General features: G+C 40.7%; 11 protein-coding genes, 3 long non-coding RNA genes and 1 other non-coding gene across 25 annotated transcripts; 8 read left to right on the top strand and 7 right to left on the bottom strand.

The window, feature by feature from the left end:
* Positions 1 to 3315: 3315 nt before the first annotated feature.
* On the bottom strand, positions 3316 to 8481 carry snai1b (snail family zinc finger 1b). The gene is made up of 3 exons (XM_077515297.1): positions 8232 to 8481; positions 5421 to 5945; positions 3316 to 4021 (listed from the first exon to the last, which is right to left on the bottom strand). The coding sequence occupies exons 1-3, from the start codon at positions 8311 to 8313 to the stop codon at positions 3837 to 3839; spliced, it is 792 nt and encodes a 263-aa protein (XP_077371423.1). The 5' UTR covers positions 8314 to 8481; the 3' UTR covers positions 3316 to 3836.
* A 6412-nt stretch (positions 8482 to 14893) lies between these two features.
* Positions 14894 to 14965, bottom strand: trnaa-ugc (transfer RNA alanine (anticodon UGC)). The gene has a single exon. It is a non-coding gene; the product is annotated as a tRNA-Ala (tRNA).
* A 5663-nt stretch (positions 14966 to 20628) lies between these two features.
* tp53inp2b (tumor protein p53 inducible nuclear protein 2b) lies at positions 20629 to 32787 on the top strand. Of its 5 annotated transcripts, none has more exons than XM_077513499.1 (4): positions 20629 to 20895; positions 24328 to 24686; positions 26938 to 27457; positions 29522 to 32787. In XM_077513499.1, exons 2-4 carry the CDS (start codon positions 24563 to 24565, stop codon positions 29778 to 29780), a joined length of 903 nt encoding a protein of 300 aa, XP_077369625.1. In that variant the 5' UTR covers positions 20629 to 20895; positions 24328 to 24562; the 3' UTR covers positions 29781 to 32787. The 5 variants fall into 5 exon arrangements, with proteins under 5 accessions (XP_077369625.1, XP_077369628.1, XP_077369627.1 ...); XM_077513502.1 differs by having other exon boundaries at positions 20629 to 20899; positions 27301 to 27457; positions 29525 to 32787; XM_077513501.1 differs by having other exon boundaries at positions 20629 to 20899; positions 29525 to 32787.
* Positions 32788 to 33273: 486 nt separating this feature from the next.
* Positions 33274 to 45338, top strand: ggt7 (gamma-glutamyltransferase 7). 3 transcript variants are annotated; one of them, XM_077513494.1, is made up of 16 exons: positions 33274 to 33419; positions 35462 to 35901; positions 36019 to 36245; positions 37485 to 37636; positions 37743 to 37860; positions 37941 to 38008; positions 38495 to 38568; positions 38643 to 38836; positions 40442 to 40529; positions 40614 to 40741; positions 40841 to 40929; positions 41018 to 41170; positions 41254 to 41368; positions 43009 to 43146; positions 43249 to 43348; positions 44077 to 45338. In XM_077513494.1, the coding sequence occupies exons 2-16, from the start codon at positions 35682 to 35684 to the stop codon at positions 44244 to 44246; spliced, it is 2034 nt and encodes a 677-aa protein (XP_077369620.1). In that variant the 5' UTR covers positions 33274 to 33419; positions 35462 to 35681; the 3' UTR covers positions 44247 to 45338. The 3 variants fall into 3 exon arrangements, with proteins under 3 accessions (XP_077369620.1, XP_077369622.1, XP_077369621.1); XM_077513496.1 differs by lacking the exon at positions 33274 to 33419 and adding an exon at positions 33549 to 33749; XM_077513495.1 differs by lacking the exon at positions 33274 to 33419 and adding an exon at positions 33549 to 33861.
* On the bottom strand, positions 39767 to 63749 carry LOC144014020 (uncharacterized). Its single transcript, XR_013282385.1, has 3 exons — positions 63416 to 63749; positions 62715 to 62914; positions 39767 to 43109 (listed from the first exon to the last, which is right to left on the bottom strand). It is a non-coding gene; the product is annotated as an uncharacterized LOC144014020 (long non-coding RNA).
* On the top strand, positions 45490 to 63384 carry ncoa6 (nuclear receptor coactivator 6). Of its 3 annotated transcripts, none has more exons than XM_077513490.1 (17): positions 45490 to 45614; positions 46756 to 47075; positions 49029 to 49184; positions 49282 to 49404; positions 49588 to 49707; positions 50674 to 51501; positions 52292 to 52423; positions 53988 to 55323; positions 55421 to 55539; positions 55876 to 56354; positions 56435 to 56668; positions 57486 to 60381; positions 60518 to 60568; positions 61994 to 62024; positions 62510 to 62551; positions 62787 to 62923; positions 63015 to 63384. In XM_077513490.1, exons 2-17 carry the CDS (start codon positions 46757 to 46759, stop codon positions 63059 to 63061), a joined length of 7050 nt encoding a protein of 2349 aa, XP_077369616.1. In that variant the 5' UTR covers positions 45490 to 45614; position 46756; the 3' UTR covers positions 63062 to 63384. The 3 variants fall into 3 exon arrangements, with proteins under 3 accessions (XP_077369616.1, XP_077369615.1, XP_077369617.1); XM_077513489.1 differs by having other exon boundaries at positions 49585 to 49707; XM_077513491.1 differs by lacking the exon at positions 62510 to 62551 and having other exon boundaries at positions 49585 to 49707.
* A 2892-nt stretch (positions 63750 to 66641) lies between the features above and the next one.
* plcg1 (phospholipase C, gamma 1) lies at positions 66642 to 100155 on the top strand. 2 transcript variants are annotated; one of them, XM_077513493.1, is made up of 33 exons: positions 66642 to 66951; positions 67898 to 68188; positions 77363 to 77515; positions 77594 to 77687; positions 77771 to 77818; positions 78021 to 78105; positions 78233 to 78316; positions 79406 to 79428; positions 79510 to 79579; positions 79664 to 79765; positions 80466 to 80584; positions 82720 to 82805; positions 82922 to 83042; positions 83273 to 83441; positions 84323 to 84445; positions 84657 to 84758; positions 84884 to 85071; positions 86429 to 86629; positions 87442 to 87561; positions 87672 to 87852; positions 87976 to 88053; positions 88792 to 88895; positions 89009 to 89102; positions 89190 to 89259; positions 90267 to 90430; positions 91817 to 91913; positions 92124 to 92348; positions 92437 to 92585; positions 93815 to 93929; positions 95486 to 95647; positions 95724 to 95812; positions 98025 to 98296; positions 98387 to 100155. In XM_077513493.1, exons 2-33 carry the CDS (start codon positions 67972 to 67974, stop codon positions 98427 to 98429), a joined length of 3948 nt encoding a protein of 1315 aa, XP_077369619.1. In that variant the 5' UTR covers positions 66642 to 66951; positions 67898 to 67971; the 3' UTR covers positions 98430 to 100155. The 2 variants fall into 2 exon arrangements, with proteins under 2 accessions (XP_077369619.1, XP_077369618.1); XM_077513492.1 differs by having other exon boundaries at positions 89187 to 89259.
* Positions 100156 to 101733: 1578 nt separating this feature from the next.
* zhx3b (zinc fingers and homeoboxes 3b) lies at positions 101734 to 119242 on the bottom strand. The gene is made up of 7 exons (XM_077513485.1): positions 118749 to 119242; positions 109455 to 110342; positions 108332 to 108418; positions 106850 to 108259; positions 104067 to 104732; positions 102461 to 102737; positions 101734 to 102376 (listed from the first exon to the last, which is right to left on the bottom strand). Exons 2-7 carry the CDS (start codon positions 110187 to 110189, stop codon positions 102366 to 102368), a joined length of 3186 nt encoding a protein of 1061 aa, XP_077369611.1. The 5' UTR covers positions 110190 to 110342; positions 118749 to 119242; the 3' UTR covers positions 101734 to 102365.
* On the top strand, positions 118498 to 126050 carry rab5if (RAB5 interacting factor). 2 transcript variants are annotated; one of them, XM_077513488.1, is made up of 5 exons: positions 118498 to 119471; positions 120300 to 122408; positions 122802 to 122905; positions 122985 to 123114; positions 124716 to 126050. In XM_077513488.1, exons 2-5 carry the CDS (start codon positions 122301 to 122303, stop codon positions 124755 to 124757), a joined length of 384 nt encoding a protein of 127 aa, XP_077369614.1. In that variant the 5' UTR covers positions 118498 to 119471; positions 120300 to 122300; the 3' UTR covers positions 124758 to 126050. The 2 variants fall into 2 exon arrangements, with proteins under 2 accessions (XP_077369614.1, XP_077369612.1); XM_077513486.1 differs by lacking the exon at positions 118498 to 119471 and having other exon boundaries at positions 119801 to 122408.
* Positions 126051 to 126999: 949 nt separating this feature from the next.
* Positions 127000 to 141216, top strand: dhx35 (DEAH-box helicase 35). The gene is made up of 21 exons (XM_077513484.1): positions 127000 to 127063; positions 127269 to 127396; positions 127479 to 127571; positions 129412 to 129489; positions 129584 to 129688; positions 130775 to 130836; positions 130920 to 130989; positions 132002 to 132061; positions 132382 to 132494; positions 132572 to 132668; positions 134019 to 134177; positions 134267 to 134477; positions 134561 to 134685; positions 137390 to 137444; positions 137557 to 137747; positions 137834 to 137911; positions 138007 to 138136; positions 138232 to 138313; positions 138450 to 138521; positions 139262 to 139373; positions 140077 to 141216. Exons 1-21 carry the CDS (start codon positions 127024 to 127026, stop codon positions 140113 to 140115), a joined length of 2100 nt encoding a protein of 699 aa, XP_077369610.1. The 5' UTR covers positions 127000 to 127023; the 3' UTR covers positions 140116 to 141216.
* Positions 141217 to 143313: 2097 nt separating this feature from the next.
* LOC144014999 (uncharacterized) lies at positions 143314 to 329510 on the top strand. The gene is made up of 5 exons (XR_013282666.1): positions 143314 to 143459; positions 144462 to 144548; positions 163417 to 163545; positions 281118 to 281243; positions 329435 to 329510. It is a non-coding gene; the product is annotated as an uncharacterized LOC144014999 (long non-coding RNA).
* A 59620-nt stretch (positions 329511 to 389130) lies between these two features.
* On the bottom strand, positions 389131 to 392288 carry LOC144014011 (uncharacterized). Its single transcript, XR_013282384.1, has 3 exons — positions 392032 to 392288; positions 389941 to 390114; positions 389131 to 389820 (listed from the first exon to the last, which is right to left on the bottom strand). It is a non-coding gene; the product is annotated as an uncharacterized LOC144014011 (long non-coding RNA).
* A 2469-nt stretch (positions 392289 to 394757) lies between these two features.
* Positions 394758 to 398243, bottom strand: mafba (MAF bZIP transcription factor Ba). The gene has a single exon (XM_077513483.1). The coding sequence runs from the start codon at positions 397812 to 397814 to the stop codon at positions 396504 to 396506; it is 1311 nt and encodes a 436-aa protein (XP_077369609.1). The 5' UTR covers positions 397815 to 398243; the 3' UTR covers positions 394758 to 396503.
* A 60546-nt stretch (positions 398244 to 458789) lies between these two features.
* Positions 458790 to 469295, bottom strand: rnf114 (ring finger protein 114). Its single transcript, XM_077513482.1, has 6 exons — positions 469088 to 469295; positions 466595 to 466745; positions 464930 to 465036; positions 461676 to 461790; positions 461481 to 461588; positions 458790 to 461402 (listed from the first exon to the last, which is right to left on the bottom strand). Exons 1-6 carry the CDS (start codon positions 469276 to 469278, stop codon positions 461337 to 461339), a joined length of 738 nt encoding a protein of 245 aa, XP_077369608.1. The 5' UTR covers positions 469279 to 469295; the 3' UTR covers positions 458790 to 461336.
* A 281-nt stretch (positions 469296 to 469576) lies between these two features.
* spata2 (spermatogenesis associated 2) lies at positions 469577 to 479707 on the top strand. Its single transcript, XM_077513481.1, has 3 exons — positions 469577 to 470090; positions 471067 to 471851; positions 472946 to 479707. The coding sequence occupies exons 2-3, from the start codon at positions 471501 to 471503 to the stop codon at positions 474290 to 474292; spliced, it is 1698 nt and encodes a 565-aa protein (XP_077369607.1). The 5' UTR covers positions 469577 to 470090; positions 471067 to 471500; the 3' UTR covers positions 474293 to 479707.
* Positions 479708 to 502986: the final 23279 nt, after the last annotated feature.

The raw sequence follows: 502986 nt of genomic DNA, 5'->3' as shown, positions 1-502986 counted from the left end.
TCTTCTCTGCGACACGACAAAAACGAATTGTACGTCTGTCACTAATGGCTGCGGAATGTCACATTAGTCAGGGGCTGCCTGTGTGACACTGAAGCACTTTGAGGCCCACACAATATGATCTTCCAAACGCGGACGCACACACCCGCGTGGCGGTGACCTCATTGCCTCAAAGCGACAATGTGACGGACTGCCTCTTACGCACCACAAGACTCGGATTTCAAAACAGCCAGAATAATTCCATTTTTTTTAAGAGTACGCGTGCTTAGATAACGCAAAAAAACAAAAAACAGTCGTGAGTGTCCTATGCAATCTGAGATGCAGCTTTCCGAGTGCACCCCCAAACATGTGCATCCACCTCTCAACACCAGGAGCTATTGCAGGAAAAGCGTTGTTACCTCACCAAGACACGCTGGCGTCAGTGCGTGCGGGTCAGGAGGGCAGCGGGGGGGCTCGCTAGACATGTTGCTGCCATATGTCGGCCCTCAGCTGTAAGCACTCAGCTCAAACTTCCGCCCAAAGTTCTTCTGAGGTAACGAGAGTTTGGGGAGCAGATGGAGCTGAGACGAGACGTGTCCATTTTGCGGGTCGTTTTTGGACATCTTAGGAGCCTTATGTTACATTTCCTTCTTGCATCTGTGGCTTTCTCATGAGAGCAGGAAGTTGTATCAACTCACTCAAGCATTCTTGTGCTAAGAACACTTTGGAAAATAGTGAACATTTCTTTAAAAACACAAAAAAAAAGAAGGCTGAGGCTGTTGAATGCCACTCCCTATTATTATTACTATTAAAAACGTAATAAGTTGCATAACTTCAAAAGTTAACTCATGATTATTCACAAATTTGATGTTCTAAATGTACAATAAGTCTTCATACTCTTGTTAACATAAAAGTGGAAAGAAATGTTAAATGTAAATATGGCTGCCTCTTTTGAGTCATCGATACAGTAATTTCATAAGAAATCATAATATTGGGTTAAAATTAAAAAGATGTACTGTAAAAAACAAGTGTGATATTGATTTATATTGAGGTAATTTTTCTGCCACTAGATGGCATAATTGCATTCGAAAGATGGTGACAGCTCAGTGAATTTTTGTTTTCATATTAAGATTTATCTCATCTTTAACATCAAGTAACGTGAAATTCTGTACATTTTTTTAAATAGCTAAATACAAATTGACCTCCAATATATGCATTATTAATACATTTATTACTGATAAATTTTGACTTGGATGTGTCTGCTGTGTTGCGACTTCAATTCCCAAAGTACAGGCTTTCCAAGTCAGGGGCAGCCGTTAATCATGCGTTAAAAAAATAAAATAAAATACTGGCGTTCAAGGTTATTTTAGTTAACTAAAACTAAACAAAAAACTAAAACTAAAATTCCAAAAACAATTTCATTCACGAAATAAAATAAAAATGCTTTTTTTAAAAACGAAAATGTTATGTTTATAAAACTAAGTAAAACTAACTACAATTATAGCAAAAATGTCCTTTGTTTTAGTGTTTCGGAATGAATTTAATGCATAAGCCTTTGGGGATGATTCTACATGTTACTTTAAGTCGATTTATTTTGATATTAACCGGAATAACGGCATCTGGAAGTGTGTCAAACAGAAGTGACGTCATCTATCAGCAGCCAATAGAAAAGCACCTTCAGATGACGTCACTCCCATGGTGTTTTTTTTTTAATACAGTATTGCACAAGGGATCCAGGTGGAGGAGTTGGAACTCGTGTTGTTCTGTACAGTTTTTTGGCCCCCGATACCGATTCCGATACCCAGCTTTGCAGTATCGGCCGATACCAATACCATACCGATATACCTAAGCTTTTTTTTCCCTCAACATGAAAAAGATGTCCTGCCATTGGTTCAGAGCATTCAAGGGCCAATAGGATATCTTAGATCGGCATGCAGTGAACATCACATATCAGTGAATGTTGTGCACGAGCAAGACACAAGATGCTGCAGCCAAAATCCTGTATTAGTGTTGGAATTAATGGTATTGGCATGTTACTTGTATCGGCACCTCTGCCGATACAAGTATCGGTATAGGAACAACACTAGCTGGAACCCACTTGCCTTCGATGCCGGTTGGCCTGGGAGACCCCATGTGGCTTCCATGAAGTAAGCTTGTGTGTGAGTGAGTGGTTTATATATTTAAAAAAAAAAAAAAAAAAAAACATTATTGCGCACAAGTAATACTCATTTAAAAAAAAAAAAAAAAAAAAACTAATACTGAAACTAACTTAAAACTAAAAATAAGCATTTTATTTTTTTATTTTTTTTAATAAAAACTAATAAAAAGTAACAGAACTACCCTGAAAATGAATTAAAACTACCGGTAACTAAATTTAAAAAAAAAAAACTCAAGACGAAATAAAAACCAACTAAAATGACAATTCCAAAACTATAAATAACCCTGGTGGCGTTGAAGGAACTTTAAATTAACAAGCTAATTTTGACACATTTTATATATATAATTTTTCATCTGAGCGTAAAATTTAATTCTGAAGATTCTGTCAATCTTTACTCCCCATTTAGTTTGTGTTATCCATCCATTTTCTTGACCGCATATTCCTCACAATGATCGCAGTGGATGCTGGAGCCTATCCCAGCTGGTACAGGTACACCCTGAACTGGTTGCCAGCCAATTTAAGGGCACACAGAGACAAACGACCATCCACACTCACAAGCACACCTAGGGACAATTCCGAGCGCCCAATTAACCTGCCATGCATGTCTTTGGAATGTGGGAGGAGACCGGAGTACCCGGAGAAGACCCACGCAGGCACGGGGAGAACATGCAAACTCCACCCAGGAAGGCCGGAGCCTGGACTCGAACCTGAGTTCTCAGAACTGGGAGGCGGACGTGCTAACCGGTCATGCACCGTGCCACCCCAGAATGTTTTTAATATTTACAATTACCGAATTCCACTTGTGGAAAAAAAAAATTCCTCCACCGTGCCGCCAGTTTGTGTTATATTAAAATAAAATTGATTTTTGCTTTGTCAATTGATAATGAACAGAATGATACACGGACCATTTCTCCGTCACTCACCGACTCCAGTCTTGTATGTTGTCCACGTGTTTGTCTTAAGTGCATGCTGACAGCCTGGCAGGTGTGTGCAGGTGTCACCCCCGCCCACCCTTCCAAAATCACTCACCATCACACAAACCCACCCCTCACAACTCTATCTTCCCATTCAGAACCTGTCGCATCTGTCCTGATGAACTCATTTGGGGTTGCGAGGCGGCACAAAACTTGCTGAAATGCTGATTAATGCCGGAGCTTTTCAAACAAACCATGACAGGCTGCAATATTTTCTACAACAAAGCTTTTATTTACATGTGATAAGGTGGGGTGAAAAAAACAAAAAAACAAAATGCAGGTGATAAACAAAATGGTTCATAAAATCACAATTTTAAAAACACACAACACACACCATTAAGACACCAGAGAAATGCTGCGGATGCAAACTGTTGTCCTTTGGTCAAGCTTTAGTGGTCAGTTCACACGCTGGCCAGAAGATGGCGGGTGAGCGGAGGTCACCTGTCGCGCACCTTCATAGGCAGCTGTCTCAACACACGCACATCTTGTATGTATAAAAAGGAATGGCATCCACGCGTACGCACCAAAAACACACCCGAGCAGCTGCAGCGCGGCCCGTCCCGGACCGGCCGGCACCGATGGGAGCTTCCTGGGATTTAACCGCATGTCCAGCTGCTCTCGTGTCATACGTGCTCGCACTGTTGACGGGCCGCGGCTCCGTCTGAAATCTCGCTTCTGAAATCAAAAAGGCACTCAAGTAGCAGTCCTGCAGGGAATGTGGCGTCCTTCTACGAGGCGGGGTTGCCGCATCCCGAGGCGTTGTGCTTGTGCAGCAGGGACATGCGGCTGAAGGTGCGAGAGCAGGAGCCGCACTGGTACTTCTTGACTTGCGAGTGCGTCTGCAGGTGCGCTCGCAGGTTGGAGCGGTCGGCGAAGGCCCGGTTGCAGTGTTGACAGGCGAATGGACGCTCACCTGAAGGGAGGAGGAAAGCTTGAGCTGAGAGCAACAACAATTAATCATCAACTAACTCACAATTTTGATAATTGGTTAATTGCTAAAAGATGAAAATACAGGAGAGAAGTAGGCCCCATCCAAGTATATTTTTAGTTGGGATGCGTGCGTATTAATACGTAAGGCAAACCAAAATCTGACATTGAGTAAGTCCTCCTCGCCAGTAGTTGGTGCTATACTGCACAAATTTGATACATTTCACTTATGACTCTTTTAGGATCAGATATTAGAAACAACAGAAACATAGAAAATTGACCATTTCTGGCCATTTTAAGGAAAAAACATCATCTTGAGATATATAATTGGTAAATGTAGTAAACATATTAGTATACAGCATATTTTTGTAAGCCCCTGAAACATTATGCAGTTTTAATATTAACATTGAACCTAAATATATATAAAAAATACTAACTTAAAATGAAATTAAATACAAAAAATGCACTGAATTTTTAATTCAGACACACTTTGAGAATAACTTAGAGTCATTGTTTAAAGTTTTAAAAGTCACCACACCCCAACAAAAAGCAGCAAAATCTAGCCGTTTCCATTCATCTCAGTGGGTAGCCATTTTGTAATTTGCTGTTAACTGAAAATGACATCGTTGCTCAAGGCTCAGCTAACGACCATTAACGGCTCACCTGTTGTCTGACTTTGGTCATGTGACATTCACAAGCTGAGCCGTGATTGGTACTGAACTTAGCCGAGCCCTGAGCAACTGTGATGTCATTTTCAGTCAACCGCAAGTGACAAAATGGCCGACCCTGAGATAAAAAATTTAATTTTGCTACTTAAAAAGGGATACTCATTTAGCCATTTTCAGCAATCCAAAAGTTAAAATTCTAGAAAGTCTAGAATGAATTTGTTGTCTTCATTATTTTTCATGTACAATTAATACCTTTTCAAAACACATTTTGCCACTTGCCGTCAACTAAAAATGACATCAAACGACCAATCATGGCTCACCTGTCTTCTGTTTGGTCATGTGACATTCTCAAGCTGAGCTGTGATTGGTCGTTAGCAGGGTCTGAGCAACTGTGATGTCATTTTCAGTCAACAACAAGTGACAAAATGGCCACCCACTGAGATGGATGTCATCTTCAATCGACGGGTGTCAAAATGTGTTTTTAAAGGTATTAATTGTACATGACAAATAATGATGTTATCACATGAATTATAGGCAAAATATTAACTTCTCACTGGTGAAAATGGCTGAATGAGTCAAGTAATATAACTCATATTCCAAAAACACAATATTAATCAGAATGCTAACTTCTATTTTGTTTTCCCCTTTCCCCATTTGTATTGAAATAATGGTTAGTTGCCGCCTTTGGAGCTAAACGCGTATGCTTTTCAGACCAACCTGTGTGCGTGCGGATGTGTCCCCTGAGCAGCCACGGTCTGGAGAAGGCCTTGCCGCAGGTGGGGCACACGCACGGCAACGTGTGCGAGCGGATGTGCATCTTCAGGGCGCCCAGGCTGGTGTACTCCTTGGGGCAGTGTTTGCAACGGAAGGCGGGGCGAGACGCAGACGCCTCGGCGGGCGGCGACGGGGCGCGCAGGTGCAACGACTGGTGGCGGGACAGCGCCGACAGGCAGGTGTGGCGCTCGCTGCAGTACATGCAGTGGTAGACTGCTTGGAGGACGTCCGGGCTGGGCGGGTCCGACGAGCGGCCGTTGTCTTCGTCCTCGTCGCCGCTGCTGCTGCTGAACGGGGAGCTGCTGAGGTCGAGAGGCCCGAGTGGTGACGGCGGGAGGGATGCCGGGGCCGTCGGGGAAAGCGGGGCCGGCAGGGTGTGCGTGAATGGAACTGAGGGGTAGCAGGTGAGGGCGGAGCTGTGGTTCTGGGTTGGAAGGTCAGCCCGGGGGAAGCTTTCTGGGATAAAAGCTGTCAAAAAAGAAATTGGAGTGAATTTTATTTATTTATTTATTTATTTATTTTTAATGTGGATATTTTGCCATGACCGGCAACTCTCCTGGTATCACTATTTTGCCGTGAACAGCTCTGATTGGTCAATTGCCAAAAGTTTTCATTTTGTTTTTCCACTGAAAACAGGCTGTTAGCAGCCTTATCAGCCTAACCATTAGGCGCACTCGACCTCTGTTACGCACGGTCCGCCATCTTGGCCCCATCCACCATTTTGGCTCCTCGTCCGCCATATAGCCCTTTGCTAATGCTAGTGCTTGTGCAATTGTGGGAGTATCTTTGACTTTTTCGTCCTTTCTTTTTTTTTTTTTTTTTTTTTTTTCCCAAAATCATGGCCCCAAAGAAGAAGAAATCTACATCTTCTATCAATGTTGGTCCAGCCAAAAGAAAAGCAATTACCATGGAAAGGAAGCTAAACGTTACAAAAAGATTGCAGAAAAGGAGAAACACCGACGAACATCATCAAAGACTTGGGCTTCAGTCGGACAGTATCTTTTTTTTTTATTTATTTTTTTTTTTTTTTTATTTTATTTTATGTATTTTAGATTTTTTTTATGCAAAGTATTTTGATGAAAATATTGACTTTGAGTTACATCGCTAGGCGTAGGAATAGAACTCTGACATAACCCGAAGATTTACTATAGTTTAAAAAAATAATAATAATAATTGTATATAGCAGGAATCAAACTCGCGACCTAGCATGCGCTAACCCACACAGTCACTGGCTCATAATTGACATTTGTAGTTCTTGTGTGACTCACGGCAAAATAGCTCTACTTTGCGAATTGGCGGTCGGTCACGGCAAAATATCCCCTTTAAAAAAAAAAAACAATCTAATAATAATGTATATATGTTATGGACAATTGGTGGCTTCCACAAAAAAAATAAAAAATAAAAAAAATAAAAAGGGATAACTTCACTTTTTTAGCCCATTATAGCAATAAAAAGTTAATATTTCGTCTATAATTAATTTGATACTTTCATTATTTTTCACATACAATTAGTACCTTTAGAAAACACATTTTGCAACTTGCTGTCGACTGAAAATGACATCACAAGGGCTCAGATAACCAATCACAGTTCACCCGTTTTCTGTTTTCTAGGTTTGGTCATGTGACATTCACAAGCTGAGCTGTGATTGGTTACCTGAGCCCTTGTGATGTCATTTTCAGTCGACAGCAAGTTGCAAAATGTGTTTTTAAAAGGTACTAATTGCATATGAAAAATACTGAAAATATCAAATTTATTATAGGCAAAATATTTATGTTTGACTGCCAAAAATGGCTAAATAAGTAAAGTATCACTTTAATAAATAGAAACATTCCATGAAACACTACTTTGGGTAAATAGGGAGAAATCCAGAAAAACAAATATTTTGGGGATTAGCAGATATACAAATTTGAGGGTAGTGAACTACGAATGCAGTTTTAAATTGTAATATCACCATTCACGACTAGATATCAGACATGTCTTAGTTGCGCTTACATACTGCTCAAATGTGCAATGCGAGTCAGCCTAAGAATTTATTTTTATTTTATTTTTTTTTCCTGATTTGGAATGATATGCAGGACAAATGTACCTCAATAAGATTAACATTTTGAGCAAGTTGATTTTTGGGCCGAAAATACACAGAATGAGTCCCTCCACTTAATGTCGGTTTGCTGTCTAGCAGTTTTATGCCATCCTTGAATGGTCATATTTATGCACTGAAAACAAAAACAACAACAACAATAATAACAATAATAATAATAATAATAATAATAATAATAATAATAATAAGCTGCGATTGGTTGGCAACCAGTCCAGGGTGTCCCCCGCCTACTGCCCAGAGCCAGCTGAGATAGGCGCCAGCACCCCCCGCGACCCTTGTGAGGAATAAGCGGTCAAGAAAATGGATGGATGGATAATAATAAGTTTTTTTGTTTTTTTGCATCAAACCCTTTGGTGTTGGGTTAGGATAGTTAATATAAATGTATTCTGAAATTTTTAAATATATCAAGATCACGTACTATTTCCATTTTGGTCATCTAGTTCGGAAGTCAAATGTTCTTATGCGACCACTGAGCATGACACTGATGAAAACCCCGAAACCCCTCAAGCATTTAAGTTGCACAGCTGCTGAACATAGTGCCTCACAACTTAAATCTAATAACACGCTAAACTTGTTTTCGTTCTTGGGTGTCTTTCCCACATGTTGCTCTTCTCAGAACGTGAACATTACGAAAGGTATGCACAACTTCAACATACCAGTTTGGCTGTCCAGCAGGCTCTCTCTGTAGCATGGTTTCTTGCTGGAAAAATACTTCTTGACAAGGAATGACCGAGGCATGTTGTCTCTTCAAAACAAACTCGTACTTGCTACGGAAGTGTCCTCTTTCTTCGAGAGACTTGTCGAGACTCCAAAAGGCCACGCACTCGCACGCAACATCCACCGAGGCTCCAAAAACGTGCTAAGGAATCAGTGCAGTGCAGCCACCTCCTCAAATAGTGACCGGCGAAACGAGGGGAAGGAAACGGCCGGGTGGGTGGGCACGCCCCCGCCCGAGGACACACCCAGCAGCGGCTCCATTCACCACAGGTGCCCAGTGTGCGTGCGTTTGTGAATGGCTGCTGCAAATCGCAAATCTAATTGCGCATTTCACGCTGCTAATGGCTCACTCATACAAGCGACCAGGCGTGAGTAAAGGGAAAAAATGGCGCATTACAAAGAAATAAAATAAAATAAAATAAAAATGTGTTCGTTAAGCCCCACGAATACGTTTAGTTAAATTCAATTCCTAATAAATTAGGTGACGACAAATGAGTTTCAGTTTCACTGACGCTTGGGCGTCCCCTGTCGGCGTTCATTTGCAACCAGATTAGCTGTAAAAAGGTACACATCAGACAATTGAGTCAAAGATAGCAACAAGCTCTGCTTTCAGATTCCCCCATAGATGTGCATTTTACGATGGCTTTTGTGTCAACTTGTTGCTCGGGGCTATATAACGAGCTCCATAGGGAGGAGATTGATGAAGAACGTGGAAGACAGTATGAAGCGTAAAGACTCCTGTTTTTCGGAAACATTTTTTTAGCTTTGTTTTTTTGTTTGTATTTTTTTAATCTGCTTTTTTTTATATTATATATATATTATGTTTCTGTCATTAACAATATTCCGAAAACCAAGGGGAAAAATAAAAAGCAGGGTGTGTATATCAGAAATAAGGGAAACAAATTACTCAAAAAGAAAAAAAAATAGAAAAACAGAGCATCAATACAGACTGGTCTTTTTCTTTGTTTGTGTATGTGTGCCTGCAAAATATGACCCGGACCTAATTGGAGACAGCTGACAGGGACAATAACAAGGCGCAATCCATTTTTAGTGCGGAAAAGGCGTGATGAATCTCGACTCATATTTATTTGTGCACAATATGCGTATGGACTCAAATCAGGTGCATGCCAGTATTTGTTGAAATTTCGGTGGTCATTATTGCAAAGAGAGCCCAAATCTCCCACTGGTTTCAGGCTGCTGTGCGTTGGGTGGTGATCGGTGGGCGGGACGGGGGTTGGGGGTGCACCTGTCTATGGGCGCCACTGTCACGGCATGCCCAAAAAGTTCACACGTCGTTAGACGCTTGTTGACGCCGACGCCACGGAGACTGGAGGTCAGAGGGCAGCGCGCTAATAAAAACAAAAAGCAAACAGCAGAGACGCGTGAAAGTGTCGTGGTGGTGGACAGTCATGACACGGCAAATTAAAATCGTGCAAAGGAGACAGATGAGCTGCCCTGTATAATTCCATTATAGATATGCAATCTGTGTGATTCTAGCGGCTCATATGACAGCCAAAATGGAAATAAAGATCCATTAGATGCACACAGAGGGAGTGAAAAGAAAACAGCAGATTACACAATTGTTGCAGTTGCTTTTGGGGAGAGCATTTTGGTGCGGGCAGGTTGCAGACGATTTGTCTTGCCTGCAAGCAGGTCAAAGTGACATCGTGAAGACGTGAACCAGAGAAGACGTCGAGACGTCAAGTTTCAGCTCAGAGCAGATGTTTGGCTCCGTCGCCTCAGGGATTCAATCTGACAGCGCACTTATGATAATTAATTGCCTGTGTTGCTTTCATTATATAAAATAATTATTGTGTTCATACGGCTGTTATAATTCATTTAAAAACAATATATTTTGTAATTTGGCAAACTTTCATTAAACAGTTTTAACATTAGAAAAAAAATATTGAAAATAAAAAGTGTCATTCAACGTTTGTTGCATTTTTATTTTTAATTAAAAAAATAGTGTGCTATATATCCAGATTTATGTAGTCTATGATCGTGGTGGTGTGCAGGACATATGATAAGAATATATGTGTGGATATATATATATATATATATATATATATATATATATATATATATATATATATATATATGAACAACAATCAATCATAATAATGAGCATAAAAAGCAAAAGTTGCAGGATACAATCATCACTTTTGGAAGTTTGAAATGTTATCAAGTGATAGGCAGGAAATGTTTGCCGCTAAATATCCACGTGTGGATAAACTCCTCCTGGGTGCCTTTCCTCACAGGGTTCTTCTGTGCCCCACCATATTGTAGTTTGTGTGTATGTCTGTGGGTACGGTCATGGGGATATGGGGGGGAGGGATGGCTTTTTGTTGTATTATGGATGTTTTAATTGTTCAGCACTTTGAGTTGCATTTGAATGTATGAAAGGTGCTATATAAATAAAGTTTGATTTGATTTGATTTGTGACCAGCCAATAAAAAAATTTAAAAAAAACTTGCAGTGGGCCACAAGTGGCCCCCGAGTCGGACTTTGTGCGACAATCTTTAGTTGTATATGCGAAAATGGACCCCCTCCACATTTCCCAAACAAGTGGGATCTTTTTTTTTTTTTTTGGCAAATACTGTATGAACTTCCTCAGACCAAAGTTACAAACCAGTCGACAAATCTTGACAAAGTGCAGCTGTGAAGCGAGTCACAGGAGGAAGAAGATCTCATTCGAATCATAATCAATTTTAAAAAGAGTCATGTGAAGATGCTTTTGGAGCACACTTTCAATGTTGTTTATGAAAAGATGAGGTGGGATCTTCACTTTTCACACTACACAGAAGCTTTCATCAGTTTAGTGGAGTTTTATCAAGGAATCACAAACGAGAAAATGAAGTTAAAGTGATGTTGCAATTGAATTGTTCCACAAAAGGCCTTCAATTGATTTGAGTCATACCGTCATGTCTGTGCTATTTCCTATTCAAAAAGAAGCCATCGCTCACCTTGACTTGGGACAACTGTTTTGTGTGCAGGTTGCAAAGTGAGATTTTGCATGTAAAAGCAAAATGGCTCTTGAATAATCAAGCTCATTGTTTGCATTCAGCACATTCGGATCGTTCAGGTAACGACCACTCGGCAGCATTTCCATTTGTTTCATATGATCCTTCAGCTGGCCTCATTATGCCAATGAATCTGAAAGAAGACCAGCTGAAGACAACAAGTTGTCTGGTTCAGATTTTATCTACAGAGTGGCTGTGATTGAGCGTGTCGTGAACGTCGTTTTTGCATATGTATACTGTATGTATGAACGTTGCTCAGCAGGTGTAAGATAGGGTTCTCCTCGCGGAGACTCCCACATGCAGTGCAACCAACTCCACTCACACGTACCTTCAATACAGTTTGTGTGTGTTTTCTGAATGGAACAGCAGTTGCGAGAGACAAGTGAAAAAACTGAACAGGAAGTCTGTAACATGAAAAGCGTTATGAGATGATGTCAACACATTATTGACCCCTGGAAACTGGGCACGTTTGAAATGACATTAATGCCTTCCAGTCCCCCTAAAACACCAACATACCTGATTTGAAACCTTAATCTCACGTTAAAACCTTCATTTTATACAAATAGTCCTAAAAAACCCCATTTGAAACCCCAACGCTAGTTTAAAAACCTTGACCTAACCATGGTTTGAAACCCGAACCCAAATTTAAAACCCCACCCTTAGTTTTAAACCCAAATTTAAAACTAATTTGAAACCGTAAGCCAAATGTAAAACCCTAGTTTTCAACCAATTTAAAACAAAAACCCTAATTTGAAACCCTAAACCTAGTTTCAAAGCCAAATTCAAGTCAAATTGAAATCATAGCCATAGTTTGAAATCCTATTTTGGGTTAGGGTTACACAGATTAGATTACAGAGGCCACAGATGGAAATTTTCCAAGCTGATATCCCTCAATTCCAGCATGATGCTCCTTCAACATCAACATTGTTTTTTTTTTTCTTGTCAGCACGAGCATACTGCACTATTGTGTGCGAGGAGAACGTTTTTGTTCGCCAGGTTAGCAAAACGGGTGGTCTGTAAACTTGACAGTAAAAATTCATTTTGGCCTTTGTGCATTTCAGAGACTGCTGTTATAAAGACTGTTATATTGTAAATTGATTTTATGACAATAATGTCCCCAAATTGCCAACTTGTACCATTCAATACTACAGTAATTCAAGTTGCTTTTTGTTTGAATTTCCCAATAAAATGTGAACACAATAAGCAAGTCAAAAATGTGCAATTTTCCTCTCGCACAAGGATATCCTTTTTTCCTCACGTGAAACATTTCCCCTAACCTGATAGTACGTCTCGGAATTGTCATGTTGAAATATTGTTGACGGTGACGACACGCTTCAGAGGACAAACTTCACCCGGCGAGCAAACTTTTACAGCGCACACAAATAGACGATGAACATATTTCTTTTCAACACGCCCGTCACCAGCAGATCATTAATGACACAATGTCGTGTTTGCTATTCGGTCGTCCAACAAACAGTCAACTCGAATATTGATTGTGTTACATAGCAGCAATCATCACAATTCAGCATTGGCCTCAGAGGAAAATCTGCTTAGAACGTGATGACAGTTATTTCTGTTATGGATGTCGGCAACTACAAAGTCAAAATGTCTTGTATGTCCACAGTATGTAATACAGTATATAGAGCGCCATTAAAGGTCATCTGCCTCAGTGCCAGAACCTTTATGGTAAGTTTGGTTACGTGTTCTGAACAAGTCTACAAAATAAAATGTGGTGTGCCTCAAGGTTCAATTCTAAGCCCCTCATTAATTGTTCAATGTACAGATGCTCCCAGTTGGTAATGTTATCAGGGGGAAGAGAATGAATTTCCATTATTACGCTGATGATATGCACCTGTATATACACTGGATTATTTTTCTTTGAAATTGCATTTCATTTAAAACTGAAGTTTTAGTCATCGCTCCTGAGACCAACGTATAAAGATAAATATCCAATCGGATTGAGTACGGAGCACGATTGAGTAAGGTGTCCCACAAAAAAAAACATTTCAAGCTTAAAATTATTATAGACTTTATCAGTACGTGTCCTGAGAAAGACCAGAAGATGGGAGTACATTAAGGATTGATTTTAAGTTATTTTATTTATTTATTTATTTAGAGATAGAGGTAGATACTTTATTTGTCATTCTAGTACAAGTACAGAACGAAATGTCGTGTCATCTGACATCAGACAATTTTAGACATCATTTAGATGTCTTAAAGGTCTTAAGCTTTCTTATCTGTCTGAACTTGTTTTATCTTACAGTTTGAATCCTTGCGAGCTCTGATGTCCTCTGGCTCCAGCCTTTTGTCATTCTAAAAATGAGGAAATGTACACCCGTCCAAGCATCTTTTCAATTTTATGTCTGAGGTGATTTTAATCATGTAAAAATGAGAAGCACTTTGAGTTGCATTGTCATGTACAAAAGCGCTCTATAAATACTGTTTGATAGGCCCAACCTATATATATTCTAAATTTGTAAGTAATTTATGCAATGTGATTTCTAGCTTCAAATTAAATCATGGGCTTTTTAGATTATTGGTTAGGACCAAAATATATGGGTGTTTGTATATGTCTATTATGTTCACTGTATAGAGTAATGAAAAAATGGCCAATCACTCCAAAAATATATATGAAAAAAAATAACGAGAATTTTCTTCGCTTGCCTTTATTGTTGAACTCTGTATTTCATTGTTTAGCTATCTGGCGCCCCCGAGTGTTCGAACGGAGAATGGCAGCAACAGAAACAAATACAGTATGAAAGCAACCACAAGAGAGCAGCCAAACCCGGTCGAATTTTCAGGCAAACTGTTGAGTTATGCATAATCATTGTTGGGTACTGTATTGTTAAGTTGAACACATGTAGTGAAGCACAATTTCATAAGCGAGGTCTTAGGACGTTATGATAATGTGAGATATTCTATGTAGATAAATATAATCATTAGCCTAAGAGTTTATTGTGAAATTGTGCGACATGTGCTTTATTTAAATAAATAAAAATGTAGATAGATAGTGGATATTTTCTTATTTGCAGGAAAAATATTATATGCTACCACTGTGACATATTTAAACAATCAAGACAGGTGAAACATATACAATTTATTATTATTATTATTATTATTATTATTATTATTATTATTATTATTATTATTATTATTGTAGTCCTTTTAATGCGGCCCACGTTGGCACATGCATGTCAACAGGATGGCCATAACTGACATTTGTATTGTGTCAGGGTACCACACCATTTTATTATTATCTTCATAGATTCAATTTTTAACAAGACAATGTTTAGTTTTAGTTGACAGTTAATTTATACATGTTTAATATTAAATACTTATTTAGAACCGTACTTTTCAACATGAAGTAGAGCAGTTCGATAACCACTACTGCATAATCTTGTATTTTGTTATATAATTGCTCTATGATCACGACAATCAAAACTAGAGAATTGTCAAGCCACTAAAGGAAATTGTGGTTGTTAATTTTATCAAACCTTTGCACTGCTCTGGATGATTTGATTGCGCTTGTTTTATTGTTGTATAATTAACGCGCGCTAACTACGACCGATCGGATTAAAACATGGAGATGCCGGGGATTGAACCCGGGGCCTCATACATGCAAAGCATGCGCTCTACCACTGAGCTACATCCCCATCTGCCGTACTGGCCGTATTTTAATGTATTTATATACTGTATAGATGAAGATTTTGCCATCAAGTTAAACAATATTAACCAGGCAATATATATTGAGCTTCACTCAAATGAGTTCTCCACAATATCCACCTGGTACCTCTCCACAGTACCCTAATTTGGTCGGGAAAGGCGGGACACTCTGTACAATAATTCGAGTTGATTGGACGATGCGTCATTCTACACGCTTGTTTTAACCAATCACGGCCATGGGTGAAAATTTCGTCTTCGTTCTTGCCAAGGGGGGAAAAGTACGAACATATAACCAGCTAGAAATGCACGGAGTCCTTCGCTGTTCAACATTCAACAAGGAAACGGTGAGTAATTCTGCGAGAACAGAATTAATTGCAGCGTCCATTCGTCCATGTAAGGTTTGTTTGTTAGCTCCGGCGTCGGCGCTGGCTTCCTGGTTTCGTCACAGTTGCATATCCCGCCCCCAGACGCAATGTCGCTCTGTGATCGGTCCGAACCATCGGCGGAAATCAACGGGAGCGGTACAAGATGTATTCTCCGGAGATTGGGAACTCACAAATCCCGCGAGAATTCATCTTGCGAGAGCAAGGTTACAACAATATATCACTTGTCTAAAACAATATATATTAACATGGTGCAACTCCAGTTATTTAATGATCTAAGGGTTTCCATGCAGCTCAGTTTGCCTTAATCAACTTTAACCTTCACCTTGCCTGATGCTATATTTAGCACGTGAGTCATACTTTGTAAGTACAGCATATCCTTGGAGGCAGATGGAGGCACTATTCAACCACCTGTTTAACATTGCTTAAAGAATAAAAACATGTGTATCAGCAAATATATGTTCAAATGAACAACAAAAGAAAACATTTTTTAGATTTAGACCCCACTGGCTGAAATATGATGCTTCCTCTTCATCCTTTGGGGAATTTATATTTCCCTTGAGAAGTTTCACCGTATCCACGAGAACATGAATTAGAGACAAACCACAGCCTTGGCCTCGCTTTTACAGTGTTTATCAGCTGCCCCTAGCCAAGGACACCTCCGGGCCCGGTCCACTCAAGCCTTGTAGGGACTCCATGAAGGGATGCATCATGCATGGGGGGCTTTGGGAGAGCTCTGAGCAGAAGGAAAGAAGAGAAGGTGGGCAAAGCTGACACGTTCCCTTTACAACCCCTTCTGTCTGCTAAATGAACTGCGAGGGAATCTCCCAGAATATGGGAGGGGCGTGTTTGTCTTATATCATCTCAGTTGTGTAATTTGGATGGAGGACAGGAAGCTATCATGTGGAGTCTGTGCTGGCTAAGTATTATGTGTATTCAGGGGTTATCTTAGGACCACAAAGTGCAGCTGAGGATAACCTTTATAAGCAAACTGTTTGCAACGTGATGCCCAGAGCAGTGCAGAGCGAACATGTCAACTGAAGGAAAATCCAGCTGTAAAAGCAATAAAGCTTCAAAATGTTTATCTTTGTGTGTCCTGTTTCATCAGTTATTGTTCCAGAACTCTTTCATTTGCCTGCTACACACTCAGACTATTAAACATTTGATAGAGTGGATATAAAAAGTCTACACACCCTCTTCAAATGCTAGGTTTTGTGATGTAAAAAACAAAGATCAAGATAAATCATTTCAAAGTCAAATGTTTATATCATTTCAAGAGGGAAAATAAAAAATAAACAACCGAAATAATGGTGGTTGCATAAGTGTACACACCGTTTCACCAATCATTTAAACTCATGCCAAATGGGAGTCAGTACCCTTTAAAGTCACTTTGATTAAGCCCAAAATAAAGTTCAGATGTTCTAGGAAAGCATTTCCACATGCTTATTTTCTCTCTAGCAGAATCTTGAAGGTTGTGTGATAACACTTGACTGGAACAGTAATTTGGAACTGTTCATAATTCCCTCCACTTTTTCTAAGGCTCCACTTCCAGTTGAAGAAAAACAGTCCCAAAGCACAATGCTGCTCCAAAATGTTTGTTAAATGCAAACACAACACTGCTCAGTCAGAACCAACACCTTAAGGGTTCTGCCAGAAAATCTATGAAAATGTGAAATTAATTTGGGATTAATAACTTTCATTTAAAATGAGTGTTGACTCATGTTTAAGATCAGTTTGAATGTGACTGATCAATTTCGAACATGTCCACAATCCTAGTTATAAGAGGGTGTGCACACTTGTGCAACCACTTTATTTGTTTTAAATCCATCCATCCATTTTCCTGACCGCTTATTCCTCACAAGGGTCGCGGGGGGTGCTGGCGCCTATCTCAGCTGGCTCTGGGCAGTAGGCGGGGGACACCCTGGACTGGTTGCCAGCCAATCGCAGTTGTTTTAAATAGCTTTTTTAAAATTCAATTGAGTTCTACAAGTTCCTGCTTATATTAATGGTAGAAAACAAATTATATTAATTACAGGGGTGTCAGGCAATTTTTAATCATAATTAATGGCAATACTTCAATAGTTAACTCACGATTGATCACCAATTTTATATCGGTTCTAAATGTAGAATAAAATGTACAATAAATTTTTTTTTTTTAAGTTGTCATACTCTTGTTAACATAAAACCTGGGAAAAATGTTAAACTAATAGAAATATGGCTGTATCTTTTAGTCATTTTTCTGCCACTAGATGGCATGATTGCATTTGTAAGCCGTTAGCGAGAGCTCAGTGCATTTTTCTTTTCATATTAAGAGCTAATATTAAACATGAAATCACTTGTGAAATTCTGAACATTTTTAAAATTGTAAAATACAACTTGACTTCAGTCGCCACAAATATATGCATTATTATTCAATTTATTACTGCTAAATTTTGATCTGGACGTGTCTGCTGCATAGCGACTGGAATGCCCCCAGTACAGGCGTTCCAAGTAAGGGGCGGTCATTAATCATAATTGCAAGTTAGAAAAAAAAATAGTGGTGTTAAAGGAACTTATCAACTCAATTCATTTGACCATGAGTCTGTAGACTTTTTATACCCACTGTATGTTGTCAGTATTCAAATCCTTTTCCTCAGGCCATCCAAAAACGGTGTCACATGCACACCCTTGACATGGAGCTTGACGTCTCATCTGGCTCGCCACACTTGACAGGCGCTTATCATATGAAAACAGCCACTAATGCTGAGAGAGAGAGGCCAGAAAAGAGAGCGGGAGGGACCAAAAATAAAAGCTACAAAAGATGGTGGAATCAAAACACATGACAAGGTCACCGTGGTCAAATGAGCATAGAGTGCTGCTCGCTCTGTTCATGGTGTCTTTTTGTTACGTAACATGTTCAAACAGGGGCAGTGCTTTTTTTGTATTGGCATGTTTCCAAATGGTCTCTTTTTAAAATACATTACAGCCAACCTTTCTTCTCGCAGGACACCATTCCATGTCACACTTGAGGAAGAGAGGAAGCAATTACACAGCACCCAAAAAAAAAACCAAAGGAGTGTTAACATGCGGTCTGGGTCAACTTGTCTTTCAGCAACAGCGAAGCCTTCAAGCGCTCACACGCAGCGCTTTGGATTCTTAAGATGCCGGTAAAGCCGCATGTCACATTGGTGAACGTCAACATGTGCACGGCATGCAATGCAAGGCCCCGCTCTGAACTTTCACCTATTTCAGCCGGCTTGGCGGAACTGTGGGAATCCTGTCAAAGCTCGGCCTTTGTGTTGTGGGGACTAAAAAAAGAAGCCAGAAACCAGACTCGGCATTATTTGTTCGGATAATTCCACCACATGTATGACGTGTTAGAGACTGTTCTTGTTGCGTCACTCACATAATATAATCGCTGTTTGTTTGAGAGTCTGCGTGAGTTGCCTAGCACCTGGTAACCGTATCGGCCCGAAACCTTATCATCTTGCTTGAACAAAGCTCAAGCAGCGCAGGGCCATTTGCTATCATCTCAACAAATAAAAACAGGACAACTTGCAGACAAAAAGAATCTTAGTTAGGTGTGGAATGGAAGTCAGGTGCTTGTAGACACAACTACGCTGGGTGCGGTTTATTTGTTTCACCCATGTTGTATACACCCATGCCGCGAGGTTAATTATTTGCATTTTTAAAGATCCTCATGCCAGGCTTTGGCTGTGCTTCAAGTGTTTATATTTCATAACAAGGTTTAATACTGTCTGCCAAAGTTTCAGAGAGACTTTTTCCCTTTTAAGTGTCTTTCGTAGAAGTGTGATGATATATCGATATCGCGATACATCGTGATACTTTGTCTACTGATAGATTATCAATACGGCTTCACAAGTATTGCGATATTTGTAGTTAATATACAGCCACTATAACGGCTCCATTGTTCATAACTTATTGAGCAATTACTTGGCGGGCCACTAGGGGGCGCGCCTCATAAGAGTAGTGGAAATGTGCAGAAGTCTTCAGGCAAAGAAGACTCATGAGCTTATTTTTACTCGTGTAATACAAGTAACAGGATGTACACAACCCCCCGAATACACTATTTGAAACGCTCTTAAGAACCACTGAAACCATCATACACACACATTTCAGAATCATGTATGGAAAGATATTAGTACTAGTAGTGTGAATGAGAGAGTTTCAGTTGTACATGTGAGCGAGAAAAAAAAAACTGAGGTGTAAAGTATGACAGTGTTTCACCAGTGCGTGTAAAAGCATTTCATTTGAGAGTATGAGAAGGAAAACAATCTGTTGAGTGAATGAGAGTGCTTCACTTGTGAATGTGAGCAAAAAAAAGGTTCACTCTGCATGAGAGGGGTTCAGTAATTTTTACGACATGTTAGACTAGTGTATGTGAGATCATTTCACTTGTGTATGTGAGTGGAAATTGGAAAAAAAATCAGTTGTGCGTATGAGAGCGGTTCAAGCATGTATTGTGCGAAAGAATTTCAGTTGTATGAGAGCTTTTTTATTGGTGTGAATGAGAGCGGAAAAAATATTCAGTTGGTTTCATGAGCGTCACAGTAGAGTGTGAGAGCATTTTACTTGTGTATGTGAACAGAAAAATCAATTGTGTGTATGACAGTGTTTCAGTCAGTATCATGGTTGAAAGGTTTTTTTTTGGAACATGACAGCCTTTCAAGTTGTATTTAATCATTGAGTGTAAGAACTTACGTATGTGACTGGGTTATTTATTTTGCAAATGTGTGCATGAGAGCATTTCAGTAGTGTTTATGATAGTATTTCACTTATTGCAACAGGATATCAGTTGTATTTGTGAGACCGTTTAACAAGTGTATATAAGAGCTTATGAATGTGAGCGAAATGAAGTATGGGAAGTGTTTCAGTGTCTATACTACGGGAGTTTCACTAATGGGTTGCTCTTTTACTTTTCAGAGAAAGCGCTTCTTTAGTCTTTGCGAGGTTATCCCGAATATTGACCCTCACGGGCCCTCGTAGCAGACGGCGTGTGTGTACAGACTCCGAGTCAGTTTACCATCCCCCAGTTTTGTATCCTCAAGTGGCCGCGGCGATAGCAGCTGCTGTTCTGGGATCAGCCAATGAACTCAAGTCTTTTTCTCTGGCTGCAGGGTCGAAGTCTCCGCGGCCCAGCCCCCACCACCCTTCCCGTTTCGCCACAGCTGCAGCTTGTGGCCTGTGTCCGATTCTCATTGGCCCGTTGATTCCATGTGGGCGGAGCGAAGGCGTGTCCCAGTGTATTGTGATCTCACAATCAGCTGTTTTGTACGTTCTACATACTGATCTGAGGATCAGCTGGAGGCAGCAATAAACAGGAGGAGAAAAGACAGCAGAGGCTCGAAAAGCTGCAGATGTTATGATCTGAAACATCGGTGTAATATTTTACACGAAGTCCTTCTTCTGAGAAGAAAGCCTTTTATTTTTGTACCATGGTGTTTTAACTACCTCTCTTAAAGGCTATCTAAAGCTATGCTTTAAGAATTGTTCCTACTGTGTGTGCTCTCGTTTACAACTTGAATAATATTGCAAAGGCAGGTAAGCAGCTTTTCATATTGTGCATCTCTGTGTGTTTTGTCCGTCATACCCTCTGCCTAATCAAGTGACATCTATGAGGATGAAATGTCAACCGTCATTATGGAAAAATTCCATCGCGTATCGTCCCCTACGACTTGCACAGCCTAATATGTTTCAATGTCGTGTGTCATTCAAAGCGTTTTATTAAGTGTTTTGCGACGCCCTTCACTTGGAAGATGACACCAATCTGCATTGTGTAGCCGCTCTTGTGCAAGCTGCACCAAAATGCTCGATGGCGGATGTTGATGTTTTCCAAGAGGACATTTGAGGTTAAGCTTCTCAATCAACATCGTTGCTGTTTTTCTGTCGACGTCGGCCGACGTCTTGTTGTGTTGTGAGTGCCGCGTCGCTGATCAGCCACCTCGACTGTCATTGCTTTGACCCTTTAGCTGGAGGTCTTAACGCGGATAATTCATCAGTAACCTGGATACCAGAAACCACACAGTCTGCCGCTAGCTGGTTGGCTCCGCATTCTGTCGTCCAGTTTAATGGCTGCTTTTAGGCAACCACCGACGCGAAGGCTTCGCGTAACATCGCTGCACATTTAACGTTCTGGTGGACGACTGTTAGAATTAACTTGATGCTGAATGCAGAAGGCTTTATTTTGTTTTGCGTCACTGTTTAAAATGTCCTAGAATTTCGCTGGGTTTGCGCCTTGAGACTTTTCTGCGGCTGGGTGACGCTGATGTGACGTCACCGCAGCTTGTTTTCATTCTCTGAACACGCCCACTAAATAAGCCCCGCCCTCTACAAGCAAAAAGACACTTTCGATCTGTAATGCAGGTTTCCTGTTGGGAAAGTCACCGTGCAATCGTCTTTTTATTATATTAGTTATAAAATTTAATTTAAAAAGTGACTGGGATGGCCAACTGATAGAGGAGGCCATAACATAGGACCATGGTATTTTCAATTGGGCATATGTGCCAAAATGTGCATGTTGGAAATATTTTAACTCAACTCAACTCAACCGAACAAATTCTTGGGGGAAAAAAAAGGCTGATAAGCCTCGAATATGCATTTTTCACAAAAATGCCATCCATATAAAAAAACAAAAACATGCAAATAGGCGAATTTGCGGATGCCAAACTGCAAGTATGCATGTTTAGAATTTTACTAATTTAAATAGATGGTCCAGATAAATTGTAGATGAAGATAAACTAGTTAAAGGCGCAGTATGCCGGTCACACTCAGGAAAATGCACTTTTTAAATACAGGATGTACACACTTTAAATTTCTCTCAGTCTACACATCTGGGTTTATGTTAATCTTTGGTGGTGATTTTGTCCTTGGGCTTTAGGAGTTTAACTAGGGATGGTTGAGGACCAATGCCAGGTATCAGTATCAGTCCATACACGGTCATATTTCAACATAGTTGTAGTCGCACACACCCTCTTGTGGCCATTTTATGATCTGGAACTAGAAATTAGAAGACTATGAATATAAAATTAACATTACTCCAAGAATTACATATTGAAATATACAGGTCGTTCTTTAACGTTATCTGTCATTGTTTTGTTATTGCCCCCCCCCCCCCCCCAGACATTTATTTATGCATCAAAATTACTAGTGGTACTTGGTAGTAGTATCAGTGACTCAAGAGGTGTGTACTCGTATTGGCATCGGTCTGAAAGAAAGTGTTATTGAACAGCACTAATTTTAACTATAGCAAATCAACTGAAATAATAATGTTATTAGGCATGTGTTTATATCTTAGATTTTAAACAGCCCGGAAAACTGCATACTTTAAGCTCCGAGGTTCATTTTCGTCAGTACATAAAATAAGGCTCTGAGACACAACACCTCAGGGCTGTGTATTCATAGATAGGTCACGTGCACTTGGCTTAAAAACCAGTAGGCCTACATCTTAATTTTCGTGCCCAGGCAAGTCTAGTTTACCGTGTCTGGGATTTTGGCAGACTGCGCCCCACCTTTCTGGGTGTTTCGGTGCACCCAGGGCATTTTCTATTGTACACCCTCGGTGTGCCTGAGAATTTGGTGACAGGAAGCAGGCTAGACATTAGATCAGATAAAAGCAGGTCAAAGTTGTGGTGTAATGCGATTTTGGTGGACATGGTCGAGGCACAGGCAGACCGATTCGCGACAGATTTTGCGGTCATGTGTGGTCATTCATAAAAGTGACAACAGCGTACACCGATCCCTCTAAATTATTGTCGAAATCAATGAATTGAAGAATTATTGTGATGATCAGACCGCACAACCTCTCCTGAGCTGCATTTAAAGGGAATGAGGAGAGATGCTTCCATTGGTCAGGAAACAAGCTGGCTGTGTGCCCATTTCTACCTGCACACGTCTACAAAAATACCCCCCTTCACACAGATAGACCTTGCTTAGCTCTAGTCTTATGCTGGGCATGAAAATAGGGCTCTGAGTGTTGAATGTAAACCTTCCTTTTATCTAATCCTGAAGTGCATTTTTTTACTATTGCATTCTCCAAATAAGGACAGAGCGTCATACTTCAATGCACCTACAATCTTGTCAGCAGACTATTTAAACTTCAGTTGAATATGATTACATCACTGTTACACATTAAGCCAGGCCTTATCTCTTTCCTCAGTTCCTTCTGTAGTGCTTATCTCCTTTACTTTTAATGTTCTGTAATTGTGTACTTTCTGTTCCTGTTCTATTCCTGACATTAGCATTAATTTATTAGTTTTCAAACCAACCAGCGTATTAATGAGCTCCATTACAAGTAGTGAATCAAAACAGCAGATAATATAGCTCTGTATTTACACAAGGAGATAGTCACTGAACAAAATGTTTTATTACTTGTGTAGTTGTAATTTACAGTGTAGTTGAATTACTGAAATGTATGTGTTCCATAATTTAGCGACACTACAGGTTTAATGTGACATCTTGTGTTTATTCACTCTGGAATCACTATTGTGTTTTCACTAATATATGCTATGTTCTGATTACCAGTAAGAATGCAGGTCATCCTAAAAGTCCATAATGTAATTTATTGTCAAAAGGCAATCCAGTTAGCACACTGAATTCAGTGGATACACGTATACTCTTAAGCATTAAAGACACAAACGAGGTCCACGTAATGCCATTTAGCGTGGTTGTGTTCAAACAAACGGCGCTCCAGCCATTAGCTTATTACCATCTATTGCTAACATGCAATATTTCAAGCATACAAAAAGTGACAGAGCACCAAAATCGTCTGGGCACCCCTTACATCAACCTCATCAACCACCCATGTTTGTCTGCAGAGTGGCGCTGACAGGTTTGGAGGGAATACATTTCGACTTTCTAGCATTACTTGAATATAGCATTAGCTCTTTTTTTTGTTTTTTTTACTCAAATATGTATTGCAAGTGAAGAACTCAATTTTGTAAACCCACTGTTGTCTCTTTGCTCTCTTTCAGGCCTTTGCTCCAAACCAAGTGAAACCTTACATTTGCACTACTGAAGCCCACACTCCCCTTGTCCAAACCACGATCCAGCAAAGGGCTCCAAGTCAAAGCAAAGTTCAATAATAACAATACACAGCTATACGACTTCCCTACAAACGAATACCTTTCAAAGGCAGCTACATTTTTTTGTTTTTGTTTTATTTTTGCTCCTCAAAAGTCTTGAAAAGTCAAGGCCAAGCAAGCCGTCATGTTTCAACGTCTGAGCAACTTGCTGTTTGGGGAGGTCGAAGAAGTGGCAGCTGAGCTGAAGGGACCGAATCCCTGCGTGACCGAGGCCGACGAGGAAGGATGGATGCTTGTCAACTTGCCTGGTGAGTTTGATTGGATAATACTTTTTGAGAGTTGCATTATGCTGCTTCCGAGGATTATCGGAAGTCGGATATATCTGAGTTGTTTTTTACGGAAATTATACAGTGAACTACTGAACAGTATAGAATGCTTATGAAATAAGATAAAACAATAAATGAAGAAAAATTACGAGAAGGTAAGTTTGCTGGAGGTCAAAAATGAGTTTTAAAAACCAAAATAAAAAACAATTTACCACTATCTGCCATTTTGGTTGTTTACTTTCAGGTCGGAACTGGGAAAAAACACAACTCGGATATATCCGACTTCCGATCATCCTCGAATGCAGCATAAATAACACGGGGCGACTGTTAAGTTGTGAAAACTATTTTTACAGAGTGCAAGCGCTAGCCTGTCCCGTTTCCATTGAGCATTAGAGGTGAAGTGAAGGTCATGATGGGCTGTAGTCAGGAATTGATTAGGTACAGGCCACTGACCTTTACATATGGCTGGATAGTCCATACACGCCCGTGCAAGCCATTGAAGTCACAGGGCGGCCATCTTGCTCCTCCCACCTCACGAGAAGACTACTGTACAACCCCTAGCAAAAAGTATGGAATCACCAGTCTTGGACGAGCACTCACTCAGACGTTTTATTCTGTAGATCAAACTCAGATGAAAAGCATGAAACAGTTGTAAGGTCATTCCAAAGCGCAACATCTTGGCTTTCAGAAACACTAAAAGAAATGAAGAAAAAACATTGTGCTGGTCAGTAAATGTTACTTTTATAGAGCAAGTGCAGGGAAATAAACATGGAATCACTCAATTCTGAGGAATGGAATTATGAAAAACAGCTAAGAAAAAGCAATCAAAACACATCACTGCTATTTAATTGCACCACCTCTGGCTTTTCTGACAGCTTGCAGTCTCTGAGGCATGGACTTGATGAGTGACAAACAGTATTCTTCATCAATCTGGTGCCAACTATCTTTGATTGCAGTTGCCAGATCATCTTTGTAGGTCAGAGCCTTGCTGTGGACCTTTTTTTTTTTTTTTTTTTTTCAATTTCCACCACAGGTTTTCAATTGGGTTGAGATCTAGGTTATTTGCAGGCCATGACATTGACTGGATGCGTCTTTCTCCAAGGAATGCTTTCAGTTTTTCCTCTGTGGCATGATGCATTGTCATCTTGGAAAATGATTTCATCATCCCCAAACATTTTTTCAATTGAAGGGATAAGAAAGCTGTCCAAAATGTCAATGTAAACTTTATTGAAGATTTAACCACAGCCATCTCCCCAGTGCCTTTGCCTGACATGCAGCCACATATCATCAAGGACTGTGGGAATTTGGATGTTTTCTTTAGGCAGTCCTCTTTGTAAATCTCACTGGAACGGCACCAAACAAAAGTTCCAGCATCATCACCTTGTCCAATACAGATTGGTGACTCATCACTGAAGATAACCTTCATCCAGTCATCCACAGTCCATGATTGCCTCTCTCTTAATAAAAAAAAAATTATATATATAAGTTTGCTCCTCTAAACATTATTAACTCATTCACTGCCATTGACGGAAAAAGACGTCAATGTCAATGTTTTTGCTGGACTGGCAGTGAATGTGTTAAGCATATAATTTATACATGTATTTAAGGCAAGTTGCAAAATGTCTGAAGTCCTCTTGTTTATGTTTAACAAATTTAAAACACCATAAATCATGACGTTTCTTCTAAGTACTGTCTCAAATATTCTCCAATTTCGATACTATGAATGTATAGGATCGTATGCCGAGAAACGTGTCTTGGGAGGAACAATATGGCGGCCTCAACACTTCAAAAGTCTTGGTCAATAGGCTATCCAGTCATATATTCAGATTAGTGGTACAGAAGGCTACCCGAGATGTTTTAAACCAGACAATGGAAAGGCGCAATTGGTTTTGAACATGAAGCTCACTCCTCCTTGTTTAGTGGATTAAAAAAAGCCAATCAAACAATGAAAAATAGGAGAAACAGTCAAAACCCAAGAGGGTCAACACAACTAATGATGTGACTCTTTCATGTTTTGTGTCTCCTGCCCCCTCTTTTCCCCCCTCCCCTCCGATTTTTTTTTTTTGTACATCCCCCACACTGGTATGTGTGCGCGTGCGTATGTGATGGCCACAAAACGACCCCTTTCTACCTGCATGACATTTTGAACGTCTACGACATTTGCATCAAATTTTTCCCACCTCGACCTTATTGGCGTCCCCCGGCCCTGATGTCACGCGTGCCATGCGCTTAGACGAGTCTGGCTGCATGATGCAACTTGACGCCGAGACACAGGCCCAACTTACTATTGCACATCCGATCCCTGATAGCAACCAATCGAACTTTGAAGACGCCCAAACGCGGACCGAATGCCAAACTTCCATTCCCCGCCCACCAAACAAGCGACGGAGGACACGTAGCGTGCGGGCGCAATTACCGCCGGACCCCACGGGTCTGACAAGGCGGGCCAGACTGTCCGCAGCCTCCTCGACTTCTCAGTCGGCTTCTCCTGCCGGGAGCGAGTGCGGGGGCAGTGGGGATAGCAGTAGGGCAGGCTCCGAGAGAGGCTGCATGGATGAGAGCTGGTTTGTCACCCCTCCCCCCTGTTTCACTGCAGAAGGAGCCACGGCGGAGGCCAGCCCCATGGAGGACCTGCTCATCGAGCACCCCAGCATGTCCGTGTATGTGTCGGCGAGCAACCTGTCCATGGTCTCGAACGGCAACCTCTCCGTGGTGGGCGAGGAAAGCATTGTGAGCATGGCCAGTAGCGTGAGGTGAGAATCTCATAACCCCCCCCCCACCTTAGCGCCATCATGAGCGGCTCAAAAAACACAGACTACGTTTACATGCAGTCGAAAAGGCCATGTAAACGTGCAAGAACCTGAATAAGACCCCTGGGTTGCTCCTAACCAGAATATTTGGCATATAAATGCGATTGGAATACCTTGTTTGAAAGGATCAGGGGTTTTTGTTGTGCATATGCTCTATTCGCAAGGAATCTTGGTCTTTTGAGTACAGTAACTACTACAAAAATAAGGCGGACATCTTACGTTGCCACTTGCAAAGCGAGCCTAACTTTTCACATTATTTTCTGTCTCTATGGAGAAAATTCCACAATGTGTATTAGGGCTGGGTATTGATAATAATTTCCTCAATCAATTCAATTTCAATTTCCAGATTCGATTCACTTCAGTTAAATCTGATGTGGATTAAATATGGAAGCTCAATTCTTCTTAAATGTCAAAGACATGCTAAAAACTCCACAAATATTAAGTTCCAAAGTGGATATTGCGGAGGCAGTAACTGGTCAAACGATGTAGTTTATTAATGAAAGTAACATTTGTTGACATCAGCAAAGATGAGATGAAAATATTTCTAATGATTCTAATTTAACAGTTGACGGAAATTGGCTGACAACCAGTTCAGGGTGTTCCCCGCCTACTGCCCGAAGCCAGCTGGGATAGGCTCCAGCATCCAGCACTTGTGAGGAGCAAGCGGTTAAGAAAATGGATGGATGGATGATTTAACAATTGTAAATATAAACTTAAAACATTCTGAATTGTTTTTAAGAGCAATAAGTCAGGTCTTTCAGAAATTTAAGAAAATACTTTTAAATTCATATGATCAGTAAATTTCAAGAAAACATTAAGGTACAAAAAAATTGGCCTTTAAAATTCTATTTTCTTCAGAATTTATGGGGAAAAAAGAGATTTAAATAATCTATGGTTTTATAAATCGACATTTGGCTCGAAAAGGAAAATCAATTCGATATTGATTATTTGAATTTTTTTTTTTTAAACTGGCCCTAATGTGTAAATATGTATATACAAATATACAGTATGTATCTATCCACGTTAATAAGTACATGTGTCTGGCGCCTAACCTACGGAAATACATAAGCAGATGTAAAGAAACATTGCGACACAGCACGGAACCACACTTGTGGAGCGAGGAGGAAACCGACATCTTTATTTAGCGTGGTGAGTGACATAAATAGAATGTCTTTTATTGAACGTAGTAAATTAAAAGTGGAAATGACCTCTATTTGTGTCGTGACGACGTCCATTCGATTTTCAATTGAGCACAATGACACTATGGGAGTAACACTTTCCGCTAATGCATGTAAACGGGTTATCCCGAATATTGACTGCATGTTAACTGACTAGGTTTACATGCAGTTTATTCGGGTTTTAAAAGGCCATTTAAACGCACAAAACCAGATTAAGGCCCCGAGGCTACCTACCCCCTTTTCCAACCCAAATAGTTGATCATATAAACGCGATCCTTGTTTGAAAGGTTCATTGAGTTGTGATCTGCACATGCTCTATTTGCAAGGAATCTTTTTTTTTTTTAGTACAGGAACTACGACAGAACTGCGGCGGCCATCTTACGTTGCCACTCGCTAAGCAAGCCTAACTTGTATACAGTGATTATCCCGCTGCGATGTCCAATTTTGGCCGTGACAGTCCCATTTTTTAGCCTTGGTTCCAGCGTCATTATGCAAATAGACATCATTTTCCGGTTCTTCCTTTCTGTGGAAAATAAAATACATTATATTCATGTGACTCACCACACTCAGAATTTTGACCTTAACCAGGAGTGGCAAATTCAGGTCCAGAAAGTAAAAACCCTGCCACAGTTCGCCTTTAGCCTTGCTAGCTAGCTAGCTCACTAGCTGGTAAACGAGCACCATGGGAGCTAGCAAGCTAGCACCTGGGGCTAAAGCCAAAGTGTGAAAGGGTTTTACTTTTCTGGACCTGGATCTGCCACCTCTGACCATAACCTGACCATTGACTGTATATAAACAGCGACCCAATTTGTTTTTGTCTGCCCTCCAGCAGCCGAGTGGCCGAGCCAGCTACCGCTCCGGCCACCCACACCCCTGGGCCATTCAGGGTGAGTTTTGGACCTTACGTCCAGCCTAAGGTCGCCCAAGTGGCCAGAGTCCAGCGTAGCAAAGCTCGCATAGAGAGGCGCCACCTGAGCCGCAACCGCATCCAACGCCAAAACCGCACCAGGGAGCAGATCCCCCGCCACGCAAGCCACGCTCGAAACACCTTCCTGCACCAGCCCAGCAAGCGTAACTTGTGCCACTAGACTCCCCGACAAACTGGGGGCCAAGTTTACTCTGAGGGCATTAGAAGAGCAGAGTCAACTTTCGACGTATTCAGGCATCTGATTACTTTTCGGCATATTCTGTCTAATTGAGTTTGTATTGCATTTTGGACTACAGTAATTGGATTCTTCCTATTTTGCTTTTAAGCCCTCAGAGTGGATCTGAATAGAATCTAGCTAAAATTTCTGCAGCGTCCACAAATTACAACAAAATATTCACAAAAAGTACAAAACAAAAACAGGTTTATTAATTCTCTTTTTTTTTTGTCACATGTCATGGAGTTTTTCTAAAGTTTTACAGAACCATAAGCAGATTTCCAATACATTGCTGAACTTCACGAGTCATTGTAACATTAACAGACCATCTTCTCTGACTGAACAGAAAATTGTGGGAACTTTGCAAGACTGCAACATGGCTAAACTTCATATACAGAGAAAGCAGCTCATCCATTCCTCACAGCTTTATGTTACGTTAATATATCCGCATGAAACTTTTAATTTTGGCCAGAAAAAGAAAAAAAAGAGGATGGATATACCGTGCGTGTGATGATTGTGGGATGAAAAGCACAATACAATCTATTACATTTGTGTTAGAGAAAACAATATCAGTGTGGGAAGTAAACATTGTGTGATTCCTCACGTCTCACTTTGAGAAGGATGAGAGCAAATAGGCGATGGTGGGAGAATGACCGCAAAACAGACTAAAGAGTCAACGAAATGTTGCAGCAGCTTAGACGCGAAGATTGTGATTAAGAAGAATAGATTACGGCAAGTGTCATGTGACCCACGACAACCGCTAGCATCAACAGCATTCATTTAACAGAAAAATATTGACATGTTCATGAATTCAAGCAAAATAATTGGGTCACATGATTTGAATTTGAAAAGATATAGTAAGTGTATGGAGAGCGGTATTGATGGTCTAACTCTTGATTTTGTTTTGTTGGTTTTCCAGTCTGTACATGGTTCCGACAATATCAATGTGTTCATGACGACAATGTTGCTCCATCGAAACTTGCCGTATGCAGGAGGCACACAGCATGACGATGACCATTCAATTGTGTGTCAATTCTGCCCGCTAAAGAAAACGTGCCCGGCACACACCAGCCACAGTGTGTACCGCGATTCCTCTTTTACAAAACAGAAAAAGGAATTCCTTCATTAGCCACTTTCATGAAAAAGACTCCCGATTAAGCTTCTTCTTTTTTTTTTTTTTTCAAGAAAACACACACTAAAAGTTCCATTCGGTCTTTTGAGCATCAACACCTGCTGTTTATTCCTGTATGCACACCAAACTAACATTATCCAATTCGAGATTCAGCTTAATGATATCTATTAAAACAATATTAAACAATGGTGCTGAAGTGTAAACTAATGTTTGTATATTATTGGAGACGTGGATGTATGTTTACACTGTCATTCATTTTTGTGAGTCAAAAGTTTTCGTGGTGTGCTGTGTGCTTGTGTTTTTCTTTTGTGACCCTTTCACTTGTTTTTCCTTTTCCAAAACGTTCATTATAATAATCTTTTATTACACTTGTATATATTCCGATGAACAATTTCTAGTGCTCTGTTAGATGTCAAAGCCTTTCCAAACCTGAGTCCACGTTGTTGAGTTCAAAGGGACTGAGGTGAATCCTGTCCGCATCACTTTGGTGCTCCTTATCAAAATGGAAAAGGCCTCTCGGTTGCCCCCCATTTTGAGTCACATCTTCCTGAGGAGCACAACGAAAATCACACCAGGCTCGGAGTAGATGTGGCATAGGCTTGCTTACACTGCGTCCCAGAGGGTCCGCTTTGACTTTTGAGAGGCTGTAATAGAAAATCTGTACTGCTCTGCTCAAAAGAATTAGTGGCGAGCTTCCACAATCTTTGGAAACAGAAAGAGTGTTTTTAAACCATCCATTCAAGTCATTTTTCTTTTTAATGGGGTATATGCTACGGAACAGGCGGGACTTCCGAGATTTTGCACATGAGCTTTGATTCTGGTGCGGGTTGCGAACGCGCAACCGAGGGGCACAAATTCGGAAGCACAAGTATTGTGACGCAGCCCACACGTCGCAAACCGAACCGGAACCAAAGCTGATGTGCAAAAACAGTCCCGCCTCTTCCGTGGCATATACCCCATCACATACAAAAATTGTTTTGTTCCGTGAACTATACTCATAAGACTGTTTTTATTGAAATATCTATTAATTTATGACATGATTTATTTTCTCTGTTTACTATGTATGTGTTGTGCAGGGTATGACGCACAACTGAATTCTTGAGATCTTGCGGGTGGCTGTATGTGCATGCATGTAAAATGCGACGATCAAGATATGTCTGCAAAACTGTCCTGTTTATTTTGATTTTCCTCACCTCTGTTGACATGTAAGAAGGAAATGTGTTCAGTGTGTTGTGTGTAAGCAATGGAAAGTGTGTTCAGAGTAAAAGACATCCAACAATGTGGTGAGTTGCTACGTGTTGAACACCTATGATGAAAGGAAATGGACAGGTACATGATGAGGCAGTAGACAGTTTATAATATGATATAAATAAAATGATGTATATGTTTAATAATAACACATAGAATATGCTTGTACTTTCCTGTATAGTATTTAGAGCTAGGATGTTTGAAAAAAAAACAACAAAAAAACAATGAATGTCTGGGGAGTTTCTGATGTTTATGTTGTGCCCTGAAATGATGGCAGCTTACCAACACATGCGCTTTGGCCCATGTTACATCTCAAGTACACACCTCCCCATGAAATGAAATATTTAGACACATAAAATGTGGTGTATCTGGTATCCATGGTGATTGTGCCTTTCACTTTTTCTGCATGGTTTTTGTGATTTTTTTTCTCCCCGTCCCTAAAGTGGACAGTTTTCCACAAACTGGCAAAACCTATGCAAAATGAACTGATGGGTATTTCAGCATCCTTTCAGAAAACACAGGTACCCGCCCACCAACCCACTCTCCAAACAACACAATAAATGCTCAGGTTCACGCCTGAATCCCGTGTCGTTATTTTCATGTGGGAGGAAGCCAGGTCAATGAGCATGATGGGAAGGGCGCAAGAAAATGAACAGCTCTTTATTATTATAATCGAGGCAGCTTTCTTGAAATAGTTACACAAGTGGACTCAATGTGGTTCACATAGTTACAAAACAATTTTTAAATTAAACGTCATTTAAAATACTTTAACATAGGAATTTAACACATTTAAAAGAAGAGGAAATGTTTACTACGATTACTAAAGACATGATTTAGGAAAAAATGATTAGAAAAATGCTGTAAACAACCATGATAGCTTTGGGGGGAAAGCAGTTATCAATAATAAAATGAAGTGTAGCATATATATATATATATATATATATATATATATATATATATATATATATATATATATATATATATATATATATATATATATATATATATATATATATTTTTTTTTTTTTTTTTCCCCAAACTGGAGGAAGAGGAGGAGGAGGAGGAGATTGGGGATGACGACGACAACAACGGAGGATGTCACTAGAGCAGGTGATCGGCTCAGATTTACACCCAGTTGGTTCGCTTAACTTGTTCCAATCGTACCTGGACGACGTGAAGATGCGACGTTGAGGAGGACAACACCTGTGAGTAGCCATAGCATCAACAATGACCGATGAAGTCACTATGGTTATATTAGCAAGTGGCAGCCACTTTGGCATTCTTCTGTTTGTGGACACGCACGGGTTATTTGTTATTTTAAGGAATTATCTCGGCGTATATCCCCCACGGTGAAGTATTGTTTCGAACTTGTTGTTCCGGTTGAACAGTGACACCCTCCACTTAACCGCATTCCCCCATGGCAAACCATCGTTTATGGTTCGAGTGACCGAGGACGACACGACCGCGACACCTAAACAAAACACGGAAAATAACCCCATAAGGAATATTTTCGACTTCCTCATTGGCTAACCCAGGTCAATACGTAAAATGGACTTTGCTTGTCCTATTTTCGGGCCGGCGTTTGAATAGAATTATCCAGAGCTTGTTAGCTAGCTTATGCAAAAAGCGCACGGGAAATCCTGGCAGGTAATGTTAGCAACCTGATACGTGTCCTTGCGTACATGCTAAATGTATTCTAATGATTTAATGATGTGTGGTTATTCAGCCATAGGCCCTGTATCGCCTAGGAAGCAGTGGCGGAGCCAGACTTTTATAAATAGGGGGGCCAGGGGGCCCCCGAGGATACTTCATCCAAAGATGATGCCAAATTTGTTTTCATGAAAATTTATTTCAATCGGAGTCTCTAAATGTTCAAATATATTTCAGTACATATTAAGTACAGGGGAGATTTTTGCACATAATGTTCCGTTTATTAACAATGTATAAAATATACAAAAAATAATTCAGTGCTGTTTAACCTGAATGAACTTGCTACACGCAGATATTTCTATTCATGCAATTACTCAAAAAAGCATACAGTACTTTTATCAACACAACATTATAATATGAACATAGCGCAAATTTGTTTTACAGTATGACTAAAGGTCCTGTCTAAGTGCCAAACTCTCCTTGTCGTTTCATTTTCCACACACCCTGTGAAAAATACATTTATTACTCCAACTACTTCATTTACAACCACATAATTGATTAAAGTGATTAATGAATAATGTGAATAAATCCTCCACTTCTACAGGACTGTCTCAGAAAATTAGAATATTGTGATAAAGTCCTTTATTTTCTGTAATGCAATAAAATAAACAAAAATACCATACATTCTGTATTCATTACAAATCAACTGAAATATTGCAAGCCGTTTATTATTTAATATTGCTGATTATGGCTTATAGCTTAAACAAAACTTAAACAGCCTATCTCAAAATATTTAGAATATCCAGAAAAAGTATACTAGTAGGCTATTCAACTAATCACTTGAATCGTCTAACTCGAAACACCTGCAAGTGTGTTTCCAAGTGAATCCAGAATGTATGACATTTTTGTTTTTTTTAATTGCATTACAGAAAATAAAGGACTTTATCACAATATTCAAATTTTCTGAGGAAAAAAAAACACGTTACAGCATAATCATAAGAGAACAAGAATACTGTAAATGCAAACGTCAGTCAGCGTCTGTTTGAACTTTCAACCATTGGAGGGTGCTATTGTATTGCATAACAACAATGTATTTCATTTTAGCTTGTGCAAAACTACGTTGCTTCTTGATGTCCATCCAAATCAATCTATCTCAACATAAAAGTTATTTTAAATAGTCACTCACGTCTCACAGGCAAACCAACATGTTATAGCCAAGTTGCCAACTGCCAACGTGCATTCTTGATGTGACAGTACTCAGGAGACTGCTTCTCTTAACGGGTGATTCTCCTTCTCCAGACTCCTAGTGAGGTGGATTATAATGCTTTGTCGTAAGTAGCGCCAGCCACTGTTCAGGAGGGGCATAACAATTAGTAGGCGTCTGAAAAAAATGCTGGCAGGCTGCATTGGCCAGGCGTGCAAAGTCACTGCGCCGGTGCCCTGATATGTCAATCATTTGGCGTCTGTTGGGTCCAATCACATTTGAGCAGGGGCACGTGCCACCCTGGCCCCCCCTCTGGCTCCGCCATTGCTAGTAAGCAATGTAGGTCATGGAATTGAAGATAAAGCTCATCTGCACGTTTGCTGTGTTTTGCAGGTTCCTGTTTGCACACTTGCCAAAATGCAACACACCCATTTCTTAGCAAGGAGTTATAAAAACACATGATCCAGTTTAAATCACATCACGTTAACAGCAGAAGTGGACCTGGAAGTTCTTCATCCGGGACATAAGAAACACTTAGACGTATGACTGTCTTGTCACTTAAATGTTATATCTAAAGAGAGGACTTTAACCACAACGATCCAGAAGAATAGCCATGCAGAATCCGTCCCCTGAAGCAGTGACCCAATACCCTGAAGGATTCGTGGTGGCTAAAGATGCCACTCCAGAGACAACGCTGGGCAGTGCCTACTCTCCGGTGGACTACATGAGCATCACCAGCTTCCCCAGGCTGCCAGAGGATGAAGTGATGCAGGGGGACAATGCCTTAAAATCTCGTAAAGATGAAGACAACGTCCTAGGCGAGCAGGAGACAGGTCCGTAAAATTGTCACATGGTGTTTCCTAAGAATAAAACTTCTCAAGTCACGTTCGGTGTTGCATATGAGGAATTCAGAAAAGTGTTTGGTAAAATGTAATATATTTACATTCCAGACCCAGATGTGTTTTTGAGGTCTGCTCGTCTCCAGCGTCTGCCGTCTTCGGCGTCTGACCTGGCCTACCACGATGCCGTTTCCTTGAGGGAGACCACCAAAGACCCTTTTACGCAAGATTGTGCCTGCCAGCGGGACGGACTGAAGGTCATCATCACAGCCTGTCTCACCTTTGCCACGGCGGTCAGTGTTGCTCTCATCATGCAGATCTACTTTGGAGACCCCCAGGTGAGACAAGAAACTCAAGAAACACTTTTTTCTGCTTTTTTGTACCCGTTTATTTGGTGTGCACCTTCAGGTCAGTCAAGCCAGCCACAGCAACACTTGTTGATGCTATGCATTACGGTAACTCGTGGCGAGAAGGCCAACTTCAATATAAACCTTTGCTTACTAAAGAATACATCGACAATGCCTTTGTCGCTTTTATTTTGACGTTGTTCTGGTCAGCATGTGGTGGCAGGACAGCTGTCTTAACTTGTTTTTCCAACTGTAGTTGGGGCCAGATTATATTGCTGTCACATATCAACACATTATCATCCTGAAATCAACCTGTTCAATCACTAATTAACTCATTTGCTCCCAATAACGTGTAAATACGTTTTTTTAATGTTCTAAGTGTCCCAAAGACGTATTTATACGGGGGGGGTTTTGTTTTGTTTTTTAATGCTAGAGCATACAGAAGGCTTTGATGCAGCCTCTCAACTGCAAAGAACGGTTGCAGAAATGGTAGTTATTACACAAACGGCCAGCAGGTGGCAGCAGAGGAAAGGAGATCAACCAGGCCATGTAGAAAAACAGCTCAATTACTTACAATTTTGAATAGATTTGTGAAAACTGATGAAACTTAGCTCTCTTCTAATGCTAATTGCTGCAAAACGGAAACAGATAGAAACAGACTTTTTTTTCCTGATGAAAGAAGAGACCTTAATCTTTCTTTTGATGGGTTCCATGCTTTTATAGCAATAGAACACAATATTCCGTGGGCCTTGCAAAATCAGTCAAAATCCGGTAAACCGGCCGGGAGCGAACGGGATTACTTCTGTGAAAATGGCTGGGAGTGAATGAGTTAAGGATGCAAAAAAATCCCCAGAAATTAATTACGCTGGTATTAACATTCAATGCTTGTTAGCATCTATTGGCTAGCAGGTAGCTGCGAAGTGAGTGCCCCATGGCAAGAGCCGTCAGTCAACTTTTCAAAGGCAGTTTAATTTAATGTGTTATGTTCTCTTCAGTATTCAGAATTATACTTTAACCAACAAAAAAAACAAAACAAAAATTATATATATATATATATATATATATATATTATTTGTATGTGAATACTCAACTATTCTATACTATATAATTTTCAGTAGGACATCCTAAGAACCAAAATATTCCATATCAGCAGCCCTAGTTGATTTGCTAAAAAATAATTTTGGTCTTCAGAGTGACATCACACACAAACCGCCTCATTTTTCTTACTAGGTCTTTCACCAAGGAGCGGTGGTGACAGATGTGGCTCGCTGTACATCCCTCGGGTTTGAAGTTTTGGGGAAGCCGGGGTCCAGTGTTGACGCTGCCATCGCTGCGGCCCTCTGTTTGGGCATTGTACACCCTCACACCTCGGGTTTAGGAGGGTGAGTTGTCAAGAGGGGGGGAAAAAATTTTTTTTAAATAACATATGCATTGGAATTTTTATTACATTTGTGTGTATTTACCTAAATGCTTTTGTGATGTCCTCAGTGGGGGAGTTATGTTGGTGCATAATATCCGGAAAAACGATACAAGGATCATCGACTTCCGGGAAACGGCGCCGGCTGCCATTCGGGAAGAGTTACTCCAAACAAACCTTGATCTCAGTGTGAGGCATTTTATCTCATTTGGATGTTATGAAGCCATACATTTAGGATTTTGTGATTACACGATTCATGTGCCTTTCAGCCCGGTCTGCTTGTTGGTGTACCTGGAATGCTGAGTGGGATGCATCAGGCACACCAACTTTATGGCAGGTATGTAATAATAAAAAGTAGACTTTTAATTTTACCTCAACAACTTGATAAATGGCATTCTTCTCCATAATGTATTTCCTCACATCATGGCCTCGAGTCTTTGTTTCCTGAACTACCTGTTATTCCAAGTTGAGGCAGAACTAGAAATGATTATTTATCAGAGAGCAAGTACTTGTTCCCACGCCGTCTCAGAGGAGAGATGCAGGGCCGGCAAACTTTACAAACAGAAAGCGCAAAAACAAATCACAAGGAATGGGGGAATGTAGTCTTCCCACATCAGTCCACATAAATAGGTGCACCTTTACACAACTAATTTGCGTAACTGACACAATTTTGGTAAACCTAAACGGTCAATGAAACCCAAGATTGTGTTCCACTCCAAAGGCCCATTTGCAAAAGTAGTACAGATGACAAATTGGTGATTCGTTGAGCAAGTTTTTAAACGTTTGTCAACTAAGCCAGTGTTACATGTCGTAAATTTGCCAGATTACCGTGGAAGGACGTGGTTTCCATGGCAGCAGATGTGGCCAGAAATGGATTTAATGTCACTCATGAGTTTGGTAAGTATTGTAACATGAACGTCACTTGTTAGAAACGAGATTTGATGTCTTCTGCCGGCTTTTTGTATCCCCAGCTGAAGCGCTGGCAAACGTGAAGGACCAGAACATTTCGGATGCATTTCGGGATCTGTTCCTACCTAATGGCCGGGCTCCTCTCTCTGGTTTGTTGAGCAGACGACTGGATTTGGCCAATCTCTTGGATGCTATTGCAGATAAAGGGATATCAGAGTTCTACAGTGGAAACCTGACACAGGAAATTGCTTCTGTGGTAATGATTTCACAGTTTACATATGATTAAATAATTACACATCTAATTATTTGCACGCTCACTGAGCACTTGTGCTGCCCTAACATATTAAAAATCACATACGATTTATGAAAAGATGATTTAAATAAATAAATGTTTGATAGTATATGCAATATAGAAATTACTCACACTAACACTAAAACAGAATACAATGATATATACCGGTGTAACTCAAACTCAGAAATTGAAATGAATTGCAATACCATTGCAAGCCTCTATTATATTGTACATTGTAAAAACACGCCACACATACTTATTTTTCAACACTTTATGGAGCATTGAAAATAACAAACACAACCTTCAGTCAGTTGGGGCGGAGCTAACTAAACTGCTTGACGGAAGTGGTCGAAACAGCCATTTTCTTGGTGAGCAAAGTTTAGTAGAGCCACGGAAGCACGTCCAGCGTGTTCAGGGGCCCTAAAAATAGCAGAGTCATATTTGCGAGTATGTTCGAACATATTGAAATATGTTCGAACATATTTGCAATTACGTTTGAACGTATTTGCGACTATGTTCGAACGTATTTGCGACTATGTTCGAACATATTTCAATACCTTCGAACATATTTGCAAGTACGCTCGAACATATTTGCGAGTATGTTCGAACATATTTCAATACGTTCGAACATATTTGCAAGTACGCTCGAACATATTTGCGACTATGTTCGAACGTATTTGCGACTATGTTCGAACGTATTTGTGACTATGTTCGAACATATTTGTGACTGTTTGAACATATTTCCGAGTATGTTCGAACACATTTCAATACGTTCGAACATATTTCCAAGTACGTTCGAACATATTTGCGAGTATTTTCGAACGTATTTGCAACTATGTTCGAACGTATTTGCGACTATGTTCGAACGTATTTGCGACTATGTTCGAACATATTTCAATACGTTCGAACATATTTGCAAGTACGCTCGAACATATTTGTGAGTATGTTCGAACGTATTTTCGACTATGTTCGAACGTATTTGCGATTATGTTCGAACATATTTCAATACGTTTGAACATATTTGCGAGTATGTTCCAACGTATTTGCGACTATGTCCGAACGTATTTGTGACTATGTTCGAACATATTTCAATACGTTCGAACATATTTGCAAGTACGTTCGAACATATTTGCGAGTATGTTCGAACGTACTCGCCAGCCAAAAATGTTTACTCCACATTGGCAGCTCTACGCTTCTGTAGACAGTAAACTTCAACTGGGGGCAGAATTAAACAGCTTGAAGTCTCATTTTAGAATAATTTATTACTATGTCAACCTGCTGATTGTTGTGAAGTGAGCTTGCTTGAGTTCAATGCCACTAGTATACAGTGCTCAGATTATCTCACATTTTTGCTCACAAGTCAAATATAAAAACTGGCACGAAGCTCGTATTAAAAAACAAACAAACTTGCAAGTCAGGTCACTTGTATCTCAAGACACCACTGTACTTTGAGACGATCTCAAGTTCTGAACTGTAATAAATAATCATTTTACGGTTTTGAATGGACTAGACAAGATTGAATTTGGTGATCCGATTATATGCGTTTCTCTGTTTTCCTCATTTGTAAAGGTGCAAACAAGTGGTGGGGTACTCACAGAAGATGACCTTGGTAACTACAGCACAGTCCTGCAGCAGCCAGCACACATCAACTATCAAGGTCAGTCCCGGTTTCATTCTCTATTTCCATTCTTTTATTTTTGCAAAAATCAGCACAATTGACATGTTTATGATGTTTATGAAGGACACCATGTGATGGTGGCTCCAGCACCCCATGCAGGTATTGGGCTGATCGCAGCCCTCAACATTCTGGAAGGTTACAACATTACCAGTCAGGTGCCCAGGAACAACACATATCACTGGACTGCAGAGGTAAAGGAAGGAAAAATGGAAAAAGAAAGTTTTTTCTCATTTGACAGCTACTAGATACTATTTTCTATCTATTTCTATTCATCTATTGTCGTCTTCCAGTCGTTGAAAATTGCCTTGGCCCTGGCGAGTGGCCTAGGCGACCCCATGTTTGACACGTCAGTCTCAGAGCTCGTCAACAAGATGTTGAGGTACGCATTGCATTCGTCTGCTGCATTCAAATGCTTGTTTTCTGTCAGGCTCGTTCATCATAGAAAAGTTGCGTGTCCAATCTGTAAGCAAAACACAGGCGTCCTTGCTCCGCCAAATGATCAGCGACTCTCAGGCCTTTCCCGCCAGCCATTACACCCCCTCGTTTAGTTTGGAGGACGGCGCAGCAGCTGCTCAGGTCCTGGTCATGGGTCCGGATGACCACATAGTCTCAGTCGTAAGGTATGCGTTCATCCAACGATGGCTTACTTGGATTGTTTTTACTCAAGAGAAAATAGTGACATAGCATATTTTGTTTTTTTTAGCTCCCTAAATAAACCGTTTGGCAGTCGGATAGTGACTCCTTCAGGAATCCTTCTTAACAGCCAAATAATGGCCTTCTCTTGGCCTAATAAAAGCCAAAGCTCCACACCTAACCCTGTAAGTATGACTTAGTAGTGGTGCCTTGGGATATGAGTTCAGTTTGTTCCATAGCCACATTTGTATTGCAAAGTAATGGAAATTCCATTAAAAACAACAACAAAAAATCTTGTAATGTGTATTTTAATGAGAAAAATGTCACTGGTATAATGTCAATATGATTGGCTGCTGCATGCAGCGCTTCATAGCCGCAACTCTCTAATATATGCAGAAGATAAAGGCTATCTCAATGGTTTTCAGTCTGTTGGTTAAAGGGTTTAAGCACTGCAACATAGATGCTAATTAGCATGAGCGTTAAGCTAGTGGCCTGAAAGGCTAAGATAGGCTTGTTTTACACACACAAGATGTTTTTGTTTAGTATGACAGTAAACTTCTACGGAGCCCCGCCTAAGGTGACATGGTAGGAAAAAAAAAAAAACTTTGCGTGCCCTCGCAAAAAAACTTTGCGTTCTCTCTCGCAATCTTTCCGAGGGAGCGCAAAGTTAGTTTTTTTTTTTTTCTACCCTGTCACCTTAGGGGCTCCGTAAAACTTCCACTGTGAGTGACATTAAACATCCATCAGGGTTTCTGCAGGTCTCATCAAATCTAATTTAATGCTTTTTAATGCTGTTTTTTTTCCGTACCACATACACACGTGTACATACGTACATATATGCATATACCATATATATATTAGGGCTGATTTCCATAGTTAACTCGCAATTATTCATACATTATTATCACATTATATCTGTTCTAAATGTACAATAAAATATATTTTTCAATTTTTTCATACTGTTGTATAATTAACATAAGTGGATAAATATGGTTACCAAATATAAATGTGGTTGTATCTTTTAGTTCATTGAAACAGTAATTTTAGTCATTCATAAAGTTAAGATTAAGAGTTAACAGGCATGGTTATAAGGAGTGAGAAACATTGTCATAGATTTGTGTAGAGGTAATTTTCTGCCACTAGGTGGCAGTATTTCATGTTGGATGTTGGTGACAGGAACACTTTTTTTTTTTGTTTTGTTTTGTTTTTTGTTTAATTCAGAGCAGGGGCGGCACGGTGGTCGAGTGGTTAGCACGTCCGCCTCCCAGTTCTGAGGACTCCGGTTCGAGTCCTGGCTCCGGCCTTCCTGGGTGGAGTTTGCATGTTCTCCCCGTGCCCGCGTGGGTCTTCTCCGGGTACTCCGGTCTCCTCCCACATTCCAAAGACATGCATGGCAGGTTAATTGGGCGCTCCGAATTGTCCCTAGGTGTGCTTGTGAGTGTGGATGGTCGTTCGTCTCTGTGTGCCCTGCGATTGGCTGGCAACCAGTCCAGGGTGTCCCCCGCCTACTGCCCAGAGCCTGCTGAGATAGGCGCCAGCATCCCCCGCGACCCTTGTGAGGAATAAGGTCTTAATTTGATCCAAATCCATTTAATGACTTTAAATGCTTTTTTTATTTTTTATTTTTTCTGAATTGTTCATTTGCCAAACTGCTGCTTATTGTGTGTTAAGTTCAGTTCACTGTCATCATACAGCCCTCGTATATCCAGTTTGAGTTCCCAAGTCAAAGAAAAGTGGGGTCGCTCGTATCTCAAGGCACCGCTGTACTTTCTAATGCTGGATGTTGGCTTCTTATCCGCTTCTGAAACATGGTCGATTCCATTAGCATAACAGCCTCCAGCCTGGAAAGCGACCCTTGTCCTTCCTGATGCCCACTGCAGTGAGGCCATCCAACGGCGTGTGCGGTACATACGTTGCGGTTGGATCCTGCAATGGAGCCAAAGCTCTTAGTGGCATCACACAGGTGATTCGTTTACATGACAAGTCTGAATTATGAGTCTGGGGTATTTTAAACCTTCATGCTTTTTTTTTTTAATTTGTGTCATGTTTTTCTTATTTGTCACAGGTGCTGCTTAGTGTTTTGTCCTCACGTAAAAACATGAGTGACAGTTTAGCATATGGTCGACTCCACCCACAGCTGGAGCCGGACACCCTACTGGTAGACTGTAAGTTTTTTTTTTCTTTTTTTTTTTCTACTCCCATCACAAGCACATATTGTGGAATCTCTTCAAAAACTCTACGCAATGCATTTTGTGCTATTTTTTTCATGTCATTTGCTAATTTGTACACAATGCTTCTTAACTCATTCACTCCCAGCCATTTTCACAGAAGCAATCCCCTTCACTCCCGGCTGTTTTACTGGATTTTGACTGATTTTGCAAGGTCCACAGAATATTGTGTTCTATTGCTATAAAAACATGGAACCTATGAAAAGAAAGATTAAAGTCTCTTCTTTCATCAGGAAAAAAAGTATTTCTAACCTGTTTCCGTTTTGAAGTAAATAGCATTAGAATATAGCTAAATTTCATCATTATTCACAAATCTATTTAGAATTGTGAGTATTTGAGCTTTTTTTCCAACATGGCCCTGGTTGATCTCTTCTACTCTGTTGCCACCTGCTGGCCGTTTTTGTAATAACTACCATTTCTTCAACCGTTCTTTGCAGTTGAGAGGCTGCATCAAAGCCTTCTGTATGCTCTAGCATTAAAAAAACAACAACTTATAAATACGTCTTTGGACACTTAAAACATTTCAAATAGAACGTATTTATACGTTTTTGGGAGCAAATTAGTTACACTTGTGTTTAAGTCAGTTTCAGGGAGTAAATATTGTGTTATTTGAAACTATATTGACAATTGCAACAAAGCCCAATTTGATCAATCTTCTCTTACAGCTGAATTTCTAGATGAAGATGTTAAGCTGCTGCAGGCCAAAGGCCACAGGGTTGAGAGGATCGATGTTTTGTCCTTGGTAGAGGGCACCCGGAGAACTAATGACCTCATCATTGGAGTGACGGACCCCCGTAGTTCTGATGCCGCAGCGCTCGCAATGTCCAGGATTTAGCTGTGCTGCTTATTCATTTTGGACACTGAACAAATTGAATGGCAATGGACTGTTTCTGGTGAAAACTAAACAGCTTCACTGCAGGTTGAGATGATCGGTTGATTTTAAGGAAGTAGTCAAAGAAACCCTTGTGGCATACAGTTAAATGTTATCTGTTCTTCCCCACAAAATGACATTCCCGTGTCTGCTGAGCACATACGACTAAGAAAAATGTATTCATCCATTCCGATTCATGTTCATCCAATCATGTTCATCTACAATTAATCTTAGACTGCAGAAAATAAAATAGAACCTTAAATACTCAAAGAGCCATTTGGACCAGCTCACAGGGAAAAAAAAATCACTGGTAGCCACAAAAACTTTGGTATAAAAAGTGACGATAATGCTAAATATACCGTTGTTTTTTTTGTTTTGTTTTTAAACTTGTACTATGTATAAAAAAATGTTTTTCATTTATTAAATCAACAAGTTGCTACAGAGAACATCATCATTTGAAACGAAACACTCATTATTTCTTTGCCAAAGTCACAGCAGAAGGAGTTTCCAGAGCCACAAGCGCTTTGGAGCTACAAGCTGCAGACCCCTGTGATCGAACAACAATTGTGCAAATGGTGCAAAGTTCTCAAGCACTTAAAAGTGTCTAGTAGTGCACTAATACTAATCGTCACTCCAACAATAAAGCCAAGCATTTCAGAATTGCTGTACACTAAATCAAACAAAAAAAGAAAATTAAGTGATGTACACTTGTGCTTTGCATTGTTATTTGACTGACTGACAAAAGTTGCCAGAAAAATGTCATTCACACAAGTTACTGTATGTAGATGTACATTGTTTTTTTTTATGCATGCAACAACAGATTTTGGATTTATATATGGAATTATTTTAGTATTTTAGGCTGTGTAAATAACGCTTAGATCAACAGCTTTTAAGTTCTTAACGTGGTTCTATTTTAGTGATAATTTAATCTTAAATTGTGTAATATGGCTTTGCTTGTTTTATTGTCTGGAGCGTGCTGTGCACACATTTGCAAAATATGTGAATAATTTTGTGATTGTTTTCCATACAAATAAACATCCAACCTCATAAAAATGTGCTTGAAGACTGCTCTATTATGTGTGTATATTTAAATGAAATGAAATTATCCCACTGATTGAATGATTCTGTACTTTTATGTTGTCAGATTCTATGTGGACATATTTCGTTTGAAATGACGATCGCCGTTTATGCGTCATTCTTGTTTAATTTTGAAAGGCTTCAACGGAAATGCTGCGCGTGCTCAATGCCGTGCTTTTTGTTATCCCTGTTTTGTTAGCTAATTTAGCTAGCAGATGTCGACAGGTCGAATTTATTTTCACAAAACTATGCGTGGTAAGCCGTTTTCTCATCTTTGACTAACCTGCCATGAATAACACGTAGCTGATGTGCTAACCTAAACAAAAAAGAAAGGAGAGGCTGATGTGTGCCTTTTGGAAGCATCCGCGGTGAATTACCTGCTCGTCGCTAGCCTTTGCTAATTGAAGCTTGCTTGGTCACAGATTTGACCTGTTCCATAAGCTTACATAACGTCATCTTCATCAACCAGTTATCTTTACAGTGAAGTAATGCAAAATGGATGAATCCATTTTCTTATTGATACTGTGTCTTACGCGTACCGAGGATTTTGTGCCGAGGCCCGCTACTGCAAGGCCGATCATTTCATCCGTGCTATTGTTAACAATATCTTTCATTAATCAACATATCACCTCAACGTTACAAACTTACACCTCATATAAGTGCAACAACACATTTTTTACTGTCAGCAATATTTGTTGCTTCTGAGTGTCGCAAATGAGTGAGCAACTTAGCATTTTATTTTGTAAGACTGGTTTGAGTACTCGAGTATTTCATACTATTTCATACACTGCCTTTGGTGTGTATGTGGACAAAAATGTTCAAATAACTTTAATCTGACATAAGTAATACTAAGTAAGAATGTACAGAATTTAACCCCTAAAAATCAGGCATTGCTTTATTTTTGAGCTACAAACATGTTCTAGGATTCTTCCGGTCAGGGTTTAATTACGGTAATTGTTCGTCTATTACCGATCATCCATGAGTGAGATTGGACGATACCGATTCGGATCACATGGATTAATTGTACATTTTTCAATTTCTGAGTTGCTCGTTAACAATTATTTGAATAATCCGTCAAAAAAAAAATTTTGTTAATCGATGAATCAGGTAGGTTAAAAAAGTAAATTCTATCCAAATTTCCATTTTTTATCATACGGGGAGAGAGGATGCCACGCTGCACTCAGGCTGGTCTCAAAATATGAGCTGCAGGTGATCGTTTTTTTGTTTTTTTTTGTTTTGTTTTTTTTGTGTGTGATCCCATCGCAGGGCATCTTGAACCTGTGCAGGCTACAATGAAATCTCAAGACTGCGAGTTACTGAATCATCCCCTGAGCGTTTGACAATACCAGTGGTCCTCAGGATTATAATTGCTTGTTTTTCTAATGTGGAATTTTAGCATGAAACGGTTCAGACGCCACTCCCAGACAAAGAGGAGGATGGCTCATCGAGGCGATCCACCTCAGCTGTCCCAACGGAACGAGGACCTGGAGGGTGACAGCGACTCGGATTTGGACTCGGGTGTCGGCGATGAGGTTGAGAGTTGCCACAGAAGCCCTGAGACTGAAGAGGACAAGCACCAAGATGCCACGGAAGGCAGCAGTGGGGCGGGAGCACATTTTACCGTTTTTGTTGCTTTTCAAGGGAGTATGGACGACGAAGACTTCACAATTAAACTTGATACGGTCCTCAGTGGTATACCCAACATGCTTGATATGGGTTAGTAGACGCTATTTTATTTAAACGCAACATTCTAATCAACCAATACACCTGCCTTTAGCAGGGACCGACCAACAGAACATGGTTTTGTTTTTAGGCCAATGGCGATTCCAATAATATTTGTCAAAAAATAAATAAAATTAAAAATTAAAAATGAATACAATTTCCAACGTTTGTACAATATATGTGTTTTGGCTCATACCAAAATGGAATTTGTATAAATGGGCTACACCATAAAATTGCAGTATGTTTAATGAAGTAATAAAACTTTTCACCATAGCATTAAAATCTACAGCGCTTGTGAAAGTATTAACCCCCCTTGAGCTTTTATTTTTTTATTTTTTTTAACCTTTTGCCACATATCAGGCTTAAAAAAATAAAAAATTATATATATATATATATATATATATATATATATATATATATATATATATATATATATATATAGACGAATCAGTACCAAGTGGGAGGCAATTGTGAAGTGGAACGAAATTCATACAATATTTTGAACTTTTTTTTTTTTTTTTTTTTTTTTAATTATATATATATATACAAATATGTGACTGAAAATTAGGACATTTTGAAATTGTTCACCCCCTTTTCTCTCAGTGCAGCCAACTGACTCCATAAGTTCTCTGATTTCTGAATGATCCAATGTTGACCAAAATAACTGATGATGATAACTAGAGTCCACCTGTGTGTAATTTAGTCTCAGTCATCTCTACTGTGATGGTCTCAGAGGTCTGTTAAAAGCATAATTGGTACTTAATTGATATAGCACTTTTCCATGGTAGCAAACGGCATCATGAAGACCACGGAACACACCAGGCAAGTGTGGGATAAAGTTGTGGAGAAGTTTAAAGCAAGATTACGATTTAAAAAGATTTAAACATTTTACGGAGCACTGTTCGATAAACCTTACTGAAATAGCGTATCAGACCACTCTCCCTTGAAAATTTAAACTCTTATGGAGAGTACTGATCTGAAATACAGCCCATGATTACTGTATGAACTGCAGAGATCCACAGTTAAGGTAGATAGGACAACTATTAGTGGCACCCTGCACACACAAAAAAAGCCGTTACTCAAAGAAAACATGTCGCCCCCCCCCCCCTCCCTGATTCTGCGCCATTACTACCGGTAATAGACTATCAATAGTATCATTTATCCATAAACTTGCTATAAGGTAGCGTGAATACTCCCGGTCCACACGATGACAATGTGAGTGCGACTGCCACCTACTGTAGTGGATATGCAATTACTTTTTTATTTTTTGCAATACTACAATACAGCCTGTTCCCTGATGTTATACATGCCCCTTATGGCATCAGCAAAAAAATAAATTACAAAAGTAAATGCATATTGTAATGCGCGGTGTAGCCAGATAGAAAAAACTGGAGAGCAACAAAGGAACTGGAAGTCCAGAGACTTACTTTATTGAAAGAAAACAGGAAACAAAAAGAGTGTGCTTCTCAGCGCTACCACACGTCAAATCCATGGCGTCAGCCATTGATGGCCAAAATGAAAAAGTGCTGCACAGGCACAACAAAAAGAAGGAGGCGCCACCCTGTGGCGTGGTGCCACACTGTGGATTGTTATAGTATGTTTGAAGCCTGAAATGTGGCAAAAGGTTCAATGGCGGCGAATACTTCCGCAAAGCACTGTATTCCCCATCTTAGTATCGAGTGACTGCATGTAAGTTTAGTCAATAATTGAGCAAGTAAATTGTGTTTATATGCAATTCTATTCACATTACCTGGTTTAGGATGAATCATCTCCAAACTGAGAATTGGCTTCATGTAGATTTTTTTTTAAATTTATTATTATTATTGTTTTAATGGAGGTGGTGGTTTCACTGTATTTTTTCTTCTTGTCTTTGTTCAAGTGAAAATCACAACTGAATTTCAGATAGGCCTACACTGCAACCGCAAGTTGTATTGTGCCCTCTTCTAGAATCAAAGACGCTTCAGCCACAGCATGTCGAGCCGTGGAACAGCGTGCGTGTTACATTCAACATTCCGCGGGATGCCGCTGAACGACTGAGGCTGCTGGCTCAGAACAACCAGCAGCAGCTCCGAGACCTGGGAATTCTTTCAGTGCAAATCGAAGGTTGGATACATAGAGTGGTTATTGTGTATACGTTTATTGCGTCACACAGTCTAAGATAACAATGCGTTAAGCAATAAATGTTTCCTCTTTTGTTCAGGAGAGGGGGCCATCAATGTTGCAGGGGGACCAAATCGAGGACAAGAAGTTCGAGTTAATGGACCAATGGGAGCAGCTGGCCAGATGAGAATGGATGTGGGGTTTCCAAGTCAGCCTGGTGCAGGTATTGCTGCCATTTTGTTGCTACAATGAACTGTTTTACCTGGTCCTATTGAACTTACGTTATGGAATTTTCCATCTCAAGACATTGTATTTTTTTTTAAATTGATTAAAATTCATTATGCATACAGGGGTGTATAGACTTATACATCCACTGCCGTTTAATATGCTACTTTTCCACAAGTAGGAGTGAGGATGGCAAATCCTTCGATGGTCCCTCCAGGTTCAGCTATGGCAGGGCAAGCACAAGTGGCAGGCAACAGCGGACAGATGCATCCGCGTGTTGCAAGACCATCTTCACAGACAGGTTTTTAACGGTCTTTAACGTCTTCAATGCATGTACTTAGAGATATTTTATAGTAGGGCTGGGTTTAAAAAAAACAAAAAACAGAATTGATATTGAATCAATTTTAATTTTCGAGCCTGATATCGATTCATAAAACCATGAATCGTTTATTTTAATATCTCTTTTCCCATAAATTCATAGGAAAATATTTTAAAGGCCAACGTTTTTTTTTTTTATATCTAACTATAATTCTGAAAATATTTTCATCTCAGCCTTGCTGATGTCAATGTTTGTGCAACGCTTAAAGGGATTACACCACAAAACGGCTCCTTGCCGCAAGGAATCATGGAGGAGGAGGGGAGATAGAGAAGAAGAGTGAGGAAAGAAGGGGAAAAAAAACCTGGGCTGGTTTCAAACCAGGCACTTGCTGCTTGCAGGGCACCATACTATTCGTTCAGTTAGGTTTAACAGTGCAAAAGTTTTACTTGTAGTTTACACAAGTGTCAGCCAGAACCTTTGTGGGATTTTAAAACAGCCAATTGTCATTGCACTTTCGCATTGCAAATGTGAAGGATAATTGATTGCTTTGAATTCATTGGACAGAATGTTTACTGTTAAAGGCTCATTTTGTCACTATCCCATGGAGGTCTCAGAGAAAGTGGTTTAAGTGAACATAACATATACTCCTTTCAATTTAATGAAATCATTTAACCAGTTATTGCCTCCGAAAAACTTAATTTGGAATTTAATGTTTGTGGAGTTTTTTTTATCATGTCCTTGATATTTAACAAGAATTGATGTTCCATAATCAATCAATGTTGGATTGAATTGAAGTGAATCAAATAAAACAAAAAACAAAAAACTGACCTCTCGTGAATCGAAATCAAATCGACTGAGGAAATTAGAATCGATACCCAGCCCTATTGCGCACATTTTATTTGGACACCACCACTACTACAATTGGCAACATTGTACATTCTGTCATAGATGTCATGGACTCAATGATGCCAGGCATGTCAGTTCAGCAGCAGCAGCAACTTCAGCATCAGCAGGCTGGTCCCCACGGCCCCATTCCTTCCCAGGCCGCTCATCACATGCAGGCGTTGCAGGCCGGTCGACCAATCAACCCGGCCGCTTTACAGCAGCTTCAACAACAACATCACCATCAACAAGCCCAACAGCAAGCGCAACTCTCGCAGCTTGGGCCCAGACCTCCATTCAACCCGCAGGGCCAAATGACGATGCCTCCTGGCTGGAACCCCGCCCAAGGAGTCCTCCAGCCTCCGGCTGCCCAAGGGGGTCCTGCCTGGAGGAAGCCTCCACCTCAAGCTCAGATGGTTCAACGCCCTCCTTCCCTTACTACAGTCCAGACGCCCAGTCACCCGCCACCGCCGTATCCATTTGGTAGCCAGCAGGCGGGTCAGGTATTCAATGCTATGGGACAAGGGCAATTGCAGCAGCAGCAGCAGCAGCAACAACAGATGGCAATGGCTCAGTTTGCTGCACCCCAGCCTAAAGGTCCACAAGTTGGCCCTGGTGGTGTAGTTGGACCACCGAGACCTCCTCCACCCATTCCAGCCACAAGTGGCCCACAGGGGAATCTCACTGCCAAATCCCCGGGGTCCTCGTCATCTCCTTTTCAACAGGGTTCACCTGGAACTCCCCCAATGATGGCTCAGAGACCGACAACTCCACAGGGTTTTCCACAGGGTGTCGGCTCACCAGGACGGGCAGCCCTCAACCAACAAGGTAACATGCAGCAAGGATTCATAGGAATGCCCCAACATGGACAACCTGGAACACAAGTTCATCCAGGTCGGTAACTTTTCTTCTGTGAGTATAACTTAAAGTAACGTAAAAATAAAAGAAACTGATATCATACTGTTTACCATAAGTAGTACAGTGTTCCCTCATTTATCGCAGGTGTTACGTTCCAAAAACTACCCGCGAAAATGGAATTCCTTGTTGATTAAAAAAAAAAAAAAAAAAATCCCATTAATTATTTATATATATTTCTTCGTTTATTACATGTTTTTTATTTTGGTATGATTTTTACTTTATTATAAATGCTTTTCCATTTGTCTTGTTCTTTTTTCATATACATTCATTTTTTTCCATTAAAAGTATGTTTTGTTTTGTTTTTTAATTTACTAATTACAGTATACATCACTGTATATTTTTTTTTCATTTGTTATATATGTTTTTTTTTTTTTTTTGGTATGATTTTTAGTTTATTATGAATGATTTTTCATTTATTTGTTTTTGTTTTGTTTTTTTCATTTAAAGTCTCTTTTTTTTTTTTTTTTCTTAATTTACTTGTACAGCACAGTATATATTTTCTATCTCCGGAATGTAACGTTGTGGAGCGACGGGACATACATCATTGGAACGGTCTCGTCGAGATGAATCTGCGGATGCCTGTATGTCCCCAGTAGGATGTAGGGTTCGAGAGATACAGCCGCGCAAAGACCAAAAAAATAAACAAACCAAAAAGCACACTGTAAAAATCTGCAAAACAGCGAGGCCGCGAAAGATCAACCCACGATAAACGAGGGAACACTGTACTTGGCATTGCCATATATAAGTCAATGAATCTTGACCACAGGTATGCCAAAGCGGCCAATGGGCTTTCCAAACCCAAACTTTGCCCAAGGTCAGGTGGGCACAAGCACGTCAGGAGCCGCAGGTGGGGGATCAAGTCAGCAGCTACAGAGCAGCCAAGCAATGACTCACACAGGTAAAATGCCCTTATTGTTCTAACAATAAGTTTTTCTTGTTTGAACGAGAAACATTCTCCTTAGGATGAGAGCGGTATCTTATTTCGCAGACAAAACATCAGTCATTTTAAATGTTCCTCAGGCACAACATAATGGTGATGACATGCAAGTCAAGCAGCATTGTCCTTATAATAAAGTCCCAGGTGAAAATAAATTTTCATTTTCACTCAGAATTGCAACCGAAACGAAATGGAGTTATAATAGGGTGCATCAAACATATGGCCCGCGGTCCAGATCACGCCCACAAAGGGGTTTAATCCGGCCGCGAGATGCTCTGACGACCAAAATCAAAACAAATTTGTAATTTCACATGCAATCCTCAGATAAGCAATGCAATTTGTACATGGATTTGATCTGGGTGTCATTATTTTACACACAACAAAGTTAATTTTTGTTGGGGAAAAAAAAAAAAAGTAAAATAAAATCATTGACCAAAATAAGTCCAACATAAATGCGACACACATTCACCTCCTGGTAACACAAACACCTGTGAAATGGATTAAGGTCTATAACTTGGTTAACTGTGGCACACAATGTATTCTGGGAACAATATATATGCAAACCAGGTAGGTATAACACGTACGGAACTCATACGGGCAAAATGTTGCCGCGTTCAATTTGCATTTGTGTTATTTTTTTGAACCATTTATTTACTAACCTTGCTCTCGAGAGCGACGTTCGGACCAATCACAGAGCGACATTGTGTTTGGGGGCAGGATATGCAACTGTGACAAAACTGTGACAAAGCGCCGCCGCCGGGGCTAACAAACAAACCTAACATGGACGAATGGACGCGGCAATTAATTCTGTTCTCGCAGAATGACTCCCCGTCTCCTTGTTGAATGTTGAACAGCGAGGGGCGCTTCATGCATTTCTAGCTGGTAAGATGTTTGTCCTATTCCCCCCTTCGGCAAGAACGAACACAAAATTTTCACCCATCGCCGTGATTGGTTAAAACAAACATGGTAACATGGCTCAGTTCCATGATTTTACTGGTCCGCATCGTCCAATCAGCTCAAATTATTGTACAGCATGTCCCGCCTTTCCCGACCAAATTAACGTGGTGAGGTAACATATGGATATTGCGGAGAACTCACTTGAGTGAAGCACATATCCATCTAGCTATTGCCAGGTTATATATTTACAGTTGAGCCCAGCAATTTAGGGCTGGCTTGCAAATATAGAGAGAAGAAATATGTTTAACTGACGCCAATTATTTTTAAGTTATATACCATGATTTTACTGGTCTGGCCCACTTGGTCCATCATATTTCCGAGCTAATATGACTCCCATACTAACATGCAGGGGACTACTTTCTTATCCGAACAAGAAATGTTCTCATTTTCAGTTTCTCATTTTTCTCATCTTTCTCATTAGTTTCTCCCACATGAGAAACATATTTACATTGTTTACTTTGTGGCCACTTGAATGTTCACGCAAGCATTATTTAACAGTCAGGCTGCGTGCTAATTGGTGTTAACTTTTATGTAAATTACCAATGTTCTTCTTCTCTATTTGCATCAGGAATCCAGCAGTCATCCTCCACACCAAATTCAATCCATGCCCAACCCAATGTTATGGGTGTACAAAGTGGCATTCCAGGTCAGTCCCCTGGCACAGCTCCTGGGCCTAGCATGGCCCAGCAACAACAACAGCAACAGCAGCAGCAACAGCAGCCAGGCATTCAGACCCCGATGTTGGGCCTCCAGCATCAGGCCCAACCCGTGTCCTCCTCCCCCAGCCAGATGGTTCAAGGCCAGGGTGGAGGTCAGACTGTCCTCTCAAGGCCCCTCAGTCAAGGGCAGAGAGGAGGGATGACCCCACCCAAGCAAATGATGCCTCAGCAAGGCCAGGGGGTGATTCATGGGCAGGGTCAGATGGTTGGAGGCCAAGGGCATCAGGCAATGCTCCTGCAACAACAACAGCAGCAGCAGCAGCAGCAGCAAAATTCAATGATGGAACAAATGGTTGTAAGCCAAATGCAAGGCAACAAACAGGCATTTGCAGGAAAAATGCCCCCCGGGGTCATGCCTGGCCAGATGATGCGTGGGCCCTCACCAAACATTCAAGGTAACATGGCTCAGTTCCAGGGCCAGGTTGGCCCGCAGCAGATGACGCCACAACAGCAGCAGCAAATGGCTCATCTCCAACAACAACAGTTACAACTGCAACAACAGCAACAGCTTCAGCAGCAACAGCAACAACAACAACAACAACAACAACAACAACATCATCAACAGATGAATCAGCAGCAGCCTCAACAGGTTCCACTCACTGCCAACCCGAATCAGATCATGGGTATGCATGGGCAACAGTTGAGGCTTCCTGCTGGTCACCCTCTTATCCAGCAACAGTTGCAACAACAGCAGTTACAGCAACAGCAGAAACAGCAACAACAAGTATTGCTCCAGCAGCAACAGCAGCAGCAACAACAGACAGCTCAACCACACCCACATCAAATGGGAGATCCCAATAGTGGGACAGGCGATTTGGGGGCCCAGCAGATGGTCCCTGATATGCAGGTACAGCAGGCACAAGGCATGATGGGGGGCCCTCAGCACATGCAAATGGGAAATGGACACTTTGCGGGTCACGGCATGAACTTTAATTCCCAATTCCCGGCTCAGGTTCCAATGGGGGGACCTTGTGCACAGGCAGGTGGTTTTCCTGTCAGTAAAGATGTAACATTGACAAGTCCACTGCTGGTAAATCTGCTGCAGAGTGATATCTCAGCCAGCCAGTTTGGACCAGGAGGAAAGCAAGCGGGTGGGAGCAATCAGGTCAAACCCAAAAAGAAGAAACCTGCACGAAAGAAGAAGCCAAAAGATGGAGAAGGGCCACCGCAAGTTGAGGGACCTGGGTAACCAGTTTTATTGGCGACAAAAAGCCAGTTTTCAAAGACTTTGTACAGTAATATTATTATTATTCAAGTTGATTTGTTTTTCTTACATTTTTAGAGGTCTGGATGTGACTGGTTCTATGGAGGATTCTGAACTGCAAAATTTTGGTGGCGAACAGAGTTTGGGCCTGGAAAACTCAGGCCCCAAGCTTGCTGACTTTCCCAATAGGCCTTCAGGTATTTAAAAATTGTTTCATTCATTTGAGTATTGTTAAATTCACTGGATTAATTAAATAACAGGATTGACAGCACTGACTAATATATGACACACATTTCTTTTGTCTTTTTTTTTTTTTTTTTGCAATAAATGTTTGTAAAACTTTGGCATGATTTCAGATTACAAAATAAGCTAAAACTAAGAGTGCGTGGAGCAAATGCTAGTTATGTTTAGTTAAATACAGTGGTGGGTTAATGCGCTTCATATAGCCAGTGATGTAAAGTTTCTTACTATGTCTAGTCGCAACATTCTTTGTATATATGACATGTTTCCATTTCATATCTGTTCGCCCCAAGTGTTCCCTGGTCAACCAGGTGATCAAAGGATATTGCAGCAGGTACCTATGCAGTTCATGCAACAGCAGCAACAAAAACAACACATCCAACAACAGCAGCAAATCCAACAACAGCAGCAAATTCAACAACAGCAAATTCAACAACAACAAATTCAGCAACAACAACAGCAGCAGCAGCAAATTCAACAACAGCAGCAGCAGCAGCAAATTCAACAACAGCAGCAGCAGCAGCAAATTCAACAGCAGCAGCAGCAAATTCAACAACAACAGATTCAACAGCAGCAGCAAATGCAACAACAACTACAACAGCAGCAGATGCAGCAGCAGCAGATGCAACAGTTGCAGATGCAAGGTCTCCAGAATCCTCAAGGGCAGCAGGGCATGACAGGACCACAGACCACAGGTCAAGGCCAACCCCAGGTACACCACCAGCTGCAGCAGCAGCAGCAGCAGAGTCAGCAGCAACATCTACAACAGCAGGTGATTTTATTGAAGTATGTTGACATTATGCGACAGATATCCAATAATTTAATCTTGCTTGATTTAAACCCGAACTGCAGCAACAGCAACAGATGCTGATGATGCTTAAGATGCAGCAAGAGCAGAAAAATCGCATGTCCACTGCGCCAGGAGGTCAACTTCCACCTCGTGTCATTAGCAATCAACCTGAGGCGCAGAGACTCCCTGTCTCCCAGCAAGGGAACATGCCCGTCATGATCAACCTTCAAGGTCATGCAGGATTAGCGCCGTCACCTGACAAAGCAAGAGGGATGCCCCTGATCATAAATCCCCAGGTGAGAGCAAGTGGTGAACTCATGGGACTTGTTACTCAAGAAAAGACTTAACTATTCAAGAAAGCTACATTTTGTAATGTCAAATGTTCGACATAAAGCAGTGGTTCTTAACCTGGTTTGGATCGAACCCCAGGTGCTTGATGAGGGGAGACCAAGGCATACACCCGACTCAAATGATTCGTGATGATGCGCCCCACTTGGGGATCATAGGCTGCAGGTGCTGCAGGGATTTGTTGCGCTTATTAGTTGACGTGACTGTTCTTTTGACTCCATACTATGTTGAGCCAAAAAAAAAAAGTGGTGGGACGAATATGTACCATTTGAATTTGCCTGTATAACCGTATAAACGTATTGTGTTCCACAGGATTCAATTCTGGGGCCTGTGCTGTTTTATTGTATTTGCTACCCCTTGGCTTACGAAAACAGCGGTGATTGTTTTAAAGTGCTCTTTAAATATAGAGTTGAGTTGAGTGATGGGAGTCAGTGTCTTAACTGCATGGTTTGCAATGCCAAATTGAGCAATTCTAGTCCAGCGCAACAAGCTATCAAGCAAAACTTTAAGGAACACTTCCTGAAGCCATATTCGATGGAAAGGCTACTCTCCCTGTTCATTTTGTTTACCAATAAACCCTATAACGTCTTGAATTTGAAAGAAAAAAAATCAATAAAGAAGGATTTGGTGAATGCGCTTAGGAAACTGGTGGGGTTCAGTATCCAACAAGGTTAAGAACCACTGACTGAGTACTAACGCTAAGGGCTAATTATACTGTGTGTGCAATATTTGTATTGGTCAACTCTACTGTGTTTTGCATTTTAGCTTGCAGGTGCTACACGACGAATGTCCCTTCCTGATTCAGGACAGGGTCCCCAAGGCACTGGCTCTGATGAGACTATCCAACCGAAGCAGGACAGATCAAGTGGTGCCGAGATGGGCATGCAGTCTGGAAATGGCGCCCAACAGATGATGGCCAACCAGGGTTCCACGCCGCATGTGATGAAGCAAGGCTCTGTTCCGTCATCAGTGGCCCAGCACACTGGAGCCAGTCCCCAGCAACAGTTGCCCGCTCAACCTCAACAAGGAGGACCCATGTCCGGCATTCATTTCCCTAATGTTCCTACAACTTCACAGAGTTCACGACCAAAAACTCCCAACAGGGCCAGCCCCAGGCCATACCATCACCCCCTCACCCCAACTAATCGTCCGCCGAGCACTGAGCCCTCGGAAATCAACCTTTCGCCAGAAAGGCTCAATGCTTCGATTGCAGGGTTATTTCCACCTAAAATTAACATTCCTCTGCCACCCAGGCAGACAAACATGAACAGGGGATTTGACCAACAGGGCCTTAACCCAACAACGTTGAAAGCCATTGGACAGGCGCCTCCCAGCTTAACTTTACCAGGCAACAACAGCAACAATGGAAGTGGTGGAAATAACACAAGCAACAGTCAACAAACTTTCTCTACTGCTACTGGTGGAGGAGGCACTAAACCAGACAAGCAGTCCGGAGGACAGAGTAAAAGGGCAAGTCCTAGCAATAGTCGTAGGTCAAGCCCAGCTTCTAGTCGCAAGTCAACCACACCAAGTCCTGGAAGACAAAAAGGGGCAAAAGTCGCCATCACATGCCCTCTCCAACCTCAACAGCTGGTTAATGCTCAAGGGCAAACTATGATGCTAACACCAAATCCGGTAAGTCAGTTAAGTGGCAACATGGAGACACAACAGACCCAGAGTCCCTTCCACGGTTTACAGGGTAACGCTTCAGAGGGCAGCCGAGAGAGTCAGATCATGATGGCATCCGAGCAACGTCAGATATCTCAGCCTCAACCACATCCTCAGCCTTTGAGGGAGTTATCGGCTCCCAGAATGACAAGTCCTCGTCTTCCCGCTCCTCAGCAGCCCAAATCTGACTTGGATTTGCAAACTGGGACAATCGAAAGGCAGCCTACACACAAAGTGCCACTGCAGGACTCTGGAGGATCGGCGGCTGTCAAGGCTCCTCCCACTACGCTCAACCAGCTTCTGGACGTCCCAAACAAACATCTTCGGACTGTGCATGGTAATATGGCTCGGGAAGCTATAGCAAAAGACAGCTCCAAGTCAGCCATGGATCCTGAGAGGCAACTTCACTTTAATACTCAGAGTGCAGACGTGCCGGCCCCCATTTCTACTTCTGCCACGCTTATTGAATCAGAAGCTAGACCTAAGCCTCCTCTGTCAACTCCTATTAGCAGTCACAGCATGCATCCTAGCGTGACCTTCAATACCACTCCCAGCAATATCCAAAACCCTTTGCCATCTCCTGGTATCAGTTCCAGTCTAAGTACAACCACTAGCCTTTGTCCGACCTTTACTAACACTAATATTGTCCAGAGTGTAAGCCCGAAACCCGTTACTTCCACTCAAGCCAGCCATTCGTTAGCCGTTAGCAGCAGTTCTACCACCAGCTGCAGTCCAAGCCAAGCCAGTGTGATGCTGAAACCCGGCATGGGCCCCAAACCTATTACAAGTGTTCACTCTGTCATACAGATCCCTGCTTCATCCAGTTCCATTTCTCCCAATCAGATCACTGTATTTGTCACACCTAACCCAATGACCTCGGCAGCAACATCTCAAGTTCCTGCGTCTATGGTCTCCACAATGGTGACTCTTCCCAACAAGAATATTCGGCCACAGGATATCCGGCATCAGACGCCTGTAACGCGACCACCTCAGTTCATCACCACAACGCCTGTTTTTATCAACCCAATTTTCCAAGTCCCAAGTACATCTAATACCACAGTCGTTTCTCAGTCAGTCACCATGATGGGGCCTATCCAAGTATCCACTGCAAACATTCAACTTTCTACTGCCCCGAGTTCTACGCAGTCCTCAGGGGCAAGCTCATCTCAACTTGCCCGAAGCACTGTTGGACAGCTTCAGACTGTCACCAGTGTGTCCTCAGCCACCCCGATTGGTGCTCATTCAACTCCTCAGCAAATCAGTTACGGGGCTGTTAAAATAGACAATATAGGTGAAGCTCAGAAATCAAGTCCACTAGTCAGCCAGCCATCCCATCCAAGTCCTTCAACGTCCTCTTCTTTTCAACCTCACATTGCCTCTCCGCCTTGCTCAAGTCCTAACACACTTCGAAAGGGCCTCGTGTCTGCCACTCCCACTTCCCAGTTAAAAAGTAAGCTGGCGCACGTGACCGTAGCACTCTCTGGAACAGCTGATTCCCAGATACCAGCTCAAGTGTCCAGTGTGGCAGCTCCACCACATGTCCTCCACCCTTCTGCTAGTCCTGTTATTCCAACAGAAGCAGCAGTGGCCCACACCACTATTTCCACTCCAAACCTTACTACACCAGCAGTCTCCTCTTTTGTTTCAGTTCTTAGTCAAGTTACTGCTCCTACCCAGGCGCCATTGCCTCCTACAGCTTCACTGTCAAACTTCACCCAGTCTGCAACGTCTCAAAATCCCATCGCCAGTGTAGTTGGTACCAGCACTGCAGCCTCATCTACCACCTTGGTCTCTACAGTCAGTCCGGTTCAAAATCCAGTACCATCTGTGCTTCCAATTGTTGCCATGCCTGGACTGATTCAAGAGACTCCACCCACAAATTCATCTGTCGCTAGTGTCAGCAGAGTTCCTCTTTCTCAGACGGGACCTGTGTCTTTTGAGCCCACCATTACGCAAGCAGTGGCCCCTGCTGAAACTATTCAGACTATGCCAGGTAAATACAGGTCTTAAATCAGTTGTACTGGATGCTTGGTACTTCTGCGTCTTCAAACGCTATCCCATATTGTTCTGCAATTCTTTCTAACTCCTGTATGAGTATGTTTTGACTTTGTCTATCTGTTTTCTCTTAGAATCTGTTCAGCAAGATGTTCCACAAGAGCCTGTTGCTGTTGAGAAGACCAGTGAGTGTGTTACTTTATGCCAGTTATGGGGTATATGCCACGGAAGAGGCGGGACATGATTTTGCACATCAGTTTGTTTCCGGTCCGGGTTGCGAATGTGCAACCGAGGGGCACAAAGTCGGAAGCGCAAGTATTTTTGCGCAGCCCACACGTCGCAAACCGAACCGGAAACAAACTGATGTGCAAAAACAGTGCCGCATCTTCCGTGGCATATACCCCATTCTTAACCCAGTTGGAGGTACTGAAAACCTCACCAGTTTACTTTGCATATTCACCAAACCCTTCTATTGAAGAATAAAATGTTTTTTTTTGTTGTTTTTTTTTCAAATTCAAGACATAGGTATAGGGTTTACTGCTGAACCAAATGAACAGGGCGAGTTGCCTTTTCATCGAATCAGGCTCTCTTCACCCTGAATTCAGAAAGCATTGTGTTCCTGTATTTGCCACCTCCAGGCAGCATAACTAATTTACTCCCAGACATTTTCACTGAAACAATCCCCTTCGCTGCCGGCTGTTTAACTGGATTTTGACAGACTTTGCAAGGCCCACAGAATATTGTGGTCTATTGCTCTAAAAACATGAAACCTACCAAAAGAAAGATTAGAGTCTCTTCTTTTATCAGGACAAAAAAGTATATTTCTATCTGTTAATGTTTTGCAGCAATTAGCACAATATATGTAAGTTTCATCATTATTCACAAATCTGCGTAGAATTGCGAGGAAATCAGCTTGTTTTCATCATGGCCCTGGTTGCGCTCTTATACTCTGCTGCCACCTGATGGCCGTTTTTGTAATTAGTACCATTTTTTTTCACCCATTCTCTGCAGTTGAGAGGCTGTATCAAAGCCTCCTCTATGCTCTAGCATAAAAAAAAAACAAAAAAACATGAACGTCTAAATACATCTTTGGGACACTTAAAACATAAAATAGAACATAATTATAAGTTTTTGGGAGCAAATGAGTTACGGACGTGTTCCTTTATTTTATCTAGATAACGCAACTCTATATTTATGGAGTGATTTAGAAGCAATCACCGCTGTTTTCTTAAGATATAGAACCCAGGGCAACAGACACAATGAAAATAGCAAAGGGTCCCAGAATCGAACCCTGTGGAACACCATGCCTTCCGTTATATTTGTGAACTCATATTGCACATTTGTCCTACCATTTTCTTTTTTGGCTCGACAGTATGATGAAGGGATGCCATTAAAAAGAGATCACACGTCGTACGATCACAAGTCGACATATTGAGCGCACCAAATTGCCTGCAATAGGCCAAGTAATGAATCAAATGTGTGTTTTGACCTCTGCCGAACCCGAGGTTTGATCGAACCCAGGTGAAGTACCAGTTTGATGCAGATAAAGGGTGTTTTATTATATCTCTTTTGCAATTAGGTGACATGTTTTTTTTTTCCTGTTCTTTCAGGTGAAGAGGTCTTGACAAGTCCTGATCAGGGGTAAGATTCCTCATACCACAACTGCTATTGTTGCTTTTTGACTAAATGTCTCGCTGAATACATAAGGAAGTGGGATTTACGAAGATATTCATTAATAATTTTCTAATAATCATCTCTAATGATCTAAGTTGGCCGAAGACTTGTGCTCTTGAGGAAGAAATGCTTAGAAATTTCTAACTCGACTGAAACTCAGGGAGGTCATGTGGTTTGCCAAGTTGGGTATATGGTGAAAATCAGTGAGCCTCGTGGCCTCGGCACATCATGGTATGTATGATGAGCATGTACCAGTCTACTAATACCTACAGTAATGCATGTCTCAGGTTAAACCTAATGACGGCGCATCACCAAATGAGTTTTACACCTCCGCTGACCTTCATGGCCTCATCTCTTTTCTGGGGATTGTATTAATATGGTTTGGAAGTGAAGCCATGATGTTTGTGCAGCACAGTTGATAGTTTACCGCTGTTTTTCCACTTCTATCACAGATGGGCAAAGAAAAGAAAGACGCCCATCAACTTAGTTCCAAGGTATGTATTTGAACATGTTTGCGCTGCAAAGACACAAGCAGTGGTCATGTTGACATAGTGGAGCTGTCGGGATGAAGACGGACAGTATCTGTGGTAGATGAGGAAAAACAGCAAAGTCCTGCGTGGTATTCTATCTTCCTGAGTAGTGCGGCGTTCAACTCACCCCCTCTTTAATCACGCCGTTTTATTGTCTTCTCTGTTTTTTGTTTGTTCGTCTTCTATCTGCTATTCCCAGGGCTGCTGTGGAGAAACCCAAGGGGCCGAGTAGACGCAGCTCTCGAGCAGAGAAGGAGGTGGAGGAAGAGCCAGTCGCAGAAAGTGGCGTCAGGAAGAGATCAACGCGGCCTGGAACATCTGCCGCTGCTGTTAAAGGTAACATGAACACAAGTTCATAAACTAACGCGTCAGACTGTTGACTGCCATACTTCATTTAAACTACATGCCACTTATTTACTTTTGACAGAAACTGGAGCCAGCCCCACTCAAGCCAAGCGAAGGAAGTCGAAATAGGAGCACTCGTCTGCTTTTTACCACTGTTTGTTTTATGCTGTGAATAACTTGATTTGGATGTCTCTGGTCCAGCGTATGATTTTTATTTTTTATTTTTTAACTCGAGGAAGAAATCGTGTACAGATTGTTTAAAACATAATAATTATGTATTGTCCATCCTGTAATGTGAGATTGTTGTTAAAATGTGTGCAAATAATAATGTTTCGTTCCATGCTGGATTAATCATGTTTAGACTGATAATGGAGCTTGCCCTGTTTGCAAAATGATATTAAAAGTGAAATAAATTTTCTACTGCATTTGGCCAATGTGTCAAATGAATGTTATTATTATTATTATTGGTCTTATTTTACTTACAATATACGTTACCGTGAGGCATCGTTGAAAGCAGATTTGCTCCTTGGATGCTCCTTATTATACATTAAAGCCATCCAACGAACTCTTACTCTTAAAATGAAGCATTGCTTTACCGCTGGCGAGACTCGGATCGTTTACTGGGCCGACTGATTTGTCATTCTGACTTTCGGAAATATTGTCGAAGGAAGCTGCAACTCTGTTCTACAACAACAACAACGCTTTGATAATTCGGTAGTTGTGTAGTTTGTTCGCGCATGCGCAAGCCGTGTCAGTTCGGACATTGAAGCAGAAGATTCCTGCAACTACTCATAAAAACAAAGCTGGTACTCATCGTTTAAAAATATACTGTAGGGAGTTGGTGTCACACCTATTATACAAGTATTTGCTACCGAGCTATGAAAGCTATGAAATAACGGCGTACCAACTTATAAAAACGCAGAAGCTGGACACGTGACGTCCATAGCCATCTAATTCGGGACCCAGCATTTATGCGGTGATGTATAACTAATATTTTATTTTTTTATGATGCCATGTAGCCTACACCTTAAATGACTACGCTACCAGCATTTGAAAATTTCCCGTTAAATCGTATTTGTCACTGAATCAATTGAATGGCTATTGTGCTGCACTTTCTGGTGTGCCCGCTTTGGCCACCTGGGGGCAGTATAGGCTACTGATACATGACTTTCACTTGAGTTCTCGGCAGTCCCCCCCATATCTGTGGTCCTACCTGGGTATTATTATTTTATTATTATTATTATCATATTGAGGAGTTTACGTCCTACCTAGGCTTCAAGTGGCAGGGGTGTGACGAAAAGCAATATTTGATTCCGAAAATTGGTTTTGATTTAGTGTCTGCATCAAAGTGAACCGATTCCACATTAACACTACCATCCATTAATCGTATTCTTCCAACCCATGTATCGATATCGTATCAAATCGTTTCACTGGAGACACACGCACACAATCACAATCACAGTCCTGACAAGTCCTCTCGAACTGAGCTGTGCCGAATCGAATCGTAATCCCACTAAATTGAACCAAATCATATCTCACCCCATTAAATACACAACGTGTAATTAATGTTTAGTTTGACAGTAAACTACATCTTGGAATGTCATTCTCTCTCGAAAAACTCAATTTTCACTGGTGTGCAACATCTACCTGACGACCATAAACAATGTTGGAAAAAGGATAAAAGGTCGAGAGTCGATGAAGGAAAACAAACACATGAAAATGTGCATTTCTTTCTGGGAGCCGTTGAGCGTCTTGATCCAAGTGAGAAAATCAGCGTGGAGCCGCCTGTTATGTGTTTTGCAGGATCAGGCCACATAACAGTGAAGAGGTGGTTCACCCTCCCTAACCGATGGCCCACTGCTATTTATGGAGAGCCTCCTCCTCTAGCAACAATGGATAAAGGAATGTTCTGTGTTTTGCCCGGTCGTGAGGCTTTTTCACCTCTCAGGGTGGTGCATGGGAAGCCGGCGTACAATGTAGTTCAACGTGTGAATCCAAATAAAAGAGGTCAAGAAGACACTGACCTGACAGTGGCCGAGCTTGTGTGTTTATGTTATGCAGCTGCAAGTGAGGATATTGTCACTTTGGTGGAATGCAATAACACCTGTTACCTTGCAATGGACTGAGAGCATTCGGCAGATTATGAACCACAAGCAGGTACCTTGCTATATCGAACTTATGACCATGTTCACAACGGCTTCATTGAATCATTTTCTCTTCTACAGGTCCAAGAAATGTGATGTTCCAATTGAGTGTCTACAACAAAACCAAGAAAGAGAATTTTGTCTGGACAATTGGCATGGCTGACCAGGACTACAAATTCTAAAAGTAACATAAGACGTTTACGTTTTTCTACTGCTACTTGTTATTTAAAAAAATACTTTTAGCTAGGTCAATATTTCTGCTGTGTAGTCGTTTTGGGTCTATGAAGGTGGAAGCAGACCTTGTTGGAACCATGACAAGTGTTCATAATGGACTCATAATTGTATTAATATTGAAAAGTTGTTTTGTCGTCCATTTGACCCAGCTGCCAATGCGGGCATCTTTCTATGGAAAGAAAGAACTGCATGAATCTGCTCATCATCAACCATATGTCGACACTGGAGTGTTACAGTACTTCCAAACATGACGATGGAGATTTGTCAAATATTTGCTATATTGAGTGCTGGGGATGTAACAATAAGGGCAATATCGTCATTGTCATGTTCACAATATTTAAAAGGAACACATCTGTTAAAAAGGTCAGGTTGATTTCCATTTGTGCAGTTCTACCACCCTCTAGTGGTTGCTTTATTTGTGCAATTTAATTTTAATTAGAGATGTTTTGGCCTTCCATGTTGAAAATCTATGCTAACTGTCAGATGAAGGGGAACCTAATTTGCTTGTGAAGCGATCATAATGTGTTTGCATTAGCAAGTAAGTGCATCAATATTGTTATTAGAGATATAGGTGGTTTATGTGCGTTGCTGTTATGTGCAAAAGCAGAATATTGTGCTTTTTTTAGTGTGACCTCTTTTTTTTTTTTTTTCAATATTGTGATCTAATTTAAATACCCCCCCCCCCCACCGCGCCCCCCCCCCCGCCAAAACATCAGAGACGAAATCAATAATGATCCATGTGATATTAAGAATCATGCATATTAGATTCTAGTTATTTTAATATTGTACCACTTTTGTGTGCAACTTAGTGAGAACTTTGGTTTTCACTTTTTAATGTAATGGGGTCTAAAGTTAATCAGCATTTGACTACAGAATAATAAAATAAGACGTTTGTTCCACAAGAACATCATACACAGGGAAAAAAAATCTCAAAGAAATGGAAAAAACTACTGAATACATACGTTTATATAACTAAATAAGGTATATAACGAGAGAGAGAGAGAGACAGAGAAAGATGAATATTTTATTATTTGTATCTCAGAAAATAAATTATTTCGCCATCAAAATGTCTGTTTTTCTTTTCTTTTTCTTTTTAATAGTCAAGCGTCACAAAAGAAAAGCAAATGTGTGAGTGGTGTAACTATTGCATGTATTTACTCGACTGGCAAGAGTGTAAGTGGTTTAATGAGTAGTTAGGATCATTTATGCACTTACATCCACAGTTTGAGGGGCATCAAATGTAAATTATACAACACAACATGAAGTTGGCTTTTTGTGCTTTTATTGTGATGGAATTCACCGGAAGAACTAGCTTTCCTTTGTGTATTTTTGACGCCGCTGGTGGTAGTTGGGAGGAGAATCGGCTGGGCTGCCAGTCGGTGACTTGAGGAAAAAAAGTAGACTTGCTTACCTTTTGCCTCTGCTGTCGAGGTCTGCCTGACTGTCCCTCTCTATGGACGGCCAGAGGGGGTACGAGCGAACTGGGCGTTTTGTCGACGGGAGTTGGTGAGCCTCCCAAGGGGGCTTGGCGGTGCTCGAATCCCGGAAAATCGGACGAAAAGCACAAGGAAAAGGCAACAAACGGGAAAGAGGAGCGGGCAGCCGTTAGAGATGTGCGGCGGTCAGGCCGAGATTGCGGCGGTAAGTCCAGCACAGCACAGCACAGCACAGCACAGTACAGCACAGCACAGCATCTACTGCGACGTGTTTTCTCCCTCCCACCCCCCACACGTTTTTTGTTGAACGAAGATAAGGACGCCGAAATGTCAAGATAGTAGCCCATTTGAAGGGTCTGGAACGAAACACAGCAGCATGTTTGTGGGCCGACGACATGCTAGCCCTCACCGGCCGCGATTCCACGCTGAGGAAATGGCCAGGCGGCGTCGCTTGTTTCCCCATTCGGCTGCTCGCTCGCTCGCTCCCTTAAAAGTGTCCCTCCAAATATGTTGCATAAGTGTCGGGGCAGCGGAACGGATATCAATTGTGTGCTACAAACGCTTGAAAGTGGAAAGCGTACGGTCAAATGTTATGCAGAAAGTTACTGTGATTAGCTGCAAGAAACGTTAGCTTCCCAGCCAGATGTTCTTTTCCGTAACATCTGACGTATTTGTCGTCATGGCACTTGGCACTGTTCAGTATTTCAATTATTTCAAACTACAGTATGAATTCACAAAAAGCAAAACAGGAATTTACTTGCGTCTATCGTGTCGCGTTGTATGATTATGACTATACAATGTGTCCTTGTTTGTTTTCCCCTCTTGACATAAAGATGTGCTTTGTGACAAAATATGGCCCGTGATACCATAAATCCAAATTATTACCAATAGTTTTTCTGCGCAGTGTGCACCAAACAACTTTTTAATTATACATTGAACACTGACTGTATACTATTACTGCCTGATAATACAGGTACTCAATTGTGTGTCCCTATTTTAATAGGAATGGTAAATATTCAGTCGGCTAGAGCAGACTGACAGTTGCTCCTGTCTGCGTTAACTGTGGTTTAAAGTGGTATGTAAAGTCTGACACACTTGGAATTGTTGTTTCACGGGCCTCACTCCTCCTCCTCCTCCTCCTCCTGTTGTAGGTATCCCTGTCTACGAGGCCCAGGCTGAGCATATTGTTCTGAAAGGAAACGGATAACAAACAGGGGAAGTGAACATGGCTGGGACCTCAGGCTTCTTTTCCAACGGGCCCGTTGCATGGATGGACAACGCCGCAGAGATGAACAACCTCTACCGAGACCTGGAACTAGGCACAGTGCTGACACTGTTTTATTCCAAGAAGTCTCAGAGGCCAGAGAGGAGAACTTTCCAGGTCAAGCTGGAGACGAGGACCATCATCTGGACCCGGGGCACAGATAAGATAGAGGGCGAGAGTGAGTAACCCATCTGTACACACTATAGTGTTGTCACAATACCAAAAGTTTGACTTTGAATCCAGTCCTGCATAAAATGATACAGATACAGAAACTGAAAACATCAGTAAAAGTGTTTTAGGCATATACAGTATCTTCATATACATTGGACTATTGGCAAATTTGGTTTGAACCATTTAAATTTTTCCCACAAAAATTGTAGGGGAATCGTATTAAAAAAAAAAATAATAATCCATAATTTTTTTGTGGAAAAGTAGGTTTATCAGCATGTTTTTTTTTTTTTCTTTTCTTGTTCAAGGCATTTTTAGTGGGTGTCAGGAGTACTCAGATTTTCAATATTCATTGGCTGGCCAGGTCCCTATCGTCTGCAGACAGCGGGGTTCACTGTAATTCAATTAGTAATGATATCCATTAAGGACCCCCAAATTCAACCTTAAAAAGTAGTTGTTGTTTTTTCTCTGTGCCCGGTACAAGAGCGAGAATAATCTTATTATATTATGTAAATTTTTGACATTAGACATTCACTGAAAAAAAGGGTGTTGAATTTAGTCATTTTATTTAAGTAGCTGTATAGCGTCGCTGCTATGTGAAAAACACTTTTTCTTTTTTTCTTTTTTATGCTTTTGGGATGAAACTGAATGCAGATATCTTAAAATGTTAAAAACAAACAAAAAAAAACAAAAAAACGTGTTCTTCACAATGCAGTCATGGTAGTTTATTTAAAAAAAAAAATGTATCTGGAGCCAGAAGATTTTATTTTGTGCAACCAACCACTTGACAAACAAAATGCAATGAGGTAGCATTATTTTCCTTGTTAAGAACATGTAATGAAACATTATTATTATTATTATTATCATTATTATTATCATTATTATTGTTGTTGTTGTTGTTGTTGTTGTTATTATTGTTATTATTATTGTTGTAATTATTTATTTATACCCTCCTAGGCCCCGCCAACGCACTGGTTCATGTCAAAACAATTTTGAATTTCATATTAACTCCCATGTATAACACACACCCATGATTTGGGATCATATGTTTGGGGGGGGAAAAGATGCATATTATTCACAGTATTTTACAGTACACTATTTTCATGGCAGTCCAATGCAAGTGTAATCTGAACAAGAAATTTTGCCACAGTTTTGTTGATAGAACCCAGTGACCGAGCAAAAGGTGGTGGCCCACTGAAATATACTTCTGGGTTAACCAATAGGAAAAGTGCATCACCTTATTAACCTGCTAATACAAATAATAATAAAAGAAACGTATTCAATACCTTTTACACACATTTTAAGTTTTTTTTTCCCAATGGTATTGTTTCAGAAGTTCGAGGTACTTGATGCAGCTATAGTCAAGGTAACAGTTTTGATACTGTGGTAAAGGTGGATGGATTGACTGGTGGGATGGGTTTCATGCATGCATATTCCGTTTTGAATTTTCTGAGTTAATAGTACGTTCGTTATGTTTGATGTTTTATTTGTTTTAGTTGACTTTCAATACATTTCACGTAATTTTAGTTGTAGATTTGTCTTTATTGACTTCTTATCTATACATCTATACATCCAAGTAACCAGGTACTTATTAGTATAATGAAGCAAACTGGAATGGGGACAAAAACAGAAAGGACATAAGTCATCAAAATGCAGTCAACCATCAGTAGAGACATTACAAGCATGCACTAACTTGCAGCGTACACAATAAGCTTGCTGGTTGAATTTTATAGCTTTGTGATTGTTTTTCTACGGGTGTGTGGTGGTTACTCTTGTTGAGTACTAGTAGGTGACTGTTCCCCGCTACATGTAGGTAATGTTGACAGAACCCTGCACTTGTTTTGCTGCTGTCAGCTGAAATAGATTCAGCCTTGATTACAGCACAGTGCCAGCATGCTAGTGGTGTACCTATCTTTGGACATGAAGTCTTTTGACTGAGCTGTTGAGTTGCTGGTATAGCAGGATGCCTTGGGCACAGCTGCATTCTGCTCCGGATGCAGCACAGTCACAGGCGTAAAAAGAAAAAAAAAAGTCATAGTGGTGTCCTATTCCTTCGAAGCAAATATTTCATACATGCCAGTTCATGGCTGCCATTTGATACACACGAGAGGTAAAGTGATGCCCCGTTTGTGTGCAAAAATAGAGTATGAGTTTATTTATTTATTTATATTTTTTACTTTACTGCTGTCAGGGTTACCTGTTTGACATCTACTAAACACGACAAAAAAAGGAGAGAAGACACTCAGTTCAGGGCTCGCGAGGAGAGATTAGAGGAACTGATTGATACAATTCACTCCTGTACTCTCTGAAGATTCCTCTCCTCACCCTCTCTATTTATTTGGTTTTCCACGGCCCTAGTTACATGGGTGTTCCAACCCTAAAAATAGGGCATAGTTGGAACACAGTGTACTTGTTTGTCTATGTGTTGTGCATGTGAGGAGAAGATTGCCGAGTACATGTGTGGTCAAGTTTGCAATCATTTCTTAACAGAAAACAGGCGACCTCAGCAGACTGGCTCAAACCATTCTGCTGCGTTAGATGTTGTGTTTCTTCAGGTTTTGAGTCATCTTCAAATAGCCAGGCTATGTGAATATGAGTGGAAACTGAGCAAAGCATTCTTTATTTCAAGTATAAGCAGTTCTTCATTGCAGCAAATGTATAACTTATTATTTACAATTATTCCTACAACTGCAATTGTGTAATTTTGGATAGGTGGGTCTGTTCTGTTGTTTTACCCCTTATCAAAGGCAGCAAGACTGTTATGTCCATCACTTTGAAATAGCCCTCTAATTTGAGGTGATGTATGAAGTGCATTATACTGCCACTGATTGACTTCTTCTTTGTGATCTTGTTAGCCTAAAAAATAAAAACCTTAATCCACTGCAACCTCTCAAGGTTGTTTGACACTGGTTAAATTTATTGAGATTTTAAAATGTAATTAATCGGGGGCCAAGCCACGGCATTTTATAATTCAAGCTTTTCAAGTGCAGTCGCAAAACACCTACCGTACATAAGCGCTTGTGTGATACAGTGCACTTTGTTGTCACATTTCTGGCTGGAGCCGCGTTATAGAGAAGAGTATCTAACTTTGAACAGCAAAATAAAAAGCAACTTAATAGTAACTGGGGAGAAAATAGTACAGAAGAATGTATACAGTCACTGAATGAGGAAGTAATTTTAATAATTATAAAAATTTTAGAACCGTTTTAGTCCCACATTGCAGAAATTCCCAATGTTTCAGGGGCTTAAGTGGATACAGGAGATGCCAGAGAAGACATTTAAACAAATGCACAAAATAGAAAGCTGAAATATTGTCTATGCAAAACAATCAATCAACAATATGATTTCTTTTGCGTGCTGATTGTCCATTTTGACCGTTTGATCAATCTTATTGAATAGACTTGCTTTCTTCACTACAGTTGAAAGCAGAATCACCCATCCATTTTCCAAACCACTTATTCCTCAAAAGGCTAATTAATCCATCCACAGTAATTTGAATGAATTATAGAAAACGAAACTGAAAGCCAGTTGTGCTGTTTTTAAAATATTATTTTACATTAGGGAGTGCTAACATTGAAATTTTGATTTGCGATTTGCACAATAAATTTTTTCCTAGTTCATATTTGTTTTATCACTTATAGTTTGGCTAATCGAATAAAGTGTCTAATTTACCTATTTATAAATTACACCATTGTTAAATTTTAATACCCTTCATTTTATACCGTAATATATAATGTTAACCACGAAGGGATGCAATTGAAGAATTTTGGGCCATATCTCCCAGCCCTACCTGGTATCGGTATTCGCGTATTCCTCCAAGTACCTCTCACACATGGTCAGTCAAGTGACTCCAACTAGTGGCTTAATGCTAGCAGTCATCCCCCACTCTCAACAATGTTGATGAGGCTCACTCATCCTGTAGCTAACATCATCAACTGTCTCTTGGCATAACATCGCTTCCTTATCCGGCTGGCATAGAACTGAAATGACAACGACAGCTATCCAGAAGCGTAACTCAAAATAATGTAATGCGTCCAAACTGTAGCTTGTAGCTGTTTCACGAGTAGCAGCGAGTGCTGCCTGGGGCCACAGTGCATCTGGTATATTAGATTACAAAGCATGCCTTCCTTTAGTATGTGTGAGCCAGGTGAATGAGTCCAGCCACTGTCGATCAAAACCATTGGTTCTGTTCTTTTAGTTTTTATTTTTGGAGGGAGAGGGGGAATCTGGAAAGATGACTTAAAAAGTGACATAAATGCCTGTTGAACACGTGCTTTAGTGTTGCTTTACTAAAGTCAGCTTGATTTTTTTTTTCTTTTTTTTTCAAACAAGAAATAATATTTACCCTGTTTGAAAATAGACAAAATTGTCTTCCCCATTTAAAGTAGGAAAGCAAGCCTTTCATTTATGGTGCTTCTTCACGAATGGTCATGAATACGTTAAGAGCTCCTTGAATTTAGTGGAGCAGCCGCCTCCAAAGTTTATACGCAGGGGGAAAAAAAAATCCTGCGGTGTTAAAATTCTTGTTGACACAGTCGCTCCCCTTCAGGTTACTCGTATGATGGATTACTCATGGGGCATGTGGACACATTTGAGATTTGCCAGTCTTCTCTGGCTGGTCTCATGCAACACGAGACTAACTGGACCAGTCAGTTAACTCAGCTGTTTCAGACGAGCTCATAAATAACTTTGACAGATAGGACACGCTCTTTGTCACATTGAATAAGGGAGTTCTGGTGATTTTGTATTGAGTTGGTCTAAAGGACACATTCCTTGCTCACTCTTCTGTCTCATCGCTGTAATGCAATATATTGTTTGGTTTGTTATGTAATAGTTACAAATTGATATTTAAGACATTCTATAATATCTAGCTTGACGCTTTTGGAAATGAGGCATGAAGACACAATATAAGGTTGTTCTCAGAAAAAAAAAAGTTTTTTTTATTTTTTATTTTTATTCTATAAGCATTAAAAGAGTGTAGGTTAAAGGTAAGTTTGTTTACCTGAATTGTCTTTGTTGTGTAGCAACATGTTATAATGATTCCTGCACTTGGCACTCACATTTATTTTGGAATTATGTGCATGCACATTGTGACTTTCGTTCGTGGCGGTGACTATTTCAGGAATGTAAATATCGAGAGAAACACCTTACCGGTCTGACTTGCTTTGTCCCTTACCTGCTGTAAAGATTCAGAATTTTTTCCTCGAGCGCATCACACGTGTGACGTCATTTCAGATATGCGCTTGACTGATGCGGAAACATTTCATCCAAGTGAGGTGGCCTGAAACATGGGGGCGAACAATTAAGTATCTGTGTTTATATGACTGGTATATGGAAACTTTTTTTATTTTCCTTTGTTTTGAGTGAAGGAACTGCTTTTGAAAATGACCGTAATTTGTTATTAGCTTCTGTGAAGCAACAGGTTGGATCAGCTATTGCTGTTGAACTTGTAATATGAATTGGATGTTGTCTTGTACTGTTACTCTTTGTTATGCAAAACATGATGATTTGTATTTCAGTTGTGTTATACGCCCTTGATCAAAACTTTTTTTTACGTCTACTGTCTGAATCATCCATGTGTCATCTTCATCCAGGAAACTCAGAATTAAAAAAATAAAAAATAATAATTACTAATAAGTACTGGGAATAAAAATGGGTGCACCAATACTACCTGTTTTTTTGTTTTTGTTTTTTTTAAGAGCAAGTATGAATAAATGCTTGGTCATCAATGTCAAGTACCAATACCGATACTTGATAATATCATTACATCTTCCAATTGTGATTAATTAAATGTTATTCAGAAACACAAAATAGTAAGTTTTGTTTTTCCAACATGGCTTAAGCTTCTCTCAAATACTTTTTAGAGCAACAACTTATTAATGACATTTTAATATGCGGCCGTATATTTTACAAAAGGTCTTTCCACATGTTTGACTGAAATGTAGTCAGCAACATCAGACATTGCAGTTGTAAAATCAAAGTGCTAACAGGACAACTGAAGTAATACCTTTTTATAACACCATCACGTACTTGCACCGCAGCATATGGGTGAGTTGCGGTGGCAGGCTGTCCGGAAAGCACAGAGTTTCTAGAACTGTGCTCTGAGCTGCTCAGCTTCCAGGGCAGCTAGTGTTGTCGTCATTTACCTTATCCACACAGCTGACATGATTCCTACTCCACCTTCTTGGAATGAATCAGTCAGTCTGGAAGAGGGGTGACGGAGGATTTTATTTTTTGTGCAAGTATGAGACGTACGGCCAGCAGCCCGAGTTAGAAGTGGCTGCAATTCTCCAGTGTTCTCAAATGAAAAAACTTTACTCACACTTGACTGTTTTTCCAGATAGGTTTGGTGTATTCTGAACATATCCGTCTGCTTATTGAGATATTTGAATCTGTTCCTCATGCAATGATTTAAAAAAAAAAAAAAAATCAAATGTGGCTCATAATTTTTGCATTACTCTTCATCTGGCCATTTGCATGGGTCTTAAACATAGGTGGCCAAAACATGCCTAATTAAAATTAAACCGCCCTAATAAACTAACTACCAGAGGGTGCTGGAACTGCACAAATGGAAATCAACCTAGTCTTTTGAACTCATGTGCTGCTATTAATATCGTAACTTGATGCCAACAATATTGTGGCTATTTTAATGTCGCGATGTCACAATATTGCCGTTATCGTTACATCCCACAAGCTTTGGCTTCATCAGCCCTTTTTCTTTCGGGTATTTTATATGCTGAAATTGTATGATGAAATGTTCAAATTGTCACAATGATGTCTGAAAGGAAAAATGAACAAATCGAACCAAACCAAATCCCAACTGAGTCCACATAAGTGTTACTTAAAACCAGAGTGGACCCTAATGATGACGAACAACATAGAGGATTGATGGTTCTAAATAAATGTACATATACTACAATTTTGTTTATGGATATTAGAAGTGCTTGTGGGAGGCAGGATGGAGAGATGACGGAAGCGTGGGAGTGTGCCGCAGGGTACATCCTTTTAATGAGGTTATACCTCTGGCTACCTCCTTATTTCCGGCATCTGCTCAAGTCGGCCTCACAAAGTTTGACACAATGACTGAATCAAGTCAACCTGTCTTGGTTTTTCCCGCTAGTCTGTCGCCACATATGGTGAACACAATGACACACATGGCGGGAATTGGAAGTGAGGGTGGTGTCAGGTGGTACAGTCAATGTGTGAATGATCTGCTACTTTTACATTGTACCAGTGGGTGAACAAGGTGCAAATGTTTTTCAAAGATAGAGTACGTTGAACAGGTGAAGCCTGATAATCACTGAACGCATTTTAGCTTGGTCAAATGTAATGTGAAGACCTTTCTATTTTTTCTATTTTTTTTTTTTTTTGGTTTCAGAAGAGCATGTGCACCTTAACACAAGCAGATGTGGTGTGTAGGCGACAAAAGCACAGGAAGTGTGGTGCAGGAGCAGGAAGAGTGGCAGGAGCTGAAAAAAAAACGTGTGCGTGTGCACATGAGAGTCCCCTTGCTGCCAAGGCCTTTGAGCCTCCTCAGCCCACACTTGTAAACTTTGCGTGCGCTCATTAACAAGACACATGTTGCAAAAATCAACCATCTGCGGCTTTACTCTCTAAAGCTCAGTGAGTATAAAAGCATTATCTTCATTTGAACTTCTTAAGCAGCCAACACCTTAGTAAGTTACAGATCACCTTTTATTACAGTTATTAGGGCTTTGTTGCAGCCTATGAACTGAAGAGAACGGTCGAAGCAATGGTAGTTATTGCAAAAACGTCCAGGAGGTGGCAGCAGAGTATAAGAGATCAATCATGCCGATGTTGCAACAAGCTGTTTCCCCACAGTTTTAAAAAGATGTGTGGCTAATGATGAAACTTAGCTATATTCTAATGCTAATTGCTGCAAAACGGAAAAAGATGGAAATATACTTTTTTTTTTTTCCCTCTGATGAAAGAAAAGACTAATCTTTCTCTTGGTAGGTTTCATGTTTTTATAGCAATGGGGTAGATGCCACGGACGTCCGACTTCCAGGTTTCACACACCAAGCGCCATTTCCGGCCACTGCTAGCCACGTTCCAACACTCGCGCCCACACCCAGGGTGTCTTTGCTCCCTGAAATGCTTCGGACAACTGAGACGGACTCATTCCATACTCGCGGCCATCGACGGGAACCCGCAACCGAGGGCACAAGGGCGGAAGGAAGCACAAGCACTGGGAGGCGGCCCACACGTCGCTAAACAGCAACCGGAAACACGCTGATGTGTAAAACCCGGAAGTCAGAAGTCCCTCCTCCTCTGTAACATATACCCTATAGAACACAAACAGCCGGGAGCGAAGGGGCTTGCTTCAGCGAAAATAGCTGGGAGTGAATGAGTCAATGTGCAATTAATTGCAAATTAACTATATAAATAACGCTATTAATTATGATTAAAAATGAAATTAGTTTTAAATTGCATTAAAAACGGGATTAAAAAACATTAAATTACTTGAAATTAGTTTTACTGATGGGCGGCACGGGTGCCTGATTTGCACGTCCGCCTCCCAGTTCTGAAGACTCGGGTTCAAGTCCAGGCTCCGGCCTTCCTGGATGGAGTTTGCATGTTCTCCCCGTGCCCGCGTGGGTCTTCTCCGGGTACTCCGGTCTCCTCCCACATTCATGGCAGGTTCATTGGACGCTCCCAATTGTCCCAAGGTGTGCTTGTGTGCGTGCATGGTTCTTCGTCTCTGTGTGCCCTGCGATTGGCTGGCAACTAGCCCAGGGTGTTCCCCGCCTACTGCCCAGAGCCAGCTGAGATAGGCGCCAGCACCCCCCGCGACCCTTGTGATGAATAAGCGGTCAAGAAAATGGATAGATGGATGGATTTATTTACTTTTTTTAATATATTTATATATTTTTATATTCAGGCCTAAGTCCCCAACAGTCCATATATCTTTCCCTCTTTTCATTAATATATTTTATTTAATAGTATTTTACATTTTATATATATGTATGTGTGTGTGTGTGTGTGTGTGTGTGTGTGTATATATATATATATATATATATATATATATATATATATATATATATATATAATTTATTTATTTATTTTACGTAGGCTATACATATACAGACTTATTAAAAGGGAACTCATCATCTGAATTCGGGTGGATGCACTGATCTTTGTCGTATGTGTTTCATATCAACAGTTGACATCCGAGAAATCAAAGAGATCCGACCCGGGCAGAAGTCCCGGGACTTTGAGCGCTACATGGAGGACTCTGCGGCCAGGCTGGATCAAGCCCACTGTTTTGTCATTCTGTACGGGACTGAGTTTCGCCTCAAGTCACTCAGCCTAGCAGGTATACATTCGAAGATGTTTGACTGGAAAAAACATGACAAATTAGCGACTGTATTAATTCTACTTGTCAACATAACAGCAACATCCGATGAGGAGATGACCATGTGGGTGAAGGGGTTAAACTGGCTAGTGGCTGACACACTGAAGTCCCCAACACCACTTCAAATAGAGAGGCAAGGAAGTACAATTTGGACATATACAGTGTTTTGCTGCCATGTTTTTTTTATGCATCACATTCATGGTTATTTCTATTTAGGTGGTTACGGAAACAATTCTATGCAGTTGATCGCAACAGAGAAGACAGGTAAGATGTTCTAATCAAAAGTTGCATCTTCACAAATTGACATTAAGTGATGAAGTTCATGAGCTACACCAGGCCAGAGTGTTGTGAGGTGCAGTGAAGGAAAAAAAAACCTCTCAGCCACACACCAGCAACTTTTCCTGCCGACGTGCATCTTCATATTTGTGTTTTCATTTTTCTAAACCAAGCGTGTGCTCGTGTCTAGGATATCCTGTAAGGATCTGAAGAACATGCTGAGCCAGGTCAACTACAGGGTACCCAACATGAGGTTCCTCCGAGAGAAACTTCCGGTAATCTCGCTCTGCTTAACAGTCTGGCTTGCACTTCTGATACTTTCCTGCTTATTTTTATTTAGCGTAAGTAACACTTGAGGTGAAAGATGACAGCTTTTTTTTTTTTTTTTCCCTTTTTTTTCAGGACTCTGAGTGGAGAAATGGAGAAGTGTCATTCAGCCAGTTTTCGCAACTTTATCGCAACCTCATGTTTGACGCTCAGAAGAATGTGAGTTTATATTGGGGATAGACCGATTATCGGCCAGGCCAATTATCGTTGCCAATATTTGGCATTTTGACGAATATCGACGTCGGCCTTTTTATAAAACTGAAGGCTGATAAAACCTGGCATTTCACTGAGCAATGACAGTTTGCGAACGTAGCAAGTTTAGGATTTTCATCAGGATTTGTAAGATGTTCACAAAGAGTTTTAACTTGTCGCAAAGACATGATCAATTCGAGCATAAAGATCTTTTGAAACCTTTCATGAACCCTGACAAAAAAAACTAAACAAAAAACAAATTAGCTACATTTGCACGCATTTGTTGTTCAGTGTGATGCAGGGAACTTAATTTATGGATTTATTTAAATTTGCATTTAATAAAAACTCTACACTTTTTATTTGAAAGAAAGAAAGAAAAAGAAAATAAATTCTGCTGAAATTTTGGAAAACTATCTACAATAGAAAACTTAAAGGAACTATTTACTTGCTTATTTTTTTATTTAGCTTTAACACATGCTGCTAAAATTGGGAAGTGCAGTTTTTTGTTATCAGTTTTAAATAAAGCTGTCAATTCTTTATATGTTTAAAATTAAAAGAAAAAATAAATTTGTAAAATTTTGACACGAATGTCTTATCTTTTACTGAAAACTAATATTGGCTTGAAATATCGGTTATCAGTCTCCTTGACTGCTGTTCAGTATCTGCCTTGAAAAAACCATATCGGTCTACCATTTAGTTTATATGGTGCATCTTGTAATGTGTCACTGTTCACAGACAAGTCTGCGTTTGCGCATCCCCTCAACAATCCACCCCCATGCCCAGGCATGCTTCCTCCCCCATCTGTCTGTTCTCAAATGGCAGCAAGATCAATACAATCCAGTTCAAAACGCAGGAGCCCTTCTGGCGAAGGCCATTAGGACACACATAAACACACTCACACCGATCAAGAGGAGCCAGGCTGGGAGTATATTTAAAATAAATGGATTACCTCAGTGCCTGCCCGCCATGACTAACCGCCCTCACACAACACCAGTTTGTGCGCATCCTCAGCCCTCCAATTAACTGACATTTTTCCCTCTCGCCTCCTCCTTTCAGCTCGAGTTCCCGTTTTTGCAGAGGTAGGCCAAAAGCAAACAAATAAGGCAGTGCTCAGCCGCATCCCATATGTGTGCTTACTGAGGCATTACTTTCTCTGCCAGGTTCATTGACAGACCAGAACAGAGGATCTCCCTTGAGGACTTTAAGAGCTTCCTCCTGGATTCTCAAATGGTAATAATCGCTCTGGTTTATTGCACATCGGCTTGCCCTAATGCTTGAATATCTGTGATTTTGTACACTTCATGTAAAATGCAGGATATGTGGGCCACAGACGGCAGCAAGGTTCAGGAGTTTATGTTCGACTACCTGAAGGACCCTCTTAGAGAAGTGGAACAGCCTTATTTCCTCCAAGATGAGGTACACGTGAATTTTTAAATTTTTTTTTAAATTTCCCGATATTATTTAGTTTTCCCACTCACCCCACTCCTGCAAACTCCCGCATTGTTTGTGTCTGTATATGGTGCTCAGTAATTGACACAAGTCAGTCCGACGTTGGCCTTAAACACCTCCCACACAATTAGAAAAGGTTGGCCGTGGCGTCTGTGAGTAGTATGCAGAAAGCGACGGATGCCCTCTGTGGTCGCCATAAAGCGGCGATTGACTCACAGCAGAGAACAGAGAGCACTTATGCAAAACCAGCCTGTAGGAGTTGGTGGTACCGTCTCTGCTTGCACGAGGTCATATTATGGCGCATGAGAGTGCTTCATGCTGGGAATCGCACACAATTACACTAACACATGGCTTAGGGTGCTACGTTTTTCAAGGATCTTCAAGCCTCTTCAACAATCTTCTATTTGTTTTTAAGTTAAAGGAAACATTTTAATAATTTTAGGCCCCAAGGATATCAAAAAAGGAGAGCTTTGTGAATTTATACCTCTGTTTTATGGAATTCTAATCACATTTCTATGAAAGAGCAGGTCTGCATAAAGGAGTCTTATTCATTAGTCTTACTTCATCATCCTTTTACAGATTCATGTAGGCCAACGTTTGTCAATATAAAAACATGTCAGATTCCTGCTTCATGAGTCAAATAATGTTTTTGTTGCTTTGTTGGTAGTTCCTGACGTACTTATTCTCCAAAGAGAACACCATCTGGGATTCTTCCTTGGACCAAGTATGTCCAGAAAATATGAACAACCCTTTGTCCCAATACTGGATCTCCTCTTCACACAACACGTAAGGGTCCAGCTCGTTTCTGTCTGCACTCGTGGTTGGGTTTCGGACATCTTGGTGTAAAACTTTTGACGCTTTTGAATAGGGATGCACAATAATATCGGTGGCCGATTTAATTATGAGCAAATATCGACCAATTTGACATCAAAAAGATAAACCAGATCATAAAGAAATCTGCCAATAATAATAGAATTGCCATGTTGGTCCATCTGTTGTGTTTGTGGCTCAAGTTGTGTCCAACTCCTCAACCCCTCCCCCTCTCCTATGGTAGTGTCGCATATTTGTGATGTCATAATGCGCGACATGGCAGTCGACTAGGGATGTCACGATAAGGGCAATATCGTGATATTGCGATATTAAAACTGCCGCAATATCGTCGTCGTCATGTTCGCAATATTTAAAAGGAACACATTTGTTAAAGTCAGGTTGATTTCCATTTGTGCAGTTCTAGCACCATCTAGTGGCTAGTTTATTAGTGCAATTTAATTTTCATTAGGGATGTTTTGTCCTTCTATGTTTAAAATCTATGCTAATTATCAGATAAAGGGGAACCTAATTTGCTTGTGAAGCGATCAATGTGTGCTTGCATTAGCAAGTAAGTGCCTCAATATTGTTATTAGCAATGGTAGGTGGTTTATATGAATTTCTGTTATGGACAAAAGCACAATATTGTGCTTTTTTTTTTTTTAAAAAGATGAGCTCTTTTTTTTTTCTTTTTTTTTTACAATATTGTGATCTTTTTTAAATCTCGCCAATCCCCCTACAATATCGTGATAATTATCATATCGCGACCTTCATATCGTGATAATATCGTATCGTGAGGTTTGGATATCGTTACATCCCTACAGTTGACAGGCTTTCTTTACTGTGTCTCCCCCAAAATGTTACCCTCTCAGTTTTTTGTTGCATTTTTATAACATGAGGAGTTACTGGTTGTCTTTGAAGTGTAGATATCAATAAAATTAATCTTCATGGTGCTTTATACAATGTTTCAATGTATTTGTACATGTTATCCTTATAGTAGGACTCAAAAGTATATTTGTATTTAAGTTAATTTTGCAAACAATTATTGGCTTATTTATCATTATATCGACATGAGCACAAGGGGTATTATAGTTTTGGAATTTTTCATTTTAGTTAGTTTTGATTTCGTTTTAAGTTTTTTAAAATTTAGTTGGTTTCAACTAGTTTTCCGAGTGGTTCTGTTAATTTTTATTTTTTTAGTTATTTAATAAATGTTTCGTTTTAGTTAGTTTCTGTATTAGCTTTATTTATTTATTTATTTATTTATTCATTTTAAAATGTGTATTACTTATGCGCAATATTTAAAAAACACCATGGGAGCGACGTCATCTGAAGGTGCTTTTTTATTGGCTGCTGCTAGATGTCACTTCTATGTGACACACTTTCAAACGTCCTTATAGCGGTTTATATCAAATAAATCTACTTAAAATCACATTTAAAATCATCCCCAAAGGCTCATGCATTAAGTTAATTACCAAAGACTAAAACGAATGACATTTTTACGATAATTATAGTTAGTTTTAGTTTTGGAAACATAAAATGTAGTTTCAGTTTTCGTTTTTTTTTTAGTATTTTTGTTTTTAGTTTATTTCGTTAACGAAATTGTTTTTTCAATTTTAGTTTTAGTTTTTTCGTTAGTTTTAGTAAACTAAAATAACCTTGATGGGCACTTTCTAAATTATTGGTTTATCGGTATCGGTTGAAAATAGCATTATTGTGCAACCCTACTTTTGAACTTTTTATTTTTTATTTATTTATTTTATTTTTTTGTGAGACTACTTTTGAACTGATGTCATCATGTCACTGATCATAAATAGATTTTTTTCAACAACAAAATTCCAGATTGAGAGGCGTATTTTTAGTCGGAACATGTTTTCCTTCCATTGAAAACTGCCGAACGCTGTTCAAATGTGAACCTTCTATGCTGGTTTCCAAACAATACTCATTGAAAGAGGAGAATGACAGCTTCCGATGTTCCTTTTGATGGAATTTAAAATGCAGGTCAACGTCGGAGAAACAGCAACATCACATTTGTGTGTGAGCGATGCCAGTGTGATTAGAGTGCGAAAGAGGTATGCGTGTGTTGTGTTGACTCGTCACCTGCTTATTTTTAGGTATCTGACAGGAGACCAGTTTTCCAGCGAGTCGTCTCTGGAGGCGTACGCTCGCGCTCTAAGGATGGGTTGCCGCTGTATTGAATGTGAGTAAACACTGCGCATTCAGTTCGACTGCTACCGTTTCATAACTAATGCACATTATCACATACGTGAGCTGCTATTTTGTAGTTTAGCAGCCGAATGTATTATGTTTTTGCAGTGGACTGCTGGGATGGTCCAGACGGAATGCCAGTCATTTACCACGGGCACACCCTCACAACAAAGATCAAGTTCTGCGATGTGTTGACCACCATCAAAGAGCACGCGTTTGTCACGTCAGAGTGAGTTCCCAGAGATTGTCGGTCCCTCTTCAGTGTCTTGTTGCAGGCGTCCCCGGTGATGTACGACAAAGATACGTAATTAGGCTGCACACGGAAAGTGTTGAGAAACAATGTGACCTGAGGAAATTGTACCGCGTGAGAAAATAAGATAAGAAATGGCACCTAAGTGCAGTGAAAGGGGAAGTTGCAACTTTTAAGTCTGATTTTTTTTTTTTTCTCCCTCCCCACAGCTTTCCAATAATCCTGTCCATTGAGGACCACTGTAGTATTGTCCAGCAGAGGAACATGGCCACATACTTTAAGAAACTGTTCGGAGACATGTTGCTGACCAAGGCGGTAGATATCGCAGCAGATGGCCTGCCTTCACCCAACCAGCTCAAGAAGAAGATCCTCATCAAGGTTGGGTTTCCTATAACATTTTTTAAATAATCAACATTATACACTTACACCACTGGTTCTTAGTCTTGGTGGAGGTACCGAACCCCACCATTTTCCGATGCACATTCACTGAAACCTTCTTTATTGGAAAAATAAAATTCAATATTTTTCCCCCCTTCAAATTCAAGACAAAGGTATAGGATTTACTGGTGAACAAAATCAACAAGGAGCGGAGCCATCAAATCTGGCTCTCTTCACGTCAAATTCAGAAAAGTGTTATGTTCTTGTATTTCCTATCTCCATGCATGCAGTAACTGTTAGAACATGACACTTATTGATAGCGCTTTAAAACAACCACCACTGTTTTCTTAAGATGCAACACGTACAATGAAAACAACAAAGGCCCCAGAATTTAGCCCTGTGGAACACCACACATTCCGTTACACATGTGAATTCATATTGCACATATTTGTCTGACCACTTACTTTTTTTTTTTTTGCTCGACATAGTTGGTATGATGGGATTACAATAATAAAAAAAAATCACACGACGTACCGTCACAAGTCGACTACTGAGCACACCAAATTCTGTGCAGCACAGATAGACCAAGCAATGATGGTCAAGCGGGGTGGATCGTCACGAATCATTTGAGTCGGGTTTGTATCTTGACGTCCGCCGAACCCAGGTTAAGAACCAATGACTTCGACACTCAGCTCCCTCGTACATTACTATATTTTGGGCTCACAATATGCACTGTTTGCTTTATTTCTCTTTTACACACATCACATAATTTGTTTTCCCATTAGAAAATTGGATCTTTTTTTTTTTCATACTGTGATGTGTTACAAATGCAATGTAATTGTTCATCTTTCATTTCAATGCTCTCCTTTTCCACGTGGCAGCATAAGAAGCTTGCTGAGGGCAGCGCCTATGAGGAGGTGTCCACCTCTACTCCCTATTCCGAGAACGACATCAGCAACTCCATCAAAAACGGAATCCTATATTTGGAGGACCCCATAAATCATGTAACTTTCTTTTAAAACATGTTATCTTGTTGAACAAATTTATAAAGTCCATACAATATGATTGTGTAACTTTGTCCTTTACACCCAAATATCATACAACTTGTTTTCCTGGTTAAATGCTGGTCACATTTCTGTGCAACACAAGGATGTTTTAAATAATTCATGTAGCTCATGCATTCTTTCTCCTCATATCCTGTCCCTCCGGCTGCAGGAGTGGTATCCTCATTTCTTTGTCCTGACCAGCAGTAAGATCTACTACTCCGAGGAGACCTCAAGTAATCAGGGTAACGATGAGGAGGAGGAGCACAGAGAGGTTAGTAAGTGAACACTGTCCCAAGGCGAGATCTTTGCAGCACTTCAAATAAAACACATGATGTCAAGTACTTCCCGTTGGTGGTGGGCTAGAGCTGTTTATCAGTCCCTCCCACTAATCGGCAGGTTTCCAATGGGATGGATCAGCATGTTACAGAAAAGTGGTTCCACGGGAAGTTGGGTGCAGGGCGGGACGGACGACAGATAGCTGAGAGGCTGCTGTCGGAGTACTGCCTAGAAACTGGAGCGCCCGACGGCTCCTTCCTGGTTCGAGAGAGTGAGACCTTTGTGGGAGATTACACACTGTCTTTCTGGTATGTTCCACATGGGGAATTATGTAGATGGTTGCTATTGTAAACATGTCTTGCAAACCACCCATGCAGCATTCTACCACCTGTGCAAAATTACAACTCACAATAACATTTGGATGTAACAGAACATCAAAGCAACAGTTTTAATAATCCAGAAGACACAACTCAATTTCATGATTTAGCAAATTTTCAATGATTCAATTTTTAAAATGCCGATTAATCAAATTAATTTGATTTATTGCCTAGCCCTAATCTTCAGTAATTGAGCGAATTATTTTATATATTTAAAATAAACTTTAAATTTTAACATTACATTTTATATACTGTGACTCTGCTGATACTCAGTGTCTGCCCTTCTTACGTTTTGGAAGAGCCCTGAATTTTTATTTTTTGTGAACAATTTATATATATATATATATATATATATATATATATATATATATATATATATATATTAGGTGTGTGAATTGCCTAGTACCTGACGATTCGATTCGTATCACGATTCACAGGTCACGATTCGATTCGATACCGATTAATCCCGATACGAATTTATAAGTCGATTGTTGCGATTTTTTTTCACTCAAATTTAGAAAATACTAATCAGTAAGCTTGTAGAGTGTAAGATTTATATGAAAATGTATTATTTATTTATCTGAAATTTCAGTCTTATAGAGGTTGTAATTTGTTTCATGTTTGAACAGCATTGAAATAAAATATTAAGGCTTAATGTTCCGTTCATATAACATTCTTCCATGCTCAAGGTGTGAATCCTAAAAAAAAAAAAAAAAAAAAAAAAATCGATTCTGCCGATTATTGAATCGATTCGAGAATCGCGCGATGTAGTATCGCGATATATCGCCGAATCGATTTTTTAACACCCCTAATATATATATGTGTGTGTGTGTGTGTGTGTGTATTTTAATCTGTTTTTCTTTTTAATTCGTTTTTTACATTTATTTATTTATTTATTTATATTTATATTTTTTGTTGTTTTTATTTCCATTATTTATTTATTTCTTTGTGTTTAACTTTTGAATTTTTTTTTTTTATATTCATTTTTATTTTCACTTTTATCCATCCATCCATCCATCCATTTTCTTGACCGCTTATTCCTCACAAGGGTCGCGGGGGGTGCTGGCGCCTATCTCAGCTGGCTCTGGGCAGTAGGCGGGGTACACCCTGAACTGTTTGGCAGCCAATATTTTCACTTTTATTCATGTATTTATTTATTTGTGTATTTTTAATTTTGGCAGTTTTGATCCTCTGTAAGCAGTGGGGAAAAAAACATTCTAATAAATTGCATCACTGAGTGAAAAATATACATAATGTTAACCCTTCATCCATCTCATCTCCTTTTCAGGCGGTCAGGACGAGTGCAGCACTGTCGCATTCACTCCCGTCAAGAGGCCGGCAGCCCCAAATTCTACCTGACTGACAACCTGGTGTTTGACACACTCTTTGCCCTCATCAACCACTACCAGCAGGTGGCGCTGCGCTGCAATGAATTTGAGATGAAGCTGACTGAGCCTGTGCCGCAGACCAATGCCCACGAGAGCAAAGAGTGAGACTCACTCGCGTATCAAGAATGACAACTTATTTAGAGGGTTGCACTCTTTTTGAATGCTTACCATGCATTCGTCAGTATTAGGATTATCTTTATTGTATATGAAAATACATTAGAAATTTGTGTGATAGCTTCTTAACTCATTCACTCCCAGCCATTTTCACTGAAGCAACCCCCTTTCGCTCTCGGCTGTTTTACTGGATTTTGACTGATTTTGCAAGACCCACAGAATATTGTGTTCTATTGCTATAGAAACACGGAACCTAACAAAACAAATATTAGAGTCTTTTCTTTCATCAGGAAAGAAATGTATATTTGTACCTGTTTTTTGCAGCAATTAGCATTAGAATATAGCTACGTTTCATCATTATTCACAAACCTTTTGAAAACACTGGGAAAAAGAGCTCGTTGCAACGTGCTGATCTCTTATACTCTACTACCACCTACTGGCCGTTTTTTGCAATAACTACCATTGCTTTTAGCCACCTTTTCATGTCAGAAGCTGTGTCAAAGCCTTCTGTATGCTCCAGCATAAAACAAACAAACAAACAAACAAAAAACGTATAAGTACTTTTTTGGGAGTGTAGGACAAAGTATTGAAAAACGTATTTTATACGTTTTGGGGTTTGAATGAGTTCAAGTTTCAATGCAAATGTCTAGATGGATTGTTAAAAGTGTGCAAGTCCTTGTGTGTGTGTAGGGTATGATTTGATTTAATGCATTAATTAGAGTGCTTGGAAGATAACAAAATTCAGAAAATGTACCTGTTCTAATTGGTCTTTTTTTTTTTTTTTCCTCGTTTGTCACAGGTGGTACCATGCGAACCTATCCAGGAGTCATGCTGAGAACATGCTGATGAGGGTTCCTCGAGATGGGGCTTTCCTTGTCAGGAAGAGGGCTGAATCCAACTCATTTGCCATTTCCTTCAGGCATGTAACTGTGACTTAAATATCCCGATTGGAGAGATTCTAAATGTGGATGAGCGATTAAATCGTGTGGCGGTTAGTCATTTTTTGGATGCCCGTGGTTTGCCATGCAGGGCCGAGGGCAAGATTAAGCACTGTCGTGTACAGCAAGAGGGTCAGACTGTGGTGCTGGGCACTTCGGAGTTTGACAGCCTTGTAGATCTCATCAGCTACTACGAGAAGCACCCTCTGTATCGTAAAATGAAGCTGCGATATCCCATCAATGAAGACACACTGGAAAAGATCGGCACTGCTGTGAGTTAACGCATTGGACTGATTGGAAAATAAGAATTACAAATTATTTGGTGTTTTATGTGGCTATGTCATGTTGAATGCAACAATGACCGACCAATGACGTGACATTGTCTCATCTGACAGGAGCCCGACTACGGGTCACTCTATGAGGGCCGGAATCCTGGCTTTTATGTGGAAGCCAATCAAATGCCAACCTTTAAGGTGAGTGTTGCTATGAAGACTAAAGAAGGAGCCAGGGGCTGTAGCATGTTTTTAAAAGATAAATGTAACAATTGTTTTCTATAGTAAAGTAGTCCAAAATGTCAAAATATCTTAAGTATTACAATTTTACTTATTCTAGTTTTAATTTCAAACAAAAACAGGTGTACTGTAGAGTTCCCAGGATCAGTCGCATCTCTGAAAATTTAAAGACTTTGTTCCTTGAAGTTAACACTTTTTTTTCACTCATTTGCTCCTAAAAACGTATAAATACGTTCTCTTTTAAATGTTTTAAGTGTCACAAAGACGTATTTATAAATGTTTTCGTTTTTCTTTTGTGCTAAAGCATACAGAAGGCTTTGACACAGCCTCTCAACTGCAGAGAATGGGTGAAGCAATGGTAGTAATTATTAAATAAAAAAAAAAGCCCGCAGGTGGCAGCAGAGTAGAAGCTATCAACCCAGGGCCATGTTGAAAACAAGCTGTTTCCCCACAATTCGAAACAGATTTGGGAATAATGATGAAACTTAGCTATATTTTAATGTTAATTGCTGCAGTAAAACCGCCGGGAGTGAAGGGGGTTGCTTCAGTGAACATGTGAACGAGTTAAATGGATCTATTATCGGCCGTATGATTCTTCAAAAATGGCTGATGCCGATATTCGTCAAAACGCTGAATATCGGCCCGGCTAAGAATGACTGTCAGTTGAATTTCTTCTGACATTCTGTCTGCCTTTTACAGTGCACAGTAAGAGCCATGTATGAGTATAAAGCCCAAAGAGATGATGAGCTCTCCTTCACCAAAAACGCCACCATCTCCAATGTGGACAAACAGGAAGGAGGATGGTGAGTGAGTTTGGCATCCATTGTGGAAGGAGCTCTCATGTGGGATCGGCTGCGTTATTTTCGTCCGTGTCCGTGCACTGTTGATAATAAAAATGACATTTCTTTTCTGCCAGGTGGAAGGGGGACTGCGGAGGGAAGAAGCAGCTGTGGTTTCCGGCAAACTACGTCGAGGAGATCAGTCCGTCAGCCGCAGAGCCAGACAGAAGTGTGAGGATGAAATCCAACGCAGCGCTTCGTTCTTCCTCAGCGCCACTCGATTTTGATTCACGTATGCTCCTCTTCCGTGTCCAGCAGGAGATGACAGAAAACAGCCCACTGGGAGATCTACTGAGAGGAAGTGTGGACGTCTCCTCCTGTCAGATTGGTGAGCAAACTCTACTTCCTGTTCGTCTCTGCTGCTGCAGTGCTGGCAGTCACCTTCTATGATTACGATCTACATTTGCAACTAGTTGTGCAGCTTTTGATTTGTCTAGCGAACTAGAGAACTACAATCGGCCGTTTTTTGTTTTATTACAATCCCTTTGTTTTTTTTTTACTTATCTGCAATCTACGCCCTGCGGCTAGGCAAGGCACACCCATTTGTGTTGCTACAACCAAAACTGCTTTGTCCATAGCTGGGGTTCTGTCTCCCTCTAGTGGCAGAGTTACGTTTAACATTTTGTGTGTTAACAGGTCATTTGAATTCAAGTAGAATTGTTTTCAAAAGTTTATTATCCAGTGTTGTTGTCACATTTGGCACCTGTGTTTGATATGCACAGCTGCAACATTTCTGTGCTTGGTCTTTGAAATGTTTTTGTATTTTTAGCCTGGTTCACATATCAAGATTTTCAAATTGTCGGCAGATGTTCAAACTCTGAGAGACCATAAAAAAATCACGGGTATAAAGGTTTTGAACGTACAGTGCGCGGTATGCTGCCTCACGACAAAATCAACACATCCCACACAAACCGATATAATTCATGAATATTTCCAGGTTAGATGGGAGATCTTGCAAAACCACTCGAGATTAAGCGTGACTTCAGAGGAAACAAACATGGCAGATCATGGCGATTCGTTGTGGTTTGTTTTGGGCAGGGAAAAAAAACGACACAAAGAAAAGCTATTTGAGACTGGAGCAGCCAAGATCAGTTTGAAGTTCAGACTCTGAACACACCACACACAGCAGGAATATCTGTTAAAATTAACTTTTGGATATTGGCGCGTCATCACAATTGTCAGGACTAAAATCAGGCGACTGGTAATTATCTTGCCATATGAACTGTGTGTATTAGAGATTTCAGTAAACAATACAAAATACATGTACATAAATGAAAATTCAAATGAACGGGGGACTGTAGCCTTTCTTTTTGACTTGATATGTTTCCAAACCAGTTGTCCGGCCCGATGGAAAAGGAAGCAGGCCGCACGTGTTCTCCCTCGTACCAACCACGGCCATGCGGACAGGACCGGTGCTGGAAGTTGCCGCCAGCACTCAGGAGGAATTAAAGGAATGGGTTCTCAAGATCCGTGAGGTGGCGATGACCTCGGAGGCCAAGGTGTGTGTCACATAGTACGCCCTCACTTTGCGCTGCACCTTTTTGAACAGACCTTTTGTTAGGGATGGGTGCCGAAGACGCTACTTTTCGTGGCACGGACCGATTTTGGGTCGATACTTCCGAGCACCGATTCACGTAAAATTAAACGGTGCCATGTTTCGGTTCTGAAGCACATCTTTCAGAATTGTGATTATGCGGGAGTAGAACAGTTCACAATTTTCCAAGGCGCACTTGAATGCAACGTGTACGTATACCAGCGTACTAACGTCACCCACTCGCACATGATTTCACACGATAAGAATACATTTCCAGGTTTTGAACGGAGCGAGATTTTTGCAGCACCGAGCCAAACAAATACAATTTATGAAGTATGACAGTGCCCGGTTCAACCACAATGAGCGCACGGCTGAGACCGAGAGGGAGGTGTCGACGGCATCCTCCCTCGCTGCACTCGCGCACATGTCGCTTGCACCGAAACTGAGAGGTCAGTCTTCTCCTACCGAATCTTTTTTTTTTTTGGGGGGGGGCTATATAAGTCCAACGTGGGTTCAAACTTTGAACTCAGCACGCGGCAGCCTTTACGTTCTTGAAAAACAACTGCACAAGAAAAGAAGATAACATCAATTATTCATTTATACATACTTTTTAATTTTGTTCCTTGTGTTGTTCATTGCACAGAACTTTGTATTATTCATGTATTATTACTAGGGATGTAAAGATAAGGGCAATATTGTGATATTGTGAAATTAAAACTGCCACAATGTCGTCGTCATGATGTTCACAATATTTAAAAGGAACACATCTGTTAATAAAGTCAGGTTGATTTCCATTTGTGCAGTTCTAGCACCCACTAGTGGCTAGTTTATTAGTGCAATTTAATTTTCATTAGGGATGTTTTGGCCTTTATGTTTAAAATCTATGCTAATTGTCAGATGAAGGGGAACCTAATTTGCTTGTGAAGCATCAATGTGTGTTAGCATTAGCAAGTAAGTACCTCAAAAGCACAATATTGTGTTTTGTTTTGTTTGTTTTTTTACAATATTGTGATCATTTTTAAATATCGCCAACACCCCCACAATATTGTGATAATTATCGTATTGTGTTTGGATATCGTTACATCCCTAATTATTATCAGCCAAATAAATAAATAAATAAATAAATAAAATAACAACAACAACAAAAGTGAGAGTACAAAAGTACCGAAAATTGGTACCGTTGAGTACCGGTATCGATTCCCAGCCACCGAGAATTGGAACAGTACCGGTTCATCCGTGTAAGGGACCCATCCCTACCTTTTGTACATTCTTTGGTTTTAATGTGACACATGACCACCTGGACTAGCTACAGATGCTTCAGATTGATTGTGTTGTGTTTGTGTATACGCAGTTGGAGGAGGGAAAGATGATGGAGAGGAGAAAGAAGATTGCGCTGGAGTTATCCGACCTGGTCGTCTACTGCAGACCTGTGCCGTTCGATGAAGACAGTAAGTCGTACACAACTTGAACAAGTCAGTGATAATGCCGTGAACTGCCACCAAAATGTCTCCTTATTTCTTGACAAATGGTACTTTTCAGTTTGAACAAATAATCAGGAATCCATTTATTTCCAATCTAATGGATATAAGATGAGATGGACATTGAAGTGTTTTAGGCTGACGAGTCAAGCCCGTCCTCGTCTGTCTGCCATCCTGTAGAGATCGGCACGGAGCGCGCATGTTTCCGCGACATGTCATCTTTTCCCGAGACCAAGGCGGAGAAATACGTCAATAAAATCAAAGGCAAGAAGTTCCTGCAGTACAATCGGCTGCAGCTGTCTCGGATCTACCCGCGAGGCCAAAGACTGGACTCGTCCAACTACGACCCTCTTCCCATGTGGCTGTGCGGCTCGCAGCTCGTCGCACTCAACTTCCAGACGGCGGGTAAGGCTTGTTTTTTTTCCATCTAAGTTTCTCCAGTGGCAACGTGTGATTTATTGTTTGACGGCGCTCGTGCCGTCTCCTGTTCCAGACAAGCCCATGCAGATGAACCAGGCCTTGTTCATGCTGAACGGAAGGAGCGGCTACGTCCTCCAGCCCCCCATCATGAGGGACGACATCTTCGATCCCTTTGACAGGCACACAGTGCGCGGCCTCGAGGAAGTCACTCTTCAGATCGAGGTACGTCTTACTGTGTCATGTCGTGTCATGTCATGTGACCTTTGGGTTTTCATGCTGGAATGAGATTTAAAGCGGCCTCAGATTACCTTACCTCAGCTTGGTCTTTTTTTTTTTTTTTTTTTTTTTTTTTTTGTGATGCAAGCCAAAATTTTGAGTTATGATTGACCTTAAGGTTGAACTGTGCAATTGATTGAAATTCAATTACAATTTCAATTGTTATACTCCACAATTACAAAATCAGCATAATAGTATATATAAAAAAAAGATTATTAATACTAATTTTGAGTTGAGTTGTTTAACTCTTTTACTGCCAAACATTATCCAAAAAGACAACCGCTAGCGTGCCAGCTGATTTCGAGCATTGTCACTCATCTTTCAAAGCAAACAGAATATTGTGTATTATGACTATGTAAACAGGGTGGATGCCATATTAAAGATTGGATTCCATTCGCTCATTCAAACAAAAAGTATGAGTGAATGGAAACATTAAGGAGAAAATAAGCTTTTTTTTGAAAAGATAAATTTTCTGCACAACAGTGACTTTGACACAAATATTTTTTTGTTTAGTGACACTCTGTGGATTAAATTTAATGTGACGAATGTTTTGCTCATTCATGAAAATCATCCTTGAAAATGTTGTATTTCCTAAGAGCAGCCATGTTGTCATGTCATTATCCCATCGAAAAGAGATACAATGCTGCCATCTGCTGGCTATAATTAGTTTTCTTTTTTTTTTGTTTTTTTGTTTTTTTTGTTTTCTAAAAGCTCATTCATAAACCCAGAGCTGCCCAAGAGTTGCACTGTCCATTTGGGGGGGGGGGGGGGCGTAGTTCACACCAATTAATGTTGATGGCAGTGCTCATTGGGATTTCCGTAAATGTCAATTAACATTAACGGCAGGAAAAGAGTTAAATTTCTACATTTGCACCTTTTTTATATTTTCAAATAACCAATTTAATACATTTTGTTTCATCCAAAAGGAACTTGCATAATTAGTGTTTCAAAGAATTTTATTTGTTTAAATAATTTTTACGTTTGAACATTTTCTTCCATCCCGACGGATTCCATCCAGCGTGTATGCCTTTTGGCTTCATTAAAGTATCTAAAACCTCCTTTATATTCTCTTTTGTTATGTTCTGTTGTCTTGACTGAGCTTAAGCTCTTTGTAAGTTCTTTCTATTAGGTGTAAACAAAAAGTATTTACAGTATTTCTTTCTCTCTCTTTAAAGGTGTTGGGTGCAAGGCACCTACCCAAGCACGGCCGTGGCATTGTTTGTCCTCTCATCGAGATTGAGGTGTGCGGGGCCGAGTATGACAGCGCCAAGCAAAAAACAGATTCAGAAGGTGAGTATTGCCTGTTGTCACTATCGTAAGTAAAGAACGTAGCATCAATCTAAAAGTGGCCGGGGCCATCTTCAGACTGTGAAGTTTTGGGTCTGGTCAATGCACACGTGCCCCGGCGTTGGTGCTCATTTTTGCATAATCTGAGAATTGCCGCAGTAACGACGGAGCTGATGTAATCAGGCATTTGCAGTAAAGGTTCACTGGTACTTAGACTTGTATATGCTAGTGGCAGAATCAACAACGGTAGCCTCCAGCGCATGAAGCTGGCGGAGGCATGTCAGCGCGGCAACGGACGTGCCGCTGCGCGTCTGTCAAGGTTCATCATCTGTTTTGCAGAGCGTAATTTGCAGTTAGCTTCAGTGTGTACTTTTATTCCAATGCAAATAAAAACTGCTTGTTTGAGCAGTTTGGCATTCCTTTGCTGGCATAACAATTTGCCATTCACAAATCACTCAGATGGACAGCTTTACATTAAAGTCGAGTACTCCACAGCCTAGGGCTGTGCAATTAATCGAAATTTAATTACAATTTCAGTTATTACATGCACGATTACAAAATCAGCATAATCGTAAAGAGATTATTAATAAAAAAATTTGAGTTGTTGACATTTATACATTGCACCTTTTTTCAATTTTAAAATAATTTAATAATTTAGTTTAATCCAAAAGGAACTTGCATAATTAGTGTTTCAAAGAGTTAGTTTGAAATTAATATTTTTCATTTGTTTTTCACATTTAATAATTTTCTTGTTTTGTACCAAAAAATAAATGATCATCCTACTCGACAATGCACAAGCTGCACTCCAACTTCAAGTTTTTGCTAACATAAATAAATAAATAAATAAATAACGAAACAAATAAATGTATTCTTCTTCTTCTTATTATTATTATTATTATGACTATTATAAATACATATTGTAAATTCTTTTTGGTCCAAAAGGAACTTACAATTATAGTGTTTCTATTTATTATTTTATTATTATTATTATTAGTAGTAGTATTATTATGTTTTTATTATGTGTGTGTGTATATATATATATATATATATATATGTATATATATGTATATATATATATATATATATATATATATATATATATATATATATACATACGCATATATATATGTAAAATGAAACATAAATAAATAAATGCATTATTATTATTATTATTATTGTTGTTGTTGTTGTTGTTGTTGTTGTTGTTGTTATTATTATATAATTAATTAATTAATATAAATATATATTATTATAAATTCTTTTTGGTCCAAAAGGAACTTGCATACCGGTAATTATAGTGTTTCTATTAATTTTTTTTTATTGGTTATTATATTTGTAAATGTATAAACATTTTCTTGTTTTGTACCAAAAAATAAATCATATTTTGAGTAATCGTGATGTCAATTATTGCCACAGTAATCGTGATTATTATTTTTTCCCATAATCGAGCAGCCCAACCACAGCCTGCCATATTTGAGTGAAGACAGCAGTAGTGTTGTATGTCGTGTTTTACAATAAAACTCCACGCAAAAGCTTCATTGTTCCGTTTCCTGTCCCAGCTGATAATGGCCTGAACCCCACGTGGCCCAGAAAGCCGTTCCAGTTCACAGTCAGCAACTCGGCCTTCGCCTTCCTGCGCTTTGTGGTCTACGAGATCGACATGTTCAGCGACCAGAACTTCCTGGCCCAGGCCACGTTCCCCATCCACAGCCTGAAGACGGGTACGCTTGGCAGCGCCAGCGCCGGTCCGTTTCCTATCAGTTGCTTGCGTTCCTCGTGACCGCTTGTCTTCGACAGGTTATCGGTCAGTCCCGCTCAAGAACAGCTTCAACGAAGACCTGGAGTTGGCCTCGTTGTTGGTCCACATGGACATCGTCAGAGGAAAGGTAAGCATTTATCGCAGGTTTATGAGGCGGATGAAGAGTTTTGAAATTAGAAGGTTGTGTTCAACTGTTTTTCAATGTATTTTTAAAAGGGGTTTGATGATTTTAAAACAATGTTTGCAATATCTCAATGTTTTTAAATTTGAAGAGAATTTGCCATTTTGGTACAGATTTGACACGGCCATATGAACGCGCAGTGATACCAAAATTAATATATAAATTTTTTTAAAGGGATACTTTACTTATTTAGCCATTTTGACAGTCAAACATTATTTTGATATATAATAATAATAATAATATAAATAATAATAATTATTATTATTATATTTTTAAATGTGATATTTTCATTATTTTTCATGTACAATTAGTACCTTTAAAAACACATTTTGCAACTTTCTATCAACTGAAAATGACAGATCACCTGTTTTCTAGGTTTGGTCATGTGACATGATTCACAAGCTGAGCTGTGATTGGTTACCTGAGCCCTTGTGATGTCATTTTCAGTCAACAGCAAGTTGCAAAATGTGTTTTTAAAGGTACTAATTGTACGTGAAAAATAATGAAAGTATCAAATTAATTATAGACACAATAATAACTTTTTATTGCTATAATGGGTTAAATAAGTGAAGTATCCCTTTAATTAAACATAAGCCTAGATTGAATAGAAGTAGTTTTCAGCAAGCCTTCGCCAACTGCATGTCTTGTGACTGCTTTTTCCCAGTGATGCTCATCTGACCAGAGTGACCAAAACTGTAGCTATCTCGAATAGAGAAAGAAATGGAGCTCATATAATTAATAACGCTGAAATTGTCAACCCTCCGGGCTCATTTAAGTCGGCAGGGTGGTAGTTTTCCATAAACACAAAAAAAACAAGGTTATTTTAGTTAACGAAAACAAATGAAAAAAATTCAAATTCAAAAAACAATTTCGTTAACAAAATAAAATAGAAACGAAAATGCTTTTTAAAAAGTGAAAACTAACTGAAACTACATTTTAGTTTTATGTTTACAAAAGTAACTAAAACGAATTAATTATAGCGAAAATGTCCTTCGTTTTAGTCTTTAGTAATTAATTTAATACATGAACCATTGGGGATGATTTTAAATGTGATTTTAATTAAGTATATTTATTTGGATATTAACCGTAATAAAGACATTTGAACGTGTGTCATACAGAAGTGACGTCATCTAGCAGAAGTCGATAGAAAAGCACCTTCAGATTACGTCGCTCCTAGGCGACACATTTGCCTGCTTGACTTTTAGTTCCAATGGCTTGGCTCGCCTACGTTTTCATTTAACTCAACGCTAGGTATGAAATGTGGTACTTTTTTCATTTTTCCACCCATCCATCCATCCATTTTCTTGACCGCTTATTCCTCACAAGGGTCGCAGGGGGTGTGGCGCCTATCTCAGCTGGCTCTGGGCAGTAGGCAGGGGATATCCTGGACTGGTTGCCAGCTAACTGCAGGGCACACAGAGACGAACAACCATCCACACTCACAAGCACACCTAGGGACAATTCGGAGCACCCAATTAACCTGCCATGCATGTCTTTGGAATGTGGGAGGAGACCGGAGTACCCGGAGAAGACCCACACGGGCATGGGGAGAACATGCAAACTCCACCTCGGAAAGCCGGAGCCTGGACTTGAACCCGAGTTCTCAGTACTGGGAGGCGGACGTGCTAACCACTCATTCACTGTGCCGCCACTCATTTTACCGTGTGTTGTTAAACATTGCACACAAGTAATACACATTAAAAAAAAAACAACAACAAAAAATGAAATGAAAACTAATACTGAAACCAACTAAAACAGTGTATTTTTTTTTTTTACATTACATCAACATAACAACATAACCACCCTAAAAACTAATTAAAACTAAATTAAAAAACAAAACAAAAGGGAGCTACAACCATGATTGGCTGAATCCGAAGCTCAGCGGCTACATGCTACAAACACTCCAATTGCGCATGCGCCGCTCGGAACGAGCACACACGACGTCGTTACGGCAGGTTGATCGACGGGATCGAGAACCAATCGTCAAGATGATCCACCCGGAAGACGCAGCGACAAAAGATCCTTGAATTTTAAATTTTTTTTAAAAAAAGATAGAAAGCTTTCAAGCTTTATAGCTTTTTTTTGCTAACAGTTGGATGCATGCTAAGATGTGAATGGCATTTTCTATATTTAACGTCCCTCTCCCTATCTTCTCCAGAATGAAAACGGCGAGATTGCGTGTCCGTTCGCCGCCGCAGCCCCGTCGAGCGTCACGTCGGCACACACCGGACGGGAACATTTCGCAGAGCACAGCTCTGCCTCGTCCACGCCCTCCAACGCGACGCCCGTGCCGCAGTCACCGGGCCAGGCCGTGGCGGCAGCGTACCGAGGCCGGGAGGGCTCCTTCGACTCGCGCTACCAGTCGCCGCTGGATGACTTCAGGGTGTCGCAGGAGCCGCTGCTCGACCACATGGACCCGCAGAACCGAAGGTGCGTGCCGGCACGGGGAGGCGGCGCGGTTTGAAAGTCTCCACACGACAACGGTCTTTTTTTTTTTTTTTTTTTTTGTCTCCTCGCTAGGATTCTGCGGCGGACCCGAGTTGGCGGAGAAAACCGCGTCTGAATCCAAAAGCCCCAAGCCGAGCTGCCCCCGCCCCCATCCGCGCGCCCCGTACTGATGATGTCACTGACTGCCGTGAGCTCTGTTTCCATGGAAACGCCGCCACCGCTTTGGCCTACATTTCAGGCAGCTCACACAATCCACCCCCACCACCGTCCGCCCAGCCCCGCTCGCCGTCGGAGAGGGGAGGGGCCGTGACGCCAGAGAGGAAGCTGATTGCTGCACACAGGAAGAAGGAAAAAAAAAAAACGTGTTCCAGGTGCTCAGTGAAAAGTTTGAAAGTGTTTCCTGTTGCGGGCTGTTGACTCATCTCCCCCACGTGTATGAACTTTAAATGTATTTATTCCTGTTGTGCTGTCGGCTCGAGGACAGCTGCACCCGACCTGCTCTCAAAGAGCTCCCGTCTCACGTGATTTTAATGATTCCAATTATTTAAAACGTTCATAATGTGATCTTTCCGTATCCTTTGATGTATATGTGTAAAACACGAGGGCTCTGCGACTGTTTTTAACGTCTCTCTCTGCGCTTCGGAGGATATTATGCACCTCCTCTTGACATATTTAACTTTGTTTTTTTGCTTTTTTTGTGAAAGGCATCAGGAAGAAGTCATAGCTGGTGAACCAGCGTTATTTTTTTGTTGTTTTGTTTTTTGTTACATTCCAAAAATCACAAACTTGCACATGATTGCGTTTTTGTGGTCGGTCACGCTGCTCCATCATTTGATATATTTTGTTTTCCCAAAATTGTCCGTTTGATCTCACGTCATTAGCGGATGTGATGATGTCATTCCTTTCATGTCGTCAGTGAAAAATGTGACGGCCCTCCACTATTGTGAATGTGTTGTCAAGTTTACTTAGGATTTTTTTTTTTTTTTTTTTTTTTTTTTTTGGTTGGCCAAACCTTGAGGAGTGGGAAAATATGCCATATTTAAATAAGTTAATTACACCACTGCCGTCATGCATTTTTGGAGATTTCAACTTGCACTGCCGCTGCGCTTTAGTTTAAACGTCAACAAGCGTCTTGGTTCATTCCGTCTGGCTTCTGCATGTTGGTCAAGTCCAAGCAGTCAAGATGGACATCAAGGTGCCTTCGGTGGTTCCACTCGGCGCTTATGTTCAACGATGCCCATTTGGTTTTATCTCTTGTCATGATGTAAGTTCAGTATTGTCACTCAGTGTTCCACCACTGAGCTCCCAAGCCATAAGGTATCATGAAGAGCTGCGAGGATGTTCGAGAACTGTTATTTCCACAGAAAGTTTTCAGCATTGGGTGTTTGTGTGAGACTGTGTCCCCCCTTGTATGACTTTTACCCACTAGCTGTCGATGTTGCAGTACTGCAAATGTCTGTCTGACTTCCCCCAGCATTTACTTGCAGACATGGTACACTCACACCTGTTTTGACTGACCGGGTCTCAGCAATGCGTGATCATAACAAAAGGTTGCCTGTTGGCCTCAAAAATCTTTTTCTTTTTTTTGTATATATTTTTTTGTGTACCCCTTTCAGTGGCCTCGTGCAGTTTTGGTATTGAAAGCGTTCAAATGGATGGGAATCTCACAAAACCTGCTTTTTGGATGTGTGCACAGCCCCAACGTATCTTTTTGTTTACTCACTGACAGTCTCACATTTCTGTAATGTGCCTAAACTATGGAGAGGAAGCGTATTCATTTTAATTTTGCCTTTCATAAACATATTCAAGCCTGAGAATAAAATACTTACTACTTTATACAATGTCGTCCGCTCGTTCCTCTCATGAAGATGTTGGTCAGTCAGTATCGAGTTGTAGTTTGTTAGTAGGCTGTCAGTGTTTGTTACACGAACGCGTTCAATTAAAGTTCACGAACGGCAGTTAATTTTTGTTAGGTCAGATTTCACTCGACTTCGAGGAGAAAACCTGCGGAGCCTTACGGAGGAGAATGATGACTTGATTTAGCAACCCAACTTACCAAGCCACGGCACGTTGCCTTGCGCGGCCCAACACGTTATCAAAATGCAAACTCAGAGCATGATGGCAGCTTGAAGGGCAAAAAAAAACAAAAAAAATGCCCGTGGGCCATGGCGGTTATCTGTACTGGTTAGCGACAATTTCTACAAATAAGGTGAGTTACTGTTTGTCTGTGGTAGGCATTAAAAAAAGGCATTAAAGCAAGTTTTTCCTCATAAGATTGTGGGGTGAAAATCACAGCTGTTTTGAGTGTACTGAAACTAGTGCCATCTAGTGGTGAGCTAATAGAAGGCGACCATTTGGAAGGACGTGCACTACGGTGCCCCAAGACCACAACTTTGCAAGGCGACAACCAATTACTACCAATTATTTTTGGATGAGCAGGTTCGACCAACTTAAGTGGCTAGCAAGAACTAGCTGGAGCGGCTAACGAGAGCGGCTAGCAAGAACTGGTTGAAGCGGCTACGAGCACCTGGAGGCCGCAGCTGTGGAAGGTAGTCGTCGACGGTTGACCCATTGGGTCTGACACAAGCTAGAAGTACAACCAGAGCCCAACAAACTTATGTTAGCTAAATTCTTTTTCGGGTAATCGCAGCGCAAACATTAAAATATTTAACTGCAGTAATTAATTGCGATTAATTACATTTTTTTTCTACTTCTGCTTTTCGTTTTTCTTCAAAGCTTATAACACATTTGAGTAAAATCTTGGAATTAATGTAAAATCCATTTTCTTTAACTCTTACAAGGGTCGCGGGGTAATGTAAAATCATCAAATAGAAATATGTTTAGCAATAAAGACTTGTAATAGCTTTCTTTGATCCTTGAATAAAATACTTATGTAAAATACGAAAATGGATGGATGGACGGACAACTGTTAAGAAAATCAAAATGTAAATCAGATTTACAGGTAATTTTGTTTCCCCCTCAGAAACAATTCACAAAACAACTTCTCGCTTACATTTAGTTGTGTTCACAAGTAGCACACTTCAGAAGCATTAATTTGCGAGGCCCCGTGAAGGGAACTTAAGTAGGGTATTTTGTTCTTAGGTGATATGCCAACGATGTACAACTAATGTGCCATTTGATTTTGGCTTTATAAAGTGCACAAATTATTTGAGATTTCTCCAACAATTGTCAAATTAAACTACAGTCGTGTTTGTCCATCTTCGCACCAGTGGCTAAGTTTGACTGCAGTCTGCAGGTTATAGGCCACAACTGGAAGTGAATAAACCTTAAGTAACTCATTTAAAAATGTGCGAATGAGCTTTGCGTCCATGTAGAAAATTAACTTTTCACAACACGTGTGATAATCATGTTTACCAACCTCAAGTCAAGTGTAAGCAAGAAGTTTGAGTAAGGAGGTGTTTGATGACATTCAGTTTATTCTGCAAACACACCTGTAAAAATGATACATCTCACCTAAGTAGGGAATCCTGGAAAAGTTCTGTTTTACAGTCAAATGTACGTCATGTAAATGCTCCATAAAAATAACCGTTTTACACGTCAAGGAGCACTTGATGCTACGATACAAACAAAACTCCTGCCAGTAATTGTGTTGTTAACTTGTGAGGATGAACACATCCCTTCCTTTATACTTTTATACACAATGTACAAATGAACGGAATATCTGAAAAACCTTGATGCTTCCTTTGTCCTAAGACGCTATGACGAGTCCAACTTGCACTTTTGTGTCTGCTGCCAGAGTCACTGAGTGCAAGCTGTCAATTGTTTACTTTTAAGGCTTCAGGAAACGCATCCAGCAACAAAGCAAACTACAGTGAATGAGCCTCCTCAATACCTGTATATCTCCCACACACTTATAGTTCTTATTCTAGATCACAGTTTCCTCCACTATTACTTGAAAAGCCGATAAGGAACAAGGGGCATGACGAAACAAAACAAAAAAAAAACAAAAAAGGTGGGAGTGCCTGGCCCGAGGTTTTTGTGTCCATCTCAGGTTCTCCTAGTTCCCCCTTCTGTCATCCAGTCACATTTGTCAATCTGCTCCTGTTGTCAGTCAAACCGGAGGGGGAAAAAATACCATGAGAGCGTAATTACATTTAAAATTACAGTTCAAGACGAACAAATTACCTTTAGTAGTCTTGCGCGTGTTGCCATCCCCGACTTGGCCGCACAGTGACTGCTCAATTTTCTCCTGACTTCCTGTTGGGTGCGGCTCCGCGGGGGAGGAGCCTGACGACGACGACAATGACGTCGGCGGCGGCAGCTCAGCGGATGCTGCTGCTGCTGCGCCCGCTGCGGGTTCTAACGCAGACACTCGCTCCGGTTGAGGCACAGATGCCCTGGTGGCGAACCAGTGTCTCACCAGATCTGTTGTCAAACCGGTCGCCTTTGCCAGTTCCTGTAACTGCAGCCGGAAAGACCAGTGTAAAGTGCGTCTCACTTCAAGGGATATTTGCACATAAAAAAAAAAAAAAAAAAACATGCAAATGAATCGCTTCAATGCAAATTGACGCAGAAAGACTTGAGTGTATTTGTTAAGAGGTGTTTGAGGGAGGTGCTCATTCCAGTTTTTGTTTTTTTTAATATAACAAAGATGGCGGCCATTTTCTAGCGGCGTGTTTTCAAGCACACAGATTGTCAAGTAAGGCTGTGCAATTACAATTTCAATTATTACACTCCACAATTACAAAATGAGCATAATTGTAAATATATATATATATATATATATATATATATATATATATATATATATATATATATATATATACATACATACTCATTCAAGTTTTTTTTAATTTATAGATTTGCACCTTTTTAAATTTTACAATACGGTAACTAATTTAATAAATTGTTTAATCCAAAAGGAACTTGCAAAATTGTTTCAAAGAATTTTATTTGTCTTAATAGTTTGTATTAGTTTTTTTACATTTACGTCATTTTCTTATTTTGCGCCCCAAAAAAATAAATGATCGTCCCACTGCATAGTGCACATGCTGCGCTCCAACCTCAAGTTTTTGCCGACATAAATAAGTAAATAAATAAATAAATAATAAAGAATTTAAATTATGTTTGGTCCAAAAGTAACTTATATAATTATAGTGTTTGTATTTTTTTTTTTTTTAAATTGGTCTTAACCTTTGTAATTGTGGAAACATTTTCTTGTTTTGTACCAAAAAATAAAATTATTGTACTATTGCAGAGTACATAAGCTGCACTCCAATTTCAAGTTTTTACCAACATAAATAACTATATATTATTATAAATACATATTCTAAATTCTGTTTGGTCAAAAACGAACTTGTATAATTATAGTGTTTATATTTTTTCATTGGTCTTAATATTTTTAAATGCTTGGTTATCTGAGCCCTTGTGATGTCATTTTCAGTCCACAGCAAGTTGCAAAATGTGTTTTTCAAAGGTACTAATTGTATGTGAAAAATAATGAAAGTATCAAATTATTTATAGACAAAATATTAAGTTTTTATTGCTATAATGGGCTAAATAAGTGAAGTATCTCTGTTTTGTACCAAAAAAATAATTGTTTGAATAATCATTTCAACTATTGCCAAAATAATCGTGGTTATTATTTTTTCCCCTAATCGAGCAGCCCTAACTTTGTGATTTTTTTTTTTTATTAAACATTAATTGTGCACAATTTTCTCTGATTTATTTTTACTTGACCGGAACTTCAATGACCTTTGACCCATTGCGCTGACGCGTTTGTGGCCAGTACCTGCAACTCTTCCTGACTGCCGCGAGCGTCGAGGTGCGCCCGGAGGTAGCGTTCGTTGTCCTGGTCGAGTTCTTCGTCCAGGGCCGTGTTCTGGTAAGCCTCCAGCCACTTGAGCTGGCTGTTCTTCTGCATGTAGCGACAGTCCCCGAACCAGCGCACCACGTCGGGCCGGGGCAGCCCCGTGCCCGAGATGAGCTCGTCGTACTGGGCGGGGCTGGGCCACTGCGTCCGCGCGTACACTCGCTTGAGCAGGTGCAGTTGATCCGCTGTCTTCTTACCTCGCAGAACGGCCGCTTTGGCGCCGGGTGTCGGCGCTGGGCTGGTAGACGCGCCGGATTGGGCGCTCCCGTCTGCCGCCTCGTCCTCGGGTTTGCCGTTGGCCTCGGTCACCTTCAGCATCTTCAGATTGATCTTAATGGGGTTGACTTTGAGTTCGCCGGAAGCGTCCTCGTTTTGTCCTTCCTCCCCGTCCGCTTCCGTCTCGCCGCCCGACGCTTGCGCCGCCTCCTCTTCTTTCCGTCTTTCAGCCGCCGCCGCTTTCTTCCTCCTTTCGGTGAACCAGGTGTGGATCTCCCTTCGAGTCATCTTGGTCTCACTTCGCAGTCTGTCCACTTCTTCTCCTGACGGCTCGGCGGCCTGAGCGAAGCTGGCCTCCAGCGCTTTGATCTTAATAAAAAGCAAACAAAAATTGATGAGTATGCTCGTCAATTATGTTTTTCAACGAGGATTTGTGCGGGAGGGGTCTGATGCTGCTTCATTGTGAATTTCAAGCTTGGAAACAACTTTAGTGACACACAAATGCCAGTAGATGGCAGCAATGCACCATTTGAGGTCAGCCATTTTGTGAATACGCATAACAGGAGGTGAAGATTGCGACATTCGGCCAACAGTTATGAAGTTAAATTGTGATTTGAGACAACACGATAATGAATCTGATTATTGATGGTGTTTCTCTCAACCCAGCGATCTTATCCCCTCCAAGCTCACTAATCAAAAGCAGAATGCTACTCGTGGACCCTCAACCACAAAGACGAACTACTTTTAGCTTAGCATTAGCTACGACAAGGCTACAGGCTTGTATAACACAACAGTGATGGATTTAAAAGGGACCGGAAAGAAAAGAACATCCTTTGTTCTGCAGGGTACGGCGAAAAGGAAAACCATTCTGTGGGTTGATACTCCGCTTTAACTGGCTAGTGTGGGCGAATGCTGAATTTGAGGATGGTTGGAAGTCGGACTTTTCCAGAGTTCAAAGCAGGAAGTGTGTACAGGAACGCTCCCTCGAAGTCGGAAATTCCACTTGTGAAGTCGGAAAAAAAAAGAAGAACCCCGACTTCACTGACAGACTACAAGTGACACAAAACACAATTTACTCAAGTATAAATTTGGATAGCTCTCTTCATTCATAAATATTCGACATAACGTCACGTAACACAACGTATGTGACAGTATGCCGCTATCTCCCTGCATGAAATTACACGCTGAACTACTGAACTGTATGGCATGATTATGTAATAAGATAAAAACAATAAATGAAGCAAGGCAAGTTTTCTGGAGGTCAAAATGAGTTTTGAGGACCAAAATAAAAAACTATCACTATCTGCCATTTTGGTTGTTTACTTTCGCCTGGAACGCTTTCAGGTCGGAACTGTGAAAAACTTAACTCTGATATATCCGAATTCCGACCATCCTCGACTGCAGCATAAGCTCTATGTTTGAATGAGATACCGCAAGTAAAGTTGGCTTTATAAATATACGATGAAGATAAAGCACTATATTATTGTTAACCACTTAATATTTTGATCAAATTGGATTTTTCACTTGTTGGACTATGAAGCGTTTTTGTTTGCTTGTTTGTTTGTTTATTTTGTTTGTCTAAGTCTAAGATATATAAAAAATAAAAAAAATAATAATTCACTCCCAGCCATTTTCATTGAAACAACCCCCTTCAGTTACAGGATTTTGACTGATTTTGCAAGGTCCACATAATATTCTGTTCTATTGCTATAAAAACATGGAACAGAACAAAAGAAAGATTAAAGTTTCTTCTTTCATCAGGGGAAAAGTACAATTGTATCTCTTTTGGTTTTGCAGCAATTAACATTAGAATATAGATAAGTTTAATCATTATTCATATTCCTGGTGAAAACAATGGCAAAAAGAGTTTGTTGCATGTGCCCTGGCTGATCTCTTATACACTGCTGCCACCTGTTGGCCATTTTTGTAATAACTACCATTGTTTGATGCAACCGCTTCATGTCTGAAGCTGTATCAAAGCCTTCTGTATGCTCTAGCTCTAGCATAAGGGGAGAAAAAAACCCTTAAAAAAAACGTATAAAAACAAATATGGTTTTGGGAGTGAAAAATTAAATGTAATTATGTTTTGGGGTTTGAATGAGTTAATTAACCCTTTAACTCCCGAGGTGCCAATGGGTTAACCCTTTAACAATACCAGTCCTTTCTCATTATCTGTATGTTCCGCAAACTCCAAATCCCTGCTGTTCAGCATTTGGGCAGCAGGGATTTGGAGTTTGGAGTTTGAGGACTGGTATTGTTAAAGTTTGATTAACCCAAAATTTAGACGCAAATATTTTCCCTTTTTCTACAAATGAATATCTGGCTTCAAATATGAGTCATCCGCCTCCTTGACGACTAATAATTGTATCGGCCCTTAAAAAAAATACATGCAGGTATCAGTCGCTCTCTAGTACTGTTTTTCTGTTATATAAACTTGCCAAGCTGGCTCGCATTTTTTTTTTTTTTTTTTTTGGCTATGCGCTCACCTGGTGAGGTTCTCTCTCCTTGTAGCGAACGAGTGTGAAATCCGGAGAAGGCGATCTGGGCAGTCTGCGTGAGGGTGTAGAGGGAGATGTGGGCGTGTGCGTTGACGTCGGGCTCAGAGGAGCAGAAGTGTGCTGCGGCGTTTTGGCGCCAGAATTGCTGCTGCTATTTTCCGAGAGGTCGATGGGTCCGGGGCTGCCCTCGTCACCGCCCACTGCACCGCTCCCCGACTTGCTTGCCGCGCGCGGGCCCTTGAGGTTGCGGAGGTGGTAGCGTCGATCGCTGAACCACTTGCGGACTTCGCGCACCGTCAGTCCCGTCAGTGAGATGAGGCGGTCCACCTCCTCCTGGTTGGGGTAGGCGTTGCTCAGAAAACTGTCCTTGAGCGTTCCCAGCTGCTCCTGGGACTTCTTGCCCTTGCAGAAGGCGGGGTCCAGGAAGGAGTTGATACTGCGGGACCCGCCGGCCACAGAAGACGGCGACGACGATTTGGAGGAAGGGGAGGAGGTGTCGTCTATTTTGGAGTTGCTCGTGCTCGGGTCCGCGTCATCCGCAGAGGCGCTGACGGCGTCGCTTTTGTTGCCGCCGCTGCTCGTGTCTTTGCCCTTTTGTCCGTTGTTGTCGGTCATGCTGCCGCCGCCATTTAAAGGCTTGACGTCTGCGCTGACTTTGGAGGGGTTTGTACTTTTGCTGACGTCGCTTTTGCTCTTGCCTTGAGCGGCGCTGTGGCTTTTCACACCGGAGCTACTCACCTTCGCATTGCTGTGATTGTTGCTTCCCAGAGTGAGGTTGATGACGCTAGCTTGACCGCTGCTGCTAATGACGTTGCCGGCAGCCCCTCCCCCACTCCTGCTACTCTTACTGCTGCCAATCACATTGCTTCCCGTACTGCTGCTGGCCACTGAGGCCACCATCATGCTCTTGTCGACGGGTCGGGCCTGCATTGTGTGCCGGGCCGCTGCCTGGGGTTTGGGTGTGACAGCCAGCGCCACGGGAGTACCGTTGACCTGAATGCCGTTGGTCATCACCGGTTGCGTGACGAGGACGCCCCCTTGGCTAACGAGAGAGCCCTGCAAGATTTGAGGGATCCCAGTGGCTCCCAGGACTGTGATTGTGTGAGGCGTGGGAGTCTGCGGCTGGTTGTGTGCGCCGGCGGACGCCGTTTGGATGACGGTGTTGAACATTTTCCTTCGGGCCTCCTCGATCTCCTCCGGGGACCAGCTGATGCCTTGTTTGAGTCGCTGCGCCGTGAACCAGATCTTAATCTGCTCTTCTGGGAACTTGGTGACCACGGTCAGGTAACAGAGCTCCGCCTTTGTGGGATAGGGGAACTTGCTGAAGGAGGTCTTCAAAAAGGAGGAGGAGTCCATGGAGGCATTGTAGGTGGGGATGCTGCTCAGAGGAATCATCACCTGGAAGAGAAGAGGAGCTTTACATGCTGACAAGCATCCATGTCGAGTGAGCAAGAATTAAACAAGAATTACTTTGGGGAGATTCTTGGAAGATGAGGCATCAGTTGAAACTGCGGTCGGAGAGGACTGCAGCAGGCTTTTGTTCTGAACAGACACCACCTATACATACATTGGGTTAGAGGTGCAACAACTAATCAGCAACTATTTTAAAAGACAACTTTTTAGAAACAGTTTAACTTAAAATTGTACAAATCCTATCAAACTCAGCCTCTAACCAGTAAACATTCTCAAATTGTATAGTCCTCCAAGAAAGCAGATGGTTACCTGTTGTGTCCAATTGAAATGCAAATGCAGATATCTGCTTTTACTTTGGAAAACAATGATCAAGGGTTTGTGAGGTACAGTCCTTCGAATTCCAACATTTCGGCAAAAAGGGGTTTGGCCACCTATCTTATATTCTCGAACCTGGCAATATCCAGATTGATATTGCGCTTCACTCAAGGGATTTCGCCGCAATATGCATCTGGTACCGTTCCAGGGTAATTTGCTCGGGAAAGGTGGGACGTTCTGTACAATAATTCGAGCTGATTGGACGATGTGGCATTGTACACGTTTGTTTTAACCAATTAATTGTAACGTCCATTCGTCCATGTTAGGTTTGTTTGGCAGCCCCGGCGTCGGCTTCCAGGTTTCGTCACAGTTGCATGTCCCGCCCCAAACACAATATCGCTCTGCGATTGGTCCGAACCATCAGTGGTGGAAATCAACGGGCTCGGTACAAGATGGATTCTCCAGAGTTTGTGAACTCACAAATACCACGAGAATTCATCTTGCGAGAGCAAGGTTATATGTTCTCTACAATATACCAAAAGTTTCACAGAGGCAGCAATTAGGAGTCAAAGTATCCATACCCTCAGATATTCATTGAATATTATATGTTTGATGTGGAATCTGTGTTGATTCCGCTTTCCAACAATATGTATCTTGTGACTATTGACCCAGTAGTTCATGAGATATAAGTGTTCAAAGGAAGATGGCCACACCCCTTTTCCAGCAGGCCGTAGCTCCCAAAGCCCTGGTCCGATTGACCTCCAATTTGAGATTTTGCGTTATGCCATCCCTATCAACAAAATCTGCTTGGTTAAACCCATTGGGTGATTTGGCATGGAATGGCCCAGCAAGAAGTCAACCTTACCTGTGTGATGGGAGTCTTGAGCACCGGTAAAGCTCCAGAGCCATTGACGATCTGAATGGCTGAGGGTAGTGTGACCTTGGTTGGTCCGTTGTGGATGACCGTGGACACATTAGCGACTTGAGTGACCGCAACACTCTCTTTTTTGTCGGGCTCCTTGCAGCCAGAAAAGGAATGCACATCCAAGGAAGGCTGGGACATTACAATCCGTTTGAGCTCAGATTTGTTCTTCAGCATCTTCATGATTGGGGTCTTGCTGATGGAAATCTCGTTATCTTTGCCTTCATCGGAGCCAGTTGTTATTGTCTGCTCCACCACCGCCCTCCTATCCCTCCTTCTCAGCTGTAGAGGGCAGTTGAAGGTGCTGGGGTGAATCCTGGCATTATGAAGGGCCAGGCCTTCAAATTTAAGCGCAGAAAAGCCGCAGTTCACACAGAGGAAGCTCGGGTCCGAACGGAATTCTGGGTGTCCGGCGTACACGTGGTCTAAGAACAAGTTAAGGTCGTAGGTTTCAAAGTTGCAAGGCTTGCAGATGTAGTTGCCCGCATCGTCTGTGACGGGCTCTACTGCCTCCAGTTTGGGAGCGTCAGCCAGTTCCGGCGGGCTGTGCCTGCCCCCACCTCCAGAAATGGGAGTTTGCCGCTGAAGAACCGGAATATCCGTGTCAACGTCCTCAAAGTGGGGTATGATCTTGCTGGGGATCATACAGGGGATGTTGGACTTCCTCTTGCTGGCCATGTTGTGGCCACACGGTGGGGAGCGTCGCTCAAATAACTGCGAGTGGGGTGTGGATGGGGAGGATGGGTGGTTGCTTGCAGCCTATAGGCCAGCCGTGCAGGGAGGGAGTGTGCACAGCATGTCCATACGTCCACTTGGAGCTTTCATGGTGGCCTGGGGGGTAAATGTGGACAACATAAAACATTTGGCGGTTACTTACAGTGAAAGAAAACGACAAGCAACTTTTTGAGTAGGATTGCTCGGGTCCATAAAGTTAGACAAGTAAAAACAAGAGGATAATATCAGCGATTATGTTGTAATAGTTTTCTCCGCTAAAACCAATCAAACAATTACAAGGCATCCTTATGCCACTAATCAGGATTTTTTTCAAAGCCACTCTGCTTTTTCACCAAACCCTTTTTGGGAGTGCTGCCGTCTGACCCCCTCCTTTCCCCTCCCCCGCGCCGCTATGTCTCACTTCCCCGCCATCATGACCCCCCACCCCCCACGACAGAGCGCGAGAGCATTTAGGGGGGAACAAACCAAGCCCTTGCACACCTTGACAAATATTGGGACGAACACATCGCATTCCAGGTCTACTTGTAATTGGGAATACCCGTCAGCAGCTTGGTGTTTTTGTTACTGTAGATGAGTGAACATTTTCCTACGTCTCCGGAGCAAAATGGCGAGGCTTCCTGAGGAGGAGTTTCACCATCCCGCCTTCCCTCACTCCCTCCCCCAGGCGGCGCAGATAGCAGAGTAGCCAAAATTTCTTCTAATTTAAGAGTGTTGTCACTGAATAATATGACTCGAGTAAAATGTAGTCCTACAAATCAATTGATTAAAGGTTTATATTCAGGAGGCAAAAAACATACTCAAGAATTGTGTAACTGGTCATTAACCTCTGATGGTTCATGAGTCAAATATAGACAGACAGATTTATGTCCTAAGCAAAAAAAAAAAAAAGGCACTTTCTCAATAAGACCGTTTTGTCGTGTATGGAGGAAATAAAGGCTTGGATGGCACTGAACTTCTTGGATTTCAACAAAAAGAAAACTGAAGTTATGGTATTTGGTCCCAGTGGCCCTTGTACATCCCGGCCTGCTGACTTGGGCCCCCTGGCGCCTTATCTAAGGCCAACAATCTCAAACTATGTTTCCATGAAATCAGTATTTGGGTTAAGGTCAGAATTCTGGTTTCTGAAACAATCGGTAACAGGTTTACATGCGTGGCGGACCAAGTGGGGGTTTTACTCTCATTTATATGTCATTTGCACTCGATTGGAATATCCCGTGCGAACCGCCATGCGCGGACAACGGATTTACGTAAATAACGTAATTTCCGCTTTTAACTTACTTTGTTCAATAAGACGTTATATTTATGTCACTCAAGTCACCACGCTAACTAAAGTAGTCTGTTTCCTCCTCGCTCCACAAGTGTGGTTCTTTGCTGTGAGCATCATGTTTGTTTCCACTGGCTTGAGTATTTCTGGTCAGTTACACGCCAGAAGCACGGGCTTATATATTTGTATAATAAGCCCAAACTGGCGTTTTCGCCGTAGAGACAAAAAATAATGTGAAACCGCCGCGGAGAAACCAATGTATGCAAACGAGGCTCCTTTAACGAGTGGGAAGGACCTGCGCGTACAAGTCGTTACTACAAATACCAAGATTCCTTGTAAATTAAAATGCACAAAAAAGAAGAACATAGAGAGCACGTGCACACTGCACCGTTGAATCGAGGTACTGTATTCCGAATGCGTTTATATGCGCAAGAATACGGGTTTTGAAAGGGGTCTTATAAGAGCATATTCGGGTTATTGCACGTTTACATGGCCTTACAAAACACGAATGTTGCCAATATTCGGATTTTTAAAGGGTTATTACCTGCATGTAAATGTAGTCGCTGTCTCAAAATCCTTTTTTTCCATCTTGAGCAGCTGGCTAAGCTAAAGACTCTCCTTTCTCAACAGCATATAGAAACAGTAATCCATGTCTTTGTAACATCTCGGCTGGATTACGGTATTGAACTTTACTTTGGAGTCAGCCAGTCTTCCCTGAAGCATCTTCAGTTGGTCCTAAATGCTGCTTCTTGCCTTCTAACAAGGAGCTCGTAGGAGGAAGCACATAACTCAGATTACGGCCTCCCTTCTCTAGCTGCCTGTACCTTTTAGAGTTCATTTTAAGATTCTTTCATTTATTTTTTTTCTTGAAATGGTCTCACCCCACCTTACCTCTCAGCTCCTCCACCCCTCCATATAAAACAGTAAAGGTATTATTTCTTCTTGGAAAAAATATACTCTAAAGTACACTAACAAGTACAATTCATTCAAAAAGTTATTTGCGTAAATGAAATTAATTACAACCCATCCCTGACAACGGGGGACTAGTAATTAGGGCTGGGCAATAAATCAAATTAATTCTCATAATCGGCAATTTAAAAATTGAATCGTTGAAAATTTGCTAAATCGTGAAATTGAGTTTTGTCTTCTGGATTATTAAAAGCTGCTGTTCTTATGTTCTCTGACATCCAAATGTTATTGTGAGTTGTAATTTTGGCAGAACAGTGGGATGGGTGGTTTACAAGACATGTTTACAGTAGCTACCAACTACTTAATGGTATTTTAGCACAAACTATGAATGTTAAGTTTGTTAAAACTGATTTAGAATCAGTATAAATTATTGTTGTCTGAACATTTTGCACAGGAATTATTTTTGAATAAATGAAACCTGGGTTTATTCGATTAAAATTGTGATTGAGATTTTATATTTTGGTCATATCGCCCAGCCCTACTTGTAATTAAGAACTGGATTTTTTTTTTTTTTTTTTTGGGCCAAGGACGTGACACCTGTCACACAAAGTGACTAGCTCACTAGTTGAACTGGTAAATTCAAAAGCCTGTCTAAGTCCCGCCCCTTGTTACGCAAGGCACAACTGCTGGTAGATATGCCAAATTTAAAACGGTTGCCACGTCAAAAACCTGCCCTTCTCCAAACACCGTCAAGGCCTTCCTTCTCTCGCTCGTACCCACAAAGTAAACATCCAAAAAGTTTACAGTAAGAGAAAGGTCATGGTACGTTAGTTTCAGACCCACGTCAACGCCAACTCCACAGGGAAGCTAAACTCTTCACACACCAAATACACCAACATCAGTTCTTACCATTGAAATGCTAAAAGTTTAGTTCACACTACTTGAGGTGAGTGAGGAATTCGACTGGCTTCCGCATGATAAGATTCTTCCGCCATGATTTTAGCCATTAGTGTGGAACATGAGGGGTTAACTGAGATTTGTTACTGTCGAAGGAACGTGATGCCCCTTGTTCCTTGGAACACCCCCGGGGGAGAGTCACTACCCTCATCTTGGGCTGTGGCGCACCCCTCCTACTCCTCTGCCATTCAATTCTCCATGAGGGGGGCACCGCGCTGCCAAGGCGGTCAGGTCACATGACCGAAACAAAGGCTTCTGGGTGGACAGTCTCACTCATCCATTACGCGGCTGTGTCGGGTGAGGCATTGGGGGATGGGGGAGACTCTCTGGGGTGTTAACTGTCGTGGAGGAAGCGCCGAGAGGAATTTTCCCGACCCGATATCCCACCTCCAACCGCCGCACCCTGCCAACCCCCGCTCTTCGACGCCCCCCCCCCCCCCCCCCCCCCACCCCGTTCCAAAATACAGTCATGCAATGCTCCACCCCACGTCGCCACCTCACACACCCTTTCCCTCCTCGCCGTGCTTGCTCAGACTGGAATGTTGCAAACCAAGAACACACTCAGTCAGTGGACAAATTTAATTTTTAGTATTTGGAATGATATGCAGGACAAACATAGGACCTCAATAATATAAATTTCAGTGAGTTGTGGTGTAAAACTAATTCTTGTACCCAATGTTTGTTTATTGTTCAGCAGTTTTATGCCGTCCTTGAATGCTAATTTTTATGCAAGGGAGCCCTTTGTCCTGAAAAAAAAAAAAAGGTTATTGTTGTATGCTTCAAACCTTTTGTTGTAGGGTTAGGATAGTGGATATTTCAAATATGTATGATCAAAAATGGGAAATATTAAGAGCATGTGTGTTGCACATATGCACGTACTTATATCCATATTTCAAATAGCATTTTTCGCCATACATCTGTTTAGAAGTTGATGGGTCTTATTTGTCCCAAACACCCCACACTAGGAGTGTGACCATATATCAATATCACGATCAATCATGATACTTTGTCTCCCGATAGATTATCGATACGTCTACGCAAGTATCGCGATATTTGTAGTTAATATACAGCCACTCTAATGGCTCCATTGTTCATGACTTATTGAGCAATTGCTTGGCGGGCTACTAGGGGGAGTGCCTCATAAGAATGGCGAGGAAATGGACCGAAGTCTAGGCAACGAAGACTCATGAGCTTATTTATTTATTTATTTTAATTATACAGTATATATATATATATATATATATATATATATATATATATATATATATATATATATATATGTGTGTGTGTGTATGTAAGTATATTAATATTATAATTAGTATTTTTATTATAATATGAATTATTATTCTTTATTATTATTATTATTATTATAATATGTTAGTTTTATCGTAGATTATTGTGAATTTATTAGCTGAGGAATATATCGATCATCATCAAAAAAAAATAAAATAAAATTGTGGTAATAATTTGTTATATCGTCAGATAACAGTTATCATGAGCCTTCTATCTCATCATGAGGTACCCACAGGTTCCTACCCCACACCCACCAATAGCACTGCTGACAAATGGTGGCATTTAGCATTTAAGTTACCCATCCTCACCTTAACATAATGCCAGTATCGGCCCGATACGAAACCTGGTGTAATAACAATGGACAGAGCTACAAAGTTGTCCCGCAAAGTTTTTCCTAATCAGGGATTGCATTGTGGGCCTCTGTTAGGTGAGCATGCAAACAAAGCCCTATGCTTGCTGCATAGCACAACGTCACACCCATCCGGCCTGATAACTCACAGTCTGATTTCAACGCCGTCAAACTGGATGTTACATGTTGCGGCGATGGCGAGTTGGTGTCAACATTTGCATGTGTGGGTTTCCTGTGAGATGTAGAGTGAAGCTGGGGGGAGCAAGGGCGCATATGTGCTTACGTCCGTATGCGTGTAAGGCGCGGGGGTGGCTGCCTGCGTGCCTGCGAGCGCGTGTGAAGCTTGTTTACGGCAGTACTGAGGCGGTTCGTTTCCCTGCCTGGTGACACAAAGAAACGTTTTTTGTCCTGCCGGTTATTCAGCGCCCGTTTGGTGGTTCTGCACAACATGACCCCTTTTCATCCCTCGGCCTGACTTTTTGTGCAGGCCTCTACTGAATCCACACGGTATAGGCCAAAATAGCACATGCGCCGGCTACACTAGAATGAAGGTGACATAGCATTGGCCAAAAAAATACCAGTCAGTGCTGATGATAAGAGATGTATGTATGCCGTTTGCTTGTTTACTGGGTCTCAAGCTTCCTCGCTTGTCCTACGTCACACAGATACAACTGCCTACACTTCCCCTCTGGCCCTCCCCTCCTTCCCAGTGTTCCTCCCCCTCCTCCTCCTCCTCCTCGCAGCATGCTTGGCCAAGGGAGACAGGTCGGCAGCGCCACTGGTGTGTTACTGTCCCCATGGCAACCACCTCCCTACCCCTTCACCCCAACCACGAGCACCACCGGCAGTTCAGGAGCACAAAAAGTGTGCGTGCGCCTCACATGCAAGTTCACTGTGGCTATCCGAGTTTGTTTGTTTGTTTGTTTGTTTGACGTGGCATTTGCAGCATCTCTGGACTGCTCTCATTTTAGTTTCCCAGATAGGTGTGGTCGCCACGGAAAGTTAATCAGCAAGAGATGATGCTGATTCTTCCTGTTGACCACATGCCTGAGTGCCCTACCAGACATCGACCTTGGTTACTTCTTGCTCTCTTCCCTCAAGGGATGAATAAAGTTTCTGTCTGTCTTTGGGCTTGGCCTGCAGCACCACAGGTTAAAAAATATGTTTAAGCCAAGTTTTTTTTGTTCAATTGCTCCTATGCCAACATTCAAAAGTCTGAGCGATTCGCTTTATTCGCCCATGATTCCGGCCCAACACTGGCAACAGTCGAACACTTCATGTCAGTTTCCGACTGGGCCACGAGCGAGGTCACAGAGCAGATGGCTGTGTGGGTTGCAAAAGGGCTGCATTGCTGTGGCCTCTGCCGGGGAATGCAGAACTGGGCTGCTGAATACAGAGCCACAGACAGACAGCACGAGCAAGTGAGAGAAGGAGAGAGAGAGAGGGGGAAAAAAATGGCGTCGCGTCGTGCTCTGTGCTGCCCAGTCTAAAATGGCTGACATCACAAAGCTGCTAACCAGCCGAGCAGAACGCAGGCGGCCGCCTCTGACCCAAACCTGCTTGCGCCGGATGTGGGAGTGAATCAGCGCGCTCTCGCCAAGACTGTGAAAGGCTCTCGATGTCGAACAGTTGTCGGGATATGCGAATATATTGTCGGCATGACAGTAGGGAAGGGAGCGTGACGTCACCAAACGGCTGCTACGCTGCAACGACTTCGTCGGAGGAGCCTTCAGTGAAGACTGAAGATACAATTCAAAGAACGGTTACAGAAATATCTCTCATGCATTCCTCCTCTGCAAGGCGAATTACTAACAACCCCGGAAAGAAAGTGTGAAAAGAGTCAAGTTGTTTGTATTTGTAGCATCACAGGTCGACAAAACAGGATTGGAGATACATCTGTGTTGTTGACGTTTTGGCCTTCACCATTGAGTCATGGTCCCTAATGTCATCGTGGGTGAACTCTTAAATCCCCCAGAGTCACACAGTCATGACAATGTGGTATGATTCATCACCAGGCCAGCATGCTAACTCACTGTTGACTATTGGGCATCCCAATCAACAATCAAGCTGCTTGGAGTTAAATATTTCATTGCAAATGATGATTTATTTATTTTTTTTAAGCACCATGCGTGTCATTCTGATTAGAAAATGAACAAATTGTATTTATAGCATACTCAAAAGTTGCATAGGGAAATATATTTGATACTATAAATGTTTACATGAAAAGTAAAATATGAAAGGTAAAAAGAACACTATGTTAAAAGTATATTTGCAAAATATTTTAAAAGGCCAGCCATTCTAATTGGAAAAGTAGAACAATTTTTCATAGTACACTAAAACTAAAAAATTGTACACCAAGGCAATAATTCTATAAGTGTAATAGGAGTACCACTAGTAGGAGTACACCAGCGCTCTCTAGTGGTACGCAAAAGAATCACTCAATTATTAAGTCAAGTGAAGTCAAGTCAAGTCAACCTATGGGATATTTTCCACAGAAGAGGCGGGACTGTTTTTGCACATCAGTTTGGTTCCGGTTCGGTTTGCGGCGTGTGGGCTGCGTCAAAAATACTGCTTCCGACTTTGTGCCCCTCGGTTGCGCGCTCGCAACCCGGACCAGAACCAAACTGATGTGCAAAATCACGTCCCACCTCTTCCGTGGCATATACCCCATTACAGTGAAACTTGTAGCGTTTTTTTTTTTTTTTTTTTAATTCAGTAATTTAAAAACGTACAGCACATTTTACTTTAAAAAAAACAAAAAAAAAACTTTAACTTTAAGTACAACACATTGGCATTTAATTTTGACGAACGTTCCATTTTTAAACAAAGTACATGTTTTGTTCAACTTTAAAGTGCAATAAGTTTTATTCAAATCATTATGTAGTTTGTTTTTCTCCTATCTATCATTTTTAATCATGTGGCTTGTACTTGTTTGACCAACGTGTTGCAATGTAGTGCGTACTTGTTTACCCACCGTGTTAGTGGTTGAGATCAGGAGGATTCTTCAAACACTCATTAAAACAGCACAACAAAAAGTGGTGTGTGAAGTCATGGGAAAACTATATTTAAACTCAGCAGGGTTAATGTTTGTGTATATCGCAGTGGCTTACAATGATAAATATGAGTATAATTTGTACAAATATAACTTCTGCCTTTTTTTTCCCAGTGAACACATAGGACTACTTTTTTTTTTTTTTTTTTTTAAACACTAAATCAAACGCAAAATTTTGTGGCCTATTTGCAAAACTTTTAATGAGTGTCCTTAAACTAACACACTTTTATTCATGGCACATTTAAGAGTTGCATAATCAAATCTATTTGAAATTACATACAAATATTCAAGTGTTCCCAGGTTGCACGAGTAATAATTTTTAAAAATAAAATAAAATTGGAGCTGCTGCCGAATGCGAACGTCATCGTCATCACACATTTCCCATTACGATGCGTGTTCATCTTCCTTCCGCTCAACTTGCAGGCAGAGTGAGTCCCAACTTCGCGCACATGACAATAATACGCGTTCGATCCTTCGTACTCGCGGCCCAGAGCGGGGAAGAAAAAAAAAAAGACAAGTCCCCAGCCCTCGAACAACCCTCTCCACCCCCCATCGGCTGTCGCCATTTTAAGCAGGCGACGTACGGTTCAAGCTGGCCGGCGAAGGTGGACGCGAAGTTGGGCGAAGGCTGAACCGGCCCCGGTCGGAATGCATACCAGGAAAAGAAACGACACTCACCTCACGTTGTCGGCGCACGTCGCTGTGGCGAACAAAACAAGCCAGGAAAAAAAAAAAAAAAGTTTTCAATGGTAGCAGCTGAGCGGAACCAGCACGCCGACGGGAGGTCTGCGCCTTATTGATGGTAACTTCAAGGTGGAAGCTGCTCGGTCCATCGGCCGGTTGTCAAGACGCCTGAAGCCCCGGTCGCTCGCGCTCGCGTCCGCGACCCCGCTTCGGTTCGGGCTTGTTGTTTTATTTCGACTGGTTCCAGTGTGAGCGCAGCCAATGGAGGGAATGAAAATACGGCGGACGTAGAGAGGGAAGAGGCGAGCACGTGACTCATACGTCACTGACGGTGGAGTTGGCGTGAGAGCGTGAAGAGGCGAAGAGCCCCGTGCAGTGGGGCGAAAGCGACCTCCCGCCGACATTCGAACCCCAAACACGGGGCGGGGACGGGGTCTAATACGCCGGCATTGTTCAACAGCGGACGGTCCGGCGAAAAACGCCGTGAACGCACCTGTCGCCTCAGGTGACCTCTCTTAAAGACACAGGTCCAGTTGAATCGCTCATCAGTCGTCGTTTCAGTCGGCGGGCCAAAACGAAAAAGTCACACACACACCCACTTTTTATTTGCTTTTTATTAATCAAACATAAGACACACTCATTAAAGTTCAGGTTTCACTGAACCACTGTTGTCCAAACTACGGCCTGGGGACCATCCACAGCCCACCATCAAACTTGGTAAAGTAAACCATTGCTTGTTACTCTATTTGTTATACTGCTTGCTCTTGCTTTTTCCAGGTTTACAATAGTTCTGGAAATTTTGTTATAGCTAGTTTTTATTTGAAGTTTATTTTAATTAGTTTTCATGGCAGGTTTGTTAGTTGTTGTTTTTTTTATTAGATTTAGTATACATTTTTTTTATTTTTTTTTGTACTTGTGTGCAAGATTAAAAGAAAACATGGTATGTATTTTGTAGTAAAAATTAATTAATTAATTAAAATTGGGCGGGGGGGAGGAGCAAAGAAGCCATCTGGGCCAGAACAGACAAGTTAGCAGTGGTGTTGTCATCTGGTGGCACTTTTTATTTTATTGATGTCACTTCTAGGTGACACACAGTAAAAGGGGGAAAAAAGTTGTAAGATAATAAGAATAAAGTAATGTTTTTCAGAAAAAAACAAGAATAAATATGTATTATGACAGGATAAAAGTTGTGATGTTATGACAATAAAATTATACATAGTATTTTTATATATAATAATATTTTGCAAAGATCCTTGTGAGGAATAAGCGGTTCAAAAAATGGATGGATTAAAGTCGTAATAAAATGATACATAAATCAACGTATAAAAGGAAAGGCACATTTGAACAACTGAATTCCCCAAATACAACTTTATTCTCCTAAAATTATGCTATTTATTCTCTCTCTCTCTCTCTCTCTCTCGCTCTCTCTCTGAAAAACAAAAGACTAAAAAAGAATACACATTTAGTTCTCAAGTGGCTAGAAAAAAAAGGATCTTTATTGCTATAAAACTCATGCAACCTTTTTCTTCTCCAAATGATTTTTAGGCACTTGTGGACCCCCGGGGGCTGCAGAACAGTTTGAGAACCACTGGCCTAGAAAACCAAATACACCAACGTTTGAAAATACTGTAGTGAGGAAAAACCACAAGCACTCTGACAAGGATGCAAACTGGGAACATGTTTTGGGTATTTGTCAATGGTGGTACAGTAGTTACATGAAGCAATCTGGAACAACACCTGCCTGAGCACCAAATGAATCCGCCAGGATGTTTTACAGTGCGGTATCACATTTTCAAGTTAACCTTATAAATATTATGGAACTTTGACACTTGTTATACCCTCAGTTTTTGCTGTTAATGTAGTCTGGCATGTGTGCACCTAAATTGATCTTACATTGTTGTAGATGTTGTTTGGTGGGAAGTTACCAAAACAGTCTTCAACTCATCGCTTATACAAATACAGTAGCCTGTTTGCTAATTCATTAGACAAACACAGACCAATCAAATTCTAATATTTGCTTTTTTTCTTTTTCCAACTGATGGGATGATATACCAGCACATCATTAAGCATCACACATGCTCGCATAATAATAATCATAATCATAATCATAATAATAATAATAGGGCGGCACGGTGTTCGAGTGGTTAGCACGTCCGCCTCCCAGTTCTGAGGACTCGGGTTCGAGTCCAGGCTCCGGCCTTCCTGGGTGGAGTTTGCATGTTCTCCCCATGCCCGCGTGGGTCTTCTCCGGGTACTCCGGTCTCCTCCCACATTCCAAAGACATGCATGGCAGGTTAATTGGGCGCTCCGAATTGTCCCTTGGTGTGCTTGTGAGTGTCGATGGTTGTTCGTCTCTGTGTGCCCCACGATTGGCTGGCAACCAGTCCAGGGTGTCCCCCCGCCTACTGCCCAGAGCCAGCTGAGATAGGCGCCAGCATCCCCCGCGACCCTTGTGAGGAATAAGCGGTCAAGAAAATGGATGGATGGATGATAATAATAATAATAAAAATAATACAGCAAAGCGTATTTTTAAAAATTAGCATCAAGGTAGGGTTGTCAAACTTGGGTTAGAGTTTCAAAGTAGGGTTTTAAACAGGTTGAGGTTTCAAATGAGAGTTTAAACGGGAATTCACGTTTCAAACTGGAGTTTTAAACAAAGGTTAGTGTTTAAAATCAGGGTTTTAAACTGGGTTTGCAGTTCCAAATTAGGTTAGGGTTATAAAATTAATGTTATATTGGAGGCTTAGGGTTTTAAAACAGGATTGGGGTTTTTAATTAGGGTTTAAAGTTGGAATAGTGTTTCAAATTGGGGTTTTAAACTTGGATTAGGGTTTTAAAATATAGTTTCAATTTAGGGTTATAAACTACAAATTATGAAAAATGTGTGTAGGCCTATATCACGTTGTATGTTTTTTTTTTTGTATTTGTATTTGCTTTTATTTTGTCTATTTGTTTTACGAACCGGTTGGTGTTGCAAAGGAGAATCCATTCTCAGCTGGATAAATAAAGCTTAAATAAATACGGTAAATACATTCTCTAATCATCGTTGCGTATGTCACCTTTTCTCCACTAACGGTTTGATCATGCGCTAAAACGAAATTTTACCCCACCTGAGGAGGTCGGTGGTCCTCTATAAAGGAACCATTTCGGTAAATAGAATGCGTTCATTCATTCACTTATTGGAAAAGATGACATAACTGTCGCCCTAGCGCGGTCCTGGGGCTGACCTGCGTTTATGTGTCATGACCATTTGGTGTCGCTGTGGATTTTCTTAAAAATTCTGGCAGCAGAAACGCAGGGACGTCGCACTTTCTGATTGGCTAACTCTGGTCAGGTCAAACTGCATTGCGCATGCGTAGTAGCCCTTTTGAGGCTAGCATCTGAGATCTGTCAGATCAGAGACTTGTCTGAACTGTTAATACCTTGCTATAAGGCACAACACGAATTCTATTTATTTGGCTCCAGGTACTTTCATTTACTTTACGTGCCTTTAGTTTGTCATTTTTGTTTTTCGAAGCGTGTGGCTGAAAAAAAAAACAGGAAAGAATGACGAGCAACTTAAAGCGGAAAGAAGAAAGTCATCTGCTGAATGGAGGTGTCAAACAGTCCACATGGAGCAAAGCGTTCAACAGTAATGCGGTTTGGGACGAGAAGGTCAGTCAGCAGCGCATTTCAAATATATTTTGTTTTGCTCAAAACACCTACTTTGCTGCGCATACCATCATGAGCTTGCGGCTACGTTAAAAATAATTTCCTACTTGCATTGGCCCGTCTCAATGGGCAGTTTTGAATTTGATGAATGAAGACCGTTTTGCATTCACAGAGCGATCGCTTAAGATATCCTTGACCTATATATCATATTATTTTACCCACAGATAAAAATAAAGTTTCAGGTTAGTAGTTTGCAACTCTAACCTAAAAGGAACCCGAGATTGAGTGTTTTAATGTGCAGCAAGGTGCGAATAAGTAAATAGAAGTAGGTTACTGTAAATATGTGTTGATGCAAATGTAATTCAATTTTTTTTTCTTTTTGTAATATTGTTACAGGATGAGTTTTTAGATGTGATTTACTGGCTCCGGCAAATAATTGCAGTGATCCTTGGTGTGATCTGGGGGGTCGCCCCACTGAAAGGATTTCTGGGAATAGCCATGTAAGCATTTTTAACCTGGCTCTTCTTCACATTTCATCAGTTAAACGATAATCTTCTCCTCATGTTTTTGCCTCATTAGTTTCTGCATCATCAACGCTGGTGTCCTCTACGTGTACTTCAGCAGCTTCCAGCAGATTGACGAGGAAGAGTACGGTGGAACGTGGGAGCTCACCAAAGAAGGCTTCATGACATCTTTTGCACTGTTTTTGGTGGGTGAATGTTTCATGACGTGTGCACAGACTTGAAAAAAAATCTTATAAGTTTTAGTTGATTTTTTATTTTTTTAGTTATTTATTTTTACATCAGTTTAAGTAGTTTTTAGAGCAGGTTTGTAAGTTTTTATTAAAAAAAAAAACTGATTTGTTTTAGTAGTTTCATTATTAGTTTTATTGTTTTTAATAGGAATGTCTCGTTTTACATTTGTTTTTAGTAGTTTTAGTATTAGTTTCAGTATTTTTTTTTAAATATGAATGCTTCATTTTAGTTTTAATTTTTTGTGGTTTTAGTATTCGTTTTACTTTATTTATGTATTTTTCTGTGTATACTACGTAATATTTGATAAGTGCAAGATTAAAAGAATTATTTTATAACCTTAGAATGTAGTTTCAGTTAGGTTTTTATTTTTACGAAATATTTTTTTCTATTTTAATTTGGGTTATTTCGTTAAAATAATATTTCGTTTATGTTGACTCATAACCTTGATTTGAGCTTGGTTGTATTCCGAAAGCAGCATGATCAATTTAGTGGAAATTAAAAAATATAATATCAGATGAGATGGGATTTAGGTGGTTGCAATCCTACTGAAAATACCTTACATGAAGTATATTACATTACAAAAAATATTATTAACTCATTCCCAGCAGCCATTTTCACTGAAGCAACCCCCTTCACTCCCGGCTGTTTTAGTGGATTTTGATTGATTTTGCAAAGCTCACAGAATATTGTGTTTTATTGCTATAAAAAAAACCCATAGACCTACCAAAAGAAAGATTAGAGTATCTTCTTTTATCAGGAAAAAATAATATATTTGTACCCGTTTCCATTTTGCAGCAATTAGCATTACAACATAGCTAAGTTTCATCATTATTCGCAAACCTGTTGAAAACACTGGCAAAAAGAGCTTGTTGCAACATGGCACTGGCTGATATCTTATACTCTGCTGCCATCTGCCGGCCATTTTTTTTTTTTGTGATAACAACCATTCCTTTAAGTGACCTCTTCAGGTTAGAAGCTACATCAAAGCCGCCTTCTGTATGCTGTAGCATAAAAAAAATAAAAAAGTATAAATATGTTTTTGGGAGTGAAGGACAAAGTATTTAACTCATTCACTGCCAGCCGTTTGAGAAAATTTCAAAATTTGTAATACCCATGTGATATTATGTTCAATAATTATATATAAACCGAATCTACCAAATAATAGAATAGACTCCCTACATTTTGTCCCGTCCCGTTTTTTTATAATTGACAGTAGAAAAATGTAGGTTTGCCAAAATACAGCCATTTCTCCCATGGACTCTGAAACTGTTTTTATTTCGTATAAAATGGGACAATGATGTCATCTACCGGTGGTTGAGCATCAGTAAAGTTGTTTCCAAGTTTGATATTTACAGTGGAGCAGTCAGATTAGCCACCATTTATCTCCGCTCTAAAAAATACAATTGACAAGTATACTTGTCAAAGGCAGTGAATTAATTAAAAAAAACAAAAAACAAAAAACAAAAAAAACATGTTTATATGTTTTTGGCTTTGAGTTATTTGTATGCATCAACATTACTCACTTATTAATGTTTCCTAATTTTTGTCCCTGCAGGTGGTGTGGATCATCTTTTACACGGCCCTACACTTTGACTGAAAGGACTTCACTCAACAATTTGTACGAACATTTCTGTCAAGAAGCAGGAACTCTATGGCTTAAAGGGTGCCGACGTGCCCACCAACAGTATGACTCCTCAGTGCGCACTGCAGTGGAAATGGACACGATTAAATCCATTTCTGTTGTCGCCGGGCTGCTTTTTACGGGTGACACCTTTTTCCACTTGTCATTCTTCCTCATTGTCACGGTCGCCATATTTTACAAAACACTAATGAATTCAAAATGTACAGTCACTCTGGTTCTGTTTCGAATCAAAGCCTTGATGAAATGGAATATAGATGCTATCCTTTCTGCCTGACTTATTATGTGCTGGAGAACATGCATATTCCCATCTGTTCATATACTCAGTTGGTTGTAGCTGTACTACGTACACCTGAGCTGCTCCCTCAAGTTTCAAGATGCAGAAAATACGGCTCATTTTCTATCTGACAGTCACTCGGGGAGTGTTGACACGATTCTTTTATGATAAATCACACCAGTCGGATGAATTGATATTTATACTGTTGATTATTGCCATATGAAATGTCAGAAAAAGTTACAGGATGATGTCACTAAAGGTATCTTGAATTCAGGTTGCTCTAGCATAGCATAACTGTCGGATGCTCAGGGCATTGTGAACGTTGTCTCCTGAGGCACTGAATGAAGCAAATGTCAACAGGACCTTTGGTGACATCAGTCCTGGAACTGTACTGCCCCACGTCATATTATGCCTTTGCAGTTTGATGGCTTTGTTGTATCTTTTTATCAATTGTCTTGTTTCTTGAAATTGAGCAAAATTCTCAGTTTTTATTGTTTTTGTCATCTGCTCCAAGTGTGTGCATTTTAATATTGCTGTAAGTCATTCAAACCTGTTGTTGCTATATAGTATTGAAATCACAATCTGTCAATCAGCGAGGAGGAAACTGTTGACAAGACAAACTGTTCTTATATCTCATTGGGTCATTTGTCAATGACTAGTGAAGAGGGTAGAACTAATTTAATGTAGCTTCCAGATCAGAGTCTTACCTGTTTTAAAAATTAATTTAAAGTTTTGTTTTTAATGTACCTGTCGTCAAATCCAAATGTCTGAACGTTACGTTTCGCAGGATGTAACATTGCGCAGTATTTTATAGGTGAGACTTTTTTGTTCTCAGTTCCTGCAAAGTTGTCATGATGAAATGAAATGAAATGTTAGCCTAAATATGCAGATTGTGCTTGCAACGATCGTGTTTTCTGATCAAATTTTTTGGGAATCATTAAACGTGGGCTTCATTTGGCCTCCATTTTCAATGAGATTGTTGTTTTATTTGGACCCTTTCTTGAAAGTAAATGATTAGAAATGAAAAGACATCCACCCTTCAACTGCTACCCTTTTTTTTAAGAAACATAAACTGAAAAGTTGCAATGAGATGCAATATTAGATTTGTCAGCAAATTGTCGTCACTTTGAAAAATGTGATATTACAACCATTTTTGTGACCAATCCCATTTTTAAAAACAAAGTGATACTAATTGAGTAAGCCACTTTCACTGACTGGCCTCTGATTTCAAAAATAGTTATTCATCAGTTTGTTGTGTAAATATAAGATGAGATGACCATACCTTTATTTTGGGTATTATAACAGCCCTCAGAAGGTAACCGTAACTGTGATATGGTCTACAACAAAAATGAGTTTGACAACACTGGATGAGAACCCTAGTTTACAACCCTAATTTCAAACACAAACTCAAATTTGAAGCCCCAATGCTACATTAAAGCGTAACTTTGAAAGCCTAGCCAGAGTTTACAACCAATTTGAAACCCTAACATTAGTTTAAAACCCTGCTTTGAAACCCCAATACTAGTTTAAAATCCTATTTTGAAACCCTAACTTTAGTTTGAAATCAAAATTTCAAACCCAAACCGTGGTTGAAAAAGTTTTGACAATGACAATACGATACTAGTGTATAGTACCTGACTTGATTTACTCCATTATTTTAATAATTATTAAAAATATATAAAATATATAAAATATACACTTTTATTATTATTATTATTATTATTATTATTAGTAGTAGTAGTATTAGTAGCCTATTAGTATTTGTATTATACAGACGCTTCAATGCAAAGCGAGACTTGAAGGTAACTTTGTATTTTCTTGGTTGACAGTGACGTCACCAACACTAACTTATTTTTATTTCTTGACTTATTTTTATTTTATTTTTATTTTCTTGGTTGGCTGTGACGCCACCAACGAGCGGAAACAGGCCGTGACGTCAAATCCAAGATGGCGGGCACCCGTTCCACGATGAAATTTTGGAAGCCGGGTAAGTTAGTCTACTTGAGTGTTACTAGGCATCGGTTTCAGTAAAAACGAATCCAAATTCATTGGCATATAAACAGCATTACAAGCCAGTCATCTTTTGTGGGGTTTTAAGCCTCAAATCGGAATGTGCGCGATCTGTGCAGCCAGTCCTGCGGGAAGTCGCCTTTCACCGTTGCATTGCATGCATCCGTCTCCCGTGTGTTCAGGGTCCGAGGCACCTGGAATCTCCGAGGAACGTGAATTGAACACCGAGATCAGCGGTTCCACCGCCGTGTTCAATCCCTTCATTTCACTCTCCATCGAGAAGCAGCGACAGAAGCTTCCCGTTTTCAAGGTGTCCCCAACACCTTCTTTCTGCCTCGACCTCAACCCAAGCGATTGTGTCTCACCTTGGCCCAAAATGTTTGCCTTTCCAGCACAGAAACAACATCCTGTACTTGGTGGAAAGCTTTCAGACGGTCATCATAGTTGGGGAAACGGGATGTGGGAAGACGACACAGATCCCGCAGGTTTGTGCAACAAATTCACAACATAGAAGCTATGCAAAAACAATGGCTTAGTTTTCTCGATTTACACTTAAATAAGTATATATGCTCCACTTTAATGCTGTGCGTCAATGGTGGGAAGTAATACGGTCCATTCGTCAAGTACTTGTACTTTCTACATTTAAACCAGATATACAGTGGTGCTATACGAGTCGTCATTCTGTTGATTTTTGTTTTTTTTTCTTTTGCTTTGACTTGTGAGTGCAGACTTTAGATACAAGCGCTGTATGGTGACATGAACGCAACTGACATCCCAATGTTGTGAACAAGTCTTCAAATAGGCTTCAAACGGTTTATTGCCGCTACCATTGAGGTTTACTGTCAAAGTAAACATAAATGGAATTACTTGTGTTTTTAAAATGACTTTGACATGCTAACGGTTAGCATTACAACTCGTGACTTTTGATTTGACAAATTTCCATATTTGACAACAATACAGGCATAGATTGTCACCCTCTTACAATAAAGTCATTGTCATTTTTTAGAAAACAGGAAAAACTGATTGCTGATTATATTATATTTATTAATAATTTCATTTCATGGGTAGAATTTACGATATTTTTAACTATGGATGTAGCCCATTTGAGCACAAATGGCCACCACCCAATTTCAGACATTTAAAAAAAAAATATTATTATTATTATTATTATTTAATTGAAAATAGGTAATTGTTTTAACAGGGTAATGGTGATCTTTATCCTGTATGAAAAATGACAAATACTACGGCAGATTACTGAGTATTAGTAATAGTAGTAGAAGTCTGTTCTTCTTCATTTATTTCTGCATGACAATATTACAAAGTGCTGCCTCCCGGTGGCCAAGATGGTCACATGAGAAAGAGCAGCACACTAAATCGGATTGCAGCATTAAATAATGATGCACAAACATTTGAAGACGTACCATTTTATTATTTCTTTCTTTTTATAAAGTACACTACAGTGTTCCCTCGTTTTCCGCTGGGGTTAGGTTCCAAAAAATACCCGCAATAAATGAAATCCGCGAAGTAGTTAGCTTTATGTTTTACAACTCTTATAAATGTTTTAAGGCTCTAAAATCCCCGACCGCACAATTTATACACTTTTCTCATTGAGGCATTTACATGTTCTCAGATTTCTCTCTTGTTCAAACATTGACAATGTTCAAACCTTCATAAATTTTATAAAATGGGTATATTACTGTAAAAAAATATGCAAAATTGCACTTAAAAAAAAATTCGCGATACAGCGAGACCGCGAAAAGTGAACCGCGTTATAGCGAGGGAAGACTGTAGGGAAGAGTATTTTTTTCTCCTTATTTATAAACAAATACAAAAATATGTTTTTTCTTGGGTGGCTGGAACGGATTAAAGGCATTTCCTTTCATTTCAGTGGGAAAAGATGATTTGTGATAGAAATGTTTTGAGTCATGAGTGTGGTCACATGAAACAAATTAAACAAGTATCTCACAGCACCACTCCACCAATAGGCTTGTTACTTTTTTTCTTGGATGTCAACACACCCGAAAAACAGATGTAAATACCGTGACGTTCAAGTCAAATGCAGTTGAGATCTTGATTGATTGAAATCTAAAAAACGGAGGAAGCATTTTTTTATTATTTTTTTATTTTTTTTAAGCACAGAAGTTGAGCGTGAGTACTTTTGCCAGTCATCTGCACGGTGACGTGCGCAAAGTGTGACTTAACCTCAACGTGACCTCTTTTTCTGTGATGTGTCCCGGTTGGTGTTGCGTCAGCCGCCCCGCAACATTGATGTCATTCCACTTTGCCCGTTCTGCAGCGATCTTTTTCAATTTATCTCCCCCTCAGTACCTGCTGGAAGCCGGCTGGGCGGCCGAGGGGAGGGTGATTGGCGTGACGCAGCCTCGACGTGTGGCTGCTATCTCTGTAAGAGCTCTGCAGATGTCCTGCAATTGGCCTTCGAAAATCAGTTTGGACGCTCAAGGACAGCGGCCGCTTCTGCTTTTCCCTTGACAATTAGGTGGCTGGCCGCGTTGCAGAAGAGAGAGCCGCCCGCTTAGGACATGAGGTGGGCTACACCATTCGATTTGACGACTGCTCTGACCCTCAAGCGACAAGGATCAAGGTAGTCCTAAACACATAGTAAACTTTTGTCCTTCAAACATCGGCCAAAACAATCTTACAATTGGGCCAAATGACCAATTATTTTCACTTTAAAATGTTATACTGTAATCATAGAAAATCAAAGTTTCCGAAAGTACCCTGAAAAATGCACCATTTTGCTTGCGTAGCATTAGCAATTAGCTAGTGTGTAGCGTATGTGATTCCGTTGTCCCTAAGCGTCCTTTAAGCTGTGTAACGACACCCCAGTTGAAGTTAACTGTAAAACTAAACACCCAACAATAAGAATTACATCCCATTGTATATTTAAATACAAAACATGCCTCGTTCTTAAAACATCGCTAGCCTCGCGCTAATGCTAAAGCGAATGGAGGATCCCATTCAAATGCTAAAGGTAAGTTAGAGCATCGACGTTGGGAGTGTTTTTCCTTCAAATTACGAATATTCATACACAAATGTGTGGTAACACATACCCACAGTGGTAAGATAACTTTACGTCAAGTCACAAATTCTTCCCAATCTGTGAAAAACGAGTTATTTTAATGGAATTCAATCGCACTATAGTGTTCCCTCGCTATAATGTGGTTTCGCTTTTCGTGGTCTCGCTGTATTGCAGATTTTTTTATTTTTTTTCCAAGTACAATTCAGCATGTATTTTTTATTTATTTATTTATTTATTTAATTTACTGTAGTGTACCTATTATAGAAAATTTATGAAGTTTTGAACATTGAGAATGTTTAAACCAGGGAGAAATGTGAGAAAAAGTACGTAAATTCCTCGATGAGAAAAGTGTAAGAACTGTGTGGTAAGAGGCTTTAGAGCCTTAAAACATTTATAGTAAATGTAAAACATAAAGCTAGCAACTTCGCGGATTTCATTTATTGTGGGTATTATTTGGAACCTAACCCCAGTGGAAAATGGATTAGTTTACTTACACTTATATTTCAACAGGCAAAGATGATTTAGATATAATTGTTTTGGTAAATAAAAGTTGTCCGTATCTCGAGGCAACACTGTGTACAACACACAATTTCAACATTCATCTTCTTTTTTTTTTTTTTTTTTTGTCACTCTGCCTTTGGGCTTCAGTTCCTTACAGATGGAATTTTAGTCCGGGAGATGATGGCCGATCCGCTGCTTAAAAAATACAGGTAGTACCATGAAACTGCCAAGTTGCCTTCACTTAGTGGCTCCCTAGCAGTTCTAATGTTTTCTGCTTTGCTGTCTTTCTCAGTGTGCTGATGTTGGACGAAGCGCACGAAAGAACCTTGTATACAGACATCGCCATAGGCCTGCTGAAGAAGGTATCACAAGTTTCAAATAGAAGTCAGGGGTTTCAACTTGTTTTTAATTGCGGGCCATATCGTAGTTACAATTACCCTCAGGTTATCATGGATCAAATAAATAAATTAATAATAATAATAATCGTCATCATCATCATCATCATCATCATCATCATAATAAAACCACAAATAATAAAACCACAACACCTATATCGATACATTAGAGCTTTGACTTGTGTTTAAAAAACAAAACAAAAAAAACCACCTTGGCTGAATATACTTTTTTGTAATTATGCTAACTTTGTAATTGTGAAGTATAATAATGGAATGTCGATTAATTGCACAGCCCTATTGGGCACATACCTTGGTGTTATATTTACATTTTTTTTTTTGTTGTTGACATTGTTCACATTGTGGCTAGAATACAAGACATGTGGAAACCAATCATAACTGTCCCTGCATTTCATTCTTGTAATTTTATGTCTAATTTAAAAAAATGTGGCAAGATCAACATTATTATAGTTTTGGAATTTTTCATTTTAGTTAGTTTTGATTGTGTTTTGAGTATTGTTTTTTTTTAATTTAGTTAGTTTTAATTCGTTTTCAGGGTGGTTCTGTTAGTTTTTATTAGTTTTAGTTATTTAATAAATGCTTCGTTTGAGTTAGTTTCAGTATTAGTTTTGTTTTGTTTTTTTTTTTTTTTTTTTTTTTTAAATGTGTATTACTTGTGCCCAACATTTCTATAAAATCCTCTCCAAAGGCTCATGCATTAAATTAATTACCAAAGACTAAAACGAAGGATATTTTTCCTATAATTACATTTAGTTTTAGTTGGTTTTGTAAACATAAAATATAGTTGCAGTTATTTTCATTTTTTTAATAAAAAGCATTTTGATTTTTATTGTATTTGTTAACAAAATAGTTTTTTGAATTTATTTTTTTATTTTTTCGTTAGTTTTAGTGAATGAAAATAACCTTGGGCAAGATGTCGCAACTGTAAGTTGAAAACCTTGCGAATGTTTTTCTTCATCAGATCCAGAAGAAACGCGGAGACCTGCGGCTGATTGTGGCGTCCGCCACTCTGGATGCCAAGGTAACGACGTCATTAAGATGAAGAGATATGATGGAATGGTGACAAAACCAAAGTCCTTGTCAGGTCAGATTGGGTACAGCTGACAAATGTGATGAGAGTGCAGTGGTCGGCGTCAGCTGAAATGTCAGTCTCGAGGATGTACGAATGTTTCAGGTACAGATCGGTGCCTTGGGTGGATTGCAGGTTCAATTCCCAGCTTTCCAGTCACATATCTCATATATTTGATAGTGAATCCCCGAGTCTTGTTATCCTGCTGTGAATTCATCAGTGTGCGAATGAGCAGTGTAAGGTTCAATAAATACAATTCCTGTTTCCGTCAGAAATTCCACGAGTTCTTCAACCTGAACGAGTCTGGCGATCCCAGCAAGGACACATGTGGCATCCTAACTGTGGAGGGCCGCACCTTCCCAGTGGATATTTTCTATACTATCAGGTAGGGAGTCGGGACACTGTACAATCTTCCGACTTGATTCTTGACACGGCACTGAAGTCTGTCTGTTTGGTCCCCAGTCCTGTACCCGACTATGTGAAGGCCACCGTGGAGACGGTGATGAAAATACATGAGGCGGAGGATGCTGGTGATGTGCTGCTGTTCCTTACCGGGCAGGTTTGAGCCTTTGTTTCTTCATTACAGTGATACTTAGACATACACGTTGGGTAGTTAAGCTTAATGCTAACATACAACGTACATACAACACCTCAGACGGGCTACCAAACTAGCATCTTTGTTCTAAAAAACTTGGTTTCAGTGACTAGTTTAATTACAATAGCGTTTCAATTAGAGCTGTCAAAATTAATTGATTTATCGACAATAATTGATTATTGAATTAATCGACAACTACATTAATAATTGAGTAATCATTTGGAGCCATTATTTTAATTTAAAATTGTCCAAATCCTCTGATTTCAGCATGTCAATAGTAATTCTTCACTGATTTCTGAAACAATGACCGAACCGGGATCATAGTAGAACATCAATCCCACTTTTTTTTTTTTTTTTTTTTAAATCACAATACGAATGTGAAGTACAAAATGACCACTGGTTAATAAACAGCAATCAGGGCAAAAATACTTTTGTAATTCTCTTAAATTTAAAATGAAAGCAAATCTGATTAATCAATTGAATAATCGATAGATTAATCCATTCTAAAAATATTCTATAGTGACATTCACTAATTTCAATTTATTTTTATTGTTGCAGTTTATTGCATTGCATTTATTGCAGTTGAGCTGCATAACACTAAATGTACAATAAAATATTTTTTTCATACTCTTACTAACATAAAAGTGGAAAAAATGTTAAACTAATAGAAATATGGCTTCATCTTTTAGTCATTGCTACGGTAATTTCATAATAATTCATAAAATTGAGTTAAAATTAAAAAGATGTACTGTATTATAAAAACGCGTGTGATATTGATTTGTGTTTAGGTAAATATTCTGCCACTAGATGGCATAATTGTATTTGTAAGATGTTGGTGACAGCTCAGTAAAATTTTTTTTTCATTTTAAGAGCTGTCTAATCTTTAACATAAAGTAACTTCTGCACATTTTTCAAATTTTAAACTTGACCCCAGTCTCCACAAATATATGCATAGTTACTAAATTAATTACTGCTAAATTTTGACGTGGATATGTCTGCTGCGTTGCGACTGGAATTCCTCTACATGCTTTCCAAGTAAGACGCATAAAAAAAAATGAGTGGCATTAAAGGAACTTTAAAATTAATGCAGTAATTTTGACACCCTAGATTAAAAAAAAATATTATTCAGGCATTGCAACAAACAATACAGTCATCTAAAATAATTGTAAAATTGTATACTAAAGTGATTAAAACCAAGCACCAGTCATGATAAATAAAAATATGCATCCACTTTCACGCCCTGTGCTGATCCTCTTTCTCTCTCTCTCTCGAACCCATTGTCGATATCGTCCTGCTTTGGATGTGTCCCGTCAGGAGGAAGTGGAGAAGGTGGCGTCCCTTCTGCAGGAGCAGGCCAGGTCCATGTCACGACACGGCATGAAGAAACACCTGCGCATTTTGCCAATGTATTCCGGCTTGCCTTATGCCGAGCAGATGAAAGTCTTTGAGCGGGTGCCCGTCACAGTTCGCAAAGTAAATATGCTGTCATGCATATGTGCAGTCTTTCACGAGACGTATTTTATGAATGCGTGTTACTTGCTTGTTGAAAATGCTTCTTCCAGGTGGTGGTGGCCACCAACATAGCCGAGACGTCCATCACCATCAACGGTATCGTTTTTGTCATCGATTGTGCTTTTGTGAAGCTGCGCGCGTATAACCCCAACACCGCCATCGAGTCGCTGGTGGTGACGCCCATCTCCAAGGCTTCGGCCAGCCAGAGAACAGGGAGAGCCGGACGCAACCGGCCTGGCAAATGCTTCAGACTCTACACAGGTGTAGAAAGGAGAAGATGGACCGTATTTTGTTTGTTTTTGTGAGTGTGCTCATGTGCTGACAATATTTTTTCTTTTCATCAGAGGAAGACTTTGAGAAACTGCCTGCCTCGACTGTGCCGGAGATGCAGCGTACAAATCTGGCTCCAGTTATTTTGCAGCTCAAAGCTTTAGGCATCGACAATGTTCTACGCTTCAGTTTCATTTCGGTGAGTGGAAAATGGAATCATTTGATTGACAACATGAACTGCTTTGTAACATTCTCCTTTATTTACTTACTTATTTATTTATTTATTTATGTATTTATTTTTGTCTATTGAGCATATACAACAAGCAACAGAAATGCTGCAATTAAAATTAAACAGATTTAAAAGAAAAGTAATTTTTTTTACATGCATCATCATTATTAAGCATACCTTACATGTTCAAAAGGGAGTAGGAAGAAGTAAAAAACTTATCAAGTCCTATCCTCTTACAAAAACATAACACAAGTTTACACATAAACAGCTGCACTTCTACGTGTATAGATATGCCAACAGCATTGTGCATTTAGTTGATAAACTCAATTTTTTTTCAGATATATAAATCAGCACAAAGGCTTACACATACATTTTTTAATTGCACTCAATTTTCCACATTTGCACTGACTTATACCTGATTAAAAGATTGTTGTTGTACTTTGTTTTTATACAATCTTTTTAAACACAACCAGTGATTCACACCTTTTCAAGTTAATTCCAAAATGATTCCACAAATTTACACACCTATAATTGAAACACACTTTTGCTTAATATTTGTTCTTATTTTTATTTATTTATTTATTTATTTTTAATAAACACTTGTACCCCTTAAATCAGGGGTGGCAAACTGCGGTCCTTGAGGGCCAGAGTCCTGCAGGTTTTATAGATTTCCCTACTCGAAGTGCAGCTGATTGCAATGAACAGGCTCGTTATCAGGCTTCTGCGGAGTTTGCTGATGAGCTGATCATGAATCAGCTGTGTTGAAGATGGGATAATCATTGTTTCTGATTTTAAACAACTTCTGAATATTGTTTCAAAGTAGGTTGTTGTGTACCTTGTACATTATTTGAGCTATTTTAAAATCAACTAGATCATAAAATGTTATTGCTTAATTTGATAAATACTAGTCATTTTGTTGGTTCTGTATATTTTGATAGGGTAATAATTCTTATTTTTTTGTAATTTGAAAAGAGGGTATTTGTTTTGTAAGCATTTCCCCATATTTCCACACAATAGTTCAGATATGGTAATAATAATGAGCAATATAATGTATATAATGACTTCTTATACAAAACATCCTTCGTTTTGTAAAGTATCCCTATAATTTTGGACACTTTCCTTTTAACATTGCCTATGTGAGACTTCCAGCTTAATCTTTCATCAATAACTACACCAAGAAATGTATTTTCATACACTTTCTATTTTATTAGAAAGTATTCTAATTGTGACTTGGTGCTTGACCTGTCCAGTGTGAAAAACTGTCAACGTTGTTTCGTTTAAATTTAGAGATAATTTATGGGTGTCAAACCAATTTTTTAATGCTTGTAATTCATTTTCTGCCGTAAAATGAATTACAAGCATAAAAAAAAAGGGTATTTTTGCACATTGAAAAATTGCAAATGCTGTTCAGCAGTTTCTCATTTGTGGACGAGCAACCCTTTTTACACCTTTCTGGCAACTTGCTGTCAGCCTAACTGGAGAAAAAGTTGCCGTGCTCTCGCGAACTCTCCCAATCGCATGTTTTTTAGGCTGACCTCACTTTATATCCGTTTCGCACTGCTTTGCAGAGAGCGAGTGGCCATCCTACATCACTACAACACAAATAAAGTTTCTACAATGAATCTCATAGGTATGTTAGTAAGAACCAAATAAATCATATGGAGGAAAGTTGTCATTACAGTTGGGGTTCCTTTTAAAGCAAAATTAATTTGACATTGAGTCCTCCTCGGCAGTAGGTGGCACTACATGCGGCAGTTTGACACATCGGCAAATCGTCATCTGCGTCAGAAAGAAAAGTCTTTGCTCACATTTTTTTTTGTCATTGTGATAAACAAAATGTTCTATACAGTATTAAAAGTAGTAGAGGGATCAGTACTCTGTATCAGGGTTATTATAGTTGTGGAATTTTCATTTTAGTTAACGGTAGTTTTTATTTTGTTTTGAGTTTTGTTTTTTAAATTTAGTTAGTTTTGTTTTCAGGGTGGTTCTGATAGTTTTTATTAGTTTTAGTTTTTTTAAAATGCTAAGTTTTAGGTTAGATTTTTCAATATTTTTAAATGTGTATTACTTGTGTGCAATTGCAATATTTAATAAGCACCATGGTAAAATGAAAAAAAGTAACACATTTCTTACCTAGTGAAGGTGCTTTTCTATTAGCTGCTGCAAGATTACGTCACTTCTTTCAAACGTCTTTGTTCTGGTTAATATCAAAATAAATATGTAAAATCATCCCCAAAGGCTTGTGTATTAATTACCAAAGACTAAAGGAGATTTGTACTGTAATTATTGTTAGTTCTGGAAATATATAATGTAGTTTCAGTTAGTTTTTGTTTTTTAAAAAGCGTTTTCGTTTTTATACAATTTTGTGAACAAAATTGTTTTTTGAATTTTAGATTTAGTTTTTTCGTTAGTTTTCATTAACTAAAATAACTTTGCTCTGCATTGGTGAGTACACAGATGTGAGTACTCAGACTGGTATTGGTCTAATAATAACAAATAATAAGTGTCTTTCAAGGCCATGAATTAAACAAGAAAGTTAGTGTAAATGTGGAAGTCAACACTGTTGTAAGGAAAGCGTAAACTTTTTTTTGTTTGTTTTTGAAAGGGGTTGACCTTTTTTTCACTTGTGGAATTGATCATGTAATCTATTTTTTTCTTTTTAAACCCCCTCCAGCCTCCTCCAGCTCAGAGTATGGTTCAGGCGCTGGAGCTTCTTTTTGCTCTCGGAGGTACGAAACTGACGTGCACTGGGAAGCTGCATGCCTCCTTTTTATTGTTCATTTCATTCCGTGGCAGCAAGCATGTGATAATTTGCAGTCCTTTTCTCTCTCCATTTTGTAGGCCTGGACAATTACGGCCGTTTGACGGATCCCATGGGCGTGCGGATGGCGGAATTCCCCCTCAGCCCCATGTTTGCCAAGATGCTCCTGGAGTCGGGGAACTTTGGCTGCTCCAAAGAGATCGTCACCATCGCGGCGATGATGCAAATTCAGAATATCTTTGTTGTCCCTCCCAATCAGAAGAAAGCCGCCGTGAGGAGAATAACAGCATCAGCCTTTCCGATAAAGTGACAAAGCCGTTTCCGTAATCGAGCCTTTTCTGTCACCTCTCCCCGCAGGCGCGCCAGCACAGGAAATTTGCCGTTGCCGAAGGAGATCACCTCACCATGCTGAATGTGTATGAGGCTTACATGAAGGTACAGTGAGCGGACATTTCTCGTGTGTTTGGTTTCAGGAAGTCTAGAAAGTCTCACCTCGATGATTTTTTTTTTTTTTCGTTCACATTCTGCAGCACCAGAAAAGCTCCAAGTGGTGTCAGGATCATTTCCTCAATTACAAAGGTCTGCAGCGTGCCGTGACGGTACGAGAGCAGCTGAGGCGCCTCATGACCAAGTTCAAGGTTGTGTGGACTTCCAGCGAAGGTACGCCAACTGTTCCAACAATATGGAAGCACTGTGCTGACCACTTGCTAGCTAATGTCCACTTGCTTGATTGTCAATTGTTTGCTTGCTTGCAGGTGATCCTGATGTGATCTTGAGGTGCATTGTGGCGGGATTCTTTGCCAATGCGGCGCGAATTCACCACTCAGGCTCCTACCGGTAAACATTTTGTCTTCCTATCATGAATATATTTCTGCCGAAAGCGGACGACCCAAACCACTCCCCCACTAATGATGTGAAATTTCCGGCGACACACCTGAAGTTGACCCCCCAGGATTTTTTTCTTCTCTGCCAGGACTTTACGAGACGATCGCGAGCTTCACATCCACCCCAACTCTGTATTGTATGGAGAGAAACCGCCAAAATGGTTAGTATGTTTTTGTTGACAACAAAAGGTGCACCCAAAGTAAGTCTTAAGCTGTTCTGGCCAATTTGGAGTATTGGCATAGTATTTTTTCTTTTTTAAACGTAACTCTTAGAATTTTGGGGACATCCGCATAATAAGGGGTTTAAGATGGAACCCAGGGGCAGCAGATACAATGAAAACAGCAGAGGCCCCAGAATTGAACCCTGTGGAACACCATACGATCCGTTATACATTTGAATTCATATCGACCACTTTCTTTCTTTCTTATTTATTTTTATTTTTTTTGTGTGTGTGTGTGTTTGACGTCACGCGTCATCGCCAATCATTTGAGTCGTGTGTCCCTGGAATCCCTGAAACTGACTCACAGAACCAAAGTTCTTAACTCATTTGCTCCCAAAAACACATAAATACGTTCTATTTCAAATGTATTAGTTTCCCCACAATTCTAAGCTGATTTGTGAATAATGATTTAACTTAGCTATATTCTCATGCTAATTGCTGCAAAACGGAAACAAATAGAAATAAACTTTTTATTTTTTTTTTCCTGATGAAAGAAGAGGCTCTAATCTTTCTTTTGGTAGGTTCCATGTTTTTATAGCAATAGAACACAATATTCCGTGGGCCTTGCAAAATCAGTCAAAATACAGTAAAACAACCGGGAGACAAGGGGGTTGCTTCACTGAAAATGGCTGGGAGTGAATGAGTTAATATGTTTTTATGGCAACACTCTGCGACCACAGGGTTGTCTTCAATGAAGTGTTGCAGACAAGCAAATACTTCATGCGAGATGTGACTGCGGTGGAGTCGTCCTGGCTGGTTGAGTTGGCCCCTCACTTCTACAAGCAGGCTAAAGTAAGTCCAAATAAGGAAGTCTCTTGATTGATTAAAAAAACAAAAAAAAACAAAAACAAAACTTGGTCATATTGTAAATTGTAATTTGTTGCGGCGCCTTGTGGTATGCGTTCACTTTGTTCTGTGACCATCAAAGCATTTGTATCTCAAATGATCTTTTCCCATTGAAATGGATAGAAATGCCGAGAATGTGTTGCAGCCTTTTTTGTTTTTTAATAAGCAGAATTGGGACTCTCCAATATTGTACTTTATAACAACAAAAGACAATGTAAAGCAATTAAACAGTTTGTGCATCATGTTTTCATGTTGCAATCCAAATCAAAGCGTCCTTCTGGTGTGCCCGTTTTGGCCACCAGATGGCAGTATTGTCTAATACAGTCATGCGGACAGGTAGGAAATGTATTTAAGATAACAACACAATCCTGGATTATTTATTTTATTTTTTCATGATTGTGAGGGATTCTTCCAAACTTCAAATTAATGGCGTGGTTAAAATATCATAATTTCTTAAAATCCATATTTGCATGTTGAGGCAGAAGCTGTACTGCCTCGCGTGCATTGATCCAGATAGCATATTTGGTCAACAATTTGTTATGCTGATGGATTTGATTTTGCAGGTGAAACGTTGGTAGATGTCAACTTGTGTTGTTTTTATTTGGTCTCACCTTCTAACAGAATACATTTTGTCTTCTTTCTTTTTCAGCATGGTTCACTTGGCAGCAAACGATCCTGTATCCTCTAAACCTGTTCATCTTTTCACCCTCTCCATGTAAATAAATGTCGTATTTATTGATTGCGTCCACATACACACCTGTGACCATGCGCGACCGCTCTCAATTTTGATAGGACTCTCCTTTGTACTGAATTAGGTTTGTGCGAGCGCGATTGCTGATCAATGTGAGACGAGGTCAAACTTGTACATAGTCAGAGAAGGCTCAAGTCCGGGGAATGCTTGCTGTCATACCTGGTTCTAGGCTTTATTATTTTTTTACAAGTTGTACTCGTTGATTGCTGGATGATAAATTATGAAAACAAAAAATTGAAATGTTGAGGATGTTTCCCCATTTTGACCCGCTTTTCTTTTTCAATTTTTCCCTCTCATAACCTCGGTGCCTTTAAGGAACGTGACTGCTAAGTTGACCTGCAGTTTATTTTTTAATTTCTTGAAATGATCCCGCGATGACACTGTGAGAAGACCGTCGTTACCTTTTGCGTGAACAACCCGATTTTGCAGCCTTTTCACCGTTCTGTGCCCGTTTCTTTTAATCAGCCGATTTCTCATTTCATTCCTCAATGCATAAACGCACGAGCATTGTACGCGGAAAGCTGTGAAAACCAAACAAACTGCTTGTTTGTCGGTGTGGCGACTTTAAATGTAGTAAATGCACTCAGATGTAGCCTTAAGTCTCAAAACAACAAGCATTTAAAAAACTTTGAATGTCCACAGTACTTAATTGTCTCATCTTCTTTAGTACTGCAGTAATGTAGTTCAACAGCATAACTAGTTACTTGTGCATGTGCACTTACAAAGTGCGTCTGTCTTTAGGTTTTCCTTAATTTTCAGCATAAGCATCAACAAACCGTATATTACAAATGTGTCATGATATTACTAGAATTGCTATTATAATCCAGGGCATTCAGAAATGTAGACAGACGTGCATGATTTGTTGTCCCGCTACTGTAGTTTTTGTAAAAAAAAAATGTCAGCCCGCAGAAGCACAACGTACAGTAGCTAGGTCAACCAACTGTTGCATGTTTAATGGGCTGATACATATTCATCAAGTTAATAATTGTCACTTGCCATTTCTTCTCTTACATCCTCGAATAAAACCTTTCAACTGCATCAAGTGTCAGTTCTGTTGTTGGACTTTTAGTCAAGTGTGCAGGTTGGCCACTAGATGTCGCTGTTGGTCCACAAACGCAAAAGTACCGACACGTCCTACCAAAAAAAAAAAGTTACGGCACAATTTATTATATTTTAATGTTTTACTGAATCGCAAATAAATGTTTTTGTCGCTCCCATTTTAAAGTCACGTGACAAAGGAACATAATTATGTCGTTGCCATTATATGCTGTACATTACACGCACACACAAAATGGGCACATATGTATGTTACTGTAGCGGATCATTTCTTGCGTGTACAATACAGTTTAAGATTTCAAGATATCTGTGTATAATAACGGCAAATGGAAAATATTTAATTATAATATGCCTAATATCTGTCACGTATAAATAAGCTATTTGGTATGAATAGTGTATATTGTGCAGTTCTTTTGCACATTTTCCCAGCAAACTGGATGCAAATTAGACGTTCAAATATAACAATAAATAAGTATTTACTAAAAAAGCACAAAATGAAGACTAATACGTTGCATAATTGCTTGGGTGGTAACGATCAGGTATGGTAAGTAAATTTATAACACTTCATACTCACAAATTGCTTAACATAAACTAAAATATTTTAGGGTTGCACAACCATTAAATCAAAACAAATGTCACATATTGGACTAGTCTAAAGTAAACGTAAACTAATAGTATGAAAGATAAAATGTGCACAATTAACTGATTCTTGAGGCGAAGTGTCATGGAGGAGATAATACATAACGCCCCCCCCCCGCTATTGTCACTTCACGAAGGAAAAGGAATGTTTATTCTTCCTTTGTGCTCAAATACTACTATATTCCCTCAGTGTTACTACACCCCCTAGTGGAAGGATGTGGAATAGTGACATAGAAACGGAACTACTGAGAAACTATAGTTTAGTCTAGAGAAAATAAACAAATACAAATAAAAATATGTGGGTAAAAAAAATATGTAGGGTGGTTTTTATCTACTTTAATTTTCCTAATTCATTCTGTTTAAGCATTTCTATAGACAGCTGATTTCAACTCTACATAGTCACATAAAAGTAAAAATTCAAGACCTCCAACTTGAGAGAAAAAACATAATTAGGAATCGTTGCTGTATACAATTAAATTCTAACCTTGCTCTCGCAAGATGATTCTCGTGGTTTTTTGAGTTCACAAATTCCGGATAATATCCATCTGGCTATTGCCAGGTTACTTAAATACTGTAAAATTAAAAACAAGAAAATGCTCAATTTTTTTTCTTTACTGTAGATTTTACAGAAATGTGTTAGTGTTTTTTCCAGGCTGCAGTGGGTGTCAAAATCCCAACAATTGTTATTTTCATCTTTCTTTATTCAAGGATTTATACTAGTGTTCATCAATAACTTGAGTGAACATGACTTCACACCCGATAGATCCAAGAGTGACTGTTTGAGTCCCACAATAGCTTCCCGCTCCAATTTTTTTCCCCAATTTTATTTGACCAAAATATTCCCTTTTTTTTTTTTTTTTTAAGTCATGTTGTATTGTTATATGTTCATCCTGTATACAAAATTGTTCAAAATAAATGTTTGTATTTAATTTGTTGATATGTAATTCAAAGTAAATGTACAAAATGTTCGACTTTGTCTCCTCATTTTGTTATTTGTACAAACCAAAAGAGACTTTCACACACAGAAAAAAATATTCAAAGTATTAACTCAGATTTTAACGGTGGGTAGTATAGTTTCCTGAAATTGTTACAAAGATGGATTAATGAATTTATGGATAGAATGTGTAAAAACAGCAAAATAATAATAATAATAATAATAATAATTTAGCTTTTTTTCTATTGATAGGCTTCTTACCCGAGTCATAAAAAATATATATTAATTACAACTTGAGCAACATGACAAAATCACAATACTTACTTTTAACACCCTGTATTAGACAAAGGTAAAAAAAATATCAAAAACACAAATCCAGACCATTTTCAAAATGTTATTTATTATTATTATTATTATCATCATCATCATCATCCTTTTTTTTTTTATTTTTTTTTTTTTTTTTACATATTATTTATTCATTATTTTTAAATGGGGCATTGCATACTTTTTGGATTGGACCTGGCGTAGCCTGCCGCCAACGGGGATCTCTGAGCCGATCCGTACCAGTACGGGCCGGGCGCCGCGCCCGGTGCCACCGCGGTACCAAAGCATAACCACGTTGTCAAAAGGGCAGATCCAGAAGACCCAATAGGTAACGACAAGAACAAGTAGAAACAACATTGTCCAACAACACATAGTATGTACAACTAGCATAGACACGTAGCATAACTAGCATAGACACGTAGCATAACTAGCATAGACACGTACATAGACACCTAGCATCAGCAACTAGCATAGACACGTACATATGCAACTAGCATATGCATTAGAATATGCAACTAGAATATATGCGTACATAGACACCGAACATATGCACTAAGACATGTACATATACACATAGCATGGACACAAGGACAGTTCAACGTTCGATAAACACAGACATATGTCACGTCAAACGCCCATAGATATAAGACATAGGCGCAAAGACATATTTTTGGCACTCATGGAACCCCATACACCTGCTGCTTATTTAGTCAGATTTTAACAAGGCTATGTATGCTGTTACAGCAGTTTATGTAGGTTTCACAAATCATCATAAATATGATTTTATTTACACATAAATATAATTGTTGCTCGATACTCTTTTTAATCATTTTAGTTTTCCTGATTTTTTTTTCATGGGTAAAACAAATGTTTCCATTCGGTTAGTCCGCTGGTGCGGCAGTTTCAGAGTGCCTCATTGTCACATTGTCAGCGAGACTGCACAAATTTCACGTTGCACAAAGACAAGAGGGTCTGATTTGTCTCTCAGTGAAAGCGTTAGCAAAGCCTTGTGATGACCTGGTGGGATATGTTCTAGCTTCTGGAGGCTTTAAGCAGATATATTGTCTTTTGAATGTAGTAATGTGTAGGATAGAAACGAAGGGTGCGAGAAGAAGTAGCGCATTCATATTCCTAGTTGATAGTCGAGTGGAGTGTGGTTTCCACGGATTCAGTGGACATGCCTGCTGCATTTGAGAGTGGAGAAACTAGCTTAATTTTTTTCCACTATTTGGAAGCCTCATTTTCCATAACTGCTGATTTTTTTTTTTTTTTTAAATCATTCAATCATTAATTTCTCTGTGGTGTTTGACTTTACATTGTCACTTTACAGGGACTTTAATTTACAGATGTTGAACCATGTGACTGTTGAGAAAATGGATTGATGACCACCCAACAAGGCCAAAGACAGCAGCAACAAGTAAGGGCAGATACCTCTAACTGTACATCAGTGTTTTTCTTCAGCCGAGCTCTGTTTACCATCGGAGTTGCGGAATCATCAACATTTGATGACATCCGGAGGCATCGGCGATTAATGGCGAGCATGTGAATGTTGCTCGTCGTAATTCACTTTGTCCCCAAAAAAATGATTGACATGCTTCCGTCCACTTCCAAGAATGTTTAACGAATTTTAATGGGCCTGATGGGAAAACAAGTCATGTGCACTGTAATTAGCACTCTTATTTTGTACTTGCTATGCAGTTGCACTGTATGTTGAAGTTGTCAACTGCTAAGCATTGGCTATGTTCCTTATGACGATGAAGTTGGCAGTTGCTATGCAGTCACTATGAACTTTGTGATGATGTTATCAGTTTCAATGTTGTTTCTGTGGTCCTATAATAGTCACTCTTAGTGTGTCCATCCATCCATCCATCCATCCATCCATCCATCCATCCATCCATCCATCCATCCATCCATCCATCCATCTATCCATCCATCCATCCATCCATCCATCCATCCATCCATCCATCCATCCATCCATCCATCCATCCATCCATCCATCCATCCATCCATCCATCCATCCATCCTCTTCAGGCAGTAGGCAGGTACACCCTGAACTGGTTGCCAGCCAATTGCAGGGCACACAGTGACTAGTCACTCTGACCCCGGGTTTTCACTGGATGCGGTTGCGGTGCGGTTGCGGTGCGGTGCGTCTTGACTGCGTGCTCCGGACGGGTCAATTTTTTTGTCAATCCACACCGGCTCCGCACAGCTGCGGTCCGGCAGCTCCGTCGCCGCCCACTTCCCAACGTGTCTCGCGGGACCGCGCGCGCGCGATCATGTGGCATTTCACAACGACAAACATACAGAAAGTCTGCTCAACAGAGAAGCAGAAAGATATGAGATTCCATGCAGCATCCTTTTTTTGGTTGTCCTTGTAAAGTATATTAATAACGAGAGTCGGGTCAGTGCGGGTCCACTCTTTATTTCTGTCTTCCGGGTCCGGCTGCCGCTCAGTACGGCAAGCGAGACGGGCACAACAAGCAATCGCGAACATCAAACTCACAATACATTACAGTCCTTATAAAAAGGATGTGCCGTGTCATATATTATTTTGTGGTTTTCCACCTCCAATATAAACCTCTCCTCGTCCATGTTCGCTGGTGTCTAAACCGTGAATGAGCACATGGCCCGGCGACGCCCACGTCACGTTTTGCTGAAAAACTTGCGAAATAGGAGCTGGCGAGTATTTTATTCTGAAAGGTAACCGGAAATTTATTTTGAAACTGCCTCGGTCTTCCTGTCGCGCTCGATGTGTTTTGTGCTAGCTTGCCATTTGCCGGAGGCCTACCGCTGCGGCGTCCGGCAAAAATAGAAAATAGGCTATCCTTGCGGAAGGCTTGCGGCACGCCGCAAGCCTTCCGCAGTCAACACGCAACGCACCCGCAAGCGGTGTAGACTGCACCATTCGAATGAATGGAATCTAATTGCTTGCGTCGCCGGACCGCACTGCAACCGCACCGCAACCGCATCCAGTGAAAACCCGGGGTGATTTTGTAGTTGCTATGCAGTTGCTGTTTGTCCATGGGCCACAGCAGATGTCGGTACCTGGGTGGGCAAATTCTAGTTGTGATTTTTTTTTTAAATACCTATAAATCCCTAGTTTATGGTCTGCAGTTTCTATAATCCTTTAATAGTCACTCTTAGTTTTAGTCCCTCTTATCATATAGACCTTTATTCCATCGTATAGAATTGAGCCTTGGCCTAGTGGGAGCTTCTTAGTGGCACTTTTGTCACTAGGTCGAGCTTTCTTTAGTGGAGGTTTTCTCTGCATACAGGCAGCTAAAGATTTAGTAGTCATCTCAAGATTTATTTGTCAAGGTTTCTCCGTCAAGTGTTTTCATTGAGGCATCTAGTCCTCCTCTCTGTTAATTTGTATTTTTCAGACTGCCTTTTTTCCCCAACTCCCATTTCTTGACTGCGTTTGTGTCCCCGCACCTCACGCGACTGTTAAATAAGTTAAACGTGTCAAAGTTGCTCTTGCATTCTTTGCTTTTTCTTTATGAGGCCTTTGAAAGGAAATATTTGGACAGCCCTGTACAGTGTATGTTGCAATGCACAGTATGACAAAGAAAATTGATGCTCATGCACTTTTGAATGCCAAAGCAGGAACAGTGCTGAAATTTCCCCAATTTTGATGCATATTCTCGAAGAATGGAATCTTTTGAGTTTTTTTTTTTTTTTTGTATTTGGAAGCGATGCAATCAGTAGCCCGGCACTGGGGCAGGCCTCCGCGGGTGACAAATTGGAAGTGTCTCGGTCTAGTTTATAGCCCTGATCAGGTCAAACGAAAAATATTGGAGGTCTGTGTGAGGAGACAGGCCCGCCTGGTGCAGATAAATGGACTGATCATTTCTTATTGAGAAACAATTCCTAAAAGGTAGTTTACTGTGTGACTGGGGAAGCGGCGAACTGAGAGCAGAACCCGCACCCACTGCTCCCTCCCTGACCCTTCCTCCACTGCCGGAATTAAATGGATAGAGAGAACGCGCGTTTCTGATGGCACTCCTCTGCCAGAGAGACACTCCATTTGTTATGAAGTAGGGCTTCTGATGAAGTGTAGAGAGCGCCTCTTTCTTTTTTTCTCCCCCCCCCTTTTTTCTCCCCCCATCCTTCCTTTCTCAGGCACTACAAGGCCGGCCTTCAGTCTGCTTCCCGTGAAATGGATGGAAGGAGCCGATTGAATTTTACACTCCCCTGGTCATGATTAATGTGTTTGGTGTGGAGCGTCTTGGCAGTTAATGGCCACCGCCGCTAGCTGGTGCTGGAAGCCCTCCGTTGGTTGCGGCGTGAGAAGCGTGCAGAGGGATGAGTGGGTCGGGGTGTTCGTTCCTGGCTCGTAACCCTTAGAACTTCCCTCCTGGCGTTAATAGAAAATATCTGCTCTCGCCCACTCACTGCTTCACGCTCAGTTTCTCTCCATGTGTTTTAGCCAGTGTTACTTGTCAGGGTGGGCTGTAAATGTCAGATTATCACTTAACCCATTGTTAAAGGGTGAGGGGCTTTATATAAAGTAGTGGTTCTTAAACGACACTGTAAAAAAAAAAAGTTATATTTACTTAAAAAAGCCTAGTAAAGTTTTTTCACTCAGAAATTAAATTCTAAGTAGGCTTTCCAAGGTGAGTTTTGAGTACATTTTACCAATTTATTTTTAGTTATTAAAAAAAATGTTACTCAAGCATTGAGGAACAAACTCATGACCTTCAGCTTGGGAGACTGCCACTCTACCACCTGAGCCATGCCACTATACTGCATTGCTGCTGTGTCCAAAATTAGACCAAAATCGGGTCTCTTGGAGGTACAAGGATTCCACCTGACACTATCAATTTACTAACATACAACAGGAGCAGCATGGCTCAGGTGGTAGAGTGGCTGTCTCCCAACCTGAAGTTTGTTGTTGGTTTGGTCTTTCAACACTTGAGTAGCTTTACTTTTTTTTTTTTTTTTAAAATAAACTCAAAATGTACTCAAAACTCTCCTTGTAAAAATGACATAGAATTTCTGAGTGAAGAAACTTCACTAGTTTTTGAAAGTAAATATTACTTTTGATTTTTTTTTTTACGTTAAAGTTTTTTCTTTAATTACAGTGTAGGTTTGATCGAACCCGAGGGGTTCGGCTGACGTCAAGACACACACCCGACCCAAATGATTTGTGATGATACGCCCCGCTTGGCCATCATTGGCTGCAGGTGATTGTGCAACTTTGCTTGGCCTATTTGGGCTGCAAACAAAGCATGAACAAGGCAAATAGGGAACCAAGAACAAAACATGAAACAAAACTAAATGTATTCATTATTCAAAACAATCCAATCGTACCCTATTCATTGCACCAATCGGCCCATCGCACCCTACAAACATTGTGCTCCTCAGTCCAGATCTTGCAGCTTGAAGTACGATGTTGGCAATGCAATGTGTCCTCGGGAGAAACATTTCAAACAGGTGATAGTTACCCTGGCACATTGGAGAACTAAGTCAGTATCACGATGTCAACGCATGGTCGATCCAGACGTCTTCAAAGTGTCTGGTGATAAGGTGACGCATATTTAATGGCATTAATGGCCGGGAGGAAGAGACTGGATTTACACAAGTGCCTTAGATGAGAGATCAATAAAGAGGTAACTGAGTGGATGAGCCAGACTAAGCAGGAAAGGAGGAGGTTTAATTTTGCATAAATAATGTAGTTGCAGAAGGAGTAAGCGGGAGATAAGGAGAATGCAATTGGGTTGGAAATTTTTTTTGTTTTTGTTTTTATAGTGCTTCTCCAATATTCATTGGCATGTTTTTTTTTTTTTTGTCCTTTTAAAAACTATTCGATTTCGGTAATGTATTGGTACAGAAACATTCGACAGCACTATTTTTATTATTGTTATTTTGAGCTTGTGTTTCCCAAAACACTGTTGCTGTTTGTTTAAATTTGCCACCAAATGACTGCATCTAAACTTACCGTGGCCGGCATATTGATGCAGCGAATCAACACAAGGTTAGCCGTTTCAGTTTAAAATAACTTACTATTTTGAAAGCGCTACGTAAATAAAGTTGAGTTCAGTTAACCTTCAGGATCCCGTGCCGTACCCCGGCCAATGGCAGAAAAAAAAAGGATGTTTTTTTTCTCTTTTCTCCCATACGTTGCTACGAGCCTCATCCTAGCTAGCACTAAGCTAGTTTGTCTCTCAGGTCTGGTGTCCAAGATTTGAGCTAGCTAGCATGGCATTATCAGGCCAAGAGCGAGGCGTTAGCTGGCCAAATATCCTTATTGCTAAAACGGCGTTAGCTGGTCGTATATATTCCTGTTGCTAGGACGGCGCTAGGTGTAGCTAGCAGACAGCGAACCGACCAAATACTCCTGTAACGACCACTTGCGTATGTAGCTTTCACGCATGTGCACTCAACACATAGATATATCAGACATAAGGCACACGGGACGTGTCATCCAAACACGATTCGCTAGCGACAATATGCAACGACATGTTCTTACTTGAATAGGAAAATTCCGATTCAGCGTTTGTTTTCAAGGCTGATTATGCTTCTGTTTTGAAATTTCTTTACAGTTTTCATGACAACCTCCACTGAATACACTTTGGGGGTTTTATGTAGCTAACGTATAAAAGGGTACAGATGGAATTGATGTTTCATATCTCAGGCCTTGCTTGTGTGTCTGTGGTTGAGCTACAGTCGATCAACTGTCTTTGACCTAACATGGGTGCATTGGGGGTTGGGGATTGGGGGCGAGATATTGAGGGAGGTAACCGGAGATAAAAACAATAGAAGAGTGACGGAGGAAGGGGTGGCTGAATGAGAGCGAAATCGATATGAAATCAGTGTTTGGGGAGGGCCTGTCGTTTATCAGGTGACTCGGTTAAACAGTGTTAAGGCACTAAAAGTGAGAAAAATATGGGCTCGACCCGAACTGGTATTGATCAGGGAGAAATGGGGTGGCAGAAGGCCGAAGCCACTAATAAAATAAGACATATCTGAGTAGGAATCCGTCAGGGATCGATGGGCTCGTTGATCAAGGCAACATCTTCACTGGAATTTAAGTTTGTTCTGCTTCTTTGTAACAAGACTGAAACTTGGTCAAAGCAGGAGTTTGGGGCACTCAAATTTCAAAATGGGCTCACATTTTTTCATGTTCATTTTCTTTACGGCACTATTACAGACGATGCTCATATACAACCGCAACACCTGCTGTTCCATATGGAAAAGTAATGCAATACTAGTATTGCATTTACATGTTGTTTGATGCATTACGAGAGGAGTCTGACCCTAACTGTGTACACCTTGAGACCACCTTACAGGCCACTGGCGGAAGAGCAGGTGGCCAACATAAGGCCTGTGACGGTTTGATGTCAAGCCCTTTTCACACTGCATTTAGTCTTGGTGTTTGCAACATGGCAAGGACAAGCACCCTAGTGCAACCTTGCCCATATTTGGAAGTGCCTTCCTAGCAGCCTACCAGAAAGAAACCGTAAGGCTTTTTTTGCTGGTTGGTCCATTGCCATTAGCGCTCAGAAATCACTCCAGCAGGCCCTCTCGTATTGCACCTTCTGACATCACCGTGGTGCTGCGCTCCAATTGACGATTTTACAATTTATATACTGTAACATTTCTGTTATCTGTTATTCTCTTATTTTTAATTGTATTTTATCTTTTGTGCTCAATTTTAATTATGTTCAGGACTTTGACTGCTACTGGTACGGTTTATGGCGCATTGAAACGAGAAGATCGAGTGACTGTCAACTTTGCGACTGTAAAAGCGGTTTTATCAGACATTAAAAAAAAAAAAAAGAACAACTTTTGTTAAAGGAAGAGTTAATGGCACAAATGGCTTTTTAATTGAAATATATGCACGTCTTGTGACTGACTTTAGCAAGTGTAGCAATATTTCCTGGTTACTGGCTCTGGCGACTTTGGCTTTGTCCACCAATTAGGACTAGTTTTTAAGGCCTGGAGGGTGCGAAGGTTTCAATGTCAACTCTGGATAAATAACTGTTATGGATTAATATTAAAGATCATTAAAATGATCTTTTATGATGTCATTTCATGATTAAAACCAGGCAGTATTATCTAAACATTTTATACTTGGCTGTTATTCTTGTTTGATTTTGAGAACATATTTTTTTGTTCAGAATGTGCCAAAAAATACACGGAAAAGTGTTTTATTTTTATTGGATGTGACAAAACATGTTTTCTTTCTTTTTTTCAGCTTTAGCATTGAACTTTTGCTTTCCTGTCCAGTATACTGTATAGATCAGTTCCCTAACTTCCTTGCCAGTGTCTTTCCTGTTCTCATTTGTTCATTTATCACATCATGTGGCACAACAGAGATTCTCTGGAAACAAGAGCTTTTATTGCGGTATCAAAAGGCTGACAGTCAAAAGGGGCATCTCCAGTGCTCTTTTGTAATCAATATATCTGTCACCATCACTTGCATAATGGTGGTCGCTGCTGTCCATTCAGTCCGTCAACATTTTGATGTGTGAGCAGTTACAGTATTCAAAGGGTTGAAAAGCACTTTCCTGTGTCAAGTAGAAATTCCCAAACCGGCAAGTAATGTTCATTAGCAGTGTCATTACATAGTGGATGGAAGGCCTGATAAAGAACAAAGAGCGAGTTTGGTTTCTGGTCAGGACGCGGGGGTCACATTTAGCAAGAGTGGAAAGTTGGAAGTAAACACCAAATGGCGGCAATCAGTACGATTTCTTTTCTCATCACGTTTTCGTTTAAAAACTAAAAAGTTCCGCAAGTGAGAAGTGACTGAGGAGGGAAGTGTGACAAATAAGCAGCGCATCATGCAGAAAATGTGCAATGCTAAACATCACTTAGTGCACATGGGAGGAAAACCAGATTGAGGATTACAAGTCAGTCAGCTTCATTTTCACAGTTTAAAAAAAATAAAAATGAATATGTTGAGCTGGTAGAAAATCTTGCCGGTTTTGAGTTTCTTTTTGATGTGTCCTGATGACCATTATGAAATCCAATAAAAACTAATTAGGAAATTGGGCGGCGGATCAATAAGATTTGCTCTGGTGGTCATGCTATTTGTGCGCGCGTGTTTGTGTGTGGCGACTCACTTCTGCCCAGGGAGTTTTGCAGGTCTGACCAGGCCAAAGCAATTGTTATTGATACTCCTCTGTGGAATACGTCTGCCTTACACTCATATGGCTGTAATTTATATTTTGTTGACTGCAGGTTTCATAGTTTGTGTGCAACGTGACTCCGTTGGTTCACATTGTTTGCCAATTGCACCCTTCTAATGTTGCGACTAATGTATCGCCTTACTGGTTTAATTGACTTATTCAGAGTTGGTGTGATCGCCACAAAGTGACATAATGCTATTGTATTGCATCAGCATTTAGATTCAATGCTAAAAAAACAAAACAAAACAGTAATAACAAAATTTTACTATCATAGCAACTTCAGCAAAGGACTTAAGATAAGACTTCAGTCTGATACAGTTAAGGAATTGTACCCTTAACAAAGTTAAAGTGTATAAAATCTTTCATCAGCTGTCAAAGTTTGTGACCTCAGTTTTCAAAGTACAGTCACTTTTTAAACTAGACTAAGTGCAATTTCTGGAGAAATTGCGTGGGAATGCTGAAAGCAAATTGAGAGATAAATTATGAAATTATAACCTCCTCGTTACTGGACAATGCGCTTTACCAACTGTGCCACTGAGCAATATCAGACACCTGGTAATGATGATAAGTTATATATATGGAAGTGGGCGTGGAAAGTGATACTTGGAAAACTTTCAATGACTCTCCCATTGAAAATGAATGGGGAAAAAGTTTATATTTAATGTTAAATTGTGCGAATACTGTAAGTAATGTGGAATCAGATGATAAATACCCCGGGAGGCGTGCATTTTTGAAGCAAGTTGAAATTTGAACAGTGTAAATCAGAAGTATTACGTGGGAGTTGTTACCTGGCAAAAAAATGCGGAGAACAAAAATCACAATAACATAATTGTGGGAATGCTTCAGCATTCCCACAATTATGTTAGATGGTTAGATGTTCAAAAATAGGGTTTTAAAGTAGAGTTAAGGTTTCAAAGAAGGCTTTTACAGTAAGAGTAGGGTTACACAGCATGGTCACAATTTACAACGGTAGCTATAAAATTAAGGAGGAAAAAAAAAAATCGACGGTCACAATTTTGTGAGCTCAGTTTTCAAAGTAAGTGTTTCAAATTCTTATTACATTTAGGTTAGAGTTTCAAATTAGAGTTTTAATATGTAGTTGGGGTTTCAAATTAGGATTTCAAACCAGGGTTAGGGATTAGGCTTTCAATCTATGGTCAGGTTTTCGTTTGAGTGTTTCAAGCTATGGTTAGGATTATAGTTTCACATTAGGATTTTAAACTCGGCTTTAAGGTTTCAAAGTATGGCTTTGAACTAAATTAAGGCTTCAAACTGCAGTTAGGATTTTAAGATACGGTTGGGGTTTCAAATAAGGGCTTCAAACTATGGGTAAGGTTTTAAATTTCTTTTAAGATATGGGCGGGGTTTCAAATTAGGGTTAGGATTTCAAAGTACGGTTTCAGTGTAGGAGTAGAGTTTCACAATTTCCAACAGTGGATTAGTATTAATTTTAGCCGCCATTTTGAAATTTAGTCTCAGTTTTAGTCCAGGTTCAATCATGCTTGTTAGTTTTTACTATAGTTTGTCAACCTAATCCCATTTTTATTTAGGCCATTTTTAGTAGACTATAAATCGAGCATTTTAGTCATTATTTTAGTTAAAAAAACAAACAAACATCTTTTTATTCATCTAGTTTTAGTAAACAAAAACTGTCAACATTTTGTCTAGTTTTAGTCATGACAATCATTTAACCCCTGTAATTTTTTATTTTTTTGTCAGCAGATTATGTTGAACATTTCGGATGTAAAACTATTTCACATAAAATTTTCTCTCCTTTTTTTTTGTTTTTTTTTTATGAAAACAGTGACAGATTAGCACAGACAAGATTTTAGAAAATCCTAATTTTTGTCTCATTTTTGTTCATGGGCTAAAATGTCCATCGATTTTAGTTCAGTTTTTATTAATGAAGTACATTTTTGTCTCGTCTTCATTAGTCAACGAAAATGCATACTGATTTAGTCCCAGTTTTTAATGAAGGTTTTCGTCTAGTTAGTCTAGTTTTAGTCCAGTGAAAAATGTGTTGACGAAATTATTTTTGTTTAATTTTCGTTGACGAAATTATTTTTGTTTAGTTTTTGTTGACGAAATTAACACGAGTGGCTATAAAATTGTTTAAAAAATTCTACTGTCAAAATGTGTGACCTCAGTTTTTAAAATAAGGTTTCAAATTAGAGTTTGAAACTATGGTTAGGGGTTTCAAATGAGTGCTTCATTCCCACTAATTGCACCTGCTGTTGAAGCTGCTATCGGAAATGTTAGAACTTAAAGGATCTTGCATACAACCAGTTTTCAATCTGGAATGGAGGAGAGTGGAGGGTTTCATGAGGTGGCGTCAGAGCAGCGGTTTAGACCTTTTATAGGTCAGGGTGAGAGATGGATCATAATAAATGAGTCGCCGCTCCAGGCCAAGAGGATCGCAGGGAGTATTGGACAGTACCAGTCCACCTCGCTGCCACTCCGACCAACACCTCCGTCGTATCTGGCCCGACTTGCTGCCCACTGGTCGGGATGGAAACGGGGCCTTATTGAGCGTCCGGACTCGTCCTTGTTCATGGCCGGTGATTTGTCCTTGTCTAATTATGGCCGTTGGCTGCTGCCCGTGTACACATGACTAATGGAGGGTCTCGGGACAGGGAGGGGCGAGGTTGGGTGTTGCAAGGGTGGGGGCGGCGTGGCGTGAGGAGGAAGCAGTGGACGAGCAGACCAGCCACTAGTGATTTGTGGAGCAGGCACTCTGTCATTGCCCCGGGCCCATTTGTCTTCAAGAGGAGATGGGAGGAAGAGGGCTGGAGATGGAGGGGACAGCGGCAGTGGTGGCGTTAGTGGGGGGCGGGGTCTCCGGGCCAGAAAATGCTTTACAATGACTCCTGTTTTCCAGCACTTTCATCTTTGACCACAACAGTCTGCATGCTTACAAGCAATGGGATGCAATTGGCGCCTGACATGATGGAGGACATGACAGAACGCTTGACAGTTTGCTGTGGCCATTTTTTTTTTTTTTTGTGCTTGTCTCGCCTGAGAGGAAGCCAAATTTGTTTTCTGCTTGTCATGTGCTGAGAACACACAACTGCCTGGACCTGACACCCGAAAGATGTTGCAACATAATCAACTTATGCCTTACTCAAGTTAGGTATTATACCAGTGGTGGGTTGTACATTTAGTACCTGGGCTTCACCTGACTCGATCCATCACTATCAACTGGTGCTGTCCCTAATATTGACTATTTTTTTTTTTTTTTTTTTTTACAATCGATTAATCTATCGATTATTCAATAACAACTAATGTGATTCATTTTGGTTTGCAGTGAAGTGTCTTCTTTCATGAAGGACAGAAATCAGTGAACAGTTACTGTTGATATGCTGTAATCAAAGGATTTGGACCATTTTGAATTAAAACATAGCTCCAAGCGATTAATCGGTTTTTAAAATAGTTGTTGATTTTTTTGATAATCGATTAGTTTTGACAGATCTAGTTGCAACTATACAGAAATCAGGATTTGTCATTTTGATTTGTCATTTTGTTTTTTAAGACAATAAGGTTTGTATTTACCTTTCTACAAGTTTCGGCGTTCGCTGCCACCTTCAACGTAGGACAGGGTTCACCAATTTCGGTTCTCGAGGTCTGGAGTTCTGCAGGTTTTAGATGTTTCCGCCTACTAACACACCTGATACTAAAGATTAGGGGTGTCACGATTCGCCAACTCCACGATTCGATTTAAATTTCGATTTTGGGGTCACGATTCGATTTTTTTTTCGATTTTTTTTTTTTTTTTTTTTTTTCCGCTCCCCCACTTTATAACACAGAGGCATATGCTTCTGTAGGCTAAGGCTAGTCTATGATCATTGGTTCTATTCATTGTACAGTAAATCTTATTTCAAAAGATCGGCTACATATAGGTGATGCAATTTCCATATTATTTTTGTGTAAATTTATGTAATATATGATAATTGACATTAGGCAGGAATGATCAAATTCAAAGAATTTATTTACAATATAAAGTTAACCGTCTTGTTCTTACTGAAGTGTAAAATAAAAAATAAAAAAACAAAAACAAAAAGTCACAGTGGGTGCCTGCCATCTATTGACTGTTTTTGGTTACAACAGTGTGCTGTGCGTTCCTCTTAAAATAATGTGCAATGTGCAACAACAACAAAAAATATATTGTATCCAAAGTCATGGAACAAATACAGCCTGAACAAACTATATCCCAACATTTAGAGTTGCTGGGCATACTGTAGCGTGGTTCAAGTACACTAATTAAATGTTTGAATCCAGCGTTTTCCAAGGCTGCAGGTCTGCTGCTATAAATAGACCTATGGATCTGGCGTTTCGCGCGAGCTGAAGTGTGTGGAAGTTTCACTGTAAATGAGGATGAAATAGTTGGTTGGACCGTTGTTTTCCCACTTCTAGTTGAATTTGATAAATCTAAATCTTTGTGATGCCTGCGTAAATGTCCCGTCATGTTTGTCGTGTTTCCCGTTGTTACGGCTGGCGGCTCGGGCCCGCCGCCGGCTCCGCTCCCCTAGTATGTATGTGTGTGTTTGTGTCGGCTGGTGCCCGTATAATGGTACTTCAGTTTGAATGCGCCAGCGCGACACTCTGATTGGAGGACTGTGCCAGCGCGACACTCCGATTGGACGACTGTGCCAGCGCGACGCTATTGTGTATCCGTGTATTATACCCCTATTGGTTATTGTTGTTTCTCCTCCGTTCTGTCAGTTCTGTCAAATGCGGTTATTATTTGTTCACCTTCCACTTTCACTCCCTTGTCAAACCCCTGCCTGAAATTTCAATTAAAACTACTCAGATGTTAAAGTCGACCCGTGTTTATCTACTCTATATTTTCTGTTATTGTGTTACTTCCCTTCCCCTTGACGAGCCGGGCGTAACACCGTGGCCGAGTACAGTACGCGCACATAGCATATCTTGCAACTGTGGTCTTTTTATCGACAACGTGAACGTTGTCGACATAACTCACCGGGAACGCAAAATGTTTCCAAACTGGTGACGAGAGAAGCGGGAGCGGCTTGAAGCACCATTGCTGTGTCTGTCCGCGCTTGCCATCATGACTGCAGGAGAAGTCAGCTAACAAGTGCCGTTAGCTAGTAGCTGAATGGCTGCGTCTCATTTGCTTTCCTGGGAGGTGGCGGTGGCGGCGGTGGCGGCGGGCGCGGGGGGGGGGGGCATCGAATCGTGTGTCCTCTCTTCTATTTCGATGCTCGAAATCGTGACGTAATTTCGATCGATTTCGATAAAAAATCGAAATCGTGACACCCTTACTAAAGATCAGGATCGTTATCAGGCATGCTGATGAGCTGATTATATGAATCAGGTGCGCTAGTGGGCGGAAACATCTAAAACTTTCAGGACTCCGAACCTCAAAGACCGGAATTGGTGAACCCTGCTCTCGGAGAAATGTACGACAAAGGGACGTCACATGACAGACTCACCCCATTCTCATGGAGAAATCCAAGTACAACACGACAACGGTATTGTTTTATACTTGGAAAAAGGCAGTGTCGAAGTAAAATTAGCCAGTGCTTGCAAAGGACCTCATGGCCATTTTTTCCCCCTTCTGTGTAGTACATTTACCAGCCAGGCTTCTTATTCTCGTCAACCAGTGCCTACAATTTGTCATGAAAGGGCAGCAGAAGGGCAAGAACTACAAAGTATGTATTGATTTTACCATTTTAAATCCTCCTGTACTATTTCTCAAGTCTTTTTAAGTAAACAAACACCAGATCTGTCATTTTTGTCCCATGAGAGGAAGTGTTGACTTAAAAGATTGGAGGTGGGGAAAAAAAAGGCCCGGGCCAAATCTTGAGGTGGGTCAGCCATGATTCATTGTGCCATCTGATGGATAGAGGGATTTGGGTCGGATTGTTGAAAGGTGCCCGTGGAGCCTCTCCCTGACCTCCCTTGCTCCTGACCCTCCCTGTACGCTCTTTGGCAGCCCTGCTCCTAAATCACTGCCTGTCATTGTGTTGGCAGAACAATGGTACGGGGCTCTTCTGCGCCATCTCAGGCTCCAGCCGACTGGACACTGTTTCCTCCATCGTTAGTCTGCTCATTCCTCCCGTGGTGCTTCCTGGTCCCCGAGTCCCACAGGCCCCAAAAGAGGCTCAGGGTTAAGATCAACACGATGGTCCAATGACTTTTCCGAATACTTTGTGGACATGTAATCTTATTAGATTGGCACAATTACTTCATCAAAGTACAGCTGCGCTTGGGCTTCCCCGAGTATGATGTAGAGGCTCAACAATTAGTCGTTTAATCGGCAACTAATCAATTATCAACTTAAAATTGTCCAAATCCTTTGACTTTCAGCCAATTAATTTTGAAAAAGGTGCAGAAATTTCTTAGGGTCAGTAGCATCTCCCATAAAGTTGAAATGAAATCAATATTTCCCTGAAGTTCACACAGTTTGAAAGTGATCTGTTATCAGCCGTCAGATTTTTGTCAAAATGCGTAATATTGGCGATAAACAGTGTGTCCCTGCTGTTGATATGAAATAGTGCTGTTTTTTTCTTAAATGAAAAATAATCAACAAGTTAATTGATTATTGAAACAATCATGAGTTGCAGGCAGCCCTACTATGAAGAAACGGTATCGGGCAAAACCATGATTTTTCACATCTTTCAATTTTAAATACATTTCCTATTAAAGTAATAGACGACACATCTGTGCATAACTGCACATCAGTCACCGAAACCTTTAGCCTTTAGCTGTTATTTTCTTTGACTCCCCAGTTTATTTTCCTCCTTTTTCCTCCCTTTTAAAGTCAAGAGTCCGAGGTCAATCTATCAAATCTCCTAACCGAGGGTCGATCAATATGTCAGCAGCCCAACACTCCCTCAGTAGTTATGATGATGTCCGGGGTGCTGGACCACCCTCACTTGCAGTTACAGCCGCTACAGCGTGTTGAGCAGGGGATCGAACGCCGCCTGTCACCACGCCTGACGGACGTCATGAATCACTTTTGCTGGAGTGCCGTCAGACACGCGTTAGTAAATAGTATGCCAGACTCGTCGCACGCAGTCATAACACATACGATACAGAAGGAATTTGCACATGCATGGGCCATACATATGGTAAGTATAAAAAGTCTACACACCCCTGTTCAAATGTCAGCGCTCGTGATATAAAAAAAGTGAGACCAAGATAAATCAGTTAGAACCTTTTTTAATGTGACCTACAAACTGTACAAGTAAATATAATACGAAATATCTTGAAAGGAAGTAAAAATAAATGTGAATATTCTCATCCTCGATGTGCTGAGAAAACCCTCGGCTAAGGAACCTGGACATACTGAAAGAAGTGTCATCCACGAACTCGCGCTAGGGCAATGCACAATTCTGTATGACATAATAAAAGCTTATATGACAAAATAAGTGTCAGAAATACAAAAGCTACAGAAGAGTACAGAAGTACAGAAGAGTGACAATTACAGCAATTTAACAACTGCATAGCAACTGACAACTTCATCGTCACAAGGAGCATAGCAACAGACAACGTTACCGTGATCATCATAAGGGACATACATTGTAGTAATTGCACACGACCAGACAAACTAAGCGTAGACATTATCATGAAACATTTTCATCATAAGGGACATTGTAACTGTATAGCAACTGATCACACAACATACTAACACAATGAGCCAACCCAAAACACAGCCAAAACAAACGGTATCGCTGAAAGAACACAGTGAAACATGGCGGTGATCGCATCATGCTTTGGGACTGTTTTTCTTCAGCTGGAGCTGCAGTCTTTGGCACGATGAAAGGAATTAAGAACAGTTTGAGATACTGGTGAAATTCAGGTCTGAGCGAATTATAAAACTAAGATTTGTAACTTGATTTTTTTTGTCTTTATGCTTCTCGAATCGAGCAGGTCAATAACCACCTTCCTTTGTTTTGTGTTGCCAAAAACAACTCCAATCCTGTAATTACATTGCATACAGCACTTTATTTGGTATAAGCACCGACAGAGTGACTCTAAGGGACCATAGTCATATTAGGCAACAAAGCTAAAGCAAATTTGCATATCGTCTATGCAACTATGAGGCAACATTACTGTTGTGAATGTATGTCTAAAAGTGGTCCAAGAATTGAACCCTGGGGGACTCCGCATGTCATGTTGACCCGTTCAGATGTATGACATCTAAAATTTCTCTGGGGTTAATCGGAGGCTATTTAAATGGTGTAAGATGTGTACTGACTCATGTGATTGGTTCATTCTGCACACCAAAGAAAGCCCAGTTCTCAGAAAGTCAGTCGACAAGTTGACTTTACTACTGCCCCTCTTATTAGATTTTAAACACAAATTCATTTATTTATATGGTTAAAATTCATATTGATGGAATAAGTTTCAAAATGATTTATCTTAGCTTTATTTTGTTATGATCAAATATATAGTGGTTCAGTTGTCTCGCCTGCACACAGACACAAACAACACACATTAATGTGCACACTTCATCATGCAATGAAGTGAGTCGGTATTTGACCCATTAGCTTCTGGAATCCGATCCAGAAAGCACACAACCTTTGGACTTGTTAGTGGTGTGAGAGCTCAGTTCAGTGAGCTGACAAGGGCTCTGATTACCTCTAACCTGATTGGAGCTCTTTAGCCGCAGCTATCAGATGTCCGTCTGTCGGACAAACAATCCGCACGCTAATAGCGTCACGTAGCATGTGTAGTTGTTCTGTTGCACATTCGCCGTGTTACTGAGCGGCGAGTGTGTTTAAAATGTTTGGTGTATGTGTGTTTCTAGTGTCTGTGTGTGGAAATAATTTTCTAGTTTACAGGATGCAATTTCTCCTTAATATGCCCATCCTAATGTAATTTGGCGTCTGTGTTCGGGGCCCTGGCTGGTGTGCGTTTCTGCTGACTGGTCTTGTTTTGTGTTGCTTCGCATGAGTGGCTCGCTGGGAGAACATTATGCATCCTTTTCAGCATTTAAACGATTATGTGCACGGCGGCTGCACAGGCATTAGACAAACGAGGAAATATGGCTTTGATTAAGATGTCTGTTATCTCTTTATTGATTAAAAGCCATAGCTTGGTAATAGCATCCCAGTCCCCTCCCCTTTGACTATTTTGGCTTCCTTCTGATTTCATCTTTTGTTTGTTGTCTTTGCTCAGTATGAAAGAAAGCGGAGCTTACATAAGTTACATGATGTTTCAATCATGCAGCCAACCCCAATGTGCAATGGTACGTTTGGCAAATATTGAACATTTAATCACAAATGAGGCTTCAGGCTCACAATTGAGGTTTATTGTCAAACTAAACCTAAAAAGCTTTGTGCCCTGCACCTCTTCAACAGTGACTTTTGCAAGAAAAAAAATGTAAATCCTTTGTACAGTAATTACACTTCTTCATACATTTGTTCTACACTGTGATCTGATCATGAAAAAGTCACGTTATATGTTGTCCGAGTATTTACCACACACAACATGCAGACATGTAGACCAGAGGTGGGAAACTGGTGGCATGTGGCCTGCGAGTGCCCCCTAGTAAATACTTTTGGGTGCTACATCTGTAAATTCAACTTAAAACTGCACTATGCAAAGCAAAAGCCATTTATCAACAACACCTAGAAATGACACTGGCTTCTCTGATCTAAGATGGACTGACGAAAAGTGTTCTGTGGTCTGACGAGTCCACATTTCAATTTTTTTTTGGCAATTGTGGACGTCGTGTCCTACGGGACGTCGTGTCCTCCGGGCTAAAGAGGAAAAGAACCATCCGAACTGTTGTGGACGCAAAGCTCGAAATCCAGCATCTGTGATGGTATGAGGCTTTTTTACGCCCAATTCACACTGACTGCGGAAAGGACGCGGTGTGTTTTCCATACGGCTTCCACACGGATTGCAATTCACACCGCGTCCATTGCGTGTCCGGAAATCTGCACCCGCCAGACCAAAAGATCACATTTCTGGGACTTCTACCATGGCTCTTCTACCCTGGGTAAGTACGTTTTGTGTTTAGATAAGTGTTATTTTGTCATGTTTAATTTATTCCGAGCTGATTTTTTCTTTTGTCTTAAATGTCCGACTTATGTCATGATATGTAGTTAGCTAAATTCCGTCTTTAAAAAAAAAAAAAAAAATAAAATAAAAATAATAAAAAAAGTCACAAACGGTTTTATTTTGAAATTGACCGGATTTACCTTGATGCGAGACGCCCAACTTCCTGTCCAGCTCGTATCATTTCTTAAGCTTCATGAAAATCCGCATACGGCATCCGGAAAAATAGAACGCTTGCGTAAACCTTCCGCATCGCCACATCCATTCATGCACCGCACCGCAGCTGGTGTGAATTGAGACGTAGACTTGAATGCGTCCTACCCTTACGGCCGCCATACGGAAAACGCACAATCGTCCGTTCCGCAGACAGTGTGAATTGTGTGTTAGTGCCAGTGGCATAGGTAACTTACACATCTGTGAAGGCACATTAAGGTACCATTAATACTGTAAGGTACATATAGGTTTTGGAGAAACATATGCTGCCATCCAAGCAATGACTGCTTATTTCTGCAAGACAATGCCAAACCACATTCTGCGTGTGTTACAGCAGCATGGCTTTGTAGTAAAAGTACGACTGGCCTGCCTGCAGTCCAGACCTGTCTGGTATTGAAATGTGTGGCACCCCAGACTGTTGGACTGCTGAAGCTGTACTTCAAGAAAGAATGAGAAAAAATTGTACCTACAAATCTTAGGAGAGAATATGACTTGAAGTTTTAAATATTACTTTTAAACCGGTTTTGATAAAGGCTATCATATGTATTATTATCATGCTGACCAATAAATTCATCCTTCGGTGCTGGTCAATGATTTGTAGGTGTTCTAAGACAGAGTGATTGATCACCATGAGAGTCAGAGGCAATTGGAAGTTCCGGTATATTTATTGCTCTGCCATCATACACACATTAACTTTAACTCACCACATTTATTTCATCGAAGAATAAAGATGTAGAATGATTTACATATAATATTCATTCCATCGGAATGTCCGTTTCCACTTGCAAATTCAACTTGCAAGCTGAACATTTCTGAACACTATTCCAACTTAAATGTGACAACAGACAACTTGGACAATGACGAGCTTGCATGGTAGATGACTTGGTATCCTCATCTGGTATCTTTTAGGCCTCACAAAGTCATCGCAAAGGAAGATCGTTGAGACGGAGTCCAGATGATGTCTTGTTTAGTACGAACACCCTTGTGTGAAACTTTTGGGCTCTCTACTGCTGACAAAGAGCAACAAAGGCGCGAAGGGTAAGTGCGATCCTGCGGGTTTGTGTGTCTTGCGTGCTTGCTGGGGAGCGAGTGGGCTGAGACTGAATGAGAACAGATGGAGATGTGCTCTTTAATTAACCCTGAGAATCACGGGGCTGAAAACAGGCCTCAGTCCGTGAATAACATCCAGCACATTCAGGCTTTGTGTAAGGTGCTATGTTAGTGTGTGTGTGTGCGCACTGTGGACTAGCCGGAGCATCGACCCGTTCCCCCGCCCCCTCTTCCCCAGAGCGGAGCGTTTTATTTCTCATTAGCGGGCAGCAAACTGCTGGGGGATGAAATTTGCTAACAGGAATTAAAAGTGCATTAACACATCTGAGAGATTCATTTCTGATAATAGTTTTATTAGTGCTCTGACCTTTCAGTTCATTAGAGGAGTGCAGGAGTGGTGGAAAGGGTGCACAAGGGGGGCATGGGAGCTCACTGAACAAGACCTTTTGGTAGCAGCTCAACTTTCAACACAACAAAGGTTGTAACTTAGGACTTTTTTTTTTTTTTTTTTTTTGCGGTCAGAACCTGCACCGTTATATCCTGCCTTGAATATTTTGCTGTTTTTAATGACGTGATGCTAAAAGATTCAACTTTGTGATTGTCCAGAATACTTGTGTATCTCTCACTCTCTCTCTCTCGCTCGCTCTCCCCCTCCTCAATTACCAGAATTTATAAGGCAGTGTTTTTCAGGTCTGTTAGCGCTTGAGTGTATCACTTATCCAGGCGGTTAATTGTTTATGAACGTTGCCCTCCCCTCCAAAAACAAGGTGAGCGATCCAAGAAGGACCAAGTGTGACCACATTTGGCATTTGAAGAGGAAGGAGTTAGAAAAGTCACGTTTTTGATATAAAGGTCACCACTCAAGTGTAGTATTTGCTAACAGCATCTTCCAGTGATAATGTTTGACTTGACCCTGCAGGGAAAAAGAAATTAATGTTGTTTTCTTTGTGTTTTATTGGAAAGCAAGTGAGGCAAGTTACAACACAATTTGCTCACTCCTGTTCCCTATAATTAGCAGCGTACAGAAATGAAATCACATTGACGAGAAGGTCAATAATCCTGATCTATAGTGAAATTAATCCTGCTATCGACACAACAAGCAAACAATACAATTAAAAGAACAGAGGAAGGAGATAGTAAAGGGAAAAATAAAGCAGCTCAGAGGAAAAGGATGTGTTTTATCTCCTGGGCTCATTGTGCAGAAATCCTATGAAGGCTTCTAATGAATTCATCTATTGTTAATGAGGGCAAAGCGAGGAACCAGGGATTAAACGAGAGAGGAAGGAACACAATTAGCGATACCAGGCTAATGATTGCCTTTTTAACGTGCCATTGTTTCTGCCTTGTACTTGGCTGACTGGCGTATGTTTATTGGACATTTGAAACTTCTTAGTGGATCACACATCAACAGATGTAGATAGTTGCATTGAAAAAGTCTACACATCCCTGTTTTTTGTTTGTTTGTTTTTTTAACATTTTTGTCAGGAAAAGTCAACAAAAATAATTGGTCGCAAAAGTTTGCACAATTTTATGGACTTGATGCTAAGGTGATTGAAGTCGAGTCAAGTTGATATATTTTATGCCTGCTATTCTAATAGAATTGGTTTAAGACTTTCCATTATTTCCTCTCTGTTCGGTCTATTACCCCTGACTGGCTTCTTTTAAAACTTGTTTTGCAAGGAATAGCAAACTAGTAAATTTTGTCGGTGGCTGTACCACTGATGGCAGAGTTTGGTTCGCAATGTCGACACTAAGTCAGAATCGATTCCATTGAGGGTTGGACACTGCCAAGGTTTAGCCTGGCAAATCACACCACTTTCTTGAATGAAAGTTAGTCTGGTAAATCGTCCGTTTAAATCAATTTCAGCTTGGCTCATTATGAACCGGGCAATCAATTTCGTTTACCTGCTGTGACATATTCTTCGTGAGCAATGTCACTGAATCCAATCGCAAGTAGTCAGTCGTCTTTCCCCACATACATGAAGATCTTTGGTTGTCAATATTGAACATGTTAAAATTTAAGATTGTCATCCCCAACCCGTTTCAGATCCTATTATCGGGACAAATCCACTAACGCACTTCAGACTGAATTACCAACTTGAAAAGGGCAATCTTATAAGATACAAGATCATCAGGCGTTTGACATCTTGGGACAAAAGCAGACTGATTGTCTTTGTCTTTGATTTGTCTTTTTGGCCTAAGTGGTGTAAATGGTAACTGGTTCTTAATTTATATCGCTCTTTTCCACCTTACAAGGCCCACAAAGCACTTTACATTCGACTACTCATTCACCTACTGATGATGCAGCATCAGGAGCAACTGGGGGTTCAGTATCTTGCTCAAGGATACTTTGACGTGGTCTCATTAGCATGGGATCAAACCCACAACCTCTGGGTTGTGTCCACTGAGAAAATGGATGGATGGACATACCCAAAAGATCAGGTTTTAAATCACTGAAATCTCTAGACGTCACTGTACTGAATGGACATGTATCAGAAATCCATTTGTATCCCAATCTTTGCAATAGTCATCCATCCATAGACCTTCTATACCTTTCCGAGTCAAGCCATTCTGATTCTGTTGTGTCACTATCCAAATGACGCCCACTACTCATGAATCCCGTCAGCCCAATTGCCGAGTATCCGATGCCAGTGACAGGAAAAGGTGCCTGGTGCTGTTTACATCTGAGTAGCTTTAACTTGTGTTGGGACTGGCCTGGGGATGTAGAGGGGAGCAGAGGGCAAGCATGGTGGGCCGCATCCAAGCATCCCAGGGCGAAGAAGGATTGCCTTTCAAGAATTACGAGCCATTAAATCAGAGCTTGGAAATCTCAAGGTTCCCCAAGACTGCTGCACAAGGAATCTGGGCTGGAGAAATATTGTTTATGGTTTGAAAGGCTCGGCGATGGATTTATAAAAGAAACATTCATCATTGCAGGAAAACGGAACAAAACATTCTGGAAATAAATACTCACTCTATAGGTATACTTGTCACCCAGACAGCACAATAACAAGTGAATTGGGAGGGAGATCCTTCATCCGTTGGCAGCTGCATGCAGCCCCAAACACGCTCTGCCTACACGTGTGGGGGCCACATGGTAGTTTGATGAAAGACGTGAGGTAAACCTGTACGTGTATTATCAAATAACCCAGATTTGCTTTGTGTAATAATTAGAATCTTTACAAAAATGCAATCGTTGGGTTCGCCAACTGAAACCCGCCTGGTAAAATTCATGATGTGAATACTTTAACCTCCTTTACCTTATCTAGTACCTGGCAAGCCTGTCAAGCTTCACCCATTATTCTCCACTCAGGCTTGCATAATGGGACAGCGTATCTGATAACATGTCCAAAATTCAGTACGTATTGAGTGTTTTCATTTTCATAAATCTCTAGAGTGTTTCTACTAGTCGGCTTCGACTTCTCCAACTTTTCATTTCCCATCATTTCACATTTGAAGTATCAATGCGAGTGAGTTCTCCAGTAAACACAATTAAGAGTATTGATCACCCCGGGCTGTCCCATGAGTAAATAAATATGGTTTTAGTGATGTAGCCGTTTACGGGAAGGTGATTGCTTTCGGTCAGTGACCTTGAGACGGTGAGGAAAATCTATGCTGATGTCTCACCACTGTTCAGTACACAACAAGTAAACCAACAAGCAACACACCACCATCGCACTCATCAATGTTTTCAGTTGGTTGAGAATGTGATCTTTTTTTTAACCCAAGCTTTCCACACCTTTGTATCCTATTTCCTGGACTGTACTTTGTTTATACAACATCAAAGGTATGACATAATCTAAAATACATCACCCAAAGGACACTCTTACTACTCATGCATGCTTCAACCCGTTGACGTCAAACCACTTCATGTCTGAATGTGATCGTCATCTCTCTTTGACTGATTGATTGCATTGTGCCCCGTGTTGCAGCTGAGTTATGGCCTTGTACTCTTATGCAACCTGAGAAAATCCCTTCGACCCAATGTTCATTCTTTTTGAATCATTCAGTATTTACATGTGTAGTGTTAATTTTATCTGCCATTTTTAAATGTAGTCTCAGTTTTAGTCCAGTTTCAATCACGCTATTTATTTATTTATTTATTTATTTATTTATTTATTTTATTAGTCAACCTCATCCCATTTTTATTTAGACCATTTTTAGTTGAATAGAAATGTAGCATTTTAGCCTTTATTTTAGTCCAAGAAAACATAATTTTATTCGTATAGGTTTAGTCAACAAAAACTGTTAATCTTTTAGTCAGGACAATCATTTAACTCCTGAATTTTTTTTTTGTCAGCAGATTATGTTGAACATTTTGGCTCTAAAACTATTTCACATAGTTTTCTTTCAACGTTTTTGATGAAAAACAACTTCACCCACAATTACAGTATATCAACAAGTGGCTACTATGGCTCCGTGCTACGACCTAGTCAATTACGCAGCATTAGTTAGCGGTCGGATTAACATTTTTGGAACGCTATAGCCGTTGGATTAATGTAATGTTATAACTATAATTTATTAATTAAGTATAGGAGCGCTTAACTCCTTATTGTCAAAGTAAATGAATTTTGAACACAAAATTGGTCATAAGCGTTTAGAAAGAACTGTTTTACACATTAGACTGAACTAATTTATGTGCAATGCATGTCCAAATTGTTTGTGAATTAACACATTTTCTTTTTTTGTTCTTCACAATTCCCCTGAGTATTGTGGCCAGGAATTTGTTAAGTATTGATGAATGAATCCATTACATTGTGCAGAATTGGCTGATATTGATGAGTCAGGTTTTGTTCAATGATGCGCTCTTATACACTTGGTCTCATGGGGAATGAGGATGTTCATAGTGTACAAGGACAAAGACAACTGAGGAAGAGAAGACTTTTGGGAATGTTTGGAAAAAGAAGCATGTTCGATGTACACATACTGCACAGTATGTTCTGCATGTGGTTGAAGTGTGAGACATCTCTGGTGAACATGAAAGCTGCGTGTGTCCCGATGTCCAGGAAGGCGAGATGCTGACTGTCAGCGAGCACGAGCGCGTCTGTATGTGAGCTCGAGTGTCTGTGTTTGCTTGATGGATGAGCTGGCAGGGCAAGGCCGTGGATAAAGTGCAAACAAACTGGGTAATAAATGAGTGCGACAGAGAAGCAGTGATGAAACCCGCTCCCGAGCTCCTGATGCATGCCGACCAGCGCCCCACGGCCATTTGTACTCAAGAAATGAGGAGTAGGCTGTCGCTGGCATGGAGAGACAGTGTTGTTCCTTTACTGAAGAGTTGTATCTCTTGCACCTCCTCCCTGTACTAGAGTTAAAGAGATAGTTTGGATTTTTGGGCATGGATCTGTATTGCATCTTCACCTCTAGTAGTGTGCGATCAGCACTGACTTACCCCTGACAGCGTTCCATGACGCAAGTTCTGGTCCGGTTTTGGTCGAGAGGAAAGTAGTCCGGCAAGTTGGCTGGGATCGCGGAAATAAAGCGTTCTTCTTCTAAAAACAATTTGTGTTCAAAAGAGTGATACATTTGCATCACAAAACTTCACCCTAGAAAAAAAGTCAGACTCCATTACCGCCGGGCACTATTTTTCTGTTCGTTCGTATCACTGCACGCGCGCTGCATACAGCTGATAGACGCGCACTAATCTACAAGTTGTTTGTCTTTTCGAAGTTATAATTATGGCGGAAGGCGCGCCTATCAGCTGTATGCAGCACGCCACGCAGTGATACGAACGGACAGAAAAATAGTGCCCGGCGGTAATGGAGTCTGACTTTTTTCTAGGGTGAAGCTATCCCTTTAAAATACTTTGGAATTTTGCAGTATAGTTGTTAATTTAAAAAAAAAATAATTTTATTTTTATTTTTTTTTAGTTTTGGATTTTTCTGTGTAAGTGGTTGTAGTTTTAATATTTTTTGTATTTATTTTTATTTTTTGGTTTTGTATTTTTCAGTATAGTTAGTTTTTATTTTGTTTTCAGCTTTTTTTAATTTATTATAATTTCAGCATTACTGGCGTGCGCACCTTACAGACATGGAGAGAGAGGTGACATCACAACTCCAGAGCAATATTAGTCGTTCTTTGCAGAGGATATGTAATATATAGTTACGTCACATCTTTTGTGATACAAGTCCTGAAACGTTTCTGGCACCCCTCGTATGTCCATAAAAACAAAACAAAACAAAACCGAGTTTGTGTTTAACTGCTCTAACATATGTTTCCAGTGCACTCTTACAAGTGTCTAAAACGTTGTGTACAACAAATTCAATTTACTTATAGACCTTCTGGTGCTCATTACACTAAATGAAAACACAAACACACTGAGTTTTAGATACTGTTATACCTGTCGATTCGTCCTGGTGGCTACGTTTGCTCCTCTCAAATTCCAATTGTAGCAAGTGTCATGTTATTAATAAAGAGGAGAAAAGCAGGCAGCCGCAAAAAACAAAACAAAAACAAAAACAAAAAACTTTGAGCCTGTGAAGATTTGTGTTTGCTTTTAGTTTATTTGCATTTGTTCTAAATGAGGGAACACAATCTTTCAGCGCAGTGACGGCCGTGCCACCCAGTCGCGAGCAGGTATCGGCTGGTGAGGCAACGGGGGCAGGCGCTATGTGCTCGTTTCATTTATTTATTTGTGCGCTTGCGTGTGGTGCGTATATAGGGGAGAAGCAATTTCGAGCTGCACCTGTGTGTGGATAATTAATGTGGACCGCACGGTACCTAAATAAATCAGTGCCTCTTGCAGACTTTCCTGTTGAGGGTCAAAATGTTCCCTCAATGCACTGGATTAATCATGTCCCCAAGTAGAGGCAAGCTGTATTTCCGGATATTTGGAAGTTCTTTTCTGTGTTTGTTTGTGTCTTCTTACAGAGAAGCTGCAAGGTTCTTCTTTTTTTTTTTTTTGCCCCCTTTGCATTCTAATCTCTTAGAGGACAAACAATCCAACATCATAATTTTCATACTTGTATAAATCTTGGCCATCTTTGCTACAGTGATGAATAGGTGAACCTTTTGTTTGCATTTGTCATGCTGCGTTGGCAATGTCACATGCGGGAATGGGAGGAAACCCAGGTTAGGCGGGTCAGCGCAAACTGGGATGGGTGAGGACGCAGGCGCGTGTTAACAACGTTCAGGAGCTATTGTCATTCTTCGACTGGATCTTAAACTTTCATTGAAATATCACAGGCAGAGATTACGTTTCTCCGTTTTCCACTTAATCTTCCAGAATAATGACTGCATAGGACATCATCGTTGTCGGACAGAAACCTCGTGTGTCCAAATAGGGACAATTTCATTCTTTTTCACAAAAAAGATTAATGGGCCATCTCACGAGGTGTTTTTATTTTATTAATTTATTAATTTCAATGTTTTGATATTTGAGACTTGTGTGGCAAATGATATTTCGTCATTGAAATGAATGGAAATGCCATTAATCTGTGCAAGCCCCCTTTTTTGTCGTATGTCAAATGTTATAATTTGATGATCGATCAATGACGTTATTGATCGGATCCGCGAAATAATGCATTACAGCTGAGCAAACACAATATCTCATTGACTCCAGGGATTTTCTGTATAATATAATACAATCTAATTGTTCTCTCTCTCTCTCTCTCTCTCTCTCTCTCTGTAAAAAAAAAAAAAAAAAAAAAAAAAAAAAAGTTAAATATTTTCTAACTGGTGAATGACTGGTTAGCACGTCCACCTCCCAGTTCTGAGGACTCGGGTTCAAGTCCAGGCTCCGGCCTTCCTGGGTGGAGTTTGCATGTTCTCCCCGTGCCCGCGTGGGTCTTCTCCGGGTACTCCGGTCTCCTCCCACATTCCAAAGACATGCATGGCAGGTTGATTGGGTGCTCCGAATTGTCCCTAGGTGTGCTTGTGCGTATGGATGGTTGTTCGTCTCTGTGTGCCCTGCGATTGGCTGGCAACCAGTTCAGGGTGTACCCCGCCTACTGCCCGAAGCCAGCTGGGATAGGCTCCGGAACCCCCCGCGACTCTTGTGAGGAGCAAGCGGTTCAGAAAAGGGATGGATGGATTTTCAAACTGAGTGGAAACGCTCACCCGAGTTGAAAAAGCTGCACCCACTGTTTTTTAATGGCGTTTAAATCCATGCCTTTGCTGGCTAATGTAAACCTCGGTGGCCGGCTTTTATAGTCGTGCTTATCTTATCACCACCGTTGCCTTTTATTTCTGACAGCAGGTCAGCTGTTTTAGTCCAGTACAGATCTCTGTCCACGCCGATCTGTCAGACCAATTGATCTCATCACCTCCCTCATCTATTATTAATGCTTTTTTTCATAATGTTCATGTTGGAGGAAGGAGACACCACCTGTACGCTGGGACCTCTGATTAGCTTGTAGGCAACAGTCTTTTTGTCACGATCAGGAAGTTGTTGTCTCTTTTTTTATTTTATTTTTTATTTTTTTTAACTTTCTGACTAATACAGCCTCCAACATGTTCTGTGATTGATCTCTATAATGGAATGGAATGACGTTGGAATTTCCGTCCCATGGGGGTACGCAGAGACGGGACACAGGGACGGAGAGATGTGTACTTACGGCTGTTTGGGGAGGAAATTAATGGTGCATTTTTTGTTTTTATAATGTGATTTAATGATGCAATTCGTCTAATAATAAGAACACTTTTGAACATTGATACATTCATTGACACATTCCCATCGTCACAGAAGGGAAAACCAGTGGGCCAACACAAACATCTCGCGTCTCTCGCCTTGTTCCGAGCGCTGGAGGCCTTTTTATTGCGCGGTGATGGATGATTTCAGTTTGGCATTTTCCTCCGCTGCACATCTAAATACACCCACCCCCAACTCATTTGAGCAAATGTGAAGGCCATCCTATATTCACAAAGCTGACATCTAATGCATATTGAGTGTGTTTTGTAAAGGATCATTTGATAGTCTTGTAAATGAGTCTTTGCCCCTCAGCTGCTAATTTCGCCGCATTCCATCTCATTAGCGAGACAAACAAATGACAAAGGCGTGTGATGTGATTTTCAAGAAGCCCTTCTTTGATTTGATATGAAATATCGATGTGTGATACATGAGTAGAACAGAATCATCGGAAGTAGGGCTGCACAATACATCGAAAAAATATTGATATCGCGATATTGGCCTATGCAATATGCATATTGCAAAGACATGCAATAAGTTTGATATGGAATTTGATGCTTTTATCTGAATTTGACCAGTCAGACTGTCAGGTTTATCTGTTTGACATTTATTAAAAATGACAAAAAAGGAGAGAAGACACTCTGCGGCATATTCACTAAAGGTTTGCACCACACTAACCGGTAAAAATTGAGCAATCCGGGAGTGCATAATTCACTAAACACGGGGAATGGGGAAATCCGTCACTACGTGCGCTGCCAACCAGAATGTGCCACGGTGCGGCGGTGTTATTTGCGCATATGTAAATTAGATAATTTGCATACATTTGACCGCCAGCAGAAATAGCCACACCGAGTTTGCGTGACGCAAATAACGTTTTTGGAAAACATGTATTAACCTGACGCAACCTCGATCCCGGGATCATGACAGCAGTGCATGTGGCACAGTGCACGTCACTTTGCTGATCACACAGAGAGGAGAGCGCGAGAGTGAGAGAGAGAGTGAGGGTGAAATTTTCTTTGTAGGACACATAACGTAACCCGGGTTGATCGGCAATGGCGGGGAGGCATTTTACGATCATTTTTACGTGCCAGATGCATACTGTACGCCCACGCCAACCTCTGAAAATATATTTAAAAAAAACGATCGCACCAATAATTTGTACTTTTTGAATGAATTACGTCATTGTCGTCCTCTATGCTCTGTACAGCTTAATGGCGCTATAAACGCTTACTCTCGGTCCAACCTTGCTTTCTGATAATGTCATCTTTCTCGCAACTGTTACTATAACAACCATGTTCTTGGCGCAAATCCATTGCCATGTGTGGTAAATCAGGTGTAGATTTGCTCCAAGCTGTCAGTTTTGTGGGTGTGTATATGATTAGAGCAATATCCTTAGTGAATAGGTGGGTAACTGGGCGCAGACTGCGGGTGCAGTTGTGGTGCAATAATTTGCGCTATTAGCGGATGCAGCGCATTCTTAGTGAATATACCCCTCAGTTCAACGCTCGTAAGGAGGAGAGGGACTGACTGATGCAATTCACTACTGCACTCTCTGAAAAAATCCCCTCCTCACCCTCTCTTTTTATTTGGTTTCCATGTCCCTAGTTACCCTAATAATGCAAATGCAAAACATAATTGGAACACAGTCTACTTAACAAAAATGTGCACTGCCATCCAATAGTTCAACATTATCGCGAGGTAATTACAATTAATTAAGAATACATTGAGTTTGATTATTTTGCCCCATGAAAAAATTTTAATTCTTTCATTAGATAAGAAAAATGTCATTTCTTTAGATACATGATAAATATCGCAATAATATCGATATCGCTATATTCAGCAACTATATCACATATCGCATGATTTTCCATTATCGTGCAGCCCTAATAGGAACTCCACGTATAAATTTCTCAGTGGCTGTCTCGACCTCTACCTTTCTCTGCCTTTATTCCTCCCAGAGGTCTCCCCACCCACCTTCTCATCCTATCCTTCCATCTCTTTAGAGGATGTGCACGTGTATCTGGTTTCCTGAAGCATTTAGCACTTTAGCCACAAAACCCGGACAGGAAGCCCACTCTATTTGCAGTGTATCAATTGCTCCGAACAACACAGTGCTCACCTCCACCTCACAGCTCAGTGTGTCGCTGGCTCAGCACACACTTTGTCACACGCCTTCGCGCGATCGCACGCGCGCACTCGCGAGCAAGTTTGCAAAGCGACATTAAGTGCCGCCGGCGTGCTCCATCAAAGCCTGCAGACCTCATCAGCGTTAGCGCCCCAAGCCAATTGGACAAATGCATCCCCGTGCATTCACATTCACATACGGATAGTCTGACCTTGGCACCAGTTTGCCACAGGGTTCATCCTCAGGCTAAGCTGGCAAGCCAAAAGGTGACTGACTGTGGTTTACCACTTAGATGGTGTTCAGAACAACAGAAATAGAAGTTAAATGTGGGGTCCCTCAGGGGTCAATCTTTGGACCCATTTTGTTCAGAATGCAAATGTTGGTTATCATGGCTATGCAGATGACACAAGATCATAAAAGCTGTTTGAGACCATAACTTTTTGTGAACGTCTAGCGCATGTTTTTGCAACCTTGAACGAACCCTAATGAAAAAACCTTTGCTCCGTGCACACACTTTTAAGCCTTCAGTGAGATATGGCCAACATTGAAAATGCTTTTTCAATTTAACGTTTTAGTTATTTCATTAGTTTTCATTACCTAAAATAGCATTTCTTCAGTCACATTGTGCCGCATTGTGCCTTAGTGTTTGAACAGCGTTTCCGTGGGTCATTATTAACTCATTTGCTCCCAAAAACTTATAAATATGTTCTATTTTAAACTTTTTAAGTGTCCCAAAGATGTATTTATACGTTTTTTTATTTTTATTTTTTTATTTTTATTTTATTTTTTTAAATGCTACAGCATACAGAAGTCTTTGGCGCAGCCTCTCTACTGCAGAGAACGGCTGAAACAATGGTAGTAATTACAAAAACGGCCAGCAGGTAGCAGCAGAGTTTAAGAGATCAACCAGGGCCATGTTAAAACAATGATTTCCCCACACAGATTTGTGAATAATGATGACACTTAGCTATATTCTAATAGTATTTGATGTAAAACGGAAACAGATAGAAATATACTTTTTTTTTTTCCTGATGAAAGAAGATATCTTCTTAGGTAGGTTCCATGTTTTATAGCAATAGAACACAATATTTCCGTGGGCCTTGCAAAATGGTTGCTTCAGTGAAAATGGCTGGTAGTCAATGAGTTAAAGAGCATTAAAAGTCAGTTAAATGGAATTTGCTACTGGTTGCCAGCCAATCGCTTATGAAAATGGCTGGTAGTCAATGAGTTAAAGAGCATTAAAAGTCAGTTAAATGGAATTTACTACTGGTTGCCAGCCAATCGCAGGGCACACATAGACGAACAACCATCCACACTCATAAGCTCACCTAGGGACAATTCGGAGCGCCCAATTAACCTGCCATGCATGTCTTTGGAATGTGGTAGGAGACCGGAGTACCCGGAGAAGACCCACGCGGGCACAGGGAGAACATGCAAACTCCACCCAGAAAGGCCGGAGCCTGGACTCGAACCCGAGTCCTCAGAACTGGGAGGCGGACGTGCTAACCAGTCATTCACCGTGCCGCCTGCAAAGGAGTCACTATAACACAATTTAGCAATAATAAATGTGATAAAAGTATATTGTGGGGACTAATTGTGATTTGCAATGAACAAAATGGCCCGGAGTCCAGAATTACTCTGAATTTGGAAAAAAAAAAAAAAAAGAAAAGAAAAAATGCTGTTATTGTCACCAACATCCAACATAAAATACTAATGCCACCTAGTGGCAGAAAATTACCTCACTACAAATCTATGACTCAATGTTTCACGCTGAAATAACTTCATGAACTGATTACTCTAAAATGAGTGTGACAATGACCTAAAAGATACCACATTTGTATTTGGTAATTTTCCCAATCTTATGTTAATTAACAAGAGTATGAAAAAAACATATTTTATGGTACATTTACAAGAAATATGTGCGATTAATTCACGATTAATCCTGAGTTAACTATGGAAGTCATGTAATTAATTAAATATTGTAATCGACTCACAGCCCTCAAATATAAACATTATATGCAGTACGACAGCGGCTTTTTAAATTAGTTTAAAAACTGCCTTAAAATCATTCCATTTGATTTGATACATTTGCTACCTGCAGAAAACCCTGTTGAGTGTCTTTGAGAGTGTTAAACCGGCTCCTTTTCGGGGCGTCAGCACAAGAACATCCAAGTCTTAACACAACACGCGTCCATGCGGATGCGCTCGGCTGATTGCAAGCGCGTACGGGAACAGGAGCAAGACGCCTGAGGTGATGCCTCTGAAAGGCACTTTAGAAATTAAGGCAGTGCCACTGTTCTGTAATGGGGCTTAAATGATCCAGAAAACACAAGATATATTGAGCATTTAATGAAATGCTACGCAGTTAATTTTGCCCTCACCAAAGTAGCTGCCAAACCTGCTACTTGCCTGCGTAACACAACAACCACAGACACATTTGGATCTGGAATCTCGCTCCTTATTTAAAGTGGAAAATTGGGGGGAAAAAACAGTGATTTAGACCACACAGACTTGTATTATTTACAGATATTATTTACAGTATCTAAAACTTCACATCTGTCAATCAAGTCAATGTTTTTGTTTTTGTTTTTCCCCTCACAAAAGAGCCTCAACGGGCTTCATGTGCCCACAGTTGACAATAAAATGAACCACAAGAGGACAAGGGAAGAAAAATAAATAAATAAATAAAAATCAGCTGAAAAATATATGCAATTCATGAAATAACTTTTTTTTTTCTCTCTCTCTGAGTAGCAGGTTTGCAAATCAAGTGATTTCATTTGAGGAGGAATTTTTTAATTTTTAGGAGCAATTTTTTGCAGGTTAGTCCCAGGGACCTGAAGCAAGGCTATTATTAAATAATAAAAAATATGACAATATAAGGAACAAGCAGTTGGTTTAAGTTTTTTTTTTTCCTTTTTTTTTTTTTTTTAATATAATCAACATTTTTTATTTTTCAAATTCAAATTGGGAATAACAGCAAACTACTTTCTTGTAGAAACATTTTCTGTGGCGAAATTTCAAAAATCTATTTCAGTTATTTAATAAATGCCTAGTTTTAGTTTAGTTTTTTTTAATTTTTTTTAATTATATTACTTGTACGCAATATTTTAAAAAAAACACACCATGCGAGCGACGTTATCTGAAGGTGCTTTTCTATTGGCTTCTGCGAGATGACGTCGCTTCTGTGTGACACACTTTCAAACGTCCTTATTCCGGTTAATTTCAAAATAAATCGACTTAAAATCATGTTTAAAATAATTCCATTAAATTAATGACCAAAGACTAAAACAAAGGTTATTTTTGCTATAATTAGTTAGTTACGTAAACATAAAATGTAGTTTCAGTTAGTTGTCGTTTTTAAGAAAAGCATTTTCGTTTTTATTTTGTCACAAAATTGTTTTTTGAATTTTAGTTTTAGTTTTTTCGTTAGTTTTAGTTAACTAAAATAGCCTTTGTCCTGGCATCCTGTTTTTTTGTTTTTTTTTTATTCTTATTTTTTATTTTTGCCATGTGGGCGGCGGTGATCAACTGATTAGCACGTCCGCCTCCCAGTTCTGAGGACTCTGGTTCGAGTCCAGGCTCCGGCCTTCCTGGGTGGAGTTTGCATGTTCTCCCCGTGCCCGCGTGGGTTTTCTCCGGGTACTCCGGTCTTCTCCCACATTCCAAAGACATGCATGGCAGGTTAATTGGGTGCTCTGAATTGTCCCTAGGTGTGCGTGTGAGTGCGGATGGTTGTTTGTCTCTGTGTGCCCTCCGATTGGCTGGCAACCGGTCAAGGGTGTACCCCGCCTACTGCCCAGATCCAGCTGAGATAGGCTCCAGCACCACCCGCAACCCTTGTGAGGAATAAGCGGTCGAGAAAATGTTTGGATGGATTTTTTCCATGTGTGTGTCAACTACAGTTGTCATCGTGATTCATAAAATAAACCGATTAAAGGGGAATTTAACTGTTAAATTCCTTCCTAATTCCCTCCAAATTTATGTTTGTGTTCTCATTCGCATCCACATCTAAATCGATAGAAGGCGTGTTTTTGTCATACCAGAACTTTCACTACTTACTGCTACCATGTGTAAGAATCATGGGAAATTTAGTCCTACTGCCATTGTGTGTGGTGAGAACCAACACAAGCTGGGCTTTTCTGGCGCCATGTTTCCAATGCGGGACCAACACGAGAGACACAATACGGTCAGCTTCCAATAGCTGTTGAGATAATTAAAAAAAAAACGGTTGACTAATGTTGAGTTCATTGTCTTGTTTTAGCACTGTTAAACTGTCAACCAAGATAGCATTTAGCGTTAGCTAAAATAATACGACTAGCCGTTCCGCTTTTTAAATTTGAAAATCTGGTCACCATTAACCAAACTGCAATGCAAAGCCGCTTATTTCGAGCCGAGGATCGTCTGTTCACTTGTGTCCTCATGTGACCACTTTGTCTGCACATGACGTATTTGAATCGAAAGTCCCTGTCGTGCTCTTTGTTCTGAGAGTGTCCTCTGTGGTTTGACAAACCTATGAATAATGTAAAGGTAATGATCTCCAGACTAAAGGCCCTTGTCTTGTCTTGCCCCTCCACCCACTCCATGTCTTTCACTTGTCCCGCCAAATGAGTCATTGAAGGCTTTTGTCAGAAAAGACGGTTGAAGTGATGCGATTGAAGAAAACACGTTCCATTGATGACTTGAGAAAACGGCAAAGTGTGTTGTCTGTTACGTTACATTTTCTTTACGCATACAATTACTGTAACACTACTATAGCAATTCCAAAGACTAAAATAATACATCTATGAAATAAATAAATAAATAAATAAATAAATCGAATGACATCAATTGATATTGCTTCTGTTTTACAATAAATAAATAAATAAAATAATACTAATTAAATACAACAAGAAAGCTAAGATGTTTTTTGTTTTTAATGTTTCCAAATTAATAAAGCAAGAAGAGTCCAGTTGCCTCAACTCAATGTTTGCGGGTAACCTGGATGACTACAAATATACACGGATGTAAAGGAAATACAGTTTTTAATTCAGTGATTTGAAAATGACTTGGCGTTACCCTAATGGAATAATTAAAAATAAGTTTTTCCCATTCAAATTTGGATGGAGTCTGTAGTCCCATTGAGGAGTCATTGGGGGAAATTTCTTTACAATGGAACAAACTTAGACAAGATAGATTGATAGATTTTAGAGCTGCAAGTTACTATTACTTTTATTAATCAGTGAAAATATATATTTCCTTCCTTTTAATTCAAAAACTGGACTGGATTGCAGTGTTTCAGTTTGACAATACTGATAATGGACATCAACTGATAATGGTTCAGCTACTGTTCTGGTTTCATGTTTGAAAACAGGACAAAAATGTTAAAGTTTGTTTTCTAAAGAAAAAGAAAATGTCTTATTTGATAGTCACTCCACTTTCATTGAGGACTCAAAATATTAATTTACTGTCAAAAATCTCAATGTTTGAAAATTTGGACAATTTTAACTTACACAAGGTCTAAATGATTAGCGATTATCAAAAAGCATTTTCGATTCACTGATTAATTTGCCCCTCTAGTCAATTTAGCATGAAAAATCTCATTCAATCTGTTTAGACCATTTTTTGTTAATAACCGGGCCCAAGTGTTCAGGCATATTGCAGGACAGCAGTATAATTGTTATTTTCCACTAGGTCTACAACTAACGATTATTTCAGTAATCGATTAATTTCTTGATTATTTTTTAGATTAATCCATGTTATCGGATTTAAAAAAAAAAAAATTGTTACACTTTTTTTGGTACTGTTGTGAAGCCGCAATTCTGAGCGTTTGGACAGTTTTAATTCAAAAAAGATATTTAATCGGTTCATCGATGATCACAAATGATTAATTTGATAATCGATTAGTTGTCAATTAATCGTTGACCTTCTGATTACCACAAATGTAAACCTTGTGACTCATTTTCTTATTGTCTGAGATGGGGTGGGGGGGGGCAAGAAACAAAAATAAGGGCGAGCTAGAGGAAGACGAAGACGAAGAAAGAGGATGGGTGTGCGTGTTGGAGTGCAGAAAGGGGGAGGAGTGTTGCAAAGCCACAAATAACTACCATCAATCATCAAGCAGTCAACAATTTAACATGTTGGGATTGCTTGTTATTGGCGGCGGGCGGGTAGCCGCGCGTTTTGCCCGGCGCGGGCGCTTGCTTGCCCCCCCGGCTTCTCGCCGTCCCGTCTCGTCTCTTCCAAAAAGTGACGCCGCAAACAACAACAAGTCGAGAAATCCTCCTCGTCAGCAGCAGCCTGGCAGGTGTGTTAACTCCCCCAGTGCCAAATTAGGAAGTGCAAGATTGCAGAAATGCCGCTGCCGTGCTCATGTCTTGCTCTTTTTTTTTAAATCACAAACATTCAAACGAGGCGAGACGCTCGGCGACACAGACGTCTGATTTGGTGACGGCGCGGGGGGGGGTTCGGATATCACTTTCAAACCTGACCAAAGGGACTTCCACAAAGACCGGAGACCGGTCTGACATTCAGTACTTTGGTGTAATTAGGGTCAGAATGATGCAGCTCGGTTCTGACCACATCCAAGATCAGAACATATTACTCCAGGCCGAAAGACTTTACACTGTATCATTACACCAATCGACTGTACAATCAATTTGGAAAATTCTGCTCCTGGTCTATACATTACTCAGTGGTTTGGGACTTTAGGTCCTGAATACATAAAACAAATAAAATAAAAAAAAATGCTCATGGTATATAAACCCAGTAGGACTCTTGGGTCTGCAGTTTCAGGCTAAATAATGGAACCACGAGTTCAAAGCAAACACGGTGAGCCAGCATATAGCTGTTATGCTGCACACAAATGGAATAAGCTACGTGGTCTGGAATACATTCAAGAAGGGCAAAAGGCATATACACGCAATCGGGCTCTTGGGTCCGCAGACTTGGGTCAATTAGTGGGACACAGAGTTCAAAGCAAATGTAGTGAAGCAGCATTTAGCTGTTGTGCTGCACGCCAATGAAACAAGATGGCAACACAAGTGAAGTCAGATCCAAGTGTGGTATTTTAAATATATTAGGGCTGCACAATACATTGAAAAAATATCACTATCGTGATATTGGCCCATGCAATATGCATATCGCAACATCTTCATATGGAATTTTATGCTTTCATCTGATTTTGACCAGTCAGCCGCTAACTAAAATGTTCACCGCCGTCCAACAGTTGAACATTATTGAGATATAATTACAATTAATTAACTAAGAATATATTGAGTTTTCTTATTTTGCTGCTTGAAAAATTTAATTCTTTCACTAGATCACAAAAATGTAATTTTCTTAGTTATATGTGAAATATTGCAATAATATCAATATCGCTATAGCAACTATATTGCATATCGCATGAGATTCCAATATCGTGCAGCCCTAATACACACACACACACACACACACACACACACACACACACACACACACACACACACACACCTACACACACACACACACACACACACACACATATATATATATATATTACATAATATTAGGTTTACAAAATTTTAGTAAGTTACTTTTCATTTCCTTACTTACTGTTTTAAATGTGTTTCGCTATTTGTTTTTAAATGTACTTTTAATTATGTGAAGCGCAATGAGTTAACTTATGTAGGGTTGCTCGATTATTTTTAAAAAAGACGATTATTTCGGCAATAACTGAAATCATGATTATTCAAACGGTCATTTTCTTGGTACAAAACAAGAAAATGTTTAAACATGTCAAAAACATGAAGGCAAATCAAATTCTTTTCAACACTACAATAAACAAAATTGATCAAATGAGTTATTAAAATAAAAAAGGTGCAAATTAGCTAGCTCAAATTTGGGTATGCATGCCTCAAAACAACTGACAATTTTTTATTGGTAATGTTTTTTTTTTTTTAACATAATAGTGGCAATTTTGTAATGGGTGGAGTGTAATTACCGAAAATGTCATTGAAATTTGATTAATTGCACAGCCCTAACCTTGCGTTTGAATTATTGTGCAATATAAATACAACAGTTTTTCCTTGCCTTGAATTTTAGCATTAATTAAAAAAAAAATATATCAAAATATTTTGACAGCATTTTTTTTTCAATGTGTGTACGTGTGTGTGCGTGATAAGAAAAAAACAAAACAAAACCATGTCGATTTTTGCTGTCTTGTGAATTATTGTGAATCGACACTAGGGGGTGCTCTATGTTTGTTCTTTTGACTCACAGGCCTGTGTGTGTGTGTTTGTCTAAGTGTGTGTGCATGTGCGCACGTTTCCGTGCATCCTGTGCACTCCTCGGACAATGAAATGTGCACAAGTCACAAGTCCTCCTTCCTTTTGGTCCCATAAAACTCCCGAAACATCCTGTCAGCCAGCCACCAGACTTCTTGATCATCAACTGTGTCTGTGTTGAAAGGTCAAAGGTGATTTGAGTTTGCAAAGTATTGTCTGATAAGAGAGTGACGAGATAAAGATTGTCAGGCTCCCCGCCCACGCTCGACTGTTGCTGATTATGCACAACTTCCACCTTGGGCAATTCCTTAATTGGATGTTTGAGCGGTTTTTTTTTGTCCTGTTTTTTTTTTTTTTTTTTTTTGTCTGTTTAGCGAGAGATGCTCTAATTCTGTCATTAGTGAGGACGCACTTGTCGTCCGCAACGCACACGCAGACACACGAAGACGGTCGAGCGTAGGAGCCTCTTATGTGAAACGTGTACAATTCTTCACGTTCATTTCTTGCATTTTTTTTTATTTTTTATAATCGGTCCTTGATTTTCATTGTGGCATTCGATCTGTGATTTAAAAGCGGAGTTTGCAATTGGAAAACAAAACATTGTCATATTTTTAACACTTGAGTAGGTCTGCAATTAATTTATAAATCACAATTAACAACAATTAATTAATTCAACAATATTTAAATAACAATTAAACAATTACAACCAATTAATTTAATAATTGTTTCTTCTTAAATTGTTTCGACTAATCAGTGGATTCGATACTTCAACAAAAATTCATCCCTTTATCAACAACGACATTGTTTCAAATTGACTATGCAGAGAAAGCACAAACAAACAGACTAGAGGTGCGACGATTAATCGTTAACTAATAGATTATGAAATTAACCGATAATTATTTGTAAAAAGATGAATTATTTGGATACTTTAATTTCGGCCTGTCAACAGGAAATATTCTAAACTTTCTACCATCCTTCATGAAAGCAGACTGATCATCATTCTGTTGAATCAAAATTTGCAATGAGCAAAATTTTTGTTTTTTTTTCTGACATGTTACAGACCAAACTAGTCACTGAATCATACTTAATTGATATTTACTGAACTATCAATTAGAAATAATGTTCCATTCTTGAATAAAGGTGTGGAAGTTAAAATCTGGTTTGCCGATTAGTCGACAAAAACAATCGACAGATTAATCGACGATTAATCGTTAGTTACAGCCCTAAAACGGATTGCAATCCAGTTACTTGTTTGGTCCGTAACACATCAGAAAATCTGCAAAAATGTTGCGTCCTTGTTTTCCAAAATAAAAGCAGATATTTGAAAATAACTTACGCTGATTTAACGCAAAGATAATCATTTCACAAAGAATTTAAAAACTTTGAGAATATTTACTTCCAAGGATTTGGACAATTTGAACCATAAGATGGTCTCGCAACAATTAGAAATGTACGATAATATATATATATATGTTTTTACCGATAACAGTGTGGATATTTTTGAGTCACAATTTCTGTCTCCGTCCTGGACACAGGGATTCTTATACATCAAATTAGAGGCAAGAGAAGTAACAAATACGACAAAATACGACAAAAAGTTTTTCAGTTTTCAAACTTCCCCTTTTAATGTCACACATTCTTAAATGTGCTTGTTTGTGTGTAATTGTCCGTTTTGCGGACCTTATTTTTTGTCTTTGTTGTTTCCACGTCCCTGATGACAATTGAGCGATTGTGTGAGATAGCGTTGAAATTGGCACGTTGTGAAGTCATCTGGACGTCGTTTTCATCGTTTGCGGTGCAGACAGTGTGACTGGGGACGACATTTCGGCGGACATTTCGGCTTTGGTTTTTGCGGACAAACACAATCACAACCTTAACATGCCAAATATGTGGTGCTTTATTGTTCTGGAAAATAGTCTGCATTCATTTCGACAATTGGAAAATTAGAATGACAAAAAAAATATATTTCTATGTCTCTGTTGGTTTTTATACTGTCTAAAAATGTATTCTCCCAGTAAATCACTCCAGTTCCTTTTGGCGACTCCTCAGGTCAGATGAGGTACTCAACGTAAATCCCTGCGGCGTATTCCGGGCCTTTTCATACAAATATGTAATCATTACATGAAGGACTGGCATTTTTGTAGCGCTTGATTATTTCCCGCTCAGCCCGAATTGAGGAGCTGTTAAATCACTGAGCTTGCTGTCGCCGTGTCCGCGCGCTCACGCCGCACACGACGGAGCCGAGTCACCCCGGCCGCATCTGTTCGTTGTCAACCTGCGAGGATGCTGACTGATGATGTGCCGATCGGTTCTCGTCCCCGTCCGCCTCCTCTATAGTCGCTCTCAGACCACACACACGCACACACCTAACATGGGACGGGGACGGGGCAGGATCATGGAAAGCACACGGCCAGATTATTCACCACAAGCCGTTATTGAATATGTGACTAACACACTGAGAATTGCTGTGGGAAATCAGATTAAGAAATGAATTATTTATGAGGACATGGATTGCCGGTCGGGTTTGCTTGGTTGGTTGGCGAACGCACCTCCAATATGCCCCAAACAACATTACAAGTTTGAACATGACACTTGGCCACAACAGTTTCTTCATTTCCCGTAACGCTTTCCTGATATTAAAATATGACTCATGGTAAATAACATGGTGACGATGTGGATGATTTTATTTTCACACCTCACGCGGAGTAAAAAAATATTATTATACTTGATATCAAATCACACTTATTGCTATTTCGGCGTCCGTGTAAACAAATCTTTAAATCCCCTTTTCATAATCCACTAGGATTAAAATTCTTTTCATCATTCAAAATTTCTCGTTTAAGCAAGTGAGACAAAGCTCAGACTAATCATTTAAAAGCAGAAGACACATTTGTATCATCTTGTAAGTCCTTTGTATGTAATCAGTCCATATTTATTACTATATTAGTTTTATCAGTAATAATTGAATTGATTAACAGTTGTTAGTTGAGTTCACCCAATTTTTTATTTTTATTTATTTTTACAGTCCTTTGCATAAAATGCACAAATGTAAATTAATTGCAGCTCAGTATTAGTTTGGTCCATAATATGTCAGAAAACAATAAAAATGTTGATCCTCCATTTGCAAAGTTAAAGCAATCTTCTTTTTAATGCGACACAAACATAATCCGTCAAAAATCAGATTATGTATTTCTTTTATATAGTGTTGAGAATCTGAAATTCCAATGATTTGGACAATTTTGTAGTTAAACAAGCTAAGTTCTTCAACGAATCATCAATTATCAAAAGAGTTGTCGATTAATCGATTGATTGTGGCACCTATAGTTTTCAGACATGCTTTGCATTGTGTATACACATACATGTTCTAATGAAATGGATGAATTGAATTTACTGTTGAGGTTACCAATTGATTATTGACACAGATATTATCGTGTCAGCCGTTTTTTTTTAATTTTTAATTTTTTCATTCTGACAAACAATGGTAAATCAATATAAAACTGTGTTAACTTCAGAGAAGTATTTATTTATATTTTTATTTGACTTTATAATAGCTGCTTCTGACCCTTGGAACTTTCCACACTTTTTTTTTTTTTCTCTTAGAAACTAAAGCTTTCTTTATCTGGTTTATCTCTATGAAATCAAATCGGTTGATAATCGGTGATAATTTTCAGCAAATTTCTTTATCTGGTTTATCTGTATGAAATCAAATTGGTTGGTAATTGCCTATAATTTTTGGCAAATTTCTTTATCTGGTTTATCTGTATGAAATTAAATCGGTCGAAAATTGACGATAATTTTCGGCAAATTTCTTTACCTGGTTTATATGTATGAAAACAAATCGGTTGAAAATTGACGATCATTTTCGGCAAATTTCTTTACCTGGTTTATATGTATGAAAACAAATCGGTTGAAAATTGCCGACAATTTTCGGCAAATTTCTTTATTATCTGGTTTATATGTATGACGTCAAATAGGTCGATAATTGCTGATAATTATCGGCGGATTGCTCTATTATCTGGTTCATCTGTTTGATGTCAAATAGGTCAATAATTGCCGATAATTATCGGCCACCGGTATTTATTTCTTTGTTGTGCATTTTGACTCATCATTCAAACATGGCTCCTTGACTGCACATTATCTTTAGTTCCGTCTAATCCAATTTGCTGAAGTGAGTCTGAATTGATCCGCCGTTGGTGGCGCTCACCTTCCACGCGGGCGAAGATTTTGCTCATCGTCTGTTTTTCCAGATGTAAATCCATCGACGGCTTTTTTGCGCAACTCCCGCTTTCTCTTCACTGACAGGCGTCCTAACCGGGAAAAGCGTGAGGGCGTACGGAAAGTGCTCCCGAGCTCACCGTGTACTCTTATTATATCTCATCTTTTGCTCCAAGATATAATCATTTTCTTTCTTTCTTCCTGTTATTTATTTTTGTATCATGCCCGTTGTGGACAGGTGTGCGAAAACGGTTATGTCAATATCTTTCACCCCTTTCAAACTGCTCTCACCTCTCCCAGCTGGGCCAAACCGCACATTTGGCTGCAGCCAGGGGAACAACTGGGACTTTCCGCTATGAAAATACTTAAGTGAAGACTAGAAAAAAGCAAATGCGAGCTTCCCGTCCGTATTTTATAAAGTGTCCGCTTATTCGCCCTATCAATACAAACGATTAATAGAATGTTGAAAACCTTCACACACGGGTGCGAGTCGTTTTGCACGTCTCCTGTCGAGGACCCCTCGGGATGACGATGCGGCCCACTTTGCGTGTGCGTGATGTCTATATCAGAGCTTGTGGGCATCCGTATCAGCACGTCCGTGTGTGATGGGGAGCGGGAGGCAAGATGTGGAGGATGAAGGAGTCGCCGCATCAGCAGAAAGTTGTTTTGGCGCGGCCTGATGGTTCTATTTAAAGCGAGAGAAGGAGGTGGAGAGGTAGAAGCGGCGTGATCCGTCGCCTGGAGAAACACAAGAAGAGGAGGATGTACCCTGGATGGCTGGCAGGAGTTTTGCCGTGTAAAAGTTAGCAAAATGAAAGCAGTAACACGGCTGTTGAACTTTTACTTATTTTAAAAATGTTTTTATTTGTTTTAGTGACTTGTCTGCTTCCATTTTTCTTTGTTCTGAGGCTTAGTTCAGAGATAAACTGATTTTTTTCAAGGCCAATACCAATACAGATTATTAGTAGTCGAGGACGCCGATAACCGATATTTGGAGCCGATATTCATTGTCACTAAAATATCCTCCTGACTACCAGCAATTCAAATTTGTCCTCTGTAGTGGACCTTTTTAAACCTGAATATCTCCCAACCAGTGCATACGATTGAATTAATTCCTTTTGTGCTCTATCGAGGACATTCAGAGCTTTCCAATGATACCAAATGTGTAGTGGTGGGGCTTTGCCACCTTTGATTGCATCATAAAAGAAAATGGCTTCTCTCAGTGCAAGCACTTTTTAGGGAAGAGGAAAACAGCGTATAACACTTTTTATTGAACAAATTAAGGCTTTAAATGTTGTTAGCATGTTTTCTATAAGACTCTTAAGAACACATTAAAGTATTGTTGGAATTATTTTAACTGTATTTGAGCCTAGCATTTAGGTTTTAAAAAATGTCCTCTGTAGTGGACACATCATAGCACACTCACACTCACTTTTTTTTTCAAAAATGTCTTTTGTAGTATTCCAGTTACTTCATAAAGATATCAAAATAAACATGATTGGACAATATTTTTTTCCCCTGGTAGTCAGGAGGATATTGGCATCAAAAATGTAAAAAAATACAAACTCCAGCTCTTATTTTAATTTCTTTTTTTGAAGCATATATTTATTGAACAATGTTTAGGGTTCATAAAAAACAAAAAAAAACAAAAAAAAACTTAGTCAATAGACATCTTTGTTTTAAAGATCTAGCAAATCTTCCAATGGCAGTAGCATGTCTTCAAAAGTGAACTAAAAACTTAAATAAATAGCTCCCTTATTGTTTGCTACAGTAAATAAAGTTTTATTTTTTTTCTATTTCAAATATCTGAAGTATTAAAATTTTACGAATATCGGCTCCGATGATCGGCCCAGCCGATAATCGGTCTATCCCTAGCTTAGTTGTCAGCGTCACAATCGGAGTCAGATATATTAGCCAGTTACCAGTATGTAAAAACGTACAAGGACTTTATTTTCACAGTCACAACCTGCCCGAGAAACACGTAAAATGACAAACAGAGGGAGACAGAACAGGATGCCTAGCCGTTCGCTAATTAATGTCACCAGTTTGTTCGATAGAAAAAGTAGGAGACATGAGGAAGGATGGAGGCAAAAAAACAAACAAACGAAACAACAAAACAAAATTAGTGTTATGTGTGGCGGTGGGGCTGAGCGATGATGGAAATAATCATACAGGGAGCACTCGAGTTAAGGCGCACTCGGCGTAAGGCGTTTCGACTTTACAACGGTTACGCCTGGTCCGCCATTTTGGCCCCGTCTGCCATTTTGGTCCTCGTCCGCCATCTAGCCCGCAGTGTTTTCCTCTGGTCCACTATTTAGCCCATAGTGCTAGCACTTGTGCATTTGTGGAAGTATCTTTGATTTTTTTCGCCCTCTTTTTTTCCCATATTATGGCCCCAAAGAAGAAGAAAGCTACGTCCTCTATCAATGTTGGTCCAGCCAAAAGAAAAGCAATTACCATGGAAACAAAGCTAAACATCATACAAAGATCGCATGAAGAAGAACGGGAAAAGGCAGTTGTAGCCCACAAGCAGACTGGAGTAGATTGTGCATATCTGTAAATTGAAGCAGAAATCATTTGTCAATCAAATCATTTTGAATCGAAAATCGTTAAAATCGAGAATCAAAAATCGATTCTGAATCGAATCGTAGACCCAAAAATGGTAATCGAATCGAATCGTGAGACAGTCAAAGATTCCCAGCCCTACTTCAAAACTACCATCAGCCTCATGCCTGTTCATCCCTGCATGTTTTATTCTTCAACACTAAATTCTTTCGTTTTCATTCTGCTTGCAGCCTGCAGTGAAAACCGTCAATAAGCATCTACCTATCGTTTTTATTTGATCTTAATTTCTTGTTCGATTGTTATTTTGACAAGTCTTGGGACTTACGGGGCTAAATTGGGACCTCGGGGATTGTATTTCATACATGTATGTTTTTAGAAAGAGTAGCAAAAATACATATGACAACTTTTGTGTTTGATTGGGGAAGACGGAAAAATACGTGTGGAATTAAAATCGCATCTTCTGAAGTAAAAATCTTCACATTCAGCAGTCAGCACTGGGATCTTGGAAGTGTCTGGAGGGGGTGGTATTGGATGCCTCGACAGTAGTTGTGTTTGTGTGTGTGTGTGTGTGTGGCGGGGGGGTGGGAGGGGGGGGGGCTGGCTCTCTGCTGGGGGGAGGGCAACGGGGACAACACACAGCAGATTAGCTAATGATAGTTGCTGGAAAAGACACTCAGGTAAAGCCCAGTGGTCGCAATTAGTACAGTTTTTCAGAGGTTGACCTGTGCCCCCCAACACACACGCAAACATACCTGCACGCACGCACACACGGACTTCTTCTGCCACATTTCCCACAAATAAACACTTTTTAGCCACCTGCACCAACACCATTTTATGAGCTAAATTTGTGTTTGTGATCAATTTCAGGTTGGATTCCAGTGATTAGTTGTGAGCCATTTATTTGATCAGACACGGACAAAACAACCAGAACTGTCCAAATTAATTGATTAATCGACAAGTAATCAATTATCAAGTGAATAGACAACTATTTTAATCATCAAGTAATCGTTTTGAGCCAATGTTTAACTTGTCCAAATGCTCTGATTTCAGCCTCTCAACAGTTAATTATTCTCTGATTTCTGGAGTCCTTCATGAAAGCAGACCGATTATCTTTTGTTTTGAATGAAAATACGATATTTGCAACATCTGCTTTTACTTTGGAAAACAATGACTCAACTGGTATCGTCATCAGTTTCAAAAAGCTTGGTGAATATAACATCAGTCCTTTTTTAACCACTAAATATGAAATAGACAACAATACCGATAATTGATTATCAGATTTTTTGATGAATTGATAGAATAAACCATTTTAAAAATATTTGAAACAACGGCAAATCAAAGCTGACCTTTACCTGCTCTACTTTCACTTGCCATTTCAAGTACTTCATCCGTCCGTCCCTCCGTCCATCCATCCATTGATCCATCCATCCATTTTCTCAACTCTTACTCCTCACAAGGGTTGCGGGCGTGCTGGAGCCTATCCCAGCTGGCATCGGGCAGTAGGCGGGGTACTCCCTGAACTGGTTGCCAGCCAATCGCAGTCCGCAACTTCTATTAAACTAAATTTTTGTACATTTTTCAACATTTGGTATAACATTTGTGATAATAGTTTTCTCAACTTTTGCATTTTGTTTTCAAATTTTAGTTCATATGTTGAACTACTTTCTAGTTTTAGTTGCAGTACAAATGTACACATTAAAACTGGCACTTTAAAAACTACATCAAAAATTGTGATAGTAATTGAGAGAGGACAATTTGGAAAATAATTGTGATATATATATATTTTTTTGCACACCCTCCATGGTCACTCGTCTGCAACGCCACCCGTCAGCTTCATTTGCCTCCACCGCTGTTGACCCACTGTGAGAACAGACGGGCCAGCATGTTTGCCGTGCCGGGGGACGCCACCCAACACGCACAAACACAAACACACACGCTCCATTCAGCAGTTTGTACACATGCTCACACAGGTGCGCTCAAAATCTTCGGAAACGCTTTCCGCCATGACTGTGCCGAGACGAGAGGCGGTAGCGGGTGTTGCCGATGACGTATCCGTCCGTAAACCAACCGGCAAGAAGGATTTATCTTAATCGGATTGATATATGTCATTTTTTCAGTTGCTAATGAGGATAATTACTGAACATGAAAAGCTTTTGTCATAGCACAAATGTCACGTGAAGTACTGAATTTGGAACCGAAAGCAGACAAGACACGGAAGTTGAAAAACAGAGTTTTTATAGACAAAAATACAAAGTAACAACAGTGAGCAGGGCTGGATTCAGATGGCCTCGAAAAATACATTTAATGGGAAAACCTTGACTAAACATGAGAGCTGTCAAATCAGATTAATCACATCCTAGAATTTTGATTAATCACGATTAATCGCTTAATTAAAAAGGCTATTTTTATCAACATTTTTTGCCTTCCAAATTTGAAGGGCATCTGTTGTGTATTAATTCTTTTAAAATTATCTTTAACATTTTTTTTTTATCAGATTAATTACTTGCATAATTTCAAATTGGAAAACATGCTCAATATGTTGACCTGAACACATATTCTGAATGTCATACACAATCATTTATTACATGCTTTACTTTAGTGCATGTAATTATGTTTATTGCTCAAACACAACCTGTGCTACCTTTAACGTAACCATCCGCTGTCAGCTAAAGGATCATCTGCACTCAAAATTAAGTGTGATAATCTGCCTTAATACATGTTTAATACAATATTTTTTTGTGATTAATTAATTTGTTAAAGCTTTTACTTTAACAGTTCTCCTAAAAACCTTGAGCAGGCTTGATGCAGAGAAACCGTGACAAACTGCCGAAAGTGCCACTCACTAACTCCAGCTAGGAAAATGCTCAATTGTATATGACACAATAAAGAATATAAAATAAATGCATGGTTACATTTCAGGCAAAAAGATTAATTAGGAAAAAAAAAAAGTCACAACCTTCCCCAACAGTTCATCGCAGCAAAGTGCGGAAGTTCACAGCCGTTCCAAATTTGTGATCTCTGTTTAGGATTACTCGCAAACTGTCTGGCCTGTGACAAAGTGATGAATTATCTGACTCTTTTCTGTCTGAGGCTCCAACGAGTCTGTCTTGTTTTCTATTGAGGTCAATCATCTTCCTGTATCAACATAATTCACGCTCGCCAAATATCCCACAATGAGGGGAGAGAAAAAAAATCATTTCACATGAATCATACTTTAATGGCCAATTTCTACAGTATTTGTGCGTAAAAGAGGGAGCAAGAGGACGCCATTTCTTGCGACTTATCCAAAAGGCCATCAAGGCTGGACTTTTAATTTTGGTAGCGCATCCCAGGAAATGATGGCTTGTTCTCCTCTTTGCGCTGTCCCTCCATCTGCGAAAGATTAAACACAGCCCGCCTCGACTTTTCTTTCTTCTTCTGTCCATCACAGTGAAAAATGACCGTTTAGTCTTCTTCCTTAATCACACTGGGAGTGGAGCAATCAGGCAGGGAATAATGTCTCGGCAGCTAGATTGAGGTGAGAATGGAGGGAAAGCTCACAGGAAGAAATACCGATTGTGTGGAAGTGCGGCGCTGTCAAGTAGTGGCGGAGACGCTTTTAAATATTCCGCTGCATCTCGGGACACACTCTCAAGTCAACGTCTTATTGCGGATGTCAACATCAGCTCTTTATTCTCACTGAAACAAAGTTGGACTCTGAAAGCAAAATTAAGTATAATCAGAGGTGGGCAGTTAAGAGCTATATTTACTGCACGGTATTTGTACAAGTAACTTTTTGGATGTATTGTACTTGTCAGAGTAGTTTTAATGCAATACACTTCCATCCATCCATTTTCTTGACCGCTTATTCCTCACAAGGGGTGCTGGAGCCTATCTCAGCTGGCTTTGGGCAGTAGGCGGGGTACAACCTGGACTGGTTGCCAACCAGGGCACACAGAAACGAGCAACCATCCACACGCACAAGCACACCAAGGGACAATTCAGATCGCCCAATTAACCTGCCATGCATGTCTTTAGAATGTGGGAGGAGACTGGAGTACCCAGAGAAGACCCACGTGGGCATGGGGAGAACATGCACACTCCACCCAGGAAGGCCGGAGCCCGGACTCGAACCCGAGTCCTCAGAACTGGGAGGCGGACGTGCTAACTAGTCAACCACCGTGCCACCCGCAATACACTTTTTACTTGAATATTTTTACGAATATATGCTACTTTACTCTGTTACATTGAGCCACATTCTTTTCAATACTTTTTTACTACAGACGTTTATTATGGCCCGACCAATATGGATTTTTTTTTTTTTTTTTTTGGTCAATGCAGATTCCACTATTTGGCAGGAAACAAAATACAGGACAGTTTTCCCTCACTTCTATCTCGTGGTTTCATGATCCCCCGTGATCGGTGAATATTCGCAAAGTAGAGGTTGACTTTTTAAAATTTGGGATTTGTACGTCTATAAAAACTTGATGAAGGCACCACACGGTTTCCACCTATCTAAAACGTATTATGTTTGACGAATATAACTTTTAAAATGAAAACGGAATAATAAATGCTCGTACTGTGACTCCTTCTTCCGATGGAAGTTAGTCTTTTTCATCTTCCATTTAAAAGGCAAAGATGAAGAACAAAAACAACAGTAGCTATAGCAGCTAGCTTTCGGTTCCTACAATAAGGGTTCACAGCACCAAAAGGTGCATTAACTACTTGTAGCCAATGGTACACATTGGCTACAATGCGAGGCGGGATTCTGCTTCAGGTAAGCCATTTTAAACTAAAAAGAAAAACTAGTAGTAGAGCGTTCTACTAGTAGTAAAGCGTTTGGCTCACATTAATTTTTGAACATAGCCTATAATCAGCAGCTTGTGTTTCAACTGTTTACTTTCCTTGTACTGCCTGCACTGGGCTCCATTTTTTGGGACATTCTGAATAACCAAACAGCACATTTATAAACAACAACAAAAAACAAAACAAAACAAAAACATATGTCTGAGATTCAGAATTGAATGAAGCAGTGCGCGCGGAGTGTATTTACCAACGCACCCATATAAAAGCAACGGGGATTTCGGCGGGTGAGAAGCTCTAATAATGTTCATTGTCTCAGACTTTGTAAAACAAATATGCCCTAAGAATTTTTTTTGACTAAACTCAAATAAGATGACTTTCTGATTAAAAAATAAACTGAGGTGGCCATTGATCCGTCATGACTGACAGATAGCCATTTTGTTTATGAATGATGAGAAACAAAAAAAAGTACTAACAGATGTGGGTTTTCGTCCATCAGTGTAATCGTCACTAACCAGGTCAAGTACCGATGGACCTCTCAGTCCGTCACTGATCACCGGCCGTTTTGTTGACGACTGAAGAATGAGGGACTGACGGAATGCCCACCTCTGTCCGTCGGTCCTAATATAGTGGGGAAGAAGTAATGACAGACGCGTGGTAAAAATAAACAACATTACAATACATAATGTTCATGACATTACATTGCCAATTCTCAAGTGACAAATGTTTAAACTGCACTCTGAACTGACCTGTGTTTTGCTTTGTGCTTTCTCGAAAGGCAAGGCAAGTTTATTTGTATAGCACATTTCATACATACATACATCATAAAGAGGGCCAGACTGCCTAAAAATGTCTCTCACACACAGCTATCTCTGCTCTCATACACTTTGATTCTGTCTGACTTAATTGCTCCTCATACGGAAAGCGGCACACGATTAGTCTCCATCGTTATAATGGCGTGTGGCTTGGCCACGGGGAATCCACTTGCCATTTTGCTCACTGAGCATCTGCCAAATGATTGGTGTTTACAAGCCACAGCCCCTAAGGAGAGTTTGTCACAATGATACTTTTAACATCTTCCGAACAAATCAGAAATGAAGAAGAAACACATGCACCAGCTAAAGTCATCTGTAGCGTGGTTAGTGGTAGAGGGATGATGACCTTTTGGAACAATTCTCCATTCCTACAGTAACCCCCACCCCCAACCCCTTACCTGATCACATTTTTGCCCATCCCAAACAATTTGCGTCCTCCCTTCACAATACACTCTAATCCCCCTCCCCTTTCTCCCCCACACCATGGCGTCTTCTATGCTGCACCATTAATCACCTCTTCTCTAATTAACGGGTCCACTGTTCCCACTCCTCCCTCAGCTCCCACCCCACACCTGGCCCAGCCCTGTTGCCCAGCAGGCGTGCAGCCCTGGCCAAAAGACACACACGCACGCACACGATATGCAGCTGGAGCACAGCTGTCAACTGACCAGTGCAGGAACATGCTTGTAGAAGCAGAATTATACAAACACAAGATTTGTTTGTGTAATTGGATCGGAGAATGTTGGTGCATGAGGTGTCCTGCTTGGCCCGACTGCTTATCCTGCACCTCATATGTCCTTTCATCAGCTCATCAAGCCTCGTGATGTTTGTTCAGACGTTTCCTCACCCACTGCTTCCTTCTCCTTCAGATTCTTAGAAAAAAAAAATCAACCAACCTCACAAATCCCACTCTTAAACATCTACTGCTTTCCCAGCTTTTCCCTCTTCTCCTCCTCCTGTTTAGCCGAGGTGGCCCAACTACCGCAGTGCCATCTGGCAGCGCAGCATGCTGAAAGCCTCGTGACCACACACACTTGCCCACAGACGCACACAAACGCACAGCTTGGCAAGGACACTTTCCAGTGCAGGATATACGATATCCAAGCTTCCAGATCATTGCGGTCCCAAGCGTCGCACCGCACATACTCGCACATGAGCAGCCCTGTTGAGTCACCTGCTTCATTTGTCTCCCAATAGAGGGAGCCGGGGAGCATCTATTAGAGGCTAGACACGACGTTGTGACAGTACAAGATCAAATGATTACAACTGTCCCATTCTACCCATTCATAGATTAACTGGGGTGAGATAACCACATGGGGATGTGCTCCATGCTGAATACAAAGGAAATAAAATGTCTCCAAAAGGAGAACCAGCAATTACATGCAAATTCACATTCTTGAGGTCACGATCTCCATTTGTCTTGGACACTCTTGAAACATTCTAATACCATGCGCTTTGAAATGTTTCTCATGTGGTCATTCTTTTGGTTTGAACTGGGATGAATTGATGCATACGTAGGAGAGCAAAACTGAAATATTTTATGTGAATAGAAGCAGACATGTCTTTTGAAGAATTTTGCTTGGATTGTCCATCCATTCATCCATTCATTTTCCTTGCCACGTCTTCTGTTCAGGGGTCCCATCAGGGCATGGAGCCTTACCCACCTGAACAACAGCAAAAGATGGAAAATAAACTGAATTTGTTTCCATTGTGAATTGAATTCAGTGGAAATTCACCCGATGCATATTCTTTTTTAGTCAGCGGCGTGATGGCGACTCGAGTCTCTGCTGGTTGAGGAGATGTTTTTGCAACCTCTCCTCAAGACTAGCTAGATTGTTACGGAGTCGCAGTAAATTCTCAATAGTCAAACGCAGTTTGATTCTTCGGAGACCTTGTGGAGGCTGTCAAGTCTCCAGCACGTCTTGAAGATACCTTGGAGTCATCACGCAAACTTAATCTGTCCACCACTGGGGAGATGTCTCCACGTGGTCTATGTAACATCTCCAACACGAGTCATGGTAAATTTTCAATATTCAAACATGTTACATTTTCCCTGAGACCTTTTGGAGACTATTTCAAGTCTCCAGTAGGCCTCTGGGATATCTTGGAGACAACACAGAGACTAATTCTGTCCCCGATCAAGGAGATGTCTCCGCGAGGACTCTGCGGCATCTCTGAAATTTGCTGAAGACCAAAGGGACTGAGAAGACATCCCAAAGACGTCTCCGCAAAGTCAACATGACAACACTTGACCACATGACTAGAGACCATGCGACTGAGAGACCACAGGACTGAGCCCATGCTGGCTTGACTACAGCGGGTCTTGGAGACGTCACAGAGACAAATTCTGTCCACAACTTTGGGATTTCCAGGCGAATTCAGTCGCGGTAAGTTTTCAATCTTCAAACATGTTTGATTCTTTGGAGACCTTTTGGGGACTTAGACAAGTCTTCAGCAGGTCTCGGGATTATCTTGGAGATGTCATGGAGACTAATTCTGTCCGCGACTGGGGAGTTGTCGCCACAAGCTCTCTGCAACGTCTCTGAGACCTTCGGAAGACCATGGAGACTAGTCTCATCAAAGTCTACATGACAACACTTGACCCACTAGACCACAGGACTTGAAGACCATTGGACTAAGAAACCACGGGACTGAGCCTGTGTTGAATTGACTACAGCAAGTCTCGGAGACATCGCAGAGACATCATAGAAACTAATTCTGCCCATGAATGGGTACACATCCAGGCAAATTGATCTTAGCAAGATGTCACACTGACGAGTGAAAGTAAAAGTTTGGTCCCATGACGTCTCCACCAGTAAGGTAGGCTCTTGAAACAAGTCCACTTTAGTAGAAGTCACTCAACACGGCTGAAACAGAACTGCTGGCAAGTGCAGCAATTAGCAAATGAGCTTCGGAAAGTGATATTCTTGGAGCTCTGTTTGGTGCTGTGTCGGGGTACTCGAGGTGGCGATATGAGTGTGTGTTCGGGGTGTGGTGGGTGGTGGGATGGGGTGTGTATGTGTGTGTGTGTATGTGGTGTGCTGCCAGGTGCGAGTGGGGGTCTGTGGCAGTATATTTATTAGCGGCTGTCAGGGAGGTGACAGTTTGATGAATGGTGCAGAGTAATCAGGGCTGGGCTGTGACAGGCTTGCACGCACAGCCTTCTACCTGCCAAACAGCCCAATCTCACGCACACACACTGGTGCACGCAAACACACACAACTCTACATACGCACGTAAAGTGTAAAGCACATGAGCAAACTTGGTCACCTGTAAATATCCCCCTCTTCGCAGATAAACTACATCATCAAAATGTCTTCATCCTCTGCTTTTATCTGCTTGTTAGATGACACATTGCCCGGAGATGAATGAACTCGATACATTAGCAGTGATATAGATTGTTGCAGTGTTTTAAACTTTAAATCTTTGCTAACCTTTAATAGTCATGATGGAGATAAATACTGTATTTTTTGGACTGTAAGTCACTCCGGAGTATTAAGTTGCATTTTTTTGGGCAAATTCATCTTACAAACACTGAGAGCAATACACTTTTGTTGCCATTACTACTCTTCTTCTGCTTCCATTTCTTCTTCTACTTTCTTTTGGCGGTTGGCATATGCTTTTTGTACATTGCCACCACCTTCTTTAGCATGCTATAAAGTAACAAAGGCGGTAACGATTGACTATCTTCTTCCATTTCTTCTTTTAGTGTTAACATGATTAGGGAATGGAGATTTTGGGTGCCAGTTTGGGTTTGGGTGTAATTCCACTGTCTGCCATTAGATGGTGGCACACGACTGTTTGGCACTTTGTGAATTTGAAAGAAGAAGAGTGAAAACAGGAAGTATTTCAAGCGGAGCCTAGTTTAGCTGAAGAATATTGAATAATAATTCATATAATAATGATATTGAAATCCACTTTTATTCATTTTTTGCCTGCGGAAAGCGTAGCTATAGGTTAATTTTGTAATATACAGTGTTCCCTCGTTTTCCGCTGGGGTTAGGTTCCAAAAAATACCCGCAATAAATGAAATCCGCGAAGTAGTTAGCTTTATGTTTTACAATTCTTATAAATGTTTTAAGGCACGAAAATCCCCGACCGCACAATTTATACACTTTTCTCATTGAGGCATTTACATGTTCTCACATTTCTCTCTTGTTCAAACATTGATAATGTTCAAACCTTCATAAATTTTATAAAATGGGTAGTATATTACTGCAAAAAAATATTCAAAATTGCACTTAAAAAAAATCTGAGATACAGCGAGACCGCGAAAAGTGAACCGCGTTATAGCGAGGGAAGACTGTATATCTTTGGACATGATTATTGATGTATATTGTAATTTGTGAGATGATAAGTATGTTAATTTGGAACAAAAACGATGTGTTTACTGTAAACACAGGGATTGGTACACTGGCTTATCAATGCTCTCTCTCATCATATTGTGTATTTAAATCTCTACAAAGTGAATTTAAGGACCTTAAAAAACAAATGAGTGCAATAAAAATATGTCTAAGTATTATTTAAATAGGACATTTCTATATTGTGGCTTTCACTTATTGCGGGTAGGATGGAACATAACTGTAATGTTTCAAAACAATTTATCCTGGACTTCTTTTTCTTAACATCACAAAAAGATGGCACTGGAACAAGTATAGATTTTTCACACATACTGTAATACTATTTTACAATTCAAGTACATCCAAACAACCAACCTGTTGTTTATATTAGAAAACCCAGATCAACTCTTGCACTTCATCTCAAACGTAAAATGGAAATCATTACATCTGTGTGTGCTCCCAATGCATCCAAGCCAGCAAGTAATAGGAGAGTTGTAATAATGTGACTTAGGTTTGGTTTTCCAAAGTGTTTTCCACAGATTCTGTTGACAGACCACAGTCTGGCCCTTAGGAGATGAGCCCAAGTGGAGACAAGAGGAGTGGGAAAATGTGAGGGAGAGGAAGGGAAACAAAATGATGGAAGACTGGAAAAGATTACCACAGTGTTTGTTTGCTGTTATTATATTAATATGATGCGTGAACCATGGGACCTGCTGACACACGAATAGGTTGAGTACAGCATAATCAATACATAGATAGATAGATAGATAGATAGATAGATAGAGACAGAAACTGTTTTACATTTATTACTATTATAGAACAGCTTGTTGAATACATGTATTAAACATTGACAGAAATAAATGTAACATCCTTTTTAATGATTGAATAATTGGTCTATTAAGTTTGATCTCTTTCGGCTAGGGAGGATTCCCTGCCAGGTTGACTAAACACTGCAACAGTAACACTTATCACTCCTTCCCACCAGTGGAAATCAATTGGGCCGCAATTGCAGTATTTGACCCACCACACCGCATTTTTCCTTCTCGCCATACATCCTCCACGGCCTGAACAGAAACGAGCCACAGACAGTCAAGTCTTCTTTTGCACACCCAAATCAGGAAGACGAAGAGTTTAGTTTAGCAGTGAGCGATTTCATCAAAATTTAATCATGAGTGGTCACTGATTCTCGAGGTTTGTTATCAGCTAATCTTGAAATCTTGCCAAACCGGTGATTATCCGAAGGTTATATTTCAGTCACAAGTTACTGCTCCGTAACAAATTAATTAAAACAATTTACCGACTCATCTCATTCTTTAAGAGTTTACTATCAAGACCATCAAGTCAATAACATTGTTTACTGAGCTAATTAATGCAAAAGAACCTCACACCCTGCATTCAGACCATTTCTCCTCTCTTGCATGGACACCTCTAAGAATGCACATTTAAAGTCCCTGTAAAAGTGTCTTCTAAAAACGTGTCAAAATATGTCTTCTAAAAATGGATGCTACTTCATCTTGCATCTTTCTGACGTCTACTTATACCTATTGTATATGTTTGAGCCGTAAAATATAGATCCTCTTAATGGTTGCTGGACTATATCTTACCAGGTTGCCGTGTAACTTTATCATGCCGTGATAAGGAGATGTTATAAAGAGCCACATGCTGACTGTCATGTCAGACTTTTTTCCTCTCCCGCTTTTCCATCTTCTCTCTGTGATGTTTGTGCAATCACAGCCGACGAGGCACTCCAAGTTTCGCATAATCGTGGATTTTCAATTTATTCAGTATATTGAAATGTAAAAATATTTATATTGAAATATTATCTAGCTAGCTAGCGAACAAAGATGCTCAAGTTTTTAATTTGTAGCCACACCCCAATAAATATGGAAAACTGAAATGGTGCAAAACAGTTCAAGGCTATATTGCCACACTTGATTACTTCATAGTTCTCAATCTTTTGACAATTCCAGAAATGGTCAAACAACATTATTTAGAAACAAATTACAGGATATTTAAGGATTGAATCATCAATGCTTTTCCCTCCATCATCTTTCTTAAATCTGATCAGCCTGTCAGGTTAACATGAAATGACAGCAAAAAACATGTGGCCAGACTGCACACGTTAATCAGTAACATGTTCTTTCCCTGGGTTTAACATTAGCCATCAGACTGGGGCGTTATTAGGTCAACTCAGCATTTTAAAATCAGGATAAGGAAGTACTCGCTGCACAACAGCAATCCATAGTCAACTATCTTTTGAAAATTTTAAGCAAAGGTTTACACACATCTGCAAAACATGTTTTAATACCATAGCTGATGCTGAGCTAAACATTTACAGCATATAAATGATAACCTAGCTTGGAGTTGATTGAGAAAATTTGGCTTTTCGTGCTGATATGCTTGCTTCTTTGAGTGTAGTGTAAATGATGGAGGTCTGTGTTTGGACCTGTTCCATGTTCCATTGTTGTACAAGTCAATGACCACAACAAGCATGTTTCATAGGAATATTGTACCGCGCATGGCAAGAAAGACAAACACTTCAGCTCAGACCTCCGTCAAGGTGGAAAACTTGTAGTCTGCGTATCAAAGCATAATATTGCCAAAGAACAGTTTCAAAAATAATATTTAATTCTTATTGTTACGTGTGAAAGTACGGCAGTTCCATTAACAGCTGCAAATAGAAAGCGGAAAAACAAAGTCCTCTATTCACATTTGTTTTCCGATGCCAATGTGTTGATGGAGTCTGGCTACGCAGTATACGCGCTATCCAAGTTCCATGGAAATCAGTGTCGTACTTGTTGTGTAATCCTGCCGAATATAACACAGAGAGATGTTCTACATGTAGAGTTAATGATGAAACAGACCTCGGCTAAAGCTGCTATATTGGTTGTTTTTCACAGCGCATATATGCCCCTGAAAATTGGCATGTTGTCTGTCTGCATGTGGTGCTACAGTTTGGCTTCAAATGTAAAGGTCTTTAAAGGTTTATAACTAACACAATATGAAAGCTAGTTTTGCTAGCCGGTTTAAGCTGTATCCTATTAGCATTAAGCTAGTGGACCTTAGGACACATTATTGTGGTTTGGTTAAATACACAAAATGTATTTCTTAGTTTTATAGTAAACCTCTACACAGTAGACAACAAAAAAATAAAAAATAAAAAATCAACCAAGCAACAGCTGTTATCTCGAAAAACTCATTCCTTGGGTCACTCAAAAATGGAGGTACCGCTGTATTTATTATGATACTGTTGGGTGTTGCCCTGCAAGCAGAAGTTCATGTTAATCATATCGGCATCATTGCTGGTCAGATGCGTAATGAGAGACCCGTCCTCCTTGTCACGCTTGCGCCATCCCACCAATATTAATCTCCCTACATCACTCCCACATGGAACTGACAGAAAGCCTCGTGGGGAATACGCAAACACACATGGGCATGTGCATGCGCACATAGTCTCTCACACAGAGGCACTGATGCATGAGCGGTGTGGCAATGATGAATGGAGGTGTTCTTAAGATCTGTGTAATAAGTGTTAGGAACATCCCCTGTGAAAGCAATGGGCAAGAATCTGACTCACTGGGGCCTTAATTATCAGCACATTTGACCACACTTAGAGGGCAGAGGGGGAAAAAAAAAGCGGACCTAATTATGAAGCAGGATTGTTGAAAGAAATGAAATACTTTCATATTTGGCAATGTTGTAACGTTAGATTGAGGCCTCTTTGGCACACGTAATTTGATAAGTGATTGTGATCGTCTCTAGCTGCATGATCTGCACCTTTCCAAATCTATCCCTTTGGCACTCTTGAGCATTGAACATTGAGAATATAATAATGTAATAATAATATATGGTCAAACTGACCCAACATTCACATCATAGGCTATAACAATGTGTCAAACATTTAGGGTCAAATTGACCCGTAGTATAATAATTAGACCCTCCCCCCCCCCATTTATTTAATATACAAATTGACCCATTTAAAAATTGAAAGCTGCAAATGGATTCACTTGAATTTTCACATATTTTCAATGAGATGTTAAATGTTTATCAGAATTTTGTTAGAATAGTAAACATAGCCCGGGTCAAATTGACCCATTTTAAAATTGATACTTTTTACAATGACATTTTTCTTCAACGCACAATTAAAATAGTTCATTTTGGCATATTTGCATTGAAAACTGTTACTCATGAGCTATAATTAATTTTGAAACATTAAACGTAGCTCGGGTCAAACTGACCCATTTCAAAATTAAAGAACTACAAATTCCACTAGTAGTATTTCATGATTAAACTTAAAAAAAAAAAAAAAAAATGGTTGATTTGAACCTAGGACTCCGGCCTTCCTGGGTGGAGTTTGCATGTTCTCCCCGTGCCCGCGTGGGTCTTCTCCGGGTACTCCAGTCTCCTCCCACATTCCAAAGACATGCATGGCAGGTTAATTGGGCGCTCCGAATTGTCCCTAGGTGTGCTTGTGCGTGTGGATGGTTGTTTGTCTCTGTGTGCCCTGCGATTGGCTGGCAACCAGTCCAGGGTGTACCCCGCCTACTGCCCAAACAGAGCTGAGATAGGCTCCAGCAACCCCCGTGACCCTTGTGAGGAATAAGCGGTCAAGGCAATGGATGGATGGATGGATCCAAAGTGATCCAAAATGTTCTAGCTGTTCCTGAGAAACCAACCTAACAGGAGGATTAAAGATGAACGAACTGGCAAGGGTTAATTCGGAATCTTTCAATTGCTTTGAAGCTTAGCAGTCGTCATGTGCAGTACTACAGTACGTGGCGGGCTATACTGCACCTGTTGAATTGTAGCTTGGGGCCGGGGCGGGTTAAAGGCGTCAGAGGTGTGAACATTAGGAGTCAACTTGACAATGTGTCAACGCTATCAAGTCAGAGGTGACATCTCCAACAAGCTGCCGGTGTTGCTGTGTGCCGCTTTAACACATTCATGTCATTCAGTGTGACAGCAACTCACGTTATCTGTTGCCACATCAGTAGCGTTATGCGCTCGTCACAGATGCCAACTGGTACACAAACCATTTCGTCGACGCCAGCTTGATAATAACAGTGAAGTCAAAATAACAGCGATCCGTCATTGGAATTGGACCACTGGATTGGAATAATATATTTTGCTGATGCATTTAATGAGGTTGTATTAAAGCTCTGATATTACTCAGTTTTTCCTCTGACTAGCAAATCGCTGATTCCGGAACGCCAGTCCAGACAGACAGTCATGGGGTACAAAAGTGACACACACTCCGTAAAAGAACGCCGTATGCTACTTAACACAGAATCTCGCGTAGCGCCAATGAGGCCCGATGCACGGGCCTAAAACGACCTATAAAATAATGTAATTAACAAACAAAGCGGAATCTCGTGCAGTGGTTCACTCAAGTGCCTTTTGAGTAGCTGATGTGGTCTCAGTCCATACTCAACAAATTCATGATTATGATGGACTGAAGGATGGAATCACAAAAACAATGGACAATTTTGCGTTATAGTTAGTTGTACAAATGTAAAATGTAGTTTCATTTTATTTTCATTAAAAAATGTATATTTGTATTATATTTTGTTAAAAATGTTTTTTAAATATTAGATTTAGTTTTTTGCTATGTTTCATTAACCTTGAGTTAGGTTCGGTATAATTGTAGCAGCAATTGACCCAATGATCATGTCAACAATTTTTTTAGGCCCATGTCTTTTTTTTTTTCACATCAAAATGATTACGTTACCTTGTATGTCAGCATCACTTCCCTGTCAAGCAATTTGTATCTGACACTTGGATGCCCCCCCACTCCCACTCACTTCTCTTTTGAACATGCGTCCTCCTTTCTGAACCATCTATCATGCTGCCAGGCTCACTGGGGCCTTTTAAACTGTGGGATTGACACTTTCTCAGTTGCTGAGCTGGAAAAAGGATTGCAAGCACACAAAGATAAGCGGTGGGCTGGCTGACGGTGGAAGCTCTGTTCCAACAAATTGACCCTTTTCTTTTTTCAAAGAGTATATGTTTTTGTCGTTCGACAAAAAAAACAAAAAAAAACACTCAATCAATCTTTTTGGAAAGGATGCTTCAGAAACCAATGAGGAACCTGTAAATCTGGATCCTTCTTGCTCAGAAAAATCTGAAACATCCACTTTGGCTGTAGAACATTCTGGTAGCTAAAGCTAACAGGTGTAAAATCCAGGTCGGTTTAACCAGAACAAAGCTGGTGAATGTTTGTCTATATGTGCCCTGCAATTGGCTGGTGACCATTTTAGGGTGTAGAAAATAGATAGGTTGATGGATAAAATAGTAATTCGATAAATGTTTCCTAAAAGAAATATTTGCAAATGTATTGATTTGACTTAAAACTGAAATAAGACTGAACTGCACTTAAACAGTTTTTTGTTTAACTAAAAAGTTTCCTAGTGTGGCAAGTTTGAGTTGTTTATTCGAGATGGGCCTGCGCACCCAACTATGTGAATTTTCAGGTTGCTTCCTGTTACAAGTTGACAAACTTTGTCTCACTTGTGAGTGAGAGGTGTGTGCGCGCACGCCACGTGGTTGTGGATATGCCACGTTTGGCAAACATGGAGGAATAACAATGTGTTGTCAGCAGGTCTTGTCCCTGCCAGTCGGGTGGAAGCGAACGTGACGTGTGAATCTCTCAGACGAGCAGAGAACCCGCGATGACACCCCATATCCATGCATACAATCATGACACGCACACGCACGTTCGGGGGCCTCATATTGGATCTATGAATTCACGTTTGGGTATAAAAGTAGAAACTATAAGCAAACAACCATTTACACTCAGCACATTCGAATATACGGACAATGAAGAGTTTTCAATTATCTTTAGAAACATGATTTATATGGATGATGGTGACAAGAATCTCACACAAAGCAGAGGGAGAACATGCAAAGTCCACACAGGAAGGCTGCAGCCTAGATTCGAACCCAAGACCTCTGTACTGTGAGGTGGATGTGCTAATGTGTATGCAGATGTGTTCAGCACTTGATTACTTCACAAAAGTATCTAGATATCATATAGGATAGGGCTTCAGATACAGGATTGATGTATAATATATAATATAATATAATATAATATAATATAATATAATATAATAGGGGTGTGAATCTCTCCACAAAACACGATTCGATACGGTTTTCAAAATGTGGGGTAGGAAATGATTCAAGGACAGTTCAATTTGAAAGTGGAATGATTCGATTCTGTTCCACTCAATGGAATTACGATTCGATTCGATATGCTGCGGCTCAGTATGACACCGTGTGACTTTTTTTGTTGTCATTTTACATGTTTTTGACTGAACTTGTCAGTACTGCAAAATTGCAATTCCCATCTATGTTATTGAGTATCTGTCCAATAAAAGACAATATATATACTCAAAATCCTAAATACAGTAAAATCAGATTACATTTGAACATGAAAAACACCAAAATGCTGTTGTGAGAAACTTCAGAAAGATGTTAAAAAAAAGTCTTTTAATTAATATTTTGAATGGGATATTTTTTTTTTTCCCATTTTGAATGGGACATCGATATTTTTGGATGTATGGATGGATGGATGTGCGTGCGTGTGTGTGGGTGTGTGTATTTTTGTGAATTTATGAATGGTTGGCTCTGGATATCACTAAAATTTAACTTGAAACAAAGACAAATATGAAACTTGCTGAAGTTCAACTTTCAAATTTGTGAAAATGTACTTTTAAATTATAGTATTTTGCATTGATGTCTGCTAATGACAACACTATCAAAACAGATTAAAAAAAAAAAACATGTTTATATTTGCTGATGTTTCTTAAAATTGTCCAATCTCTCATGGAACTTCACCTCAACCTTGACAATCCTCCACACCTTCACTGTTACCAATGAGGCACACATAAATGAATTAAACACGACGGCCACTATAAGCCCACTGGGCATCTTGTGTGCCCCCCCACCCTCCACCTGAGCGGCCATCCTGCTGCGGCCTTTGGCTGTCCCCGCGTCTTCCAATGACACTGAAAATAATGGCAGCCACTCAGTGAAATGTTCCAGTGGCCTCATAAGTGCAGTGCTCTCATCATTTGTCTATTGTCTATTAGCTAAACTCATCAGACTAACTTGACTATGTATTTAAATCATAATTAGAGCTAATAAACCTTCTGCCCCTATTCTTTTTCTCCAAGCAGCTTTATGGCACTCTTTTTTTTCCTCCCCAAATGATTTAATCAAATTAAATGAAGACCTTTCATTTGCGTTTTGTTCCAGTAAATAAGCTTATCTTTTTGGGTTTGTCAGTAGAGGGCGCCCTATCCCAAGTGGTCCAACGAACATGTGCCGAGAGTGTGTGTGTGTGTGTTTTCATTTCCCAACCCTGCTGCTTGTTCTCTTTTGTTACTCAATGCACAAACTAGTTGATAATCTGTCTTTGTTTGACCTTTTATACGCCTAACGAAACACATGTGGATAACAGCTTAGTTTTAATAAGAATAAGTAAAGGATGGACAAGACAGGAAAAAGATTTTTTATTTAACATAACTTTAATGTTTTAAAATGTTGTGTTTTTTTTTGTGTGGTTATTATTCTGCACATAAAAAGAGCAGTACTTCCACTGCCATCATCTGGTGTAGTTTTAGTCGAGACTAAACAGCTGTCCAGGAATATGTATGCAAAACATCTGGAAGAATGAGTGTAAAGTCTTACTTGGCTGTTGTCATTAGATGGCACGCAATGTCTATTTCAAGTCAAGTCTGCTTGTAATTCTTTAAATAAACTTGCATACTAAATGCAGAGGACATTCAAAACTCACGTTTGTGTTTTTTTTTTTTAATTCTAAATAAATTATTTTAAGGATACTTAATGTGTTTGAATATGACAGGGAGACAACCTCGTGATGTACATTACTTTTTACAAATACTGCAGGGCCGGGTGTCAATTTCAGATTACCAAAATCAATTTGATTTGATTCCCAAGGACTTGATTTGATTTGATTTAATTCACGATTCACTTTGATTCATTTTCAGTTCAGTTAAGAATTTCACACAGTATCCATACACATATATATATATATATATATATATATATATATATATATATATATATATATATATATATATATATATATATATATATATATATATATTAGGGGTGTCACGATTCGCCAACTCCACGATTCGATTTAAATTTCGATTTTGGGGTCACGATTCGATTTTTTTTTCGATTTTTTTTTTTTTTTTTTTTTTTCTCCGCTCCCCCACTTTATAACACAGAGGCATATGCTTCTGTAGGCTAAGGCTAGTCTATGATCATTGGTTCTATTCATTGTACAGTAAATCTTATTTCAAAAGATCGGCTACATATAGGTGATGCAATTTCCATATTATTTTTGTGTAAATTTATGTAATATATGATAATTGACATTAGGCAGGAATGATCAAATTCAAAGAATTTATTTACAATATAAAGTTAACCGTCTTGTTCTTACTGAAGTGTAAAATAAAAAATAAAAAAACAAAAACAAAAAGTCACAGTGGGTGCCTGCCATCTATTGACTGTTTTTGGTTACAACAGTGTGCTGTGCGTTCCTCTTAAAATAATGTGCAATGTGCAACAACAACAAAAAATATATTGTATCCAAAGTCATGGAACAAATACAGCCTGAACAAACTATATCCCAACATTTACAGTTGCTGGGCATACTGTAGCGTGGTTCAAGTACACTAATTAAATGTTTGAATCCAGCGTTTTCCAAGGCTGCAGGTCTGCTGCTATAAATAGACCTATGGATCTGGCGTTTCGCGCGAGCTGAAGTGTGTGGAAGTTTCACTGTAAATGAGGATGAAATAGTTGGTTGGACCGTTGTTTTCCCACTTCTAGTTGAATTTGATAAATCTAAATCTTTGTGATGCCTGCGTAAATGTCCCGTCATGTTTGTCGTGTTTCCCGTTGTTACGGCTGGCGGCTCGGGCCATTCAGTTTGAATGCGCCAGCGCGACACTCTGATTGGAGGACTGTGCCAGCGCGACACTCCGATTGGACGACTGTGCCAGCGCGACACTCCGATTGGACGACTGTGCCAGCGCGACACTCCGATTGGACGACTGTGCCAGCGCGACGCTATTGTGTATCCGTGTATTATACCCCTATTAGTTATTGTTTCTCCTCCGTTCTGTCAGTTCTGTCAAATGCGGTTATTATTTGTTCACCTTCCACTTTCACTCCCTTGTCAAACCCCTGCCTGAAATTTCAATTAAAACTACTCAGATGTTAAAGTCGACCCGTGTTTATCTACTCTATATTTTCTGTTATTGTGTTACTTCCCTTCCCCTTGACGAGCCGGGCGTAACACCGTGGCCGAGTACAGTACGCGCACATAGCATATCTTGCAACTGTGGTCTTTTTATCGACAACGTGAACGTTGTCGACATAACTCACCGGGAACGCAAAATGTTTCCAAACTGGTGACGAGAGAAGCGGGAGCGGCTTGAAGCACCATTGCTGTGTCTGTCCGCGCTTGCCATCATGACTGCAGGAGAAGTCAGCTAACAAGTGCCGTTAGCTAGTAGCTGAATGGCTGCGTCTCATTTGCTTTCCTGGGAGGTGGCGGTGGCGGCGGTGGCGGCGGGCGCGGGGGGGGGCATCGAATCGTGTGTCCTCTCTTCTATTTCGATGCTCGAAATCGTGACGTAATTTCGATCGATTTCGATAAAAAATCGAAATCGTGACACCCTTAATATATATATATATATATATACATATATATATATATATATATATATATATATATATACATTTTATTTATATAAGTGTAAATATAAATTAAAATGATTCAAAATTGTTTTGAAGTGCAGTAAATCAGGTGTTTCGTAAATGTCCATGAATACTTTTAAATTCCTGTGAAAAGTACATTTCAAGAAAATTGCAAAAAAAAAACAAAGAAAAAACCCCCAAAAACATTTAGGCCTGTAAGTAAATGTAAAATTCGATTTTCAAATGAATTTGTGGTTTCATGACTCAAAATCGGTCTATAAAAAGATGTATGGATGGATTGGATTAATCTTTTTTTTTTTTTTTTTTTTTTAAATCATTTGTAGCATGCCAACAAGTATTTGATCACCACTAGTTGCATTTGTAAATTTGCATTAATATATAAAAAAAATGCAAGGTTATCACAAGTGCTTGAGATTCTAGAAAAAAAATGTAAATAAAATAAAACTTTTTTTTTTTTAAGATTTATATTATCCCTCTACAAAAAATATATTTTTGTCTGTTTTTTTTTGTTTTTTTTTTTACTGTGACCAATTAAAATGAATTATTGTATTATTTTTTTAAATTTAATGTAATTTAAATGTATGTAATTTACCACATTTGTGCCACAGTGTTATTGTAGGTCGTGCCTTTACAAAGTCGGGTTTGGGGAACTATGCACACATTGTCACGAGTTGCCCTTTTCAACATCATCTTCTCACTGGCAACAGTTTACTACAGTTCACTCGCAATAAGCATGACTCATGTATGGGGCAGCTGGTTTGTTCTGCAACCTGTCAGGTCGTGAAAACATTCTCGGATGGAATTGTGACCACACCGCACCTCTATTGTGCCGTTATGACACATGTATTAGCTAACCCGTAAGGGGTCCCAGACGCTGCTGTTTACAGTAAATACGGTTAACTGCTTCATCTCCCGAAGTTGCAGGTCTCCAGCTGTAGCATAGCCTCGTATAGCCTCCTGCTTCTGTCATCTTTGTTAGATAAATCAATGTCATTTGAGGGAAAGTGTTCAAGTCTGGAAGCTGTATTTGTTGTACATGCTGCATCGTACTGACTATTGGTGTGTGCGTGCGTGTTCACGCAGGTGTTGCAGCGTGTACTCAGGATGAGGGGGAGCTGCGATAAGAGCGTCGGAGGCATGTCGAGATTGCCTTCAATTAGCATGCTCGCGCAGAGACAAGAGGAACAATGAGCTATAGATTGGCACGTAGCCGCCGGACAAGAGAGATGGCACAAGACGGGGAACGCGTGCGAGGTTAATGGCAGCCGACTCGCAAGACAGGTAGCCTCGCTCACCTTCTCTCTTCGGGTGTAATCAATTTCCTCTCTCATGTCCCACAAGCCGCGGTAATTACTTGAACAATTAACTTCCTCTCTGCCACACTCAACTGTCCCACTGCTGCTTGGCTTACGCCGTCTCCTGTTTCAACCGCAGCCAGGTGTTTCTAACTTCATTCTCAGGCAGTGCTTCATAACCTTGTTGGAAGTACTGAACACCAGCAGTTTCCTATGTGCATTCTATGAACACTTTTTTTTTTCTTTTTTTAAATACAATTATTTTTTTTTCAAATTCAAAACATAGGTATAGAGTTTACCGATGAACAAAATGAACAGGGAGAAGAGCCTTTTCATCAAATCTGGCTGCCATACGTTAAAAAAACAAAACAAAAAAGAAAAAGCGCCATCCGATTTCGAGCATTTCAAGGCAAACAGAATATTGTGTTCTTTTTTTAACATATACACCCTGGGTACCACATGAAAGATCACATTTCATTCTTTCATTAGAAAAAAAGTATCACAAAAAAATATCGCATTAATCATTGTATTACCACAGATTAATCACACTATTAATTTTGACCGCAGATGATCCTTTTTAGCCGACAGCGGATGGTTACGTTAAAGGTAGCTGTTCGAGTTTGCGCAATAAACATAAGTACATGCATTAAAGTAAAGCATTTAATAAATGTTTACATATGTCGTAGGTAATTTTTCCCGTTTTACATAATGTAAATCGTTAATTGATTAGAAAAAGCAGGATTAGCGTGTGCAGTGGATATACATTATTGAAGATATCCTCGTAACATTAAATGCAAAAAAAAATAACACATAACAGGTGCGCTTCAAATTTAGCGGGCAAGATATGTTGGGAAATAAAGCCTTTTTAAGTCAGTGATTAATCATGATTAATCAAATCAATCATTCTAAGACGTGATTAATCTGATTAAAAAATGTAATCGTTTGACAGCTCTAGTTTCTACCTTATTCTGTTATTTACTAATCACCATTTGAAAATAGGTCAATTGAGTGACATTGAGCAAAAATTGAAAAGATGAGGAAACAAGCTGTTTGTGAAAAGATACATTTTCTCCACAACAGTGACTTTGACACAAATATTTTTTTTCTAGTGACGCTATGTGAATTAGGTTTAATGTGACAAAGGCTTTTATCATTTACGTCATCCTTGAAAACTTTCTATTTCATCACATTTCATCAGATTGCGTCATGTTTCATTGTAATTCTATACACCGGCAGCCCATTGAAAAGAGATACAATGCTGCCATCATCTGGCAATAGTTAGTGGGTGTTTTTGGTTTCACAACTCATTGACCAGGCAGCGCTGTACTTAGACGTTGCAAGGGCCATTGATTAAAAAAATAAAATAAAATAAACATAGTTGATGCTATTTAACATTTATGGCGGCATACCGTGATTTTATTAAACGTGATTACACATTTTTGGCAGTCAAAGAGTTAAATTCAGCAAGCGTTGTGTATTACCCATCTCCGTGCAGCTGTGGGAAGTGTTAAGTTTGTTTAGGCTAGCTAGCTGTTTGGGACACTGATCACTCAACTCTATATTTATAGAAACAAGGAAAACTGCAGAGGCCCCAGAATTGAACCCTGTGGAACACCACACCTTCCGTTATACGTCAAGTCATATTGTGCATATTCGTCCGACCGACACTTTCTTTTTTATTGCTCATTATAGTTAGTATGATGGGATTACAATAATAAAGAAATCACACGATCAACCATCACAGTAGTCAAAAACTGACTAAACTGAGCGCACCAAATTCCCCGCAGCAGAGATCGGCCAAGCAAGTCAGGTGTGTGTCTTCACCTCCCGCTGAACCCCTGAGACTGACTCGATCGAAGAATATCAAGGCCCAAAATATATATTTTTTTCTTTGAGGAGCAATTTACTGATCTTGAGGCGAACATTTTTTTTGCAGGTTAATCCAGTGTTTCTCAATTACATTCTAATAGCCCACCACCCGACCCTCAAAATTGTTGCCGAATTCCAGTAGTTGCCCTGTGTAAGGAGGACCTAAAATCAAAAAGTCAAAAACTGAAAAGGCTTTAGACAGCCAAAATCAGAATTTACCTTTGAGTCAAGGTAAGCATTTACTCTGTTCCGTTTAAGAGCATAACATTACTACTTAGAATCATGGCAATGAATTGAATGGGGGTGAAAATATATTTTTCTACATGTAACAAAATATATACAATAATAATTTGGTCTGTGTTAACAGATGTGTGTCAACTGAAGTGTGCTAGCAGGTCTCTTAGGTTGAAGCCCAGTGGCGTCAATCACAGTGGGTGGTGGTGGGGGTTAGTATGCAGATACTACTAGCTGTCAACAGTCCCCAGGAAAATGGATGCCTGAGAAAGCCATAACTATGATAAATTTACTCAGAGTAGGCCCCTCCTCTCTTCCTTTGGCTCTTGCCCACATATTGGGATAGACAAGCATACTCTTCACATACACACAATGCCCCCCCCCCCCCCCCCCCCCCCCTTATGAACCACTGTACACTATCTCAGCCAGGCTCCTTTTCCATCAGGAGCCCGCGAGTGTGTGACTAATGTATGCGGTAAAGCTGCTCGCTAACATGCCGCTCACCAGCCCACCAGCGGCCCATCTATCCCCGCATCCGCACCGGTAGACCGCATTAAAATAAATGTGCAGTATACGTTTCTGATATACGGCCGGTGGGTGAGTCAAAGGGTTGCTTAGGGACCGATCAAAAACAATCTGCTCGATTGCAAGAACGACGGGCCTAAGTATTTAAGAGAGGGGGTGCGTGTGTGTGTGTGTGGAGGGGGGTGTTGTTATGATTTATTTATTTTTTCTGATGAAGCCATGCGATGCCACATTAAAGATTTGACGTGTAACAGTCGCTGTGATCCACAAAGGACAGAATATTACCATGGTCCAGATACATAAAAACAACACTGTATTGTTATATAACATACCATCGCAACAGTCACAAGTAGACTCCTGACTGCCCCAAATTCTATGCAGCACAGATAGGTCAAGCAATGTTTCTTATCTGTGTGAAATTCTTAACCAAATGACTGCAAACTGTTAGAGATTGTTGTCCACTGTCCCGGCTCGAAGCTATTGGCTTTCGTGTCCATCTTCGCTGCGGTCAAAGGTCAAATTATTTTCTTTCAGTGCTCTACTGGTTTCAACCATCAGTTGTACCTCTTCAGGGCATGTTCAACTGTCTTCTGTTAACAGGACAAAGTGGAACAGGAACAAGAGAGATAAAAAAAAAAACACATTATCAGTGGGAACAGAAAGTACCTTTTGCGCAAACCGTGACTTTGTACAAATATGTGGGAATACTTCAACATTCCCACAAATATCCCACGTATACATCATCCATCCAATTTACCTTGTTCAAATTTCAACTAGCTTGAAAAATTCATGCCACTCGGGGTATATATCATCTGATTCCCCATTAGTTACAGTATTTGCACAATTTAACGTTTAATATCAACTTTTCCCCATTCATTTTCAATGGGACAGACATTGAACTTTTTCCAAGTATCACTTTCCACGCCCACTTCCATATATATAACTTATCATCATTACCAGGTGTCTGATACTGCTCTGTGGCACAGTTGGTAAAGCGCATTGTCTAGTAACAAGGAGGTTATAATTTCACAATTTATCTCTCAATGTGCTTTCAGCATTCCCACAGAGCATTCCAGAGATTGCACTTAGTCTAGTTAAAATTGTCATCATTGCGAGGTCCGACTCAAGCCAACCTGAATGTGAGTCACACAAGCACTGAACAATCAGCGACTTGTACGCATTGCTCATTAACTCCTACAAGTGATGAAGAATGATAGTTGATTTTTGTTTTTCAGTCGCAGTTTGCTCGGCGCAATATTATTGACACTTTTTCGAGATTAGTGTGTTGTAGCCTTGTGATAATCCATTCATTGTGAGCTGTTTTGTCATAATGACGAGGGGACGGAAGAGCTGGATTTCTTCTTCCTCGGACCTTTCTTGTAAACGCACACCTTGTTTATTTCTCTCTGTCCTGCCTCCAAAATCTCCTGTATTTAGCCTCACTCAAGCTGCTTGCTGTTTCCCATCCATCTGTCCCTGAGTCTATCAGCAAGATGAGTCACAATGTCACATGATAATGTTGAGTCATTTGCTTTTAAAGATTGGACATTTACAAAATAAAAAGGAAAAAGTGGACAAACATGTTGGAAACTTTCCACCCTCATCCCAAGCGGTCCCATGCTGTAGTCAGCGATAAAACAAGTGTCAACAAGACGGGGGAGAGGTTCTTTTCTGCAGTTATCATGTCATCTCATAACCACAGCAGTAAAAACAAAACACAAAAACATCACCTTTAAAAAAGAGAAAGCTTTGTGACATCTTATTTTGACATTGTTAGTTAAAAAATGGCAGCTTCTGATCATTAAGCTGTCCTCGGAACAGCTACACTTTATGTCACACTTTGTTTCTGTGTGTTATTTACAACTATGCAGCACTGCTTTTCCATTTGGGACCTGAAACCTAACCTTCCATACAGGCTGGGGTAATTTTGATTTAGTGATTCTGAAGCAAAATGAGATTCTTCTGGTGGTGTTTATTTATTTATTTGTATTTTTTTACATCCCTGATTTTGGCATTTCACTGTGATGATAGCAGTAAATACTTTGCACATTTTACCAGATACAACACAACATATTCCATGAAGCCATGTGACTCCGGAATAAGGCTTGGCTCATAGCACGAGGGTTACTGTGACCTGCACATCACTATCTGCTCCAGCACTGTCAGACGTTCACATCGACAGCACACACGACATTTGCTTTGTGGAATATCGGAAAGGATCCAAATGAAATTTCCTTCCAGATGAAGCTGGCCTTAGTTACTGCAGATCCATGAGAATACTTTGCTTGATTTTGCATGTCCGTAATTGTTTGTCTTGTCATATTGATTATTTTTAATGGTTGACACCTTTAATATGATTCTTGTTACTTCTATCGATTATTTTCAAATTTTCTGTATTTTGGGATTATTTGCCTTTGTGGGAGAAGAAACCTTTAGATACTGATTGACATCACCATGAAGATGATGAAAGTGCTCTGATTTACACTGCTTCACACAGTCTATGTCCCATATTTAGAATTGTTGTATTGAGACTGCACATGATTGGCTGACATTTTCCTGCCAAATAATTATTAATCTAAATTATTTGAACATTGAGACATTACTTTGTAGGGCTGAAGGTTAAGCATCTTTTTATAATTAATTATTCTACTGTTTATTACAGATACTATTGAAATAAATAGATAAAAAAAATGATTTTGTGTACAGCTTCAAAGGGTGGAGGCCTGGTCTGGTGAGTGACGTGGGTGCCAGCAAAGAGAAATAGAACTGGCTGTTGAATGGCTAACTTTTAGCCAGTCTGAATACCAGTTGAGTATGAATATCTACTATATGTTCATTTCGGATGGTTGTTCATCTCTGTGTGCCCTGCGATTGGCTGGCAACCAGTCCAGGGTGTCCCCCGCCTACTGCCCAGAGCCAGCTGAGATAGGCGCCAGCACCCCCCACGACCCTTGTGAGGAATAAGCGGTCAAGAAAATGGATGGATGGATGGATGGATGGATGTTCATTTCGTGACTGGAAGTGCTCTGGTGACTTAAGATAACATGTATCTATATGTTACCTAGTGTTTGTGATCGTAGAAGTAAGAACTAGAAAAAACACTAAACTACCTATAGAGAAATCTGGATACGATTAATTAAGTACTACTTATAGTAAAACATAAGAAGAAATCCAAAAGGCTATGGGAGCGAGCAATAATGATGCAAAAATCCAGCGCTGTACTTCTGCTCCTGCTGCAGCTATACTCTGCTGAATGTCATTGCCAACAGGTGTGCCACAGGAGACTCCACCCACCAGCCATCACCCCGGAAATGGTAGCCATAGAAAAAGCATAGCAGACAGGCAGAGAACAGGAACATCACAATGATGTTGCATGCCACTTCTGCTTTGCAGTAGACTCATTGCACTTTGATATGTTCTTTTTTTTTTTAAATCATTGAAATGATCCCAAACAAGAAATGCAACATTCGAGGCAGGCTTCTTTTAAAATAGTCAAATGATTCAAGTTATTCGATTAATTTTTGGAACACTATTATTTACTAAGATGAAGTTTGTATGACTGATTGATACGGCCTGCCCTAGGTTATAAGGTCAGCAAGATCCAATGTCATTTCATTTTAATTCTTCAGATCCTACAGAAAACCTGGTTCTCGACGATCCAGATATAAATGTCTCTGGTCCACCTGAGAGACAGCGCAAACACTCACAGGTCATGGCTGTCTGTTATCCTGACAAGGACTCTGTCACAACCCGTCTCACTCTTTCTTTACATTCCTTTATTTATTCCCTCTTACCATTTTATTTATCCATCTCTCTCCCGTCCCTTGGCTGACACACACACACACACACACAGGCATCCCAGAGTCTTCTCTAAATCACTCTGTGACAGAGGGAGAGAAAGGGAGATGGAGAGAGATAAAGGGGTAGAGCGATAGAGTGGGGGAAGAGAGGGATGAGGGCTTGAGCATCCATGGAATGAACCTATCAATCCAGAGTGCCTATTATCCCGTGTGAAATGCCTCTCGCCAGTAGACGCCTAGTTAGTGCGCCTGTTCAAAATTAATAAAACGCCAGCTGAGTCTGGGCTGAGAGTGCGACAGGCCCGGTTATTGATTAAGTCATGTCACAAGAATGAAAGGCTCTGCCATTAAAAGTACAAATTATGCAGCACGTTTAGCCATGCCTCTTATTCATGTAATAGACGGAGTCAGTGGAAGAAGAATGGAAGCCTGCTCCATATTCTGGCTTTTAAATGGATCAAATGCAGGACTGCAAGTCTTTGTGGAAGGTTGGACTGTGGGTGTCTGAAAATGGCTTGAGACAAGACGAGACAAAGACGAGCAAGACAAAGAGTGATGGGACAAAGGAAGTGCAGCGCTGGAGAGAATGCTTTAACATAAATGATACACATTACCTGGAACTGCATTTGGAGAGTCAAATCTTTCCAGTGAAAAGAAGCCAGTTAATCACTTAACAATTTAAATGATATTATTTTGACACACAGCCAGATGGCGAGGCTTCTATCCTCTGTTCTTCGTTGCGGAAAGTAAGTCTGATAGAGATTCAGCCTTGACGAACGGTAAAATGAATTTGTCTGGAGTATGAATGTTGTTAGTCCCAAAGTGTCAAACATGACTCTTTGAAGTTGGCGGGGTTGCTGTACACAATGCGTATATGGGGCAGAAGTAGTAATACACAATAGGAAGTAACACAAGAAAGTCATTGAGTGTCATGTACTGTAGTTACAGCGAGTGTCCCTGTGTCAAAAAGGGCAAAAAGATGCGTTCCAGCATCCCCAGGTCGCTACTATACTCGGAGCACAGGCACTCGTTAAAAGAACCACCGTGCAGATAACCAAACGCATTATGCAAACGAGCATTTGTGCACACCCACCTCCAGAGGTATTCACAATCAAAAACTCGCATGCCACAAGACCAAAAAACAGCTTGACTTCAGTCAACTGGCAGGTCATTAATTTTGCGACGTAAACCCGAAAGTGTTGGAGTTGGAGACGGGGAGAAGAAAAGGAATATCACGGTGCGTAACCGTGTGTGTCCTGATTCATCTAAGAGGCGAGAACCCCGCCATTGTGCATTCCAAAGTCTTTTTGTTGTTGTGGTTGTTATTGTTGTTGTTTTCCTGAAACCGTTGTGACGACCCTTCAGATAGGGGAGGGGGATTTTTTTTTTTGAGTGGCAGCCACTTTGTTGTATGATTTATCACTCCAAAAGTACAGATCAAAACCCTGATCGCATTCTACTGGGACTGAGATGGACAAATGCTATAATTTTCCATCACGGGTTTGTCTTGTGATTTTGACAGACCTGCATGTTGAGGCATCTTTTACAGACGTTAACCGTCTCCAAAGATGCCATTATTTCCTCCTCAAGAAAACAGGACTTGCCTCAGTTACATCCATACCAAACTCCAGCTCACATTGTAATTGATTATTTACGGTGTTACTAAGAAAGAGGATCAAGTGCAAAGACGGACAATTGCCAAGCTCTTTGGCCCAACTCTCAGTCGTCAGCATGTACAAAAGACCCTTTTAGGCTTATATAAAGATTTTTTAAATCTTACATTTTTTTTTATCTTTGGCAGTTTTGGTCATATTGAGTGTGAGGTGCTATGATAATCTCAACACAGATCCCTACAGACATGAAGACCGGTCAAGAATTAAGTCCTCCGAGGGAGAGCTCTCATGTGATCTCACAAACACAAAAGCCAAGCACGGACTTCTGGGTTTGTATGCGCCTGTGTTTGCCGAGTATTTCTAAAGTGCACCGGAAGCGAGAGCGTTGTAAGGTGGCAATGTTGGCAAGGAAATACTTCCTTTTTGGAATGGCTGTATGGCCTCCAGCATGCCTGTGATAATGGATAAATGATTCAGAAAATGGATGGCTGATCATCAGGCAAGATATTATAATGTTTTATTTACCGTTGCTTCCTCGGTCGTCAGTCAGATAGTTTTTTTGATTGGCTACATTCCATCACGACATTCTGCGGAGTCAAATGCCTCAGCTGTCCGAAGATTTTTGGTCGTAAATATTGAACACTTTCATTAAGATTGTTGGCCTGACTCGTTTTGGACCCTATTATTGAGACAAATCCACTAACACACACATCTCTGAAACAATGTTAAGACAATATATATAAGGCATAAGATTTCTTTGGTTGGAAAGGTTTAAATTTGGGACAAAAACAGCCTGATTGCCTTTACGTGTTGTGCCCAGCTTAATTTACGGCTGTTTCGTGAAGCTGTTTATGAAATGCAATAACTTGATTTCCATCTCTATGTGTGTTGGTTCCAGTTGATTTTATTTACCAGATTGAAGCATATGGTGGATCTATGAATGCACATCATTTAACGCTGTTCCAAATGAGGCCTGCACTTGTGGTGTCTGCCCTCCATAGAGAGCTATTTTACAGAGAAGTCTACTAGTCAGACGATGCATGTTTTTTTTTGTGTTTGTTTTCTTCTTGGCTAAATAACCTGCCGTGGCTAATTGCTCCGTGTACGGAAGGTTGAGATCCACCCGACATTGGCCGCTGGTGGTGCAATGCCGTAGAACTTAGTTGAATGGGAACTGCAGGGAGCCACAGATGAAGTTGGACCTCTGTGGATACATTGGCGGTTAACTTACTGTGACTTAAGTATCAAGCTATGCAATGTGTTGAGATATAAATAGCGATAAGTATCAGCATTTTTTTTCCATATTGCTATCATACAGGCAACTTTACACATGCAAATACACCTCAGTTGATATGTCTGCATCGGAAGGAGGCGGCGATAGAGAAACAGAGGGGGAGAGGATAGGAGAAGCGAGGGGTGTGGAGGGTGGCGGCGTGAGAGCTGAATCAGCGGGAAGCTTCGCTAATCGCCGTGGCTCATCTGTTAATGGAGTTAATGAAGAATGGGAGAAAACCAAATGCGCTGAGATGAGAGAAGTTCCGGCACACTGCTTAGGCCGTAGCTTGTTTTTCTGGCTGCTCCACTCAGCCACTTAGGCCGGGTACACACATAAATACAATTGGGCTGTTTTTGTGCCACATTTGCGATGTCAAATGCCCTACTATCATATGACTTATAAGAGAGATTTGACTCCATGAACTGTGTCGTGGAATGGAATATAGCTTCTCAATGAAATTCCCTGACTGACGGGCAAGAATGCAGTGGTAAAATAAACAAAAAACTTTCTTTTAAGTTTTTTTTGTTTTTTTGTTTTTTTTTACAACGGCACCATTTTTCAATGCTCCTGCATCTGGTACTCTTCGGCACACATCTGAAAGAGTCTGTTCTTCGTTTTTGTTAGGTCACGTGTGATCACGCAATATTTCTGTCTCTAAGGACTTCTTTTAAGATCAGTGGTGGGGCAGAATCTTAATGTCTGTAGTGCTCTGTGCTGATATAATCTGTCACAGACAAAAATACTTAAAAGATTTGAAAAAGCCATATGTGTGTACCAGACCATAGACATCTTAGCATCAAGATCACTCACGCACTCTTTGTCTCTCAGATGTACCCTGTTTGCAACATCTTCAGTACCGATTGACACAAAACACTTTTTTTTCCACTCCCTCGCACCTTTGTGTGCAGTCTGTTCATTTCACGCTCGTCCCTTCCACACTCGCACTCTCACATTTGTACACACTTGCGTTCCTCGCCTGTCCTCTCCGCATATGTTTGTTTCTTTCACCTCATCAAGTGCGCAGCCCCCTCTTTAGCCCCATCCGCGGTCACCCCCTGGGAGGAGAAGCGCTGTGACACCAGCATGTTTGCACAGGAGGTGAAGAGATATTCAGTGACGCCATGCGGACCTCTCACCCGCATGATAAGCCTGATGGCTTGACAGGTCCCCGTGGAGTCACACTCACACGAGCTGCTGCTCACTTGTTACGGCCTCACATATGCTCATTAGCAAGCTTTCAAACGCGTCTCAATGACAAACCAGTTATCGCTCGATCGAAATGGAGCTTTGGACCCCGCCAAACATTCAATGCGGAATGGAGATGCTTCCAAATAGTCTTTAGAGCTGAATGTTTTATACTGGAATGTGTTGGAAAATCGGTTTGGAAAAAGACACTTTCCTGTGGAATGCTGATCTGTGTATCATTCAACGCATTGTTTTATTATCCGTTCTCATCAAAAAGTCACCGAAAGGTAGACGTGTAGGCTATCCACAAATTGTATTCAGTTAAGAGTCCTGTTATTTTAGAATAACATTACTCAAGTAAAAGTAAAAATTAAGTACCACCAGATAATTCGTTTAGAGTGTCACATGAGGTCATGGCCTCGAAGAAAACACTTGACGGAGAAACCTTGACGAAGAAATCTCAAATGAGAGAAAGGTCTGGATGCATGCAAGCAACCTCAAACACATGGAAGAACATCTTATATAGAAGAAAGCTTGCATGCAAGAGCACGGATAAGAAACATCGACGCGTTGAGACAAACCGCGGCTAAGGAACTGCGACACAAAAGTTTCATTCAGTAACTCTCACTCGAGCAATGCAGAATTTTATATGACAGACTAAAGGCGAAGTAAGAGTGACTCGGTAAAATAAGAGGCACATAGCAACTGCTTGGCAGCTGACCACATTATCACTTCTATATTAGCATAGTAACTAGTATTGTTCCGATACCGTTTTTTGGCTCCCGATACGATACCGATACCCAGCTTTGCAGTATCGGCCGATACCGATACCATACCGATACTTAAGTTTTTTTTTTTTTTCCTCAACATGAAAAAGCTGTCCTGCCATTGGTTCAGAGCATTCAAGGGCCAATAGGATATCTTAGATCGGCATGCAGTGAACATGTCATATATCAGTATCATATGTTGTGCACGAGCAAGACACAAGATGCTGCATCCAAAATCCTATATTAGTGTTGGAATTAATGGTATCGGCATGTTACTTGTGAGTAGTCACCGATACCGATACCACTGTTTTTATGCAGTATCGGCACCTCTGCCGATACCAGTATCGGTATCGGAACAACACTAATAGTAACTGCATAAAACTTGGCGAACTAAGAGTGGCTAATACGGCTAAGACATCATCTTCATCACATTATAATCACAAGAGACATGGTAACAACCATTACACAACCCAAAACACAATCATGACAAGCAGTCATAGATACAATTAGAAGTAGAAGTAGTAGTAAAAAGTACTGTTTGTTAAAAAAAAACTCAATTAAATATAAAAAGTAATTTGCATTTAAGTTACTATTACATGTAAATTTTATACAAAACATGTATGCGATTATAACAAGGTAATTTGGTGCGTTACTATTCACCTCTGCTGAAGGCAACAATAAGTGAGACGGATCCTTTCCCCTGCTGGGTTGGGCTGTGTTCTTTGGCAAGCCTGCCAATCATAGCCCATTATAACAGTCCCTTTGTGAAAGTCTGCCAAATACAGCTATCGCTAACATTCATTTCCTCGTGTAGTAATGTTTCGAGCCAGGTACTTAGGCACTTTATTGGTGGGAGAAAAAAACACAAAAAACAGTTCCATTCATGTGTCAGTAGGCAGAGCCATCTTCATCAGAAATACTCTTATTCTTCTTTTATCCAGAAAAACAACATCGGGAATGTTACACCATCACCACACACGCACACACGCATACAGATGCTGGTTAATCAGCTGTGTAAAGTAGCATGTCTATCTTTCAATTTCCTCCCATTAGGGCAGACGTTGGCTTGATTAGACCCTTAATCTCCTGCGATTGAGCCATTAAAGCATGAGAGAGATGTATTCACACATGCTTACACCTCACCAGATAAAAGTCGCATGCAGAAACTGCACTTTTTTTTCTCTCTCTCAGGCAAAATTAGTTTGACTGTGCATTTTGTCGTATCCTCAGTCCAATTTGTTGCACCGTTTGATCGTTTTCGGGTAAACTCTGATATCGTTAACATTATGCAAATTAAGGCTTAGTTGGTGAAACGGGGAAGAGATCGCAGAGCCTTTCTTGTGTTATGTTCCACAATATTTTGTGGCCATTTGTTAATTTATTTGTTTTAGTGCTGTCAAACGATTACATTTTTTCACTAATGAATCACAGTTTTCTTTAATCGTGATTCATGACATTTTTCTACTTCTGCTTCTACTTTTTTTCTGTCAAGGTTGTTACATATTTACTTGATTAAATTCTTGGAATGAATGTAAAATCATCAAATAGAAATACAGCTGTTAAACAAAACAAAACAAAACAAAACAACAAAAGTCGTGGTTTTTTTTTTTTTTACGCTTTAATGACTATAAATTCATCTCCAGAGTTAATGCTTTAATTTTAACAGCACTTATCCATCCATCCATTCCTTAATCGCTTGCTCCGGGTCACGGGGGTGCTGGCACCTATCTCAGCTGGCTCTGGCCACTAGGCGGGGTAAACCCTGGACTGGTTGCCAGCCAATTGCAGGGCAAGCACTTATTTATTTGTTTGTTTGTCTACAAGTAGCTTCATTCACTCGTATACACAGATGACTGACAGTTGGCTGTGCTTTTGCCTGTTTTGCATTCAGCCAGCACGCTTTTTGTTTCTTGTAATATTCCCCTTGTAAGTGTTTTTTCTTTTATAAGTGTTTTATTGTACTGTGAGCCATCCATTCTCACGTGGAGGGATAACAATGAATGCATTAATGTTGGTTAATTAAAAAAAAATGTTTGGACAGGCCAGCACGGGGCAGGAAGTGCAGGTGTATCGAACAAAAGAAGAAAAACGTCTTGAGTTCTGGCCCATTTCCTCCAAGGACAATAACCCCCATCTTGTTTAACAACTCACCCGTTAGGGACTATTACACTCATTTTAATTGGCTTCCACTTTAATTGCCCAGGTGGAAGGAGGGGGCCTCCTTATGCTTGCAAGTTAGCCTTGCCAAAATCAGCTTTGGCCGCTTTATGTTTGTGTGTGTGTGTGTGTGTGTGTGTGTGTGTGTGTGTGTGTGTGTGTGTGTGTGTGTGTGTGTGTGTGTGTGTGTGTTACGGTACGAGGCGGTGCTGTTTTGGAGTCGTCGTTGGAAATAGATAATTTCCGCAAGGACGCAAATAAAGTTCAGTCACGACTTTGTCAATTTGCTTGTCTGTAAGCAGCGGGAGAAGCCGTGTTGTCCTGTTGGATGTTAAAGCAACTCTCATTATGGCCTGAGACAATTAGCCTCCTGCTATTAGTACATTGGTACCAATGGCCTACACACTGTCCTGAACATCTGGTGGAGACAAAGGAAGTGATATGGGGCAGTGAGTTGGTTAATGGGAGGGAAGTGAGAGTTTGATGGCGACAACAAACCACTTAAAGAATCCTAGAGAGATTCCTAGCAGAGAAAACCAAACGCCAAAGGTGCTTGAATGTTTTACGCTGGTCTGCGGTGGGATGAGCTGACAGCGTTGTGGCCCATTGTTTTCGGTTGAGAAAATAGCTGATGTTGTGAAATCTGGTGGACGTGAGAAGTTTAACCCGAGAGGAAGAACATTTCTTTGGGCAATGTTACCAAAAGGAAGTCAAGTTATGTTGCCAAATGTACAGTTGCCAGATTTGGTGAGAAGGAACCCAAAAGATATGGATAAAAAAAAAAAAAAAATTTAGGCTGATCTCCCATATTTGACTAGAAAAAAAATCCCGACCGTCTTCTTCATTAAAAAAATAAAATAAATAAATAATATATATATATATATATATATATATATATATATATATATATATATATATATATATATATATATATATATATATAATATATATATAATGGATGAAGGGTTTTTTAATCACATTTCTGTATTTTCTTTGCCATTGAAACATGTGAAAACATGTCATCTTTGACTGTGATTCAGTACATGTGTGGCAGTGTTAGCTTGAATGTGTGCTCGAAGCAGGAAAGCGTGTCCTGTCCTTCACCTGCAGGCTCCTCAGCTTCGCAAATGATGGCTGTGGTGAGAAAAGGTTGACGACATCAGACATCATGGGGATGCAGAGGGCCTCTTATCCGAGTGGAGGGATTCCCCCAGCCTTTTACGGACAATAGGACAGGAAGGAAGGAGTGCGCCTGCCTCAGGGCTTCTGCCAGCCCGCAACAAGAGTGCGTGCATGGGAGACAAATGTGGCTCGAAGGTACATTCAAAAGCATCTGAAATGCAGTGTGAGCACTACATGTAGTAGAAGAAGCAGTACAGCAGTAGTGGATGATCATACAGTGGAAGTTTTTATGCCTTTTTACCTTATCCTATAACTGGAACATGTTTCTAACTTTCCACCACATCCATACAGGCATAAGTGACTACAGTTGGTGACGGTTGTTTTCGAGCAGAGGAGTGCTTCTGATTTTTCTTCTTTTCGTTTCACGAACAGTGGAACCTTGAAGGCCTGGTGCGCACATAATGATTATTCAGTGGTTTGTATTTATTTTTTATTTTTTTTTTTAAATCTGTGCCACCGATAGACTGATCGCCTCCACACATGAAGATTGAAAATCTGGCATAAAGGTACACAAAGGCTTTAGCACAGACTCCTCATTAACCTACTGATGATGCAGCATCAGGAACAAATGGGGATTCAGTATCTTGCTCAAGGATAGGGATAGACCGATTATCGGCTCGGCCGATTATCGGCGCTGATACATTTTGACGAATATCGGCATCGGCCATTTTGAAGAATCATACGGCTGATAAAAGAACCATTTAAAAATAATGGTCAGAGAAAAAAAAAATAAACCAGTGAACTAATATTAATTTAATTTTTCATAGATGTTATGACCCTCAGAACTCTCTCCGCCTTATGTTTTTGTTTGAAATTAAAACTAATTAAAAATTTTAATACTTCCGATAATTTGAAGTAAAAACAAAAAAACAATTTACTGTAGCAAACAATAGGGAGCTATTTACTTAAGTTTTTATTTATCTTTTGAAGATATGGAAGATCCCTGAAATTATTGTTAGATTTTTAAAACAAAGCTGTCTATTGACTATTGAAGATTTAAAAAAAAAAAAAAAAAAACTCCAGTATTTTACTCACCCTAAACATTGTTCAATAAACATGTACTTAAAAAAAAACAACAAGTGCTGGAGTTTGTATTTTTTAAATTTTTGATGCTAATATTTTCCCTTTTGGTGAAAATGAATATTTGCTCCAAATATCAGTTATCTGCGTCCTTGACGACTAATAATCGGCATTGGTCTCGGCCCTGAAAAAAACATATCGGTCTACCTCTGCTCAAGGCAGAGATAGCAAATCCAGGTCCAAAAAGTAAAAACGCAGCCACAGTTTGGCTTTAGCCCCTTGTAGCTATCTAGCTCACTAGCAGGTATCTGAGCACTAGGGAGCTAGCTAGGGATCTCGCTAGCTCGCAGCATAGTGACAGGACTACAAAATTCGGAGTTTAAGGGATTATGCTAGAAATTAGATTAAATACATAACATATTATAGAGGTGGCAAATCCAGGTCCAGGTGCTAGCTAGCTCCCTAGCTAGCTCCCTGGGTGTTCAGTTACCTGCTAGCTAGTTAGTTAGCTAGCACAAGGGGCTAAAGCCAAACTGTGGCAGGATTTTTACTTTCTGGACCTGGATTTGCCACCTCTGGCTCAAGGACACTACAAAATGATCACAACAGCCAGGGGACAGAACCCACAACCGTTGGGTTGGGAAACAACTTCGCAACCACTGTGCCACACAATCATTTTTACACATTATCACAAAGATTCTGTCCCACATCGATCTTGAAACCAAGTCTTCCGAGGCAAAAATCCCCCGTGATCCCACCTGATTTCACAAAAATGAATGACACACTTACAGATATGTGCCGATGTTGTGACGTGCCGTGTATAAATGGAGGAGGTATGAAAAATCCTTCCCCAGCTCTGTTATTTCTCAAATCTCCTCCTCGAGCTACCGTGTTGACCTTAAATGCAGTTTTAGGTCATTGGAGTAGCTCGCAAAGTGTCTACTTTCTTGCAGTTACTTTCAAGTTGTGTGCGAGTGCGCGATTATGTGATATTCATCACTTTCTCCCGTAACATGACTCAGAGGTGCAGAATAAGTGTTTTGACAGCCCTCCGTGGCCTCGAGGGCTTTCTTGTCCTTCAAGGGAAGACAGCTGGGACTGTTTTGACATTTGCACCTGATGGAAAATCTGCGGGACTATCGTGTTTGTGGGATTTGACTGATAAAGGAAGAAATATTAGTAATAGTTGAAATCACATTTTTGGGTGGGTCGTGCCCCAAAACAGTGTCATAAAGAATTTCCATTATCTAGCCCGCTCTTGAAAAGAAAGTGAAGGAAGCCAAGAAAGGAAGGAAAAGGCCACAGATAAAGTTGCTGTATCTAAATTGTCTTGGCCCTGACCCATACCTTTCATGACTGCAGATTGTAAATCACTACTGTGTCCTGACCCTTGACCTTGGTGGTATCTGGCATGTTGTCAGCTCCTGGCAGAAAATGCAGTGGATTTCAAGTTGAATGTATATTATAGTCATCATCATCATCATGATGATGATCATCATCATCATCATGTCAGGCGTTGACACTGTTAGATTAGGCCTCTTTGGCACAGAACGCTGAACACGTTGAACTATTGTACATTCTATCCAGCAGACAATCATCAAGCGTAATGACAGCTGGTATGTTGAAGTGGTGTAAGACATAAAGCACACCGTGTGTATTTGTCTATGCGTGCGTGTGCATGTGTGTGTTTATTCCAGAGCGAACGCGATTGAGAGGATGGGATGCAGCTGGATCCTGTCTACTTTGCCTATTGACCTCTGGCACATTTTGTTGTGCTGTCAAATGATTTCATAATGCATATATCCTGAATTCTCCTGAGGTGTTAAAAGCAAGCCATTGTGAAAATATAAAAGAAAAAAAAAGTAGCATTCCCTGTAGAATCCTGCAATCAGAGAATTGATCCAACTCACTAAGTGGTTGTAATATTAGTGATTTTTTTGGTACAGCATAAATAATAAATGCCTGTGAGTATTCTTATGCTAGCTGTCTATATGTGTAATTCTCCTGTTTCATATTTAGTTTGACATCAAACGTACTGGGCGGGGCATTAAAAGAACACACCACTAATAACTCATTTTTCAGTATTGGATTAGGCAGTGTATGAATAAATGAATAAAAGTGTAAATATCTCTGACATGTTATTCCCTGAATTTTCTTTTAAACCGATTAAGTATCAAAATAAAAACATACAACGCCATTATCCTGGTCATGTGACCGTGATGATGTATCCGGTGTGTAAGCGACAGGCACCGTCATTTAATTGAATGGGAGTTTGCTGATGTAATGGACAAGAAAAATGCAGTTTTTTTTTTTATCCCAAATACTGCACCAATTGTGATCAGAGTAAAATTCTCAGCACGTCAGGTTTCATGTCATTCTGTGTGGGTGTGGGTGGCCTCTCCTAATGTGGGCTAAAGCGTGCTTAGCATATGACATGTAGCTAGCCTAGCAGAGTAAAAGTAACCCGGATGTTTACCGTCCAGGTTAGGGACCGTCCACAACTTACGTTCCAGAGTGAACAATGTCAATGGTGACTTGACGGGTAATTTGAGCCTCTGTAACACACAACTTGTAGATGGTCCCCAACTCCGATTCGCTCTGAGCCGGCCGGCTGAATGAGTTCTCCTTATCGGCCATTTTGGTCCCCACTTTCGGCTGGTGAGTCCTCTGTGGCTGTACTGCTTTTGAAGAGGTACTTCTTTGCCATAAGGCGTAATTCCACCTTTGATGTCCGCCATGGGATGCAATAATTCCTCGTGAGTGTCTTTGTTGTCATTAGCAGCCATGTCATATATGCATGTTTTACGCACGTGATACATCACGATGATCACGTGACTGTCCAAAATGCCTGATACTGTACTTAATGCAAAAATATTCATAAAAAGTGCTATAAAATCATAATCGCTCTACATTAATTGACAATATTTTCAGGGAAGAGTTAAAATTAACCATTTCACACAAGAGCTGGTTAGTTTTTCCAAAAGTCTTGTATTTCTTTAAGAATATATTGTATTGTCATATTTATCTTTCTACATATGTTCAACCGTTTGTGTTTTAATATCTGTTGTTTTAAGTGTTGAAAATTTGCGACAATCAATGCTAATTAGTATGTCAATGGCATTTTCCATTAATGTTAGCATTAAGCTAGCGGGCAGTTCGAAAGCGAACGTTTGCTTGTTTTAACATGATTCTTGAACGTGATTCTTCAGTTATGTGTTTTATAGACAGTTTTGACAGTAAATTATAAGAATTAAACAACTCAAAAGCTTCTTTTTTGATGTCCACTCTTTGCCAAATTGTTGCTAACTGTGAAATGCGATGAATTGAGTAGTTGTATCTCAAGTCAAAGCAAAAGAATCGAACGAATAATGACTCATTTCGTGTAAGCCAGCATCATACTGTGTATATATAAAGCAGTGACCTACACGAGGTCAGTACACTGAGATTTACCCCGATAACCCGGCCATATCTCACAGTAAGGGAGGGCAAGCCTGCATGACAAAGATGTACAGTACGCTGACACACAAACACACAAAAATTAAGGCAGACAACATGACTTACGACCGCTTCATTTCTTCTCCCCACTGTAGGAAGGCTTTTTTATGAAGAGCTCCATTCCTTTTTTCTTCTCTTTGCCATCTCTCACGGAGTGCACAACTGCCTCTAACTCACACTGATGTCAACACCAACACACACACAAAAAAAGCGCATGCACATACTCACGCACGCACGCACGCACACCAAGCCCCATCCCGTTTCCCTGTCACTTCCCCCAAAGTCTGGCGTCCCCCCCCCCCCACGTTGCCACCAATATTTCTCATGAGCTCTCGGCCACCAGCCCTTCATGAATTTTTATTAAACAAAACTCTAAGCAGATTGATTTCGCACTGGCTGCTTTATTGCATTTTTATTTAATTCTTTCTCTTCCTCAGATGCACACTTGCTCCTGTGTGCCCTTGCCTCCTTCTCAGTGCTTACCTTTCCATGTACGCTAATCCTACTTCCCCTCTGTATTTTCCGCCTGTTTTTCCTGCTATAAAATCTTTCGGTTTTTAAGGTGTCATTGCCACTTTGGCCTTCCCACTTCTCTGTCTTTCATCCCCCCAACTTTCTTGAGCTTTATTTTCCTGCCAGGTCTGATTTATGTTTCTGGTTTAGCATAGCAATGGTTAACAGGCCGATGAGCTTTGTTTTGACTCTGCATATGTTCGCGTCTGCATGTGCTTGCACTGTGTTCAGTACAAGATAGATAACACTCATGGGTAAATGTGTGACTTTTAGTTTGAAAAACACATTACTTTGAGAAAATTATCGACATGGTGTAGTGTACTTTTCTGCTAATTGGGAGAAGTCTACAATGGGTCAGCATACGGTTGGGAGATTAGGACTCTTCTGGGGGGGTGTGCATGTCCACAGGGCCAACATTTCACTTCAACCAAAGCTAATGTTCATCTTCACTGCCAACATGGTATGTAATGTGTGTTTTAAGTGTGTAGTGGAAACTAGCAGTTGCTCCCATTGCAGCCTGAAATGATGAAGAAGAGTGTGCTTCCTGCTGAGTGTAATGAGGTCTCCTGCAGCTCCATACGGCCTGCGCAGTGCTGCGCTTCATGTGCACGTGAGCAATCATCCCTTAAGTTTATCTTAATCATTTTTATTTCTTCTTCATTTCTCCTCTTTAAAAATCTCCCTTTTTATTTTCTCTGTGCCTTGTCTCCCTCCTCTTAATCGCTCAAATCTCAACCCTCACCCCCTCGGTCCCCATCAGTTCTCTCTCAGCTGGAGTTCTGTGTAATTAGGCTGTTGTCAACAGCACATTAGCCCGCCTTAGCACCACAGTGACTTCTGGATGATGTTGTTCACCTCTCAAACAAGTGTCAATTCAGGTCATGAGCAGCTAACAGGGCAGTCAGATGCAGCTCGGTGGATGAACTGCTTCATTTCAGCATATTACTTTCCCATTACTAAAGAGGGTGATGTGAGTTGAATGACTGACACACTTTAGACAAAAGTCATAGGCTTCCCTCTTAATTGATTCATCAATCATAGAATTGTTTAATCGATCGGGAGTCAGGCTTGGCATATTAATTTCCCCTGAATCTTACTGATTCTTTAGCATCCCAAGACATTTGTGTCAGTGCACAACATGGCACGCTTTTAAAGGGATTACATTTTTTAAGTATTTTAAGCCCTTCCACAGTTAACTATAGGCATATAAACATTAAATCTTACCTTTGACACCATGGCCATGTAATTTTTTAGGAAATAAAACGCCCGGTTCAGTAAAAGTCTTCCTCTCCTGGTGTGATTGCCACGCTCCCGGTGAGACGGCTGCAGCCTGCTGCTGTATCTGCGTTTGAGAACTCCTCTGAGTACGCCACCCAACTTGACGCAAGGCGAATCTTCAATAAACATTTGAAACAAAACGGCTCTTTGCCACAATAAATCGTAGAGGAGGAGGGTAGAAGAGGGATGAAGGAAAAAAAAAAAAAACATGTCAGAGCAGGTCTTGAACCAGGTACCTGCTGAGCACACTAACCACCGCACTATTTGTTCAGTTAGGTTCAGCAGTGCAAATGTTTTACTTGTAGTTTACACAAGTGTCAGCCAGAACGGGATTTTAAGACAGTCAATTTTCATTGCTCTTTGGCATTGCAAATGTGAAGGATAATTGATTGCTTTGAATACATTTTGACAGAATGTATACTGATAAAGGTTACTTTTGTCACTATCCCATGGAGGTTTCAGAGAAAGTGGCGGTGCGGGGGTGGGTCCGCACCTAATGATGTCATAAAGTGAGCATCCGCTCGTTTTCTCAGGTTGAGAGGGGCTGGTGCTTGGATAGCAGATTGAGAAATTGTCATAGAGGGGTGAATGGAGGAAAAGACCACTTTGGTGATGTTTTTGGTGAGGAATTGGCATCTTAACATGGCTAAAAGCTCCAAAAAGTTGATTTTTCATGTTGCTGTCCCTTTAAAGAAAAAAGTCAATGCTTCCCAAAAAAATACATAAAAAAATGGAGAGAATGTGGATATGTGCCCTGCGATTGGTTGGCAACCAGTCCAGGGTGTCCCCCGCCTACTGCCCAGAGCCAGCTGAGATAGGCGCCAGCACCCCCCGCGACCCTTGTGAGGAATAAGCGGTCAAGAAAATGGATGGATGGATGGAATGTGGATATGTGCGGCTGGTGGAAATGATCAGTTCTCTATTCACTGACTGCGCCGACAGACTCTACACACTTTGCACTCTCTCTCTCTCTTGCCTAATGGTCAATCCGATTGAAAAGTTTTGCTGAACTTTTCAAATGCTCGAAATATTACACTTATAGTAACTACCAGGAGTATATTCTCATTTGAACTATTTAATGGATACCAAAATGATGAAGTACACAGCTGTGGAGCCTTTCTCTGCCAGATGCGGAAGAAAGTCTGTCCTCTCCAAAATGATCCCTTCACTGCCTTAGCCGAGCTCACGGGGGAGTGCAGCATAACTTAAACAATGTGTTGGCATATTTCTATGTGTGACTCCACGATCTTAAATGGTTTGAACTGGTAAGTGTGGAAGGGCTAAGAGAAAGTTCAGAGTGATTCAATGACCTAACTAGTCACCGATCTACTTAGGTGCCAAAGAGGCCTAATATAAAACACTCTCTTTTTTCTCATCTGTAATATTGCAAGAACAATGGCAATTCAAATTTTGAATTGCAACAAATCCAGTGGCAGAGACTTTTGACTCATGAGAACGAGTTGCCAAACCCCCACACATCGTAACAGTCCAGTCAGTTTCTGCTTCAATGCTTGGTGCACAGAGGGATTGTCTGACACACAGTTGGGCGAATGGGAAGAATTTCAATAATCATCGTGCAAACATCTTCTCCGAAAAGTGGAAGATTTTGGAGCTGGAAAAGCGGGTACATTTTTCTTTCTACGATGCCAGTACTTTGTACTGGTTGAGTTTGATGTAGTTCCCTGTGCAGTGCACTTTCTACTCTGTACACCACCCACCAACTCCTGTCTTCCATTCCACGTGTGTGTTTGGTCTGTCCTGTCACTGCTCTCAGACGGCGGAGGTGAGCACAGGAACGGCGCCAGTGTCAAGCGCACCGTAAGCGAGGTGTTGAATGTCTAATGAATCAGACGAGACAGCCCCGAGGTGAATATGTGTCAAGCGACCACTCTCCCTGAGCGAGGCCTTATCTCTGTTGAGTCTGCGTCTGTGTTTCGCTTTCTCTAAAAAGCTGTTTCTCCTTAAACTCGTGGCCTTGAACTGTACAATGACGACAATGCAAAGAACTCCATGTTTCCGTAACAGGCCCAAAGTTAAGGTCTGTTAGCTACTTGAGTGGAAAACACATTTTTTCTCATTTGAACTGTTCTCGCAAATGTATGTGGTCTCCAATCCGTCTTTTTTTTGCACAGCTCCAGTTGCAGCATCCGAGCATGTTGGTATGATGGCATCAATTTGATTCCTGCCCCAAGGCTGACAGAGCAAAGCTAAGGAAAACAGAGTCCCTGTCTAGGACAAGATATGGAAATGAGCCCTCAACAATATCTAGTGCACACTTACTCCTGTATTTGGAGAGCGGGGGGAATAGAGGAGACACTGGACCCCATTGTTCTCCCTGCCCAGTTTAGTGAGAAATTAATTAATTATGAATAAGTAAGTGAGTTAAGAAAAGGGGGTTTGGGGTAGTATTGGTGTTAACATAATTGCATTTCTCTTTTCTTTTTTTTTAATGAATGGACTGGGGCCATTTCTCTCGCCTCTCAAATGGGTTTTTATCGTTTTCAATTTGGAAGGGAAAAGCTGATAAAAGCCTTTATAATGCTTTAATTTGGCATCGATTTGCATGAATCTCCCCCAGTAATTATCAGTGTACCCCTCCCCTGATGGTCGGCGGAAACGGTAGATTCTGATAAGAACGAGTGTGTGGCTGTCTGTGTATGCGAGGGTTTGCGTGTGCAGAGTATCTTCTGGTCTCCATCTCCCATTTTTCTATTTCCATATCTCATCCCTCTGTCTTTCATTGGGAGAGGCGTAAAGCAAGTGATGGCAGTGGCAGGGGGAGAGGGAACAGCAAAATCCTAAATCAAAGCACTCAATTATAGAGCTGCAGTAATTATGGGAGCCCTTGAATTGAAGTGCTCTCGGAGGAGAGATGGATAGATATATGGAAGATGCGGGAGGGGGCGGGGCAGATAGGTAAATAAATGAATATGCCACACAGAAATACTATGTAGCCTCTTGGCCCAGGACGACATAAATACATGTATCAATCGATGAGTCGCAAACCATTCCAGTGCAATTAAAAGCGTATTGAGTGGAACCGGCCTTACTTGGGCTTGTGAGTGGGCTTTGACTTGCTGTAGTGGGTCAGGACCCTGACTTTGGGGGGAGGGTAAATCCCCCCCTGACTCCTAATAGCCTGTGGAATATGCATGTTGAAACGCAGCGGGTCAGTCTATAAAGGGACTGTGGTCTCTTTGGGGCTTTTCGCAGGCCAATAAAACAAAATGTCTTCCATCACCAAGTCTTGTGTGGATTTTCCTCGTGTTGATAACGCAACCACCGCTACTATGTTTTTTCTATGTGCTAAACTTTGTGTCAGGCAAGTACTTCAAATGTTTGTCTTTTTGTTCATTAATTTTAGACTATACGGTGGTATCTTGAGATACAAAATTAATGCCACTTCCAATAGAAGTATTACTTTACGAGCATTAAAAAAACAAAAAACAAAAAAAAGAATCACACTTTTTTTGTGTGTATTTAAAACTACTGCCTAAAGAAATGCCCACTTAGTTTAATGGTAATACTAACTAGCATCTACTTACTTTACGAACTAAACAGAAAACAAAAAGAATGACACCTTTTGTATTTCAAACAACCAAACAATTGCGTAAAGAAACGCCCAGCCAGCTTAATGCTAATGCTAACTGGAATTTACTTACTTTACAAACTAAACATAAAAACAAAGACAATTACACTATGTGTATTTAAAATGACCAAATAACTGAGTAAAGATGTGTTAAAAATTACCGTTATCTCAATGCTAATGTTAGCAGCTATATTGCTGTGCTTTAACCCATCAAGCAGAAGATTGTTCAACGATTCAGCAAAAAAAAAAAAAAAAAACTATAGTAGTACTTAGAGTCATGTATTCTTTATGCTCTGCCGAGAACTAATAATATTAGTGTGTTGAGTTTTTATTTGTGTTATTTAGCAAGAGTTCAAGCAGCACACATAGTTGAATTTTCTATTTGGATGTTCACATGTGAGCGTGCGTATTGAACCGGATAAATGTGTTGGTGTGCCAGCAATTTATTGGCTCCTAAGCCATGCTCATATTAGCACATACAGGAAGTTTGTCCTGGGCCCTCTGCTGTGCCAGAGCTCATTTATTTCAATGTGAAATGCAGCACAGATGTTCCTATTCAATAACCAGGCTGAACTGCCCGAGGCCACAAACAAAACACATCTAAGCAAACACGAAGAACAAATGAATAGCAGTTTTCTGTTTGCAAAGATTACAAGTGTAAATTAGATCTGGAGTATAGAAAAAGGAGGAGGAAGAAAGTTTTTAAAGAATCATCTGAGATATTTTTTGTGTAGGTACATTTCATAACGTACACATTCAACCATTGAAGTCAGTGCAAACAGATGGGAAACTGCAACACGTGCCCCTCAGTGTTGGTCTCTGGGTTTGTGATTAATGTGTTCCTGTCCCAGCTGACTGTGTCAGAGGGGGGTGATGCCTTGGGACGAGTGCCGCTTCAGCCCGCTGATTTACTGGCTTCCATTTCCAACCGTGTAAAGTCAATCTCCGTGGAAGGTCAGCAGCCCCCACGTTCACATTAGTGTCTTTTAATCCCCATTCGTCAGAGCAGGCCAGCATCAACTATGAGGGTGTTGGAATACAGCTCGTGTTGTACTGTTCTGTTCTAATCAATCATTTGTAATCTGATTTGGACCTACCGGTATGTCAGAACAATGCTTTGCATATAGTAGAAGTTGGATAGAGAACCATTCTCCAAAGTACAGTTGGGAGGTGAAGTATGGTAACACTTGGGATTATGTTTAATTAACATAGAAAAATAAGAATCATGTAGCCCGGATGAGACTGGAATTTTGCAATAGTTCAATTGCAAAAATATCTCTTTAATCCTAAAATTGTCAAATGGCAGTTCATTGAACACAGTGACTACATTTACATGCAGTCAATATTTGGGTTAAGTTCAAAATTCTGGATTCTGAAACATTCGGGATAACCCGAAATGCTTGAGCGGAAAATGTGAAATGAAAACACCCTGTTCGAAAGCACGATGGATGGACGTCATTACACAAATAGATGTCATTTCCGCTAAAAGGCGCTATATTTATGTCACTCACACGCTCAATAAAGTTGTTGGTTTCCCCTTTGTTCCAAAAGTGTTTGATTCTTAAAGGGGTCTAATTCGGTTAGCATATTCAGATTTTTGCATGTTTACACGGCCTTTGAAAACCCTAATATTGCGAATATTGAGGTTTTAAAAGGGTTTTTGACTGCATGTAAACATAGCCTACTCACTGTGAAAAGGTGAGTGTTGAAGCCACTTGAGAATTTGAGAATTTGCTTTTTGTGAACATTCAAGTTTCCTATTGTATTGTACGTCCTTTACCGTTCACAGCTCACACCACTTGAGCTCAACAGATGTCAATGCATCACCTTCTTAGAGTTGTAGACACCAAATGTTTTGCGTATTCTCTTTGTTGAACTATGTGACACATCTGTGTGTCAGTTTTTTCGTTACCAGCCAATCAAGGCTTGATCCTTGTAAATATACAATATTCTTTGAATTTTAGCTTATGACATTTATTGATTAGCCACTTTCATTGGCTTTCCATCATACTAAACACCTTTGTTTATATGGAGTTCGCTAAATCTTGATTCTCCTTGACTTTTTGATCTATTTTTTTTTTGTCTAATCAAACACCTTTTCTGACTTGGCTCCTGAGAGATGTTTACATTTGAGGTAATCTGTTACAATCAAAGCTTTTACCCGATACACTGCTGAAACATTTCGTATATTTAGCTTTCATGTAATTCATGTACATTTTCAGCAACTGTCTTTTGTCTTTTGATTTTTTTCTTTGATTTGAATTCAAGTGCAACTTAGCGTCCTGAATACCCTCATTCAAACTTATCCTTTCCCCACAATCCATTATTTTTTTTTGCCTCACCCTCCTTCTTTATTCCTCCCACAATTCTTTGCCTGGAGGTTAGCGCTAAACGTGCATCATTCAGCAAAAAAACAAAAGCAGTGAATTGATTGGGTTATCAGATGCTACTCTGCTGGACCCTTTGATCAGAACTGAAAGCAGCACTACATGTCAGAATTCTGCATCAGCAGCTCTTTTTGTGTTTTACAATTACTACACACCATGGTCACACCCCAAGTTTCCCTCCTTTTCACCTGACAGTCTTGGGGTGAGAGCCCGAGGCATTGAGCATTATTAGGGCTCACTTTGCTTCTCCCCACCGAATATTCTGTTGGCAGATTGTGTGTCGGTGCACTGCTGTGGCAAACAGAGCCTAAGCGGCACTTTTTGCAGTTACTGACTTGCTTGTCTTTCGCTTGCACATGTATTTTCTCATCATAATTGTGGATATCGCAACCATTCAGAAAGCTTTGGCTTGCCAAGATTGGTTAACCTTGAACCCGGATGAAGGAAGCGGTGAAGCTTGCCAGTTCATTAATAACCAAAGATGAGGTCATCAGGTCAGTGTGAAGGAACACGGTTTGTTTCGTTCTACTTTTCTCATGCTCTGACATAACCTGCAAGGTCAACTGCAACAATAGAGAAGGAGAACGAGTGCCTTTTGTCCTGATGATTGGCAGGAGTTCACAGCTCAGCGTGTGCCGCATCACTGTAAATCTACTTTTGAGGAAACTACTTTGCAAGAACAATGAAACAAAGCTTCACTAAAATTAGAGGAAGTTGACGCTTGCTCAAGATTACAAAAGAAACACGCGCACTCACACAGTGGTGCACATGCACTAAAACAATAGAGAACTTGTTTTTTTATTTTTCGCTCTACAGAGAGCCTGAAGGTTTTAGGCATCTAAACAGTCAGATCGCTTCCTTCCTAATTGGCAAGCTGGTACTTAAGGCCAACAGCTTTTCATAAGCAATAGAGGCAGGAGCCAAACTGACAATAACTGCTGCCCTACATCAATTATTGGATACATATCCATCACTTGCTGACTTATATGTGACCCCAGGCACCTGCCAGCTGAGGTATTGACGGGCCAGCTCTCCCCAGTGCAAGTGACAAGTTCCATTTGCAATCACATTTATTAAACGGCTGTTAGAATGAATGAAGGTCTGGGCCAGCCCTCGTTGCTCCCCCACCTTCAACTCATATTAATTTGAATGCCGCCGAAGAATGAATAAATGTGTGACACGGCTAGATATGAGTAACGATGGAATGGATGCCTGCCCGCCCTAAAACTTGAGTGCATTGTACCTTGCAGGAGAGGGTAGGTGGCAGGGGGTTGGCACTCTTAAATTGCTTTTGTTGTTGCCATCTTCTTCTTGTTTAGATAAGTTTGCTGTCAGAGTTTCAGCTACTTTGTGTGAGCACTACCATATTAAAGCATTACTGATGGCCTGATACCATTAGCAGCCCTGCAATTCTGAACAGGATTTGAAAAGACTTTCTTTTTTTTTTTTTCTTTTTTTTCCCTTTTCTCTTTTCTGAGAAAAAAAAAGAAAAAGAAAAAAAAAAGAAAAAAGAAAAGACTTTCTTATGCAGCAGGTCTTCGGTTGTGTCTTCACAGACATTTGATTACCTGACCGTAGGCATCCATGTATTAAACATTGATAATTGGTTACCTTTTCGGGTCTAGAATAGTAGTGGGAACCAAACCTCCATGATTTTCTCTCAGCTATCTCCTCAGCCATATAGGATTAAAAGTAGTTTTCTCCAGTTTTTGAGCCTTGGTGCCACACCCCAGAGGATTTCATCAACCTCATTGTTTTGTTCAGATATTACGCAGGTCCCGTCCAAGCGTCCCATTTTTTGTTGTTGTCAATCACACAGTTGTCATAGCGTTTCATACGATAAACCAATTAAAAGGGAATTTAACTTTTAAATTCCTTCCTATTTTCTTCCAAATTCACATTTGCGTTCTCATTTACATCCACATCTAATAGCAGGACAGACTTACGTGGCAGGCATAAACCGGAAATAGAGCAACCGCCTGAATCATGGGAAATGTAGTCCTACTATAAACTGTGGTTACCAGTCACGATTCAGACAACGCAAGCTTAGGTTTCTAGCAGTAGGCAATATTTTGCCAATGTTAGAATGCGTGACCGGTGCGAGGCGAACGACACAGCCTTCTTCCAATAGATGTCAGGACAGAGCAAAAAAGTTTGGGGAATGGTGAGTGCATTGCCTTGATTAGCAATGTTGAACATTCAAGCAAGATAGCATCTAGCTTTAGCAAGTGACTACACCACATGTCGGTCTTCGTTCAGGCTGATAGACCTTGTAAATGGGAAATGGCACTTCATTTATATGACACTTTTACAAGGCCCTCAAAGCGCTTTACATTCAACTACTCATTCACCTGCTGATGAAGCAGCATGAGGAGCAACTGAGAGTTCAGTATCTTGCTCATGGATACTTTGACGTGGTCACAATGGCATGGGAACAAACCCACAACATCTGGGTTGAGAGATGACCACTCTACTACTGAGCCACATTGCCCCCTTGTATGCCAAGGATCATCTATTTGTCAACTAATAAAAGGGTTATTTGGGTAGATGAGTCAATGAGAGGACAGAGCAGGGAAATGAAATGTCTGCTGAAAAAGCTCTTCGCTCCAGTCCGCTTTCTCCCAGCACTCCAACTCTCTTCATTCTCTGCCCCATTGAATTATGCCTCCCCTAATTGGCTTCAGTGGCGCTTAAAGCAAACAGTTTAAATAAGTAAAAGGCGCATGGATGAGGAAGCAGGGCCTTGCAATTATTGGAACTACATCAGTCACGGTGATGTGTTCTACTGGAGTTGTTTCCTCTCTTCCCTCATATCTCTCCCGGATGTTTTCACGGGAAAATGGAAGGAGAACTAACGGAAGATGTGTTCAAGTTACACATACATGCGTGTCTCTGGGTTGCCGAGGCGGTGCAAAGCACCAAAGCTGGAGCGTAGAGTGGAGCTAGCCCACAGGTACAGGATCTATTATCTACTGTCGCTTAATCACACATCGCACTGACATGTTTATATGGCTGAACTTTGCAGCACTATTAGATGTGCAGACAAGAGGAGGGCCAGAGCTTCAGCCTCAAGGCCCCCGAGGCAGGCCTGGCCCTTTAGCATCTCTCCTACACCTATTATATGCTAATTACAGCCATTCCTAAACCACGCTTACAAGGAGTTAATTTAGTGGGCCATCACGTCAGTCTATATTTCAGGGTGCTGTGCATGGGGCTGATGTGATGCTGGCAGAAGTGCGAGATGGGGCATTTATAGGGAGAAGGGAACAGTTACCTCTCACAGATGAGGTGTAACCTCCTACTGAAACCCAGATTGCAGTTTTATGGGTAACATTGCACACATCTATGTGGAAATGATACCTTGCAAAGCCTGAAGGTAAACGTGACTTGGTTAAGTGGTGCTTCGACTCCTCTATATGCAAACTGCGGCCAAGCTCTCATTTGATTTCCTTTGGGTTTACCAGACACTTCCTGCTGACAAAACACCTCAGCAGGTTGAGTTAATTGGTGACACTGGTGTGAATGATTGTCTCTGTTGGGCTGTCGGCCATTATTCCTCAACCCTGCCATTTATTAGTGACCCGTGCAGGATAGAAATGGCCTGTTGGGATATTGTTTGGGATCAGTTCTTCATACAAGGCACAACCTTCATACAAGTGGTTGCTTGATGAAGTGATTTCATTAAATCAGAAATTAATAACCTGGATTATTTGAATAACTCAGGAAAAAAACGTTTCAAGATAAAATCTTTGGTGATTTATTTTCCATTTTCTGAAGTAGCGTTATCGTCAAGCAAGACATTTGTTGACAAAAATATTTAAATGATTACATATTTTCCCCTTCCTATAATAATGGCTCAAATTATTTTATTTAGAAAAAGTGAAAATCTGAACCAAATACTGATTTTATTATACTCATTAATAATTTCATTTCAGTATGTAGCCGATATTAGCAGAGGTGGCCAGCATCCTGAGGGGATATTTAAGACAAAAACAAACAAACAAACAAAAAATTGCAGTTGTTTGTGACTTTGCTCAAGGGCATATCAAAAGTTCTCAGGAAGCAGAAATGGTGCTCTGTAACAACCAGTGCCAATGTCCCTATTTTTCTGTCTGCTGTGGGAGTTAAGCCTCCAACTCTGAGATATTAATCCTTAACGTACTGTACTGTTAATATTCTCAGTTACTCTTACAATGCCAGACAACATCTGACACCGATATGAAGGGTTGCTACTGGCTGGTTTTTGGGGAGAAGGATGAAAAAACAGAGAGGCTGTCATGTGTTACTTTATGCAGTTGAAAACTGGGGAGGTATGGAACACCGGGGACATAAAATCAAAAGAAGGAAGTGATAAGAAATCTAAGGGGACACGAGGCCCTATGGAGCAATGGGGAGGAACAGCTGAAATGGATCAAGGTGGGGGGGGGGTTGAGATGCGGAGGGAAGTCGGCTAAATGCGATAGCAGAGACAGAGCGGTGATAGAAAAGCAGGTTCATGCTCCGGGGGGTAATTAAAAGGGTTTCCTCTTATCTCAGCCAGTGGCACAGCATGCCATGTACAAAGGACACATGTTGACATCTTACACATTAAAAGCTTGTGTCAGTGTCTGTGGACATGGGAGGATTGCGTGTGCGCGCTGGCTGTTTATCTGAGGCAATGGCTCTGCAATGACTCTACCTCCAGGAGGCTGTAACTCCATCACCTCCCTGCCTATCGACTTCTCCACGGAGGGATCGATAGTGGAATGATGGCTCGCCTATGTCTTGGCCATCCATCTGCTGCGCCATTGAGTGTATGTTAATGTTATGAATTATTGAGAGTACAGTTACTATTGATTGTCTGAGGATTATTGGTGGGTTTCATAAGGGGTGGGGAAGGTTAGATCATCATGGGGAATGATGAGCCAAGAGGGAAGGACATGCCAAAAATCCTGGAGGAAGGTTAAAGTATCTACTAAGACGAGAAGGGTCCAGGCCAAAGGTGGCCCGGAGGGCAATGGTGCCTGTCTGATGTTTCCAACTCCATCGCCTTCTCAAACCCAGCCAAAATTCAGCACTGACCCTGTACTCAACACTCTTTCCTCTCCGTCTCTCTGCTCAGCACTTGACTTTCTCAAGTCTACTGACTGCAGACTGTTTTTGTTTACAGTAGCATACATTAGTTAGATAAGACATACAGATGACTGGGGCAGATTGTTTATGTTAAGGGCTGAGTTTGGAAATGGGTTGTCCCCTACCTTTCAGACGTTTGTTTTTGCTTTCTTTTTCCCCGTGCCTGCTCCGATTCCATATGACCGATACGTGGGTTGGAGAGAGAGGCAGATTAAAGCCTGTACACCTGATACTGTCCAAACATTGGCCTCCACCCCTTTGGGAGGCCTCAAAATATTCTTACATGCATTCATATACACTCATGGGCGGTTACAGTCACACTCACAGTCTCCGGTTTGTATGGCTTGGAATGGCTTTGAATTCTCACCGAGCCCAGGGGAGGAGAAAAAGTCTTTCTCAGGCAAATGCTAAGTTTCAGCTCAGGGAAATTCTGCATGCCAAGAGTGCCCGAGTCATGCTGTATGCGAGGATGGAAATGTTCAAATTCATTCAATGACAATCACAAGTTACACACAGGCAAGTTATTTTACATAATTGTAATGTTAATGGCATCTCTCCAGATATGGCATCAATTTAGTTTGTGTTTTCCCACTACACCATTTACAACTTTATATGTATTACGCTTTAAGGTCTGAAATGAGTGAATCAATACTGTTTCTGTTGTTGCCATCGTGAGACCATCTGGTGCAGTCTCCATGATTACAGTTGGCATCTGCTGTCATTACCTCAACTACATCAGTAATTACAATCACCACATCAAATATCTATGGACCAGGGAGAGATTTACCATTAGGCAAACACACACAATTGCCCGGGGCCCTCAGATCTCCAGGGGCCCCCCGCCAAACATCTCATAAAAACTGATTGGTATAGTTACCTTCGATTTAAAGCAACCACTGTTTTATTCTTATTTCAAGTGCTTAAAAAGACAACAAAATATTTAATAGTGCACCCTCTCCTTGCCTCTCATGCTATGGACTATTCCATCTAATGTGCGGGTGGAATTTTGGACGACGTGTCAAGTGCATGTTCACGCATGCCGTGCATCCCTTCACGCAAAATGGGGTCTCCCATTTACGCATGGTGCCTGTTTTGTGTTTAAGGAGAGGCGGCCCTGATTGGTTGAAATGGTAAGCTATATAATAAATAATGCTGATTAATGTTCTATCAATTGCAGTAAAAGCGTTAAGATGATTCACTTGTTAGATAATCATTATCAAGAAGGATTTTAAGGACCTTATCTAGTTTAGGAAATAGAATCTTCTTATTTGTGGTTTTTGGTTGATCAAAATCCTTGCACTACAAAGAAGTGTAGCGCACGAAGACGGGTTTTGCCTCCAAATGACTAAATACAAAATAAAAGATGAATCAAAAGTAGGCTAGTAAGTTACATGATATTTTTCTCCGCAATATATTACAAAAGGTTTCATTTCATCAACAATCCAACATTCACATCAGTTTCATGACCTCTAGAAAACAAAGACAGCACACATCACCAAGGGACAGCCTGAAATGATCATACAATTAACGTGTTTTAAGAAAATGTTTTTGAATAATTTAGATTCCAACAGCCATTATGGAAATCGTCATTTTTACACACAGGGCACACGTTGAACTTTACGAATAAGCAGTCAGATTTTATGTGCAGCATGAAAGGAAATTAAAGTCTAAATGAGCATTACACTGCAATGGGCATGATGGAAATGAGTAGCGCGACTGAAAGTAACTTGAAGGCTTTTATACTACTTCAAAGTGTCCTCCACTCTGAGCTTATGGACATTTCCCGGCAATTGATCCTGTGTCTAAGTGTTAGTCATAAATTAACACTGCTCTGCTCACCACCTACGCTCGACTGTATTCTCATCTAGTCACGGGGCTCCACATTTATAAGACGGGCGCAGCTGTGCGAGGCTCGGGATCCAGAGCGGTCACCTTGTCTTAGGAGGGTTGCCAGTTTGACCTTCGGAAATCCTTCCGTCTGTCATGATCATCCCACCAGTTGTGCTGTATGATATCAGGAATTGGATCTTAAATTCTTGACTAGATGGCAATTACAGGTGGAAGGGGCCTAGAAATGTGTAGTCGGTCGGTTAAAACGAACTTCCAAAAAGGGCATAGTGACGACATGCTGCTTGACCGTGATGAGTCACTCTCTCCTCCTGCATGTGTTCTGCATTACTTTGCAGCACATGTCCGTGCAGCAGTGTCAGCTCACACTTTTCATTAATCTCTTCAAGGACTAAAAAAAAATATGTCCAATTTGTTCTGATCTTGTTCTTGTGACAGTTTTTTTTTTTTAGTGGGAAGCAGCACAAAAAAAATGTCTGAATGCTACTTCCACTTGCTCCAATGTTACACTTGTGATGCTCCAGTTTGTTCAGTTCATGCGGCTACCTACTAAACTCTCAGGAACTGTTCTCAGACAATCTACACAAATTAATGTGCGCCATAGTATTGGTCATACTAAGAAAAAATACAGTCCCTAATGAAATATAAAACTGTGGCACAGGGAACAGTGCATTTAACAAGAGGCTCCTAAATAAAAGTTGCAATACACGAGACGAGAGCATATATCAAGATGTGGCTATAAAGCTTGCCCTTTAGGGTGAAGAGTAGTGAGAGTAGTTGACTCCTGTCCTGCCGATACGCGACCCTAAATCACTCCGTCCCCCAGCCTTGCCACTCACGCACACACACACCCCTAGTCAGCCCATCGTAAACGTCACCTGTTAATCTGGCCTCGAGCGCTCGCTGCCATCAACAACTTGAGAGCTTCTTTAGAGCAATGTCTCGATGTTTCAGCTCAATGAGAAACAATTTGTTGGAAAAATACACTTCTGTCTGTTCAGCATTTCCGTTGCTGCGAAATATGCAGCACATTTTCACTGCCAGACAGCAGACATTTATTTTTTAATAATAAACAGTAATCAGAATTAGAATATGAGTATCTTTATTGTCATTTTAACACAAGGTGCAATGAAACGGAACAGACAATTCGTTCATGAGATATAGAAAAACAATGACCAAAAGGGGAGATATTGAACAGGAGCTCGCCCCGATCGCCTATTACTGCTCCCCGTTTTCTTCGATGAAAAGAGAAAAAAAAACATATCATGGGGAGTATTAAAAAAAAAAAAAAAAAGTCTGTTTAAGTCTGTATCCTCAGTCCCAGCCAGGTTTGCGAAAACACTTTGGGGCATATTCACAAAAGGTTTGCGATCTAAGAATCTCATATTATAATAATAATATGAGTGACTCCACTTATATGCACACCAGTAGTTATATTGGCTGTCAAAGCTCGTTCCTTGTTAACTAGTTCACATTGAATATTCTTCTTCCGTGTTAGCACATACAGTGCATGGACTTTATAATGAGGCATCGTCTCCTAACATGTACAGCTGCTGCACTTTTTGAATTCTGCCAATGTCATATGAATGTCTTGTTGACGTGACATTCTGGTGTGATTGGCTTTGTCGAGTTCCAACATCAAACACACATTCACACAGCAGATTTTAATGACCACAATTGCAAAGTTTACAAGACACAAATTCGTTGGAAATGATCTATAAAGTAAGAGGGAGTGACTTTCAGCTTTTCCTTGTCAGGGGTCACCAAAGCACTCGCATGATATGTAGTGTAGTGAGGCGAATGTGCATGCAGACATCCAAGTCCTTGTATATGTTATTCTGTATGTGTGTGTGTGTGTGTATATATTACATGTGCAGCAAAATGCCTCCAGGACCTCTGAAGATGCTCTTGTCTCATTAGCATGTCAATTGACTTGCTCTGCTTTGCACATGAAAGGACCAGGATGTGGAGGAGGACAGCAGAAAGAAAGAGACATGAGGTACAGGTCCCGGCGTATTTATCTCCACCTTGTTGGGATTGCATATCATACAGTGAGTTCACCTATTACGGAACACTGCTTGAGGGAGGGGTAGTGTATGTGAAATATATTTGGGCTATTATTTAAACTCTTATTCACATCATAGACAGATACTACATAGCTACATGGATGGATGGTTAGATACTTTTTTTCATCCCATAAGAGGGCTATTGTCAAACCAGCAATATTCACACATACACAGTTGTATTGATCATATAAACATTTCCAATAAAGTAAAAACAAACACAAAATCAGCACTGATGACTAATTGAAAATAAAAATAAAAAATAATCTAAATTTCCACATCTCTTTGGTTGTATATACAGTACATATACATCCAGTTGTCTGCGATTGGCTGGCAACCAGTCCAGGGTGTACCCCGCCCACTGCCCAGAGCCAGCTGAGATAGGCTCCAGCACCCCCCGCGACCCTTGTGAGTAATAAGCGGTCAAGAAAATGGATGGATGGATGGATGGATGGATGGATGGATGGATGGATATCCAGTTGTGCATCACAGCAGTGGCTATATAAAACAGTAACAATAAAATCATATTTTACAGTTGAAATCATTGCTGTTACGCAAAACAGGATCATAGCAACTCTTCTCCCGCTGATGTCAACAAATGACTCCCATGCTGCTGAACAATGCAGACGCTTTCATGAGGTGACAAGAATCCCATACGGTGGCTAATACAGCATATATACACTGATGGAAATGCTAATTAGGAGAGGAGGCAGGGTGAGGAAATGAAAGGGGGATTGAATGAAAGAGAAAACGAACAGCAGGTCTGCTTTTGCCTGACCAAGAGATCGCCCACAACATCACTAACATCACTAACATCAACTGCACCTCTTCCATATACACTCGGCCACATTCTCTTTGTATTCACTTACCCCTTATTGAACAGTTGATTATGAAAATAATCGGACAATAAAAAGACCAAACTATAATTCCTACTTGAGTATCTTTAGCTAGCTGGTCCTCCAGGATTAATCTAATGAATCCAGAAAGAAATGCCTCATGTCCCCGGGAGATTGTATCTTGTTGAAGCCGTGGAAAACTGGACTTTGTGGATGTGGTGCCACTCTCTGGAGAAACGGTGAGCTGTCTCATCCTGCCCATGTGGCTTTTGAGAATTCTACAGAGAGAGCTGCTACAACTTCTGCTGAGGGGGGCTGGGGCAAGCCAAAGGGGGAAACAGGTAATTAGACAGAAATTCAGTCAGAAAGTTGTTGAATGATAAAAACAAAACAAAAAAAAACAAGGCAAAAAGAGGCATATGCGACAAGGTGGGGCACAGAAATTGGGGGCAAATGACATACCAATGTAAAAGATATGTACACCGACACAAGGCGAAAAAAAAACAAAAAACGTTTTTCCTTGAAAGAGATGATGAGGCTCAGATGGGATTGCAAGTTATTAAGTCAACATTAAATGTGTTACTGTGGTTGTAGTTGCTAGCTGCATTATAATGCCGTTGTTTCTTATTATTAGCCGCGGTCATTTAGCGACAGTAAATAAGGTAACCAGACTTTTTGAATTGCTTCACACTATGATGCAGCACATTGCCTTTGTTTGTTTTTGGTTGCTATGCGTTCAGGTCTACTGGGAGCAACCATGAAGTCAAACCGATGTTGGTTCGGGGATTTTTGACCACTTGAGATCAAATTATCCCAATTCAACACAGTATAAGAGTTTGTGTGAGGGTCGGGTAATTAATCAAGCATGTTTAACCTTCAGAGTTGCTTGTGAGAGCCAACATGATAGTCATTGCTCACTGAAATTGTACTAGATGCGTCATGAGGAGGTTTTCCGATTTATTTTTGTAAGGATGTAGATTCTGGGTTATGCTGACAGAGTCCTTATGCAAGTGTAACTGCACTGTTGACCCTACGTCTCAAGCCAATCTGCTTCCTGGACTGAGCTGTGCCGCTGCCTGGAATACCGCTACGGCGTCTCCCCTTTAAACTGAAACGTTTGATCGGACCGACGTCCTCATACACGCAGGCCTGAGTTGGCAGGAGGCGGCTGGCGAGGCGTGTGTTGTTTTTCCTGATTTGCTTCAGTAAGGTGGAGCTTGGCTAGTGATGACCACATCAGTGGTTCTTACTGGAGGAAATGAACACATAACTGACACAGCAGCACCGAGTTCTACTTGTGATCTCTACAAAAACACATGCATACTCACAGTGTACTGTGTCCAGCTTTAGTCACACACAGATGGATACTTAACGCAGGCACGCTCAGTGTGTGGATGCTGTCACTGAAATTCTGAATACACACAAGGCACTGACACACTCAGCAATACCCTCCTTTCCTCTTCTATTACTTGTGAACCACTTAAAAGGGGACACATTATGGAAAAGTGACTTTAGTTGCTTTTATACAAATATTTGGGGTCCTGGAAGTGTTTGCCCATCAATATAGACCGCAGATGGCTTTACCTTCAAAGTAAAGCGCTGGCACTGATCATCAAATCAAGTCAAATCAGGTCGTGTATTTTTAAAAGCATTTAATCACAAAAGTGTCTCAAAGGGCTTCACAGACCCCCAGTTTACAGAGATCGACGCCATCACCTGGTCTAAACCTCACTATTCCGGCAAGGAAAATCTCCCAGCAAATAATCCGTTCGGGGAATAAGGAAGACACCCTGAGAAAGAGAACATAGATAGCGGGATCCGCCTTCCAGTATGGTCCAGGCTGCAGTGGATGCCAAGTGGGTAAGTGCTTTAAGCCATTTCTTCATGTCAGAAGCTGCATCAAAGCTTTATGTATGTTCTTGCATTAAAAAAATAAAAAAAATAAACAAAAACGTGTAAATATGTTTTTGGGAGTGAAGGACAAAATATTAAAAAACACGTTTAAACGTTTTGGGGTTTGAATGAGTTAATTGCATGATATAATTTCTATTCAGTGTTAGTTTAAACAGCATGATAGCCCATTTGATGATTATGAAACACCACAGGTAGACATCTCCTGAGAAATGGTCCTCCTCAGTTCCTTTCCTCATCAGTCAATGCACAATCTTTCCCAATAACTGGGACCTTTCTTTACTCATCGTTACCCTAGCTCCCACTCCGAGCAGGGGACGGAAAGCAGAAGAGAAGAGAAGCCTCAAAAAGACAAGCCAAAATCCAGATGTCAACGGGTGAGCAGGGTTCGGGTAAGAAAATATTTGTTGACTAAGTTTAGTTTAAACAAATGCAAGTACGCAGAAATAAGACTTCAGAGTTAGACACTCTCATTTCCATGGGTAGGGCACACAATCCTGGACCCTGGACAGAAAATGCTCTAGAACCTGCTCACTTCTATTTATCTCTTGCAGTCAGACTAACAGTCAACGTTACTGTCATATTTCTATTTCTATTGGTGTCCATGGCTAGTTAAAAAACATTGACTAGTCTTGTGAGTAATCAGTTGAGTAATTCATCCAGCATCCAGACTGGAATAGTTCAAGTAGATTGCTGGAGGCCAGGTAATAAGTAATCTGTTGTATTACAATTTATTTATTTTTTCCACAGTTGAGTGTGGGTCTTTTGAGTCATGGTGTAAGCTTAAAAGCTGCAGGTATAGTGAGAGAAGATAGAGAGGTTAATAATGTGAAGAATAGAAGGTCCTAGTACTGGAAAGAGCTCTGTAATGAATTTCCCAAGAAGCGGGTCAAACAAACAAAAGTGTTTTGAGTTTTTAAAGAGATACTCCTTCAAGACGTGAGAGTGCAACCAAACAATCTCTTAGTGCCTATATTAGCCCCACTAATTGAAGTTTTTAACTAGGTATGGGCGAGTACCGATACCAGGTATCGGTATCGGGCCGATACCAGCCTTTTTTCAAGTACTCGAGTACTCGTGACGCAGACGAGTACAAGCGACCGATGGCAGAGGGGGAAGACGTTAAGTGAGTCCTCCTTGCCTGTAACTGGCGCTAGCTTGCAGCAGTTTTTCACCAAAACGTCACCGGTTTGGAAATACATCAAAATTGTGAATCTTAAACTAAAAGAGTATTTTTGTGTTTTATTTGAGCATTAAGACTATTGAAGAGTGACTGTGTTTTTTTTGTCAAAATTAAAGGAAAGATATTTGTTTAAAAATATCTTTTAGTGATTTTTTTTTATTTGTCAAAATGTACTACTGGTATCGGCAGTTGGTATCGGTATCGGTGAGTACTGAGAGTCTGAGTATCGCTAACGGTCTGAAAAAAAGTGGTATCGAACGTCCCTAGTTTTAACTGTATTTGTGGTAGAGTGGCTTTAATCTCTTCTCTACTGCGTATTTTATTTATTTATTTTTTAATAAAAGAATATTTCAAATCATTAGCTATACTGTATACAAATGTCACATCAATACATTCATACATTATCCGGTCATTTGTGTTGGTGGTGTGTAAGCTCTTATTCTTATTTACATGAAGACAGCCCACACAAATGCTTGTTTTGAACATGACACATGGCTGTTAAAAGGTGCTACGAGTCTTTATCTTTGGACTATTTTGGGTTGTACATTATCATGAAATAATTCATCAGTCTGTCAGCGTTGGGACTGGATCTGATTAATTATTATCCCCCAGCATAGGCCTATCAAGATATTTTTTATAACTCTGGGGGAACCTGCTTGTCTGTTCCAGCATAACCGTTTTCCAGTGCAGAAAGCAAGGTTCATGATATGCTTGGATGGTTTTGGTGTGCAACAACTTGATAAACCTGACCTCAACCCCAACAAACACACTTACCCAGAGACATTAGTGATCTCGGACAGTACAAATCTTGTTCAGGATGAATGGACGACCCAATTTTCTTCCACTTCTTTTCTTCCAATTTACATCTTGTATGGCAGGTGTCCCAATACTTTTGTCCATATCGTGTAACTCTCAAACAGAAAAATGGAGTCAGCAGTAGTTCTCACCCTTGCAGGTGCGGGTTCTGCTGACCCTGCTGGTCCACCCGCTCCCAGGGGAGCTGCATGACCTAATGGTCATTTGATCCTTCTCATCAGCAGCGCCACCGTCTTTCTTGTCTCTCACTCCCTCACACATTTTTTTGCTTTGCATTTGACTCACTCGGTCGCTCTTGAATTCTCATCATGAAAGTCATCCACGTGAGTCAACAAGTAGGTGCTGCAATGACCCGCTGAGTCGGCGATCTTCTTTCATGGCAGGATAAGATGCCTTGTTGCAATGACTGATACCATCACGGACACTTTTCAATGACTGGCGGGCTAAGTTGTGACAACCGTTTTGAAGTTACAAACATTTCACTTGCATGAGCTTTTCAGTGTTGTGGGTTAGCCTACCAAGAAAGAGTGATTGATAGTACAGAAGTTTTAAAATGGGTTCGATCACACAGTAGTTTTTGTAACGACATTTAATCCATAGAGCTGCACTGACCCTTAGGTCATACGTTTAGAAAAGCTGTAATGTTTTACTTAGCATGAAGACTTATCATGGTGTGTAGGAGTCAAAGACATATTTCAGTTATTACTCACACTGAATACAAGGATTTGAGATGACTGAAGAGAGTGAAACATGAGAGAATAGAGGATTCAAATGTGACATTTGAAGCAGTTCAAATTCTAAATCTGTAGTTTGACTAAAATATACATTGTATAAATATCTTGAAGCACTGAGGGCAGTGTTACTGTATTTAATTGTTATAAATAAACCCTGACCTATTGATACCCATGATTGTTTGGCATACTGTAAAACAACAGACTTTTGAGATCGAGTTCATTCAAGTGCAGAGTAACTCTTCACAGTGGAGCTCAACCCACGTGAGATTTTTTTTTTTTTCTCATTTGCTGACTTGTGCTGTTTGCAAAGAGGGTTTAGCAGAGGGCAAACACACTCGGTGAATCACTTTTTTTTTCTAGCATGAGCCATTTTAGTCAGGGATATTACACATCACGTCTTTTTGTAATTATTTTTAACTCTGCTGCTGTGGGTTGTGTTTTGTGTGTGTTTGGATCTTAGAATGTACCAGTTTTGTTGTTATCCTTTCACCTCAACATTCTTTTTCGGTCACCTTTGGGTGTATCAGTGCTTCTCAAATAGTGGGGCTTCGTCAAGGGGGACGCGTTTGACCTCGGGGAACATGCTTTTTTAATTCAGATTTATTTATTTTTTTTTTTAAACTGTTTTAGAATAAAGTGCAATTACACCTCCACTACATTAGGGGACAGTGGCGCTCTCGTTGGCAGAGTGTGCGCAGGGAGCATTCGCTCGGTGGTGTAGGGGTTTTGTTTGCACTGAGCATGTGCGCTTTGCACACAGCACAGAGTATGAGTATGAAGTGTAGGCACGAAGTGTAGTAGACCCTCAAGTGACACCATGAAAAAATATTTAACAGGGATGAGAAGAGAGGCAGAGATAGACGGAGATAAAGAGACAAACGACAAACCATTTTACCTTTACATAAAATCTGAAGTTAACACATCAGGATTATTTTACCATTGCAGATTCTGAAACATTCGGCATTAACCGTTTCCATGCATGTGTGGACAGATTTACTCCCGCACACAAATTCTGATCGAAAACTGCGCCGCACGGACGTCATTCAGCAAACAGACGTCATTTCTGCTTTTAACTTTCTACGGTCAATAAAAGACATAAAGTATCCAGGAGAGAGTAAGATAAGTAAAAGTTGTGAATTGAAAATTGAAAGTTTGTGCAAGGAAGAAGAATGATCGGCGGACAGAATGCGTGGTCCCCACCATTAAGACATCATAAAGACGTGTAAGATGTGATCTTTAGTGGTCAAGTCCCATCTTTGCAGGTGAGTGCTTCATCGCAGCACCCCACCCCCACCCCAATATACATCCACATACACAGGCACACACACAGCCCTGCAACACAATAACCTCGGGCCGCTGGTTATTAGAAAATCACCCAATCCTGTCGTCCCCTCAGTCTGGGAAGAAAAGGAAAAATTTTCCTGACTATATTAGAGGAGCGAGGTAGTAGCCTCTGTTGCCGCTTGCCTTCATCTCTCTCCGTTTATTCTAATCACGCTGCAGCTGTCTCCTCTCCTGCCTTTATTTTGCGGTATTTCTCCATCTCTTTGTTTTGTTTTTCGCCTGACAGTGACTGGGCCTCCTATGCCTCAGGGGAACAGAGTTATGAGCCTGATGTCCTTTCATAGTCAATTGTATAATATGTGTATGTGTGTGTGTGTGTGAGTGAGTGAGAAAGCAGCAGCACCACATTGGACGTTTCCGTGCCAATGTGGGTGCGTCTTGTTTACGGCTTGCGCTTCTGGTGGCGATGTTTTCGTCAGGTCTTTCCAGGATGATGCTATCATGCTGACCTCCTCTGTCCAGTCACACTTGACTGAAAGTGCCGGAATGATATGAACCTCTCTCCGTTGTGACACCCGCAGCTCCGTGTACATGAACGAAATGTCCTGTCAAAAGGAACAGAGCATGTGTTCCCATGTGTTTTGGTTGGTACGTAGAAAATGCATTTGTCAGGTGTTTGTCAGTCAGCGTTTCAGATAAGCGTAATGTCAGTGATGCTGAATGTTCTGAATGTCTTCATAAAACAAAACCTCCCCAGTTCGTGTTGGGTCAGGGCAGCGCGAGGCTGACTTGCTATCTTTCACCAAATTTGAGCACTGCTTTTCAGCTGGGAAGCATATCGTTGCCCCCTGCACCTGCTCCTGAGCGGGAAGCTCGTGGTTTGTGGCTTATGTTTGGTCTTTGTGCTCTAAATTCAGACAACATAGATTTGCTTACAGCATTACGCTACGGGATTTATCACCAGCAGGATGAGGACAGCAAGTTAAAATGGGAAATGGTCAGGAAACGTTATGATGTGTGTTTACATTGTGGCCACTTCAATTTAGTCACAGCTCCTTTTAGAAATAGGTACTTTCCCATGTCGCTGTTTTAGCATCAGGTAAACTTTCCAAGGTGGCTGACATTTTGTCTACTTCATTAACTCATTCACTCCCAGCGCTTTACTGGATTTTGACTGATTTTGCAAGTCCCACAGCATATTGTATCCTACTGCTCTAAAAACATGGAACCTACCAAAAGAAAGATTAGAGCCTCTCCTTTCATCAGGAAAAAAAAGTATATTTCCATCTGTTTCCGTTTTGCAACAATTAACATTAGAATACAGTTTCAAGTTTCATCATTATTCACAAATCTGTTTAAAATTGTAAGGAAAACAGCTTGTTGCAACATAGCCCTGGTTGATCTCTTATACTCTGCTGCCACCTTCTGGTTGCTTTTGTGTAATAGCTATCATTGCTTCAACTGTTCTCTTCAGTTCAAAGGCTGCATCAAAGCCTTTTGTATGCTCTAGCATAAAAAAAAACAACAACAACAAAACAAATACATCTTTGGTACACTGGTTATATTTAAAATAGAACATATTTATACGTTTTGGGAGCAAATGAGTTAAATGTCAGTCTTTAAAATTGCTAACACTAACACATTGGTACTGTTTTAAAAGAAATGTCTGAAGGCATGTGCCAAATTTCAATTTAACATTTTGTATTAACGGGATATAATATAATCTAAATTCAGAACTACTGGTGCTGTACTTTACTGCTCATAATGATGATGATGTGATTTCCAGCTGTCATTAGTAGTTGATGAATTTTACACATTTTTTTTTTTATTACTAAGACACCTCATGTTCTCTAATAAGGAAGTGTGGACTTATGATCTCACCTGTATTGCTGAGTCACTATCCACTTAAAGACTTTTAATGCACTTCCATTTCACAGAGCCAATTAGTACTTTTGAGCCACTTCTCAGCTCTTGGGTGGGACTTATTTGATCACTTTTTGAGTTTGAATCAACTTTTTTTTTTCTCTCTCTCAGCTTTTAGTTGCTTCTTCTGATTTTCTTCATTGAAATGTACATATAACCACATGTTCTCACTCAGGTTGTGTGAGTTCTACATGTGTCGTAGTCGCCCGACTGTGCCTCTCCCAACTGGGCAGAGCAGTTCTGGAAAGTCCCTGGCTGAGCATGGGGGATAGCAGGCAGCAGGGTGGGGGGGGTCTGGAGTCCTGGAATGGTGTGTGTTTTCTTGAATCAGGAAGGAGGATGTGGTATATTGAAGACACTCCTCAGCTCACCTCTTAAATAAAAAAAAGAAAAACAAAACAAAAATCACCCCTTTACATCCAAGACCACACATTATCCCACCCCTGCCCCCACTACCACTATTCAGGGAGGGAGAAATGATCCTTCCAGTAACTGCGACTCAGTTTCGAAAACAGATGAGCAAAAACATGATTGGGAAGAGGACAAAATATGGGAAATGGTCAAAAGGCACAGATGATATTTTTCCTTAGAATTGCAAAGATCTCCACTATTTAACTACTGTTGTGCCTTGAGATACGAGTGGCTCAGATACGAGTAACTCAACTCATGAGTTTTTGGAGGTACAAGCAGTCGACCCCCCTTTGATTTGCATGAAAATGTTTGATCATTATTTTTCATGTACAATTAATACCTTTATTTTTATTTTTTTTCTAAGAGAGAGATCAGAATTGTTCATTCTGATATGTGTGCGTTTGTGTGTCCGTATGTGTGTGCGTGCGTGTGCGTGTGTGTGTGTGTGCGTGTGAATATGTGTAAATTTATACTCATTAATTCACCTAAAAACCTAATAAAAATCCCATTACCCATCACCTTAACCGGATACTTCAGAGTCTTGCCAGAGTCGTGAAGTTCAAAATGTCAGGAGACCAGAGGAAAGGTCAAAGAAAATAAAGATAAGTCAAAGTGAAATCCAACACCAACTAAATACCTCCTGCCATCCACATGGTTACAAAACCAAAGTCTTACACCAAACCCCAGAAACCTCTAAATTACATCAAATTAAGGAGATCTTAAGAGACCAGAGGAAAAACTAAAGAGAGGAAGGAGGGAAGGATAGATGAAGCAGAATGAGATCCACAGACACCAGCATCCACTGAATCAACGAGCATACCTTTAAATACACATTTATGCCACTTGCTGTCGACTGAAAATGACATCACAGGTGCACAGAGCACAGGTAAGAACCAATCACGCGTCAGCTGTTTTCTGAGTCTGGTCATGTGACATTTGCAAGCTGAGCAATGATTGGTTGTTACGTGATCTTTGAGCACACATGATGTCATTTTCAGTCAACAGCAAGTGGCAAAATGTGTTTTTATTGCACATGAAAAATTGTTGACGTTATCTAATTAATTATGTACAAAATATTAAATTGATACTGCTGAAAATGGCTAAATGAGTCAAGCATTCCTTTAAAACTAGACTTGCCCTGGCAGGACAATGAAGATGGGCCCGTTTTTATGTCAAGTACACGTGCAGCGCTCTAAAGAAATAGGGCTCTATATATAAAACATACTTGTACAATATTAAAGAGTGTTATTTTCCTCATTAAAAAAATACATTTGTTTTTGCTTTTTTTTTTTTTTTTCTGTGAGAGAAGGCCTTGAAGACCCTGACTGCACACCACTGGTAAGTGCACACATTCATCCATCTGGGCTGCCTGGCTGCAATTTACCATACAGAAACAAAACGATGAACATATTAATAATCCAATAGATGTTTATCACAAGTTGGATCAATTAGGTCAAAGTACATGAGCCGGTCACATCTCGACTGCTTCGACTGGACAGCAGTTGCCTTGTATTGTTCTTTCTCCCTCGTGTGATCTCATTCCCTCTTCAACTGGGGCGTTGAGCTGTACGGCCCGCTCATGTTTCACATTGGCACCAATGCTCTCACTCTGGCACCAGATTCCACACGCTCGCCCCTGCCAACTCTTCCACTGCCTTCCACACCACCTGTAACATATGCTCTCTCCTAACGAGGCTGACTTCATGTTTCACAAAACATCTCGTATCTCCTTCCCCGCTGCTTCGCAGATTTACAGACCGTCCTATATCCATATTGTTTCAGAGTTTTATGTGGGACTCAGAGAAAAAGACACATTTTACTGGAAAAGTGTGCAGTAAAAATGTGGGTCCGGTCTATTAACTGTTATTGTGCAAGCAGCAATTATTTGTAAATCAAATAAAGGGGCAGTAAAAACATCATTTTCAATCAATGCTAATTATTTGTTTCAGTTTGTCACTGAAAAGAATAAAGCAACATTTTGTCTTCTAGTTGCTTGCCGGGCCAGCCAGATGTTTAAAACCTAGAAAGTATCAGACATATCAAAACATAATTATTGGATAAATAAACCATGAATTGGTTTTTACTGCATATTTTGTGTTTGCATTGATATCTTGTATATCTTTTATATACATATAAAAAAGTAAGTGCATTTTTTAAACTACTGTATAAATATTTTACAAGTTATAAATTCAACCTGTAACAGAATAATTCCACGAGTTTTGCCCTATATATATTTTTTATTTATTTATTTATTTATTTTTACACATTTTGATGCCATACTGTATAAGGTAAGCTCACAGAAGATGAACACAATTATGGGTGAGTACAAGTTTTACTCCCCTTTACTGTAATGCGGTAATTCATTTTTCCATCCATCCATCCATTCATCCATCCATCCATCCATTTGTGCTTGAGAAGCCCTGATTTCCCTCTCCCCAACCACTTCGGCCAGCTCTTCCAGGGGAATCCTAAGGCGTTCCTAAGCCAGCCACGAGACTTACTCTCTCCATGTCCTGGGTCGTCTTTGGGGCCTCCTCCAAATGGGACATGCCCAAAATACCTCAACAGAGATGCATTCGGGTTGCATCCTAACCAGATGCCTTAGCCACCTCAACTGACTCCTCCCAATGCAGAGTCCCTCCTCGATGACTGAGATTCTCACCCTATATTTAAGGGAGAACCTGATATTTTAGGGTCATTTATTTTTATGCTTCACAATTAAAAGAACGTTGCATTGAGGCTACTCACCTTCCAGTCAGTAATTCTCCCTCTGAACATCCGTCACTGTGAATGTCCATGTACTGTAAGAATTGCTAAAATCACCCCCAAAATTGATTAGGCCCTGTTTTAGAGGTTCCACTGTACAGGTTTTATATATATTATGGTTGATAATAAGAGGGCAGTTTACTGCTCTCTAACTGTTAGTCAGGTTAAGGAGAATGATGAATGGCTGCAGACAGATGGCGGCCCAGTGGTGAAGGTGGCGCTCCCTCCTTAAGAGTCTCCTCATGGGGCTACAACCTTGCTCCACTTTCCTGTCTGTCTTCTAGCGTCCTCAGCACAGGGGAAGTGTGGCATCCAACAGCTGTTTTTGGGGAGCTGTCCCTTATGTAACCTGGCTTCTCGTCACCTCACACTTGGGAGAGGCCCACAGGGATCAGCCTTTCATCTTACAGTTCTTACTCTCGGCTTCAAGGAAAGACAATTCAATGTGAAAGTCATAAAGGATAAAATATGGTTTGACCTTTGGTTTGTGGGCACAACAAATTAGTCTGTGTATACTGTACATGCATGTTAATGTAATATCTGAGATGGGTAACTTCAGTCACATGACTTGACTCGTCAGACTTGAGTCGCACGCTTTTGGACTTGACTTGCTTTGAAAAAAACTCACAGACAGACTTGAATTTGACTTGGTGTTGAAGAGTCTCAACTTGATTTTGATTTCAACTGCATTGAGTCTCAAGGGCTAATAGAGTCTTATATTATGTCAGGTTGCGGTGCGGGAGATAGTGGACCCAAGTGCAGGGAGGCAAATGAGGCGTGGCAGGGGTGCTCTCAAATAAGTTTTAATTTAACTCAAAACAAAGATACAAAGTACAAACCAAAGCAGGGAATAAACTTACTAATTGTAAACACAAAAGGCAGGACTCGGAGGCACGGGAAACAGGGCAAGAATAAGGAAATAAAACGGCAGTATGACAGGGAGAAGACAACAACAATGAACCGACAAGAACTGAAATGAAAAGAGGTGACTAAATACACACTAATTGACAATAGACACAGCTGGGCAAGACACAAGTGGCAGCGGAAGCTGATTGGTAGATACACTGGGAAGGGAAGACACACGCAGGTGGACAAGGTTAACAATAACGAGACCAGGGGAGACAAACCCGAAAGCAGAAACAGAAACGTAGGAACATGACAAACTCAAAACTAGAACACCAACAAAAAAACAAAACCCAGCCCAAACCATGACATATTAAAATCATGCACTGATCTGGCAGGAGCTCCCAATATTATTACGGTTAGATTTGATGATTGAATTTCCAATAAAACCAGAAAAAAGTTCAGCAAGTCAAAGATTAGAGACGAATGAAGTCTAACTTCATTCTTCACTACTAAAACCAAAAAGACATGTAAGCTAACGTAATAGTTTAGCTAGCTGATAGCTGGTCAAACATTAACTACGTTTCATATGGTTTTGTGAATTGCAAAGACAACAAAGTAATATACAATACAGAGGCTAGTTTTCATCTTGTCTTCTTTTTAAAATTGGTTTAGTTTCTTTTTTAGACTAATACTTTTTCCTGGGAAGAGAACATTTCTTACCTTGCAGACAGTTTCGGCTGTCCGGCCTTTGTCAGTACTGTTAAATCTGTTTTAAATCTCATTGTGTAACCATTAAAAACTTTGTAATTGTGTTAAGCTAACTTAATGCAGCTATTGAGTGGAAGGTGGCGATTGTGCGAATATACGGTAAGTTGTGAGTGAGCTAGACGTGGTTTGCTTTACCCAAAGATAGTCATGTCTCCACTTGCTTGAAATTTTCTGGGATCTCTTTTTTGACTTGCTTATTGTTTGATTTTTTTTCCCCACGGTAACTCCGGGACATGCTTGAAAGTTGACGGTTTAGAGTTAAGACTTGGACATGTGACTTACCGGTACTCAAATTCTGTGAATTCAGACGTGCCTGAAAAGGACAACAGACATGCTAGAATCCTTGTGCTTGTTTCTGCCTGTCTCAAAATATGGGCAGTGGGAGGTCAGCCTCTCTGGCCTCACACTATGTACCTCACAGCACACAGCACTCACAGAATAAACAATATTCACAACCAAGTGTAAGAAACCTGAAGCTTTACTCAAACTGTGGCCTCGCGTGAAAGGCCGGTGGAGGCCAAGGCATCGTGGTGTGGCTTGGTGAGTGTTTACATGTGTGGTGGCCGCCTGCGTGAGCGTGTGTGTCTGTGGCCGGATCTTTGGACTGAGAACTGAAGAGGCTTCATGGCCCGGTGATTTTTACTGTGTTTTATTATTGTGAAGTTGGCGGTGTGAAATCCCCTGACCCTGAGAGTTGTTTTTATTACTGTAGGTTTCGTCCTTGCCGGTACATTGGCAACATTCCTCTGTTGCTCATGAGTGCAGAATGAGCTTTTATTGACAACTTAATTTTGCTGTTTATTTCTCAAGTCAGGCAGATGGCTTACTCGGCCCGCTTCATCCTCTGGCCGGAATGTGGGGACAGTCTCATTGTCATTACGATTATGCCACACTAGGTCTGCAGTTTGGTTGTTTTGATATAATGACCAACACTTTGACTAGTCATGCTTGAAAGTTTATTGTGGACTCGGGTACAAGATAGAGTTTATTAAGTCTCTCTACAAATCAATAGAAATTCATAAACACAGATTAACATACTGAATAAAAATTAAGAGGGATGATAGATCAATACCTTGCACTAAAATAAACTTGATTCTATCAAAACCTCCCCCGGGAGTAGCTTCTGCTGTACTACTCGCTGCTGGGAGGACCAGGCATGAGTCAGGGAGAGCACGCAGAAGGTGACTGCAAGTATCCAGTACAACTTTGACACTTTTAACACAAAAGTATATTAAAGAGCTTGGAAAAGCGAGGACAATGAAGTTAATTGAATTGGAGAGCATACAAATTCGGGAGTGAATGATTGAACAAAAAAAAAAAAAAAAAAAAGCTGGAATTAATAGATTTAGCCGGAGGAGATAGAATTAGGAAAAGATAAGAATGACAGTATTTTAAAGAAAGGAGTACTATAGAAGGCAGAGATGATGGAAAGGATTGGACAAGAGAAAGACAAGCAATCACACAGACGGGGCTCATTGGGGTACTCATTCAGCCAATGGCAGCCAAGCCATTCTTATATTAACATAATTAACAGATGGCGTTAGTGATTAGGTTACAAGCGATTCAGGAAGCAGGGGGGCTGTTAGGCTGCGCATTTTGTCCTACAGAAGGAAAAGAAAGATGGCAAAAGACGGATGTCAGGGGAGAGAATTAAATCAACAACACTTATGCAATATGCATATCTAAACACGGTACGTTGTCACAGCTGTACTACAGACACATACCCTGCATGAATGCACATACATACTAATAACCAATTATTATCTGACGCTCACGATACTAATTTTGTCAGCGTTTTCAAATGCTGAAGATTCACATCATATTAAAAAGTCACTCCTAATTTTGTTGCCCAACTGCACACATTCCTGGATGTTGGGCAGTGACAATATCGATATTTGACGTTAGTGCACTGTTACTATGCATTAACATGCATAATATATTGCAATATCAATATTTTGTCATTATAGTGCAACTGTTGACTTAATAAATTCCACAATGACCTGCTATTCAGAGTGGGGTCTAAATGGGGCCCATTTTGTCTGCTCTAAACAGCTTTGATTTGAGAATAAAAACACGAGTGGCTTCTTCACTACTGCTGGAACATTTGGAAAAACTTGTACATTTACAATGGGCTGTTGAGTTGGCCCATTGGACTGTACCAAAAGAATTACCTCGGTCCATAGAGATTCCCTGGGGGCTTTCTCAGTACGTCAGAGCCTTTCTGGGCCATACTATGCCGCCATTCCCCAACTCGCCAGACCTTTACACGTGTGCAGTATTTAGGTTGCAGAAATTCTGCCGTCCTCACCAAAAAATGGAGTGAAAATGTTATAAGTGGACAGATGAGGAGGTGCAGGCTCTTTTGATACATTTCCACCGATGAAGAAATCCAGAGGAATTTTGAATCGGCCACAAGAAACGATACGGTATACTAACTTATCACATCCAAGCGAGCAGAACAAATGTTTTCACATCATGCTCTTGTTAGAAACCTATAAAATGGAGAAGCAGAAGCTTTTGGTTACAACGAACAGACTGGACTATTCTATTTTAACTACAGCTGTACCTCTTTCTGGACGTTTCATATTCTTTGGAGCAATCACGTTTTTGCCAGTGTTTCTCCTTCGTCCATGCTTCTGTTGTGATTGCAAAGTTTCTTGTTTTCAGTTTTGTTAGAGCTCATCTACTGGTTGTTGCTTGTGTCACGTTACTGCAAAGACTGCAAGACTTAAGATAATATCAAACATGTTTGGTATTGTCGTTTGGCCAAGACTAGGAAAAGACTGATCTAAAACAGCTGAGATTACTACCTTACACTAAACGATCGAGACGGGACGGGACGGGGAACTGAATAAATCTCAGTTTTTTTGTCTGGGTTTTTGAAAATCGTTGGGTGTAAACCCAGCTAAAGTTGTTAAATGTAGGTCATTGCTTTTGGTAATGATTAGCCCGGCAAGAACGTTTTGCTGGCGCTGACTGCACACCACTGATCTTCTCTGGCACATTATGGTCACACATGTGCAAGGTCAGAAATTTCCTTGAACTATCTAAACTCTTCAGAGCAAAACAAGACAATTTAGGCACAATGTGGAACCCTGATTATGTATATGTGCGTACCATTTGCTTCGTGTTTGTCTGCCCTTTGGAGACATTAATACATCGATTGTCAGGAGATTTTTCACCTGTTTAACATTATATTGTATTAGTCACATCGTGATGAGAACGTGTGTCTGTGTTTGTGTCTCTGTCTGTCTAATACTTCTGCCAGTGGCCTTGTTTTTTTTTTTTTTTTTTTCCTTTTCCTAGCGTAATAACACCCGTGAGTTGTGTTGTCTGATAAGTCTGTGCGCCATGTGAACGAACAGTCAGACTATACGCTGGAGACAAACAGTTTGCCTGCGAGCGTTCGTTACGTGTCCACATGTGTCTGTCCGTGTGGAAGATCATGTGTGTGTCTTCAAAGAAGTCTGCTTCTAATAAGTGTGGGACAGTGTCCAGCATGTTTCAGACGGCCAGGAATGTGTTTGGGCTGTGCGGTGCGTTTGTGTTCATGTGTAGTCGTTACCTCTGTGACCGTGTCTATGTGCGTGTTGGTGTCAGTTTGTCAGCTGATTGCCTTCCAGCCAATTAGAACGTGTCCTTGGCCCTTGTGTAATTGTAACAAACCCTCTGACGGTTTGAAAATCAATCACAGGTCCTCAAACTCAGACTAAAAATTTTGACAGTGACTACCAGTTTCCTGGAACAATCTTCTCCCTTTTAAAATAATAAAACAAAAACACCCCTCACATGGTTCCAATGACTTATGCTCTGTCATCAGGCAAGTTGGCTGCTTGGACAATATAAAAAGGTATTGTTCAATCTTTGTGTCTATCCTTTTGGCTCCAAAGTTGTAGTGACCATTTGATATTCACTGGCAGTTGCGGAGATTCATTAGTGGCTGATGGATAAATACTCACTCTTGTGTTTGCTTAAACTTGATGCCATCGGAACAACCTCAGTTGATGATCTCACAAAACAATGCCTGAGATGCTTGCATTGTTACATTTACAAATCACATTACAGTAGTGTTGATTTGAGTATAAATTTAGGGACAATTTAGGGAATTGTTTTTATCTGCTGTCCAAAAGACTTTCACAAACTTTTGTCAGGATTCCAAATTTTCAGAGATGGTAGCGTGTTAGGTTAATAGGACTTAGTGAAACCCTAGGGAAACAACTAAACTATGACTTTTTGAACAAAATTTAACAAGTACAGTTGGGATAAAGAGTAACAAATATGTGAAACGTTTGTTAAGGACTTAAATGGTTATATTTCATGATAAAGTCAAAAGAGACAAAACTTTAGGAAGCAGTTCTAGGCAACAAACGCTATTTTTCAAATTAATCTTTTTTTTTGTTTTTTTTGTGCATTGATGCATTTTATTTTCTGGGGATATAAATGGGACTGATTTGGTGGAGCGGCACGGTGTATGAATGGTAAGCACGTCCGCCTCCCAGTATTGAGGACTCAGGTTTGAGTCCAGGTTCCGGCCTTCCTGGGTGGAGTTTGCATGTTCTCCCCGTGCCTGCGTGGGTCTTCTCTGGGCACTCCGGTCTCCTCCCACATTCCAAAGACATGCATGGCAGGTTAATTGGGCGCTCCGAATTGTCCCGAGGTGTGCTTGTGAGCGTGGATGGTTGTTCGTCTCTGTGTGCCCTGCGATTGGCTGGCAACCAGTGTTGCATTGGTGACACCAACTTCAACTGAAATTTCCAGAAGTCCTCACTGCAACCTTTAAGAGTGATGGCATACGGTGTCGTGCTTGGCTCACTTTACGGTGTGGACATGGAAATAGAGAATCAATCAGAGCCATGATATCTTATTACTAACGTTAATTCACCCAGAGCGGTATGGATCCGTGCATTAGGCTGACCCAGACTTGATTTAGAGCAGAGCAGATCTGATTGTGGAGACGACTGTATGAGGTTGTGATTACTTGCGTTTTGTGTTTACGTGAAGGTTGGTTTACTTCATTGCGCACATGCAAGGTTATTACCAAACAAATTCTGCAGTGTTTATTTCATCAAACGTAGTGTGAATTAGATGGAAAATTAAACTCAAGGGAGTCAGTCCATCTCCAACTGTGAACAGTCAAGACAGACCATTTCCAGACAGTGTACTCTCAAGTCCTTCGGATTTGGTCATGATTCATGAATGGCTCCTGGGAATATTTCCCAAAGAACAATATGTTGTATGTGAGCGGCTGCACAAAACGGGGTCGTCCTAAAAAACATGTTTTATTCATCTGGCCTGTCACTCAGGGTGACTTGTTTTGCCTTTTGTTTAATGTTTTCTTCTAAGGGCTGCCATGTGCATGTGTGTGTGTTTAGTTGCTATTTTGGTGTCTTGTGGGGGTGTGTGTGCGTGTATGTTTGTTTGGGAGTTTTATCCTTGGAGAGATGAAAGGACCCGAGACCAGAGGCCATGCAGCAGCAACAGGCCACGGGCGTAATTCCAAGTCCAACAAATAATGAATTTTTCTTCTTTTTTTTTAATTCATTTAAACTGAAACACTACTCTGATTTGTACTCACAACAGAGAGTCAAAATCACTTCATGAGTAAGTGTGCGACTGCAATCGTAGCCTAAAAAGACGAATTAAGATTAATGCCTAGAATAATGAAATTATTCATCTTTCATAATAAAAGCCATGCAGACAAGGATCTCCATGAAGGCCTTTACAAAGGGAATTTAAGGCAAGGCAATACACCTTTTATTTATTTAGCACATATCATATACAAGGCAGTGTGCCCCACACAACATCTAAAAGCATAACAAGACAAGACATTTGCAGAGCAAAGAGAGCAAAAAAGCCTATTAAAATTAGTAAAATAACATCCATTGACAACATTTAAGCACATTTACAACTAAAGATTTTAAAAACTTTTCATAGAAAAGGGAAGAAATAAAAATTACCGTAGATTTCTGAAATTATGAAATATCTTTCTTTTTTTTTTATGCTTCGAAGAGAATGATCACAAGGAAAGTTAAAAAAAAAAAACTTTTTTTTTTTTTTTTTTTTTTTTTTTTTTTTTAAATGAAGATTTAAAATCATTTATAGTTGGGGCTGACTTCACTTCCATTTGCGAGCAGCACAACAGCTAAATGCTGCTTCACAGTGTTTGCTTTGAAACCTTTGCTCCACTAATTGACCGGACGGAGTTGGCAGACCTCATAGCCCTGCTGGGTTTCTATTCAATTAGCATTTCTTTCATGTACTCAAGACCCAAACCGTTCAGTGATTTACACACCAGTAGCAGAATTTTAAAATCAAATTCTACATCTGACTGGGAGCAGTGGAAAGTCTGAAGGGCTGGAGCAATGTATGCAGTTGCAAAACAAAACAAGAATGTGACCCATATACTTTAAAACAGATTTAGAATCCTGAAAACATTCCCTGGAGTTGATGTAAAGAGAAAATGTTCCTCTTTGACTCGTAATTTATTACAAAGTACTGTTTGTAATAAGGATGCTAACAATGTGTCAACAACCCCTTTGCCTTCATGGCATCACCCGACCCCAAGCTTAAATGACTCAGACTTATATTAAGGGATGGGGTTTGGATGTAAAACTAACAATTTAAAATTCATATCTGGGAATGATTTGGAATCTATAAATCACAGCTTGGGTTGATAAACTGTAGGCTGAGACAGACTGGTGCATGAAAAGCCACTAATCCGCACGCTTGAGATCACTGTTGCTCGCATTTCAACACCAACGGTGGCTACACAATATATAAACTTACTCACCATTTTATAGTCACAAATAGTTTTCTGATTATTGTTTGTACCATAACTGGCAGAATCAATTGAAGAGAGCTGTTGACTTCAGTCCAGGAGCTTTTATATAATGAAAACCATCAGTGTGGTATCTTGCTTTTCCAATGATGACACCAACATTTAGCTACGTACTGAAGAAGTAGAAGCACATTTATGCTGTGAATAAACTTTTGTTTTCCTCAAAATAGTACCAAAACAATTCTCCTCATTTTGGCTTTAAAGCGATACAACACTTTTTAATCATTTTCCAGTATTGGATTAGGCATTGTGTACAATGAATAAAAGTGCAAATATCTCTGGCATCTTATTCCCTTAATTTTATTTTAAACTGATTAGTATCAGAATTCGAACGTACTGTGGGGAACGCCATTATCCTGATCACGTGATCGTGCTGACGTATCCCGTGCGTAACCGCACTCATTTCAATGGGAATTTGCTGATGTAATGGGCAAGAAAATACTGCACCAATTCTGTTCAGAGTAAAATCCTCAACACGTCCGCTTTCATGTCATTCCGTGTGGTGGAGGGTGGCTGCTCCTAATGTGGGCTAAAGCATGCTTAGCACACGATATGTAGATTAGCCTAGCAAAATACAAGTCACCTGGCTCGTCCACTTCGACTCGCTGGCGGCTGGATCTGCCAGTTTTATCCCGCTTTCGGTTGGAAACAAATCTTTGGCATGTCCTCCGTGGCTGTACCGCTTTTGAAGCAGTGCTTCTTTGTTGTAAGACGGAATTCCACCTTTGATGACGGCCGTGGGACACAATCTTTTCTTGTGAGTCTCTTTGTTGTCATTCATTCCATGGAATTCAATGAGTATTTTATGCATGCGATACCTCACCATGATCACATGACTGTCCAAAATGCCTGATGCAGTACTTAACGCAAAAATATTCATAAAAAGTGCTATAAAATCATAATTGCTCAACATAAATTGGCATTTTTTTCAGGCGAGAGTTGAAATTAACCATTTCACAGAATAGCTGGTTAGTTTTTCATCAGTCTTGTGCTCCTTTAAACTACACCTCCACAATTTAATTGGATTTGAAGTAAAACTAATAAGATATGCTTCCATTGCAGTCTTTCATCTTAAATTCATGGGTATTTACAGCCAAACCAGATGAAGAGTGTACGAATTGCAACAATTTGTATAGCTTACGTCTGTCACTTTTTAAGAGATCCAAATCAATAGGAAAAATTAACAATACCAAATCAAACATTCAATTTTTAACCTTTGTTGACATCATCAGACGCTCGATTTCACCTGTCAAATGGCTTTCTGAAGAATTTGGTTGAATATAAGCAGAAAATATAGCCCGGAACAATTCAGAATTCTTCATAATTCATCCTGCTGCTTTTGTGAGCACTCGCATCATCAACAGAAACGAGAATCAATTCCACTGGCATCCATACGTGGAACAACTGAGCAACCAATTGATGTGTTGATCCCCTCACATGAAAGCTGAAAGTCTGCAATTAAAGCACAGCATGTTTGTTTCATTACAAATCCATTGTGGTGTTGTCTAGAGCCAAAAAGATGAGAACTCGTGTCCATGTCACAATATTTATGGCCCTAACTGTATATTCCAAACTATCGTGGCTGATTGCCTCATTTACTTGTTGTTGATTTGGAGCCTCACAAGTGGTCCAAACTTTGTGGATGGCAGCTGGAAGATGACATTCAAGCAAGCGCCTGCTCACAAAGCTCAGCTGCAAGACTCACGCAGACATGGCCGTATCCTCTCGTGTAATAACAGAGGCCAATCAATACTGTCACATAGAAACACTGGAGCAAAGAAAGTGACGAAAGTGAAATTGACAGACAGGTGGGAGAGTAACAGGTTTAAAGTTAATTTACACTCCCCCTCATATTGCCTGGAGGAGACTCATCTTGCTGAGCTCTGTACACGCGCGCACACACTTTAGAGGTCATTTTAAAGGCATAGTTTGGGCCAATCAACCTGAAGTTGTATAGCCATAGTTGTGGCTGCTTGATTGAGAGTGACATTGACGCGATTACGACAGACAAACCAGATTAAGAGCGACGTGCCGCTGCCTCCCTTTCTGTGTCTGCGTCTTTTGCTCTTCTATGCTCTTGTACTCGGGGAATACGGAGCTACATGGCACAGAATCTTTCTGGCAATGCCTCGATCATATACACCAATATTGTGTTGCAGCACCTGTGCCGCAACTTAGACCTGCATTCAGCTGGTCCAAGTTTTAGTCTAATTTCAGCCACCAAATTTCCAAGTGCGCCGGGGGCATATAACAGAAAACAGCCTTGGGCCGCCAAAAATGCCCAGCATGGCACAATGAAATCTGCCAAATTCCCAAGCACACTAGATTAGACTTGCAGTGAAAATCTAGTTGGACTAGTTTTTATGCCCAATTGGCTATGCGCTCTCTACAATAATATCTTTAGTCTGCTAGCTTAAGACTAATGCTAACATAGGCTATGATTAGCATCTGTGTTGTGTTACTGTGCTTTTTATCAACAAATATTTGAAAACACATGAGGGGAAAAACATCTAAATAGACACCATCACACTACTGTACTATATTCTTTATCATCTGTGAAGATCTGAATCTCAGTTGTGTTCAAGGGAGGACACGCCCCACTGCAACACGATTGGCTGCTGCATTCAGGCAGGAAAGTGTGAAGTATGCGTTGCGCTCCCAGGTGGCCAAGATGTACACAGCAGAAAGAGCAGCATTTTATGAAAGAGAAAATATGCCAAAAAATGTTTTTCATTTCATTTATGTGATTACTGTTTTGTTTTTTTTAAATAAAGTATAATTGAGAGCTACTCTTCTCATAAAAATATAAATCCACACACAGAAAGTCCACCAACTTCTTTTCTGGTTTGGCCACATGACATTCCACAAACTTCCAAAGTTCATTTTCCACTCGCTGACCTGGTGACTGTTAAGATGCTTTCTGGGAGTCCGACACAGGATATAGCAACCTTTGCGCACCTCAATCTCTGCCATTCTGGCAGCGACAGTGCACCTTCGCATCCTTGTGCTATAACTGCTACGAGTATGAAACATTTTTGGAATCAAACCTTTTTGCTTCACACACGCTTGCTATGGCCCGTCCCCATAGGCCGCTTAGAAAGATGGCGAAAGACAGCAAATGCCACCTGTTGATGCCTCACCCGAGGAAAGGGCCTGGAGTTCAGAGTCCATTGTTTGTTTCTTGAGTAGTTTGACGTCTCTGTGGGTGTCCCCTCGAAGAAGAACAGGGAAATCTGTGGGTACTGTTAAAGAGGGCAATTTTGCTTGTTGTTGCATCTTGCTGTATTGAAGTTTAGTAGCTTCAGCAGTTTTCCCTTCTTTTCCTTCTTGTTACCGACACTCCAAATACAGAATTTCTTCATTTTTGTCACAAGTAAATTTCAAAGTCTTACAAAAGTATACAGTATGTTCATACTCTACTATAGAGTTGTAGTGTGTGTTTGGCTGACCATATTTTGATTTCCACAAAAGAGGATACTTGGCCTGGCCTCAAGATACGTCAATGGTATTGAAAGGTCACTCAAAGATACCATACATTGGAACTATTTTAACGTATGCCTCCTGTGTATGGGTTCTAAACTCCCATGATCTTTTTTTTTTTTTTGATCAAACCAACACTGACCATGTCTCCCGTTTGTAAGAGCAGAGCTAAAAATTTAGGCTGCCAGTACCCCCTCTAATACAAATGTTTTGTTTTCAAATCAAGAGATTTTTTTTTTTATCAGAATTTTTTTTCTTAGAAAGTCACCACATTTTTTTCACAAATGTTGAAAAGTGAGAGGTTATTTTTGTTATTAAAAATATATTTAAAAAAAAAAACGAACATTATCATTTGTTAAAAATTACAAAGCATGTTAACTTACAACCCCCCACCCACCGACAACACGCACGGTCGAGTTGGGAGCTGTCCACGGTCTACCAGTCATGGTAACAACACTGTGCGCGTCACGTTCCATTTGTCCCGCAATGAAAACCGAACATTTTATGAATTTATAACCCGGACGCCCAGACAGGATGTAAGAAAGCAGTCATGTCTGGTCAAAAGAGGACATTTGGTCACCCTGGTCTATGGTCCCAGCTTCTTTGCAATACATCTAAATCATGAAAGACAATAAGTGTGATCTAATAAGTGGTCACCTAACTTCAGAGCTTTCTCGTCACCACCTCCCCAAAATTCTGTTTGTATCGGTGGGTAGATTATCTTAACTCTTTTACTGCCGTTATGAAAAAAATAAAAATAAATCCAACCCCTGCACAGTGCCATTTCGCTGATTACAAGCATTCATAAGATTCCGTCAAATTCCGTCACATTTCATTGTAATTCCATACACCAGCAGCCCATTGAAAAGAGACACAATGCTGCCATCTGCTGGCCATAGTTAGGTGGTGTTTTTGATTCCACAACCCATTGATCGGGCAGCGCTGCATTTAGATGTTGCTCCGTCCATTGACGAAAAAAACAAAAACATAGATGACGTCATTTCACGTTTATGGCAGCATACATTGTAATTTTACTAATCGTTATTAACCGTTTTTGGCAGCCAAAGAGTTAATGAAGTCCGCACCACCCCTGTCTGACCAGCACAGCCCTTCCCTCGCATCCTTTATCCATTTGGACCACAGAGATAAACATTTTCTTCTGGGCTTACACAAGTTTTCGTATACATTAGATCAGGAGTCAATATAAGCCGAACAATATGTATTTGGAAGGTAACACAGCCCTTTTCGAGTAACATTGATCCCATGGTGATTGACCTCTGATCCCTGACTCTTTTAGCTGACCCTCAGGGAATCAACCAATATGCGCCATCAGCCCAGTGCAATCTAATTGCCGCTGCACATAATACCACTAAGTGCTATTAACTTGCCATCAGCTTATAGACTAGTTTGCGTCAAACACGTACACACACAAACACAATATTGTAGCCAGCTGACGTGTAACTCTGAGATAAATATCAACATGCTATTAAGACTGCACTTTGCCTGATACTTGTTGTTGTTGTTTTTTAGGGTGAAGCACAGAGGGCAAAGTAGATAAATGTTGACATGCTACCAATTATACAGCTACACTTTCCTTGAGGTGAAACATCTCAGTCATACATCACAATCGTCTCCGCACAACATAACTCCAAAAGAGCTTTCATTGATTTGTCATAAGGGAAGACAGAAGCGAGTGTTGGCATCGCCAGGGTGATTTCTGTACTCACCCTAAACATCTAATGTGTGTTTTTATAGCCAAATTCCAAGACAGTAATCTCTCCCAATGTTCTCAAGCGTCTCTATTACAGTTCCGTTCCCCTTGAGGGACGTAGTGGAAGGACCCCATTTTGTATCTCCTCAGCGATCCATCTGCAACTGGTCAATACGGAACGATTGACCATGAATGTATGCTGTGTTGTGCTGGGTTTATTTTGTACACGCAACACCCACAAGCAAGATGCTGCTGAGGAGGAGGGTGCGTGTTCCGAGAATTGCAAATGTGTGTGTATGTACTGTAGGTCCGTACATGTGAGCTCTTTCATCCCGGCCTCTCCCCGGGGACGGGCGTCATAGTGGGCATGCACCCGGTCCAGACCTTCTTTGATAGTTTTCTTTAATTGGTCTGAGTCACCGTCTCGTGGGAAAACTAATTAAAACAAGGTGTTGAAGGGGGAAATAACCAAATAATCTTGATGGTGTTTTTGTGTGGTCGGCTGCTTGTGATCCCTTGTCGGATTCATGTAAGACCACGGTTCACAGAAGCTGCATTCGGTTCGCAAACGACTATGTTCTTGTGGAGATCATCCTATAAGATAGCATGTGTTTTCTATATTTGTTTTATTTTTTTATCTGAAAGTAATGCTTTTGGTGGTGTGTGTATGTTATGTTCCGCGGTTGGATCCCAAAAGCACAGACCCAAATAAGAGTTTAACACTTTATTCGCCTAACGTCAAGAGGCATGGAACTAACTTGACTTGACCAAAAACAATGAGAAGGCAACGAGGAAAGAGGAGGAGGGTGGCCAGCTGGACAGAGGAATAATCCAACAAAACACACACTTCTCAGTTAGGCTTATATAGACAGTGAATCGATCAGATTGACTGTGGCTAGACATGTGGGTAACAGGACTGAGATACAGATACAGCGATGAAAGATTCTTGACATCACATAGCTCCTGACATCACATATCTTAAGACCAGTTGAAACTAGATGCCGGTTACATCAGTTCAAAACAGACAGTTGACCTCACGCTCATGACCCAAACATAACCCTTGCATGACCCAGTCATGAGTGTGTACTTGCACTTGCATATATACTATACCCATAGTTGTTTCTGGCTCTGTTTCTCATTGTAAAGTAATACTATAGAACCAGTGTAGTACTATTTTTTTTTCTTTCTGTATTAACTGACTAACATTTTTATTTAAAAAAATAAAATAATAAATCAGTGCGAGGGTTAGGAGTATACTAGTGAGTCAGGCCCAGACAGCAATGTGGACATTCTGACAAATTCCCACTGGGCCAGCTGCTGCTCCAACCCATCCATTAATTCTTTCCGGTCTGCAGATCTGTTTTGGTATCAGTAAATAAAGAGCATCCATAACATATGAACCTGATTATCATTATTGTATTGATTTCCCATTTTATGTTCTCATACTTGTTCAAATAAACAGTTATTGTAAGGACATTCAGTTGTAAATTTGATATTTAGCAAATGAAATCTGAATATTATTGGAGGGAATGCTGATCTATTTTACACTGATACACTAATAACTAAAATTGTTTATGTTCGTAAAAACATGAACAGCAGTGTGCCGGTCTGAGCCCTGAAATTCCAGGACGGAAAATGAGTCCCAGTCTGGCGTGAGGAGTGTTGGTGCTGCACCTTTTTGTCATGACATCCTGTTCAATTTGTTCTCCTCTTCTTCTACATTTTCCCCTCCCTCATTTCTTTTTTCCATCACTGGCCATCTCCATTTACTTATTGAGCTCTTCTGTCATTGATCTGTCCATCGACTGGCCCTCTGATCCATCCTCCATCTGTCTGCCGCTGACAGACTTTTAATTGATGAGAGAGCAGGTCAAATTAAGCAATTAGGCCAAGTGGCGGAAAAAGAGACAGAGCGGCATGTCTTCTTCAGGTAGACGGGGCATGCGGAGGAGGAGGAGGGCGGAGTGAGGATGCTGTGAAGGATAATGAATGCGGGAGGCATAGGCAGATGCCGAGTGTTTACGCTTTTTCATTTTGGAATTTGAATGAATTTTTCATAGCTATTCATAAAAAATCCATCAATATTTCACCTGGGGAGAGTGAAGAAGAAAGAGAGGGAGAGGTGGAACCTTACGGAATGAATTGTCATGAAAGTCCATTGAAGCAAACCAAGTCGCTGAAGAAGGAGGAGGAAGAGGGAGGAGGGATGTTTATGCCGAGGAGACAAACGCCGAACTATAAACCGGGGTAGCAATGCAAGAGGCAACGGGGTGGGGGTGACGGAGATGTGTACAACCTAAATGTCTGGGTGAGAATAAGAGTGGCGACTTTTCAGTCGTCGCCTTCTACCACCTCCCTCTAAGAGTAACAGAAGGGGTGCGCTTGTGTTAATTTGCACTTTGTCAAACAACAAATACCAGTCTGAGCCGTCCCATTAACATACAGCACACCCTGACACTCTGGATGGATTTCCGGTGTTGCATGTGCTTCTTCCACACGAGCCCAACTGTGAGTCTGAAATGCATAATCCAAGTATTTTAAAACAGTGGTCCCCAACCACCAGGCCGGGCCTCAATAGCCAGATTGATGAACTGTGATTTGCTTTGGGAAAGGCAGGACATTGTGTACAATACTTCGAGCTGATTGGACGATGCCTTAACTTGTGCACGCCTACCAAACTTTTGTTTTGACCAATCACAGCAACTGACTTGAATGTTGTTGTTGTCGTAGGAGAATAAAAAAACACGTCTTTACTAGCTTAAAATGCACAAAACCCCTCTCGCTGTCCTTCAAAACGGAAACTGTGAGTATTTCTGCGAGAAGAGAATTCATTGCAGCGTTCAGTCATCCATGTTAGGTTTGTTTGTTTCCTCCGGGTTTGGTGCTTCCTGGTTTCATCACAGCTTCATGTCCTGCGCTAAACAACACCGAATTGGTCCGACCTTATAAAGGTCTGTTGTGAACGGATCAGCGGGAGCAGTACAAGATGGATTCTCGTGATGTTTGTGAACAAATACCACGAGAATTCAGCTTGCTGCATGTCAAGGTTGTATTAGCCGAAGCTAAAAAATAAAATAAAAATTGAGACGTTACAACCAGGGCGGCACGGTGAATGACTGGTTAGCACGTCCGCCTCCCAGTTCTGAGGACTCAAGTTCGAGTCCAGGCTCCGGCCTTCCTGGGTGGAGTTTGCATGTTCTCCCCGTGCCCGCGTGGGTCTTCTCCGGGTACTCCGGTCTCCTCCCACATTCCAAAGACATGCATGGCAGGTTAATTGGGCGCTCCGAATTGTCCCTAGGTGTGCTTGTGAGCGTGGATGGTTGTTCCGTCTCTGTGTGCCCTGCGATTGGCTGGCAACCAGTCCAGGGTGTACCCCGCCTACTGCCCAAAGCCAGCTGAGATAGTTTCCAGCACCCTTGTGAGGAATAAACGGCTAAGAAAATGGATGGATGGAAGTTACAACCATCTACAACGGACTCTTGACGCATATCAACGTGCTAATTTTCTCAGTTGCGTAGCGCTGATGCCAAATCTATAAGCAAGCAAAATGAGAAGAAAAAACACCAAAAAAAACCCGAAAAAACAAAAACAGACGTATTTGGAATGTCTGTTTGCAACAGGGAAAAAGCCCAGTGATGACAACACACACAACACATAACCAAGAAAGAACACGAAAGGTGCATTCGCAGGAGACCTACGTGGAAATATGGATTTACGGCAACGAGTGATTCACACGTCCGAGTTCCGCTCTGCACAATATCGGGCGAGCGGCTCTTGATTTAACATTATGGTAATTTATTCATGGGCTTTATTTGTTCTGTGGTGCTTATTGCATTGTCATGTTGGGGAATTTCAGGAGGACGCACCTAATATAGTTCCAAAAAAATGTGGCTTCACACTTATTGTATGTACAAAATACCCCCAAGTACCCATTTTTATTGTGTTTATGCTGCTCGTTCAGGAACATAAAAATATACATATTTGTTGTTGTAGCATTTTGTTAATCACCCCCCACCACGTCCAACGACCCCTCCAGTTGCTGGTCCACAAAAGTTATGGACTTGTATGAACCAGTCCATGGCAAAAAAAAAATTGCAGACAATTGTTTTAAAACATGCAAACTAGGTGACTCCTGATGGAAACATCCCGCACAGTTGCCAATTAAAACATGATTAACCCTTTAGATTATCATCCTCCTGCTTGAAGATGAGAACTGATCCGATCACTGCACACACCGGTGATCAGTGACGAGGCTTGACCTCTGTCCTCGCCGGACTGCACAACTAAATCTACCTCAGGGAGCTAATGAGTGGTGTCATTTGCATGAATTTATGCCAGCAGGCGGGTCACTCATCTGTCCACAGGTAGTCAATTAAATATCTAATTAAGTGGGGAGGAGTTTGAATAATGTAGAAGTATTGACTGTTGGGGTCGAGCGGGTGGGAGGGCTGATGGCTGCGTCTAAATCAGCGTTGCGGCACTTGGGAGGCTGACACCACTCGGTGAATATTTGTCCTACTGAGCAAACACAGAGCCCGCAAGGTTACTCAGTACATACAGTAGCTTGTGAAAGTGAGTACACTGCTCATATTTCTGCAGGTATTTCATTATATCTTTACATTATATCTAGTAAATTTACTGACCCTCAAAATAATTAAAAATACAGGCATTCATGGCTAAACCCCTGACAACAAAATTGAGTACACTCCTAAGTGAAAATATCCAAATTGAGCACAATTAGTCACTTTCCCCTCTTCAGTGTCATGTGACCGGTACTTAACTTTACATGACAGAGATACTCTTTTAGATATTCTTCTTCTCATTGCACATGGACTCTTTCAATCACTTCCTTCAGGTAGAAGGCTACGGTCCATTAGGACCAGAACCTCACGCCATAAGAACAGTTTCTTCCCCTCTGCAGTTGGACTTTTAAATGCAATTTAATCAACCTGCTACATTATAATTTCCCCCCTAACCGTTACCTTAGTCACTGTACTATGCTCTTGTTATGAAATACGTGTTGACTTTTTGCACTGTTTCCTCACCTTCTATATTTTATATTATCCATATAAACAATCATTGTCTGTGCAATCATATATTTAATTCCATATTTTCTAAATTTATGTTAGCCAATGTTTATTTTATTCTATTTATTTAACTCTTTTTTTTTTTTAATGTTTTTTATCTTTTCCCTAAATGTTGTGTTGTCATTTGGATGCTTGTCTGTCCCATGTATGCACCAGTTACCGAGACAAATTCCTAGTAAGGTGAAATTTAATCTCTTACATGGCAATAAATTCTGATTCTGACAATTAGTTAGCTCTGATTACCCAACACAACTGCAACTACACGACAAATGAGGAAGGATTATGTCTGTAAGTTTGATGTGTTTTATCTAGTGTTTGTTTTTGTCATAGTATCAGAAATATATAAAAATCTGTATTGTAGTGTTGCCCTTTGGGGTTGTTTGGAGGTGAAGGAAGTTAAAGGGTTTTAAATACATTTCCATTACAGAGGCCATATATATTTTGTTTTCAAACATCTTTGATTTCGGAACTTTTATTCCCGGTTTGATAGTCAAGGTCTATACTATGTTGATACATCTTGATATTAATACCAGAGGTGGGCTTTCCTTTAATATTGACGCCGGTCCGTCACTGATGGACACTCGTTTTTCTGACAAATAACAAACAAAAGAAAATGATGGCTTAAGCCGTGAGAGACGTGGGTTTTCATCCGTCAGCGTAATCGTCACTAACCGGGTCAAGTACCGACTGATCTCGCAGGCCGTCGTTGACGAACGCCCGTTTTGTTGATAATTGACGGACTGACGGAATTTCCACCTCTGTCTGTCAGTCCTAAAATAGTGGTGACAAATTGATGACGGAAGTGTGGTTGAAACATAATGACGGACTGATGACTGCAGTTTGGTTTTGGGTGAAAACCAGCAAAATTTTGCAAATTGGCCACCCTCAGATTAATACAACAGATTCTCGACTGAAATGCACACTCAAAATGCATATGATGAAGACCTCTTGCACAAAAGTGAGAACATTTCAAGTTTGAAACTTACCACAAGTGTTTTTTTTTTTTTTTTTTAATGCAAGGTGCTAATTATTGTTTGCTGTCCTATGGTGAGAAATTGCACAAGATTGTTATCATTTCCTGCGTATGAAAACAAAAACAGGTGGTGTACATCTGTACGGCTGTAATGAAATCTACACAAATGTTTCATATCTCTTCCTATCTCGATTAATGCCAAATGGTGCCAAAGCATTGTGACACCTTGCGATAACCATTTCACCAAGTCTCCCACTTCCTGCCTTTAATCACAATATGTGTTAAACAAAAGCAGACACAACAATGAACGGTGAACATTTTGCCGCCAACAGGTGCTGTAAAACACATTTTCTGTGTATTTATAAGCACCTTACCAACACTATGCGTCTATTTTTAGTGCCAGTGCCAATTCTTAACTGTTTTAAAGTAACCGTAACCACAAACTTGTTCCAGTTTATTTGGCCTCATGGTGGTTTGCGCACCAAAATGCTGTTTTGATGGCAGTGAAACCACAGATGGATGATAAAAGATGACAGCACTTGATTGCCCAAGTGTAGTAACAGAACAGCAACAGCATTCCTTGTAGGTCTTCCGGCATAATGGGCTTTCTTGGAGCAGTGTGTGGAAAATGATGATAAAAATCAGCCAAGAGCAGCACATATACCGTCTGAAGCAATCATGAGCAAAAACACCCTCAACACAAATCTGACTTGCGTACAAGCACCAAGGTCAAAGACTTAATACTTCAATCTTTAATACCCATTTAATTATCACTATTAAAAATTCATGAAAGGCTGAATGAGTAACCATATACAATCGGAACTTGACTTACAAGTGACTTGACTTACAAGTTTTTCAAAATATGATGGCCAATTTTATGCTTTCATTTGCAACACTTTGGCAAAAAGTGAACATTTCTTCAAAGAAGATTCTTCAAGCTGTTTATCGCCACTTAAAGTTGAGTTGACAAGTTTGGTTAGCTTAATGCTAACAAGCAACACAAAATCTCCATAGAGAGACTCACAAATAGCATTGGTCTTGCAGTGTTTAAGTATCAGTTGAGCAAGCAACATTTGTAGATATAACAATACTCACATTCTTTATCCTCTGCAAAGAACAACTTCCGGTAATATTGCTGCGTTTTTTTTAATTTATTTTTTACCCTCACCCTGTACATAGGAAACAAGAAATTTGACCTAAACTGTTTAAACTTTTACAATCCGACGGCCTTCAGAATCACTTGTGCAGGCAAATGGACATAACTTAAACTACATACTGTAAACAATGGCGCTGTTTCAACAAGCTGGGCCCTCGAGTGACATCAGCATTTTTTCTGTCAACCAGGAATACACATCTGTAGCAATCTTGACACAATAATGCGTTTAAATAATCAGCATCTCTGGTAAGTTTGATGTTTTTTTGTTTGTTAGTTTGTTTTTTAATTAATGTGTTCAGGTTTTGTCATATTATTAGAAAAATACACATTCTACAGATACTGTTATCCTGCATTTTTTTTTTATATCGCATTGATAGTTTCTATGATTATGACGTGATAATAGTAGAGGTGGATTAACGTACCACTGCTTATCACTGCATCAAGCCAGCATCCTCAGTCCAGCTTGATACCTATCAGTGCTGCAGCAAATTTGGTGTGCTCAGTAGTCGACTTGTGACTGTTGTGATGGTATGTCGTGTAATTTCTTTATCATTATAATCCCTTCATAGTAACTATTTTGAGCAAAAAAGGAAAGCGATTGGATGAATATGTGCAATATGAAGTCACATGTATAACAGAGCGCATGGTGTTCCACAGGGTTCAATTGTGGAGCCTCTGCTGTTTTCATTATAACTACTGCCTCTGGGTCCCATTTTAAGAAAACCGCGGTTGGTTGTTTTAAAATGCTGTGTATATATAGAGGTGAGTTGAGGGATGGGAGTCAGAGTCAATTCTAGTCCAGCACAACTAGCTATCTAACAACTGAATGAACACTTGAGCTGCATGGAGAAGGGTAATACAAGATTTGATTCCTTGTTCATTTTGTTCACCAATAAGCCCTATACATGTCTTGAATTTGTAAAAAAAATAAAATAAAAGAAAGGGTTTGGTGAATGCACATAGGAAAGTGGTGGGATTCAGTTCCTCCAATAAGGTTAAGAACCACTGACATATAGTATTAAATGTAATCACCTAATCAGTTGAAAACTAAGTTGACGTACTTGGCCAGTGCATCCCAATCCATGAAATCCAGTTCATTCACAGCTGCACACTATGTGGAAATAACCGCGTTTGAAGTGTTTTGTTAATGTGCTTTGTGTTTTAAGGCCGAAAATGTGACTGATGGGCATATGGCGAGCACGGTGCTGTGACACAGCTGACTGCCTCTGACATGACACACAGGACTTGGCCTGGAGCATACGAGCGCAGCGGAGAGTCCCTCATTCCTTCCAGTAAGTGTCTGCGTGTTTGTTGCTTTCTTTGTCTTGTTTCTTTTCTATAAGTGCAGATTAGGCCGCATGAATCAGGATTAGTCGGACTTCCTGCGCTCCTCTGCCTCCACGCCCCTAAAATATTCAATCCCTCCCTCACCACCCCCCGCCCTTAACCGTCGCATCCCACCGGCTCGCTCCAGATGTGTTAATCAGTACTCCCCGTTAACACATGATTCACCCCATATGTCTTCCGCAGCACACTGGGGAGCTCAGGTTGGGAGTACGTGCGTGTTTGTTCACGTGAGCAAGCGCAACTTTGATGTCGTTTATTGTATTCGCTCTATTCTTATGGGCTTGTGTGCTTGAAAATCCGGCAGGCCTCCTCGGGCTTTCTCCAAAGGGCGGCTGCTGTCTGCTCAAATCAACCTCCTCTCCCCATGAGTGAGCACACTAATCCATTTGCGTATCTGAGCACATGTTGTGTGTGTGCGTGCGCGCATCGATGTGTCTGTGTCGGTGCGCATGTGTACGTAAGCATGCTAATCCAGGGGAGGGCCCTGCCTAACACTCCATGAAAACACTCCATTCAACAGCAATTACAGGCAGGGGCCCTGGGCCCTGCACTACACTTCCACTGGGAGAGGGAGACAAAGGGGGGTGGAGGCAAGGAAGATCTGAGGCTTCCAGAGGGACGAGGGGCGGGATTCTTCTGTAGGGGAACAACCGTGCTCCTCAGACTGTGCAAATGCCCATTCAAACTTTGGTGGGATGATTCATAGTGCGGTGGTTGTTTTATTTCGGCCCATAAATGCAGGATCCATCATCGATACCAAATGGCTCGGCGCTTCAAAGAGAGATATGTACCAGAATGAGTGGGATATAGTCGTGGTTGTGACTTAGCAGTCTGGAAAGGGTCTCTGTGGAGCTTGACATCTTTCTTCCATTAGTGTATGCAGACAGACAGGATTCACGCCTGCCTCACTGCCCCTCAGTGTTTTCTGTATTTTGTACAAACATCCTGTATTGTGTTTGCTTGGTCATGTAATCCGCTGTGAGCATCCTTGTAACACACTTCACGTACAAGAAAAACAACAAGACAGGTAAAAAAAAAAAAAAAACACAAAAAAAAACATGTATTTAGTTTTTATTTATTTTTCTTTTTTTATTGTGTATACTTGATTATTTTCCTGGTACTGATGAATAGAAGTCAAACACAATTCAGAGGTTAATCAACCAAGGATCTTGAATCACTTTTACTTATAATAAAGAGGGTTAACGATCATTCGCACTTATCATAAATAGCAGGGATGTTCATCTCCCCAATAACACAAATCACTATGTATCAAGTAGGAGACAAGGGGTGTCCCCAACATCTGATATGATACGGATATTGCTGCCAAGTTTTTTTTTGTTTTTTTGTTTTTGTTTTTTTTGTTTTTTTTAGTATGAAACGTTAGAGGGCGGCACGGTGGATGACTAGTTAACACGTCCGCCTCCCAGTACTGAGGACTCGGGTTCGAGTCCAGGCTCCGTCCTTCCTGGGTGGAGTTTGCATGTTCTCCCCGTACCTGCGTGGGTCTTCTCCGGGTACTCCGGTCTCCTCCCACATTCCAAAGACATGCATGGCAGGTTTATTGGGTGTTCCGAATTGTCCCTAGGTGTACTTGTGTGTGCGGATGGTTGTTGGTCTCTGTGTGCCCTGCGATTGGCTGGCAACCAGTTCAGGGTGTACCCCGCCTACTGCCCGAAGCCAGCTGGGATAGGCTCCAGCACCCCTCTCCTGCGACCTTTGTGAGGAGCGAGTGGTTCAGAAAAAAGAGAGACTAATAGTCATTAACAGTAGATGTGAAAAAAAAATGTTATTCAATTATTCCAAGCATTTAGATTAAATTCGACAGAAGACAGATAGGGCACCTACTCCCATCACTCAACTCAATATGTATGGAGCACTTTAAAACAACCACCGCAGCGGATAAAGTAAAAACAGCAGAGGCCCTAGAATTGAACCGTGTGGAACACCATACGTTAGACACTTGAATTCATAGTCCACATATTCATCCGACCACTTACTTTTCTGCTCAACATAGTTAGAATGAAGGAAATTGCACAACGTACCATCACAACAGTCACAAGTCGTCTATTAAGCGCAGCAAATTCCCTGGAGCACAGATAGGCCGAGCAATGTAGCGTAATCACCTGCAGTGGGGCATATCATCATAAATCATTTGAGTCAGGCGTGTGTCTTGGCGTCTTCTGAACCACTGAGACTGAGTCACCGAACCCCTGGGGTTCGACCGAACCCAAGTTAACAACCGCTGCCTTCATGCGTTGTCATCAAATACAGTAAGTTATGGTGACCAACTTTGTGACAAACTCAATACTTATATGCCGACAAAGTCAGTGTGGGAAAGAATCTGTTTTGACATCACTTAACAAAAGCCATATGAACGCTGAAGACGGGGTCGAGAGTCAGACTTTCTTTTTGACTTTCTTCCACCGCTCAACGGTTTTATCTTTTATGTTATTCATTGGCCATTATTTGGCGACTAGGGGATGTTTGATTGCGCTATGCAAAGAAAGAGACAGCATTTAATCACAAGCTATTACAAGTCTGAATCCTGAAAGGAATGCATATTAAAGGTCAAGGTTTGGGTGCTGTTAAAGAGGTTTAAATGTTACGAAGCGTAAAAGTGCAAAAACACAAAAAAAGCATGCGCTCGCTCTGTAGGGGAGCGAACGAGTGGACGCAATTCAGCGTAAGTACTAATGCATGAAACAATGCTTTCTGCCAAAAAAATGGCGAGGAGCTGCACGAATACACACAATCAACTGTTGTCATTAACCCGTGCTGGACGGACACGCAACTCTCCATGCATAACCAATAGTGCAGCCAAGCAGTGGCGACTTCAAATCAATGCCATGAGCCATAACCTTGAAAACTCCAGTTGAAAACATTTCCCCCACTTCTTTATTGCTATTTATGTTGACAGCACCTTGGCTGCTCAGCGCACTCCATCTATCAAAGCCTTGCCTTGCCGCCTGTTTCAAAACTGCCTCTGTGGCTCTTAGAGAAACCAAAAAAAGTGCCTTTAAACATGAATGAAACGCCGTTGCTTTTGAACTCTTCGGTCCCTTGCACTACCTTCTCCCTCCTTCTGTCTTTCCTTGCCACCTTTAATTTTTAATGCTGGATCCTGAATAGGTTTGTAATAAAGAAGAGGTACAGTAAGTAGCATAAAATATTGATTTTGTACATTTCCTTATGAATTTTTATTCTTTGGAATGATTAAATGTTTTATATTTCCCACACTTGGGAGATTATGGGATGAATCCTTCTCGGTTTGTGTGTGAGCACACAACTGGTGTTCCCAATTTGGGGGAATGAATAATGCAGCTCGTGAATGCGAATGTGTGTATCCACCTTCCTCGGCTCGTTACGACACAATTGTCTCTTTTTTTCCCCGCCAGACAGCATCAAGATGAGGTCTGTTGACAGCCAAAGAGGATAACGGAGAATGCGTTTCAAGGCGGCGTGTATACATGCTTTGCAAGTGTGTGCTCGGGGCAAGCTGTGAAGCCATAATTAACACAACGGTGCGATTAGCCATGCAGACCGGTGGCCACAGGCTCCCTTAAGACAAACAGGCAGTTTGATGAGATGAACATTTCAATGATAAAACACATTTTTCTCTCCTTTTATTGTGCGCGCAGTTCTGCTTGGGAAGAAGTCTCAGTGCAGTCTTTAGTTGACTTTCAAGCACCATCTTACATCTGTCTCACATCCCTTTAGCCCCGCCAGGAGACACATTACTCCCCCACTGGCACTTTTTGTCACGCTGAGCCAAATTGTGCAGCACAGATTTTGGCTTTGTATTACCAGTTTAAACACACTGAGGTTTTTAGTGTGTCACGCTGGTGATGGACCGTCTGCTGTGGCGCAACATGAACCACACTTGCCTGCAAGTGGACAGCGGGAGAAGTTTTAATAAATAATCGCCAATGAATAATTCTGCATTGTTTTTGTGGTGCTCTCAGCCGCGACGACGTCTGGAGACGTGTCGTGATGGAAAAGTCAAATCCTGTCATGTTGGGATGAATCCGTGGGCCAAACCGAGTTGAAGCAGCCAGCATCTTTGGATGGAAAAACACTCTTAGTGTCATAACCGCAAACACAAACACAAGTTGTGTGTCACTTCAGCGCATATGCAACACGTAATCACATGGAAATCATGTTGAGGTACGAAGTGAATAAGATATCTTGATAAAACACTCATATACAGAATACCTCAAATTATATAAGCAACTTGATTGCACAAATCAATTCATGAGTGCCATCATAACAGTAGCAACGATTGCACAAAAATGGCAATCTATCAAAATAGGGGTGGGTGATATGACCTAAAAATTATATTGCGATATTTCAATAGAAATTTGCGGTGACGATATTTTTGACGATATTGGTAATAATTACTGAACAATAAATTTGTGATTGACACTTCGGAATAATAGCACTTTTATTGCAGCAACAATATTTAAGACATCTTTTTTTCCCCCCACAATTGAAATGTAAACAAAGTGCAAATATACCAACTATAATGGAATAAAATGGAAATAAAAACAGACCAGGTAGTGTTTACACTGTGAAATGTAACATAACTGCTTAAAGGACATTTACTGATCAAATACAATGAAAGCACATACCCTCAGAAGTAAGTGGCAAATTGCACGAGTCAAAAACGTCCATTATTTTCTCCTGTGTGGTTGAGCCTCGTGAATGTTTTCCCTCTACGATTGTTTAGGCAGTGGTTATTAAAAAACAAAAACAACAAAAAAAACAAAACACAGTTATCAATTTGTTATCAGCCAGCTGATAAAAGTACATCATCGGAACTGTACGGGACACCAAAGCCACTGTTGACAAACTCGTATTTTACTGTTTACGCTAATAATACAAGCAGGCCTTTAAGAAAACACCTGGTTAAATAAAATATATATTTGTTGTCGCCTGCTGTCAGCCATTAAATGGTGCGTAGTTGTTGTATGAAAACAATCACACTCTCAAAGTCATCATTATGTACGGTATATTTCACAGCTGCAAAGATGCCATATACAGTACAACATCACTCCCTCTCGTCTGATATTGCTCAATTATAGGAATTAAGTACCCAAACAAAGAGATTCAGATTCTGTTTTTTGACTCCCCCAAGATATAAAAAAAAGTCAGTAATATAAATCCTTAAAACACAGATGCCAGCATGCATTATTGCACAACGGTAAAAGTCACGTCTCGATGAACCGTGCGAGCGCATGGTGTGGCATTGTAAAGTTTTGAATGGGATCGTTGCATGTTTGGGAAAGCCGGTGGTGATCAATGGCAATGGATTCAACGGGAGTGCGGGAGCGTCACAACATTGTGGTGACTGAGCTGCTGAGAAGGACTTCATGAATATTAAAGAACAGGAGGTCGATAGTAGGACAAAGCTGCAACGGTCCACACAAAAGCATGTAATAATACTGTTCTATGATGATTTTTTTTAAACGCGTGGATACCCAACTTGTTAAACCACACTAACGGATACTTGAACCAAATGAAATGTTCATTTATGACTGTATCACTTGAAGTGCATCCAAACCGTCAACTGATTGCCAAGAATCAGGCCACCACTGGCCTTTCAACTTTGTATTGCTGACAAGCCGAGTGGCGTGATGGGAGTGTAGTAAAGAAATGAATAAGCAGACAAAGCGTGTTTACAGTGCAATGTGACCTATCTCCTAATATCACCCAGGCGTTGTCTGCACCCCCTACAGATGAACTTGAGGCCTGCCCAAGGGTATACTTGTATAATGACGAGCAAAGCGTTCAGGTGTGTGTCTTTATGTGTATGTGCGCACTATGGAATAACTGACTGAGTGAATAATGCAAAGCTATAAGGAAGACGATGCCACTAATATTAACCGTGTGATTTTGCACTATTGCGTTCTTACGTTTTTTTTTTTGTCACAACGAGCGTATATTCGTGTGTGGTCTTAGGTCCGTTTTAGACAAAAGATTGTGACTCATTGGAGAAAGAAAAAAAGGTTCATTGTTTGAGATTAGGATAAAGACAACCGTATTATTTTTTCAAACCGTACTCAAATATATACTGTCAGTATATTCGCCAGTGTGTCAGTATTTTGGCCAGTCGTGCCAGAAAATGAGAAGGCCTTCCATAAACTGGTCTCAACATGTTCTTGTCATAAGTGCTAAGTAATTAAGATTTAAGAGGGCCTGCAAACTACTACCACGTAATAAAGATGTTGCTAAAGCCCATATCCAAGTGTTTTTTTTTTTTTTTTTTTGACGGTAATGAATATTGATTTCTCGCCAGGGTTCATTCAAGGTAGTAAATATTTGTAAAACGTTCACCAAGAAAAGGTTTGACAATAAAAAACTTGGCGAAGGTCTCGTGAACGTCTAATGAATACCTGTCTGACCATATCAATCAAAACCAAACTTATGTCCATATCCCACCAAGCGGGCGTACATTTGTGAATGTTTGCAAAGATAGTGGATATTGATTGTTTTGTTAGGATTTGTTCAAGGTTGTAAAGAGGTTTGCCAGATGTTTGCCAACAGTTTTTTGCTGTGACAAGGAAAGACATTAAAACTGTTGGCGAATGTTTGCGACTTTAAATGAACCCTGACAAGAAGTCAACATTTACTACCTTCGCAAAGGCCCCTCAGAGTGATACGGTTTTCAGTCCATTTCTTTGTGAATTTTGAAATTTGTGATGAAAAATGAATTATTATGTCATAATAATGATCCTCAACTAACTGCTTTAAAAAAAATTCCTGTTGTTTTGATTCTGAATGTGCAAACAGGATTTGAGTGCTGTTGGGAACGTGGGATGCGACCGCCCCAAAATCCTAAACTATTGGCCTGACCACCTTTCACAGAAAGTGTGAGAATGCACTTTTTCAAAATACATATAAAAACAATATACTGTACAATTGTTTGCTTGATTGATTTTAGTTTGTTTAATTAAAGTCAAAGAATTCTGGCGGCCATTAAAGGAAAACGTTTGACACTCCTGTTGTCATGCATCTGATTGTTTGTTTACTAATCAGATTTAATCAAACAAGCCACGAAAACGATACAAAACCATAATTTTGTGCTGCTTTGGGTGTTTTTAGGGCACAGAAAAAAATACTTACATTTAACGGACAGTCGGAACTTTTAACGGATAAGCACTGCCCCCTATTTGTCTGTTAAATCAAGGCTTCGCTATATATTACAGGTCTGATTGTGGCTATTGGAGCATTCATGCATGTACACCCTGATCTTCTCCTTTTCACAGAAATCAGTGATGAGTTGATAAAGTCCCGTTTGCGTTGACCTTTGCTCCTCTGGGCTCTCGTCCCAGAGCTTGGCGTGTAGGGAGCTGACACTCCCGTGTCCTTCCTGTAATTCCCGCTGCAACTGTTGCTTCTCAGTCAACAGGGCTTGCAGCCAACTCATCTCCGACATTGCAATGCTTTCATTTGTAAAAGCACTGCGCTGACTGATTCTCTGTATTTCCGAGTGCCAGGAAGAGTCGCTTACCTCATACACTCCATTTTCACTGATGCAATTCGACCTAAATCAGAAGCTCAAGATTTGGACTCAAGGCCTTTAAATAATTGGAGTCCCACAGCTGTGCACAGCTGCTTTTCTTTAGCTCTGTTTTTTTTTTTTTTGTATTTTTTCTATTTAAATGTTATTTTCATGAATTTTCGTGTTGAGTTTCTCTTCATCATCATCATCATCATCACACTTCTGTTCCCTTCACTCAAAAATGGCAAACACTTCACGGATGTCACTTACAAACACAAGTACACGACACTGATTACATGTAACTTCTCTCCAAGCGGCCTGTAAAACAGAAGAGGACGACCTGAGCACTCCACCACCAGCAGAAGGGAGGAACTGAAGGAGTTTAGAAAAGTAAACAAGGGTTGAGAGGAGTCCGGGAAATGAATCATCTGACTTTGGCAGCTGCATGAAGATAAATCTTGTGCATTTGTTTCATGTTTAAGATTAAGGTCCTTTTTATTGAAATCATTGAATCATTGAAACCAGTTGTTTGGAGCCGCTAGCTACAAAAAATTGAGTTTGTTGTCGGGCAAAGTGGAAGTGGAAGCCTAAGGTATGTTGTTTTTGGTTGAAACAGTATGTCCATCACTACTTTCATGGTGTAAATTGTCATTCATTAAATCGTTTGTGTCATCTTGCTATATATCGAATTCTTCAAGCTAGCTTAGCTTGCTAGCTGCTAACAAACAGACCGCACGTCGTTTACTACACATCCCTCAGCAGAAATCAAGCCTGAGTTAGTGTTAATTGTAAAAATCGTGTTAAAACTTTTTGTTCGAAATTACTTGCATACTTATGCAAAAAATGTATGAATGATAGTTTCACTAAAGATAATATTGCTCATTCATCACGTCTTCCGCGAATTTACAATCAGAGGTTAATGTTATGACCAGCTGTATGTGAAAAAAAGAAAAACTACCTGATATAAACTGAGCATATCCTCGTACTTGTTGTGGGTGCAAAGCAGTTGCGTCGTATTTTCGTTCGCAGTCGCGCTAGCCACCGTGCTCGTCTTTCCATCCTCACCGTCTTCCGTCTGGTTTAGAATAGCTGCCGGCAGCCGAAAGAATGATCTCATCTCTCTTTGAGCTATTAGAGCATCCGTCGGCTGCGCACAAGTTCACCATCGAATTGGTCACTTATTTATAACTGTTTGACCTATTTTCTAGCTCCCACTGATTGTTTTCTAATGCATTGACGCCTGCCGTCCACCGCTAGGGGCGCACTTCAACGTGACGTCACACTGGAAGGGTCTATAGTTTGGACACAACTGGTATGTTCACTTTTTTTTTTTTTTTGCATTACCTAATGATAAAACACTCACGTTCCAGACATGCAATATGGAGAGGTTTCAGTTGTACATTTTATTTTTTTTTTTTCATAGCCATCAGTCTTGATGAGGTCAGACAGAACTCATGGATGTGTTCAGTACTTTTTAACCGTTGCAAAGCACATTGAGCTTGCCTTGTGCATGAAATACATTTTTATAAATAATTGATTGATTGAATGATAGTGAAATACATGATATCGTCTTTGCTGGTGTACTTAATAGTCCTAGTTAAGGGCATGAATCTGTATGGCAATCTAAAGCTATTTGGTTTGTGTCATCTGTGGTTTGTGTGTATCTGAGAGGTCCAAGGCCGCCTACATGCGATGTGACGATCAATGTAAGAGGTCCGGCCCCGAGATGGACGGCGCTGTCACACCTGAATTAGATGTTAAATCTTTTGGACAAAAATGTATTTTGTTCAGGATTTATCATGCGCTGTTTCCCGACCTCTGATCTATAGTGGATATAAAAAGTCCACACACCCTTGTTCTCATGGCAGGTTTTTGTGACATGGAAAAAATGAAAAGAAGATAAATCATTTCAAAACTTTTTCCACCATTGATGTGACCGATAACATGTGCAACTTAATTGTAAATAATGAGAAAAACATTTTGTAGTCACATGTTACAGCACATCACTTTTCACTCCATCACTTCAACTGCTGCTTTATGTACACACGCGCCAGCATGTCTGTCTGCTGACTATGGAGTTTTATGTCTGCATATATGCAATCTGCCTGCTGATTACAATAGTAGCTCACGTTTTTTGTCAACTCTCATTTAACTTAAAATAATGCTTTCTTCAAAATTTTTGGACTGTTCTCTGAGAATCATTAGAGTGACCTTTAAGTCTGAAGAGGTCACTGATGCTGGCTGAGAACCCTTGACTCATATTCTTCATTAGACTTTATCCCAATAACGACTGATGGGCTTGAGGTATGAACTCCGAGGTTCTTCCATGCCTAACTTATTCAAGCATGGTTGATGTTATTATTTTTAGCACTGACGTGATGTTGTCAGAGGTTTAGCCAGCAACACCATTTTATACACGGCTTGTCCTGATTAGGCTCACAGGTAACTGGAGCGTATCTGAGCTGACTTTGAGAGAGAGGCGGGATAGAACCTGGACAGGGAGACATCCAGTCTCTTGCAATGGACTCGTCCATCTTACATCTCAATCAGGAAGACAATACAAACTTGTGCTGTTGGAAGAAAAAATTAAAATACAGCTGCAAGCCCCGAATTCTTAAATTTGGCTCCAAATGAAAGTGGAAGAGATGTGTTCATGCTGGGGTTCATCCCGCCCATCGGACGCTCATCGGCCCAGACATTCGGTTACTGCATGACGATTGGATGATGAAAAATGAGAAAAATGAGATGCTAAGTCACGTGATGGCACACGCCTGTTATCTGTTTCACCAAACCGCAGCAATGCATAAAAGAGCCAAACTGAAAATAAACTACTAGATGGATATTTTAGTGCCAGTATCGAGCCAATTTCAATACTAACTTGATATCGTTAATATCGATATTTGAATTGATCTGCCCACTACTACCTTCACTCATTTGAATGGCCAGCAATCGCCACTAAGTTGTACCAGTATGCCTGGGTGAAGCGCTACATGTACATTTATTGCTAAGAAAAGCATATAGGCTTAAAAGCATAAACATGTAGGGATAATTATGGACAATGGCTGCACAATATTGGAAAAACATGCGATATACAATATAGTTGCTGAATATAGTGAATATAGTGATATCGATTTGCGATATTTAACATGTAGCTAAAGAAATTACATTTTTATGATCTAATGAATGAATTACATTTTTTGATGTGGCAAAATAATCAAACTCATTGTATTCTTAATTAATTATAATTACCTCTCGATAATGTTTAACTATTGGATAGCAGTGCACATTTTCGTTAATTACTGTGTTCCAACTATGTTTTGCATTTTCATTATTGGGGTTGGTAAACCCATGTAACTCGGGGCGTGGAAACCAAATAAAAAGAGAGGGTGAGGAGGGGATTTTTTTTTCTCCAGTTTTTTCCAATGTCAAACAGGTCAACCTGACAGTCTGACTGGTCAAATTCAGATAAAAGCATCCAATTTTTATATCAAACTTATTGCATGTCTTTACGATATGCATATTGCATCGGCCAATATCGCGATATTGATATTTTTTCGATATATTGTGCAGCCCTATTATGGACATAAGCTTATACTGTACACTAGCAAAATACCTGGAGGGATCTCAGTCACAAATCCCTGCAAAGAAATGAATTCATACGGCACCTTTACCCACTCACCAGGTAATCAGTGAGGTTTCCTCACACATTCACACACACACACACGCACACTGGCTCGTGGCACAATGCAGTGCAGGTTTTCATTGGGCACAGTGGTCCCAGTGAGAAGTCGACCACAGCAATTAACAGTGAGATGAAAGACACCAGGATGCCTGCTGAATAATTAAAAGAGGTTTGACGAGCGGGGAGGGGCTCACGGGGAGGCTGCCTTTTACTCTTGAACACTCAAGTATGTCCACTCTCATAAAATAGACTTGCTTTTTGTCTCTGGATTAGCTTATAAAATGAAGCCTTTTAATTTCGATGAAATGATCTCGCAGAAAAAAACTTTATGGATTTGGTTATTGTCCCCGGGGATGTTATTTGTAGAGTCATGAAGCAAGTTCCCAGTGAGGTGGAGCGTACTGTAAAGCAGAGAACAAAGTGCATATTTGTGCAAGTTTGATGGGTACATTTGAATGAGAGAAGGTGGGGGCACAAGCCGCGAGAATAAAGCGAGTGAGAGATTGAGGCAGACACAGCAAACAGGAAGTCTCCCAGGAGGGTTTGGGCTCCATGTATTTAAATATATTCTGCTAATTACAAAACTCTAAACACATACACGCTGTTGCAAACGCTCGCTGGCATTTTGTAGGAGGTAATTACATGCATATGTGTGTATGTGTGAGAATTTTTTTTTCCATAAGTGCATTTGTGGAGATGTTGCAAGGGAGAGAGGAGGAGATTAAAACCGACTTACATGTGTGGAAACAAGATAAGGGGTGGGGGGGGGGGGGGGGGGTCTTTTGCACAAAAGATGAAGTCGTGCGGATGAAAGCGGAGCATGCAGACGCTCGGCTGCGCCGGCACCGAGGTGAAGATGAATCTGTGTTATCTCAAACAAAAACATTTACTGTAAGTCATTCACTTCAAAACAAGTCAAGTGTCTTGCGTTCGTTCACGACCGGCGCGAGCGAAAAGCCTAAAGCAACATTTCACAACCTTCTCTCGTGGATTCCTGTTGAGCGCGGAGGACAAACTGTTGCTTGAGTGGTGGGAGGTGCGTCTTCTGTCATTTGATGCTCTCGATGGTTATTGTCTAACCGCCTCCTCATTGATTTATTGAGCACGGTCTGTCTGTCGCCACTTTCTCTGCATTTTTCCTTCATCCATCCATAGTCATGTAAGACGTGAGGATAATTATATCCGCCACATTTGCTCTTATTTACTATTTGAAGCGAAGATACCCCTTGGTCCAATTAAGAGCTGATGAAATAAGTCGGAGAGGTGAAACTTATTCCTGTGGCAGGTTCATACTGAGTAGGGATGTCGCAATAAGGGCAATATCGTGATATCGTGATATTCAAACTTGCACAATATCGTCATCGTCATGTTCTCAATATTTAAAAGGAACACTTCTGTTAAAAAAAGTCAGGTTGATTTCCATTTGTGCAGTTCTAGCACCCACTAGTGGCTAGTTTATTAGTGCAATTTAATTTTCATTAGGGATGTTTTGGCCTTCTATGTTTAAAATCTATTCTAATTGTCAGATGAAGGGGAACCTCATTTGCGTGTGAAGCGATAAATGTGTGGTTGCATTAGCAAGTAAGAGCCTCAATGTTATTAGAGATTGTAAGTGGTTTATATGCATTGCTATATTGTTATGTACAAAAGCACAATATTGTGCATTTTTTTGTATGAGCTCTTTTTTTCTTTTTTTTTTTCTTTTTTTTTTACAATATTGTGATCTTTTTTAAATATCGCCAACACCCCCACAATATCGTAATAATTATCGTATCGTGACCTTCATATCGTGATAATATCGTATCGTGATGTTTGGATATCGTTACATCCCTAATACTGAGGTCATTTCTTTCTTTTAGTTGATCATCAATAGCTGCTTTTCTGTATTGATCCCTCATGACGGACTCTCTGATTCTCATTTCTTGGCCTTATTGCACATTTACTGTCGTTGCTTTGGTTCTTGGATGAACCAGCATGCATCCAAAGTGCTTGTCAAAGTCTGTGTAGAAATTTATGTCCGAAATAACCACAATACGAGAGCATGTTTCACTGACTTTGGCCATTAGGAGGTGGCGTAATGTGAACCATGTGGAGGAGACGATTCGCCAGCGTGAGAAGTGGAGAGATGAGGCGAAGAGAAGAGAAAGAAAGGACGTGTCTCCGGGGATGCATTTTAATTCACCCAATTGCCCTATATTCCCTTGCAGTTTTTGTTTTGATGATAGTGACGCTTTGCATATCTTCACCCTCCAAGCATGGAGGATGTGCACAGGACGGGAACCTGTGCGTGTGCATGTTAGACAGAGAGCGTGCACGTTGCTACCTTGGAGCAGCAGCACATTGTAATGTGTGACACTGAAAGGTTGGGATTGGGATAACAATTCATTAGGGGCTGTATAGAAATATACAGAGTCTGTTAGGGTTTGTGGGGGATTGAGGACCAAAGTGGAGGGAGGCAAGGCGAGGCGTGGCTGGTGTGCTCGGAAACATTCTCTAATTTAACTAACAAACAAACAAAGTACAACAAAACACAAACCAAGGCTGGGAACTAAACTTACTAGTTTGTAAAGTAAACAGGCAGGACTCAGAGGCGCAGGGGAACAAGCTGTGACAGCGACAGGACAACAACAAAGACTCGACAAGGGCCGAACGAAAGCAGGGAACCAAATACACATACCAACGAGAGACACAAGTGGCTTGGGGAGATGATTGGATAACACAAGGGAACGGGAAAACGAGCACAGGTGGACATGATAAAGACGAGACAGACAGAAAAGGAAACACAAGGAAAAGATGACCCAAAAAACCCCAAACCAAAACCCAGACCATAACAGAGTCATTATTTATCAACGGTTTTGCTTGAATACAAGTATTGTACTTGTATTTTTTAAATGTATATATTTTTTTTCAATGCTAGGGATGATGTTATATATGGTTAGTGTTCATTTCCATTGCAACTTATTTGCATTTATGATTAGTAAAACTTTCTCAAGTTGTTCTGTAGTTCATGCTGGTATCTCACTCTGGTATGCATAATAATATTTTTCCCATCTGTGCCAGGTGAAGATGGAAGTTGTATTGTAGATGACACCTTTACTGAGGAAATTTACACAGTGAGAACATATTCATACATGCAATCTGTTCTATGTGTTGGTTTCTAGATTTACTTTTATTGAAAACTTCATCCATCATCCATCCATCTTCCATCTACAATCTATCCATCGTTTCATCCATCCACCCATCATCCATTCATCCACCCATGAATGGTCGTGCCATCCATCCATCTATCTATCTATCTATCTATCTATCTATCTATCTATCTATCTATCTATCTATCTATCTATCTATCTATCTATCTATCTATCTATAATCTGCCCATCCATCCATCCATCCATCCATCCATCCATCCATCCATCCATCCATCCATCCATCCATCCATCATCCATTCATTCATCCATCCATCCATCCATCCATCCATCGATCATCCATCCATCCATCCATCCATCCATCCATCCATCCATCCATCCATCATCCATTCATTCATCCATCCATCCATCCATTCATCCATCCATCCATCCATCGATCATCCATCCATCCATCCATCCATCCATCCATCCATCCATTCATCCATCCATTGATCCATCCATCCATCCATCCATCCATCCATCCATCCATCTATCATCCATCCATCCATCTATCATCCATCCATCCATCCATCCATCCATCCATCCATCCATCCATCCATCCATCCATCCATCTATCATCCATCCATCCATCCATCCATCCATCCATCATCCATTCATTCATCCATCCATCCATCCATTCATCCATCCATCCATCCATCGATCATCCATCCATCCATCCATCCATCCATCCATCCATCCATCCATCCATCCATCCATCCATCCATCCATCTATCATCCATCCATCCATCCATCCACCCCAACATAAAAAAAAGACTATGGCACAATAACTTTTTGAATTCTATCAACATCAGCCACAGAGTACAAAGAAGATCCGAAGCTTAAATGAAATCGCGAGCATTAAAGGCTGCGCTCTGTTTGCAGTATAAGCAGTTGAAAATGGGCCTCAATATATACTGAAACCATTCACTAGACATGCGACTGAGCCAAAACATGTCACAATAGTAATAATAAAAACACTTTGTGGCCAAATATATTTGGTTTTGCACACTGACATGATCAATTACGGAAGCTGTCTCCGTGTGCTGCGTTTACAAATGGAAGACATTGGTCAGACAGACCCTGCGGGTATCATATTGCTTATTTGGTGCCATGCTGTAGTTCTTAACCGCATTTTGGCTGAGCAGGTGGACCAGAAGAATTACAAAAATATCGACACTTTTGGTTGGACACCAGTCAAAGGAAAAAAAAAACTTCTTTTACTTGAAAATATGTCACTTGATTGAGCAAAAACACAGAAGCTGCTGTTGTATGTGCAACTGTCAAACAAAAGCTCCGAAGACGTCGTTTTGTTGTGGCTTCTCCTCTGTTTAGGCTACAACACAAGCAGAGCTTCTTACTGTTTGGAAGAGAGGTGAGAAACGGTTAACTTGGATTAAATTGCCTGAAATGTGTATGTGTGTGTAGTATTGTGTGGTGAGATTTATTTTTGTTAGTTTTATAGCCACAGTGAAACTCCAGGCCCAACCTGGCTCTTTGCCCACCCACCTTTATTCCAGATGTTACCATGGTGAAAGTTATGGGTGGTATCCCAGCAACCAGACAGCGGTTTGGGGACTGGAGACAACTGTTGTGTGCAAGTGATAGATAGATTACAAGAGCGAGACTGAGGATTGAATAGTCTCTCTGTATTGTTCTTCCCCCTCAAGAGGCCAGCGTCTGCTGTTGATTTAAGCTCGGTCTTAATGTGATTATCACCCCAACGTTAAGGGCTCTGCTCATTCCCTCCGCTTCATTGATTTCCATTTAAAACTGTAATTGAGAGGAACAAACATTGGTATTAGCCATCCTCTCTCTCTCTCTCTCTCTCTCTCTCTGATGCTCACTTGTTAGTTTTCTCAAAGCAAAGACAGTTAAGTGTAGGGGGAGTCTGGGGACAAAACTGTTCCAGGTAAGAGGAAGTGCCCCAAAACTCTCAACTGGCCATAAGATGGATAACGTGCTACACTCTCCCATGGTGACACGACTACGGCAATGAATGGCAGACAATGACAGTTGTTGTTTGTCAAGTTACAATAAGTACACCATATGGGGAGCTGTGGGTTGGCCTCCATCCAACGTAAAGCGAACTCTTTCAAACTTCTTTGGAGGTCTCCAGGCCAAAGAAGTTGTGTGCATTAATTGAAAAGTCATCATTTAAATTTTAATTTAAATTAAACATTAATTCAATTAATTTCTAAGAAATATTTCTCATAATTTGTAATAAATAATAAAATGTATTTAAAAAGAAAACATGCGACATTTTGGAGCCGGAAAATAAAAATGCTTCAATCAAACTTGGCATTTGTATATTACACTATTATCACTTTTGTGTCAACAGTTAAAATAATAATTTGAGCGCATCTTAAAACAATAATCTGAAATTGAATCATTTGACCTTGGAAGCCTACTGGAGAGTGAAAGTGTTGTACATCAACTTTTTGATGCACAACGAAGAAAGTCAGCTCGGTTTATAATCATTGTTCAAACAGGCAAACGTTTTTGGATTTTTCATGATTTTAGGGTGGCCCACAGACCTGCATCTCAATATAATAGATCCGACCCTGCCCGGAGTAGATTTCCAGATTCAGGAAAAAAAGCAAGAGCAGTTGATAAGATGACAATTTGTAAAGCAGTGTTTACTTGAGAAGCTTAACCATTAATGTGATATGTTTGCTAATCAGACCTTGGCACAGACAGCAGAAAGTGGAGAAAAACATTTGTGTTTCTGAAACTTAAATATCTTAATTCTAAGGCTATATATAAAAAGAAATGTTCCTGATTTTAGTTGCAAATAGTAGAGGTGTGCCAAAAAATCGATTCATAAAAGAATCAAGATTCTCATTTATTAATCAAATCGAATCGATATCTAATATCCAAAAATCAATTTTATTTAATTTAGAAATGAAGAAGAAGGGGGAAAGGCAGTTGTAGCCCACATGCTGTTTTTGTGGAAAAAGGCACTTACAATACAAAATTAATAAATGTTTAAAAAAAAAAAAAAAGACACTTTAATGTCTCTATTTGTCATTTTGTCTTGCAAAGCAGACTGGAGTAGATCATGACAATGTTGTACATATCTGTAAATTGAAGCAGAGATCATTTGTCAATCAAATAATTTTGAATCGAAAAACGTTTGAATCGAGAATCGAAAATAGATTCTGAATCGAATCGTAGACCCAAAAATCATAATCGAATCGAATCGTAGACCCAAAAATCATAATCGAATCGAATCGTGAGACAGTCAAAGATTCCCAGCCCTAGCAAATAGTTTCTTTGCAAATCTAAAAAAGCTCTATAAGTTACATATATTTTTATTACCAGTAATTGTTGTCAGTTACATAGCACCAATTGTGTAGGTGTCACATCACCACATTGAGTTGTGCATTTCTTGGACTAATGGGCAATTATGCAAAATAGGGTGAAGATGGGAAATAGTATGGCAAAGTGTTGCTTGCAAATTGGTCATCGTCATTACCTTGCAGCAACAAAAACACGCATTGACTTTCTTGAAGTCTTTTCACTGTGCACCTCAGTGCGTGTGCACTTATGGAGGAGGATTCAAGGGCAGAGCTAAGTGATATTCTACGAAGGAGTGAATGTGTGACGGCGCTTGAGTGGGAGGGGGCACAAAGGAAGCGATGAAGAGGAGGGCGAAGCGACAGCAGCGCCAGATTCAGTGACGATAGCTGCATTGTCGGGGACCTTTTTTGTTGTGGCGCTTTTGTTCCTCTCATCATTCCCCATCTCCAGCGAGTACAAAAGAAGACGAGAGTTGACATTCAGAACTGGTGTGGGGAAGCCAGTAAAATGACAAAAACACAGCGTACCCAACCAATGTTTTTTTAAGTGTGCACACGTGCTAGACAGTCCACATATTTAACGCTCAAGGACAAACTGACTGAAGGGTTGCACACCAATTCCGTTTCAGCGCCATATCTAATATTTTTACTGTACAGTGTTCCTTAGCTTGATCAGCAGCCAGTTCCGATCACCAGTCAATACGTAGAAATTATTACATTGTAGGGTGCTTCCTCGCCCCTATTCATTGAAACAGAATGTACAAAATATTTCCAAATCAAATGTTTCTATAAACCAATATGGCATCGGGGTTGTGTTGGATTTGGTGCCAAAAGCCCCATTGAAATGCCAGCTGAGTGTAAAAAGAGACAAAGCGGACTGATCAATCAGGAATCTCCTCATTCATTATTCACAGTGAGGCCGTCCAAACGCTCAAGAGCCCAGGGCCACCACACACTGTCATCAATGAGGCCATTGATTATCAGGCCTCATCAGCGTTTGTTTGCCATGTCAAATCAATGCCCCTTTTAACGGCGTGTCGTCCCTGCAGGAGTCAGATGAATATTTCATATCCTCTCTAATCCAATCATAATTCAAAGCAGACCACATATCCTCCTCTCCTGTTGTGTGAACAACTTCACCTGTTTATATTCATTTCATTCATGCATATTCTATACCCCTGGATTGGCTGGCAACCAGTCCAGGGTGTACCCCCACCTACTACACGAACCCTTGTGAGGAAAAGCGGCTCCGAAAATGATTGTAAGATCGTATCGACAACTGACATTGGGCAAGAGGCGGGGTACATCCTGGAATAGTTGCCAACCAATCACAGTGCACACGTACACAAATAGTCATTCACATTCACACCTAGAAACAATTGAAAGTCTTCAATGAACCTAACAGGCATGTTTCTGGAATGTGGTAAGAAGCCCAAGTACCCAAAGTAAACCCATACGACAGAATGTGCAAATGACTCAGTCATGGCCTCCTTGTTTGTTATTTTTTTTTAACTCAAAATCTTGACCTCGACACTATATATCAGCAGATAGAGTGATAGTACAATGGTTTTATCAAAACAGAGTAAGAATCATCTTTAGTCACGCAAACTATGACGGGAAGTCAAGTCAAAAATGTTATTTGCAATAATATGTCCGATGCACCCCCACTAGTCTAAACAGAGCATTGTGATTTAAGATTATACTTGTATAATACATCCATCCATCCATCCATTTTCTTGACCGCTTAATCCTCACAAGGGTCGCGGGGGCTGCTGGCGCCTATCTCAGCTGGCTCTGGGCAGTAGGCGGGGGACACCCTGGACTGGATGCCAACCAATCGCAGGGCACACAGAGACGAACAACCATCCACACTCAGACGCACACCTAGGGACAATTCGGAGCGCCCAATTAACCTGCCATGCATGTCTTTGGAATGTGGGAGGAGACCGGAGTACCCGGAGAAGACCCACGCGGGCACGGGGAGAACATGCAAACTCCACCCAGGAGGGTCCGAGCCTGGACTCGAACCGGAGACCTCAGAACTGGGAAGCGGACGTGCTAACCACTCGACTACCGTGCCGCCCTTGTATAATACAAATTAAGCATATAATCCACCTGTTTTTATCCATCTCAGGGTGCGGTCGTTTTGCCACTTGCTGTCGACTGAAAATGACATCACAGTCCCGAAGGGCTCAGGTAGCAATCGTCACTGCTCAACTGTTTTCTGGGTTTGGTCATGTGATGTTCGCAAGCTGAACGCTAGGCACTGATGGTCATGTGCCCACAGAATGTGTGTACATAGTCCTCGAGTTGCGAATGAGTTCCATTCCTACACTGGCGACGTAGCCCAAATTTCCACTCAAGTCACATTTCACCGTTAAAGTTGACATGTACGTCAACATACTTTGTACAGTAAGTTAACAAAAACATAATTGCGGAAGTTCCCGGAACCAATATTTCTTGCTTATGCATGGATGTCAATCAATCAATCAATCAATCAATCAATCAATCAATCAATCAATCAATCAATCAATCAATCAATCAATCTTTATTTATATAACACCTTTCATACATTCAAATGTAACTGCTAGGTGCTCACTAATTAAAACATCCTTAACACAATAGAAAGAACCCCCGCCACCCCCACACCTAAAAAATAAAAAATAATAAAATACATGGCGGGGCACAGAGAAACCATGTGAGGAAAAGCACCCAGGAAACACTGGAGTTAAAAAGTAAAAGATAACAAAAAAAAAAAAACAGTTAAAGGCTAAAAGAAAATGGAATAAAAACAACAACAACAAAAAAGCGAAAATACTTTATGATAAAAGGAACTAGGAACCAAGAAAATAAATAAAAGGGGTTAAAAGACCATTTAAATGCCGACCTAAAAAAAGTGTATCTTGAGCCCCCTCTCAAAAATATAATTAGTCTCTGCGGTCTCTCTCTTGATGATAGACGGCAAAGCGGAACTTGGAAACTTAAATACGGAAATGTGACGCGCATGACGGCGAGCCGACCTGCTTGATGGACGCCCGTTGCTCTAAATAACTTCAAAATGGTGTGATTACTGTGGGAAATTAACGAAAAAGAAGGTGCTATGGATGAGGCATGGGCGTCGTAAAGTCGAAACGTCGTAGGTCATGTATGTTGTAATTGGAGGACTCCCTGTAGTCTACTTGTAGATGAGCAGGATAAATAGGAAATTGTCAATGATTTGTAAACCTCTGTTGTTCATCTCAATTGCCTGAAATCATGACACATTTGTGGTCTGCGGCGCAGAAATGTTTACCCATTGACTGTTGCTTGTTTGACGTCCTTTTAATTGTGATAGATGAGGCCAAGGTTGGGTGCTGCGTTCTACTGCCCTGGATCACCGATGTCACATCGGACTGTCAACTCGAGTCGCTCCACCTCACGTCGATATATGCCGACTTTAATTAGTTTCGATGACTTTCGTGTCATCTGCCATTCTTCTGTGGCCTGAGAGCCGAGTTTTATTGAGGTGCACTTGTTTGTGGAGGGGGAGAAGCGGAGTGGAGTGAGGACATATCCTTGGGGGGCTCCGGTGGCCGATGTGGCTTTTATTGCAAGTGAATTTATTTCCTGTATTTTATTGAATCTGGTGAGGGAGAAGAACCCTTTACACTATGTGGAAACTGTGTACTCTATATTGTTGCACCCCTGAGAAGTCGGGTTTTCCGTATCTTGCTCAAAGGAACACACATTGAGCTAACACCATTTCCAAAAATCTGGCCAAACACGATCAACGTCAGTTACATACAGTAGTTTCTGTAGAGTTCCTTGCATGTTTGTATGCTTCACATTATTTGACATCATGCGCACAGCTGTCAGTGTGTGCAGTGTAGGAATCCGCTTGATTTAGATTTGTTTTTCTCCCGATTGCAATAAGTGTTTCCCCGCCCGCCTGGATTTATTGCATATGATAACTTGTGCAAGTGATGTGAGGGCCTGCCATGAATCAAAAAGTTGGCGACCGTTTGAGGTGAGGTCTTGGCCTTCTCTTGATGAGAAGCTAAATGAATGCCGGCTTTTGTTGCACCGGCATCCTCCCGGCTTCCTCGACACCGGGGCCTATTTGGGGGTTAAATACTCCTCCGTACTTGTGACTTGCACTTCACCCCACAGGCACCTGTTTGTGTAGTGGTTATGCTGGGTCAGAGTAGAAAAACTAGTGCTGACGGGCACGGCTTTGCTGGGAAACGGGGAACGGGCCTCCCCCTCTGCACCGCATGTGTGTATGTGATGCTGCATGAATCCTCATGACAGGAAGTCAGCAGGAAATGGAGGGACTTCCACACCACTGTTTACTTTTGCATTTAAGCCAAAAAAGATGTGGCTTTATTATAAACAGATACACGACTCGCAAAGCAGCCTCATATGGCATTGACAAGGAAATTTGAAAAATAAATATTATGAAGCATATTCATGCTTTTGGTTGTGGCTGTCTATCCAAGGCCGGTGTGATTTTTTTTTCTGTTTTTGTCATTGCTCAACAGTCCTGCACAGTCACTGCACCAATGTATTGACTTTGCAGTCAATAACCCTTTCAAAACCCAGATATTGGCAATATTGGGGTTTTGAAAGGCCAACTAAACATGCGCAAAAACCCAAATTTTAAAAACCACAAGAAGAGCCCTGGGTCCCTTTTCTAATCTGAATATTTAGTCATGTAAACATGAGGGTACCTCCTTAAAACAGAACTTTGGTTTGTTTTCTGTGCATGCTGTATTTGCAAAGGATCTTGGTCTTTTGAGTACATGAACTATTTGTACTGTATGTGCGGCAGCCATCTTACGTTGCCACTCAATAAACGAGCCTACTTTAAATATACTGACTTCACTGCTGCGTTTTCACGTTATTTTCTGTCTCTACGGTGAAAATGCCACAGTGTGTAAATATACTAGAGCTGTGAAACGATTAAATTTTGTAATCAGATTAATCACATCTTAAAATTTTGATTAATCACGATTAATCGCTTAATTAAAAGGGCTTTTTTTATCAACATTTTTTGCCCGCCAAATTTAAAATGCACCTCTTATGTGTTAATTTTTTCAGCATTTAATATTAAGAGGACGTCTCATCCTCCTCTTTTTTCTAATCAATTAATTTCTTGCATAATTTAAAGTGGAAAAAATATGACCCCAATAGTTTGACATGAGCAAATATTCTGAATGTCACACGCAAACATTTATGAAATGCTTCCCTTTAATGCATGTTACGTTTATTGTTCAAACACAACCTGTTCTACCTTGAACATAGCCATCCTGTGTCAAGCAAAAGGATCATCTGCGGTCGAAATTAATAGTGCGATTAATCTGCGTTAATACATGATTAATGCATTAGTTAACGCTTTAACTTTGACAGCACTAAAATATACACACATATATGCATGTATGTAAGTCTGTGCGTCTGGTGCACAACTTACCAGAAATACACAAGCAAAGGTAAACAAAAAGAGCCGACGCAGCACAGAACCACACTTTGGAGCAAGCAGGAAGCCAACTACTTAGTAAAATGATTATAATGTCTTTTATTGACTGTGGTGAGTTAAAAGCAGAAATTCCATCTGTTTGTATAATGACGTCTGTATGTCGTGGTTTAGATTGGGATATTTACACGGGAGTAACTCTTGTCAGCTCACATATGTAAACGGGTCGTTCCAAATGTTTCAGAAACCAAAATTTTAACCTGAATATTGACTGCATATAAATGTAGTTTTTTTTTTTCTTTGTTTGCCAAGTGACTGCATCCTAGTGTGCAGCCCTCTCGTGTTCCAAATACAAATCATCTCCATCAATGGAGAGTACTTCAGAGAGGTATGTTGTCAGCTGCCGGATTATCTGGCACTAACGATGCTTACAGAAGAGGTGCTTGCTAAACAAAGTGGGTTTGATGTTAAAAGAAAAGCCCGCAAACATACGTCGAGAGCGATCCCTCGCATGCAACTGCTGTAATCGCCAAAAATGGGGAAAAACACCCATCATCACTTTAACATCATTAACTGCCCTTTCTGTCATTCACCTTCTTTCATCTCGCCATCTTGAAAGTCACTCACTCTTCCTTGTTTGTTTGATGGGAGTTGAGAATATTCGTTAGATCGGGGAGCGCTAAGGATTCTTGTTTACTGTAAAGCACATTGATGACACATTTTCCCCTTTTGGGCTGTGTGAGAAAGAGAAATACACCCCTCCCCTACCTTAAACTTCCTTGTTACTACAGTACGTCGCTACCGTCCATCCCTCATCCAGCGCGGCATTCTCACACTCCCTCATACCCCCATGGAGACTTTCCCTTGTTTCTCAAAGGCATTTGAGTATAACCTGCAGGTGTATCTTTTGTTCTTTCCCTCTGCGTGCCTCATGTTTAACACCCTTAACACCGGGTGGTTGTGCCCCCAGGCCAGGAAACACAGACTAGCCGAAAGATCTGTTTGGGGCAAAAGCAGCAGGCCAGTCAGACACGCAGGATAAGAGACCCACGCACCTGAATGTAAACATGCCGTTTCTATCGGACTTTGTGTCTGTATTGCGATTACATGCACATGGAGTGCATGCACTTGACTGGACCCCGGGCCATGAATCGATGAGAGCAAAGCTGTTAAGTGTTTGACCTCCGAATCTGGCTGTTGTGCGTCAGCAGGTATTTTCACTCATAATATCGCCACAAGGGAAGGCACGTACGCACAAACACGCACATATTTTTTCTGTCCTTAAACAACAGTTTAAGAGTTGTAATTTAGTTTTAGAGGTGTCAACCATCGTGTGATTATCAGTTGATCGGAATCCAGTGAAAAGGATTGTATTTTAACATAATCCTGAGGTACAAAGATTTTGTCAAATAAAACAGCAGTGCTTAGTTATTATATTAACCCATACTCAAATCAAATTGAATAAGAATTAAGACAGTTGAGACAATTTGGATGTGCTCTTTTTTTTTTTTTTTTTGTCCTATTAATGCACCATCTTGGGACTCGGTATCAATAGATATTCAAAACCAAGTGACTCGTACTTGGACTAGGTGCAAAAAAAAAATACAAATGTGGTTGGGACACCCCTCACTTGAAAAACAGTTGGATCAAAAATAACCAAAATGGGCCAAAAAGGGACCGACTCATTTTGGGTGATTCATTTAACCCAAAGCGGTCAAATGAATAACCAGTGAATAACCCTAAAAATTGGGCCAATCCCTTTTTGACCCATGTTGTTATTTTCATCTCTCAACCGTTTTTAGAGTGTACTAAATTCTTGCCAGTTTAGTTCTTAAAATGAATTTAAAAAAATACAAGTTTTGAATTTAATCTTCAAGTGAAAATTCTGTTCATTTTTAAAACTGTTAAAAATAAATAAATAAATCAATTATGGGTCTAAGCCAGACGACTGACCGCTATTTGGATCAATTTCATTGACGTTTTTGTTTTGAAGAAAAATAAAACAAAATGAGTCTTATTTTGACCCATAGTTGGGATATTTTTAACCCAAATATTTTTTAGCGCTCGGTAATAAACATGATGTACATTACACTCAAGTGTGGCATTTATTGAAAAATGATTGTCTTCTTAATTTGACTTTGTGAAGGTTAAAAAAAAAGCAGAAAATACATGAATAAATTGTTTTTTTTTGTTTTTCACAGGTTAGTTTTTTTTAAAGCAGATACCTTCTGACCTTCACAAGATATATTTATGTTGTTAATTAAATGACTGTTATCTGCAACTGCACCAACTGCAGTTTGCTATGCAAATTCTCCAGTGGGAAAATCTCAAGTCCTGTATGACAGTTACAGTATACATACAGTATATGCGTCACACCTTAAAGGCAACACAGTCTGTGAGACCTAAATGCAAACATAGCCTCAGGTTGTTTGTGGCTATCCTGATCATGTCTTGTATTCTTCACTTGAAGTCGTCTCCCATGGGAGAAAGCAGAGAATTTGACTGGATTAGTCAAACAGTACAGTTGGATAGATTCTATTCACCTAATTACCCTTAAACCTCAGGAACCTTATCACATTTTGATCAGCATCCCTGAGATATGAGTTTAATTCTTCCCGTGACCACACTTGTTTTATATAATCTGTCATTGAAATGACTACAAATGCCATGAATCCATTTTAGCCTTTTTTGTATCTGGAAAAGTCAAATTGGTCAAATCTCAAGGCAGAACTGTGACCCCACACATGCAGGCTTGCGTGTGGTGGCGGGCCCTTGAAGAGGGCATTCCAGTGGCACAATGACATTGAAGAGAAATGCATAGCATGGCTAATATACAATGAGAGAGGAGCGAAAAGGCTGCACCCTTATTCAATTAGTGGCGCTCGCCTGCAGTAATTACTTCTCCTCACCCTAATTCGCATGTAAATTTGCGACGAGCACTGCACTATTTTTTAATAGAATTTAGCACCACTTTGACTGGATGCCAGTAGCGTGCGCACGTATGAGAAGCATTTGTGTGCGTGTATAATGAAGTATTTGTGTCAGGGACGTAATTGTAGGAGGAAAATCACTTCCTTTGTGTGATTTGGCCAATAAAGTAAGACGGTAAGGAGAACGCCAGCTGACCAGATGTCCAGATAAGATCTGCAGTGGGACCTGACTGCCTCAAGTGTGTCCTGATGCATACCGTTGACTTTTCCCTGCATTCACTGCATATGGACTAATTGTCTTAAATTAATTTTTCGTCTGGCACAAAATGCTCACACTTCTGCTATAGTTAATCTTTGTAGGTATAAAATACCACAATCACTTTGTCTGATGTCTTTTTCCTTGTCTGATGAATTTTCTTCTTATACGCTTAGCAAGTCTTCCTTCTTCAAAACAACTAGATAGGAACGATAAGTAGGATTAGAAGCCATAACCTAGGATTGTACACGAATCGGTGGCGACTCAAGTGGAGTAGCAAAATGGCCATTCGTGTCTGAACCCACCACTGCATATTCTCATCACAGAAGACTCTTTGGATGGCCATTAAATCTCCGTATGTAGGTAGTGCACAGATGTGAAAGCTACATATACATGGCTCATTCAAGTGGACGGCCGGAAGTCGTTATGGGACTATTTGGCTAGCTAATGCCTTGTTGTCCACCTAAAACCGTCCAAGCAACAGGAATATTTGGCGAGTTAGCGCTTCGTTGTTGGCTTTCTTACAGCGTGCTAGCTACCTTGGATGCCGGACCTACGAGATGAACTAGCTTAGCGCTACTGAGAATGAAGACAGAAGACTCTTTGGATGGACATTACATTTCCGTATGTGGGGAGTGCACAGATGTGAAAGCTACATATACATGGCTCATTCAAGTGGACGGCCGGAAGTAGTTATGGGACTATTTGGCTAGCTAATACCTTGTTGTTGTCCAGCTAAAACCGTCCAAGCAATAGGAATATTTGGAGGGCGAGCGCTTCGTTGTTGGCTGTCTTACTGCGTGCTAGCTACCATTGATGCTGGACCTGCGAGACGAACTAGCTTAGCGCTACTGAGAATGATGCTTGTATCAACGCAAATGGATTTAAAATAGGACCAAAGAGAAAAAAAAAATATCCTTTGTCCTGCCGTTGGCCAGGCTATGGTGTGGGATCCTGAAGGGTTAAAGTAAGTTATTTTAAATTAAAAAGGTTAACCTTTCCAAGTGTTGATAATGCGTAACGTTCCAGTGCAGGCTACATTCAAATATGTGTGAATGAAATAAGTGAACTTGGCTTTGGAAATATATGATCATGATGAAGCCCTATACCAAGTGTGCACCATTTACCATAATGATAAATTGGATTTTTCATTTGTTGGACTATGACATGTTTTTCGGCAAAAGTACCTTAAGCACACACGTTGATTCTGTCATTCGTGGCTAATGTACATAATTATGAATAACTAATGCAGATCTTTGGTGTGAGTCCGAGCTCTACATAATACCAACTGTTTTATCATCATTTTTCAACAAACAAATTACAACTCAGTAGCTATATTATTTCTATATAGCCGAGAAATAAGCCTAGGCCGTCTGGCTTAGAAAGTCTAAAAAATAAATAAATAAATTCTAACAACTATTAATTTGGCTCATTGCATATTTATATCTAATATATATATTCTAATATATTGCATATTTATTTCTAATATGCAATGAGCCAAATTAATAGTTGTTAGAATTTATTTATTTATTTTTTAGACTTTCTAGGCCAGACGATCCTGCCATATTTAATCGGTAGCCCATGAGGAACAGTGGTTAATGCAAGCAAACGCAGGTAGAGGAGATAAAAGGTAAGTCCCAATCCCTGCTGCTATGTGCCCCCCTAACATTGATTTCCTCATGCTAATAGATTGTCTGCTTGGATAATTGTCTAATTAGTCTGCTAATTAGCCCGTATAATTAGCCATTTTAAGATATTGTTCACGATAAAGGATATCGGTCTCTGTCAAATACCCCCAATAGCCATTTCCGCGCTGTAGATCTCTCTACCTGCTGTGGACACATAAATCGATGCATTATCTTGGTGTCGCCTTTTGCCTAAAGGTGGATGGATGGGCAGAAGGAATTGGGGGGGAAAAAATCTGCATGGATGGGTGGGTAACAGTTTTGCAAATAAGCATCCTCGCTGACCCATAAAAGTGATACATTGAAAGAATAGTTTCCAGTCAAGATCAATAGTGATCTATGGAAACACACAACCTTATGTTGACAAGATGACAGCTGGACCCGTTTTTTTTTTGTTTGTTTTTTTGCTACTCAATACAGAGTTTGACAGTGCAAATGCATAACACACCAAACAAAACATGCAAATTTGGGGCAACAACAAAAACAAAAAGATAATGACATAACCTTTTGAAATGCTTCTCTGAGTGCTCGAGAACTCACTGTGGGTTCACGGTGAGTCATGACAACAACACAAATGACCTCACCATAACACCTGAGTGTTTTTGCAAAGGGGCTTTCCCCATGTAAATCACCTGTCCAACCTGACATGGCCCCAAAACCACCCAGAAAAATGTGTAAAGAGCTCGGGCATGTCCCTTGAAAAGAAACGTGGTGTGTTTGAAACCCAAGCACAAACATGGAACGTGTGAGCCAGATTGTGTTTGGTGCTAAGCTAGGATGGTGTTTATTGATTTGTGTACGGTTTCTGTGAACTTTATTTGCGGTGAAAACAGGCCATGCGTGGCACTCTCCTCGGTGTATATGGGTAAGCACAAAGCCCCATCTCAGGGAGGAGGACTTAATGCATTGCGTGTGTGTGCGTCTGTGTATAATCACATTATCAGGTGTGTGTGAGCTATTGAGCTGATTAAGTTTGTGGCATTAGCTCTTTGATGACCTCTGACCTCTCTCCTCTCTCTGTGTCTTGTACATATAATATTCACCTGCCCTGCTGTTTACTGCACATTTTACTGTAAGCAGTGCAGCTGTAGATAGCTGTGCTTTATGTTGATGCCACCTGTTTTCAACTGTGTGGAATTCCCCAGCTCCTCAGGCCTTGCTGGGCAACACGGTGACTCACTGATAATTTCAGATGAGCAGGTCGTCCATGTCAGTGGGTGTGACCACAACCACAATGCACTTCAGTCGCGTGTGTATGGGCTATTCAGATGATTGACGACAATCCTGCCAACAACATTCACCTCCTGCATGTCATCGCTGTCTGCAAATTATTCAATGAACAACAATTCTGTGTTATCAAACATTAGCACCAATTGTAAATATCTTTTCACAGGCATTGCTTTTTCGGCTAAAGTGTACTTTTCAATCATCATAATCATTCAATCAGGTGTGAGCCAGGGTTTATCCCAGCTGACCAGCCCAGTAGGAGGGCACATGAAAACAATATGTCTTCATCCTCACATCTAAGGACAATTTTGAGTCCTCAATAAGCTTCACTTGCTGGTAGGATAGCAAGGCCAGGATTTGAACCCATAACCTCTGAACTGTGAAGCAGATGTGGTAATCGCTCATCCACCATGCCACAACACATACTTTTAAGACTGTATAATGTTGAAGCTGACGTTCAAATCTATTCGTGTCCATTAAAGAAAGACAAAGCCACAGGTCACAGAAATAACTTGAAAGCAACCAAAGTGGAATTTTCCAAATTGCTCACTGACAAGTCATAAAGTTCTGCAAGAATACACTTGTCCAAAAAGACACAACTGGAGCCGTTTTTTTTTTTTTTTTTTTTTTTTGCAGGTCACCCAAAAATAAGGCATACATGGACAAGAACAGATGTGCAAGCTTCTGTTTTGATGTGCGGCTTCTAAAACCCATCAAGGCAATCTAAAGCGAAATATGCCGACCTGTGTCAGAAAGCTTGGTCTCAAGTCATGGTTCCCCAATGGGATAGTGACCCTGCAGAACTAAAACACCTAAGAGTGGTCTTGGTGAGAGCAAAATATTGGACTATTCTGCAGATCCCTGATCGAAATCATGCAAGGTGACATCTGGACAAGACACCCTTCGAACATGAGATAGCAGGAGCAATTAACTCATGAGGAGTGGACCAAAAAGTATCCTTGAGAAAAGCACAAATCGGTGGATTGCAGTGATTGACTCACAAATTTGTCAGACAAAATTTTCAGTTACCATCATTTTAGTCTCGGCCAGTTTCATTAGTTTGCTTTTTGAGAGAGAAAAAAAAAAAATCTCTTACGCCACCAAAAAGCCAGCCTAGTTCTTATTAGCATTTCAGCATTTTATTAATACTTTTGGCAGTCTTAAGTCATTTCTGTGAGCATTTTTTTTTCTTTACCAGGAAAGGTAGCAACATTTTTGCCTGCGTATATCTTTGACCTTCCTAACGTCATCTTGCTCTCTCGGGGAAGTTTTTTTTTTTTTTTTCCCCCACTCTGGTTTGCATTCATCAGGGTGTCCCTGCAGCTTGTCCCCGGACGGATCAACATTTGATTTGAGTTATCGAAGAATTCAAATCAATCCTTTCTTGGGCCTTGCTTTTGTAATTGAAAGTCATCATCATCATATCTATTGTGTCACAAAAGCAGACGTGGAAGTTGAAAAACAAAGAATTTTTATAGACAAAAATATAACTGGGCTGGATTCAGATGGCCTTGGAGAAACCGCTTGTTGAAGAAAAATTGACGAAGAAACTGACCGGCTGGATGTGGAGAAACCTCACCGTACTGACAAATGTGCCACTCAGAACTCCAAATAGAACCATGCTGAATTGTATATGACAGTATAAAGGCCTATATGACAAAATAAGTATCGAACCATAGCAATTGACAACATCAAGGACCCCAACAGAGTCTTTGGGATCCTTCCATCATTGTCCCTTTGGCATGTACGCGGCAACTTCCCTCCCGCGGTCACAATCTTTTATTATAAGCAGCACTTGGCCTGTCCACTAGTAGGAGACCCATTTCTGTTAGTTGAATCATTTTTACCTTTTCAGCTGAATTAGCTCCATTCAGTCACATAATAAATGAAATCAAACTAAGGATTTACAATAGGTGGAACAATCTTGCTGTTAGTGTACTCAAAGGCAAAGCGATAAGCCCAAGGACACACACACATGCACACACACACGCACGCGTTTGTCTTTGTATCATTGTGGGGACTTCTCATTGACATAATGCCTTTCCCTAACCTCAATCATCAAAAATGATTGCCTACCCCCATTCCTTACCCTAACCTCAACCATAACCCAATTCAAATCAAAACTCTAAAACCAAGTCTTGACCCTTAAAAAGAGGTCTGAACTTGTGGGGACCATCAAAATGTCTCCACAATTTCAAGTTGGTCCCCACAATGGTAAACACGCGTGTATGGGCCCCACAATGTAGCAAAGACAAAGGCACTTGCTCATTCACAGACCTAACAGCAGTGAAAGACACCCAACACTTTTGTTAGGCTATGGTAGGTTTGGATAGTCAGTAACGCTAAAACATCTGCCTTAATGTACAGGAACATATGTTTAAGCGATTGACACTGGCCTGCACTAGTTCGCATTCCTCTCACACACACATTCGCACGCCACAGTTGATATACACAAGTTACTGGTTCTTTGATATGTGCTGCTGGATTGATCCAACTCTTTTATCTGCTAAATAACTTACCATCGATTGAGCGGGGTACGGCAGAGAAATAGGAGCAGGGGTTGTGGGGGCAGTTTGTGTGTACAGTAGCTGCGCAGGGAGTATTAACGCTCCCCAATGTCCAGGAGCTGTCCTTGCTGCCTAAACAAGTCACAATGTCACCCACAGCAGAGAAAGAAAAACTGCACGAGAACTCAAATTTAACCCATATTTCTCCAGCAAATTATTTTCAGCGTAGATTTATACTTTCTTTGACACGTCTTCCCAATGTCGTTCTGAGTCCCGGCTCAAACAGGTATTATCTTTTTTTTCCCCCCCTCTTCATTTCTGTAGGAAAAAAAAGTGTTATAGTGGTCCCGTCTTCAGCCTCAGGGGAGCGCACTTTCAACCCATTGAGGGTTCAGAGGCTAATTGGATATATCACTGTGAAAAACATTTAAAATCCCAAATCAATACCTTCCTCTTTAATGCTTTTGCCGAAGAAGTGCTCCTCTCTATTACTGATGAACCCCTATCCCCCAACCACCTCCTCTCTTTCCACTCTCAGCCATCGTGCTGTGCAATCCTTCACTGCCGATGGGGGCTGAGGGATTCGCGTTGGGGTCAATGAGCTGAGGGCGTGTGCAGGCCAAAACTTAGTGAGGCCCACGGGGGTCTTACAATCGAATGGTGCCTGCCGATGGACATGTGAAATAACATTTAAGTGAACATTTCTCGCAAGGCGAGAGCGGGTCGCTGCAACGGGACATAAAGGATGTAGCAACAGGCACGATGGACACGCTCTGTGCATGCCAGCTAAAAACCTCACACGTTTAATTGTTTTGTGAGTGTTGGTGCGCATGTATATGTTGGTGGGTCAGGGCAGTGCTTGTGTACAATGCTGTGTAACATGCCCTTTGCAACATATACTCTGCTTGCTTCTGGATCATGAGTTATGTTTAAGTTTATGGTGAGGAACGTTATTAGTTTGCCACACTTTAAGATTTATGGGAAGATGCATTTAACTCATTTGCTCCAAAAAACGTATAAATACGTTCTATTTTAAATGTTTTAAGTGCCCCAACAACGTTTTTTTTCTGTTGTTGTTGTTGTTGTTGTTGTTGTTTTATGCTAGCGCTAAGTTTTTGTTTACAGAATAAAATGGAAAGTAAAATGAAAGAAAAAAATGCAAACGAACGGAAACTAATAAACTAAGTTTATAAACCTGACTAAAATTACCGTAATTGCTGGACTATAAGCTGCGACTTTTTTTCACACGCTTCCAACCCTGCGGCTTATACAATGATGGCTAATGCGGCTGAATTTTTCATCCTGAACCGTAACAAGCATTTGTAGTCATAAAATTAATTCAATTAACACTGGAAGCGAGAGAATATTTGATCTTTTTCTCTTTCTGTGTGGGAGGATTTCCCATCGCCAAATTGATTTATTTTCACATTGATATATTTGGGGATCTATTTTGTACTGTGACTGAGGCCATCGGTGGAAGGATACATGAAAAAATGGCGGGAACTTTTGCCATTAAGTTAAAGCGTGCATGTTCAGTGAGCATGTGTCCTCTTTTTGTTTTGTTTTTTTCTATTTTGCGTGTTTTAGAGCTTAACGTGCCACTTAAAGTTAATTGTTTGATTGACACCAATATGCGAAGGTGACGTGATCAGCGAGCGTGGGGAACGAGAGAGAGAGAGGGTGCCGCCGTGACCGTGAGATTCAATGAGGAAGAAACTTTCTTCAGCCGCTGGACATCGGTGTCAACAAGGCGTTCAAATTGGTCTGGATGACACAATGAGATGGAGCCTGATGTGTTTGATGGAGAACTTGCCTAGTTTGTTTTGGATACAGAAGACGAGGACTTTGAGGGATTTGTGATTGATCAAAAGCAACGTGAGTACATTGTTATTGCTCTCTGCCTTTTTAAAAAATAGCGCTAGCATGTGCTAGCGTATGTTTTAGCATACTGCTAATGACATGCTACCATGTGTAGCGTAGCTGGGAACTTGGAGCTTGGATGCTTTGTGGCACTGGCGATTGAAAGGGTGTTTAAAATGCAAGTTCTGTGATAATATTTCTGCTCGTTAGTGGTCTAGTTGTTGTATTGGTTTTGGTAGAGCCTTCTAGTTTGTTGCTACATGGTGATTTAATTTTGCCGTGACACCGTGATTGTACATGACATGGAGAAGAATAACTTGCCTGCATTCTGCGAGTTGAAAGTGGGTAAGCGAGAGCTCCTGCTTACAATAATGAAAGTGGTCACTGGTCCTCACTTACATAGTACCGTCTTTCTTTGTAAATATCTCATTTTCAATGTGGGCACATGTAGCTTATAATCAGGTGCGGCTTATGTATGGACAAAATGCTTTTTCCTTTAGAAATGTAGTGGATGAGGCTTATAATCAGGTGCACCTTTTAGTCCAGCAATTACGGAAGTTGAAATTATCACAAAAATGCCTCGTTTCATACATGATCTTTCGGGGTTCATTTTAAATGTATGTATTTCAGTACTGTTAAGTTAAGGGAGGTTAAACAGTTGTAACTTTACTTTATTATGCATCACTTATGCCCCCTTTTTTTGTTTTAATCTTGCACTCAACAAACACTTCATACATTTATAATAAAATTAAAACTAATATTAAAACTAATAATTAAAGTGAAGAAAGACTATATGCATTTAAAAAGAAACAGTCAAAACAAATATAAAACTAACTATAATGAAAAATCCCAAACTATTATACTCTCTTCCTACCTTCTTTTTTTTGTATGCAAGAACTATTTTCCCCAGATTGCAAGAAGTATTTTCCAAAAAGAAGTCTTTTTTTTTTTTTTACAACATCGCCCTTTCAATGCTCCCACCTCTGCTCCTTTCCAGAAACACTTGAGTTACAACAAATAAGGAATTGTTTGTTCTTCGGTTTGTGAGATCAAGTGTGGGTTAGGGTTAGAATTTCCGCATTGGAGAACTTGTTTCGAGATCAATGGTGAGTGGGGCTCATCACAGATAAATAATCATTGAAAAATCCTTATGTGTGTCCCGTGCCTTAGTTGGAAAGAAGAAGGTTAAAAGTGTCATTCTGATTTTTGTTGTTGTTCAGTGCTTTTGCTGATGACAGGACAACGGCATGTTGTGTGTAGGCCCTCGATTTAGACGTGTCGTGAGGATGCATTTCAGCTCTGCTGTGACTTTGCGAGTGTCTGCATAGTGCCAGCCTTATTGCCTTTGACATAGTTTCATTTCCAGAAAAACAGGAAGCAAGGGATGGTTGTCTTGCACTTCTGTCCCAGAAGTTAATGTGACCCTGGATGAGCATCGATGTACTGTACGTGTGTTCGTCCGTGTTTGTGTGTCCGTTCATGTCACAAGGTCAGCGTTCTTGGTGTGTTCAACAGAAATCTCCACTTCTTGCTGATCTTGCTGCTGTTTGTCATTTTATAGTGACAGTTGAGCCCCTTTTTGAAGAGGTTCTTGAGGGCATGAACCAGAAGGTCCGGGCACTCTTGGTCAACAAGTAGAAGTGGATCAGAGAAAGCGCTCCCCACTTTTCACAAACATGTTGCATGTGACGTTGTGTTTTTACTGGAGAGCGTCCGAACTCTTCTTACCGCTTCACCTCCTCGTCCCTTCTCCCGTTACCTTTTCCTCTCCTGTCAACTTCCCTCCTCCACTTTCTCCCTCCCCATCCCACGCTTTCCTTCCTCTGTTTGCTTTTGCTCCCTTGATTCACTTTCAGTTGCCAAACTTTTGCTTTTTTTTGTGTGTGTCAATGACCATGTCTCGGAGTGAAAACTCATTTTGAATGATGAGCTGGCTGTAGTATTTTCCACTCCGCTCTATGTACTTTGGTCTACTCCCACTTTGCTACTGCGTACACACACTTGTGACCATCATTACTCAGATAGTTATAGAAATAATTTGATTAACCACGTTAAAAACATACTCTGCCAGTCCATGGCATATTTGGTGCCAGGTCATACGGACAGACCATGGATCTATATGGTATTATGGACTAACAATGCAGTTTACCCGCCGTATTGAGAAATGAATTCACTGGCAGCCACCTTACGTTGCCACTCACATTGCTGTCTCCTTGGCGTTTTGATCTTGTTTTCGGTTTCTACACCGAAAATTCAATGTGTGGCGCACTGTTGTACTAATAAGTCTGGGAGAAGTGCGATATAGACATTTCATTGGTAAGAATGTGATTATAAATGTTCTCTTATAAGATATATCTCCTGATGTAACTCAAAGATTAACCTGCATCCTGTTGTCAACATCATCAACAATTAAATGAAAGCAAAGCCTATCGGGTAAAAATTCCATGTGAAATGTCAACCTAATTTGTAAATCACAAAAGATACCACAACTCAATAGTTTTAATTCCAGTGGAATCTCCAAAGTTGAATAGACTAAAGGTTGCACAATTTGGAAATCAACTACAAATATGAGTCACATTTCCACTTACAGCTCCAACTCATGTCTCGAGCTATCACGATATCTTGCAAGACTTCATCTTAGGGATCTTCTGAAGGTGAACAGCACTGAGATAAATTCACCTCAAGTGTATTTTCTTCTTCTTCTGCCCTTTCGTGATGCCACCACAGATGAATACCTCGGCAAAGACGAGAAATACGGCAAATGCATTAGAATCAAAAATGGATGCCTGCCGTATAGAAAGTGGTGTCTCCCTCAGTCTCACATTGTTACTTTGTACCCTTGTCATCACATCTACTTTCCTCGTCCTTGCAAGAATGTGATGCAAAGTCTGGCAATTTGCATAATAGAACCCTAATTTCTGATATATGTCAGATTACCTATGCTACTAGTCAGTAAAATATTGGATACTTTGTACTCAGGTTTTGTTTTTGCAGGCTTTCGTTTAGTTTATATACATAGGTATAGGTTTAAAATTGTTTCATTGATAGAAATATCATCACTGTAGCAGTGTGAGTAAAAAAGGAGGCAGAAGGTTTGGACAGAGGACCTCAGAGTGTGCACCATATGGCTTCAATTTATCCATCTTAGTGTCATCAACACGGCAACAAAAGAGAACAGAAAAGATTATACACTACAATATGGATTAATGTAATTTTAGTCACATGAAAATGCACTGAAATAGGCTTTCTTCTTGAGGAACCATCAAAATAGACGTCTTATCACTTCCATAAGTCATTTTGCTTGCTCTTTTTAATAGTTACTTTTTTTGTGAAACAGAAGTCACATGAAAATGAAGGTCAGAAAGTGAAAGAGTGTTCATCGTGATATTAATAGCTCTTCCCGTTTTCTCAATGCAATTGGCTCAGATTGCATAAGAAGTTAAACACCGATCATCCATCATCAAATAAACAAGTTCCAACAGGCCATCTCGACATTCCTTAACCCTCACATCCACGTAGGAAATAAACGCTGGCCGCCCTCCTCCATTTCAACTCCGTTGCCAGATGCCCTCACTCCAACGGCTGCTAATCACATTATGTGGAATCTGTCGCACTTAAATCCATAAATGCTGTGCGTATTAATCGCGGGGAATCTCATTATCATGTCTATATTAATTAAAGCCATCTGCCGGGGATGGAGTGAGGAGGAGGCTGACGTCGTGTCAAGCTGTTTGGGTTTGAAGCTATTTGAGCTGAAGTTTAGGAAACATGGCAGTTCACCAGTTCAGCTAATTTTCTTCTCATTTGAAACGTACAACTTTCTCGCTCGCTGATGATGTCTGACAACGGAGACAAGGCTGAAAGAGATCTACATTGGATTCAAGGTCGACGGTTGTAACCCGACTTGACAAGCACTTCCTGGTTCGGTGTCACGGCAATCGTCTTTAGCTGGTGATCATATATCCATCTGTCTGTGCTGTCAGGATACATTATTCATTCACGGCGGGAACACATGCACATGTAGGCTTTAACGTTTCGTCTGTAGTCCCGCGAAAGCGAACGCAACGAGACGTTTAAAGACGAACAGCAGCAACCAAGGGAAAGAAGGCGAGCGGCAGTCTTCGGCTTGCTACCTTTCAATCGCAAATTCCCGGTTCCCACCGCACACGAGGCTGTTTGACTGCCCGTAAGTGTTGGCGCTAAAGCTTTTCCTCTCTCATCATGAAGGAGTTCCCCCGCAGCGGAGAGGAGGCAAGCGCTGAGCCTGAAGTTCAAAACAACATAATATTGAACTCAGCATTATTCCGAAAAGGAAACGGCGCTAAGTTTTTATACGTTGCCTTTTTCTGGCTCCCAGGCAGGCAGAGAGTCAAAGAGGGAGGTGGAGTTACAGCAGTTTGATAAAAGGCGTGCTCACTGGAAGAATAAAAGATCTATGTGCTGCACTGTATATAGCCTCGCACATCCATCCATCGCATTGTGCCAGCCCGCACCTTCATCTCGCAAACTTCAAGGCGGCGAGGAGGGAAAACATGTCAGAGACTCGGGGTATCATCCTGGGCGGCCGGCGTTTCCGTCTCCGACATGCACAACAAATAGACGCAATCACCAGGCCGCGCCTGAATGACGGCTGATCGGGATTGCCTGCCAGCGCTCACCTCTTCTCCTCTGCGCGCCCGCCTCTCATCTCGGCGCTCATCTGATTTGATCCATTAGCATTCTTTTCTCTGTGTTGTTCGTACGACTGTCAGGCTCGACGGCGTAGCCTGAGTCTGACGCGGTTGAACTGTCGCCTGGGGGGGCCTCACCTGAGAGGGCTGACAGCTGCCTGCATAATCAGCCCCTCTGCCTGCATGCTGCTAGGGCCAAACCAGAGTGCAGGTGGGGGCATGGGGAGGGGTTGGATTTTCACAATCGGAGAATGAGTTTGTCAAAAGCTGGTTCTCACGACCATTTTGTAGAATGCCCAACACTTGTACGGGTACACAGTAAATTCTGTAGAGTAAATTTGACTCTATTTAGAGTGGGACCAAACAAACTCAATTTTAGATTAATATTTACACTTGGGGGCGACATGGTGGCTGACTAGTTAGCATGTCCGCCTCCCAGTGCTGAGGACGCAAGATCGAGTCCAGGCTTCGGCCTTCCTGGGTGGAGTTAGCATGTTCTCCCCGTGCCTGCGTGGGTCTCCTCCCACATTCCAAAGACACGCATGGCAGGTTAATTGGGCGCTCTGAATTGTCCCTAGGTGTGGATGATTGTTTGTCTCTGTGTGCCCTGCGATTGGCTGGCAACCAGTTCAGGGTGTGCACCGCCTACTGTCCGAAGCCAGCTGAGATAGGCTCCAACCCCCCCGCGACCCTTGTCAAGAGTAAGCGATCAAGAAAATTGATGGATGGATGGATGGATGGATTTACACTTGGAAGACAGTAAAATAAATAATTGAAAAAAATATAAATAAAAGTCACTCAAGGGTTGAAAAACAATCTCACAACCTTCAGCTTGGGAGACAGCAATCTACTCCGAGTCACGCAGCTCCTGGTGTGTGTTAGTATATCGCTCATGTCGGAACTCCAAGACCAAAAACTATAGTTTTAGCTCCTCTTGGAGATAAGCAAACAGTAGGAGGGGCATACCTCAGATGCTAGTGTGGCAGTCTCCACAAGCTGAAGGTCATGAGTTCGTACCTCAAACCTTGAGTGACTTTTTTTTTTCAATTCTTTATTTTACTCTCTTCCAAGTGTAAATATTACTCTAAAACTGAGTCTGTTTGGTCTCACTCTATATATGGTCAAATTTACTCTAAGTAGAGTCAAATTAAATCAACGGAATTTACTGTGTAGGAGTAGAAACTGCACACTTTCTCCCCTTAAGAACCCTTTTGCAATTCATCTTAAGTGTGTAGGTAACTTTTTGGGATACATATGTTTCACAGATTTGCAGTGTGGTGTGGATGCAAAAGCAAATGAAAAAAAGGTATGCTGTAGCGTCAAAACACAAAATTGACATAGTTATGTTATGGTCTTCAAATACTCAAATTAAGGGCTGTATTTTTGTAGACTCTCTTTTAGTTCTTTTTCTTTTCATTGCCTCCCTGAGATGGACCAGTAAAGAACATAACATTATTTAATTCCATAACCTCATACAGTAAAATCAATCTGTAAATGTACTCAAGATCCCACCAGCCCTGCCCTTGACCCCTGACCGTGACACCATGTTTTGAGTAGGGAAGGGCTCCTGCGGTGTAAACCCAAAATAGAACTGTCACATTTCACATGTCGCCGTTGCTGTCCCCTTGACCGACCCACCCTGACCCGGACAGCGGCCTCTTTGTTCGCTTCTGTTTGCTCTGGAGTGAACCTTGCACGTCAGGCCAGACCCAACCAAACGCTCTTCAGTTTTTGGAAGCTGTGCCTCTGTCCACCCTCTAACCTCATCCCATGTTCCCCTTGCCTTAATTTTTCCTGTCGTTCATCTGCATTTCCATTGCTTGATTTCCGTTTTCCATTTTTATTCCAATAGTACTCACTCTCCCATGAGATCAATTTACCTGAGTATCTGGTCGAACCTTTTCCGCCTCACGCAGGATTCATCTGTACGACACTTTATGGCACCTTCTCTCCTGTCATTCACCAGTTCTTCATCTCTGGCGCCAAGGCTTCTAGAAGCTTCCGCTAACTTTCTGCCTCCTGCCTCATTTCAAATTCAATTAAACCTCCAGAGATTCAACTAACTTTTAAAATGAGAGGGGGCATAACTCTCTGTCGCTTTCATTTGTCAGAACTGCATCCGTTCCACCTACTCGTTTTCCCTCCTTTCATCAATTCTTATATCCTCTATCTTTTCCGCTCTCTTTCTCACCACCACATTAGTTTCCTTTATGGTCCATTTTTTGTGCCTGAGCTGTCATTCCCAGCCCTCCTCATTCACTCTTCTCCACAGGCCAAGTACCCTGTGCATGTTACCATGGAGGGTATAAGGCAGGTGTGGGGCAATGCTCTGGGAACTGGACTGAAATCTTTACAAGGTTTTGGGAGTGCTTAACTCGAATAAGCTTCGACTTCTACCCGTCAGCCCTTCTTTCGGATGTCAATGTTGCAAATGATGTGATGTGATTGATGTAAACTGTAATGTGTCCGAAAGGAAAAAATGAATAAACTAAACTAAACTAAACTTTAAAACAAACCATCAAATCTGCCAGTTTCTAAAACCAAATATAGCTCATCTATAACACAGCTCATGTCGAGAAGTATCCTAGCATACAAATGTGACCGGCGGCTCTGGCTAAATGGTCCCCACGTACCAAAAAAATCAAAATTGAGAAATTGAGAGACTTATTTCACTTTAAAATGATATATATGATACGTGGATGTACCTCAAAAATTGACAAAGTTACAGCAATTTTAATGTTGGAAGGTAGAAATCCCTGTTTGTGAGAAAAAGGGGTTTAAAGTTTGAGTACTTGCATCTTTCAAATGTCCATAGCAACCAGTGCCTTAGGAAAAAGATATAAACCTGAATTGTTCAGGAACTGTTAAAATACACTTGACAAAGAAACTTCGACTAAGCGAACAGTGCTGGATGCAGTAGACATAGAAGAAACCTCAACATGCTGTGGGAAACCTCGGCTAAGAAATCTCAAGATACTGACAAAATTGTCACTCAGAAACTCCAGCTAAGGTAAGACACAATTCTATATGACAGAGTAAAGCCCAGCTATGACCGAACCAAGATAGACACATAGCTTGCATAGCAACTGATCACATGATCATAAGGAGCATAGTAACTGTATAAAACTTGGTGCGGTATAAAACTAAGTGTGGCTAATACGGCAAAACATCATCACCAGGGACATAGTAACTGCATAGCATAATCATTTTTAACTTCAAAGGCTCATCAATAACTCATCATTCTACAGCTTTGCTTTGGATTGGACCAACCAATCAGAGGAAATTTTATTTGAAAAAGTATATTGGGAACTTAAGCAAACATATGCAACAATATTTAATTTAAACACGATATATTCTGAATATCGTATTTGTTAAATCCTGGCTTGTCTTTAGGATTGTGTGTGCTGGCGTCCATACATTATAGAACGACATGCTTGTCTGTGCCATGGCGAGACACTTTGGGTCGTGCCCCAGCTTGCATCGCTGCACAGTAAATCACAGCTCGAGTTTTTAACGTCTTCTCCAGTGTGCCTTGGAGAGTCATTAACCCACACTAGAATTACAGAATACCCTTCAGCAACTGTACTTACAGTTTGTGTGCACATGTCGTCCAGTGTGATTACATGCACTGTTTTTTGTTTTTGTTTTTTTGTTTTTACCCAGCCATGATGAGTTCAGGTGTTTCCAACTTTTATAGTCAAAATACCCCAAACTCTTTCTTGCACTTCCTCTGTTGTTGGTGCGTATACAGCCGGCGCATGTAGTGTTTAACATACATTTGACTGCCATTTAATTTTGTCCTGGACTATCATTTCCATACAATCACATCCATATCCTATTATTAGCCTGCACCCTCTCGGGATGGTTCGAGAGGTTTATGCTCTGGTAAAGGTGGGAGGGCAATAGCCCTGCCTCCAAGCTGACATGGTTATTGAGGCAGCTATAGTGCCTTGGGGATCTATTTTGCAGGGAACAGAGAGCAGGTCCATCATCTTTCACAGTCAAATTCTGCAGATGATGCCGATAAGGTCAAAGCATCCGTCACCGTGCCCATCGCACTTAACACACTTTACATCAGCTCTCAGTGGCCTTACATTCCTTAAACGTCGATGCTGTCTGCGAGGTGGTCCAAAGTGCTTTGTGGTCATTACCTGATGCAGCCTGGTTGGCTTTTCTAAGTCAGACTACATCAGGATGATTCTACTTAAGGTAAGCCGTTTGAAACGTAAAAGAAAAACTATTCTGTATTTAGAACAATGTGGCAGCAATGCATCTGCTGATTACTATAAGCTTTCAAATAAATGTCGGGTTTTGAAAACGCCTTGGACACCGTATGTTGTAGATAAAGCGCTGTATAAGTCTTCATGTACGTACTATTTAGGACATATTTTTGTTTATTTTACAGAAAATAAGCCATATTAAGTTACAAATCCAATCGTAAATTTCCTGGGAGCTTGAGGGTTCTGCACATGATCTTAGCTTTTTCCGGTAGTAGCGTGTAATAGTAGTACAGCCATGGATAGCCAAAAATAGAGAGCGAAAATGGGCTGAATGTCCACATGTAACTTACTTTATTCAAAGACAAAAAGGATGTTTCCTGGCATTATCTCGCATCACGAAAGCATACAATCGTGTACACGGCCGCTCAGGTCCATGGCATAAAACACACTGAAGGCAAAACGAGAAGTGTTGCATTGGCATAACAAAAACAAACATTCACCACCATGTGGCACGGCGCCTTACTACAGATTGTTAAACGGTATTGTGCTCTTCTGCAAATGGATGTCGGATGTTATTCCTGGAGCCACCACGTATATATGTATGTGTGGTGTGTTTGAAGAACAGAAATAACCTAACTTTTTAAAAGTAGTTTATCAATGAAATATCCAAATTATAATTCACTTTTACCTACTGTCATCAGCTGTAAAAATTCCAGGATTGTCTCCAAAATTGCTGGATTGTATACCAAAATTAATCTTAATTTTTATGTGTGAAGAACAGCAATAACCTAACTTTTTAAAAGTAGTTTATCAATAAAATGTATATAAATTATAATTCACTTTTAACTACTGTCATCAGCTGTCAAAATTCCAGCATTGTCTACCAGATTGCAGGGTTGTACACCAAAATTAATCATAGTTATTTTTTTTAAGTAGTTTATCAATAAAATTTATAAATTCACTTGTAACTCATTTGCTCCCAATAACGTATAAATACGTTTTTTTAATGTTCTAAGTGTCACAAAGACGTATTTTTACGTGTTTTTTTTATTTTATTTTATTTTTTATGCTAGAGCATACAGAAGGCTTTGATGCAGCCTCTCAACTGCAAAGAACGGTTGCACAAATGGTAGTTATTACACAAACGGCCAGCAGGTGGCAGCAGAGCAAAGGAGATCAACCAGGGGCATCTAGAAAAAAAAGCTCAATTACTTACAATTTTAAATAGATTTGTGAAAACTGATGAAACTTAGCTCTCTTCTAATGCTAATTGCTGCAAAACGGAAACAGATAGAAACATACTTTTTTTTCCTGATGAAAGAAAAGACTTTAATCACAATTTAAACACAATATTCTTGCAAAATCAGTCAAAATCCAGTAAAACAGCCGGGAGGGAACAGGATTGTTTCTGTGAAAATGGCTGGGAGTGAATGAGTTAACTACTGTCATCAGCTGTCAAAATTCCAGGATTGTTTACCAAAATTAGTCTTATTTTTTGTCTTCAAAACAGGCTGAAAGATCATCTACATTATGAAAGAATATTTCTCTATTGTTCATCAGCGCTCTCAGTGTTCCCAAACAGTTAAACTGCTCGTGCTGTGCTGAGCGTTAAAGGAAAAGCTCACTTTTCAAACTTGGGCCGTTGAGGCTTTCATGGAAATAATGTTTGTTGGCGCGAATGAAAAGACTCTATTAGACGTTTGAACACAAAGGCAGAGTTTTGACGTACTGATCTGACGCTCCTGTTTTGGCCTTCTCTTGGATCTGCGCAAGCTCCTGAAGGGTTAAGCGAGTCGGTGCTGGGGCCGTGCAGCCCCAAGGCTCTGGGAAGAAAGCCAGCTCCACTCATAAACATGGCGCGCTTTAAGCGTGCGTGTGTGTGTGTGAGTGAGTCTGTGCCAGGGACAGCCCAGTGACTTACAGAGTACAACCCTGCCCCCGTGGTGAAAGGAGAGCAAAATTTTAAAGAGACACAAGCTATTGAAGTTGTGTGTGTCCAGAAAGTGTATTTGTGAGCAATACTGAGTGAAGGGCGAAAGGAGGCGCTGAAGAGTTTTCCTCACACGTCTGAGCTGTGATGGATGATCACACAGGTCTCACATCCTGTGGAAAGATGTCAGTCCTCTGCCATAAGGACTGCTGGGAAACTGAGGGGCCACTGTGTGTGTGTCACATTAATGCTCTCCCTCTCACGCGCACACACTTGCATATCCTCTCAATTTCGAGCAGATTAACCTGAGCAAGCATGCGAATGTAATCAGTGAGTGCGTCATTTTACATATGAGACGCAAAGCTTTTAAAAAGGCCGACTTTGGGAGGTCACAAGCTCACCGTGACCTCCTCAGCATGGAAACGAAAATCAAACAGCATTTTGTGTTTCTTCAATTTGTGCTCCTTTGTCGTCTTCATCGCGCACGCACGCACTCACGGCGGCAGGCCGTGGGCCAGCTGAGTCACGTCTAAATGGAGTGGATTGTGACTGCAACTGACACTTTACATAACCTCTGTCTGCCTCCACACCACTGTCATTAGAGAGGCTCAGCGCAACCAGCGTGGAACAATGGCTTCAAGTACTCTGCAGGAGGAGGAAGCCACCTTCTCAATTCCGGCTCAAAACACACGCATGCGGCTTCTTTTCTCATCCGCGCGCTGATGTGTTTTCTTGTAACTCTTTGTTATCAGCATATTATGAGCTCTCCTTATCTGAGGAGGTAATGAGGGAGTTAAGTTTCTCAGCTCCTCTTGGACTGAGGGAGTCAACATTCTGGCAACCTTTGCTTTGTGTGTGTGCGTGGATCCTACAATTTGGCAGTCCCAGGTTTATACAGATGGAGCTGCTCTTGGTGGATAAACCACAGAAAATTCCTCCCACTGTCCAAGTTAGCACTTCTTGGGGAAAGAGCCTCGTATGCCCTCCACCCCCCATGCCATGCCGTCCCTGCATGCACACCTTGCAACCGGTTCTCACCTAACTTTTTTTCCTAGAAACAATCCTTTGCCAGTGCCTAAAGAAGCTTGCGGTGTCTTCAGCCATGTTTCCGTCACGCAGTCCTGTTGAGTTGGACTCCTCAAGTTACAGCACTGAACAGTAAAAACAGACTTGAATATTTTTTTTCTTTTTTTTGCTACGTAAATAGAGTGACTTCATCAGAGTGTAACCCAGCAATGAATTAAGCATGGAAGGGGACCACAACAGCTATAAGCACAAGTCAGAGAAGTCCAAACTTTTACAAATCTTTGATGGTCACATTCAGAAATGGATGCAAGAGCCACTTTATATGACGGCGTATAAGGGCCACATAGAAATATATAGTTTTTTTTAGAGGACGGGGGCAATATGGCGAGAAAAAAAAGTGGCAAATTTGCCACTTTTTAATAAGACGATAAAAAAAGGGGGAAATTTGCCACTTTTTAATATGATGAGAAAAAAACTGGCAAATTTGCGCGGTTGTTTGCGTCAAGTGTAGTGCCGGCAGAAAGGAAACGCATGTGTCACACTACACAAGTCACAGTTTGCAAAATGTCTACAGTGGAAGAACTCGTAAAAATGTATTTTTCGGTCGGGTTTTCAAACAAAGCGATACTAATTGCTTTAGCAGAGATTACCAATATCATTGTTGCCAGTTTATAAAGTAGCAAATTTGCCACTATTTTTTCTCATCGTATTGCCTCCACCCTCTAAAAAAAACTATATATATTTCTTTCTACGTGGCCCTAATACGCTGTCGTAGAATGTTTCGGCTTTATTTATTTATTTATTTATTTTTAAATGTATTAAAATCAATCAAGTAAGTAAGATAGGGGGGAGGGGGGGGGGGGGGCGTGAATGAAATGCAAATTTTAAAGACTTGACTTGGATTTTGCTTTTTGTTTTGGTTTTACATGCAATCACTTGTGTGAGATTCCTCCCACAGTCCAAAAATATGCGTGTTTGGTGAACGGAGTTGGCCTAGTTGTGGATTTGAGAGTGACTGGCTGTCTGTGGCCTGCAATTGGCTGGCAATCAGTCCAGGCCGTCCTGCCCAAAGTCAGCTGGCGAACACTCCAGCTTCCTCATGACCCTGAAGGGGATAAGTGAAAGAAAATGCACGGATGAATACACATCCAAAAACAAGAAACAAAATTGGCTTTCCAATCTTTCTCCACAAACCACAATATCTTTTTATAATGCTACATTGTGATTTGATTTTTTATATCCTTCCTAACGACACACAAGTTATGATTCCCTGTTGACCAATGAATGAAGACCTCTGTCTCTTGCTCCGCCCTTTAGTTACGGGACCCCTGTATTTGATGCCCAAACTGGACAATATTGAGATACAAGTGACCCAACTCATTTTTGAGATATCACGGCCTTTTTGTTTTTTACATATTTCATCAAAAAAGAGGCCTCAAGCTGTTTAATGACACTCCCAACTGAAGCATAAAACAGAGAGAGAAATAAAAATAAAGCGACCACATAGCATCTGACAGCTGATTTCTAGCATACAATGAGGAACTCCATAGGCACACGGAATAACAATGAATCAACTTCACTTTGCGTGACATGCTGCAGTGACTTCTTTCCAGCTGTTGAACTGTCACCCAAGATAGCATTTAGCAATAGCCAAAGTAATCACACAATCACTGGTCACCAGATTGGTCATAATCTTCAAACTTGGTTTTCGTCTGTCGGGTCCCCTCCTCGAAGCAACCCCCCGTGTAGTTGCATGGTGAACAAAAGCAAAAGCGTGCCCTGTCTGAATGTAGCGTAATAGTGTTAAATGTAATACATGAACGTACGGTACAATTTGGATAAACTATTTAACATACATGATTCACAAAGGTAAGTGGGCCCAATGTGTATTTATGTTGTTTTAAAATAGACCAGCTCATTGATAGTCAGCCTAATAATACATAGTACGCCTAACGGTCCGTAAATTACGGTACACGACTTCAGTGTATTATACTTCTTCCTTTAGGGGGTCAGAATAGTTGTAGAATATAAGTAGTTGAATTTACACCGATCTGATCGGCTGGCTCGGGTTCGGATAATATCTAGCATTTTATGAAAAAAATCAGTTGTAAAGTCTTTATTTGCCCGACCAGCAATTATATCATTGATCGGCCCCACAAAACAAGACATTACATGATATATTTAATGTTTATCAACATTTATTGGAGATTTTTTTTTGCCCCCATGCATTTCAACTGACATCAATTATACGGCAGTTTTCGCTATTCGTGGGCCGGTGAGTAGCTATTCTACGTGAATGGCATCGGTTGACTGTAGAGTAAATATAAAAGTTTTTTAAATTATTATATTATTATATCTTCGGATCGAATTGGTGATAATTTTTTCAAACTCGTTGAAAAATTCTGATCGTGTAAAGCATAGTTGTACAGTGAATGTGATGTTTTTACATGTCAGTATCAAGCAGATTATTTACAATTTCGAATTGGTATATTTCGGCCGATTCTCGAAACTTCAGTATTAAATATTGGCGTCGGAAATGAATAAGTGGTATTGAGCTAGCTAAATATTACTGCCGTACTGATAAATCAAGAGAGGAGTATGTATATATTGAAGGAGTAAATGTGAGAATTTTTTTTTAATTGTCTTTAATGATGTAACTGTTGAAGAATGATATCATGTGCTATTTTTCCTCATTAAAAAACACAGCCGGAGTGAAGCATTGCACAACGCAGCATAAGTGTCCTCTGCTCTCCAGCCTTGACCTGGCTGTCATTCGGCAAACAACTCGACTACGAATGACGACGCTTGCTACGAATCTGCAGAAAGGATCATGAGCCACCGAAAGGTTGTGACAAATGTTTTTTCTTTCTTTGCGAATAACGGCACAGCCGCTGCTTTTGTCATTAACCTCGCTACCTCCCAAGCCGGCCAACTTATTAGCTCATGCAACTCTTTTCAAGGCTCATTCGCTGCGTATGAATGTTGCTGTGAAATGTAATATCATGATTTCATTGATAGTTTTACATTGGATTCGGCTCCACATCTGCAGCATGAGTCACGGGGGACCTCTGTGTCAAAAGTAGTATTTTTTTTTTCCTTTTCTTTTTTTACTCTTCCATTAGGCTGTGTGCAATGAGTTACTTGTAAAACTGATGTTGTGTTTCCCCGCAATAAACAAAAGCAGGGTTTGATTTAGACGTCGAAGCTAACAGGCTGTTGAGGTAAACGAAACGTCAAGCTGAACAAACGTCTCACCGGGGACACTTTCCTCATTGCGCGGGCCAAAATGATTGTGAGCTTTTGCAGCTTTCATGCTTATCACAAATGACCTAATTCCTCGCCAGCAGTGTTTTCAATGTGCTCCAGCATGTGTTTACCAGTGGCAGACTGCCTCCCCATTAAAGCTGCCTTTTCCCCCCTGAGGCTGCAGCTCGTGTTAACACACAGGATATGGACTCCGACCATGGCGTCCTACCTCTTCTTGTAGCCGCATGGTTCCTACCTGTAAACGCCGCGGGGTCCGCCCCTTTTGGCGGTCTGCATGCTTGCCTGCCAACTCTTCCATTTTCCGGCGCTTGCATAACTTCTTTTTCTTTAAATATTAGTAATTCTGGATTATTTAGTTCATTTTTGAACAAGGTTTAATTGCTGTTTGTTTTACATGTGAGTCAACTCAAGTGTTGATGTCCTTTCTGTATTTACGGTATGTGGGTTCTCTCTGGATTCTCTGGCAACCTTCCAAAAAACATGAATGCTGGTTTGGTTAAAAACTGAAAGCAAAATTTCAAAAGTGAAGGGTTGCAAAACAAGATGAATTGTACTATTTGGCTTTTCAGGGTGGAGTTTGACAGACTGCACCCCAATAATTGGTCCACACAGAAGTCTTGCGTCAATGTTGAATTCAATAAAACAGTCCCTGTAAAGTGAAAATAAGTATGCTATCTAAATTTGACTCACCACAGCGAAGTGTTGTTGGAAACGATGCCAAATCTGAATGACAAAAAAAAGAAAAGAAAAAAAAAAGTCTATAAAATGAGTCTTCAAAATGGTGAAACATCAAGCTGTTCTTTGCGTTCTCAGACACTTTGGGCGTGTCTGCTGAATGCGCTGAAACGACGCCAGGCTCATCTGTAACTCTCAATCAAATATTACTTACTGTCATGGAAAAATGGACGCTACTTTGTCTTAGATTTTTCTTTCGCCTACATACAGTAATTCTACATGTTTGAGCTGTGAAAATATGTCCACTTAAGCCTCTGGCGGCTGGAAAACATCCCACCGGGTCGTCATGAGGCTTTCCCACACCACAACAATGAGGCGCTCCAAAGCGGACAAACTGGCGCAAAGCACCTATCAACACGTTGGCTGACAAGTTGAGCTTTAAAAAATATCCCCCCTTCCTTGCGCTTATGTCTGCATTTTGAGCGCACACTCAGGGATGACTTAAGTGGCCATCAGGAAAACTGAAATGGTGAAAAACAGTTTAACAGTTGGGCCCTTAAAAAAAAACAAAAAAACAAAAACGGGTGCATCGTTTGTTGTGAGTGTAGTTTGCTCCGTTTGGGAACTTTTGGGAACAATTGCGCCTTGCTGGGCGTTCTGACTCACGTGATAATTTGGTGACAGAAAGTAGATTAGACTTTAGACCAGGTAAAACCAGGTCTAAGTTGTGGCACAGGTGGTGTAACATGAATTTGGCGGATTTGATGCAGGCGCAGGCAGACAGGTTTGGCACTCCGCTGATATATGTTGGTGGATGTCATCACACATAGATAGATGCACAACTAGAAGGCCAAGTGCCCACTTTGTAGCAGCCAACTTTACATCATCTGCAAGTGGAAATCTTGTATTTTCTTATAAACGTACTTTGCATGCACTGATCTACTGCACTGCTTCCACCATGGAACCGTGCCCATCTCCTGCATTGAATTTAGAGGGAGTGTGGTGATCTGCTCTGATTGGCCAGGAATTAAGTCGGTTGTGTTTCCAACTGCACCCGTCTAGAAAAACTCTACCCATGCGCACAACTAGAGTTTGCATTAGATCTGCACACCTGAAAATAGGGCTTTTTACCTCCACAATTGAGGACTACATAGTTCTTTCTATATTAATAAACAAATCTCAGGATTCATTTTACAAGGTCTTTATTGGAAGGGAAACAAACAAAGGCATTTATTACTATGTTAAAGGCTGTCTTGTTGCTTTCATAGCTTGATGTGATGATCACCATTCGGCTTAAGCGTTGGAAACACATGCTAGGCTGGACTTTTCCAAATCATTCTTAGGTCAACCAAAGTTGGTGGAATCACAGCTTTTGTCTTGTGCTCTTAGTTTTCAACGTGTGTCCTTCGTTTCTTAATGTGTTCCTTTTCATGACAAAATTCCGCCACACGCAATAGTTGATACTGGAGGTGGGCAGTTCAACGGGGAACCGAATCCTGAGTTGCGTCTCTGTGGAGTTCCATTCTAGTTATTAGGGCCACCAGGAAGTAGAAAATTGCATTTTCTGACAAAGGACCAAAGGGACAAAACATTCAACACCCTGCAAGCTGGAAAGTGTATTACGTGGCCAATAAGAATCTGAAGAAGTGTAATGCACCATTAATGAATGCAGTTAAAGAAATCCCCCACCCTTCCAGGATGCTTTTTCTGGCTCCCCCACCCGACACCCTTCTACCCCGAGGCCAGAGCTTCGCAGCTCCCCAGAATAGGGTCATTAGCTGGGTGCTAATGGTTTCAGATTTTCTAATTGAATGGGAGCCCATTGATCTGTAGGTAGAGAGAAATGGTTCTTTTCATTGCCTTCAGTATGGGCCTGCACAGCATTCGTCTCCATTCAGCACGAAAGGCCGACGGAGAGCTAAAGTAGACGTCGGTGAGGTGGGCGCACACGTGTGGACTTGCAGCATCTGCGCACAAAAGAAAGCGAGAGCACCCGCGTTTCAACAAACACACTCGTACATGCATGCACAGTTGTTCTGCTCCGCGGAGCCTTCGGGGCTTCCATTCTGACACCAGCGCACTTTAATCTGTGTTCTCCCTCCGAGTTATCCCACTGAGCGGATTTGCTCCTCATGTCTTTTTAAACACTACAAAAACAGGGGGATGCCTCGGGCATCGAGGGTCAGGGTGGCTTAGTAAAGATGTCAGCTGTCGAGCAGTTGAGGTGCGCAGGGCAGAGACCGAACGTCTGTTCCTGAAAATTTGGGATCGGCTACCGTCAAGTCTCGGGTGACCAGATTTTCATAATTAAAAATCGGGAGTCTACAATTTCACTGAAAATCAAATGTACAATAAATTCTCACCTGAACTATTTAGAATGTTTAATCATGAGTCAATGTGGTGACTGGTGCTTTAGCTGATGCTACATGCTATCTTGGTTGACAGAAAAACAGTGGTAACAAGTCAATGTACTCATCATTAGCCAACGTTTTTTTTGTTCAGTCCCGGCAGCTATTGTTTAGTTTATCTCGAGCTGGTCCCGCATTGTAACATTGGAAATATGCCGCCAGAAAAGCTCTGCTTGCGTTAGGTCTGACCGGCAAATGTAGCATCATGCTAGTAGGGCTACAGTTCCCATGATTCATAGAAACAGGAAGTCATTCAAATTCCTCTATAATGAAAACACACCTGCTAGCGATCAGATGATTTAGCGTATGAGTCGCTATGACAACTATGTGATTGACGTACATGGGGACCAAATAATTGGCTTGCTGACTGGACTTAAAAAATAAAAAATAAATTGGGACACTGGAACGGTACCTGTGTAAAAGTGAGACAAAATAATGGAGCCGACGAAATCCGCCAGGACTCAAAACACAAGGGTCAAATCCGAAACTGTCCCGTTTCGAGACACAAGCCTCAAAATACGACGTCTGCTCAAGTCGCACTCATGTGACTTATCTCAAACTGTTAATAGCTGCTGTTGATTTTTCTGTGTTGTCCCCTAACTTCATTTCTTTGACTGACTCCGACAAATGCAATCGAGGGAGGAAATGGTCAGAAGTAGAATGTTCAGAAATTTGATCAATTAATCATCGCTCAGAAATGATTTGATCTACTTTAAGTAGTCCTACTTTATCATTGCTTGAAATCAATGGCAAAACAGATTTGTTGAGCGTCACAGATTTACAAACACATCCAAATAGCAAAATGAATTTTCGGCGTAGGAGTCGGTACAATATATTAATGGCGTAGTATTTGTTTATTTTATTCACATGAACTTGAACCCATTTCACTTGAGTGTTTGTGTGTGAGAGAAAAAGCCACCTGGTTCTGTTTATCAACTTGGAATTCACTGTAAAAATTACAACTTTTTTCCTTCCCTCACTCCTCAACCCCAAGTACATATGAAAACACACACACACACACACAGACAGGCGCACCCCCCCACGCACACGCACAAAACCTATAATTACCCAGCACCAGCATGAGGAGGCTCTTACTGTAGCTACTTGTTGAGTGTATGTATTTTACAGCAGTGCGAGGCTTTGTTCTAAATGAGGCTCACTGTCCCCTGGCGTCAGCTGACCAACCAGTCTAGCATATAGATTTATGGACGAAAGCACTCTCCACATCAGGGATGAGCAACTGAAATGATGGCGACGCGCTACAGGGGGCCCACATAAGAACACGCACTTCCTACCCAGATGTATGACAAGAATGCCGTTTTAAATATGGACAAAATATGTGCATCTCAGTTTTGTTTTGTTTTTTTTTTTTTAATCAATGTACATACACCATAGTATAATTGCATTTTATTTTTCATAATCCAATTTTCAATGCATGTATAAAACACCACTCTTCAACATCAAAGGGTTTCAAGAGTTAACAAGATGACCACATACTAATGCAAAGCGATTATGCATCACAAGCAAGTGCAAGAACATTTTCTTTTTCAAAATCAATTCACTCAAAGATTTTGTATTATTCAGGTACTATTTTTTTTGTCCCGTGTGTCATTCCAAAATGCAAAAAAACAAAAAAAACAAACAAAGGCTTTATGGCTCTATAATACCCAGTCCAAGTGCAACTAAGCCTTGTGTCTCCCATCTAGTGGGGAATGGTGATATGACAACTTAAAACTATACATTGGAGCCCCACTATTTGCAGAGGATAGTGAATGCACCGCCCACAAATATCAAAAATTAGTTAATAGTTGCAACCCCACCCATTTTAAAATTAGGTTTATTTGATTTTTTTTGTAAACTGAAAAAAATCTTTAATAAATGCTGATAAACCTGTAATTTTCACGAAAAATGGTGGTTTTCCCCGACCCTGAAAAAAGCAACAAGCAAACAAATATATTATTATTATTAATAATAATAATAATATTAATAATAATGGGGAAACTGCGATTGTTTGGCAACCAGTCCAGGGTGTCCCCCGCCTACTGCCCAGAGCCAGCTGAGATAGGCGCCAGCAGCCCCCGCGACCCTTGTGAGGAATAAGCGGTCAAGAAAATGGATGGATGGACAATGGGGAAAAAAGTCCATAGATAAGCAAATCTGCGGGTGCCGAACTGTAAATATATGTGGCGCGGGAGGCGAAAGAAATGTGTTTAAAACGTTTAAAAAAAAACGTTTAAAAAAGTTTTTTTTTTTTTTTTTTTTTTTGGCCAAGGGAAATGAATCCAGGGACTCACTCGGTGTTGTCATCCAGTTGTCCATCCCTGCGGTATCTTGAACATCATATGCCTGACTGTATGTCCCGTTTAACTACATCCTTTGTATGCTTGGTGACATCATGTCTACTCTGGATTCTTTAATAACATATCTCGCTCTGCAGATGATCTTTAGATAAGTAGTGTGTGAGAGCACACGTGCATGCAATTGTATCGCATCCCTTCCTTCATTGCACGCATCTGTGCACGTACGTCTTTGCATGTTGACTTTACTGTATATTTATGCCTTTTGAGGGACGGCTGGTTAGGAGAACCACTAAAGGTCTCGTCTAGACTCTTAATGAAATTGTGGTTTAAGATACAAGAAGGAACATTGTACTGTAAATGTGAATTTGCTTCCCAAAAAACGTTGCCACCAAATGTAATGACCACTCAGCTTTCATAGCCCAACCGGAACTTTTGCCAGGAAATTTTTATCTTTCTTGTAATGCTTCTTTTTTTTTTTCCATCGGCAGAAGGTTCCAGAAAAGTGCACCACACTGATAAATTACTCTATGTGGATTAGTGTATGTGTGTGGATATGAATGTTTTGGCTCAGCAGCATTCATACTTGCAAAATGGATTGTCAGCAGCCAATCCAGCACAAGACGATACCATACTCACTTGCCATGAGGGGAGACGCTCCACTATATATAATAGCTGTCACACTGTATACTTATTGTCTGGGTCGTTCTCATAAAATTTGATTAATAACAATACAAACGCGCTTCTAATTTATCTTTTTATTATTATTTTAAGAATTTATGGCGTCTTGGTTTTACTTTATATGTGTAAATGGTTCCCATGCTGAAACAGTTATGCTTGAAGTCCTTTTAACAAAAAGCTGATTTATAATTTTAGGCCACAGTAACAAAGACAAAAGCTAAATACAGTACATTCATTTTGTGGCAGTCCAATATGAATGTAATCTGAGTTCAATTTTTCCACCGCTTTGTTGACAGAGCAAAAGGTGTTCCCCAAGGTGCGGTGCTCAGTCCATTAATTTTTATTTGACGCCATGGACTTCACTTAAACTGCTATGCCGACGACGTCTGGGTCTACATTGTCACTAAATCCATTAGTCTGCTCTGACCAACTGTTTCACAAAATCTTGGATGCACTCAAACTCGGCAAATCACATCTCATCGTTGGTCACAAATCTCTCACCAAAACCAACCACAACTTTAGTTCACAATCGAAAACTCCACCTTGTCATCCTTCACACACAAAGTGTCTTTGCGCCTTTTTAAAAAGCGCTATATAATAAAATGTATTATTATCGTTATTATTAAATACTGGTGCTCCACTGAAATGCACTTCTTGCTTAACAGTTAAAGACAAAAAAAAGTGTAGAGTGGTAAAGACAGAAACAGAAACAAACTGCTCTTACATTAATATTAGATCTCCATGGTTAAGAACCATATTTAGTTGTGAGCGGATACTCAAAACGGACAGCAAATGCAGCTTAACTCATTAAGGCCAGGAGTGCATTACTGCGTTTCTACCACTAGAGCTGGGCGCTAGCGCTCTTCCCCTTTAAAACAGGGAGAGTGGATAAGTCATTTTGTTTTGTTTTGACCAATTCTTAGTCTCTTAGCCAATGAAAAACATCAGAATATAAACATGAGGGTGACGTGGGCCTCGTAGCATTTCTTGGAAATGTATTCAAGCATTCGTAGCTGACGCAGATTCGCAGGGGCTATGAAATAATTGATGGCAATTGACGATGGCGCGAGAGGAATTCGAATCAGTGTAACTGGTCGACAGTGACGTATTGTTAAGAAATATGTTTGAAGACTTATATGGTTGTAGACTGAGGATATTGAAAATTTCAACCACTTTATAACGGAATGGACGACAAATAATTATCACTCGATTCTCCGAGGTTAGGACAACTGAGCTCCAGTTGAAGGCAAATGTACACGCAATGTTTTTTTTTTTTTAAATATATACACCCATTTATTTTCTGAACCGCTTGTTCCTCACAAGGGTCGCGGGGGCTGCTGGAGCCTATCCCAGCCAGCTTTGGGCAGTAGGCGGGGTACACCCTGGACTGGTTGCCAGCCAATCGCAGTTTTTAATATATTGAAGGTTTATAATAATAAACATAGGTTTGTGTGAATGCCGCAGCTGTAAGCTCTGATGTGTTTTTGGAATTATGTTTCTATCTTCTTCAGGAGCTGTGATATAAATTATTTGCTAGGCATTGACAATATTGTTGAATTTCCAGGAAAAGTTCAGGTTTTTGGGGGTGATTCTAGGTTTCAGAGGCATGTTTTGCCAGGCGCTTTTGGCCTTAATGGGTTAAAAACATACTCATAATATGGAAACTATCTTGAAATATCCTGAAAGTAACTAATTGTTTAGGTATACAAACATACATTTCCAAACATTTCAAACAATTCTCTCTCGAGCGTGTGAAACTGCATATTATTTTCTAAATCGTTCAGAGAAAACAGCTAGATAGGTAGATTTGGAATAATGTTTGCACCTCAAGCAAATAAAAAACAGATGCATTGTTGTCTTTTTCGCAATCCTAATGCGGACATGTTCCCCATTATACCTTGAAAGCGGTGGCATCACACCAATAATGGTGAGTGAACATGAGCCAAGCTGTTCGGCCTGATTCATGCAAAGCACTAACGGCAAAGATTAAAGCACGTTAAGAAGTCTTACAGCGAAGATGATTTGTTGCATAATGACATCAAGAACAAAAACAGAAGTTCTGCCTCCAGGATGGTTTTAAACATCATTTGATTATATGGAGTGGCACAAAATAGACTCTTTCAAAGAATAACCACAGTATTGGCTTGGCCTGGACAGGACATTCTTTATAGGCAGCAACTCTCCAAGTAGAGAACGCTAAAAAAACAACAACAAAAAAAAACCATACATGGTATTAAGGTGAAAAAGAGATAAACGTGAGATGACACCAAACGACAGAAACAAACAAAAATAAAGAGCGGCTGAAGGTGAAGTGCGGCACTGGGCTGGCTGTGGGCCTCCCCTCTTCTCTGGAGTCTCTCTTCCATCCGCAGTGACATGTGGTTTCACGGCCATTACCGCACCGCATTATAGTGCGATGTGCCATAATGGGAGGCGTCCATATGCACTCCTCTGTCTGCTGGCTCCATAAAACGCGTAGGCCCAACTGTTTTTGCTGGTGTCAGTGTACACAATTGAATCAAATGAAAGTCCCCCAATCCCCCACCCCCACCTCCGCCTCACCTCATTTTACTAAGTAGATATCGAATGAAACATCAAGTCCAAGTTAGAAAATAAAAGCTGCAGATGTTAACACTTTCACAATGTGACAAGCTACTTTAATCTAGTTTTCATTTTTTTGGAATCATTTGTGATATTTCATGTGATTTCAAAGTGGCAGCACTTAACCGAATTCACCATCTGCGCTTTATGTCGTCGACCAAATTGGAATACGCATCAAACTTAAAGGAAGCGAACAAGACACTGCGTTTCTCTTTCTGTGTTTTTCCACTCTGTGTGTGTGTTTCACGTGTGCGTGAGTGTCCTGGGTTGCGGAACAGAAGGTCTCCACAGGGCTAGCCTGTGTGGGTGGATTCTGGGATTCACCGTGAAAAAAAAAAAAAAAAAAAAAATCAAGGACATTTCCTTACTGGGCACTCAGCATACAAAGTCATATCTGGTCATATGATCACCATTTTTCATTATATGGCAAAGGCTACAATAGACCTGCAGTACATATCCACCTGTTGCCATCCATTAACTTCATTGTGTTCAATTAAATAGCATAGGACCAATTTTCACAATGCGGAGGTAAAGTTGTGACTAAATTTAGATAAGATCTTCATGTTTCAGTATTTGTATGTTTCGTTTGATGGCATGCTGTGACATTTGAACAAATGTAAAAAGCAAAAATCCTGCCTTGTCTCAATAAAGTTTGGACTTAAGATGTTCAAAAATTTTGGTGGCATATTTTGTCCTGAATGTTTTCTCACGTCTGTATTGTAATGTATTTATTTATTTATTTATTTATCCATCCATCCATCCATTTTCTTGACCGCTCATTCCTCACAAGGGTCGCGGGGGGTGCTGGAGCCCATCTCAGCTGGCTTTGGGCAGTATGTGGAATGTGGGAGGAGACCGGAGTACTCGGAGAAGACCCACACAGGCACGATATTTATTAGGTGTGTGAATTGCCTAGTACCTGACGATTCGATTCGTATCACGATTCACAGGTCACGATTCGATTCGATACCGATTCATCCCGATACGAATTTATAAGTCGATTGTTGCGATTTTTTTTCATTCAAATTTAGAAAATACTAATCAGTAAGCTTGTAGTGTAAGATTTATATGAAAATGTATTATTTATTTATCTGAAATTTCAGTCTTATAGAGGTTGTAATCTGTTTCATGTTTGAACAGCATTACAATAAAATATTAAGGCTTAATGTTCCGTTCATATAACATTCTTCCATGCTCAAGGTGTGAATCCTAACCCGAAGTCAGACGTTTTGTTGAATATTTTCCATTAAAAATGGAAGTTTAAAAATCGATTCACACAAAAAAAAAAAAAAAAAAAAAGGCAATGATGATAAGACGTTGAATCGGTAAGACTACCGAATGAACAATTCTGAGCTCTTAAAAAAAAAAAAAAAAAAAAGATTCAGCCGCCTATTGAATCGATTCGAGAATTGCGCGATGTAGTATCGCGATATATTGCCGAATCGATTTTTTTTAACACCCCTAAAATTAATTAATTAATTAATTAATTTATTTATTTATCCCTTTCTCCTCCATCATGGCGTGTCTAAGGCTCCGTTGGACTCGAACTCGGGCTGTAGTGGACCAAGTTTGATTGTCAACATTTGACTCGATAGCAGCACTAGTTTGTTTGGATAGTGCTGATGTCCTCCAGATGGTTGGTGAAAGCTGTTTTTTGCGCATGTGTTTCTATGACAACCCCCACTAGCAATGGACAGTAAAGGACCTCTTCTGCTTGGTCTACCTCAGGTCAGCTTGAGGTCAAGGGTACATTTTATTTAAACTACCGTACAATACAATCACACATGCTGACGACTGTCTTTCACAAATGAAAAACATTAGAAATTGAATTGAATACATGGATATATAAAGTTTTATAATATTTTCAATTTTGTCCCAAAGAAATGAGAGCTGAAATCTCATTGTCTAAGAATAGACTGCATTTCCGTTGTTGAAATGTGCACCTCCCTCCCTCTGGTCATGAGCTGCGTGATGATGGGAAATGGCGGGATAATGCCGGTTGTGATCAGGACTTGGTCGAGTGGCCCGTGATGGAGAGCTATAAATAGAACGTTCATCTTGGCTCGTGCCCCATCCTCTCGCACCTCCCACTGCTCTGCTGTCCCACACTTCCATGAACCCCCACCACCACCCTCAGCCTGTCCTTCCCCGATTCCACCCTCTGCCCGTATGTCTCGGTCCATCCCTCGTTCCCATGCAGCACCTGCTCTGACACCTCCTCTGCCAACTGGCTGATGTCATGCTTTGCTAACCGGACGGTCCTCCTCACGCTGGCCCGATAAATGCCAGCAAATGCGGGGACAGCCGTGCCTGAACCCACACGCAGTCCCACAAACACTCCAACTCCCACTCGTTGCGGTCTCCTCAGCATGTGTACATGTCACAACACTCAAATTGTCCGTCTGTTTAAGAAATGTGCTTGGATGTTCATACAATCAGTGGATATAAAAAGTCTACACCCCCTTGTTGAAATGCCATGTTTTTTTTTTTATACAGGAACAGGAGACCAGAATTCATTAAGATTGACCTGACAAATGATTTTTGAGTAATAACTGGGAAAAAAAAGTAGTTTGCACAAGTGTGCACACCCTCTTAAAACCGGGATTTGGTTACGTTCAGAATGAATCAATCACGTTCAAACTCATGTTCATCATGTTCATCTATTAGGCTTTTCATGACACTTTTTATAGTACCGTATTTTCCGCACTATAAGGCGCACCTAAAAGCCTTCAATTTTTTCAAAAGCTGACCATGCGCCTTATAATCCAGTGCGCCTTTTATATGGATCAATATTGAGCCGCAACGGGTCTCGCTGTCAAGACGCTATCGGTGACCCTGCACTATCGGTGACGAGCATGCGCAGAAGATCGCGCCATCTTGGATCGCTAGCTAATACTAATACTTTACCTCAGAGAAAATAATAAAACAGCTGTTTATTCATTTTGGAGTTGTCAGAAAGCTGGTTTGTAATCTATTAATAAAGTTTGACTGACCTATCTGACTGTTTTGTTGACATTCCCTTTAGCGCAGCACCATCTAATGGATGCATAACGTAACCCCAGCCTCTACTGTAGCGCCTTATATATGGAAAAGGTTTTAAAATATGTCATTCATTGAAGGTGCGCCTTATAATGAGGTGCGCCTTATAGTGCGGAAAATACAGTATTATTATTAATATTATTATTATTATTATTATTATTATTATTGGTAGTAGTAGTAGTAGTAGTAGTAGTAGAAGTAGTAGTATTTTGTTGTTGTTTTTTTAGCAGAAGCCTGAAGACACTACTGGATCGGCCACATATAACCACACACTCCTTAACCAGATGTATGCAAAAATGCTATTTTAAAGATTGGTTCCAAGCACAAACTGTAATAAACCCCAGTGCAAAGCTCCTCTTGCATAAAAATGGTCACTCAAGGACGGCAGAGAAATGTTGAAAAAGAAGCAAACAAGTGCAAGAACTCATTTTGTGCATTTTTTTCCCCCACAAAAATCAACTCACTCAAAATTGTAATATTATTGAGGTACTATGCTTGTACTCCATGCATACCATTCCAAATCTACAAAAAAATATGTATATTAGGCTTACTCATGTTGTAGTATAAACCAGTATTAAACCAAGTGCAAGTGCAACCAAAACATTTCTGCCATCTAGTGGTGATTGGTGATATTACAACTTAAAAATACATATTTGCAGTCCGGACCCACAGATTTTTTTTCTTTTGTTCCCCGTCAATATTTTTCCAAGGTGAAATTACATACTAACTTGTCCAAAATAATCTATACCCTGATTGATTCCTAATTAATTAATTGATTAATTATTAGGTTTGTCACAATACTTAAACATAATACACAATACAAAATGCCAGAAACATAATTTTGTCTGATGAACTTTCTGATAATACTTACCCAACTCCAGTCTATGGTCAAAATAATTTACTCAATGGCTCGAGATGCGCGATAATGAGCATCAGCTCAATGCCTCTTGATCACAGACTTCCTGTTTGACCTCCCTTTGGCTGTGTCACGGACCCGTGACTTTGTTATTGCCACATTGGGGTCTGGCTCCGTTAAACACACTTTGCGTGCCCCCTCTCTGTCTGTCTGTCCGTCTGTGTGCGTTTCCTGTCTGCATCATCTCTGCTTCCTGTGCTCTTATTCACTTCCATTGAGGAACTCTACACGAGAAAGTCCTTCACTCTACATCCACTTCAGCCACTCGCGGATTAACGTGGAGACTGCAAGACTGGCCTCCCATTGTATATGCTGGTCCACAAAGATCCACACAGTCACATTCTGTTTCAATGTGTTGTTTTCCATACTACATAATAAGTAGTATTTTTGTAGTACATATAATCTGTTGCAAAAATAATTTGGATGAAAGATTAGTATCTCCTTATCTTGTCTTTTCACTCTCTTTTCTGATGCTCTCACCTCAATCACATTTCATGTACCTGTGTGACCCTCACCTTGTTGTGTCAATGTTTGCTTATGCTCAACTCCACACAAACTAGGCTCAGGGCCAGCAAAAATGCCGTTACACACTCGATGGAGCGATGGCCCATACTATATATACTGCCACCAGTTCAGGGTGTACCCCGCCTACTGCCCGAAGCTGACTGGGATAGGCTCCAGCACCCTTGTGAGGGGTAAGCGGTCGTGATTTTGTCAAACTCATTTTTGGTGTGGTCTACATTGTACTTATAGTTTCCTTCAAAGGATCGTTATGACTGTGAAACCATATAAATATTTAATTGACCTTTTGCATAAGCTCCGCCCCCCTTAGTTACTGTTGCTAGTCCGTCAAGCGTGGTGACTCCGACAGCACAAGCCGTGACGGGAAGACTTACACCGGCGTGTATTAGTGATTTCTTTTATTAGCAATACCAGTGCAATATCCTCCAGATCGAGGCAAAAAGGTTTACAATATGCAGTGGAGGGTTATAGTCATAATATTAAATTAGCCAGCGAAGGGGAAACATACAGGAGGCACGCTAAATCTGAGAAAACCCCATGACCTATACTTCAGATGCAACCAGCACAGCATTATGGACCAGTCGTGCTCTTGTACTGCCGGGTAAGTTTTCTTACTTATATTAGTCTAGTATTGTTAAAATATGAGGATTACTGTTAGGTCAGCAAGTTAGCTAGACCTTGGTGTTTATAGCTAGCTAAACATTATTGGGGGGGGGGGGGGTTTGTCTTGGAAAGCATCAGATCAGTCATTGTTATTCTTTGTCCATCATAAAAAAAATATTTGTCACCCTAGCCATGGATTAGTTAAGGTTAACAGCCTTCGAGCTGCTCCCTTGTCTGGTTCAACACTTGTACAGCAAGCACAAGGTTGGGATACTCCGGAGACGGGTGTCCGTTCACAAAATGCTGCATGAAAAATGAAAACAAGATAAGCTCGGGGCACTTATTAGGACGCTAAGTTTGCCAAAATTGACGAAGCTTTGTGTTAACGTTAGCTCGCAACATTTAGACAAATGCAAAAGCTAACAGAAGACATTAAACTAACATTAACCACTGACTGAACAAGCTTAACTTAGATGGCAATGACATTCTAGTAATATATATTATTCATTAATAGTAACTACAATAACTTTGATATCGTTTTGTTATTGCCCCGAAAGCAAACTACACTACAGCTAGCTAGTTAGCCCGATAGAGTTAGCATAGTCTTACCTTAGCACAGTCCGATTTACATACTTCGTAGGCACACCGCTTCATCATTTTGGAGGTCCGGAGCTTGTTAATGGTTGTCACTCTTATTCCGTAAAGTTTTATGGTGGTTAGCAGTCTCGTAAGCCATCAAATAAAATCAATCAGACTATGGACGTCATCAAGAGCTGAGTAAAGCGTGACGGACGATGCTTACATAGCAACGGTTGCTAAATGTGTGATTGGTCAATGCTCGTTTGGGGGGCGGAGTTTGCGAAAGGTCAATTGTCTCATCAAAATGATGAATAACTCATTTTAAAATTGGAAGTCTAGGATAATGGTTGTTCAAATTAATTAAGAAAGGGGCTCGGTAATAATGAAAAAAAAATGCTGAAATGTCTGAACATTTTTATTCCTTACACATGTGAAAATTTGAAATTAGCAACAATAGCAACAATCATGGAAGTTGATGCACAAGATTTGCTTTCAAGGGCCATATAAAGTGATGTAGTGGGCCACATCTGGCCCTCAGGCCCGAGTTTCACACTTTTCTACACATTAATCCACTGGATTGACACATCAACATCACTTTACAAAAGTGGTCTTCATTTGGTCCCGCAAATTAGTAAAAATGACTTTGAAGAAAAATAAATCAAAAGTAGACCTTTTTGGAAAGGAGAGAAGGCCACATGATGAGACTGGAGAAGAGCCTACACTTCCGCAAGAATAAGAAAGCTGCATTTTGGAGCCAATATCAGCAGTCCTATTTAAAATCATTATCAGTACACTGGAGGTTATTCTCATGCGCGAGTCCTTACTACATTTAAATGGCGACAGGCTCGTACCTTATAAATGAGGAAAGTAATTCTTCAGTTCTCTCAATTGACAATAACTAAATATCTTGGTGAAACGTGAGGACAACCAAAAGAAGATCACTCAGCAACCTTGACATAATTAACACACTCGGGGTGTTGTTGTTTCCCATTACCTCAAAATCATGTGAGCCAGTCTGGGGCTGCTTTACAAAACAGCACAATGAAGGTCATTTGAAGTCTTAGGATTTCTGTGTCTCCCACTCCTCCAAAGTCGCAAGCTCCCATCCAGCACCAGCACGCCACATCTGTGCAAAAACTTTATTGACATGTGAATTGGAGTCAATCATTTTGAAGGAAGCATATATTTCTCCAAATTGTCAGTACTCATGGCGTCATCACAGAGGCGGAAATGATCTTTGCCAAAGGTGCTCTCCCAGCCCCCATACTGGGACATGCATGGCTGTTGGACCTTTTGCAAAGAGTCGTCTAGTTATTACAATTTGTCTTTGATCTCACAGTCGACTGAAGTGCTCCGAAACACCGGTCCACCTGAACGTATTCCCATGGCAATCTAGTGGAACATAGCATGCAAATTCAGCACTACATTCATTTCAAATGTCGTTTATCAATTTCAAAATTTGCCAGCAACTGATGCGTTACAGTGTAGCCAAAAAGATGAGGTCGCAAATATGTCTCATACTGCTGCACTGAACTCTTTTGAAAGCGTTTCAAATTGGTGAGTTACAGAATAGCATCTTGAAGGTTTTTTTTTCTTTTTCTTGACTAACCCCAGAATACACTTTAGATAGGAGTGACCCTGCAGAGTTTTTGCTTTGACTTGCGAGCACAAACTTGAGATGCAAGCGCTGTATTGTGACAGTGAACTCAACTTAACTTGCTTTACAACAAGCAACACTTGGGCAAATAATTCATAACAGTTCTTCTTCTTCAAAAAGACATATTTGTTGTTGTAAATTTTCCAGCTGCAGCGCCTCATAGGCCAGATCATTTTGACATCCAATAAAACGAGTTTATCCGCAAGTCAAGAGTAGAGGAGCCGAATGAATGTGGAGCCACTGAGGCGTTTGTGCCTGGAGCCTCCGAGTCATTATGGCCCATTTAGGGGATCAGATCTCTAAAACAACTTGTCTACATTTCTTGACTTGACTGCTGCATGGAGTCATGAGGTCGCTGGCCAGAGTCAACCCGGTCCGTCTGGTTGAATCCGGAGTCACTTCCATTCTTGTCATCCTCACACGGCCGTGACGGACGAGAGCTTGCGACATTATCTGCGGCCGACTGCATCGGTTTGAAGAGAAGGAACCGTGAATCACAGAACATCACACAGCGTCCGTCTCACGCATTTGCCTTTTCGAGACGTTCGCAAATGCACATAAAAACTTCACTTGCGGACAGGCACGATCTGAAATTCCTTTGAAAACCGCAACCCTCACCATTTACTTGCAGACTGCCTTATCCTCACACACACCCGCAAACACGCACGCGTCGTTAAGACGCAGTTTATTTGAAGGAACTGAAAGAAGGCCTTCCTCATCTGCTCTTTCTTTGCACTAGAAAGGAACCTTGGCGTTTTCATGCATTTCCTTAGAGTTTTGCTTGCCTTTTTGGTTCGTTTACAGGTTTCTAAATGGCATCTCATTTACCTAAAAACCTGTAATATCATTTGAGCATTTCGCTTTGCAACAAACTATGAAACTGAAAGAAAAAAAATGCACTGGATCGTCAAAGATATACAAAGATACTCCTATTGACCCTTAATACATTTTTTACTCCTAGATATTCAATTTGAAGTCTGGAATGCGTCAACAACATCAGCAGATGCTGGATTTCATCCTTAGTGATACTCTGCCAGGCCTCTACTGCAGCTGCCTTCATTTTCTGCTTGTTTTTGGGGCATATTTAGTTCAGTTTTGTCTTCAGCATGCTCAGTTCAGGTCAGGTAATTGACTTGGTCATGACAAATCATTCCACTTTTTGCTTTCAAAAACCCTTTGATTACTTTCACAGTATGCGTTGGGATATTGTCCTTCTGCACTGTGAAGCAGCAGCAGCCATCCGATGCAATCTGAAGCATTTGGCTAAATAATGATACAGTGGTACCTCTACTTTCGAACATCGCTTCATACGAAATTTTCAAGTTCCGAAACTCCTCAACAGGAAAATATTGCCTCTTGTTACGAAAGAAGATTCAGGATCCTCAAGGTAAAAATACAGTATGGGCTGCGACTCGCAGCTCCCAAAGTTTACTGAACGCAACATACTTACAGCTGCTTTGCCGTTGGCTATTACTAGTATCTTCCTGGCATCCCATTGGCTAAGAGGGACCTGTACCTTATGTGACCATAGATACATAATAGAATGCTTCTATGTAGCGTCCTCGTCATTCGCCTCTCGGGCCATGAGGTGTTGAGATAGTTTTACGTAAACGTATTAACTAACGGCCGACGAATTTGTGCAAAAATTAAAACAATTGGTGATTGATGAAGGCTACGTTGCACAGTAAGTTTTTAATTGCGAGACAGGCCTTTTTTGGAAATAAAAACCTGAAGTTTCCATCAAGTTTTGGAATTTATTGAAAAGAATCACCCAGAAAAAGTGTTCACGAATCGGGCGATCACTCACTATGATGATGTTTGCCTTGGACATTTTCGAAGGATTGTTAAAAAAAAAAAACAAGGGCTCCAGGTGGAGGAGTGGAACCGTCACTTGCCTTTGGTGCCAGCATGCGTTCACTTATCTACCTGGGAGATCATGTGCGGATTACATGATGTAAGTGTGAGTGAGTGAGTTATAAAAAAAATAAGATTGTTAAAAAAAAAAAAAAAATCCTTGTATCAGTTCTTTACAAATCACCAGGCAAAAATACTTCTGAGAGAGAACATGAACCAAAAAGAGGGCAAAAAACGAAGAGGACAGCAGTTAAAAAAGGTAAATGACCATCATTTTTATTCTTTACGCTCTTCTTTGTTTTTTACATTATGCACAACTCTCATTTATTGCGCAATAATCTAATTGTAACATGTATTTGTTACATACAGACATACCGTAAATACCCTTAAAGCACATCTTGTTCCTCTCATTTCAAATCCATTGTCAGGAAGTTTAGAGCCAAAATCGTTAAATTGTGTCCATGACCCAATATTTATGAACCCGAATGTAACATATATTGATTGTTTGTCGCGTGTACGGATCAACGTAGCTGTGAATCGTGTACGGCATAATACGTGTGGGAATAATTTAATGGGAGTATCAGTCCGCTCATTCGTTGAATCTTTTTTAGCTTTTCTAAATTATCTTATGTGCATGTTTCTCCATTTGTTTTATTTTTGTACATTTGCATCAGCAAAGTTCTTTGTAGTGATTTACTACACGCCAGCGTGCATGCATTGTCTGCAGTGGGTGCAATAATACGGAAATCAAAGCAGAAATAACTTCATGATCGAATGTGTTGTAACCAGATTGCTCCCCTGCCGTGTATTTTTAATTGTTTTTGACCTTCCCCCTAGCTCGCCTGCCCTTTGCTCATCATAAGCTTTGTCTTCGTTTCCATGAGTTCACACGCTTCTTTTCCTGTTCTGGTTCTGACAATGTGACTCCTCTCGGGGCCCGTCCGGTGTGAGCCGGTTGCAACAAAAGTGCTGAGTGAAATCTCAAAAGTTTCCATCGAAACCATGATGTGACAGCCAGCAGCATCAAGTTTCGATGGCGTAAGATTCGTTAACCGACGCTCTCCAAGTGACTCAGGTTCAGAATGAGGAAGAGGTCAGTTGGAGGCATGAAAAGGAAGATGAAGAGAGGCGGATGACTGCGTGCTCCTTCTCTCAGTTCCGATTAAAAAAGCATTGAATGGCTGCCTTTGATAGAGTCACGACTCATTTGGATTCCAGTCACATTCGGAAAGGCATGATTGTAAATCTTTGAGATGTTTGGAATGCGCTTCCTGAAATGAAGAAAAATAACATACACATTGACAATGTACAGTATGCAGTTCAGATCAGACTTTGTGTCTCTGGTCACATCTGTTTTCATAAGCGGTTCCATGTTTTCATATCTGCATGACTTGGAATGTCTTCCCATTTAATCTTATCATCTAAAGTTATGGACTGCCTAAACTCACATCTTAAAAAAAAAAAAAAAAATGAAATTGAAATATAGATTTCTTTATTATGAAAAGAAGGTAGTAAATAATAACCTAGAACACACATTTTTAAAAAGTAGTCAAATGTTTTTTTAATGTGATGAATTAAGTCATATGTTCACTCAGATTGACTTTTTAGTTGGCACACAGAAAAATTCTACCTAAATAACTACCCTGGAAAATTTATTTAAACTCATCATTTAACTTTACTATCATTTAAAAACAAAAAACATGACCTGATACTCAATGTTTCCTCATACAATATAACTATTTTAACAAATGCCTCGTCTATATGGGTAGAAGAAAATAAAACAAAAACATAACACTCTTTCAAAGTCTTACTTGACAAAAGAATGAATGATAAAACTGTTACGTTCTGAGGTTGGATCCAAAAAGGCAGACACAAATAAGGTTTTAACTAGTTATTCACATAACCTCGAGAGGCATCGAACAAACTTGACTAGACAAGAAACAATGAGAATGCATGGAGACGCCAAACCCCCTTGGGCTGTGGAGTTGCACCGAGGAACAGACGCAATAATCCGACAAACACACACACACTACTCAAACAGCTACTACAGACAGTGAATCGATATGTTTGGTTGTGACTCAGTAAAGGATTAAAGATTGGCATCACAAAGCTCCTGACATCACATAGCTGTCACATAACTTAAAACCAGTTGAAACTAGATGCTGTTACATCAATTCCAAACAGACACATGACCTGACAGTCATGAACCCAAACTTAACAGGTCATGAACTCAAACTTAACCCAGACATGACAAAAACATATTCTAACCCCAACCTCCTTTGCTCCCAAAATCGAGTTGTATTTATTATTATTTTTTAACACCAAACTACTTTGCTATGAAATCCTTTAAAAATATAACAATAATAATATGCACACACAAAACCTGCCTTTAAAAAAAAACAAACCCAAAAAAAACGACTGACTTAGGAGCCACACACCTCTCATTTGTCCCACGATGAAAACTGAGTTTTTAAAAACCAAAAGTGGCAAAAGTGGACGTTTGGTCACCCTGTCAAATTATTTAAATTCCCAAGTGAGGAATTTATGCCTCGGATGGGTCCTTGATGATCCGGCAGCCGATATGTGCCTGGAAGTTAGTTTGTGAGCTAGCTGGTGGCTAACACCTCTCCTCGATTATTATATGAAAGTTGCTATTCATTTTTTTTTGTTTTTTTTTTTGTTTAGTTGGGTCTGATTTCACATGCACAGCATTTAAGAGAGGAGCTGGATTCTTCATGATTTTTAGCTTTTTTAGTTTATAGCCTTTGCTTGGCAATTTTTCTTTTCTACATTTGGCAATTTGTTAGCCACTTCTCTGTCAAATTCAAAAGACATTCATTTTCACTTCACAGGCGCTTTAGATGAACCAATAAAACTGTAATTAAATAAAAGCATAAATAAAAAAAATATGTTTGTTTTTTTATATGGCTTGTAAGGCAGCACCCACACAACACTTCTCATTTGTTGCAAGTAAAAGGTTTGTAGTTGACCTTACAAAACCAAAAGCCATTGACCATTATTGGTGAGCACTGCGAGAATTGTTTCATTTGTTCATTAAAATTTTGTATAACGGTGCATTTTATTATCATAATGATGTATCAGCATACTATTATTTTTCGGCACTGGTTGTGTTACTAAATTAAGTTCTTGGCCCAAACACCTTCTCAAAAGTTTCTCCCCAGTCCTGTATGAGGAGGTCAGCAAGCACAAACGCTGCATTGTGCTGATCCCCGGCACAGCAGCCTCCTGGATTTTAGCTTAGTCACGATCCGAGAGAGTGCACGTGTACAGTAGCCTTTCAACTCTGTAACAATTCAGATGTGCTGAATCCATCCGATGTTAAGAGTTGCACTTCCAGCCTTTCCCTTTTGTTTTTTTCTTTTTTTCCTCTTTTTAAAAGCTCAAGTCACAGTCACGTTGTTTGGGTTGACTCGTCAACAGGATGCAGCCGATGCAGAAGTCAAAAAGGAGCAGTGTTTCGCAAGCCTCCAGATTGCTGGAGCGCTGGGCAACTTCCCATCTGAGTGCAAGACAAATGTTCAGATCGTCACACAAACCCAGCGCTGTGGCGGCTTGGCAAATGCTGAATGCAGATCTGTTCAGCGCATTCTCCTCCCATTGCTCCCTCTCTCAGCGTAGGAGAGTGCGGCTCGCGTCCACGCATGACGCAAACGCTCGGTGATTTTAATCATCTTCGTCCCAGCGACCGCCTCGACTTGCGTTTTATCTGTCTGTCAAAGCCAACATGCAATTTGTCAGTGAAATCGCTGCTGCTTTGGCTGCATCAGTTTACACGCGTTAATGTAAAATGGCTGCGTAACAGGCGGATAACTGTTTGCACAGCCTTGTCATAAAAGTAACTAAATGTGGAACAATGATGGCAAGAGACACGCGGATGGTGCTGTTCAACTTGCTTCTGTTGGCCGCCATGTGCTGGTGTTGACGTCGGTCAAACTACAGCACTGCAAATTGGCTGCTTTTGGTGATTCTTTCTTTAACTGAACGCTGAAAATTGAATTAAAAAATGTGCTGTTTATTTATTTTTTATTTTTTTGTCACGAATTGGACCCCATAAATGCAAACCTAAAAAGTGTGCTTTGAAATTGTCACGCCATCAGCTCGCTGTGCCTGATATGTACATAGTGGGCATGTGCTACATTAGAAGCACTTCAAATGTGTCTAATTTGAAACTCACATATAAAATGATACAACATTTTCAAAATCCACGTGTGGGTAAGCAGTTGTGTGCAGTATTTCTGAACAAATTGTACCACCGACTACTGGCCTGGCATGAATAGAATTTGTGCAGGAGTTTTGAACTGTAATCATTTTGCCAAAGAATGGAACTTTGCAAAAAGTATATATCACAATAAACAAGTTTTGTGAACAGGCCTTGGGTATTTGGGGTACAATGGCAAAAAGAAAAGTTGGGCATAACTTGGTTATTAAGGTCACTGTTCAGTTCACATTGGGTACATGAGTACGCTAGCCAGAGGCTGGGCTGATTTGTTTACAGTGCAGTGGCCATAGCAGCAGACAGTTCCATGTTCCATGTAGGAACTTGGTTACACGCAAAAAAAATGACAAAGCCAATACAAGATATCAATTACACCCTTACAGATCTTGTATGGTGGTACTTTAAACAAATATAATGGTCAACATCACTATAGTGCCTTTAGTGTCCTCTTCAGAACAGTTTTAAGTCTTGTTATAAGTGGCTAAACATTTGTGCACATACCAGTACAGTGCTAAATCTGATAAAATGTTTCTTTCATTTTGAAACCCCTTTTTTTTCTTATGAGATGAAGGTAATTTTGGCATGTCCTTGCACATTGCGCTGCTAACTAAAGTAGTGTGTGTAATAAGTGGTGGATTGATACTAAATTTAAAAAAAAGAAATTTTACTGTTCACAACAAGTTATTTGATAAAACGAGTCAGATGATCATTTATAGTCTATTTTTGGAATCCCATTGAATATATTGCTTGTGTCCATGAAATTGCTGTCCTCCCTGTCATTATGAGGTAACTTCCCCTTTGAGTAGCCCTCTGATGTTTTCATTGACATCTTGACCAGCATTTTGTCTTTGTTCACTAGAGGCTGAGACGGTGGATAGTAGCAGAATACATTTTCACATGTACAGCATGGTTAATCACTTTCATCGTATGTTTGTAGGTGGATGTTGTCAAAGCATAAAATGTCCACCCTGTCATAGTAAAATATGTAACCATTAAGTCTTTAAAAAAATAAAACAATCATAAATCCACAGTGTTAAGCAGTAAATAAACAGCTTGCTCACTGAATAATGCTGCAAAGTGAATGTCCAACATGTGCTCATAAAAACAAACATGTCCACACTGTCATTGTCCACCCTGTCAGCAAGCCCATTTTGCTGCTTGCATGCTGCTTGCAATTAATTGAAATTATATAAGGGTGGGCTCAGTTCTGATGGCAAAACATCAACTGAAGAAGGAATTTGAAGTTCAATGGAAAATTTATGCTTTTGAAATGTGGTAGTCTCAAAGCCACATTACAGTGAGTTTGATGCATACTGTATATGTGAGTCAGTGTAATGCATGTTCTATTTTACTAGTTTGAGTTTTTGAGTATTGAATACATTTTGAATGCATGTTTGTTGCTGGGTCCCAAGTAGATGCACAGCATGCTGTGAGTCGGGTACAGCCTCAGTAATTACTTTGTGTTCCAACCCTAAAATAACGCAGCTGGCCCAATTACAGTCTGAGCTTCATTATATAGCCTCGCAGGACAGAGACTGAAATAAAACACCAGAGAGAAGTTAGTAAGGACATGGACGCGCTTGCCCATTCTTGCAGGGTGCTCAAGCACACCTTGTAAACTGAGTCTCAGCTGTCCTACAAATTACTGACATTTTATTATTTTATTTTTTTTACTGTATGGCCTTGTTAAACAAGCTAGAAAAGTGTATCAGTATAGCCATATAGCACGTGGTTGCAATGTCACTTATTCATTAATCTTTGGCGAAGAAAGAATAATAAATGTATTTATTTCTATTTTACCTCAAAAATGGTTTATTTCACGAAATTCCTCCCACCTCTCCCTGAATGGACTCTGCACACCCTATTCGCCTTTGATTGATGTATTGATTTATTTGTTCATTTTTCCTTTCGGACAGCATTGTGACAATCAAACATTTCATCATACAATTTCAACATATAATAACCGAAAAGAAAAATGGCTGGCAGGAAGAAGCATGAAGCTTATAAATTCCCGCCCCCATTCTAAATTCCCGCCCCCACCTTGATAGGCAGTTGTGCTGTAAGTGCCTGCCTTAAACCGAGATACAGTATGTAGAACATTTCTTATATATAATTCCTCATTTGTTCTGCATTTAATTGTAGTTCACGTTATAATATTGTTAGGCAAGGCAAGTTTATTTGTATAGCACATTTCATACACAAGGAAACTCAATGTGCTTTACACAAGGAAAGACAACACATAAGCATCAAGTAACAGTAGTTAACATTCAGAGGAAGAAAGATAAATGAAAATAGGTTACAAAATTTACTAAAATGAACATACAATAACAATCTTAAAACATAATTCAACAAACTTTAAAACATTTAACATAAGGAAGTTTAAAATAATAATAATTAAAAAAAACTTAATTAAAGCTGTTTAAAAGTCCCTAATCAAAGGTATAAGAAAAAAGCAAAGTTTTTAACCTGGATTGTTAGTTACACATGAGCATTTCAAGCAGGGCTGGACTGGCCATCTGGCATACAGGGCAGATGCCCGGTGGGGCGGTGTCTTTTGGGGCACATGCCGTGTTTTTTAATTATTATTTTCCCTCCATTTTACCCCAAGAGACTGGCTCACAATTTAGAGAGACAAGTCTATTAATCCATTTCAAATATAGTCAACAAACTGAACCAACATCAGTCAATATCAGTTGCAGAACTATGTGCTAGCAGGGGTCCTCAGTCGAGTCGGGTCGGGCCGGCGGGTTTCAGTCAAAATGCCAGGGCTGATGTGTTTGTGCCAGTCCGGCCCTGATTTCAAGTGGTCAGAGATGACACTACTGTCCTCAGTTTAAATTGGAATCCGAGAAGCTTGCTGTATGTCTTGTACATGTGGTGATACGAAAGTGCTACTGATAAGCGGACTGGATAACAAGCCATGTCTTTTTGTCTTGCTCTTTGCTTCCATTTCTCTCTCTGCCGCCCAATATTTATCCTACAGACAAGCAGAAACGTCACCATCCTCTTCCCTTCTCTAGTCAAGGCCTCTGGTGTGGTCGGTTCCGGGTTAAGTTGGGTCTCTGCCACAGAGGCTTGTTTAGGTAAGCCTCTTCAAAGCGAGCTCGTGAAAGAGCGTACTGTACAAGGGAAGGGATGTGTAAATACCAGACGGGTGTTAGCATAACACATGCCCGCACCGCACATCACTTACACGCGGCTCGCACAAAACCTTACAAATATACATGCAGCTCTTACGCGTCTTAACGTAGGGGCGGACAAAACAAAGATCTGTGTCGTTTGTTGTTCCACGGTCGCTCACAAAGATGCAGTCATGAGCGCTCGAATTCTTTTGAGTGTTTTGCCGTCGATCTGATGCTGTTTGACTTGCGCTTATGGCTTGAACGTTGGATCCAAAATGAGATTGACCCTCATTTTTCTACATACTGACCACAACTTGACAGGGAAAGCTTGCCAGTGCATTCTGTGCATATTTATTTTTGCATAGATGCCACTGCATACGTGCACGCTCGGGTTTTATTGCTGGACACTGCTTTTTTTTTCTTTACCAAAACAAGACTGGAGCACAACCGACTTAAATTCTGTGAAAAAGAAAATAGTTGATATTTAAAATAAAAGGAAAATTGGGTGCCGGGCCTGCTTGGCCTCCAGGCTTCTCCCTGAGAACTACAGCAAGTCTTCTGCCTAAGCGCCTGCCAACTCCCTGCGGTGGTGCAGCTACATGTTCAATTATGCTCTGGAGCCTGCCTGTCGTTCCCTTTGCCTCCTCACTTGTATTTGTGTCAGTGTGCACAAAGTGGCAGCAGGAGCAATTTGTTCAGATTTAGCGCTTAATACAAATTACGATGGTCGTGCGATGAATGTTGTGTGTGGGGTAGTTTTGATTTAACTATTGTTTTCTTTAACTAGCGGTATTGTATTCCTTTTTGGCAGAGGTGGTCGGATGCCAGATTTATTCCAAAAGAAAAAAACATCCAGTAGAAGCTGGTTCTGTGACCAACGGATTTAACATTTAAAAGCTGATTTTGTCTATCCAGATTTAACACTGTAGATATCTTTGTGTCTTTATGAATCATAAGTACATTATAAATATTTGGAATTTTCAATCAGGTATCTGTAATATAATAGTGACCAGTTTAAAAAAAAAAAAAAAAAAAAAGAGATACATGTGGCAAACGGATTCACCATTTAAAATCTCAATTTGACTTTCCAGAATTAAAATTGTAGATATCGTTAACCCTTAAATGTTGTATAGCCGCTGTTCTGAGGCTTGGGGAATGGCAGTTTACAATTAGGTTTAATGTTCTGACGTTTTCTGCTGTCCTCCTTGCTAAATAAGCCAACAAGGCAGAACAGGATTCTGCTTGTCTTTATCCAAACTTTTCCCGACTCGAACAGGGCTCGCTCAAATTCACCTCTCTCACACACGCCCATGATGTGCAGTGAAAAACAAACAAACAATCAAACAAACAAACATGTATTTCAACATGTTAAAAAATAATCAATACAATCCCCAAATAAATACAAAGAATAAATATTACCCAATTAAATACAAATCGTCAAACCATCATTTGTCATTCTTCAGCAAAACATTCGTCAAAAATTCTGTCATTCATTGTAAAAATCCATTAGTAATGACCCGGTTATTGATGATTACATTTACAAACGAAAAACCACTTCCGGCAATGCTTAGTCCATTAATTTTTCTTGTCAATTGTTAAACATCAGCAAAATATGCGTACGTCTTTGAAGGAATGACGGACAGAGGTGGGCATTCCGTCAATATTGACTGTTAAACAGTTTATGCGTCATCATTTAATGCTGCAATCCAATTCATGGTGCCGCTCCTTCTGTTGTGCCCACTTTGGCCACCTGGAGGCAGTATTATGCTTTTACTACTACTGCGTGTGTCACTCAAGAAAATGTAATATTAGTCATTTTTTAAACAGAAGATAACGAATAGCTGTATGTCCTCTTGTTAAATTATCTGTCTCTATGTGTTGCGCACCATTAGTGTTCAAATATAATTTGCTTTTAAAACCACTGGTATCAGCGCTAGCCGTTCGCATAGCAACGGTGTTTTACATTGTTAGCTGACTTCCCTCAGGCAAAGCTATGTGGTTGGCTTCAGTACACAAAGTGTAATTCCCTGTTTTATGTTGATTTTGACAGTATACTTCAGCTGGGCGTGGCATCAACCAGCTTGACACTTGAAATTGCACATGTGGGCATATTCATTTAATTGGGATCTGTGTCAGAGCGTGTGCATGCACTTTCTTGTGGGTCTTGTTGTAAGTGCGCGCATGTGTGGCTGTGCACCTCCATGCGTTTCTAAAGCTTTCTTAACAGGAGGGCAAGTATTAACACTGCCAATAAAACAACAAGAACGGTTGTTCTGTGCCTCACCTTGTTGTTCCACACCCGTCCATAAATCCCATTTTCACCAACAACACGAACATCGAAAATGTGCTGCAAAGTGCTGCATAAGCAGTGCTTTGCAAGTAGTATCGTTTAAAAGTCGGCCTGGTGCTCCAGGAAGTACCTGGAAATGTGCGTATGCGTGTCCATTTTCCACAGTACATGCGGCGGTAGGCATTCATACACAACGCCATCGTTGTCATTGTCATGTGAATCAGAGGTAACTTTGCCATTTATATATCGCATCTTCAGGCCTCAGCAGAAATGACTCGCTGGGCAATTTTCAATGTTGCATGGTCATTGTGACCGAGTGTTTGCTTATTCATAACTTTTGTTTGGCACACTTAATCGCGGTCAGTCAGTCTTCCTAGAAGTCACTTTATTGCCGATAATGCTTTTATAAATGATCAGTTTAGCCATAAATGCTTTTCTAACCTAGGTTTACAAAGTTCACATTGAAGGTAACACTAGATAAAAAGCTGCATACAGTTTTTACATCAAAAAGAATAGCATTGTGTGACATCAAATATTATTCATATGGAACCATTGTAGTCTTTAACAGTCTTTAACTGACTTTGTATGAAAGAGGACGGGTACGGGTAAGCTCAGGACTAGTCGCCAGCCAATCACAGGGCACATATGAGTTGTGTCACGAAAGTTCCAGGACGTTAAATATATTCCAATCACCACACAAAACTCTTGTACTGTATCTCAAATCATATTTTCTGATTGAAATTTTGGTAATGCTATTCATCCTTTCCAGCCTTTCCTAAACAACACCCCAAAAATGGTTTTAGTTAATTGTGTACTTCTACCTCAGATAAGCAGTCGTAAATGGATTGATGGATGGGTGGTGTATTTTAATGAGTTAATTTAAATAGCACTCCATAATATTGTCTTTTATAAAAGCATATAGTATTATAATTAGGGGTGTCAAAATTAGTGCATTAATTTTGAGTTAATTTAAAGTTCTTTTAACGCCACTATTTTTTTAACGCGCGATTCATTTTAACTTACCTATTTGGAAAGCCCGAACTGGGGGAATTCCAAATGCAACATAGCAGACAGGTCCATGTCAAAATCTAGAAAAGAAAAAAAACTAATAATAATATGTATGTATTTGTGGAGACTGGGGTCAAATTATATTTTACAATTTTAAAAGTGCAGAATTTCACAAATTTTAAAGATTAGATAGCTCACTCATATTTTTTACAGTACATCTTTTTTTTACTCAATTTTATGAATTATTATGAAATTACTGTATTAACGACTAAAAGATGCAGCCATATTTCTATTAGATTAACATTTTTGCCCCCACTTTTATGTTAACAAGAGTATGAAAACTTGGGAAGATGAAAATATTTTATTGTGCATTTTATTGTACATTTAAAACAGGTATAAAATTTGTGATTAATCATGAGTTAACTATGGAAGTCATGCGATTAATTACGATTAAAAATTTTAATAGCCTGACACCCCTAATTATAATACATAATTATGCAGAATTGAAAAGAATAAAACTGTTTTGTTTTTTGCATCAAATGCATCAACTGAATGACCATGGCGCACACTATGAGCACCCGGGGGACAGACTAACATTAGCCATTTTATGCAGAGGATGAAAAATATATGACTGTGAATGGTGTTTGTCTGTCTACTTGTGTTGCTGCATTTTTGTTTTCATTCCATTGCCTAAAGGGTCAAAAGCACTGCAACATTTGATGCTTTTGATCTTTAGCATTTAGCTAGTGGACTGAAAGGCTAAACCTGTGTAATTGTCTATTTTATGTTTAATTTGACAGTAACCTTCTTGTGGAAAAATTTTAAAATAATGTATATTTTTTTTCTTTTTAAGATTGTTCACTATTTGTTAAGCGCTGCTCACTGTGTCAAGTGAGTCCAACGCAGTCCTTGGTAACTGTCAGGCAGATGTGCTAACCACCCATCAACCTTGCCGCCCTCCAGCTGGGCGAGTGTCCAGCTCACCCGCAACACTGAGTTCTGCTTGGAATCATACACATGTAAAAACATAACATACACTTGGCAAGGGAAATTAATAATCACACACACGAAGAGAGTTCATCGCTCCGATTGCGTTGCGTAAACTTCTGCTGAAGCACCTTAAAATAGTTTTGTCTGATCATGGTGGCACAAGATCTTCACCCACGCTCCAATATTTTTTTTTCCCCTTTCTTTTTCTCTACTCTCTTTACTCCTACACATGCATTTTAATATGGATCTGTAAATGTATTTGTGGAATATCCCCAATGGACAGCTGTTTATTAGCCCAGCCAGCCGTGCCACCGGGGAGCAACATTTGTAAACATCATGCCGGGAGAGGCCTGCGTCGTGTGTGCGTGTGTATTTTTCTTCACGCATTTGAACAAGAACTCTCAAGAGGAGCTTTCGCTCAGTTTGTTTTTCTGTGTAACATCATCTACAAGTAATGCATGTGTGTGGAGTGTGTGTGTTGTTGCTTCCCTCGAGCTAAAAGCTGAGGAAATAAAGAACGTTTGGTCAAATGTATCAAATAGTGGAGAGGGAAGTGTATTAAATAAATTGCAATGATTGAATAATGGATTTAACCATTTCTTTGTTTTCTTGACTTTGCGTGCTCAAAATGCGGAGCGGCACTCCCGTCAGTTTGTTTGGAGCCGCCCAACCAGGCGGATGTGATATGGCCACAAATGGACATCAAACGCATGACACTGCCACCATTCAGTCATGGCCTACTTCTCCCTCTTGTCTCGTCCCTCACTTTCTCTTTCGCGCTCAGTCGCAAGCACACGAGAAACAAACGGGGAAAGGTTGTTGAATTAGTTGCGCATCCTGATTGTGTACATTGCAGAAAGACATATCGGCGTATATGTAGACGATAAAAGCGTTTGATTGAAATTGATGTCCGTATGCCTTAATTGTACTCGTGGGATGGTGCATCACAATCATGTTACTCGAGGAAACTACAGCCAAAAGTGGGCAAAGCAGCAACTGACTACGCATCCCCATGTAATAATGTTATATTGTTTATGTATTCATTGTACTAGTGTTAATGTAATGATGTTAATAATAGCAGACAAATTTACTGGTCCATGTTTTGAGTATCTATAAAATAAAGTCATAGGGAACCGCACAAATGCTATTTTTTAGACCGCAAGGCCACGTGACTTCAGCAGCTCAAAGCGGAAGGAGGTCAAAAAGAAGTTCGCTCATTGACGAGCCATGCAAATAGTGCTTGTTTTGTTCTCGTTTATCTCTGAAAAAAATATGCCAAGAAAAAACAGCTGTTATGGAACTTGTATACCTGTGGATCAGGTCAGGTCTTTTCCTCGTCTTTTTCAGCCCTCTGCACGCGAGTCATCTCTTCAATTGAACATTAGTATGTTTTTCGACGTCTCTACCAGTGAATTTAGCACCAATGATATCATTCTCTGACAGAATTAGTAAACTTAGCGCAGTAGATATCTCACTAGTGGACTGTTTACATCGTTTAGCATGACTAGCCCGCCGAGTTTCACCCTCCTCGCTAGACTCATGAATATTCAATTAAGTGTGGTGACGTATATCGTGCGGTTCCCCATTGGCAAGACCCTGGCCCATTATTGCTCCCTACTCCCCATGCATACCACCACCCACACTTGACAACGCAGCAGTATTATAAACCACTTCGTTCTTTAAGTCTCTAAGATCTTTTGGTCACCCTTTTCAATATGCTGCCCGAAACAACTGGGAAAACTCGGCAGCAAATAATAAAACTCACCTCAGTCGATCTTGACTGCGTCTATCACGCAGCTTGATGGCCATGACAGTGTGACCACCATTTGTGCAGAGGTGTGCTGAGCAACACACACGGTCTCGTATGCCTCCCACTGTTCCCACAGCTGGCTCCACACCAGGCTGTTGATTTAAAAGTTAGCCTCATGGAGGGGCTGCAAAAGCCACAAGCAGGGGACCTAAATGGATTTTAGTCGTACTGCAGGGTAAACACACACACAGTAAAGTGTATGTAACAAGTTTATGTTAAGTGTATGTTACATGTTTATTGGTCTGTTAAAAAAAAATAAAAAAGTTTTTATTAATTTCAATCAAGACAGGGGTTTATTTATTGTATGCTAATTAGGGAAATCAATTGAATTTGGTTTCCAATGCTAACGGGTGCGTGGTAAAATCACCTTCACTATTTATTTACCGTTACGTTTTGTGAGTTAAAACAACATTACTTTAACACTGGACAAAGGATGGATGACCACAAACTGGCTCACCAGCGTCAGGTTTCCATCCAATTGTTTCAAATTTTTAAAGTAAATTTACTGAAAATGCGCAAAACGGACATGCAACTTATGCCCGTTTCCATTTGTTCTTCTTTTGCAAATATAGAGAGGGGATGCTGCCGCTGTAGGTGGCAGTATACACCATAGAGATGTGATCCCCACCAGTAATTTAACTCTTTGACTGCCAAAAACGTTGAATCATGATTAATAAAATCACAATGTATGCCGCCATAAACGTTAAATAACGTCAACTACGTCTGCCTGGTCAATGGGTTGTGGAATCAAAAACACTCACTAACTATGGCCACCAGATGGCAGCATTGTATCTCTTCAGTGGGCTGCCCGTGTATTAAATTGAAACATGACGAAATCTGATGAAATAGAATGTTTTCAAGGATGACGTGAATGATAACATTTTGATAACGTGCGGCAGTAAAAGAAGAACAGGACGCGACTGCGCCGTGCGATGTTGTCGTATGAGTTTGGTTTTGTAATCCTTGATAAACCGTGTTTCTTTGCTGTTTTCCATCTAAAATTGCAATAATATTTGCTTCTTTAATTAATTAAAAACAGATTTCCGTTTTGTCGTCGTTCCAAACTGTCATGACTCGGGTCATGCAGGAGTAATGTTTGGGTCTTGTCTCATGTCTGGGGTCACGCTTGGGTTAAGTTTGAGTAGAGTTCATGACCGTGCGCCAGAGTTCACGACCCGTTATGTGTCTGTTTTTGGGCCAGTTGGACTAGTTTTAGGCTATATGATGTCTGGACTATATGATGTCAGGAATCTTTTATGCTATATGATGTTTGTTGATGTCAGGGACTATCTGTAATTACTGGGTTAACAACCAATCAGAGATTTCTATGTCAGTACTGGTACTCACATGTCTCGCCACAACCAATGAGATTGATTGACTGCCTATATAAGGGTCTGAGAATTGTGTGTGTTTTACCGGATTATTGCAAGCGTTGCTCACTGTTTCGCTGTGCTTCGCCGCTGTCTTGGCGTGTCGTGATTCTCGATGCATTCTCGTTGTTTATGTTTAGTCAAGTTATATAAATAAATAGTTAAAACCTTATTTGTGTCTGCGTTCTGGGACCAAACCTTTCATTACACAACACAAACATACCATAATTTATCATCCACCATTGCTTTGTGACTACAACATACACGAGACGTAATATCCGGTCAAAACATGTTACGTGTATCTGGGTTATTTATTTGCAAAACCTGTTTACATAGCCAAAATTTGCATTTTCCTTTTTTTTCAATACACTTCAAAATTCACCCTTTCCCAGCCTAAACACTTTTTTTTTTTCAAATTTTGGGCCCTTTTTTGAATTGTCACTTCCTAGGGACATTGTAGAAGTGATCAATTGAAAATATAAACACTTGCACAGGTCATAGAAATGACGTGTTGAATAAATAGTTTGCTACATTGTTAGATCGTTTTTGTGAGGAATCATAAGCAGGATCAGTGTCTTCACAAATATGAATATCATTAAAGTAGTTAATTATAGTAACATATGATTAATGGTAACTTGAGCAATTATGTTATTTCAGAAGTGCAAATCATACTGGTAGCCCTTCACATAAACCCAAGAAGTAGCTTTCAGTTTTAAAAATATCATTTGACCTCTGTGTAGAGCCACTGGTGGAAAGATGTTGGTGCAGAAGTTGCTGTAGGGCACAGGTGTCAAACTGAAAGCCCAGGGATCATATCTGTCCCGCCACATCATTTCATTTGGCCTACCATAGCAATCAGAATCAGAATAATCATTTTGAGATATTTCAAGCAATTTTTTTTTGTTACTGTGATATGAACAATTAGTATCCTTGACTTCTGATTTCAAAATTAGTTATCCATCAATTTGTTGTGCATTTGTCATAAGATTTACATGCAGCGTCCCAGTCATTACAGCCCTCTTGAGAGTAACCGTACCTTTAAAACTGGAGTTTGACACCACTGCTGTAGGGGTTGGGAGCCATAAGGTGATACAGGCAGTATGTTTAATATAGTTGGATCAATATGTTCTTCCATTATTTCATGCCATCATGCAGATGTAAGTTTAGAATCCAGCATGCATCTTGCATTAGCCGCAGCCCCAAAACCACGAAAGAATTCCGAGCTTTGTGACTTCCTCCACCCTGTCATCCAAACCAAGTTTGAGTACATGTGAAGGCCACATATAAAACGCTCGAGATTCTCAGAATTTAGTAGGATTCTGTACCAAAAGTATGAAAATGCTACACTGTTGTCAAAGGGAATTGGGAACATTGCTTATTATTTTCATGAATGTTATAATATAGGAAACATTTTTTTCCCTAAAGAACGTTTGACTCATTGAAGCAGATTCCTACTAAACGGTGTTTCCAGACAGAGGTTTGAACTTTAAAAAAACAAATGCACCAGAGATTGACCCTTTTCTCCATTGACGTTTGTTCTTGTGTCTCATTTTGAATGATTTTATGCCTTTCGTTGACTATTGTGAAGTGAAAAATCCACTGTACCAAAACAGCTTACTTGGGTAGTCAAAATATAGCATAATCATGTAGAAAAAAAAATAAATACTGTACAGAACTCATGGATGGATGTGTTCCTCCAGGTGATTTGTCTCAAACAAGACAAGACTGACTTGACTTCACTGACTTTTACAAGAGAGTAAGATGAGGCGGGTTGAATATGAGAGGAGCGTATGCTACAGTGTGTATTCTCACATATTGACTGACAAGTAAAAGCCTCGGGCCAGTGCGCACAAAACACAGCTGCTTTCCTGCAGCTAATCTACCCGGCGGGTCTCTCTGCCCTTCACCTACCATGCGTACAAGCACATGCACACGCAACACACACAAAAGTGAAGCTCAATGCCAATGGGCTGTCTCAGGTTTGATAATAACACTTGGCCCGTGAGAGCACAGAACAAGCGCTCCAGAAAGCTGTCAGCATCCCACTTACTCTAAAACCAGCAGGGCTGCACTTACGGGATCTTTGCCGGCAGTTTTCTGGATACGCTGACATGCTGTTACTGTTCCCGGAGTCACAATGTTTTTTCCTCTGCTGATATCATTTCAATACACTGGAACTGCAATTGGGTCCTTGCTTTTTTACCCTAAATAAGTTGGAGAAGGAATAGTAAATGGATGGATTGTTTTTCCATGAAACTAAATTTAATAATGTACTTATTATGTAGATTCATCAAATCCAATTATACGAACCTAGCGATTCTGATATCAGAATCAACCGCTTATTCCTCACAAGGGTCGCTGGCGCCTATCTCAGCTGGCTCTGGGCAGTAGGCGGGGTACACCCTGGACTGATTGCCAGCCAATCGCAGGGCACACATAAACGAACAACTATCCACGCTCACAAGCACACCTAGGGACAATTTCGGAGCGCCCAATGAACCTGCCATGCATGTCTTTGGAATGTGGGAGGAGACCGGAGTACCCGGAGAAGACCCACACAGGCACGGGGAGAACATGGAAACTCCACCCAGGAAGGCCGGAGCCTGGACTCGAACCCGAGTCCTCAGAACTTGGAGGCGGACGATCATTGATGTTAACATTATATGATAAAGCCAAATATGTTTCTGCATATAATATAACATAAATATAGGTACGTAAGTGTTGCAAGTAGCCCTTTTATCAGTGTCAATATATTTTTTAAATCTGTTACGCTATTAAATATTCACTTGTTGTCCCACTTTATAGCATGCGTTTTATCGCTTTTTTACAGTAACATTTACAAATTACAAGTCACTAATATGTCCTTCAGAAGAGATGTTGCAAAAAATAGCCCACACTTGTGTTTGTTAACAGCATGTGTTCATTTTGGCAGCCATTTTACAAGTAGTTTATTTCTTTATCTTGGTTTATTAATTTGGGAAGTTGGATTCCGACCTCAAACACTTTGAGTCAAATATAAGCAAGATGGCTGATTATGATTATTTGTTTGTTGTTGTTAACGTTGTAAATCACGTTGGGTTACATGAAGTTACTCCAAATAACTAAATGACAAATGTCATAATTAATCAAGAGATAAAGCACACCTCCTGGTTTGAAGTCATGAAAAGTCAGATTTCCCACCTTCCTCTTGTCCTCGAATGCAGCATTAGACCGCCATTTTGACTTGTGACGCAGTCACATTGTAAGCTTAGAATTGTCTATACTCGCCTCCTAAACTCTTCGAAAGGCTTTTTGCCTTCCCTTGTGAATGTGACTGTAGTCGAAAAATCTTGCTAGTTTTCTATCAGTCCGACTAAATGTGACCTTTGCTCCAGAAAAGGCCTCACTTGCCACTCCAGTGATGTGGCAGTGTGGCGTTCATCATTGACGAGTGGGATGTGTGAACTTGCAACTCTTCTCGCTTTTATATGTACTGTGTGCATATGATTTACTAGCCCACCATTATATCTTCAGTAAGCCTTCCCCTCCCTCTCATCCTGTGTTTTCTTTCCCCGCCAGCCTCCGTCTGACCACAGGCAGTCCCAAATGAAAATATGAACTCAGAAAGAGAAGTTAATCTCCCGTTCAAAGGCGGAGCAGAGGCTGTTACTCAATACAGCCCACTTTGTGGGAGGCCACCTTTTCCTCATATCCCAAAATTAAAGTAAGTTTCCCACTGATGAGCACTGGGATTAAAAACTGTTTAGCTCCCGATGTAAGACGTAGAATTAACACATAGGCGCGCGCGTGATCAACAGAAAATGCAACTGTGTTTGTGTTGAGCGCGCCAGGTTGGTGGGCTTGAGATTCCCGAGCCACCTTTATTGGAGATGATTGCTCTCATAAAGCCTCTGCTCTCTAAATTACCACCCCCTCCTTTTTTGCCTCCTCCGCAGCCTTCCATTTGCAGTCTAAACACACTTAATCAAGCACAGGTGTGCCTTGATGAATTTACAGACACCCTGCTAGTGTTCAGCAAAAAGCAAGACGCGAGGAAGGAAGCTTTCGCTTTTCTTTCTCTTGACTGATGATGATGGTTTCATTTCTCTTTCTGCCCCATAATAGCACATGTGAAAATGGCATTCACATATGGTGACATGATGTTGAATAGTGCTTATTGTTGTTCTTTCTTTTGATGTGGGTGACTGTGTTCTGTGAATGAATTGTAACTTTACATTTCCAATATTGTTCCATGACCTTGTGGGTCTTTAATTGAAAGAAGACCAAGCTCGCTTAGCTCCATTACTAAGCTTGAAGGTGTTCTCAGCCGTAAGACTCAAGAATCACATGTTTTGTTGAACAAAGGACTGTATCAGTTTTGTCTGACTGTGGCTAATCTAGCACAAAGCCCAGTCTAACTGTAAGCATGGGCGGAGTTTTCTTTTGGTATTTTCCTAGACGAGCACAGATAGAAGTGAGTGTTTGCCCCATTGTGTGTCATTGTTGGAAGGAATGCAGCTGACTCCCGGCCAATCAAAGCGGCTCCACTCATTCTTGTTGTCATATTTGTGAATGAAATATGATTGCATGCACCGCACACCTCAGAATCTGTCTGCCTGTGCCTTGATCAAATCCACCAAAATTATGTTACTGTGCCACAACTTTAGCCTGTTTTTAGCTGGCCAAAATTCCAGTCTGTGTTTTGTCATCAAATTTCTAGATGCCTAGAAACACCCATCAAGGCCTACCGGGGTGTACTTAACTCACAAAAACGCTCAACTAAACTTTACCCAGAACGAAAAATTTGACACCAACTTTGGATGTCTGTCAACAAAAAATAGAGCCGTACCTTGTTTCTAAAAAAGCCAAAGGGTTCCTCTCCTCTTCCTGTTTCTCTCATCTGTTTGTTTTGAACTCCCCTCTGGATTAACCATCGTTGGTCGTTTCTGAGTTAATCTTGTAAATGGGATAACAATTTCCTCTTGCGTCGCTCCGTGATAGATGGGCAGTTTGTGTGAGACAGAGTAAAGTGGCAAGCTAGTGTGTGCGGTCCATAAGCGCGAATGAGGAGGGGCCCGTGGTATCCTTCAGAGGAGAACAATGGCTTTTAAATGAATCTGAGAGCTCGTAAATCACACAAAGAGAGCACCCAAAGGCGGCGCTGATTGCCCGGACGTCAGAGTCGGCGGACGACAGGAAGGCGCAAATGAACGAGAGCCCCAGCGAGACACCTTGTTAGCGTCAGAACAAAACGTCTCCATTAGGAACCAATGGCCTACTTATGCAAATGAGTTCACTTGAGCACATGATCTCTTGTAAAAGTTACGTCCTTGATTGGGGTGTGCAGTAGTTAGTCAGTGGGCACAAATGAAAAATGAATTGAAGAAATAACAATTCACCGTGTAGATGTGGTACATGTTAGGTGTTGGACGACCACAGATTTTTATTTTTTTTTAGTCAACCATAGAAACAGTTTAAAGAGTATGATTTTTCTCTCCTGAGTCCAGACGCTCTTTAAATTGCCAGCTATTTTGCCGTTCTGCAAGCCGGTTCCAGCCAGATGTCTGTAAAATATGAACTCCATCACCCAAACACCTGTGTTAAAACACACTAAGCTATGTCACTTAGGTTAGCTTAGCAATTAGCATACGTTCTCCGTCTTTCTTCGTCATCCCTTCCTATGAATGATACTTGGCAGAAATGTAGCTTATTCCCTGCCATGGAGGTAATGCTTGCTAATGTATTTAGGTGCACAAGGAGACAGCTGATGCTCATTGCTTTTCTTGCTTGTTAGTAAATATTTTTACATGCAGGCAATACCCCTTTTAAAACACAAATATTAGCAACATTGGGGTTTTGAAAGGCTATGTAAATGCGCAATAACCAGAATATGCTCTTATTCGGGTTTTTCAAAACCCAAATAAGACCCCTGGGTTACCCCTTTCATTACCCAAATTCTTGTGCATACAAACGAATTCGGAATACCTCTGTGCATATGCTCGTTTTTTTTTTCTTCTTCATCTGCTTTTCTTCTTTTTCGCTTATTTGATACGCAAGGATTATAGGTCTATGTCGTCAAAATTTGTATCCACAGCGCTGTCCTACTTGAAATAACACATAACCAAAACACAGAAGCCATGGAGGATGGAGCCACGGTATCGGTTTCTTGTTCTGTTATTTGTGGCGCTTCTTCAGAGCTCGCAACGGAAGGAGGATCGCCGTCGCGAAGAAAAGGACGATATTTTATCGTCGGAAAGCCCTCGAGGCTATACGCGCTGATAGCAGTGGGGGCGAAGAAGACGACGAACACTTGTCGAAAAGGACGCGGCTGGTAAGCCGATTGATGACATCACAGCACTGACCGCCCAATCAACTGCCGTGGTGTTTTACGTCATGTCCTGGGCTCGCTCTGGCCCGGGTAGGCCAGAGGACCGCGAGCAGTTCGGCACAGTCTACTTCCGACACTGTCAGCTGTAATGGAAATGCTCGCTACCACCGTCTGGGCTTCGCACGGTGCGGTGCTGGGCTGCAGTGGAAAAACGCTGTTAGTTACTTTGTTTTAATTCCTTCTAGGGCTGGGCGATATGGCCAAAAAATAAAATCGCGATTTTTTGCAGTCATTCAGGATGATTAATCGATTTTAATCGATTTTAATCTAATAAATCCAACAAACGTTTACTTAAAGGTTTCATTTATTCAAAAATAATTCCTGTGCAAAATGTTCAGACACCAGTAACGTATACTGATTCTAGATCAGTTTTAATGCAAAATTACATCACATAAAAGCATTTGGATGTAACAGAACATAAGAACAACAGCTTTTAATCATCCAGAAGACAAAATTTGATTTCACGATTTAGCAAATTTTCAACGATTCGATTTTTTAAAATGACGATGTATCGAATTAATTCGATTTATTGCCCAGCCCTAATTCCTTCATAAATGAAGTTGCCGACAAGCGGTAACTGGCGGATAGATGTCAAATTCTAAAGAGTGAAAAGCTAGAAAAATTGAGCCCCCCATAAACAAGCAGATGCAATGTTTTCAACATATTTTATAGAATAATACTTTGTAGGTTTAAGTAAATGGCACCTGATAAAGATTAAGACATTCAAGATCTTTAAAACTGGCTTGATTATAGTAGCATAATTATAGTGTTACTGTGGCTGTTGCCGTTTCTGCTAATGCTAAGCAGTTGTTAGTCATTAAAGCTCAGCTTCATTATGGTTAGCATGAGTGCTGCCACAGAGGGAGAAACAAGCAGTAGGCAGCATGTAATTGCAGTTATATGCAGCGAAAACATGCAATTATACATTTACTGGAGCTATTTTGCGTATTCTTCTCGCTCCGAATTCACAGAAAACCTCCCGCAACTCTCCTCCGCAGTGTTGTTTTCACGGGCCTGCCGTGTACTGTGGCTAAATAGCAGTGACCCAGGGTCACAGTGAGCTTTGAAGTCAGGTCAACCCAGTTGGCCACCCAAAGCAGCCCAGCAGATGATGCAAGGTCAAGGGTCATGACATCTTCTCTCACCTGTCTCTTCTTCTCAACTGCACAAGTGGAGGATAAAATGGCGAATTTGTGAGAAAGTGAAGACACAAAACTAAACACATATGTTGAATGAAGATCTGTCCCGTCTTGAACTTTCTGTTATGGGTTGGGACCACAAAGTTGTATAACGCTTTGGTTGATTAGGTGGCGAGGTTCAGAGCTGCCACCCAGACTCTGTGGTTAACTGGTTTGGTTTTTGCGGCCAGATTCTTTGGCGAGAAGTCCCCCCTCTGTTAGTTAAATGCAGACCTCAAGTCACATTACCACACACGCTCACTGTTTGGACGCACACCTACTTCAAATATGAAGCAACACAGTCACCCTGGAACACGCACCTCTGTTGTTTGCAGTCCTTTTTCCAGACAAAGGAGCTCAGTATTTAGGTGGGTGGGTGCAAGGGAAAAGGGCACAACTGAAAGTAATTCAGGGGGTCTGTTCTTAAGACAAATGAGACGTGCCACATGGCAGCTGGACTGAAGAGAATCTGACTGCAAATCAGAGTGATTAGGACCATCACCGAGCATAAAAAGATGCATGAAAAATTTGCAATTCGTCATTCCAGGTGCGGAGTCCTGCAGGTTTTAGATGTTTCCGCCCACTAACGAACCTGATTCATATATTCAGCTCATCAGCATGCCTGATAACGATCCTGATCTTTAGTATCAGGTGTGTTGGTAGGCAGAAACGTCGAGGACCGGAATTGGTGAACCCTGGTCTATGGCATTAATTTTAGGAAAGAGATATGCGTCATTTGGCATTAAGCAAGCCAAAGTCCAAAAGTATCCGGTTATTATGAGAAAATCAAAAGTGTGTCTCTCAGGGTAGAGTTTTGAAAATGATAAATAAATAATCAAAAAACCGTCACCAAAACAAAGACTTTTTTTTTTGTCAATTATTTTCTTGTGAACAAAACACTCAAAACCTTTAACTCTTTGACTGGCAAAAACGTTTAATAACGATTGGTAAAATCACAATGTATGCTGCCATAAACGGGAAATGACGTCATCTACGTTTTTTTGTTTTTTTTTCTTAAATGGACTTAACAACATCTAAGTGCAGCGCTGTCTGGTCAATGGGTTGTGGAATCAAAAACACCACCTAACTATGGCCAGCAGATGGCAGCATTGTGTCTCTTTTCAATGGGCTCCTGGTGCATGGAATTACAATGAAATGTGACGGAATCTGATGGAATCTGATGAATGCTCGTAATTGGCGAAATGGCACTGTGGAGTTTTTTATTTATTTATTTTTTCAAAACGTGTGGCAGTAAAAGAGTTAAAATACCAGACGCTGCTCTTGGGCAACTGGTGGGAGACCAAAAGCGAATCAATGAATGGATGACCGCAAGAATTCACAGAAACATCCAAAGCTGCTTTTTCACTTTTCACCTGAGGATACTTGAGAGTAATTAGCAGTTTTAAATCAATATTTAGTGATTCACGCTTGCTCATTTGGAGCACAAAGGCCAGACAGTTCTAACATTGTTCATTGCCGGAGGGGCACAATCTTGACCACAGACTCACCTCACATTCCCACAACACAGCAAAATGTTTGACAACAACATGAACACACACAGATGAAAAGCTATTTTGCCGGGATATCCAATAAATGGTGGGGAAAAAAGCAGCTGAGAGCCCCTCGTCTACACTTTGGTTTTGCTGGAGTCAAATGCAGCGTTACCATGCTACTTTGCGGTTCGATTTTTGCAGCTTCACTCTATTGCGGGGTTTTCATTTGTGACCATAACTTCAACCTGGCTATTTTGCGGGTTTTATTGCTATTTTATTTATGCTATGTATTAAACATGTCAAGTAATACTGTGGGTCCTGCGATTGGCTGGAAACCAGTCCAGGGTGTCCCCCGCGTACTGCCTAAATCCAGCTGGGATAGGCTCCAGCACCCCCCGCGACCCTTGTGAGGAATAAGCGGTCAATAAAATGGATGGATGGATTGATGGATGGATGGAGTAATACAGCGGTACCTCTGCTTACGTACGTCCCTTCATACGAAATTTTCAAGTTAGGAAACTCCTCAACGGGAAAATATTGCCTCTTTTTATGAAAGAAGTTTCAGGATACGAAAGGTAAAAATACAGTATGCGCTGCTACTCGCAGCTCCCAGAGTTTCCTGAACGCAACATACTTACAGCTGCTCTGCCATTGGCTATTACCTTAGCATACCACGTGTCTATGTGTGTAAAATAGACAATATATGTATCTATGTAGCGTCCTCATCATTCACCCTAGCAGTGGCGTTCCGTCCTAGTAAGCTATTAGGCGGCGCTTGACCGACCTCTTCAAAATAAAATCATTGAAAATATTTCTGTCAGTGTCCTCTAAAATACAATACCATGGTTCTACTGTTATGGTCTTAAATTCCTGTATATTTTGTCCTGTTTTCCTCACGGGGAGCGGAGAAGTCAACAGTTTGTTTTGCGCATACACAAAGAATCCCAATGATTGCCCTTTTCCCGGAGAACTTTTGAGGAGAGGAAGTGTAACGAACTAAGTGGGGTTGTTGAGCACTATGAAGTCTGACTGTTAGTGAACGCAACACAGGTCTCGCGTTAGGAGGCGTTGTTTGTTGTTGTACTTTTTTTTCCTGCTAGCATCGAGAGCTGTTGTACTGTGCTGGTTATATTGTAACGAGTGACTAGCAGTCAGTGGCTTTGCGTCCCAGAGATAGAGGGCCGGCAAATGGCCAAGTTCGAGGAGGCTCCAGTGTTCTTGGCCGTGCTACGCGGTCCTCCGGCGCGCTCCAAATAGTCCAGCGAAAATATCATGTGGTCGTCCTACTGGAGTAATCATCACGAAAACGGGGATGAATTTCGTTCCTCACTTTCAAGAAAGGACATACAAGAAACATCAGTGGCGAGGTGGCTGTCCAAATAGGTCAGTAAATTTTATTGTTGGTTGAAACCTCTTGCGGATTTTCTGCGATGTCATTTTTTTCCCTTCTCCGGTTGAGTTTACGTCATGGTCACGAGCCAGTTCCGAATACTCTAAATTCCAACGAATTGGCAAATTGTGATTTTGTTATTTCCAACACCACGGAACTGGTTACATTACAGTGTGCGTATCAACCTGTGTCACTCCTGAATATTTCTGCTTTAATTTTATACCTACATAGCGATCTAAAATAATATTTAATATTGAAATTAATAATAAAAATACACCAAAAAAATTTCGCTCGCGCCCTAACGGGCCCTCGCATATGTGAGTCTTCAGCATGTCCACTACAAAAAGTCACCGCTCGCCACTGCACCCTAGCAATGTTTTATTATAAGGACTGTTGCCCTCCCATTCATTTATTTGTGAACTAACTTGTGGTGTAGCAGTGTCGAGATTCTCACGTTTCGTCCCAGGTTCTGTGTACCCTTGGGACAAATGTCTTCACTGTCTGTCTCGTCACTTATGACTGAGGTTTGAGTTGCTTATTTTCATCCTTCTCTTCCATTTTTTTCTTTTATTTTGTTCCATTTCCTGTAAGCCCAAGAAATCCCCCTCAGACAGACGGCCCTGGTCCATGCCTCCGATACTTTTTCTTCATCTCGGTTCAGCAGGCTATGTAAACACACTGGGTGGACTACAGCTGGCGGGACATAATGTGTGGCTGTGGGTGCGTGCGTATTTATGCGAGAGCGTGCAGGCACATGCATGGTAGAATCAGGAGTGATGAGACGTATATCAAGCGAGGGGGGCTTATGCGCGTACAGTACGAGCGGCGGGGGTCGCGGGACATTGGAGCTGGTGGCGTATTGAATGGCTCGTTAAGTTTGGCCGCGCTCGACTGCCCCTGGGTGCGCGCGCAGTTGAGCTCGGCGGGCCGCAGTCACGACTGCACAGGGACGAGGGAGTCAACCTGAGACCTGCCCAATCAAAGTATGCGTTAAATCAGAGTTGCAGCTGTTGTGTGTTGGAGGCTCTGCGCGTGTGAGTGTTGGCACGCCTCGCTCCAAAGTGCCGCATTTTGTGTTTGCGCAAGGAAATACCTTGACAGCTTTTTGGAACACCCGCCCGGGTACCCCCTCTCCGTCTCCCGCTTTCTTCACACTCTTTTTCTCCATCTTCCCCTCTTCCTTTGGTGTAGTTTTTGGTGTTGTTTTACACTCACACGCCCTTCCTTTAGCTTGAAGAAACAGTCTTGCTCTCAGTACAGTGTTGTGTAACTGCCATCACAAAGTCTTTCTGAGAAAACGGGTTCCATTAACGACCGGAGTCTTCATCTATGACAGCAATGATCGTTTTATGTCCAAAAATAAATGGTGACAAAACAATAATACAATTTTGCTCTCTATGACAATGAAACATGTGCTGACCCCCCCACCATTTCGACAATTTAAGACTAGGGCAAGTGCTGCCTGCTTTTGTAAGGACAAAAAAATGTGTTTTTGTCCCCTGTCATCATTTGTTACATTCCACATAACTTATAGGCCTCTATTTTCCTAGACGGTGCACGACCCAAATGCCGTTGGATCCTGATTTTCGCATTAGCACAAGACTCACTGTCAAATTTGACAAACCGTTTTCCACCAAGCTCCGCCCAGCTTGGCGCAACAGGAGTATCTTGGTGATGCGCTTGGCTGAGTGACAATTCAGTGGCAGAAAGTTGAGCTAAACCTCAGACCTGCTCAGACCACATCTAAAAAAATAAAATAAAATAAAAAGATGCAGGGTATACAACTGATGTAACGCAGCATATTCTGTTCATAAATAAGGGAACATTGGTGATCAAAGCGTCTTGTATTATATATTTTAATCACCTATTGGCAACACAGCAATGGGGTGTGCAGTCTCCAAATATACACTTCACGGTGCAGATGTGCATCTGCCATGTCAAGATTCTAGTGCACGACTAGCGTGCTGCATTTAAATGCCATGCAAGGATCCATTTTGATTGGCCATGAGTGAAGTCTACTGTGACCACTCCCACAGCGGCCCTCCTTTTCACAGTTTGGCCAACCTGCCCTCATTGGCAAAATTACCAACATCGGGTCTAACTTGCCTCTCGCAGGATTTACCGTAATCAAACCGAAAGTTGAACATTCAGTTGTAAATACTCAGTGGCTAATAGCTAAAAGTTTTGAGCAGAAGACTACACCATATAAGACACCTTAAGTAAATACTAGCAAACAATACAATAATAATTAAAAAAACAAAAAAAGTGACATTGTAGTAGGTGGTGTCATAACTGCTTGTCCCTGGTGATTGAAACGTGATCACAACTTCCTTGGAGACGTCGGGTTTGATTTGTCAACTTAACATAACACGCTTGAAGTTGTCATGGTAACGCAAACTGGGCGCGTTGACAAGCAGCATAACAGACGAAGAGGGAAAGTGACGCCTTAACTAGTTTAGTGTCGAAAGGTCAAAGTCAGGCCTTGGATTTGAAATTGAAATGAAGTCTCGCTTTGGCACAGTTCCCATTTAATAGCTCTCGAGAGTCTCTGTAATGTTTTTGTGTGTGCGGCAATGTATATGGCATATTTGAGTTGTCTGGGTTAATACAATGGGTATAAAAACTCTGCACACCCTTGTTCAAATGCAATACCAAGATAGTAATTCAATTTTTTGTCCGCCATTAATGTGACCTTAATACTGTGCAATTAAATTGAAACAAAAAATATATTTTTTTCAAGATAAAACAATCAAATGATTGACACCTAATGCCTTTCATTGGTTGTTTTCCTTAGAGGTACAAGATGGCAAGATGGGGCCAGAGTTCATTTTCACAGATCATTTTACTAATAATGTAAAGAGGAATAACAAACACCTGCTCATTAGCTTCACTCCTCAGGTTCCCACATTATTTACATGCGTGACAGGCATGTTCGTGTTGAGCTGCTGACATTGCACTGCATGCACTGCTGGCCCAACAAAAATTTACCATGAAGGTTCTTCCAGAAGTCTAAATATTTACTGAACGTAACAGCTCAATTTGTAATAATGTACACCATAACAATGTTTGTTTAAAAATGAAGTGTGTATTTATCCAGAAAATGTGTTTTTCGTCCCAGCAGTATGTTATGTCACTGCTCAACATGCGTCTGCGTCACATTCTTTTTAGAAAAACATGACATTTCACAATGACTAACACGTGTGAGAGCGGGACCTATATACTCATTTACATTTATCTTTATTTTTTGGCTCAAGATTTGATGTATTAACATTCTCTTGGAAGGTGAACTCACAACCAGACACACGAAAGACAACGACCATATTAAAATGAAGCTGTAATAATATATGTAACCGAAATAAGGGTTCGAACTTTGTGTGGTGCCTTGAGATACGAGTGACCTGACATCTGAACTATTTTTAGATACGAGCCATCGTTCAGGTGGCATGTTGTGTATTTAGAACCAACATATCATAACCTTTCAGTCTGCTAGCTTAATATTGCTGCAGCATCTGTCGCAGTGCTTTAAACCCTTTAAGTAATATTTGAAACTTCAGTCAAAACAAAAACCACAAAAAACAACGATATAAATGTTCCAAATGAAAACAACATTTACTGCTAGTCTGACAAGGAGAAGGAAGAAAACAAACTTATTTAGATACGACCCATTAAATATACACATCACATAACTTTGTACATACACTTACTGTATGCCCACACGCATCATACCCAACCATTCTTCTCTATACCATACACATAATTTTACAAATATGCATACTATGCTACATGTATTCTCCCTTCTTAACAAACCCCATCTGCAACATATTTGCATACCTTCTTTTGAAATGATATATGTTTGGTGTTTGTTTTATTTCCTCACTCATACTGTTACACACCACAAACTAAGAAACAAAAACTTTTCATGTTTTCAGTATTCTGTTTTTCCCGCTGCGTCAAATGACCAATTTTAAATGTTACTGATGTGCTGACAAAAGATTTGAGGTGTTATTATGCAATATGATTGGCTGCTCCATCCAGGCAGGGCTTCATGCAAACCCACCAGGAGGTGCAGCATTCAACTGATAAACTCCTTCAAAAATGGTTTAATTCGTTTTCATTCGATGTCATTTTATCGTTACTGTATGCTTTTTATAAAGTATAATATGGAGTAGGGATAGACCGATAATCGGCCCCGGCCGATTATCGGTGCCGATATTTGGCATTTTGACAAATATCGGCATCGGCCATGTTTTGAATCTGAAGGCCGATAAAGCTCACTGAGCAGGGGATACTTGCGAACGTAGCGAATTTGGGATTTTCATCAGGATTCGTAAGATGTTCGCAGTCAGTTTTTATTTGTCGTAAACACATTTGGAACATATTCACACAATTTTTCACCGCAAAAATCTTTTTGAAACGTTTTTACGAACCCTAACAAAAACCCCAAATGAGCTACATTCACATGAATTTGTTACTCAGTGAGAAATTATATATAGTTTGAAAGAATTCCCCCCCCTCCCCATTTTACTGCAAATGAATATCGGCTTGAAATATCGGCTATCGGCCGACTTGACTACAAATAATCTGTATCGGTATCGGCCTTGAAAAAACCATATCGGTCTATCACTAATATGGAGTGCTAATTTTCCTCATTAGAATACACATTTTTTGTTGGTTTTAGGGGGGGAGGCTGGAATGGATTAATTGTATTTCCATTCATTTCAATGGGAAAAGGTGGTTTGAAATACGAGTGGTCATGTAATGAATTAAACTTGTATCCCAGGGCACCACTATAGTAGGGGTGCACCGATCGATCGGCCAGCCGATTTATCGGCCCCAATTTCCTTAATTTTGGAAGATTGGTGATCGGCCGATCCCTTAAAAATAAACCGATCTTTTCCACCAATCTCATCTCCCTCCTCAGAGGTCTGAAAAAGCCTCTTCTGCTGAGATGACTAAAAAGATTTGTATTTTTATTTGAGAGAACTACTTCATGTGCAGTTAAAACAACACATTTGTATTATTTCGCCAATATTGTTCATTGTTTTCCAATAAAACAACTGGAACACTGAAAATATAAGCTGCCTGTCATGAAAAAAAAAATCGGTATTGGCAAAAATCGTGATCGGCAGGTCAGACTTTTTTTTTTTTTTTTTTTTCTTTCTTAAAGGGTCAGACTTTTTTAAAGATCGGGGATCGGTGATCGGCTGGAAAATTGTAATCGGTGCACCCCTACACGATAGTTATCTTACTTACTTACTACACTTGGCTCACCTGAATTTAAGCATTACAGCTGAAAAGCTGTCGTGATGTCATCCTGAAATTGTGGACCAATTGGACATGACCAAACGAAGGCCGCTGCTGTTTTTGAGGGCGGCCCAGACCGAAACAGGAAGGAGTGGCCGTCTGCCAGTGGCTAGCTGCAGGTGCAAAACATCGGGTAGAGCGTTGTCCTTCCCGAGCTCCCCAGTGTAGGTCACAGCCCGAAATGAACGTCTACTGTTACTTCCAAAACTACAAGGCTCCAAGGCCTCACTCTTCCACTCTTGCTTCACCAAGCTCCCGCCTAATTCATCCTGTCATGTCAAATAAACAATATATACACTCTAAAACGTATCACACATACTCCGCGTTCTGCCCTCACTCGCACTGTAAGTTGGCTGAAGCCAGAGAGAGTTTGATGGCCAGAGTGTGTTGTGACAGTGTGAAAGGCACAGGAAGGAAAGGCTGCGCTTCCTCTGATGCTCCTGCTGCTGTGGACCCGGCGAGATAAGAACACACACATGCATGCATGGATGCACACACAGCCACAAAACTATACAATCACAGCACGGAGACACACTGCCGGCACTAACACCCCCGCCTCACTTTCCAGAACCCCCCTCCTCACCACCACCACAGATCAGATTCCTGTGGCCTTAATCAACCTCGGCCTCGCACCATTTGGAGACGTTCGTGTCTCAACAATCGACACTCGCAATGTGTTTGAACTGGCAGCTTGAGACGAGCACGGCAGGCTGTTAGGGCTAAGTAAGTAAATAATCACGACCCAAATTAACACCCAACTGCTCGGGTTAGTGATACAAAACAATCACCCCGCCTGCTCCGGGTAAAAAAAAGAACATCTCAACTGTAATAAATGCATGGACCCAAATGTGCTTACTGCAAAAATACTATAAGTGAAGAACTTCTTCGAAAGAGTACCCGGACGACAACGTCACTGAGCGTCTCTTTATTTTGTGTGTGTGTGTGTGTGTGTGTGTGTGTGTGTGTGCGCTGCTGTAAGCCCCTCTATCTGATGATGCCCTTCTAATCCTCAAAGTGATGTGTCATGAATATGGAGTTTAAGACACAAATCCCCAGGGCCGCAAGCGGCTATAGATAGCTCGCGCACACGCCGAATGCTCGTCTTCACCGCCAACACTCCCATGCTGACCCTTGTGACGTCGCGAGGCTGGAAGACAGAAATGTCACTCGGAGGTGATTATGATGAAGGTATCGGCAGAAGAAAGGTAAACAGTAAATTGTGTTTATGCGCATCACAGATTAAAGATACAGTATTTTGATTTTGCCACCACTCATGAGGAACAGCAATGTAGTTATCGAACCTAGTGATGCCTATAAACGAGGGACTTGAAATTAGCATGAACATTTCCTAATTTGACTCATTATTCAACCTTCTTTTGTTTTGACCTATTTGTGACACAACAATACAGTTTGGCAGATAGTCAACAATTCTTTAAAAAGATTGAAAGTTGTTTAATGCCACTTCCACTGACTGTCAAATTAAACATAAAACAGATAGCTTGTATTTAAAACATAGCTTAGCTTTATGCTAAGAAATTATACAAAACGCCACAGACGGGCTAATGAATAGCATATATGTGGTGGTGTTATAATGCTTTAAAGGAACACAAGACTTACGAAAACTAACCAGGTATTCAGTGAAATGGTTCATTTCAACTCTTCCCGGACATAAAAATGCCAATTTATGTTGAGCAATTATGATTTTATAGCACTTTTTATGAATATTTTTGCGTTAAGTACTGTATCGGACATTTTAGACAGTCGTGACATATCGGGTGAGTAAAATACACATTGAATGAATGACAACAAAAAGACTCACGAGGAATTATCCCATTCCATGGCGGGCATCAAAGGTGGAATTACACCTTACAACAAAGCATTGCTTCAAAAGCAGTACAGCCACGGAGGACACGCCAAAGATGTGTTTCCAACCAAAAGCCAGATAAAACCGGCAGATCCAGTGTCGGTCGGCGAGTCCAAGTGGACGGTAAACATCCGGGTGACTTGTACTCCTGCTAGGCTAAGCTACATGTCGTGTGCTAAGCACGGTTTAGCCCACATTAGGAGCGGCCACTCCCCACTGCCCCGCCCCCACTCGGAATGACATGAAACCGGACGCGCTGAGGACTTCACTCTTCACAGAATCGGTGCAGTATTTGGGATTGAAGACGTCTTTTTCTTGCCAATTGCGTCAGAAAATTCCCATTAAAATGAGCAAAGACGGCTTCCGGTTACTCACGGGATACGTCATCTCGATCATGTGACCAAGATAATGACGTTCCCCACGGTACGTTCGAAATCTGATACTTAATCGTTTTAAAAGAAAATTCAGGGAATAAGATGCCAGCGATATTTGCACTTTTATTCTTTGTACACAATGCCTAATCCAATATTGGAACATGATTATATAGTTTCACTTTAAGCACTAGAATCAGTTACAGTAGTTGTGAAAGTATTTTATTCGTTATGTCTCAAGATTATTACTATATGTTTTTAGAAATGTATTAATTAGCTAATTAATGCTAATTATCATCTATGTTGCAGTGCTTTAACCCTTTAAACAATGGATACAACTGGTTCAGCAACATTTGAGCAGACAATGTAACAATTCACAGTCATAGTCTTTAAGAATAATTAATATTAGTGTTGCACTAAATAGATCAAAGTAGTTGATATGTTATTATGAATCCCACTTGAGTTCAAGGAAGAACTGATGGCTTAAGTCGCTATACGGCTAGTGGCATTTTGATTTTCCATTAATTTCAATGCGAATAGATGATTTGAGATACGAATGTTTTGAGTCATGAACATAGTCACACAGCAATTTCAACTTTTATCTCAAGACAGAACTTTATATAAGACTGTGGCATTCTCAGAATTAACTCTTCAGATTTTGTTGACAAAAAAATAATAATACGGCAATAAACCTGAATTATCACTTCGTGCCAAAATGTTTTGGCCCATACATCATGTGATTGCAATTAAGTTGTGCTGTGTCACATAAGATAAATGACCATCTTGTGTAAATTTGCTGGTGTGTAAACGTGCGGCGCGTTTTGGCACGAGGACCCAGCGCTTCTGGAAGCTCTTTTGGTTTTAATTGAAAGCAGTAAGCTGGAAGTGTGTGTTCCTCTGCTTAATACGCTGGAGAACACACACGTACTGTATAGGTGATAAAAGTAGTAAAATGTGAGTGAAATTGCAATCTCTGCCTTAGTTGGACACATACCAATGTAAGCACACACATGCCAGCCCATGTGGCTCGGGGGTAGCAAAGCCAGCAACCAGCAACACGTCTCCTGAGCTCGGGTGACGGGTGAGCCAAAGGAATGCACATCACTCTGCATCACTTCTCTTTATTTGCCGTTTTCTCTCTTTTTTTTTTTTTTTGTGTCTGTTTGTCATTGGCTGTCTTCTGCCGGGTTGTGAGGCCCTGCAAGAGAAAGGCCCTCTGTTGTATAAAGAGCTTGTGTTGGCATCCCTGTGTGTGTTTGTGTGTTCCCGGTGTGCCAACGGAACCAGTTTGATGAGTTTGCCCTTGGGATGGAGGGAGGAAGTGAAGGCAAGGCAGAGGGGAAGTGGCCTGGAATGAGGGAGGAGGTGTAAAGATGAAAAAAAGAAAAGGGATGAAAGTGGAGACGATCCTCTGCATTTAATCATCATACGTGACCGTGCGTGCGTGCGTCTTTCCCTGTCCTCCGTCTTTGCGTTCCCTCCGGGGGGGGGTTCAGCGAGGCCTGCAAGCGGCGTTTCGCCCGGGCCTGGATTTGGAGCAGGGCTTGCTCTCAGGTTGAGCGGGATCCAGCACCCCCGAGGGCCCGCGCGAAGGGAGTGGAGGTGGCAGAGGGGAAGAGCCGCCGAGCAGGCAGAGCAGCACAATTCTGGATCACCTTCAAAGGGTTCCCATCCCAACGGAGGGACTGGATTCCTCTGTGGAGGGAGCGAGAGAGAGAGAAAAGGGGGCGGGTGTGGAGGGAGACACGGAAGGCAAGAGGCGAGAGGGAATCTGTGGAAAATGATTCAGGTTAGAACTTCTCTCCCACTCCTTTCCACCCTCCCTCGGTTTCACTCTCTGTGGCGTGCACGCACTTGCCCTCCGTGCAGCAGATGATCTATTGAAGAGGAGACACGGGGAAATGTGGCCCGCACAAAGGCATCGTTGTGTCTCTTCCTTGCGCGGTGGCCGTGTGTGCGTGTAGGCCAGCGGGTGCGTGTGCGTGTGTGTGACATGGATGTGTAGGACTTTACTTTCTAGAGCAGGAATGGGCAACTGGCAGCTCACAAGCCGCACTCTGAGTGGCCCCTTGATTAAATGAAAAAGATTGAATAAATAATAACTGAATAAATAAATACATAAATAAATAAATACATTTATTTATTTGTTTGTTTATTTATACGTTAAAAAAAAGAACCCTTTAAAATATGCTGATGAATATTCAATATTATAACATGTGGGATTGATTAAAACCCCATATCATTTGCGCAATTTTGCCGAAAACACGTAAAACAAAAAAACGTGCACCGTAAGTTTGAAGCAGTTCCTGAACCATTTGGAGTATCGGCATATCCATCCATCCGTCCATTTTCTTGACCGCTTATTCCTCACAAGGGTCGCGGGGGCTGCTGGCGCCTATCTCAGCTGGCTCTGGGCAGTAGGCGGGGGGACACCCTGGACTGGTTGCCAGCCAATCGCAGGGCACACAGACAAACAACCATCCACACTCACAAGCACACCTAGGGACGATTCGGAGCACCCAATTAACCTGTCATGCATGTCTTTGGAATGTGGGAGTTGACTGGAGTACCCGGAGAAGACCCACGCGGGCACGGGGAGAACATGCAAACTCCACCCAGGAAGGTCCGAGCCTGGACTCGAACCGGAGACCTCAGAACTGGGAAGCGGACGTGCTAACCACGTCGCCCTATCGGCGTATTATTATTATTATTATTATTATTATTATTATTATTATTATTATTATTGTTATTATTATTATTATTATTATTATTATTATTATTATTATTATTATAGGAATATTTGCCCACCGGATAGACGGCCGCAAGATAAGGGATTAATTAATAATCGTGGGAAAAAAATAGGGAAAAAAACCTGAGAATATATGAATCCACGGGTGCTGAACCACAAGTATGCAAGGGTCAACTGTAGTTTTAGGGTGTAATATCATCAATCACCACTAGAAGGCAGACATTGCTGAGTTGCCCATACACTGAATCTTATACTGCCCTATTCTAAAATGTGAGTAGTCCTAATATTTTATGTTATTTTTTATTTTTGCAGATTTACAATGATGGCGGCACCGTGGTGAGTGGTTAGCACATCCGCCTCCCAGTTCTGAGGACTCTGGTACGAGTCCAGGCTCGGACCTTCCTGGGTGGAGTTTGCATGTTCTCCCCGTGCCTGCGTGGGTCTCCTCCGGGTACTCCGGTCTCCTCCCACATTCCAAAGACATGCATGGCAGGTTAATTGGGCACTCCGAATTGTCCCTAGGTGTGCTTGTGAGTGTGGATGGTTGTTCGTCTCTGTGTGCCCTGCGATTGGCTGGCAAACGGTCCAGGGCATCCCCCGCCTACTGCCCAGAGCCAGCTGGGATAGGCTCCAGCACCCTACGCGACCCTTGTGAGGAATAAGTGGTCAAGAAAATGGATGGATTTAGTCACTCTTATGTAGTCATATAAGTCTTTATTTTATCATATAGAATTGTGTATTGCCTTAGACATATGCTGTAGTTAATGAATGACACTACTATGTCAGTACGTTGAGGTTCCTTAGTCGCTGTTTCCTAGCTGCATCCACCAGCACAAGATTTAGTAGTCAGCTCTAGATTACTTAGTCAAGGTTTTTCTCTCAAGTTTTTTTTCACGGCCATCTGCATCCATCCTGCTTTCTGTTGTTATTTTGTATTTTTGTCTATAAATAGACTCCCAACTACTGTGTCCTGTCTGCGTTTGAGTCCAAATTCTGCACCTCATCTTTTATATAGTACAGACATTGAGAAATGTATTATGAAAAATGAACTATATTAAGAGCACGTGATTTGTATGCATGCACTTTTTTTATCCATATATAAAGTGGCATTTTTGTCATACATCTGAGTCAGAAGTGTGGATTTATGTGGTCCCTTAGTAGCACTGATGAGAAATTGTGGCCCCCTCCAGAATTTATATTGCCCATCTCTGTTGTAGGGCCTCCCCCTCGCCTTCCAGTGTGTTCTAACGCATGCATGGGCACTCTCCAAAATGGCCCCCAGACTACCAAAGAACAATTGCAAATCATACACTCCTGGCCTGTCATTTGTGTGCACGTTTTAACTTCAGCTTGAATGCTCAAAACCAAAATAAATGACATTTAACACGTTTGCAGCGTTTTAACTTTCAAGTGAGTTTGAGGGCAGATAGTAAACTTTTGAAGCTTGTGTCGCTGTGTGTGCATCAGGGACAGACTATGATCCCGAGTGTGGGTCAGCAGTTTGTTTAGCATCAATTAGAGGCTCTGTGTTCCTCAACGCAAGCGTGAAGGGAGAATTAACGTGCAGTGGCACATTCCCACCAGCGTACAACACACTGCACCTCAGTTGGATCCTTCCTGCATGCATCCGTCCGCATGTGGATAAAACATGTATCCATATAGACTCATCATTCCAATTCAAGTATTTTTTTTTCCTCTTTACCCCGCCTCTGTCTTTCTCTTTGCTTTCCTCCCGCCTCTGTCAAGGACTTTGGTCTGACCACAACCATTTCCCTTTGCCGCGCAACACACAGCGCATAGTTTCCATCAAACATGCATTTAACGGGAGAGACGATACATAGATTCTGGACAAAGTAAAGACAACACAGACTCAAGGTTTCCTGTTCTGCTCACAAAGTCTGAAAAGCACATGTTCACTGGCTCCACTCTTCAAACTGTCTCGCTGAAGACCGTTTGAATACTGGCCTTTATTTATATGTCTTGGGAACACTGAAGGCATAATGTAGGCAAAGTCACATTAGCTAAAACTGGTGCATTTATATTGCAGTGGCCTGGCTGTCACATGACAAAAGTTTTATTTGTAAGCAAGTAGATTTCATTTAATTACCTTTCAATCAATTATTCATTCATTTAAAAAAAAAAACACACACACAACAAAGGGAAACACTAACTGAAAAGAGCTCTTCTTTACAAAACAAAAACATACTTTACCAAGAAAATCTTCAAGGTCCCAACAGGAGACATTTGGACCTTAGTGGGATGGAATGCAGCTGACCCCCAGCCAATTGAAGTGGCTCCCCTCATTCCCATTAAAATCAAGGTAGTGGAGACGCACACCTTCTTGGAAGCAGAAATTGACTCGCTAGGGTTCGAGAGTTGAGTTTCTATTCCTGTAATTGTCACTCCTTATCCAGGTGCTATATTTGTGACTCTTATTTTTTCATATAGGCCTTTATTCTGTCATAGGTTTCCTATCCCTACTCTTCCGTGTAATCTGTTATTCCATGTGTTTCTGGTTGTTTCCTCAATCGAAGTTTGTTCATCAATTGCGTTCTTTGAGGCCATCTGAATCCAGCCCTGCTTTTTGTTGTTACTTTGTACTTTTGTACGGTATATAGAGCAATGATTCTGTTTCCCAACTCCCATGTCTTGTCTGCCTTTGGGTCTTAACTCCGCACGTCACGTGACATGTACCAGTGGAAGGTAGTAAACTGAGATGAACTCGGCCCAAATACACTCAAAGACGCTGGCCGGATGCCAACTTGCAGATTGCAAATACCTTAATGATTTCATTCAGAATTGTATAAATATCAGTTTTATTAAAACGTGTTAAATGTCTCAAACCAAAGTAAGAAGCGGCCTCTTAAAAATAGTTTTGAGGTATCCAGGCATGTCACGAAAACTTTTGTTTTTCCATACATGAATAAAAATGCAAGAAAGATGCATCCTGTTCATGCCGGTTCAACATTATTGTGTTACAAGTGATTAGAACATGCCTAACCCTCTTAGGGATTACTGGATTGAACCCATAGCCAGGAAATGCACCACATACAGGCACCACTTTACCATAATCCCACTGTTTGCCACTTTGATATGTCTTTTCTCTTTCCGTCACTCACTGCATATGTGTCAAACTTCTTCTTGCTTCTTCCGCACTTTTCCACTGTTGACGGGATGCCTTTGGTGGATTTGCTTGGTAGGTCCCACTTCCCCACTCTCATTTGGAGCCAGGCTCTGCGCTCGCTTGTAAACGGCGAGATAAGTGTGGTTTACCCGTCGCTGGGGTGTAAGGTGCACTCAGCACTGCCCTGACATGTCTGTGCCAAAGCCCAACAGGGGTGTAATTACCTGAGACTGGGTCAGCACTTTACGCAGGGTAAAAATACCTCCCGACTTGTAGAAGACAGGGCTGTGCCTTGCAAAGGGAATCCTCTCACACGTTGGGTTGCTCATCTTGTGCTGTCTTTTATCGAAGACGAGGCGTGACACCGCAATCGGTCACCTTCTTGACTCGCAGACCAAATATTTCCATCGTCTCCATGCAAAGGTCTGACCTAGAAAAGTGAGGACGGCCGGCGTTCCGCCCCTCGGAGTCCAGTACCTTTCCACGCTCCCGTTCCACCCCGTTCACGCCACATCTGCCTTTCTGCCCTCTGAGTTAAGGACAGCCAGGGCCAAGCATACGCGCAGAGGACAGCTCTGCACCAATCAGGACACGGCGACAGCTTGTCTCAATTAAATGGTATGTGCTTATGCCGCAAATCACAGACACATGTTTCTCCTCCGTGGCTGCTGCCTTGCTTCTCCACTACCTAATGCAGCGTAATCACCCTCATTACCTAATGAGACCCTACTGTGCACACACATCCCCTGACTCTCCCCTTCGCCAGTTCACTCGTCTTATGCGGTAAATGGCAGCCACATGCCCGAGAATGAATGGACAACTACCAAACATTGTATGTCGCAGGCTATCAAAAAAAATTATTGTAAATAGCACAATAATAGCACTGTAGTGTGCATTATCAACAGGACAGTGAGCAATGCATTAAGCCGGCATGCAGCTGGGGAGGGTCGAACCCCCTCATTAGCTCCCTTCAATGTATCTACTTCCTCTAATCTCTTACAATAACATAATCTCTTTAAAAGTGCTGCAGCTCAAGTCCAATCTGCCTAAAACCTGACACGTGATGAAGGTCAATCCGCAGTAAACCTTAAACTGCGGGGTCCAAACAATTGACCCTCCACCCCACCCCGACAGTGTGAAGTATGGTCTAGTGTGGCTTGTACATTTATTTATAAATGGTATTTCATACATTTGAATTTATTTATAAATCATGAAAATGCTTTGAATTTCACAACAAAAGGCCGGCGGAATGCACCGTGTTTTGATTGCGACTAGGTGGCCACGGACTGCTCCCAAGTCGATATGGAGGGACAAATGGAAGGTGAGGGGGTTGTGTGTGTTATTATTGTTATATTTGAAAAAGTAGGTCACATAAAGTGCAAACTGTGCCGGCGCTCCAGAACTTTAGCTCACTGGCAGCACTCTGCACTCCCAAACCTGAGACGTGGTCATGGTGTATGTTTTATTCATCCATCCATCCATTTTCTTAACCTCTTGCTCCTCACAAGGGTCGCAGGGATGCTGGAGCCTATCCCAGCTGGCTTTGGGCAGTAGGCAGGGTACACCCTGAACTGGTTGCCAGCCAATCGCAGGGCACACAGACAAACAACAACAATTTTGGAAGGTGGGAGGAGACCGGAGTACCCGGAGAAGACCCACGCAGGCACGGGGAGAACATGCAAACTCCACCCAGGAAGGCCGGAGCCTGGACTCGAACCGGAGCCCTCAGAACTGGGCGGCAGACGTCACGGTGACTGCATGTTTTTCTTTATTAAGTAATGTATTTATTTATTTATTTTAGGAAATAAAAGGGAAAATAAGAAAATAAAAACAATGTTTTTTTTTTGTGGGAGGTTGTATGTTGAAAAGTACATGTTAGTGTAAAAAAAAGTTGGGCTTTTATTGATTTATCAAGTAAGTCTTCAAAACCGCGTTGTGTTTTTTGTTTTATTTTCCATCCATACAGAGGAGGCATGCATTAAAATAATTATAATGCATTTTGAGTAAACATTGAATATTAAGTGTCTCGAGGCAGGGCCGAGTGCCCTCTTTTTTTTGGAACTCAAAATATGGTCACGCTATGTTACACACTGCGCAGAATATTAGAGCGCCTGAATAGTAAATGATATCAGGTGTTTTCCTGATCCTGACATGTATCTCCTTGCGCATAACAAGCGTCACTGCCAAGCTTTTTAATATGAGCCTGGGCCCGGCTCCTGAGCAGGCCTCTGATCCCAGAGCAGTTTGTATCCCTTTCACAGAACTCCCTTCCATTGCCGCGCAGTAGTAGAACACAGTGCTGCTCTTTTTTTTCCCTTTTTTTTTATTTTTTTTATTTTTTGATGTTTTTCCATCGTGTCTCTTGCCTCCAAACCGCTTTCAGATGTTGGCAGCAGGGAGCGTTGTGGCAACTCCAAACGAGGAAATCTAAATAGAGATCAGGCTGTAAAATATAGAAGAAGGCCCACAGAAAGAGAAAACAAGAGGAGCACATTTGAAAGAGTGAAGAAGAAGAAAACTGAGCATTAATGGAGAATTGATGTCGAAAAAGGGTGTGGGTGCATGTTTGCGTTTTGAGCTGAGGTTTCAGGGTAGCATGTTTTTATTTAAGTTGTTTGAGTTTTGATTTTTTTTTTTTTAACTTAATTTAAGGCCCTATAGAAGAAGGCTGACAAATATCGACTAATGACAATAATGGACTGTTATTACTTGAAAGATGCACCGTCATATCGTAAGAGTTGCGTATAACTATTAGCCCGGAAGAAGCCTGGTCGAGTCATCCACTAAAGCTTTACAAAGGCTGATAATGGATTCTATTAAAATGCAACATGCTTCCAAACCACAACTTCCTGTTTTCTTCTCGTCTCCTGGCCAGTTTTTCTCTGAAAATAGCAGGCGATGTCATGGAAGAATAACAACCACCAACTGGACTTTACCAAGGCCTGTACTGTAAAACTATCGGTTGGACTGAAGGTATAAAGCACGCCTGATAGCTCCCTCCACTATCCCAACAGGAAGTGATGGATGAGGGAGGATCTGTGTTGAAATGGCACGTCCTGCTCTGAGCTCACAGGCCACTTCTGCGAATGCCCGAGTGGAAGTGAGCAAGGAGAAAGTGGAAGCGCGTTGGCCACCGTGCCACTCGCCGCCTGGTGATTGTAAAGACGACAAACCCCTCTGCCGCCTCCTCCTGTCTCCCACCTTGCACTTTATTTATTAATGGATCCATTCAATTATTTACCTCTCATCCGAGGGACGGGCAGCAGGCCAGAAGTTGGCAAACATGCACGCAGAACACACCGTGTTGTTCACGTGAGTCACATATTCTGTTTGGGACAGATAAATCATAGATCAGAAACATGTTAAATTAATTGCCTTGTTTTATTTTCTTTTTTTTTTTTCTTTTTTTTTAGTTACCACTCATATTTGGGTTATCCAAATCTTACCAATGTTAGCATGGACTTTGCATGTGTCATGATCTGAAGTGCTGCGATCTTGTCCTTCTTTTCTGTTCAAGCATATCATTGACCACTTGGTGTCTTCTCTTATCTTCCCCTGCTGGCCTCAGCCACGCGGCGGCCAGATGAGGATCAATCCCACCCGGAATAGGGTTTCACATCCTGGAAGCAGAGGTGTACTCACGCAAAGGTCACTTACATCCACTTGCTGTGGCCATATGTGGGTGAGGTTACGAGTGGATCAGATGAGGAGAGAAAAAAAATAAATCTTGAGCTAAATCTGAAAGGCTGAATTTGCCTGTGAATTTTTGAAATACGATCAAACGTATTTGTCCAGCAAGTCCTCCAACACAATACGACGATATTGATTGTTTTACCATGCACGAACACGACCAAATAGAACATATTCCACAACAGCTCCCCCTAGAGTAACAAGACGTCCAATTAATACGAAAATATTGGTTGTTTTACCATGCGTGAAAGTACAACAAAATCGACCGTATTCCACGACAGGTCCCTCGTGTCACAAAACGTTGGTACATTCTGCACATGCTCCTTCCTGACGTCAATTCATCGTCACTTTTGGTCAGATAGATGTTCAGATATGGATATAGATGTTTACATATTGGGAAAGTATGTTCAAATGTCCTTGCAAATATGTTCAAAAGTACTGTATTTGCCAGTCAAAAACTCCACTTTCTTATCGTTATATTATGACAAGTCTGAGTTTGCTTGATATAACGTTTTCCGAGCGTGCTGCTGTTCACATATCATAAGTGAAATGTGTCGTGTTAGACCAGCTGTCCGATGCTGTTCAGTGTGGGCTGAGCAGGCATCAGATTTAGCTCGACTTCCTGTCCCCAAATTGTCACTCGGATACACACATCGCCACAGCGCAGGTGCACTGTCTGTGAAAAGAAGGACAATTTAGAGTCCTTAACAAACCCAAAACGCATGATATATGATCTTGGAATGTGGGAGGGAGCCGGGGGGGGAAAAATGATGCAAATAAACACCAAAATGGAAGTCCCAACACAAACGCAGGGAGAACATGTACTCACAGAAATAGTTCAAGACACATTTGAGATTTATGCAAGTTTTTTACATGCTAAATTCCCATGTACTTTTTAAAGATAATTTTAACACAAACCTACCACATAAACCTAATATGATACATATTCATTAGTCTAATAAAGCCTATTTATTTGAACAACATAATCCTCAGGTTAATGTACTTAGTAATAATAAAGTGTAATTACTTTACTTACTTAATTACTTACTTACTTTATTAACTTAATTACTATTTTTTTTTTTTTTTCTTTTTTTTTTTTTTTCTTTTTTTTTTTTTTTATTATGTTTTTGGGATGTCTGCATTCAGTTTCATCCCAAAAACATAACATTTAAAAAAAAAAAAAATGGACACAAGTGTTTTTCACATAACAGTATATTTTTCATGTATAGATAACCTGATTATTATGCAGTTCAAACAATCACTTTATGTATTTTTAAATAAGTATTCATATTATTAATTTAGAGTAGGCTAATTGTACTTTATTAACACTAAATACATAAACATGAGGATTATGCATTTCAAATAAATAAGCTTTATGAGACTAATGAATATGTATCATAAGGTTTATAGGTTTGTGTTAAAATTATATTGCTTAAAAATTACATAAATGTTATGTTAGTCTTCAAATATTTCTGTGAGTGTGGATGTATACTCCACATCTACTCGAGTATAACTTTTGGCTACTCAAACATCTTCTGTTAATTTCCAAGGAACGCATTTGGATCTGCAAGCAGAAAACATATTTCCTGTGATGCTCAGTGGCCCGCCCGCCCTTGCGGTGGAGACCTGGACTGCTTCTCTGTGTGAGTGTTTACAGAAAGAATTAGAACCAGTAATTAAACTCACCACATGTGGACTCTGGGAATGCATATTGTACAATGAGCATATTGCTAATTATGCAAGATCCAAATGAACTCACGATGCTTGGAGTCAGGGGTCAAACAGGGTGAACTAAGCTAACAGCCCTGCTAGCACTTAGCCAAGACTTTGAGAGTAGGTGACCTCACCTTTTGAAAACTGGTCTGAAGAGTCCAAGATGCTGCCGCTGCTGCTGGTGAGGAGAGGATGAGGAGGCTGAATGCAGATAGGATCTCTGCAGGGGGGGCGTGAATGTGTGATCGGAGACTAAAATCATTACGGAACGCCTGGTCGCCGTGTCCTTGGCTCTTCCGCTGAGCTGAGCCCAGCCGTGTGCTCTCGTCCGCTCTCCCCTGTCGCCTTTTTGTTCCTCATCTCTTTGCTCAGCCTGTTTCTCAACACGGAGCTGCACTCTTCTTCTGCTGCAGAGGGCTACGCACAAACGTCGCCCTTATGACGTCAATTGCAAAACCAGGTCTTGCGTCTGCATGAGCTATTGTTACAAAGTTGAGTTTTTGCGCTCATCTGGGTCCACAATTAGTGTACTTAATTCAAATGAGTCTCAAGTGATGTATTCAGTGATAATGCATTATACAGTACATTCTGTGGTGTATATTTGACTCTATTTTGAGTGGAACCAAATAGACTTGCAGATTTAGAGTAGGCTAATATTTACACTTGGAAGAGAGTAAAATAAAGAATTAAAAAAAAAAATAAAAGTCACTCAAGGGTTGAGGAGAAAAACTCACAACCTTCAGCAGGGGAGACTGCCACACTATACCCACCTGAGGTATGCCCCTCATGTTTGCTTATCTCCAAAAGGAGACCAAAAACATCGCTTTCTTGTCTCTTGGAGTTAGGAAGATTCCAACTGACACGAGCGACATACTAACACACAGCAGGAGCTGCGTGGCTCAAGGAGTAGATCGGCTGTCTCCCAAGATGAAGGTTGTGACTTTGTTCCTCAACCCTTGAGTGACTTTTATTTTATTTTTTTCCAATTCTTTATTCTACTCTCTTCCAAGTGTAGATATTACTCTAAAACTGAGTCTATTTGGTCCCACTCTAAATAGTCAAATTTACTCTACAGAATTTACTGTGTATGTACAGTATATATTAGGGATGTTCAATACCAGTTTTTTTTCCAGACATATACCAGTAAAAGTACTTAACTATTGCGTAGTCGCCAATACCGATACCAAATACTGATACCACTGGTAGTTTTGATACATAAAATTTCTACTGAACCAATGTAGTATATGTCACAAAAAAGCAGTTTTTTTCTTAAAATTGTGTGTAATGATGATGATGATGATGATGATGATTATTATTATTATTATTGTCATCATTATTATTATTATTATCATCATTATTATATTGTAGTTTTCCATTTGTTCATAAAATACACATTTTATACAAAATAAAATGAATTTAAATAAATAAATAAAATGAAACAACAAATGCAGTGGCCAGAAAAAGTCCCAATCAAAATATATGGTGGTACAAATTCCTTCAACCGTTAGGTATTGGCTGCGAGTACCCGATACCTAGAAATAAAGCCTCCATATAGTATGGGGTAGTGCAGTGTGATGCCAGGGGTGGCAAGAGGGGGGTGTGACTCCAGGGAACTTATTTCATTTTATTTTATTTTTGCCGCACTAGAATAAAGTGTAATTGCACATCCACTACAATAGGTGGCAGTGGTGCTCTCACTGTCAGAGTTGAGCTCCTCTCCAGAGATGTACTTAGAACAGTTTTATAAACAAATGATACTCTATTTTCGTATAGCGGAGAGTTGTGGGAGTGGGGGTGTCCTGTGGGGGTGTAAAAAAAAAAAAAAGTGAAACTTGGTGTAAGGCAAAGTTATTTTCCATCTATCTTCTAATAAAAATAGATGTATGTTTTTCTAGAATTTTCTTTATATGTTTGAGAATTTCTGAATTATTTAGGCTAATATTAAAATTTGCACATTTAGAAATCATCCAGAAATGGCAACAAAAGTCCGCCCCACCGTTTGGTTGAGTGTTGATCACTAACCGTATAACGTATGTAAGTGGAGACTCGTTTGTCCTGATTTCATCCCCTGCGGCTGCACTTGTGCCCCCAGACTGCAGAAGCAGAGCCGGGAATGTAAACTAGAACCGCTCTCCTCCCCTCCTCGTCAGCGTTGTCCTTGAGAATGTGCAGACACGGGCCAGATAATGCTCTGACACCAGAAACTCGCATCAAAACTTGCTCCCTGGCCTCTTCTGCTATTCTTTGCTGCTTCCATCGACGCGGAATTTGCGTCATGCGTGATGAGCATTTTGAGTTGAATCAGCATTTGCCACTGTAAGAAATATGCGCACAGCAATGCGTGACAAATGAGTGCACGTCAGTCAGTCATAATTGTCATCATATTAAAAAATACAAATATGACCAAGGACGACATCATCTCAGCAGGTGACCGCATATAGCACCTCCAGCCCACCCACCCGCCTTCAACACGCCACGTTGAGCTTCTAAGTGTATTCAAAACCATGCACGACCCCCAAAATGATTCCTCCACACAAATATAAATCCGAGGTTTTGCTCTAATTTTCCCCGTGTTAAGGTCAAAATCTCCTTTCGCCCATCGCGGAGATGTTGCGCACAAGTCAGCAGAGGCCAGCAGCAAGCGCCACAAACTAACCCCCCCACCAAACCCCCACCCTGAACCCCGGACACGTCATGTGCTGCTATCTGTGGAAAATATCGCAATGTGTTGTGTGTGACTGAATCATCTCCGCTGTAACTCATGCGCAGTTTATTGGAATATGAAAATACCTCACTGATGTGCATAAAAAAAACAAAATACAAATAAATGACGTGCTACAGTAAAAAGTCTGAGATGGAATTATTGCCATTTCAATGACTTTAATAAGCAAAATAGGAAACAATTTCTTCCAAAAACAACCCCAAAGAATAAGACAAAACAGAAACCAGCCTGAATGGAACCGTTCAAATTGAAGTTTTTAACTATCATTCATATAAACAGGATTGAAAACTGATCCCCAACATGACAAAAAAAAAAAAAAAAAGTATACATGGAAATGCTGAAAACAAAACAACAACCCGCTGCTGCAGTTTCAGTTGGATTTCAACACAGTTGAATCAAGAAAGATTGATAAATGCATGACTTTTCAGCAAATACTTTTAAATGCAAGCACCATGCTTATTCCATATGATCTGACAGTCTGTTAATTTAAATCATTAAAATAAAAACTTTATGGAACTATGCATCTGGCCAGCAGAACCAGAATCATCAAATAATAATATGACAACAGCAAATCAACACGTCATAACATAGAAAATATTTTCATTTTGAGCATTTGCACCACCTGAATCCCCTTTTTTCACTGGCCTGCAGAAAAAAAAATCAGGAAAACTTTGCATGACGACATAATAAGAAATATGTTTCATATGCAATTTATAAATTTTGTTGATGATGCTGCAATCAAAATGATTTTTATTATTTTTTTAACTAAATCACAAGTTCTTATTTTGGGGGAGGGGGGAGAAAAATCACGTCAAATTTAAAAATTATTGCCTGTCCAAATTTTCGCCCTGAGTGTGTTCATGAGTAAATACATTAATATTTTTGTAATCTGCGTCCCCCGCAAAAGATGACGTCGTCATTTTTGCACTTCACTCCTGAAGCATCATCTTGTTTTCCTGGAGGGGGAGGTCTGTGCAAATGTCAAAATGAAAACTTGCAACAACAACAACAAATAAAAAATGATCATCCAAAAGTGCACTTGCCACAAAGTTTGTTTGTTTTTTTGTTTTTCAATTCAAACAGACAAACATGGAACAAAAGTGCACGCCTCTCTCAGTCAGTCCCGCACATGAGAAACGATCATTGAGAAATATAAATGAGAAACGTAACACGAAGAAAGAAAGAAGTTCAAACCAGCCTCTTCGATCTTGTGCACTTTTGCGGTTGCGTAATATTTACAAGCCCCAAATTACCCTCCCAGCTGCGAGCATATGACGCTTTATGATATGATGCTGCACAGGCAGTCCTGCTGTTCTGTCTTTCTCGAACCCTCCCCAAAAAACTCGACGGAGAAGCGCAGATCAACAACATGCTCTTATTAATACACGAGATGATGAAAGTACAAAATAGAAATTATTACCATACATGTCCAGCATGCAGGATTAATATTTAATGCATGTTTTTTTTTTGTTTCTCTATATATTGGAATATAATAACCAAGCAGGCAAGAAATCAATAAGACGTTGCATAAAATGTCCTCCTCGACATATTTGCATAAAGTGGAGTCTTGCTTGTTTTTGTTTTTCATTTTTTCATTTTGGAGAGGATTCTGGACGCCAGGCCTCCTCGCTGAGCCTTCTCCATTTAATAGCAAGATTAGTATGTGGTAAAAACATCAAAGGAGGGCCAAAGTTCATCAGGATGTTTTTTGTTTTTGTTTTTTTTTTCCTCGGAGGAGGGGATTGAAAAGTCTTTAACGAGCAAGTCTTGGATGGAAACGAGATTATGTGGTGCTAAATTTCGCATTGAATTGTGGCCCATGAGTCCGAAACAGTTCATTTGTGTTCAAGGTGGATGCAGTCAGTCTCTCCCGGAGAAATCAACTCACATGAAGAACTCTGGCGAGGAGGGGTTGTCGCTGGTCGAGCCCGCCTCGCGGAAGCCGCCGCTGGGCCCCGAGCCCGAGCCCGAGCCCGAGCCCGAGCCGGCCAGCTTCTCGCACTTGAGTTTGTAGGCGTCCCTCTCCCTGGCCAGGCGGCCGATCTCCGCCTTGAGCTGCTCCACCTGGTTCATCAGCTGCGTCTTCTCGTTCTCCAGCACGTGCTTCTGCTGCACGCGCTTGAACCTGCACGACTGCGCGTAGCCGCGGTTCTTCAGGGTCCTGCGCTTCTGCTTCAGGCGGATGACGTCGTCCTTGGTGAAGCCGCGCAGGTGTCTGTTGAGCTCCCGCACCGACATGGACACCAGCTGGTCGTCCGAGAAGCGCTCCTCCACGCTCAGCCCGCCGCCGCCGCCGCCGCCAGACGAGCCGTGGTGCGCCGCCGACTGGCCCAGGTGGCCGTGCGGGTGGTGATGGTGGTGGTGGTGATGGTGGCGGTGGTGGTGGAGCGTCGGGTGGGCTTCCGGGGACACCGGGGACGGGCTGTCGGGGTCCTGGTTGTTGTTGTTGTTGTTGTGATGGTGGTGCTGGCCGTGCGGGTGGTTGTGCGCTCCCGGGTGAGCCGACAGCTCGTCGGCGTGGTGGCCCGGCATGGCCCCCGCGTACGGGTGGTGGTGCTGCGGGCCGTGGCCGTGGTGGCTGTGGTGGTGGTGCGGACCCCTGTAGCCTTCGAATGCGCCTTGCTGCTGCTGCTGTTGCTGCTGCTGCTGCAGCTGCTGCTGGACGTGCGGCGGCGGAGGGTGGCCGTGAGTCGTGGCTCCGATCAGGGCCTCCACCGCGTCCTCGGGGGTCAGGCTGAGGGTCTGCGGGTCCATCTGCTGGTGGTAGCCGCCGCCGGGCAGCCAGTACAACTCCTCCAGGTGGTTCTTTTGCTCCGTGGGGCTGAAGCTGGGCGACGAGGGCACCGAGCTGCAGGGCGTGCTGATCGGCGTGGACGACACGGAGCCTTGCGGTTGGAGGCGGTTGCACTGACGCACTCCTCCGCGTTCCAGGCCGGCCAAGCCCTCCTTCTTGACGTCAAACTTCATCAGGTCGAAATCGTTGACATATTCCAGAGCCAGGGGGCTGCTGGGTAGCTCCGGGCCCATGCTCAGCTCTGTGCTCATGCTGCCGTCGCGACTCTTTTGCAGGTACGCAAAGGAGCTTGCGAGCGTCGCCAAAACGGATTTGGGAATCAGCGTCTCTTCTCTCCTTTCTGGTTTCATGCAATAGTTCTTTGGGTTCATCCAGCGCTGCGCACTGACTTGCTGCAGCATGAAACACCTTGAGCGGGGGGGGGAAAAAAGTGCAGGAAAGGGGGGTGGGGGGTGAACTTTCAGACTCTGCTCGCTGTTTGCATCATTTCTGCTCTGGTGTTGACAACCAGGCAGGACGAAGAAAGAAAGCAAAGCGGCCTCAGTGCACAAGCAGTCCCTTCAGTAGATGTGCATTCACAACAACTTTGAAAACAGCAAGAAGAACAGGAAAGAAATACCAAGTTTGCTCGCAGCGACGGGCACCAGTCCTCGTTGCAACTTGTTGCTAAGTCCTCGTTTTCGCCAGGAAAAATCAAAAGGAACAAGCGAGCAGATTAAATAGGGCGTCTGGTTTTCGCCGAGAAGCAGCTTTCCCCCCCGCCAGCTCTGCACCGCAGAGATTTGACGCCTCTCCCTCTCCTCCACTCTGGTATCCAGCAGAATGCGCTCGCAGCCAGCCGCAGCTTTATGCTTATAGCGCGCGGTGACGTGCGCCCATGTGGGCGGGGTCGGTGGCACCACAGCCTCCAATGGGAGCCGGACCCGCTCTTGAAATAGAGGAAGGGAAAGAGGAGGAGAGCGGGGAACGGACAGTCAGCTGACCGAGCGGCAGGAAGGTCCCACCTTCACACCGCTAACGCTCCTTATTAGGTCCCCCCCGCCCCCCGCCCACTCCCAATTTTCTCATCACCTTTAAACATCCTTAACGAGCTCCACTTGGGCTCGTGCTGTCAGATAACGCATCTTATGAACTTTCAATGTGACCTGTATTTACTATACCAGTCAAAAGTGTTTGTCATGTCCAAACCGACCGACACTTTGGGGGTCAATTTGACTCAACTTTGTGTGTTGTTTTCCCCCTCAAACAACCCAATTTTGGTAAAAAATTGGGCAGACCACTTAATTTGACTCAGTTTTGGGATGTTTTGTTTCAAAAATAACCCGTTATAATACAAACAAACAAACAAACGAACAAAAAAGGCTTATTTGGGAAGGAAGTTGGGCCATTTTCGCCCAACTTTGGAATGTTTTGTTTCAAAATGACCCAAGTTTTAATACAAACAAACAAAAATAATGGCTTTTTTGATCAGAAAGTTGGGTCAATTTAATCCAACTGTGGAATGTTTTGTTTCAAAATAATCCAAGTTTACACTCTTAAAACTGCTGGGTCAAAAAAACGACCCAATTTGGGTCAAAAATTGGACCGAACCGTTAACTTGGGTCAATTTGACCCAACCTTCTTGATTGTTTTGTATAAAACAATTGATTTATTTTTTGTAAAAAAAAAAAAAAAAAAATCTGCTCCAGCGTCACAGAGGATGTTTTCAATTAGGTTGTCCAGTCAGTTTAAATAATAATAATTAAAAAAAAAGACCCCAAAGTTGGGTCAAATTGACCCAAGTTGGACCCGCAACTTTTAAGGGTGGTATCACAAATTTCATGACGTCACAAACACCCTCATTTGCTGTTATTCGTTACATCCATCCATCTACCTGTTTCCTTGTTTGCACTTAATTTACGATTTAATCAGCACTTAAGTAAAGTAAATGCATTCAAGTTGAATTAGTGTGAGCGTTGAAGTGTCTAACGTGTCTTCATCGTCACCCCCAAGCCGGCCCCCTTCTTGGCCCGGCCACTCTGCCAGTCCTAGTCAGGCTCAAGGCTGCCCCTGCGTGGGCAAATCGTGCACCTGTTTTGCAAGATGTGTGGACGGTCCATTAATCGTGCACTTGGTTTGGTTTTCTTCGGTTTAATCTCCTGACTCGAATGAATCCAAGTTCTTGCCATGTCATGACGTCACGTCAATTATGGCAATATTTATTATGTGTGCACACAAAAAATAAAAATATCCCACTTGTAAATAAGTCAATTATGTTTTTTAATTATTATTACTACAATTATTTTAATGTCCATCGACATTCTCACGCCTGAAAGCAGTGAGCCCAAACGTATAGGCCAAAATTGTGCAGGCTTCCATGCTGGTCATTGAAAAAGAAAAGGCTAGTTTGTTTATTTTCATACAACAATTCGAGTATTGTGCTTTTTAATATTTTACTCACTAATTTCCTAACAGCCTCCTCGATCTTTTCGTTTAATAGATTTGTTACAAATCAGATTAAAGTTGAGTTAAGGGTTCTTTGCCTCAATTTAAATTTCGTGTATTGCTACGGTAATGAAATCACGCACATGCATTTTATTCAACATGACATCGGATACTGTGAGAATTATTTATGGAAATGTATAGATTAATTATGCATGGTATTTCATTATTGTAACCACCAGGATATAGTTTGTAAAATGCACGTATAAAGGCTATCTTCAAATTTTTAATCTGCTAATTTTATTTTATTTTGCAGAAATTTAAGATTTAACAAAAATGTTCTAACACATCAAAAACCTTTATTACGCTTCGAACACACACTGATGCACAGACCCCCCCCCCCCCACCCCAAAAAATAAAAATAAATAAAAATAAAAACAATTAAATGTAATAATAATAATAATAATTTTAATAATAATAATAATAATAATGATAATAATTTATTCAAGGCACCTGCAGGCGAGCGTTGCAATTCACAAAACGCCCGAAGATCGTCAAACCGAAATGAGCAACCCTTAAACGTCCTCCGGCCGGGCCAGGCCGAGCCGCCGGCGGCCCCGTTAGGTGGTCCTGCATGCTCCCTCTCTGGCGGAACCGAACTCCGGCGTGCAGGCGAGGCTGAAGGTGGCTCTCCCGCTCCGCTAATAATGGAGGGACTAGATGAAGAAAAAAAAACCAAAACGTTTGTGTCAGCATCATATCGGTGGTTAATGATCTATTAAGTGATGTGTGTGCTTATGGGCAGCAGAAGAGGAAGAGAAAAAAAAAAGTGTCGATGCTTGCTTATTCGCCCCCCTAATGAGAGTCCCGTGACTATATCCCGTCCTACGGATTTTCGGAATGAAGAACACGAAATCAAATCCGCCTTAAAATGTTGCATTGATGCGGAGGCTTCAGCTCGCATTCGACATCTCGCTACTAAGCGACTCACTTGTGCGGCTTGTCACACCTGTCACGCCATGGAGGCCCCCAACAAGGACGTCTGACCGGACCCGAGCGCACATCGTGCTCACCTGCGCCGCCAAAACCTTTTGGATACTCTGGAATGTATATGTTATTATTTTTTGCATGAATACTCCATGCTTGCCCCAGATTTTGCGCCATGTGAGTGGACATTACGGGTAAATTCATTTTATTTCCTATAATTGAATTGAATGAATGATGCCCTGCATGCTCAATTAAATCAAAGGATAATCATTGCGTTTCGATTATTTGCAAAGAAAGTAACAGTTGAGTGTCCTGCTCCACAGGCGGCGGTCGGCGCTTTAATTGGCCATTAAGAGCGCGTACTTACTCAGGCATTCTTGTTTACTCCAGACCGATCGACTATCTCGGTGAAAACATGCATTATTAAGTCACTGTCTGTGTAAACAGGGCGAGTCGAGTCTGTGAAGGAAGCCAACTACACACCCGACAACCGCTTACAGGAACAACACCAGGTGAGATAAGTGCAAATTCTAGTCATTAATATAGAACAAGTTTCGACTAAACAGTGAAGATAAATTGTCTTCTTGTTTTTAAAATCCACTTTTGCTTCCTCTCAGCGATTGCCCATCAGATATGTGTTTTATTTCTTGTGCCAGGACGCCCCTAGTGGCACGTTGGTTCATTGCGAGCATTTTAATGATAAGCATCACAGCAGCGCCAATATTCGGCATTCAGTTGACACCACGAAGATATTCGGGGATATAAAAGTAATGATGGGCAGGTCAGAACATAATTGTGGGCCTTTTGTGAGATCAGATGTCTCTGATTAGCATTCTATAAATATAACAAGAAATAAATGTCACACAAAAATTGGTCAGGGGGGAAAAAAAGCAACAATAAATCTGCCTTTTTGCTGCAGTTCTTCCACTAATGTAAATTGCAATACTTTGCATAGCAGCCTGGCTTCTGTCCAGTAGTTTATTGTACAGAATCATATGCATATCTTGGCGATCTTATCATAAATTTGCGGTAGTGCCAACACCGGCAAATATGATTAAAAGTCAAATTTTTCATAAGTTGCATCAACACTGAGAACTGCAGAAGTGTTCAGGGCTACTAAAGTCAATTCCAATCATGACTTGAATATTCAATTTGGATATATATTTTTTTTTAATGGCTTAATTGTGTCGGGATGTGTAAACATAAGAAAGTCGCTGCAAGTTTTCATCAGTTTCACATATTCAGTGGACACGCTCACAGCATTTGAGAGCAGAGACAACACTTGACTACTCACTGAGCTTTCCTTAAAAAAAAAAAAAAAAAAAAAAAAAAAAAGAGAGAGAGAGAGAGCGATACAAGTAGTCCAATTATGACTTTTTTGTGATAGGAGGTGTTGTTCGGCTGATTCTTTTTGCTTTGACTTGCGAGCGCAAACTTGAGATACGAGTGCTGTATAGCAGCGGGTGACTCAACACGCTTCACATAATCGGCAATTTGGCAGACGACATTTGTAAATATTAATAAAAAAAATGGACTTCAAGCTGTTGATTGCCACTCTCAGCTGAAGTTTAGTGTCAAACTAAACACAAGGAGAGTTACACCTTTTCTGTTGAAAACAACCACATATTGTAGTTTTACGTTATGAAAGTCCGTTGAGCTTAATGTTAACAAATGTGCTAATGTTTAGCTTTGAAATGTGTTTTTAGAAGAAACAGCAAATTGAACACAAAAAAAATGGCGAAAACACATACAGCCATAAAATAACAATACTCAAAGGCATATCTTCTTTATCCTCTACTAAAAAACAACTAATCAGAGACACACGGGCTGACAATTAGCATCTATGTGAACACTTTTGTAAGCCTTCAAGCACCTGATATCGGAACTCAAATATTGCAGGAAGACATTGCTGACGGAAATTATAACACCACTCACAGGCATATATTCTTTATCCTCTATGAAGAATGACTAATATTCGTGCCGTACTGACAAATCAAAAAGAGGAGCTGAGTACCCTAGTACAGTATATCTATCTATATGTTAATCTTATACTGACACCTGGTGGCCAAGGTGCGCACACCAGATTGAGCAGCACAAAGTGCATAGAAAGGAGAAACAATGAAAAAAAATTTAAATTATTTTGAGGAACAACTTTTTATTTATTTATTTATTTATTCATTCGTTTATTTATATTATTTTATTATATTAATTTAATGTTGAAATTTATTTGATTATTTTTACTTTACTGTGCCACATTGATTGATGTTTTATTTATTTATTTATTTATTTATTTATTTGTAATATAATATAGTTTATACTGTAACAAACTTTTACTGGTTGTGTGTTGTTCAATATTTCCAAGTTGTGTGGAGCTGGCTTTTAAATGTTTTATGATGTGAATTGTACTTATTTCAAAAATGGACAATAGTAAAGTTCTTGTTGACGGTGAAGGATCTCCAAAAACTGGAATATTATTTTCTGTATTCTTTCTATTTAGGTGGCTAAAGTACTGCCTGATTAAAAGAAAACCAGTTTTTCAACTTACATGTGTTGGCGTGATTTTGTTTGGGACTATTTGAACGCTGCCCCTCTGCTTTCTTCTTGGTCTCTGTGCCGGCGTGCAGGCTGACCGGCTGCGGGTCACCTCTTCGCCTGGACGCTCGCTCGCTCGCTCACCCCTCTCCTCCGGCCCCCGGCCCTGCCCCTGCCCACCCCGGGTCATTTATCATGGAGCAGGAGGGGAGCCCCCGGGCCTGCAGGCCCCTGTCAGCCGGCGCAATCGCCTCTTTGTGGCTCGCAGCAAACAAGTGTCGGATCAGCAAAAGTCTATTAAAGCCCGGTGGGCCTTTCTCAGCCAATTGGGTGCGGGTCAGTGAGCCGCTCTCCTGGCCGCTCCGAGAGCTCTTTGTGTCGCCGCCGTGCGCTGACACAGATCCCCACAAGATTAATGATTTTTAGCAGCCACTTGCGTCTTCTGGGCGAGAGTTCTACCCCGTTCCTCTCTTTATGCCCTTCTTTTGACCACTCATAATGCTCGTCCCTCTACTCCATCTCCTTATTTCTTCTGTTTACTCCTCCCGCTGCCCGCTAATGCAATCAATGCTAACTGCTAAATGCTAACACTTTTCAGCTGACAGACAGCAGTATGTTTCTTCATTCTTGAATACTCACAGAGTAGAGTGCCAATAAGTACTTTTAATGTACTGACTACAGTTTCACTTTACACACTGACGGATAATTGTGGAAAACGTTAACACAAAATATATAGACTTCGTATTATACTGTATAATATAAAATAGAGGTTCATACAAGTACAAAATCGTAGACAGCAGGTGAGTATAGCACTCTGTATGTAGCTTTAACACACATAGGTAAGCAAACAACACACTAACGTTGCACTTTAGCGCTGCAAAATAAAAAATTTTAATTTTTTTTTAATAACAATAATTGGTCAACACACATTTCGGTACCAAGACAGTTTCAACAGTTTTCAAAAATCGCAGTTTATTTCCGAATTGGTTCTAGTTTTTTAGATATTCCATATTTTTGTTGTAGAAAAGTGCTAAAAAAAAAAGAAAAAAAAAAGTGTAAGTTATGACGTTGATATTCTTTTTATGCTCCAACATTGATGAGGTTGTATCTGTCTTTTCAAGCATTCTATATTTTTGATGCGATATCATGAAAGAGGCCAATTATTATTGCAGAGCCTTCTATATGTATATGTTTCATGTGAAAAATCAAGCAAGAATTCAGAAAAGCAAGCTGTCAGCAGGTGAAAAAACGGGTGACATCAAACCACAAACACTACTTTTCATAATGATTACGTACATTTCTTTATACTAACAAGGAGCATTAATTATAAGTCAATCCATTGTCAAAATATGAATATCTCAAAAACTAGAGCCAATTCAAAAGGTACATATGTCATTTTTTGATTCAGCAATCCAAAATTAACCAGAAACCATAAAAATACGTTTAGCACATTTTTTATTATTATTTTTGGACCATTGCAATCAATTCATCTGTCAAATATCTTTCTGATTAATCGATGAATCAGATAAAATGTTTTAATTTCCATCAATTTATTAAAAACAAGACATTATTCCAAATTGACATTGTAGAAAATACATAAACATCAATTATTTATGATTCAGTTCACAAAATTGGCTAGGATAGATAGATAGATGGATAGATAGATAGATAGATAGATTTGATTGATTGATTGATTGATTGATTGATTGATTGATTGATTGAATTTTCATCGGAGCATAGATACTGATATTGAAAAGATTAACCAATTACCGGATGAATGAATGTTAGTTGCTGCGATTGGCTGGCAACAAGTTCAAGGTGTACCCCGCCTACTGCCCAAAGCCAGCTGAGATAGGCTCCAGCAACCCCGCGACCCTTGTGAGGAATAAGCGGTCAAAAAACTGGATAGATGGATGGATGGATGAATGTTAGTTGTTGATTAACCAGTTTATCGTTGTACCTCTAATGTGTTTTAAGCGTTAACAAAAACCTTCTAAACATACAATATTATTTCACACATCAAAATTTGTGTCATCCATACGTCATCTGCTATGGGGTATATGCCACGGAAGAGGCGGGACGTAATTTTGCACATCAGTTTGTTTCCGGTCCGAGTTGCGAACGCGCAACCGAGGGGCACAAAGTTGGAAGCACAAGTATTTTTGACGCAGCCCACACGTCGCAAACCGAACCGGAAACAAAGTGAAGTGCAAAAACAGTCCCGCCTCTTCCGTGGCATATACGCCATTGACATTATTCACAAGTACCCGATCCATTGAAACAAGGCTGGTATCGGCCATATCAGTAGGCTACTCGCCCATCCCTAGTCATTAGCTCCTCCAGCTGATTTTCACTCATGTCTAATGAATCCAAAGCATGTTGATAACCAACTTTCAAATCCACAGTCGTCCTGATGGCGAGCCTCAAGAGGCTCCGAGTAATTTGACATCTTCCAGCCGCCCTCACCAGTTCCACGTTGGTCATGTTCTCAGTGATGTTTCCAGTAATTACTGCAGGTTAAGTGCACGTCCCGGAGCCCGGCAGAGGCAGCTCTATCCCTCACCTGGGACATGACTCAGCACGGCTCGGGTCATCCGGCCATTTCCCTGACCGCCGGACCACACCCGGCCTACTCTAAAGCCGCAGGAGCAGCTCTCATGTTCACTTACATCATGTAATGCAAAGATAGTTTTATTTACCGGCTGATTGTTTCCTGAAACACAGCCTCAGACCGGCGTCTGGAAGTATTTAACATCTAGCCAAACGTGTGCTGTTTTTAACCCACTCAAATATTGTCTCGTACATACTGAATGACATCACATCTGTAGAAATCTACACAATACAATTTATGTCAAATCAAATGCCAGTAAGCGGTTCAATAATTTAAAGTCTACAGTGTTTGTGTTGACTTAAATAGGAGCATTATCATGGAGTCCTTTTGAGTTTGAAAAGCAGAATTTACTGTTTTGACTTTGATCTCTCCTACTTCAATATGTGGAGACAGCTAGCTAGCTTGATAGATAGATAGATAGCTAACTCTAGCTAGCTAACTCGCTAGATAGATTGATAGACAGATAGATAGATAGATAGATAGATAGATAGATGGATGGATGGATGGATGGATGGATGGATGGATGGACGGACGGACGGACGGACGGACGGAGGGACAGATAGATAGAGATAGATAGATAGATAGATAGATAGATAGATAGATAGATAGATAGATAGATAGATAGATAGATAGACAGACAGACAGACAGACAGACAGACAGATAGATAGATAGATAGATAGATAGATAGATAGATAGATAGATAGATAGATAGATAGATAGATAGATAGATAGATAGGTTTAATTAAATGTAAAGTCAAAAGTATTCTGAGAAGAAATATGAGATACGACACCGTCGACATCAGTTTTCACTGCAAACCACAAGCAGCGTTGAATGAAATGCTCTGTGACATATTCAACCAAATCTCTGTTTCAGAATTCCATTAAAATGTAGAGTTAGTTACAATAAATTGCCTGTAAGACATCACAACTTTCGCAATGTATACACAAATTAAATGTCAAATGTTTCCATATATGAATTTTTGATGGGTAATTCATGTGTTGCGTGTTTATCTTTAGGAACAGTGTTAACAGCGAGTCTGTTTGAAATCTGAATGGATGAACTTGAGTCCATCCAACTGCCTCGTTTCCTTTCTTATGAATCGAGCGAGCTTTCGTATAAATGGTTATAGATTGAAAGATGCCGGCGTGCTGGCAGTCCGCGTCATTACTCACAGAGATCGGGAGAGACCACGGGGTTGAGCAATATGGAATATCTTCCAGGCACACATGCACACACGGATATCCCATGTAGGTTGTTCATTTGTAAGCCTGGCATTTCACTACAAGCGCCTCCTCCCCTACTCATGACTCAAACTCCCCTGCTGGGGGGCTTTTTGTTTGCGCCCTTGCCTATTCTCTCTTGATTTGTACCAATATTTCTTGTTCACGTCTTATCCTCTCTTGTTCTGGTTTTCTCTCCTTTCCAGGTTGTAAACATTGCAAATCAATTACCTGTCTGTGCGTGTGTTCGTCTCTGTGTGCCCTTGATTGGCTGGCAATCAGTTCAGGGTGTACCCCGCCGACTGCCCCATTCAACTGGGATAGCGAGACCCTTGTGAGGAATAAGCGGTTACGAAAATGGGATGGATGAATTTAATAAACTTCGTGTGTCCAAATCTGGTCAAATTAATCCCCCACCCCAGCATCTTTAGTTAACGTCACTCATAATTAGATAATAATAAGTGAAAATAGTAAGATTAGCTAGATTTAAGTTGGTTTGGTTGTTTAAAATCGATCAAGGTGACGCTTCGTTGCAGAAGGACACTTGCGAGTCAACCAAGTAAGTCCGCTTCATGTTAATATCCGCTTAGATGGCTCGTTGTTTTTTGTTTTTTGTATTGCGTCACTCATGGCTTAAGACCTTTAAGAAGGTGTTTGTGAACTGTGTGTACTTTGCGATAGGGAGTAGCGACTGTGTGGCCTGTTTTCTGAGTCTGAGAAGTTGCAAGCTGAGCTGTGATTGGTCGTTATATGGGCCTTGCGCAACGGTGACGGTCGTTACCAGTTTGCTTTTGCCCAACTTGCATTTTGCACAATAATGAGGGTAATGCAAAAGTACTTAGAGAGGGTAGTTTTCATCTTTTTTTTTTTTAAATATATGAATGAAGAAAAATACCCATGAAGTGCACATTTTTTCCCATCAAGGGAAAACACACTTGAGCTCTATCTGTATAAAGGTAGCAATAAACACTTGCTTTTTACAATCAAAACATTGCATCTGGGCCCTCATTTCATTAATTGTGCCAAAAAGCATGAACAGGAGATTTTGTGTTTTTCTCATGAGCTAGCGGCCTTTGTAAAAAAGCGATACTTTTAGATGTTGTCATACAACTTTGCAAAAAATATATCCATAAATATATAGTAGATGTGTGTCTACAGCTTTCTAGTGTGTCATGTGTGTTTGTTTCCGGATAAGGTGCGTTTTCTGCTTTCATAGCTTTAACGCTGCTTTTTGTATGCATGAATTTACGTGTGTGGAGCGGTATGTGTGCGTGTGTGTGTGCATTGGGGTGGGGGGGGGGGTGGTTTCTGTAAATAAATCTGTTTGGGGATTGGGGGTGCGCGGATGAAATATGGTTCCAGGGATGTGGAGCAATGTGAAAAACTCGGCAAAGCCTGCGAATAACAAATCTCCTCATGTCGCCTTCCTGCAAAATAAATACACTCCCCGCACAAGTCATCCATCTGGACGACCAGACGCAGCCAAGATGCCCCCAATACATCCCCAACACGCGCACACACCAGTTATACAGTATTTATTTACACATTTATGTGTTTAATTAAATGAAAGTTCTTAAAGGGAACTGCATTTTTTTTATTTATTTAATTTTTGTATTGTTGAAATGAGATGTTGATGTGCAAATGACACCCCCTTGGCAGGACTGTTTAGATGCCACCAAATGTGGAAATGGAAAAACACTAAATATGAGATAAATGATGGTTTATTTTAACGTTTCATTTTGAAGTTTCCACACTGAATGAAGAAAGCAGATTCTACTCAAAAATATGTTTCCACACACACGTACACTTATTTGGCAAAGATTCTTGTCAGTGAATGTGTCGCCTTTCCTGTGTGGGCATTTCTCTTAAAAATGTTTCCCGACTTTCAGCTCTTTCTGGAGATAAATTGGACAACCTGCCCAATAAACGACTCGGGTTCGGGAAGAAATAGGAACAATCTCATTTTTGACATCACAATCTTTTTTTTTTTTTTTTAAGGAGTTTTAGGCCCTGTTTACACGGAAGCAAAGCCGGCTTCGTTCCTCAAACAAATCTTGTAGAGACAGAACCATCTCAAGACAGGCGAGTAGAGAAGACGCTGCCACAGGGAGTTAATGGAAAACGTAGAAGAAGAATCAGCAAAGAAGACGATCCACTGATCAGAATCGCCGGTTTTGAACCCGCGAGGCCACCATATTACTCCTCCCAAGACACGTTTCTCGCTTTACGATCCTATACAGTTACAGTATTGAAATTAGAGAACGTTTGAGACAGTACTTCGTAGAAACAACAGGGGACTAGCCAATGAGCAATAAAAGAAAAGGGGTCTTCAAAGTAGTTTAAACAGTAGTCTGCTCGCGAGATGGAGGAGTAAGATGGCTGCCCTGTCACTTCAACGGCTTGCACGGGCGTGTCGTGTATGGTCTATCGGCTATCCAGTAATATATACAGATCAGTGAGATGAACACAGGAGTGGTGACAATGCCGGGTGATTCAAGTACAACATCACACAAAACACTTTGTTGTGAAAGCATAAACAAGCTAAGGAGGTTGCGCAAAACGCTGAAGACACGCCTATCCGCCATTTTTGTTGACAGACTGGCGGTTCGTGCGCTGTCACGGGAGAAGTAGCTATCCTGCTATGGTGCCCACATTGGAAGGTAAAGGGCACGTTTTGAAATCTTTCCACTCTGGAGCCCGGTTCCAAAAGTTATCGGTTTCAAGCTCCGAATTCTCCATGTGGACGAACTGCCCAAACGGTAAAAAACTTGTACACTGAAACTGGCTTTTGTGTTTGGTTAGGGTCCTTGGCTTCAATAGGTCAAATTAACGTGTGCGTGTGCCCACGTGTGTGCATGTGGTGCCAGGGCCATACTCTGCCAGCAGCATTATGGCGCCTGTTTGTGATTTTGTGATGGATGACGTCCATATCGCTCGCTAAGTTGAATGTTTTCATATGAAATTTCTACATTTCCTCCCTTTTGTCAACAGACGAAGAAATTCATGCATCACTGCCACTCATTTCCATTACACACATTCAATCTCACGCTCATCTTTCTGGCTTTCTTACATCTGTATTTTCTTTTTGATTTTATTTTTTTTTTTAAATGTTACACACAATCTCTTTTACTGCCACACGTTATATTAAAAAAAAGAAAAAAGAAAAAAAAAAACTCCCACAGTGGCAGTCAGTTTCGAGCATTTTAACTCATGTTTCAAGGGAAACAGAATATTGTGTACTTTTACTACATTTACAACGTGGTTACCACATGAAAGATCGCATTCCATTCTTTACTTAGGAAAAAAAAAAGTATGCTTCTACCTTATTCTGTTCTTAATAATCTGCATTTCAAAATAGGTCATTTGAGTGACAATCGTGAAAATTTAAAAGATGAGAAAACAAGCTTTTTGTGAAAAGATACATTTTCTCCACAACAGTGACTTTTGACACAAATACTTTTTTTGTTTAGTGACGCTCTGTGAATTAGGTTTAATGTGACAAATCATTCACGTCATCCTTGAAAAGGTTCAATTTCATCAGATTTCAACAGATTCCATCATGTTTCATTTTAATTCCATACACCGGCAGCCCATCGAAAAGAGATGCAATGCTGCCATCTGTTGGCCATAGTTAGTGGCTGTTTTTGGTTCCACAACCCATTGACCAGGCAGACCTGCACTTAGACGTTGCGCTGCCCATTGATATAAAAAAAAATAAAAATAAAAAAATTGTAGTTGAAGTCATTTAACGTTTATGGCGGCATACATCATGATATTACTAATTGTTCTTAAACGTTTTAGGGGGCCAAAGAGTTCACTATGAATTAAAGATCATGTCACAAATGCATCTGTGAGCAGTGCTTCAAACGTCGCCGTATCGTATCATGTCAGTCATTTAGCCTCCAGCTAATGATTTTGATGTCCTGCTCATCACACACACTTAAGGATCATCATTACAGAAAAAAAAAAAACATTTCCTCATCTCCGTCAACGTGTCGTCTTTTAGATGGATGACATGTAAAGAGCTACAGGCTGTAAAACGACGGCTTCCTCTGTCACCGCATGACGACAGGAGGCGAGATTATAGCGCCACGCCATATTGTAAACTACTCATCATTAGCGGGCCCATCCTGACTAATGAGCGCGCTGGCGATGAGCGAAACCCACGCGCAGCGGCGTCTTCGTCACAAGTGCTGTTGGAAAGTGGCGCTTTGTCATTAAGCCCAGCTGTGTCGCACCAGGATACGGCCCGCATGGAGTTGTAAAGCTGTCGCCATGACGCCGGCGAAGGCCACAGCCTCCAGCGGCGCAGGGGGCCAATCGCGCCCTAATGGCGCTTTCCGAGCGAAGAAACAGTGACGGAAAGCGAGATAAGTGCGCAAAACATGCAGCCGCATGAAATTAATATCCAACGCGGAATGTTTCAATCACGGCCTCCCAGGGACTCTCAAGCTAAAAGTCCATAAGACGACGGAGGGCAGTGACACTCCCTCGCGCCTTCTGTCTTCTCCGCTGTGTTTACATACTCCGCTTTCCTCCTCCTCATGGTTTGCTAAACAAATACACGTCAAATTATGAGAACGTTACTCAACTCAATTTCACTGAGAGTGCTGTGACGTATTTGCCTTCTCAATTGTTTTGCATCGTTTCCCCACTTTAACGTTTACGATCATCAAACGCATGTAAATTTACAGTAGGTAAGCTCATCCAGGAGAGCCATCAAAAGAACTGCAGGCCTCCTTCACCTGAGTTAAGGTCAATGTTCATGACTCAACAAGGAAGAAGCAGGGCAAAAATGACATCCATAGCAGAGTTTCAAGGTGAAAAGACCTGCTGACCAAAAAGAACATCAATCTGACTGATTTCCAAGACTTTAAGGAGAATATTCAACAGACGGGCGAGGCAAAAGTTGAACTTTTCAGAAGGTTTGTGTCTCGTCGCTGGCGTAAATGTAGCACAGCATTTCAGAAACGAACATCAACAGTCCAATATGGTGGTGGTTGCATGTCTAGTGGGGGAGTGAATTGCCTAGTAACTGACGATTCGATTCGTATCACGATTCATTGGTCACGATTCGATTCCATACCGATTAATCCCGATACGAATTTACAAGTCGATTGTTGCGATTATTTTTAGTTAAATTTAGTAAATACTAATCAGTAAACTTGTAGAGTGTAAGATTTGTATGAAAATTTATTATTTATTTATCTGAAACTTCAGTCTTATACCTGTTGTAATCTGTTTCATGTGTGAACAGCATTAAAATAAAATATTAAGGCTTAATGTTCCATTAATATAACATTCCTCCATTCTTAAAGGTACACTCAGTATTATACAGTGGCATCTAGTGGTGAAATAAAAAGTCATTCATTTAAAAAAAACAAATGTTTGTGTTAGTAGTAAGTAAAAAGATATGTTGTATCGCATAAACATACTTTTTTAAAATATAACGATAAGTCTATAAATCACTAATTATTTTACATGGCCGCGCCTCGCCTTCTAGTGTCCGCCATGTTTCGTCCCCATCTTTCTGCTTCGGGTGCCGTCAAAGACAAATTTCAGCAATCCATTTCTTAACGCGTTTTTGGAACGCCTTTGCAGACGCACTTCCGGTTTGTGTGGCGACCGCATGTAAATGAAGAAGAAGAGTTTCCGGTCCCCGAAGAGAGCATTATCAAGCATCACAATTGCTTTGGGAATTTATTTTATTTCAGCGCGACAAAACAAGAGTTTATATTGTAGCCGCATTTGCCAGATGGAGAGAAATGAGGAACAGACTAGGTTTGGGACGTGCCGGTGCCTTCGACTGCTTTCTACTTGACCGGTAAGTAAGAGTACATTTGTGTTTACGTTTTGAGAGCGAGAGAAAAAGTATGCGCCGTACTAATTAATACGATGTTCGTACCATTGTTTTACGATCACTGTAGCTGTTGATTAGCAACTCCGCACCACTCGAACGATTTCGTTATGTAGCTACTTTATTGCTTTGAAAAAATAAAGATTCCCGCTGGCACGTTATATTCAGAGTAAATGCGCAAGTTATTGTGTAATGTAATGTAACTGTGATTTTGGATGTATATTTCCCCATAACTTCAATTGAGAATCTAAAGCATACTGTATTAGTGGAGGAGTTGAAAATTATTTTCGTTGTGGTTGGTGAAAATAGTGTTCTCGAAATTAATTTTCGGCAGGGAATAACTTTCTGGACTTAAATGCTGGCTGTACCGTAAGCACTGCTAGAGTCTGAACTCTCTCACTCAAGTGTGTACTGGTCCATTGTGTAATTGGGTGCACAAGAATTTACAGGCTGCCACGTTTTCCACGGAAATTCGACAAGCAAGCAGCCTTTGCATATTCTATGCAGTATGCAGTCAAGTTACTTTTATCTAGCTAATACAATGTTTTGGGCCCCAAAACTAAAGATCTTACCTCTATTTTGGGGGCTTTGTTGGAAAGTTGGTGACATATAGTAGTATCATCAATTATTCTATTTTATTTTATAATTGTGTTTTTGTTTGTGTCACACTAGATCAACAGCCAAACTTGAGGGCTTCCAGAACCATATTCTGATGTATACAAGCATTCATGCACCGTTTAAATACATCACCGACCTGCAAGAAAAAAAAATATCAAGGGGAGAGTCAGCAGCCAAATTGGAATGCCCCGAATGAGGACACTTGAATGGAGGACCCCAGAAGGCTTCGGTGTTGTACCACCAGTATCTCCACCTACCATATCTGAGCTGCAACAAACTGAAGTCAGCCGACGTCTTGGTATGTCATTTACATATGGACGGCATTGCACACTACATGAACTTTTTGTGTGAAGCAATACGGAATGGTCACATGTACAAGCACCACTTGTTTTACACAGGACCTGCTGAGCAGGTGTCTGAAGCCATGGAGTGACTCCTCCCTCACTTTCCTCAGCAAGCCTTTGAAGAATATGATATCATCGTTGGTGGGAACATGCCCTCACTCCATAACATGTACTTGTGCAGTCAAGGAGCATGTCAAACTTAATAAAACCAGCAAACATTGAAGTGACTTCATTTTTACTGCAGTCTGTTCACACAATCAATGGACAATCCTTCCTTGATTTTGCCCCAATAACATCATAGAGTAGGCGAAAAGTAGTGTTACAGATCATACTGTGTTCGGGAGAGTTTGAGGAATGTTGCAATGTTAATGGGGGACAATGTCAGCACACACACACACACACACAAAAAAAACATCATGGTATTGAGTTAATCAGATATTTTAGCTGTGTACAACACACACCTGCTCTAACACTACTTTTGGCCCAAACCTGTATGTCTATTTTCCATATTTTGAAATGCACAGCGTATTGGTAAATTTCTGGAACAACTGCAATTCATGTAGCTCATTATATTCTAACAGCATTTTTTTTTTTTTAGTTAATATGTTCATTTCATGTAGACTTTTATTTTACTTTATTTTATTTATTCATTTTCATGTACTGTACCTTACATTCATTGGCCAATGAAGAATTCCTTGTCATTGCAAGCATTTATAATAATTCTCCAGGCTTTTGATGTTTAACATTTCTGGTCATGTAAAATAGTGTTAGGTTAGGTGTCGAATGAACACTGCATATTGACGCCAAAGGAAATAGTATTTTTTTAGTTATTCAAAATGTACAAATTAACACACAACAACAATATACAAGTTATACAAACTACAACAACCAGTGTCAGACATGGAGTAATTATATGCCAGGTAAAAAACCTTTGTATTGTCCTCGAGGATCTGGGAAAGTGTCACTTATTTGCCACAAGCCACCAAGGCACTGCAGTCTGGGATCCAGGTACAGGAAATCATGGTGGTGCTGATGTGCCAGCAATGTGTCAAAAAGTATTTCTTGGTGTCAGTCTATCAGCTGGACTTGGATATCTTCATGTTCCTCCATGGTCATTTCCTGTACGAGTCTCTGCAAGAAGGTAACAATTGTATGTCAGATGAGGTACCAAACAATGAACTGAAAGTCACTGAGCCAACGAAATACACATTACATGAGCAAGACTATTTGTGAAAGCCATGTAAATTCCTGCACATCAAAGTACAAGGAAGCTGTTGTATCTTCAATCAAAACTGATTAAGTTGCTTAGTGATATTTATTAGGTAAAATTGTTCAATATGGTGACAAATCAATATCTGAGTAAAGGGTTTTAAATGTTTTTGTAAGCAGCACTTTTCTGAGTGGTTAGTAGCAACAAAACACGGGGGGAATTACGAGTCTGAGTTGCAGATGTGTAGTTCAGTTCACACCATTATTTTGCACGATATACTAAACAAATCAGCAAACGATGTAATCTAAATACCACATATTCCAAGCAAAGGTATGTTTTGAGCCATTCACATGCATGCTCGAATGGAATTATTTTTCCATGATGACATAATTGTACGTTACATGACACCGCGTTCTCTTTCCTCGTCGTCTCCCTCGCCCCCTCCACGCCCTCGTTGAGATGGTCCAAATGTCTATAAAACATATAACATAACTGTGTGTTCTCTGTTGCATGGTTTAGTTGCACTAACAAATATGAACATAGCCATTATCATTAGCTGACGTACAGTATTTCCTAACAATGCCACGAAAATATTAATTCTGAAATTAAATGACTAAATCACACATTTAGGGATCTGTACAGTATGTCAACAAATGCAATTCACTTACGTCATCACATTTGCGCTTCTGTTCTGTTGAATTTCGGTGGTAGGCTGGCGAATGTGGTCTCTCTGGGACACCGTAGTTCGTGTGCTTAAAATCATTGCATTCTCTTGTTTGACCGATAGATGGCGGTCGTGAGCTACACACTGGGGCTTTAAGGTGTGAACCCTAAGACGTTTTGGTGAATATTTTTCCATCAAAAATGGGTATTTAAAAATCGATTTGGCCGCCTATTGAATCGATTCGAGAATTGCGCGATATAATATCGCGATATATTGCCGAATCGATTTTTTTTAACACCCCTAATGTCTAGGGATGCTTTGGTCTTCCAGGAGCTGGACGAATTTCATTGATTGATGGAACCACGAATTTTGCTCTTTACCAGAAAATGCAAAGGGAAAATGTTCGACCATCAGTTTGTGACATCGGGCTAAAAGCATACTTGCGTTCTGCAGCAGGACAACAACCCAGCAAGTCAATTTGTCAATGTCTTTAAATAGACGAAGGTTTTGGAGAGGCCTAGTAAAGGTCTGGACTTGAATCAGATTAAAATGTTGTGTCATGGTTGTAAAAAGGTCAAGAAAATGTTAAAATTTCCATTGTAATTTTATGCTTTTAATATCCCCGCTCACAATTTTCTGTCTGATCGTCGATATTCAAAAGTCTGACCTGTGATCTCGATTTTTTTTCATAGCCAACAGCATGCACCTTCTATGTTCCAATCTTGTTTTATTGTAAAACATGATGAAACTGCATGAAGTAGTTCTCTCAAATAAAAATGAAAAGCCTTTTTGTCATCCCAGTAGAAGAGGACAGATTCCGCCGACGTGGTCAGACCTCTGCGGATGGAGATGAGATTGGTGTACAAGATCACTTTCAGTTTAAGGGATCGGCCAATCACTGAACCCAAAATTGAGGAAATCAGGGCCAATACCGATCCTGGCTGATCGATCGGTGCACCCCTAGTTTCTTCTTGATCGACTCATAAAAATACTATTGAACTGTGTTGTAAAAAAAGAAACAAGACTTTTTTGCATAACAACATACAACACAATTCGTTTTGCAACCATCCCTCCCTTTGAAACTCAGCCCCCTTTCGGGTTGTTATGGTGTGCATGTGGTGTCTCCTTCAAGCAGTCTGTCGTCCCGCCGAAGGACAAGCCCGAGTTGTTGGGACAACTCTCCCCAGCAATGCTTGAACAATCGGAGGTAAAGACGTGGGAGACAGCTCATTTGTTTTGGGCAGGCGGTGATGCATGCTTTTGCAGCCAGCAGCACATTTTTACCACGACGCCCAAAGCAGATTTGAGTAATGGACTGCTCGCGCCTGTCCACTCATACTGCTATTTTTATTATTGTCGCCTTTATAGTTTTCATTTTTCCCATCTGGGAAAGAAAGCAGAGGTTTTACTTCAAGTATATTTTTTTCTCCTTAAAGAGGTGGAGACCTTAACCCAGCCAACCCCCTTCCCTCGATACTCCATCAACCGTCCCTCGCTTGTTTGTCCCCGCTGACGGGTTTTGTCTGAATGCCAGCAGGAGATGAATAAGGATTATCAACAGACAAACCAATATTTCAGGTTGGACAGCTTGATAATATATTTTCATCCATCATTTTCACTCTTCACGATTCCAGGCGGCGTGATGCGAGGACAATAAAGCCTGACCTCCAAAAGCAGCAAATGAGATGAACCTAGTTTGCGAACGTATAGAAAGTCCGTATGTAACCTCAGCTGAGCCTTGACGATGATTCACTAAGTAGCTAAAATTATCTGGCGCTGCTGGCCCCAGGGAAGAGGCTGATATTTTGCATTGAGGCACTGGCACGGGCACCTATAATGGGGGCCTCTTAATTCCACTGACAGTTTTACAGGACCTGAATTATGGCAGCGCAGTTGTGCTGCTTGTTAGGCTTCACAGTAGGTTACACTAATATGCCTCCTCCCATTTGCTCTGCCCTTTCCCCCTGCACACACATGCAGAAAATTGGGATGTGCATGCACAACTTCACAATTTGACGGAGATTCTGCGCCACGCGATGTCTTCCAGCACACTTTTGTTGTATTACATGGACAAAATTGTTTTTAGACCGCTCATTCAACACAGGAAAGGATAAGAGACCAAAATGTGGACATCATGAGATATGGGAATGTGCCTGTAGGATTTTTTTGTTCATTCATCCAGAAGAAAATGTTTTTTTTTTGTTTTTTTTGTTTTTTTTTTAATTGTTGAGTAAATTTTTTGTTATTATTATTATTTTTTTGGTTCCAGGATAAACCTACGTTAATATAAATGAAGTAGCATATATTTGTTCAGTAAAAAGCTTCCACAAACTGTTGCCACAAAGTTGTAAGGTTAGAATTACCATTAAAATGTTTGGATAAGATTCAGAATAAATTTCAAAACACCTATCATGTGTGTCTTAAAGATTTTGTCCATTTACAATCTAGCCGGTGTTTTTGTACCAAATTCATTCCATCACTTATTCCAACATCAATTGTAAGATAAGCCGTTCTCTCTTGCACTGGGCTAATCCTTCTCCTCAAGTCTTTAGCTGGACAACCCCCTCGCTTCAGACCCAACTGGCTTCTGCCAAGTGATCCGTCTCTGTCAGCCCGCTAACATGATCATGGCAATTAAAGCAGAGGCGTAATCGCTATTCGCTGCCTCTGATCCCCGACGGAACCTTCAACAGGAGCCGTGGCCCTTCACACGAATGAGCCGCGGGCCCCCGGAGGCTCGCGTCTGAACGGGGTGGGGCGGGACGTCGTAGGATGGGGAGGTGGGTTGGAGGGCAGGATAGAGGAGGAAGGCTGATTTGTAACTTTTAACCTCCACTGATCACCGATGACGAGAAAGAAACGGAGGAAAGGATTAGATAACGCACGCGGACAAACTGGGAATTGTTGCACACGGATGAACGCACGCGCACACACATGTTCAAGGTCGCTGTCGGAGGACTTATGCCTCGCACCCTTTGCACCAGTGTGAGGAGCCTAATGGGAAGTGAAAGGAGTGCGACACCACTGATCAGAGGTGACACCGGAGCACTCGCAGGTCAGGGAGGCAGACATTATTCCACTAATTCACTTTTCGGGTCTTAACTCTGCAACTGCATGCTTTAGTTCCAATAGTCTTTGGGGGCGTTGCTTGTCCATAAAATACCTGTATATGACTTTGTCGCTTGAGCGTCAAACAGTGAACCCTTGCAGCTTTTGACGTCAAAGTTCAAGAAAATCCAGAAGTTGAACAAGTATCTCATTGCTAAATGGACTGAACTTACTCAAAGGGATCGTGTTTGACTTCTGGGGTTAACAAGTTTTCAACTGAAATATCAGATCCCACTACACACGACATGGGTCAAGAAAACATATTCCAATTAAAGTACTCTATTCTTTGTCACCTAAGAGTTATTTATTTACAGTGTTGCCGGTAACTGTTACTCAAAAACTGTGCTTTCCAAAGTAACTAATAGTCTAACGCGTTACTTTATTCTACAAAGTAGTCTGATTAAAGTTACTATCCGGAGATTCAATGCGTTACTCCACATTTTCATGAAGAGCGGAAAATATCTCACTGTTGTAACAGTCACAAACAACTGCCGCTAACTACGAAGATGAGGCGGAAGTCATTGATCACCACACTGAATTCAGCCATGGTCTGGTCATCAATGGTTTGCACATTCAAAACAAAAGTGATGATACTTTTACTACTAGTTTTATTAACCAACAGGCACACAACACAACAAAAAAAGTGTGCATTATGGACCATAAAAGTGGTAAAAAAAATTTTTTATTTCCATCCTCAACTGGTCCGTGAAGCATTATGGGATGAGGTCGTCTCCGCCCTCTCGCCAGGGGGAGTGACGTCAGACAAGTTACGTTTTCAGTAGGGGTGGAACAAAAAAACGATTCGACCGAACCATCGTTCGTCAAGGGGAGCTAAACGACCGTATCGGTTGCGAGTGAGGCTTTATGGTTTTCATAACAATAGCAAGAGTTCTGCGCCGTGCTCTACTTGTTTTGTTTACATTTCAGTAGCATCACCATTCAAGCTACTTCCGTGTTTACAGAAAGCTAGCAAAGTCGCGCTCAGAGACGCTTCATTCCCCGGATGTTGTAAACATAATGCAAAGACTTTACGCACCTTTTTTGAGGGGGAGCCTACCGTCAACGCCGTGCTCGCGACACGGCGCGCGCGCGCACGAGTGACAACATGCAACAGTGGAGACAGTTAGCAGAAGCCGGTGCCGTACATCTCGGTATTTCCCATGGCTATTGAGTCCTCTCGGTGCACTTGTATGTCCCGGGCCGGCGTTGGTACTGCGCGCGAGCCAAAAAGAACAACTCCCGTGACGATCCAATGCATGGATTCAAACGACACAGGTATGTCCCACAGCCAACACACCAGCTATGCTAAAAGCACACTACAAGTATCTAATTTCTCAGTTTGTGGCTCCCTGTCAATGTACACAACGAGCATGAGCAGCAGGGAACTGAGACGTGCCCGCAATTACGTCATCAAACTCAAAATGAACGACAGCCCAAAAAACAAAATATAAACAGTGGTGATTCTGTAGTCATCATCGTGTCTCAGATTAAAAAAACAAAAAAGATGTCATACATTAACCAAAAATTAATGTGATGGCAAAAGAAAAACAAAAATTGTTAAAAACAAAAATTGTTGATTAAAAAGGGAAATGAACTTTTGGAAAGATTTTTTCATATATTAAGTGCTTAAAATGTGTTCGATAGAATTATTGTTCCATAAGGTGGCTTCATATTTCTTTTGGCTGGACGGTAGGTTTATTTCATGTCTTAAATTTATGTTTCTGAAATACTTCACAATGTGCACATATTCTGTTTAATTGTATTGGTGTCTGTCTAAAGGTTAAATATTTATATTTATATTTAACATTAAATTATCAACCTTTTGTTTTCCTGATCCTTATTTTGAAGAGAAAAAACAAACAAACCAAAAAACAATTATAACTGTCAATAACTAGTAACTACTAATAAATATTTAAACTGATACATGTGTACACACTGGAATAGCGGAACAAACAAACAATAGAGGAATTTAGGGGATTTTCATTTTCAACCTGGATAGATTTTTATTTTTTGTTTTATAAAAAGTATTTACGTTACAAGAAGTCAAGAGAGACTGCCTATTTTGTTTTTCATAAAAAAAACAACTTTATTTTCATGTTAAAAATGCACTTTCAATAAAGTATTTGGAACTCCGTTTCTACTGCATTATTTTTATGTTGAGATGGTGTTATCGGCAGCTGCTGAAAGTAACTAAAAAAGTAACTTTTAATCTAACTTAGTTACTTTTAAAATCAAGTAATCAGTAACGCAATTTAGTTGCTTTTAAAACCAAGTAATCAGTAAAGTAACTAAGTTACTTTTTCAAGGTAACTGTGGCAACACTGTTTATTTATTGATTTCTATGTTCGGATGCCAGCCCTGATCTTCCTTACGCCTCCTTCTACTGTGCTTCGGGACATTGTCAAGACTCAAGAGGCCGTCTCCGCGAGGAGACACAAGACGAGTGTTTTGGTGAGCCGGATGGGACCGAGGACACAGACTTGCTGTACGCACACACAGACAAACATGTGCTAGTATGCGCGTTGCTGTGAGTTGTGCGCTCATGTGCCTGTTTGCTGAGGTTTATTTCTCTAAATCCATACTGTGCTCCCCTAACAGGAGCTGAGTCTGGGGATAGTTTTATCGTTTAGCGTTTTTTTTTTTGTTGTTTTGTTTTTTTCATTTGAGAAAACGGGGCAGTCAAAATGGCGACCAGGTAGACTCCCTTTTTGGTCATTCTTGAACGGGTGGTGTCTGTTCCATTTCGTTGTGGTGGTACAGCGACAATAAAGCTATTCTTATTCAGCATTCTGAGTGTGTCATTGTTTCTAAAGGCTGTCTTGTTCCAACGGGGATTTTTTATTTATTTATTTATTTATGTATTTATTGTCGGCACGTATGAGCACACGTATGAGCACTACAGCTAGCTTTCACAGTCAGGCAGGAGCAAAGAAATGCATCTCTGATGGCTATGATGAAATTTATGCTTTTGTTATTTTGTTGCCTAAATATTGATTTGAAATTGCTGTATTGCAGTACTGTAGAGATTTGGAATTGTTAGGAGGGAGATGTATTGGAAGATAAAAGGTGTTTTGCAAACATTCTCAAATACGCACTTTTCATTTTAAGATTCTTTTATTTGTTTTTAAATGTCTTAATGGTCTTGCCCCACCTTACCTAACTGAGCTAATTGGAGGTACCGAGGACAAAGCGGAGGCTTAGAGGGTATCAAGCCTTTGGAGTTGCCGGTCCCTCCTTTGGAACAGCTTTCCACAAAATATTATGTAATCTAGCTAATTTTAAAACCCGTCTTACAACATCTGTACGGATTTTTGGCGTACCATGAGACTTAACATTGTTTTGCTTCTTTGGGGTGTGTGCTGTATTTTGTGTTATGAATTTGATGTTTGTTTGTTTATGTATTTATGTATGTATGTATGTATGTATGTATTTATTTATTTATTTATTTATTTATGCACTCACCTACAACTGTTATTAATTGATGTGATTTTGATTTACTTGTATACTGTACTTACTTGTGTTTTGTTACTTTCACTTATCTTATTCTTTACTGCAGGGGTGTCCAAACTTTTTCATTTGAGGGCCACATACAGAAAATTTTTTAGTCCTAAAAATTTTACAAATAATTTATTTGTGCTTTTGCATATTTAGAAAAATACTACTGTATATAAACCAATTTATTTGTAATATGGCAGTAGAATTTTTCATTTTAGTTAGTTTTTATTAGTTCTCAGGGTGGTCCTCTTAGATTTTATTAGTTTAGTTCCTTAAAAATTGCTTAGTTTTAGTTTATCTTGTTAGTTTCAGTATTAGTATTAGTTTTTTTTAATGTGTATTACTTGTGCGCAATATTTAGAAAACACCATGGGAGCAACGTCATCTGAAGGTGCTTTTCTATTGGCTGCTGCTCAACGTCACTTCTGTGACATACTTTCAAACGTCATTATTCTGGTTTATATCAAAATAAATTACGAAAAATCACATTTAAAATCATCCCCAAAGGCTCATGCATTAAGTTAATTACCAAAGACTAAAACGAAGGACATGTTTGCTATAATTATACTTAGTTTTGTTAACATAAAATGTAGTTTCAGTTAGTTTTCGTTTTTTAAAAGCATTTTCGTTTTTATTTCATTTCGGTAACAATGTTGTTGTTGTTTTTTTATTTTAGTTTTAGTTTTTTCATTAGTTTTAGTTAACTGAAATAACCTTTAATGGCACCTGTTTTTCGATACCCTGCCTTCTTACTTTGACCATCTCCAAACATTTTTGTTTTGTTTATTTTATTTGAACTGAGTCAAATGCCATTTTTAGCATGTTGCGGGCCCCTGAAAAATGGACGACGGGCCGCAAATGGCCCCTGGGCCGTAGTTTGGACATCTCTGCTTTACTGCATGACCGATTTCTGTTCCATGTACAGCACTTTGTATACAGCAATGCTTGTTTTAAAGTGCTTTATAAATAAAGTTGAGTTGAGTAGCTCACTGTCTTCCACCATCCTGTCTGATATGTTTTATGAGAGAACCCAAAAAATCATCCCACCATATATTGTTGCACCTACATTTAGTTATCATACCTTTTTTTGACAAGGAAAAATTGTGGGCACGCTTCCTCGGGCCTCATAAAATGACACAGAGCGCCATTTGGCCAGTGGGCCTTGACTTTGACACCTGTGCTCGAATGTTTGTGCCTCAAATTTTCCACTAACCAATGCCCACTACATCACTTTATGTTTAAGACAGGCCCATATTGTGATCATTAGAGCGGAGCGTTGAGTGCGTGGGCGGAAGGTTAAAAAGCCGAGGGTGCGCGTAGGTGACGGTTAACACGGGTGTCATCACCCATCATGACTGGGGGCCGACCCGTGGCTGTGACCCCAGTTTGAAAAGTTGGAAACCGCTTTGTGGCGTTAGCTCATTTTAATCCAAGCTCTATTAAGACGCGTGACCCGTAGCATCTGTTGTGTGTCGAGCGGAGGCGGACAGCGTCAGGCGACTGCTGAGCTCCATCACAAGAGTAATGATCAGCACAGCGTCAACGTGACAATAATCGCCTCTAACTTCATCAACACAATTTACACCAGCAGGCCAGCAGCCTTTGCGTTGTGATTGTCCTCTCAGCTAAAATCGCTGTCGGTCGAAACGCGCCGCGTCACAATTCCTCAACGCCACGTCGTAAGCGCCGCGCAAACATTGACTTATTACATGCGAACGTGCCGCCAAATCCATAACGAGACTCCTTTTGTTGCCCCTGTTGTTGTTGGAAATATAATTATGAAAGATGAAACACAGCTTTCAATGAGATGGTTGTAAAATAGCATAATTAATATGGGCTTTTGCGAGAACAATCCCCGCTTTACAGGAGCCCCGCGTTGGCTGTGAAATTAATTAAGTGTGCCAGGATTTATGGCCTGTGCTTGGAAATGAAGAGAATTAATCGCAGGCCGAAGATGGATGCTCGCCGGAAAATGATGATGCCCACGACCATGTGGGGGGGGGAAGCTTGTAACTGCTTTAGGGGAGCAATCTTGGATGGCAATTGAGGATTTTGACTTGATTATATGCTCCCTGACAACATCTGGAACAGAGGTGAGATGTTGTACTGTTTGAGCCAGCTTGGCATAATTGGAAGATGTTCTACTTTCACTCCAGATGCAACTTCCTTCTCACAATATGGCACCAGGTAGAGATGGTTTCTGCAAAGTTGGGATTTTGTAGCAACGTGACAGGATTCTCGAGAAATGAAAATCAAATGTAAAGTTTGGTTGGAAAGGTCACTTTAAACTGAGTACAAGACATTTGAAAATCGGATGAAGTGTGGAGAAATTGAACTCTGTGTGGGGGAAAATGGCCTTTTTGAGGAATGTTTTTGTGTGATAAATTTGGTCTAAAAAACACCTTCAAATTAGAGTAAAATGACACAACTTCATTGTTTCTCGTCTCTGTGTGCCCTTTCTTCTTCCTAGGGGGGCATGACAGAAAATAATTGAGAAGCACTGCTTTAATGCATGTAGTTGTGTTTATTGCTCAAACACAACCTGTGCTACCTTTAACGTAGCCATCCGCTGTCAAGTTAAAGGATAATCTGTGGTCAAAATTAATAGTGCGATTAATCTGCGTTAATACATGTTTAATGCGATAATTTTTTTGTGACTAATTAACGCTTTCGCTTTGAAAGCACTAATAATAATTAAACAAAATAATTCAATAGCATGACATTGTGCTATATATATTTTTTGCAGTAATTGTGCTTTTACACATTTTCTTTTTTTAATACAAATGGACTGTGATGATTTATCTTTATAATCCAGATTGTTGCACAAACTGACACCTTGAGTTGAAAAGCATCGTTCTTTTTGGTTTGTTCTGAATTTTGGTTTAGAATTTTTTTTTTTTTTTTTTTTGCATGTTAATTGGTAAGATTTCATGATGGGCTTTAATACATTATTTTAAGGCGGTTAAACTCCATCAATTCATAGTTGTATAAATATTGGATTAGACTGATATCTGTATCCAGATTCGAAAATGACATGAATAGCACATTTCTGTAAAAGAAAAATGGATTTGGTGTAAGTTTTACTAGCACACCCCCCACACTTCAATGCAGTAAGTCAGGTATGGATCAATCAATTAATTATATAACAATAAAAAATATATTATTACTGTACGTTTTATGAATTATAATACTGTATTATAAAGTGCTCTTTTTCTCATTGTATTCTCATGTCCATTCATTTCAATGAGGAACGACGATTTGAGATGTGTTTTGAGTTTCGAGCGTTGTCATGGAACTAATTACACTGGGATATCAAATTTAGTAGACGGGCTGCATCCAGAGGTTAAATCAGGATGAACACGGTGGCAACTTATTTGAACAGGTATGCAACCCCAAGACCTCTTGCGCTACGTGTGTGCGTGCGTGTTGTAATCATGGAAAGCTAATTACCCACCTCCCGTGTCCCTGGACAGCGCCACAATGTCTGGGTTAGATCTGTGTGTGGGATGCTTCATAGTGGTAATTAGCTTCACACACACACAAACACACCACACACAGACAAGATAAATGAAGGCTGGCCGGGTGTCTGTTGTTGGACAGTTGATTGGGCAGGTACTCGGGGAGGGTCTCGGGTCTCCAGAGCATGTCCGCTCTGATAATTGTACCTGCTTGTGTGTGTGTGCACACACAAAGGAGCTCTTAGCCCAAATTGCTGTCTCTTGTCTTATTGTCAGAGTGATTATGAAATATTGTTTAATTTACTGGGCGGCAGTGCCTTGTGCGATTTTGATGAATCCGAGCTTTTATTGTTCCGTTCACTTTATTGTCTGGTGGTTACGTGTCATGTGCTCGTGCTCTCGAGGCATGTTGACTATCTGCATGACCACAAGTACAGCATGTTACACAGAGCCTTCTACTCAACTCAACTTTATTTATAAAGCACTTTAAAACAAGCATTGCTGTATACAAAGTGCTGTACATGGAACAGAAATCGGTCATGCAGTAAAGAATAAGATAAGTAAAACAAGAACAATACAAACATAAGTATACAAGTCAATAATTTACATCAGTAAATTAATAACAAGAAGTAGGTGAGTGAATAAATAAATCAATAAATAGGGCTATCACTTTGATACTTAAGTAACAAATTTGATCAAACTATTTGGTTTATTTGGTTGACTGTTCAGTGGCACGGTGATAGAGTGGTTAGCACGTCCGCCTCCCAGTACTGAGGACTCGGGTTCAAGTACAGGCTCCAGCCGGCCTACCTGGGTGGAGTTTGCATGTTCTCCCCGTGCCTGCGTGGGTCTTCTCCGGGTACTCCGGTCTCCTCCCACATTCCAAAGACATGCATGGCAGGTTAATTGGGCGCTCCGAATTGTCCCGAGGTGTGCTTGTGAGTGTGGATGGTTGTTCGTCTCTGTGTGCCCTGCGATTGGCTGCCGACCAGTTCAGGGTGTACCACGCCTACTGCCCAAAGCCAGAAGGGATAGGCTCCATCACCCCCGCGACCCTTGTGAGGAAGAAGTGGTGAAGAAAATGGATGGATGAATGGTTGACTGTTCAACAAAGCACAGCTTGTGTTGTCTGACCAGCGACTGGCGACCGCTGTGGAAAGTAGGACTGCATTTCCCATGATTCTTAGACGCAAAAGAAGGAAGTAGTTCTAGCTTCGATCACCGTCTTGTTAGGTAAGTCACTGACGATTCGATGCGGATACGAATGAAAATGTTACGTCCCACCTAGAGGATGCAGGGCGCAACATAAAAAACTAGCGTCCCAACTCCCTCACATCCCAAGCAGCCACTCAAAGTCATCATAAATAGAATAAACAATCATTTATTCCAGGATGTTTGTCATATCTTTCATCTATATACAGTTAATCAAAATAAGGCTTCAGGGTGAACCAAGGCCAAAACAACAAACAAATCAACCCTATCTAGAAAAGTAAAGAAACTAACCTAAATAATTAAGTAAACAGAAAAACAGAATCTTACCTTCCTAACTAAAAAAAAACAGAGGAAAACGTAAGGAACAGAAAAGGCAGTTCACCCCTACTCAAACACAGGACTGTCAAAAGAAACAAACGATTCACAGGCGTGGCTGGTTGGGTGGAGAGGGAGAAGGGTTCTGGTGGCTCCGGATGTCGGGTCTTAAAGGGCGGAACCTCCATCCTCCACCAATCGGTGAGCAGCATGTTGAGCCACCTCGTTGTTCTTATTAAGTGCACCTGTGTAGACAGAACTTACAACAATCCATAACAAAACACAAATGTGAATTTGGTAGTAAATACTAAATAGGCAATAATTTAACAGTTAAATTCCCTTTTAAAGGGTTGTATGAATGGTTCTGACCACTGTGAGAGTGACATACACATAGCAAAAAAAAAATGGACGGGTCCTGCATAATTGCGGGACACAACAATGAGGTTGGCGAAATCCGCTGGGACGTTGGACCCCAAGGCCCAAAACCAGGACTGTCCCAGCCAAAATGGGACGTCAGGTCACTCTAGTTAAATCATTCCCTCATTGTTATTTCTCCTGCTAGCTTTTCTCCACGAACGCCGTTAGCGTTCCAAGGCTTAGTGTGGTGTGCTCAGCTGAGCTGCATTGCTTGGCGGAAAACAGCTTGCGAGTGTGTGTGGGAGAGAGTGAGACAGGAGGAAGGTCCCGGCCCACTCAAACTGATTATACAGCTATCGACAGGGACCCAGAAAACAGGCACTCTCTTTCCTCTTGATTGAATTAAACACCTTTTATGGGGCAAATCGATGGGATGGAGATGATGAGGGAGGGAGGGAGGGAGGGAGGAGGGGGTGGTTTCTGGGCAAGCAGTGGTATGAACCGTGAGGAGAGCCAAGTGTTATGATATGTGGAGGTGATGTTTGACCCCCCTCTCTCCCTCCCATTTACCAACTCACACTCTTGCAGAGACAGTTGAGAGGTCCGATGCCCTGTTGTAATTCAGGCAAATCAATGCTTTTAAACCATTTAGCCATGACTGGTGATGAAGAACAGTCAGGGCCCGCCAAGTGTGCATGTCCAAGACCCAAATCAATCAAAATTACAGTGCCAGGCTGCGATGGTGTAGTGAGTGGGCAGAGGGAAAACTGGGCCACACAGCACATTCACAGCTTTTATGGCGTACAATAAACATGATCACCCCACCAGTTGTTTAGAATGTTTTCAGTTTGAAGAAGAACAAGTGTCTTAGGGTCACACTTTTACATGCACGTCTACAAAAATGTGACCTTGTTTAACACATCACAGCAGGAAATAAAGCAAACATACACAGTAGGGATGTTCGATACCACTTTTTTTCAGACCGATACCGATACTCAGACCCTCAGTACTCACCGATACCAACTGCCGATACCAGTAGTACATTTTGACAAATAAAATCATCTTTTTTCAACAAATATTTCCTTTAATTTTTACAAAAAAACAGCACAGTCACTCTTCAATAGTCTTAGCGCTCAAAATAAAACACAAAAATGCTCTTTTAGTTTAAGATTCACAATTTTGAAGTATTTCCAAACCGGTGAAGTTTTGGTGAAAAACTACTGCAAGCTAGCGCCAGTTACAGGCAAGGAGGACTCACTTCACGTCTTCCCCCTCTGCCATCGGTCGCTTGTACTCGTCTGCGTCACGAGTACTCGAGTACTTGAAAAAAGGCAGGTATCGGCCCGATACCGATACCTGGTATCGGTACTCGCCCATCCCTAATACACAGTGACACAGTGTCACGTGAAATAGGGAATTTGGACCCAAAAGAAGACAAGACACAAGTTGAAAAACAGGCACAAAAAAATACAAAGTAAAAACATAGAGTAGGTCTATGTTAAGATGGCCTCCAAGAAAAAAAAAATTGACGGAGAAACCTTGACTAAGAACCTTGAGCGGGTTGGATGCAGAGAAACCTCATCAAATGTTTTCTACGAGGCCATTTGAACCCAGCCCTGCTCACTGGTGTGACTTTATATTTTTGCCTATATAGAATGTTTTGTCTGTTTTCCAACCTCCATGTCTTGTCTGCTTGTCTGATAGTTTGGTGCTACTGAAGACTCTGGAATATTTTGTCTGGTATATTTTGAGGTGGTACTTTGTGTAAAATGTTTGAAAACCACTTGGGCTGGGAGTGAGCGGCATGTATTTGGATGGAGGTTAATGTAATTTGAATAATGGGAAATTCTAACTACCATTCAAAACCTGGCCTTGGAGCCAGTAGGCTAAAACATGAAATAAAATAACATGCTATCAAAACTGACACCATCTCTCTACCGAGCAGCCGTTTCCACATTTTGAAATCCACCACCTGCTGACCTCCCTACATCGGCCACTGTGTCCACAGACACTCACACGGACAGTATGACTTCATGTTTCTAAGCTTGCGACCCCCACTTGTCCAAATCAGCCATTCAGCACGGACATAGCGTCCCCTATGACCGCATTAGTCAACCCTGCAGCCCCGCAAACCGCCATGCTAACATTGGACCAATCAACACGGCTGTCAACAGCAGCCAAACCAATTAAAGTGTCTAATGAGCGTCTTGTATAACACTAACACGGCCATTAAAGAGCGTTTAAAGAGCGCGCGGCGGTATCAGGTGCAGGGCTGCGGGTTATGGTGTCATGCCTTATTAGTATTCAAGCTGCGTTTGGCTTCCATTAAGGCGTCATTCGCAAACGTATGGATCCAACGCGTCTGAGGCTTTATAAACTGCTTTCACGCTGATGAGAACGATCCTCCCCTCATAAAGAGCGCCGTCGATATGCAAGAAAGATAAATAAATACGGCGCATGTGGAGTGCGTTTGGGGAAACTGTGAGTTGACAGCATTACACAGGCACTCAGTTTAATACCCGGCCATAATATTGCTGAGGGAACAGGCCCAAGGCGCTACTTTCTTTTATTAGTCATTCACTGGGATTATGGACACATTGCTTCCATTACCTGAGAGGGAGCAGAAGCTTTGGCCCGTGGGGACGACCAAATAACTCTCGCTACACATTAACATACACTCTGGTTTCAACAGATCCCAGCATCATGCACGAACGCACGTAATTGCACACAGTCCGCCATTAAGACAAACACAGACATTCATGAACCATTTTTACCGGCAGCAAGAGTCGAATCAATACCGTGTTTAAATAAATGGCAACCAAATAGATTCATGATAAAGTTTCCAAAAGATGTTAAGTCAAATCGAGTCCGCGTGTAACCTTTGTGCGTGTGAGCATGTCTCCGTCGCGCCGTCCTTCTGTGTCCATCATTTTCATGTGTGACTTGATTTGCTCTACAATCCGCACCTTGCTCCAATATAGGTGGAGGTTGCTAGGTCAAGTTTGCGCACATAGCGAGACACACACACACGCACGCATCAGTTTTGTCAGCAGTGATGCAATGAGGCTGATGGATGAGCAGCGAGCGAAAGGATGGCTGGATGAATTTGATTTGTCGTAACGCAGGGGGACGGACGGCGAGGCGACTGCGAGTGTCACGGCCACAGTTGTGAACGTGTGCCAAAATAAATGAATTACAAATCAATTGGTAATTCTGATATTTGCATAACTCACTTGCTGCCGTTTCCTTCTATCACTCCACCATCCTTCCAAGTTCCTCGTGATGAATCATGTGATCAAATGTTCAGAATATATATGGACCCCAGCAGCCATTCATCTTTATCGCAATTTCAACAACTCTGTTAGAGTCATTGATAAGAGTGAAGCTGTTTCGTTGGATGCAAGAAAAAGGTCAATATTCAGTCATTAAACCATCCATCCATCCATCCATCCATCCATCCATCCATCCATCCATTTTCTTGACCGCTTATTCCTCACAAGGGTCACGGGGGGTGCTGGCGCCTATCTCAGCTGGCTCTGGGCGGGGGACACCCTGGACTGGATGCCAGCCAATCGCAGCCAAGTTCTAACCAGGCCCGACAGTCATTAAACCATGGAAAACAAAACAAAACATACGAAATCTAAAAAGAATTCAAATTGAGTCCAACTAAGTCATAAAATAACAAACACAACTACTTTGAAAGCAACCTCACAGAAATATGATTTTACAAATTGTAAGTCATCCATCTATTCTCTGTTCTACCTATCCTCACTGGGGTCATGGATTAGCCGGAGCCTATCCCAACTGGCTTTGAACGAGAGGCAAGGTACACCTCAAACTGGTCGCAGGCCAATCGCACGGCACGGAGACAAACATCCACACTCATATTCTCACATACAGACATCCTAACTTAAAATTTGGTATGCAGCTTCGAGGTCCTATGGCTGCAATCCGGAGCGCCTCACTTTTACATGTGCTAGTATTTGAGTTTTTGTGAGTTGCTTTCCTGTTCCTGTTTGCTGAGGTTTTTGTCCCCCACAAATCCATACTGTGCTCCCCTTACAGTTCATGTTCTTTTCTTTTGAGCAGAGAAAATGGGGCACCGTAAAAGATGACCCGGCGGGCTCACATTCTGTAGATCATCGTTTTTCCATGGTCCTTGAACAATCCTTGAACAATGACAATGACAATGACAATAATGCTATTCTGATTCTGAAACGATAAAAGTTGGACTCAAGCTTAGAAAGCAGGGAGGGAGCAAAAAAAAATAAAAATTGGGGATTCATGTCCAAAAAGGATGAACAAGGTAAGTGGACAACTAAAAAAAAAAAAAAAAAAAAAAAGGTACAAAGTAACACAGAAAGAGAGGGAATAAAATCATCAGAAAGGAAACAAAACATGACCAACAGCAGCAACAATAAACCAATAAAGACTGAACGAAATACAACCAACTGGCAAGACAATGAAGCACACCTGATGCCAGAGCCTGAATTTGAACAAAGTACTTCAGAACTGCGAGGCGACTTTCGAACCACTTGTCTACCGTGCCAGCCACAATTGCATCATATGTTGAACATGAAAGTAAAATACATTGTGTCCATAATTGTGCGTTCTTTTTTTCAAAGCGCCAATTAATATTAGCCTTTGAAACTCATGTATAAACATTTGTCACTTAATAGTCAAACAGCCTATGAAATGGGCGGGGCCTGCGTGCTAATAGCAATTCACAGAATGAATGTGTTCTATTCCTGCCAGCGCGTCCATTATGCACTTTCTGTGTTAATACCTCATGAGTGACGCCATACAGTTAAAGTGCACCTTCAGTCCATTGCTCATCATGACCTGCGCTGTGCATACATGCCCGTGGCAGTGGGCATGCACACATATTATTCATATTTACTCTCCTAAACACCGCCAGGCGGCCACTCTCCTAACACCCGATGTGGGTATAAATTTTCACGCCGTGACTTCAAAGACAAATCGCCAATAAAAATGCCAAGGGTGTTCACGCATGTGTTTCTGGCACAATCAAATCAATTTCCTCTAAGTAGCCATAAACATGTCCTCTTGCAAAACAAGTGATCGGGGTGCCATTATCCCCAGGGCTCCCTTGGGCTAACCCACCTCAGGGGTCTCTCCATAGGGGTCAAGTATCAAGACCTAATCTGTCTAAGTCCCCTAGACTAGGACCTCAGACACGTCCATGTCTTCTGATCACAAGACGTCCGTCCATTAATCAGTAGTGAGCAGCACAGAAACAAAGAGGAAGCCAAGCAGGGGGTCAGTCATTCAGTCAGGGGAGGCACCCCAGTCCTGGTCATGCTCCGGGCCTACATCAAGGACCAGACAAGGCGTCCTGTTTAGGTTTTGCTGTGATTAATTGCAAAATGTCACAAGTGAGGTTTGGGTACACAAATCTAACAGACATATCTTAGAACAGTGGTGTGACCTTGTTCGGTAATTTCGGGAGTTTCCTGAACGGCTGATCCATTTTCAGGCTGATAAATATTAATCGACACATGTCAGTAATCCGTAATAGTCCGTGCTTGGCACAAAGTTGTCAGTACTGTTTTTATTTGCTGTATTGTAATTCAGTTTTTGCAGAGACTTCAAGGGGGGTACTCAGACTACTATCTCACCGGTTGTGCTCTCCATGGTGACTGATTGTAATTGTAATTGATTATAACCACGTTTTACGTGCAACCACAATGCACCCCCCCACACACACACCCCCACACACACACATGCATTCAGGATCCAATCCACTCTTTTCCCCATCATTCCTCAAACATGGGCCCTAAGCTTACACTCATGAGAGTTGACACTCATCTTCTACAAATCCAGTTAATATTCAATGACTCATTAAAGATTGATAGTGAGCAGTAAAAGGGGAAATGACACGCATATACCAACACAAAATCCTGCCTTTAGCATGTAATTGTACTTTACAGAGGCGCTCCGGTTCAGGTGCTCCCTGGGTTCTTGTTAGTGAATGTTAGGGAGATGTGGACCTGAACGTTGAGGGCCAACAGCCTCACCGAGGCAGACCGGGACTCACTGAGTCATAAACACGAGGCCGGAGTAATCAGGGGCAGGATTGCCCCCCTGAGGCCTCAGTTAATTTCTGCTGCTGAAATATTTAAAAGTCTGCGCCCAAAGAGACCCCCAAATAGGAAATCTTCAACAGAGTCATTGATACACGATGCTGCTTGGGGTAATCCTGGCACATTCTGGCCCAGGTGAGCTTTGTTGAAGCTGATTAGACAAAACAGTATAATTCTATACTATCATTCGAATGTCTTGGCATCCTGTTTTGTTTAACTACAATGTGAAACCATGTCTGAGTGGTTTCCTCCTCTCAGCCTATCATTCCTGTCGTGACCCTGCCATTTCCCAAGAGTCTCGGGCCCGGGCAACACCACAAACACAATTTTGGTAATGTCATTTGCCGCACGGTTGAAGGAGAGAAAGTCGCGGCTGTCAAAAGCACCTGAGCGCTTTGGCGAAGAAAACGTGACCCGACACATGACAGATTCTTAGCTTTGTACAAATGGACATCTCCCCAGCTCCCCTCCTTCTCAGCCCAAACCTCTCACCTCTTCTCTCTGCTAGCCAAGAGTGCTTAATATCTCTCGCCCCCCCTTTTTTTGACTCCCCATCTTAGCATACGTTGTCTGCTGTCGCCTGTTCACTCTCCTCGTGTCAATCGGGCAGAAATCACTGCATTATTAAGTGTGCGTGGACAGCCAAGTCATCTCATCAAATTAATTCTATCAAACCGCCACATGACCCCCTCTTATGGACATGGTGCAAAAATTGTGGGGTTTTAAAAGAGTTACTTCCGCTTTTCTTTTGCAAATACAAACAGCATTCTATTCTATATATCGACATATTGCGAGTGAATGAAGTGTAAACCCAAGCCTTTATGTATTTTCTCCTTACAGCAGCTCTCACCTCCTCCCACTGGCATCGTAAAAGAAAGGTAAGACCCTCTCAATCATCGGCCCAATCAATGGAGATGATTGGACCAGTGAACAGGAACACATTGGGTTAACACCTCCGACCTGCTCCGTCCGCACCTGACGTGACTCACAGCCACCCAGGGTGCGCTCACATCCCATTTGTCACTGCAGTTTTTCCAGGAGCCGGGGCCAAAGATTGAACGGGCCGCCATGGAAATATGATTTTGCCAACGCATTGTTAACTCACTGGGGAGAGGGCTTTGCCAAATTCTATCAAAGCGTGCAACTGTGTATTAAATGACTATCAAAAGGCCAGCCATCATTTTTCATGCCATAACCATGACGTGCCCCGGGACTAACCCTTCTGCAATCACAAGCGGGGCTATTGCTATTGATCCAGTGCGCAATGGCTATTGTGAAAGTGTCGACACAGTGTGTGCAGGTGGCGCACACACTCAAGCAGAGGCAAGGCAGATGGAAGTAAAGTGATGTAATTGAACTTTTGTATGATGTTGCTTGTTTGCTTCATTTATAAACACGCGGGGCTCTATTTACATGAAACGGCATAAAGTGTGCGCAGTGTGGTGCTTAACACTGCACCAGAGGCAGGTTAGACCCGGTGTTGGTAATTTCTCAGATGACCTCAGACCAGTAAATCAGAGAAAAAGAGGTCTACGCCATTGTGGGAGTGATTACAGCACACTCTCATCCCCTTTAAAGGTATCACTTTAAGGTCACACACGGATAGTCTCAACATGGTGGAGTGCAGACAGGCGGTTTTTGGCACGGGCAAAGCAGACGCATGAAAGTCTAAAACGTCTGTGCCGCAAAGTGGGTACTTGGAGACCTCAAACGACAACCCCTATAGCTATGCAGTGAGACATCACATTTAGACAGAAGAACTAAAGCCAGTATGTTAAAGAAACATGTTCATTGTTTGGTCATTATACCATTGTCATTTTTTTTTTTTTGTGAACGGTACTATTTGCATTATAACTAAAAAACAAAAAAAAAACATGTAACTGTCTGTGTGACCAGCTAAAATAAATCACTGGCCATGACAATTTGGAAAATTTGATTTTTTTTTTTTCAAAAATCTATACTTTTGGTCAGTTCACACGTGTGGGTGTCATTTTTATGAATTATTCACCAATCAAAAGTGTTGAACAGACATGCCGTTTTTAGGGTCTCTTGAAAAGTGACAATTTGGAGGCACAAGGCCCGACGATAGCTATATATGTTTATTTTGTTGGTCGTTGTTGTTTATGTTGTTGTTGCTTTTATATGACGTTCTTTATAAGGAATGGGGGAGATGAAATAAGAATTGTCTCCTTTGTCCTCCATTTAAATTTATACTGGAGAACATTTGTATTTATAGCATATTGTTTTTTTTTTAATTATTTTAGAAATGAATAACATAAATGAAAAAAATGAAAATCAATAATAATAATAAAAATAATAATAATAATAATAATAATAATAATAATAATAATAATAATAATAATAATAATAATAATAATTATTATTATTATTATGATGCATTCAATGTATTAGGGTTCCGTATTTGCCTTTCTGCGCCCCAATCAAATTCATCAAAATCTGTCAATTCTTCAGCTGTTCTATCAATTAAAGGCTAAAATAAAAAAACAAAACATTTCATTAAAAAAATAAATAAAAAAATCACGTTCGACCCGAGGCCTGCCCTACTCACGTAGTCTGAGCAGGCCTAAGTTTAGATCAACTTTCTACCACCCAATTGTCACTCGACGAGCGCAGGCACACCCTCGAGTAAATGCATGAATATCAGGGTCCGCCGGCATTTGCACTATGAAAATAGAGCCCAAGACCTCAGAGTTATTTCCTTCCCACGCTGTGGCCAAAAGTTTCGTCTCACCATAGTGATCCGTATGGAAGCAGGGGCTATGAGTGGGCAAAAGGGTTGTCCAGTGGGCGGCGGGTCACGGATCTCGGGCGACGAAATATCAGAAAGTCCCAGCGTCTCAGAACGGTTACTGAATGTAATCCTCAGTGTGTAGGAAGAAAACTGGTTAAAGTTTAACCAGCCCCATCCTGTTCTCCATAGCTCTCCATCAGCCAGACCCATTGCCTCCACCCCCACTGACCCCCACCCTGTTCGAGACAGAAGTGATGGATCGTTGCTGTCATTGTGCTCCGTGAGGAGCCCGCTGCAAAGAGGGAGCCGGGCTCCTTGTTAATCTGGCCCCCCGAGCCAGAGTGGACGACACATTATGACAACCCCCTTCCAAAAAGACATAAAAGAACACATGACATGTTGCTAAACTCAGCCGCCCACGCATGACACGCGACACTCTTATCCTTCTTACATACTTTGGTTTGACTCCTAACCGCAGGAAGCCCTGAGAAGCTGCACGCATTCAGTTCAGTGTTAAAAAAAAACACGTGAGAAAGTTGGTCAGAAAGATAAAAACGAGCAAGCGAGGAGGAGGGAGGGATGGCGAGCAGCTGTGTGGAGTGACAGCACACGGCGCTGATGACTAATGATGCTGCATGAACTCGCGTTATTGACAAGCGATCAGTCATGCACTGATGCCATCTCTGTCCTCAACCATATGGTGATGGCACAGGGTGCACTTTTCTTGTGTCTTGTGTGGAAGAAAAAGAAACAAGACAATAACAAAACAGGACGTCAATAACTGATTGCATGCAACGACATATAGTCACTAACTACAGCAGCCTTGCACCATATTAAGGTTGCACCAAAAAAAAAAAAAAAAAAAAAAAAAAAACACGTATCCTCACTAGGGTAGCAGGTGTGCTGAAGCCTATCGCAACTGACTTTGGGGCAAGAAGTGGGGTACACCCTGGATGGTCACAGGAATATGACAGGGCATATGCTGACAAACACAGACAGAAAACCATTTGCTGTATGTGAAAAGCAAAATGTCTGCCCTGTCCTGTTACTTCATTTCACAGATCCCTCTTATGTATTGCAACAATATAATGAGGATCTTAAGAGCATTAATGGTAAAGGGAGCCTAGAGCCATACCCCAAATCATTGTTCACATATTTGTTTACCATTTAACCTCCGAATCCCAAATCAATGCAAAAAGCACGTCAGAGTCCAAAAAAAAAAAAAAAAAAAAATCAATTTGATCATAATGGTAACTGGTCCATAGAGTGCACTTTTAAAGCTTTATATGTTGTCCAAAACACTTTACCAAGCCTCATAATCACTTTTTTTGGAAACATATCAGAGTACCAAAAATGTATGCGACCACTGCCTCATCAAGCTCAGTAAAGGTTTTTCTTTTTGGTTTAAAATAACGTACATTTTCACCACCGATTCATGAACATCCCTAGAAAAGATAGATTGAGTGAAAAAGTGGACCATTTGTTCAAAGAACCAAATAAGAAACTCTGAAGGCACTAAAATGTATTTGTATTAGCTTGAATGGAAAAGGGCATATGAAGCAGTAAGAGAAAAATGTATGTATCCAAAAATGGAATTAGCATTTCAAAAACAAAAACAAAAACATGCATGCTAAAAATCATGACACTTCATTTGGGATACATAGCAATAAAGACATTAAAAGTTTGAAAAATATTACTTTCAAATAACTATTAAGGTATCTTGTGACTACTGTATTCTCATTCATTTGCGTTGTTTCTTTCTCAGGGCATTGAATTGATCGCAAATAGACTACATGGTTTCACTTGGAAGACAAAACATTTTTTTATGCTCCAAGATAGAGGCACACCTCACCACCCGGAATGGTATCATTCTTTTGGAATGCAAATAGCCATTATTAAGATGCCTTGCAGAAAGGCCTCTGTCTGTCGGTATGTCTTATCACCATTTTAAAGATAACTGTCAATAATTCAAATAGTCGTGTCAGTAAAATTAACTGATTTTCAAAAACAAATTCAGTGTGGCATTGCGTTATTCAACAAACTAAATGAAAATGACCCATATAATAATAGAATCCAAAACACAATTTTTCACAGAGACAGAAGCCGTAGGTGCCGGTGAAACATTTTCGTATTACAAATAATTGTATCATAATAAAACACCAATTACTATTAAAAGTTGAGCAAATGAAGCGAGTGTCACAAATGATCGAAAATGTTGCGAGTTAGCAGAGACCTTCCCCTCGATTACTGCATGTCTCTGTTGGGATGTGCTCGCAGTTCATGTGACCACTTTCTTAAGGGAAAAATTCAGTAGGAAATGCACAGATGCAAAGGATGCGGGTCAATTTCACCACTTGCTGAAAAAAGAAAATGTACATCTGTTTTTCATTGGGTCTGTGACAATGCGATCAGAGCTCCACCCGTTTGGGCCCAAACTTGTTGTCATGGTGCTCACCAGTGACGAGATCACGGGCGAGCATGAGCCTGCACGGGTGGGTGGAGCCTGTGACACACGCGTGTTGCACCTCTCTCTCAGCTGACGCGCATAATATGTTTGCGTGGGGCAAGTCCACCAAGACCCATCCATCACGTGTGCCCAAATACGCCCTGCGCCACTGGTGACACAAGGTTAACAACTTGACACTGACAGAGGTAGGCGACGCTGGCGGCAACCGGCAGAACCGACATGCAGAAAGATGGATTGGACTGTGATGGACATTCAATTTGAATGATTGCAAATGTTTCCATTTAGTGGGAAATTGAGGACATAATGAAGTGTGCAAGCAGGATATAACTGAGGCACTCGCTGTTTTCATGCAAACAAATGCTATCAATTTCTTGCATTTATTTGGTGAAAACGAGCACTTGTTTATTTTGTCATGTACTGATCTCAGAATATGATTTTCCGACTGAATGGATGACCTCAGGGACAATTCGAGTCTCAAATATTTAGGGGTGCTAAGCTTCTCGCCAGGCAGGAAAAATTCAAAATTCAATTCAAACAGAATTTGCTTCTCCCTCTGGTCTATGAATCAGTGGAAACTGGTGTTTGTCTCACTCTGCTTCATCTATCCTTTCTTATTTTCTTTAGTCTTTCCTCTGGTCTCTTGAGTGATCTCTCCCTAATCTGTTGGAATTTAGATGTTTCTGGGGTTGGTGAAAGATTCTGGTTTTGTAACTCTTTGGGTGGTAAGTGGTGTCTGGTTGGTGCTGGATTTCACTTTTTTTTTTCATCTTTCTATCCTTTGATCCTTCCTCTGGTCTCCTGACAAATTCAGGACTCCAGTGGTATCCGGTTAAGGTGACGATATAGCATTTTTAAAAGGTTTCAGATGAATTAAAGAGCACAAACATATTGCAGCCTTCTCATTTCTGGGGTAAGACAACTCATTTTCCTACAAAATACTAGATGTGGGCACTTCCGTCTCTCTGTCGTCCCTGTCATGAGAAGATGCCCACATTCGGTGAGTGCTTTAGGACGCAAAACCTTGAGAAAAAGTCACAGATTGAGCACCAACTGGAGCAGGTTTTCATCCTTCAATCTGGGTCATCAGTACAGACAAGCCTTCTCAGTCCGTGTAATTTATTTGAGGCTTTTGTGGATACTCTGAATACTTCTGTCCTGGTTTAAATCATGTCTCAACTATCACTTGATAGCGTGCTACAAGCTAAGTCGGGGTCAGGTGGGATGGACTGATATTACGTTACAACCAAATATTGTATGGTTATACGCTTTTGTGATAAATGAAATAAAAAATGATGAATAAAAAATCAGCTTATAGGGGTGCATGGGAATTCAATTTAGGTGTGCTTGAGTACTCTAAAAAATAAGCGAGAAATGCCTACAGACGAGCTTGTCATACCTGCAGCCTTATGTTACATTTAAATTGTGCATGAAGATATTTAACTTCCTCTCTGCCTCTCTCAGTAATCGCCATACATTATTACACATTAACATACACTAATGTACAACTAATCAATTCCTGTGGTATGGCAACAACCAGAAAGTGATTACAACTTTTAGGGTGCATTGATTTATAAACTACATTGCAGGCTTTGTGGAAAAATTACAAGCTTCGTGTACAGTTGTACATCAGGCATGCCAGGAAAGTTCTGGCGGAGGCCAGAGAGCTGCAGGAGGTTCGGCGGGAATGTGCAGGTGGAGGAAAACGCAAGGGAAATGTAGCGTAATCTCATCCTCAGCCATGTTATCGGCCGGGCTTTTTAACACAGGGGCCAATTTAATTGCACTTAAAGCAGAATGGCAGAACATCAATCTTGATGAGTGCATCTGCATCGCAGTTCTCCCAGGCCAATCTATCACTATCTCTGCCTCTGGGTAGCCCCCCTCCCCGACCCCTCCCCCTGCACTAACACAATCATACATGCATGTTCCCATCATGGATAGCTGCATCATGTTTGGTTGCAATACGTTGGGCAACGTCCGTTTATTTAACTTCAAAGGTTGCTCATATAGTTTTGTGGATATCATTATTGTCTACTTGTCTATTGTTTGTCTCTACTGTTTAAATTTCATGGCACAACTTCAAACTAATAGTTCGTCTTCCAAAATGTTCTCAATTTTTGGGCTGGTGTGGCCCAAGTCACAGCCAACACAAACAAAACACACCCCAGTCTTCCAGTAGAGATTGGTACTGAGACGTCCCCATAACAAAAAAACAAAAACAAAAAAAGGTTGAGACGTTCCATCGAACTTCATCTTCTTCGCATAAGCTGTTTGAAATGCATATTGATCAAACTATGCGTTTGTCCCCAAGATACTGTATATAAATTAAAATGACAGGGTGGACATTTCTGGCCAATGTTAATACTTACGAGTACATGATAGACATTCACTTAATGTGACTCAGCAAGACGACTGTTTACTGTTTAAAAATACATATTTTGAATTTCTGAAAGGTTTTATTTCATTTGATATTTCACAATGACAGGGTGGACATGTAAGGTTGACAACATCCAGCTACACATATAATAAGACCAAAATAGTGAAACATAACAGTAAATATGTATTCTACAACGACCAGCTGCTTTAGTATCCATTGAAGAAGAACGACAAGACAAAATGCTAATTTCCCTCTTCTGCTACATTTTCATGACGGCCGAATTAGTCTAACCAGGACAGCAAAGTCATTTGATAATGACATGACAAAAGTTTTAACTTTTATTATATTATATAACGATAATGCGTATTGCGGAATGGGCATAACATACAATAAAATGACTTTACTAGTTGTAAACTGTTATTTCCTCTGTAGATTAAGTGTGAAAACACTCCTGATTAAAATGAAGAGAGGATGCCGAGTTCCAATGTAAATCACTCAACAGCCAAGCAACTATTGTATGTTTTTGTTGCAATTGTTCTAATTGCACCCTATACTATGTAATGCATACTGAAAGCCAATATATGGACGTAAATGTAAAGTAAACAGTGGAGAAGCAAGCATTAGGGCTAAAGCCAATAGTTCTGTGGTTGGAGAATGGTAACTCCGTCCTGTGCTATAAGCATCTTGAACTCTTAGTGGCTATGGAACACTTAAATACAGAAAGCTCTGGCCTCATCGAGACCATAAAGCATAAAGAGGACTTATGTAGCATTGAAAGCGAGGGACCCAGCATATAGACGGGTAATGATCTCTTAATGTGGTGGCCTCTCTCTCTCACTCTCCCCCCCCCCAACCTCTTGCACTCTTATCCCCCTCTCGTCCAACTCCATACAGCTACATTAGCACGGATAATAAATGAGGCTCCCAGCATCACAAGCATCAACTTTTTATGACCCACCTAACCAGCCTTATCAAATGTGGATGTGATTACTCGGCCAGGTGACAGGTGGAGAGATGGATGGACAGATAAAGGTGGAGGTGGGGTCTTTCCCAGGTGGAAATAGATGATTCGTTAGTACAGATTGGGGGGCACAAGCAGTACAAATTGTAGGGCAGGCCCAAGGCTGAGGGTCGTGTCAGAAGGGATATCCGGCTTAAAACTTTGCCAATTATCAGCGTTTATCCTACACAGGAAATTCTGTAGAGAAATAGTCTATTTGGTCCCACTCTAAATAGAGTAAAATTTATACTCGGAAGAGAGTTAAAAAAAAAAAAAAAAAAAAAAAAAGACACTCAAGTGTTGAGAAACAAAGGAACAAATCCACAACTTCAGGCAAATCTCCTCCCTGAGCCTGTGTGTTATTATTTTATTATATCACTCGTGTCAGCATCGTTTTTGGTCTCCTCTTGGATGTAAGCAAATATCGTCGGTGCAGCCGGTGCGTCACACCGGGGCCCAGACTGCGCGGGGGCCCATGACGGAGAGAGAGAGAGAGAGAAAAGTTATTTTGTAAATAGGATCTTGGCAGGTCAATCACGCATGAAGATCATGGAAATGATCATTTAATTACCTGACTTCGACATCCGTGTCAGTTACGATGAGTCTCGATGACGTGATGAGAGTTGGAAAAAAAAAAGTGGTCGCACGTGTGTGCGTCATCGTCGCTGTCATGCTTTGCAAATTAAAAAAAATAAATAAATAAATAAATAAATAAATAAATAAATAAATAAATAAAAAAGACAAAAAAAAAAATATGATGTGAAAGCTAAAAATCCTCAAAGAGACTTGATAGACGTGGTTTCAGTCCAGGCCATGAGGTATAGCGCAAGGTAACGAGTGAGTAGCAAGTTAGTGGGATTCAAATCTATGACAAATTACTTAATTGTTTTTTTGCTGATCATTTTGCATATATTCAAACAGATTTAAAAGTTTTAAAACATTTTTGTGGCATTTTTAATGTTCAATATAAATGTCACAATATTAAAATTGGAGGCCCTTCAAAAGTCCTTGGTGACAAAAATCACTTCTCTCAAATGGCAATACGTGTGTGTGCGCGCGTGTGTGCGTGTTGGGGTGGGTTCTTGTTCGGGTGATGGATCGGGGGAAGAAATGTGGGCGAGGGGGTTAAAAAAAAATAAAAATTGCACCGGGGCCTTTCATCATAATGTTACGCCACTGGACGTAAGCAAACAGTAGGAGTGGCATAGCTCAGGTGGTAGAGTGGCAGTCTCCCAAGCTGAAGATCGTAAGTTCATTTTGCAACCCTTGAGTGACTTTTTTTTTCTTTAAATGTTACTGTGTAAGAATCCTCATGGATGATTGTAGATGGCATTGTGACCTGCTGTCAAAGCAGGGAGCAGGTGGACATCTTAGGATGGTGGAGGCATGTGCTGGAAAGGAGAGAAACGAAGACTATAGCAGAAGTAAAACAGAATATATGTGCGTAAATGAGAGAGGTGGAGAGATAGTGAGGGTAGAGGTCTTTATTTAAGTACTTGGGCTCAGCAGTCCAGAGCAGGAAGTGTGGTAAGGAGGTGAAGAACAGGATCCAACCGGTTTGGAACAGGTGGAGCAAAGTAATAGTGGTGTTATGTGATAGAAGAGTCTCTGCTAGGAAAGTTTATAAAACAGTGACAAGGATAGCCATGATGTTCAGATTGGAGACAGTGGCACTGGAAATGAAGATGTTGAGGTTTCATTTAGGGGACACCAGGATCGAAAAGATTAGAAATGAGCTAATCAGGTTAGATGTTTTTGGGGAAAAGTTAGAGAGATGGTTTGACACATCCAGGGTGGAAATGTGATGAGATGGAGCTGACAGAAAAGAGAGCAAAAGGACTACCTAAGAAGAGAAGGTTGATGGATGTATAGTGAGGGAAGACATGAAGGCAACTGGTAGAGAGGAGGATGAACAAAATATACTTTGATGGAAAAGTATGATACACTGTTGCAACTCCTAGCGGGACAAGCCAAAATGAAAAGAAGTAGAAGATGAAGGAAGGAGTGCAGAAAAGCATGAGGAGGATGTGTGAAATCAAAAGAGGTGATTGAGAAAATGAGAGAGAGACTGAGGAGTAGGAGGGTGGGAGTGTCTGGGTGGCTCCTCTGAATGGGCTGGTTAAGACAGAGTGGACAAGCTGTACAGGCTGAGTGAAAGGAGCCTTTGTCCTCGACATGATAACTTTGATCCCTCCTGTTTCCGCACACCAGTCAGCAATATTGTTCAGCAGCAGTGGGTTAATACGTTAACCGACTCCTGGGGTGCAGTTCCTATAGAGAGGAAACGCAAAACTATCAGCCACTCCTCCCCCTTATACTGTAGCGCTACTGTATTTTATCCCACTATGTTTTTACGAATGTTTTATTTATTTATTTATTTTATCTGAATTTTTTTGGCTCCCAGGGAGTTGGTTTGCCTGTTTTTTCCTAACCCTTTCAGTATTTTTACTTTCTGGACCTGATTTGCCACATCTGCCAGAGTAACTTTCATATTCACACCATGTCTGACTGGCAACTTGCGCAAGGTTTAGTCTACCTATTGTCCAAAGTCAGATTGGAAAGGCAGCAGCTTTTTTATAAGCACATCACTGAACCGTCCCAAAACGACTAAATGAGGCCTTTAAAGAGAATAACACCCTTACTGTCAAACATGCTAGCAGTTTACTGATGTTTTGTGTTTGCTTTGCTGCTTCTGATGCTGGATACCTTAACTGTGTTCATAGTATCATAACATCTGAAGACAACCAAATAATTTTCGGGTGCAATCATGTCGAGCCTTAGTGTCAGAAAGATGGGTCTCCATCTGAGGTGAAGGGTCTTAGATCAAGACAATGACCCAAAGCACACAAAATGTCTTGAGACAAATAGCTAAAGAGCTCTGAAGTGGTCAGCAATGAGTCCAGAATGAAATCCCATGGAATACCTGTGGAGAGATCTTAAAAGAGCAGAAGAGATGCCCTTCAAATCAGACAGCCCTCCTGTCCATTTTTTTGGATTTCTTAGCGGATTGATCAGATTTGGCTTTTTGTGATCTGCTTTTTGTGTGCTGAGAGGTAGGATCCCAAACGCAGACACAAATAAGTCTTTATCTATTTATTCACATTGAGAGGCAGAAACTAAGAGAGCGGTACACAGGAACAGTTGAGCAATAATCCGGCAAAACACACACAATTCTCAGACCCTTAAATAGACAGTCAAATAATCTCATTGGTTGTGGCTAGACATGTGAGTACCAGTACTGACATGGAATTATCTGATTAGCAGTTGACTCCGTAATTTCAGATACTTCCTGACATCAACAAACATCATATAGCAAAAAGATCCTTGACATCATATAACCCAGACATCATATAGCCTAAAACTAGTTGAAACTGGATGCTGTTACATCAATACCAAAACAGACACGTAACAGGTCATGAACTCTACTCAAACTTAACCCAGGCGTGACCCCAGACATGAGAGAAGACCCAAACATTACTCCTGCATGATTCGAGTCATGACACTGCGCTTGTGTTCCAATACAAACAAGAAATAAATGTGAGATCCATGTTAAAGATACCGAGATCCTGTTGGATGTGCCATATCGTCACTGGCTGAGTGTTTCTGCCTTGATTGGGATAATTGGGGACACCTGTTGCACCTAGTCTCATTTATGTCATGTCTGGACTCGAGCAACCCTAAGCTTCATCTTCAGCTGTCTAACCCTGGTTACAGGATGGAGCACTTCTAGTCTTGTTTTTTTTTGTCTTCTTTAAAGATGAGAATGCACACCACTCACTCAATTTTACCCACAGTGCCATATTAACGAGATGACTAATAGTGTGTCTGACTACAAAACATGTTTGACATGTTCTTTTTGTTCGGCCTCATTACCAAATAGTGGGAGTATGAAGATTGCAGAGTGAGGGCAATTAAAGAGACAAAAACACACCATCATTCCAATACGGCTGTAATGACACCTTAAGTGTAGGAGAATGCCACCTCCTTTCCCTCCCAGGGGCTCCATGGGTTCATCCCGCTCTCCAGTTCGGCTGTGGATGCAGAATCATTAACCGGGCCGTGTGAGAAGGATTTGCTGACAGAACACCCAGCCATTGTGCTTCTTGTCATCTTCAGGAAATCAGGGCTTCCCCTGCTGTCAAGGTAAAGCACAAGCGGGTGACGAGCGATGTCAATCTTTCTCTTGGTTCCTCCTTTCACTTTGTACCCTATATTTATCTCATTCTCTCTATGTCCATCTGGAAAAAACTGTGATGTAGTAAAAAGACGTCTCAATGCAAAAAACAAACTCACAGATGGTTGTTTTATATTGGGCAAGATGAGCGAGCTGCAGGTCTTAGGAGAACTATGAACTTCTGTCCAAGAATTGAAGTCACTTCTCAATGGTCAGGAGCAGTCGTCTATCAAGCTCTGAAGCACGTCCTCTTTAGTGATGTGATCAACGTAGGAGAATCTTAGTGTTTGTGGGTAAAAACGACCATTCTGTGGCTTGGATGTTTCTTCGGGTTTAACAGTCCAAGCTTCGCCTCCATTCAGCAAGGACATGACCACGCAAAGGTTGTGATAAATATTAAGCAACAGCTTTTCATCTATGAAGAATGAGCTCATCTTTATGCATTCATCTTTGGCCAGACCAATTCTTCTTCTGAGCTCTTCTAAAATATCATTGCCCGAGATAAGGATACATATGAGTTCTGGTGACGACTTGCAGACACCTTTGTCTTTTTATAGGTGATGCTCAAGTATATCTATGCAAATCCTAGATTACATGGAATTGCCACATGCTCCTGTTTTTCTGGCCACCCCGGCATGTGTGTGTGCATGTGCACCCTTGTATAATTGATTGAGTGGATATGCTCTGTCACGGGTAGAACAGAGTTGACGCTTCCCTTACATGGCAGCTGCAAAGCTCTAGTGATGAATCAGAGTCAGCAAAAGCATTGATCAGAACCAGGGTTAATCATTGCACCGAGAACCCGGAGAGGATAGAGGGCTGCCTGGGGAGAAATAAGCTGAGCGAGTGGGTAGCTTCACCACGGGAGGCCTGAGGCGCTACAGTAAAAGGAATGCCTGTTGGAAGACACACAAGCATCCATCGTTCGACAAAAGGCTCAATGCATAACGGTGAAAGTGTACATGGTGCAGTGGCTACGTAATCCCCTGAAAAGGGCCAGACTTCCGAAATGTGTGCAATGTGAAGCCGGAACTGTGCTGTGTCCACTCAGCATTAGCCATTGACTCCATTGAGCTGGAGGAGTTAATATTTCAAAAGAGACTATGCAAGAGTGGCTACAGGCCTGAGTGACAACACACTGGGCAATATCGACCCGAAGCACGTTTGCAAACGTCACAGGACTCCCTAGGTGAGCAACAACAGAATTAAGAAAGGACCTAATGGCCTTTTCTTAATGTTAATTCTTGTGTTTCTTCAACCTAATGGACTGAAGTTCAAATCAGGATCACAAATAATTTCAGACAGGAAATACAGTCAGGTCCATAAATATTAGGACATGGACAATTCTATTTTTTGTTGTAAACACAAACACAATGGATTTGGAATTAAATGAACAAGATATGCTTTAAAGAGATACTTGACTCGTTGAGCCGTTTTCAGCAATAAAATGTTAATTTGTCCAGAATAAAATTTGATAACTACATTATTTTTTGTATACAATTAATAGCATTAAAAACACAATTTTCCACTTGTTGTGGACTGAAGATGACATCACCTGTGATGAAGAAATAGGTAACAACCTGTAAGGTTTCGGTGGATCCCAAAAACAAGGACAAGTCAGTGAATTTACAAAAACATTTATTTACAGAAAAAAAATAAGCACACAGATGACAGTCCAACAGAAAGAGTTTGCAATGGCAAGAGTAAATTTAATAACAAAAAAATGCACGCAACAATATACAGAACCGAAAACACACGTGAGCCAGTACAAAAGCGCAACAAGGCCAAGTATAACAAAAATCTTCAAGAACTTACGGGACGGCAAGATCATGGTTGAGGTCTAGAAATCAAGGCGATCTTGGACTGAGGCATGAGCAAACAATAGTCCAACAAATGACAGGAGCAGAAGCTGCCTCTTAAATATACAAGACATAATTGCTGATGAGCAGCAGCTGTGCAGAATCTCATGGGCGCCGCCGCAGGTCAGGCTCAAACTGAAATTACAACAACAAGACAACTGAGAGCACAGCCTACAGGCATGGAACATGACACGACCAATCACGGCCCACCTGTTTTCTGAGTTTGGTCACCAAACGGAGCCATGATTGGAGCCAGCACAGGTGATGTCATCTTCAGTCGACAGCAAGTAGAAAAATTTGATTTTAAAGTTATTAATTGTGCATGAAATATAATAACATTATCAAATGAATTCTGGACAACTTTTTACTGCTGAAAATGTCTCAATGAGTCAAGTATCAAGCAAACTCCTGCTGCTACTCACCGCTCCCTCAAGGGATGGGTCAAATGCGGAGAAAGAATTTAGCCCCACTTTAGGTGGGTGTGACAATCAGTGGTACATTAACTTTAACTTTAAATTCAGACTTCTGGCTTTAATTTCAATTAACCTCCAAATCAGATGAACGGTATAGGAATTATAACAATTTGCATATGTGTCCCTTTTAAAGGGACCAAAAGTAATGGGACAATGACTGGAAGCATACAGTGAAGAAAACCAAAGCGTTTTTGAAGGACAGAAAATGGAATCTCAGTCACCTGTCTTAAAACCCATTGAGCATGCACATCACTTGTTTAAATCAAAACTTCAGGGAAAATGACCCGAGAACAGAGCACCAAGGAAGAAATCCAGCATTTTGTTATCTCTGTGCGCTACTAAATGCCTTATTGCTCTGTTCTTTATTCCTCCTTACACTGCACAGTATATCCCCCATCAACACACTATACTGCTGCTCCTCTTTCTCCTTTACCCACTTCATCATCTTCTCCACTCACAGGACGTCTCTCTGGGATAACTCTTCACTGTGACCCCCCCCCATCACCAGTGCCAGCAGCAGCATCAAAGTCCAGGATGCTTTCTCCAAGACACACAAAAAGTGTCCTAGGGAAGCCCACAAATGCTGATAAAAACACACACCAGCATGCACAGATACTCGAAGGAATGTCAGATATGCCAGTAGGAAGGATGAGGGGCAAACGGGAATACAAAGGGGTCCATCTCCAAAGAGGGCAGGAAAAACAGGGCAATAAAACCGTCATGTGGAGCCAAGAAACTGCTGATGGCACAAATACATATACGCAAGTTCAGAGAGACAAAAGAGGATCTGTCAAGCAGATAAAGCCATCACTTCTCCTTTTCATCCCATGTTTTGTCCATGAGTATCCCCCCCCCCCCCCCCCCTTCACCTCCCTTCTGTCCCGCCGACACTTGTCAGGCGAGAAAGTCATTAATGTTTAGCTGACCGCTGATGGCAGCGCTGACAGCACTCATCTGTCTAAGGAGACAAGATGAGGGAGAGGGACAGCCCATCAAAGGGTGCCACTTAGAGTGGGTGAAATGGGGGCGGGGGGTGCTGGAGACAGGAAAGGGAGCCATCTTTCTTTGCAAAGTTAAAGGTTACGTCACCAAGGTGGGCCCCAAAATGATTTGATTGTCATCCCCAGCCTCCCCATCCCTTTGTAGCGTTCACTAGATCCACCTACGCGGCCCCCGTCTCAGCACTCTTCCCCCTCCCCTCCACTTGCTTGTCAGCAATTTGATTCAATACCTGCAGGTTAGTTACTCATTGAACTGAGGAGGTGTTGGATCCAGTGAAGCTGCATGGACGGCTGACTATGAACGGGGTGGGGGGGTTATTTTGACTGACAGATGTGCCTGCGTTGTCCATTCCTTCCTGTAAAGACACAAAACACAGGAAGTGGAGGGAGGGGAAAAGTTTTTGAATATGAATGGTACACTGCAGGCGCGGTTAATAATTGGGAAGTGTTAGGGTAGCGATTACTAATCAATGAGACGAGCACATTAGTGAGCCGTGAGACATGGTAAGTGTGGGAACTGAAAAAGTCTGTGCCAGCAATATATAGTGACAGGCTGAACAACGACAGTCATGTCCATAAATATTGGGATGTGGACATAAAGTCTAATCTTTTTGGCGCAAAACACCACCACAATAGCACACATCAGAAAGTGAAATGCATGCTCAGCTGGTTTTAGATCAGGTGATTGGCTTGGCCGTTGCATAACATTCCACTTCTTTGCCTTCAAAGACTCTTTAGTTGAATTCGTAGTGGGTTCTGGGCATTGTCCATCTGCACTATGTAGCGCCATCCAATGCATTCTGATTGCCCAAGTCAGAATTTATCCTGCTGCTTATGTCAGCAGTCACATCTTCATCAATACTATTAACTATTAATCTGAAAGATTGAGGTTCCTATTCGGTGTTGTCAAGTGTAAGCAGTTACAGAAAGCCATTAACTCATTCACTGCCTTTGACAAGTATACTTGTCAATTGTATTTTTTACAGCGGAGACATTTTGCAACTTGCTGTCAACTGAAAAAGACATCACAGGGCCTCAGGTAACCAATCACAGCTGCAAAATGTGTTTTTAACTCATTCACTGCCTTTGACAAGTATACTTGTCAATTGTATTTTTTAGAGCGGTGCTAAATGGGGGCGAATCTGAGCATGCTCCACTGTAAATATCAAACTTGGAAACAACTTTACTGATGCTCAACCACCGGTAGATGACATCATTGCCCCATTTTATACCAAATAAACAGTTTCTGAGTCCATGGGAGAAATGGCTATATTTTGGCAAACCGATATTTTTTTTACTGTCAATTATAAAAGAACGGGACGGGACAAAATGTAGGCAGTCTATTCTGTTATTTGGTAGATTCGGTTTATATATAATTATTGAACGTAATATCACATTGGTATTAAAAAAATTGAAATTTTCTGAAATGGCTGGCAGTGAATGAGTTTTAAGTGATATATAGCAAGACGAGTATATCCAGACACAAACGAATTAATGAATGACAATTTACACCATGAAAGTAGTGATCAAAGTACTGTTTCAACCAAAAACAACATACCTTAAGATTCCACTTCCACTTTGACCTCCAACAAACTCAATTTTTTGTAGCTAGTAGCTTCAAACGACTGGTTTCAATGAGTCGCGGTAATGTAGTGGCCTACTCAGGATGTTTTTTTTGTGACACTTGACATATTTCGCACCTTTTAACGAAAGCGCTCGCCGAAAATCCAGCTCTATATTCATTTGTTATGGAAGGCTTGCCCTCCGGGAAGCGCAGCGAGAGCTAAGCAGTGACGTTAGCTGGAAGGGTTTATTGAAATGCCGACAGCACACTGGAAATTTGAAAGTTTGTCCTTCACTGCAAATGAGGGTGTGGTCAATTTACCACTCAAGGTAGTTCTGATTAGGTTACGCTTAGCCTCCGCTCCAACACTTGAGGAAATTTACTCTGACGGGGTATTTATTTTATTTTTTTTATCTTGACATGACAAGTGTCAGAATAACACAGTTTACACCAAATTTCATCAAACACTGGAAAATCTAACACTGACAGATTTGCTGTGTACCCACACTGACATACCAACTATAAGAGTAGGTCACCATTTTTTTTCATCTGCACATTAAAATGTATAAACAAACTTTTATGTCTTGCCGCTTTCCCGATTATGATCACATGGGTTCATGGAAAAGATGCTTTGACTGCCATGACAAGTTAAATAGAGGGAGCGGGACCATTGTCTTCCAAATCAGTTGTCAGTTGTGTTTCTGCTGTCAGCACTTTGACTCGCTACCTGCCTGGTTAATCATCGAGCTTCTGCGAGCCGCTGGAGGTGCGGGGCCCACCGTCATAGCCCCCCCCCCACCCCCCCACCCCCCGTCAGCGGCACAACGGGACAAGCTGTGATTGACAGATTAGCAAGCGCCGGCGCTTTTGCAAAGAAAGACGGGGAAAGCGTGCTGATTGGAATTGAAGGAGACTCATTGAGGTGGTGTGCAGGCAGGCGTGTGCGTATAACGGGTGTGGTGGAATGGAGGTCAACAGGTCTTCTCCGAGTGAATGAAAACATGTAAGATGTGGGGCCGGTTTGAGAAATTTAGTTATCAGCAGAAATCGAAACACCTCAAGTCGAAAGTGTATGATTGCCATCTATTATGTTAACTGTGTAGCTAGGATTGGGAAATATAGTGGAATTTAAATAAGTCTTAATAAATAAATATATAAATAATAAATACATAAAAATATATATTCATATTAAATAAATAAAAAAATACAAATAAATAAATAAATAAATAAATAAAAGTCAGTCTTAGTTAAATCAGAGAGATTTAATGAAAATTCAGCAGAATTTCTACCCAGCACTGCACATCCTCCAATCCCACGCAAACGGCACCCGAGGCAACAGCCTCTACATACGCTGTGGATTTCTCCATCACATTTACAGATCATGTCTAAAACCCTGCACAGATCTTCAACTACCACCATTATGACTAACATTAAACCACTACTTAAGTAATTAACATTTATTGCACATAAAAGTGATATCAAATTGCACTTAAATGTTTTTTTTAATACAACTCGTAAAGGTGACATGCAAATGTATTGTATTTACTTTTTAAGTACAGCACAACTGAACTGTACTTGAAAAAATATACTTGAAAAGCAAAAAATTTACTACATAAAAAGTAAATAGGAACGCGCTTTTTTTTCATAGTAGAAAAAAGTAATTGCACATCCACTACAGTAGGTGGCAGCGAAACTCTCAATTATTTATTTATTTATTTATTTATTTATTTATTTCAGGCAAACTGATGCACTTCAAATGTTTTCTGTTATAGACTAAAATATATGTTAAAAAAATGTATTCTTTGTTGTAATTCGATAAACATTTTTTTTTCTTTCTTGTTTTGTTTTCTTTGACATTAAGTTTTACAGATAAATGATACTATTTATCGTCACATTAAAGTACAGCACAACTATTGGTACACGTACCACATTTTGAGAATCACTGTTTTGGTATATGGATTAGCACTTTGATATTGCTTAAATATAAAGTACATTGCAAATAAAATGTAGTGTTTTATTATTATTATTATTATTATTATTATTATTATTATTATTATTATTATTATTATTATCCTTTCATGTCTTTTATGACAAAAGACAATCTTTATTCACATGTTTGTATGAATTACTACACATGTCCAGTTAATTCCACTGACACACGTCCAAATAAACATTTAAAAAATTCCACATTTAAACTTCCCGTGGAGTGTTTCCAAAAAGGTTTCTGGATATTTACCAAACCACTTTGGAGGAAAAGGCGAGGTTTTCATTTGAAAGGGAAATGGCCTCCCCTGTTGGACATTCCGGCTGCTACAACCAACATTTGTTCAACCCCCTCGTGATGAGGTTATCAGCACTTTCCTCCTCCTCCTCTGACTCCCCCGTGAAGGCCCACAGAGGCTTGATTTCAAATGGAAAAATTAATGGGAGAATAATAGCTCCGGGGCTCGCTCACTTCCACACGCAGACATGCGCATCATGCCGGGTCTGCTGGGGTAAAGAGAAGGAGGGGGACTCAAACTTGCATCCATTCGCCTCACTTGGCCCGCTATTCCACTGTGACACCCACACGGGACGTTGCCCCCTCTCCCCACAGCACCACTTGTGTTTACACCCCAGAGGACTCAACTTTCAAATATTAGTACAGCGGCAGTGCAGATCTCAAATAAATAAATAACTAGGGATATAATGATTAGCAATTCTCTTGACAGCTGCATGAATCATTGATGTTCATTTTCACTTCCAGGATAACATTTTTGCAGGAGCTAGGATTTTTGGAAACTTTTCAAGCACCTAAAACTTTTTCCCCCCCCATGCACAGAAGTCTCCAAAAGTCACAATTCAAGTTCATCTTTCACAGTTCCTCATTTCGAAGGATATATCAATAAATTCCGTTCTGAATACGTCTATTATGCTACTGATAGGTGTCACATTTGAGAGAGAAGTCATGAAAACATCCACATAAGTTGCATTTTCGCTGATGCAGAGTTAATTTGGCTGTAGGCCTTTTTTTCAATCCAACTTAGGACTGGTTGCTTGCTTGTGGGTTAGCAACATACTGTAAGAATGTGTGCATGTGGTTGAGGCAGGGGGTAGGCTGTTAAGAGTTTAAAAGCGGAAGAGGAGTCGGTGCAGATCCAGCATTGAAGTCGGGAAAGCCACTGGCACTTTGTGTTCAAACATTTTGAGAAGACCAAGTTGCCTCGCTGCAGCGCCTGGGTAAGGAAGATTCCTGGTCTTCCTGTTTCTCCTGACTTTGAGGAATTTTACGGTGAACAAACTCCCGGCGCTCCGCTTACAAGGCCCGCACCCTCATGGCAGATACCTGCTCAGCAAAATTACAAGGAGAAAGAGAACTTTCTGGCATTTCAAGAGATTCTACCTCTTGTTACAATTTTGGCATATTATAGAACAGAAGTAGTCACATTATGCCCTGCGTGCCACATGCTGCATACATGTTCTTTAATTTGACCTATCAAATTGACATCATCCAACATCATGTATTTATTTTCTTGTGTGGTGAAGGTTGGATCTCAAAGCGCAGTCACAAATAAGGTTTTAATTCATATAACTTGACTAAACAAAAAACAATGAGAATGCATCGAGAATCATGAAACGCCAAGCCCCCCTTGGGCTGCGGAGAAGCACAGAGGACAGCGAGCAATAATCCGGCAACCACACACTTTTCTTAGACCCTTATAGAGACAGTCAATCAATCTCATTGGTTGTGGCTAGACATGTGAATACCAGTACTGACATGGAATTCTCTGATTGGCTGTTGACCCAGCAACACGATTAAAGATTCCTGACATCACAAAGTTCTTACAGATAGTTGCTGACATCACCAAACATCATATAGCATTAAAGATCCTTGACATCACATAGTCTTAAACTAGCTGAAACTAGATGACTGTTATATGACGGTTACATCAGTATAAGACCTCACTTGACCTCACACCCAACAGGTCATGAACTCAACTCAAACTTAACCCAGACGTGACCCCAGACATGAGACAAGACCCAAACATTACTCCTGCATGACCCGAGTCATGACATTTTTTTTAAATTAATGTCATCTTTTCCCACTACAATTGGTTAATTAAAATGCCACCAAATTAGCCTGTTTAAGGTCAAGGGGAGATGGTGCCAGTCTCAACTCATTAAATGGGTTTACTATTAATTATTTATTAATTTAGCCCATAATTCTTAATTTATTGATTGTAAATGATGACATAAAATAACAACAAAAATAAACAATTTACATAGACATCCATATTTTGTTTTTATTAAATAAAAGTTGGTCAAGACACACATCCGCCCATTAAAGACTCTAGATCCGAGGTCACCAACATGGTCCAAGCGAGCACTGAGTAGCTATTCTAAAAATAGCTCATCTGTGATGGGACAATGTGATTTCCCTGCAACGTTGTAGAAGTGCTCATTTGAAAATATAAACACTTGCAGATACATATTGATAATATAAAAAAAATAATTTAAAATCATTATTGTGAGAAATTATTAACATAATCAGTGACAATTTAACTCAAGGTAATTTGAGCAAATTTGTTCTTTCATGATTGTGATTGTCCTTCAGTTAAATCAGGACCCAAGATACTCTCAGTTTCAAAAAGGTCAAGAACCTCTGCTCTGAATTGTCTGTAAGTGTGAATGTGTTCATCAATCAATTCCTGTGATTGACTGGCAACTAGTCAAGGTGTGCCCAAAGTCAGCTGAGATAGATTCCAAGTCACCTTCAACCCCAATGAAGACAAGTCCTATGGAAAATCAAATAAAAAAAATAATGGAAATGCCATTGATCCTTTCTGGCCTCTACACGCTATAAACTTGTACTTTAAAAAAACAACAACAACATAGCGTTATTAAATCAAATGTAAAGAATTAAACAGTTTGTGCATGATGATTTAAAGCAATAATCCAATTCATTGTGTTGAAGCTTCTGGTTACCCGCTTTGGACACTGGGAGGCAGTATAACGCAGTCATGCAGTTACAAATAAAGAATAGTGATTCTACTTCTACTGTGAGTCAGTCATATGATAATATCCTGTAATATTAGTCTTTTTTTTCGTAGAGGATAAAGCTATACATGTTTTGTTATCTATCTACAAGTAGGCGTTACTTGTTTGTTGCTTCTAAAACCACAACTATTGATGCTAACTGTTAGCATATGTCAAAGTGGTTTTGCATTTGTTAGCATTACGCGAAGCGGACTTTTGCAAGGCAAAAGTATGTGATTGCTTTAAATACACAATAACAACGTCTTCTAATTCTATGTTTTATGTTGAGCTGGACAGTAGACTTAGCTTGATGCCTCTTTTGAATTAATTGTTCGCTGTTTACCAAACTGCTCCTGATCTTGTGAAATGAGTTGAATTGATTTCACTGCAGGCACAGCTCCAGGATTTTTATCTCTCCTGGGGCTAAAAGGGGCTTTACTGATATATAGGGGGGCTGAGACATTAATTTATAATATTTATTATACAGTATAATATAAAAGTGACAATTTTAGAATATCAAATACAATGCTGGAGGGCCTTACCAGGGGCTACACAGATTTCTGACAGACAGGGCTTGTCCAAGTGTAGCGTCATCCTTGGTTCACTGCCACCATACATCACTTGTATCTCAGGTTTCTGCTCACAAGTCAAAGGAAAAAAATAAAATAAAAAATCATCTGAATGACGGCTGGTATCTTGAAAAAGTCAGATCACTCTTATCGCAAGGTGACGCTGTCTAACGCTGTAGTAGCGTGCGTCCAAAAATGGTGAACAGTCTAGGGTCTTGTGCAAGTTGAGCGAAAAGGTGGAAATAAGGTGTTTTAAGACAATAAAAGATTGGTGCAGGCAGTGTCTAGATGTAGAGTGACGGTGGGACACGATGAGGGGGGGGAAGACGACACCTCTCACAGAAGGCCTCAGGCAACATGTAGCATTAATTGCTGCCTCCACAGAGCCTGCAGACTCCACACAGTAGCGAAGGCTTGCATCAAAGACACCGCACACTGAACTTTATGAAATTTTTATTCAATGTGTTCACTTCTCTTCCTTTTTTCCTGCCTTTCTTCCTATTCCCTACCTTGCCCCCCCTTTTCCATTTTTAGCTCAGCCACCAAACAGACAAGAAAGACTTCTGGCTGCCATGTTTTTCGGCTCCACTTCCTTCCTGCCCAGGAGCGCTGGGGTATCTCGTTAGTTCTCTCACAGCGAACGTCTCCCCTCGATCTGCCGAGAGCAAAACTAGAAAGGGGGGCTACATCAAGAAGTTTGGCGGCTGAGATTCTCTGCAGAGCTAGGTGAGAAATTAGTGTAATATCATTTAGCTAAGATAATTGCATCGAGATGAGAGGGTTTCCTCTCCCCATAGACAACAAACACCAAAGGGCTGAAGTTGCATCATAAGTTTAGCACAACTGCGTGCAATAAATACAATGCAACATATTTGTTGGTGTGACAGCACTGCCAGTTCGTCCAAATTGGCTGAATTTGTGTGGTTTTGACTTTGGACCCTGCTGCAGTGGATTTGAAATGATCAAGGTGTGACTATTAATATTCAATGTATAAAGAAATGGAAATTGCTACCAAATTGAGGGTACAGCCCTTCACAATTTACTGCATGTGTGTCTTAAGATGTACTCTGTTAGGCTGAGATTAAGCAACTGACTTTGCCATTTAAGAATACAGATATCTAATCGATTGGTGGCTAAAAGGGAAAAAAAAAAACTGTGCAAACTTTTATGTATTTGAACTTTGTCAGATTCACACTGTTCATACACAAACATCAAAGCACATTGCATGCACAAGTAGACCATGTTAACATCTTACCCAGTTTGAAATATTAGTGATTTATTACATTTTAGATTTAACCATGTCGAAGTGAATGAGATACACTGTTCAGCCACTACATTGAGAATCCATTGAATAGTCAATTGCGACGTCAGTAACATTGTGTTTATTATTGTGCTCATAGTTTGCATGGTGCCAACTACTGAGATCTTAATCTATGGTGGAATCAACACATTACAAATCACTCCATTATCAGTACACTGCTACTAGTTTTAAAAATGCCCGTCAAACCTGAGCTTTAAATACCCTTGTAGATTTATTTATTTTTTTTAAGTATATTGAAAATTGTCACTAAACATGTCAACAATCCAAGTCAATAAATACACAAAGCTCTACAGCTACTTCATCTGGGTTTATTGTGCAGTGTGACTTGATAGATTTGCTCATTTTACAAGTTATTGGAAAACAATGTTGTATAGCAAAGAAAAGAGAAATACACTGGACACAGAGACATTGACATCAGGTGACATTAAACAAATCGTGTAACAATCTGCTGCCACTCAGGCCTATAATAGGGAAGCACAAGACTGGCCTGTTTATTTTCAATTTTCCAGAACAGTCAACAACCGAGCAACTAAGGCCAAAAACAAAAATAAAAATAAAAGAGTTTTAAGATATATTTGTTATTCTGTAAGACCAGATACTGCACGTTGTAGTCATACTACTTCAAGAGCAGCAGTAGAGCACATTTATTTATGGTAGTACAGAATCAACCGTCCACTGGCCTGTATTAGTGGGACGCTACTGCCCTCCAGTGGTCAAAACACATGCACAAAGATTCGCCACATGAAAATCGATCACCAAGGTGGCTGCCAGTACGGCACACTTGCATCAAGTTGGTTGAGAGAACCATTAGCCCTATGATTTTGGAACTGAGGAAAAACATCTACCAGCTAGCACAAAAACAAGGGAGAAATGTTCAAAGAAAACATCTGTGAGTTTGACCATTTCATTTTTGCTCCAGTACACAAGTTATACACAAAAGTGCTGAAAAGAAGGGAATATATAAAATAAAAGTAAGACCCTCGCACTACTCTCAGTGTGAAATTCTTATAAATTATTAACGTTAACTCTTCAGTAAAGTCAGTTTGCAGGCAAGTTAGCCTTTTACAGGTAGTACCCTACCCTTGTATTGACAAGGAATGTGATTTGCAAATCGTTGGTTCGATGACACTTTGGTGAACTGCTCTATTGGTTCGTCAATATTCAATAGGCTGCACTGGATAGGAAGATATGAGACGATGACACCAGCAACACACCTAAATCAAGACAATATGCTCTTCAGCAGAGGTGGGCATTCCGTCAATGACGGACGCTCGTTTTGTTGATGACTGACGGGAAACTTTGAAAAAATTGACAAACTAAGCATTGACTGAAGGGGTTTTTCGTCCGTCAATGATGGACGTCCCATTTTGGTGAGGAATGACGACTGACAGAACATTGACGGATGTCCACCGCAAATGACGGAAACATTGAAGGATGCTCATTTTGCTGAGCCATCGACGGATTATGGATTGACGTTACGGCTGGGCGATATTGCGAAATTGGCCCGTGCAATACGGTTATCGCAAAGACATGCTGAATTTGACCAGTCAGATGTAAACTTAAAGTGAGACTTCACTTATTTAGCTCATTATAAGCAATAAAAAATTAATATTTTGTCTATAATAAATTTGATATTTTCATTATTTTTAATGTACAATTAGGACCTTTAAAAACACATTTTGCAACTTGCTGTCAACTAAAAGACATCACAGGGCCTCAGGTGACCAATCACAGCTCCAAAATGTGTTTTTAACTCATTCACTGCCTTTGACAAGTATACTTGTCAATTGTATTTTTTAGAGCGGTGCTAAATGGGGGTGAATCTGAGCATGCTCCACTGTAAATATCAAACTTGGAAACAACTTTACTGATGCCCAACCACCGGTAGATGACATCATTGCCCCATTTTATACAAAATAAACACAGTTTCAGAGTCCATGGGAGAAATGGCTGTATTTTGGCAAACCTACATTTTTCGACTGTCAATTATAAAAAACGGGACGGGGCAAAAAGTAGGAAGTCTATTCTGTTATTTGGTAGATTCGGTTTATATCTAATTTTTGAATGTAATATCACGTGAGTATTAACAATTTTAAAAAACGCACGCAAACGCACACACGCAAACGCACGCGCACATACACACAAAAAAAAAAAAGAATTTATTTTTTTTTTTTTAAATTGTCTAAAATGACTGGGAGTGAATGAGTTTTAAACATACTAATTGTACATGAAAAATAATGTAAATGTGAAATTTATTATAGGCAAGATATTAATGTTTGACTGCCAAAAATGGCTAAATAAGTAAAGTATCTCTTTTAATCTAATCCAATAGTTGAACATTATTTAGGGTAATTGCAATTCATTAACTAAGAATATGTTGAGCTTGCTTATATATTGTTGCATGAAAAAAAGTTATTCTTTAATTTGACAATAAATTTGCTATTTCTTTAGGTACCTGTTAAGTATCGCAATAATATCGATATCACAATATTCAACAACTATATCGCATGTTTTTCCAATGTCGTTCAGTCCTAACTAATGGTTCAGTTTGATGTATTGACGATGACGGAAGCGTGTCCCAACTGTTGACGATTGCCAAATGACGCCAAATGACGGGCGCTCAAAATTCATTGATGCGCCCACCTCTGCTCTTCAAGTGTGTTGTGTGGTTTATTTCTGTCATAATAAACCTCGAAAGTCATGGGTACAACCTCTTGCGAAACTCAGTTAGCCAGCCACCTTTTTCATGACCATACTCTGCCTTCTTATTAAGACGTCACATCCCCATCCTCCCTTTTGCCGCGTTTGCTCTTTTTCCAGATTCTCCTTCACACATCAGTTGTCCAGAAGGGAGCGCTGTAAAGCCTCCTGGATCATCGTGTGCTCGTCTGTAGAGTAATCCTGCGCAAAACATGATAAAGCATGTTATCTTTTATTGGAGTCGACGTGCTCACTGGCACGGCGAAAGCACCAACTTACAACAAAGGTATCGTATGAAAACGTGTGTCTAATCTTCAGGTGTTGGAAGAAGTCGGTACTCCGGTAGTTTGGGTCCCCCCACGGCATGGAGGCACAGATGGGGCAAACCTACACCAACGGACATGGATGATAAAAATCGCATTTCGGCCATGTTTAAGTTGCAGTTGATGCAGCAGCGGGAAAAGAACTTCTCACCACTTGTCGTGCATCGCGGGCATGCTGGGTAGTGCAGTGCTCAACCAGGCCGTCTTGATCGAGGTTCTGGCAGTTGCAGTACGGGCAGGTAAAAGTGTAACGATTTGGCACTGGACTGTAATGATACAAACAACAATCTATAGATCATGCTGCTTTTTGTTTCCTTTGAATCTTTATTGCAGTTACTCATAAGTGTGGTTTATCATATTGAACTTAAATCGAGAGCCAGCATAGATAAAAGAATTACAGTGGCGCTTTCAGATGTGCGTGACCCGACTGTAGAGTTTGGCCAATTTGTTTTTTTTATGCTTTGGCTTGTGAGCCAACGTTTGAGACACAAAATCTTTATGGGGAACGATTCATTTAAAGAAAATGAAAAAAAAAAAAAGAATGTATGCTTTTCGTTGCCAATCCCAATTGGAGTTTACTGCCAAACTAAACATAAAACAAAGAAAAGTACAAGTTGTGCGTTTCGCTGTAGGCAGGTGTCCATTCAGCATCTGTGTCGTGGCGTTACAACCCTGAATGCAACGGATATTTGAATACAAATAAGGGTCACATGTAGACGAATATACCCACAGGCATATTATTATTTATCCTCTGTGAAAAATTACTAACATTAATGCTGAGAAGCTGAGACCACCCATGTGATGTATATCCGTACGCCTTTGTACCCAAAATCTGTGTTTGCTATTGGCATTCACATTAATGAGCGAGTACCGAATGAACTTGAATCGGTTACTTATTGTACTTCTACCAAAAAGAAACGCTTCATAGTCCGACAAATGAAAAATTCAGTTTGATCAAAATGATACATGAAGTGCACTTATTTATCGCTTTATCGACACTATACAGTGTCCAAAGCAATTTACAGATGTATCGACCGGTATGTATTCAACCAGAATGTACCTGTACATCGGTCCGTTGCACAGTGTCACCCTATGGAAAGGTTTTTCTTTTAGTTTAAAACAGTTTACTTCAACTTCTAGTATCCCTCATCATCATATCATACGCTGGCTGTTTTTCATGCTTTGGTCTAGTAAATCCATTTGTATTGTGTCAAGCCAGCTAGCTAGTTAGCGCTAAGCTAACCTGGTCCAAGTGGCTAAATGCCCATCGTATCCTGCTGCTGTGACGACGCGAGAAGACATTAAAAGTTGAATTTAATGCTAGCCAATACAGGAACAAGCAATTTTGCGTGTTGTCTTCGAAGGCAGCACACGTTCCTCAAGGCGCATGTTGCCACTCCCTCATACATACCTCACAGAGATGCGAGTGTGCAAACGTGAAAATGTTATGATCCGTTCTGACACAAATTCGAATTCAATGTTCGTTTTTCACAGCCAGTTCGCTTCTCTATTCGAGTCTCCACCAATTCGTGCACAGTCCTTGTCGTCATTATAGTATGTTTTATGAAGTACAATATTACATGCATTACACATACATACATTACATTAATACAGCAATATTTTTCTTGTATTGCTTTCCTCTTTTAGCTGTCGCAAGTAGGGCGTATCAGTGAGACTGCTACATAAATAAGCATAACAACTAGAGGTGGGAATCTTGGGGCACCTCACGATTCGATTGCGATTACGATTCAGAGGCGACGATTCGATTATAAAACGATTATTGATTTCCCCCCAGGCAGCAGAAAAAAAACAATGTATTTTGGCGCTTTTAATGTTTCGTACATTAGTTACAAAAATAGTACAAAAGTCCTCTCAGGCCTAAATAAACTACTATTTCAGTATCAAGTTAACAGTTCAAAACAGTAAATAAAATACTCAAGTCCTCATTCTGTAACAACAGCTTTTAAGTATATTCAGTCTTCAACAGAATAAAACATAGCATTGAGCAAAAATATATTATTTTTATCCACTCAAAAGTGCACTGAGGTATAAATGAAAGACAATGTGAACTACTACTTCAATACAAATGCCTTAAAAAAAAAAGTGCTTTCCTGCTTTTTAAGTTGTGTAAAGATGAACATGTAAACATTAAAGTTTCTCAGAGGTACAAAAAAAAAACAACCCTCAAGTGCTTTTCTGCTTTTTAACTTGTGTAAACATGAACGTGTAAACATTAATGGGATCGTTCGGCTTTTTTAACATGAATCTCAATTTGATCCTCACCTCCCGTGTGTGCGATCAGCGCTGACTTCGGCGTTGGACGAGAGGAAAATAGTCCAGCAAGCTGGCTGGGGTCTCGGAAATAAAGCGTTTTTCTTCTAAAAACTATTTGTTTTCAAAAGCGTGATACATTTCCACCACAATACTCTTTTCTGAATAAAGTCAGACGCCATTACCGCCAGCCACTACTTTTCTGTTCGTTCGTTCGTATCACTGCGCGGCGCCCTGTAGAACGCTAACCGACGCACTGCAGCCAGCTAGCTGATACTTCCGCCTCAAGTTGTTTGCCTTTTCGGAGCAGGTCTGATCTCACGAAGAGGTGGGTTGGTCAGCTCAGCCATGCTTGTTGTTGTTTTGAATCTCGAGGCGTGAGTTGTGGATGTGTACTCTCGGTCCGTCCCAAAAAGCGTCCCGAAGACCGCGCGCGCTACTGCGTTTCAGTTCCGCGTACTTTTCGCTCGTTTCGCTTCCCTTGGCATATTTATATAATCGGAATTTGGACATTTGTGAATCGTTCTCGATTGTTGCACGGCCGAATCGTGAATAATCTAAGAATCGGAAATTTTGCACACCTCTAATAACAACACTACATTCTTTTTGTACTTCCTGTTCAACCCGGTCTGTTTCTTGATTCTTGCAGAAGTGGCCCTTTGAAACAAACTTTCAGTATTTGCCTCACGATGGTGTCGTATCGCTAATATGCCTAAGTGGGCTATTTGTTTGTGGCAGTGTACTGACAATTCCGAGCTTATGTCACGAATCTAAATGGCGGTCGACTGTGAAAATGACGCTCCCCACTCATTGAGAAGCGCTGGACTTTGGATCCTTCTAATTTGATTTGTTTGCATTATTTTTTTAATTTCAAAATGTGATGAAATGTAGTTTGACTACAATAACAATCTGCCTAATCCACCTTGTTTGTATGATAGTCACAAGCAAAAGCAATACACCGTTTGTTTTAACCGTATAGAGGAAGCATTTACATTGTGTTGCATTGGGGAAATAAGACATGCCCAGATGTTCATTTTTGTCAATAGCTAATCCCACCTGTGATGAAACACCATTATAACTTATTACACCTTGCAGAAGAAGACCCTGCAAGTGGTATTTGAGAGAGTTTTTGACCTGATGATAGCAGGCTGGCTCTGGGCAGTGGTCCTAACTCCTTCCTCAATGTATTCCTGGTATTTGGGGCAAGCACTTGTGTGGAGTCTCATCTGAGAAAGACCAACCTACAGAGGAACACACGAAGAACCCACTTTCAAGTTAGAAAATTAAAAAAATAATCTGGAAAATAGGGAACTAGTGGGTTACAGACAGCTAGCAATTGACCTTACCGCCGCCCACTAAATGCAATGAGCAGCGCCCTCATTTACCCGTCAAAATTAGCTAAAGTGCATTCACAGTAATGGAAAAGTTGTCAATCCTTCCTTGTGATTTCTCTGTCTGGTATTTTCAAGACGCCGGTATTTCTCTTCGAAGCAAGCAAAGGGGTTTTAAATTTTTTTTAGTGAAGGGTATCGTCACTCCCTCACCGTACAATTTTGCCCAAAAACAAGGAAATACGCATTGCTGTCTGCTGCTACAGAAGTCAGGAAAAGAGTCGCTTCACTCACTTCGACCGATTGTCGTCAAAACCGAAGCTTTTAAACATTGTTCCTGTCAAGCAGGGTAAGAATGAATTTATGTTACCTCATAGTTGAAATGTTTTGTTGGCATTTCTAATACATACTAAGTCAACAAACGTGTACTGTAGACTGTTAGCTACCCGGATCTATCGTTAGCCTTTGGCTAAAAACAACAATGGGGAACATTACCTCCGTGCAGACATAGTAGTTTCTGGTCATTTTAGAGGGATTCAAACAGTTGTGTGGTCTTCCACTACGTTTGATCCAGTGCAGACATTTTTTGTAGTTGTTTGAGGGTTTAAGGAAGGGAATAAACCGGACAGTGACTCTCTTAGACAAGCCGCGACTACTGCAGGACGCCGGTTAGTCGATCAAGATGACTGCTGTCACTCTTATACAAGCCATGACTACATCATTTTTCTTGATTTTTTTTCTTGGCTTTGGATAACCACGCAATGCACCACCAGGAGTTGGATTGCTTTTGTTTGTCCGCAACAAAACGCCTGCACACATGACGTCTTGCATCTTGACTGCATGCAGCCGTAGTTTACGGTAAGGTCAATTGGTTGGCCGCATCATCCATTAAAAAAAAATAAAAATAAATAAAAAAAACTAAACAAAAAAAAAAAAAAAAAAACACTACTGATGTTGCAGAAAAAGAAAACGGTGCTAACGGTGGTGGTGCGTTCGTATTTTATATAATTGTGATTTTTAAATTTGACTAAAAATCTTTTTTGTACATGCAGTCATGTCATGTTCAGGCTCAGTTTCGTAACGTGCAAGCGTGTGTATTTGTGTTTAAAAATAAATAAATAAATAAATAAAGATATACAAAATGTTTTCAAAGACTAATTCTGATGCTTTCAAATATGAATTCTGCACAATATCTACCGGTATTTTTTCATTCTTAACTTACATAAAAGTGAATCATGACTTGGCAACAACAGGGAAATGTGGGTCCCAAGGTAACAACATTTGAGAACCACTGCCACAATTCACAAAACTTCAGAAATCAAATTGTCGCCATTCACTCGTGTCAAAGGGTTCGTTGTGGGTGAATGTTTTACTTAGTTCTTTCGGGGGCGGTTGCTTTCCCAAAACCGAGGCGCCACTGTCATAGCAGTAAGGTCATACTGAAAGTCATAATTTAACCAAAGCATACCTGAGCTCCACACCCTTTGCACGCTGCCACAGATGATTGGATCAGGGCTTCGAGCTCAACAGCTTTTGCGCAATGGCCAATCGCGGCCCGGCACACTGCACACGCGGGTTTCTGTGGACGCAAACATTTCTGCAAACAGCTCTGGCAGAACCTGAGGTGAAGGGAAACAGAAAGACAATGAAATAGTTTTTATAGTGAACTTTGTCAAGTTCCAATTCTCAATTTCCCTCTTAAGATTACAATAGAACATAGATTTATGAAATGTGCTAATATCTCAAACGACCTATCTAGCCATACCTTGCTCAAAAGACGTAAAAAGGGACAGTGTGTAGAATTTAGCGCCATCTAATGGTGATCTAATTATTCGTTTTAAAAACCCACTATTGATTTCAATAGTGTGCAAAAAATATGTTCTATCACATCAATGCACTTTTTTTTTATATATATATATACACTAGTGCCAATTATGCTATATAGGTCGTGCCGCACCTTATAAGAGGCTGACGTGCATGTTTCGCCGCCATGTTTCTCCTACAGATGCTGCTAACGTAGTTAGCTTCCGGTGGTGGTTGTAGCTAGTGACGGACCCAATGGGTCCACCGCCGCTTACCTTCCACAGCTGGGGGCGGCAGGTGGTCGTCACTGAGTCCCGTGATTCGGGCTGCCACTGCTTGTTGCTTTTGTTCGCTTCTCACGCTATCCTGAGCTGGATGGACGGCGTTTTGGACTGGACTGTTCTCGGCGTTATGGCCGTGTTATTCCTCGAAGGACAGTGTCGGTGCACGGCGGTTGCGGCATGCCTGCACCAGCATGGTTTCTAATGGGGGAATGTCGGCGCGATACGACTGCCCCACCGGACACCTGCGGGTCGCTTGTGTTTTTTTGCGCCAAGAAACAGGCAACATTTTTCACAGCCCCTTTTGCTTGGTGGAAAAGTCGGTGCTGCTGGACATTCTACGCTGGTGAGCTAAGATGGATGGCGGTGGAGCTGAGGACGCAAACGTCGCCGCTAAGTGCAGTGGTGTGCGCGGGGCGTGGACTGGATGGAGGTTTGGCGTTTGGAGGAGAGGCAGTTGGATGAGACTGGAAAATTGGACCATTCTTTTTATGTGTATGGTGCTCATAGCAAACGCAGCAGCTGCTTGTTTATGAGCTAGCTTATAAGCAAACTTAGCTTGTAGCAAACGTGTGTGACGTCATGCATGTTAAGATCACGTCTCTGATCAACTGATTTGTTGTGATTGTATTGTATTGTGTTGGTTTTAATGTTTTATGTTATGGTTGTTTTTTGTGTTTCTGTAAAGCACTTTGTGACAGCTCAGGCTGTTTGAAAGCGCTATATAAATAAACTTGAGTTGAGTTGAGTTGAGTTAGCCTCTACAGCCTATGGCTCCGGCTATCTCCCGCTAGTCGCTCTTGTGAGTCGCTCCATCTAACTCCTGCTTGCTTGGTCTTTTGCCGTCACTCGCCGGGGTTCTCCCCGTGCTGCTAAGTCGCCGCCGCTCGCCTAAATGCTCGTTCGTTCACCACAAATAATAATTGCCGCGCAGCCTATCCGCAGCTTGTGTGCTACGAAGTGAACGAGCTTCGCCAGCATCTTCGCCAGCATAGTGCCATCTAGTGAAGAATTTTTACAGACTGTCCCTTTAAATAAGTACATCCCATAAATACGTCATCAACACATGGTTTAAGTGCAGCTTTACTGACCTGATGTTATCTCATAGTTTCATCATCATCATCATTCGGTTACATTTATATGATTATGATGAGGACATAAAAGGTATTTTATTTCCACCACACTCCCCCCCTTTTGCTTTCGGGCATGTTGTAACAGCTTCCAACACCTTATACCTTTGAACTTACAATAAGCATGTTAGGAGCCAGTTTCGTTTTTATACACCGACTAATAGGTTTCATAGTGTAATCTGACAGTCAAATTACAACTCCGGTAGCGCACAAACAAGATGTTCGGACTTGTGGTCTTTTGAACAGTTGACGTAGTCGACACAGTCGCGAAAGGGACTACAACTCCCATGCTAGGTCTATTTTTTGATGTAAACAAAACTGATACTGAGCAAACTAGCAGCGATTTAGCTAAATAACCGAGACGGCGTAACAAAGAACAGACATGTGATTTGGCCTGTCTATCTCTAATCCCCCTCCAAAAAAAAAAGATTAGAAAGACATATTTAAGTTAGTTATTTCCCTCATTGTTTTCACCGTAGCATACAGGCGTTGGTTAAAAAAATAAAAAAAAACGAGGAGGAAAGAAAAACGATCAACAGTAACGCACGTCAGCATTGAATGTGCTACAAAGCTCTTCAAAGACAAACAATGTTCCAACAAAATGTGTGACCAAAACGATCCGATAAAACGGTCAAACGACCATTTTCTTATCAAATTGTTTTCATAAAACCACGCTTTGCTAATTGTAGACGATGTCAAAGAGAATCCGTTGTCAAATGGGGCCAAAAGTGCTGTACTGGTACTTACGTGTGGCCGCATTGTGTCGTGACGGGGCTGTCGAATATCTCGAGACAAACAGGACAGAGAAACTCGGACACATCGCTGTTGGTGTCAGAGATGTTTTTCTTGTGCTGTGTCGAGCTGAAGCCTCCGAGCATCGCCATTTCTTTTCTCTTCACTGTGTTCGGGTGCCACCAACAACCACGTGATCTCGTCATATGCTCTCCTGCGCGGGGCGGAGCCTACTGGTGCCGTCATAAAGACGTTGTAAATTGATTGATGTCACGTCAGCCGAGTCTAAATTTGCAAAGAATAAGAAAGGTCAAACGTTTTTGAAAATATTTTCGTTTGTTTCGTTGAAATCTGTCCTTTTTTCTTTTAAGTTTATCATTATGTGCAGTTATGATGTAACATTGAACTGGAACGTCTGAGTGTATGTATATATTTTTTTAATTGTTGTTAAATTGACAAGATTTGTTACAGAATTGCCATGAAAACGTTTTATTTGGTGTATATCGCTGTATGTGCATATTTTAATATTACATTGTTAATAAATGCTGTATTGCTGTTAGACCTCATTTTCCAATTATTTTTTCGATTATTATTATTTTTTTAATACGATGTATTATCTGTAACACTTGAGCGTGGGCCTGTTGTTTGACAGTTGGAACATCAGCAAAGACGAAATAATAATAATAATAAAAAAAAAGGACTTTAATTTTATCAGTGTGGGGAGAGCCTGGGCTTGAATATGTAATCATCACTTTATTACCGCTCACGTTGTGAAGTTAGAAGAAAGCCCACTGTATCTGTGATAGCGACCGAATGCATCAGCATCCAGCAACTCAGCAACTCAGCAACTCAGCAACTCAGCAACTCAGCAACTTGTATCCTCCCCGTCCTGCTGTCAAATTATCACGTGATATATGACGTGTTGCAGTGTTGCGCATGCGTACTGAGCTGATGGGAATTTCCAACAGCTGAGCAGCAGGCTTCGCTACTTGCTAGCTACGGCTAGCACTTGTCAAAGGTAAGATGTGCTGCTGTTGGTCTCTCTTGTTATGAAACGTTGCAAAGCGTCAGTTGAGGCCGAATTGAATGTGATCATACGAGTGCTGACTTTTACTGATGCTAAATTGTTCCGTGACTTTAAACATAATGCTATTTATTTGAATGTGAATATTACCCTAGTAGCTAACGCTAAACAGCTACGGTGAAATGGGCGTACACTGATTTTGCTCGTGTTTGGGGGCCCTTGCCAAGCTCAACGTCGTTATTTCGGATTTGTGATCAATTTATGACGTGCGTGTCATGGTGTCAGAATTGAGGGAGCAATGGTTTGGAATGCGTAAAGGCGTAGTAAGTACGCTAGCTTGTGATTTTTTATTTTTTTTGGATTCGCTATTCAAGACCGCTCACGCTCGGTCGGTGTGGACTGGAATAACCAGAATTCCAAACCTTTGGATGATTAGATCGGATTGTACTATTCAGGCGCAAATTGCGTGTGAATATCCCCTCTTGATTCTAAAAGAGGCAGACTGGTGCTGCCTGTTACTACGAAGCATATTTATTTAGAGTCCGTATAGAGTAGCCACATTCCCGCTGACGCAAGACGAGTGACGGCCAAATGTGCCTTTTTATTCCTTCAACAAACTGCAATTGACCATGTAGCCTTTCGTTTGTTTACATGAAGCATAGTGGAACTTAGAATCATGTGAAAACATCCGTTTTTTTTTGGTCCACACTCCCCCCCCCACCCCCCCCCCCGTTATTCCACGTATAAGTTTTCTGGCAAGCAGGTAAGCATGCTATAGCATTTTGATATACAGTATTCGAATTTATTTTCATTACGGCTAGATTAAGACTTACACAACAGTCCAAATAGTTGCACATTTGCTATTGTCTTTAGCGTATGTTGTTCCCGTCACAACAGTCCAAATAATTGCTAATTTCCTATTGTTTTTAGTGTGCTTATGTGTCATTGAAATGTTCCCGTCTGATTACAGCTTGACGCTGGCTCGGGACAATCACACCATTGGGACTCTTGACTTGGTTTCCAACAGATAGACAACAGCCTTTCTTTAACAGGCAGCAAAACAAATGCCTGTCCTGACCTCATCTAAAACACTATTAGCTTGTGCGTCAAGTCGGACTTTGAGCCACGATCGGAAATGTCCCTAAGAAGACATCCGTGCAGCCTGCAGCTAAGCCACAACAATTGAAAGCGCCATCTCTTGTATAGAGAATGTGCTGCTGAGTCTTGTTTCTCCTCTACTCCCCCCGCCACATTATCAACACTGAGTGTGTGCTACTTACTGCACACAGTGAATTTTGGTGTTCCAAAATGATGCTTCAAAGTGATGTCCTTGTGCAGATTATGAAAAGGGAGTGATGTGCGCTCCAAAAAGCAATCCGGCTGACTGTTAGTCTGCTGCATATAATGGATGCAAAGTTAAAAGAAGACCTGTTCCGGAGATATGTGGGGGCACTGGAGAGGCGCCTTCAAGATGGAGGGGAAAAATATGGGGTGGCAAACTTGCACGAAGGGGGCAATGCGAGGCATAAGGACAGCGAAGCCCTACTTTCCACAGCCACTGCGCTACTCGGGGCCTACCAGCCAGATCCAGGACAGCGTTTCCGCATGGTGCGCTTTTATGAAGTGGTGGAGGGTTCGCTTCGCTGCCAAAGAGGAGGCAACCTCAGGAGCCTGGAGAGAGCTTTCCACACTCTGGAAACCATATGCACCAATCTCTTACTCTTCCCTTGGAAGAAAGAGTTCAAATGTATTAAGGTCAGTCCATAGTTATATAATGCATGTTTTTAAATTACTCATTCACTGCCTTTGACAAGTATACTTATCCATTATATTTTTGAACGGGGCTAGATGAGGGAGAATCTGATGATGCTCCACTGTAAATGTCAAACTTGGAAACAACTGTACCGATGCCCAACCACCAGTAGATGACATCATTGCCTCATTTTATACGAAATAAACACAGTTTGAGAGTCCATGGGAGTAATGGCTGCATTTGGTGCAACCTACATTTTTCCACTGTCAGTTATAAAAGAGCGGGACGAGGCAGAAAGGAGGGAGTCTATTCTGCCATTTGGTAGATTCGGTTTATATATAATTATTGAACATAATATCGTGTCCGTATTGAAAATGTTGAAATTTTCTAAAATGGCTGGCAGTGAATGCTTTTTTTCTTGACTTGTCAAAAATGAACTGATTTACATCAAATTAACTGAAGTATTTTGATAGATTCATCATTAAGCGCCATTCTGTATCACAATGTTGTCCAAATTCTCGTATGTCAGCCTCTCAAAAGTAAATATTCTCAAATTTCGATGGTCCTTCATGAAAGCAGATTGGTTGTCTTTGAAGCAAAATCATGTGCTTGCAAATGGAACAAAAATATTTTTTTGTAAACATGCTTTTGCTTTGGAAAACAATGATCAATGTTACAGACCATATCAGTAACTGAATCATAATTAATGTCTTGAAAAAATTAAATAAAAATACCGTCCTTATAGCCGTATTGACCCGATACTCACCCATCCCTAATTATTTGCAGCTGTCGTATGTAAGATAACCTGTAACATTTACCGGTAGTTGAATCTGAAGCAGAGTGGCGATCAAACTAGTAGCATGAATTGCTGGCTGTCATTTTCCAAAAATGTTGGCGAGTACATCATTCCCTCTCTTGTGATATTGCTAAGTTATAAGATTGTGTTTACTCATTAAGCATTAGCAAATAAACAATCATTTAGTAACAGTAATCAGTTATAAAGTATTTTAAATTAATTTTCAAAATGTGATTTTCTACAAATATTCACTGTCCGCAGTAATTGTAATTAATGGAATTTCCTTTTCTTCAATTTCAGGCTTTCACTGGCCCTTATGTGTACCATCTGAAGTCCGCCATTCCTGATGCCGAGCTTCGATCTCTGATGCGCACAATCGGCTACACCTGTGACCACGACTCGCAGTTCTATTTCCAGGAGCATCCGGGAGGTTCGGCTCATCTCCGCCAGTTGGCTTTCGAGCTCTTCCTGGCCCAGGCCGAGTGCCGCCTCCTCGGAGAGGTCGTGGCTCTGGCCCGCGGTTCCGCCTCGGAGTTGGAGGCCCTGGAACTCCGCCGGGGCTGCCGAGACGACGCGGCCGGCTGCGCCGAGGCGCTCCGCCGGCGCGACAGCCTCGGGGCGGATATGGCTCGCCTGTCCGTGCAGCCGCTCGATATCGAGAGGCCTCACGCTCACCACCTGCGGCGAGGTAGCCGACCGTCCAAGTCGGTCGACGTGACGGACGGGGCGGGTCACTGGCATGCGGCGGTGACAAAGCCCATCCTGAAAGCCTCGTTGAGTCTGAGGAAGGAGCCGCTCTTCGTGGATGCCGAGGAGGATATGAAGGATGAGATCATCAGGCCCAACACCTCGGCGTCTCTTTTCTCCGTGGCGGCGCCCCCTTCCTACAGCCCCGTCGCCGATTTCTTCCCCACGCAGTCGCCTCCTCCGGCTGATGCGTACACACCCTACCACCTCTCATCCCTGATGGATGAGATTGACTTGTACACGGAGCGGGGCGGCACCGGCGGGAGGCAAACGCCCTCGCGGCCCGCCTCACGGGAGCCGAGAGACCTGCGGGATGGCTGGATGCTCAAACCCCACGGCAGCGTCAAGTGTCAGGGCTGCGGGCTGGGGTGCTCCGCCATGGCGTCCTGCCAGAGGTGCGACATGATCCTGTGCGCGGCGTGCCACGACGTCGAGCCCTCCCCGTGCTGTAGCCTGCAGGACTACCACCCCAAATCCGTGCGGCCGATCGACGGCTACATCCCTGTCAAGGAGAAGCTCTCCGTCTATTCCAACGCGCACGCCCACTCGCACCTCCACCCGCACCCCCTGACGCTGACCCACTCTCACACGCACTCCCACCCCCACATGGGGGACAAGCCTTTGCTGTCCACCAAGCTGTTCCCAAGCAAGTCCGTCGCCTTGACGACGCCAAAAGGAGGCAGCGGCGAGCGCGTGAGCTTGGGAGGATCGCGGTGCGGCTTTTGCAACAAGCCGGGCGCGTCCCACACCTGCGTCAACTGCTCCAAGGTGTCGTGTGACTCGTGCATGGGCTTGTATGGCAAGGACATGTGCACGCGGAAGAATCCCCAGCACATGTTTGTGCCCAACCATCAGCTCAATTTTAAATCGGGCACCATATCGCACATGGTGTACCGATGATCCAGGGACACAGAGGGTCTTGCTTCTCTGCTTATTTTTATTTTTTTTCTCCCCACGTTTTAAATGGCAGCATCGCTGCACACTGTTACTTTAGCACCGTTGCCCTTTTTGCAACTCGCTCACAAACTTAACTGTAGATAGGGCCTCATTGTCCGCTTTAAGTTTCGGCCTTTTATCTAATGTACTACTACTCTGACATTTTGCCTTGCTACCTGCTCTTGACTAGTCATGTGATAATGTAGTGCTTATCCAGTCCTTATACTTTGGTCCCTAAAAGGAAAACCTTGAGTTAAAAAGTTGAATTACTTTTAATTTAAAATGAAGTCCAGAATATCTGCTTGTAAGCTAAAAAAAAAAAAATCAAATACATAGATATATACACATAAATAATATATATAGAAAATATTGTGCGCGTGTGTGTTTGTGTGCTGAAAAGACCTCCTGATCTTGCAGCATGAAAAAAAAAAGACTTTAAAAAAAAAAAAACACAAAAAAAAACTTGAAAAATAGTGAGAAAAGATACACTGGATATTAGTATCAATAGTATATATTTTTAAATCTTGATTCTGTAGAATAACGACTTTTAAATAGATTTTAAAAAATGCCATTAAGGCAAGGTGGGAAGTACTGTATCTCAAAGGGACTTATTGAGACCATGATCAGATGCCATATTCTATTTATAAAGTTATGCCTTGTAAATGACCCCTGCCACGTCCCTCTACAGTTTCCAGCTGGCGGATGTTTTGATGCTGCTGTTGATTTGAGAGGTTGACATTGTGAGATGTTGACTCCTTTCTAGTGGACGAGCTTGTTCATGTGTGCGTGTGCTTTGAGCCCATTCAAGCCGTATTTCGAATCTCAGAACCTCTGTGGTCCAGGATGCTGCAGTCCCCCCCCCCCCTCGCTAGATCAGAGGTTCTCTGTCAAGTCTCAGGTGGAGTCACAGCAAGTGTCTGGGCCACTAATCAAATGCATGCAGATTCTCCTCAAGCATATGAATCGTGTTTGTTTGGAAGAGTATATAATGTGAAAGTGTTTTTCTGTCATGCTTTCTGTCTACCTCAAAGCGCGCCAGCCAGTGTGACTTTCCAGACCTTGAATCTTCTGAAATGTTGGATTTGTTTCCCCGCATATCCCAAGCAAACTGTCCAACAAGGAGATCATTAGAGTGCACATTTTTCCATTCCGATCCAACATTCTTCCTGCATCTATCCCATTCAGTCAAAACTGTGCATGTAAATGTCATGTTATTGTAGCAGAGGCTTTGTGATGCTTGAGATGTCACATGGTTGAAAGTTGCAGGGTTGGATGGATGTGTTCATATCCATTATAGTAGCTCAGAACGTTGTGAACTTGAGAACAAATCACCAATGACGCCATGTTAAGTTAAATCTGACTTAAATCTTTCTGTGCATTTTTTAAAATGGGGCATGAAGGCTCTTACAAATGCAGATCTGCAGAGGAGACATCATATGAAGGAACTTTAGTTAAAAAAAAAAAAAATGTAGAATTGACATGCCACAACTAACACTACATAACCATCACTTAATTGCTGCTGCTGCTGCTGCTGCTGATGCTCTACACTGGAGGGAAAAAAAACAAAAAAACAGTCACTTGAGGGGCATTTGAGTTTGTTTACAGTTGATGATAAAGGAAGCCCGAGAATGGAGTCATGACGAGGCTGCAGTTGGAAGTGTTGCTTAGATGGCAACATATACATACACCCATACTAATGTGAAATACTTTTTGTACATTTTGGTTACACTGCTGGACTTTTAATCCTTGGCCTGTATAATGTCCCGCATCAAAATCATACATACGTTTAACCCGAGAGCTGGAATCGAAGCACATTATAGCGTCACAAATATGTTCTAATGGTTCTGCCTGTCGTTGCAAGTGTAAGTTTAGTGAGATGGTTTGAGCTCAGATGCCACACTGAGGCGATTCCAATGAAGTGATTTTTCTTCCAAAAGCCTCTTTGTAGAGTCTAGTTTCCACTTGTAATGCAGCTTTTTTTTTTTTTTTTTTTTGTGCTGAATGCAGTTTATATGTTGATTGTTTATTTTGGCATGTTCTGTTAATTCTGTTAACTGTCATTGCCTTACAATCATATCTGCCATACTATAAAGTAATTAGGCTATAGTACTGACTTTTCTGTACTTCAATGGAAATGCCCGCAAGTGTGGCTTCATCAACACAAGTGTGTCTGAGAAGGCTTGTGGCCGTTCATTCTTGTTGTTGCTAATAAGTCAGGTGTGATTTATGAAGACTTTTTTTATTTTTTATTTTTTTTCTTCCCCCCACCCACAGACCATAGTTTGGTTTGAAGCCATGTTTCCTCAAACACACTTGGTGTTTACTTATTTCTTTTAAAAACTGGATTTTTCGGGTGTCATTTTTCCAATACAATTCATAGGTGGTGGTCTGCCTCTGATGACGGGGTCTTTTGAGATGTATATGAGAACAAATCTCTGCTTATCGGCTGAGAAACTTGCGTATCACTGAGCTCCACTGACCTTAAATGTGTGATTTTGTTTTTCATCTACCACCTGCCTTTTATTATACACACACATTTAGTTGTTCAGCTCTTGTCATTGTGAGTCATACCAGCAGCAGAGGTGACATTTTGAAGTATTGCAAACGTGATATTGCCAAATGAAGAACAAATGATAAAGGGATGAAATCCTGCGGTCTGCCCGCTGGATGTCTTATCATTGTTCCATTCAGTAAATGATGTGCTTTTGCTAATGTGCAGACATGAAACCTTTTCATAGCGAACCAATCAATGTCCATATGCTCGCCGATTCTGAACAGCAAGACTGATCATTTAGGTCACTAAAGGGCTAAACAGTTTTCAGGGCTGCTGCTGTGTTTGATGATGGGAAAAGATCTATTTTACAAGTATCACCAGAGATGATTTGCTGATGTTGGACAATTAAGATCTTTATTTTGTGTCGTGGGATATTGCAGTGGGCCGTCGGAACGCTGTTGGTTTGGAGGTCAACACTCCCTTTACCTCTCTGTGTGGTTGACTTCAAGAGAAGTGTGCTATTCGAGAAACATTCCAAAAATCGAGAATCTGGGGACAGTTGATTAATTTTAAACAATTTTGTTCAAAAAGTTACTTTGAAAGCTTGGAAAACCCATGGAAACGGTTGGAAAAATATTGTGAAAAATTTACCCTCAAGCTCTCTTTGTGGTTTGCATGGGGAATAAAAGGATGAATGGATAGTATTGTTTAGAAAATACCATATTTTCATTAATTCAATGTGATCCTAATTTTGGATTTTGTATATATTTTTTTTCTCTCCCCTCCCGATGCAACCCACTGAGAAGTACACATGGTGATTTCTTCACAGTTTCTAATTTTTGAAATCTTGCTTTTGTGTGTTTTACAAACTTGGAAGCCCACATTTTGTAAAAATAAACAAATTAATAATTTAAATTATAGGCCCAGAATCTAGAATTGATTAAAGTGTAACCTTTTGAATGGAATTACAGAAATTAATCAACTTTTCCAAGATATAATTTTTGGAATGAGTCTGTTGGTTGTTACCATTCCCGAATTTCTTGACCCACCCTTGGCATGCTCTCTCCTCCCATACCTCTTTCCCTCCACCACCCCACATATGAACACACATCTTCCCTTCCCCTCCCTTCCACTTTGGCACTGGTGGTCATTGCACAATGTTTTCGTGAAGGTGATCGACCTTCGATGATCAATGTGTGGCCACGTTTAGGGGTGGAAAGGGAAAATAGCCAAAACTGTTAATCGGTGAAAACAAATATATGTAAATGACTAAAACAAATGTAAATGATATTTTATAAACTTAATTTAAGAAATAAAACCCTGGGGGAAAAAAAGTGTTTCTGTTTGTCTGAGCTTGAAATTACATGAAATGCACACATGGAAATGTGTTTAATTTCATCATTTTGACAAATTTTTTTCATCTTGCCTTCATTTTATATCCCATTGAGATTAAAAACATTTTTCAAGAAAGTTGTTTTCCAGCGACAAAACACAAAATGCAGTTACAAAGCCTAGTGAACACAGAATTGTTCATGGAACACATGAAAAACAAGTGAATATTGTGGAATATGTCTCAAAATATTGCATGAATAAGGAGCATAATAAAAGCATACACAACACCATACAAGCATAGGAGACTGAAAGCAACAATCTTGTGACCTAAAAGAATATGATTCAGCCTTTTTTGTTTTTTAAATTAATTTAGGCACAAAAATATGAAGGTGGTAGTCCCAATATTGTCTTAAGACTAAAAAGTGTATGAGTGACTGGCTCTTCAAATGAGTTTACTTGTAGTTTACAACAGAGTGCAATAAGGGATTACTGTACCTTTTCTGTAAAACCATCAGATGGCGCTAAATACCCACCGACTCCAGCATCTTGAAATGCAATAGGCAAAAAATAAAATACAGTACAGTATTGTACTAATTTTGACGTGTGGCTGAACATACAAATTTGTAAATGTCAACAGCAATAGTAAATACTTCTTTTAAAATCAACTTCAGTAAATACTATCAAACAATTATTGAATCTGAAACTAAACTTATTGCAATCATTGCAGTCAAACACAAGGTCCAACTGTATAAATAATTTGAACTAGAGTCAAAGCCATGATGAGAAAAAAAAATTGTAATCAAGGCGATTTCTGATTGGCTGGGTGACAAATTTACGCAGCAGGTCTCTCGTATATCACAAGATGTTCATTTTGAACTTGGCAGCTGCTCAGGATAAACATGCAGATGTTTAAGCTCACTGTGTCTAAGCAAATTAGATGCTTGAATTTACCACTCTTGAACCGTAAATAAGCATACAGTATACACCAAAAACTAGGTCATGAGCTGAACCCTTGTCTGCCGCCAACACAACGATTAACTCTGCTAAGTCAGCTTTATTTCCATACAGGATTTGTTCAAATTTACCGGGAGGATTCTCACAAAAAATAAATAAATAAATAACAGGTCAGCCAAAGTCTGACCTTGGTGAAGATCAATGCCCCCCACCTTCAGTGGTAGTTGGGGCTTGATGCAGCTGTAATTATCTGTGAGGAGAGAATCAAAGCGATGGGCATCAGAAGGACTGCTGCAATGATGGAAAATGCTGCGTGAGTGCCGGGCTGAACACCCTGCGTCATCCTCTCCTCAGGGTCGAGTCGCAACTGTGCTGACAAATAGCCTGGAGGGAGGCTGAGGAGGCGACTAACGTGACGGGGGCAAAAATACTGCCGAGCTGGAAAGGAAAATACATTACTGTAATAATTGGTGGCACCTTGCTTGGGCATTTAATGAATGCACTGCCTGAATTGTCATATTCACATTAAGTCTGATAAGCAACATGCTAAACTGCATGACTCGAATAGGAATATTGTGAATCGGCGTTTTGTTTTTTTTACACAATTACACAGTAAATTCTGTAGCGTAAATTTGACTCTATTCAGAGTCAAATGGATACAGTTTTAGAGTAGGCTAATATTTACACTTGGAAAAAAAAAAGTTACTCAAGGGTTGAGGAACAAATGACCTGCAGGTTGGGAGACTGCCACACTACCACCTGAGTTATGCCCCGCCTACTGAAGCTTATCTCCAAAAGGAGACCAAAAACATTGTTTTTGGTCTTGGAGTTAAGATTACAGCTGACACGAGTGATATACAAACACACAGCAGGAGCTGCGTTGGCTCAGGGAGTAGATCGGCTGTCTCTCAAGCTGAAGGTTCTGAGTTTGTTCCTCAAACCTTGAGTGACTTTTTTTCAATTCTTTATTTTACTCTATACTATTTTACTGAGTATATTTGGTCCCAGTCTAAATAGAGCTATCTATCCATCCATCCATCCATCCAGATTAATATCCAGGTTCGAAACCTTTTTTTTTTTCTTCTTTACTTTGCAATTGATCCCCCAACCTCCTGTTTTCGCAGGTTAATAGCAGGGAAGCAAGTTTTTTTTTTTTTTTTTTTTAAACAATAAAAACGTGATAATGAATGAACAAATGTTTTTCTTGTATTTTTTTTTACATTCACTTTGTAGATATCATCAAACTATTCTTGTCTAGAAGTGAAGGTACATTTATTTTTAAAAATGTCTGCTATAATGCAATTTTATAAAAATAACATTTCTAAAAATTATTGATGTATTTGCTCTGCGTAGCTACAAAATAAAGTAAAAGAAAACTTTTTTTTCAGATGAACTTCTAATAATTTAAGCTTTTAACTTTTTTTCAACTAAAGTAATTTAAAGTGAACCAACACCAAATTCATTTATATACGATTGTCATAATCCTGATCCTGATTTAAGAAAAAAAAAAAAGTCAGTGAGAGAAAGTCAGTCTTAAGTGTCTTATCATTTATAAGTCTGTCTTCTTGCAGAGCAACGTTATATTCACATACCACAGGATAATATCTGTTAGGATACTCTTGAGAGCCTTCACACAATCTGACCTTTGTTGGCTTGGTCAGAATGGTGGAACCTTGCTTGAAATCAGCCAGAACCGGAATTTGTAGTAAGTGATTTCACTGAAGGGAGATAAAGGAGATTTCTACGGAAGTAACCGGAAGCTCTTGTCTTGCTTTTTTTTTATTTTATTTTATTTTTTTTAAAGAACATGCATTCCAAACTAATTTAAGTCCAATTTAAGTTCTAAAGATTTATAGAATAACAACAAAGAGAATTCTCTCTTTACTAGATTTGATCTTATGGCGCACCAAACTTCCAGTATGACTGGCACCATGCTTTTACATTTAACCTGTAATAACAATGGGAACAATAATTATAATATTAATAATGGACAGAACCTGCAAGTAATGATTAGAAAGAAACAACATTCCAAAAACATGAAGAGCACCTTGATCATCATCTTCAGCTCCTCCAGTTCCAACTCTGTCTGCTGTGGTCGAAAAATAATCCACAGCAACGTAACAAGACAACATTGATAAGGTGACAAGCATTTTTTTTTTTTTTTTCATGAATAATAACTTGTCAATGTAAACATTTTTTTACGTAGTGTGTGTTATTTATTACAGACTCTGACTTGTTTTATATCTATTTGGGACCATTCATACATTCATGATGTACCAGAATCATTCCAATCAGAGATAAGAAGCAATACATTAATTTTGACATTTGAAATCGAAATGAAGCTATATTGTTAATTCACACTGAAAGTCTAGAACTGTTACATTAGAGGCGCCGTTTCAGGACACATCCGTCCATTTTCTTTCCTCCCCCTCTTGACATTTACATCATGGAAATGTTTGTCGAGATATTTTTGACAAGCTCAAACTAATGGGGCTGAACTTTGCTGTATACACACTTGTAGCTATGCCACACTTACAAGAAAATATCTGCTTAGGCGTCCGTCTTTCTCCAAATTATTTTAGCATGGATGGATGGATGGATAGATAGATAGATAGTTCATGAAAAGGGGAGTTTTTGATACCTAGTGTTTATTTCCACACCAAAATCTTCCAGAAAGTCAGATCAGAGAGCAAAATCGAGAGTTCATTTCCATACAAGCAGAATCCCAGTTGAGTAACGAAAGAACGCAATTAAAAGTTGGGCCAGAGGATTTACAATTGCAAATCTCAACAAGTACACGCCAGCATATTGATTAACTGTTTAGGCGTGATGTGACTGAAAGGCAACAAAAACAGTGTTCCACTGTAGGTAAATCTTGTGCGATTAGGAAGGCCATTTGGTAAGGAGGAGAATAACATCAACATCTCGGGGCATTTGGTCGTAAGTTTGAATTGATTTTTTAGCAAAAAGAGCACTGCGGGTTGACTTGAAAGAGCTCAGTGGCGCATTACAGTTCAAGCATCCGTTGCTTTATTGATGAGCCGGCGAAGTCAAACCTAGTGCGTATTCAAAGTATGGATTTGAGCGTAGCTGCAAGGACCTCTTTTTGTAATCCCTGCCAAAAACTCTGAAAGCGCCGCTCTAAATTAGATGAAGTCTGTCGTGGCATGACAGTACACTAAATTATTTTCCAAGTGTCCTTTTTGTGAAGTGTTTAAAACCTTTGCAATAAATTATATTTGCTTGTATGAGTCCTACTGTATTTTTTTTTATTGAAATTTCTGAACAGTTGAATTTGCATATTTTTGTAGTGTGCGTGCGTGTGTGTGTGTGTGGGTGGTATGAACCAGCTTCCCCTGAGATAAGCCACACCCACAAAAGCAAATTCCACATAAAAAAGGTTGATGCTGAGATTTGAACCCAGAATCTTCGACTTTGAGGCAGACATGCTCGACACGTTCCACCACACTTACTTTAATTGTAACCTTTTTTGGTCATTTAATTTCAATAGTTTTGCTCTGTTCTTTTTTTCCCCTCATTCAAAGTTATAATAAATATCATGACTTTACAGTTTTATTTGGTCAACTATAGAGTTAGGCATGAAGTCACCAAATGTGGTGCAGTGGTTGGCAAAAGTAAATGGATGACCGAGCATCATCATGTTACGTTTTTTTTTTTTTTTTTCAAGAGAGATCATGTTACATTTTGACGCCTTCTTAAAATAGTCGCCTAAGTCTTTTTTTTTTTTTTTTTTTTTAATTTTCAGGAAACACAAAATGTTGAACCGTTTCCATCATGAGGAGATGATTGAGGCACGAAAAAATATTATTTGCACAAAAAAAAAAAGACAGGCAATTAGTTAAGGAGAGTGATGATTTATTTCTGTTAGATAATAATGTTAGTGTCGTGTTGCATTATCAGAATACAAATTTGATAAGAATTGACTGTTCGAAGAAGATCGTAATGAAGTAAGACAAGTGGAAACTTACTGACATGTTTGCTCATGTCAACACTTTATATCTAGAGTAATAAGAGGTAAAGTTCCTATTTAATCTTCGTATTTTTCCACATTTAGCACACACACAAAAAAAAAACAATGATCTCTTGCATTACTTGCTTCTCACTCTTAGGTACTTCATTGTAATTCTCATCCTGCTATTGCTTACAAATTAGAAATTACATTTGGACCAGAACAAAACCTTTTAACTATATGCAAATACACGTCACATACCAATAAGCATCATTCTCTGAAAATGTTCCAAGCAACAACTGAATGATTCTCTAACTTGTATGTGTGGAAAAACAACGTCGGCTTTCTTCTGCCTACACATCCCAACATGTTTGCACCACCGGAGCCAGAATCCAATTCTGGACCAGAGGACACTGACCCACCTGAGAATCAATCTCTTTCCTCTCAGTCTGCAGCCGAATAGAACAATTTCATCCCGTTTATAAGTTTGTGGTATGCACAAGTCGAGCATAACCTGGTGGCCCTATTGAGGATAAGCGGTACAGAAAATGGATGGATGGATGGATGGATGGATGGATAACATAACCTTACTGAAAGCCTACTTAAAGCTGGGCTGTCAGTAAAAAAATATCACTTTATCAGATAGGTTTTTTTTAGTTTTTTTTTTTTTTTTTTTAGTTATTAATGGGCTCTTTGCACAAATCCACTACTTCCTGAACTCAACACCAGTCCTTCATGTCCTGTCTTTCATGAGTGGACAAGCTGATTAATCCAGGTGTGCCTGATCTCAGTAACTACAACAACATTGGCCAGGCACACCTGGATTAATCAGTTTGTCCACTCATGAAAGACAGGAAACAAAAACGGGGTATTCAGTTCAGGAAGTAGTCGAGCTGTATATTTGTATTGTATTTATATGTATTTATATATATTTATATATATATATAAAGGACAGAGTCTTTCAGATAAATGTATTAGACCTGTTCTTGTAATACAAGACATCTCTTATACTTTGTTGTATTATAAATTTTGACTTTCATTAGGCACCTTTTTGACTCAACGATACTGTTCTTGAAATGATTGCATGCACACACTGTCATCATCTGTGATTGTGTAGACTTTTGCATTGTTTAGATTCAACTTTTTTTTCATGTTCGGTCTTGTTCGCCCATGTTACATTTTCATGTGTTGTCTAGTGCTTGTTAGGTTTTCTTCTCTACCCGTTTTCGGCAACAAATCAGTGTGCCTCGTTGTCGAATCAATTTGTAATTAGTGCTGCCTTGTTTCTTTCTGAGTGGGATCATCATCTTTGCCACAGCATGACTCCCGTGTTTCTTGGTTAGTTTTGTTGAAAGGGTTGGGGGGTTATTTGTAAATTGTTTTGATTCTGGTGTGACTTTTTGTAAAAAAAAAAAAAAAAAAAAAAAAAAAAATCAATCTGCCCTCCTGCTTTCCTACTCTTGGTTCCTTCACTTTTGCCCCCAACTCTCCCACGCCAACCCACATCACTCACTCACACAGTCAAGCAGTTTCAGATCGGCATGCATATTCAACTATTAAATGCAAAGTGTCAGTAGATCAGACATATTCCCAACACGTTGCGCTCACTACCTTTACAAATATGATGACACTGTAGCTGTAGGAGCAACGTGACACACATGCAGCCGAATGCTCCTCTGTGACCTTGAAGAAAGACATCTTAAATTTAATTTAGTCTGCTGTGTCTGTATAAAACTTCTGTCCTCAACTTTAGACCTTCTGACCACTTTTTATGATTTAATGGCGCAATTTCCTTTAGTTGTCTCCTGTCACCCGAGTGCGTTTCTCTTATTCACTGTTTGCTTTCAGTGACTACTTGAAATGAATAAAAAAAAAATGCTGGATTTAATGTCTGCATTGTTGGCCTCGCCTGTAGTTGCTGTTCTCGGTAGCAAGAGGATCAGTCAAACTTTAGTAGTAAGTATAAAGGACTGACACATGTGACCTGTGTTCATAATTCGTTTTGCCGCTACCATACAGAGAGATAACAAGAGTTCAATCTATTCCTTTCATCTTTTTTCTTTGGGAAGAGAGTGAATAATACAAAAAGTATTTTGTATATTTATTTTCATTTTTGCTCCAATAGATGAGCTGTAGCTAATAGTTTGGCATTTCAGTAATGCCTGAGCCTTGTGTGCTTGTGTGTGTGTGTGTTTTTTCTTTATTTAGCTATGTCATCAAGAGGCACCATTATGAATAAAGAAGCATCAATTACGGCAGCAATCGTTATCCTTATTAGGGCTTTAATCAACCACTGATCTGAATGTGACCTTGCATTCCCAGCCAGCGGTATTCAATGCTTTTATTCATAACTTTGCATGACGTTGCATGTTGAGGAGTTTTGAGTGCAACTCGAGAGTAATAATAATAATATAATCATAACTGAACTGGTGATAACAGTTCATGAATGAAAAACATATCACATGGAGAAATTAAATTACAGTAGATGTGGGCATCACATCATCACAAGCATACAAATAAAATACATATGCTCTTTCTTTGTTATGTTCTGGAGTTGGATCACAAAAGCGCAGACACAAATAAGAGTTTAACACTTTATTCGCATAACATCAAGAGGCGTGGAACTAACTTGACTAGACCAGAAACAACGAGAAAGCGTCGAAGAAAAGAGGAGCAGGTGGCCAGCTGGACAGAGGAATAATCAAAACACACACTTCTCGGTCAGGCTTATATAGACCGCGAATCAATCAGATTGGCTGTGGCTAGACATGTGGGTAACAGGACTGACATGGAATTATCTGATTGGCTGTTGACTCGATAAAGTTTAAAGATTCATGACATCACATAGCTTCTGACATCACAAAGCGTATTACCAGTTGAAACTAGATGCTGGTTACATCACTTCAAAACAGACAGTTGACCTCACGGTCATGACCCAAACATAACCCTTGCATGACCTTAGCCATGACAGTAAACATAACCTTTACATGACTCTAGTCACGACAGTAAGCATAACCCTTACATGACCCTAGTCATGACATTAACACCCCCCCCCCACCCCCAAAAATGACGCCTCCTGGAGGACCACTAGGTTTAAACATAATCCTTACATGACCCTAGTCATGACATAACAATAAGCATAACCCTTGCATGACCCTAGTCATGACATAACAATAAGCATAACCCTTGCATGACCCTAGTCATGACATAACAATAAGCATAACCCTTGCATGACCCTAGTCATGACAGTAAACATAACCCTTACAATGACCCTAGTCATGACAGTAAACATAACCCTTGCATGACCCTAGTTATGACAGTAAACATAACCCTTGCATGACCCTAGTCATGACATTCTTCTCCCTCTAGTTGAATATATTTGGTGGTTAAATGTCATTGTACTGCGCTGGTCCCCACTGTCATGGCAACACTGACTTGAGCCATAATGGGACCGGAGCCTTGAAAGAATTTTATCTGTTTAGCCATTTTGAGGCCATTTTGGCCTTTTAAAGCATGTTGACCTGTTTGAGCCTGGTTCACTCACACAAATAAAATGCGTGTGTTGTTGTTGGGCTTTGTTGTGTGATATCTACTAAGATTGTAATCTGTAAAAAGGATCCCAAATAGTGGTCACCTAATTGCGTGTCCACTCACAATTAAGGACTGTTGACAAAAGGTGAAAATTGTTGGACCACAAAAGGAGCCGTTTTGGACACATTAGAGCTTCTTGTTCTTTCGCATCTGGCAAAAAAAGCTATGTGTCGATCTTTCTGCCATTCATTAAATAACTCAACTGAGAATATACAATTTTCTGGCTTTTACTGTTAGGGTAGTGTGAATCAAAGATAAAGTACCGGTGAAAGTTCCCTCGGAAGTTTTCATGACAAAAAGTCACAGTCAGTTTTCAGCTACACCGAAAAGGAGACATCAAAAACAACAATGTAGTCAAAACATCAAACGCAAGGCACAGAAATCACAAATGTACTGACTGAAAAGAACATCGGCCAAAAAACAGTAAGCACAGTGGAGGATAAACAGGGAAAATACTAGAGAAGCAAACAGCAACTACACAAATGTCTCCTTTTCTCCAGCAACTGGAAACACACAAACTCAAACCGCAACATGACAAAATAGAAGATATGTTTGGATATGTATATTTTTTTCATTTTTTTCCCTGTAATTTCAAAAATGTTGACATGAGCACAAATGATCAGCTTGGCTGTAACCTCTCATTTAGCCGACACTTTTTCGTCAGCTCTGCCATTTGCATCTGATTTTCAGATGCAGTATTTCAGGATGTAAAATCAGCCATTGCAAATCGTCTCGTGTGTGATAAATAACATTCCGTGCAGAAAATTAATCTATTTACATATACGCATCCTGATAAGAGCAAAACAAACTGTACAGCAATTTTGCGGACGTAATCCTTCCACATCGGTTTTGCATGAGCAATTAAATTTTTCCCCGTTTCTGTATATGCAAACCTTTACGAAATCAGACTCTTTTTGCCGCACCTAGACTTCCACAGGGATTCAAAATTGCAAAAACACACTCACATACTGTGATTTTTTTTTGCTTTGAGAGGATACAATTGAGAAAATTTCACACCACCATAAGTGGTGTGTACACCATGTATGTGATTTCTGCTGCAAGTAAGCCTCGTTTCCTTCACCCTTTCCCTTGAACACATTATGCATAATGAAATCATCATGGCGCTTTGTCCAGGCTGCTGTTGCACGAAGTCACAACAGCAGGAACACGACCTTCACAAATTACAGTGACATAAGCTGAACATGTCCATTCCACATCACGCCACAGGGTAGAACAGCTGATTGCGCCCCACTGATTGCGATAACCGATACAAAGACAACAAAAGTAATGTTTTGTAATTGGTTATGTAACAAGAGAATTATGTAAGCGCTACAGGGGAGCACACATGTTACATGTTGGCGTTCCCCTCGTCAGAATTGAAAGTGTCGGAGAGTGAAAGGACAAGTACACGTGAATACGAGAAGCATGGTGATCTGTGAGCCAGTGTTGGCTTTTGACTGACTTGATGTTAAAATGCGGCAATGGGGAACGATGAGGAGTGCAGTGATGCAACAGAGGGAATAAAGTTTGAGGAATATTCCGGAAAATGAGGACCAACACAGAGACGAAGATCAATGAAATGGGGCGGCTTAAAAGAGTGATTGATTCACACAAGCAGTCTGTGAATCAGACACATCTGGTGGCAGTGAGCGAGATGAGCTGTGACAGCGGTGGAGGCAGAATGACTGAGAGAATGGGGGTATGGATGTGGGGGAGGGGGGGCTGGATAAGGAAAGACGACAGAAAGAGGGAGGCCTGACGAGAGCTAAACCTTGTGGCGGTCTTTCCGGTTGGACTTGCAGCTGAGTCATGAAGCATGAAAACAGATAAATAAACATGCTGCCAACCATTGCTTCACCTCTAACAATGTCAGCCACAACATGGAAAGTTAACATGACATTACTGGTATTGCTGGTATCCATGCTCAAAAAATGAAGTCCAGTATTATCCGCACAGTAATTTGTATGTCATTAGGTTTTTGAACTTGGTCGTAAGAAAAGCACGTAGGGTTGTAACGATATCAAAACATCACGATATGTAGGTCACAATATGATTATTATCACAATATTGTGGGGAGGTTGGCGATACAGAAAAAAAAGGTCACAATAGGCGTTTTTCCACCGCTGGAACTTTTGGAGAACTTTTCAGTTTACCTTGGTAAAATTCAGTTTGCCACGTTTTCCACCAATAATTACCATGCAGGGTAATTAAATTCCCCAGGGGCCATCCAAGTACTATCTCAGTAGCAGGGTCTTCATGAGCCAGGCAGAAACTTTGAGGGGGCGGGCTGTAATGACCACGACTGATTGGTCAAATTTGGGGGCAGTTTTTACATCAGCTGGGCTCAATCAAACTCATTTGAATTAATTACCAAGAACTCGAAGACGCTGTGGAAACACAATTCTAAATTCCCTGCTGAACTTTTACAACCAAGAACTCCCTTTACCCAGAACTCAAAGTTCCTGGGCTTGTTGGTGGAAAAACGCCGATGTGGAAAAACGCCTATTATTGTAAAAGAAAATTTCCCCCTCGCTCACTCTCTCGCTCTCTCCTCTCTGCGTGATCAGCAAATCGAGGTGCACCGTGCCACATGCGCTGCTGTCATGATCCCGGGATTGAGGTTGGAATCGAGGTTGCGTCAGGTTAATACATGCTTTCCAAAAACGTTATTTGCGTCACGCAAACTCTGTGTGGCTATTTGCGCTGGCGTTAGTGAATTAGACGCTGTATATCAATTAGTCTCATTTGCATTGGGGTGGGCATATTTTGCGTCAAATGTATGCAAATTACCTAATTTGTATACGTGCAAATAACACCGGCACACCGTGACACAATCTGATTGGCAGCGCACTTAGTGACGGATTTCCCCATCTGGGCGTGTTTAGTGAATTAGGCGCTCCCGGATTTCTCCATTTTTACCGGTTAGCGCCGTGCAAAGGCGACGCAAACCTTTAGTCAATAGGCCGCTTTGAGTTCCTCCACATATTGACTTGATTCACAAGCATATTACATGCCCTTTCATTTAACCATTAGGGTGGATTTTAAACATAGAAAGGCCAAAACATCCCTCGTGAAAATTAAACTGCACTAAAAAACTAGCCACCAGAGGGTGCTAGAACTGCACAAATGGAAGTCAACCTGACTTTTTGAACAGATGTGCTGCTTATAATATTGTGACATGACGACAACGAGATATTGTGGCAGTTTTAATCTCGCGATATCACGATATTGCCGTTATCGTTACATCCCTAAAAAGCACAACCGGTCTTGGTGTTGGCACATGGTAGGTATTTGCGCACGCAATAACATGAGCCCACAGCGCTGGGGTGAGTCGAGTCGTCGGTATATACACTCTAAAAAGAGACTTGTTGGACCAATATAAGTTTAAAAAGAGAGTGGTCACCAACTTGAAAAATAAAAAATAAAAAAAGCTTCAAATGGTAACACGATTGAATTAAGTTAATCCAAAGTGAATATATATCTGGCAGCTGGGAGAACTAGTGACATCAACTAGCAGCAAAGTGATTTTAAAAAAAAGACAAAAAAAAAAAAGCAAGATGAATACAGACAAGTGAAAACTGGTAATTGCGTAACAGCATTTAAGGATACTTAATGATCTGGGACCGGGTCATGTACACTGTAGAAAATACTTTCTAAAGGCATCTACTTTGTGACAGAACCTATCGGAAGGGTCAAGTTGCGGTGCCTGTATTTCAAAGGCCTATTGAACGCATGTAAAAATTAAAATTCATTGTACAGAGATTTCATAAGAAAGAAAACCAGAGAAGCTAAGAACATATTCAGTGTATAAAAATAAATAAAATACTGTTGTAAGAGTCAGTAAAAAATAAAAAATAAAAATATAACAAGAAAATACTTGACGATAATTGAAATAGCATAAAGGAATGTGGAATGCATTGATAGATGGCGTCGTAAAAAGTGGGACTGCAAAATCTACTACCGGTACTTTATTGTCAATGATAAGAGATTTGGCTGTTGTAGCAGATAACCTCAATCATGAATGTTGAACCTGAGCATGAGGGAGACATTCTTGACTACAGTGGTACAGAAGATATTGGAACATTTATTTACAAAAAAAAAAAAAAAAAAGTTCACATTGAATGCTCATTATACCAGCAAACAAAAGTGAATTTAATGGAGAAAAAAAACTGTGAAATCTAGAAATTAAAAAGTCCACTGAATGTGATGTTATCGACATGGTGGAAATAAGAAATGTGATTGTGGGCACAGCACAGTTATCATATACGTACCTGAAAATTATTATTTCAAACTGGTACATTGCCACTTCAAATTAAAATGACAAGGCCATTTGTCTGTGCAGAGCTGGTGACAAGCACGTATATTCGCAAACTACACACGTATCTCACCACTGGTGCAATAGTCTTTTCATTAGAGCAGAAGAATTCACAGATATTTTCCATCTATTCACTGACCGCCAGCATAGTTTCAGAGAAAAAAACAAAACAAAAAACACCATTCATTTGAACATATCTCAAATACCATAGATTTAAAAAAAAAAAAAAAAAAAAGTATGAAGCTGAAAAAAAACTGGACTTCGGGGAGTCCTTTTGAATTGGATGAATAATTTAATTAGTTATTTGGGGAATTAAAAAAAAAAAAAAAAAAGTTAGTCAAACTAGAAAACTGTTGCTCTATGGATTTGGATCTTGGCTGTTGAGTCTCTTAGGTCCCAAACTCTTCAAGTGATATATTAATGATTTATGTTTTGTTTGCAGATGAACTTGACAAATTGTAAACAGGATTCTTAAATTCAGAAATGAGAAAATTGAAGTCATGGTTTGATATCAATAAACTGTCATTAAATACAAGAAGAATTGCAGAAAAAAAAATAGGCAAGCGTAAGTGCAAATCAATGGTGTGAATATTGAAAGGCTAACAGAAAACGCATTTCTGGTAGTGGTTAATAATGATGACAATGTCACTTGGTCGCCGCACAAAAAATAAACTACAGTCCAAGTTTTGAGGGCAACTGCAGTATTATACAAATCAAAACAGGTCTTGGATGTCACATCTGCACTATATCTAAGTTACTGTGCAGCGATATGGGGCAAGGGATGTTTCTTGTTTTACAGGCAGGGATATTAAAACTCACGACTCAAATATGATATAAATATTAAACAGCACAAATCAGTTTTAAAGCAAAGCGAAACTAATCAGTTGCCAGTAATATTCAAGGCACATTTAGTCAAAGTGAGGGAACATATCATTTAAGTGGGTGGTTTTACTTTTAAAATAAATACATAAATAAATAATAACATAAGAACCACAATTTTGACAGGTTTTTGTGCGTCTGGGTGAGCCTTTGGAACACTAAGCGACAAATTGAAGCAATGCCAAACGTTAAGGCAGTTCAATGTGACTGTTGAGAGATAGTCATTACATTTTTTTTTTTTTTTTACATATACTCAAAACATTAAGTGTTACCAAATATAAGTTACTACAATATCTTGTGTTCAATAAATTACTTCCTTGAAATGCACTGTTTGGTTTTATATTGTAGTTGTGAAGCTTGGATTTCATTTACAAGACGTAGCCTGCACACATACTTGATTTGCACGTAAAGTTATGCGGCTAAAATATGCTCTGATGCAAACAAAAAATAATCCCTTTTAAATTATGAAAAACATACTTCAGATGAGAAATCCTTTCACACACCTCTACACTCACGTCCTCCCTCTTAAGGTCTCAAGTCTCTTTCAATTGCCTCCATTATGATTTCCATCTAAATAAAGAAGACTTTTAGGCCAAAACAGAAGTGTAATTTTTAATGCAATGTCCTAAAATTATGCAATAATTATTACCATAGTGCATTTATCAGTAAAAGTTTTCTTTGGTCCCAGGTGTTCTATTTTATTTTTCTGTGAAGGAATTAAATTGAGTGACGTTTTAACAGGCTCACTGGAGCAAATTTAATTGAATACGACTGCAGTGATGCCATATGGTTACCAATGAGGAGGTTTGCGTGCATGTGTGTGTGCGTGCGTGTGTGCTCCCGCTAACCAATAAATCATAAAGAAAAAAAAAAAAGAATTAGAATGACACATTAAAGCATTTATGTATTATTAGTATTTATTTACTATTATTTTTTAGATGAGATGGATTACGTTAATGATGAGAAAAGTTGTTTTTGTGACACTTCCTGGTCTCGCGTGCAATACTCTTGACTTTTTAAAATTCGTACACATGCAGTATCTCCTTTTTAAATAATGTTCTCCGCTCAATTAAAAATGAGGCTGTTGTAAACGTGTTTCAAAACAACAAGCACCGATACGCTCTGTCAAGAATGCCAAAAACCTGGAGAGTCCACATTAAATGATAAAAATGGTGGAGAATGACAAATTAATGAGACAGTTTAGCGGAGCAGTTGTAGACTGCCAATTCAAAGGTGCCATTTTTCTTCCTGATTAATGATTACAACAGAAATATTATAAATCATTAAAATGCACAGGGCAGACAATACTTTTCATAGCAACAACTGGACATTTTGCCAATTCCCATATCTTTGCCAGTCAAGAATAAGTGATATGTTGTCTAACTAAAACAATTTGTCTAGAATAAATCCAGCCCCAGCTGGAATGGATTCCGCCCTCTGTGTCGCAGTGGTCAAAAAACTAAATACCCGTGCTTGATAACATGACAGTTCCACTGACCAGCATGATGCGAGTAACTGACAACCTTCTCAAATATACAAATGAATAACATTTCCCGATCCCCAAGAACATGTAGATGTCCTCACTTGAAGGCCATAAATATGTTTGACATGCGTGTGATTAATTAGACATGAAGACCTGTTCATTTGCCCGTCATTCTACATAAATAATACTTGAATGAATTAGCTCATTCTGAGCACTTCTTTTAATCTTCTCGTGTTCCATGTCCTCTGTGTGGGCTCAGAGCAGAAAGGATTATGAGGATGGACATGCCCGATGAAAAGCAGATGAATGTCGTGGTTAGATATAAGTAGCGAGATCAGGACTGGAATCACATCAAGACGAGCAGAGTTAAGGAAACTAAATCTCTAGATGGAAGAGGAGTGTAGCTGGGCTGACAACGGGACATCCCATTCCATCACTTATGGCATGATAATTAGGTGATCATGCAGGAAATCTGACTGCAATGAGTCCTCTGCTAATGAGGCGACATACAGAGCAACGCAATCTTACTCGAATCCAACAGGGAAAAGAATGAGATACGAACAAAGTAATTATGTTTGGGCTGGACAATTTTCTTGCACTACAAGCTCAGTAAACAAGAGCACTCCAAACATCGGGCAGGTCCCTCTGCCATGAACTCAACAAACATGATGAGCTGACATATTTATTTATTTATTTATTTATTTATTTATTTATTTATTTATTTATTTATCTCAATCAAAAAGTGTAAATTGTGGTAAACAGTCCAAAAACGGTCAATGCATAACATTCACTCACAGAGTGACATAAGATTTGACAAGCACATCTGTCTGGCTGAAAGTATACATCGATGGGAAACTGAAAAGTACTGGATGTCATGTCTGGGTCACGCCAGGGTTAAGTTTGAGTTCATGACCTGTTAAGTTTGGGTTCACGACTGTAAGTTCTTGGTGTTTTGTGGTGTGTATGAATTTGATGATTAGTCTACTTATTTATGTATTTATTTATTCACTACTTCTTATTAATTTACTGATGTAAAATGTATTTACCTGTAAAAAAAAAAATAATAATAAAAAAACTGTATTCTCACTTCAAAATGTTTGCTTTGTTCTTGTTTACCGCAAAACTCATGTTTGTTTATGTACAGCACTTTGTATACAGCAACTGTTCTTAAAGCGCTTTATAAATAAAGTTAAGTTGAGTTGAGTTGAGTTGAGTTGAGTTGAGTTGAGTAAGGTCAAGTGTCTGTTTTGAACTGATGTAATCATCATCTGGTTTCAACTGGAAAAACGCTATGTTATGTTTCAACTGGTTTTATGCTATATGATGTCATGAGCTTTGTGATGTCAATCTTTAATTCTTTACTTAGTCACAAACAATCAGATCGATTCACTGTCTGGAGTAGCGTTCTGAGAAGTGTTGTTGTTTGTCGGATTATTGCTTCTGTCACCACTTCCTCCTTATGCAACTCTTTTTGTTTCTCGTCTAGTCAAGTTTGTTTTACGCCTCTAGATGTAAATAGTTAAAATCTTATTTGTGTCTTATTTGTGTTTGTGTGTGCTTTGGGATCCAACCTCCAGCACATGACACTGGAAAAGGACCTATTTTCAGAACTAAATGGGAAATCTGTTGCAACAGCTATTTGGCCAATTATACTCTGACTGCATTGATCATGATCTACCATATTTGATTATAAACAAATGGCGAGGTCGTGCTACAGGCAGATTTGCTTCATACTTGATATACCGTATTTTCCGCACTATAAGGCGCACCTAAGAGCCTTCAATTTTTTGAAAAGCTGACCATGCGCCTTATAATCCAGTGCGCCTTATATATGGATCGATATTGAGCCTCAACAGGTCTCGCTGTCAAGACGCTATCGGTGACCCTGCACGATCGGTGACGCGCATGCGCAGAAGATCGCGCCATCTTGGATCGCTAGCTAATACTAATACTTTACCTCAGAGAAAATAATAAAACAGCTGTTTATTCATTTTGGGAGTGAATGGAGTTGTCAGAAAGCTGGTTTGTAATCTATTAATAAAGTTTGACTGACCTATCTGACTGTTTTGTTGACATTCCCTTTAGCGCAGCACCATCTAATGGATGCATAACGTAACCTCAGCCTCTACTGTAGCGCCTTATATATGGAAAACGTTTTAAAATATGTCATTCATTGAAGGTGCGCCTTATAATGCGGTGCGGCTTATAGTGCGGAAAATACGGTAGTCTCATAAGACACACGACAGAAAATACATCATGAATACTCAGTCAGTTATTAGTAATCTTGATTGTCATGGTGAAAAATAATGAAATTGTTCAAAAGGTCCATGCAAATTGACATCATAATAAACACAGGATGTGACTCATATCTACAATTTTGGGATACACAGGTGCATCAGCAGCACGGAGTGCGTGCGTGTGCGCATGTTGGCAGGGGTCGATAGTTGAGGGCGTGTGTGGATGTTGTGAGTAAATGACATATGCTACCATGATTGTAACAGATGGGTCACGAAGGTGTTGTAACGAGCGGATGTGGAGAAAGATGCCGGTTCAGCACTTTTGCCTGGCATGATATGTTGTGTACTTAAGCATCGTTTACGCTCGCTCCGGCAAACATTGAGGACTTGAGGCTTTATTTTCACAGCGCACGGGCGCTCGGTGTCGAGTCCAGTCTAGTTTAGAGTGTTTGTGAATTTGGCAGAGCACTCTGCGGCATGCTGGGTGTTCTGGCGGACCAACCGACTGTGTTTTCTTTTACCTTTACTCAAAATTGTCACATCAGTGTTCTCACAGATTCTTAAAGCGTCTTAAATCAATCTTTCAGTCAATCAATCAGTCTTGTTCACACAAGTAGGATTTGTATTTAGATTGTAACTAGTCTTAAATCTCAAAATAAATGAACAAATGACTCTTGGTGTAACATTGCGGCATGATGCGGCAACAATACAGAAGATGCGAGGGAGTCCAGACTAGGACCAGTGGGAAGTTGCTCTTCAATTTATTTCCAAATGGAATTAAAAAAAAAAAAAGTCTTCAATTACACTTGCACTAAGCCAGGGGTGTCCGAACTTTTTCATTTGAGGGCCACATAAAGAAAATCAGAAGGACACAAGGGCCACATAATGTTATGAAGAGAAATTGTGTTTAGTCCTAAAAATTGTACAAATAATTTATTTGTGCTTTTGCATATTTAGAAAAATGCTACAGTATATAAACCAATTTATTTGTAATATGGCAGGGGGGTTATTATAGTTTTGGAATTTTTCATTTTAGTTTTTATTTCGTTTTGAGTTTTTTTTTTAAATTTAATTAGTTTTAATTAGTTTTCAATGTGATTCTGTTAGGGTTTTTTTATTATTAGTTTTAGTTCTTTAATAAATGCTTAGTTTTAGTTTAGTTAGTTTCAGTATTAGTTTTTTTTTTTTAATGTGTTGTATTGTGCTCAATATTTAAAAAACACCATGGCGCGACGTCATTATTCAGGTTTATATAAAAATAAATCTACTAAAAATCACATTTAAAATCATCCCCAACGTCTCATGCATTAAATTAATTACCAAAGACTAAAACGAAGGACGTTTGCTATAATTATAGTTAGTTTTATTGTAGTTAGTTTTGAAAACATAAAATGTAGTTTCAGTTAGTTTTCTTTTTTAAAAAGCATCTTCGTTTTTATTTGATTTCGTTAATGAAATTGTTTTTTTAATTTTAGTTTTTTCCTTAGTTTTAGTTAACTAAAATAACCTTTAAGAGCACCTGTGTGTTTCAACACCCTCCCTTCTTACTTCGACCATCTCCAAACATCTTTGTTTTTATTTTATTTGAACTGAATCAAATGCCATTTTTAGCATATGTCGCGGGCCACTAAAAAATGGACGGCGGGCCGCAAATGGCCCCCGGGCCGTAGTTTGGACACACCTGCACTAAGTTAATAGGAACCCTGTACATGCCAACCACAACCGCTCAGCTGTTTAAATGCTAAGCAGCAATGATCTGTTGGGAACAAGAAGCTGAAACAACACACACATACGAAATAAGAGACAAGTCAATTTTAAAAACAAAGAAAAAAGTACTTGTGCATTAAATATAAAATATGTTTGGCGGAAAAAAAATCACCATTGTGTGAATGACCCTGAAAAAAGAAAGGCGCTACTGTATATAAATGCAACCCGTCTGAGCTCGTGCTTTGCTTAAAGACAGTTCAGAGACACAAGTCGACTTAAAACCTGTGACTATTATTGACTAACTTATTACAGCATTTGTGCTTGTAACACACCTGCATGGACATGGGGATCAAGGCCTTAAGAAGACTTAGCCCGAGGAACATTGTTCTTTAATGAAGCCTGTAAGCGCAGGGCATACTTAACATTCACTTCCAGACTTTTTCAAATCTCCTCAAATACTTATTTGACCCTCACTCACCTCGGAGACGGATGAATTGTTACATTGTGACATATTACTGAACACAGGTTAGACATATAAAGAATATAAAACGTTTAGCTACTTTCAAATGGTCCCAATGATGTTCGGATATCACGAACGTGCTTAACAAGCCGATGTTTGTCACGGCTGGTATGTTGGTAGAATGACTAATTTGTAAAGGAGTCTTTGAAGTTTCATTTTTTGGAAAGTGCAATCAATTAAAACTAGCAATTTTCTTGCCAGGGGTTTAACAAAAATACTTGATTATAAAAATAAATCTTAAGTTGATATTTAAACACATATTTGTAGGTAGCCACTTTGGACCTGTTAGGATGTGTGGAGCGAGGATGTGGTGGATGGACCCAAATGCGGAGAAACAAGACAGGGAGACAAACAGTAAGGGCGACGTGAGGAACTTTATTACCAACAAAGATGGTGACGGACATGATGGAACGGAACGTGAGCAGACTGGGCATGACGTGGACAGACTTGGCAGAAACTGCACAGACCTGGCAGGACGTGGGCAGACTTGGACAAACTTGGCAGAATTTGGAAGTGTGAGAGAGAGAGAGACACTGGGCTTGGACGTGCGAGAGAGGAACAATGGGCTTGGATGTGAGAGAGAGGAACACTGGGCTTGGACGTGAGAGAGAGGAACACTGGGTTTGGATGTGAGAGAGGAACACTTGGCTTGGATGTGAGAGAGAGGAACACTTGGCTTGGATGTGAGAGAGGAACACTTGGCTTGGATGTGAGAGAGAGGAACACTAGGCTTGGATGTGAGAGAGAGGAACACTGGGCTTGGATGTGAGAGAGGAACACTTGGCTTGGACGTGAAAGCGGAACACTTGGCTTGGACGTGAGAGAGAGGAACACTGGGCTTGGATGTGAGAGAGGAACACTTGGCTTGGACGTGAGAGAGAGGAACACTTGGCTTGGATGTGAGAGAGGAACACTTGGCTTGGACGTGAGAGAGAGACACTGGGCTTGGATGTGAGAGAGAGGAACACTAGGCTTGGATGTGAGAGAGAGGAACACTGGGCTTGGATGTGAGAGAGAAACACTTGGCTTGGACGTGAAAGAGGAACACTTGGCTTGGATGTGAGAGAGAGGAACACTGGGCTTGGACGTGAGAGAGAGACACTGGGCTTGGATGCGAGAGAGAGGAACACTGGGCTTGGATGTGAGAGAGGAACACTTGGCTTGGACGTGAAAGAGGAACACTTGGCTTGGACGTGAAAGAGGAACACTTGGCTTGAATGTGGGAGAGGAACACTTGGCTTGGACGTGAGAGAGAGGAACACTAGGCTTGGATGTGAGAGAGAGGAACACTGGGCTTGGATGTGAGAGAGAAACACTTGGCTTGGACGTGAAAGAGGAACACTTGGCTTGGACGTGAGAGAGAGGAACACTGGGCTTGGACGTGAGAGAGAGACACTGGGCTTGGATGTGAGAGAGAGGAACACTGGGCTTGGATGTGAGAGAGGAACACTTGGCTTGGACGTGAAAGAGGAACACTTGGCTTGGACGTGAAAGAGGAACACTTGGCTTGAATGTGGGAGAGGAACACTTGGCTTGGACGAAAGAGAGGAGCACTTTGGCTTGGACGAGAGAGAGACACTTGACCAGACTTAGAGAAACGACCAGACGTAGAGAAACTTGACTAGATGTAGATAAACCTGACAAGATGTAGAGAAACTATCTACACAGCTTAGCACACCTCAACTGGACTGGACTGGACAGGACAGGACAGGACAGGACAGGACAGGACAGGACAAGACAATGCTACCACGACGCGTGAAACAAACACCACTCACGAAATACAACACTACGAGACACTAATAAAACACACCTGGGAAACACAGCAGGCATAGGGCACTAATTAGCAACACATACGGGGAGGGGAGACACACACAGGTGGACGAGGTTAACTATGACGAGACTAGGGGAGACAAAACCGGACAAAAGACAACAAACACCCAAAACTAAACCAAAACCCAACCCCCCAAAACCGAAACATGACAGGACCGATTTTGATCCTGGCCCATTGACTACAGTATAGGTGTGTCAGAGAAAATATTCTCCCGACCTGCTTTAAAAAAAATAAATAATAATAATTCAGACGATGTTAAACAATGATACATGTTTAACATGTTCAATATTCACTTTGGTTTAGATGCCTCCTGTGCAGCCCAGTCAGCATAAGCATCTTAACTTCGGGCATAATGAAATGACAGCTGCCAGACATGTTTGTCATATTATAAGAATTGAATACCCTTGCCTCACTGTTCTGTCACTCTGCAGAAAGATACCAGGAGGAAGAAAACATGTTACTCGCAGCATTATTCCAGTCAGATCAGAATCTGCCCGTCTGACCTTGTTATGTAGCCCCTAAGTCTTGCACACAATAAGAATCTAACTGCAAAGAGTCTTACTCATTATTACCTTCTTGGGGGCTAAAGAGCTACTGGCAGTCATCCATCCAATTTTTTATTTTTTTTTGGTCCTCATTAGGCATTCAGTCGGCTCACTCCCTTGTAAAAACGTTATTATCAGTACTGTATTGCTTCCAGGAACATCACTAAGTGCAGTGTTTCAGAGCCATTTTGTGAGCCAGGACACATATTTTAAATACGAAAAATCTCATGGCACACCACTGAACAAAACTGTCACAAAATGTATATATGCTGGAATAATGATCTGGTCTCAGTTTACTTAATAATTTACTCATTCTGTGTATTTATTCAGTCTGAAATGTGGGCCTTTTCAATTGAATGCAAAACTATTATTCTGTTGTATGAATGGCAACAAGTGGATAGACAGGTTAATTAGACCTTCTGCCAACTGGTGGAAACACATTTTGCCTTTCACTTGGTGTTGCTGGCAAATGGGCACATTGGGACACATTGTGTGCAGTAAGTAAGCAATTCTCAAACCAATTAAGTAAAATTGGATCATTTCTTGCGGCACGTGATGATCTCTGACAACAGTGTCTCGCCTGCCTTCTGTTCTGTGCAGCAACTGCACCTTGGTAAATAACCATCAGCGAACTCTGCTTGCTAGGAGTCGAATTAAATTTCTTAAAAAACTTTTAGGCCACAGTGAATGAATGAAACCTGCACTCTGCCAGATATTGACACACAACGGTTGGATGTTTCTACCTTTGGATTAATTCAATTACATTCACTACAGCTCCTGCAAGGGGAGGCAGTGTGCCTCCCGATGCGATGAAACAACAAGGTGAGCCAATTTATTCCAATGCTGACGTTCTTGTACCAGCGGCTCTCCATGGCAACTCCATGTTGCCTGACGTCACACGTCTGGCTCCATCCCGTAGCCTTAGGGTCGAACTGGAGAATGGATCTAGATCAGTAGGAAGCAGTCACCATCCTCAGCAAGCTAACTTCATGCCCAATCACTAAATAGAGAAAACCTATGAATTCCATAAAGAAAGCCTCCTTTGACACCATCTGCCATACCTCACTGTGGATTATCCTAGAGATCCTTGGAGCACCACCCAAGATGGTTGCTCTGTTGAAACACTACACAGCCACACGCAGTGCTGTGTCAACGGCAAAGAGTCTGACTGGTTTCCCATCTCCAGTGGCGTTTGCCAGTACTGTGTGGCTGCGACAGATCTTTCCAACTGCATCGTCACCCATCTGATGTCTAGGGTCTGTGAGCGGGTCCCCGGAGTGTCAGTCGGCAATTATCAACTGACTTACCTGGAGTATACTGGTGGCACTATCCTGCTCAGCACTTCCTACAGCCAGATGAGAGGCACACTTGCCAAAAACAGCCAAAAGGCAGAGAAGCTTGGCCTTCAAGTGAGCTAGACAAAGACCAAGTTCACGGATGCCGGTGATAGACCAGATCCACTCCCTCTCGAGCTTGAGAATGCTATTGTTGAGCTTGTCAGGAACTTAGTGTATCTGGACTCTACAGTGACAGACAACAGGGGCCTAAAACCAGAGATGATTCGCAGAAGATCAGCCCTGACATTTTATGGAAACCACTCTGGTGGCATCGTACCATAACATGCAACACCAAGCTTCAGATTAACAACACTGAGGTATTCTCCATCCTGCTCTATGGCTTGGAGACGTGGCCCACTAACAAGGCTGCAAAAATAGATAGCTTGGATAGCAGAGCTCTCATAACCATCAAGTGGCCCCAGTGGGTCCTCAACAAAGATCTAAGAGCCTGTTATGCCAGCACGCAGCATCCTGTTTGGCTGTGCAGCATCGCACCCGCTGGTTTGGCCACATCATCCACCTTCCATCAAACCATTCAACGAAAACCGTCCTCCAGTTTTGTGTAATTGTCATAATAATCTAATTACGAGCTCATGATTGAGAATAAGATTTTGTGTAATTTTTGATGAACTTGAGTCTGAGAAGCTGATGCTTAAAAGTAAATATTAGACATTCGCCAAAATACTTCCCAGAGAGGAACAATAATATCTTCATCGAAGATAGTGGAAAATATCTGTATTTTCAGATTTGCAAATAATTTGGTCGATCGTTGGCTTAGAAGACATCAATATAGGACAAAAAGAGTAAAGGGAAACTCCAATATCAACTAATGCAATAACTGAGCCATCCACATGTATGCTCCTCATTGCCCCTGAGACAGAGAAAGCGAGGTGGAGGACAAATATTCCCTGCATTCACTCATTTCTTATAAAGCTGCTTGACTGACAGAATCGTAAGTGGAACCTGATCCAGAGGCTTTAACAAGTGTGCCATGCAAAATGCCAGAAGCCTGACACCGACTTAACTTTACATTCTTTTGCTATGGAATTTAATGAATTTAATTTTTCTCGGTCAAATTGTGTTTTTCTCTGTCCGGTTACCCAAGTCGCATAAGCCTGTAGGAATCAGACTCACTGTCCGAGAGTGCTTATCGAGCAAATTCTAGCCCTGAGCTGTATACAGGCGGGCCTGCCAGCTACATTTATTTTGCAACCTAATTAATGAGCAGAACATTTGCATTTAAGTCTTGTGGGAATATTTGTTAAATTGGTAACGGAGCAAGCAGCCTGCTTGCACACCATTAACTACTTGATATCGTGGGGGATTTATCAAAGGTCAGTATACTTTTTTTCCATGTACTTACCCTTATAAATGTAATTTATCGAGAATAAAATTCAAGACTCACATTCAGAAGTAATCATAAAAAGTGTGCAGTCTCTAATTATGCACCTGCCATTGTCCGA

Source organism: Festucalex cinctus, chromosome 2 (genome assembly GCF_051991245.1).
Source record: "Festucalex cinctus isolate MCC-2025b chromosome 2, RoL_Fcin_1.0, whole genome shotgun sequence".
NCBI classification, from domain to species: Eukaryota; Metazoa; Chordata; class Actinopteri; order Syngnathiformes; family Syngnathidae; genus Festucalex; species Festucalex cinctus.
This window is presented reverse-complemented; position numbering and strand designations above follow the sequence as displayed.

What these genes read in the sequence shown, in the direction of transcription:
- snai1b (XM_077515297.1), bottom strand. Translation starts at nt 8,313, where the DNA reads ATGCCTCGGTCATTCCTTGTCAAGAAGTATTTTTCCAGCAAGAAACCA. An exon ending in CCTGCTGGACAGCCAAACTG is followed by an intron (nt 5,946 to 8,231) that starts GTATGTTGAAGT and finishes CTTTTTTGACAG; the next exon opens with CTTTTATCCCAGAAAGCTTC. An exon ending in ACACATCCGCACGCACACAG is followed by an intron (nt 4,022 to 5,420) that starts GTTGGTCTGAAA and finishes TCCTCCCTTCAG; the next exon opens with GTGAGCGTCCATTCGCCTGT.
- tp53inp2b (XM_077513499.1), top strand. Translation starts at nt 24,563, where the DNA reads ATGTTTCAACGTCTGAGCAACTTGCTGTTTGGGGAGGTCGAAGAAGTG. An exon ending in GATGCTTGTCAACTTGCCTG is followed by an intron (nt 24,687 to 26,937) that starts GTGAGTTTGATT and finishes CCATGCGCTTAG; the next exon opens with ACGAGTCTGGCTGCATGATG. An exon ending in AGCATGGCCAGTAGCGTGAG is followed by an intron (nt 27,458 to 29,521) that starts GTGAGAATCTCA and finishes TCTGCCCTCCAG; the next exon opens with CAGCCGAGTGGCCGAGCCAG.
- ggt7 (XM_077513494.1), top strand. Translation starts at nt 35,682, where the DNA reads ATGCAGAATCCGTCCCCTGAAGCAGTGACCCAATACCCTGAAGGATTC. An exon ending in CCTAGGCGAGCAGGAGACAG is followed by an intron (nt 35,902 to 36,018) that starts GTCCGTAAAATT and finishes TTTACATTCCAG; the next exon opens with ACCCAGATGTGTTTTTGAGG. An exon ending in CACACCTCGGGTTTAGGAGG is followed by an intron (nt 37,637 to 37,742) that starts GTGAGTTGTCAA and finishes TGATGTCCTCAG; the next exon opens with TGGGGGAGTTATGTTGGTGC.
- ncoa6 (XM_077513489.1), top strand. Translation starts at nt 46,757, where the DNA reads ATGAAACGGTTCAGACGCCACTCCCAGACAAAGAGGAGGATGGCTCAT. An exon ending in TGTTGCTGTTGAGAAGACCA is followed by an intron (nt 60,569 to 61,993) that starts GTGAGTGTGTTA and finishes CTGTTCTTTCAG; the next exon opens with GTGAAGAGGTCTTGACAAGT. An exon ending in TTGACAAGTCCTGATCAGGG is followed by an intron (nt 62,025 to 62,509) that starts GTAAGATTCCTC and finishes CTTCTATCACAG; the next exon opens with ATGGGCAAAGAAAAGAAAGA.
- plcg1 (XM_077513492.1), top strand. Translation starts at nt 67,972, where the DNA reads ATGGCTGGGACCTCAGGCTTCTTTTCCAACGGGCCCGTTGCATGGATG. An exon ending in CAAGTCACTCAGCCTAGCAG is followed by an intron (nt 77,516 to 77,593) that starts GTATACATTCGA and finishes TCAACATAACAG; the next exon opens with CAACATCCGATGAGGAGATG. An exon ending in ACACCACTTCAAATAGAGAG is followed by an intron (nt 77,688 to 77,770) that starts GCAAGGAAGTAC and finishes ATTTCTATTTAG; the next exon opens with GTGGTTACGGAAACAATTCT.
- zhx3b (XM_077513485.1), bottom strand. Translation starts at nt 110,189, where the DNA reads ATGGCCAGCAAGAGGAAGTCCAACATCCCCTGTATGATCCCCAGCAAG. An exon ending in TCAAGACTCCCATCACACAG is followed by an intron (nt 108,419 to 109,454) that starts GTAAGGTTGACT and finishes ATGTATGTATAG; the next exon opens with GTGGTGTCTGTTCAGAACAA. An exon ending in CTTCCAAGAATCTCCCCAAA is followed by an intron (nt 108,260 to 108,331) that starts GTAATTCTTGTT and finishes CTTCTCTTCCAG; the next exon opens with GTGATGATTCCTCTGAGCAG.
- rab5if (XM_077513488.1), top strand. Translation starts at nt 122,301, where the DNA reads ATGACGAGCAACTTAAAGCGGAAAGAAGAAAGTCATCTGCTGAATGGA. An exon ending in GGATTTCTGGGAATAGCCAT is followed by an intron (nt 122,906 to 122,984) that starts GTAAGCATTTTT and finishes TTGCCTCATTAG; the next exon opens with TTTCTGCATCATCAACGCTG. An exon ending in CATCTTTTGCACTGTTTTTG is followed by an intron (nt 123,115 to 124,715) that starts GTGGGTGAATGT and finishes TTGTCCCTGCAG; the next exon opens with GTGGTGTGGATCATCTTTTA.
- dhx35 (XM_077513484.1), top strand. Translation starts at nt 127,024, where the DNA reads ATGGCGGGCACCCGTTCCACGATGAAATTTTGGAAGCCGG. An exon ending in GCTTCTTTTTGCTCTCGGAG is followed by an intron (nt 137,445 to 137,556) that starts GTACGAAACTGA and finishes TCCATTTTGTAG; the next exon opens with GCCTGGACAATTACGGCCGT. An exon ending in CACCACTCAGGCTCCTACCG is followed by an intron (nt 138,314 to 138,449) that starts GTAAACATTTTG and finishes CTTCTCTGCCAG; the next exon opens with GACTTTACGAGACGATCGCG.
- mafba (XM_077513483.1), bottom strand. Translation starts at nt 397,814, where the DNA reads ATGCTGCAGCAAGTCAGTGCGCAGCGCTGGATGAACCCAAAGAACTAT.
- rnf114 (XM_077513482.1), bottom strand. Translation starts at nt 469,278, where the DNA reads ATGACGAGATCACGTGGTTGTTGGTGGCACCCGAACACAGTGAAGAGA. An exon ending in GCAAAGGGTGTGGAGCTCAG is followed by an intron (nt 465,037 to 466,594) that starts GTATGCTTTGGT and finishes GTTCCTCTGTAG; the next exon opens with GTTGGTCTTTCTCAGATGAG. An exon ending in AGCCAGCCTGCTATCATCAG is followed by an intron (nt 461,791 to 464,929) that starts GTCAAAAACTCT and finishes GTATCATTACAG; the next exon opens with TCCAGTGCCAAATCGTTACA.
- spata2 (XM_077513481.1), top strand. Translation starts at nt 471,501, where the DNA reads ATGGATGCAAAGTTAAAAGAAGACCTGTTCCGGAGATATGTGGGGGCA. An exon ending in AAGAGTTCAAATGTATTAAG is followed by an intron (nt 471,852 to 472,945) that starts GTCAGTCCATAG and finishes CTTCAATTTCAG; the next exon opens with GCTTTCACTGGCCCTTATGT.